General features: G+C 44.6%; 2 long non-coding RNA genes and 1 pseudogene across 3 annotated transcripts; 1 reads left to right on the top strand and 2 right to left on the bottom strand.

Moving 5' to 3' along the window:
• Positions 1–106,037: 106,037 nt before the first annotated feature.
• LOC139052611 (uncharacterized) lies at positions 106,038–109,763 on the bottom strand. Its single transcript, XR_011509986.1, has 3 exons — positions 109,422–109,763; positions 108,335–108,462; positions 106,038–106,278 (listed from the first exon to the last, which is right to left on the bottom strand). It is a non-coding gene; the product is annotated as an uncharacterized lncRNA (long non-coding RNA).
• A 47,737-nt stretch (positions 109,764–157,500) lies between these two features.
• On the top strand, positions 157,501–428,276 carry LOC139052607 (uncharacterized). Of its 2 annotated transcripts, XR_011509984.1 has the most exons (6): positions 157,501–157,620; positions 296,352–296,418; positions 345,199–345,319; positions 390,322–390,426; positions 404,508–404,695; positions 427,946–428,276. It is a non-coding gene; the product is annotated as an uncharacterized lncRNA (long non-coding RNA). The 2 variants fall into 2 exon arrangements; XR_011509983.1 differs by lacking the exon at positions 390,322–390,426.
• Positions 428,277–538,742: 110,466 nt separating this feature from the next.
• On the bottom strand, positions 538,743–542,411 carry LOC139052598 (uncharacterized; annotated as a pseudogene).
• Between the last annotated feature and the right edge of the window lie 34,305 nt (positions 542,412–576,716).

Here is a 576,716-nt window from a genome sequence, read left to right as displayed (position 1 = left end):
CTTCATACTGAAAGGAATAGCCACAGGGGTAGTTTGCTCTCCTGTGAATAACACAATATAGGCGATTCCTTTATTATTCGCTTTTTGATACCTTTAATGGGTTAACATTGCAAAGCGGACACACGCGTTTAGAAAAAAACGAAACAAAGAATTGTAAATGTGGCAGAGTTGCATGAGATTAGTAAATTGCGAACGGGGTATAACTAACTGCGCAAATTACACCTGTCGGTAAAAGCAGGGGCGTCCACACTTCACTTTATACTGAAAGGAAGAGCCACAGGGCTACTGTGCTCTCCTGTGAATAATACAATATGGGCGATTCCTTTATTATTCGCTTTTTGATACATATAATGGTTTAACATTACCAAGCGAACACACGCGTTTAGGAAAAAACTAAACAAAGAATTGTAAATGTGGGAGAGTTGCATGAGATCAGTAAAGTGCAAAAGGGGTATAAGTAACCGCAAAAATTACACCTGTCGGTGAAAGCAGGAGCGTCCACATTTCGCTACATACTGAAAGGAATAGCCACAGGGGTAGTTTGCTCTCCTGTGAATAACACAATATAGGCGATTCCTTTATTATTCGCTTTTTGATACCTTTAATGGGTTAACATTACCAAGCGGACACACGCGTTTAGAAAAAAACGAAACAAAGAATTGTAAATGTGGCAGAGTTTCATGGGATTAATAAATTGCAAAAGGGGTATTAGTAACCGCGCAAGTTACACCTGTCGGTCAAAGCAAAGGGCATCAACATTTCGCTTTATACTGAAAGGAAGAGCCAGAGGGCTAGTTTGCTCTCCTGTGAATAATACAATATGGGCGATTCCTTCATTATTCGCTTTTTGATACATATTGTCACGTGGTATTGACGGCGAAGAAAGAAGCAGTACGGTGGAATACAAAACTAGCTTTTATTGGGCGAACCTGTGCCCACAAAACAGGCTACACTTATAGCACAACGAAAGCGGCGTACACAGTCGGCGATCGTCGAAAATCTGATCAGCGGGTCAAGCGCGTCGGCTTTTATACAGCAATCATCGAATGTTCCAGATTAAACGTTGGGACCCGCATGCCTTCTAAAATGTTCTACACCATTCGTGTCAAGCGATGAAATCAAATAACACAACCTTCGGCGACAACAGAGAGCGGATAGAAGCATCGATAACTTTCCAGAAACTTGGATACATGCAGGCGCATCCCACGCTGTGCGATAACATTTGTTAGGCGACAAAACTTGTCGCCCGATAAAGACAAGTACACGTGTCAATACCCCCCTCTTAAATAGCATCGACCCGATGCTGCAAACAAACGAAAGTAATAAGTAAGCACTCATAGCAAAGAAGAAAAATAAAATAAGGGAAGTTCGTTAGCGTCCGTAAAATGGTTTAAGACGCATCACGTGGACCACATCAGGTCGTGCGCGACGTCGCTGTGAATGCGAAATGCCGTCTGGCACGACCTCATAGTCCAGAGCGCCAATACGTCGGATGACCTTGTAGGGTCCGAAATAGCGTCGGAGTAGTTTCTCACTGAGTCCTCGTCGGCGTATCGGTGTCCAAACCCAAACACGGTCGCCGGACTGGTACGCAACAAAGCGTCGTCGGAGGTTGTAGTGTCGGCTGTCGGTCCTCTGTTGGTTCTTGATCCGTAGGCGGGCGAGCTGTCGGGCTTCTTCGGCGCGCTGGAGATAGCTAGCGACGTCAACATTCTCTTCGTCAGTGACGTGGGGCAGCATGGCGTCGAGCGCCGTCGTCGGGTTCCTGCCGTAAACCAGCTTAAACGGCGTGATCTGTGTTGTTTCTTGCACCGCCGTGTTGTAAGCGAATGTTACGTACGGCAGGACGGCATCCCAGGTCTTGTGTTCGACGTCGACGTACATCGCTATCATGTCGGCGAGGGTCTTATTCAACCGCTCCGTAAGACCATTCGTCTGCGGGTGGTAAGCCTTTGTCCTCCTGTGCCTTGTCTGACTGTATTTAAGAATGGCTTGGGTGAGCTCCGCTGTAAAGGCCGTTCCTCGGTCGGTGATGATGACTTCTGGGGCGCCATGTCGCAGCAGGATGTTTTCGACAAAGAATTCCGCCACTTCGGCTGCGCTACCTTTCGGCAGTGCTTTTGTTTCAGGAAAGCGGGTGAGGTAGTCCGTCGCCACGACGATCCACTTATTTCCGGTTATTGACGTCGGAAAGGGTCCCAGCAAGTCCATCCCGATCTGCTGGAATGGTCGGCAAGGAGGCTCGATTGGCTGTAGTAATCCGGCTGGCCTTGTCGGCGGTGTCTTGCGTCGCTGACAGTCTCGGCATGTTCTGACATAACGGGCGACGTCGGCGTTCAGGCGCGGCCAATAATACTTTTCTTGTATCCTCGATAGTGTCCGGGAAAATCCGAGGTGTCCAGCGGTCGGATCGTCATATGTACGGCATGCAATACTTCTGGACGAAGTCCTGACGGGACAACAAGAAGGTAATTGGCGCGGACTGGCGAGAAGTTCTTCTTCACGAGTAGACTGTCTTGAAGCGTGAAGGAAGATAATCCGCGCTTAAATGCCCTGGGGACAACGTCGGTGTGCCCTTCCAAATAATCGACGAGGCCTTTAAGTTCCTGGTCCGCTCGTTGTTGTTCGGCGAAGTCTTCCGCGCTTATTATTCCAAGGAAGGCGTCGTCATGCTCGTCATCTTGCGGCGGCGGGTCAATGGGGGCGCGGGATAGGCAATTGGCGTCTGAGTGTTTTCGTCCGGACTTGTATGTTACGGTGATGTCGTATTCTTGTAGTCTGAGGCTCCACCGTGCCAGCCGTCCTGAGGGATCCTTTAAATTCGCTAGCCAACACAAGGCGTGATGGTCGCTGACGACTTTGAATGGCCTGCCATATAGGTAAGGGCGAAATTTCGCTGTAGCCCAAACGATGGCGGGGCATTCCTTTTCGGTTGTAGAATAATTGCCTTCCGCTTTTGACAACGACCGGCTAGCGTAAGCTATCACGTGTTCATGTCCATCTTTTCTCTGGACCAGGACGGCGCCGAGGCCTAGGCTACTGGCGTCAGTGTGGATTTCGGTATCGGCGTGATCGTCAAAGTGCGCAAGTACGGGCGGCGACTGCATGCGTCGTTTGAGTTCTTGAAATGCCTCGGCCTGCGGTGTATCCCACTTGAATTCGACGTCGCTTTTAGTTAGCTGCGTCAGCGGCTCAGCGATGCGGGAAAAGTTCTTGACAAATCGCCTGTAGTAGGCACACATGCCAAGAAATCTACGCACTGCCTTCTTGTCGATGGGCTGTGGGAACTTTGCTATGGCAGCTGTCTTCTGCGGGTCGGGGCGGACTCCAGATTTGCTGATGACGTGGCCTAAAAATAGAAGCTCCTCGTAAGCGAAGCGGCACTTTTCCGGCTTCAGAGTAAGTCCTGATGACCTGATGGCCTCTAGTACTGTTGCCAGCCGCCTAAGGTGAACGTCGAAATTTCCGGCGAAGACGACGACGTCATCCAAGTATACGAGACAGGTCTGCCACTTCAATCCTGCTAAAACCGTGGCCATCACGCGCTGGAACGTTGCAGGCGCCGAGCACAGTCCGAATGGCATAACCTTGAACTCGTAGAGGCCGTCTGGGGTGATGAAGGCGGTCTTTTCGCGATCTCTTTCGTCGACTTCTATTTGCCAATAGCCAGACTTTAGGTCCATGGACGAGAAGTATTTAGCGTTGCAGAGCCGATCCAATGCGTCGTCTATCCGTGGGAGGGGGTATACGTCCTTCTTCGTGATCTTGTTCAGACGACGATAATCGACGCAGAAACGTAGGGTTCCGTCCTTTTTCTTTACCAGAACAACAGGGGATGCCCACGGGCTTTTCGACGGCTGGATGATGTCGTCGCGCAGCATTTCGTCGACTTGCTCTCTTATAGCTTCACGTTCTCGCGCCGAAACTCGGTAAGGGCTCTGACGGAGTGGGCGAGCGCATTCCTCGGTGATTATGCGATGCTTGGCGACTGGTGTTTGTCGAATCCTCGATGACGTCGAAAAGCAGCCTTTGTATCGTCGGAGCAGACTTCTGAGCTGCTGTTGCTTAATCATAGGCAGATTTGGACTAATGTCGTAGTCTGGTTCGGGAACCATGGTCGTCGGGGTAGATGCGGCGGAATCCGAGAGGACAAACGCATTACTTGTTTCCAGAATTTCCTCGATGTACGCGATCGTCGTGCCCTTGTTGATGTGCTTGAACTCCTGGCTGAAGTTTGTCAGCAACACTTCAGTTTTCCCTCCATGCAGTCGAGCGATCCCTCTTGCGACGCAAATTTCATGGTCTAGCAGGAGACGTTGGTCGCCTTCAATGACGCCTTCTACGTCAGCGGGTATTTCGGTGCTGACCGAAATAACGATGCTGCAGCGAGGCGGGACGCTCACTTGATCTTCGAGCACACTCAAGGCGTGGTGACTACGAGGGCTCTCCGGCGGCATTGCTTTATCTTCCGACAGCGTTACTGACTTCGACTTGAGGTTGATGATTGCGCCGTGTTGGTCCAGGAAGTCCATACCGAGAATGACGTCTCGTGAACACTGTTGCAGGATAACGAAGGTGGCAGGGTAAGTCCGGTCATGAATGGTTATTCTTGCCGTGCAGATCCCAGTCGGCGTGATGAGGTGTCCTCCAGCGGTGCGAATCTGAGGGCCTTCCCATGCGGTCTTAACTTTCTTCAACTGGGCGGCGATGTGTCCACTCATTACGGAGTAATCGGCCCCTTTGTCGACTAAGGCAGTGACTGCGTGGCCGTCGAGAAGCACGTCGAGGTCGGTTGTTCTTTGTCTGGCATTGCAGTTAGGTCTTGGCGTTGGATCACGGCAGCGTCGTGTTGAACTGAGGTTGGAACGTCGCGTCGTCAAGTCGTCTTTCGTCGGTGTAGTTTTGGCTTCCAGACTTTGTCGGGACGGCGGCGTGTCGTTATGTCGTCGAGATGCTCTCTTCGTCGTCTTCGTCGGCGGCGGAGGATCTTCGTCAGTTCGACGAACAGCAACCGCACCTCCATCGGTTGCTGCTTTTAGTTTTCCGGGTATGGGCTCGCAGAGCGGCCCCGGGCTGGGCCAGTGTATGGACGGCGCTGCGGCGACAGGTAGCGGCCTGGTGACGGCGAACGGGACGGTTGTCGAGAGTTCCACTGAGTGGCGGCTAGGTAATCGGCAATGTCACGTGGGCGCTCCCCAAGCTGTGGACGCGGCGCGTTGACGGCGAACCCTCTCAGTCCCATGTCGCGGTATGGGCATCGGCGGTACACATGGCCGGCTTCTCCGCAGTGATAGTAGAGCGGGCGGTGGTCGGGGGCTCGCCAAATGTCCGTCTTCCTCGTATAGGTGCGCTGGGCGACGGGTGGGCGCGCTGGTGGCGGCGGCGGTGGACGACGGAATTGCGGTGTTGCAGGACCTTGGCGCGGTCGCGCAGGGGGGCCTTGACAGCGGGCGACGGCGGCGGCGTAGGTCATTGCCTCCGGCTGCGGTGGTTCTGGTTGCACCTCAGGAACTCCAAGGGATCGGTGCACCTCTTCCTTCACGATGTCGGCGATAGAGGCCACTTGAGGTTGCGACGAAGGCAGGACCTTGCGCAGTTCTTCGCGCACAATGGCCCTGATGGTCTCTTGAAGGTCGTCCGAACCTAGTCCTTGGATGGCATACTGCGGCGTGTGCCCCTGGCGGTTATATTGCCGGGTGCGCATCTCCAGAGTTTTCTCGATCGTCGATGCCTCTGCAGAAAACTCAGCCACAGTCTTCGGTGGGTTACGAATAAGTCCGGCGAAAAGGTCTTGCTTGACGCCGCGCATCAGGAAGCGAACTTTTTTCTCCTCCGACATTTCCGGGTCGGCGTGCCGGAAAAGACGGGCCATCTCCTCCGTGAAGATTGCGATCGTCTCGTTTGGCAGCTACACTCTGGTTTCTAGTAGAGCTTGGGCTCGCTCTTTTCGCACGACGCTTGTAAACGTGTGCAAGAAGCCGCTTCGGAAAAGGTCCCACGTCGTTAAGGTGGCTTCCCGATTCTCGAACCACGTCCTGGCGGCGTCTTCCAATGCGAAATAGACATGCCGCAGCTTGTCGTCGCTGTCTCAACTGTTAAACTTAGCGACCATCTCATACGTTTCGAGCCAGGTTTCCGGGTCCTCGAATGTTGATCCGCGGAACGTTAGAGGCTCCCTGGGCTGCTGCAGCACGATGGGGGACGCTGGGGCTGCCATTGGGGTTTCCTTGGCCACAATCTTCTTGGTCATCTCAGGTAGAAGTCCATGCTCCGGGGGCAGCTGTTGAAGACGGCGGCTTGCTCGATGTTCCTGGACGGCGCTGGTTTTGTCTTTGCGGTCCGGGCTTAGTATTACGGCTTGTCGGGGGCGTCCGGTACATGGACGTAAAGCACCTCCACAAGATGTCACGTGGTAGTGACGGCGAAGAAAGAAGCAGTACGGTGGAATACAAAACTAGCTTTTATTGGGCGAACCTGTGCCCACAAAACAGGCTACACTTATAGCACAACGAAAGCGGCGAACACAGTGGGCGATCGTCGAAAATCTGATCAGCGGGTGAAGCGCGTCGGCTTTTAAACAGCAATCATCGAATGTTCCAGAATAAACGTTGGGACCCGCATGCCTTCTAAAATGTTCTACACCATTCGTGTCAAGCGATGAAATCAGATAACACAACGTTCGGCGACAACAGAGAGCGGATAGAAGCATCGATAATTTTCCAGAAACTTCGGATACATGCAGGCGCATCCCACGCTGTGCGATAACATTTGTTAGGCGACAAAACTTGTCGCCCGATAAAGACAAGTACACGTGTCAATATAATGGGTTAACGTTACCAAGCGAACACACGCGTATAGAAAAAAAAACGAAACAAAGAATTGTAAATGTGGCAGAGTTGCAAGGCATTATTAGATTGCAAAAGGGGTATTATTAACCGCGCAATTTACACCTGTCGGTCAAAGCAGGGGCGTAGACATCTCGCTTAATACTGAAAGGAATAGCCACAGGACTAGTGTGCTCTCCTGTGAATAATACAATAAGGGCGATTCCTTTATTATTAGCTTTTTGATACATATAATAGTTTACCATTACCAAGCGAACACCCGCGTTTAGAAAAAAACTAAACAAAGAATTGTAAATGTGGCAGAGTGTCATGGGATGATTAAGTTGCAAAAGGGGTACTATTAACCGCGCAAGTTACACCTGTCGGTCAAAGCAGGGGCGTCAACATTTCGCTTAATACTGAAAGGAAGAGCCACAGGAGTAGTGTGCTCTCCTGTGAATAATACATTATGGGCGATTCCTTTTTTATTCGCTTTTTGATAAATATAATGGTTTAACATTACCAAGCGAACACGCGCGTTTAGAAAAAAACGAAACAATTAATTGTAAATGTGGCAGAGTTGCATGAGATAAGTAAATTGCAAAAGGGGTATAAGTAACCGCAAAAATTACACCTGTCGGTGAAAGCAGGGGCGTTCACATTTCGCTTCATACTGAAAGGAATAGCCACAGGGCTACTGTGCTCTCCTGTGAATAATACAATATGGGCGACTCCTTTATTATTCGCTTTTTGATACTTATAATGGGTTAGCATTACTAAGCGAACACGCGCGTTCAGAAAAAAAAAACGAAACAAATTATTTTTAGAAGTGGCAGAGTTGCATGAGATTAGTAAATTACGAAAGAGGTATAAATAACCGCGCAAATTACACCTGTCGGTCAAAGCAGGGGCGTCAACATTTCGCTTTATACTGAAAGGAAGAGCCACAGGACGAGTATGCTCTCCTGTGAATAATACATTATGGGCGATTCCTTTAATATTCGCTTTTTGATACATATAATGGTTTAACATTACCAAGCGAACACACGCGTATAGAAAAAAAAACGAAACAAAGAATTGTAAATGTGGCAGAGTTGCAAGGCATTATTAGATTGCAAAAGGGGTATTATTAATCGCGCAATTTACACCTGTCGGTCAAAGCAGGGGCGTCAACATCTCGCTTAATACTGAAAGGAAGAGCCACAGGAGTAGTGTGCTCTCCTGTGAATAATACATTATGGGCGATTCCTTTTTTATTCGCTTTTTGATACATATAATGGTTTAACATTACCAAGCGAACACACGCGTTCAGACAAAAACGAAACAAATAATTGTAAATGTGGCAGAGTTGCATGGGATTATTAGATTGCAAAAGGGGTATTATTAACCGCGCTAGTTACACCTGTCGGCCAAAGCAGGGGCGTCAACATTTCGCTTTATAGAGAAAGGAAGAGCCACAGGGCTAGTTTGCTCTCCTTTTAATAATAAAACATGGGCGATTCCTTTATTATTCGCTTTTTGATACTTATAATGGGTTAACATTACCAAGCGAACACACGCGTTTAGAAAAAACAAAACAAAGAATTGTAAATGTGGGAGAGTTGCATGAGATTAGTAAATTGCAAAAGGGGTATAAGTAACCGCAAAAATTACACTTGTCGATGAAAGCAGGGGCGTTCACATTTCGCTTCATCCTGAAAGGAATAGCCACAGGGCTACTGTGCTCTCCTGTGAATAACACAATTTGGGCGACTCCTTTATTATTCGCTTTTTGAAACTTATAATGGGTTAGCATTAATAAGCGAACACGCGCGTTCAGAAAAAAAAAACGAAACAAATAATTTTTAGAAGTGGCAGAGTTGCATGAGATTAGTAAATTACGAAAGAGGTATAAATAACCGCGCAAATTACACCTGTCGGTCAAAGCAGGGGCATCAACATTTCTCTACACACTGAAAGAAAGAGCTACAGGGTCTACTGTGCTCTTCTGTGAATAATACAATATGGGCGACTCCTTTATTATTCGCTTTTTGATACATATAATGGCTTAACATTACCAAGCGAAAAAACGCGTATAGAAAAAAAAAACGAAACAAAGAATTGTAAATGTGGCAGAGTTGCAAGGCATTATTAGATTGCAAAAGGGGTATTATTAACCGCGCAAGTTATACCTGTCGGTCAAAGCAGGGGCGTCAACATTTCGCTTCATACTGAAAGGAATAGCCACAGGGCTACTGTGCTCTCCTGTGAATAATACAATTTGGGCGACTCCTTTATTATTCGCTTTTTGATACATATAATGGTTTAACAATACCAAGCGAACACCCGCGTTTAGAAAAAAAACGAAACAAAGATTTGTAAATGTGGGAGAGTTGCATGAGATTAGTAAATTGCAAAAGGGGGATTAGTAACTGCGCATATTGCACCTGTCGGTGATAGCAGGGGCGTCCACATTTCGCTTCATACTGAAAGGAAGAGCCACAGGGCTAGTTTGCTCTCCTGTTAATAATAAAACATGGGCGATTCCTTTATTATTCGCTTTTTGATACTTATAATGGGTTAGCATTACTAAGCGAACACGCGCGTTCAGAAAAAAAACGAAACAAATAATTTTTAGATGTGGCAGAGTTGCATGAGATTAGTAAATTACGAAAGAGGTATAAGTAACCGCGTAAGTTCCACCTGTCGGTCAAAGCAGGGGCATCAACATTTCTCTACACACTGAAAGAAAGAGCTACAGGGTCTACTGTGCTCTTCTGTGAATAATACGATATGGGCGACTATTTTATTATTCGCTTTTTGATACATATAATGGCTTAACATTACCAAGCGAACACACGCGTATAGAAAAAAAAAACGAAACAAAGAATTGTAAATGTGGCAGAGTTGCAAGGCATTATTAGATTGCAAAAGGGGTATTATTAACCGCGCAATTTACACCTGTCGGTCAAAGCAGGGGCGTCAACATCTCGCTTAATACTGAAAGGAAGAGCCACAGGAGTAGTGTGCTCTCCTGTGAATAATACATTATGGGCGATTCCTTTATTATTAGCTTTTTGATACATATAATGGTTTACCATTACCAAGCGAACACCCGCGTTTAGAAAAAAACTAAACAAAGAATTTTAAATGTGGCAGAGTGTCATGGGATGATTAAGTTGCAAAAGGGGTATTATTAACCGCGCAAGTTACACCTGTCGGTCAAAGCAGGGGCGTCAACATTTCGCTTAATACTGAAATGAAGAGCCACAGGAGTAGTGTGCTCTCCTGTGAATAATACATTATGGGCGATTCCTTTATTATTCGCTTTTTGATACATATAATGGTTTAACATTACCAAACGAACACGCGCGTTTAGAAAAAAAGGAAACAAAGAATTGTAAATGTGGGAGAGTTGCATGAGATTAGTAAATTGCAAAAGGGGTATTATTAACCGCGCAAGTTACACCTGTCGGTCAAAGCAGGGGCGTTCACATTTCGCTTCATACTGAAAGGAATAGCCACAGGGCTAGTTTGCTCTCCTGTGAATAATACAATATGGGCGATTCCTTTATTATTCGCTTTTTGATACTTATAATGGGTTAGCATTACTAAGCCAACACGGGCGTTCAGAAAAAAAAAACGAAACAAATAATTTTTAGATGTGGCAGAGTTGCATGAGATTAGTAAATTACGAAAGAGGTATAAGTAACCGCGTAAGTTCCACCTGTCGGTCAAAGCAGGGGCATCAACATTTCTCTACACACTGAAAGAAAGAGCTACAGGGTCTACTGTGCTCTTCTGTGAATAATACAATATGGGCGATTCCTTTATTATTCGCCTTTTGATAGATATAATGGTTTAACATTACCAAGCGAACACACGCGTTCAGACAAAAACGAAACAAAGAATTGTAAATGTGACAGAGTTGCATGGGATTATTAGATTGCAAAAGGGGGATTAGTAACTGCGCAAATTGCACCTGTCGGTGATAGCAGGGGCGTACACATTTCGCTTCATACCGAAAGGAAGAGCCACAGAGCTAGCGTGCTCTCCTGTGAATAATACAATATGGGCGACTCCATTATTATTCGCTTTTTGATACATATAATGGTTTAACATTACCAAGCGAACACGCGCGTTCAGAAAAAATGTAACAAAGAATTGTAAATGTGGCAGATTTGCATGAGATTAGTAAATTGCAAAACAGGTATTATTAACCGCGCAAGTTACACCTGTCGGTCAAAGCAGGGGCGTCAACATCTCGCTTCATACTGAAAGGAAGAGCCGCAGGACTGGTGTGCTCTCCTGTGAATAATACAATAAGGGCGATTCCTTTATTATTAGCTTTTTGATACATATAATAGTTTACCATTACCAAGCGAACACCCGCGTTTAGAAAAAACTAAACAAAGCATTGTAAATGTGGCAGAGTGTCATGGGATGATTAAGTTGCAAAAGGGTTATTATTAATCGCGCAAGTTACACCTGTCGGTCAAAGCAGGGGCGTCAACATTTCACTTAATACTGAAAGGAAGAGCCACATGAGTAGTGTGCTCTCCTGTGAATAATACATTATGGGCGATTCCTTTATTATTCGCTTTTTCATACATGTAATGGTTTAACATTACCAAGCGAACACCCGCGTTTAGAAAAAAACTAAACGAAGAATTGTAAATGTGGGAGAGTTGCATGAGAATAGTAAATTGCAAAAGGGGGATTAGTAACTGCGCAAATTGCACCTGTCGGTGATAGCAGGGGCGTCCACATTTCGCTTTATACTGAAAGGAAGAGCCACAGGGCTAGTTTGTTCTCCTGTTAATAATACAATATGGGCGATTCCTTTATTATTCGCTTTTTGATACTTATAATGGGTTAACATTACCAAGCGAACACACGCGTTTAGAAAAAAAACTAAACAAAGAATTGTAAATGTGGGAGAGTTGCATGAGATTAGTAAATTGCAAAAGGGGGAATAGTAACTGCACAAATTGCACCTGTCGGTCAAAGCAGGGGCGTCAACATCTCGCTTAATACTGAAAGGAAGAGCCACAGGGCTAGTTTGCTCTCCTGTTAATAATACAATATGGGCGATTCCTTTATTATTCGCTTTTTGATACTTATAATGGGTTAACATTACCAAGCAAACACGCGCTTAGAAAAAAACTAAACAAAGAATTGTAAATGTGGGAGAGTTGCATGAGATTACTAAATTGCAAAAGGGGGATTAGTAACTGCGCAAATTGCACCTGTCAGTGATAGCAGGGGCACACACATTTCGCTTCATACTGAAAGGAAGAGCCACAGGGCTAGTTTGCTCTCCTGTGAGTAATACAATATGGGCGATTCCTTTATTATTCGCTTTTTGATACTGATAATGGGTTAACATTACTAAGCGAACACGCGCGTTTAGAAATAAAACGAAACAAAGAATTGTAAATGTGGCAGAGTCGCAAGGGATTATTAGATTGCAAAAGGGCTATTAGTAACCGCGCAAATTCCACCTGTCGGTGATGGCAGGGGCATCCACATATCGCTTTATACTGAAAGGAAGAGCCACAGGGCTAGTTTGCTCTCCTGTGAATAATACAATATGGGCGATTCCTTTATTATTCGCTTTTTGATACATATAATGGTTTAACATTACCAAGGCAACACACGCGTTTAGAAATAAAACGAAACAAAGAATTGAAAATGTGGCAGAGTTGCATGGGATTAATAAATTGCAAAAGGGGTATAAGTAACCGCAAAAATTACACCTGTCGGTGAAAGCAGGGGCGTTCACATTTCGCTTCACACTGAAAGGAAGGGCCACAGGGCTAGTTTGCTCTCCTGTGAATAATACAATATGGGCGATTCCTTTATTATTCGCTTTTTGATACATATAATGGTTTAACATTACCAAGGGAACAAACGCGTTTAGAAATAAAACGAAACAAAGAATTGAAAATGTGGCAGAGTTGCATGGGATTAATAAATTGCAAAACGAGTATAAGTAACCGCAAAAATTACACCTGTCGGTGAAAGCAGGGGCGTTCACATTTCGCTTCACACTGAAAGGAAGAGCCACAGGGCTAGTTTGCTCTCCTGTGAATAATACAATATGGGCGATTCCTTTATTATTCGCTTTTTGATACATATAATGGTTTAACATTACCAAGGGAACAAACGCGTTTAGAAATAAAACGAAACAAAGAATTGTAAATGTGGCAGAGTCGCATGGGATTATTAGATTGCAAAAGGGCTATTAGTAACCGCGCAAATTCCACCTGTCGGTGATGGCAGGGGCATCCACATATCGCTTTATACTGAAAGGAAGAGCCACAGGGCTAGTTTGCACTCCTGTGAATAATATAATATGGGCGATTCCTTTAGTAGTCGCTTTTTGATACATATAATTGGTTAACATTACCAAGCGAACACACGCGTTTAGAAATAAAACGAAACAAAGAATTGTAAATGTGGCAGAGTTGCATGGGATTATTAGATTGCAAAAGGGCTATTAGTAACCGCGCAAATTCCACCTGTTGGTGAAAGCAGGGGCGTTCACATTTCGCTTCACACTGAAAGGAAGAGCCACAGGGCTAGTTTGCTCTCCTGTGAATAATACAATATGGGCGATTCCTTTATTATTCGCTTTTTGATACATATAATGGTTTAACATTACTAAGGGAACACACGCGTTTACAAATAAAACGAAACAAAGAACTGAAAATGTGGCAGATTTGCATGAGATTAATAAATCGCAAAAGGGGTATAAGTAACCGCAAAAATTCCACCTGTTGGTGAAAGCAGGGGCGTTCACATTTCGCTTCACACTGAAAGGAAGAGCCACAGGGCTAGTTTGTTCTCCTGTGAATAATACAATATGGGCGATTCCTTTATTATTCGCTTTTTGATACATATAATTGGTTAACATTACCAAGCGAACACACGCGTTTAGAAATAAAACGAAACAAAGAATTGTAAATGTTTCAGAGTTGCATGGGATTATTAGATTGCAAAAGGGCTATTAGTAACCGCGCAAATTCCACCTGTTGGTGATAGCAGGGGCATCCACATATCGCTTTATACTGAAAGGAAGAGCCACAGGGCTAGTTTGCTCTCCTGTGAATAATACAATATGGGCGATTCCTTTATTAGTCGCTTTTTGATACATATAATTGGTTAACATTACCAAGCGAACACACGCGTTTAGAAATAAAACGAAAGAAAGAATTGTAAATGTGGCAGAGTTGCATGGGATTATTAGATTGCAAAAGGGCTATTAGTAACCGCGCAAATTCCACCTGTCGGTGATGGCAGGGGCGTCCACATATCGCTTTATACTGAAAGGAAGAGCCACAGGGCTAGTTTGATCTCCTGTGAATAATACAATATGGGCGATTCCTTTATTAGTCGCTTTTTGATACATATAATTGGTTAACATTACCAAGCGAACACACGCGTTTAGAAATAAAACGAAACAAAGAATTGTAAATGTGGCAGAGTTGCATGGGATTATTAGATTGCAAAAGGGCTATTAGTAACCGCAAAAATTACACCTGTCGGTGAAAGCAGGGGCGTTCACATTTCGCTTCACACTGAAAGGAAGAGCCACAGGGCTAGTTTGCGCTCCTGTGAATAATACAATATGGGCGATTCCTTTATTATTCGCTTTTTGATACATATAATGGTTTAACATTACCAAGCGAACACACGCGTTTAGAAATAAAACGAAACAAAGAATTGTAAATGTGGCAGAGTTGCATGGGATTATTAGATTGCAAAAGGGCTATTAGTTACCGCGCAAATTCCACCTGTCGGTGATGGCAGGGGCGTCCACATATCGCTTTATACTGAAAGGAAGAGACACAGGGCTAGTTTGCTCTCCTGTGAATAATACAATATGGGCGATTCCTTTATTAGTCGCTTTTTGATACATATAATGGTTTAACATTACCAAGGGAACACACGCGTTTAGAAATAAAACGAAACAAAGAATTGTAAATGCGGCAGAGTTGCATGAGATTAGTAAATTACGAAAGAGGTATAAGTAACCGCGTAAGTTCCACCTGTCGGTCAAAGCAGGGGCGTCCACACTTCGCTTCACACTGAAAGGAAGAGCCACAGCGCTAGTGTGCTCTCCTGTGAATAATACAATATGGGCGATTCCTTTATTATTCGCTTTTTGATACATATAATGGTTTAACATTACCAAGGGAACACACGCGTTTAGAAATAAAACGAAACAAAGAATTGTAAATGTGGCAGAGTTGCATGGGATTATTAGATTGCAAAAGGGCTATTATTAACCGCAAAAATTACACCTGTCGGTGATGGCAGGGGCGTCCACATATCGCTTTATACTGAAAGGAAGAGCCACAGGGCTAGTTTGCTCTCCTGTGAATAATACAATATGGGCGATTCCTTTATTAGTCGCTTTTTGATACATATAATTGGTTAACATAACCAAGCGTACACCCGCGTTTAGAAATAAAACGAAACAAAGAATTGTAAATGTGGCAGAGTTGCATGTGATTATTAGATTGCAAAAGGGCTATTAGTAACCGCAAAAATTACACCTGTCGGTGAAAGCAGGGGCGTTCACATTTCGCTTCACACTGAAAGGAAGAGCCACAGGGCTAGTTTGCGCTCCTGTGAATAATACAATATGGGCGATTCCTTTATTATTCGCTTTTTGATACATATATTGGTTTAACATTACCAAGCGAACACACGCGTTTAGAAATAAAACGAAACAAAGAATTGTAAATGTGGCAGAGTTGCATGGGATTATTAGATTGCAAAAGGGCTATTAGTAACCGCGCAAATTCCACCTGTCGGTGATGGAAGGGGCGTCCACATATCGCTTTATACTGAAAGGAAGAGCCACAGGGCTAGTTTGCTCTCCTGTGAATAATACAATATGGGCGATTCCTTTATTAGTCGCTTTTTGATACATATAATTGGTTAACATAACCAAGCGAACACCCGCGTTTAGAAATAAAACGAAACAAAGAATTGTAAATGTGGCAGAGTTGCATGGGATTATTAGATTGCAAAAGGGCTATTAGTAACCGCAAAAATTACACCTGTCGGTGAAAGCAGGGGCGTTCACATTTCGCTTCACACTGAAAGGAAGAACCACAGGGCTAGTTTGCTCTCCTGTGAATAATACAATATGGGCGATTCCTTTATTAGTCGCTTTCTGATACATATAATTGGTTAACATTACCAAGCGAACACACGCGTTTAGAAATAAAACGAAACAAAGAATTGTAAATGTGGCAGAGTTGCATGGGATTATTAGATTGCAAAAGGGCTATTAGTAACCGCGCAAATTATACCTGTCGGTGAAAGCAGGGGCGTTCACATTTCGCTTCACACTGAAAGGAAGAGCCACAGGGCTAGTTTGCTTTCCTGTGAATAATACAATATGGGCGATTCCTTTATTAGTCGCTTTTTGATACATATAATTGGTTAACATTACCAAGCGAACACACGCGTTTAGAAATAAAACGAAACAAATAATTGTAAATGTTGCAGAGTTGCATGAGATTAGTAAATTGCAAAAGGGGTATAAGTAACCGCGCAAATTTCACCTGTCGGTGAAAGCAGGGGCGTTCACATTTCGCTTTATACTGAAAGGAAGAGCCACATGAGTAGTGTGCTCTCCTGTGAATAATACATTATGGGCGATTCCTTTATTATTCGCTTTTTCATACATGTAATGGTTTAACATTACCAAGCGAACACCCACGTTTAGAAAAAAACTAAACGAAGAATTGTAAATGTGGGAGAGTTGCATGAGATTAGTAAATTGCAAAAGGGGGAATAGTAACTGCACAAATTGCACCTGTCGGTCAAAGCAGGGGCGTCAACATCTCGCTTAATACTGAAAGGAAGAGCCACAGGGCTAGTTTGCTCTCCTGTTAATAATACAATATGGGCGATTCCTTTATTATTCGCTTTTTGATACTTATAATGGGTTAACATTACCAAGCAAACACGCGTTTAGAAAAAAACTAAACAAAGAATTGTAAATGTGGGAGAGTTGCATGAGATTACTAAATTGCAAAAGGGGGATTAGTAACTGCGCAAATTGCACCTGTCAGTGTTAGCAGGGGCACACACATTTCGCTTCATACTGAAAGGAAGAGCCACAGGGCTAGTTTGCTCTCCTGTGAGTAATACAATATGGGCGATTCCTTTATTATTCGCTTTTTGATACTGATAATGGGTTAACATTACTAAGCGAACACGCGCGTTTAAAAATAAAACGAAACAAAGAATTGTAAATGTGGCAGAGTCGCATGGGATTATTATATTGCAAAAGGGCTATTAGTAACCGCGCAAATTCCACCTGTCGGTGATGGCAGGGGCATCCACATATCGCTTTATACTGAAAGGAAGAGCCACAGGGCTAGTTTGCTCTCCTGTGAATAATACAATATGGGCGATTCCTTTATTATTCGCTTTTTGATACATATAATGGTTTAACATTACCAAGGCAACACACGCGTTTAGAAATAAAACGAAACAAAGAATTGAAAATGTGGCAGAGTTGCATGGGATTAATAAATTGCAAAAGGGGTATAAATAACCGCAAAAATTACACCTGTCGGTGAAAGCAGGGGCGTTCACATTTCGCGTCACACTGAAAGGAAGGGCCACAGGGCTAGTTTGCTCTCCTGTGAATAATACAATATGGGCGATTCCTTTATTATTCGCTTTTTGATACATATAATGGTTTAACATTACCAAGGGAACAAACGCGTTTAGAAATAAAACGAAACAAAGAATTGAAAATGTGGCAGAGTTGCATGGGATTAATAAATTGCAAAATGAGTATAAGTAACCGCAAAAATTACACCTGTCGGTGAAAGCAGGGGCGTTCACATTTCGCTTCACACTGAAAGGAAGAGCCACAGGGCTAGTTTGCTCTCCTGTGAATAATACAATATGGGCGATTCCTTTATTATTCGCTTTTTGATACATATAATGGTTTAACATTACCAAGGGAACATACGCGTTTAGAAATAAAACGAAACAAAGAATTGTAAATGTGGCAGAGTCGCATGGGATTATTAGATTGCAAAAGGGCTATTAGTAACCGCGCAAATTCCACCTGTCGGTGATGGCATGGGCATCCACATATCGCTTTATACTGAAAGGAAGAGCCACAGGGCTAGTTTGCACTCCTGTGAATAATATAATATGGGCGATTCCTTTATTAGTCGCTTTTTGATACATATAATTGGTTAACATTACCAAGCGAACACACGCGTTTAGAAATAAAACGAAACAAAGAATTGTAAATGTGGCAGAGTTGCATGGGATTATTAGATTGCAAAAGGGCTATTAGTAACCGCAAAAATTACACCTGTCGGTGAAAGCAGGGGCGTTCACATTTCGCTTCACACTGAAAGGAAGAGCCACAGGGCTAGTTTGCGCTCCTGTGAATAATACAATATGGGCGATTCCTTTATTATTCGCTTTTTGATACATATAATGGTTTAACATTACCAAGGGAACACACGCGTTTAGAAATAAAACGAAACAAAGAATAGTAAATGTGGCAGAGTTGCATGGGATTATTAGATTGCAAAAGGGCTATTAGTAACCGCGCAAATTCCACCTGTTGGTGAAAGCAGGGGCGTTCACATTTCGCTTCACACTGAAAGGAAGATCCACAGGGCTAGTTTGCTCTCCTGTGAATAATACAATATGGGCGATTCCTTTATTAGTCGCTTTTTGATACATATAATTGGTTAACATTACCAAGCCAACACACGCGTTTAGAAATAAAACGAAAGAAAGAATTGTAAATGTGGCAGAGTTGCATGGGATTATTAGATTGCAAAAGGGCTATTAGTAACCGCGCAAATTCCACCTGTCGGTGATGGCAGGGGCGTCCACATATCGCTTTATACTGAAAGGAAGAGCCACAGGGCTAGTTTGCTCTCCTGTGAATAATACAATATGGGCGATTCCTTTATTAGTCGCTTTTTGATACATATAATTGGTTAACATTACCAAGCGAACACACGCGTTTAGAAATAAAACGAAACAAAGAATTGTAAATGTGGCAGAGTTGCATGGGATTATTAGATTGCAAAAGGGCTATTAGTAACCGCAAAAATTACACCTGTCGGTGAAAGCAGGGGCGTTCACATTTCGCTTCACACTGAAAGGAAGAGCCACAGGGCTAGTTTGCGCTCCTGTGAATAATACAATATGGGCGATTCCTTTATTATTCGCTTTTTGATACATATAATGGTTTAACATTACCAAGCGAACACACGCGTTTAGAAATAAAACGAAACAAAGAATTGTAAATGTGGCAGAGTTGCATGGGATTATTAGATTGCAAAAGGGCTATTAGTTACCGCGCAAATTCCACCTGTCGGTGATGGCAGGGGCGTCCACATATCGCTTTATACTGAAAGGAAGAGCCACAGGGCTAGTTTGCTCTCCTGTGAATAATACAATATGGGCGATTCCTTTATTAGTCGCTTTTTGATACATATAATGGTTTAACATTACCAAGGGAACACACGCGTTTAGAAATAAAACGAAACAAAGAATTGTAAATGTGGCAGAGTTGCATGAGATTAGTAAATTACGAAAGAGGTATAAGTAACCGCGTAAGTTCCACCTGTCGGTCAAAGCAGGGGCGTCCACACTTCGCTTCACACTGAAAGGAAGAGCCACAGCGCTAGTGTGCTCTCCTGTGAATAATACAATATGGGCGATTCCTTTATTATTCGCTTTTTGATACATATAATGGTTTAACATTACCAAGGGAACACACGCGTTTAGAAATAAAACGAAACAAAGAATTGTAAATGTGGCAGAGTTGCATGGGATTATTAGATTGCAAAAGGGCTATTATTAACCGCAAAAATTACACCTGTCGGTGATGGCAGGGGCGTCCACATATCGCTTTATACTGAAAGGAAGAGCCACAGGGCTAGTTTGCTCTCCTGTGAATAATACAATATGGGCGATTCCTTTATTAGTCGCTTTTTGATACATATAATTGGTTAACATAACCAAGCGAACACCCGCGTTTAGAAATAAAACGAAACAAAGAATTGTAAATGTGGCAGAGTTGCATGTGATTATTAGATTGCAAAAGGGCTATTAGTAACCGCAAAAATTACACCTGTCGGTGAAAGCAGGGGCGTTCACATTTCGCTTCACACTGAAAGGAAGAGCCACAGGGCTAGTTTGCGCTCCTGTGAATAATACAATATGGGCGATTCCTTTATTATTCGCTTTTTGATACATATATTGGTTTAACATTACCAAGCGAACACACGCGTTTAGAAATAAAACGAAACAAAGAATTGTAAATGTGGCAGAGTTGCATGGGATTATTAGATTGCAAAAGGGCTATTAGTAACCGCGCAAATTCCACCTGTCGGTGATGGAAGGGGCGTCCACATATCGCTTTATACTGAAAGGAAGAGCCACAGGGCTAGTTTGCTCTCCTGTGAATAATACAATATGGGCGATTCCTTTATTAGTCGCTTTTTGATACATATAATTGGTTAACATAACCAAGCGAACACCCGCGTTTAGAAATAAAACGAAACAAAGAATTGTAAATGTGGCAGAGTTGCATGGGATTATTAGATTGCAAAAGGGCTATTAGTAACCGCAAAAATTACACCTGTCGGTGAAAGCAGGGGCGTTCACATTTCGCTTCACACTGAAAGGAAGAACCACAGGGCTAGTTTGCTCTCCTGTGAATAATACAATATGGGCGATTCCTTTATTAGTCGCTTTCTGATACATATAATTGGTTAACATTACCAAGCGAACACACGCGTTTAGAAATAAAACGAAACAAAGAATTGTAAATGTGGCAGAGTTGCATGGGATTATTAGATTGCAAAAGGGCTATTAGTAACCGCGCAAATTATACCTGTCGGTGAAAGCAGGGGCGTTCACATTTCGCTTCACACTGAAAGGAAGAGCCACAGGGCTAGTTTGCTTTCCTGTGAATAATACAATATGGGCGATTCCTTTATTAGTCGCTTTTTGATACATATAATTGGTTAACATTACCAAGCGAACACACGCGTTTAGAAATAAAACGAAACAAATAATTGTAAATGTGGCAGAGTTGCATGAGATTAGTAAATTGCAAAAGGGGTATAAGTAACCGCGCAAATTTCACCTGTCGGTGAAAGCAGGGGCGTTCACATTTCGCTTTATACTGAAAGGAAGAGCCACATGAGTAGTGTGCTCTCCTGTGAATAATACATTATGGGCGATTCCTTTATTATTCGCTTTTTCATACATGTAATGGTTTAACATTACCAAGCGAACACCCGCGTTTAGAAAAAAACTAAACGAAGAATTGTAAATGTGGGAGAGTTGCATGAGAATAGTAAATTGCAAAAGGGGGATTAGTAACTGCGCAAATTGCACCTGTCGGTGATAGCAGGGGCGTCCACATTTCGCTTTATACTGAAAGGAAGAGCCACAGGGCTAGTTTGTTCTCCTGTTAATAATACAATATGGGCGATTCCTTTATTATTCGCTTTTTGATACTTATAATGGGTTAACATTACCAAGCGAACACACGCGTTTAGAAAAAAAACTAAACAAAGAATTGTAAATGTGGGAGAGTTGCATGAGATTAGTAAATTGCAAAAGGGGGAATAGTAACTGCACAAATTGCACCTGTCGGTCAAAGCAGGGGCGTCAACATCTCGCTTAATACTGAAAGGAAGAGCCACAGGGCTAGTTTGCTCTCCTGTTAATAATACAATATGGGCGATTCCTTTATTATTCGCTTTTTGATACTTATAATGGGTTAACATTACCAAGCAAACACGCGTTTAGAAAAAAACTAAACAAAGAATTGTAAATGTGGGAGAGTTGCATGAGATTACTAAATTGCAAAAGGGGAATTAGTAACTGCGCAAATTGCACCTGTCAGTGATAGCAGGGGCACACACATTTCGCTTCATACTGAAAGGAGAGCCACAGGGCTAGTTTGCTCTCCTGTGAGTAATACAATATGGGCGATTCCTTTATTATTCGCTTTTTGATACTGATAATGGGTTAACATTACTAAGCGAACACGCGCGTTTAGAAATAAAACGAAACAAAGAATTGTAAATGTGGCAGAGTCGCATGGGATTATTATATTGCAAAAGGGCTATTAGTAACCGCGCAAATTCCACCTGTCGGTGATGGCAGGGGCATCCACATATCGCTTTATACTGAAAGGAAGAGCCACAGGGCTAGTTTGCTCTCCTGTGAATAATACAATATGGGCGATTCCTTTATTATTCGCTTTTTGATACATATAATGGTTTAACATTACCAAGGCAACACACGCGTTTAGAAATAAAACGAAACAAAGAATTGAAAATGTGGCAGAGTTGCATGGGATTAATAAATTGCAAAAGGGGTATAAGTAACCGCAAAAATTACACCTGTCGGTGAAAGCAGGGGCGTTCACATTTCGCTTCACACTGAAAGGAAGGGCCACAGGGCTAGTTTGCTCTCCTGTGAATAATACAATATGGGCGATTCCTTTATTATTCGCTTTTTGATACATATAATGGTTTAACATTACCAAGGGAACAAACGCGTTTAGAAATAAAACGAAACAAAGAATTGAAAATGTGGCAGAGTTGCATGGGATTAATAAATTGCAAAATGAGTATAAGTAACCGCAAAAATTACACCTGTCGGTGAAAGCAGGGGCGTTCACATTTCGCTTCACACTGAAAGGAAGAGCCACAGGGCCAGTTTGCTCTCCTGTGAATAATACAATATGGGCGATTCCTTTATTATTCGCTTTTTGATACATATAATGGTTTAACATTACCAAGGGAACAAACGCGTTTAGAAATAAAACGAAACAAAGAATTGTAAATGTGGCAGAGTCGCATGGGATTATTAGATTGCAAAAGGGCTATTAGTAACCGCGCAAATTCCACCTGTCGGTGATGGCAGGGGCATCCACATATCGCTTTATACTGAAAGGAAGAGCCACAGGGCTAGTTTGCACTCCTGTGAATAATATAATATGGGCGATTCCTTTAGTAGTCGCTTTTTGATACATATAATTGGTTAACATTACCAAGCGAACACACGCGTTTAGAAATAAAACGAAACAAAGAATTGTAAATGTGGCAGAGTTGCATGGGATTATTAGATTGCAAAAGGGCTATTAGTAACCGCGCAAATTCCACCTGTTGGTGAAAGCAGGGGCGTTCACATTTCGCTTCACACTGAAAGGAAGAGCCACAGGGCTAGTTTGCTCTCCTGTGAATAATACAATATGGGCGATTCCTTTATTATTCGCTTTTTGATACATATAATGGTTTAACATTACTAAGGGAACACACGCGTTTAGAAATAAAACGAAACAAAGAACTGAAAATGTGGCAGATTTGCATGAGATTAATAAATTGCAAAAGGGGTATAAGTAACCGCAAAAATTACACCTGTCGGTGAAAGCAGGGGCGTCCACATTTCGCTTCACACTGAAAGGAAGAGCCACAGGGCTAGTTTGCTCTCCTGTGAATAATACAATATGGGCGATTCCTTTATTATTCGCTTTTTGATACATATAATGGTTTAACATTACCAAGGGAACACACGCGTTTAGAAATAAAACGAAACAAAGAATTGTAAATGTGGCAGAGTTGCATGGGATTATTAGATTGCAAAAGGGCTATTAGTAACCGCGCAAATTCCACCTGTCGGTGATAGCAGGGGCATCCACATATCGCTTTATACTCAAAGGAAGAGCCACAGGGCTAGTTTGCTCTCCTGTGAATAATACAATACGGGCGATTCCTTTATTATTCGCTTTTTGATACATATAATTGGTTAACATTACCAAGCGAACACACGCGTTTAGAAATAAAACGAAACAAAGAATTGTAAATGTGGCAGAGTTGCATGGGATTATTAGATTGCAAAAGGGCTATTAGTAACCGCGCAAATTCCACCTGTTGGTGATAGCAGGGGCATCCACATATCGCTTTATACTGAAAGGAAGAGCCACAGGGCTAGTTTGCTCTCCTGTGAATAATACAATATGGGCGATTCCTTTATTAGTCGCTTTTTGATACATATAATTGGTTAACATTACCAAGCGAACACACGCGTTTAGAAATAAAACGAAACAAAGAATTGTAAATGTGGCAGAGTTGCATGGGATTATTAGATTGCAAAAGGGCTATTAGTAACCGCGCAAATTCCACCTGTCGGTGATAGCAGGGGCATCCACATATCGCTTTATACTGAAAGGAAGAGCCACAGGGCTAGTTTGCTCTCCTGTGAATAATACAATATGGGCGATTCCTTTATTATTCGCTTTTTGATACATATAATGGTTTAACATTACCAAGGGAACACACGCGTTTAGAAATAAAACGAAACAAAGAATAGTAAATGTGGCAGAGTTGCATGGGATTATTAGATTGCAAAAGGGCTATTAGTAACCGCGCAAATTCCACCTGTTGGTGAAAGCAGGGGCGTTCACATTTCGCTTCACACTGAAAGGAAGATCCACAGGGCTAGTTTGCTCTCCTGTGAATAATACAATATGGGCGATTCCTTTATTAGTCGCTTTTTGATACATATAATTGGTTAACATTACCAAGCGAACACACGCGTTTAGAAATAAAACGAAAGAAAGAATTGTAAATGTGGCAGAGTTGCATGGGATTATTAGATTGCAAAAGGGCTATTAGTAACCGCGCAAATTCCACCTGTCGGTGATGGCAGGGGCGTCCACATATCGCTTTATACTGAAAGGAAGAGCCACAGGGCTAGTTTGCTCTCCTGTGAATAATACAATATGGGCGATTCCTTTATTAGTCGCTTTTTGATACATATAATTGGTTAACATAACCAAGCGAACACACGCGTTTAGAAATAAAACGAAACAAAGAATTGTAAATGTGGCAGAGTTGCATGGGATTATTAGATTGCAAAAGGGCTATTAGTAACCGCGCAAATTCCACCTGTTGGTGATAGCAGGGGCATCCACATATCGCTTTATACTGAAAGGAAGAGCCACAGGGCTAGTTTGCTCTCCTGTGAGTAATACAATATGGGCGATTCCTTTATTATTCGCTTTTTGATACATATAATGGTTTAACATTACCAAGGCAACACACGCGTTTAGAAATAAAACGAAACAAAGAATTGAAAATGTGGCAGAGTTGCATGGGATTAAAAAATTGCAAAAGGGGTATAAGTAACCGCAAAAATTACACCTGTCGGTGAAAGCAGGGGCGTTCACATTTCGCTTCACACTGAAAGGAAGAGCCACAGGGCTAGTTTGCGCTCCTGTGAATAATACAATATGGGCGATTCCTTTATTATTCGCTTTTTGATACATATAATGGTTTAACATTACCAAGCGAACACACGCGTTTAGAAATAAAACGAAACAAAGAATTGTAAATGTGGCAGAGTTGCATGGGATTATTAGATTGCAAAAGGGCTATTAGTAACCGCGCAAATTCCACCTGTTGGTGAAAGCAGGGGCGTTCACATTTCGCTTCACACTGAAAGGAAGAGCCACAGGGCTAGTTTGCGCTCCTGTGAATAATACAATATGGGCGATTCCTTTATTAGTCGCTTTTTGATACATATAATTGGTTAACATTACCAAGCGAACACACGCGTTTATTAAATAAAACGAAACAAGGAATTGTAAATGTGGCAGAGTTGCATGGGATTATTAGATTGCAAAAGGGCTATTAGTAACCGCAAAAATTACACCTGTCGGTGATGGCAGGGGCGTCCACATATCGCTTTATACTGAAAGGAAGAGCCACAGGGCTAGTTTGCTCTCCTGTGAATAATACAATAGGGGCGATTCCTTTATTAATCGCTTTTTGATACATATAATTGGTTAACATAACCAAGCGAACACCCGCGTTTAGAAATAAAACGAAACAAAGAATTGTAAATGTGGCAGAGTTGCATGGGATTATTAGATTGCAAAAGGGCTATTAGTAACCGCAAAAATTACACCTGTCGGTGAGAGCAGGGGCGTTCACATTTCGCTTCACACTGAAAGGAAGAGCCACAGGGCTAGTTTGCGCTCCTGTGAATAATACAATATGGGCGATTCCTTTATTATTCGCTTTTTGATACATATAATGGTTTAACATTACCAAGCGAACACACGCGTTTAGAAATAAAACGAAACAAAGAATTGTAAATGTGGCAGAGTTGCATGGGATTATTAGATTGCAAAAGGGCTATTAGTAACCGCGCAAATTCCACCTGTCGGTGATGGCAGGGGCGTCCACATATCGCTTTATACTGAAAGGAAGAGCCACAGGGCTAGTTTGCTCTCCTGTGAATAATACAATATGGGCGATTCCTTTATTAGTCGCTTTTTGATACATATAATGGTTTAACATTACCAAGGGAACACACGCGTTTAGAAATAAAACGAAACAAAGAATTGTAAATGTGGCAGAGTTGCATGAGATTAGTAAATTACGAAAGAGGTATAAGTAACCGCGTAAGTTCCACCTGTCGGTCAAAGCAGGGGCGTCCACACTTCGCTTCACACTGAAAGGAAGAGCCACAGCGCTATTGTGCTCTCCTGTGAATAATACAATATGGGCGATTCCTTTATTATTCGCTTTTTGATACATATAATGGTTTAACATTACCAAGGGAACACACGCGTTTAGAAATAAAACGAAACAAAGAATTGTAAATGTGGCAGAGTTGCATGGGATTATTAGATTGCAAAAGGGCTATTAGTAACCGCAAAAATTACACCTGTCGGTGATGGCAGGGGCGTCCACATATCGCTTTATACTGAAAGGAAGAGCCACAGGGCTAGTTTGCTCTCCTGTGAATAATACAATATGGGCGATTCCTTTATTAGTCGCTTTTTGATACATATAATTGGTTAACATAACCAAGCGAACACCCGCGTTTAGAAATAAAACGAAACAAAGAATTGTAAATGTGGCAGAGTTGCATGTGATTATTAGATTGCAAAAGGGCTATTAGTAACCGCAAAAATTACACCTGTCGGTGAAAGCAGGGGCGTTCACATTTCGCTTCACACTGAAAGGAAGAGCCACAGGGCTAGTTTGCGCTCCTGTGAATAATACAATATGGGCGATTCCTTTATTATTCGCTTTTTGATACATATATTGGTTTAACATTACCAAGCGAACACACGCGTTTAGAAATAAAACGAAACAAAGAATTGTAAATGTGGCAGAGTTGCATGGGATTATTAGATTGCAAAAGGGCTATTAGTAACCGCGCAAATTCCACCTGTCGGTGATGGAAGGGGCGTCCACATATCGCTTTATACTGAAAGGAAGAGCCACAGGGCTAGTTTGCTCTCCTGTGAATAATACAATATGGGCGATTCCTTTATTAGTCGCTTTTTGATACATATAATTGGTTTAACATAACCAAGCGAACACCCGCGTTTAGAAATAAAACGAAACAAAGAATTGTAAATGTGGCAGATTTGCATGGGATTATTAGATTGCAAAAGGGCTATTAGTAACCGCAAAAATTACACCTGTCGGTGAAAGCAGGGGCGTTCACATTTCGCTTCACACTGAAAGGAAGAACCACAGGGCTAGTTTGCTCTCCTGTGAATAATACAATATGGGCGATTCCTTTATTAGTCGCTTTCTGATACATATAATTGGTTAACATTACCAAGCGAAACACGCGTTTAGAAATAAAACGAAACAAAGAATTGTAAATGTGGCAGAGTTGCATGGGATTATTAGATTGCAAAAGGGCTATTAGTAACCGCGCAAATTATACCTGTCGGTGAAAGCAGGGGCGTTCACATTTCGCTTCACACTGAAAGGAAGAGCCACAGGGCTAGTTTGCTCTCCTGTGAATAATACAATATGGGCGATTCCTTTATTAGTCGCTTTTTGATACATATAATTGGTTAACATTACCAAGCGAACACACGCGTTTAGAAATAAAACGAAACAAATAATTGTAAATGTGGCAGAGTTGCATGAGATTAGTAAATTGCAAAAGGGGTATAAGTAACCGCGCAAATTTCACCTGTCGGTCAAAGCAGCGGCGTCCACACTTCGCTTCACACTGAAAGGAAGAGCCACAGCGCTAGTGTGCTCTCCTGTGAATAATACAATATGGGCGATTCCTTTATTATTCGCTTTTTGATACATATAATTGGTTAACATTACCAAGCGAACACACGCGCTTAGAAATAAAACGAAACAAAGAATTGTAAATGTAGCAGAGTTGCATGGGATTATTAGATTGCAAAAGGGCTATTAGTAACCGCGCAAATTCCACCTGTTGGTGATAGCAGGGGCATCCACATATCGCTTTATACTGAAAGGAAGAGCCACAGGGCTAGTTTGCTCTCCTGTGAATAATACAATATGGGCGATTCCTTTATTAGTCGCTTTTTGATACATATAATTGGTTAACATTACCAAGCGAACACATGCGTTTAGAAATAAAACGAAACAAAGAATTGTAAATGTGGCAGAGTTGCATGGGATTATTAGATTGCAAAAGGGCTATTAGTAACCGCGCAAATTCCACCTGTCGGTGATAGCAGGGGCATCCACATATCGCTTTATACTGAAAGGAAGAGCCACAGGGCTAGTTTGCTCTCCTGTGAATAATACAATATGGGCGATTCCTTTATTATTCGCTTTTTGATACATATAATGGTTTAACATTACCAAGGGAACACACGCGTTTAGAAATAAAACGAAACAAAGAATAGTAAATGTGGCAGAGTTGCATGGGGTTATTAGATTGCAAAAGGGCTATTAGTAACCGCGCAAATTCCACCTGTTGGTGAAAGCAGGGGCGTTCACATTTCGCTTCACATTGAAAGGAAGATCCACAGGGCTAGTTTGCTCTCCTGTGAATAATACAATATGGGCGATTCCTTTATTAGTCGCTTTTTGATACATATAATTGGTTAACATTACCAAGCGAACACACGCGTTTAGAAATAAAACGAAACAAAGAATTGTAAATGTGGCAGAGTTGCATGGGATTATTAGATTGCAAAAGGGCTATTAGTAACCGCGCAAATTCCACCTGTCGGTGATGGCAGGGGCGTCCACATATCGCTTTATACTGAAAGGAAGAGCCACAGGGCTAGTTTGCTCTCCTGTGAATAATACAATATGGGCGATTCCTTTATTAGTCGCTTTTTGATACATATAATCGGTTAACATTACCAAGCGAACACACGCGTTTAGAAATAAAACGCAACAAAGAATTGTAAATGTGGCAGAGTTGCATGGGATTATTAGATTGCAAAAGGGATATTAGTAACCGCGCAAATTCCACCTGTTGGTGATAGCAGGGGCATCCACATATCGCTTTATACTGAAAGGAAGAGCCACAGGGCTAGTTTGCTCTCCTGTGAGTAATACAATATGGGCGATTCCTTTATTATTCGCTTTTTGATACATATAATGGTTTAACATTACCAAGGCAACACACGCGTTTAGAAATAAAACGAAACAAAGAATTGAAAATGTGGCAGAGTTGCATGGGATTAAAAAATTGCAAAAGGGGTATAAGTAACCGCAAAAATTACACCTGTCTGTGAAAGCAGGGGCGTTCACATTTCGCTTCACACTGAAAGGAAGAGCCACAGGGCTAGTTTGCGCTCCTGTGAATAATACAATATGGGCGATTCCTTTATTATTCGCTTTTTGATACATATAATGGTTTAACATTACCAAGCGAACACACGCGTTTAGAAATAAAACGAAACAAAGAATTGTAAATGTGGCAGAGTTGCATGGGATTATTAGATTGCAAATGGGCTATTAGTAACCGCGCAAATTCCACCTGTTGGTGAAAGCAGGGGCGTTCACATTTCGCTTCACACTGAAAGGAAGAGCCACAGGGCTAGTTTGCGCTCCTGTGAATAATACAATATGGGCGATTCCTTTATTAGTCGCTTTTTGATACATATAATTGGTTAACATTACCAAGCGAACACACGCGTTTAGAAATAAAACGAAACAAAGAATTGTAAATGTGGCAGAGTTGCATGGGATTATTAGATTGCAAAAGGGCTATTAGTAACCGCAAAAATTACACCTGTCGGTGATGGCAGGGGCGTCCACATATCGCTTTATACTGAAAGGAAGAGCCACAGGGCTAGTTTGCTCTCCTGTGAATAATACAATATGGGCGATTCCTTTATTAGTCGCTTTTTGATACATATAATTGGTTAACATAACCAAGCGAACACACGCGTTTAGAAATAAAACGAAACAAAGAATTGTAAATGTGGCAGAGTTGCATGGGATTATTAGATTGCAAAAGGGCTATTAGTAACCGCGCAAATTCCACCTGTTGGTGATAGCAGGGGCATCCACATATCGCTTTATACTGAAAGGAAGAGCCACAGGGCTAGTTTGCTCTCCTGTGAGTAATACAATATGGGCGATTCCTTTATTATTCGCTTTTTGATACATATAATGGTTTAACATTACCAAGGCAACACACGCGTTTAGAAATAAAACGAAACAAAGAATTGAAAATGTGGCAGAGTTGCATGGGATTAAAAAATTGCAAAAGGGGTATAAGTAACCGCAAAAATTACACCTGTCGGTGAAAGCAGGGGCGTTCACATTTCGCTTCACACTGAAAGGAAGAGCCACAGGGCTAGTTTGCGCTCCTGTGAATAATACAATATGGGCGATTCCTTTATTATTCGCTTTTTGATACATATAATGGTTTAACATTACCAAGCGAACACACGCGTTTAGAAATAAAACGAAACAAAGAATTGTAAATGTGGCAGAGTTGCATGGGATTATTAGATTGCAAAAGGGCTATTAGTAACCGCGCAAATTCCACCTGTTGGTGAAAGCAGGGGCGTTCACATTTCGCTTCACACTGAAAGGAAGAGCCACAGGGCTAGTTTGCGCTCCTGTGAATAATACAATATGGGCGATTCCTTTATTAGTCGCTTTTTGATACATATAATTGGTTAACATTACCAAGCGAACACACGCGTTTATTAAATAAAACGAAACAAGGAATTGTAAATGTGGCAGAGTTGCATGGGATTATTAGATTGCAAAAGGGCTATTAGTAACCGCAAAAATTACACCTGTCGGTGATGGCAGGGGCGTCCACATATCGCTTTATACTGAAAGGAAGAGCCACAGGGCTAGTTTGCTCTCCTGTGAATAATACAATAGGGGCGATTCCTTTATTAGTCGCTTTTTGATACATATAATTGGTTAACATAACCAAGCGAACACCCGCGTTTAGAAATAAAACGAAACAAAGAATTGTAAATGTGGCAGAGTTGCATGGGATTATTAGATTGCAAAAGGGCTATTAGTAACCGCAAAAATTACACCTGTCGGTGAGAGCAGGGGCGTTCACATTTCGCTTCACACTGAAAGGAAGAGCCACAGGGCTAGTTTGCGCTCCTGTGAATAATACAATATGGGCGATTCCTTTATTATTCGCTTTTTGATACATATAATGGTTTAACATTACCAAGCGAACACACGCGTTTAGAAATAAAACGAAACAAAGAATTGTAAATGTGGCAGAGTTGCATGGGATTATTAGATTGCAAAAGGGCTATTAGTAACCGCGCAAATTCCACCTGTCGGTGATGGCAGGGGCGTCCACATATCGCTTTATACTGAAAGGAAGAGCCACAGGGCTAGTTTGCTCTCCTGTGAATAATACAATATGGGCGATTCCTTTATTAGTCGCTTTTTGATACATATAATGGTTTAACATTACCAAGGGAACACACGCGTTTAGAAATAAAACGAAACAAAGAATTGTAAATGTGGCAGAGTTGCATGAGATTAGTAAATTACGAAAGAGGTATAAGTAACCGCGTAAGTTCCACCTGTCGGTCAAAGCAGGGGCGTCCACACTTCGCTTCACACTGAAAGGAAGAGCCACAGCGCTAGTGTGCTCTCCTGTGAATAATACAATATGGGCGATTCCTTTATTATTCGCTTTTTGATACATATAATGGTTTAACATTACCAAGGGAACACACGCGTTTAGAAATAAAACGAAACAAAGAATTGTAAATGTGGCAGAGTTGCATGGGATTATTAGATTGCAAAAGGGCTATTAGTAACCGCAAAAATTACACCTGTCGGTGATGGCAGGGGCGTCCACATATCGCTTTATACTGAAAGGAAGAGCCACAGGGCTAGTTTGCTCTCCTGTGAATAATACAATATGGGCGATTCCTTTATTAGTCGCTTTTTGATACATATAATTGGTTAACATAACCAAGCGAACACCCGCGTTTAGAAATAAAACGAAACAAAGAATTGTAAATGTGGCAGAGTTGCATGTGATTATTAGATTGCAAAAGGGCTATTAGTAACCGCAAAAATTACACCTGTCGGTGAAAGCAGGGGCGTTCACATTTCGCTTCACACTGAAAGGAAGAGCCACAGGGCTAGTTTGCGCTCCTGTGAATAATACAATATGGGCGATTCCTTTATTATTCGCTTTTTGATACATATATTGGTTTAACATTACCAAGCGAACACACGCGTTTAGAAATAAAACGAAACAAAGAATTGTAAATGTGGCAGAGTTGCATGGGATTATTAGATTGCAAAAGGGCTATTAGTAACCGCGCAAATTCCACCTGTCGGTGATGGAAGGGGCGTCCACATATCGCTTTATACTGAAAGGAAGAGCCACAGGGCTAGTTTGCTCTCCTGTGAATAATACAATATGGGCGATTCCTTTATTAGTCGCTTTTTGATACATATAATTGGTTTAACATAACCAAGCGAACACCCGCGTTTAGAAATAAAACGAAACAAAGAATTGTAAATGTGGCAGATTTGCATGGGATTATTAGATTGCAAAAGGGCTATTAGTAACCGCAAAAATTACACCTGTCGGTGAAAGCAGGGGCGTTCACATTTCGCTTCACACTGAAAGGAAGAACCACAGGGCTAGTTTGCTCTCCTGTGAATAATACAATATGGGCGATTCCTTTATTAGTCGCTTTCTGATACATATAATTGGTTAACATTACCAAGCGAAACACGCGTTTAGAAATAAAACGAAACAAAGAATTGTAAATGTGGCAGAGTTGCATGGGATTATTAGATTGCAAAAGGGCTATTAGTAACCGCGCAAATTATACCTGTCGGTGAAAGCAGGGGTGTTCACATTTCGCTTCACACTGAAAGGAAGAGCCACAGGGCTAGTTTGCTCTCCTGTGAATAATACAATATGGGCGATTCCTTTATTAGTCGCTTTTTGATACATATAATTGGTTAACATTACCAAGCGAACACACGCGTTTAGAAATAAAACGAAACAAATAATTGTAAATGTGGCAGAGTTGCATGAGATTAGTAAATTGCAAAAGGGGTATAAGTAACCGCGCAAATTTCACCTGTCGGTCAAAGCAGCGGCGTCCACACTTCGCTTCACACTGAAAGGAAGAGCCACAGCGCTAGTGTGCTCTCCTGTGAATAATACAATATGGGCGATTCCTTTATTATTCGCTTTTTGATACATATAATTGGTTAACATTACCAAGCGAACACACGCGCTTAGAAATAAAACGAAACAAAGAATTGTAAATGTAGCAGAGTTGCATGGGATTATTAGATTGCAAAAGGGCTATTAGTAACCGCGCAAATTCCACCTGTTGGTGATAGCAGGGGCATCCACATATCGCTTTATACTGAAAGGAAGAGCCACAGGGCTAGTTTGCTCTCCTGTGAATAATACAATATGGGCGATTCCTTTATTAGTCGCTTTTTGATACATATAATTGGTTAACATTACCAAGCGAACACATGCGTTTAGAAATAAAACGAAACAAAGAATTGTAAATGTGGCAGAGTTGCATGGGATTATTAGATTGCAAAAGGGCTATTAGTAACCGCGCAAATTCCACCTGTCGGTGATAGCAGGGGCATCCACATATCGCTTTATACTGAAAGGAAGAGCCACAGGGCTAGTTTGCTCTCCTGTGAATAATACAATATGGGCGATTCCTTTATTATTCGCTTTTTGATACATATAATGGTTTAACATTACCAAGGGAACACACGCGTTTAGAAATAAAACGAAACAAAGAATAGTAAATGTGGCAGAGTTGCATGGGGTTATTAGATTGCAAAAGGGCTATTAGTAACCGCGCAAATTCCACCTGTTGGTGAAAGCAGGGGCGTTCACATTTCGCTTCACATTGAAAGGAAGATCCACAGGGCTAGTTTGCTCTCCTGTGAATAATACAATATGGGCGATTCCTTTATTAGTCGCTTTTTGATACATATAATTGGTTAACATTACCAAGCGAACACACGCGTTTAGAAATAAAACGAAACAAAGAATTGTAAATGTGGCAGAGTTGCATGGGATTATTAGATTGCAAAAGGGCTATTAGTAACCGCGCAAATTCCACCTGTCGGTGATGGCAGGGGCGTCCACATATCGCTTTATACTGAAAGGAAGAGCCACAGGGCTAGTTTGCTCTCCTGTGAATAATACAATATGGGCGATTCCTTTATTAGTCGCTTTTTGATACATATAATTGGTTAACATTACCAAGCGAACACACGCGTTTAGAAATAAAACGAAACAAAGAATTGTAAATGTGGCAGAGTTGCATGGGATTATTAGATTGCAAAAGGGATATTAGTAACCGCGCAAATTCCACCTGTTGGTGATAGCAGGGGCATCCACATATCGCTTTATACTGAAAGGAAGAGCCACAGGGCTAGTTTGCTCTCCTGTGAGTAATACAATATGGGCGATTCCTTTATTATTCGCTTTTTGATACATATAATGGTTTAACATTACCAAGGCAACACACGCGTTTAGAAATAAAACGAAACAAAGAATTGAAAATGTGGCAGAGTTGCATGGGATTAAAAAATTGCAAAAGGGGTATAAGTAACCGCAAAAATTACACCTGTCTGTGAAAGCAGGGGCGTTCACATTTCGCTTCACACTGAAAGGAAGAGCCACAGGGCTAGTTTGCGCTCCTGTGAATAATACAATATGGGCGATTCCTTTATTATTCGCTTTTTGATACATATAATGGTTTAACATTACCAAGCGAACACACGCGTTTAGAAATAAAACGAAACAAAGAATTGTAAATGTGGCAGAGTTGCATGGGATTATTAGATTGCAAATGGGCTATTAGTAACCGCGCAAATTCCACCTGTTGGTGAAAGCAGGGGCGTTCACATTTCGCTTCACACTGAAAGGAAGAGCCACAGGGCTAGTTTGCGCTCCTGTGAATAATACAATATGGGCGATTCCTTTATTAGTCGCTTTTTGATACATATAATTGGTTAACATTACCAAGCGAACACACGCGTTTAGAAATAAAACGAAACAAAGAATTGTAAATGTGGCAGAGTTGCATGGGATTATTAGATTGCAAAAGGGCTATTAGTAACCGCAAAAATTACACCTGTCGGTGATGGCAGGGGCGTCCACATATCGCTTTATACTGAAAGGAAGAGCCACAGGGCTAGTTTGCTCTCCTGTGAATAATACAATATGGGCGATTCCTTTATTAGTCGCTTTTTGATACATATAATTGGTTAACATTACCAAGCGAACACACGCGTTTAGAAAAAAAGAATGAAACAAATAATTGTAAATGTGGCAGAGTTGCATGGGATTAATAAATTGAAAGTGGTATTATTAACCGTGCAAGTTACACCTGTCGGTCAAAGCAAAGGGCATCAACATTTCGCTTTATACTGAAAGGAAGAGCCACAGGGCTAGTTTGCTCTCCTGTGAATAATACAATATGGGCGATTCCTTTGTTAGTCGCTTTTTGATACATATAATGGTTTAACATTACCAAGCGAACACGCGCGTTTAGAAATAAAACGAAACAAATAATTGTAAATGTGGCAGAGTTGCATGGGATTAATAAATTGGAAAAGGGGTATAAGTAACCGCAAAAATTACACCTGTCGGTGAAAGCAGGGGCGTTCACATTTCGCTTCACACTGAAAGGAAGAGCCACAGGGCTACTGTGCTCTCCTGTGAATAATACAATATGGGCGACTCCTTTATTATTCGCTTTTTGATACATATAATGGGTTAACATTACCAAGCGGACACACGCGTTTAGAAAAAAACGAAACAAAGAATTGTAAATGTGGCAGAGTTGCATGAGATTAGTAAATTGCAAAAGGGGTATAAGTAACCCCAAAAATTACACCTGTCGGTGAAAGCAGGGGCGTTCACATTTCGCTTCATACTGAAAGGAATAGCCACAGGGCTAGTTTGCTCTCCTGTGAATAACACAATATAGGCGATTGCTTTATTATTCGCTTTTTGATAACTTTAATGGGTTAACATTACCAAGCGGACACACGCGTTTAGAAAAAAACGAAACAAAGAATTGTAAATGTGGCAGAGTTGCATGAGATTAGTAAATTGCGAACGGGATATAAGTACCTGCGCAAATTACACCTGTCCGTAAAAGCAGGGGCGTCCACACTTCACTTTATACTGACAGGAAGAGCCACATGGCTAGTTTGCTCTCCTGTGAATAATACAATATGGGCGATTCCTTTATTATTCGCTTTTTGATACATACAATGGGTTAACATTACCAAGCGAACACACGCGTATAGAAAAAAAACGAAACAAAGAATTGTAAATGTGGCAGGGTTGCATGGGATTATTAGATTGCAAAAGGGGTATTATTAACCGCGCAAGTTACACCTGTCGGTCAAAGCAGGGGCGTCAACATTTCACTTTATACTGACAGGAAGAGCCACATGGCTAGTTTGCTCTCCTGTGAATAATACAATATGGGCGATTCCTTTATTATTCGCTTTTTGATACATATAATGGGTTAACATTACCAAGCGAACACACGCGTATAGAAAAAAAAAACTAAACAAAGAATTGTAAATGTGGTAGAGTTGCATGGGATTAGGAAATTGTAAAAGGGGGATTAGTAACTGCGCAAATTGAACCTGTCGGTGATAGCAGGGGCGTCCACATTTTGATTTATACTGAAAGGAAGAGCCACAGGGCTAGTTTGCTCTCCTGTTAGTAATACAATATGGGCGATTCCTTTATTATTCGCTTTTTGATACTTATAATGGGTTAACATTACCAACCGAACACCCGCGTTTAGAAAAAAAACGAAGCAAAGATTTGTAAATGTGGTAGAGTTGCATGGGATTAGGAAATTGCAAAAGGGGGATTAGTAACTTCGCAAATTGCACCTGTCGGTGATAGCAGGAGCGTCCACATTTTGCTTTATACTGAAAGGAAGAGCCACAGGGCTAGTTTGCTCTCCTGTTAATGATAAAATATGGGCGATTCCTTTATTATTCGCTTTTTGATACTGATAATGGGTTAACATTACCAAGCGAACACACGCGTTTAGAAAAAAACGAAACAAAGATTTGTAAATGTGGTAGAGTTGCATGGGATTAGGAAATTGCAAAAGGGGGATTAGTAACTGCGCAAATTGCACCTGTCGGTGATAGCAGGGGCGTCCACATATCGCTTTATACTGAAAGGAAGAGTCACAGGGCTAGTTTGCTCTCCTGTGAATAATACAATATGGGCGATTCCTTTATTATTCGCTTTTTGATACATATAATGGTTTAACATTACCAAGGCAACACACGCGTTTAGAAATAAAACGAAACAAAGAATTGAAAATGTGGCAGAGTTGCATGGGATTAAAAAATTGCAAAAGGGGTATAAGTAACCGCAAAAATTACACCTGTCGGTGAAAGCAGGGGCGTTCACATTTCGCTTCACACTGAAAGGAAGAGCCACAGGGCTAGTTTGCGCTCCTGTGAATAATACAATATGGGCGATTCCTTTATTATTCGCTTTTTGATACTTATAATGGTTTAACATTACCAAGCGAACACACGCGTTTAGAAATAAAACGAAACAAAGAATTGTAAATGTGGCAGAGTTGCATGGGATTATTAGATTGCAAAAGGGCTATTAGTAACCGCGCAAATTCCACCTGTTGGTGAAAGCAGGGGCGTTCACATTTCGCTTCACACTGAAAGGAAGAGCCACAGGGCTAGTTTGCGCTCCTGTGAATAATACAATATGGGCGATTCCTTTATTATTCGCTTTTTGATACATATAATGGGTTAACATTACCAAGCGAACACACGCGTATAGAAAAAAAAACTAAACAAAGAATTGTAAATGTGGTAGAGTTGCATGGGATTAGGAAATTGTAAAAGGGGGATTAGTAACTGCGCAAATTGCACCTGTCGGTGATAGCAGGGGCGTCCACATTTTGATTTATACTGAAAGGAAGAGCCACAGGGCTAGTTTGCTCTCCTGTTAGTAATACAATATGGGCGATTCCTTTATTATTCGCTTTTTGATACTTATAATGGGTTAACATTACCAACCGAACACCCGCGTTTAGAAAAAAAACGAAACAAAGATTTGTAAATGTGGTAGAGTTGCATGGGATTAGGAAATTGCAAAAGGGGGATTAGTAACTTCGCAAATTGCACCTGTCGGTGATAGCAGGAGCGTCCACATTTTGCTTTATACTGAAAGGAAGAGCCACAGGGCTAGTTTGCTCTCCTGTTAATGATAAAATATGGGCGATTCCTTTATTATTCGCTTTTTGATACTGATAATGGGTTAACATTACCAAGCGAACACACGCGTTTAGAAAAAAACGAAACAAAGATTTGTAAATGTGGTAGAGTTGCATGGGATTAGGAAATTGCAAAAGGGGGATTAGTAACTGCGCAAATTGCACCTGTCGGTGATAGAAGGGGCGTCCACATTTTGCTTTATACTGAAAGGAAGAGCCACAGGGCTAGTTTGCTCTCCTGGTAATAATAAAATATGGGCGATTCCTTTATTATTCGCTTTTTGATACTTATAATGGGTTAACATTACCAAGCGAACACACGCGTTTAGAAAAAAACTAAACAAAGAATTGTAAATGTGGGAGAGTTGCATGAGATTAGTAAATTGCAAAAGGGGGATTAGTAACTGCGCAAATTTCACCTGTCGGTGATAGCAGGGGCGTCCACATTTTGCTTTATACTGAAAGGAAGAGCCACAGGGCTAGTTTGCTGTCCTGTTAATAATACAATATGGGCGATTCCTTTATTATTCGCTTTTTGATACATATAATTGGTTAACATTACCAAGCGAACACACGCGTTTAGAAATAAAACGAAACAAAGAATTGTAAATGTGGCAGAGTTGCATGGGATTATTAGATTGCAACAGGGCTATTAGTAACCGCGCAAATTCCACCTGTTGGTGATAGCAGGGGCATCCACATATCGCTTTATACTGAAAGGAAGAGCCACAGGGCTAGTTTGCTCTCCTGTGAATAATACAATATGGGCGATTCCTTTATTAGTCGCTTTTTGATACATATAATTGGTTAACATTACCAAGCGAACACATGCGTTTAGAAATAAAACGAAACAAAGAATTGTAAATGTGGCAGAGTTGCATGGGATTATTAGATTGCAAAAGGGCTATTAGTAACCGCGCAAATTCCACCTGTCGGTGATAGCAGGGGCATCCACATATCGCTTTATACTGAAAGGAAGAGTCACAGGGCTAGTTTGCTCTCCTGTGAATAATACAATATGGGCGATTCCTTTATTATTCGCTTTTTGATACATATAATGGTTTAACATTACCAAGGCAACACACGCGTTTAGAAATAAAACGAAACAAAGAATTGAAAATGTGGCAGAGTTGCATGGGATTAAAAAATTGCAAAAGGGGTATAAGTAACCGCAAAAATTACACCTGTCGGTGAAAGCAGGGGCGTTCACATTTCGCTTCACACTGAAAGGAAGAGCCACAGGGCTAGTTTGCGCTCCTGTGAATAATACAATATGGGCGATTCCTTTATTATTCGCTTTTTGATACATATAATGGTTTAACATTACCAAGCGAACACACGCGTTTAGAAATAAAACGAAACAAAGAATTGTAAATGTGGCAGAGTTGCATGGGATTATTAGATTGCAAAAGGGCTATTAGTAACCGCGCAAATTCCACCTGTTGGTGAAAGCAGGGGCGTTCACATTTCGCTTCACACTGAAAGGAAGAGCCACAGGGCTAGTTTGCGCTCCTGTGAATAATACAATATGGGCGATTCCTTTATTAGTCGCTTTTTGATACATATAATTGGTTAGCATTACCAAGCGAACACACGCGTTTAGAAATAAAACGAAACAAAGAATTGTAAATGTGGCAGAGTTGCATGGGATTATTAGATTGCAAAAGGGCTATTAGTAACCGCAAAATTACACCTGTCGGTGATGGCAGGGGCGTCCACATATCGCTTTATACTGAAAGGAAGAGCCACAGGGCTAGTTTGCTCTCCTGTGAATAATACAATATGGGCGATTCCTTTATTAGTCGCTTTTTGATACATATAATTGGTTAACATAACCAAGCGAACACCCGCGTTTAGAAATAAAACGAAACAAAGAATTGTAAATGTGGCAGAGTTGCATGGGATTATTAGATTGCAAAAGGGCTATTAGTAACCGCAAAAATTACACCTGTCGGTGAAAGCAGGGGCGTTAACATTTCGCTTCACACTGAAAGGAAGAGCCACAGGGCTAGTTTGCGCTCCTGTGAATAATACAATATGGGCGATTCCTTTATTATTCGCTTTTTGGTACATATAATAGTTTAACATTACCAAGCGAACACACGCGTTTAGAAATAAAACGAAACAAAGAATTGTAAATGTGGCAGAGTTGCATGGGATTATTAGATTGCAAAAGGGCTATTAGTAACCGCGCAAATTCCACCTGTCGGTGATGGCAGGGGCGTCCACATATCGCTTTATACTGAAAGGAAGAGCCACAGGGCTAGTTTGCTCTCCTGTGAATAATACAATATGGGCGATTCCTTTATTAGTCACTTTTTGATACATATAATTGGTTAACATAACCAAGCGAACACCCGCGTTTAGAAATAAAACGAAACAAAGAATTGTAAATGTGGCAGAGTTGCATGGGATTATTAGATTGCAAAAGGGCTCTTAGTAACCGCAAAAATTACACCTGTCGGTGAAAGCAGGGGCGTTCACATTTCGCTTCACACTGAAAGGAAGAGCCACAGGGCTAGTTTGCTCTCCTGTGAATAATACAATATGGGCGATTCCTTTATTAGTCGCTTTTTGATACATATAATTGGTTAACATTACCAAGCGAACACACGCGTTTAGAAATAAAACGAAACAAAGAATTGTAAATGTGGTAGAGTTGCATGGGATTATTAGATTGCAAAAGGGCTATTAGTAACCGCGCAAATTATACCTGTCGGTGAAAGCAGGGGCGTTCACATTTCGCTTCACACTGAAAGGAAGAGCCACAGGGCTAGTTTGCTCTCCTGTGAATAATACAATATGGGCGATTCCTTTATTAGTCGCTTTTTGATACATATAATTGGTTAACATTACCGAGCGAACACACGCGTTTAGAAATAAAACGAAACAAATAATTGTAATTGTGGCAGAGTTGCATGAGATTAGTAAATTGCAAAAGGGGTATAAGTAACCGCGCAAATTTCACCTGTCGGTCAAAGCAGGGGCGTCCACACTTCGCTTCACACTGAATGGAAGAGCCACAGCGCTAGTGTGCTCTCCTGTGAATAATACAATATGGGCGATTCCTTTATTATTCGCTTTTTGATACATATAATGGTTTAACATTACCAAGGGAACACACGCGTTTAGAAATAAAACGAAACAAAGAATTGTAAATGTGGCAGAGTTGAATGGGATTATTAGATTGCAAAAGGGCTATTAGTAACCGCAAAAATTACACCTGTCGGTGATGGCAGGGGCGTCCACATATCGCTTTATACTGAAAGGAAGAGCCACAGCGCTAGTGTGCTCTCCTGTGAATAATACAATATGGGCGATTCCTTTATTATTCGCTTTTTGATACATATAATGGTTTAACATTACCAAGGGAACACACGCGTTTAGAAATAAAACGAAACAAAGAATTGTAAATGTGGCAGAGTTGAATGGGATTATTAGATTGCAAAAGGGCTATTAGTAACCGCAAAAATTACACCTGTCGGTGAAAGCAGGGGCGTTCACATTTCGCTTCACACTGAAAGGAAGAGCCACAGGGCTAGTTTGCGCTCCTGTGAATAATACAATATGGGCGATTCCTTTATTATTCGCTTTTTGATACATATAATGGTTTAACATTACCAAGCGAACACACGCGTTTAGAAATAAAACGAAACAAAGAATTGTAAATGTGGCAGAGTTGCATGGGATTATTAGATTGCAAAAGGGCTATTAGTAACCGCGCAAATTCCACCTGTCGGTGATGGCAGGGGCGTCCACATATCGCTTTATACTGAAAGGAAGAGCCACAGGGCTAGTTTGCGCTCCTGTGAATAATACAATATGGGCGATTCCTTTATTAGTCGCTCTTTGATACATATAATTGGTTAACATAACCAAGCGAACACCCGCGTTTAGAAATAAAACGAAACAAAGAATTGTAAATGTGGCAGAGTTGCATGTGATTATTAGATTGCAAAAGGGCTATTAGTAACCGCAAAAATTACACCTGTCGGTGAAAGCAGGGGCGTTCACATTTCGCTTCACACTGAAAGGAAGAGCCACAGCGCTAGTGTGCTCTCCTGTGAATAATACAATATGGGCGATTCCTTTATTATTCGCTTTTTGATACATATAATGGTTTAACATTACCAAGGGAACACACGCGTTTAGAAATAAAACGAAACAAAGAATTGAAAATGTGGCAGAGTTGCATGGGATTAATAAATTGCAAAAGGGGTATAAGTAACCGCGCAAATTATACCTGTCGGTGAAAGCAGGGGCGTTCACATTTCGCTTCACACTGAAAGGAAGAGCCACAGGGCTAGTTTGCTCTCCTGTGAATAATACAATATGGGCGATTCCTTTATTAGTCGCTTTTTGATACATATAATTGGTTAACATTACCAAGCGAACACACGCGTTTAGAAATAAAACGAAACAAATAATTGTAAATGTGGCAGAGTTGCATGAGATTAGTAAATTGCAAAAGGGGTATAAGTAACCGCGCAAATTTCACCTGTCGGTCAAAGCAGGGGCGTCCACACTTCGCTTCACACTGAATGGAAGAGCCACAGCGCTAATGTGCTCTCCTGTGAATAATACAATATGGGCGATTCCTTTATTATTCGCTTTTTGATACATATAATGGTTTAACATTACCAAGGGAACACACGCGTTTAGAAATAAAACGAAACAAAGAATTGTAAATGTGGCAGAGTTGCATGGGATTATTAGATTGCAAAAGGGCTATTAGTAACCGCAAAAATTACACCTGTCGGTGATGGCAGGGGCGTCCACATATCGCTTTATACTGAAAGGAAGAGCCACAGGGCTAGTTTGCTCTCCTGTGAATAATACAATATGGGCGATTCCTTTATTAGTCGCTTTTTGATACATATAATTGGTTAAAATAACCAAGCGAACACCCGCGTTTAGAAATAAAACGAAACAAAGAATTGTAAATGTGGCAGAGTTGCATGTGATTATTAGATTGCAAAAGGGCTATTAGTAACCGCAAAAATTACACCTGTCGGTGAAAGCAGGGGCGTTCACATTTCGCTTCACACTGAAAGGAAGAGCCACAGGGCTAGTTTGCGCTCCTGTGAATAATACAATATGGGCGATTCCTTTATTATTCGCTTTTTGATACATATAATGGTTTAACATTACCAAGCGAACACACGCGTTTAGAAATAAAACGAAACAAAGAATTGTAAATGTGGCAGAGTTGCATGGGATTATTAGATTGCAAAAGGGCTATTAGTAACCGCGCAAATTCCACCTGTCGGTGATGGCAGGGGCGTCCACATATCGCTTTATACTGAAAGGAAGAGCCACAGGGCTAGTTTGCTCTCCTGTGAATAATACAATATGGGCGATTCCTTTATTAGTCGCTTTTTGATACATATAATTGGTTAACATAACCAAGCGAACACCCGCGTTTATAAATAAAACGAAACAAAGAATTGTAAATGTGGCAGAGTTGCATGGGATTATTAGATTGCAAAAGGGCTATTAGCAACCGCAAAAATTACACCTGTCGGTGAAAGCAGGGGCGTTCACATTTCGCTTCACACTGAAAGGAAGAGCCACAGGGCTAGTTTGCTCTCCTGTGAATAATACAATATGGGCGATTCCTTTATTAGTCGCTTTTTGATACATATAATTGGTTAACATTACCAAGCGAACACACGCGTTTAGAAATAAAACGAAACAAAGAATTGTAAATGTGGCAGAGTTGCATGGGATTATTAGATTGCAAAAGGGCTATTAGTAACCGCGCAAATTATACCTGTCGGTGAAAGCAGGGGCGTTCACATTTCGCTTCACACTGAAAGGAAGAGCCACAGGGCTAGTTTGCTCTCCTGTGAATAATACAATATGGGCGATTCCTTTATTAGTCGCTTTTTGATACATATAATTGGTTAACATTACCAAGCGAACACACGCGTTTAGAAATAAAACGAAACAAATAATTGTAAATGTGGCAGAGTTGCATGAGATTAGTAAATTGCAAAAGGGGTATAAGTAACCGCGCAAATTTCACCTGTCGGTCAAAGCAGGGGCGTCCACACTTCGCTTCACACTGAAAGGAAGAGCCACAGCGCTAGTGTGCTCTCCTGTGAATAATACAATATGGGCGATTCCTTTATTATTCGCTTTTTGATACATATAATGGGTTAACATTACCAAGGGAACACACGCGTTTAGAAATAAAACGAAACAAAGAATTGAAAATGTGGCAGAGTTGCATGGGATTAATAAATTGCAAAACGGGTATAAGTAACCGCAAAAATTACACCTGTCGGTGAAAGCAGGGGCGTTCACATTTCGCTTTATACTGAAAGGAAGAGCCACAGGGCTAGTTTGCTCTCCTGTGAATAATACAATATGGGCGATTCCTTTATTATTCGCTTTTTGATACATATAATGGTTTAACATTACCAAGCGAACACACGCGTTTAGAAATAAAACGAAACAAATAATTGTAAATGTGGCAGACTTGCATGAGATTAGTAAATTGCAAAAGGGGTATAAGTAACCGCGCAAATTTCACCTGTCGGTCAAAGCAGGGGCGTCCACACTTCGCTTCACACTGAAAGGAAGAGCCACAGCGCTAGTGTGCTCTCCTGTGAATAATACAATATGGGCGATTCCTTTATTATTCGCTTTTTGATACATATAATGGGTTAACATTACCAAGGGAACACACGCGTTTAGAAATAAAACGAAACAAAGAATTGTAAATGTGGCAGAGTTGCATGGGATTATTAGATTGCAAAAGGGCTATTAGTAACCGCGCAAATTATACCTGTCGGTGAAAGCAGGGGCGTTCACATTTCGCTTCACACTGAAAGGAAGAGCCACAGGGCTAGTTTGCTCTCCTGTGAATAATACAATATGGGCGATTCCTTTATTAGTCGCTTTTTGATACATATAATTGGTTAACATTACCAAGCGAACACACGCGTTTAGAAATAAAACGAAACAAATAATTGTAAATGTGGCAGAGTTGCATGAGATTAGTAAATTGCAAAAGGGGTATAAGTAACCGCGCAAATTTCACCTGTCGGTCAAAGCAGGGGCGTCCACACTTCGCTTCACACTGAAAGGAAGAGCCACAGCGCTAGTGTGCTCTCCTGTGAATAATACAATATGGGCGATTCCTTTATTATTCGCTTTTTGATACATATAATGGTTTAACATTACCAAGGGAACACACGCGTTTAGAAATAAAACGAAACAAAGAATTGAAAATGTGGCAGAGTTGCATGGGATTAATAAATTGCAAAAGGGGTATAAGTAACCGCAAAAATTACACCTGTCGGTGAAAGCAGGGGCGTTCACATTTCGCTTTATACTGAAAGGAAGAGCCACAGGGCTAGTTTGCTCTCCTGTGAATAATACAATATGGGCGATTCCTTTATTATTCGCTTTTTGATACATATAATGGTTTAACATTACCAAGCGAACACACGCGTTTAGAAATAAAACGAAACAAAGAATTGTAAATGTGGCAGAGTTGCATGGGATTATTAGATTGCAAAAGGGCTATTAGTAACCGCAAAAATTACACCTGTCGGTGATGGCAGGGGCGTCCACATATCGCTTTATACTGAAAGGAAGAGCCACAGGGCTAGTTTGCTCTCCTGTGAATAATACAATATGGGCGATTCCTTTATTAGTCGCTTTTTGATACATATAATTGGTTAACATTACCAAGCGAACACACGCGTTTAGAAAAAAAGAATGAAACAAATAATTGTAAATGTGGCAGAGTTGCATGGGATTAATAAATTGAAAGTGGTATTATTAACCGTGCAAGTTACACCTGTCGGTCAAAGCAAAGGGCATCAACATTTCGCTTTATACTGAAAGGAAGAGCCACAGGGCTAGTTTGCTCTCCTGTGAATAATACAATATGGGCGATTCCTTTGTTAGTCGCTTTTTGATACATATAATGGTTTAACATTACCAAGCGAACACGCGCGTTTAGAAATAAAACGAAACAAATAATTGTAAATGTGGCAGAGTTGCATGGGATTAATAAATTGGAAAAGGGGTATAAGTAACCGCAAAAATTACACCTGTCGGTGAAAGCAGGGGCGTTCACATTTCGCTTCACACTGAAAGGAAGAGCCACAGGGCTACTGTGCTCTCCTGTGAATAATACAATATGGGCGACTCCTTTATTATTCGCTTTTTGATACATATAATGGGTTAACATTACCAAGCGGACACACGCGTTTAGAAAAAAACGAAACAAAGAATTGTAAATGTGGCAGAGTTGCATGAGATTAGTAAATTGCAAAAGGGGTATAAGTAACCCCAAAAATTACACCTGTCGGTGAAAGCAGGGGCGTTCACATTTCGCTTCATACTGAAAGGAATAGCCACAGGGCTAGTTTGCTCTCCTGTGAATAACACAATATAGGCGATTGCTTTATTATTCGCTTTTTGATAACTTTAATGGGTTAACATTACCAAGCGGACACACGCGTTTAGAAAAAAACGAAACAAAGAATTGTAAATGTGGCAGAGTTGCATGAGATTAGTAAATTGCGAACGGGATATAAGTACCTGCGCAAATTACACCTGTCCGTAAAAGCAGGGGCGTCCACACTTCACTTTATACTGACAGGAAGAGCCACATGGCTAGTTTGCTCTCCTGTGAATAATACAATATGGGCGATTCCTTTATTATTCGCTTTTTGATACATACAATGGGTTAACATTACCAAGCGAACACACGCGTATAGAAAAAAAACGAAACAAAGAATTGTAAATGTGGCAGGGTTGCATGGGATTATTAGATTGCAAAAGGGGTATTATTAACCGCGCAAGTTACACCTGTCGGTCAAAGCAGGGGCGTCAACATTTCACTTTATACTGACAGGAAGAGCCACATGGCTAGTTTGCTCTCCTGTGAATAATACAATATGGGCGATTCCTTTATTATTCGCTTTTTGATACATATAATGGGTTAACATTACCAAGCGAACACACGCGTATAGAAAAAAAAACTAAACAAAGAATTGTAAATGTGGTAGAGTTGCATGGGATTAGGAAATTGTAAAAGGGGGATTAGTAACTGCGCAAATTGAACCTGTCGGTGATAGCAGGGGCGTCCACATTTTGATTTATACTGAAAGGAAGAGCCACAGGGCTAGTTTGCTCTCCTGTTAGTAATACAATATGGGCGATTCCTTTATTATTCGCTTTTTGATACTTATAATGGGTTAACATTACCAACCGAACACCCGCGTTTAGAAAAAAAACGAAACAAAGATTTGTAAATGTGGTAGAGTTGCATGGGATTAGGAAATTGCAAAAGGGGGATAAGTAACTTCGCAAATTGCACCTGTCGGTGATAGCAGGAGCGTCCACATTTTGCTTTATACTGAAAGGAAGAGCCACAGGGCTAGTTTGCTCTCCTGTTAATGATAAAATATGGGCGATTCCTTTATTATTCGCTTTTTGATACTGATAATGGGTTAACATTACCAAGCGAACACACGCGTTTAGAAAAAAACGAAACAAAGATTTGTAAATGTGGTAGAGTTGCATGGGATTAGGAAATTGCAAAAGGGGGATTAGTAACTGCGCAAATTGCACCTGTCGGTGATAGCAGGGGCGTCCACATTTTGCTTTATACTGAAAGGAAGAGCCACAGGGCTAGTTTGCTCTCCTGGTAATAATAAAATATGGGCGATTCCTTTATTATTCGCTTTTTGATACTTATAATGGGTTAACATTACCAAGCGAACACACGCGTTTAGAAAAAAACTAAACAAAGAATTGTAAATGTGGGAGAGTTGCATGAGATTAGTAAATTGCAAAAGGGGGATTAGTAACTGCGCAAATTTCACCTGTCGGTGATAGCAGGGGCGTCCACATTTTGCTTTATACTGAAAGGAAGAGCCACAGGGCTAGTTTGCTGTCCTGTTAATAATACAATATGGGCGATTCCTTTATTATTCGCTTTTTGATACATATAATTGGTTAACATTACCAAGCGAACACACGCGTTTAGAAATAAAACGAAACAAAGAATTGTAAATGTGGCAGAGTTGCATGGGATTATTAGATTGCAACAGGGCTATTAGTAACCGCGCAAATTCCACCTGTTGGTGATAGCAGGGGCATCCACATATCGCTTTACACTGAAAGGAAGAGCCACAGGGCTAGTTTGCTCTCCTGTGAATAATACAATATGGGCGATTCCTTTATTAGTCGCTTTTTGATACATATAATTGGTTAACATTACCAAGCGAACACATGCGTTTAGAAATAAAACGAAACAAAGAATTGTAAATGTGGCAGAGTTGCATGGGATTATTAGATTGCAAAAGGGCTATTAGTAACCGCGCAAATTCCACCTGTCGGTGATAGCAGGGGCATCCACATATCGCTTTATACTGAAAGGAAGAGTCACAGGGCTAGTTTGCTCTCCTGTGAATAATACAATATGGGCGATTCCTTTATTATTCGCTTTTTGATACATATAATGGTTTAACATTACCAAGGCAACACACGCGTTTAGAAATAAAACGAAACAAAGAATTGAAAATGTGGCAGAGTTGCATGGGATTAAAAAATTGCAAAAGGGGTATAAGTAACCGCAAAAATTACACCTGTCGGTGAAAGCAGGGGCGTTCACATTTCGCTTCACACTGAAAGGAAGAGCCACAGGGCTAGTTTGCGCTCCTGTGAATAATACAATATGGGCGATTCCTTTATTATTCGCTTTTTGATACATATAATGGTTTAACATTACCAAGCGAACACACGCGTTTAGAAATAAAACGAAACAAAGAATTGTAAATGTGGCAGAGTTGCATGGGATTATTAGATTGCAAAAGGGCTATTAGTAACCGCGCAAATTCCACCTGTTGGTGAAAGCAGGGGCGTTCACATTTCGCTTCACACTGAAAGGAAGAGCCACAGGGCTAGTTTGCGCTCCTGTGAATAATACAATATGGGCGATTCCTTTATTATTCGCTTTTTGATACATATAATGGGTTAACATTACCAAGCGAACACACGCGTATAGAAAAAAAAACTAAACAAAGAATTGTAAATGTGGTAGAGTTGCATGGGATTAGGAAATTGTAAAAGGGGGATTAGTAACTGCGCAAATTGCACCTGTCGGTGATAGCAGGGGCGTCCACATTTTGATTTATACTGAAAGGAAGAGCCACAGGGCAATTTGCTCTCCTGTTAGTAATACAATATGGGCGATTCCTTTATTATTCGCTTTTTGATACTTATAATGGGTTAACATTACCAACCGAACACCCGCGTTTAGAAAAAAAACGAAACAAAGATTTGTAAATGTGGTAGAGTTGCATGGGATTAGGAAATTGCAAAAGGGGGATTAGTAACTTCGCAAATTGCACCTGTCGGTGATAGCAGGAGCGTCCACATTTTGCTTTATACTGAAAGGAAGAGCCACAGGGCTAGTTTGCTCTCCTGTTAATGATAAAATATGGGCGATTCCTTTATTATTCGCTTTTTGATACTGATAATGGGTTAACATTACCAAGCGAACACACGCGTTTAGAAAAAAACGAAACAAAGATTTGTAAATGTGGTAGAGTTGCATGGGATTAGGAAATTGCAAAAGGGGGATTAGTAACTGCGCAAATTGCACCTGTCGGTGATAGCAGGGGCGTCCACATTTTGCTTTATACTGAAAGGAAGAGCCACAGGGCTAGTTTGCTCTCCTGGTAATAATAAAATATGGGCGATTCCTTTATTATTCGCTTTTTGATACTTATAATGGGTTAACATTACCAAGCGAACACACGCGTTTAGAAAAAAACTAAACAAAGAATTGTAAATGTGGGAGAGTTGCATGAGATTAGTAAATTGCAAAAGGGGGATTAGTAACTGCGCAAATTTCACCTGTCGGTGATAGCAGGGGCGTCCACATTTTGCTTTATACTGAAAGGAAGAGCCACAGGGCTAGTTTGCTGTCCTGTTAATAATACAATATGGGCGATTCCTTTATTATTCGCTTTTTGATACATATAATTGGTTAACATTACCAAGCGAACACACGCGTTTAGAAATAAAACGAAACAAAGAATTGTAAATGTGGCAGAGTTGCATGGGATTATTAGATTGCAACAGGGCTATTAGTAACCGCGCAAATTCCACCTGTTGGTGATAGCAGGGGCATCCACATATCGCTTTATACTGAAAGGAAGAGCCACAGGGCTAGTTTGCTCTCCTGTGAATAATACAATATGGGCGATTCCTTTATTAGTCGCTTTTTGATACATATAATTGGTTAACATTACCAAGCAAACACATGCGTTTAGAAATAAAACGAAACAAAGAATTGTAAATGTGGCAGAGTTGCATGGGATTATTAGATTGCAAAAGGGCTATTAGTAACCGCGCAAATTCCACCTGTCGGTGATAGCAGGGGCATCCACATATCGCTTTATACTGAAAGGAAGAGTCACAGGGCTAGTTTGCTCTCCTGTGAATAATACAATATGGGCGATTCCTTTATTATTCGCTTTTTGATACATATAATGGTTTAACATTACCAAGGCAACACACGCGTTTAGAAATAAAACGAAACAAAGAATTGAAAATGTGGCAGAGTTGCATGGGATTAAAAAATTGCAAAAGGGGTATAAGTAACCGCAAAAATTACACCTGTCGGTGAAAGCAGGGGCGTTCACATTTCGCTTCACACTGAAAGGAAGAGCCACAGGGCTAGTTTGCGCTCCTGTGAATAATACAATATGGGCGATTCCTTTATTATTCGCTTTTTGATACATATAATGGTTTAACATTACCAAGCGAACACACGCGTTTAGAAATAAAACGAAACAAAGAATTGTAAATGTGGCAGAGTTGCATGGGATTATTAGATTGCAAAAGGGCTATTAGTAACCGCGCAAATTCCATCTGTTGGTGAAAGCAGGGGCGTTCACATTTCGCTTCACACTGAAAGGAAGAGCCACAGGGCTAGTTTGCGCTCCTGTGAATAATACAATATGGGCGATTCCTTTATTAGTCGCTTTTTGATACATATAATTGGTTAGCATTACCAAGCGAACACACGCGTTTAGAAATAAAACGAAACAAAGAATTGTAAATGTGGCAGAGTTGCATGGGATTATTAGATTGCAAAAGGGCTATTAGTAACCGCAAAATTACACCTGTCGGTGATGGCAGGGGCGTCCACATATCGCTTTATACTGAAAGGAAGAGCCACAGGGCTAGTTTGCTCTCCTGTGAATAATACAATATGGGCGATTCCTTTATTAGTCGCTTTTTGATACATATAATTGGTTAACATAACCAAGCGAACACCCGCGTTTAGAAATAAAACGAAACAAAGAATTGTAAATGTGGCAGAGTTGCATGGGATTATTAGATTGCAAAAGGGCTATTAGTAACCGCAAAAATTACACCTGTCGGTGAAAGCAGGGGCGTTAACATTTCGCTTCACACTGAAAGGAAGAGCCACAGGGCTAGTTTGCGCTCCTGTGAATAATACAATATGGGCGATTCCTTTATTATTCGCTTTTTGGTACATATAATGGTTTAACATTACCAAGCGAACACACGCGTTTAGAAATAAAACGAAACAAAGAATTGTAAATGTGGCAGAGTTGCATGGGATTATTAGATTGCAAAAGGGCTATTAGTAACCGCGCAAATTCCACCTGTCGGTGATGGCAGGGGCGTCCACATATCGCTTTATACTGAAAGGAAGAGCCACAGGGCTAGTTTGCTCTCCTGTGAATAATACAATATGGGCGATTCCTTTATTAGTCACTTTTTGATACATATAATTGGTTAACATAACCAAGCGAACACCCGCGTTTAGAAATAAAACGAAACAAAGAATTGTAAATGTGGCAGAGTTGCATGGGATTATTAGATTGCAAAAGGGCTCTTAGTAACCGCAAAAATTACACCTGTCGGTGAAAGCAGGGGCGTTCACATTTCGCTTCACACTGAAAGGAAGAGCCACAGGGCTAGTTTGCTCTCCTGTGAATAATACAATATGGGCGATTCCTTTATTAGTCGCTTTTTGATACATATAATTGGTTAACATTACCAAGCGAACACACGCGTTTAGAAATAAAACGAAACAAAGAATTGTAAATGTGGTAGAGTTGCATGGGATTATTAGATTGCAAAAGGGCTATTAGTAACCGCGCAAATTATACCTGTCGGTGAAAGCAGGGGCGTTCACATTTCGCTTCACACTGAAAGGAAGAGCCACAGGGCTAGTTTGCTCTCCTGTGAATAATACAATATGGGCGATTCCTTTATTAGTCGCTTTTTGATACATATAATTGGTTAACATTACCGAGCGAACACACGCGTTTAGAAATAAAACGAAACAAATAATTGTAAATGTGGCAGAGTTGCATGAGATTAGTAAATTGCAAAAGGGGTATAAGTAACCGCGCAAATTTCACCTGTCGGTCAAAGCAGGGGCGTCCACACTTCGCTTCACACTGAATGGAAGAGCCACAGCGCTAGTGTGCTCTCCTGTGAATAATACAATATGGGCGATTCCTTTATTATTCGCTTTTTGATACATATAATGGTTTAACATTACCAAGGGAACACACGCGTTTAGAAATAAAACGAAACAAAAAATTGTAAATGTGGCAGAGTTGAATGGGATTATTAGATTGCAAAAGGGCTATTAGTAACCGCGAAAATTACACCTGTCGGTGATGGCAGGGGCGTCCACATATCGCTTTATACTGAAAGGAAGAGCCACAGGGCTAGTTTGCTCTCCTGTGAATAATACAATATGGGCGATTCCTTTATTAGTCGCTTTTTGATACATATAATTGGTTAACATAACCAAGCGAACACCCGCGTTTAGAAATAAAACGAAACAAAGAATTGTAAATGTGGCAGAGTTGCATGTGATTATTAGATTGCAAAAGGGCTATTAGTAACTGCAAAAATTACACCTGTCGGTGAAAGCAGGGGCGTTCACATTTCGCTTCACACTGAAAGGAAGAGCCACAGGGCTAGTTTGCGCTCCTGTGAATAATACAATATGGGCGATTCCTTTATTATTCGCTTTTTGATACATATAATGGTTTAACATTACCAAGCGAACACACGCGTTTAGAAATAAAACGAAACAAAGAATTGTAAATGTGGCAGAGTTGCATGGGATTATTAGATTGCAAAAGGGCTATTAGTAACCGCGCAAATTCCACCTGTCGGTGATGGCAGGGGCGTCCACATATCGCTTTATACTGAAAGGAAGAGCCACAGGGCTAGTTTGCTCTCCTGTGAATAATACAATATGGGCGATTCCTTTATTAGTCGCTCTTTGATACATATAATTGGTTAACATAACCAAGCGAACACCCGCGTTTAGAAATAAAACGAAACAAAGAATTGTAAATGTGGCAGAGTTGCATGTGATTATTAGATTGCAAAAGGGCTATTAGTAACCGCAAAAATTACACCTGTCGGTGAAAGCAGGGGCGTTCACATTTCGCTTCACACTGAAAGGAAGAGCCACAGCGCTAGTGTGCTCTCCTGTGAATAATACAATATGGGCGATTCCTTTATTATTCGCTTTTTGATACATATAATGGTTTAACATTACCAAGCGAACACACGCGTTTAGAAATAAAACGAAACAAAGAATTGTAAATGTGGCAGAGTTGCATGGGATTATTAGATTGCAAAAGGGCTATTAGTAACCGCGCAAATTCCACCTGTTGGTGAAAGCAGGGGCGTTCACATTTCGCTTCACACTGAAAGGAAGAGCCACAGGGCTAGTTTGCGCTCCTGTGAATAATACAATATGGGCGATTCCTTTATTATTCGCTTTTTGATACATATAATGGGTTAACATTACCAAGCGAACACACGCGTATAGAAAAAAAAACTAAACAAAGAATTGTAAATGTGGTAGAGTTGCATGGGATTAGGAAATTGTAAAAGGGGGATTAGTAACTGCGCAAATTGCACCTGTCGGTGATAGCAGGGGCGTCCACATTTTGATTTATACTGAAAGGAAGAGCCACAGGGCTAGTTTGCTCTCCTGTTAGTAATACAATATGGGCGATTCCTTTATTATTCGCTTTTTGATACTTATAATGGGTTAACATTACCAACCGAACACCCGCGTTTAGAAAAAAAACGAAACAAAGATTTGTAAATGTGGTAGAGTTGCATGGGATTAGGAAATTGCAAAAGGGGGATTAGTAACTTCGCAAATTGCACCTGTCGGTGATAGCAGGAGCGTCCACATTTTGCTTTATACTGAAAGGAAGAGCCACAGGGCTAGTTTGCTCTCCTGTTAATGATAAAATATGGGCGATTCCTTTATTATTCGCTTTTTGATACTGATAATGGGTTAACATTACCAAGCGAACACACGCGTTTAGAAAAAAACGAAACAAAGATTTGTAAATGTGGTAGAGTTGCATGGGATTAGGAAATTGCAAAAGGGGGATTAGTAACTGCGCAAATTGCACCTGTCGGTGATAGCAGGGGCGTCCACATTTTGCTTTATACTGAAAGGAAGAGCCACAGGGCTAGTTTGCTCTCCTGGTAATAATAAAATATGGGCGATTCCTTTATTATTCGCTTTTTGATACTTATAATGGGTTAACATTACCAAGCGAACACACGCGTTTAGAAAAAAACTAAACAAAGAATTGTAACTGTGGGAGAGTTGCATGAGATTAGTAAATTGCAAAAGGGGGATTAGTAACTGCGCAAATTTCACCTGTCGGTGATAGCAGGGGCGTCCACATTTTGCTTTATACTGAAAGGAAGAGCCACAGGGCTAGTTTGCTGTCCTGTTAATAATACAATATGGGCGATTCCTTTATTATTCGCTTTTTGATACATATAATTGGTTAACATTACCAAGCGAACACACGCGTTTAGAAATAAAACGAAACAAAGAATTGTAAATGTGGCAGAGTTGCATGGGATTATTAGATTGCAACAGGGCTATTAGTAACCGCGCAAATTCCACCTGTTGGTGATAGCAGGGGCATCCACATATCGCTTTATACTGAAAGGAAGAGCCACAGGGCTAGTTTGCTCTCCTGTGAATAATACAATATGGGCGATTCCTTTATTAGTCGCTTTTTGATACATATAATTGGTTAACATTACCAAGCGAACACATGCGTTTAGAAATAAAACGAAACAAAGAATTGTAAATGTGGCAGAGTTGCATGGGATTATTAGATTGCAAAAGGGCTATTAGTAACCGCGCAAATTCCACCTGTCGGTGATAGCAGGGGCATCCACATATCGCTTTATACTGAAAGGAAGAGTCACAGGGCTAGTTTGCTCTCCTGTAAATAATACAATATGGGCGATTCCTTTATTATTCGCTTTTTGATACATATAATGGTTTAACATTACCAAGGCAACACACGCGTTTAGAAATAAAACGAAACAAAGAATTGAAAATGTGGCAGAGTTGCATGGGATTAAAAAATTGCAAAAGGGGTATAAGTAACCGCAAAAATTACACCTGTCGGTGAAAGCAGGGGCGTTCACATTTCGCTTCACACTGAAAGGAAGAGCCACAGGGCTAGTTTGCGCTCCTGTGAATAATACAATATGGGCGATTCCTTTATTATTCGCTTTTTGATACATATAATGGTTTAACATTACCAAGCGAACACACGCGTTTAGAAATAAAACGAAACAAAGAATTGTAAATGTGGCAGAGTTGCATGGGATTATTAGATTGCAAAAGGGCTATTAGTAACCGCGCAAATTCCACCTGTTGGTGAAAGCAGGGGCGTTCACATTTCGCTTCACACTGAAAGGAAGAGCCACAGGGCTAGTTTGCGCTCCTGTGAATAATACAATATGGGCGATTCCTTTATTAGTCGCTTTTTGATACATATAATTGGTTAGCATTACCAAGCGAACACACGCGTTTAGAAATAAAACGAAACAAAGAATTGTAAATGTGGCAGAGTTGCATGGGATTATTAGATTGCAAAAGGGCTATTAGTAACCGCAAAATTACACCTGTCGGTGATGGCAGGGGCGTCCACATATCACTTTATACTGAAAGGAAGAGCCACAGGGCTAGTTTGCTCTCCTGTGAATAATACAATATGGGCGATTCCTTTATTAGTCGCTTTTTGATACATATAATTGGTTAACATAACCAAGCGAACACCCGCGTTTAGAAATAAAACGAAACAAAGAATTGTAAATGTGGCAGAGTTGCATGGGATTATTAGATTGCAAAAGGGCTATTAGTAACCGCAAAAATTACACCTGTCGGTGAAAGCAGGGGCGTTAACATTTCGCTTCACACTGAAAGGAAGAGCCACAGGGCTAGTTTGCGCTCCTGTGAATAATACAATATGGGCGATTCCTTTATTATTCGCTTTTTGGTACATATAATGGTTTAACATTACCAAGCGAACACACGCGTTTAGAAATAAAACGAAACAAAGAATTGTAAATGTGGCAGAGTTGCATGGGATTATTAGATTGCAAAAGGGCTATTAGTAACCGCGCAAATTCCACCTGTCGGTGATGGCAGGGGCGTCCACATATCGCTTTATACTGAAAGGAAGAGCCACAGGGCTAGTTTGCTCTCCTGTGAATAATACAATATGGGCGATTCCTTTATTAGTCACTTTTTGATACATATAATTGGTTAACATAACCAAGCGAACACCCGCGTTTAGAAATAAAACGAAACAAAGAATTGTAAATGTGGCAGAGTTGCATGGGATTATTAGATTGCAAAAGGGCTATTAGTAACCGCGCAAATTCCACCTGTCGGTGATGGCAGGGGCGTCCACATATCGCTTTATACTGAAAGGAAGAGCCACAGGGCTAGTTTGCTCTCCTGTGAATAATACAATATGGGCGATTCCTTTATTAGTCGCTTTTTGATACATATAATTGGTTAACATAACCAAGCGAACACCCGCGTTTAGAAATAAAACGAAACAAAGAATTGTAAATGTGGCAGAGTTGCATGGGATTATTAGATTGCAAAAGGGCTCTTAGTAACCGCAAAAATTACACCTGTCGGTGAAAGCAGGGGCGTTCACATTTCGCTTCACACTGAAAGGAAGAGCCACAGGGCTAGTTTGCTCTCCTGTGAATAATACAATATGGGCGATTCCTTTATTAGTCGCTTTTTGATACATATAATTGGTTAACATTACCAAGCGAACACACGCGTTTAGAAATAAAACGAAACAAAGAATTGTAAATGTGGTAGAGTTGCATGGGATTATTAGATTGCAAAAGGGCTATTAGTAACCGCGCAAATTATACCTGTCGGTGAAAGCAGGGGCGTTCACATTTCGCTTCACACTGAAAGGAAGAGCCACAGGGCTAGTTTGCTCTCCTGTGAATAATACAATATGGGCGATTCCTTTATTAGTCGCTTTTTGATACATATAATTGGTTAACATTACCGAGCGAACACACGCGTTTAGAAATAAAACGAAACAAATAATTGTAAATGTGGCAGAGTTGCATGAGATTAGTAAATTGCAAAAGGGGTATAAGTAACCGCGCAAATTTCACCTGTCGGTCAAAGCAGGGGCGTCCACACTTCGCTTCACACTGAATGGAAGAGCCACAGCGCTAGTGTGCTCTCCTGTGAATAATACAATATGGGCGATTCCTTTATTATTCGCTTTTTGATACATATAATGGTTTAACATTACCAAGGGAACACACGCGTTTAGAAATAAAACGAAACAAAGAATTGTAAATGTGGCAGAGTTGAATGGGATTATTAGATTGCAAAAGGGCTATTAGTAACCGCAAAAATTACACCTGTCGGTGATGGCAGGGGCGTCCACATATCGCTTTATACTGAAAGGAAGAGCCACAGGGCTAGTTTGCTCTCCTGTGAATAATACAATATGGGCGATTCCTTTATTAGTCGCTTTTTGATACATATAATTGGTTAACATAACCAAGCGAACACCCGCGTTTAGAAATAAAACGAAACAAAGAATTGTAAATGTGGCAGAGTTGCATGTGATTATTAGATTGCAAAAGGGCTATTAGTAACCGCAAAAATTACACCTGTCGGTGAAAGCAGGGCCGTTCACATTTCGCTTCACACTGAAAGGAAGAGCCACAGGGCTAGTTTGCGCTCCTGTGAATAATACAATATGGGCGATTCCTTTATTATTCGCTTTTTGATACATATAATGGTTTAACATTACCAAGCGAACACACGCGTTTAGAAATAAAACGAAACAAAGAATTGTAAATGTGGCAGAGTTGCATGGGATTATTAGATTGCAAAAGGGCTATTAGTAACCGCGCAAATTCCACCTGTCGGTGATGGCAGGGGCGTCCACATATCGCTTTATACTGAAAGGAAGAGCCACAGGGCTAGTTTGCTCTCCTGTGAATAATACAATATGGGCGATTCCTTTATTAGTCGCTCTTTGATACATATAATTGGTTAACATAACCAAGCGAACACCCGCGTTTAGAAATAAAACGAAACAAAGAATTGTAAATGTGGCAGAGTTGCATGTGATTATTAGATTGCAAAAGGGCTATTAGTAACCGCAAAAATTACACCTGTCGGTGAAAGCAGGGGCGTTCACATTTCGCTTCACACTGAAAGGAAGAGCCACAGCGCTAGTGTGCTCTCCTGTGAATAATACAATATGGGCGATTCCTTTATTATTCGCTTTTTGATACATATAATGGTTTAACATTACCAAGGGAACACACGCGTTTAGAAATAAAACGAAACAAAGAATTGAAAATGTGGCAGAGTTGCATGGGATTAATAAATTGCAAAAGGGGTATAAGTAACCGCGCAAATTATACCTGTCGGTGAAAGCAGGGGCGTTCACATTTCGCTTCACACTGAAAGGAAGAGCCACAGGGCTAGTTTGCTCTCCTGTGAATAATACAATATGGGCGATTCCTTTATTAGTCGCTTTTTGATACATATAATTGGTTAACATTACCAAGCGAACACACGCGTTTAGAAATAAAACGAAACAAATAATTGTAAATGTGGCAGAGTTGCATGAGATTAGTAAATTGCAAAAGGGGTATAAGTAACCGCGCAAATTTCACCTGTCGGTCAAAGCAGGGGCGTCCACACTTCGCTTCACACTGAATGGAAGAGCCACAGCGCTAATGTGCTCTCCTGTGAATAATACAATATGGGCGATTCCTTTATTATTCGCTTTTTGATACATATAATGGTTTAACATTACCAAGGGAACACACGCGTTTAGAAATAAAACGAAACAAAGAATTGTAAATGTGGCAGAGTTGCATGGGATTATTAGATTGCAAAAGGGCTATTAGTAACCGCAAAAATTACACCTGTCGGTGATGGCAGGGGCGTCCACATATCGCTTTATACTGAAAGGAAGAGCCACAGGGCTAGTTTGCTCTCCTGTGAATAATACAATATGGGCGATTCCTTTATTAGTCGCTTTTTGATACATATAATTGGTTAACATAACCAAGCGAACACCCGCGTTTAGAAATAAAACGAAACAAAGAATTGTAAATGTGGCAGAGTTGCATGTGATTATTAGATTGCAAAAGGGCTATTAGTAACCGCAAAAATTACACCTGTCGGTGAAAGCAGGGGCGTTCACATTTCGCTTCACACTGAAAGGAAGAGCCACAGGGCTAGTTTGCGCTCCTGTGAATAATACAATATGGGCGATTCCTTTATTATTCGCTTTTTGATACATATAATGGTTTAACATTACCAAGCGAACACACGCGTTTAGAAATAAAACGAAACAAAGAATTGTAAATGTGGCAGAGTTGCATGGGAATATTAGATTGCAAAAGGGCTATTAGTAACCGCGCAAATTCCACCTGTCGGTGATGGCAGGGGCGTCCACATATCGCTTTATACTGAAAGGAAGAGCCACAGGGCTAGTTTGCTCTCCTGTGAATAATACAATATGGGCGATTCCTTTATTAGTCGCTTTTTGATACATATAATTGGTTAACATAACCAAGCGAACACCCGCGTTTAGAAATAAAACGAAACAAAGAATTGTAAATGTGGCAGAGTTGCATGGGATTATTAGATTGCAAAAGGGCTATTAGTAACCGCAAAAATTACACCTGTCGGTAAAAGCAGGGGCGTTCACATTTCGCTTCACACTGAAAGGAAGAGCCACAGGGCTAGTTTGCTCTCCTGTGAATAATACAATATGGGCGATTCCTTTATTAGTCGCTTTTTGATACATATAATTGGTTAACATTACCAAGCGAACACACGCGTTTAGAAATAAAACGAAACAAAGAATTGTAAATGTGGCAGAGTTGCATGGGATTATTAGATTGCAAAAGGGCTATTAGTAACCGCGCAAATTATACCTGTCGGTGAAAGCAGGGGCGTTCACATTTCGCTTCACACTGAAAGGAAGAGCCACAGGGCTAGTTTGCTCTCCTGTGAATAATACAATATGGGCGATTCCTTTATTAGTCGCTTTTTGATACATATAATTGGTTAACATTACCAAGCGAACACACGCGTTTAGAAATAAAACGAAACAAATAATTGTAAATGTGGCAGAGTTGCATGAGATTAGTAAATTGCAAAAGGGGTATAAGTAACCGCGCAAATTTCACCTGTCGGTCAAAGCAGGGGCGTCCACACTTCGCTTCACACTGAAAGGAAGAGCCACAGCGCTAGTGTGCTCTCCTGTGAATAATACAATATGGGCGATTCCTTTATTATTCGCTTTTTGATACATATAATGGGTTAACATTACCAAGGGAACACACGCGTTTAGAAATAAAACGAAACAAAGAATTGAAAATGTGGCAGAGTTGCATGGGATTAATAAATTGCAAAACGGGTATAAGTAACCGCAAAAATTACACCTGTCGGTGAAAGCAGGGGCGTTCACATTTCGCTTTATACTGAAAGGAAGAGCCACAGGGCTAGTTTGCTCTCCTGTGAATAATACAATATGGGCGATTCCTTTATTATTCGCTTTTTGATACATATAATGGTTTAACATTACCAAGCGAACACACGCGTTTAGAAATAAAACGAAACAAATAATTGTAAATGTGGCAGACTTGCATGAGATTAGTAAATTGCAAAAGGGGTATAAGTAACCGCGCAAATTTCACCTGTCGGTCAAAGCAGGGGCGTCCACACTTCGCTTCACACTGAAAGGAAGAGCCACAGCGCTAGTGTGCTCTCCTGTGAATAATACAATATGGGCGATTCCTTTATTATTCGCTGTTTGATACATATAATGGGTTAACATTACCAAGGGAACACACGCGTTTAGAAATAAAACGAAACAAAGAATTGTAAATGTGGCAGAGTTGCATGGGATTATTAGATTGCAAAAGGGCTATTAGTAACCGCGCAAATTATACCTGTCGGTGAAAGCAGGGGCGTTCACATTTCGCTTCACACTGAAAGGAAGAGCCACAGGGCTAGTTTGCTCTCCTGTGAATAATACAATATGGGCGATTCCTTTATTAGTCGCTTTTTGATACATATAATTGGTTAACATTACCAAGCGAACACACGCGTTTAGAAATAAAACGAAACAAATAATTGTAAATGTGGCAGAGTTGCATGAGATTAGTAAATTGCAAAAGGGGTATAAGTAACCGCGCAAATTTCACCTGTCGGTCAAAGCAGGGGCGTCCACACTTCGCTTCACACTGAAAGGAAGAGCCACAGCGCTAGTGTGCTCTCCTGTGAATAATACAATATGGGCGATTCCTTTATTATTCGCTTTTTGATACATATAATGGTTTAACATTACCAAGGGAACACACGCGTTTAGAAATAAAACGAAACAAAGAATTGAAAATGTGGCAGAGTTGCATGGGATTAATAAATTGCAAAAGGGGTATAAGTAACCGCAAAAATTACACCTGTCGGTGAAAGCAGGGGCGTTCACAATTCGCTTTATACTGAAAGGAAGAGCCACAGGGCTAGTTTGCTCTCCTGTGAATAATACAATATGGGCGATTCCTTTATTATTCGCTTTTTGATACATATAATGGTTTAACATTACCAAGCGAACACACGCGTTTAGAAATAAAACGAAACAAAGAATTGTAAATGTGGCAGAGTTGCATGGGATTATTAGATTGCAAAAGGGGTATTAGTAACCGCGCAAATTCCACTTGTCGGTGATAGCAGGGGGATCCACATTTCGCTTTATACTGAAAGGAAGAGCCACAGGGCTAGTTTGCTCTCCTGTGAATAATACAATATGGGCGATTCCTTTATTATTCGCTTTTTGATACCTATAATGGGTTAACATTACTAAGCGAACACACGCCTTTAGAAAAAAAGAATGAAACAAATAATTGTAAATGTGGCAGAGTTGCATGGGATTAATAAATTGAAAGGGGTATTATTAACCGTGCAAGTTACACCTGTCGGTCAAAGCAAAGGGCATCAACATTTCGCTTTATACTGAAAGGAAGAGCCACAGGGCTAGTTTGCTCTCCTGTGAATAATACAATATGGGCGATTCCTTTGTTAGTCGCTTTTTGATACATATAATGGTTTAACATTACCAAGCGAACACGCGCGTTTAGAAATAAAACGAAACAAATAATTGTAAATGTGGCAGAGTTGCATGGGATTAATAAATTGGAAAAGGGGTATAAGTAACCGCAAAAATTACACCTGTCGGTGAAAGCAGGGGCGTTCACATTTCGCTTCACACTGAAAGGAAGAGCCACAGGGCTACTGTGCTCTCCTGTGAATAATACAATATGGGCGACTCCTTTATTATTCGCTTTTTGATACATATAACGGGTTAACATTACCAAGCGGACACACGCGTTTAGAAAAAAAATAAACAAAGAATTGTAAATGTGGCAGAGTTGCATGAGATTAGTAAATTGCAAAAGGGGTATAAGTAACCCCAAAAATTACACCTGTCGGTGAAAGCAGGGGCGTTCACATTTCGCTTCATACTGAAAGGAATAGCCACAGGGCTAGTTTGCTCTCCTGTGAATAACACAATATAGGCGATTGCTTTATTATTCGCTTTTTGATAACTTTAATGGGTTAACATTACCAAGCGGACACACGCGTTTAGAAAAAAACGAAACAAAGAATTGTAAATGTGGCAGAGTTGCATGAGATTAGTAAATTGCGAACGGGATATAAGTACCTGCGCAAATTACACCTGTCCGTAAAAGCAGGGGCGTCCACACTTCACTTTATACTGACAGGAAGAGCCACATGGCTAGTTTGCTCTCCTGTGAATAATACAATATGGGCGATTCCTTTATTATTCGCTTTTTGATACATATAATGGGTTAACATTACCAAGCGAACACACGCGTATAGAAAAAAAAACGAAACAAAGAATTGTAAATGTGGCAGGGTTGCATGGGATTATTAGATTGCAAAAGGGGTATTATTAACCGCGCAAGTTACACCTGTCGGTCAAAGCAGGGGCGTCAACATTTCACTTTATACTGACAGGAAGAGCCACATGGCTAGTTTGCTCTCCTGTGAATAATACAATATGGGCGATTCCTTTATTATTCGCTTTTTGATACATATAATGGGTTAACATTACCAAGCGAACACACGCGTATAGAAAAAAAAAACTATACAAAGAATTGTAAATGTGGTAGAGTTGCATGGGATTAGGAAATTGTAAAAGGGGGATTAGTAACTGCGCAAATTGCACCTGTCGGTGATAGCAGGGGCGTCCACATTTTGCTTTATACTGAAAGGAAGAGCCACAGGGCTAGTTTGCTCTCCTGTTAGTAATACAATATGGGCGATTCCTTTATTATTCGCTTTTTGATACTTATAATGGGTTAACATTACCAACCGAACACCCGCGTTTAGAAAAAAAACGAAACAAAGATTTGTAAATGTGGTAGAGTTGCATGGGATTAGGAAATTGCAAAAGGGGGATTAGTAACTGCGCAAATTGCACCTGTCGGTGATAGCAGGAGCGTCCACATTCTGCTTTATACTGAAAGGAAGAGCCACAGGGCTAGTTTGCTCTCCTGTTAATGATAAAATATGGGCGATTCCTTTATTATTCGCTTTTTGATACTTATAATGGGTTAACATTACCAAGCGAACACACGCGTTTAGAAAAAAACGAAACAAAGATTTGTAAATGTGGTAGAGTTGCATGGGATTAGGAAATTGCAAAAGGGGGATTAGTAACTGCGCAAATTGCACCTGTCGGTGATAGCAGGGGCGTCCACATTTTGCTTTATACTGAAAGGAAGAGCCACAGGGCTAGTTTGCTCTCCTGGTAATAATAAAATATGGGCGATTCCTTTATTATTCGCTTTTTGATACTTATAATGGGTTAACATTACCAAGCGAACACACGCGTTTAGAAAAAAACTAAACAAAGAATTGTAAATGTGGGAGAGTTGCTTGAGATTAGTAAATTGCAAAAGGGGGATTAGTAACTGCGCAAATTTCACCTGTCGGTGATAGCAGGGGCGTCCACATTTTGCTTTATACTGAAAGGAAGAGCCACAGGGCTAGTTTGCTGTCCTGTTAATAATAAAATATGGGCGATTCCTTTATTATTCGCTTTTTGATACTTATAATGGGTTAACATTACCAAGCGAACACCCGCGTTTAGAAAAAAAGGAAACAAAGATTTGTAAATGTGGGAGAGTTGCATGAGATTAGTAAATTGCAAAAGGGGGATTAGTAACTGCGCAAATTGCACCTGTCGGTGATAGCAGGGGCGTCCACATTTTGCTTTATACTGAAAGGAAGAGCCACAGGGCTAGTTTGCTCTCCTGTTAATAATAAAATATGGGCGATTCCTTTATTATTCTCTTTTTGATACTTATAATGGGTTAACATTACCAACCGAACACCCGCATTTAGAAAAAAGCTAAACAAAGAATTGTAAATGTGGGAGAGTTGCATGAGATTAGTAAATTGCAAAAGGGGGATTAGTAACTGCGCAAATTGCACCTGTCGGTGATAGCAGGGGCGTCTACATTTCGCTTCATACTGAAAGGAAGAGCCACAGAGCTAGCGTGCTCTCCTGTGAATAATACAATATGGGCGACTCCATTATTATTCGCTTTTTGATACATATAATGGTTTAACATTACCAAGCGAACACGCGCGTTCAGAAAAAATGTAACAAAGAATTGTAAATGTGGCAGATTTGCATGACATTAGTAAATTGCAAAAGAGGTATTATTAAACGCGTAAGTTCCACATGTCGGTCAAAGCAGGGGCATCAACATTTGTCTACACACTAAAAGAAAGAGCTACAGGGTCTACTGTGCTCTTCTGTGAATAATACAATATGGGCGACTCGTTTATTTTTCGCTTTTTGATACATATAATGGCTTAACATTAACATGCGAACACGCGCGTTTAGAAAAAACGAAACAAATAATTGTAAATGTGGCCGAGTTGCATGGGATTAATAAATTGCACAAGGGGTATTATTAACCGCGCAAGTTACACCTGTCGGTCAAAGCAGGGGCGTCAACATCTCGCTTCATACTGAAAGGAAGAGCCGCAGGACTGGTGTGCTCTGCTGTGAATAATACAATATGGGCGATTCCTTTATTATTAGCTTTTTGATACATATAATAGTTTACCATTACCAAGCAAACACCCGCGTTTAGAAAAAAACTAAACAAAGAATTGTAAATGTGGCAGAGTGTCATGGGATGATTAAGTTGCAAAAGGGTTATTATTAATCGCGCAAGTTACCCCTGTCGGTCAAAGCAGGGGCGTCAACATCTCGCTTCACACTGAAAGGAAGAGCCACATGGCTAGTGTGCTCTCCTGTGAATATTACAATATGGGCGATTCCTTTATTATTCGCTTTTTGATACATATAATGGGTTAACATTACCAAGGTAACACACGCCTTTAGAAAAAAAAGGAAACAAATAATTGTAAATGTGGCAGAGTTGCATGAGATTAGCAAATTGCAAACGGGGTATTACTAAACGCGCAAGTTACACCTGTCGGTCAAAGCAGGGGCGTCAACATTTCGCTTAATACTGAAAGGAAGAGCCACAGGACTAGTGTGCTCTCCTGTTAATAAAACAATATGGGCGATTCCTTTTATATTTGCTTTTTGATACATTTAATGGTTTAACATTACCAAGCGAAAACACACGTTTAGAAAAAAACGAAACATAGAATTGTAAATGTGGCAGAGTTGTATGGGAATAAATAATTTCACAAGGGCTATTATTATGACTTGGCAGCAGCGAGGGCAGCGAAAGTTCGTTCCTCACACGCCTGTTTTCGGTTATTGCAGTTGACGGCGCGCTGGCAAAATCGACGCATCGACACGTGCCGAGGCACGAACACTGCCTGACGAAGCAGGGACACTGCCGACGCAAGGCACCGCCAGGGGCACCTTCCTATAAAACCTGCTGCATTGGAGCCCTGAACTACACTTGGCAGCAGGGAGGACAGCGAATGTTCGTTCCTCACACGCCTGTTTTCGGTTATTGCAGGTTAGCAATCATTTTCCTACTACACAAGTATAATTCAATTGCTGCCTCTCTGCTGCCAAAGTGATAATTTGGTGTTGTGAATATGAGCGAATTAGCAAAGTTTCGAGAAGAGATGAGAAAAGAAATGCTTGAATTCAAATCTGCAATTGAGAGAGAACTACGGAAGGAGATAAGAGACCTAAAAAACAGTGTGAACTTTTTGAATGAGGATGTCGAAAAATTAAAGAGAGGAAACGTTGATCTTGAGAGGGACAACAAGTCTCTAAGGAGCATCAATGAAAAGTTAACAGCTGAGTGCGAAGCTGTGAGAAAACAAATGTCTCAACAGGATCAGAGGATTACTGCCTCAGAACAATATTCTCGCAAATGTAACCTTGAAATTAAGGGAATACCCAAACTTGCTGATGAGGACCTTCCTAGTACCCTTCATGAGATTGGCGCACTGTTAAATGTTCCCATCTCGAAAGATGATGTTGAAAAGTGTCACCGCATACCTGCAAAAAATTCCACTTCAAACCCGAACATAGTAGTCCAATTCAAGAGCCGCTCCAAACGCGATTCGGTGCTTCAAAAAGCAAAGAAAACGCGCATTTCGACAAAGGATCTTGGCCACTCCTCTAACACGCCTGTGTTCATCAATGAACACTTATGCCCAGTTTTAAAGCAACTTCTTGGCATGGCAATAGCTAAAAAGAAAACAGCAAACTGGAAGTTTGTGTGGACGAATGATGGGCGCATTCTTGCACGGAAAGATGAGAACTCGCGTGTTCTGCACATTCGTGAAGCATGTGACATTGAAAAGATTGCTTAGAATCGCTGTGTGCTGTTGTGGTGCATCTTTTCTTTCGCCATGGCGATATCATCTCGTGACGTAAATAATCTTGTAGCGAGTCGCTTTCGCGACAAACTGTGCTGCTTTCATCTAAACATTCGCTCAGCACGACACAAGGAAGATGAACTATCTGCTTTTCTTAACACCTTTTCTTTTACTTTTGACATTATAATGATAACGGAAACTTGGTATACTCTAGAAGACCAGGTTTACAGGCACGATCACTATAACACTTACTTCCTCAACCGTACGAATAAAAAAGGGGGAGGACTTGCTATTTTAGTAAAGAACGACACAGACTTTAGAATAGTATCAGAATTTTCTTTTATTAATTCCGACATTGAATGCTTAACTCTAACGTCACGAAATTACGTTTATTCTGTCATATACAGACCACGTGGTTCATCTGTAAATAATTTCACCAGTGTTCTTGAACAATTATTCAATTACGTAAACGACAACAATTTAAGACTAATTCTTGGTGGCGACATCAACATCAACGTACTAGAGTCTTCTCCCCTCGTAACTGAGTTTGTGGCTATGGTTATGTCAAATGGTTACGAGATAGTAACAGAGACCCCCACACGTATCACACCAAATTCAGCAACTTTAATTGATGTTTTTATTACCAACATAAACAAAGATAACGTGGAGTCAGGTGTATTGTACTGCGATATAAGTGACCACCTAGCACTTTATTTTTTGACAGACAGTACTACCAAAAAGCCGACGGAGTTACCGACTAGAACAGTTCAAGACATCACGCCTCTTACCTTGGCTGCTTTTAGCACAAGTCTTTCCCAAACAGATTGGAGTACAGTCTACCTTTCGTTAACTGCAGATTCAGCCTACGAGACATTCATAGCTATCCTTAAACAAATTTATTTGAAGCATTTCAAAGAAAAGGTTGTAAAAGAATGCCGTAAAAATAGAAAACCATGGATAAATTATGAATGTTTAAAGATGATCAAAAGGAAAACGAAACTTTTTAGTAGGTTTTTAAGAACTAGAGACATATCAGACCTTAAAACATTTAAGGAATTCCGAAATAAAGTAAATGCGTTTATTAGGAAAGAAAAAAGAAATTATTTAAGTCAACAATTCGATCCAGACTTCTGCAATGGGAGTGCAAACATCTGGAGGAAGCTTAATACGTTACTTCACAGGACCCCTATTTGCCCAGGAATTACGGAAATAGAAATAGATGGCCGCATTGTTAAAGATCTAGAGCTTGCTGAAAAATTTAACCACTTTCTCATAAACATTGTACAGCCAACGCAGCAATTACAGCCAACGGTAACTCGTGCACAGACTACAGAAACGAACAGCATCTTTTTCGCACCAACCGACGATCAAGAAATAGTCTTAACGTTCTCTACGCTAAAGAACATCAGCGCACGTGACATAGACGGTTTTCAGATATCTCCGATCAAGCATGTAATCCATATTATAGCTCCTGTGCTCACTCACATTTATAACCTGTGTTTATCGACAGGCTGTTTTCCAAAACAAATGCAAACGTCTGTTGTCACTATGCTACATAAAAAAGGAGACAAAAATGACCTTGGGAACTACCGACCCATCTCCATATTACCGATATTTTCAAAGGGTTTTGAAAAAATTATTTTTAAAAGAGTTATAAACTTTTGCACCAAATTTCACATAATAACAAAATCGCAATACGGTTTCATGAAAGGCAGGTCAACTGAGACTGCTTTACTAGCCCAAAAAGAAATAATTCTAAAATCTTTTGAATATAGGAAACTCTGCATTGGAATCTTTATAGATTTTTCCAAGGCCTTTGACCGTCTCTGTCACTACACTTTAATTGAAAAACTAGAAATGTATGGTATTCGTGGCATCCCACTTTCACTCTTGAAATCATATCTTAAGTACCGATCGCAATGTGTAAAAATTAACAATTACTGCTCTTCTCTTCAGCCGTTAAACACTGGGGTACCACAAGGTAGCATTTTAGGGCCGCTGCTTTTTAACTTATACATCAACGACATTGTAAAAATTAATGATAAACTTAAATATATAATCTATGCCGATAACACTAGCATTTTGTTCACCGGTAACGATATGGGTGCATTAACTACACTTATCAACACTACATTAGAGAACCTATATGCATGGAGTGAGCAAAATTGATTAGTCATTAACGCATCACAAACAAAAGCTGTTATTTTTCACTCGCGGATGCAGCTTCCTTCTCCACGCGATGCCTTACGCTTAGGTAGCGCGACGATTGAAATTGTAGAGACGATTAAAACTTTAGGAGTGTTTTGTATTTGTATAATGTCATGGGAGTCACAAATTAATAAACTCATAACTAATATTTCCAAATGTGTAGGTATACTTGCACGACTGCGTTCCTTGCTTCCAGTTTCCGTTAAGACAACACTTTACAACAGCTTGTTTTTATCGCATGTCAGTTATTGTTTTTTGGTATGGGGAAGTACAACAGCAACGAACATTAATAGACTATACAAACTACAGAAAAAAGCGATTAGGCACATTGCTAATGTTGACTACTATGCCCATACGGGTGAATTATTTAAGCGGTTTAACATTACCCCAATTCATCAGCTTTACGAGTATTACCTAGCAAAAGGATATAAAAAATCCGTGCTCAATAGCAATCGAGCTTTTTTGGATATTTTTCAACTTGAACCATACACTACCCCATACCCTACTCGTCACCAACAACACTGGATCATTCCATTTTGCAGAACACACTTTGGCCGACAAATGCTTCGCTTCACTGTTCCTGTTTTATTAAACAAATTAATTAAAAAAATATTATAATTGAAGAATGTGGCATACGTGTTATTAGGGAAGCCCTTTTATCATGAAATCAACGCAATATTGTTTATCACTAACTAAATTTTCAGTGTATATTGGAATTTGTCTTCATGTATTATACTGTATAATTTAACCGTAAAGGAATCTGTATATCTATATTTTCATTTCATGATGAATCTATGTGTATTACGACTTGTAAATATTAACCCCTTCTTGCTATGAATGAATTTTGTTCGTCTGTCCTCAATGCATTTCATGTATCAGGGAGGCTCGGGTTCCCCTCAAGTGACTGATGTCACTTTTATCCCGAGCCTGCCCTCATCCTTGAGATGAAAAATAAACTGATTTGATTTGATTTGATTAACCGCGCAAGTTACACCTGTCGGTGAAAGCAGGGGCGTTCACATTTCGCTTCACACTGAAAGGAAGAGCCACAGGGCTAGTTTGCTCTCCTGTGAATAATACAATATGGGCGATTCCTTTATTATTCGCCTTTTGATACTTATAATGAGTTTTCATTACTAAGCGAACACACGCGTTTAGAAAAAACGAAACAAAGAATTGTAAATGTGGCAGAGTTGCACGGGATTGTTAGATTGCAAAAGGGGTATTATTGACCGCGCAAGTTACACCTGTCGGTCAAAGAAGGGGCGGTCATATTTCGCTTCACACTGAAAGGAAGAGCCACAGGGCTACTATGCTCTCCTGTAAATGATACAATATGGGCGATTCTTTTATTATTTGCTTTTTGATACTTATAATGGGTTATCATTACCAAGCGAACACACCCGTTTAGAGAAAAACGAAACAAAGAATTGTACATGTGGGAGAGTTGCATGAGATTAGTAAATTGCAAAAGGGGTATTAGTAACCGCGCAAATTACACCTGTTGGTGAAAGAAGGGGCGGCCACATTTCGCTTCATACTTAAAGGAAGAGCCACAAGGCTACTATGCTCTCCTCTATATGATACAATATGGGCGATTCTTTTATTATTCGCTTTTTGATACATGCAATGGGCTAACAGTAACAAGCGAACACTCGCGTTTAGAAAAAAAAAACGACACAAAGAATTGTAAATGTGGGAGAGTTGCTTGAGATTAGTAAATTGCAAAAGTGGTATTAGTAACCGCGCAAATTACACCTGTCGGTGAAAGCAGGGGCGTCCATATTTCGCTTTATACTGAAAGGAAGAGCCACAGGGCTAGTTTAGTCTCCTGTGAATAATACAATATGGGCGATTCCTTTATTATTCGCTTTTTGATACATATAATGGTTTAACATTACCAAGCGAACACGCGCGTTTAGAAAAAACGAAACAAAGAATTGTTAATGTGGCAGAGTTGCATGGGATTATTAGATTTCAAAAGGGGTATTAGGAACCGCGCAAATTCCACCTGTCGGTGATAGCAGGGGCATCCACGTATCGCTTTATACTGAAAGGAAGAGCCACAGGGCTAGTTTGCTCTCTTGTGAACAATACAATATGGTCCATTCCTTTATTATTCGCTTTTTGATACCTATAATGGGTTAACATTACCAAGCGAACACACGCGTTTAGAAAAATAAAACGAAACAAAGAATTGTAAATGTGGCAGAGTTGCATGGTATTAATAAATTGCAAAAGGGGTATTATTAACCGCGCATGTTACACCTGTCGGTCAAAGCAAAGGGCATCAACATTTCGCTTCACACTGAAAGGAAGAGCCACAGGGCTAGTTTGCTCTTCTGTGAATAATACAATATGGGCGATTCCTTTATTATTCGCGTTTTGATACTTTTAATGAGTTAACATTACCAAGCGAACACACGGGTTTATAAAAAAACTAAACAAAGAATTGTAAATGTGGGAGAGTTGCATGAGATTAGTAAACTGCAAAATGGGTATTATTAACCGCGCAAGTTACACCTGTCGGTCAAAGCAGGGGCGTCAACATTTCGCTTAATACTGAAAGGAAGAGCGACAGGAGTAGTGTGCTCTCCTGTGAATAAAAGAATATGGGCGATTCCTTTTATATTCGCTTTTTGATACATATAATGGTTTAACATTACCAAGCGATAACACACGTTTAGAAAAAAAAAAGGAAACAAAGAATTGTAAATGTGGGAGAGTTGCATGAGATTAGTAAATTGCAAAAAGGGGATTAGTAACTGCGCAAGTTACACCTGTCCGTCAAAGCAGGGGCATCAACATTTCGCTTTATACTGAAAGGAAGAGCCACAGGGCTAGTTTGCTCTCCTGTGAATAATACAATATGGGCGACTCCATTATTATTCGCTTTTTGATACATATAATGGTTTAACATTAGCAAGCGAACACGCGCGTTCAGAAAAAAAACTAAAAAGGAATTGTAAATGTGGGACAGTTGTATGGGATTAATTAATTTCAAAACGGGTATTATTAACCGCGCAAGTTACCCGTGTCGGTCAAAGCAGGGGCGTCAACATTTTGCTGCATACTGAAAGGAAGAGCCACAGGAGTAGTGTGCTCTTCTGTGAATAATACAATATGGGCGACTCCATTATTATTCGCTTTTTGATACGTATAATGGGTTACCATTACCAAGCGAACACGCGCGTTCAGAAAAAAACTAAACAAAGAATTGTAAATGTGGGACAGTTGCATTAGATTAGTAAATTGCAAGAGGGGTATTATAACCGCGCAAGTTACACCTGTCGGTCAAAGCAGGAGCATCAACATTTCGCTTCACACTGAAAGAAAGAGTCACAGGGCTAGTTTGCTCTCCTGTGAATAATACAATATGGGCGATTCATTTATTATTCGCTTTTTGATACATATAATTGGTTAACATTACCAAGCGAACACACGCGCTCAGAAAAAAAAACGAAACAAAGAATTGTAAATGTAGCAGAGTTATTTGGGATTATTAGATTGCAAAAAGGGTATAAGTAACCGCGCAAATTCTACCTCTCGGTGATAGCAGGGGAATCCACATATCGCTTTATACTGAAAGGAAGAGCCACAGGGCTAGTTTGCTCTCCTGTGAATACTACAATATGGGCAATTTCTTTATAATTCGCTTTTTGTTACATATAATGGGTTAACATTACCAAGCGAACACACGCGTTTAGAAAAAAACGAAACAAAGAATTGTAAATGTGGCAGAGTTGCATGGGATTAATAAATTGCAAAAGGGGTGTTATTAACCGCGCATGTTACACCTGTCGGTGAAAAGAGGGGCGTCCACATTTCGCTTCACACTGAAAGAAAGAGCCACAGGGCTAGTTTGCTCTCCTGTGAATAATACATTGTGGGCGATTCCTTGATTATTCGCTTTTTGATACATATAATGGTTTAACATTACCAAGCGAACACCCGCGTTTAGAAAAAAACAAAACAAAGAATTGTAAATGTGGGAGAGTTGCATGAGATTAGTAATTTGCAGAAGGGGGATTAGTAACTGCGAAAATTGCACCTGTCAGTGAAAGGAGGGGTGTCCACATTTCTCTTCACACTGAAAGAAAGAGCCACAGGGCTGGTTTGCTCTCCTGTGAATAATGCAATATGGACAATTCCTTAATTATTCGCTTTTTGTTACATATAATGGTTAACATTACCAAGCGAACACACGCGTTTAGAAAAAAACGAAACAAAGAATTGTAAATGTGGCAGAGTTGCATAGGATTAATAAATTGCAAAAGGGGTATTATTAACCGCGCAAGTTACACCTGTCGGTCAAAGCAGGAGCATCAACATTTCGCTTCACACTGAAAGAAAGAGCCACAGGGCTACTGTGCTCTTCTGTGAATAAAACAATATGGGCGATTCCATTATTATTCGCTTTTTGATACGTATAATGGTGTAACATTACCAAGTGAACACATGCGTTTAGAAAAAAAAAACGAAACAAGGAATTGTAAATGTGGCAGAGTTGCATGGGATTATTAGATTGCAAAAGGGGTATTATTAATCGCGCAAGTTACACCTGTGGGTCAAAGCAGGGGCGTCAACATTTCGCTTAATACTGAAAGGAAGAGCCACAGGGCTGGTTTGCTCTTCTGTGAATAATACATTGTGGGCTATTCCTTTATTATTCGCTTTTTGATACGTATAATGGTGTAACATTACCAAGTGAACACATGCGTTTAGAAAAAAAAAACGAAACAAGGAATTGTAAATGTGGGAGAGTTGCATGGGATTATTAGATTGCAAAAGGGCTATTAGTAACCGCAAAAATTACACCTGTCGGTGAAAGCAGGGGCGTTCACATTTCGCTTCACACTGAAAGGAAGAGCCACAGGGCTAGTTTGCGCTCCTGTGAATAATACAATATGGGCGATTCCTTTATTATTCGCTTTTTGATACATATAATGGTTTAACATTACCAAGCGAACACACGCGTTTAGAAATAAAACGAAACAAAGAATTGTAAATGTGGCAGAGTTGCATGGGATTATTAGATTGCAAAAGGGCTATTAGTAACCGCGCAAATTCCACCTGTCGGTGATGGCAGGGGCGTCCACATATCGCTTTATACTGAAAGGAAGAGCCACAGGGCTAGTTTGCTCTCCTGTGAATAATACAATATGGGCGATTCCTTTATTAGTCGCTTTTTGATACATATAATGGTTTAACATTACCAAGGGAACACACGCGTTTAGAAATAAAACGAAACAAAGAATTGTAAATGTGGCAGAGTTGCATGAGATTAGTAAATTACGAAAGAGGTATAAGTAACCGCGTAAGTTCCACCTGTCGGTCAAAGCAGGGGCGTCCACACTTCGCTTCACACTGAAAGGAAGAGCCACAGCGCTAGTGTGCTCTCCTGTGAATAATACAATATGGGCGATTCCTTTATTATTCGCTTTTTGATACATATAATGGTTTAACATTACCAAGGGAACACACGCGTTTAGAAATAAAACGAAACAAAGAATTGTAAATGTGGCAGAGTTGCATGGGATTATTAGATTGCAAAAGGGCTATTAGTAACCGCAAAAATTACACCTGTCGGTGATGGCAGGGGCGTCCACATATCGCTTTATACTGAAAGGAAGAGCCACAGGGCTAGTTTGCTCTCCTGTGAATAATACAATATGGGCGATTCCTTTATTAGTCGCTTTTTGATATATATAATTGGTTAACATAACCAAGCGAACACCCGCGTTTAGAAATAAAACGAAACAAAGAATTGTAAATGTGGCAGAGTTGCATGTGATTATTAGATTGCAAAAGGGCTATTAGTAACCGCAAAAATTACACCTGTCGGTGAAAGCAGGGGCGTTCACATTTCGCTTCACACTGAAAGGAAGAGCCACAGGGCTAGTTTGCGCTCCTGTGAATAATACAATATGGGCGATTCCTTTATTATTCGCTTTTTGATACATATATTGGTTTAACATTACCAAGCGAACACACGCGTTTAGAAATAAAACGAAACAAAGAATTGTAAATGTGGCAGAGTTGCATGGGATTATTAGATTGCAAAAGGGCTATTAGTAACCGCGCAAATTCCACCTGTCGGTGATGGAAGGGGCGTCCACATATCGCTTTATACTGAAAGGAAGAGCCACAGGGCTAGTTTGCTCTCCTGTGAATAATACAATATGGGCGATTCCTTTATTAGTCGCTTTTTGATACATATAATTGGTTTAACATAACCAAGCGAACACCCGCGTTTAGAAATAAAACGAAACAAAGAATTGTAAATGTGGCAGATTTGCATGGGATTATTAGATTGCAAAAGGGCTATTAATAACCGCAAAAATTACACCTGTCGGTGAAAGCAGGGGCGTTCACATTTCGCTTCACACTGAAAGGAAGAACCACAGGGCTAGTTTGCTCTCCTGTGAATAATACAATATGGGCGATTCCTTTATTAGTCGCTTTCTGATACATATAATTGGTTAACATTACCAAGCGAAACACGCGTTTAGAAATAAAACGAAACAAAGAATTGTAAATGTGGCAGAGTTGCATGGGATTATTAGATTGCAAAAGGGCTATTAGTAACCGCGCAAATTATACCTGTCGGTGAAAGCAGGGGCGTTCACATTTCGCTTCACACTGAAAGGAAGAGCCACAGGGCTAGTTTGCTCTCCTGTGAATAATACAATATGGGCGATTCCTTTATTAGTCGCTTTTTGATACATATAATTGGTTAACATTACCAAGCGAACACACGCGTTTAGAAATAAAACGAAACAAATAATTGTAAATGTGGCAGAGTTGCATGAGATTAGTAAATTGCAAAAGGGGTATAAGTAACCGCGCAAATTTCACCTGTCGGTCAAAGCAGGGGCGTCCACACTTCGCTTCACACTGAAAGGAAGAGCCACAGCGCTAGTGTGCTCTCCTGTGAATAATACAATATGGGCGATTTCTTTATTATTCGCTTTTTGATACATATAATGGTTTAACATTACCAAGGGAACACACGCGTTTAGAAATAAAACGAAACAAAGAATTGAAAATGTGGCAGAGTTGCATGGGATTAATAAATTGCAAAAGGGGTATAAGTAACCGCAAAAATTACACCTGTCGGTGAAAGCAGGGGCGTTCACATTTCGCTTTATACTGAAAGAAAGAGCCACAGGGCTAGTTTGCTCTCCTGTGAATAATACAATATGGGCGATTCCTTTATTATTCGCTTTTTGATACATATAATGGTTTAACATTACCAAGCGAACACACGCGTTTAGAAATAAAACGAAACAAAGAATTGTAAATGTGGCAGAGTTGCATGGGATTATTAGATTGCAAAAGGGGTATTAGTAACCGCGCAAATTCCACCTGTCGGTGATAGCAGGGGGATCCACATTTCGCCTCATACTGAAAGGAAGAGCCACAGGGCTAGTTTGCTCTCCTGTGAATAATACAATATGGGCGATTCCTTTATTATTCGCTTTTTGATACCTATAATGGGTTAACATTACTAAGCGAACACACGCCTTTAGAAAAAAAGAATGTAACAAATAATTGTAAATGTGGTAGAGTTGCATGGGATTAATAAATTGAAAGGGGTATTATTAACCGTGCAAGTTACACCTGTCGGTCAAAGCAAAGGGCATCAACATTTCGCTTCACACTGAAGGGAAGAGCCACAGGGCTACTGTGCTCTCCTGTGAATAATACAATATGGGCGACTCCTTTATTATTCGCTTTTTGATACATATAATGGGTTAACATTACCAAGCGGACACACGCGTTTAGAAAAAAACGAAACAAAGAATTGTAAATGTGGCAGAGTTGCATGAGATTAGTAAATTGCAAAAGGGGTATAAGTAACCCCAAAAATTACACCTGTCGGTGAAAGCAGGGGCGTTCACATTTCGCTTCATACTGAAAGGAATAGCCACAGGGCTAGTTTGCTCTCCTGTGAATAATACAATATGGGCGATTCCTTTATTATTCGCTTTTTGATACTTATAATGGGTTAACATTACCAAGCGAACACACGCGTTTAGAAAAAAACGAAACAAAGATTTGTAAATGTGGTAGAGTTGCATGGGATTAGGAAATTGCAAAAGGGGGATTAGTAACTGCGCAAATTGCACCTGTCGGTGATAGCAGGGGCGTCCACATTTTGCTTTATACTGAAAGGAAGAGCCACAGGGCTAGTTTGCTCTCCTGGTAATAATAAAATATGGGCGATTCCTTTATTATTCGCTTTTTGATACTTATAATGGGTTAACATTACCAAGCGAACACACGCGTTTAGAAAAAAACTAAACAAAGAATTGTAAATGTGGGAGAGTTGCATGAGATTAGTAAATTGCAAAAGGGGGATTAGTAACTGCGCAAATTTCACCTGTCGGTGATAGCAGGGGCGTCCACATTTTGCTTTATACTGAAAGGAAGAGCCACAGGGCTAGTTTGCTGTCCTGTTAATAATACAATATGGGCGATTCCTTTATTGTTCGCTTTTTGATACATATAATTGGTTAACATTACCAAGCGAACACACGCGCTTAGAAATAAAACGAAACAAAGAATTGTAAATGTAGCAGAGTTGCATGGGATTATTAGATTGCAAAAGGGCTATTAGTAACCGCGCAAATTCCACCTGTTGGTGATAGCAGGGGCATCCACATATCGCTTTATACTGAAAGGAAGAGCCACAGGGCTAGTTTGCTCTCCTGTGAATAATACAATATGGGCGATTCCTTTATTAGTCGCTTTTTGATACATATAATTGGTTAACATTACCAAGCGAACACATGCGTTTAGAAATAAAACGAAACAAAGAATTGTAAATGTGGCAGAGTTGCATGGGATTATTAGATTGCAAAAGGGCTATTAGTAACCGCGCAAATTCCACCTGTCGGTGATAGCAGGGGCATCCACATATCGCTTTATACTGAAAGGAAGAGCCACAGGGCTAGTTTGCTCTCCTGTGAATAATACAATATGGGCGATTCCTTTATTATTCGCTTTTTGATACATATAATGGTTTAACATTACCAAGGGAACACACGCGTTTAGAAATAAAACGAAACAAAGAATAGTAAATGTGGCAGAGTTGCATGGGGTTATTAGATTGCAAAAGGGCTATTAGTAACCGCGCAAATTCCACCTGTTGGTGAAAGCAGGGGCGTTCACATTTCGCTTCACATTGAAAGGAAGATCCACAGGGCTAGTTTGCTCTCCTGTGAATAATACAATATGGGCGATTCCTTTATTAGTCGCTTTTTGATACATATAATTGGTTAACATTACCAAGCGAACACACGCGTTTAGAAATAAAACGAAACAAAGAATAGTAAATGTGGCAGAGTTGCATGGGGTTATTAGATTGCAAAAGGGCTATTAGTAACCGCGCAAATTCCACCTGTCGGTGATAGCAGGGGCATCCACATATCGCTTTATACTGAAAGGAAGAGCCACAGGGCTAGTTTGCTCTCCTGTGAATAATACAATATGGGCGATTCCTTTATTATTCGCTTTTTGATACATATAATGGTTTAACATTACCAAGGGAACACACGCGTTTAGAAATAAAACGAAACAAAGAATAGTAAATGTGGCAGAGTTGCATGGGGTTATTAGATTGCAAAAGGGCTATTAGTAACCGCGCAAATTCCACCTGTTGGTGAAAGCAGGGGCGTTCACATTTCGCTTCACATTGAAAGGAAGATCCACAGGGCTAGTTTGCTCTCCTGTGAATAATACAATATGGGCGATTCCTTTATTAGTCGCTTTTTGATACATATAATTGGTTAACATTACCAAGCGAACACACGCGTTTAGAAATAAAACGAAACAAAGAATTGTAAATGTGGCAGAGTTGCATGGGATTATTAGATTGCAAAAGGGCTATTAGTAACCGCGCAAATTCCACCTGTCGGTGATGGCAGGGGCGTCCACATATCGCTTTATACTGAAAGGAAGAGCCACAGGGCTAGTTTGCTCTCCTGTGAATAATACAATATGGGCGATTCCTTTATTAGTCGCTTTTTGATACATATAATTGGTTAACATTACCAAGCGAACACACGCGTTTAGAAATAAAACGAAACAAAGAATTGTAAATGTGGCAGAGTTGCATGGGATTATTAGATTGCAAAAGGGATATTAGTAACCGCGCAAATTCCACCTGTTGGTGATAGCAGGGGCATCCACATATCGCTTTATACTGAAAGGAAGAGCCACAGGGCTAGTTTGCTCTCCTGTGAGTAATACAATATGGGCGATTCCTTTATTATTCGCTTTTTGATACATATAATGGTTTAACATTACCAAGGCAACACACGCGTTTAGAAATAAAACGAAACAAAGAATTGAAAATGTGGCAGAGTTGCATGGGATTAAAAAATTGCAAAAGGGGTATAAGTAACCGCAAAAATTACACCTGTCGGTGAAAGCAGGGGCGTTCACATTTCGCTTCACACTGAAAGGAAGAGCCACAGGGCTAGTTTGCGCTCCTGTGAATAATACAATATGGGTGATTCCTTTATTATTCGCTTTTTGATACATATAATGGGTCAACATTACCAAGCGAATACACGCGTTTAGAAAAAAAACTAAACAAAGAATTGTAAATGTGGGAGAGTTGCATGAGATTAGTAAATTGCAGAAGGGGGATTAGTAACTGCGCAAATTGCACCTGTCGGTGATAGCAGGGGCGTCCACATTTCGCTTCATACTGAAAGGAAGAGCCACATGGCTAGTTTGCTCTCCTGTTATAAATACAATATGAGCGATTCCTTTATTATTCGCATTTCATACTTATAATGGGTTAACATTGCCAAGCGAGCACACGCGTTTAGAAAAAAACTAAACAAAGTATTGTAAATGTGGGAGAGTTGCATGAGATTAGTAAATCGCAGAAGGGGGTAGTAACTGCGCCAATTGCACCTGTCGGTGATAGCAGGTGCGTTAACATTTCGCTGCATACTGAAAGGAAGTGCCACAGGACTAGTGTACTCTCCTGTGAATAGTACAAAATGGGCGATTCCTTTATTATTCGCTTTTTGATACATATAATGGTTTAACATTACCAAGCGAACACACGCGTTTCGAAAAAAAACAAAATAAAGAATTGGAAATGTGGCAGAGTGGCATGAGATTAGTAAATTGCAAAAGGGGGATTATCAACCGCGCATGTTACACCTGTCGGTCAAAGCAGGGGCATCAACATTTCGCTTCACACTGAAAGAAAGAGCCACAGGGCTACTGTGCTTTCCTGTGAATAATACAATATGGCCAATTCCTTTATTATTCGCTTTTTGATACATATAATTGGTTAACATTACCAAGCGAACACACGCGTTTAGAAAAAAAAACGAAACAAAGATTTGTAAATGTGGGAGAGTTGCATGAGATTAGCAAATTGCAAAAGGGGGATTAGTAACTGCGCAAATTGCACCTGTCGGTGATAGCAGGGGCGTCCACATTTCGCTTCACACTGAAAGGAAGAGCCACAGGGCTAGTTTGCTCTCCTGTTATTAATGCAATATGGGCGATTCCTTTATTCTTCGCATTTGATACTTATAATGGGTTAACATTGCGAAGCGAACACACGCGTTTAGAAAAAAACGAAACAAAGATTTGTAAATGTGGGATAGTTGCATGAGATTAGTAAATTGCAAAAGGGGGATTAGTAACTGCGCAAATTGCACCTGTCGGTGATAGCAGGGGCGTCCACATTTCGCTTCATACTGAAAGGAAGAGCCACAGGGCTAGTTTGCTCTCCTGTTATTATTACAATATGGGCGATTCCTTTATTATTCCCATTTGATACTTATAATGGGTTAACATTGCCAAGCGAACACACGCGTTTAGAAAAAAACTAACCAAAGTATTGTAAATGTGGGAGAGTTGCATGAGATTAGTAAATTGCAGAAGGGGGTAGTAACTGCGCTAATTGCAGCTGTCGGTGATAGCAGGGGCGTCAACATTTCGCTGCATACCGAAAGGAAGAGCCACAGGACTAGTGTACTCTCCTGTGAATAATACAATATGGGCGACTCCATTATTATTCGCTTTTTGATACATATAATTTGTTAGCATTACCAAGCGAACCCACGCATTTAGAAAAAAACTAAACAAAGAATTGTAAATTTTGGAGAGTTGCATGAGATTAGTAAATTGCAAAAGGGGGATTAGTAACTGTGCAAATTGCACCTGTCAGTGATAGCAGGGGCGTCCATATTTCGCTTCATACTGAAAGGAAGAGCCACAGGGCTAGTTTGCTCTCCTGTTATTAATACAATATGGGCGATTCCTTTATTATTCGTTTTTTGATACCTATAATGGGTTAACATGACCAAGCGAACACACGCGTTCAGAAAAAAACTAAACAAAGAATTGTAAATGTGGGAGAGTTGCATGAGATTAGTAAATTGCAGAAGGGGAATTAGTAACTGCGCAAATTGCACCTGTCGGTGATAGCAGGGGCGATCACATTTCGCTTCATACTGAAAGGAAGAGCCACAGGGCTAGTTTGCTCTCCTGTGAATAATACAACATGGGCGACTCCATTATTATTCGCTTTTTGATACATATAGTGGTTTAACATCGCCAAGCGAACGCACGCCTTTAAAAAAAACGAAACAAATAATTGTAAATGTTGCAGAGTTGCATGGGATTAATAAATTGCAAAAGGCGTATTATTAACCGCGCAAGTTACACCTGTCGGTCAAAGCAAAGGGCATCAACATTTCGCTTCACACTGAAAGGAAGAGCCACAAGGCTAGTTTGCTCTTCTGTGAATAATAAAATATGGGCGATTCCTTTATTATTCGCTTTTTGATACATATAATGGTTTAACATTACTAAGCGAACACACGCGTTTACAAAAAAAATAAAACAAAGAAATGTAAATGTGGCAGAGTTGCATGGGATTAATAAATTGCGAAAGGCGTATGATTAACCGCGCAAGTTACACCTGTCGGTCAAAGCAAAGGGCATCAACATTTCGCTTCATACTGAAAGAAAGAGCCACATGGCTAGTGTGCTCTCCTGTGAATAATAAAATATGGGCGATTCCTTTATTATTAGCTTTTTGATACATATAATGGTTTAACATTACCAAGCGAACACACGCGTTTAGAAAAAAAACGAAACAAAGAATTGTAAATGTGGCAGAGTTGCATGGGATTATTAGATTGCAAAAGGGGTATTAGTAACCGCACAAATTCCACCTGTCGGTGATAGCGGGGGCATCCACATATCGCTTTATACTGAAAGGAAGAGCCACAGGGCTAGTTTGCTCTCCTGTGAATAATACAATATGGGCGACTCCATTATTATTTGCTTTTTGATACATATAATGGTTTAACATTACCAAATGAACACGCGCGTTTAGAAAAAACGAAACAAAGAATTGTAAATGTGGCAGAGTTGCATGGTATTAGTAAATTGCAAAAGGGGTATGAGTAACCGCGCAAATTACACCAGTCGGTGAAAGCATGGGTGCCCACATTTCGCTTTATACTGAAAGGAAGTCACAGGACTAGTTTGCTCTCCTGTGAATAATACAATATGGGCGATTCCTTTATTATTCACTTTTTGATACCTCATCATCATCATCAGCCTAGTTACGCCCACTGCAGGGCAAAGGCCTCTCCCATACTTCTCCAACTACCCCGCTGATGTACTAATTGTGGCCATGTTGTCCCTGCAAACGTCTTAATGTCATCCGCCCCCCTAACATTCTGCCGCCCCCTGCTACGCTTCCCTTCCCTTGGGATCCAGTCCGTAACCCTAAATGACCATCGGTTATCTCCCCTCCTCATTACATGTCCGGCCCATGTCCATTTCCTTTTCTTTATTTCAACTAAGATGTCATTTACCCGCGTTTGTTGCCTCACCCAATCTGCCCTTTTGTTATCCCCTAACGTTACACCGATCATTCTTCTTTCCATAGCTCGTTGCGTCGTCCTCAATTTCAGCAGAACCCTTTTCGTAAGCCTCCAGGTTTCTGCCCTATATGTGAGTACTGGTAACACACAGCTGTTATACGCTTTCATTTTGAGGGATATTGGCAGCCTGCTGTTCATGATTTGAGAATGCCTGCCAAACGCACACCAGCCCATTCTTATTCTTCTGGTTATTTCAGTCTCATGATCCGGATCCGTGGTCACTACCTGCCCTAAGTCGATGTATTCCCTTACCACTTCCAGTGCCTCGCTACCTATCGCAAACTGCTGTTCTCTTCCGAGACTGTTAAACATTACTTTAGTTTTCTGCAGATTAATTTTGAGACCCACCCTTCTGCTTTGCCTCTCCAGGTCAGTGAGCATGCATTGCAATTGGTCTCCTGAGTTACTAAGCAAGGCAATATCTTCAGCGAATCGCAAGTTGCTAAGGTATTCTCCATCAACTTTTATCCCCCATTCTTCCCACTCCAGGTCTCTGAATACCTCCTGTAAACATGCGATGAATAGCATTGGAGAGATCGTATCTCCCTGCCTGACGCCTTTCTTTATTAGGATTTTGTTGGTTTCTTTGTGGAGGACTACGGTTGCTGTCGAGCCGCTATAGATATCTTCCAGTATTTTTACGTATGGCTCATCTACGCCCTGATTCCGTAAGGCCTCCATGACTGCTGAGGTTTCGACTGAATCAAACGCTTTCTCGTAATCAATGAAAGCTATATATAAGGGTTGGTTATATTCTGCACATTTTTCTATCACCTGATTGATAGTGTGAATATGGTCTATTGTTGAGTAGCCTTTACGGAATCCTGCCTGGTCCTTTGGTTGACAGAAGTCTAAGGTGTTCCTGATTCTATTTGCGATTACCTTAGTGAATACTTTGTAGGCGACGGACAGTAAGCTGATCGGTCTATAATTTTTCAAGTCTTTGGCGTCCCCTTTCTTATGGATTTGGATTATGTTAGCGTTTTTCCAAGATTCCTGTACGCTCGAGGTTATGAGGCATTGCGTATACAGGGTGGCCAGTTTCTCTAGAACAATCTGACCACCATTCTTCAACAAATCTGCTGTTACCTGATCCTCCCCAGCTGCCTTCCCCCTTTGCATAGCTCCTAAGGCTTTCTTTACTTCTTCTGGCGTTACCTGCGGGATTTCGAATTCCTCTAGGCTGTTTTCGCTTCCACGATCGTCGTGGGTGCCACTGGTACTATATAAATCTCTGTAGAACTCCTCAGCCACTTGAACAATCTTATCCTTATTAGTAACGATATTGCCGGCTTTGTCTCTCAACGCACACATCTGATTCTTGCCTATTCCTAGTTTCATCTTCACTGTTCTTAGGCTTCCTCCGTTCCTGAGAGCCTGTTCCATTCTATCCATATTATAGTTCCTGAGGTCCGCTGTCTTACGCTTGTTGATTAACTTAGAAAGTTCTGCCAGTTCTATTCTAGCTGTAGGGTTAGAGGCTTTCATAGATTGGCGTTTCTTGATCAGATCTTTTGTCTCATGCGATAGCTTACTGGTTTCCTGTCCAGCGGCGTTACCACCGACTTCTATTGCGCACTCCTTAATGATGCCTATGAGATTGTCGTTCATTGCTTCAACACTGAGGTCCTCTTCCTGAGTTAAAGCCGAATACCTGTTCTGTAGCTTGATGCGGAATTCCTCTAGTTTCCCTCTTACCGCTAACTCATTGATTGGCTTCTTGTGTACCAGTTTCTTCCGTTCCCTCCTCAAGTGTAGGCTAATTCGAGTTCTTACCATCCTATGGTCACGGCAGCGTACCTTGCCGAGCACGTCTACATCTTGTATAATGCCAGGGTTCGCGCAGAGCATCAAGTCGATTTCATTTTTAGTCTCACCATTCGGGCTCCTCCACGTCCACTTTCGACTAATCCGCTTGCGGAAAAAGGTATTCATTATCCTCATATTATTCTGTTCCGCAAACTCTACTAATAACTCTCCTGTGCTATTCCTAGAGCCTATGCCATATTCCCCCACTGACTTGTCTCCAGCCTGCTTCTTGCCTACCCTGGCATTGAAGTCGCCCATCAGTATAGTGTATTTTGTTTGGCTTTACCCATCGCCAATTCCACGTCTTCATAAAAGCTTTCGACTTCCTGGTCATCATGACTGCTTGTAGGGGCATAGACTTGTACCACCTTCAATTTGTACCTCTTATTAAGTTTCACAACAACACCTGCTACCCTCTCGTTAATGCTATAGAATTCCTGTATGTTACCAGCTATTTCCTTATTATTCAGGAATCCGACTCCTAGTTCTCGTCTCTCAGCTAAACCCCGGTAGCACTGTACGTGCCCGCTTTTTAGCACTGTATATGCTTCTTTTGTCCTCCTAACCTTACTGAGCCCTATTATATCCCATTTACTACCCTCTAATTCCTCCAATAACACTGCTAGACTCGCCTGACTAGATAACGTTCTAACGTTAAACGTTGCCAGGTTCAGATTCCAATGGCGGCCTGTCCGGAGCCAGGTATTCTTAGCACCCTCTGCAGCGTCACAGATCTGACCGCCGCCGTGGTCAGTTGCTACGCGGCTGCTGAGGACTGAGGGCCGGGGTTTGATTGTTGTATTCATATGGGAGGTTGTCGCCAAGTACTGCACCAGGGTGGCCAATCCTGCTCTGGTGAGAGAGTGCGTTACCGGTTCTGGTCGCCGGGATCAGGCCGCACTGCAGGCCTGTTTGTACGATTTTCTCCACACGTTTTTTTTTGTATTTTCCGGTGGAGAATAGCGCGGCACCGGGATTTGAACCACGGTCCTCTTGCACGGGAGACAGATACTCTACCGTCCCCGCAGTAGTTAAATTAAAAAATTAAGTTACGGGGTTTTACGTGGCAAAACCACTTTCTGATTATACGGCAGGCCGTAGTGGGGGACTCCGGGAATTTCGACCACCTGGAGTTCTTTAACGTGCACCTAATTCTAAGTACACGGGTGTTTTCGCATTTCGCCCCCATCGAAATGCGGCCGCCGTGGCCGGGATCCGAGCCCGCGCCCTCGTGCTCAGCAGTCTAACACCATAGCCACTGAGCAACCACGGCGGGTCCCGCAGGAGTTGTACGCCTCATTTAACCTACAGTGGTGCCCTATTTGATCAGTCAAGGTTGACCAATCTGAGATCGGTTATACCGCACGGATGGCACTCGACTAGAGAACCTGGTATTTATGACTTGCACATGTGTCGTCATACCTAATTGAGGATGTATATATATATATATATGTATATGTACATATTCTTTTTTAAGAGGTTTCCCGTACAGTCATAAAATAAAGGAAAAGACATTAAAAAGAAAAAGGGAAAAAAAGAAATATGACAGGTGATTTGAACTCATGACCCTTGGATGTTGCCCGGAAAGATAGCTCAGTCGGTTGGTTCGTCAGGCCCCAGGTTACATTCAAGCGCCATAGCTCCTGCTCCGAGCCTCATACTTACGTGGAAAGAAACTGATGTTGTCCGCGACAGTCGAATACCGAGTGGTTGCAAGGCACAATTCTTAGGAAAAAAAAGGGGGGGGTAGATGAGGGGGGGGAAATATGCGCTCACCGAGAAGGCATCGTGAGCACGGGACCACCGCCAGGCATCTTTCTGAGATGTAGGGAAAATTCGCGGCCGGAACGAAGCCTCCTTTCTCCACCGGCCCAGAGGGGGAAACGTGCTTTCTGATCGCTCAAGGTTGCGAGGGCACAATAGTATAGCTCTAGCGTCTAGGAAAAGCTTAAAAAGGTGCGAGGGCGGCACGCATAGCGCGGGGAGCTAGCCGCCAGAATAGCTATCTCAAGGACTGCTGCTGACGAGGGCGAAATACCTTCGTGTAATTATAATAACCCTACTAGGACTACTTTCGAAAGAACAAAAAAAAGGAAACGGCCCAGAGGGCTACACTACGAGAACTATGACTGATAAATTTCTATGTATATATGTATTCGTCTCATCTATGGGATCGCATGCGCGCGTTGTTGCTTTGTCTCTAAGAATCAAAGAAAGGAAGGCAAACATTGCAGCGCCGTGGTTTTTAAAGCGCACCCGTGGTAGAGAAACGGAAGACGATATAAGCGTGCGTGGCTATGATACGCACACGAAAAACTGCCTCAAAATAGTTAGACTCGAGGGAAACCTTCGTTAACAAACGATAGCACAGCAATCAGCATTCGAATATAATTTTAGCCCTAATAATAATTGTAAATATTCATCTCATCTATGGGATCTAATGCGCGCGCCGTTGCTTTGTCTCTGCGTGTAGTAGTTAAAAGAGCCAGTTTAAGGCGATATAAACGTGCGTAAGCGAACACACGCCTTTAGAAAAAAAAAACGAAACAAATAATTGCAAATGTGGCAGAGTTGCATGGGATTAATAAATTGCAAAAGGGGTATTATTAACCGCACAAGTTACACCTGCGGGTCAAAGCAAAGGGCATCAACATTTCGCTTCACACTGAAAGGAAGAGCCACAGGGCTAGTTTGCTCTTCTGTGAATAATACAATATGGGCGATTCCTTTATTATTCGCTTTATGATTCTTATAATGGGTTAACATTACTAAGCGAACACGCGCGTTTAGAAAAAAAAAACGAAACAAATAATTTTTAGATGTGGCAGAGTTGCATGAAATTAGTAAATTGCAAAAGGGGTATAAGTAACCGCGCGAATTACACCTGTCGGTGAAAGCAGGGGCTTCCACAATTCGCTTCATACTTAAACGAACAGCCACAGTGCTAGTGTGCTCTCCTGTGAATAATACAATATGGGCGATTCCTTTATTATTCGCTTTTTGATACATATAATGGGCTAACAGTAACAAGCGAACACTCGCGTTTAGAAAAAAAACGACACAAAGAATTGTAAATCTGGGAGTGTTGCATGAGATTAGTAAATTGCAAAAGGGGTATTAGTAACCGCGCAAATTACACCTGTTGGTGAAAGAAGGGGCGGCCACATTTCGCTTCATACTTAAAGGAAGAGCCACAAGGCTACTATGCTCTCCTGTATATGATACAATATGGGCGATTCTTTTATTATTCGATTTTTGATACATGTAATGGGCTAACAGTAACAAGCGAACACTGGCGTTTAGAAAAAAAACGACACAAAGAATTGTAAATGTGGGAGAGTTGCATGAGATTAGTAAATTGCAAAAGGGGGATTAGTAACCGCGCAAATTACACCTGTCGGTGAAAGCAGGGGCGTCCACATTTCGTTTTATACTGAAAGGAAGAGCCACAGGGCTAGTTTAGTCTCCTGTGAATAATACAATTTGAGCGATTCCTTTATTATTCGCTTTTTGATACTTTTAATGAGTTAACATTACCAAGCGAACACACGGGTTTATAAAAAAACTAAACAAAGAATTGTAAATGTGGGAGAGTTGCTTGAGATTAGTAAACTGCAAAATGGGTCTAAGTAAACGCGCAAATTACACCTGTCGGTGAAAGCAGGGGCGTCCACATTTCGCTTTATACTGAAAGGAAGAGCCACAGGGCTAGTTTGCTCTCCTGTGAATAATACAATATGGGCGATTCCTTTATTATTTGGTTTTTGATACTTACAATGGGTTAACATTACCAAGCGAACACACGCGTTTAGAAAAAACTAAACAAAGAACTGTAAATGAGGGAGAGTTGCATGAGATTAGTAAATTGAGTCTGATTTTCTTTGGTTTATGGGTTAAAGTGGTAATTGAAAATGCAAGTAGGCAGTGATCGCGTATACCACTAGGCATGTAATCTCTGAGATTGTATCAGGATGAGATGTTAAAGCCAGGTCAAGGGTGCCTGCAGCATTAGAAGCTAAATGTGTGGTGTTGCATTTGGGTCGCAAGCCCCAAAGGTAGCGTTGGCCTGGCGGCCTGGGGCACACCTGGAAGCATCCGAAGGTCCTGGCAAAGCATGAGTCGACTGGTAACAGAACGACTTGTTTTTTCTAGCATCGCAAAAGAGCGGCTGGTCAGGTTGACCGAAGTGGAGAGACGGGAGAGCACGTTACTCGACGGAAGAAATCGCAACCTCTCTCGGCGTCCGGGACAGCTGCTTTTATACTCTCGGAGTCGAGGGCAAGAAGGAACGGCTTGCGACAGGCGCCCGTGACAGCGGGGCACGGACGCGCTGAGAGACACGTTGAGACAAGAAGTGACGCATCCGCTGGGCCGGCGCCGGTGAGACCTCCTCGCTTCAGAGCTGGGGAGCTCCTGTCCCCTGCTGCCGCACTTTGACAAGCGTGGGCACCAACATCACACAACACACACACACACAAACACACACACAAACACACACGCACACACACGCACACACACAAAGACACGTGGCATTGAAACATGCCTGTACGCGCTTGGCGGGGAGGCGTTGCGGCAGCGCTGAACGTACCAAAATGTCCGCCGCTTTGAACGAAGCCCTGGCCTCCATTGCATCCACGCCGGCTATACCGCGCGTCGTAGGCGAAACGTAACAGTGGGTTGAGTTACAAACTGTAACAATAAAAAACTGCGCACACGTCTAAAACACCTTAGCTTGTGCCGAAAAGGGAGAGAATGAATATGGTTGATGGTTCCAGGCTATGTTTGGAAGAATAAAATCGCTCAGGAGTGGAAATGGCAAATGAAGAAAATCATGGGCGAACAAGGTTTATACTGACGTGTACGCCAAGGAAAAACGCACGTCGTGCAGAGGGCGAGCGACAGCACCCACCTATGATAATTTTCTGTGACGAATCCAGACATCCTCTATATCGTCGCTCGTACAGACAAGGGAACAGGGAAAGTCATTTGAAATTGCCAACAGGACGCCTCCTCCTTTGCATGCAGTACAATGGCAGTGATAAACACGAAATTGCACAGCATCGTGAAACACTTCTGTGTCACTGACATGCGCAGGTAACCATGTTTCAGGAAACACAATAATTTTTGCAGAACATGTGCCAATTACAGATGTAAACAATCGTAATTGTTGGAGATACTTCTGATGTTAGATTGTAAAACTAAAACTTGAGTAAATGAAGGCAATGAACTACTGCCCTTCATGCTTGCTGAGATCTCAGCACATGACGGAACAGGATATGCATGCGCTACACTATCATTCAGTTCCTTCAGTTCGTCAATTTGATCTGAATCAGCGTAGCACACGTTTAATTTTCCGTCCAGGGTTAGCATATCACATAGCAATTTAAAAGGTTAAGAAGAGGTTTGGCTCTTACCGAACCTTCACATATATTCATATTCTTATGATTGAATTCACTGCGCAGAAACAGTTCTTTTTTTTTTTTGATCTTGAAGTTTGCGAACTTCACAATAACACGACGGGATTTTTAAGGCGTATGCGAACCTACGCAGTGTGCCCTTTGGATTGCGTCTGCAGGAACCGGGTCAGTAATACAACTAATTAACCTGGTTATATTCTACTTTGTTGCCATGTCTCATTGTTATCAGACATACCGTGGAATATTAAATTGTTGCGGCATGACCGATCATCCAATTCCTTTAAACGAGACTCAAAAAGGTTATTCTCAGACCTAACTTGCTCAGTTGTTCTCGCTATGCTGGAAAGTATTGGGCTGACATTATCATTGTTTAGAGACTTTTCGTTGATTGTGTATAGTCTTTTCATAATACCAGAAATTTTTTATTCAGGTGAACTCAAACTTTGGCTGCTGTAAAGAACGCGTATATATGTCCTTTTTGAGCTTGAAGATTATGCTCATCTGCTCAGAGGGGTGATCTGGCAAGTATTCAATGTCAAACTGGGACTCAGAGCGGGTGTTGAGGCCAGGGCTCAATTCAACGTCCAGCGAGCACAACAAAAGAAGCGCCTTAGAAAAACACTCACAAGCGGTTTCACAAAAACCTCTTCGGCACGGGAGCAGACACAAACATGGGCCATCGCTTTAATTTGCGCACAAAGAAAAGGATCCACAAACCTCCGAAGGGAAAATATAGTGGTTGAGAGCCATGCCAACGGTACTGTTTCCGTGCCCAATGAAGGCGGACAACACGGGCGGGCTTTTATATCGTAGACAGTAGGCGATGTCACCGATCAGCGTAAGAGGGAGCCAGGACTGATTTGCGCAGATACAGTCATATAGATATAGGGTGCAGCATCCAAGGTGCAAATGGCAAGGCCGGCTGGAAATGCTAAACATCAGAGGCACTGATGCCGTGTATTAAGATTAATAACTAAGCAAGCCAGGAGACAAGTAGCGCCTGCGAATTGAAAACATAGTAGTTGAAAGCAATGCCAACGGTACTGCTCCCATGCCCACTGCTACACGGTCGTGCAGTTTTTGCGCATGTAAGTATTCAAAGTGTAGTGGCCCAGATATGTTGTAGGTCTAAGCACATGGCGTACTTATCAATGTTTTACATTCATATAAAGAATTATTTTTCTCTTCTTCCCAGAATAACTGTCAGTGGCAAATACACATTGACGAGCCTGCACTTCCTTAAATGCCACGTGATGGCCAATATTCGCTGTGCTGCAGCTACAACAGTACTGAGGTGTTTCCTAGTAAGCTTCATTTTTCTCCCATATGTTTATATTCTTGGCAATTATCCTCGTTTATGCAAGGAGACATCATAGCATTTGGGAATCTGTGTCCAGTTACATTATATTTATTTTTTCAATACAACATGTACCACAAAGCTAGCTGATACATAGTTCAGCGTATTGATGCTCTATTATTAAAGATCAACACTATTTCACACATGGTGCTGAATTGCCTGCTTGGTCTTGCGATGTCGTTTGCTCGTTGTTGCAATGTTGCTCATCAAATAAATTTGACTTCAACATAACCACATAACCCATTCTTATTAGCATTAGTATATTATTATTATTGATATTTAACCAACAAGCCATATTATACAACTGTCAATAATCATTTATAATACTTTGGGCCCATTCCATGTGTTTTGTTTCATCCTATATATTTGTTCAGCACAGTGGGCAGTCTTCTGTTCATTATTCTTGGCGCTGTTCAGGTCCGAATATGTTCAACTAGTATATGTTCAACCAGTAAGTACAAATTATATTGCTATCAGTAAGACCTCGACTACTGAGATGATGATTCGAAAGCGTCTTATCTAATTCTTAAAGTATTACGACAGAATCACCAGTGTCTAAAACAAGTATTATACGCACTGCAGCTCATAGTTTTAAGCTGGGTAACCTGTCATGGTTGCTCAGTGGCTATGGTGTTGGACTGCTGCACGTGATGTTGTGGGATTGAATCCCGGCCATGGCGCCCGAGACACAGAGCAAAGAACAGGAAGGATGCTTGAGATTCCAAGTGCTCGAGGCAGAGTAGGAGGCAGAGCTGAAACATTGCTTGGCATATGTCCAGTAAAATCCTTCCGCGAAGAGTTAGAAAATGCCTAATGAACACCTCAAGAGCAGTCCGCTTTTAAGGCCGCCTCCGCGGCCGCCAGGTTATGATGATAATGTTCATTGACATCCCCTTAAAAACACGGCACAGGGCCAGAAGATGTAGACTCATAGGCTGCTTGATTTGATAAGGCTCTACTCATAAATCGTTATTCAGCCGTTTCCCTAGGCGCCCGCAGTGGTTGCTTAGTGACTACGCTGTTGGGCTACTAAGCACGAAGTCGTAGGATTGAATCCCGGCCACGCCTGCCGCATTTTGATGGGTGAAAATGCGAAAACACCTTTGTACTTAGACTGGGGTGCCCGTTACAGAACCCCAACCTCAGGTGGCCATATAGTCCGGATTCCTCCACTACTGCGTGCGTCATAATCAGAAAATTGTTTTGGCACGCAAAATCCCATAATTATTTCAAGTAAGGTAGGGAACTATCTATAGGTAAGTATAGCTGTGCATATACTTTTTAAATATTAGTGTTTAACTACACAAAACAGCCGAAGTTGTGACTGCTGAAGTCAAATTCATGGTTAACTTACCTGCTTGTTTTTGTTGTACACTTACAATTACATCTATGGGCTCTTAAGCGCTCAAGTCGCATGATAGCTAAAGTACTTCAGCAATGCCCAAGCTAGCTTGCACCTACTATTGCCACAGTAGGTCAACAGATACCTATCACCGTATATGTGCATTTTTTGAGAACCAGCCGTGTTCAGTAGGCGTAAGTTGTGAAATAAAACCCTAAGATCAGAATAAATGGTACTTGCGTAAAAGGAAAAGCACTAAATATGTACAGACCTATTTCTATCCATCTGCATCTGAAAAAGACGCCTTGTTTATCTTTCATTGATAATGGGGCTCGCTCACACGTTTTATTTATGTGGTAGGCCTCACTAATTTCTCTTGTCAATTTTTCACCGCGGGTGATAGCAGATGAAGACCTTAATCTAGCCTTAAGCTCTATAAGGGCGATGCGCAGCCATGTTGGAAAACTTTACTGGTCTTTTCAGTTGAATGTGGTGAGTGCTTTGACACATATTTGGCACATTTAGTTTTATCCAGGCAGCCCGTCTAGATTCGACCCCACGGGAAAGAAATAAAGTGCACTGCCTATCACACACACTAGAAAAATTTGGTGGTATCCTTAACCGGGCAAACTTCGCTTGCATGCTCATGTTTCTCAATTCACTTGTCGACGGTTGTGCACAGGCTGCCTACTTTAATTTTCGCTGTTAATATGTAGTCATGGTAGTCAACAAGTGAACTGCGAAATGCAGCCAAGCAAGGTAGGCTTGCCTAATTAAAGATACCACCAAACTTTCTCTTGTGTCTGTTAGGGCTATTCAAGTTCGTTCCTTTGATTATCTGTAAATTTCGTCAAATGTACATAGGATAGACTGCTGGCGTGTCAACACGCGCCAAAGAGAGCCCCATTATTCACTCCAGGGACAAGTATGCTCGTTCTACTTTACAATGCTTTGACAAGACTGGTGCTGCACTTCACATTTTGATTCTTCGTCTGTTTTGTTCAGATATTGCAATGAATTGAACAACAAAAACAATGTGGTATACCACATAAAAGAATGGGACAAGTGTCAGTCCACACTAATTTTGATTGCTTGACAAAGAGGGATACTCTTTGTGTCACATGGAATAGCAATCACTCTATGCTTCTTCTTCCATTTGGTATAGAAGGCCTTTTAATCATTATTTTGTACATTTGTATTCCAGCTTGTGCCCTCTTTTTGGAAGAACGTTTGTACAGTAGTAGTGCACATGCAGTGTGTTTTCTGACTTCCTTCATTTCAAATAAAAACTGAAATGATTCCTTTTGTGCCCTGTGGTCTCCCTACCGTCCAATGTGTCACACGCAAAATTTAGACATGAACTTGCGCCAGCTTTCCCAGTTTCTGATCAGTCAATGTTGATAAACTCGAAATGTTTTGAGTCAGAACGTTCACGCCGTCTATGTCACTTCCGTTCGGTACAGTACTACTGCTCTGGCTTTAAAAAACCATGCTAATATGTACTTCTGCAATTCATTGTTGGATGTTATGATAGCTTCACAGCACGAGTTTATAGTAGTAGAGATAAATCAGTATTTTGGCTATCACTAAATGCTCAGAGCGTGATCAAAGATGGATACAACGAGAGCCTTTCTCCTGCTCGGTTGGCACGACATGTATTACTTTCTGCTTGTCACAAAGCTGAATAACTGGACTTGGGGCCACTGGAGCAGCGTATGTATTGCTCGTATATTATCTTTAAAAATTACTTTCAAGCATAGGTGAGCCATATACCATCTGACTGATTGCAGGCGCATTCGCTGTAGCTTAAAAAATGCATCGTATAAGCTCTTTGCAAGTGTGGACCAAAGCCGCTTCCGAGCTCGTCTTTTAGGCTCCTCAAAACCGTATTGTTCCGGCCGCCCGTCTCGCCACCCTCATGATTTACCCTTTGAGCAAAAGACTCTGCCAATACAACCTCCTCACATCCAACGCCTAAGCCTCAAATGGCGCATCAGTATCAGTCCCGTCTCAATCGGAAAGACTTCTCCCATGCTTGAGGCAAGCAGACGCGACACTACGCTGTGTGGTATACCTCCTTCCATACGCGATTCGTAAATTCCCAACAAGCGCTGAAAGTTTTTCCTTCTTTCATTTTTTTCCGCACTACTTTTAAGCGATATTCATATTCGGCGAAAGTATATCGTGTATCTAGCCGCGTTCACATCCGCATGCGTACGGGAAACTCCGAAACTACAATGTGATAACCATTGACAAATCGTGTGCTGTGCCAACTGCTGCGATCTGCAAAACCCGTATATGGCGGAAAATTCAAGCATGTTTTTAGGCATTTGAGATGTACAAAATTGGCTTAGACTAACTGTGCTGACATTCCTTGCGCTGTCTTTTCAGCGAGCACGCCCCCCCCCCCCCCCCCGCACAAAAAAATTGTGGCGCTAAAGGAGGAGAGAAAAGTGATAAGAAGGTTCGCAGTATCACGCAAAAATAAGAAAAAATACCGTAACGATGCCAGTCACTACATCATTTAATTATTTATTTATTTTTGTTATTCGTAATAATTATTAGTAGCAAAAAATGGACGCCGCCTGAAATCAGCGAGAAGGAAACTTGGCTTTGGACAAACCAAGATGTATGCAATTAAGGACAACGAGGGTAATATCATCAGCAATCTCGAAGATATAGTAAAAGCTAGGGAAGAATTCTACACTAACCTGTGCAGTACCCAAAGCAGTCGCAATACCTCCATTTCAAGTAGCAATGAGCAGGTTACCGAGGCTTCTTCTATAACTAGCGATTAAGTTGGAAGGACCCTACAAGACATTAAACCGAGAAAGCGGCAGCAGAGATGGACTACCCATCGATTTATGCAAAGATGGAGGAGACATAATGCTTTAAAAATTAGCGGCCCTTTATACAAATTGTCTATCGACTTCAAGGGTCCCAGAGAACTGGAAGAATGGCAAGATTTAACTAATCCACAAAAGGGAAAATGGTAAAGAATTCAAAAATTATACGCTTATTAGCTTGCTTCCAATATTATATAAACTATTCACCAAGATAATATTCAATAGAATAAGCGCAACACTGGAATTTAGTCAATGATTGGAACAGGTAGGTTTGAGGAAGGGATACTGTACAATGGATTACATCCATGTCTTCGATCAGGTAATCGAGAAATCCGCAGACTAGGATTAGTCTCCCTATATGGCTTTCACAGATTACGGAAACGCATTTGATTCAGAAAAGGAACCAGCAGTCATGAAGGCAATACGTAATCAGGGAGTACAGGACGCTTACATAAATATCTTCCAGAGTGTCTACAGAGGCAAAGCACCTAATTTAATTCTCCACAAGGACATTAGGAAGATACCTACAAAGAAAGGGGTCAGACAAAAATATACACTCTCTCGAAGGCAATTCACAGCGTGCTCGGAAGGTTTATTCCAGCTATAAAACTTGTAATGCATAGGAGTAAAGATGAACGGCAAACATCTCTGCAACCTGCGATTTTCAGATCACATTGACCAGTTCAGCAACACTGGGGACGTGGTAAAGAAATGATTGAGCACTTTAACAGAGAAAAAGTATAAGAGTGGGGTTGAAGATTATTATGTAGAACTCAAAGATAATGATCAATAGCCTGGCAAGAGCACAAGAGTTCAGGATCGCCAGTAAGCCTCTAGAGTATGCGAAGGAATACGTTCAACTAGGACAATTACTCACTAGCGACCCTGATCATGAAAAAGGAAATTTACAGAAGAACAAAAATGGGTTAGAGCACGTTCGGGAGACATTTTCAGATCCTGAATGGAAGCTTACCACTATCATTAAAAAGAAAGGTGTACAATCAATGCATTCTACCGGTGCTGACATATAGAGCAGAAACTTGAAAACTGACAAAGAAGCTCGAAAAGAATTCAAGGAAGGCGCAAAAATCGATGGGACGAATAATGCTACGCGTAACGTTTAGAAACATGAAGAGAGCGGAGTAGATCAGAGAGCAAATCGGGATGGCCGATGTTCTAATTGGCATTATTGTTAAGAAAGGGAGCTGGGCAGGACATGTAATGCGCATGCTACACAACCATCGTCGTCATCATCATCCTGGCTAGGCCCACTGCAGGGTTTAAGGATTGGGGGCTCAATCCCATCGCTCATGATCCGTTGTCAAGATTGGAGTCCGGCATGAATTCGAAGGTAGCTGGCCCATGCCGTCGTCCAACTTATCCACGCTGAGGACGTTGATGAAGGGAAGGACTGCTTCTCATAGAGAACGAGGAATAAGTGTTTATTTACAGAATTTACATGCAGTTCATCAGTCTAGCATGACTGCGAAAATACGTCAGTCTAACACGACTGCTTGAGAGATTGTCTCAGTCTAACATGACCGCATAAGAAAGTGCGTCCAGCATCCGCACAACAGCGTCTTGTAAGCACTCGGTCCCCCCTTGATTCCGAGGGGACGGAACACGTTACTCCAGTCATTGTAAACAGGCCGCCTCTCCCCGGGACGGGTTGCACACACAGACGCACACACATGTGCAATGGTCCGGAGCCGACATCAGAAGGGCTTCGTAGAACTCGGAGCCGGCGCGGCTAGCGCGCCGGGTAGCACATTCTCTTGCGTCTTGGTCGGCGCGTGGGAAGGAGCCTTCGTCGGCGTTCCCGCGGCAACTCCCCCACTCATAGCAGAACAGGGCGGCGTTGTCGTGTCGCGCACAAAGCCTGCTTCGTCGAAATCCTTCAGTCACAATGGCGACGAGGCTAGAGCGTAACAGTGGTGGTTTCAACACAAAGCCTCCTTCATCGAACGCATCCTAGCTGAAGCGATGGAGAGTGGATGATGCGCGTATTGTTCCTGACACACAGTCGACTTAGTCACGCCATGGCTAGAGGTTGGCGGCGGAATTCCAAGACGAGGTTGTCACCGCTGGCGTAAATGGCTGGCAAACTTGCACTGCAGCTGGCCATTCATAACAAGGGCAAAGGCCTCTCCCATACTTCTCCAACTACACCCGATCATGTGCTTATTGTGGCCATATTGTCCCTGCAAACTTCTTAATCTCATCCGCCCACCTAACTTTCTACCGCCCCCTGCTACTCTTCCCTTCTCTTCGTATCCAGTCCGTAACCCTTAATGACCATCGGTTATCTTCCCTCCTCATTACATGCCCTGCCCATGGCCATTTTTTTTTCTTGAATTCAACTAAGATGTCAATACCTCGCGTTTGTTTCCTCGCCCAAGCTGCTCTTTTCTTATCCCCCGTAACGTTCCACCCATCATTCTTCTTTCCATAGCTCATTGCGTCGTCTTCAATTTAAGTAGAACCCTTTTCCTAAGCCTCCAGGTTTCTGCCCCGTATGTGAGTACTGGTAAAACACAGCTGCTGTACAATTTTCTCTTCAGGAATAATGGCAACCTGCTGTTCATGATTAGAAAATGTCTGCCAAACGCACCCCAGCCCATTCACATGCTTCTGGTAATGTCAGTCTCATAATCAGGATCCGCGGTCACTACCCGCCCTAAGTAGATGTATTCCCTTACCACTTCCAGTACGTCGATACCTATCGTAAACTGTTGTTCTCTTCCGAGACTGTTAAACATTACTGTAGTCTTCTGCAGATAATTTTTAAACCCACCCTACTGCTTCACCTGTCAGGACAGTGAGCATGCATTGCAATTGATTCTCTGAGTTGCTAACACCAGCGAATCGCAAGTTACTAAGGCATTCGCCATTAACTCATATCCCCAATTCTTCCCAATCCAGGTCTCTGAATACCTCTTGTAAACACACTGTGAATGGCATTAGAGAGATCGTACCAACCTGGCTGACGCCTTCCTTTATTGGGATTTTGTTGCTTTCTTTATGGAGGACTACAGTGGCTGTGGGGCCGCTATAGATATCTTTTAGTATTTTTACATACTGCTCGTCTACACCCCGATTCCGTAATGCCCCCGTGACTGCTGAAGTTTCGACTGAATCGAACGCTTTCTCGTAATCAATAAAAGCAATATATAAGGGTTGGTTATACTCCGCACATTTCTCTATCACCTGATTGATAGTGTAAATATGGTCTATTGTTGAGTAGCCTTTAAGGAATCCAGCCTGGTCCTTTGGTTGACGGAAGTACAAGGTGTTCCTGATTCTATTGGCCGTTACATTAGGAAATACTTTGTAGGCAACGGACAGTAAACTGATCGGTCAATCATTTTTCATGTCTTTGGCGTTCCCCTTCTTAAGGATTAAGATTATGTTGGCGTTCTTCAAAGATTCCGGTATGCTCGATGTCATGAGGGTTTGCGCTTACAGGATGGCCAGTTTGTCTAGAACAATCTGCCCTCCATCCTTAAACAAATCTGCTGTTACCTGATCTTCCCCAGCTGCCTTTCCCTTTGCATAGCTCCCAAGGCTTTCTTTACTTCTTGCGGCATTACACGCGACATGTACACTCCATCTATACTATTCTAACTTCCATTGTCGTCGTGGGTGCACCTGGTACTGTATAAATCCCTATAGAACTCCTCAGCCACTTGAACTATCTTATCCATATTCGTAGTGATATTGGCGGCTTCGTCTCCTAACGCATACATCTGATGCTTGCCTATTCCTAGCGTCTTCTCCCCTGCTTTTAGGCTTCCTCCATTCCTGAGAGCATGTTGAATTCTATCCATAATATATTTCCTTATATCAGCTCTCTCACGCTTGTTGATTACCTTGGAAAATTCTGCCAGTTCGGTTCAAGGGTATAGATGCTTTCATACATTTGCGCTTCTTAATCAGATCTTTCGTCTCCTGCGATAACTTACTGGTATCCTGTGAAACAATGTTACCACCGCCTTCTATTGCACCTTCCTTAATGATGCCCGTAAGATTGTTGTTCATTACTTCGTAGCGAAAGTCCTCATCCAGAGTTAAAACCAAGTATGTGTTCTATAGCTTGATCCGGAATTCCTTCATTTTCTCTCTTAGCCCTAATTTATTGATCGGCTTCTTATGTACCAGTTTCCTCCATTCCCTCCTCAAGTCTCGGTTAATTCGAATTGTCACCATCCTATGGTCACTGCAGCGCACCTTGCCGAGCACGTCCACATCTTGTATGATGTCAGGGCTAGCGCAGAGTATGAAGTCTATTTCATTTCTAGTCTCGCCATTCGGGCTCCTCCAAATCCACTTTGGGCTACCCCGCTGGCGGAAAAAGCTATTCATTGTCCGCATGTTATTCCGTTCTGCAAACTCTACTAATAACTCTCCCCTGCTATTCTTAGAACCTATGCCATATTCCCCCAATGACTTTTCTCCAGCCTGCTTCTTGCCTACCCTGGCTTTGAAGTCGCCCCTCAGCATAGTGTATTTTCTTTCGACTTTACCCATCGCCGATTCCACGTCTTCGTAGAAGCTTCTGGTTTCCTGGTCAACATGACCGGATGTGAGAACTTCGATTTGCACCTCTTATTAAGTTTATCAACAAGACCTGCCATCCTATCAATAATGCTATAGAATTCCTGTATGTTACCAGCTGTATCCTTAATCAGGAATCCGACTCCAATTTCTCGTCTCTCCCTTAAGCGCCAGACGCACAGGACGTGCCCGCTTTTTAGTACTGCATTTGCTTCTTTTGTCCTCGTAACCTCACTGAGCCCTATTATATCCCATTTACTGCCCGCTAATTGCTCCAATAGCACAGATAGACTTGCCTCACTAGATAACATTCTAGCGTTAGATGCTGCCAGGTTAAGATTCCAACGGCGGCCTGTCCGGACCCAGAGATTTTTAGCACCCTCTGCCGCATCACAGGTCTGACCGCCGCTGTGGTCAACTTCTTCGCAGGTGTTGGGGATGGAGGGCCGTAGTTTGTTGCATTCAAATATGAGGTTGTGACCAAGTACTGCACCAGAGTGGCCAATCCTGCTCTGGTGAGGGAATGCATGACTGGTTCTGGTCACCGTCATCAGGCCACACTCCAGGCCTTGTTGATGCAATTTTATCAACAAGCGGATTTTTTTAGACAACTGCTGCACCATAAACGTTACGGAATGGGTGGCCGGACGAAATTAAGAAATTCGCAGGCGCTAGCTGGAATCGCTTGGCGCCGGTCAGGGGTAATTGGAGATCGCAGGGAGACGCCTTCGTCCTGCAGTGGACGTAAAATAGGCTGATGGAGACGCCAGTTTTGTTCTCAACTCTTACAATGATGCCACTGGAGGTATTTGCTCTCTCCGGCAACATTTATCGCACAGTTCTAAATACTTCCTTTTGCTGCCACCACCTAACGACACAAAACCGAGGGAATTTGCAGAAACAATGAGAACACGTCAGAGTGCTTGTATTTGTGTCAGATTTGTCAGGTGTGTTACTGCACATAAAGCAAATGAATTGCTTTAATGAGAAAGGTTGGCGGACTGGGTTGGAATACAACTTGCGATGTGAAATAAGCACGTCTCCCTGGTGTCAGAGCGACTCTTTATTTCTGGCTGTCTAATGGTGTGCCTAGTGTTGTAGCATATTGTGCACGTGACATTGCAGCCATCTGGTGCACTAAAGGTGCTTTCGTGTTCCCACATGTAATCAGTGGCAATGTCTCTGCACCCGCTTTTTTTGCAGGCACACCTAGGTAATCTTCTATACATTCACAAGAGTTTGTGGGACCTGGTTCAATGCCATAGCCGTGGACTCCTTAACGTGCAAAGAACAGATGAAAGTGGTGTGAGCGGTGTCTTAATTCCGTGATAGTAGTGTCCCAGGGTTTCTTCGTTGGCGCTTCCTGACTGATGGCAATGCCGTTAAGCAGCCGGCATTGAGCCACAATAAATTAGAAACTCTGGGCAATGAGTATGATTCACATTCTTAAAAATTTGTTTGTGTAATGTTTTTTCATGTATTACACACAAATAAATAATTTTCCTGATGCATGCGAAGCATTTATTCCTCGATGTGGTGCCCATGAGGAGCAGAAGAAATATCGGTGCTCAAGATGAACTGTTGTGTGACAGACATCCTGAAATACACTAGCGAAGGGTGTCATTGTGATCGTGTATACATGCAGTAAACGTCAGTAATTTAGGTCGTAAGGGCCATGGAAAATCTCATGAGTAACCGAACACAACACGATCCAAGCAAAAACATTCATTGCTACTTTTCTTCACTTTTCTTTGCCACAAAATACTAGATATAACTGAAGAACCTTGAATTAGTGAAAGTAATTAGTGATCTTGGTTTTTCGTGTCGGGCAGTTCGGGGCTCCAAGGGTAATCTCTTCTAACAGGATAACGAGCGTATTTAACTACACACTAAACATTTTAACACCCTTAAGGGTGTAAATCAGTTTGTCGCCAGACGAACACCCCAAGGGTGCTGTTGTCTACACCCTACAGTTGGGGTGCCATTATAGCACCCTAGAGGAAGGGTGTCCAGCAAAATAAATTTAGGGTGTAAGGGTGCTCGTCCAAATTAACACCCATCTGTGTGGGTGTTGGAAGGATGTACACCCTTTTCTTTCTGGCGTGTATGGAAGGCAGGTTCGGCAGTACACACCTTCAATTACTACTATGTACAGCGATCCACGCGCAACTATTGCGTGTGCCAGAAGGTTCAAGTTCGGCTACCAAACGCACCGTCGAACAGCCGGCCTTAAAGCTTCGATGGGCATACACAACACCTATACGTGTGGATCACATTACATATTAGTAATTCATGGTGTATATTGGAAAACCTGTCTTCGCTGCACAAATACAAGCTAGCAAACTTGACACTTTTGAGCATGTATATCAACACCAAGGCTATCACGATTTCCATATCCAAATAACATGCAACACAGACTGGTAAGATATATGCTGCATTTTCAAGATAATGCAAATATATTTATTGCATGGTGCAATACAGAGTACAACATATACATAAATCACATGAAATATAAACATGCACAATCACCAAACACATCGGTAAGTACAAGAACATGTACATTTCCCACAAAGGTACCTAAAATATATGTATTGATCAAATCTGTTATTAGAGAAGAAACCATGTATAGCGGCACTGAAATAGCCTTGGTTGATTTGCAGTGTTTTGGGCCACATAAAGGAATAAATTTTTAGTATTAGGCTCCAGCGAACGAAAATTCAAGTTTTGATGCCTTAAAAAGGCATATTGCAAAGGTGAATTAGGGAAGCAATTGAAATGCAGAGCAAACGCACAAGAAAGACACCTGTTATTTTGTACACTAATGTAATCGCAAAGGATTATGAAAAGTTTGGAAAGTCGATGTAAAGCATAACTGGCCAACATTTTTCAGACTGAAACAATACTTTCCAAGCATAGACATGCTTTAAGTGAGGTTTAAGCCAGGAGCCTTATTGCTAATTTTCCATTTCCAACAAGATTACTTGAGCACAAAAATACGTAGAATTTTTTAGTGCCTACATAGTTTGTCCTCTTTTGTGAAACGAGAGTTATCTGGGCTAAAGACACCGTGTAGCGGTTTTTCTAACTACAGTACCGGTTTCTATAAATTTTTGTTTTGTAACTCGAAGGCACTGGTACATATACAATATGTAGTTTGAAAATAGGTTCTTTTCTTACTATAAATCAAGAGTGCATATTCCACATCTACTAGTGCCTGGGTGCAAAGTGCAGTAGGAGGCCTGATAAAAACAAACCACTGTTGACTAAACGATTTTCTGAGCACAAAATGTGGACAGCGTTTTAAAATACATAGTAAATTTCTAAATTATTTGCACTTGGATGCAGAAATTCAAGATTAAGGCGTGCTGTAGCATGTGAGCATGCAAATTAGCAAATATGGTTTAATAAATTAGCCATACTCTGGTTACTAAAAGAACACAGGCATAGGCAGTCATGCAAAAGTTTAAGTTAAATATCACACTGTAAACATTTGCCAGCAAATAGTCGTATCAAACATTATAATTCTACTGAACAATGGTAGTTTCTTGGGATAGTTTACAATTAATGAGACACAATTATGTACAGCTTCAATGACAAGAACTGCGAGAGATGACAGACTGCGCTGACTTCCAACAATATTTTGTTAGGTTGCCACATCATGTGTATATGTACAAAAGCGGGCATGCGCAGAATATGAGTCACAAGGGGTGTCCAACAGCAAGTGACTGTACTAAGAAATCGTCTTTTGAAAAAAAAATAAACATTAGAATTTCTATCTGTTGAGATACAAGACTTCACTAGGGGTCAGCACGATAGAGGGGTCACTAACGCACACACTAACCAGTTTTCTAGTGGAATCTGCTTCTATAGTTACCCGGATGACCTGTGTCTCCCTAAAGCTTCCGTACCTTCAAAGAGGGGCACGCAGCCGCAGTCCCAGCAATGTATGCCGAAGTGGCCTTGAACAGTGTTATGGACGTTGTTATCGTGCTCTCCTAAATGATTGTTTAGGCGCCTGCCTGTCTGTCCAACAAAGTCAAATGAGATATTGTAAAGCTTTGCCTCCTTAACAGCCTCAATAAATCTTGCCCACACGAGATGCAACATAGTGTTGCTGCACAGGTTGATTGCCTTTCTTGGGTTGGCTACCCTTTGGCCTTAATTTCAGCCACAGCGGAACAGCTTCTGAAGTGCACAAAACATGATGAGCGCACTCGGTCAGGGAACCAGCCGGTTGAAAGACACAGGTTTGCAGTGCTACCGTATGTTCATGATGTCTCCCATAGGCTAAAAAAGATTGGGGAACCTGCAGGAATCACAGTCCTTTTCTCAGCCCCGGAAAAGCTGGCAAGGCTCTGTAGGCGTGTAAACGCGCCTAAATCGCGTCAGAGTTGTTGCTCTGCCGGGCACAGAAAACGCTTTGCGATGTGTGCAACGAATGTGGTTTCCCAAATTCCCATTTTGAGGCAGTAAATATATTGGACAGACAGGCAGGCACCTAAATGATCGTTTAAGAGAGCACTATAACAACGTCAATAACACTGTTCAAGGCCACTTGGGCATTCATTGCCGGGACTGCGGTTGCATGGCCCTCTTTGAAGATACGGAAGTTTTAGCGAGACACAGCTCAACCGGTAAATTATTGAAGCTGATTTCACCAGAAAACTGGATAGTGTGTGTGTTAGTGCCCCCTCTATCCCGCTGACCCCTAGTGAAATTTTGTATCTAAATAGATAGAAATTGTGATGTTTTTTTTTCAAGTGACCATGTTCTTTTTACAATGACTTGCTGTTAGAACACCCCTTGCGACTGGCTTTTATTTTCTGCGCATCACCCCTCTTGTGTATACACACACGATGTGGCAACGCAATAAAATATTGTTGAAAGTGAGTGGAGTGTGTCTGTCGCAGTCCTTGTCCTTCACACTGTACGTCATTTTTTATACTGAAGAGCCAATATTAATTCAAAATTAGAAAAATATAGTGCACATCTGAGCTGTAAAAATGCAAGTGATGCAGCAAATGGCTTTTAGCTTTCCAAAACAAAAAGAAATGTTCACGGTTAACCACGAGGTGCAGGGACTCCATTCTCTGAGCATCTTGACCAACGCAGCGAATGGCATTGCTGGAATCTTGCATCCTGCATTAGCAAAATAAGAAGAGAATCATGAGAATTCAGTGAGTGCAATTACACATGTACTTTGCAGAAAATTTGATAAAGCAACAAGCTCCTCAAAGTAACAAACTTAATGCGACTGGGCAGAATGCACCGCTCAGGCAACTGGGCAAGACAAGTGAAAGCCAGAAGCTTCTATTTTGCAAATTAAGGAATTGCATGTTACTGTGAATGCTAAACCACTATGTCATTGTGAACACAAGGCACATACAGCAGCAAAAACATAAATTTACAGTAGCCTTTTCACCATAGAAAATAAGAGTGAATAAAATTTAAAGACTACCAATGACATCTCTCAACAAGAGAAATTTGTCCAAGAGTGTGTATGTGACCTTAATACAAAATTGACATTATGAAATCTGCAATATATCTGCATTACACTTTATAAGTACTGCAGGTGAGAAGCTTACGGGATATGGCACAATAAGAGTGAAATGCACAAGGCATTAAAAAATGACTGTTTTTATACAACATTATTACGCTAGGAGACAAAGAGCACTGTTTTCCAGAGAGTGCACACAACATGAAAATGAGGGAATCCCCACTGGCATTCTCATTTGCCCTGCAATACATGCATCCAGCCCAACAATATCCAACTCTCCAATGCAGTTTATTAGACACTTTCTGCATCCTAAAATTTATCGTGTATTTCTTATTTACTAATTTAGTAAGAATTGGCATTTTGGCATATTTTCCTCGAAAATTTAGCATCTGTTGTCAACTATTTTTCTTAGAGCACGCCCCCTTCTTTCAATGGGTTAGCTTGGCAATGCACTGACAAGTAGTATTCCCTTATTTGAACTTATGATCCTTCCTCATGCTCCCACTTCATGCTCTAAACTGTGATGCCCCTCCGACGCAGGTTATGTTAATCTGTGACTATTTACATGGTCCTTCTTTCTGTAGCCTCTCAACTAGAGCCTGAAATTTCTTGTCTCCTAGAACAATCGTCTTTCTTGCCCAAAACATATTGCACGGTTGCCCCTCATAGGGGGGGGGGGGGGGCACTGTATATGAGTTTTCACATATTCAATGAATCTCAGAGCCACAACCATTTCTCATCCTGTGTTGCTACTACCCGCATGAGTCACAATGGTTGTAAATTGGCTACCTGCCCTCTCTCGCTTAAAAGTACATTTTGCCATGTGGAAAATGACCCCAAGCATCACACTTCATTGAATGAGTGCTCCTGTGCATGTTTTTTTTTTCTGTCCTGTAATGGCTAGGTTCAACATGGTCAAGTTGTTTGAAAACTGTCTAGCCTCAACCAATACTTTGCGTAGTTTCAAAATTATGAAACATTCAGTTTTCAAAACTTGTCCCAAATTAAGCATGAGACATTTTCATGATGCAAATGAGGTAAGGTTGTGCTTAGAGACTATGATAGGCCTGTTATATCCTGCAAAACTGTGTAAAATGAAATATGCTTGCAATTTTCATGAGCAGCTAGCTCAGTACAATTAGGCACATTACCTGCGGAAACGTTATTTTAACGCTCCCAGGAGGTCCTGGTTTCTTGTAATTTCTTCAAATCCCTTGCAGTCTAGATTGCAATCCGGTGCATTTTTATTTTGATATTGTATTCAAAATAAAAACAGCTGAAATTTTAAGGTATTGATAATTATATGGGAATAAATTAAAGGTAGAAGAGTGTAATGCAGTGAGCAAATAACAAGCTCATTGCAGAGAGTAAACAAACATTCCTTTCCTGCAAATAAATTGGTAGCAGGAAGGTCATACGAAATTAGCAGTGAATGCACAATAAAGAATATGATGCTACAATGCCCCGGCATTCTGTGAATATTCTTGCACAAAGAAAATCCTCATTACGAAAGACCATCAAGAAAATGCAAATATATACTTTGGATCAGCAGTCATACCTGCAGTATGCACTGCACCATCGGCAATATTTACAACCACAGACAACTGCACATCATATCAAGCTTAGGCGGCCAAGGAGCCTGAGTTTTAAATTATAACTTGACTTATTATATTACACTACACAACTATATATACTTACAATGTTGTCTTCTCAACCGCTTTCAAGAAGACATTAACCATCTGTCTGAAGGCGAACGCAAGTGGCTTGCTCTTGATGGGGGGCGCCAAGGCTGGGCATTGTGAAATTGCTGCTGCCATCTGCATGACCTGCGAGAAACGACACTCTAACTACAAGATAAACAAATGCTATTAGAGCAAATGACAAGATCATTGGCAATGAGCCTCGTTTTGGTTTGCACGAGAAAAGCCAAGAATATGGACTTTGTGCTGCTTACTGAAGAAGCAAGCCTCCTTCCAGATGTTGCAGTCATGCATTAAGATTGTCACACAGCTGCATGCGTGTATGCTCAAATGCTGCTGTCGCCAGTATGCTTTGAAGTTTATTATTTCAAGTTAAATTGATTATTGTGTTTTCTTGCCAATTCTTGGCAAACAGACCAGCAATGAAGTAGCTCACTTACACACATACTCCCTTTTGAGGAGCGAATTCACACACACGCACGCATGCATGGGCGCACACACACACGCGCGCACATGCCTCTACCATATGAGCAGCTCCTACGCTTCACACACATACATTTTTTTTATCCTGTGTCACTCCTACTGCTAAGGCATGAAACATCCTTTGTGTTACCAACCCCAAACTCCTCAACCTACACCTCCAGCTTAAACACTTTCTCGAGAGCCAGGACAAGCCTTCTAGCTTCCCCAGTGCTCCAAACTGTAGTTACGAATTTCAATAGGGCTATAGGTGACAGCTCTCAAAGGGCATGCAAACTACCCGGAGACCTAATGCTTGTATATGATACCTCTAAAGCACAACACTTCAAATTTTCAAAATTCATTAAAGCTCCTGAAGACAACTGCTATATACGTAGAACGTCTCGAATAACCTGCCGCTAACAATTTCAGCGGTTGTCTGCATCAAAAGAAATGCGGGCTAATGGGAAATCCACGTCTTTAACATTGGAACTAGTGTAATGGCGAAACACACTACCAGATTTCTTAATCATTTATTTATGCTCTGGATGTAATGTTCCTTTCACAATAACAATCAAGGATGTCGATTCATCAGGGCATGGGAGGAAAAAAGACGAAGCGTATACCTGGCGCCTTCCCACTGGTGCTCCCGAGAAACGGCACCTCATACAGCAGTTGTCCAGGGTGGCTTGAAACCAAACTCGGCTTTCAGGCGGGAACACTCGCTGCACCAAATCGGAAGTTTTATTGCGAGTAAAACTACCGGACTCATGCAATACATACGCACGCACACACAAGTATACGCACTCTCAAAGCGCAGACACAAAAGCGCGCACGCGCACATTGATGCACACAAACAAGCACACATATATGCATGCAGGCAGACACGCTAACACGAGCACGCACACACAGCAACCCACAGACAACACACTCACAAAACACGTACGCACTAGACACGCGCAAACACGCCGGCCCATACAAACCGGCATGTACTGTACGCGCGCGCACACGCACACACACACAGCGAGCCGAGCGCACGCACGCACACACACACAAAGCGAGCTGAGCTGAGCGCACACACGCACACACAAATCGAGCCGAGCGCGAGCATGCGCACACGCACAGACAAAGCGAGCCGAAAAAATGCTGAAGGCGTCCGGCAAGCAGCAACAGCAGCACGCGACCGCATCAGGGAGAACCAATACCGCGCTGGTTCTTTCGAAAGGTGGCTAAGCCAGTCCTTTTTCAACGCGACGCAATAGTGGTCGACCACATTTAACTGAAGTGCGAACGACCGTATTACAAGCAGCCGCGCTGAACGCACAAGAGAATCACATCAATGAACGCTCAAGCGCTGAGAAACAAAGCGTAACTATGCAGGCGCACCACGCCCGATGTAGATTTGACAAACATTAGTCACACGGGACGCGATCGAGGTAGTTCACTTGCCCTAGTAGGAGTGCAGCTGCTCTTGCTCTTACATTAGCGAATTATGAATTATGCTACGAGATCACAGTGAGATATTTCTAAAGCGAACAAAACAAATACCAAATAAACGGGCACTTGCCTGAAAATTTCCGTCATGCCAGTACTACCGACCGGGCACGTTGCAACTTCTCGTTTCAGCCTTCGTGGATCCATCTTCCAGTGCGTACGAACGCTTTGCTTTGAAGTGGGACACGAGTAATACACAAAGCAAGGGCCACATCTTTTTCTACCCCGCGCGCAAAACTAATCACACGTTTAAAATTATTGCGCACAGCGCGCGACGCGAACGCACGCGAAAACGAGCATGATGGCACAGCTTCCGCCTTCCCGTCCTGCCGCGCGCCGAAGTGATGGTACAGCCAATGTTCTTAGACATACTTCAGTTTCGCAGCTCCCTATGCGAGCCCATTGGCCGACATGGCCGAAACGGGTGTCACTGAAACTACCGGCGCTGCAGTCGCGTCTTTCGTCACGCGCCGCGCGTCGTCTGCTCCTGCTGCGATGCGTCGTTTGCACCAACAGGCCTGTAGGCGCTTATCCGTCGGTAAATGTAGTTTAGATACGCAGTCTGAGTTTTGTGACAAACCTGCCGCGCGTAAGTAACGGGGACTTCACGGTGTCTGTGCACTATCGGCGCTGCAGTGACACATCTCTCACGCAGCGCGCATCGTCTACTCCTGCGATGTCATCTCTGCGGTGGGTCGTTTTCCCCAACTGGCCTGTGCCGTTCGCTCTTCGACGACTGTGTTTTGGCTGCCCGAACAGTATTTTATGCCAAGGACCTTTGAATGACATGTCTAGCTAGTCTTTAGAAGCTGCAACTACACCACAAATGAGAGGTCGTGCACTTCGATTCCGCTTTTAAACCAATTTTTTTTTCCCTATAAAAGCGCCACGGTGCTCCCTTCAGCGGGGGCTTTGTTTTTTGCTGCTTATTCTTAATATGTGTATTCATTAAAGACGGCGAGCGCCTGTGCAGACGTAGGGACATTAACGCATCACGCCCAGCAGTCGCTTGAGATAACGCTGCGGTGAATTGATCCACCCCCGTCAACGCTTCTTCGCCTAATAAATTTAATTGACACATGTATTTTTTATAGTTGTCCGCGGATATTATGGGACGTGCAAATGAGTTGGAAGTGATCTGTGAGCAGTGACAAGGACGAAGTTAAATACTATGAACATATTTATGTCAAAGTTTAATTCATTTTCTTTTTGGCGAACAAAACAAACAACAAACACAGTGGCACTTTTTATTTACTTTGTGCACAAAAAAGTAATTTTGAGCTACTTTTGCTCAAAGCAATTTTGCCCTCCTTCTGGCTGCTTGCACCTTCTATGTCAGCGAGTTATCGACGCCAATCAGCACAGGTTATATATGAAATAACCTACTAGCTCACCTGTCCAAATTTGTGTTTCAGCAAATGGTTGAGTACACACTTCAGGGCATGTGGCACATCACACTGGAAATAAAGGTACGCGTGCTCAGGCAGGCATGTATGTGGAATCTTGTGAGAAGGTGAGTTTACGCTGCCGCTCATTCCCATCTGCTGCCACATCGAGCGATTGTTCGCAGCTCCGTCACTCACTACGGCGATCACCACAGCACCACGTTTATGCAATTGCATTATTTCTTGCAACACCAGCTCTGCTAAAATCCTGCCAGGCGCAGCACCTTTCGTGGCAAAGCTAAAGGTGGCACGTACGCGGTTGCACCCAGCTCTCCAGAAGTGGTACGAACATCAGCACGAGCGCATGATCTGCAAATTGGTCAGTTACTTCATTTGAAATACCATCGTAGTCCACAAAACCATCAAGTTTGGAGGTTGACTTGTTGAAATTGTACGCCTGGCGTAACTTAATTTCATCCAAAATCAGTGTTCCGAGTTTCTTCCCATCTGCTCTGTTGCCAGCTGTTTTCCAATAGCTTCGCCCGTGTGCTGATATTTAGGTGCACGTTAAAGAACCCCAGGTGGTGGAAATTTCCGGAGTCCTCCACTACGGCGTGCCTCATAATCAGAAAGTGGTTTTGGCACGTAAAACCCCATAATTTAATTTTTTCTAATAGCTTCCATACAGAGAGGATTGAAACCATACTTGCATGGTATTCCTTTCAGAATTTGTGTGACACGGCTCATGGAGGGCAAGGGCAGCATATTTATGTCAGATAGAAGCTTATATGCTCGAGGGCTCGCTAATATCCTCAGCATTAAACAATTAAGAAGCCAGTCCGCATTGTACCGCGCGCCACACGGAGACTTTGCTTTCAACTGTTTAAACGATGTCATAAATGCAAGGAAGTTCGGCCAACGCTTCCTCGATTCTGTTATCGGACATTTCAGAAAGCCTTCATCAGAGCCAAGATTTCATTCTTTTGCTTTTGATGCGCAGCAGCTGGCCTAGGCAGCCTCTTCTTCGCAATGCGTAGCTTCTGATATTGCTTGATCGTTGCGCTCGGAGCCTTAATGCTCAGTCGAAGTTTCCTCTGTAGACGGAGACAACGCGCGCAGACTAGTTGCTTTGTAAGTACATTGCACTGCTTGTGGTGCATATTATCTGATGTCACCGTGTCACGCTGGCCTGCTTCCACGCCCGCACACATGTTCAAGCTCTCTGCTTCTCTCAGGATTCTTTCCACACTTGCAATGCTAGTCGCAGCTCGAAATAGCTTCCTGTGAATTTTGCTGTAGCCGTTTATTCAGCAAGCGTACCATCCTCTTCAAGCACAACAGTTTTCATTACTCGCAGATGCCTGGCCAGTTGCCTCTATATAAAATATTCCGCATCGCTTAATTCTGTGTTGTGTCGTCCTCAACAATTTCGAACTTCCAGAGCGCAGAAGGCAGTGTCACGTTCGTGAGCTCGTTGAGCACCATGTGTGTAGCGCATATTTCTCAAGTTCCTTCTTCCAAGCCAAACAGCAGGTTAGTTGAAGCGCTGTCACTACAAGCTTCGCCCGATGTATTTGCCGGCACTTGCGCTCGTTCTTTTGGTGGACGTCGCTTTCGCTTCACATTTTTGGCTTTGAGATGTGCTCAGGCAGCCCAGAAAAGAGCTGAATAAGAAGTGGGCCAGGAACAAGCATCCATTTCCCGCGAGGAATCAATATTTCTTTGTTACCCACAACATGCTTGTAGCGTTTCAAAATGTCGTCGTCCTCAAAGTGGAGTTCACACACTTTTGATTTGTTTGTGAGGCGTTTGTCTTTTCGGTGTAGCATGCGTTCCCAACTTTTAAACTCTCCAGCGTCTCGCGGCGGTGCGAAAAAATGGTGACCATGCGGCATCATGTCTTAGGCCGCTGGTACAGCCGGGGGCAAAACAGCACGGCATAGGGAACTTCTTGCTGTCATGAGACGCGGAAACGCTTCTTCAAGAAGCTTTTCAAGAGAGCAAATCACGACACATCACACAACACCTACAAAACGGAGAAGGATAACGGCAGACGACGCAGCGCAACCAACATGAAACCAGAAGTGAAAGCAGAAGTCATGTTTCAAGTTCATTACCAGAAACGCATTTACAGTACCTAGCTCAGGTATGACAAATTTTCACAAAGAGGCTCAAAATTAAGAACTGTGAAATAAGAACTTCTCAAAATTGAAACCAGAAATCTACCAGAAATGGAGCAACTTCTATCAAAAACGAAACAAAAAACTGACGAAAGACGCGATCGCAGCGCCGCTAGTTCGCGTGACCACCACTTCGGCCATCTCCCGAGCGGAGCTGTGAAACTGAAGTATGTCTAAGAACGTTGGGTACAGCGTCGGCCGTCACTTCCGGTCGCTTTTCATTGGGCATGGGGCGGCCGCGCAAATTGAACGTTTATTCTGACAGGTTTGCTTGCTCGCATGGCCGCCTGTTTGCTGCTGCTTCGTTGTGGTCTCTAACTAGAGCGGTGAGGCGCGTAGTTGTTAATACGTTTCGTGCCGAGCATTTTATTTTGGGGTGGGGGGCGCAGTTTGTGCTGCATCACTGAGGGTACAGTACACAAATCGGGACCGTGAGCGAGACGATTGGCGCTCTTCTGCTGGTGCGATTAGATTATTTGCTGCGTCCGAACGAAGCAACTTTGCGAGGTCACAGCGTAGTTTCAGCGATAAAGACGCTCACATCTTGGTCGTGCGACAGCGACGCGTAAACATTCATGAGGAGACTGAAGACTGCGTTTGCAAGTGCGTATGCTCTGGATAAGAAATTACAGCTTTGACGACACCAGCCCTTAATATATAGGCTCAGCCTTACAAACTGTATTTGAGGATGCACTTAGAAAGCAGATCAGTAGCTTAGTAAACCTCTGAATGAATTAGGCAAGGTACGTGGAAATTCGGGTTTGAGAACTTCCAACGTGATCTCGCCTCTATAAGTCTTCTTTATGGATTCACCATGCAAATTGTACGTTGATACCATTGTACAGCAGAGGCTCGTCTAACAGCACGTCCCTGTTTGTTCAGAAATGTATCCAAACAGCTTCTTCCATTTCACCACTTTTTGTTGGGCTATTAAGGGCACCGAAATATTAGTGCAGAATTGCACAAGTTGCTCTCGTGCTTTCGCTCTGCTACTGCAGTTTTTCTTGAAGTGTTTAATTGCATGTTAATATTCCTGTGAGCACGAAAAATAATGATAATGGAAGTGTAAGTGAAAGGGCGTTCTTTTTCTGGATGATACATTTTTGGAGTGGCCGTCATGCCAGTAACATCAGAATCCTTGAAGAAATATCGACAGTCACTTAGGAATGCGAAAACTTAATCCCTTCACGCATCTACACCTGCAATTGTCACGTGACCATGATACGTTAGTTCATACATTGTCACGTGTTCTTCACAGTTCTACCTTAATCTCCCGTAATCCACCGTGCTATAGCTTGTACGAACCTTAATGCAATTTATTCCACCCTTATTCACATTATTTCACATTATTTACCCATAATTGCTCATAATTAACGATGTTGTATTTACTACCTTTTGTATCACTACTGACGTCGTACAAGACGGTGATGACTCCACATTTTATTTATTTATTATACATACATTCAAGGCCTAGTAGGCACAACAGAAAGGAGTGGTGAAAATATGCAATAATTGCAATGCAACGCAAGACTAGAAAATCAAACCATAAGATAATTTGAACGGCGACCTTGAATTAGTGGTGTCACAAATTGAGACTGTGGAGGCGGGAAGGCGATTGCATTCAGTGGCTGATCTTGGCAAAAAGGAAGAATGGCACATCAATTTTGTGTTGATGGTCGATGCGAGATGAGAACTTGGTGTGGTGAAAAGATTTTCTTTACGAGAAGGGTTAAATTAGCATATTCTATGAAGAAGACAGAGACGAAAGTATTTGCGACGTAACCAAAGGTCAGGTTCACCTAGTGTTCTTTTCATGGACGTGACGCTAGAATGAAGTGAATAATTTCAGAGAATGAAACGGGCGGCGCAATTCTGAATGCTTTCAAGGGAAATGACAAGATTGGCGTGAGCAGGGTCCCGTATGGATTGTCGTTGCGGAGAACGCCACCTTTCCTACCTGAAAGGCCATGAAACGCTTTCGTATTAAAAATGCAATACATACACACATTGCTCAATGCGTGGACGTGTACACGTTACTCAGATTTATGCATCAATACGTTCAACACCCTTCAGGCGTCGATTTAACACCCTTATTCGAGCAACGTCGCACCTTATGTGGGGTATACACCCTTGTGATAGGGTGCTTTGACCGAAAAGGGCGCCGAAAGGGTGTGGGAATGGGTGTAAATGCTGACAGCACCCCTATTAACCCCCCTAAGGGTGTAAAAATGTTTAGTGTGTAGCTATTTACTCCCATAATGACCGCACCAGTCAAGTACATGGCATCAAAATTGTTTCCCCACTTAATGATGTGATGGCACCCCATACATTCGGTTGCAGCAAGTGATGACGGCATTAACGACACGTTATCTCTATTTTGCGAGTGAAATATTGCCCATAATGTGTTGAACCCTTTTATGGTCAACGACGGCAATATGCGGCTCCAAAACAAATCAAAAATGGTCGATGCCATTTATTTACGATGCCAACTGCATATCAAGAGTATGCTAGGTTTCTCAACGTTTTTCCCAGCATGTGCTACCACTCTGCGGGAATAAAAGGAATGTTTAGTCGCGCTGATAGATTTGATGTTTGTTCCATTTTTTTTCCGCCGACATGTGTGCTATTGCTAGCACATGTGGGTGTGCGGTGGTTAGTGCCGGTTTAGTCTCGCAGCCAGTTTCTTCTTGCATTTGAAAAACTTATGACTATTTAGTTTCCAATCTCTGAAAGGATGACCGCTTCGTGATAATTTCTTTAGTGATCACAGGGGTTCGATTACACCCGTTTGTGGGAGTGCACGGGCACTCACTTATTACGCTGCCATGCCTGCGTTTCCCTTCGGTTTTCTTGGTAGGTGGGGGGGGGGGGAGGGGGACTTGGAAACATATTTCCTATCGTTTCCAATAAGGTACATAAGCGGAGGCTTCCCATTCTTGTTGTTTTCTGATGAGCGCACGACAATAGAGTTTTCTTGAGTGCGCTCACCTGCGCAGTGTGATTACGCTATGGATAGATTATAGTCTACCAAAGCAAAAGATTTGTTTCTCACCTTACGATTTTTTAAACAAGAAATTACCGCAATCTTTTCAAAATATGTCTCTGATAATTATATAAACATGCACTAAAATGATGTTGTAGTTCGCATTTGGCGCAGAAATATACCTTTAATGGGTTAACCTTGCTTTGTTCTCTTTCGCCATGGACCAGTAGGTGAAAGTTGCGAATGTGCCATTAAAAACCTTTTGAGTGTGTGCTTGAGGTGAGAAACCATTCTTCCGTCATGCCAGCACAAACAGAACACTGCCCTGCAATATTTCTTCTAATGGTTACATAGATGCAGCGTATCTTGAAACAGGGCATAGACAACAACCCATGGCCAGAGCAGATGGTTCGAATTATCAAAGTTTTACCACTTGTAGTTGTGTAAATAAAGTACATACCAACCATTCAACGTGTGCATACTTCGTAAATAAAGTGTTTTCAATGCATAAGAGCTCATTGCTTTAAATTCAGGCACACATTCCCCAATTTACATTGAATCTCTAAAGGAATTAAGTTCTAGAGGGCATGGTAGGTATGTGCCCAGCCCATGTCAAAAGCAGAGAATCATTTCTACAAGGCCTCCTAGAACGCATATGTGATGTTTATTGATCAGATATACATTAACGGTAAATTTACAACTCCACAATAAAGAGCTTCAGATGGACAAAATTATTGCCGAGCCAGTCACAACAGAACTTCATGGTGCGGGCGCTGCATGAGATATCAAGCCTACAAGTATTATATATCTGTTCTGCAGAACACAGAGCCTAACAGTAGCGTAAAACAGTGCATAGGTGAAATATAAGGCCTTCGTATAGCAGTAGCGCATGCGTGGGATACGATGCCCCCATATTCATAGATGTAAGGCAAGAAACGTATACAATAACCTCATATACGACTATAGGAGCCATATGCAACACGTACATACGGGATTTTTCAATGAGGGAAGTGGATGAAAAATAAGGAATTCATTGATTCCTTCAGAAGCATTAATAATGAGTTCAGGAAATCGCGCAAGGAGAGATGAGGGGAAGATATGAATGCGCAAATGGAGTATTTAGAGGGATATACTGTGTGCAATGGTTGTTTAATGCGGGATCTCTGCGATGAACCGAACCTTATAGTGTTGGACTTGAAGAATGAGTGTCATGGAGAGCTAAGTTAGTAATGCGGACATAGGCAGTCATGAATCGATAATATCTTAGTCTCAGCAACGGCCTAAGAACGACTAGATCAAATGATAATAGATAAAGGTGGAACGATTGCTAGGGTAGCCACCATAAAGTTTAACCTTAAATTTTGAAAGTGATACTAATGTAAAACTTGAGCTAACAGTTTTAAAATGCCTAGAGATCAAGAAAATCAAATAACAGAGATAGAAAAAAAAGACAAAGGACTAAATGAAGGCCTTACAACAACAATCTAGGGATGTAGGAAACTGAAAGACATTATGCAGGAGATAAGACAGCCAGAGAAACTAAATTGTGGGATTGGAAGCAAAAAACCCTAGAGGTAACAGTACGCCGAAATAACACAATCTATTGAAGAGTGTAAACGGGCATCTAGGGATAATCGGGAAGCCTAAAAGTTGGGATTAAGCGAAACAGGCCAAGACGGAAGAAATACCAAGAACAGCAATTGGTGGCGAGTGAGTTCGTGCACAAAAAAATAAAATGCAATAGTGAAGCTTGGGTGCAAATATTTACAAAAGAAGACAGAGCTGCTATAAAAGATTCAGAAGCTATGTAGCAGCCTTGCTCCAACTAAAGATTCGGAAACGGCTGTAAGGATTGGAGACGGTAACCTGTTCGAGGAAACCATGTGGTGTGGTACATCACAGGGATGATTAAGGGATAACGTCGGCGCAAATGAAAGCATAGTTCAGATACTAGCAGATTAAGCAACAACAGTGCCTTAGAGATCATAATTTAGGTGGAAAATCTTTTACTGATAAATGCAGGAGAAAATCACCCGAATAACATGGTCGCAGCTGCCGATGAAATTCATTTCAGCTAATTAAAAACCTCGGTCCCAAAAACAAGGCGCTGCTGACTAATGCCATTGAAATAATGATTAAAAGAAATGAAATTTCAACTAGACGGCGTCAAGGCACCATGAACCTCATTTACGAAGGAAAAGGTGATTAGGATAGGTTGAAGTCTTACAAACCAGCTAGAGTAACGTCGGTGTTATACACAATGGCAACGCAAGCTATAAAATGAGAACTGTCGAAGTGGGTGAGAAGAAATTATATACTGGCAGAACTGGAGAGTGTGCGGGGGGGGGGTTCGGGATACGCAGACGCTTAACGGACTATATGTTTGTACTAACTCAGTGCATAGCGATTTCAGTACCTCAGAATATACATTTATAGTTAGCATTTCGAAATGTTAGGCGAGACTACAACAATGTAGGCAGGGCATTGATGTTGAGTATGCTCTAGCACGAAGGTATTGATAACAATTTCACGGAATCACGAAGAGATAGATACATATATAGAGAGACAACCACGATTTATATTAAGGACATATAAATACGATTGGAAAACATGGAATTTGGGTTTCAGTTGTCATACACGCTGAATAGACGAATGGTGCTACAGATTGTCGCTGGCCTGATGTATGCGGACGGCATGTTGCTACCAGTGGACAATAAAATTTATTTACCAACGGCGTATACATAAAGGAAAAAAAATATTTGCTCAAGCACGCGGAAATACATTCTGAAATTAAAGGGGAAGTGGAACAGTGCAATAATAAAGCTTATAGCACATTACACCCCCCAGAAGTATGCCTTGGTTGAAAAATCTAACAACAAAGAAAGTTCCGGGCACTCTCTTTGAAGGAGTATCTGCTTGTACCATACTTCCCTCTCATTTAGAGAGTAGATCGGCCTCGACCCTCTTTGAGAAAGAGTAGGATAACTCTTCCTGACAGAGTTTCGTTACTGCACCGCAAGGGAGTGCTAGTACTCTACCGCAGGGTGCTACTACTGTAACCACAAGGCTAACAGTACTTCCCCAGACAGAGTGCTTCTACTCCACCAACCTGAGTACTCCTACTTCAAGCCGAGTGTTTCTACTCCCCCAAACAGAATGCTTGTACTGATTCAGAACAGAGTGCTAGTACACTTCACAATAGTGTAAAAGCCCGAAGGTAGATCAATGGTCACCTTAGAAGAGATTCGTAATACATACATGTGGGGGAATATTTGGTTCCTTCATACACAGCTCCTGCACTTATGCTTGGTGAATGGGATGTAATCTGTAGTCGCCGAGTTACTCAAATGAAATATTTCTCTCCTAAACAGTCTCAAGAAAAACTGAATAATAATTTGAGAGACATACTGACAAACACATAAAATCAGATTACAGTGATGGCCATGAATTTTAAAACACATCTTGCAATAAAACAAGTATATTCTCGAAAGTTTCATCAGTATTACAGTGTAGAAAGATCCCTTATGTTACATTTGCTACACCTTCTCGGAAATAAATTATACAATGTAAAGTTAAACAGAGAACAAACGTGTGCAAACTCACAAAGTATTTACACTATGATCAAAAAAGTATGCGCCACATTACTGGCCAACAAACATATTTCTGGCACAAAAGACATGCACTTATATGGCAGAGGTTACCAGATGAGCTGCTAAGCATGAGGCTGGTAATGCAGATAAATTGTGCACATTTTTCCTGTTCCATATTCTAAGACAGCAGCGCATTTAATAACGTCCTGTACAGTGTGTGGATGTTCCTGACTGAGAGTACACTGCATTTAGGACTGTGTTGTATATTCTCATATGAGGCCGCAGATGTAGCTAGCTCTGCTTATATTTCACATAAAGTTATTTATGTACGGGCTGCACCCCATTGTGTCTAACTGTATCTTGTCGTGGTTCTTCAGCAATATCCTGCTCGGTCTTAATGCGGTAGGGGCGCATCATATTTCCTATTCGGTTGGCCTACTCACGAAAGTAGTTTTCTGGTGCTGTTGGGACTAATCCGTTACACTTTCTGACAAATAAATAAAATTAAATGTACAATATTATCGAGTGTGTAGCAAATTAGTATAAAGCTGCGAAGAGCATTGACATTAAAATCTTGCGGATCACATTTCTTGTCATATATGGTAGCGTTTCATTCCCATTATGTTAGGAACGCTTTACTTTTCAGAAGCAGCTTGCATACACACATGATCAATTATTGTGTCCCGTTGCAAATGCAATCTAACTAAAGTATAGTATGGTTCAGATGTGAACCAAAGAAGATTATGCATCAGAGGCGATGTAAGCCTAAGTACAGGCAGGGATGTGCACGGAAAAGTCAAAGAAGCAAATCACAAACTGAGAAAGGCACCATTCTGTTTCACATATCCCTTCCATGCACGTGGATTTTGCATGCGTCTATCCATGTACTTGCACAATGAACCAACTACCTGAAACTAAAGCATTTCTCCTACTGAAGTTATTAAGATGCGCTAAAGTAAGAAAAATTGTAGCACTTCACAGAATCTTCGCCTCAAAACAAGTACATATGCGTCTGGGAAGGGCCTAGTTGGTTCACCAGCCTACTTGGTTGCAAGGAGATTGAGTCACCCTAATCAAAATGTCAAATACCTGCCAGAAGCTATCATATTACTATTTTACAGAATGAGAATCCACAATTTTCCATTTTAAATATAACTTTCAATTACAAGTGACTTTCCGGCTTCTAAGGCCTAAAGTGTGCACCATGGTGCACGCAAATAAAAGACCTTAATTGCGCTTTGCTTTCGCTTCGAGAGGCGCGAGTGTTTCTAATGAACTGGTTTTGTGAGCCTGCACGTAAATGATGACTTCTTAAACATGGGATTCTCTTTCCCCAATGCTTAAGCTTTCTGGAACCTAAGAGCAAGCCATACTTCTAAAACTAGTTGTAAAAATAGATAAAAGGGAAGACACGAAAATCTGTCGGCTTCGTGTCAGTATTGAAAATACAGAATGACAGTGGCTTCTATTTGCACCCTTGCATTCACTTGCTGTTAAATGTTAAATGTATGTAAGCACCTAAGAAATCATAAGCTATTGCATTTTATAGTGAACACAGGCACCCTGTTGATTGCAAGTATGTATCATGTCGCTAAGCAAATATGCAATTTCATTGTACAACTATTTTCTTATCACATGAATGTATTTGTTGAGAGGCATGACGAAAAGCAGTCACTTTTCACAAAATAATCAGCTTTTTCTAAAATACATTTTTAACTTTTCAATGAAACTTGCTCCTATGTGTTTGCACCCAGAGAGCACCCTTCATTTTGACTTTTCAATCTGAGACATTGCATAAATATGTCATGTTAAGATGGCTGCCTAGAGCACTTCAGAATTTTCATATTTTATGTGACATACTATATATTGAAAGTTTTGTTGACATTTAGTCAAATAGCACACCGAATATTTCCACATTCTAGTTTTCTCGTACAAATAGCATGGCAATGTGTTTTGATTCTTTGGCATGCACTCCTCTGCACTACATGGAGTCGCGCTTGGCTGGCTCTTTCACATCCTTGTGTTCTTGCAGCTGCCTTCTTGCATTATATAAAGCGAGTGCCTCAAAAATACCATGTGCAAAAGTCAACACGAGTACTTGGTGTAAAACAACATCAATATAATCAAGACACTAAAAGGAAATCTCAGCTCTTAATGTTGATTGATTGATTCATTGATTAGTAGAGTTTATTGGCGCAAGGGCCAGATGTGGCCAAAGAGCGCCAAGTCGATGATCAGTGCTTAATGATATGTGAGTGTTAATAGCGAGGAGTGATAAAACACGGCTGTATAGTGGCCTAAAATATTCAGTAAAATGTGCAAACATGCATGTGGTGCAATGAAGATGTAAAAGGACCTAAAATTTATTCGCTCTAAAGTGCATAAAATAAGAATATCTACATATTAAAAATGACAGTGATTGATCGTTTCTCTGATGGCAATAGATGTTCCACGGGATAGGGATGATCAGTAAAATATGTATAATCTGTAGCACTAGTGCCTCAGCAAGGCCTTGAAAGCAAGGGCTGGGAGACACGTGCTCTAAATAATGGTTTCGTTGCAGCTACGACCTCCAGGTGGAGGCTGTGCTACAAGTAGCCTGGCCAAATCACTTGTAAGGTGTCCGTTTCAGTTAGAAAGTTTAATACTGATTGAAAAGTAAAAAGGGGTTCATTGCTGAGGAAGAATGCTGGGTGTAACGGTGTGTGTTGAAGATAAGCAGAGGGAAAGTGCTTTTTTCTTTCTGCCTCTATTTCTGTGCATTGTATAAGAACATGGATAACTGTAAGCCTCTTGCCACATTTGGTACATGTCGGAGGTTCGCTTCCCGTCAAAAGGTAGGAGTGAGTGGCGTAAGTATGTCCTATTCTTAACCTACAAAGAAGCACTTCCTTATGTCTTGCTGTTCTTTCAGATATCCAGTTGCCTAATTTTGGTTCGATAACGTGTAGCTTATTCTCTACTGCATTATCCCATTGGTCCTGCCAGTGCTTCCTCAGTTTGTGGCGTAAGAATGGCTTAAGTTCTGTAGCTGCTATGGGTTTATTCACATCCGTTTCATTAAAGACGACTGACGTTGCACTTTCGTCAGCAGCTACATTACCTTTTATACCCCTATGGCCAGGCACCCAACATATGACTATGTTTTGGTTGTATGTTAGGCCTAAGCATAGTTCTGTGTATAGATTATTAAAAATAGGGTTTTTATGTTTTCGAAAACTCATTAAGGCCCTTATTACGCTTAATGAGTCTGTGAAAATGATGGCCTTATTGAGATTTGTTTGTCTGATATGTTTTACAGCAGACAGTATCGCGTACGCCTCAGCCGTGAAAATACTTGTGTTGGGATTTAGAGAATCCGAGGTGGAAAAACATGGCCCAAGAGCTGCATACGCAACACCAGCAGATGATCTGGAAGCATCTGTATAATATTCCGCACAGCAGTACTTCGCTTGGAGTTCGAGCAAGTGTGACTGTATGTGTGCCTCTGGTGCATGTTTTGTTATTTCGACAAAAGAGATATCGCATTGCATGGTCTGCCATTCCCAAGGAGGTGGAAGGCGAGTGGGAGGCATAAGGATATTTTCCGGGATATGGATGTTTCTTTCTTCTGCCATTGCTTCCAAGCGTAGGCTCAAAGGAGTTCTAATACGTGGGCGGTTAGTGTAAAGTCTGGAAGCGGACAGGTCGGTAACTATGGAATGACATGGATGCTCGGTGTCTGATTTTACCTTGGTGTAGTATGCAAAACTTAGGAATGTTCTGCGTTGGTGTAAGGACCATTCGTTGGCTTCAACGTACAGACTTTCAACAGGGCTAGTTCTAAAGGCTCCTGTTGCCAGTCGTATACCGAGGTTGTGGATTGGGTCGAGAATCTTTAGCGCACTCTCAGTTGCCGAATGGTACACCACGGCTCCGTAGTTGAGGCGTGATTGTACGAGACTCTTATACAGGGTAAGCAGACACTTCCTGTCACTGCCCCAGGTTGTTCGAGAGAGCAGCTTGAGTAGGTTCATGGTCTTGAGGCACTTTTCTTTAAGATATTTTAGGTGGGGGATGAAGTTAAGTTTTGTGTCCAGGATAACACCTAAGAATTTGTGTTCAGGGCTGAAAGTTAGTCTTTCTCCATTAAGGTTAATATCGGGTTGTGGTAGTACACCTCTCTTGTTTGAAAACAGGACACATGTGCTCTTTGCGGGTTCAATTTGAAACCATTCTCGTCCGCCCACCTTGAGAATCTATTCAAGCCAAGTTGTAGCTGCCGCTCGCAAATGCTAAGATTGCATGACCTGAACCCTATCTGTACATCGTCCACATAGACGGAATAGAAGAGTGTGCGAGGTAATACGGTGTGGAGGGAATTCATTTTAACAATAAATAACGTGCAGCTCAGTACTCCACCCTGCGGTACACCTGTCTCCTGTATGAATGGTCGAGATTGCACGTTGCCAACTCTGACACGAAATGTCCTGTCAGAGAGATAACTTTCAACTATTCTCAGCAAGTTGCCGCGAATGCCCATTGTATAAAGATCCCGAAGGATCCCGAAGCGCCACGTAGTATCATAAGCCTTCTCCATGTCGAGAAATACTGATAGTACAAGCTGTTTTGGATAAAGGCATCCCTGATATACATTTCCATGCGAACAAGCTGATCTGTCGTCGATCTGCCTTCTCTGAAACCACATTGATATGGGTCTAATTTCTTGTTTATTTCTAGGTAGCGAACCAGGCGACTGTTTACCATCTTTTCAAAAACTTTGCATAAGCAGCTCGTCAATGCAATAGGCCTATAACTATTTGGCAAAGAAGGGTCCTTACCCTGTTTCAAAATAGGAATTATGATGGCCTCTTTCCAGGCAGAGGGAATGTGGCCGGAAGACCATATAGAATTGTAGAGACAAAGAAGGGTTTTTTGTGATTCAGACGGCAGGTGTTTAAGCATTTCGTATAGGATGCGGTCAGATCCGGGGGTAGATTGGTTGCAGCTGTTTAGGGCTGCCTGAAGCTCTGCCATGCAAAAGGGTCTATTGTATGCCTCGTATTTTGTGCTTTTCCGTTCTAATGGTTGTCCTTCTATTTGCCTTTTGTACCTTTGGAATGTTTCAGAGTAGTGCGACGAGCTGGATATTTGTTCGAAATGTGCGCCAAGAAAGTTCGCCTGATCTTCCATGCTGTCGCCTTGAGTATTCACTAAAGGCAGAGAGTAAGACTGTCGACCCTTTATTCTATTAACTCTGTTCCAAACCTTTGTTTCTTCCGTGTAAGAGTTAATGCCCGATATATACTTTCTCCAACTCTCTCTTCTAGCTTGTCGCCGAGTTCTTCGACCCTGGGATTTGACCTGCTTGAAATTGACTAAATTTTCTGCAGTCGGAGAGTCCCGAAGTAAACCCCATGCCTTGTTCTGCTTTTTACGCGCTATTCGACACTCGTCCTTCCACCACGGAAGACGGCGTTTCGTGGACAATCCACATGTTACAGGGATACATTTGGAGGAGATGTCAAGGAGAAAAACCGTAAAATATTCAACCGCAGCGTCTATGCTTAAAGCACACATGTCGTCCCAGGATAAAGAAGCAAGATTTTTGAACTTTTCCCAGTCAGCTGAGTCAGTTCTCCATCGAGGTAGTTGTGGAAGGCATTCATTAGACATTGGTGTGCTTAGAACCACAAGGAAATGGTCACTCCCGTAAGGGTTTTTAATAACTTTCCATTTAAAGTGGGGTAGAAGAGTTGGAGATGCAATGCTAAGATCTATTGAGGAGTATGTATTGTTTGCCAGATTGTAATACGTGGGCTCTTTCCCATTCAAAAGACATGCACCTGAAGAAAAAAGGAATTGTTCAATCAGGTGACCTCTCGCGTCGCAGCGCGAGTCGCCCCATAAGTTGCTGTGTGCATTTAAATCTCCAAGCACAAGATATGGTTCGGGTAACTGATCTATTAATGTTTGGAATTCTTGTTTGTGAAGCTGAAAATGCGGTGGTATGTATAAAGAGCAAATGGTTATCAGTTTATTTAAAAGTACAGCACGAACGGGCACTGCCTCAAGGGATGTTTGTAGCCGTAAGTGTTGACAGGCTATAGATTTGTCAGCTATGATGGCTACGCCGCCGGATGATGCGAGAGCATCATCGTGATCCTTCCGAAAAATAACATACTGACGTAGGAAGTTTTTATGATGGGGTTTCAAGTGAGTCTCTTGGACACACAGCACTTTTGGAGTTAGTTCTGTAAGGATTTCTTGGACATCATCGAGGTTGCAAAGCAGGCCTCTGATATTCCAGTGAATAATCAGTGTATCCATATTAAAATAAATGTTGTGCTATGTGTCAAAGAGGACTTGATTTAGCTTACAGCGCCCTTTTGAGGCCCTGTAATTGGAGTTTTGTCTTTCCTGGAGCGGTCGACAATGTCGCGCCGCTCCTTAGGCGTCAACTGCACCTTCTGACTGGGTGTTGTGTCCATGGCCTCTTGAGAGGCACTGGACACGCGCTCTTGCGAGCGGTGTGTTTTACACGAAGGCCTTGTCTCTAAAGACAAGGCCTTGGAGCCCACCGTCCTGGTGGTTGGTGGGATTGTCTTGACCTCTGAGCTGGGCTGACTGGTACCAGCACCAGCAGAGGCCTCCACTGTGGACAAATTCGGGAGAGGTAGGGCAGCCTTCGCTGCTCCCACCGTGGGGGCGGGTGGCGTTGCCGCACGCTCGCTATGCGTGGCGCTGGCGTCCGCCAAGTGCCGTTGTGGTACTGCCCCCCGACGTACCACTTCGGCGAAAGATGTGCTCTGTGCAAATGTTGGTGAGATGCGTTGTCGTGCTTCTCTGAAAGTTATGTTTTCTTTTACCTTTATCGTAATTATTTCTTTTTCTTTTTTCCAGACAGCGCATGATCGAGAATATGCGGGGTGGCCACCGTTGCAATTGCTACAACGGGGCTCAGCCTTACAGTCATCTGCAGAGTGATCATTGATGCCGCATTTTGCACATGTTAGCCGCCCTCGGCAGCTCTGGGAAGCGTGGCCAAACCTCTGGCATTTAAAACAGCGTCGCGGGTTGGGGATGTAGGGTCGTACTCTGATTTTTATATATCCAGTTTCTATGGTCTCTGGTAACGTGCTAGAGCCAAAGGTAACTATCAGGTGTTTAGTTGGCAGCTCCTTATTGTCCCGTCTGATCTTTATTCTTTGTACGTTTATTACATTTTCATCCTTCCATCCTTCCAGGAGTTCCTCTTCGGTCAAATCCATCAAGTCAATGTCAGAAATTACGCCTTTGGCCGTATTCATGGTTCGATGTGCTGTTACACTGACGGGGATGTCTCCAAGTTGTACAAGGTTTGTTAGCTTGTCATGTTGTGCTTTGTCTTTCAGTTCAAGTAATAGGTCCCCACTGGCCAGTTTGGTGATTTTATAGCCGCCTCCAATGGTCTCTGTGAGATACTTCGCCACAATGAATGGTGAAATCGTTCTTGCCTTCTTGTCAGGTTTGTCACTGTGTACTACGTGAGATTTCGGGAATGTCTGAGTGGGTTTTAGAGAAAACTGAAATGTAGCATCGGTGCGCCCCCTTTTAGAGGGACGATCGGTTGAAAAAGGGTTGGAGGTTCCCATGAAATGTGTTGAGTTTTCAGCGACGATGCCAGTCACCCACCACCGAGCCCAACAAGGGGACAAGGCAAGGCATGTGGTGAAACAAGCCCTGCCATGCCAACTGTATGTCGTCGCTATAACCACATATGCTATAACCAATGTAGGTCATACCACACCAGGTTAACCCTCGCCGCCAGGAATGTTGGAAGTTATCAGAAGAAAAAAGAAGACAGGAAAGACTAAAAGGGAGAGGGAAAGACGAAGATGTGCGAAGAGAGAGACAGGAAAAGGCGACTACCGATTTCCCCCGGGTGGGTCAGTCCGGGGGTGCCGTCTACGTGAAGCAGAGGCCAAAGAGGCGTGTTGCCTCCGCCGGGGGGCCTTAAAGGTCCGAGCACCCGGCATTGGCTCAACCCCCAGGATCCCCCTTTCCCCGGGCACGGCTAAGCCGCGCACGGCTACACGCGGGAGGGTCCAACCCTCATGTGCTCGGGTCCGTGGTGTCGCAACACACCAAACGCCTGCTCACGCAGACGCCCCTGCGGGGCAGCTCTTAATGTTGCTACTGGAATGCATGCCAAACATCTAAATGACTGCAGTAGTCAACTGCTAAACCACCTTCAATTTTGTGCGTTTAAACAAAAAAAGAACTGACAGTTCATCCACTTTCAGCACCAATGTTAAAATACTTCTACTAATAAATTGATTATTGGTCATTGTCAAATGTCCTATGTCTGTCATCAGTCTGGTGTGTCGCACACCCCTTGTGACACAACCTAAGCACGTACCCAGTGTGCCCCCGGCAGCATTTCTGATTGTGTCACTGCTCGAGCCATATTTTGAGGATCATATCTGCAAACATGATGCTCAGTAGGGAGGAAAATGTGGTCCTCCAGTTCAATGGATATGACTGGATGTGCCTATTAAAAGGGCAACAAGGCTTGTTACGGCAAGCTGGCCCACATTTTATTACTAACAAGAAAGTGTTCACGGCGGCCTGCATCTAAGCTTACCAAAAGGCATGAATTTATTTTAATTTATGAAGTGCGCAATGGTGTTTATTTTTGACCGACTCCACTACTGCTGCAGTTTGAAATCCAGCTCTTTACATTCATCAAAGAATGTAAAAGTTGCTGTTAGACCTCAGTTATTCGCTTACTAGACCAACTCTTTGTTTTGTCTATGACGGATGACTGGTAAAACGGCTTTACAGCAACGTTTTATTTTGATACTTTATTTCTCCGCTAAAAATATTAGAGCAATAAACACATTTTGATCTGCCATGCAGTAGCAACATGCACACATTACACTTGTAACCTCAGAGGAAAGGCGATTTAGCTGTTCATATGACATCGCTCTGAAACGCCAACTCATATTAGTAAATGCACGGGCATGCCTAAAACAGTAAGCGTACGCAACGCGCCCCTGCAATTGTATTTCCACACAGCACCCATTATATTCCATGCCGCTGCATAACTCGCTGCTTTTCGATTCACCGAGTTCGTAGACACAAGCACGCTTTCAGATTCACATAAAATCACACCATTTCAATGCAAGAGCAAAAACTATTTATTCTTAGGGTAAAACTCTATGAAAGGGATTTAGTGCACGACGGCGACGAGTGACGGCTTCGAGCGACAAAAAGGGCCGTCGCTTAAACCGATCGCTCGATTCCAGTAAGCTAGAATTCGTCACTCGCCGTCCGGTAGCTCTATGAGAGACTAGCCACTAGCGCGAAGCCGGAATCGGATGTACATCGCTTAAATACTCGCTGCTGCGATGTACTCGCTGTACATCGCTCAAATACGAGGAAGCGATTGAATTTTTATCCATGGAAGGATAAGAGCCTACTGCTAGAGCTTCAGTAATATTTTATGTTTTTTTTTGCAGTCAAATACATCAACTTAAATTACTAAAGCACGCGTAATGTTAGTTTCAAGGCGTATTTGCATCCCTCATACTGGCAACACCTGGAAAACGTCGCTCAAATATCACCGCTCGCCCGGAGTACGAGTTGTAGGCGACTAGCGAATGCGACAGCCATCTCCATCGCATCGCTTGTAGCTGTCGCGCGCACGATCGCTTACATGGGTTTATACCTTATTCAGCCCAAAGCATGTATTCCTCATGGGGTTTCAGTAGGTTCAACATAACGCGCCAAACTGGCCCTTTCCAGCATCTAACTGAATGCCATGAGCGAGACACCGTCAAGCGCGCGGTTTATTTACAACGAAACATGCCGCCAGCAAAATGACGCTTTCTGGTATGTAACTCCTTATTTCATCAGCGTTTTGTACACAGTCGACTGCCAAACTGAATAAATTAAAACACCCAAAACACACACTAAGCCCGCTCCGCAAAGGCTAAGAACCTTGGGCTGGTGGACAAACCATTTTATGCGTCCTCTCACCGAACGTCTTACTGAACATATCATGGTTCTGCTAGCGTTTGCAATTATCAAAGCTCTCAGGAAAGCGGCAAGTTATAAAGGCACACGCAGGTATCGCGATGACTGGATTTTCCATTAATCTCGAGACACAATGCGCTTGCCTAGTTCGTTGTCAATCACGTTGCTAGGCGCCGCGACGACTTCCTGGCGATAGCATGTCATATATGCAGAATGTGCACCTAAGTTAGAATTCACTTACCGTGGAGTGTTTGTTGTTATATCCAACGAAAGACAAAAAGCTGCCGTGTTTTCGCGGTGACGCGAAACCGCTAGCACACGATCTCCCTTGGATGGCCTTCGTTGATGCTCGCTGGACGGATCAGCTTTCTCGGGTGCTGTTCTGTTCCGCGATGTTCCCGCGCGTGCGGTAGAGCAACTCCGTGTGAAAAAGTAGAGCGCTCGCTCTGCGTTCCTTTGAACTGTGGCTGGCTGTTCTCTTAGAAGCAAAACGGTGTGTTCTTTGCTCAGCGTGCGTGAGTGATACATCGCCATGTTCGGGGCCAGCCTTCTACAGAAGACGCGGAAGCTTACGCTGCGTTTTGACCTCTATTGCGGCAAGAGTAGTACGAGCATTCTACTCTCTCTCACAAGGGCAGAGTGAAAAGCACATTTCACGTTCTTTTTGCTGAAGCAGTTAACAATTCATTTCCCTACACTCGACATTTTGCGAGACTAAAGCAACGCTTAAAGAGTAAATCGGCCGCTTCACTCCTGCGATACCCTTCGTAGTTTTTAGAGTGTATGGTGACTGCTTTAACGTTCGTAAATGCCATTGTGGGCATAAAATAGAATGTCTTGTCGGGGTTGTAATGTACTAAAGATTGAATAGGAAATATCGGTTGGCTTTAGGAGCCCATTGCACTACCACGAATGAGGAAGTGCAGGGTGACGTGAATCGGGCCTCCTTTGAAGTAATAAAATTGGGGAATATAGTTAGTTTTGAAGAAAGGCTCAGAAATGTGAATCAAAGTAAATGCGCAGATGAAGGGCACAAATATCTCTACCTGAAAAGCGTGGACACAGAATGGAGGAAGAGGTCAAGAAAGCTGGCAGCCAAGTACAAATTGTAATTTAAATTGACAACCAGGAGTAATCAAAAAGAAGTGAAACAGGCAGTGAAGTATGGGTAAAGAAGGGAAACGAAAAAACCGTAGGTATTTACAAGAAGAAGAATAAAATTCGAAGGGAAAGCCTGTACGAAAACACGAAGGGAAGTGCCTTGCTATTTTAGGCTTTAGCTAGGTTCCTAAGAACAGAAGAAAAGCTCAAAATATACGCCCAACAAGAAGAGGCATGTATATGTTGCCGCAAATATCTGGAGGAAACTCAGCTCATTCTAATGTGATGCGAAGGGATCCACCTCGTGAGACCCCTACGTAACGTCTGCCTTTCGGAAGCCCTTGGATTTAAATGGACGGTAGCATCAACCGGTCAGCAGTCCAGATAATACAGAGAAGTTTGAGTATTGGTCGGAAAAGTCTGCGGAAGAGATTCATGGGGGAACCAGGAACTGTCCGGAACTGTTAAAGACATCAGTAGGGCTACAAAGTGCAAGGGAAGTTTTGAGGTAAAGAAAATAAATGAGGAGGTGTGTACAAAAATGCTACAAGGGAAGGTATGTTCAGCGTCTCTGAAAAACTCAAGCCGGGCAGATGACAATTTCTCACACCGCCGTTTCAAAGGGACTGCCAATAAATCATTAACGTTATCGCAACTGCTCGCGCGCAAGGCGCGCGTATATGGGAGATTTACGTAGCGGCTAACAACAGCTGTGGAAAGAAGCTGCTGCTGCTGATGATAATTTAGCGGAACCTTCTTTTGAAACAGGGTGGCGACTAATAATTACCTAGCGTGCTTGTTCAGGTATCCAATACAAGATTTTTTTTCATTCCATCACATTTGCATTATTCTCCTCAACGTCATCTTTCTTACTCAAAACTTCTGTAACTGCTTTGTGCCCCTACCCACGTGACAGCTGAATACCTGGAACAATTACGTGCAACAGCAATGCAAAGTGTGCAAGTATCGATGCTAATCTGCACGCATATCATGCCACGTGACCCCGAGAGTCCTAGGACGCGTGTAGAGGGCTTGTTTACGCAGAAGTTAGCATGCGCAAAGGAAACTTGCTGCTGTGGATGATGATGGTGACTTATTGGCACCCCGTTTTAAACGATGGGGTGACAAAATATCACTTAGCGTGCTTGAAATATTTAGGTGTTGTATACATGCACTTTCATTATACCACGTTTCTACATATCTAGTTATTCTTTTTTTATTCCTGGAAGCTTCTCTTTCTACCTTTTAGTGCAGGCTTTTGAGAAATAGTGACCTAGCCTGCTTGATTATACAGGTATGCTATACATTGTTTTTGTTCTAGAAATCTTTGCATACGTCTCCTTAATCTTCTTTTCTTACAGAAAACGTCTGTGTCTATGTTGCAGCGCTACCTGTGCAACTACTACCTGGCGCGCCACCCTGCATAATTATATGTAACTTCTATACAAATAGCGGGCGTATCGACGCTACGAGGCAGGCATGTTACACCACATTACTCTGCGCGCACTAGGACTCCTGTATAGAGCTAGTTTCAACCACAGCTTGCATGCGCTGTGAAAACATACTGCGGCTACCGCTGCTACTGCAAATGAGGATGATGATTTAAGGACATCCCCTTTGAAATGGAGCGGCATCAAAGAGTCGCCAAGTCTGTCTGCTTTATTCAGGTATGAACTATATATCTTGCATTCCAGTACTTTTTTCACACTTCTCGTTACCCTTTTTCTTCCTCAAAATTTCTCTATTTCCTTTATATCCGTTGATAGGTGACAAATAGTGAAATAGCCTGCTTGAATTGATCAGGTATGCTAAACATGTGTTTCAGTCAAGCAGTTTTCTATGCATTTCGTAATCTTCTTTTACTGCATCGAAATTTCTCTCTGAGCATCGTACATCTGCCTATGCAGCTTCTGCATGGCGGGCCACCTAATACAGTACAGGCAGTTGCAATGCAAAGTGTGCCCGTATTGAGGTCATATAGTGCGCATCACGCACCGGCTTACTACTCACGTGCTAAGACACGTCTATGGGGCAGGTTTCCCCAACGGCAAAGAAGTACAGCAGAAAAATGGTGTTGTCTCTCTTGCTGATGATGATTTATTGGCATCCCCTTTCAATCGGGGCCGTGACAAATAGTCACCTAGCCTGATTAACTTATTCAGACATTGTTTACATTTTATTATATTATTTTTGAGTACATCTCTATAGTATTTTTTTCTTGCTCAAACATTTTCTGTCTACCTTGTACCGCTGCGTAAGCAAATGTTACATTGCTTGCGAAATGGCGCCTTAATAGTGAACTGCAATAGAATGTGTGCATGCAGGGACGCTAAGAGGCGGACATCTTACATTGCGAGAGTTCTCGCGGGCGCTAATAACGGCCCAGCTGAGGTGCAAGTGTTGCCAGACAGTTGCGATGACGGCGGCGTCAACTTTCAAGGAACGCCACCGTTACTCTTTAGCCTCGTCGCGGCTGTGATTGAATAAGTTCGACGAAGCAGGCTTTGTGCCGCTACACGACCCCGCCAACCGGGTCGGCCGCGAGCGGGGGAGTTGCCGCGGGAACGTCGTCGGGGACCCCTTCCCACGCGCAGACCAAGACGCAGGACAACGGCTACCCGGCCGCGCTGCGAGGGTCAGCTCCGAGTTCTACGAAGTCCGTGTGACGTCGGTTCCGGACAGGATCGTGAACCTGTGTGTGTGCGTGTGCGTGCGTGTGTGTGTGTAAGCCGTCCCGGAGAGAGGCGGCGTGTTTATAATGACTGGAGGAACGTTTCCGTCCCCTTAGAAACAAGGGGGGACCGAGTGTTTATAAAACGCGGTTGTGCGGTTGCTGGGGACACTCTCTCAAGCAGTCGTGTTCGACTGACGTACTTTCTCTCACAGTCATGCTAGACTGATGGACTGCATGTATATACTGTAAATAAACCCATATTCCTCGTTCTCGATGCGAAGCAGTCCTTACCTTCATCAACGTCCTCAGCGTGGATAAGTTGGACGACGGCATGGGCCAGCTACCTTCGAATTCATGCCGGACCCCAATCTTGACAAATTCTTACGAGCGATGGGATTGAGCCCCCAATCCTAAAACTGGCTCACAGCGGTGAGATGGACTTTGCGACATGGTGTTGTGTCTGCGGTGAGTGCTTGGTTCTTGCTTTGACTCTCTAGGCTTAATTTTGTGGTTCTGTTTAAAACAGTAGGGAAGCTATATTGTTGAGTGTTAGCTAGGTTGTGTTTTCCTAGCTAGATTTAGCGAGCAGGATCAAGGCAGTAAACAGCAATCATGGAGTTAAGGAGACTGCTGAGAGGCGAATTCTTGATTGTTGGTGTGGAACTGGGCCTAGATGTACGCAAGGAAATGCTAAAATCGTAATCATTGCAGCTAATTTCCGAACAGGCCAGTGAGGAAGAAATTGAAATGGGGTTGGAACTTTTAAAGAAAAGAGAAGAACGGGACAGAGAGAGAGAGAGGAACGTGAGTTAAGAAAAATGCAACTTGAAGTTGAAAGCAAACGTTTGGAGTTGTCTCAAGGAAGTGCAGGAGCTCTGGGATGGTCAAGTGAGGCAGAATCATACCGCATGGGCAGGCTATTAAAGCCATTTGAGGTCGGTACTGACGTAGGCTTGTTCCTGAGCAATTTTGAAAGGACTTGCGAGAACATGAACTTCGGTCCGAGTACACGGCCACAGCGGTTGCTGTCTATGTTGCCATGTGAGGCGGTGGAAGTAATCGCCAGACTGAGTGCACAGGATGCATATGATTATGAAAAAGTTAAGGCTAGTCTCCTGAAGAAATACCGCCTTTCAGCCGTAGCTTTTCGGCAAAGGTTTAGGAGTACATGCAAGAAAGATAGCAAGGGGTATCCGGAGTTTGCATACAGCTTAAAGGCCAACCTAGTCGAGTGGCTGAAAAGCGCGGAAGCGTACGACAGCACAGACATGATCATTGAATGCGTGTGTCTAGAGCAGTTTTACAAAACCATCCCCCAAGCTGTGAAACTGTGGGTGCAAGACCGAGGGAATGTATACACTGTGGGAAGAGCGGCTGAATTAGCCCAAGTGTACGCAACGCGTAGAAAACTGAACGCCGAGGACGGTAATTGGGACGGTCGAAATAGACCGCGGAAACCATTTCCGTTCAATGAGGGTTCGCAGACTAGACAATCTCAGCCTGTAGACGTGGAGGAAAAGCCCACAGAAAAGAGCGAGGAGAAACCTAACGGCCAAACAGTAGTAAAAGAGCAGAAAAGAAAATTCGAATCTTTCAGACCAATCCGCTGTTATAAATGCCACTGACTGGGACATATAGCTATAAACTGCGGCAAGCCTAGCGTAGTTTGCCCTTACGTGGAGGAAAAAGAGAATATGGATCTTTTAAGTCCATATCTTCATCACCTGCAAGTTAATGGTAAACCATACCGCGTGCTGCGAGACTTTGCCGCCAAATTGGACATTGTCCATCCATCTTACGTGACGGTAGAATACTTCACCGGAGAAGTTGCAAAGATCAAACAGGTTGTAGAAGAACACAGCGGGTGTCTGCCCATGGCCAAAGTCAAAATCAATAGACCATTCGGGGAGCTAGAGACTGAGGCTGCAGCTTCCAAAATTTTGTCACTGCAGTACCCGTACATCTTTTCGAATCGTTCGAATCAATTACTGCGTACTAAAGGGCTTAAACTGGGAGAGGGCATAGTAGAGGGATTGACGCGAGGCCAAGCTCTTAAAATTACGTCGATTTCGGCTGAAAATGCACAAGCTGCTTCAGCGGAAGCACAATAGGGGATAACTTCAATACCCGAATCAGAGCTAGGCTCGAGGGTTGAAAAATCAGTCGAGGAGAGCCTGAGAGCCTATCACTAGAGTGTCAAAGTTCAAGCCTGCAGGAAGAGCAAGCTGACGGAAACGCAAGCGAGACAGAGTCGTTATTATCACCGGCCTCAAAGAATTTAGAACAGCTCTTAAGTGTGGATAGAGTCACTGGCAGCCGACCAAGAGAATGATTAGAGCTAAGCTAAATTACATCACACAGCTAAAGAAGGCATTGCTAGGGGCAACGTGACGATACATGAGAGAGGAGGATTGTTGTATCGGCACTACAAAGATCGAAAGGGTAAGATTTTAGATCAGTTAGTCGTAGCTACTAAGTATAGGGAGGACCTCTTGTGTCTCTGTCATGGAAATGGGTGATCCGGCCACTTAGGCATAAACAAATTGCGTATGGAATACTACTGGCCTGGCTGTTTCAAAGATGTAGAAAACTCTGTAAAGTCATGCGATGCCTGCCAGCGCTCTGGTGAACCAGCAGAGACATGGAAAGCTCCACTAAAGGTAGTGCTCTTAATTACAGAGCCTTTCAGACGGCTTGTAATAGACACGGTAGGGCCTCTACCAAAAACAAAGTCAGGTTACAGGTACTTGTTTACCATGCTGTGTCCAGCTACAAAGTTTCCGGAAGCAATCCCTCTGAAAGAGCTCAGCTCCACCAAAGAAGTAAACGCGCTTTTGACAGTGTTTGCACGAGTTGGGTTTCCAGCTGAAATCCAGGCGGATCAAGGGCCAGTATTCACGAGCGCACGACTGCCACATTCTTGCGAAAGTGCGGGGTAAAGTTAATACACAGTTCTGTCTATCACCCTCAGTCAAACAGTGTAGAGAGATGGAATTCAGTGCTTAAGCGAGTTCAGCGTGCGCTCTGTTACGAGCACAAGGAGGACTGGGAGAACTCTCTGCCGGCAACTGTGTTTGCTTTGCGAACAGTTCCACATGATGTGACAGGGTTCTCCCCAGCAGAGGTAGTGTATGGGAGGACACTCCGTTCTCCAGTGAGAATGTTAAGAGATATGTGGGAGGAAAGAGGGGAGAGTCCAACAGTGGTTGAATACGTGCTAGATTTGCAGGAACGGCTAAGCGCAACGCAAGAACTAGTCGGAAAGAACATGGGAGCAGCTCAAAAGAACGCCAAATTCTATTACGACAAGAACGCGAGGCTTTGTACGTGTAACGCCGGAGACTAGGTAATGATGTTCAGACCTTCCAGAAAGAACAAGCTTGAAGTTCACTGGGACGGGCCCGTTGAAGTGTTGCACAAACTTTCAGATAATAACTATGCTCTGAAAATGCCCGGTCACAGGAAGGAAGTGAGGATATATCACTGCAAATTGATGAAGTGTAAGGAGTATAGGGCAATGTCCAACTCTGAAATCGGCATAGAAGAAGTAGTAAAACGCTCTAAGACCCGAGCAGCTAGATGAGCTAAAAGAGGTGTTAGAAAATATCTCGACAGATTCAGCGATCGGCCGGGTAGAACCGAACTAATAACGCATGAAATAGAGCTGACATCAACCGAACCCGTAAGATCAAAGCCTTACATCATCATCATCATCATCATCAGCCTGGTTACGCCCACTGCAGGGCAAAGGCCTCTCCCATATTTCTCCAACAACCCCGGTCATGTACTAATTGTGGCCATGCCGTCCCTGCAAACTTCTTAATCTCATCCGCCCACCTAACTTTCTGCCGCCCCCTGCTACGCTTCCCTTCCCTTGGGATCCAGTCCGTAACCCTTAATGACCATCGGTTGTCTTCCCTCTTCATTACATGTCCTGCCCATGCCCATTTCTTTTTCTTGATTTCAACTAAGATGTCATTCACTCGCGTTTGTTCCCTCACCCAATCTGCTCTTTTCTTATCCCTTAACGTTACACCTATCATTCTTCTTTCCATAGCTCGTTGTGTCGTCCTTAATTTGAGTAGTACCCTTTTCGTAAGCCTCCAGGTTTCTGCCCCGTAAGTGAGTACTGGTAAGACACAGCTATTATATACTTTTCTCTTGAGGGATAATGGCAACCTGCTGTTCATGATTTGCGAATGCCTGCCAAACGCACCCCAGCCCATTCTTATTCTTCTGATTATTTCCGTCTCATGATCCGGATCCGCCGTCAATACCTGCCCTAAGTAGATGTATTCCCTTACGACTTCCAGTGTCTCGCTGCCTATTGTAAACTGCTGTTCTCTCCCGAGACTGTTAAGCATTACTTTAGTTTTCTGCAGATTAATTTTTAGACCCACTCGTCTGCTTTGCCTCTCCAGGTCAGTGAGCATGCATTGCAATTGGTCCCCTGAGTTACTAAACAAGGCAATATCATCAGCGAATCGCAAGTTACTAAGGTATTCTCCATCAACATTTATCCCCAATTCTTCCCAATCCAGGTCTCTGAATACCTCCTGTAAACACGCTGTGAATAGCATTGGAGATATCGTATCTCCCTGCCTGACGCCTTTCTTTATTGGGATTTTGTTGCTTGCTTTATGGAGGACTACGGTGGCTGTGGAGCCGCTATAGATATCTTCCAATATTTTTACATATGGCTCATCTACACCCTGATTCCGTAATGCCTCCATGACTGCTGAGGTTTCGACTGAATCAAACGCCTTCTCGTAATCAATGAAAGCTATATATAAGGGTTGGTTATATTCTGCACATTTCTCTATCACTTGATTGATAGTGTGAATATGGTCTATTGTTGAGTAGCCTTTAGGGAATCCTGCCTGGTCCTTTGGTTGACAGAAGTCTAAGGTGTTCCTGATTCTATTTGCAATTACCTTAGTAAATACTTTGTAGGCAACGGACAGTAAGCTGATCGGTCTATAATTTTTCAAGTCTTTGGCGTCCCCTTTCTTATGGATTAGGATTATGTTGGCGTTCTTCCAAGATTTCGGTACGCTCGAGGTCTTGAGGCATTGCGTATACAGTGTGGCAAGCTTCTCTAGAACAATCTGTCCACCATCCTTCAACAAATCTGCTGTTACCTGATCCTCCCCAGCTGCCTTCCCCCTTTGCATATCTCCTAAGGCTTTCTTTACTTCTTCCGGCGTTACCTTCGGGATTTCGAATTCCTCTAGACTATTTTCTCTTCCATTATCGTCGTGGGTGCCACTGGTACTGTATAAATCTCTATAGAACTCCTCAGCCACTTCAACTATCTCATCCATATTAGTAATGATATTGCCGGCTTTGTCTCTTAACGCATACATCTGATTCTTGCCAATTCCTAGTTTCTTCTTCACTGTTTTTAGGCTTCCTCCATTCCTGAGAGCATGTTCAATTCTATCCATATTATACTTCCTTATGTCAGCTGTCTTACGCTTGTTGATTAAATTCGAAAGTTCTGCCAGTTCTATTCTAGCTGTAGGGTTAGATGCTTTCATACATTGGCGTTTCTTGATCAGATCTTTCGTCTCCTGCGATAGTTTGCTGGTATCCTGCCTAACGGAGTTACCACCGACTTCCATTGCACACCCCTTAATGATGTCCACATGATTGTCGTTCATTGCTTCAACACTAAGGTCCTCTTCCTGAGTTAAAGCTGAATACCTGTTCTGTAGCTTGATCTGGAATTGCTCTATTTTCCCTCTTACTGCTAACTCATTGATCGGCTTCTTATGTAACAGTTTCTTCCGTTCCCTCCTCAGGTCTAGGCTAATTCGAGTTCTTACCATCCTGTGGTCGCTGCAGCGCACCTTGCCGAGCACGTCCACATCTTGTATTATGCCAGGGTTAGCGCAGAGTATGAAGTCTATTTCATTTCTAGTCTCGCCGTTCGGGCTCCTCCACGTCCACTTTCGGCTATCCCGCTTGGGGAAGAAGGTATTCATTATCCTCATATTATTCTGTTCCGCAAACTCTACTAATAACTCTCCCCTGCTATTCCTAGTGCCTATGCCATATTCCCCCACTGCCTTGTCTCCAGCCTGCTTCTTGCCTACCTTGGCATTAAAGTCGCCCATTAGTATAGTGTATTTAGTTTTCACTCTACCCAGTGCCGATTCCACGTCTTCATAGAAGCTTTCGACTTCCTGGTCATCATGACTTGATGTAGGGGCGTAGGCCTGTACAATCTTCATTTTGTACCTCTTATTAAGTTTCACAACAAGACCTGCCACCCTCTCGTTAATGCTATAGAATTCCTGTATGTTACCAGCTATACTCTTATTAACCAGGAATCCGACTCCTAGCTCTCTTCTCTCCGCTAAGCCCCGGTAGCAAAGGACGTGCCCGCTATTTAGCACTGTATATGCTTCTTTTGGCCTCCTAACTTCACTGAGCCCTATTATATCCCATTTACTGCCCTCTAATTCCTCCAATAGCACTGCTAGACTCGCCTCACTAGATAACGTTCTAGCATTAAACGTTGCCAGGTTCATATTCCAATGGCGGCCTGTCCGGAGCCAGTGATTCTTAGCACCCTCTGCAGCGTCGCAGGTCTGACCGCCGCCGTGGTCAGTTGCTTCGCAGCTGCTGGGGACTGAGGGCCGGGGTTTGATTGTTGTGTTCATAGGAGGTTGTGGCCAAGTACTGCACCAGGGTGGCCAATCCTGCTCTGGTGAGGGAGTGCGTTACCGGTTCTGGTCACCGGGATCAGGCCACACTCCAGGCCTGTTTGTGCAATTTTATCAACACGCGGATTTTTTTTTTAATCCGGTGGAAAATTGCCGGCACCGGGATTCGAACCACGGACCTCTTGCACGCGAGGCGGATGTTCTACCTCTACGCCACCGCTGCACTGCCTTACAGGGTGTCTCAAAGACAGAGAGAGATTACGGAGGCAGAGATAAAGCGCATGCTAGAGTTGGTAGGTATTGAGCCCGCTGAGAGTGACTACACGTCACCGCTAATACTGGTAGAAACCCCTAACAAGGACCCTCGTCCGTGTGTTGACTACAGGAAGTTAAATGCCATCACTAGGGATCAGCTGTACCCGATACCCAACATTGAGGAACGAATTGAAAGAGTTGGCGCTGCTATATACATTTCAACTATAGATCTCGTGCGGGGGTACTGGCAAGTTCCCTTATCAGAAAGTGCCAGCCGCTGTGCCGCATTCATCTCACCTGTAGGCACTTTTCGCCCTCTCGCACTCAGCTTCAGGCTGAAGAACGCGCCGTTTAGCTTCTCTAACTTAATGCATATTGTCCTAAAAAACTTGCAGGTGTTTGCCTTGCCATGTCTGGATGATGTAGCAATTTTTTCGGACAGCTGGGAACAACACGTATCGCACCTCAAACAGGTGTTCTCACGGTTGGGGGAAGCTGGCTTAACGATGAAAGCGGAAAAGTGTAGATTTCGCAGGTTACTTATCTGGGCCATGTTGTAGGCCAGGGTACGAGACGGCCGGCTGAGCTGAAAATAGCTAAGATGGGAGATTTTCTCAGCCGCGCACGAAAACAGACTTTCGTTCACTTTTAGGTGTTGTGGGGTACTATCAACGTTACATTCCGAATTACTCGCAAATGGCAAGTCCATTAACGGACGCCCTCCGAAAGGCAGCACTGAGTAGCGTACAATGCGATTAGGACAAAGAGAACGCTTTCGAAAGTTTGAAAACGTTATTGGTTTCTCGTCTTGTGCTTCGCGCGCCAGAGTACACAAAGGAATTCATAGTTCAACGCGACGCAAGCAACAGAGGTATGGGCGTGGTACTTAGGTCTGCGACGATAACGAGGAGCATCCTATCCTCTATGCCAGCTGTAAACTAAATGTAAGAGAGGAAGCCTGCAGCGCTTCAGAGAAGGAATGCGCTTGTTTAGTTTGGGCCGCCCAGAAGTTGTCGTGTTACTTCTACGGAGCGAAGTTCATCTTCGAGACCGACCACTGTCCTCTGACGTGGCTCAGTCAAGTGTCACACAAAAATGGCCGCTTGCTCCGATGGAGCCTCACTCTCCAAGAGTACAATCTCTCCGTTAGATATAAGGAGGGAAAGTTGCATAGAAATGCGGATGGCTTGAGCAGGCTAACTTGAATTCTGCGTTTGAGGGTCCAGCGTAAATTTTAGGGTTAATATTGTTAATTTTGTTAAGCCAGGGTGATCCCTTTTCATTTAGCAGAATTCCCTCCATGATTGCTGAATTTGTCAGCACGAAATTGTTTCAGAAGTTGGCACAGCGACAGGCAGCGTTTTTTGTTTCTGCACTTATATTTTCTTTGAAGCCTAGTGGGTCTAAAGTGAGAGCCAAGATACGTCATCTCGGCGCAGAGCCGTGTTGTGGGGTTCGTTTCGCGGTTGCCTGTCCTTGTTAGACCTTCTGGGGTGGTGACATCATTACACAAGTGGTTACTGCTAGCCAAGACATCACGCCCCGGCCTCCAGCCGTTCTCTTCCTGCCCAGCGGTTATCAGCGCTGGATAGTCGAGACTTTCCGGGCCATGGAGGGGCTGTTAAGAAAGGCCCAGCTGAGGTTTAAGTGTTGCCGGCCAGTTGCGACGACGGCGGCGTCAACTTTCAAGGAACGCCACCGTTACGCACTAGCCTCGTCACCGTTGTGACTGAATGAGTTCGACGAAGCACACTCTAAGAAAAAAGAGAGTAAAAAGTGAGTCACCGCAACTTGACTCTCTTTTTTCTTCCGAAGACCCACTTTTACGCGAGTAGAGTCAGAAAACAAGAGTCAGCATTTGCGCATGGGTCGTTTGACTCTCAATAGCACGCGAGGAGTCGTCGTGGAAAATCGCCATTCCTCTGATATTTGAGATGAGTCTGGCGAGAGAAAGATTTTAATGCAGGAGAAGAAATACCAGATAAACTCTTCTGTTTTAGGGAGGCCCTCGGGTTCCTGTCCTGGTTGTAGTGTGGTGTATCATTCTTTCATCCTTGTCATGTTCTTCAATTACTTCGAACTCTATATACTGATTTTCCTTGACCATGTTTGTTGATACCTCACACGCTTAAGCGATAGCTGGTTTCCTATGCTAAGGAAGACCTGGATTTGCCACACTGGATTATGACCATAAGTAAATCTTAAAAAAAAAGTATTGGCTACTAAAGAGAGCACAGCAACGAGATAACAAGTTCAGTAGGCGCCCTCAACAGTGTCGATTGTAAGTGTAATTCCGCGACTTAAAACTAAATTTTGAAGATTTAAGTTCAAAAATCAAGATCTTGTTATGAGGCGCACGGTAGTGGAAAGCTGCATATTTATTTTCAGCAGCTGGGGTTATTTAACGTGTACGGAATCCACGGTATACGCGCATTTTCGCATTGTGACGCCCGTTGGAATGTGACTGCCGCGGTTGTGGTTGGACCCGTCACCTCGAGCTCAGCAGCGCAACACCAAAGCCACTGGGCTACCGCAGTGCGTTGCGTTTCGCGACCAGAAACAAATATTAGTGTACGCAACACTGCTTTCGAACCCCCTAGAAATATAAAAAAAACAATAACACAGCAGTTTCAGCCCAATGCTGCATGAACCACTGCACGAACTATTGGACGAACCAAGGTTCGTAGTTTCATCGGCTGAATAAACTGCAGTAAACATTCGCTTACTCCTGAAATTAGCAAGCACTAGGTCACGCGCGCACGTGCAAACATCAACAGATCTCACTCAATGACGGCGAACACTCGCTGTCACAGCGTTGGCGTGATGAAGGGCGCGAGCAGAGCGGACCGAACGCTTCCGCTGCCTCTTCCTTCAAAGCGTCTCCGAAAATTTGCGCTATCTGAGCACACCCTTACCTTCCCCCCCCCCCCCCCCCCATAGGAAATTATCTCCAAAACAGAGCGAGGGTGGCGCAAGACCGGGCTAGAGCAACGGCTAAGGGAGGAGAAGCGCGCTAAACTAGCGCCTCCCTCTCCCGGCTTGCGCGCGTTTTATCACGCGACCTCCTTAGATACTTGACTTGGGGCGCCCATCCAGGCCGGCTCAGCCTCGAACACTTCCTTTAACGCGCACAGTCAACTGCGCGGGATGGGATCTTATCGCACTTGACTTTATACGTAAGCTCGCAGTAAAACCGACAGATATATTTCGACGGTTGTGCCCATATAACTGCTGTCGCAAAATTCGCAATAAACAGAAAATTTTACTGAGGACCAACAACGCTGCTTCTCCGCGTCGTGATACAGCGGTGAACGACATTTCGGGAAAATGTGTTGCTAAATCTCAGTCAAACACTACGCTCGCATTTGGTGACAGCGGAACGCAGTCGCAAGAAATTGTGGAGAAAATAATGGAGTTCTGGCAGCTTCAGGTGCACTAGATTATTCAGTAACGTCGGCGGCTTTGTAGTTATACCTTACATCAGAGCAAACTGCACTCGACAGAGATCAAGGGCATACGCACCGTTATAGCTAAGCAAATTAAGAACAATTACGCCGCGTCTTCCCACTTCGAGCACGCTCCGACAGCCCAACGATAGATATTTGAAACGTAGCCGCACTCGGACGAGCAAATTTTGCTTCTGCGAAGTGAACGTAGCGGGTATTTCAAGACGCGTGTTAAATTCACGGCTGTTTCATTCGAGAGCATTACTTACGTGACGTAAAATTACCAGTGAGCAAAACAGTTTTTGTTTCAACGCAACGAAAGAAAACCGAAACTAGTTGTGCGGATTCAAATGATCCAAAGCCGAAGCCGTCAATAGTATGACGCCATTTTTCAATTGTGTTTCATCTCGCGCGAGTACGTTGTTGTCGATTGGTGGTTCTTTATTCTATGGAGTGGTTCTGAAAGCGCTGCGTTAGGGGCGACTGCAACCAGGCGTTGTGGCAAGTTACGGTGGGAACTTCTGTCCGTGCTGTGTGATTGCGACGAGGACGACTGTCGCCAGCAGCGGCGTGTCGCCGATTTCGTCTTTGCCGACATCGAGCAAGTGCAGCTCGCCGGAAGTGTTGCGTTTTGCACTGCATTTTCCTTGTGATATTGGAGATCGCAACGCAGAGACGACCAGATGCATACGAAAGACTACCAGCGGAGAGTGACCTGTGCCATATTTCTCTTAACCTCTCAGGTAAGCATATCAGCTTTTGTTCAGAGTTTAGAAACGGCGCGTAATCGGCCCTTCCGGCACGGCTACATTTTGCGCCACGTTTCTCTTGGCAGTTCACAGACGTTTCTTAGGCATGCGTGGGCGTATGTATGCGAAAATACTACTGACAGACGGAAGCCTCCGGATAGCATATGGAATTATAGCAAAGCTGTACTGCCATAGATAAACACCGTTCTTAACGACTCCAATGACGAGTGGCCTGTCGCATCGAAAAATTCGTAGAATACCAAGTACTGCGTAACTTGGAAGTGTAGTGTGACCAGTGTGACTTTCGCTGGCGAAGACAGGTTGTCGAAAAAACGGTAGTCTATTCTGAAGATTTACTAGCGCTTTAGGTATATTACCGCGAATAATAAAAACGCTACCACGCTGTTTGGCGGTGTCAGGCGATGTGGCAGCACTGATATTTTCGTAGCAGTAAGGCGGCTGCATGCACGAGCGAACAGAGAACCCTTTAAAAGCGCTGAAACAGAAGAAATTAAATGTGCATTTGGCGTCAAGTCGGAAACACATTGGCTTACTGTATAAGCCAATGTATGATGCTATTATTTTTTATGTCATCTTTATTTTCGCGGTTGTAAATATTTAAAAGCATGAATCTGCTGCAACCTTTATATAGTAAATCCTAATAGGCGCACAAAACCTGGTTGTGTTCTGTAGAGAATTTGTGCTATTCCTACTGGATTTTCTATTTTTAGTCCGGTGTTTTATGAAAAAGAGGGTCGTTTATTTGTAGTCTTATGTTAGTGCAGATATTTGGCAAGCAGAAATGAGTTGATTGCAAAGTTGTATCTCCCGGTGAGCTGCACATCAATCCAAGTTTATCCTGTCTTGGCTATTGTAAGGTGCATATAACAATTTTAAGTATATACAGCCGTAGTTGGCTTTGTCACTGTAGCGTATTTTGTAAAAGTAGAATGCTATGATTATTTTACTGTTTTCATGCAGAAATATCTTTTTTTTCTTGTACCAAGAAACGCTCACATCATTGAATGAAATGAGGTGTGGTGTATTTTTCTACTAATTTGATAAAGGAAATTTCGTCTGCGGTGTATCAGAGATTAGTTTACTTTCTTTTATTAAACAATGCATTATTTCCACTGCTACTGCTGTTGTTCTTTGTAATTTTGAAATGTACTTTATTTTAGGTATTCAAGAAATGGCAACATCCAGAAGAAGACGCCATCTTATCCAGCACGTTATGGGTGAGACAGATCGTAGCAGGCACTTTTGCATATCTCATTAGCATATGATGCTATTTGTTTTAATTTTTGTGTCCACTTTGCTGGCCTTTTTCATTTCAGCATTATTGTGCAAAGGGTAATACTTTTACATCTAGATAGAGTAATCGTCCAAAAGAGAGAAACATGGCTGTAGGAGACGACACACATAACCCTCCTTTGTCCGTATCTCTATGTTGCGCAGTTACTCTGTCATTATCTACCAACAAGCACAAATTCTTCATCACCTACATTTACTAATTCTCCATTATTACAATTTAATTGATACAACATTGAAAGTACAGAGGTTCACAGGAAGACAGAGGCATGAAATGATAAGAGCCGTAGAACAAGGAGCATCGCTGGAGCCAATGTTTCGACAAAGAGAAGGAGATAAGTTTTCTTGCGAAACATTGGCTCCAGTAAAATTTCTTGTTCTATAACTATTTACGATTAAAAAACAGCATTAGTGCTCTTGCTGAAGTATTATGCATTATGGAATAAAAATTTGCAGGGTTAAATGTGAGGAATGTGAAATTTCTTGTGTATTTTAATGCTACAGCGAAAGCCAGAAAAACCAGATGTAGAGAACCACATTGTTATTTGTCACTACCCAGTTTGGCCAGCTTCATTCAGAGCTTGCACTTTGTTGCATTAATGACCACTGGAATTCATTAATTGAATTCCTTCGTGATTTACTTATATTCAGAGATATTGAACTTGTTTTAATGCAGCTTAACATAGTGCATGTAAAAAATATACAATGACATTTTAAGAGGCTTGCAGTTGACTAGCGAGTCACTTGATGGAATGTGCTCAGGTTACCATCGAGCTTCCACGCACAAATCGGATGCACATTTTTTTTCATTGCTTGGATTTTCATAAACATAAGTACCATTTCTTCTTTGTCGATGTTCTAGTTGTGTTGTAGGACCTAACTGTTTACATTTATTTGTATTGGTATCCATGTTACACAGACAGCTGAATTTTTCTTGTAAACTGACATGGTAGGACTAAGAGCGTTTGTGCAAATTTGCTGCACGGACACTCTGGTGGCTCCCGCCCCTGCATCCTACGACCACCGTGTCCTCACTATGTTCACTAGGGAGTTCGAAGCCTTTGGCGTCCTGCCACCACCGTGTCCTGACTACGTCCACTAGGGAGTTGGCAGCCTTCGTGATGATGCCAAGCAGGCTGGAAGCTGACAGAAAGATCGAGGTAAATACATGTAATTAAGTGGCAAATTTTTGAGTGAAGTGGCTTGTAGCCACTCAGCAATGAAAGAATTAACTTCGAAGCAGTTTAGACTCCCTGCTATCGGTGCAGCGATGCTCAAGTCCATCCATTTTGCCTTAGCCGCCAAGAGGCTATGTGGATTAGACGAAATGCGATGCAAATTTTGAAACTAGTAGGAGACCACTTGTACAATTTTTTTTCTTGCTTGACACAAAACTGCTTTGATAAAGCTTTAGCAATTTAAAAACAATACAGTGTACTTTCATACATGTCATTGGGCATAAATTTACTAGGACTGCCTCAATAGTAAGTATGCCGATAAACTTACACCAAAACTGACTTTTTTTGCTAGTTCATCCTCATCTCTGTGCACTGCTGCATAATTTATCTTCCTGAAACCAGTTTTTGCATGCAGCACAAGTCCTAAATATGTGGATTACATAAATTTGCAGCTTTTGCTGTAAGCGAGTTCTATGAAAATAAAGTTAATAGGCCATTTTGTCCATTTTTAATGATCCATAATAAACTGAGCAATGGCTAATAAGCAGTTCAATTTTTGGTGTAAGGCCTCTCTTTATTGTCCTGAAAAATTTGGCCCCTGTAATGAAGGAACCAATTTTTTGGCTATGCCTTTAATGATGCATAGTTTGGTGCGTTACACAAGTATTTCTTGAAATTAACATTTGTCCTATATTGAAGGGCCTCCAGTTTTTCTAAAAGAAATTTCAAGTGGTCGTGTGCCAGGTCGGGAGAGCTCACATGAAATAGCCTACTTACAGAAATAGGGAGGGCCATACCCACCGTGGTTGCTCAGTGGCTATGGTGTTGGGCTGCTGAGCACGAGGTCGCAGGATTAAACCTTGGCCACGGCGGCCGCATTTCGAGGGGGGCGAAATGCAAAAACACCCGTGTACTTAGATTAAGGTGCACTTTAAAACCTCAGGGGGTCGAACTTTCCGGCGTCCTCCACTACGGCGTGCCTCATAATCAGAAAGTGGTTTTGGCACGTAAAACCCCATTATTTGAATTTTTGTAGGGGGGGCCCAGTACACTTGACTTTATGTTAGAATACTATTATTGATCTACAAAAGACGGAATGAAACATTCCGTCCTATAAGCAGCTCTTCACATTCATTTACACTTTTGCACATCTGTATACCTCAAGTCTGGTGACCTGTGTCTGTTTTCATTATCTGCTATGTGCCGATGGTAAACTTCAGGTTTGCCCTATGATGGAGAATATTTTGTTGCTTATAGATATGGATCTGTGTTTTTCAGGTTGCCTCGAAATTTTACCCAAGCCGTGCCACACACTTCGGGCCAGGCCTCTTGCAAACAACGTATAACCAGGCTCAACGCATGATGTCGAGTGAGTCCGGAGATCGAGGCAACCTGCTGTGCAACCAGCCTGCAACCTTTGGTGACCCTCAACATGTTCCACCTATTTCACAGCTGCACTCAGCTTCCACCTATCCAAACCGCATCACCAGCTGTGGTCACTCATCGAACCATGGATAAATGTTGGGGTAGAGTGATTTGAAGAGACATTATTTTTGTCTCTTCAAATCCTTAGAAAATACTTGTGTTATTATAAATAATATGTGTCTTTAGTGCCTAGTTTTTAATGGTTCCTTTCTATTAGAACTCTCGCCATCGATTCCTGCTATTATAATGTATGTCTGTCTTTATGCACAGTTTTTCAAATTTCTTTTGTACTTGTCTATGTAATTGATAGGTTCATACTTATTGTTATACAGAAGGCTAAAATGCAAACTTACGGCATTTTTTTCTTCCTTTTGATAATATACAGCACTGCAAAGTGTTCTAGAAATGTAACCCAAAGTGGGCTCTGGTGCAGAAAAAATTTCAGAGCAATATAGGTACTTATTTCAAACACCCATTATTTTTGGAAAAGTAAAGAATATAGGAGCACAAAAAAGAAAATATTAAACTAGAGAAACATGAGTTCCCCTCATAAGTCTGATAATAATGTGACTTCCCTTCACTGCAAAGATACCAGTAATATACTCGCATACAAGCTTTGAATCAAGAAAGCTATGATGCCCTTGGCATTTCTCAGTGCCTGTTTGTCACACTGACGAATGTCAAAGGCATCGTAGGTTTCATGTACACATTGGTTGTGTTACACTTTTGAGTATCGCATTTCTCAAACACAAAGGTTTACAGCAGTGCTTTAAATAGCAAATGCATGTCCTAATTTATTAGTGCAAGAGGAACAGTACAGATCATGTAAAAATTATTTTACAAACTATATGTCCATGGATGAACGCTTCTGATGACATAGCAGTGACGTGGTCGTGGGATGAATGACTTTATTTCAGATTTAAATATTGGCTTCCAGGTCTGGGTTAGACTCCTACACTGAATAGTCTAGGTCAGCGCCCATTTACTAGAGAAAGTGAATTAAACTAGGAATTATAAACATCAAAAGATCTTGTTTAGGAAATTAATGTGACAATCAGCAAGGTTCTTTGGGCATTCATTTCCAAATTTGTAGGATATATTTTATGACTGGTTTCATTATTGTGAGAACAAATATTTATTTATTGTCACACTAGAGTTGGCTGTCCCCATTTGTATACAACCTCTTTGCAGGCTAAAAATTCAGTGTGTTACCCTATTTACTCGCATAATGATCGCACTTTATTGTAAAAAAAATTGACTCAAATTCAGAGGTGCGATCATTACGCTGGGTAAATTTCCCACAAAAAGAAAAAAATATCTCCTCTGGCATTTGCTACGGGATGACAACAGGTCAGCAAAGAGGTGGCTGCCTCTGTATGAGCCCTCTTGAGCACTCATTAAAATGATTGGCTGTCACTACACTCTGCAGCTTATCTATAAAGTAGGGCTGTGTGAATACCGAATGGTAAATTTCAAATCGAATTGAACAAAAAAAACGAGACGAATGGAACGTGGAATACCGTATTTACTCGCATAATTATTGCACTTTTCTGAGAAAAAAAATGATGCAAATTCAGGGGTGCGATCAATACGCTGGTGAAATTTCTGGCGAAAAGAATTTTTTTTCCGTCCCGCGTTTGTTACGGGATGACAACAGGTCAAGCAGGCGGCTGCCGCTGTAGAATGACGTTGTAATAGTGTGGGAGACCAAAACAAGAATGGTGGCCGGCAGAGCAAGCCGAACGCGCCGAACACGATTTTTTTTTCTTTTCGTGAGTACATTACGTGCATTCAAACAGTTTCTTCCGTATCAGTAATGAATAATATCGGCAAGTTTGCAGCAATAACATAGCCATGTCCACTTTGAGGGGACAGAAACAGATGGGCGCACTTAGCTGCCTGTGACATAGGAACACATGGCGGGCATGCTGCGGAAACTGCGGCATTTGTCTTCACCACTATCCTAATATGGCACGTTTCCGCTAAGGGTGGGCGAATATCTTAGCTGCGTTACAAACGTCGGCGAATGAATAGGGTACACTTCTAACGTATCACTGTAAACGTGGCTGCTATCATTGCCACTCGCGATTTGTTGCGTGCCCACAAGTGCAGACGAGAAGAAACGAAAGGTCTTTTTTGTTGTTTTTGTTGACCACAACTATTACAAAGCCTACACATAATAAAGGCAAGTTTGGTTGTAGCTTTTTTTTGTTATATAAGTGCGGAAAGTGATGGAAGGAATGAAATGGGGCATCTGCTTAAGAATGTTTGGTGCGTGCAGACTGCCTGGTTTGTCTTGAAGAGTTGTGCGCATAGCAGTTGACATATGGTAAGCGCGATCATTATTAGCTAGACTTGGCACATGACATATCGCTGCGGCAAGTTTGGGGTGCAATCTTACACGAGAAATACAAAAATCGAATTTTGACATCAGAATTTAGGGGTGCGATCATTATGCGAGTAAATACGGTATTAGGTTGTTATTGGTTTTGCGCACTCAATGTTAAGGGATGCAAATGGTGACATACAACAGAATGCAAAAATGACTAATGAATGCAAGCAGGGCGTGGGGCTTTTTAGGCAGATGCTTGCGTGTGCTATTTATGAAGCTCCCCATGGTATGCCTGAAGGCATTTTCTAACACTTTGGTAGAAAACACTGACACCCACTTATTAAGGGGAAATACTCCTCAAAACAACTTTTTTATATATTTGTACTAGAGATTTGAATATACTGTCATTCATAAAGTGTTTTATTAGATTTGAATTGTCATTAATTTTTGTGTAGCTGCTGTTCTTTAGTTATGGTCCTACACAGTGGCAAAATAGTCTTGTGGGCACTTTCCTGTGTATAAAATTTTCAGAAATAGCTTCATGCTGTATCCTATTTAGCTAGTTATATACTGCAAAGTGATGACACCTATCGAAACGGCTTGTACAATTGCTGGAACTATGCAAAAAATATTAGGCCGCATAAAAAAATTTTACAGATTGCAATTTCAATTATATATCAGCATTCTGCATATCTTGAATAGTATGTATGCCAAATTTCGTTAGTATAGGACAATTATAAGTGCATAAGGTTATTGTCATGCTATTGTGAGAAAAAGTTTTTGAAGTATATTCTAATTTTTTTTCACAATAGCATGAGAAGTATGCAAGATTAGTAGGGAGGCCTGTCTGCCTGCCTACTAATCTTGCATACTTCTAGTAACTTTACATGCTGTTTGAATAGATATTGGCACTTTGCAGTCTACAAAGAGCTGAGTTAGCTGCAGCACACTGCTTTTTGTGAAAATTTAATACACAAGAAAGTGCCTGCAAATATGACTATGTATTTTGCTGTTGTGTAGGACATAACTCGAGAAGCAGCTAAACAAAAACTAATAGAATATATAAAATCTGCACTAAGAACTCTACAATTGGCTCTCTTTTCAAACCTCTAGTACAAATAATAAAAATATTTCGAGTAATATTCAATCAGCAAAATGTTTCCCTTGCTACAGTGACCTGCAACATAGCGACAAAAGTTTAAGGGAAGTCCTCTTGTCAAAGCGACTCTGGGCTGTCTTCCCTAGGGCTTCTGTTAAAGACTGCATTTTCCTGCATTTGTTAGGAGAGCAATACAAAAATGTTTGTGAATGTGGAAATGGTATTGGCACACTAACAGAAAAAAAGACAGTTCTGTGAAATGTAGACTTGATTATAACTTTGTTCGATATTTACATTCCGACTGCATATATTTATTTCGTGTTTTGTACTGAGTGTTTCAGCGGCGACTGCCACTAATTATTGAACATAACTGCTTCATGACAGTGCGACTAACAGAAATTTATAGCAGTGGCAGGCATTAGAATAACAGTACTCAATGACGTCTACTTTGTAAGAACTCAGACTAGCACCAGTTCTGAGATACACTTACCCAAAAGGTAATGATCAAATAAATTTCTCTTTCACACAGAATTGTCCCACAAGGCTTACAGAACTCGTTCTTTGTCATCTTGTACAAGCAGATTATGCGCCAGATGTAATTTATGCTCAGTAAATACATAAATCAGTCATGCGAGGTGTCTTACTTTAGGTTGCAAGTTCGAACTTCTTTTAATCTTGCTTGTTTTTTTTTTGCTTCCTTTGTGAGCATGAGTGAGTTGGTGACCTTGGCACATATTGTCAAAACTGTTTCTTCATCACTGGGAATCGCAAAATTTCATTTACACATGAAATTCCCAGTTACTGATATGGTAGGCTTCGAGCTTAATTTCCTTATCTTTCATATGTTTATCTACCAAGTAGTTTCATCGTTCATTGAAACATATCCATGCAATGCAGAGTGGGCACCCAAATTATAAATATCTGTTCTTGCTTTCTACCCTGCTCTGGTGTTTTCAAAACCTCGCATTGGCGGGACACCAGAGAAAGGTAGAAACCTTAGCGAAAGGAAACCTTAGCGGGACACCAGAGAAAGGTAGAAATAAATAAAATCGAGAACAGGTATTCACACTTGGTTGCACACAGTGTATTATCTGGAAGTGTTTCACTCTACAAAAGACTACTGCGATAGGTAATCATAATGACAAAGACAAAAGAATTAAAAGAGGTATGTGTCAATCATCCGTCCGTTACCTCCAGTGTTTATAGAAACACTTCTTTCTGTATATGTGCCAAGCCGTAGGGAGGCTTTATGTAACTCAGTCATGCTTGCTTAGTTAAAGATTGGAATAAGGGAAATCACAAGAACATTGTATGAGTGATTTGTAAATGTGGCACCTAATGTAACTTATTCATGTTGGGCTGAGGATAGATTACAGCCAGTGCATAATGTGCTCTTACAGGATGACTTGTGATGAGTAAAAGAAGCCTTCCACACATCTTCCTCTTTGTTTCTTCTGGATCTTCGTGCACTATGTGTATTGTTACAGCTGCGTGCATGTAGCTGGGTATAGTTTATGTGTTCTGCTTCCTTCTTTGTCCTCATAATTCATGCGCCATCTTTGCCGTAACAAAATACAGCTACCTGTGCTACTTATTTTGTCAATGTGTTTGGATTATGGAAAGTTTTGTATTAGTGGTTATTTCTACCTGTGAAATTGTCTGTGTCAGCTATTATACTTAGTCTTGCAAAAGTATGTTTCTCAACATAAATAAATGATCAGTATAAGTGTTGCTGTACTTATTTTTGTAATTTTGTCAGTTATGAAGTTTTTATACACTGTTGCATGTTGTATGACAGAATAAAATTGATGCACAGCTGTTTAATGTGGTGTTTGTCAGATCAATTTTCATCTCACGTTAACATGCATAAATTGTGTGGAAAAAAGTGCCAACAAGAGTACCATAAGGTAAGACAGCTGTTTTTACTGTTAGATTGGATTATCAATTGCCAACCAGTTGTTTTCAACAAGCATAGTATAATGCATAGATAATGTAATCTCAGTTGGAATGTTGTTTTTATTGCACTTCATTATATGGGTCTCATTTGCACATAAGTGCAGCCTTTCTTATTTGTTATGTGTAGCTTACTTGCTTAGAATGTTAAGTCGTTAGTTTAGAACAGTGAAATAGGTTGAACTTATAAATCTTTTGACATATTATAAGAGACTTGTGCGGTGGTGAATTAAACTTCTACATGAGTTACATAATATTTTGGGGCTCATCAAGGTTCTGAGTGGCATTGCAGTGTCATGCATATGCAGCTGCAGGCTGCATATTGGATTTTGCTTTTGCTACATTTTGCTTGGTTGGCTATTGATTCCAGTTTAATAGTAATGAGAACTGTCTTGCTTTCATAGTGATTCTGTGCTGACTGATACATTTGAATTTTCCAGAAGACAATAACAAAGATTGATGAAATATTAACTTTTTCTTGCTAGCCTGCCATGTGCTTTTTGGCACGTTTACTGTGGATTCTTTGTTATCCTATGTTGTCTTTTCACAGTAGTCTTCTTGAGAACTAGCCGTAGTCGTGTGTACTTACAGCAAGAGTTGTTGACACATTTTGAAAAGCGGCTCGACACTGCCATCCAAGAGTGAAACGACTTACATGGATCAGTTGCTTTACTTTATTTGCAAGAGACCGGCACCACGCACTAAGGGTAACTTGACACACACTGCTGGAGTCATCAGACTCATCTAAAATAGTTACCGGAATCATTCTTGCAGTGTTCATGCGACACTTTATCTCGAGTCGTCTGACTCATCTAGAATTGTTAACCGACTCCCTCAGCACTAGTCTTGTAACCCTTTTGAGAGAGTATAGGCGACTACTACAACAGAGTATGCATGACTATTGTGTGCGGAGTCACGCAAACACCTTGTATGGAGCACAGATAGTCTCGGGACTCACTGCCAAAAGAGAGTTCGGGTGTCTCCCACAAAGTGTATCATATACGTGACGAGTCCAGACTCTTCGAAAAGAGTAAGGGATACTCTTTTTTTTTCTTAGTGTGCAGGCTTTGTGCCGGAACACGACACCGCCAACCGCCTCGGCCGCGAGCGGGGGAGTTGCCGCGGGAACGTCGTCGCGGACCCCTTCCCACGCGCCGACCAAGACGCAGGACAACGGCTATGCGGCCGCGCTGCGAGGGTCAGCTCCGAGTTCTACGAAGTCCGTGTGACGCCGGTTCCGGACGGGATCGTGAACCTGTGTGTGTGCGTGTGCTTGCGTGTGTGTGTGTAAGCCGTGCCAGAGAGAGGCGGCGTGTTTACAATGACTGGATGAATGTTTCCATTCCCTTGGAATCAAGGGGGAACCGAGTGTTTATCAACCGCTGTTGTGCGGATGCTGGGGACTCTCTCTCAAGCAGTCATGTTAGACTCACACCTGTCTCAAACAGTCATGTTGGATTGATGTACTTTCTCTTGCAGTCATGCTAGACCGATGTAGATACTGTAAATAAACCAATATACCTCGTTCTCGAAGAGAAGCAGTCCTTCCCTTCATCAAGGTCCTCAGCGTGCATAATTTGGAGAACGCCATGGGTCAGCTACCTTCTAATTGATGCCCGACTCCAATCTTGACAACGGATCAGGAGCGATGGGATTGAGCCCCCAATCCTGACACGGGCTAGGAGTCGTCGACACGGTGTTTCTAGCGCTAGAGCTGTGGCGTGGCACAGAGGCAGAGCAGCTTACGTCCGTACAGATTGGGCGCGTTAAATAATGGCGAGAACGGAGTATTTTTTTGCTCCTCCTGGTAATAGCTTTCACGAACACTGGGGGCGGCGCCGGTGGCGGCGCTGGCGGACCGCATGGCTACTGAATCTGTTGTTGCAATGAGCCCATAATTGCTTAGGCTGTGAAAATGGATGTGGGTGGTCGTGTTTCGCGTAGAGTATACAATGAGTGGTCTAATCGATTTATAGAATGGGTGTTAAGAAAAGGAACACGCCATCAAGGAGCTAAGAAAATTTAATGGGCTGATGAAATGAGGAAACGTACACGTGCAACACGTAATGAACTAGGGCAAGATGGAGCCACCGTCGTTGCCTAGTGTCTGTGGCGCTCTGCTGCTAAGCACCACGTGGCTAGTTCAAATACCTGCCCTAGCGGCTGCATTTCGTTAAGGAATGTTTGTAAGCTAAACAGGGATAGGTAGAAAGACTCATTTCTTCAATATTTTATTTAACACTGATGTCATGTTAGCTGCCTCCTTTGAAAAGATTTATTCTGCAGCGAAGTAAAAAAAATGTTTTTTTTGCAATGTGCTAAATTTGACAAATGAGGATAACACGTATAGCCCAATGGGCAGCCTTCAAGCTTGTTGAACATTTTCTGTTGTATAATGAGGGGCGTAAATGGCTGCACTTTCTATTGCATTCAGACTGTGATCTTTCTTATATAACTTTGTCCACTCACCGCTATGAAAAGAAAGCAGTAGGAGTACTTGAAACACGATGGCAAAATAGTTGCCTTTGCAAATACCAGCTTTGGATGATATTTCAGCTTGAAGTTTATTATCTTTCCTTATTCAGCGTCAACTATTTGGTTCTCGTCCACTAAAAGAAAATACCTGTGCAATATAGTTTATGAGTGCATTAAAAACCAAGCTATACAGCAGCCCCTATTAGCGTTAGTGAAACATATTATTACTAAACATATTCGGAGAAAGCATGAAGTTGCCGCACTTTTACTTTCCGCGTTTGCCGATAAAAATTACTCTACAAGCGCTATTCATAATTTCGCATTTGTTCTCTCTTTAGTGTCAGACACAACGTAAGTCTATAAACTATTCGGGTGCTCGCTACATTGATATATATTAGGTTGCGCTTTAAGCTGAAAAAGTGGCGTTTGTTCTCGAGTAATTCTGCAAGAAAGCGCTGTTGCTCACCGACAATGTTACTGTATATGGCTGTCATCGGCACTATGTTCAATAATTTTTTCATTCCGGTAAGCGATATACCTACGACATTTTTGCAGGGCTTTACGCTCGTTGCGAAGCTTACTTTCAATGTGCTGCGTGTCACAGCTAACGTTAGCCAAGTTGTTCAACGAAAATAACTTGTTAAAACATGGTGCAAGATTAACTGTAAAAGCTATGGTGTTCGGTCGCCAGTTATCAAATGACCGCGTATGGTAGGTAAAAAAATTGCGCCTGACAACGTGTTTCTAAATTAACTTTTGCGCTCAATAGCTTCGCTAACGTTAGCTAGCAAAGCCGATTCTACAGCCGTGTATATATAACGACAATATAGGTGCGCAATATATGAAATGTATGTTGCGCACTACCATCACGCTGTTTTACTACAGTGGCCGTTGGTGCAGAAAGCCAAGGTTTAATCACCTGATAAACAATTATACCTTTAAGCCCTTTGTTGCAGGGAAGAACTAAATAGCAATACAAATTGCCTATTACCGTTGTATCGAGAACAGTGGTAGGCCCGAAGTGTGTCCCTTGTTGCTTCCCGTTTGTCCATTTTCTTGTTAGGAACAGGACTTTTCCTTTTTCAAATACAAAGTACCATGGGATTGCAGTCTGTATTAATAAATTGATGCTTGACATTCTTAGGAAAAGGAAGGGTACCAAAAGGGTCTTTCTAGAGCAAGGGCGATGGTGCACATTTCGAAACATGTGTGTAACTTGAGTTACAGAATGGGTGCCAAGAAAGCGAACCTGCAGTTGAACAGCCCAGAAAATTTAATGGGCTGATGAAATTAGGAAACGTACACATGCAACGTGTAATGAACTTGGACAACACGGACCCGCCGTCATGGCCTAGTGTCTATGGCGCTCTGCTGCTAAGCACGACGCCGCCAGTTCAAATATCCGCCCTAGCGGCTGCATTTTGTGAAATAGTGTACGTAAGCTAAACAGCGATGGGGTGCAAAGAGTCCTTATGTTTTCATTATTTCATTTATCACTGTTGCATATTAGCTGCCTCGTTTGGCAAATATTTTTTCTGCAACCAAGTAATAAAAATTGTTATTCTCTCAGTCTACTAAAATTCACATTTTAAATTAGGATAACACGTATAGGCCAAGGGGCAACCTTCAAGCTTGCGGAACACTTTCTCTGTATAATGAGGCGTAAGTGGCTGCACTTTCCTTTACATTCAGACTGTGATCTTTCTTATATCACTTTGTCCACGCACTGTTTCAAGAAGAAAGCACTAGGAGTGCTTTAGACGCATTGGCAATGGTGTTGCCTGTGCAAATATCAGCTTTGGATGATATTTCAGCTTGAAGGTTATTACGTTTGATCATTCAGCGTTAGCAATTTTGTTCTCCTCCACTAGAAAAATACCTGGCAACACAGAGTTTATGAGTGCGTCATACAACAATCTATTCAGCCGCCCTTTATAGCGTTAATAAAACATATTAATAAAACATATTCGGTGAAAACCTAATGTTGCCGAACATATACTTTCAGCGTTTCCAGATAGTTTATTATCTACAAAAGCTATTATAATTTCCTATTTGTTCTCACTTTAGTGTCCGATACGACGCAAATATATAAAATATTGGAGTACACAACAACCCATCCATACGTATAATTGTTGCTCAACGTGAAAAAGTAATGTTCGTTCTCCAGTATTTCTGCAAGAAACCGCTGTTGTTCTCCCATAATGCTACTGCATATGGCTGTCATCGGAACTATGTTCAACATATTTTTTTTTTCATTCCAGTATGCGATATACCTACAACATTTTCCCAAGGTTTTACGTTGGTTGCGAAACTTACATTCAATTTGCTGCGAGTCCCACGTAACGTTAGCGAAATTCAACAAAAATAATGTGTTAAAACACGGTACAAGATCCATTGTAAAAGCTATGGTATTCGGGCACCAGTTGTCAGACGACCGCGTATTGTAGTGTAACACAATTATCTCTAACAACGTGTTGTTAAAATATTTTTTACGTTCAACAGCTTCTTTAACGTTAGCTAACAAAGCCGATACTACAGCCGTGTCTACATAACGACAATATAGCTACGAAATATATGAAATATATGTGGTGCACTGTCCCAGCGCAGTTTTGCTACAGAGGGCATTAATGCAGGAATGCAAGGTTCAACCATCTCGTAAACAATTATACCTTTAAGCATTGGGTTGCAGGGAAAAACCAAATAGCAATCGAAAGTGCTTATTCTGGATCTATCGATAAATAAAAAAAAGTTCCGTTCCTAACAAGAAAATGGAAAAACGGGAAGCAACAAGGCACACACTGCGGCAACAAGGCCCGCAGTGTGTGCCTTGTTGCTTCCCGTTTTTCCATTTTCTTGTTAGGAACGGAACTTTTCTTTTAAATACAAAGCACAGTGGCAGTGGAATCTGGATCGATAAATGTATGCTTGACTTCTTTACAAAAATTAAGGGCACCAATAGGATATCTTTAGTGCTCGGTGACATTGCAAATTTCGAAACTTGTGTGTAAAATGCCGGTTCGTCTGCCTTCCTCACAAAGGCACCGACGCTATTTCTCCACTTGGGCGTCCAGGACACACAGCGAGAGATGGTCTATAGAATTGAAGAGTTATGCTGCTAGAGATAACGGAGATAAGTTCACTGGAGGCTTCGCTAGGTGGGAGCAGACACTGACGATGTTTGGAAGATTTGTATTTACAGCTTTTTAGAACAACACATATAAATGCAAGGTGGAAGTGAAGCACATAGGGCGACCGTATATCTTCAGAATCAGTCGTGCGTAGCACCTCAAGTTGAGTCCAGAGCTCTTGGTCGATGCAACCCTGCCACATTTTCTACCTCTCAGTGCACCACTCCAAACATTTGCAGCCCAATTGCTACCGAGTGATTTTGAGTATGGTGCGCCGGGCCACCAGAAAAGAATCCTGCACGAAGATTGTCATGTGAGTTGTCTACCAACTATTAACTCATTGCGCCTCATCTAGATCCCCTGAAGTCACTTAAGGTGTATGATCCTCTCCCTAAAACAACATACAAAAAACGCAACAGGGAAGGTTACAAATGCAAAACAATCGTACACCCGGCAAAACAATACAGCACCACAGAATGGGCTCAATAAAATAGTAATAGGTAGGAAGCATCTGTGAACTAAGGAAGCAGTGTATATAACCTATGCCGGGTCGCCCCGTGCCCCGCTCGTACCTGTGTGGGACGTTCCGAACAATTGCTAGCCTAGCAATTGCAGGTCATATGTCCACGAAATCTAAATTTGGGGCACTTTACCATCGCGTACACTTGTCGTTAATGGAGAATACCTTAGTAACTTGCGACTCGCTGATGATATTGCCTTGCTTTGTAACTCAGGGGACCAATTGCAATGCATGCTCACTGACCTGGAGAGGCAAAGCAGAAGAGTGGGTCTAAAAATTAATCTGCAGAAAACTAAAGTAATGATTAACAGTCTCGGAAGAGAACAGCCATTTACAATAGGCAGCGAGGCACTCAAAGTCGTAAGGGACTACATCTACTTAGGGCAGGTAGTGACGGTGGATCCGGATCACGAGACGGAAATAATCAGAAGAATAAGAATGGGCTGGGGTGCATTTGGCAGGCATTCTCAGATCATGAACAGCAGGTCGCCATTATCCCTCAAGAGAAAAGTATATAATAGCTGTGTCTTACCTGTACTCACCTATGGGGCAGAAACCTGGAGGCTTACGAAGAGGGTTCTATTCAAATTGAGAACGACGCAACGAGCTATGGAAAGAAGAATGATAGGTGTAACGTTAAGGGATAAGAAAAGAGCAGATTGGGTGAGGGAACAAACGCGAGTTAATGACATCGTAGTTGAAATCAAGAAAAAGAAATGGGCATGGGCAGGACATGTAATGAGGAGGGAAGATAACCGATGGTCATTAAGGGTTACGGACTGGATCCCAAGGGAAGGGAAGCGTAGCAGGGGGCGGCAGAAAGTTAGGTGGGCGGATGAGATTAAGAAGTTTGCAGGCACGGCATGGCCACAATTAGTACATGACCGGGGTTGTTGGAGAAGTATGGGAGAGGCCTTTGCCCTGCAGAGGGCGAAACCAGGCTGATGATGATGATGATGACACTTGTCTAATAAGCATTCCCCCTAAAAAGGGTTCCGCAGTGGTCAGTTGGCCATGGTCTCAGAAACGGTTTTCCCACAACGGTCAAAATGAGGATGCGGCGTAGTGAATAATGGGTACAGCATTCGCTAGTTCTGAGCTGAAGTGCCGCCTAGCCCGACCAATTCGGGAGCCAGAGCCGTTCATGGTCCTCTTAGCTTTCGTTGTCAAAACAACGGCACGCGAAGGACGTGGTGAAGAGCCGATATTTCCCCTTCTTGATGTCAGCTTCGTGCATTACTGGCAGCTAATCGCGTCGTCATGCTCAGGGCGCTTTTCGCTCCTTGCCAGGCGGCTCGCATGAGCATCTGATTATAGTAATCGCGTTCGTACTGCATGACCCTATCTGAAATCGCGCCGTCACCTTGACCAGCACCCGCCGTTGACATCCCGTTATCCCATTATTTATCGCGCGTGAAGCAAGCCCGGTCTACGGCATACTGCTTGCCATGCATTGCCCTTTCCTTGTAGCGGTTCCCTACGGCGGGATCCATTGGGAAGAAAATACCGATATTGAGCTTCCCTAGCTAAAGAGAGAGAGAGAGAAAGATACGTTTATTATACGAAACAGTGTCCCGAGTGAGGCCGGGTATCACACCAAGGTGGGAAGGCTCCTTAGTCCAGGAACCCTCTGGCTTCGACTGCCCTTTTGACCCTAGCGACGAGTTGTCCTTGGTCTTCCAGGTCCCTGAGGGTTAGCTTCGCCTCCCACGATTTGAATAGGTGGTTTGCTTCCATTGCTCGTTTTGCGTGCGTTTCTGGTTGCATTTCGCTGCCTTCCTGCTACGGGCATTCCAGGAACAAGTGTGCCAGAGTGTCGGGTACAATGCAGAGTTGGAAGAGGTAGCCGTGGAGCGGCGGGTGGAGGCGATGCATTATCGCTCCGTGCGTGTGCGTATTACTTTGCAGGCGTCTAAGGATCAGGCTTTCTTCTCTGTCGAGTTTAGGGTGCGGTGGAGAGTACACTCGACGCTCGACCCTGTAATGTTGCAATATGGCCGTATAGTTGGTGGGTACGGCCTCCGCCTCTTCTGTCACGGGTCCGAGAGCGCGTGGGGAGAGGGGAGCCCGGCTGACATGCTCGCGGGCAGCGGCGTGGGCCGCTTCGTTCCCCTCTAATCCCTCGTGTCCTTACCCACGTTACGCAGGTATAGGGGAGCGGAGTGCTTCGTCTTTTTAGTATCTTGAGTGCATCGGCGGTGATGCGGCCCCTCAAGGAGTTTCTGCAGGTGACCTGAGAGTCGGTGAATATAACCGCTGCGTGGTGGTTTGGTCTGTGCATGTGGTGGTGGCGAGAGCGATTGCCGCTTCATCAGTCGTTTCCGGATTGCATGCCTTGATGGTTGCCGATGCTAGCTCGGAGCCTTGGGAGTCTACGACGCTGAGAGCGTGCTCGTTTCGATGCGGATACTTGACCGCATCGGTGTAGCGGGAATTCGGGTCATGCTTGAAACTTCATTTGATGGCGTTGGCTCTAGCCTGTCTTCTACTCTTGTGATATATAAGATGCATGTTGCGCGGGACATGTGCGATGCAAATGCACTCTAGAACGTCCGGTGGTATTCGCTATTTCTTGTCCATGTCTACGACATACGTCTCACTGTAGTTTAGGTGTCGGACTACTGATCTCCCGGTGGGCTTGAGCTTGAGGCATTCCAGCTGGCTTTTCTTGTGCGCTTCGGCGAGCTCTAGCCATGTGTTGTGGACGCCCATCTTAAGGAGCAGTGATGTAGAGGCCATGGCGGGGAGTCCCAGGGCAACTTTGATTGCCTTCCTTGTCATGATGTGGAGCTTTTCCATTTCAGCGTTCTTTAAAGCGAGGTACGGCGTGCCGTATGTGATGCGGCTGGTGAGCAATGCTTTAATATAGAGTTTCTTGCTCCTTGAGCCCACTCCTTTGGCCTGAGATCCTCTTGACGAGGTGCGTGATTTGCGAAAGGGTGCGTTCTGGTCTCGGTAGGCTGGTAGCTCCCAATCCGTCTTTTCGGATGTGGAGGGTATTCGCGTGCTTACGACTTTCGGGATTGTTGTCCCGTTGAGTGTGAGGCTGGAGTTGGGCTCTTCGTTGTTCGGTGGTCGGCCTCTCGTTCTTGCTTTCAGGACAAGGTGCAGAGGAGGCCGCAGTTTCGGAGATAACTTTCGATGATGTCGACGACTTCTTGTAAGCTACTTTCTTGCTTTCCAATATTCGTAGCTCTCATCCAGAGCGTGATGTCATCAGCATACATCGCGTGACGCAGATCTGGTATGGTCTCGAGGAGTGGGGGTAGCGTGATCATAGGTATACGTTAAAGAGTAGCGGTGAAATGACAGACCCTTGTGGGGTGCCTCTGTTTGGAAGTAGGAAGCTTTCACTGCGGATTCCGACTGTCGCCGTGCGGTCCATCAGAAAGTTTGTGACGTATGCGTAGGTCCTAGTGCCGCAGCCGGTGCCTTCCAAATTGTTGAGGAGCACGTCGTGGCTAACGTTATCAAAGGCTCCCTTGACGTCTATTGCCACTATGGAGTATTTGCTAAGATTGTTTAGGTGATCTAGAAGCCCTTGTTTTAATTGTAAGAGTACATCCTGCGTTGAGGGGTGCAGCCTGAAGCCGAACATGGTGTCTAGTAGGTGGCCGTGGTCTTCCAGGTGCTGGGTAATGCGGTCATGCACCATATATTCGAGAAGCTTTCCCGCGCACGAGGTCAGGGAGATCGGGCGTAGGTTCTCCAAGCTGAGAGGTTTGTTGAGCTTGGGGATCATGGTGATGTCCGAGTGTTTCCACATAGCAGGCAGTTCTCCTTTCTCCCAGAACTCATTGTAGTAATGGAGGAGAGCCTCGGTGGCCTGCTGTGGTAGGTTGAGTAGGTGTGTTTGTTTGTTTGTTGCTAAAAAAAATAAGCGCACTTTTCCAGCAGGAGGTTTACACCCTCCAACGAAGTCTAAGCACTGACACGTCTAAAGTGTTGCAGAAGCCAAAACGAGAAAAAGCCGGCTGCGTGTAACTTCAGTTATGCAGCTGGCAGAAAAAAAGCCTACATGACTGCAGTACACATTCTAACATTCTTGCACACGGCGAGCTCGTTGCTACAGGTGAGACATGTGCTACGCCTGCTGTAGCAAGAAACCATAAAAACCGATTGCGCTAGCTACACTGAAAACCAATTACCGCGAAATAGAAGTAAACCGCTCGAAATGTATTGCGTTTCCGCTCATTGCTTTTTTTTTACTACGTACCAGCAGTGCTAAAATTGTGCTCCTATGCTGATTGACTTTTTGCGTGTGAAAACGGAAGTATTTTTTACGTGTGTGAAACTTAGTGGAAGAGACTGATCGCACTATTTTTTTTTTACTAGTTTCATAAAGGTTTTGCGGCTGCTGCTGATATTTATTTCTCGAACACATTCACGAGTTTATTGGAAATGATGTAGGAGAATTTTTTTATGTCTCTCAGCCAGTTACTGTGCTTACTTCTGAGATTATTTTAAAGCGTTTCTGAACATTACTCCAAATGATCGAGTGTTTGTTACATATTTCCACCAGTTTTTACAGCTCATTCTGAGAAAACGATTTTCAAGACTATTTGGAAGTTTTATTTGAGCTGACATATGGGCTGTTTTTTTTACATCCACCAACCACCTCTGGTGACTTTCCTGCGCTAATTCTTACTTAAATTACAAAGCTTATACAGTAAAGTGTGGGAACATTTTTTACTATTCCGAGGAGGTCCTCCGACAGTCTATAATCTCGCATATATACTTGTAATATTTCTCATTTTGAACAAAAGTCGGGACTGCATACCAATCATTCAACTAATAATTAAAAGAGAATTGAAGGATTTCAAGGATGCAACAGCCGAAATACAAAAAAGGGAACTAACGTTGTTCATATACTAAAAATAATAAATATATAAATCTCTTTCACAGCTATAAAATTGCAGTTAAGTTTGACACTTGCTTCATGTTCTGATGACATTTAGAAGCCGACTTGCCCATTGTAGTGATGTCCATCAACTTCAGGGACATAACACGTTTCACTCTATGAAGGCTGTATTATGTGGCTTCACCCATTGATGATGCGAAAGGGCTGGCCAGGCCTGCGAACAGCAATCACGTCAAAAATGGTCGCTCTCCTCGTCGCGGCCGTCTCCTCCGTTGGAGCATGTATCTTCAGCAGCAGACTTTTGTGGTTCGTAGGAAATGTAAGCTGCATGCTCATGACGATGGTTTAAGCCGAGCCTTCTGGGCCGAACTACGCTACACAAGGTATTTTGGTGTGTTTCTGCAGAGTATATTTACCACGTTGTTAGGTTATTCCCTTTTATTTTTTCATTTAAGCATGCCTATGCATTTAGAATCTAAATGTGAATCTATAGAGTCATGCTTCGTTTTCTGCGACATCTGAGTGATCCCCTAGTGTTGTTTTAGGCAAGCAGTAGCTTGCCTAAATCGATTCGCAGCTGGGGGATAGTTTACACAAATCTCTTTGAGACACGATACGGGAAAAAAGCCTTTGAACTTCTGTTAGTTTCTTCGGTCGTTTGCATCACGTGCTTACAAGCTATAGTAGAATTACTCATAATATAATTGAATTTCTTGTATTCTACAGAAACTGTTATCTTTAAACACCTCAAATTTAGGTCTGATATTGCACTTCTCGCTACAAGATACGCACTTTGTTCCGTTTTATTGGAGAGCTTGAACTTTAGGTGCCAGGTTTTATTTGTTTGATGTCAGGTCTAGCACTTCGACATGTCTGTAGAAGGCACCTGCAGCATTGGGTGTGGTTATACAATGGTTGCCTATCCAGTTCGTCTAATCTCCATGGAAACTCGAGTGCTTCCGTGTATGTGGGGAACGCCAGGAAATAAAGCTGTGCTCCTGAGAGCCTCGCCTCCAGACCCATGGATGAGCTCCTGATCAGCCACATCAATTCAGCTGAGCCACGCTGAGCAGCCCGTCCTCCTGAGGCAATGTTTCATGGCGGGGACGCGATTAAGCCTGACGGTCCTTCTGGACAAGCGTGCTTCACCGCCAAACTGGCACCTTTCAAATTCTGTTGTGACCACTCCCATGCAGGCACTTACGCTTCTATCAGCGGCGCCCATCGCCTTATCTCTCACCCCCCCCCCCTTCTCAGCGACCGAAAAGGCTCCGGAGTAAGAAACAATAGTGCACCGCGAACCGGCGGTCTGCGCTCTCCGACACCGATCAGGGGTGCTATGGAGGATGCGCCGAGTTTCTCGTTCACCCGAGTTTTGCCCGAGTTTGCTCGACGGCAGTCAGCGAACGGAGATAGCGCGAAACGCGCAAAGGCTGCAGGCAAAACAAAATATGTAGACAGGTAGACAAAAAGCCGCGTATGCCAACATGAGCGCACCCTGCGCGCCACGCTGCTTCCACGTTACAAGCGCAGACGGCTGCACGACAAAACGCGCCAGTGCCGCATATTGTTATCAACGGATTATCGCAACTTAGCAATACCTTGATTGTCTTACTGTCTGTCTGCACACTTGCCGTGAGCCGCTTGCCACGCCTTTCCCAGGCGCGTCAAGGGCGTGCCTCCTCTTTTGGGCACTATCTTTCTATCCTCCATCGAATGCGAACAGGGGCGCTATACCATAAAACTATTTCAAACTTTTCTATTCCGATTCTGCTATCAGCCCTCCACGATTGGTCACAAACTTTTTTCGACCAGCCCCACTTCACCTGTCTGTCACGCGACGTCACGAAAACCGCGATAGCTCCCCATCTGATATGATGTGTACACACTGATTATGCATGATTTCAAAAAAAAAGAAAAACAGTTATGTCTCATTCAACCCCTTTTCGACATTAGCCCTCGGCTATTGGTAAAAAGTTGTCGGGCTGCACCCACTTCACCTGCCTGTAACGCGACGTCACAAAACCGCACAAATTCACCGCGTCAAAGTGACATGCACGCGATAAATATGCAATAATATGCCAAACAACACTGAATTTTCTTCGGAATAGCCGCAGGCTACCCCGTTCCGAAAGGAATAAAAGATGGCTGCCCCCGATAGCTGAGACGCTGGCTACTCGCACCTGCGGGAGAGCATGGGTGTATATGCGTATAATAAAGCTTCTTTCGTGGCCGTGTAATGTTTTCGAATACTTTCGGCACGTTTACCACCTCATTCTGCCAACTCTTCTTCGCTGAGGGTAAGTTATAGCGTCATTTTCAAGCTTCCGTTGCATGCCGCCGCGATTTTCCACCAGCCACCACAAGCTAAGTAAGGGAAAGCCGACGAATCGCAGACGCCGGCACCACCTTCTTCATCCGGTTATCGATTTTAATTTCACTGGCTCTGCCCCAGCGGATCCCTCTCCCCTTGAGCTTTCTCCTCGCCTCTTATCAGCCAATTAGATACGACAAGGTGCTCAGTGTAGGCAATGTTATTTTATTTTCGAGCAAACAAAAGTGGCCGCCTATGAACGAGGAGAGTGTTTGATTGGTCTGTACAGACAACCCTCTAGATGATCGCCCGATGCTTGCGTCCGTGGTTACGGAAATTTGGCGTCAGGAGATGGGAATAGAAACATATTTGAATAGTCTTACGTTATAGGGCCCACGTTGCATACGGTGCATTCTTGCACCTTCACTGTTGCTCAAACGAATACGTTGAAATACAACAAATAAAGTAACAAACATTTGTATTTCTTCAAGTGTCTCTTTTTCGTTTTGAATGGTAGAAATTTCTCATGAAAAACGGAGATCGAGGAAATTATTAAATTTTGCACTTCTTGCCGCGAGTGGCGACAGTGAGGCGAAAGCTTAGAAGCGGATGCATTGAAGGGGATCGCACGCACGAGGCAGTCCATACGGTGAGAAGTCGCCTAGGGACGCTAGAGTGCTATTCTCAATAAAATCAGTCATCACCATTCTTTCTCTATTAGGGGTAAAGAAACGCAGCGCCGCGGTACGGCTGTTCATCACAGGCGCTTTAAGACCCCCACTTTACAAATTAAAAACTACACAGTAGTCATAAATACGGGAGCAACGGCTTTCGCTCAAAATGGCGGTCCGTAGTGTCCGTAGTGACGCAGTTCAGTGAAAAAACAAAACAAAACTTTCGTGCTTTGTAGCGTGGAACCAGCGAGAACAAAATGGCTATTCTTATTGCGTTCTTCTGAAAGGTCCTTCTTCCTCGACTTTCGGCTGTCCTTAATGGCACACACTCCGATCGACTCACGTGCACCTGTGCCACAATGCTACCCGGTGTCCAGTGCCATTCCTATGCAGAATTCGTGTGGAACAAAAGGTCGGTTAGGCTGAGTCACTGCCCGAACGTTAATTTTTTCTAACGATTCCTCCATAAAGGAATGCACAAACTAGGAGAAAATGTACAGCGTGTGGATTAATAGCTACTGTTAATGTGTTCCCTACAGCCAAGTGGTATGAATCCGTAGGTGTGGCCGTAAAAAATCAATTTGAATAAACGTCCTTCGTTCGGTGCATCTTCTTTTAATGCGCAGCATTCTTTCGCGAGTACCCCAGCAATTTGGTAGCAAAATTGTGCAAAATCGTGCCTGTAACGCCAAAAGCTTGACGTAGTAGGTCTTCATAAAAAGGGTTGGGGTGGCCAACTTGAAATTGGAAGTGGCATCAGCATAAATTTGGGCGTGATACAGAGATGGGCCAAGCTGAATTAGGTAGTGATATGGGAGTGGCCCTACCTAAATTTGGGGTGAAATGGTAGTGAGCCAAGGTGAATTTGAGAGTGATATGGGGGTGTCCCAACCTAAATTTGAGGTGATATAGGGGTGGGTAAGCTTAAATTTGGGGGAATATGGGGGGTGGGCCAGCCGGGATTTGGGGATGACATGGGGGTTTTAGAACCTAAATTTGGGAGTGATATCGGGCTGGGCCAAGCTGAATCGGGGGGGGGGTAGGGGGGATAACCTAAATTTGGGAGTGATTTGCGGTGGGCCATCCTAAATTTGAGGTGATAAACGGCTGGACCAGGCTAAGTTCGGGGCTGATATGGATGTGTGCCAACCTAGATTTGGGGATGATATGGGGGTGGGCCAACCTAATTGGTAGGTAACATGGGGACGGGCTAACCCAACCTTGGGTGTGATGTTTGGCTGGGCCAAGCTGAATTGGGGGGGGGGGTGATGGGTGGACTAACCTATATTGGGGGATGATCTTCGGTGGGCCATCCTAAATTTGAGGTGATCGAGGGGTGGGCCAGTGTTAGCTTGTGGCTGATATGGGGGTGGGTCAACTTCGATTTACAGGTGGTATTGAAGTGGGCCAATATAAATTTGGTGGTGTTGTGGAGGCGGGCCAATCTGTATATGGGGGTGATATGGGGTTTGTCCTACCTAAATGTGGGGGCAATCTCGAGGTTGGCCAATCTGAACTTGGGGACGATATGGGGGTGGGCCAACCTAAATTTGGGGGTGCGTTGACAGGAAATTTGGGGGATGATTTATAAAAATTCGTGGGTGGACCAACTTGAAAATTAGTGGTGGCCCAATTGAAATTGGGGATGGATCAACTCCAAGTTCAAGGCTGGGTGAAAAATAATCGGGGGTGACCGACTTTATATTTGGGCGTGGGCCAATTTTAGTTTGAAGGTGTGCCAACCTGAAATTTGGGGGTGGGCATATTTAATGTTTGGGGGAGGGCCAATTGAATTTTGGGGGCCTGTTTACGAATAGTTAGACAACACCAGTGATGTTTCTGCATCTTTTTCATCATCGCAAAGTACGTATATTATTAATTGTTACTTAATGCTCCTCAAGGTGAGCTACCACTCGAGCCTTCCCAGCCCACTGGGCTAATAATGTCACAGAAGTACTCTCATCGTGACAACTGCGACGTTCAATGTGGAGATCACAAGAACAAATCGCAGACGGTGCTGACCATTTTCGCACGAATGTCATCGCAAACACTACTCGGTCGTGGTAGAGGCAACACAAGCTGACAACTATCATAATTCAAGTTTCACTCACACGCTAATCGACACGCCCTCATTGCACTATTTCGCCAATCATCGGATAGAACCTTCCTAGATGATTCACTGTCATGTTGCGTCGTTATTCACGAAGGCCGTCTCCCGAAAAGAGAATACATTTTTGAGATTTACGAGGCAAGCTAATAGTAAATAACTCATACGAAGCAAATGGATAAACGGTTATAGTGATTTTCCAAAATTAATATAAGGAAATAAGATTTCAGATGGTATTGTTTCGACCGGGCATGGCAACGAGTTTTTCCCGCCTGTCACAGTGCTTTGACCAAAACCCTAATCATTTTGCTCAAACGTGTTGCCCCAATACTACATGTGCTAAATGTACAAAAGTGCGGTGCGTGGTCACAGCTTCAAAGCCAGTTTTTTTGTGTGCGGTTATTGATATTGTAGTAATGTGGAGTTTTCTTCTTTATAAGAGCCCAAAAATAAAAATATAACAGATGGTAGCTAAGCTCAAAGTATATTCGAAGATCTGAAACCAGCAATTATGTTTAATTTGTGGGTTGGTCTTCTCCGCCGGTAGATCGCTGTCCGATAACTTCAAAGCAAAAACGAAAATACTACCAATTCATTGCCAGGACCTTTATGCCCTCCACACACACAAGAAGGATACCAGATAATTGGCAATATAAGTTTATAAACTGACATTGTTTCGCTAATTCCAGTGTAGCGTGGTGCCTGCGGACGGAGTATTTTCTTAGTATCAGTCCAGTGTTAGCAGTGAGCAGCAGTTCGGTCTACCATTCCCATGAGGGCATACTAGCCATTGTAGCGCTTTACTGCAGGACAAGTGCTAAAAACTTGGTGTGCTTTGTCCTTTCCGCAGGTCGTCCATCCATTCTGTTATGGTGACGATCAACCTTGTGTCCGTCGGGCCTCCTCCTCATTTTTAGCTTCACCAACGCGAGAGTGGACAGACAAAGGAAGCTTTCTTCACAATGAGCCCCAGCGGGATTATACCACTCGTAACTGCTGCAATTCGCATTCAGTGGCTGGGAATGCTAACCACATTCTTAGTTTCACAATGACTAGAGTACGCAGAAAAAGTAGAGCTTTGGTCGCTATCACTACCACGAAGCCATGTCAATGCAGATATAAGTACGTGCAGGGGCTCGGTATGCTAACCTCTCCTCTACCACCTGCTTCCACCACCTTAGATTTTCCAGGCATACCTGCTTCTTGTTTTCATCGCAGACGCATGCAGGATAAACGCGGTTAACAAAAAAATCGCAGTGACCTTCCACTCTGTGAAGAAACATGACCTGCAAAGCTGTGTATGTGGGCTCCTTAATGGTGAACTGCACCTCCACCGTATGTCGGCCCCACATTGCATTGTCTTCGGGATCGGCCCACGCGTATGGGGAGTGCTTAACGCCTGCTTCATCTCCGCCGCGGGTCTCCCCGGCATGGCGTTACATTCGGGATGAGCCCACGTATGGGGAGCGCTGAACGCATGCTTCACCACCACTGCGGGTCGGGACGGTATTACGCTATCTTCGGGATTTGGCTCTACGCGCGGACGCGATAGTGGGGAAAATAACCCTTAAGAGGAAGCTTTAGCTCTAGTAGTCCTATCTAAATAAATGTAAAAGGAGAATTCGTTTTTCTCGACAGCCACTGCATCTAATTTGTCATGGTTTCTTGCATTAAAACAAAACCTTAAGATCTAGTGTCTGTTGGTTTCGAATTCTTGATTTAGGTCATCATTTGTTTATTCAAAATTATCAAAAAATTTCAAATTTTAAGAAAACGATACCATCAAGTTTACAACTCTTTTTCGGCAATGAAAACTGGTATCAAAATTATGTACATTTCATCTAACAGCACATCTAAAGCAGACAAAATTGATATAATATGCATGAATCTCAAAAAATTTAGTAATATAAAAACACAGCTTTTCCACAACCCTTGTTCACAACGTAACGACTTCACGTAATATAGAAATCGGCATATTGGATTCGTACGCTTTGAATTGTGTAATGGATGCTGTTTACAGAACCGCGATATCAGTTCTTGATGTGGAGTTAATAATTTGTGAATTCTTGCATGTGTACTTTTCGCACTTTCGAATTTTTGAATATCTTTTACCAAAATTCAGGCCCTAAATAGAAATTCGGCTTCCAATAGCCACTAGAATTTACATTTCTCTCCCGAATCCAACAAATTTCATTAAAATCGGTCCAAGGGTTACCTAAGAAAAGCGTTTCGGCGTTTTACATCTATTTGAATAGGCCGAGTCGGAGTAGGGCCCGTGTTAAAGCTTCCTCTTAATGACTTCGCTGTGAAAAAAAAGAGTGAAAGAATAAAAGAAAAGAAAAAACGCTGCAACCATCAATATCGCCGCCTCAGATTTCGTCATGATGGCACCGTCACTATCGGCAAGGCTCCGTGAGCAGCTACCAAACTGTTCACTTTCGTTATCTTCCTTCCCTTGGCGGCCGCGCAATATCTTGATGCCAGCGACGCGCTAAATCTGCACCATCATTCCGTCATGCATAGCTTCTGCGACCAAGCAAGCTTTCGGTGGCACACGTACAGTGACGCATTGGCACCAAAACTTTAAACTGCTTGCCTTCGAGAAAACAGCATGAATAAAAATTGAACGCGACTATAAGGCCACGGGGAATATGTTCGCGGGGCCATACTATTGATGACAGCATCCCAAAAGGCTAGATGTGGTCAGGTTGACTTTACAGGTTTGGAAGGAATGACTGACGGTCTTGTTGCTTCATTATCACATAAAGAACAGCGCTTGAAGTTGTTAGCGCAGTTTGTGTGTTGTTCCTCCTTTGTGTCCCGTCGTGGACTGCTGTTCCTTTTGTGGCTTTACAGATATTCCTTTTCTGCATCAGTTACGCCTTCCAAGACTGTTTACTTGGAACATTTTTCTTCGAATGGCTCTTACAGAAGCATGTTTAGTCGAAAGTTTTTCGCTTGGCTGCATAATCTCGAGGACGGGCTCCAAACTGCTCATTTTCTTTAGCTACGTCAGAACCATTACTGAAAATTTAATTAACGTAGCTTTGTTAATTATGCAAACAACTTCTCAACTTACTATGCATCTAGAGATTGCCAATCTGAACACTCGAATGATAAAATGATGTTAACATTGTTTGTATCGTTTCAATAGTTTCGTTTCGTGCAGTTAAAAGCAGCCGGCATATTCATGGTGTTGTAGACTTCTTATAAAGTAAGTGTGAAAGCTTGGACAGGTTATCTTGGCACTAATCAACTTCATGAGCTTAAGCACATGTGCCCAACCTTGCACGGCTGCCTTTACAACCGATTCTCATACATTATACAAGAAGCACCTCAGCGCTACGGCACATCCCACAAGGTGTGCGAGAACATTGTGCGCACTCCCGATTAGGTTTCTGAGCATTGGTTGCATCAGGCTCGGTTTCCTGGAATCATAAGGAATAAAAACTACTGCCTGGAGGAAAGCATTGGGCACATTTTCAGTACTTTGTAACATACGGATCAGCACGGATGTGTACGTTAGAACGAAATGTACTAAAATATTAGGATGAGGATTTCACTGGATGTATTCTAGCTGTCTGCTGATAAGATCTAAAGAAAAAATACTGTGATTTTGTGACAATTAATGATGACATGAAATATGAGCTCCGAGACATTACCTGTGGTGGAACTGGCCCCTGGACTACTGGGATACATTGAACCACGATACGCTGGTTTGATAAATAGCAGCAATTGGAAAGTGGTTCGCGCTTGAATTTCCTGTATGTCGGCGCCGCTGTGCAGTATTGGAGGCCCTTTTTAACCGACAAGCACTGTTTTTCAGCTAATATTGAAAGCAACTGTATTCTTTTTTTAGGAGGGGGGTCTTTTTTCAGCGTCTAACCAGAGTTCCAAAGTTATCAGTTAGCTCAATATGGGCCTGCATGTATTTCTAATATCCAGTATCTTGTCACGGATTGAATAGCGAAAGAGCGTTATCTTATCAGATTGCGCGCGTGAAGTGAATACTGGCGTACATTCTCCATCACATTTGAGGACCCAAGATTGCGCTGCAATGTACAAGCCTTTCAGTCTGACGAACTGACGTCTTGAACCGTAGATCGGAATCAGAGGAAGCACTTCGCGCGCAGCCTCCATGGCGCTTTGAGCGTTTTCTTTTCCAGCGCAAGCTCACCTTATAATGAGTTATATCCATGACTCACTCTTCGGAAGTGTTTTGTTTTGACATCCCTACATTGTGAGAGTATAGAGGTGCTCCATCTTCATTGAGTGAATATTCGGAAACAGACTAGGCCTTTTCTTGCGTCTGCGTTTACACATTTACCGCACCAATTTATTTTTATAACCTAATGTATGAGGCTCTAAAGCGCAGCAACCTTTTGTTAAGAGGAGGTTTTATAACACATAAAATTTAAATGCTTATTAGTCAGCTTTCACCTCATGGTAAGGAATTTTAATAAAGATATCTTTATGATAATTAAAAGCCTATCCTCTTGACAACGTTTATTCTGAGTTCCTATTTGCAAGCTGATACAGACTTCCAGGTGGTTCGTATCGGGGGCCCTCAACATATGTCTAACCGTCAAACAAAGAGTTATTCCGAATGTTTAATTTTAGGAAGGCGTGTTACCCTCCTGTCTTTCATTCCCGTTCGCAAACACGCATAAGACGAATGTGCTGCAGGTAGGGTGTCGTTAGTCGAACCAACGAGCTACCGTAACTCACCTCGCTTATATCGCTGTCATTTAGGCTTAAATAAGAAATATAGATATTTTATATCGACGCATCACGAATCCAAAAAGAGCTGTCCGTGACCAGCCCAGCTAGGTTTCTTTCATTTCGTATTTCGTAGTAGCGGCTAATAGTAGCTCACGAAGGAAAGCACTGAGTGTGGATATGGCAGAGAAGGTGTTCTATATACTGTCTCGTCACCCACCGAAAATTGCTCGCCATGCTGCTGGCCATTCCTAGAAAATTGTATATGTGACGCCCAGCCATTTGCAACACCGCAACTTTGTTTTGCGATTGGAGGGTCCAGATGAGAGACTGGGTGGTTATGGAGATAAAGACGCGCTATTTTCTGCAGTAACTTGGGAATGCATGAATGAATGCCTTCATTTATTGAGAAAAAAGAAGAGCAAGCATCAGTGGAAGCACGTCTCAGCAGATTAAGAAAGAAGCGGGGGACAAAGAGGAAAAGCTGGAGCCTGGGTGGCAGGCGAAGTCGCAGTTTAGGGGCGAGAGAATATAAGCAAGAGTTGGTGAAACCAGTTGAATTCCAGTGTAGATCTGTGATGTGGCGAGTAAATGATTGGAGACACCGCCCAGCATCCGCCCTTTGCGGTAGTGTAAGCACCCGCCGTTCTTGGTAACAAACGTTTACTGAAAACCAATCTTCGCAATTAATTATTCATCAGCCATACCTCGCCACGTATTTCTTAGTGGCAGGGTCAGTGCATTTCAACTACGCTGTCGCGACAAGTTGTGACCATAACGTGACGCTTGCGGTTACGGTTGCCATACTTGTGACTCTTACTATTGCGTGAATACTATAAACATGGGTTTACTGCACAAGTTAGTGAACATACATTTTAGAACCACGTTTCTAAGCTTACATGCGCTCAATGCAAGCACCACTGCTGCATGTTACGGTGCGCGTCCCTTCAAGACAGAGACGAAAACAAAAGAACGCGTTAGAAAGGGTACCGACGTGGGCGTCGCGCCAAACATATCTAAGCCAACAATATTTATTTTATTTCAGTACCCTAAAGGCCCCATGCGGATGTTACATAGGGGGAGATTCATCAAAGAAAACTTAACAATATACAACATAGAATATAAACAGCTGAAGGCAGGAATAAACAAGTTAATGAGCCAGGTACAGGTTAATAGGGGAAAAAATGGCTAGGAACAGGTACTGAAAAAATGCGCGTGTATCAAATACCACAAAACAAAACAAAAATCGCACCTTCAGAAGTTACAAAACATGTCATCTACCATTCCACGGAACGTTACGGCCCACACGCACACACTGAAAAACAAAAAACAAAAAAGACGCACTTATTCTGCAGTGGAATTTTCTAAGTATGGAATCAAAAAGCTGTTTGAAATGATGATGTTCCAGCGACAGCCGCAATGCTAGAAGGAAGCGAATTCCACTCTTCAATAGCCAGGACCAAAGGTGAGTATTTGTATCGTTCTGTCCGAGCGAAAATGGGTTTAGTCTTCTTCATGTGATCTACACGAGCCGGTGTGTGCGGCACCGGGAGAAGATGTGAACTTGCAAATGGTGTGTTGCTGTGGCAGAGAGTATGGAAAAAAGATAAACGGCTGAGTTTTCTGCGCATGACCAGAGGCGGGAGATGGAGCGATATTTTCAGTACTGTTACACTCTGATACCGAGAGTAACGGAAAAGGATGAATCGAGCAGCCTTGTTTTGTATAGATTCCAACATGTTAACAAGATAGGTGTAATGACGGTTTCAGATCACGGGTGCGTATTCTATCACATGCCTGATTAGCATGTTGAATGTGTGTAGCTTTCTGTCCTGGTTGGCTTGGTGTAGTCGGCGTTCAAGAAGACCAAGTTTTTTTAAAGTCTTTGGTAGTAATCAGTTAAATATGAGTGCTCCAGGATAAATACGAGCTGAAATTTACACAGAGGTATTTTACCGACGCTCAAGTTTCAATGACAGTACTATTAACTGTGTGGGCATTAGGAATTGTCTTAGCAGCGGAAGTAAACTTGAGATGCATAGTTGTGTCTGCGTTGATTACCATCTGCCCTGCCGCACCAATGAGTTAGCTCATCAAGATCAGTCTGGAGAGCAATGATGTTAACAATCATGCCATCGTTTCTATGCAAAGAGAATATGTATTTAAACTTCTGGAGTGACAGTCCCATCCGCCACCTACGGGAGCGCGTGAAGCTGCCGGCGGCCATATTGTTAGAGGAAAAGGAGCACGGCTACAGTACGTGGCTGCGGTATACGCGCGACGCAACTGTGCTTGCGGTTCTGCGATTGAAAATAAAATGAGACTCCTTAAGGAAGTATATCAGTCCGGCATTGTGTGTCGCTGTTGTCAAAAAAAAAAAGATGTCATGGTGGTGGGTGCCTCGTGTTCTGTGTACAATATGTTGCGAGAACTGAAAAACAGTCGTTTCCCGTTTTCTTCATTCAGTAACCTGTCGCGTGCATCGGCACTGTGATGCCCTTTTATCAATACGTGGTGCCGGGCCATATTGACAAAACATGACCTTGAAATATAGTATCTTTATGCCATTTCTTAAAAAAAATCACTATTTGTGTAAATGAGCGTTTTTGCTTTAAACCTAGATAACAAGAAAAATATTGAACGGTAGGTCTCATTTTCGTCCGGCGTTTCAGTTCTAGCTGAAAAGAGTTGGTGACAGCAAATTTACAATAAAGCTAAGGCGACACACCATCAGCAAGAAGCCGCGAGCCTACATGCGCTCCAATGAGGGTAACCTGCCAAAGTTAAGGTCATGCGTCACTGGCGGCTCAAGCAATCTTTACTTATTTTTTTCGTTTCTTCATCCGTTCTTCCTGCGTCTGCGGCAAAAACGAGAAGTGGGAAGGCAGATAAACGGAAATTGGTGGAGGCAGGTGGTAGCGTAATGGTTAGAGTGCCCATCTCCCAAATGTAAGATGCTGCATTTGGGAGATGGGCTCGAATCCCGGTGGTTTGTTTGGAAAGACACCTTTCTGTGCTCTCTGGTGACTGCGACGCTCAGAATTAGACGGCAGCCTGACGACAACAGTCGCCATCAACGTAACAGAATAAGCGGGCGTGCAAGGTCTCACTTAAAGCAGAAAGTACATTCAGAAGAAATACGCTATGCTCTTGTCGACAAAAAAAAAGTGATGAGTAACGAGCGGTGTTGTTGAGGGAAGCTGTAGACCGATAGTGTCACTATAGACAGGACCACGCTTCAATCCCGGAGCTCAGCGGAAATATACGTCGACAGCATGTCAACTAGCGTGTTATTCATACTTCATTAAGGTCGTTGCGTGTTTGTGTTGTGTCTAGCAGGAGCGAATAGTATAGGAGATGACATTGGAGAGAAGACGGTGAGCGAAGTCCGCGAAAAGTAATTGAGGATAGCCATATTGAACGTCGACGCAGTGTTGAACAAAGCCTGCGACTTCAGTTGCACAGCCTACAGAAAGGCTTAAGTGGTAGCATACCGGTGGGCGTATTTGGTAACCACAGCGACAGACACACACTTTGCGGAAGTAAACAGAGAAAAGGGAAGTACTGAAAAATGAATGTGGCGAAGTATGACGCACCAAATAGTATATGCCAACCCAAATGAATCAGCGTGGTCATACTTGCGCGACATGCCATGGTGGCCTGCCAACAGGACATCATGAAGTTGCAGTGATGACAGTTTTCATTGGGTACTTGAGAATAAAAACGAGCACATCAGAGACGTCTGAGGGATCTTTCTACGGTGTAAGAGCACATCGCTCTCCCTCCCCCCCTCCGCCCAAATAACTAAATCACGAATATAAGCTTACGAATAGGGGCATCAAAAGATCGAGCACTAGGGCGCTTGTTGATCTTGTTCAGGACGACGTCAGCGTTTCATTCAACGTTAATTTCTGAGAAAATGAGTTGGAGTTGCGTTTATTTGCATCACACTGGCGGGCGTAATCAGGCAAACATTTACAGCATTTCATTAGAGGGTGCCTGACTACTCTGTGGAAATTACGTTTAACAATGTCAACAAACACAGAAAGCTTTGCTTACATCGATTCACACATACGTGGTTTCCGCATAATTTTGTGACTATCAATTTAGATGCTTCAGAATGGCGCTCAATAACCCAACATTTCCATCCACAGTGAGAAAAAGCGGCTGTCGAATCCACAGTAGAATTGATTTAAATGGCTTTAATCCCATGGGCATTATATCGTATCCCACTTCCGTGGGGCTGGAGTCGTCAAAATGGGATACAGGTGACAGGGAAATCAGGAGGTTGATGAACGGCAAGAAGGTGGAAACTTGCAGAAGACCTCAGGGATATAAAATGAATTTTTGAGCAGGTTGGTCAGGGGGCCATGCAATAGTTTCCACGTCTATTAAAAATCCTCCAAAATATTAACGGACGCCGACAAAAATGCGGGCATTTTGGGAAAGCTGAAACCACTGGAAATTTCAGGACAGCATTAGCCTAAATATAAAAGACGACTTAAAAGTAAGAAACCATAACGTTGAGAGGGTGGCCAAATTCTGGCACAAATAAATCGGCTGTTGAAGCAGTTCAGCTGAAACGCAATGGTGCTAAATAAGGCGAGAATGTCGGCAAGTGTTGAACAATGGTCAAGTAGGTCCTGTGGCCGACGCCAGCGCTCGGCAGCTGTCACGCGACTGCGCGTGTTAGCGAAATGCCTGGTCTTCAGTAGTTACAGTATGATTCGGGTCTGAAATACTGGACGCGGACTCCATTACATTAAATACAGGGCATTCTACGCTGTTATTCTTGGACAGATGGTACCCATTCTCGCGCAATGAGGATAGGAACAAATTGTCTTACGTGCTTGCTGTCACCTTCATCCTACTGCCAACATTCCTTTCCCTCCGTAGTTGCTTAGCTTTTATTGGGTTCGGCTGCTAATCACGAAGTCTCGGGATCGAATCCCAACCACGGCAGCCGTATTTCAATGGGTGTGAAATGCGAAAACCCGCGTATTTATGGTTAGGCGCACGCTAAAAATCCCAAGTGATCCAAATTATTCCCGAATCCTCGCCTACGGCGTGCCTAATAATGAAATCGCGGTTTTGGTAAGTGAAGCCTCATAATGCGGTATGTGACATTCGTTAAGGATGTCCTAGGCAGTCGCACAACTCTTGAATACAATTAAGTGTCAGGAGTTGCTCGTGAGGTCTTTGAATATGTCATCATCATCATCGTCATCATCATCATCAGTCTTGTTACGCCCACTGCAGGGCAGAGACCTCTGCCATACTTCTCCAAGAACTCCGGTCATCTACTAATTGTGGCCATGTCGCCCTTGCAAACTTGTTAATCTCATCCGCCCACCTAACTTTCTGCCGCCCCCTGCTACGCTACCCTTCCCTTGGAATCCAGTCCGTGTATAATAGCTGTGTCTTACCAGTACTCACCTACGGCGCAGAAACTTGGAGGCTCACGAAAAGGATTCTACATAAATTGTGGACGAGGCAACGAGATATTGAAAGAAGAATGATGGGTGTAACGTAAAGGGATAAGAAAAGAGCAGATTGGGTAAGGGAACAAACGCGAGTCAATGACATCTTAGTTGAAATCAAGAAAAAGAAAGGGGGGGCAGGACATGTAATGAGGACGGAAGATAACCGATGGTCATTAAGGGTTGAATATGTGGATAGCCTTTATGGCATTCGATAGCTGCTAGTCTACATTGCGGCTGTATAATAAAGGCAGAACGGCAACATGGTAGAGAATGTGGAGAACCTAGAAATCCCGCATATATTACTGCGCAATAGTTTTAAATAGCATTCTTGCTTCACGCACGTGGACAACCGCCATAGGAGACTACTTTGGAAACTAACTACAAGTGCTGTATATGTTGTACACAAGGGTGTACCTGGCCTGGTGGCCAGTAAAGGTGACCTACTATTGCGAGGAGCTTCAGCTATAGCATGCTAACGGATAACGACACAGACTGAAGTGACTAGTGCAAGAGTGGACAGGGGAACTAAAGACGCTACGAGGACTAGCGCCTAGTTGGAAGTTTGCGCTTATCCTTGTCGCCTCTTTAGTGTCCCGTGTCCACTCTTGCGCTAGTCACTTTAGCATGGAATACCAACTAGCCCCCTCTCACACGCTGCGACGACACAGGGACAGTTTGATCAACTCTTCTTTCGTGACTTCTGTGTCAAGGTGAAAAACCAACTTATCCATGTATATGTCTTAACACTTAAGCACATCTAGATTTGTAGCTGCAGCGCCCATGAGTGCGCATTGCAAAGTCGCTAGTGAAATAATTGTGTGCACCTTAACGAATTCGATAGGGGAAAATCAAAAACCATCCACGACGGCGTCTCTAGTAGGCGCTGCGAAGAAAGGCTGCCGGAAGAAAGGCTGCCCTGAAGTGCTTCTGAGGGTTAGGCTAGCTTCTTTACTGCGTAGAATGAAAAAAAAGAAAAAGAAAAGGAAAAGAAAAGAGAAGAAAAAAAAAGAACCGCACCAATAGCCCAGAATCAACAATTGCTCGTCGCGAGTAAACGCTGGATGACGTGTAATTTCTGGGGGCAACGAGCGAACACGCTTGACCAAGAACACTGATAACGCCGGCGGGACAAGCATTGTGGCAAAGTTCAATGCGCAGGGATAGGTTTTACTTTTTTATTTTTGTTTGGTTGACGTCATCACGCGTCACCGCGGAAAGTTCAAAAGTATAAGGTGAGTACGCCACGTGGTGGCACTCACGCGAACTAAACCCTTGTGTCCAGAAAAGATGGATACGGTATGCATAATAAAACAATTTGTTGGGACAACGTTGTTTTATTTTTCATAACTGGGGTTGTTTTTTTCACAGCCAATTTTAATGTTTATTAGTGTGCCAGCAGCTGAGGTGTCCTCGCACCTTCACAAGTCTCTACTGTCAGCACCCCAAACTTATTTTTGTTCACTGCAAAAACAATGCCGCTCTCTACAATCCCTTCTTATGCGAGCTGATAGCATCCTATGCCTACAAACATCATATTTTTCTCCCATTTCGCAATTTTCTACCATCCTCGGCTGCAGTACTCTCTCCTTGACATCCATTTGTCTCGTTTATGCAATCAGCTGTTATGAATTGACAACAAATGATTGAAGACGTACATGGCCTGCCCACCGATTCCATTTCTTTCTGAATCTCAACTAACATATCAGTTGCCACGGTTTACTACTCCACTGTCTTCCTACCTTAATGCTATCTCAAACAATTCTTGTTACTTCGCTTTCTGCACAGTCCTCGACTTATCGAATTTCTTTGTTAACCTCCAGGTTTATCTCCCATATTGCATAACCGGTAGAATGCAATGGTTCTGAACATTTTTCAAGGGTGTCGGTAACGTGACGATCACGATTCGGTAATGCCTCCCATGTGCTGTTGTAATAAATTTCTGTAAATGTTTTCTGCTTTATATCAGTACCTGCTATTGATATTTCACCTGGATAAAAATACTCTTCCATAGATTCTGCGGGCTGAATGCCACTGATGAATTTCTGTTATCTCACCAAGTTAGTGAAGGTTACCTTCATCTTTTCCATATTATCGCAGGCCCCCATGCATGTAAAAGCACGAACACTCATTGGTTCTCAATGCCTTTTTAAACTGCTGGACATTCAGTTCGTTACTGCTAAAGTGACTTAATCCATGCACTATTATTATGCTAAATATGAAACAGTAGAAATATACTTATCTGCAGTTTGTCGATGTCTCTTTTACTGTGTTGGTTTCGACCATCGTCGGCACCACTTCCTTGTCGCATCGTAGCTATATAGGCTGTCCTCCTTTTGCACACACTATGCAATGTTCGTCGCGCTCGCAGTCACGTACAGTGGAGGAACTCAGCGCACTCACAGAAGCAGCACCGGATAAGTTGTTTGTTCAGGATTGCGCCTTGAACAGTAGGTACGCGTTGCGATATGTAAAATCGCCGAAGCTATTGGAAGTCTTACGGGGTGCACGGAAAGATTGCTCACGGAGGAACAGAACTACCCAAGAAATAGTGGTCATCGTCGAGCCTGATCACTACGTCGCGCACTGCAAGCTCGTTGTACGAGTTTGTTTACACTGGGCCTATTCGATGTTTAGCCGCCATGCTCGCCCGGTGAATGCGTGTGATGACGCCACCACAGCGTTCCCTCGTGGTATAATGCGAAGCGTACTAAATTACAAATTAGTGTAGTACACATTCACAGTACAACTTGTAAGCTTTAAAATGCTTTTAAACCACGTTATAATATCTAATAATATTGCACTAAATGCATTTGTTTTGTAACTCGCTTGTGCATGTAATGCACTCAGTGGAACGACAAACAAGTGAAAGAAGGCACGACCATGCACCGACGGTATGATGACGTGAGCCCCAGTTTCTCGACCGCACAGAAGGCAACGCCCAAGGTGATCGCTCAAGATGATAACCACCCAGAGTGAATCTAGATAAACCAATGAAACTGGGTGCTTGTCGAAAGATAAATTGTGTCTCGGTACCGTTTGTGCTTTCATCTTGGGGTGTCGCCAGAGCTCGGGTAGATCCCTAGTTTCGCCAAACTCGGCGCATCCTGCATAACACCCCAGGTTCACAATACGGGATTTCAACGAACAGCCGAATTCCTAGAAGGGTTGCCAGACTTTTCACTCGTTGTCAGCGCTCAACTTTGAGGTTTCGGCGCCGTCAACTGGACCTTGACCATTAAGATGGAAGAAGGTACCCTGTCAGTGCAAGTACGTGTTTGTGAATCATAATGACCCTACCAAGGTTTACGGATTGGTGCTATCTTGGCCACCGCTAGGCCAAAAGGAAAAAGAGGATGGGCCAACCAGGCTAGTTAAACGGGCACACAGAGTGCCGCAGTCTGTTCAGTAAGTTACTTCAAAGATTTAAATACGTGCATAAAGTAACTTCTCCTGGTGACTGCCCCGGGGGGACACCAACTCGATAACAGGTCGGTCACGAAAACCGAGTCCCAATAATGGTTCTCTTTCATGATGTGAAGTCAGCAAGCGCTCTTTTGTCTCACAGGGCCCAGGGCACCAACACTCTTTCCGGTTCAAGCACTGTCAAATTCTCCGTGATCTCCAACGCAAAAAGCACCCTTTTAAACTTGTTTCCCACGCATTGATTCGAAGCCACCATAAAAGCCTTTTCACGAGAGAACGAGGACAGGCGAGAACAAAAACAGCTGCGATGGGTGCTATAGTACACTTTAGACAATGGCGTAGCACATGAAACATGCCGCGAAATAATAACATTACTTACAAACAAGCACTTACGGGATCCGCGTTCTTCTCGTCGACCACCGCTAATGTCAACCCAACAATAGTTTGGCCTATGCACCGAAACAGCATGTTTGCCGCTCGCGTAGCCATGCCTGTCACCGTCTATAAGCTTAACTTGAAGGGACGCAGTTTGGGAAAGCTTGAGGAGTATAATCCTAGTATTTAATCACGTGATCTAGGGCAAGGCTCTAGGTGACGCAGTTTTAAACTTCCTAAGAATGGTTTCTGTTCACGTCATCTAAAAGACTGTGCGTCATAAAGTCGGTTAATGGCAACGTTTTGCTACATATACAGACAGACGTATCAAAAACAGACGTACGACTAACACAACTCATGCAACGTCTGTTCTTGTGTTGGAAAAGGAGCTGCAACTCTTAAAAACGTCACTGTAATTGTTCTAGGCAATGCTGATGTACGCATGCGCATTTGTTCATTCTCCCAGCCCTGCTCTAAGAATAATATCTGTTGAAGTTCAGCGCTCAATCTGGCGTTTCGTACTATCCCTCCCAAGTCCTTATTTTCTTTTTTGCGGCGCTACAATGTAGTCACTAGATCCCAGCCAAGTCGCCCAGAAACAAGTTCTACTCGACACCCCAATATCGGCTAACTTTTTCTAAGAGTGTGAAGTAGCTCTGATAAAACAGTGAGTTCTACCACTGGCGCAACACTTCATACAGGCGACATGTCGTGCAGGATATGAAAACCGAAAAAATAAGCGATAGCAAAATGGTCTAGAACGACAGCACAAATACAGCAAACACATGGTGCCAGCACCAATGTTGTTGACATGCCACGTATTCCGTGTTGTACGAGTAAAACAAGACTTCCAGGTAGACCAAGGCAACGGGAAAAAAAATGCCCTTTCACTGTTGCAGCACCACTCCCCCGATTATAAATAACATTTAGCTTATTACATGGCTAAAATGGAACGATAAATCTACACTCTAAACAAAGATCGAGACGCGTAAAAAGCCTCGTACAACATTGAGCCTGTTCGCGTATTCCAAATCTTCACTACACCGCGAAAACCGAATAGCATATAGTACGTTGTTCCTAAAAACCACCTTGGAGAGCATGACGTCTCTTTGTTCTCCATGCCCACCAGCCTCCCACGACCGCGCTTTCGAGCGTAACCCTTTTTAGGGATCCCAAGGGAACGGGTCTTAGTTTTGGTATCTGCGTTACATGCGCTATGTAGCATATAAACTTCGCGCTTCTATACCATGGAAGCCAGCGACTAACCATCCGTCAACATCGGAGCAAGTGACCTTGTCCGTTCCCGGAACATTGAGGCACTCCTCAAAGAAAGCGGCAGAATTTTACGATCCCGCCAACCCTGCTCGTCCCCCATGGTTAAGCGAGCGCGAAAATACCGAGTTACATACTCCGGCCGTGGCCGCGCACCTCCCGGAAGGATCCTGGCGAGAACTTCATTTGCAAAAGCGCCAGGGAATCCCTCAGCCCATTCTCAGCCTCCTGCTGCTGAAGGGCCGGCGCCAATGCAAGCGCCTCAGTGTTCCCCCACTGGTGAACCTCTCAGCGTCCCTGAAGCCGAGGACATAACCCCAGTACTGAGTTTTTATTTTTTCTCATCCGTCACTGCGGAACACCTCGCTTCAGAGACGCAACCGTGCACCCGTGACCCACGCCTACCTCTCACTCCCGAGGACGTTCTTCCGGCCTCCTCCGACAGTGACGAGAGGCGCGAAGAAAGCGGGGAAAGTAACGGTTCAAGTCCCGGCACATCTAAAAGCGGTGCCAGCACATCGCCGGTTTCATCACCTCACGAAATCGCCTCCCCACAAACATCACCCTCTGCTGACAGTTGCGAACTCACCGCCACCACTACCAGTGACGAAAGTTCGACCTCAACGTTCGCAAGTGAAGACACATCATCCCCACTGGCCTCTGAACCTTGCGCCGAGAACGCAACCCCTCCCGCAGTCAGTCCCACTGCGGAATGTCACGATGGCACGCACGCACGCTGCGGCGAACAAGTATCTTCGCCGTCCTGCAATGCAGCAGGTACGGCAGCGGAGGAAAACGTGCTGTACATCAGCTCAGTTTGCGATCGTGGTTCACCACGTCTCGTGGATTACGAGGCAACTGACTCTTTTGCAAACGCGGGCGACTCGCCTCAAACGCGCCCCGCGAAACACATCAAAGCGTCGTCTGCTAGCGAGGCCACTGCGCATGCGTGTGACTCATTACCACCGCGCACTTCGGCTACAGTGTACTAGAATACTTTCTAGTGGCACGACCGCGCCTCTCCGCTGACGCGCGCGGTGGCACCTGCAGCGGCGGCGCTGCAATCGACCGCTCTTGAAAGCTTGTCCTGTTTCCCCTCTGAAGCGTACGTGGCACACAAAAATAGAAAGCGTGTTTGGTTATGTACAGCCGCTGTTTTAACGCAATTCAGCTTGGGTTTGCAATTATTTTTTGGGTACTTTATGTGCGTAGAGGTGTTTGAGGTGGCCGTAAGATTTTGGGCGTGTCTTACTGAGCAAAGCCAGTAGCAGACGAAGGACAGTCGATGCGCTGCAATTTCTTTTTTCACGCTTAGTCGTCAACTCGGACTAGATGGCAATACCGGAATAATTTGCGAGTACTAAATTTTGCGAAGCAATTGTCATTTGCAGGACCAAATACTCGCATGATGTTCGCGATCGCAAAAGACACCTTGTTTAGTGTCTGCTAGGGTGCACATGCACAGATATCAGTCAAATTAAGGCTGATTTAATATTTACACGAGAAAGCACTTCATGTTTAAAGTACGTGCTGCACAAGACGAAATCTGACGCGCAGAAAAAAAGAAGGGAGAACGACTTCGAAACTGCTTTCTCTGTCCCATACGATTTTATTGCAGGCGCTCTGTAATAGCGCAAGAATCATCCCGAGAGCTTTATTGCACTTAACAAGCAGCTTAGAAATTAGGCTAAGTCAGTCTGCATAGCTTCAGGTGCTGTGCTGCCTTTCTTTTTGACAGCATATGTGCTTTAGGAGCCGTGTGGTGACACAAAAGCTGACTATGCGAGGAGTCAGGCTTTCTGCATGATCTCGGCATCCCACCTTCAAGGGAGCGGCGCAATGAATCATATGCAGGATGTCCATTACGCTTTCACGATGAACTTTTTGTGCACTAAAGCAATTAGCTAAAATGTCTTCAAGCCTTGTTATAAAGCGGAACAGTTCCACCGAGGGGTAGAATAAACCTCCTTCATCATTATGGCGCACAAATTCTGCAGCATGCAAGCGGCGCCCTTCTTCTGTTGGAAGTAAGAGGTTGTCATTACACGCACAGCATTTGGTGGGCAGCACACACTTTTTGGCCACGTATCCGGAAATGTAACATATAAGCCTTGAGTCGCTCCTCTGGACATGGTACTCGTGTTCCACTGCTTCACTGCCATGTGAAGTTGTTGGTACCGCTTGTTTTTCCGTGCAAAGCTTCATCTGGTCAATCAGCTGTTGCTTTGAAGTTTCTTCCCGGTCCCCAACATCAAGAAGAGAACTGATGACATCTCCCTCTGCATTCCCGCCTGCAACACTGTGCGCGGTACTCAACATGGTACTCGTGTTCCACTGCTTCACTGCCATGTGAAGTTGTTGGTACCGCTTGTTTTTCCGTGCAAAGCTTCATCTGGTCAATCAGCTGTTGCTTTGAAGTTTCTTCCCGGTCCCCAACATCAAGAAGAGAACTGATGACATCTCCCTCTGCATTCCCGCCTGCAACACTGTGCGCCAAGTTATAAAAAGAGAGACAGTTAACAGTTAGCAGAAACTGCTGTGGCGTTGGGTGCGAGTTGCAGCCAGATGAGAGTCTAACGATTCCAAAAAAGTTTTCCACTTTATCCTGGCTCAGCCGGGATGTCAACAAGTAGCTAAAGCCAACTTGGTGGTGCAAATAGCGAAGAAGCTCAAGAGTACTTGTTAGAGTAACTCTTAAGCCTTCTGCAGTGGACTCGCTCAGAAATGTCTTCTTATCAGCATGACGCTCCCAGACATCCAGGAAACAGAGCATTTCCTTAATGGTTTCTTCACCTGCAGAATGGAGTCGGAGAGCTTCGGCTGTGTACCTTGCAGTCATCACAGCAATCAGTGACTTCATTCTCATGAAGAACTTCTCTGTTGCTTCAATTTTACCACAGCTCCTTTCCAACTGAGTACGGTAAAGAAAGAATGTCCTCAAAGGACCATGCCCAAACAACTGGAATGCGTAACTTGCCCGCATTTTTTCGAAATTGTTGGGGAATACGTGGACGCTGGTTATTCCAGGCATTGCTTTCATAGTGACAGCATTGCTATCCAGTTTGAGAGCTTCTCTTGAAAACTGCATTGAAACTGCACCATCAGGGGTGTCAAAAGTCGTGGTGAGAAGCCTGTTTCGCACGTTTTTTACTAGGCGAGGAAAATCAGAGAGAAAATGTAAGAACCGACTGCTCTCAACAGGATGGGGCTTCTTGCAGACCACTTCCTTCAAAGATGCTCGAATGTTAAAGATGCGCCACATTTTCCTGTTCCACGCCGCTGTATCGCAAGTTACGAAGTCCACAAACAGGCCAGCCTTTTCTGCTAAAATTGTGGACTCAAGCACAATTTTGGCCAACAGGTCCCCTTTCACATTCTCGTTGCTTCCGAAAACACCAATAACCTGGGTCCAGCTGCCAACCAGTGGCACAAACATCACTACGAGGCCATGATTGCATGGCAATGTTTTTTCTTTTTCGGGTGTGTACGGGCCCAGGTCCACAAAACCTTCAATCTTCGCTCCTGCGGTCACTGACAAATGTTCAGCTAGCTTCATTTCATCCACGACTATTCCACCATGTCGGTGGAACACATCCAGGTGGGCAGCCTTCTTTTCCAACACGCTCAGCATTTTCTCATTGAACCCGTAGCCGCTTCTGTACTGAGCAGTGTATTTACGCAGGGTTGTTTCACTTGGGAGTACCAAAATGTTCTGCCTCCGCATATATTGATACAGCTTTGGGCTTCTCATTTTGAGCAAGATGCATTCGAGGATCCATTCTTTGTCGTACTTCATGCCCCACGGACTCTTCCTTCTTGATGCCTCGAAGCACTGCCTGACAGCGAGCTGCTGCTTTGGTGACAAAAAGCTTAACTTTTCGGCAAGTACATCTTCAGCTGTTGCAGCACATTCGCTTTTGATTTTCTTGAGGTCCAAGGCGAGCTTGTCTACCTTCGATAAAAGCCGCTTGTTTTTACGGGTACATGCTTGCACCTTCTTCAAAACACTGCCGTGCCACCGCGAGCTAGCATTATTGCAACTTTGGTTCTGACCTTGACGCCTTTCGAGGCGCCACTGCCGCCTAACAAGGGCTTTTCTTAGATACTTGCAAACGACGCAAGCCGTTCCTTCTTTTGTTGTCTTGCCTAGGCAGTTAGTACTATAAGCTGCTCTTGCCTCGCGCCTAATTTGGCCTTGCAATCTCATTGTTAAGCTTGTAGTTAGGCAGCTTTCATTCCGTGACGCTGCGCCTTTGCAGAGATGCATATCATGCGCTTCCAGCAGAGTGGTTATAGCATCTTGAATAGTTGCCACTGACGCGCCAGCCACCTGCTTACCCAGCACGAACGTCTTCGAGTTCATAGCACCGGCACTGTTTGCAGTGAAGAACACGGCCTTTTCCATATTCACCTCACCTGAGAGTGAGTCGAGGGAACATAAAGTAAAACATACTCCGTCTGCGTCGTGAAGTTCATGTAGCGTCCAGCGCTTCCCAGGCGCTTTTATTTTCATCACCGCAGCGACAGTCGCGGCCACACAGACTTCGTTGTTAACCGTCGCACCCGTAGGTTCGTCAACCTCTGTCGTCTCTGCAAGCTGCCCTCGGGCCTTTTTTCGTGGTGGGACTTCGTCATCGCCCTTCCTTTTTCTTTCGTTCCTCTTGGGAGTAGGCTGCTTGCTCATGTAAGCTGGCAGATTTGGCAAAATTGTGGGGACTGCGTCCGGAGTAAGCGTAGGCGTACCGCGTGGGATGCGAACTTCCTCCCCATTTATACGGTGCACATAGTCCCGAACAATGAAGCGCTGCTCAAAATGCAGCTCACATACCGCGCAGTCTGTGGTTAGCGGCTTGTCGGCTCTATGTAGGTTTCTCTCCCACGTGCACCTCCGTTCCGGGTATGCAGGCGCCTTGAATAACGATAGCTCCTTCGCAATGTTAGTTCGGGCGTATCCTGTGGTACACCCTGGGGCGTAGCAATGGTTGAGACGTTGCTTTGCACTCATTGATGCAAGTGGCCGCATTCACAAGAGAACGCTTGCGACGCACAACCGCACAGAGCAAAAAGCCACCACCAAAACACACCGCTGAAATGCAATGGTACTGCGTGCCCAGACCTGTCGCCTTCAAGAGTGGTCGACGGCAGCGCCACCGCTTCGGGTGCCACTGTGGGTGACACGCGCCGCAAGGCGCAGCTCCCTCCGCTCGTTGCACTGAATTGCTTCTAGTTCACTGTACCTCGGTCACCCCCGCTCCTTGCCCTGCGCCGCCCATCGGCGCATTTACATTCGCTCGCCTGTGCAGCCGGTCGACTGCAGCGCCGCCCCCGCGGCACCAACGGGAACTATATATCTAGGTAACTTTTCGCCCTAGGAGAGCTTAGGTCTCTTGTTGTCGTGTAAAAAATCGTGCCTGGCTCCCGAAACGCCCTAGTCCCCATGCGCGCGCGCAGGGGCCCATAGATATGTACCATAGCGCAGGGTTTGTGCCAACTCGCCGGAGCAACAGGGTGGGTGGTTGGACGCAAGCAGCACGACCACGAACGAAGCGATACAAGGTGAAACAGCGCGTTTTACGGCAATCGAAGCTGTGTGTGCGTGATGCGCTTGGTAGGTGCAAAGAGCTATTGAGTTGCGTGTGTGACGAATGTGCCTGCGCAAATAGCACGACCACGAACGAAGGTGGAACATCGCGTTTTGGCGTTTGGTTTGCGCAAACAGCAATCGAGTTGCGTGTGCGACGCGTTTGTTGGCGCAAAGCGATGCAATGTGGAACAGCGCGTGTTGCACAATCGAGTTGTGTGTGTGCGTGTGTTTGAAGGGTTTGTGGTGCGCAAAGAGCACGACGACGATCGTCTCCTAACTGCGACAAAGCAAACCGATTGTTGGGTTCTACCTACGTTTTGCGCGGGCGTTACAACTAGCGAAACACGGGATTGCGACGCGACCAGCTGCAATGTATAGGACTGTACGTACGTGCGTACGTTTTTGTAATGTTGTCAATCCTAAAAGGACGATGGCATTTCTGCACCAGCGGAGAAGTCGGATATCGAGACTAAATTTGGCCGATCATTGTCAAAAGCAAAGGCTTACCCTTAATTAGGGGTTATCCGCTATCTTCTACTGAAACTGCAGCCTCAAGTAGTCTTCATGCACTTTTGTAGTCATGACACGATACGACGATACCCTCTGACGTGGGTCACAGACTACTGGAGAGCTGGTTGATCAAGCTTGCTCAATAAACTTGACCTTTTGTTCTTTGATTAGGCTACAGTGCTAGCGCGTAGTTTCTTGCCATTAGTAAACAGGCAAGACAATAAAGCATTGCCACTCTGATCCTGTTGTGGCTCTTCAGTCAATGACACTAGAGGGAAAAGGAATCGAGATCGAAGCCAAGTCGCCAATTGTGTTTAGTCCGTCTTAAACACCCTTAACTCAATGTTTTAAATGTCTGTGTGGTTGATACCTTGTCTACTGGAACTTCTTGCCATCCCCAAAATGTGTATAGCACCAGAGGTATAGTTTGACCGTTGTAAGCAGTGCAATTAAGGGAGTGCAGTACCGGTATTGCAGCTAGCTAAGCTGCAATACCGGTACTAGTGTCAATATCTTAGCTATTGACACTAGCTAAGATATTGAAGCTTGGGAGTATGTCCATATTTCTCATCTATAGTGTGGCAAGAACTTGTAATCCGCCCTCAAGTTCTGCTGGAGCACAAGCTTCTGTTGCTCTTTTGTGCAGCTAGTGTCAGCAGACAAGCTTGCAGTATTCCTAGGTAAAAAAACACTTAGGCTTCACGGCCATCCAAATCATAAATCAATAAGTGCATGGCTAGAAGTTGTAAATTGCAAGAAACTGTTCAAATGCCATTGAGCATAGTTGCGCTATTGCTATGTATCCTTCGGAGCATTGTACGAGCCATGATGGTTCCCACATTGTGTTGAAGTGCCACACCAGTGACATATGATAATGATGCCTGCGTGATCCAGTGTGGCTGTACTTTGTTCTATAAAAACTTTTCATGTGTTTTAGATTATATTTAGTGCAGTATCTGAAAGGTTGTGCGCAGAAGATGATAGTTGACCTTACAGCCATTTTTTCTACGCAGTCCTTCATTTTCCATCAACTTCAGCATATCATTGAAGGCCCAAAATAATACATTTAATATTGGTACTCACATTGAACAGTTTCAGTTCTATGTGTATGTTTCAGAGAACTGGACCAAACATCTAGAATGAAAATTTAGCTACCTATTGATGCTGTAGCTTTAGGCTCTGCAGTAAACATTTATCTGCAGCACCCAACTTTTCCCGTATTTGACGGAATCATGATAGATGTGTGAAGAAGCACGAGTGTTCTGCAGAACAGTTTTCTAGAGGTAATGAACCTCTACCATATAATTCATAAATAACTGGAAGCCTTCTCCTAAGGAAATGTTCGTGCTCTGCACTGTAACATAGACAAGTCCCTCTCTAAGATAAGGTGATAAAGAGAGCTGGTTTTATGAATCTGTTCTATTTCCGCAAGTTTAAAATGGTATAAGTGAGGCCCAAGGCATAAATGGGACTGCGTGCTGTTCTATTTGTGTGCTGCGCTTATTGTACAGATCAATGGTAGCCAATCAATAGCCATTTTATTGAAGATGCTAACTGGATCATATCCCAGGGGCAACTCAATGTCAATGAAAACTGTTATACTGGCTTGCTGCCCTGTTTATGGATCATGGACTTCTTTTTGAGGTGCGATTGAAGTCCCTCAATATGTTACTTAAACCGTGAATTGCAACTGGGAGAACTTGTCCATTCATTAGGACCACACTTTTTGTATTTAGCTCTCATCATTGTAAACAGCTTCATACTGAGAGGAACCTCAGACGAAATGCTTATTTTTTCCTGGCATCCTTCTTCTGCCTTCTTTGTAAGCACAAACTATGGACATGTAAACAAGGTGATCTTGGATTTATCCTGCCTACAAGTGCCTCTTTTGACATTCATGCCTCTATTGCCTTTTCATTGGCTCAAAATTACCTTTTTCCTTCTTTTCTCATGACTCAATTTTGTTAAACAAGAACCATTGAACACTAATGAATCTGAACAGTAATGACGAAAGCATTGTGCGGAAATATGCAAGGTGACCAGGAAATGTAAAATGAGTCATACACCCGATTGCAGCAAACTGTTACAGCGAAAAGCAATGCAGGTTTTTGGAAAGTCTTCAGAAACCTACCACATACTTCAGACTGCTCTTGTGATTCAGCTGTCTACGATAATACGTAAAAGTAGGTTCTCACGGGCACATCTATTCTCTAGTTCATGACGTCTTCATTCCAGAGAGCCTCACGATGCCATTACAATAAACCCCGTTTTCAGAAATGCATCTTAACTTGAAGCCCATGCTTGACACGATTGAAATGACGCCTGTCGTGAACACACCAAAGGGAACCCAATGAGCATCTTGGGTGCGTTCACACCATGCGTCATTTATATCAAGTCAAGCATGAGCTTCAAGATGTATTGCTGAATACGGCGGTAAGACTTGATAAAGGTTGCTAATAATTATTTGTCCAGTGTTTCAGTTTTCTCATGAAGAATATCTAGCTTTTTGAATGCCACCAATTTTGGCTTCATTCTCCTTTTCACCACATGTGCTTCGTGGCAATCTCTTTCATCTTTCCATCGCTTCTCCTTTCCCACGCTGTTGGCCAACGTGCAGATGTCGTCTATGCGCTAGATAGTTATGATGTGGTCAGCAGGCTTTGCATTTCTCTGTCAACCAATTTCTCTCTTTGCTTTTGTGATCAAGTCCGCCTGACCCTTAGCTTACTGTATTCAATGACAACAAAGCCTCTTTTTTCATAAAATGGGCAAGCACTTGCATCTCTTGCAAACAATCTTCCAGTAATGTTTCTCGTTCCAGCAATCACACTGAGCATGCACGTCCATCATAATGTTTATGTATCTAAAGCGGACCGGCAGAAAGAGTAACAAAAAATCGCCAGGCTTAGCTTGGGTAAGCCAAGAATGCGTTGAATATTGCGCGAGTTGGGGCCCAGCTTTTCCTCCGGCTGTCGTGACTTCACGTCACATGGTTGTGCTAAAGGTCAATGGTGGCTGCCCGGCCGTGCCCAAGGGCTGAACTGAGTGATCGCAATATGCAACGCATGAAAGCAGCTATATTTTCAGATAACACCTGTGGCTAAGAAAGCAAACCAAGACCAATAATGGGTGGTCTCCATTTTTTTTTCAACATGCAAGGAGCATTGTGCACACACCTCTCAAGCATAAAGTGAGCACGTATGAGCTATGATGCCTCAATGGCTCCCATGTCTGATCACCCAAAAGTAGGCAGGCCAAACATAAAATTTGTGTTTTGGTAATTCCGTTTATTATAGCTAAAATTTCATCTTGAAAACACAAAAAGTAGTCTTCATTTCAAGACCGCGCAACCTCTGGCTGAATTTTGCAGAGCATGAAAACATGAAAATATAATAAATTGAAATGGCAACAGCAAAGAAACACTGGCTTCCATCTTCTGCAATGCAGAAGAGAGTGACACTGTACGTGGTAATCCAAAAAATGGACCCAACTTGGTCGTAGAATACATGTTCAGTGCTGATGTAACTTTAATTAGAACTTACGTGTGCCATCCACTACACGCCTGTGTCGTCAAAGGCCATTTCATGTTGCCACACATTCTTTATCCGCTACCTGAAAAGATTACATTACACCGTGAAGATGACAAAGCTCACATGCATTGGAGGAAAATTGATTGGCTATCTTGTCTCCCACCCAACTCCACCAAATACCTGCAATTAGTGTAAGTATGCTAGTTGCTTGCACTGTTTATCATAACATCTTTGTTGAAGGTACTGGGTAACAATATCTCAATCACTTCCCAAACTGTGGAGATTATTAATTTTTAAAGCGAACAGCTTTATTTGCCTCTCGACAGCACGTGGCATAACTTATTTAATGTAAAAGGTTGAAGCAATTCATCGTCATGTGCTTCACAATGTGCCTTGCAAAGATCCCTCATTAACAAATATACTGTTTCGAGAGTTTTCAGTTTGCTGACACAATGACAAGAGACAGGAGGGAAGCTATGAAGCTGCTTGCCTCTCAACATCAAAAGCCAGCACCTATAGACTCGGCTAAAAATTTACTTCTCAAAATCTGGCTACTCACTGACCAATCTGTGCAAAAATGTTAAATACGTGAGTCAGAAGTTATGTTAATCAGGCTGCTGCCCCTCAAAGGGCAAAGCTTCTTGAAACAGCAAAGCTCAAAAAAGAAGGAAGGAAGAGCACGTGCGAACGTTTCATGCTTTATAATGAAGAATAAAGATTTCACCAACGCCGGGAATGCCACACATCAGTGCCAGCGGGAACGTCGTCTTGAGAATGGCTCCTTGATTTGGATTACACATTTCAACTAACAGTTCTAATGTATTGATTTACAGGTTAATAATAATAATAATATATGGGGTTTTACGTGCCGAAACCACTTTCTGATTATGAGGCACGCCGTAGTGGGGGACTCCGGAAATTTTGACCACCTGGGGTTCTTTAACGTGCACCTAAATCTAAGTACACGGGTGTTTTCGCATTTCGCCCCCATCGAAATGCGGCCGCCGTGGCCGGGATTCGATCCCGCGACCTCGTGCTCAGCAGCCTAACACCATAGCCACTGAGCAACCGCGGCGGGTGATTTACAGGTTGTACTTATGAAATCAGCAGCAATTCTGCTCATACAGTTTGAGAAATACGCCAAAATTGATGCATGGTTCTTTCACATAGGAATTTGAAGGATAAATACTAGCAAGCGTTACAAAGGCAGAAACAGGGTTAGAAGGTGTCAGAATTGGGGCCATGAAATGAGGTCCTTGACTAACCGAACAGTCTCGCTGCTGCAGACATTTTAAGCATGAAATGCTTTTAGCTCCTGTTATGAATCCTGTTGTGAACCTTCAATGAATCAAAAGCCAGAGCCATTATCCTGGCACTCAAACCAGCTCATCCGGGCAAACAGTCAAGACTGCAATACATACGCTAGTTACATCCCCGCATGATACAAAAAATATTGCTTCTGAGTTCTATATATTTGCTCACAATATTGCTCAAGCTGTAACTTCTAGTACGCTGAAGTTTTATTTATCACTTCTAATAGCGACGTTCAGAGGCAGATACAAGGCACTGTACACTTGATTGTAATTTTTTGGCACTGAGACACAGTTGCTTGTGCTCTTTTCAATGCCAGCAGTCCGCGAGGTCCACGGCCCATCTGGTGGACCGAGACGGGACTTGCAATGGGGTTCTGTCTTTGACAGGAAACTTTCTTCCATATGGACCAGTGTACAGTTGCGTGGTGAGTGGGGTGGGGTGTGCCGTTGTGAATGTGCGCTACATCCATTTTAAGATTGTGGCTTGTATCATCTACAATCAATCTGCTTTGCCGGCAGCCATTTTATGCTTACATCTACTCTCGATTACAGGAGTGCCAGTATTTTTTAGTGCCAACAGAACGGCCTGAAAATGTTCATACAAAATTCGCCAAGGAGTGCAAGCGCTTCCGAGCTTTTTTAGTCTGTACATTCCAGCAATCTGAAATGAATCCAAGAAAGTAGTGTATGTTAAGGATATGGTCATAGAGCTATGGCATATTACTTTGAGGTAGATGAAGTGGTACACGAAGGTGTCCTGTGTATTCTATTTCAGTGATAACATCATAGTGAACTGCTGGATAGTGTTCAGAAGAGATGCCGCGCTAGTGAAGCCAGCATCAAGTGCAATCAAAATGTGGCTTTGCTGTTGTTCAAAGCAGATATTGCATTCGCCCTACAGCAGAAAGGAAACGAAGCAACACCTTCAAGAACGCAGTCCCCAAACAGCGAAAATAAAGGTTGGAGGACACTTAAGCTGCGCCTTTAAGTGTGGAACACGATAGCATTAAAAGATACTGGCTACTTCTCACGCTTCTGGGCCGCTGCAGCTTATGCTTCTGTAATGTTTCCCTGCAAATGCTGGTAGCAAACGCTATGCACGAAGGCGAGCTTTCTGGGGCGTGCCATTCCTAAGACAGACCTGAAATGGCAGCTGGAAAAGGGGTTTGTGTTTGAGATTCCGCGCAACAGAATTATGTTTTCTCGCAAATTCAAATTACAATGCAATGCTATCATGTCTCGAGGTTGTGTGCAAGTAATAATTTATAATTTTTGACACATTTTACTTTGAGAATTTCAATTAGTTCAGTAACGCCTATATGCCACTTGGAGGGCCTGCATGAATCGGGATGCATGGTTCGGGAATAATTTTCTGATATGGAAAAAGGTCACCAACACCACTGCTGTTATTTCAGCGACACGGGGCCCTGAACGCTACGGCTGTTAATATTGTGAATCAGTTCCAGGCCAACAGCACATGTGCCATGCACAAAAAAAATCAAAGTAGATGCACTTGCGCACTTGCCAAACATTCTTTTACAAGAAAGGCAGAGGAAAAACCTCCGCTGCAAAGACATCCGATGAGTAATGTGTAAAACATGCAATATAAAGCTTAATTGTGCACCCGACAAGGACCATATGGTAACGTAGATTGGAGACGGAGTCTTGCAGAATATACGCTTCTCTTTAAGAGCGGGCCAGAACAAGAGCGAGCAGCTTACGCACTTCGTCGTCTTTAGTGGCACCGACCATTGCGCGTGCTGTCCTGCGGTGCGGGAGCCCCACATCTTTGTGCCAATTGCATCTTTGTGTCAAAAAGAACTTTCAGCGACTTAACAAATGGAGCTCCTCAGGTGAATCTCTGCATTCATGTACGCGCATAGTATGGTTTCTTGCGCACTACATGAACAACTTCAGCGGGAGGACGATGACGGAGAGAACTGGGGTCAGAACTGCAGGGGACCACTTCGTAGGTCACGTCACTGAGGCGGCCTGTAAGCTTGTAGGGACCAAAATACCGGCGAATCAACTTTTCTCAGTGTCCACAGCGGCGGACGGGCGTCCAGACCCGCACGCAACCGCCAGTATTGTAACGGATGTCACGTCGACCCTACTTGTATCGAATGGTGTCCGCATTGTCACGTGGTAGGGACGTTAAAGAACACAGTAGCAGTACTGTGAAAGACAAAACTAGCTTTTATTGGGCGAACCTGTGGCCACAAAACCGGCTACACTTAAAGCGCAACCATAGCGGTGAACACAGTCGGCGATCGTCGAAAATCTGATCAGCGGGTCAAGCGCGTCGGCTTTTATTGAGCAGTCATCGAATGTTTCAGACTAATCGTTCGGGCCCGCGTGCATTCCACAAAGTTCTACACCATTCGCGTCAGGTGATGAAATCAGATAACATAATGTTCGGCGACAACAGACAGCGAATAGAAGCACCGATAACGTTCCAGAAACTTCGGATACATACAGGCGCGTCCCACGCTGTGTGATTACATTTTTAGGCTGCGAAACGTGGTTGCCCGGTAAAGATAAGTATACGTGTCAATACCCCCCTCTTAAAAAGCATCGTCCCGATGCTACAAATATAAGAGAGCGAAACACAAAAGGACACTTATTAAACATAAGTAACAAAATAACGAAAAGAAACAAAGTCCAAAGGTCAGTTACGCGAAGCCCCAAAGTTCATTAACGCTGGTAGTACGGCTTGAGTCGGACAACGTGGACCACTTCAGATCATGCGCGGCGCCGTTGTGAATGCGAAATGCCGTCTGGCACGACCTCATAGTCCAGTGCGCCAATACGTCGGATGACCTTGTAGGGTCCGAAATAGCGTCGCAGTAGTTTCTCACTGAGTCCTCGTCGGCGTATCGGGGTCCATACCCAAACACGGTCGCCGGGCTGGTACTCGACGAAGCGTCGTCGGAAGTTGTAGTGTCGGCTGTCGGTCCTCTGTTGGTTCTTGATCCGCAGGCGGGCGAGCTGTCGGGCCTCTTCGGCGCGCTGGAGATAGGCAGCGACGTCAAGATTCTCCTCGTCAGAGACGTCCGGCAGCATGGCGTCGAGCATCGTCGTCGCGTTCCTGCCGTACACTAGCTTGAATGGCGTGATCTGTGTTGTTTCTTGCACCGCCGTGTTGTAAGCCAATGTTACGTACGGTAGGACCGCATTCCAGGTCTTGTGCTCGACGTCGACGTGTATAGCTAGCATGCCGGCGAGGGTTTTATTCAGGTGCTCTGTAAGACCACTCGTCTGCGGATGGTAGGCAGTTGTCCTCCTGTGACTTGTCTTGCTGTATTGCAGAATGGCTTGCATGAGCTCTGCTGTAAAAGCCGTTCCTCTGTCGGTGATGAGGACTTCTGGAGCACCATGTGGCAGCAGGATGTTCTCGACGAAAAATTCGCCACTTCGGCTGAGCTAACTTTCGGCAGAGCTTTAGTTTCAGCGAAACAGGTGAGGTAGTCCGTCGCTACGACGATACACTTATTTCCGGTTGTTGACGTCGGAAAGGGTCCCAGCAAGTCCATCCCGATCTGCTGGTATGGTTGGGAAGGAGGCTCGATTGACTGTAGTATTCCGACTAGCCTTGTCGGCGGTGTCTTGCGTAGCTGGCAGTCTCGGCATGTTGTGACATAACGGGCGACGTCGGTGGTCAGGCGCGGCCAATAATACTTTTCTTGTATCCTCGATAGTGTCCGGGAAAATCGGAGGTGTCCAGCGGTCGGATCGTCATGTAGGGCGCGCAGCACTTCTGGACGCAGCACCGACGGAATGACAAGAAGGTAGTTGGCGCGGCCTGGTGAGAAGTTCTTCTTCTCGAGTAGATTGTTTTCAAGCGTGAAGGAAGATAACTCGCGCTAAAATGCCCTGGGGACAACGTCGGTGTGCCCTCCCAAATATTCGACGAGGCCTTTAGCTCCGAGTCTACCCGTTGCTGTTCAGAGAAGTCTTCCGCGCTTATTATTCCAAGGAATGCGTCATCATTCTCGTCATCGTGCGGCGGCGGGTCAATGGAGGCGCATGATAGGCAATCGGCATCGGAGTGTTTTCGTCCGGACTTGTAGATTACAGTGATGTCGTATTCTTGTAGTCTGAGGCTCCACCGCGCCAGTCGTCCTGAAGGATCCTTTATATTCGCTAGCCAACACAATGCGAGATGGTCGCTGACGACATTGAATGGCCTGCCATATAGATAAGGGTGAAATTTAGCTGTAGCCAAACGATGCCGAGGCATTCCTTTTCAGTCGTAGAATAGTTGCCTTCCGCTTTTGACAACGACCGGCTAGCATAAGCTATCACCTGTTCGACTCCGTTTTTCCTCTGGACTAGAACGGCACCGAGGCCTAGGCTACTGGCGTCCGTATGGATTTCTGTATCGGCGTATTCGTCGAAGTGCGCAAGTACCGGCGGTGACAGCATGCGTCGTTTGAGTTCTTCAAATGCGTCGGACTGCGCCGTTTCCCACTTAAACTCAACATCACATTTATTTAGTCGTGTCAACGGCTCAGCGATGCGTGAAAAGTCATTGACAAAGCGCCTGTAGTAGTCACACATGCCAAGGAATCTACGCACTGCCTTCTTGTCGATTGGTTGCGGGAACTGTGTAATGGCAGCTGTCTTTTGCGGGTCTGGGCGGACACCAGATTTACTGATAACGTGGCCTAGGAACAGAAGCTCATCGTAAGCAAAGCGGCACTTTTCTGGCTTCAGGGTTAGCCCTGATGACTTGATGACCTCTAGTTCTGTCGCAAGCCACCTCAGGTTATCTTCGAAATTTCCGGCAAAGACGACGGCGTCATCCAAGTAAACGAGACAGGTCTGCCACTTCAATCCTGCTAAAACCATGTCCATCACGCGCTGGAACGTTGCAGGCGCTGAGCACAGTCCGAATTGCATAACCTTGAACTCGTAGAGGCCGTCTGGGGTGATGAAGGCCGTCTTTTCGCGATCTCTTTCGTCGACTTCTATTTGCCAATAGCCAGACTTGAGGTCCATTGACGAGACGTATTTAGCGTTGCAGAGCCGATCCAATGCGTCGTCTATCCGTGGGAGGGGGTGTACGTCCTTCTTCGTGATCTTGTTCAGACGACGATAATCGACGCAGAAACGTAGGGTTCCGTCCTTTTTGTTGACCAGGACAACAGGGGATGTCGACGGGCTTGTTGACGGCTGGATGATGTCATCGCGCAGCAATTCGTCGACCTGTTTTCTTATAGCTTCGCATTCTCGCGGCGAAACTCGGTAAGGGCTCTGGCGGAGTGGTCGAGCGTACTCCTCGGTGATTATGCGATGCTTGGCGACTGGTGTTTGTCGAATCGTCGATGACGTCCAAAAGCAGCCTTTGTGTGTTCGGAGCAGACTTCTGAGCTGCTGTTGCTTAATCACGGGGAGACTTGGAATAATGTCGTAGTCTGGTTCGGGAACCATGGTCGTCGGGGTAGATGCGGCGGAATTCGTGAGGACAAACGCATTACTGGTTTCCAGAATTTCCTCGATGTACAGTCGCGATCAAATTGAAGGTAATCGCGCGAGCATCGACCAGTGGGCCTTCCAAGCAGCATAGAGGCCGATTTTGGAACTGCGAAGATAAAAATTCGCTGCCTTCTTCCCCTTTTATGCCCTTCCAGGCTGCAATCGTCACCCCCAAGAATAACTCGCCATATTTTTGTGTTTGTTTTCTTTTCATGGCGATGATGTGTGTGCGTCGCTGTCTCATGCTTATCTTGGCTTACAATGACTCCTCTGTGCAAAAACCTATGAGGCAATCGAAATGAATTAGCAGGTTATCTCGTAAAGGGTGGCGATAGGAGTAGCAGCTGCTCAGGGAACAGCAAAAGAGACAGAGTAGAGCTATCTGATGTTTCCCTCTCGACCGACGGCGATGACGTAACGTGGCGCTGCTCCTAGTTTCAGCCGCCGCTCGAGCGATCACCTTCAAATTGATCGCGACTGTACGCGATCGTCGTGCCCTTGTTGATGTGCTTGAACTCCTGGCTGAAGTTTGTCAGCAACACTTCAGTTTTCCCTCCATGCAGTCGAGCGATCCCTCTTGCGACGCAAATTTCACGGTCTAGCAGTAGACGTTCTTCGCCTTCGATGACGCCTTCTACGTCAGCGGGTGTTTCAGTGCCGACCGAAATAACAATGCTGGAGCGAGGCGGGATGCTCACTTGATCTTCGAGCACAGTCAAGGCGTGGTGACTACGAGGGCTCTCCGACGGTATCGCATGGTCTTCCGACAGAGTTATTGACTTCGACTTCAGGTCGATGACTGCGCCGTGTTGGTTGAGGAAGTACATGCCGAGAATGACGTCTCGTGAACACTGTTGGAGGATAACGAAGGTGACAGGGTAAGTCCGGTCATGAATGGTAATTCTTGCCATGCACATTCCAGTCGACGTTATGAGGTGTCCTCCAGCGGTCCGAGTTTGAGGGCCTTCTCACGTAGTCTTAACTTTCTTCAACTGAGCGGCGATGGGTCCACTCATGACGGAGTAATCGGCTCCTGTGTCCACTAAAGCGGTGACTGCGTGGCCGTCGAGAAGCACATCGAGGTCGGCGGTTCTTTGTCTGGCATTGCAATTAGGTCTTGGCGTCGGATCACGGCTGCGTCGTGTTGAACTGAAGCTAGAACGTAGTGTCGTCAAGTTGCCTTTCGTCGTCATACTCTTTGCTTCCACATTTCGTCGGAACGGCGGCGTGTCGTTGTGTCGTCGAAGTAGTCTATTCGGCGTCTTCGTCGGTGGCGGAGGATCTTCGTCAGTTCGACGAACAGCAACCGCACCTCCATCGGTTGCTGCTTTTAGTTTTCCGGATATGGGCTGACGGCCCAGCCCTGGGCTGGGCCAGTGTATGGTCGGCGCTGCGGCGAGAGGTAGCGGCCTGGCGACGGCGAACGGGAAGGTCGTCGAGGGCTCCATTGAGTGGCGGCGAGGTAGTCGGCGATATCGCGAGGTCGTCCCCCAATCTGTGGCCGCGGCGCGTTAACGGCGAAGCCTCGCAGTCCCATCTCCCGGTATGGGCATCGGCGGTACACATGGCCGGCTTCTCCGCAGTGGTAGCAGAGCGGGCGGTGGTCGGTGGCGCGCCAAACGTTAGTCTTCCTTCGAATGCCGCGTGGCTTGACGGGTTGGCGTGCTGGCGGCGGGGGTGGTGGTGGACGACGGAACTGTGTCGTCACTGGGCCCAGCCGTGGACGCCGAGGGGGAACGTGATGGCGGGCTACAGCGGCGTATGTCATCGCTTGCGGCTGAGGTTGCGGAGATTCAGGGGCTACTCCAAGTTGTTGTTGGAGCTCCTCACGCACGGCGTCGGCAATCGAAGTCACTTGAGGCTGTAATGACGGGAACAGCTACTGTAGCTCCACCCGCACGACCGCTCGGATAGTCTCGCGCAGGTCGTCGGTGGCCAGTGACTGAATTCCTGCGTAGTTTGTAGAGCACGTGCGGCGGTTGAATTGCCGGTTCCGCATTCCGAGTGTCTTCTCGATGCTGGCGGCCTCACGAAGGAACTCTTCTACGGTCTTCGGTGGGCTTCGTATCATTGCGCCGAAAAGTTCTTCCTTCATACCACGTATGAGAAGGCGGACTTTCTTCTCGTCGTGCATATCCGGGTCGGCATGGCGGAACGGACGCTTCATTTCTTCCGTGAAGATGGCAACATTCTCGTTAGGTAGCTGCACTCGGGCGTCCAGAATGGCTTCGGCACTTTCCTTGCGCACGACGCTCGTAAAGGTGCGCAGGAAGCCGGTACGGAAGAGGTCCCGTGTCGTCAAGGTCGACTCCCGGTTCTCAAACCACGTTCTGGCGGTATCTTCTAAGGCAAAGTATACATGCCACAGCTTGTCGTCGGGGTCCCACTTGTTAAAAGTCGCGATTCGTTCGTAGGTCTCCAGCCAGGATTCTGGGTCTTCAGTCGCTGCTCCATGGAAGGTCGGTGGGTCCCGAGGTTGTTGTAGGATAATAGGGGACGCTGGGGCGCCCATTGGGGTTGTTTTGACCACGATCTTCTTTGTCGACTCAGGTAGAAGTCCGTGCTCTGGGGGCAGCCCTTGCAGTCTGCGGCTAGCACGCTGGTCTTCGGCGATGTTAGTTTTGTCCTCGGGCTTCGGGCTTGGATCGCGCCTTTGCGGGGGCGTTCGGTACATGAACGCACTAGCACCTCCACCAGATGTTACGTGGTAGTGACGTTAAAAAACACAGTAGCAGTACTGTGAAAGACAGAACTAGCTTTTATTGGGCGATCCTGTGCCCACAAAACAGGCTACACCTAAAGCGCAACGATAGCGGCGAACACAGTAGGCGATCGTCGAAAATCTGCTCAGCGGGTCAAGCGCGTCGGCTTTTATAAGCAGTCATCGAATGTTCCAGACTAATCGTTCGGATCCGCACGCCTTCCACAAAGTTCTACGCCATTCGCGTCAGTTGATGAAATCAGATAACATAACGTTCGGCGACAACAGACAGCGGATAGAAGCATCGATAACGTTCCAGAAACTTCGGATACATACAGGCGCGTCCCACGCTGTGTGATTACATTTGTTAGGCTGCGAAACGTGGTTGCCCGATAAAGATAGGTATACGTGTCAGTATGCTGTTGGCTCCGGATACGATGCCGAGCAAGCTGGCGTGCCTCTTCGGCTTTTTGTACGAACTCTTCTATGTGTTCCCTGGTCGGGCTATTACCAGCCAGATGTAGCATGGCGTCAAGTGTTGACCTGACGTGGCGTCCGTATAAAAGTTCGAACGGCGTAAACTGAGTAGTCTCCTGTACAGCAGTGCTATACGCGAAAGTCACAAACGGTAAGATCGCGTCCCAAGTCTTGTGCTCGACGTCGACGTACACGGAGAACAAATCAGCTAGCGTTCTGTTCAGACGTTCCGTTAACCCATTGGTTTGAGGGTGATACGCAATCCTCTTTTGATGAGAGCTATGCGTGAGAGCTTCCGGAAGCTATGAGAGCTTCCGCTGTAAATGCTGTACCGCGATCGCTGATGACAACAGACGATGCACCATGTCGTAGGACGATGTGGCGTACAAAGAACTTGGCCACTTCATAAGAATTTGCTTGCGGAATAGCTTCGGTTTCGGCGTACCAGCTTAAGTAGTCGGTAGCGACGACTATCCATCTGTTGCGCGAAAAGGTCACTGGGAATGGCCCAAGTAGATCCATTCCTATTTGTTCGAGCGCTGCTTGAGGAAGCTCCACAGGATAGAGAATGTCAGTCGGTTTAACTGGTGTTTTCTTGCGGCGCTGTCAATCGCGGCAGGTCTTCATGTACCATTGCACAGAAGAATAAAGCCGGGGCCAGTAATACTTCTGTCGTATCCTTGCCTAAAGTCTTGGCGAATCCCAGGAGTCGCGCGCATGGCTGATCATGTTAGGCTCGCAAAATGTCCTGGCGTAGCGCCGATGGCACGACAAGGAGGTACGTATTGGGGCCGCTTCCGCAACTTTTCCTGTAAAGGGCGTTGTTGTGCAAGTAGTATGATGATAAGCCATGCATGAGCGAGTGTGGTAAAACTCCTTCAACTCCTTGGAGGTGTTCGATCTGCGGCACCAGCTCAGCGTCAGCGCGCTGGTGCTCAGCCATCTTTATGGCGTCGATAACGCCGACAAATGGAAAGTCATGGTCAGGGTCCAAAGAGGTCGTAGGGAGTGATTCACGTGACAAACAGTCAGCGTCACTGTACTTCCTTCCAGATCGGTAGACAACTGTAATATCACACTCTTGTAAGCGCAGGCTCCAGTGGGCTAGTCTGCCTGAAGGATCCTTGAGGTTGGCAAGCCAGCACAGAGCGTGGTTAATCGCTGACAGCGTTAAACGGTCTACCGTACAAGTAGGGTCGAAATTTATGAATTGCCCAAAGAACCGCTAAGCATTCTTTTTCAGTGGTTGAGTAGTTTTTCTCAGCCTTGGCGAGACCACGGCTTGCATAAGCAACGGGGCGTTGCGCACGAGCTTGCCACTGCACAAGCACCGAGACTCGCATTGCTGGTGTCAGTATGGATTTCAGTGTCAGCGTATTCGTCGAAATGAGCAAGTATCGGGGCCTCTTGCAAACGCTTGCGCAATTCATTGAACGACTGCTGCTGCTCGTCCGCCCAAATAAAAGGCGCATCATCGCATGTAAGCCTTGTCAGAGACTCAGCAATTCTCGAGAAGCCTTTGACGAATATGAATGATATTCATCCAGAACTTATATGTGTTGCTTGTCATATGGTCGAGGTTATCAGTTGGTGCTCAACTAAACAGCAACACAATGAACTCTGCAGTACATCTGAGTGCACCCACTGTGCAAGAGTTGCCATCAACAAAGAGAAATGTAAGTTTGGCTTCACAATAATATCCTACTTGGGGCATATCATGAACGAAAACAAGCTCAAAGCTGTCACAGACATGCCAAGACCGTCCTCCAGAACTACAGCTGCTGATGAGCATAGTCACCTATCTAGGGTTATTCGCTCCTAACATAACAAACACTGCACCCATTGTCCAGCATGCTGTTTTCAAAGCATGGTTTATCCGGAACCCACACAGGTTCAAGAATTCACAAAATGGAAAGAAATACTTTCTTCAGAACCAGTGCTTGGCGGGTGCTCCTCAAAATGAGAAACCAGCTGCTAATCCCAGCTGATTCTTTGTGATGTGGTCTAGTTGCAGTTCTCAGTCAAAAGCAAGACGACGGGCAACATATTACTAGATACGGCTCAAGATATTTTGCAGAGACAGAATGCCTGGCTATGCCTAGATATAGAAAGAAGTGCTTTCTTTCTTGCAAGCTTGAGATAAATTCTATAAATGGGGCAACAATCTGCTTCCCAAATCATAAAATGCACACATGATTGATACATTATGAGGCATAATGTACATCTTAGGCAAAGACTTTCCCGATGTTGATACACTGTCAAGTTCTCATGTGAAGAAGAATAACAGACACCAAAAGGGCCTACCAAGATTGAAGGCTATGCAGGCGGCCTCTACCCCCCCCCCCCTTCCTTAGGAGAACTGAAGAAAGCACAAGTGCTAGAATAATGCTGCTGCCAACTTTGCATCATCACTCGAAAAAGCTGGACAAGGTGTTGCAAAGTCTGAGAGAATTCTGGCTTCACAAGGATGACGTAGTCCAAGACATGTTGATATTTTAGCAACAAAACCATTGCGCCCAAGAAGCTACAGGAGCTTAAGCACCCAGCACTTCTCACTTGAAGGCTACTTTCGTATCAATAAATGCCTAGCAAGACGACAATGTACTGCATCATAAATACACACAAACAGCAAATGTCTTCAAGTCATGTCATAAATGCTACCACCACAGGGCTAAGAGAAGCGTGACACTCCTGCAACTGGGATTCTGAGAAAAGCTGTTACAGAAGTTCACCTTGGACATATTTTCTATTGGAGGAGTGCGGTAGCTCATCATCACAAAATACTAGTAAGGGTATCCTGAGCTAGTACTGGCTAGTTTGACAGGACCTGTGGTTTCGACTCAATGCCTCATTGTTTTCACAAGGCGTGCAATAGTGCAGTGACGGTGAGCCGCAACAAACTGTTGCTTGCAAAAGGGCACAGCTCGCTTTTCGCAGAATTCATAAGAATTCCAACAAATGGCATGCAGTCCACACTACCAACAGCGCAATGATCTCACAGAAGCCACTGTAAACTTATCCAAGAACTCCCTTGCGACGTGAGGTGATGCCTACAAGACACACGATTATAGACTGAGCCTTCTGAAAAATAGCTCCTCGCTAGTGCAAATGCTTACGATCCGAAGGCTTAGGACTACACTTCCAGCTACTGCAGACAGCTTCTTTCCACAACTCCCGGACCGGAGGAAAATGAAAGTGCATGAGCAAAAGTGCTGGCAGAAACAGAAAACTTACTCTGATGTTGGGTATGCCACGCAAGATCAACCCAATTTGTATCCAGAGATTATTGTCCGAGTAGTTGACCTGGAAAATACAGGCACACTTCAGCAGCCAGGTCATAGTGAATAGACAGGGACAAAAGGACCATTCATCTCAACCAGGACACAACCACTGCCACTGCCTCTGGCTACATAATCAAGGGTTCGCCGAAAATTTGTCTGGTCAGACATGGAAACGAAAAAAAAAACGTCATCGAAGAAATAATAGTCACATGACTATTATTTGCCAATCATGCGCAGGAACAGTCACGAGATTTACTGGGACAATGCCACTATTGTTGCAAAAAAAAAAGAACATGTCATCCCGGCGGCTGTTAGAATCGCTAATTATTCAATCGACGCCAGCTACGATGAACCTGACAACCAGGGATTATGCCTGCCATTTACGCATGTTCGTTACGTCACGTGCTGGCTACATAAGTGACGACGATTTCCTGTCCAACTCAGTGAACAAGAAACCCATATGATGTTCTGAAACGTCGGGTTATACATCAGACTTCGTCAATGACCGTGAACCCCCCTTCATGCCTCTGGCTAAAGGAGAACACAAACTGCCACAAGACTGTCCCAAAGAGGTTCCGTTTTGTAGAGATCCTGGGCATTTACACCATATCACCAACTAATCAGTAAGCAACATGACCCTTTTTATACAGGGACGGATGTGCTACAAAGATGCTCGTACTACTGTGGGGCTAATGTGCATGCACGTAGAAAATGATCGCAATAAAAAACTTGCCTCTTGCAAGTTTTTTGTTGAGGCTAAATCACAATTGCTTTATCCCACCTAGCTAACAGTTTGCCAAATCTCAAAGAGGTTTTAATAAGAATCTTGTCTCGATTACCCGAAACGCCAGTTTGTGTAGAAGTGTTGCACAGTGTTGGGTTCAAATCTGCCATAACAATGAATCCAAATGAACATGCCCACTTTTCGGGTATTCTGCAAAAGTATTTGGCATCACTTCGTTGCTTCTATATGCATTGAGGCAATCACAGCTTTGAAACACATTTAGGTCGTACTGAAGATGTGTTCGGATTCTAGATTAATAAGAATATAGCTGGTAACGTAGAGGACTTCTGTAGCATTAACGAGAGGGTGACAGGTGTTGTTGTGACACTTTATAAGAGGTACAAATGGATGGTCGTACAGGTCTACGCCCCTACATCCAGTCATGATGACCAGGAAGTGGAAAGCTTCTATGACGACGTGGAATCGGCGATGGGTAAACTCAAAACAAAATGCACTATACAGATGGGCGACTTCACTGCCAAGGTAGGCAAAAAGCAGGCTGGAATCAAGTCAGTAGGGGAATATGGCATAGGCTCTAGGAATAGCAGGGGAGAGAGAGAGAGAAAGCAAGGGTAGGGAAGGCAGGGAGGTCAACCAGAACAGCATCCGGTTTGCTACCCTACACTGGGGGTGGGGGAAAGGGGAATAGAATGAGGAAGAAAGGGAGAGAGTCAGCACTGAGTACATGTGGGAGGGACACCTTACACAATGACACTATAAGCGGTCTCTTAAGCCCGTGCACTTTAAGTACCGCACTAGTGCACGAATCGCTTTTCGAGCCAGTGACGGTTGTGGCCACGGTCCGAGTATCTTTGACTCGGTGAATCGTCTCGAGTCTAGTCTGTGTAAAGTTGCCCGCAGAGGGAGGCGGTGGACATCGTAGCGAGGGCAGGTACACAATACGTGCTCGATGGACTCCTCGCACCCGCAGGAGTCGCACATCGGGCTCTCGGCCATTCCCATACGGTAGGAGTATGCGTTCGTGAACGCCACTCCCAACCACAAGCGACACAACAAGGTTGCTTCGCCGCGGGAAAGGCTAGGTGGCAGTTGTAGCCGTAGCGTGGGGTCCAGTTGACGTAATCTGCAATTGAAGCCACTTGATGTCCAGAGATCTTGGGACTTCTTGCGCGCAAGTAGGCGAAGTTCTCTGGCAGCGTCCGACCTCGCAAAAGGTGTTGGACGCGTCTTTGTATCTTCGTGGGCACACCGGGCAGCCTTGTCAGCTAGGTTGTTGCCGACGATGCCACAGTAAGCAGGAATCCACTGAAATACAATGTGGTGTCCTCTTTCCAGAGCATGGTGGTGCAGTTCCCTGATTTCAGATGTCATTTGCTCGTAAGTTCTGTGACGTAACGCGGACTTGATGTTATGAAGGGCTGCCTTGGAGTCACAAAATACGACCCACTTCTCTGTTGGCTCTTCGGTGATGTACATCATAGCGGCATGGAGAGCTGCAAGTTCTGCCGATGTAGATGTAGTCGTGTGCGACAGTTTGAATTTAACTGTAACGTTCTTGGCTGGAACGACGAATGCGGCAGTTGAGCTGGTAGGTGAGGTTGAACCATCGGTATATATGTGTATGCGGTCATGATACGTCTGGTGCAGTAATAGGAGTGTAAGTTGCTTCAGAGCCGGCGATGGATGATTGGACTTTTTTGTAATTCCAGGAATATCAAAATTCACTTGAGGCTGTCGCAGGCACCACAGGGGGGAGGAAGGCTTCGCCGCCGGTGTAAAACTTGCTGGTATGTACTCTTGATGAGCGTTAATCATTCGTGAAAAGGTCGCTTGAGGTCTCTCGGCTGGTAGGGAGGAAAAATGGTGGTCGGGGATCCTTGACAGATGGCGAATGTGCGCTCTGAGAGAGTCGACAGCTACATGTGTCTGGATTGTATTGTCTCCTGCGATGGCAATTGTTGCTGCTGTTGACGTGCACCGAGGCAGCCCCAAACACGTGCGTAGGGCTTGACCTTGTATGCTCTCCAAGGTGCGAAAGTTCGTCTTGCATGCATTGGACAACACTGGTAGGCTGTAACGTAGTAGTCCCAGAAACAGAACCCTGTACAGCTGTAACATAGAATGGACTGGTGTACCCCAGTTTTTCCCGCATAGAAATTTGAAGACTTGAGCAATGGCGACTAGCTTCTTCTTCAGATAGACGCAGTGAGGGCTCCACGAGAGGTTGCGGTCAATGATGACGCCCAGAAACCGATGTGTCTTAACATAGAATACAGCTTGACCATTGATGGTAACAGGATACGATGACATTTGTTTCCGCGTAAAACCAAGTAATGCGCACTTCTCAGTAGACACACTGAGGCCTTGTTCTCGGAGATAAGAAGCCGTCATGGTTGCCGCCCGCTGAAGCCTGGCTCTTAGCTGAGGGCGAGTCACCGCAGAGGCCCAGATGCAAATGTCGTCGGCGTATATTGAGACGTGTACTGTCTGCCGTAGGTAATCCGCGAGTCCTACCAGGACTAGCGGGGAGAGTTATTAGTAGACTTTGCAGAACAGAATAATATGCGGATAATGAATACCTTCTTCTGCAAGCGAGACAGCCGAAAGTGCACGTGAAGGAGCCCGAATGATGAGACTCGTAATGATATAGACTATACTCTGCGCAAATCCTGGCATCATACAAGATGTGGACGTGCTCGGCAAGGTGCGCTGCAGTGACCATAGGATGGTAAGAACTCGAATTAGCCTAGACTTTAAGAGGGAACAGAAGAAGCTGGTACATAAGAAGCCGACCGATAAGTTAGCGATAAGAGGGAAAATCGAGGAATTCCGGATCAAGCTACAGAACAGGCATTCGGCTTTAACTCGGGAAGAGAAGCTTAGTGTTGAAACAACGAACGACGACCTTATGGGCATCATTAAGGAGTGCGCAATAGAAGTCGGTGGTAACGCCGTTAGACAGGATACCAGTAAGCTATCGCAGGAGACTAAAGATCTCTTGAAGAAACGCCAATGTATGAAAGTCTCTAACCCTACAGCTAGAATAGAACTGGCAGAACTTCCGAAGTTAATCAACAAGCATAAGGAACTGACATAAGGAAGCATAATATGGATAGAATTAAACATGCTGTCAGGAACGGAGGAAGTATAAAAGCAGTGAAGAAACTAGGAATTGGCAACAATCAGATGCATGCGTTAAGAGACAAAGCCGGCAATACCATTACTAATATGGATGAGATAGTTCAAGTGGGAGAGGAGTTCTATAGAGATTTACACAGTACCAATGGCAACCACGACGATAATGGAAGAGAGAATGGTATAGAGGAATTATAAATCCCACAAGTAACGCCGGGAGAAGTAAGGAAAGCCTTGGGAGCGATGCAAAAGGGGAAGGCAGCTGGGGTGGATCACGTAACAGCAGATTTGTTGAAGGATGGTGGTCAGATTGTTCTAGAGAAACTGGCCACCCTGTATACGCAATGCCTCATAACCTCGAGCGTACCGGAATCTTACAAAAACGCTAACATAATCCAAATGCATAAGAAAGGGGACGCCAAAGACTTGAAAAATTATAGACCGAAAAGCTTACTGTCTGTTGCCTACAAAGTATTTACTAAGGTAATCGCAAATAGAATCAGGAACACGTTAGACGTCTGTCAATCAAAGGAGCAGGAAGGATTCCGTAAAGACTACTCAACAATAGACCATATTCACACTATCAATAAGGTGATAGAGAAATGTGCGGAATATAACCAACCGTTATATATACCTTTCATTGATTACGAGAAAGCGTTTCATTCAGTCGAAGCCTCAGCAGTGATAGAGGCATTACGGAATCAGGGCGTAGACGAGCCGTATGGAAAAATACTGCAAGATAGCTGTAGCGGCTTCACCGCCACCGTGGTCCTCCATAAAGAAAGCAACAAAATCCCAATAAAGATAGCATTCAGGCCGGGAGATCCGATCGCGCCGATGCTATTCAGAGCGTGTTTACAGGAGGTATACAAAGACCTGGATGGGGAAGAATCGGGGATAAGAGTTAATGGAGAATACTTTATTAACTTGCGATTCGCTGATGATATTCGCTTGCTTAGTAACTCAGGGGACCAATTTCAATGCACGCTGACTGATCTGGAGAGGCAAAGCAAAATGGTGGGTCTAAAAATTAATCTGCACAAAACTAATTTCTAACAGTCTCGGTAGAGAACAGCAGTTTACGATAGGTTGCGAGGTACTGGAAGTGGTAAGGGAATACATCTACTTAGGGCAGGTAGTGATCGCGGATCCGGATCATGAGACTGAAGAAATGAGAAGAATAAGAACGGGCTGGGGTGCGTTTGGCAGATATTCTCAGATCATGAACAGCAGTTTACCATTATACCTCGAGAGAAAAGTGTACAACAGCTGTGTCTTACCAGTACTCACGTACGTGGCAGAAACCTGGAAGCTTACGGAAAGGGTTCTACTTAAATTGAGGACGACGCAACAAGCTCTGGAAAGAAGAATGTTGGGTGTGACGTTAAGGGATAAAAAAAGAGCAGATTGAGTGAGGGAACAAATGCGAGTGAATGACATCTTAGTGGAAATGAAGAAAAAGAAATGGGCATGGGCAGGACATGTAATGAGGAGGGAAGATAAACGATCGTCATCAAGGGTTACGGACGGGATTCCAAGGGAAGAGAAGCGTCGTAGCAGGGGGTGGCAGAAAGTTAGGCGGGCGGATGAGATTGAGAAGTTTGCAGGGACGGTATGGTCTCAATTAGTACATGACCGGGGTAGTTGGAGAAGTATGGGAGAGGCCTTTGCCCTGCAGTGGGCTTAACCAAGCTGATGATGATGATGAAGATGTCAATGGCCATGTAACGTATGTGCTGTAAGGAGCAGTGACAACTTACGACATTGACAGATGCCATTCAGATGAGCGTTGCTCATCCTCACTGTAAACAAAAAACACCCAGATGGGCGTTTTCGCTTGTCATCTAGCATATTCCCTTTTGTACATCTTTTTCCTCTCATGGAATGGGCGTACGATAAAACTCCCATTGACGTGGGCTTTAATTCTGCACACAATGGGGGTACCTTAATACGCCCACTTCACCCCCATTAGACTGGGAGGTACAATGGGAGTTCTGTGAAGGAATTAAGGGCATTTTAGTTTAGGTGCGGCAAGCACGTAGCGAAATGCTTGGTGGCGCGGGTCACGCGCTTACGCAGCACCAGATGGAACACCGCAGGCCGAAATGTCGAACGCCGGTGATCAAGGCTCAAGGGAACTCGCCAGTCCGTGAGCTGCCACCCGAGCAGGCGCCGCACCTGCTCGGAGCGAACGCCGGCGTCCGACACTGTGGCCTGTGGTCTTCCGTGTGCTGCTGCATAGGCGCGGCGTACCGCCACGAAGCGTTTCGCCACGCGCTCGCCACACGTGGTCCAATCGACGGCACACGGCCACCGCTGAATAGACCAAGTCACGCGCACACGTGGTCCAATGGTGAATGAACCCGTCACCGCACGTCTTCATTTTTTCCTTTCACTGATCACAGAGCCCCTCGTTGCAAAGCTTTTATACAGTCATCCTAGCGAAAATGCTAGTTACCAGAAGTGCCTCCGAGGCCAGCAAACGCCTTCGACAACAGCTGCTACTTGATGAAAGGAAAAATGCACGAGACACACACTGACAGTGAAGAAAATTTATTAAACACCAAATGTAAGAAATATAATATGCTCCCTTTCGGGCCCAAAAGAAAGCAAATTTCTGCCCCAGTAAAACAATTGTCTGGATTTTAAAACAGAATACGGTACATTGTAAGCATGCATGCCAGTTACTAGTATTCTACATGTCCTAACACAATGAAATTAGTAAATGAAAGAAATGCTAAGAAATCTTACCTTGTTTCATACTGAACTGTAACTACAGAGCCATGTGTTTGATCTGTTACTTTGCACTGACACTCCAAACTTTTGGACAGACTACATATTGAGCTTGCTTGACTAACAGTAAAACTTCATTTGGGCCTAATTGGCACATAATTCTGAACTTAGAACTTACAGCGTAAATACCTAAGACGGACCACAATAGGTAGATACGACACACGCTGGCACTAACTGACAACTTCTTTATTTCTTCGTCGTTGATGCATATATAAGCCCTAGGCCACACAACGGCACAGGCGCACACATTACATTACAGAGATCTACCAAATTACTACATATGCAAACGTAGGAAGTTAAATTCAGATGGGCGCACGGACAAAGATATGTCACTGATGCAATTATCGCCTTGCCTTTTCATGTGGTAGGCCTCTAAGGAAAGCTGCGCATGTTCATTCTTGCTTTTGCCAAGAATCGACATCCTATCAAGTCATGTCTCACAATTGTTGTAAGTGTTTGTATGCCCAACAAGGTGCACTCCTCTACCTACATTCTTGTTTACTTTTAGTGCATCTTCCCTGCGTGGTCCCTTAAAAACATAAGGTCATCTATCAGCTCAAGAGAGTTGCTTGCAGGCATAGTGTTCCTTTGGCGTTTTCTTCGCCGAACAAGCTTTTAAAGCTACGCTCACGCACCTGCGGAGAGAGCAAAGGAGGAGGCCAAATTCGGCATAGTGCTTCATACGTGTCGCGCACTGTCGGCGTGGTTTACACCATTCCACTCTCATGTGGTAAGATATAGCTTGGCTAGATAGGGCATTGCGTCAATGAGCTACTCAGGGAACATGCGCAAAAAGTAAACAAAAATGCAGATAGAGCAGCGCACCTTGGTGTTCATATAAACTCTTGCAACAATTGTGAGGCACGACTTGACGGGACGTCGATTCTAGGCAAAAGCAAGAATGAGCGTGCGCGGATTACCATAGAGGCCTACCACATAAAAAGGCAAGGCGATAATTGCACCTGTGAGATATCCTTGTCCCTCCACCCATCTGAATTTGACTTCCTACGTTTGCGTATGTGATAATTTGGCAGATCTCTGTAATGTAATCTGAGTGCCTGCACGGTTGTGTGGCCTGTGGTTTATATTGCATCGACGACGAAGAAATAAAGAAGTTGTTAGCATCAGTGTATCGTATCTTCCTTTTGTGGTCTGTCTTAGGTTGTTGTGCTGGAAGTTTAAGTTGCTTGACTAAGCCATTCCAAATTAACAGTGACTTGTATAATGAGGCCGCTCAGTGGTATTTTGCATGGACTAGCACACAAATATGATAAATGTGAAAGTACTAAATTAAGGAATTTGGACTCAACACACAAACAAGTTATATAATTTAGTGTAGTTATTGGGCTGTATTTCCGAGCAGGCTATTAAAAATTACCGTATTTTACGAACCAGAACCCACCTGCTCATTATGAGACGTACCGTAGGGAGTAACCCCGGATTAATTTGTACGACCTGGGGTTCTTTAACATGCACCTAAGTCTAAGTACACGGGTGCTTTTGCATTTCACTCCCACTGAAATGCAGTTTTGTTTACGACTAGATTTGCAAAAGTTCCGAACAGGATCCCCCCTATATTTTTACAGTGGGCACTTTTTAAATAGAGCCTCATGGGGCCAGGGAAATTGGTTACATTTACCAGGCGTTTTATTTAGTGCGAGACATTGCAGAGAGCCAACCAACCATCAGGATGCTCTCCTGTTTAAGTGGCAGTTTTGCTTAAGCTTTTTTCGTTTATGAAGGTTCCACTGCAATGCCTAATAGTGGATGAGTTGTGTTCTGCATGGACACTTTAGCATGGCTACCATGTTTAGTTGAATATTGTGCAAGCAGCAATATTTCACTGTACCCAGTGCAATATATAAAGCCAGCAATGTAACATGTTGCAAATGCAGCCACGAACAAGTAATTCCCCTATCATACCCAATAGCAGCATCTTTAGATGAAATTAGTACTGGTGTCTCATGTTTAAGCACCTTGTTTTAGGAAATCAAATCTTCCTGATCACATTGGTTTCCAATCGTGTCATCCCCTGAGCTGAGGTCATTTGAGACTGCATTTAATTGCACTTCAAATGGCATATTGGTCTTATTTAAAAAGCACGTGGAATCACAGCCACCACCTAGACATAAAGTTCGAGCTGCAATGCAGTAGCATACATTCTGAGGTAGATTCCTAACTATTATCTTGAATTGGGTTGCATACTCAAAACACTGCTATGCAATTGCAGACAGGGCTGGTAGTGTAGCAACCAGGACAGATTTAACGGACATACAGGATCTAAATTGTGTGAGCTTCGAATAATTATTCTCACTGAGGAACCATGCTGTCCCAATATAAAATGGGGATCGAAATAAAGTAGTTAGGTAGCAAACCTGCATTTCATTAAGTAAATAAAATACTGTTCATGCTACCTTTTAGCGTGCGCACTATATTCTCTTTCTTTGAATGTGAATTTGTTACCTTGCTATGGGTTGCCTAATGCATGGGTGTATTGTTGGTCGAGGGTGGTGGAACAGATATAGGTCTCAGGCTAGAGGAAATATTTCGACAAGGAGACTTGCCAGGTTGAACAACGAATGTCTCAGGCTGGAGCCATTTGGTTCCCTTGCAATGATATTGGCTTCAGCTTGAGACTTCCTTTGTTGGACAACTGTTGACGAATAATGTCATCTTTTCATTTACCCTCGTCTTATTCAACATATTGCTTCACGCAGGAGCTGCACTTTTTTTAAAAATAAAAATAATTATGAGCTCAAAGGCTTTGTGCATGGCTGCATCCCCAAGTGCAAAAATTCATTTTGAGTGAATGACAGAGTTTGTACCTCTCATGAGATTTCAGTAGGAAGAACCGAAACTTACGCTAACAGACTGGTTATGACGACAAGTAAACATGAAATGATGTGGAGTGCCATTTCTTCATTTCACACCAGGCTTGGGGCCAGCCGGACATCTTCCTAAAATTCAGAAAATTTTTCTAATGAATTACATATTAAGAATATTCTCTTCATAACTTGAAAATTAAAAAAATATGGTTATTTGGTTATTCATATTTAGTTGGGAACAGCGCAAAGAACACTGACGAAGTAAGGGCATATACAGTAATAACACATAGTGCTGGTTCACAACAGATTTAATTTTAGAACAGACAAACAGTTAAGTACTTTGGAATGCTTCCTAAAGGCCATAAAAAACCAAAGCAGGAAGCAGTTGTACAAAATAATGTGTGTGCATGAAAAATGCACCTGATCATTGGTTTGCAGATATGTACGCCATTTACTTGTCAGTTACCAAAACGTGTGGTACACTGAAACATTTCTCCTACAATTTGGCAATTCTGTGGGCATTTATTATTGCTTGGGTCAGTTAGTTGCTGTTGTTACTGCTATTAGTGTATGGTGAAGTGTAATGTAGATGGGCAAGTGCTACTGACAACTACGAACATTGGCAAATTTTGCTGCACCAGGATAATGCACGCATTCTCCTGCTGCAGTGAAACTTTCCAGTAAACTTTCACAGTTCTCTGTAGTACTTTACCATCTGTCTCGCCTCACTGTTCCATATATAGCGCTTCACCATACTGTAATACGCGCCACCAACTGACACAAAATTCTACCCTTCTGAAGGTCCTACTGCTACTTCGCACTCGTCACATTCAGGCCGCCAGCCGTACTGAGCCCAATGTAGTATAACTGCATGAACTGGCAGCTCCTGTCATGGATTTACTCTGGTGTAATTGCACCACAGAAGCAAACGAAGACAAAAACATGCAGGACACAAGTGCTTAACCTCAATTCTGGCTTTAATAAGAAAACACACATCATATACAACACGTAGTGACATGAAGTGACGTCATTATATGAAAAACAAATTCTTTGTGCAATTTAATTGAGAATGACTGATGCATTTGTCCTTTTCGGGGTAATCTGCCAAAGCTTAATTATCTTATGTACATCGGCTCATAATTTCTGGCTACGAGTTTCGAAGAACACTGGAACGAACCAATATATTTTGCAGGGCATCACAATGTGCGGATGAGAGTTGTTGCACAAAAACTTCATTAGCATCAATCTCAAATTATTGCAATGCGTGTCTATGCAATGCAAGCATGACTGGAAGGAATGGCAGACTGTACATAACCTCCGTTGCACAGTGCAATGCCTGTAAATTGTGCTGCACGCAACAAACAAATTAGTTTGTTTTCCTGGCTTGAGTCTTTTTTTCTCATCAGAGCAAATCTCTCTTCACATGTTTCATACAGAAAAAAAATGTTTGCCCGTAGGGAGCAGCTACACAATTACCCATGAAAATCACAAATTCATACGAAACAACTGCAACCCCCTTTTTATAATTCATCATCTCATTCATTATATTCCCTAGTCATGCCTAATTTAGTTGCGCAAATCAGTTATCTGATTTGCGCAACTAGCCAAAAAAAGGAAAAGGTTGGTTGTGGCTTGAAGCACAGTATGCATCTAGTGAGCTAGGCCGCAAGCGTTGCGCAGTCTCCTGTCATCACTAGGCCGTGCCTACATCGGACAGATGGGATGCTCTAATAATGCGAAATCAGGGAGATTGAGGCAGTATGAGTCATCTATGTGAAACAACCCTCCCTCACACAAGGTTAAATGCTGCAAAGAATGTGACCGCGGTCCTGTGTCCCACAAAGCTTGCGTTGTAGCGAGGTATTACGACCTGACAACATGCAAGGTAATTGTGGTTTGCAACATTTAAAAAGAATGACAAATGTATCAGTGATCCATTAGTTGCACTGCATATAGAATTTGTTTTAACAGATATCATCACATCATGTCTCCACCTGTTATTAAATATTGCCTGTTTCCTTATTTTAAAGCTTGAAGTGAGATCCCGTGCTTGTGTCATGCGTACATATCTTTCTTCGTTTACTTTTTGTAGTGCCAATACACTAGAATTTGTATAACCAAATGGCCACACGCTGCTTTTGTCACGTTATAGTGGAGCTTGCAAAGCCTCGCAAACAGCAGCCTATTTGGTCAAAACATGCTTTTGTACATATGCTTTTCCAAAAAGAAAAGCTGCCAAAAGGTAACAGAATCAACAGCATTAAGTTAAATCCACTGAAATGCTTTACTTTTTTGCCTATATTCGTTACACCTAAGTGGATAAGCCAGAGTGTGAAAGTTACAGAAATGCACCAAATAAGTTGTTGAAATTATGCAAAAATTTTAACGCAACTAAGCATAGATTTATGTGCAATAACAGACAACACTCTCAGTTTCTTTCCTTCTGACACAAACGTAGTATATCTTATTTTTTGGGCATGAAGCAAAGCATATGTAGACCAGACAAGTCAGTATTTAAATGAGAGCCTTCACGATTAAGCACCACTATTTCACCATTAGGGTACATACACTGTAAACAGTGCAGATGATTACCCGAATATCACAAGTGCAACATGTTAGTGAAAGCAGCAACGATTAACCCCGAAACTAATAAAATCCCACAACATAACAAAAAAGAGATGTATGTGTCAGTGCAGCACCTGTATGCTGAAGTTACAGGAAAGTGGCATGCTTGTTAAGAAGCCTACAACCAAGGCACATTTGTATGTCGCGAACCCCCTGCCTCTTTATGTGCTTTCGTGCCTTTGACAAGGTGTTAATAGATATTTATTTGCTTGTCTGTTGCAAAAACAAATCAATTATCAGTGCGTGTACATTGCACCATACCGTTTATCTATGTGGACTCACATTGTGTCCTTAGCACTGCTCGCACCTGTTCAGCACTAGCAGTCGCAAAAAGACTTTCTCTACTTAAATCTACATGCCAGAACATGTGGGCTCTGCTGTTGAAATAAGGTAATTACAAATAAAACGAATGCCATGTTCCGATGAACTTTGTTTTCATAATCTAATTGTTTATTTGAACACATAACCAATCAAATCATTCGTACTAACTCAAGAAAACAAATTCAACACACGGGTTTATGCTGGTTGGCGTTCTATTGACTTTAGTACAAACTGAACAAACGACAGGTTGTGAGAAATACCAACAACCACTAACTTCCATATGGCCTAATTGGTCACATATGCACATGATATAGCAACAAAAACCAAAACAAAAGTAAACAGTACATTTTAACAGAAGAACAACAAGACAACACAAAGAAAACTTCTTCTGGCAGCTAAGTCACAATGAAGGTGCAAATGACAGCTATAGCTTGGCAAGCACACGTTTAGTTATTTTGCTCAGTCACTCGATATCAAGATTTCTTGTTTGAGAGCAACACTGACGGAACATCTGCGCGTATCTTTATTGCACATGCCATTTTTGCTCGCTCCAAAATCCTTTTGCGGTTATTTATTTAGTACCTGCTTCGTCTGTATTGGCATTGCAGGTGAGTATACATTCTATGTAATGTAACTTACAGTCAAATCAAGCAAACAAAGCAGGGAGGGAATTATCTTTGAAAACTATGCAAACGTTTGCAGGCAGAAAAACCTTGTACTCCCTTTGGTCTAAGGAAAAAACCATGTGAGGCATCACCACTAAGTAAAAGGAAATTAATAAACCTGTTTAGTGTAAGCTCTTCCTTGTGAGGTATGATGATAGCCTGATATGAATTTCCATATCTCTAGAACTTTAGAACAGTATATGCTGTGAAATAACTTTACCTGAAGAGATTTCCTAGTCTTTTAAATCCTGCCATTGCAGCTTACCCTTACTCTCAGTAATACGAAGCCTTTTAGAACGACTTCAAATTTTGAATTTGAGAGTCAGCGAATAAAGATATGGTTTCACGGTGTGCCGCCGATACCTTCACATAGGTAGCATGAAGCAAACCAAGCCTTGCTTTTTCATCCACTCTGTCCTCTTTGATACTGTCACGCGCAGTGGGACGACACTATCATGAAAAGTGCTGGCAGTGGAGGCGAATACTTTGTCTGTCTCTCACTTCAATGCATCTCTGAAACTACAGATTATGCAAGCCCCAGTACTAAACACATGGGAAGACTGTGTACATAATACCTAGCCATATCAGCACGTCCACTCTTTTCACATGCAGCAGATCACCTCTAGAACAGGGTGTGCAGGCTGCAGATGTGCTCAGCTGCGCTAGAAAAGAAGACACGCACGGACTGGGCCCCTCTGGGGGCCCCCTTAAAAGCTCAGTTTGTCATATTTTGTTCCTGTAATAGGCTAGTGGAAAAAGTGAATTTGCTTCATTCCTATTGAGAAATTTATGCGCATGGTAGAAAAATTGTGAAAGTAGAACATTTTATTACTTTTCACCCCTCTCAGTTGGAATTTCGTACAAATGCATAAGCAGCCATTTCTGCCTTGTTTCATCTACCTAAGATGTTTTTTTCATGCTGAAAGAAAGGCATGTGTTTAAAGAATAAGCTTGGTTGCAACATGTAAAGGAATTGTGTAATGTCACAAAGTTTGCTGAAATGAAAATATATTTGTGATTTCCTTGCGACTGGAACACTCAAAAGGAAAACGACCTTTAAAACAGACTAAAAAAAAGCCACAGCACATGCGCCCATACTAAGCCAGGGACTATATCAAGCTGATATGAGAAGACTTTCAAAAAAGAATCTTTCCTGGTTTGGTAAAACATTAAAACAATGGTTAACACCTGGCCCCACACCTTAAACATAGAAGAAATAAAGTTCTTAATTTACTCTGCGTTCTTTCTTGAACCCAAGAAATGTGCCTAGAAAAATGGGTCAAGTCTACATCTGTGGCAAGGTGTGAACAAAAAACTCGCTTTAGCTGGCTGCAGTTCTCCCTGCGATGAATATTCAGGCAGAACATTGTTACTCCAATATGACTGTGCCCCCAAGAAAACCAAATGTGGTAGACTACATCAATGCACACGGGAAAATCTTTAGTCCATGCTTGCTGGCACCCTGTCTGTATTGGCCTCTAGAATAATTGTGGCCCCCACATGCTGCAATCTTTCCGTGGCATAGAAAACAACATTGTGTGATACCAGCTGTGAAGTGTTAATCAGTTTAATCAGCAGTTTATTCATGGCACCAGTTTATTCACAGTTGCTTCCAAGTGTTTACATGTTTTAGGCATTGCTTGTGGGAATCTTGGCTGCAAAACAGCATAGACCTTACATCCCAGTCTGGTGGTAGTGTAACAAAGGCTTTTATTGGAGCAACTTGATGCTTTTATGTTAGTTATTCAGTTGGCATGATCTTTCAGAAAACAGCTATAGGCAATATCACTGCAATAACACTACTGTTTTTATAGCATTTGTCTTGGGGATTGCGGCTTGCCCGTTTTGTCAGAGCTCTTGCTGAACGACGATTTATTATCGGTATGTTATATGTGGAACTTGAACAGGTTATATTTTTTCTCCTCAACCCACACATCTGCTGCACTTCTTCCAGCATCTCTGCGCAGGGTTTCCTAGGTATACTTTGTGGCGCAAAATACATTTCTTGAAAAGGGACAGAAAAAAGAAAGACAGTGAAGTGCCAAACTACCAACTGTTTAATGACAGCTTGAACAAACGTATAGAAGAAAATACAACTTCCGCTCATGCGCAGCGAGCCAAGGTGTGACAGAACAACATGGACATGATAACATACTTTGGATGAAGCACATTTCTGCGGAATATAGTACGATACATGTATCGCTGACACAATCAGACCCTTTCTTTTTAATATAAAATGCTTCCAACAACTCCATTGTAGTTTGGTCCCTACTTTTGCCAAGCATCAGTACTTGTTCAAAGCATGGCGTACAACTACAGGCTTTACAGTGCGCAGGAAGATGCGCCTTGTCACACTTGCCGATGCTATTAGCGTGCTCCCTCAGTCTGTCATTAATACAACACCCCGTTTGTCCGACGTATGACTTGCCGCAATCTAGGGGTATCTCGTAGACCACCCCTTCAACACAGTCCCTGAAATGTTTGGCGTGCTGCTTCTGGCAGCACGCTATGTTTTGAAGCAAGCCACGCTTTGAACAAGTATTGATTCTTAGCAAAAGTAGGGACCAAACGGCAAGCGAGTTGTTGGAAGCGTTTTATATTAAAAAGAAAGGGTCTGATTGTGTCAGCGATACATCTATCGTATTATATTCCGCAGAAATGTGCTTCATCCAAAGTACCTTATCGCGACCATGCTTCTCTGTCCCACCTTGGCTCCGTGCGCATGAGTAGAAGTGGCATTTTCTTCTATACGGTTGTTCAGGCTGTCATTAAACAGTGGGTAGTTTGGCGCTTCACTGTCTTCCTTTCTTCGGTCCCTTTTCGAGAAATGTATTTTGTGCCACAAAGTATAATAAGGAAATCTAAGCACCAACTTGCCCAAGAAGTCCTTTTGGAACATCTACACAGGGTGTTTTGACTGATGCCATACCAAGTGAGCACACTACAAACCTGGCGTGCATCGTTTTCATGACTCTTTCGATGACCACACTTCATTTTCAGTGACTTTACCAACTAAGTATCTAGCGGCAGCTTGAACATGGGTACTCATGACAACTCGCACCAGGCTTGGTCGAATACGTCCAGCACTGCATCACTGAGTAGTGAAGCATGATGTAAGAGTTGGCAACTAAATTGCCGCATTGAGATCGAAACTTTTCTACCTTACAATCAAGGCTTCAATTGCCCAGCCAGCGAGCTGCAGCAAAGGTGTGAACTATAGTCATTTGATGTCACATTCTATGTCATAACAATAGCCTCAATCCCTCATGTGGTGGCCCTCAAGGCCAACAGGCATCCCTTTCTGTGCACGTGCTTGTGTAGGACTAGGCAGATGGTGCCAGTTTGTTCTTCAGCATTAACACTATGTTCACGCTGTATCGGGAACACATTTTCTTACTCATTGCAATAGCCTTTCAACCTACATAATTGCCACCAAGTGTCCTTTGTCCACCAACCTTTCCTTTGCCATTTCATTTGCTTCTGCCTTGATGTCATGGAGCAAATTCAGCTAGCTGAAGCAATGATGTTGTTTGAGTACCCACACAGTCTTGCAGTTTTCCAACCTGAACATTGCTTCATAAAAGCTGACATGATTTGGTTTCAACAGACAGATCAGAGTTAAAAAGAACACTCATAAACTTCTTTCAAAGTCATTCTAACCTCGTCAATAATCCCGTGCCTTTTGATGTGTTATTCAGCATTGTCCAAAGCAAGTTGGCTTTTAAAAATCAAAATAACAACTTTGTGAGAGCAGCTATTGGGCTACCCCGTCTCTTCAGCGAGCCTGAAGTGACTCCCAGCCATCAAAGCAAGAGTGCAAAAAACGACAAACAAAAGTGTGACAGACAAAATATTCATGTATATCCATATGTTTATGGACTATTACACTGACTGAAAAAGATAGTGGCTTTCCAGTACAGTCTTGATGTACGTAGTTGTTTCGGTCACGAACACACAGCCAGTTGCCCAGTCCTGCACAAGTACAGTATAAAGATGCTTATGGATTAAAATTTGTTGTGTGTGCATTTGGTGCAGTGTACCACATTTCATTTTCCTGAGGCTGCAGTGCACTGGGAAGACTTGTTGCTACTTCAATAGTAAGCCCTTACAGTATCTCAACCCTTTGTTCACATCTTGCTGCAGGTTGTATCAAATGCGAATTCAAGCTGTTTTGCAGGACACACCAGTTCAATTCAAGCAATTAGACCGAGTAATCCAAAAAATACTTTAAACCTCCAATACGTTTTAATACAGTCCCTAGTTTAGTACAGGTTTTCGGCTGATGTTTTGGCTTCTACATTATAATGCTGTATATAAGGCTTGCTAGGTACTATTGGTTTGATGTGCACACTCTCTTGTGTTGCTATAATTACAATTGTAACAAAGATTTTCCTTCGTAACGAACGTTTTGATACAGCGCCTGTGACCTCATCTTTTAACCTGTTTTTCATTCGATCTGTGCATTTACATCGAACGTAAACTACAAAATATCAGTACTGAGAATCCCAAGAGAACACACCTGCGTAACGATTCTGCCGAGATCATTGGAGTGGTCAGCCACAGGATGCAGCACCGGTAGAAAGGCATCCTGAGTTAAAGCAAAATAACAATCGTTGTAAGATGCGGATCAAAAATTTTATTCTGTGAGGCTTTTGGCACGTATACTAATTACTACATTTGTATGTAAAATAGTTTTGCATAATAGCTGAGCAAGGTTAACGTCTCGCCCTGTGACTGTCAGCCAGTGCTACTCATGGCAATGGTGACAAATATGGCACATCCTTTCAAATGGAACTTTTGTGCGTTACATGAATTCAAAAGAACTTAGGTTCACATAATTCATGACACCTGTGGTTAGAAGGATGTGTTGCATGTAGCACCAATGCCACAAGTGGCACTGCCTAACACTTCCAGGGCCAGACTTAGTACATAAACAATACAAATGTGCAACAAAGTGAACAGGTGCATAGCTGCTGCTATAACTCAAAGATTGCATGCACCATGCAGATGTGAATGCAGCTCCCATCAGGAGCGAGTTGCCCTTTGGTGCACTCCACTTCTCTTCCTCTTTTGTCTTCATTGCATGCTTGTGCCATATGGTAGTAATGAACAAAAATTAAGCGCCTCAGTTCCCATTCTTGTTTTGCTACATGCTCTAAAGTCATCCAAATGCGCTTAAGACCCTTAAGGATGCACTTTAGCCATTTCGTCTTTACAATATTTGTCGCTTGGTTTCACTACACTTTAATGTAGTGCAACTTCTAGACAACGCTTACAAAAAAACCTTCTCCACACAATAACACCTTCAATTAAAATTACACAGTCTATGGCTCCGAGGTGTGTACATACATACTTTATACATGGTTACAATAAAAATATAAGTGACTGTTCTTATACGCACACTTAGTATACTGCATAACAGTCACGTGGTTGCAGAATATTTTTGTGTTATCACACATAGGATGGCCACAACTATAAATTTATTTCTGGGAGTGACTTAAGTCGCGGCCAAAACCTTCATAGTGCAATCAATGAAAATTTTCGAATTTAAAGCAGTTAGACATAAACAGGGCAAACAGTTTTAAAGTGTTAAATAATGAACTGTTATGGAATATGGCAGTAGAAGGCCATGCACCTGAAACATAGGTACTGTTTATCTTAAAAGCACATTCATATAAGCACCTTCAGCTGAAGCCCAAATACTATGCTGTCCAACATACATGCATTTTACAACACCGAATGGTAGACTTAGAGAATGAGCAACTCTTTTAAAAGTGCAGTTCTTTGGACACACATTGATATATATCTGGAAAACAAAGATTTTTGATAAACTGATAATTCAGTCTAATTGGTACTGAGCATAATGCATCATGCAAGAAACTTGCATATACCGGGCACCGCTATAGACACTGCGACCTCTGCAGTTTCTGCACAATCTGGCATAATGTGCTCAAGCTGGCTGTCAACACTGGAGGTTGTCTATGATACCTTAAGAAGATCAGCAAATAAGGGAGGGACCTAAAATGAAGGTCACAGAAGGAAAGCAAATTTTTAACCATTCCTCTGTATATTGCTATGAATGTGAAGGTGCCAGCAAATGATGTATTATAACTGTGTTTTTAATCGTGCAATACTAGAGAGCACATTTTTGCAATAATAATGTGACAGAGAAAAATGACAGAAACTAACTTAATGAATATTTTTCTAAACTTGCACGAGGGTTTCGTTATTATGCTGATGCATACACCTGCATATCCCTACTGTGAAATCTTGTTTCGATTTCCCATTTTATTGTCACCTAGTAATTTACATCATACACTTTTCCTGAAATACATCACGTTGGGCTCCTTCAGTATTTTTTTTCCTACTGGAACACACATGCCTATACAGGGCACGCACTCAAATACATGCAAAGCTGCCACGGGACTAGCCACTCGAGGTCGACATGTTTGTACAGCGCAAAAGACGAGGACTGAAGGAAGAACACAACACAGGTGCTGTCACACACAGACACACTCAAGGCACTTTGTCGGATTCTCAGGCTTCTTTCATGCTTCTGCAAACACATTATGTAGCACATATTGAGCCACGGAAAGCTGTACTGGAAAATGTTCACGTTGCTCCACAATTTTATAATTGATACTTTTTATCTAATTAGAATATCTGAGCTGATAATTTGATTAGGAATAATTAGGTAATCAGGCAAAATGCAGAAAATCCAAGTATTTCCAAGAGACAGGAAACAACATTACCTGGGTTCTGTGCAGCTAGGTGGCATATACATATTTTTTATGTTTGCTAAAGTTACGTGGGATAACCTGCATACGTCCCATTGAACAGGTGTAACACCAATCACTCTAAGTGATGCTGCTAAACTAGCCATTGCACGTAAAACATACAGGGTAATAAAAGTTAACTCTAGGTAAGAGCATACCAAGACCTCTATTTCTGAAAAGGGAAGCTGATGGGAGGCGACTGATCTGTTATGAAGCTGCTTCATCTTCACAGCTGGTAATGAAACGGCCGCAGCCACAGTCCTGAAATAAAAGAGAAAAAGTTCGCACAACAATGATCACATAGAACACGAAAAAGCTGGTCGGCAGTTTATCTTGGAGTACATATAGAGCTACATTAGGTTTTGTATATTGGTCAGCTTATTGTTAAACTAAGCTGGCCAAAATTTTATACCTTAATGGATTTGCTCTTTACAAATTAAAACCTTTGCCTAACTCATACACTTATGCACTACTTAAGCAATGAGATGTTTAGTGATCCCTTACAATGAATGGCTTCTAAGACAAATTATTTCACACAAAAGGATGCATAACCTATGAGTGTTACTGACATTGAATACCAAGGTATTACCTCTTTATAAGAGACAATGGCGGACTTCAAGCACATTTTTCTCACCGATACAGGTTGATCGGTCTCCCTTTCTTTTTTCACCAGCAGAAGAAATTTTGTTATTATTACTCGTGCAATATAGGATGATGCTGTGATGTGTTATATGATACTGAGTTGAAAAGCGCCACTTTTTGTGTGAATTTGGCACCTAGAATTCAAAACTGAATATCTCTACCCAATACGTAATGGCAAAGCAGCAAAGTAATTAAACATTAAACAAGTCCAGGTATCCAGTGGACAGCGCGAGCTGTTGAATAACAACATTGCACAAGCATCGACTGTATAGATATAGCGTAGTATGTGCACGGCAGGCGTAGTGGCGGCCTCCAGCAAAGAACACAGCCATGGAGCGACGTGCCCGTGTGACCTATCGCCGGCAACGCTATCGCGTAAATTGATATCGTCACGGCACAAGCATCGTTTTCTGGCCGCCGAGGTGCCGGCGCCACTGGTACTAACCTGATCCTGCCGTTGAGGTTCAAGTGACGGCGTATCCAGTAATCTGAATCAAAGAAGGACACTGTTTCCGCGAAGCAGTACGCTAACTGTAAACTATAAAGCGTTTCTTATACTCTGACCGGCAGCTCATGCGGCGGTGACCCGTAGTGCCGTTGGAAGCTTACCGCACGCTTTTAGTACCACAAACGGGCCGCCGATATTTCACGCCCGTAGATCAAAGTCGACGGGCGCAGGCACTACATGCTACACGCCGCAGTCGCGCACTGCCTGCACAATGAGCGCCGTGGGCGCGAAGAGACAAAGACGATAGCATGGAGCGTACTGGCAAATCTGCACAATGCGAGCTTAGTGAGCGACCTACTGCACACAATCGCACGAGCTAGGGGGCTGGCGCCACGTATGCGCCAGCTAGCAGATACCGCACACAAAGAAGCGCCGCTGGTTCTCGCTCATATGATCGCTGTACAAACACTCACACACGCGCACCGCAGTAAACCCTTAACGAGCCGCCACATTTTCAGGCCGCGGTTAGGCGGCGAAGCTTAGCTCACCTCGCACTGCACGTAACTATTATGGTAGTGGCTTGCGCTTCGGGGAACATGTCGAATGCTCACAGCCACCCAATTAAAGACGCGGCAAAGTCCCTTATGATGTGAAATCCTAATTTTTAAGTACATTTGCTTGGCCCTAAACACTCAAGTCACATCGATTACGACAAAGCTCGAAGAAACACAGTGATCGTGCGAAATGGTTCTAGACGGCCAACTGTCGCGCCATGTTGAACTGAGACATGTTGTTCCCTCCTGCGGCAAGTTGTTTTTTCATCCACTTTATATTTCCAGTAATTTATCGTTTCTTTATTTGATTTATTAAGCACAAGTAATATGCCCTATGTGATCCTTGGTGTCAGTGTCTGTTGGCTTCTCATCTCATGGCTACGAATCTTCGGAAGGCTTGTAGGATTGCTTCAGACGGCACGCTCTTGACTAAATGCAGCTGTACAGATCTTATTACTACTCAAGCAAATATCACAATAAACTTCGCAGATTTGCTGCAGCGCTCTTCTATAGTCTTCAGCAGTCCAGTGACGCCCATACAAATGATTTCGAATGACCTCGTCCTTGTCCTGTCAGCCGAAGCGGTGACATTTGTGGGGCCACTGGAAAACTTTTATAATGTATCTCACTAGTTGTCGCAGGTGCCCAATCCGAAACCTTGTACATAATTACCTCAGTGTTAAAAAAATGCCAACAAACATGATTATTTCATGCGCATGAAGCATTTAGACTCATCGCAACACAGATATTGTCACGTGGTAGTGACGGCGAAGAAAGAAGCAGTACGGTGGAATACAAAACTAGCTTTATTGGGCGAACATGTGCCCACAAAACAGGCTACACTTATAGCACAGCGAAAGCGGCGAACACAGTCGGCGATCGTCGAAAATCTGATCAGCGGGTCAAGCGCGTCGGCTTTTATACACAATCGTCGAATGTTCCAGACTAATCGTTGGGACCCGCGTGCCTTCCATAAAGTTCTACATCATTCGTGTCAGGCGAATAAATCAGATAACACAAGGTTCGGCAACAACAGATTGCGGATAGAAGCATCGATAACTTTCCAGAAACTTCGGATACATGCAAGCGCGTCCCGCGCTGTGCGATGAGATTTGTTAGGCGGTGAAACTTGGTCGCCCGATAAATATAAATACACGTGTCAATACCTCCTACAAAGAGAGCGAAACACAAAGGGACACTTATTAAACATAAGTAACAAAATAAAAGTCCAAAGGTCAGTTACGCGAAGTCCCAAAGTTCGTCAACGCTGGTGGTACGGCTTGAGCCGCACAACGTGGACAATTTCAGGTCGTGAGCGGCGCCGCTCAGACAGCGAAATGCCGTCTGGCACGACCTCGTAGTCCAGTGCACCAATACGTCGGATGATCTTGTACTGTCCAAAATAGCGACGCAAAAGCTTCTCGCTCAGTCCTCGTCGGCGTATAGGGGTCCAAACCCAAACACGGTCGCCGGGCTGGTACTCGACGAAGCGTCGTCGGAGATTGTAGTGTCGGCTGTCGGTCTTCTGCTGGTTCTTGATTCGCAGGCGGGCGAGCTGTCGGGCTTCTTCGGCGCGCTGGAGATAGGTAGCGACGTCAAGATTCTCTTCGTCCGTTACGTGCGGCAGCATGGCGTCGAGCGTCGTCCTCGGGTTCCTGCCGTAAACCAACTTGAACGGCGTGATCTGTGTTGTTTCTTGCACCGCCGTGTTATAAGCGAATGTTACGTACGGCAGGACCACATCCCAGGTCTTGTGTTCGACGTCGACGTACATCGCTAGCATGTCGGCGAGGGTCTTATTCAGCCGCTCCGTAAGACCATTCGTCTGCGGGTGGTAAGCCGTTGTCCTCTTGTGCCTTGTCTGACTGTATTTCAGAATGGCTTGGGTGAGCTCCGCTGTAAAGGCCGTTCCACGGTCGGTGATGAGGACTTCTGGGGCGCCATTTCGCAGCAGGATGTTTTCGACAAAGAATTTCGCCACTTCGGCTGTGCTACCTTTCGGCAGTGCTTTTGTTTCAGCGAAGCGGGTGAGGTAGTCCGTCGCCACGACGATCCACTTATTTCCGGTTGTTGACGTCGGAAAGGGTCCCAGCAAGTCCATCCCGATCTGCTGGAATGGTCGGCAAGGAGGCTCGATTGGCTGTAGTAATCCGGCTGGCCTTGTCGGCGGTGTCTTGCGTCGCTGACAGTCTCGGCATGTTCTGACATAACGGGTGACGTCGGCGGTCAGGCAAGCCAATAATACTTTTCTTGTATCCTCGATAGTGTCCGGGAAAATCCGAGGTGTCCAGCGGTCGGATCGTCATGTAGGGCATGCAATACTTCTGGACGAAGTCCTGACGGGACAACAAGAAGGTAATTGGCGCGGACTGGCGAGAAGTTCTTCTTCACGAGTAGACTGTCTTGAAGCGTGAAGGAAGATAATACGCGCTTAAATGCCCTGGGGACAACGTCGGTGTGCCCTTCCAAATAATCGACGAGGCCTTTAAGTTCCGGGTCCGCTCGTTGTTGTTCGGCGAAGTCTTCCGCGCTTATTATTCCAAGGAAGGCGTCGTCATCCTCGCCATCTTGCGGCGGCGCGTCAATGGGGGCGCGGGATATGCAATCGGCGTCTGAGTGTTTTCGTCCGGACTTGTATGTTACGGTGATGTCGTATTCTTGTAGTCTGGGGCTCCACCGTCCAAGCCGTCCTGAGGGATCCTTTAAATTCGCTGGCCAACACAAGGCGTGATGGTCGCTGACGACTTTGAATGGCCTGCCATATAGGTAAGGGCGAAATTTCGCTGTAGCCCAAACGATGGCGAGGCATTCCTTTTCGGTTGTAGAATAATTGCCTTCCGCTTTTGACAACGATCGGCTAGCGTAAGCTATCGCGTGTTCATGTCCATCTTTTCTCTGGACCAGGACGGCGCCGAGGCCTAGGCTACTGGCGTCAGTGTGGATTTTGGTATCGGCGTGATCGTCGAAGTGCGCAAGTACGGGCGGCGACTGCATGCGTCGTTTGAGTTCTTGAAATGCCTCGGCCTGCGGCGTTTCCCACTTGAACTCGACGTCACATTTCGTTAGCCGCGTCAGCGGCTCAGCGATGCGTGAAAAGTTCTTGACAAAACGCCTGTAGTAGGCACACATGCCAAGAAATCTACGCACTGCCTTCTTGTCGATGGGCTGTGGGAACTTTGCTATGGCAGCTGTCTTCTGCGGGTCGGGGCGGACTCCAGATTTGCTGATGACGTGGCCTAAAAATAGAAGCTCCTCGTAAGCGAAGCGGCGCTTTTCCGGCTTCAGAGTAAGTCCTGATGACCTGATGGCCTCTAGTACTGTTGCCAGCCGCCTAAGGTGAACGGCGAGATTTCCGGCGAAGACGACGACGTCATCCAAGTATACGAGACAGGTCTGCCACTTCAATCCTGCTAAAACCGTGTCCATCACGCGCTGGAACGTCGCAGGCGCCGAGCACAGTCCGAATGGCATAACCTTGAACTCGTAGAGGCCGTCTGGGGTGATGAAGGCGGTCTTTTCGCGATCTCTTCCGTCGACTTCTATTTGCCAATAGCCAGACTTTAGGTCCATGGACGAGAAGTATTTAGCGTTGCAGAGCCGATTCAATGCGTCGTCTATCCTTGGGAGGGGGTATACGTCCTTCTTCGTGATCTTGTTCAGACGACGATTATCGACGCAGAAACGTAGGGTTCCGTCCTTTTTCTTTCCCAGAACAACAAGGGATGCCACGGGCTTTTCGACGGCTGGATGATGTCGTCGCGCAGCATTTCGTCGTCTTGTTCTCTTATAGCTTCACGTTCTCGCGCCGAAACTCGGTAAGGGCTCTGACGGAGTGGGCGAGCGCATTCCTCGGTGATTATGCGATGTTTGGCGACTGGTGTTTGTCGAATCCTCGATGACGTCGAAAAGCAGCCTTTGTATCGTCGGAGCAGACTTCTGAGCTGCTGTTGCTTAATCATAGGGAGATTTGGATTAATGTTGTAGTCTGGTTCGGGAACCATGGTCGTCGGGGTAGATGCGGCGGAATCCGAGAGGACAAACGCATTACTTGTTTCCAGTATTTCCTCGATGTACGCGATCGTCGTGCCCTTGTTGATGGGCTTGAACTCCTGGCTGAAGTTTGTCAGCAACACTTCAGTTTTCCCTCCATGCAGTCGAGCGATCCCTCTTGCGACGCAAATTTCATGGTCTAGCAGTAGACGTTGGTCGCCTTCAATGACGCCTTCTACGTCAGCGGTTGTTTCGGTGCTGACCGAAATAACGATGCTGCAGCGAGGCGGGACGCTCACTTAATCTTCGAGCACACTCAAGGCGTGGTGACTACGAGGGCTCTCCGGCGGCATTGCTTTATCTTCCGACAGCGTTACTGACTTCGACTTCAGGTTGATGATTGCGCCGTGTTGATCCAGGAAGTCCATACCGAGAATGACGTCTCGTGAACACTGTTGGAGGATAACGAAGGTGGCAGGGTAAGTCCGGTCATGAATGGTTATTCTTGCCGTGCAGATCCCAGTCGGCGTGATGAGGTGTCCTCCAGCGGTGCGAATCTGAGGGCCTTCCCATGCGGTCTTAACTTTCTTCAACTGGGCGGCGATGTGTCCACTCATTACGGAGTAATCGGCCCCTGTCTCGACTAAGGCAGTGACTGCGTGGCCGTCGAGAAGCACGTCGAGGTCGGTTGTTCTTTGTCTGGCATTGCAGTTAGGTCTTGGCGTTGGATCACGGCTGCGTCGTGTTGAACTGAGGTTGGAACGTCGCGTCGTCAAGTCGTTTTCGTCGGTGTAGTTTTGGCTTCCAGACTTCGTCGGGACGGCGGCGTGTCGTTATGTCGTCGAGATGGTCTCTTCGTCGTCTTCGTCGGCGGCGGAGGATCTTCGTCAGTTCGACGAACAGCAACCGCACCTCCATCGGTTGCTGCTTTTAGTTTTCCGGGTATGGGCTCGCAGAGCGGCCCCGGGCTGGGCCAGTGTATGGACGGCGCTGCGGCGACAGGTAGCGGCCTGGTGACGGCGAACGGGACGGTCGTCGAGAATTCCACTGAGTGGCGGCTAGGGAATAGGGAATGTCACGTGGGCGCTCCCCAAGCTGTGGACGCGGCGCGTTGACGGCGAACCCTCTCAGTCCCATGTCGCGGTATGGGCATCGGCGGTACACATGGCCGGCTTCTCCGCAGTGATAGCAGAGCGGGCGGTGGTCGGGGGCTCGCCAAATGTCCGTCTTCCTTGTATAGGTGCACTGGGCGACGGGTGGGCGCGCTGGCGGCGGCGGTGGTGGACGACGGAATTGCGGTGTTGCAGGACCTTGGCGCGGTCGCGCAGGGGGGCCTTGACGGCGGGCGACGGCGGCGGCGTAAGTCATTGCTTCCGGCTGCGGTGGTTCTTGTTGCACCTCAGGAACTCCAAGGGATCAGTGCACCTCTTCCTTCACGATGTCGGCGATAGAGGCCACTTGAGGCTGTGACGAAGGCAGGACCTTGCGCAGTTCTTCGCGCACAATGGCCCTGATGGTCTCCTGAAGGTTGTCGGAATCCAGTCCTTGGATGGCGTACTGCGGCGTGAGCCCCTGGCGGTTATATTGCCGGGTGCGCATCTCCAGAGTTTTCTCGATCGTCGACGCCTCTGCAGAAAACTCAGCTACGGTCTTCGGTGGGTTACGGATAAGTCCTGCGAAAAGTTCTTGCTTGACACCCCGCATCAGGAAGCGGACTTTTTTCTCCTCTGGTATTTCTGGGTCGGCATGCCGGAAAAGACGGGCCATCTCCTCCGTGAAGATCGCGATCGTCTCGTTTGGCAGCTGCACTCTGGTTTCTAGTAGTGCTTGGGCTCGCTCTTTTCGTACGACGCTTGTAAACGTTTGCAAGAAGCCGCTTCGGAACAAGTCCCATGTCGTTAAGGTGGCTTCCCGATTCTCGAACCAGGTCCTGGCGGCGTCTTCCAGTGCGAAATAGACATGCCGCAGCTTGTCGTCGCTGTCCCAACTGTTAAACGTAGCGACCCTCTCATACGTCTCAAGCCAGGTTTCCGGGTCCTCGATTGTTGATCCGCGGAACGTCGGAGGTTCCCTGCGGTGCTGCAGCACGATGGGGGACGCTGGGGCTGCCATTGGGGTTGCCTTGGCCACAATCATCTTGGTCTTCTCAGGTAGAAGTCCATGCTCCGGGGGCAGCTGTTGAAGACGGCGGCTTGCTCGATGTTCCGGGACGGTACTGGTGTTGTCTTTGCGGTCCGGGCTTGTATTACGGCTTGTCGGGGGCGTCCGGTACATGGACGTAAAGCACCTCCACCAGATGTCACGTGGTAGTGACGGCGAAGAAAGAAGCAGTACGGTGGAATACAAAACTAGCTTTTATTGGGCGAACCTGTGCCCACAAAACAGGCTACACTTATAGCACAACGAAAGCGGCGAACACAGTCGGCGATCGTCGAAAATCTGATCAACGGGTCAAGCGCGTCGGCATTTATACACAATCGTCGAATGTTGCAGACTAATCCTTGGGACCTGCGTGCCTTCCATAAAGTTCTACATCATTCGCGTCAGGTGAATAAATCAGATAACACAAGGTTCGGCAACAACAGACGGCGGATAGAAGCATCGATAACTTTCCAGAAACTTCGGATAAATGCAAGCGCGTCCCGCGCTGTGCGATAAGATTTGTTAGGCGGTGAAACCTGGTCGCCCGATAAATATACATACACGTGTCAATATTGCTCAACAGTAAAATAGGATGCTTGTCGTAAAAGCTGAAATCACCGTATTAAAGTCTCCTTTGCACTCTTCTGACACCTTCATCGTACTGTAGCGAAGCGACACAGCCGTTAGATATCAGACGCATCAGCTCACCAGGGAGACGAAGATGAATGGGGATGCGCTCTGCCTGGGGCAAGTCCAAATACACAGGTACGACGACGAGAAGTAGCATTTTAACAACTAGAATTATTTACTTGATAATTTACTTTAACTTAACACTGTACAAAAATATTTACAAACAGAACGATGTCATACCCGTCGTCATCGGCCTGCCTCACTGGCCTGGTCTCCCCTGGTGAAGTTGCGCCGCCTGCTGTTGTCTACTTGCTCACTCCTGAAAACTACCCCAAACTATTCCTTAAATAACTTTCCCCAGCATCCAAGGGACCCGCGGACCGGCAGGAGCCGCAGGCTTCTCCACCAATGGGGTATTTGGTTACTCCGACCAATCAGGCAAGCCGACATCATCCAATGAGCGTCAGAGTTCAAGGGGTCAAGAAATGGTCGCGTGAAGACTCCGTATACAAAAAGCACTCTGACCATAACTAATCAGCTTTTGACAGCCGAGCGTCGGACGAGGACGCGTCAGGTGCACGTGTGACGTCAGGTGCGGCGGCGGCGGCAGCACATGCCTGCGGCGCCGTCGCGGTTATTTGGGTACAAATGTTTGCCCCCGCGTCGAGGAGCCCACAAAATTCCCGGCAAGCAAGCAAAGAGGCCCGCGCCATACTCTTTTCGCGACACCTCCCCCCCACGAAAAAGATTGTCCCACTCGTTACAAAGCATTACTACGAAACCAAATTAACAAATTAAGTATGTACATTTAGGGATTCATATAAAACACTGAAGTATCCGAAAGGAAAATTTAACATCACATAAAACAAAACAAGAAACACGTTTTAACAACATGAAACACAAGACGGACAAATAAAGAAACATGAAAGTTCATTCGCACGTGCTACACAAGAAAACTAACAATGAAGATTATTCGCTTGCGCTGTAATACACATCAGTGTCCGTGTCGTAAGCAGTGATACTACTCGGTTCGGCCTCGTTGTAGAATGTCTGCCAGTTGGAGTAAAGTTCACTCCCGGCGTACGAGTCTTCTATGACGCGCACTCTTTCACAAGTCTCTGTCTCGAACACACGATCGCTACGGGAACCACACTCGCTCACACCACCATTCAAAGCGCACTCGCGCAAAGCATCACTTGGATCACACACTTTCTCTCAATGTCCGTCAACAGACTCGTCGTCTGCGTCATCATTATCCGACACCGTCTGACGTGGCATGGTTTTAAGCGCGCAACATTGACAACGTAGCGTTTTTTGCCAGTTCTATCCACTACCTCCTAGTTGTTCTCACCGATTCGCTTAACAAGACGGAAAGGTCCATGGTATCGGTGAAGGAGCTTTGTTGTCGTTCCCCGAGCTCTGAAGGGAGTCCACAAATAAACCAAGTCCCCCACATGGCAGATTGCACTACGTCATTTAGCGCTTTGTTCTTTACTACGTTTGTTCTTTACTTGCTGACGCATCTCCCGTTCGGTCACTAGCTCGCGAGCACGCTGCAGCCAGAGGGCCACTTTCCTGGCGTCCAGTCTGCAGTCGAAACCGCGTTGCGCGCCCAGTGCTACATCTATAGGAACTGTAGGCTCATGTCCGTGAAGAAGAAAGAATGGGGTGAACCCGGTGGTCTCATGGGTAGAAGAATTGTATGCAAAGAGCAAGTATGGAACAAATTCGTCCCAGTCACGATGGTGTGAATAAACGTACGTGCTGAGCATATCGGCCAACGTGCGGTTGAAGCGCTCGCAGAAGCCGTTCGGTTGAGGATGATACGCTGTACTAGTGGCATGCTCGCTACCTATAAGTCAGAAAATTTCTTCAGTCAGGCTGTCGACAAAATGCTGCCCTCGATCTGTAATCACTTTTTATGGTGCCCCATGACGTAAGACAGTTTGCTCGACGAAGGCTTTAGCAGCTCCTGCAGCGGTGGCCGCTGTACACGTGACAGCTTCGATCCATTTCGTGTGGTAGTCAGTAACCACGAGGATGTAGCGGTTTCCTGCTTTGCTTTTAGTGAAAGAGCCAAGAAAATCCATGCCCACTTGTTGGAAAGGGCGACCTGCAGGTGGGATCGGCTGGAGAAAACCGGTCGGCTTTCCGGGTGGTAGCTTTCGCGTCTGACAGAAAGGGCAGGAGAGGACATACTTGCTGACGCGGCAAAACATCTTTGGCCAGAAGTAGCGGCTGCGAATTTATTTCCATGTGCGCTTGACACCGACGTGGCCCATCGTGATGTCGTCATGGCAGTGCCTCAGTACCTCCGATCTCAAACACTTGGGGACAACGAGTGCTGCGTGATCTTCTTGAAAGCCTTTCGCTCTTCTGTACAGTACACCGTCGACCAACCGAAAGCTCCGTGCCGTTCTTTTTGTTTTTCTCACAACGGTTGCACTCGGCTGCTCTAGGTGCTGTATTATTTCTTGCATCCAGGAATCCTCTCGCTGCCTTTCCCCGATGTCCACATTATCCAGCATGGGCAACGGTAATGGGTTTTCGTCGCTTGCTGGTATGGGATCATGAGGAATGCGGGAAAGCATTTCTGCATTTCCATTCTTGAGGCCAGGGCGATGCCGCAACGTTATGTCGAACTCCTGAAGAAACAGAGACCATCTCACAAGGCAACCATTCGGATTTCTCACTTTCATTAGCCAGGCCAGGCTAGCTTGGTCGGTCACGACTGTGAACGAGACCCAAAAATGTACGGACGAAACTGTCCGCACGCGTACTCGACAGCGACACATTCTTTCTCTGTGGTGCTGTAGTTCATCTCAGCCTTATTAAGGTGTCGGCTAGCATAGGCAATTACTCTCTCTTGAGATCCGATTTTCTGAACTAGTACGGTGCCCATTCCGTAATCACAGGCATCATTGTGCACCTCTATCGGCTTCCCGGCTCAAAATGACGCAAAACGGGCGCCGTGACCAGCTTCTCTTTGAGGAATTGCACAGCCACTTCGCAAGCCGCATCCCAGACGAAAGGGACATTCTTTCTAGTGAGGTTAGTGAGCGGCCAAGAAACACGAGAAAAATCCTCGATAAATCGCCGATAGTAGTTGCAGATTCCGAGAAAGCTCTGTACACCTTTCTTGTTTTTTTGGTGGGGAAAACTTTTCAGTCGCGGCCACTTTGTCTGGGTCCGGTCGGATATTCTCGCCAGTGAAAATGTGTCCAAGGTACTTAATCTCCTATCGAGCAAAGCTGCACTTTTCCGGCTTCAGCCGCAAGTTCGCTGCGTCCAAGGCCGAGAATACGCTTTTCAAATCTTGCAAATGAGCGGTCATGTCCCTAAAGAAAATTACAGTGTCGTCCAAGTAAGCCAAGCATACCTTCCAAAGCAGACCACTGAGTACTTTCTTAATCTTTCTCTGAAACGTGGCCGGGGCGTTACACAGACCAAAGTGAACAATATTGAACTCATACAAGCCGGGCCCACAGGCGAACGCGGTCTTCGCCTCATCTTCCTCCTTGATTCTCACTTGCCAATAGCCCGATGTAAGATCAAGTGTTGTGAAGTATTTTGAGCCCTGTAGCACGTCTAGAATGTCATCGATTCGCGGCAGTGGATGTACATCATTCTTTGTAACTTCATTCACCCTTCAAAAGTCGACACAGAAACGTGATGACCCGTTCGGCTTTTTTTTACGAGGGCGACAGGTAATGACCAGGGACTGCGAGATTCCCTTATTACCCCATCGCGCAGTATTTCCTCTACTTGCTTCTCAGTCAGGTTACTTTCAAAAGGAGTTACGGTAGGGATGCTGTTGGTCGAGAATCGCCTGTGTCGATAACGTGTTCTGCCATAGACTTCTTCTGAATGGGATTGTTATCGCCAGTGAATAGATGACGGAAGTTGTCAATGAGCGAAAGCAACTCAGCCCTGTCACCTGGATGTAAGTGGTCCCCAGTCTCCACGTCAAAATCCCGAGAGTTTTGCGTGTCTTCGGGTGCGATGACTGCCAGTTGTGCATTGTGGATAGAAGTAGCCCATCCAAGCTTTGTTCTGAGCAAATTTACTGGCGACATGGTGGGATTAGCGATCCGAATCACAACTGTCCCATGCACGACCTTGGTGACGGTACGAGCAACGTGAAGTCCGTTTTTGAACGTGCTGTTTGGTTCGATGAGATGGAGTCTGTCCCTTGCGATTTTTACTTGCACAGCGGTTTCAGTGCGAGGTTCAATGCGAATATTCTCGTGGCACCGCGCACTAAGTACATCATTATGTGCCAGGGTGCTCGAATTTACATGCACCCGATAAGTTTCACCGTTGAGTTGGAGCTCACTCTTGGAGAAATCTATTAGAAGACGCACTGCTCGACAAAACGGGAGACCACCTAATAGCTCGTAGGGACAGTCCTTCACGATCAAAAACTTCTCACGAACAGTTGTGGAGTCGAGTTATTTCAGTTTCACCTTGGGGGGAGAGCAAGCGTCCGCCAATTCCTCTGATGAAAACATCGTTTCTTGATTTTGATGGAGCACCGATTTTTTCAGCAAAATGCGATGAGATGACATTTACCGAGGAGCCAGTATCAATTACTAGTTTTGTGTTGGTACCATTTGCTCGTATCGGGACTGTTAGAAGCTCACTATCTGACATAGTGCATACGGGACGGTCGGACTGGCTCCCTAGGCCCGGCCGTTCTCGTTTCCCGAGGGGTTGGGTTGCCCACCCTGATTATTACTGGGCCCTCTCTGTTGCTTTCTGTCATCTCGAAACCACGTCCAGCATTGGTGCTCGACGTGACAGATGCGACGGCATAGCTGGCATCGTGGACGCCCGTCGTCGGCACGGGAATTTCTTGCTGGCCAAGGCACCGGAGGACGACGCACATCTTCAATAGCCTTCAGGCGGTCAGATAATGTGGCTATTGAGTCCGCGATGGTCCTCAAGTCCCTATCACGGTCGGTGGCCTCTCGCGGGCAATGACGCTCTGCCGCAGCGCAGGTAGCGAGACATGCCAGAGGTGGCTACATTGTTACTCCAGTGGGTGTTATTCCGGCGGCAGGTGCCAAGGCGTGTGGGTACCACGACTGCTGGCCGGCAGGGAGTTGGTTGCCGATCGCTTCTGGTTGGTATGCACGCGTCATCAAAACAGCCTGATTAATCCGCTACAGAATTTGCAAGAAAGTGGAGCAAATGTCCGGATTAGCCATGATTATTTTGTCCTGCACGTCTGAACGCAGGCCGTGCATGAGGTGCCGTAACCGTTCCTCTTCCATCATAGAGGGATTAATTCTGGCGCACTGCTGCACAACATCGTAGTAGTATTGTTCGGGGGACTCTGATGGCAGCTGCATTCTGTTTTGGAGCCGCAAATATGCGATCTCAACTGAGTGATGACTTGTGAAGGACGTTTTTAAGAGCGCCGCCCACTCTTCCCATGTATTAGGGGCTCCCGTTAAAATTTGCGTGGTGTGCCACTTTTTTGCATGGCCGTCTAATGCCAAATACAAAAATTTTACTTTTGTCCCGTCATCCCAGTTGTTGAGGGAGGCTAGGTGTTCGTAGCAAAGCAGCCACTCGGATAGTGATTCTTCTGGCGTGCCTCTAAAGACTGGTGGTCCGATGAAAGGTCTAGCTTGAGGGGTGGACATGGTAGCGATAACAGTAGGGGGTTCGGTTATAGTCGAGCTGTTAGAGCTAGGTTCCTAGATATCAGACGCATCTGCTCACCAGGGAGACAAAGATGCATGGGGATGAGCTCTGGCAGGGGTAAGTTCAAATCCACAGGTACGACGATGAGAATTAGCATTTCAACAACTAGGTTTATTCACTTGGTATTTTACTTTAGGTTAACACTGTACAAAAATATTTACAAACAGAACGATGTCATACCCGTCGTCGTCGGCCTGCCTGACCGGCCTGGTCTCCCCTGGTGAAGTTGCGCCATCTGCTGCTGTCTACTTGCTCATTCCTTAAAACTACCCCAGACTATTCCTCAAATAAGCTTCCCCAGCATCCAAGGGACCCGCGGACCAACGGGAGGCGCAGGCTTCTACTCCAATAGGGTATTTCATTACTTAGACCAATCAGGCAAGCCGACATCAACCAATGAGAGTCAGACTTCAAGGGGCCAAGAAATGGTCGCGTCAACACTCCGTACACAAAAAGCACTCTGACCATAACTAATCAGCTTTTGACAGCCGAGCGTCGGACGAGGACGCGTCAGGTGCACGTGTGACGTCAGGTGCGGCGGCGGCGGCAGCACATGCCTGCGGCGCCGTCGCGGTTATTTGGGTACAAATGTTTGCCCCCGCGTCGAGGAGCCCACAGAATTCCCGGAAAGCAAGCAAAGAGGCCCGCGCTATACTCTTTTCGCCACAGTACCTTAAGCTGTCCAGGAAATAGAGGTTCACAATCGTATTTAATTTTGTTACTGTATTTCCTAACGTCTTCTGGTATCTTGTTACGAGCAGTAACTGTGCAATTCTAGTGATTTTCTGTACAATCCGAGGCTTGGAAGATCGCGCATCTTCACCTCACTCATGTTAGTAATCATGCTTGCCACAATCTCTTCATTGCCTTCATCGTTCGATTCTGCTTTGACATCACAATCGGGCCTTCCTTTCGCTCTCAGTGCAGTCAGGGAAGTTGCACAATGAGCCTCTGCTCCGCCTAGGCTTCATCTTAGATCACCTTTTCATCAAATCTGCAGTAGTCTTCACTTTTACCGTAGCCCTATTGACTATTGTTGGACTTTCTTTTGATTTCTTCTGTGCGATAAGAATACATAGTTGTTTCATCTTGTTTGACCTGATCCCGCAGAGTAAATCATGAGGACCAGTCCAGAAGTTAGCCGTGTTTGCATTTCTGATGAAATTATCAGGTATGTAACTAAGCAACCTGAACGATACTGTGGCAGCCATTTATTTCAGTCTTGCCAGCGTCATTTCCTTAATTAAAATGACTCAACTTTTGGCGATGAGTAAATTGACTCTGTCGCTGTGCATGCTACTGTTCGGATCGCCATTAGACTCACATCTTAGAAAATGTTTATTAATGAAGGTATCACTTCGGCTTGCGTTCTGTAATCATAGCGGCTATTTACAGTGAAAGTATACAGATGCCGAAGCTCGTCTACACACTCCTTCCCTTCTCTTTTGTGCTGGCTTAGAAGTGGACCCTTCTACTATAGTATCTCCACCCAAATATTATGTAACAATAATTTGGTTAATAATAGTGCCAGAAAGTCTAAACGGCCATGTAGTCTTGTTGTTTCTTGGTGGACATGTCGGTGGACAGCTCTAATATCAATGTACTCTCGCCACGTAGAGTTAAAAAAAAAAACTCGGTACGTTTTTGACGATGTTCCATGTCAGTCCCCAAACCTTATTCTGTCTCTCTTTTCTGATTCGGCGTTTCAAATATTCCCCTTCTTGATCAAATAGATTTCCTAGTTTACCTTCAGTTGAGGTCCATTTTTTTTTCAAATATATATGCGCATCACGAGAAATAAATGCTGCTTCTTGATACTGTTCAGCTGCTTCGAATGTTCGTGTAATCCGAGCAAGACGTCGTGTGGCAGTCTCGCAGCCTTTCCGTAGTCACTAAACTAGAGGGTATTTACATTAAAAGTCATCGAAATGTTGATGATTTGTACCTGCTGGAAGATAGGTGTTGGCGTTGGGCCGAAAGTTACCCTCGTCATGCGCCATGACATTACCTCTGGGTGTGGCGTAGGTTCCCTGGGTATTTCTTCCCACCACGGAAAGTGCTGTGCGTTGCGTTACGCTCGTGTGTCATTATCTTCAGATATGCTCTTTGCCCGTTCGCCGACACTGCAATCCTGTGCTGTCACAAGTTAATCAGCAAACTTGTGATGTCGGGGTGGCGGTTTAGTCCAATTTTCAAGTTGTCATTGACGGTTTCTCTTGGCTTATGGATTAACGAAGACTCGAATAATATGCTCATCTTTGTCGTGGCTCTTTCTCTCTATATCATTGCCTGGTGTGGCAGGCAATATAGAAATTTGTTCTATATGTCCAATCATGCAGCTTCTACAACTTGTTCTGCTACTTTTCTCTCGAGATACACTAGAGTAGCCTTGTCGTAGGCCCGCAGATCATCATGTTTTTTGCCGAATTTCTTAGTCGCCTGCATCAGCCTCTTTTCTGCAATTAGCTTGTCGTCGTGAAATGTTACGTCATTCTTTCATGGCAGCCGCACTTGATATTGTCAGCTAGTAGTGACGGTGAAGAACAGAGACCCGACACAGTAAACGATGAAACTAAATTTTATTGCTAGGAACATGCGGCTCCAAAAGTAGGTGTCACTTGAGCAACAAGGAAAGCAGTTAACGCAATTGGCGATCTTCAATATATGATCTGCGCGTCAAGCGCGTGAATCATACAAAGAACCAGGGTGTGAAGAAGTACACAAAAAGGACCGAGCGCAAGAGCAGACGACATTGCGGCGGTCCTCAACAAGAGAAAAAGAAAGAGGAAGGAGGCTCGTGGAGCGCATGAGAAGGAGGGCTCGCGCAACGGAGATCGTTCGAACGCCGGCGCGACTAGGGCCACCGGGACTTCGGAACCGACATCTCCTGGCGAGGTTCACCTGACCGGGCGTCCGTCTTCGGGACTGGGAACGCCTCAGGTCGCTGCCTTGCACGAGACCCCGGAACGGCCTGCTGCGGCCTCGAACCCGCTTCTACGCGCGAGGTTCGGGTGACCGGGCGTCCGTCATCAAAACGAGCGCCTGGGGCCTGCTCGAGACTTCAGAGTGGCCTGTTCGCGTCCACGGAGCTGTGGGCCGTTCACCTTTTCCTGCCCCGTGCTGCTGCGTCAGCTCTACCACCACGCCGGTCATCACTCGACGAACAAGCGTTTCACGTCAAGGACTCCACGTGACACCACACTCCAGACTTAACCACAACCTCGTGAGACTACATTATTTCCTACTTACGAACAACCTTGTATGTGTGGGTCTAGGTTAAGATATTTTTTTTTCGTGTTCACGTGCCGTTTAATATAATTGTGTGTTTGCTCATCATGCACCGTCTCCTCCATCTTCCTCGCGTCACACGCTTTGCAACGTGACGATCCTAACAACATCACATATCTGGCGTCCGCGAACAGGACTGCTCTTACGCTATCGAGAAGAGCAGCACATTGCATATGCGTGTCTGACGGGTGAGGATAGAGACAGACAAGCTTACGGCAATTGGAAAAGAACTGGGGTTGACTGGCCCGGCACTGAAACAATGGGTAGACGAAGAGCGCGCACGCGAAAGGGAAGCGCGTGAAGCACACCTGGCTGAACGCAATGCAGCAAAAGAAGCTGATGCCGAAGCGCTAGCTAGGTTAAAGGCAGAAAGGGAAGTGCTCGAGCTCAAGTTAAAGTTGAAGGAGTTCGATGCGACAGCGGGTAGCATGACTACTGGGCAGCTTACAGAGAGAGTGCACGCAGGTGCTACCGAGAGCTACCAAAGTCCGCACAAGCTAATCCCACCATCTAACGAAGAACGCGATGAGTTGGACGCATATATTCAACGATTTGAGCGCGTCGCAACGAGCCAGGGCTGGCCACAAGACAAATGGGCCATATCGCTGAGCCTCTGTTTGACAGGCGTAGCTCTAAGTGTTGTCGGCAGAATGGCACCGGATCATGCCATGGACTATGCGACACTAAAACAGACGCTTTTGCAACGCTTCAGGTTCACGGAGGAAGGCTACCGAAGAAAGTTTCGGTCAGCGAAACCCGATAATTCCGAAACTGGTAGACAGGTCGCCGGTCGTCTATTAGGATACTTCGACCACTGGCAAGAAATGGCCAATACAGACCGGACATACGATGCTCTGCGGGACAAGATTGTCTCAGAACAGTTCCTGATGACGTGTCATGAGAAACTGGCAGTCTTTTTAAGAGAAAGGAATTGTCAGGGACTTGACAAGCTATCGGAAGCTACTGATCACTACCTGGAGGCGCAAGGATTAGTCAACTTTGGCAAAGGTAAAAACGAGAGAGAACCTAGCAAGCCACCAGGTCAAGCTCGAACTCCTGAGCGACAAGAAGAGAAGGAAAGACCACGCTGCTTTCTTTGTGGTAAGCGCGGTCACAGAGCTGCTGATTGCTGGACCAATACGAAGGGTCCAAATACAAATACATCTTTCTGTGGAAAGTGCCGCCGCACTGGGCATAAGACAGGTGACTGCCCCCAAAAACCCAACAGTACTGAGAAGGCTTCGTGCTCGATGCAACAAGTCGACATGTCCAAGGCAGTAACTGAAGAGACACAGACCTTGCGTCGAGTTCCCGGAAGTTTAGAACGCGGGAGAACGCAGACGCGTAAACAAGACGAAAAGTCTATGCCTACTGCCGAAGGTGTGCTTGAAGGACATCCCGCTACTGTCTTGCGAGATACAGGATGTGACTCTATTATTGTCAAGAGGTCCCTTGTACCAGATAGTAAGCTGAAAGGAAAAATTTCCTCGGTCTGTCTTCTGGACAGAAGAGTGTTGAAGCTACCTGAAGCAACCGTGGAAATCGCGTCACCTTTCTTCACAGGCAAGACTCGGGTTTTATGCATGGACAACCCTTTATATGATATTGTCCTGGGAAATGTGAAAGGTGTACGGAATGCCTCCAATCCTGACAATGAATGGAAAAGACACCTTTATACACCGAGCGCTGTGGATGAATCATTTAGAGCAGAAGGTGGAAACTGTTTTAGCAGTGAATCCATCTCTGCTGACACTTTATCATCGTCTGCTAGAGAAACCAGGGACAACTCGCAAGTGGCGGCGACAACCAGACAGCCAAGATCAAGTCCGCCTTCATTACCAGTACCAGCTATAAACCCCCTAGACATCAGCCCAATCAACTTGAAAAGCAGGCAAAGGGAGGACAGCAGTCTACGTAAATGCTTTGAAGCAGTGGACAAAGAGGTGAAGACTAGGTTCGCCGACGTCCAATTCTTTATAAAGGAGGGAATTCTTTACCGAAGGTACACACTGCGGTCAAAGAAACAAATGGAACAGCTTATCGTACCCAGAAGCCTTCGTCATTTTATGATGAAAATGGCTCACGAAGGGATCCTTGCCGGACATCAAGGAATAAAGCGAACCACAGACCGTGTGAGCGAAGAGTTCTACAGGCCTGGATTCCAATCAGACGTCACGCGATTTGTTAAATCGTGCGATACGTGCCAGAGGACTTTTCCTAAACATCTAATAGGTCGAGTACCATTGGGAAGTACTCCCGTCATTGATACCCCGTTTAAGAGAGTTGCCATTGACATTGTGGGACCATTAACTCCCATGTCAGAGAAAGGGAATAAGTACGTTCTGACAATGGTCGATATGGCAACGCGGTATCCTGACGCTGTGGCACTTCCAAGCATTGAAACAGAAAAGATAGCTGAGGCACTTCTAGAGATGTTCTCTCGTGTGGGAGTTCCACAGGAGATCATCAGTGACAGAGGCACATCATTCTCGTCACGCCTGATGAAGGAGCTAAGCCGTCTTCTCTCTTTCACGCAGTTGCCAACAACTCCATATCATCCGATGGCAAATGGCCTTGTGGAGAGATTCAACGGCACCCTTAAACAAATGATAAGACGAATTTGTCAAGAGAGCCCGAAAAAATGGGACCGTTACTTGGCACCCTTGCTTTTTGCTTATCGAGAAGTCCCTCAGTCAAGCCTGGGTTTTTCACCCTTCGACTTGTTGTATGGCCGTTATGTCAGAGGACCCATGGCGATATTGAAAGAATTATGGACAGGTCATCATATTGATGATGACGCAAAAACCTCATACGGGTATGTAGTTGAGCTACGGAAGCGTCTTGAAGACACTTGTCGTTTGGCCAAGGAGGAGCTTCAAAAAGCAAAACTTGTACAGAAGAAGCACTACGACCGTAAGACCAGACCACGTCACTTAGCTGTAGGAGACAAGGTTCTGCTACTGCTCCCTTCGGACAACAACAAATTGATTCTTACGTGGAAAGGGCCATTCACGGTACTTGAGAGGAGAACTGACGTCGATTACGTTATTGACCTCGGGACACGGACGACACTGTTCCACATAAATTTACGGAAAAAGTATGAGCAACGACCACCTACATCACCGCCATTACCGAAAGCGTCAGCTGCTTGTCAGACTGATGACACCGAAAATGATTATCGACATGCGTACCGTTTCAAGGAAAACAACCAGCGGACGACGCGAGTTTATTGGCATCGCTCTTTCATGGTGTTTTAAACGTGGCGTTTCAAAAGCATGAACTTCAAATGGGTGTAACTTTAATGTCGAACAACATTTGCTGGCATGTTAGTTTAGTGGATTTTTGTTTTCACCTTATATCGTGGTGTTGTGACTTCTTCATGTTGTCATTATGCCGAGTGTGCGGTGCTCGAAACTCTAGTGTTGTAGTAATCTTTATGTGTACTCTTACTTATCGAGTGTGCGGTGCTCGGAACTGTCGCACTGTGGTAATACTTATGTGTACTCAAACGTACCGAGTGTGCGGTGATCGGAACTGTGGTGCTGTGTTAATGCTATTGTGGTGCGTGTGTGATACGGTGGACCAGCAGATAGCGAGTGCCCTCAAGTTCTTTGAACGAAAGAACTTTCTTAAGTAGGGGGTGATTGTGAAGAAGTACACAAAAAGGACCGAGCGCAAGAGCAGACGACATTGCGGCGGTCCTCAACAAGAGAAAAAGAAAGAGGAAGGAGGCTCGTGGAGCGCATGAGAAGGAGGGCTCGCGCAACGGAGATCGTTCGAACGCCGGCGCGACTAGGGCCACCGGGCCTTCGGAACCGACATCTCCTGGCGAGGTTCACCTGACCGGGCGTCCGTCTTCGGGACTGGGAACGCCTCAGGTCGCTGCCTTGCACGAGACCCCGGAACGGCCTGCTGCGGCCTCGAACCCGCTTCTACGCGCGAGGTTCGGGTGACCGGGCGTCCGTCATCAAAACGAGCGCCTGGGGCCTGCTCGAGACTTCAGAGTGGCCTGTTCGCGTCCACGGAGCTGTGGGCCGTTCACCTTTTCCTGCCCCGTGCTGCTGCGTCAGCTCTACCACCACGCCGGTCATCACTCGACGAACAAGCGTTTCACGTCAAGGACTCCACGTGTCACCACACTCCAGACTTAACCACAACCTCGTGAGACTACATTATTTCCTACTTACGAACAACCTTGTATGTGTGGGTCTAGGTTAAGATATTTTTTTTCGTGTTCACGTGCCGTCTAATATAATTGTGTGTTTGCTAATCATGCACCGTCTCCTCCATCTTCCTCGCGTCACACGCTTTGCAACGTGACGATCCTAACAACATCACACAGGGTAATTGCTGGTGGCCAAGTACAATCCAGAAGTTGCTACGCATTTCGTCTCGTGTCTGCAATCTTATTAAAAGAGGCTTCGCGAGAACGTGCCCATCATGTAGAACTCCAGGCAGAAAAGCGGGAAGGCGGGAGATGGAAATTCAAGACGATGAGCAAAATGAGAACAAGGTGAACGAGGGCACCAACATTTCGACAAGTGGACTTGCCCTTATTAAAAAAAGAAATATTCACTTGTCGAAACGTTGACTGCCGCTTTCACCTTGTTCTCATTTAGCTCACCAAAAGGTAGAATGAGCGATAAAATTTTTTTCCTAATGATATAGGCACATTTTCCACTGAGCGATAATGATTACCATTTGTTAGCTGCTGAGAAACTGTCACCGAAGAAAGACAAACATGCATACCTGTCAATGGGGCCTTCATAGAAAGCGTCGTCCTCATGCTGCAAATAAAAACAAACAAAAAAATCAATCTCTAGTAGTAAAGAAAAGAACAGCGAAGCGACAAAACAACAAAGTGGATGATTTATTAGCCAGCGTACAAGGGCTTAAGACGCACCGTGTAGGCGACTTCAGGTCGTAGGCGGTGCCGCTGTGACAGCACAATTCTGTCTTGCACGACCTCATACTCCAGTGGACCAATTAGTCGGATAATCTTGTCGGGTCTGAAATAGGGTCGCAGAAGTTTATCACTGAAACCTTGCGGGCATGTGGGGGTCTAAAACAAAATAAAGCCGGTGGGCTGGTATTCCACCTAGTGTCGTCGAAAATTAAATGGTCGGCTTTCCGTCTTTAGCTGGATCTTGATGCGCAGGCCGGCACGTTGTGCATCCTCAAAGCGCTCTAAAGAAGGGCAACTTCTAGATTTTCTTTGTCAATAACGCATGGCAGCATGGCATCGAGAGTCGTCGTCTGATTCCTTTCGTAAACAAGCTTGAGCGCCACGATCTGCGTTGTTTCTTGCACCGCCCTGCTGTACGCGAAATTCACATAGGGAAGGACTCCATCATAAGCATTGGGTTCGACGTCGGAGTACATTGCCAGCATATCGGCCAGGGTAATGATGAGCTGCTCCGCAAGGCCATTCGCCTACATATGTTAGGCAGCCGTGCTCCTATGACGTGTGGTTGCACTGCAGAATCTTTCAGGTGAGTTCTGCTGTAACGGCCGTCCCTCTGTGCGCGATGACAACTTCTGGGCCACCATGTCGCAATAGGATGTGCTCGAGAATAATTTCCGCACTTTGGCTGCACTATCTTTCCGCAGAGCGTTTTTTTTTTCATAGAAGCGGACAAGGAACTTCGTTGCTACAATAATGTACTTATTTCCAGATGCTCACGCAAGAATAGGTCCTATCAGAGCCATGATGATTTCCTCAAACTGTCAGCAAGGAGGCTCGACTGGCTGTAGCAATCCTGCTGGCCTGGTTGATGCTGTTTTACGCCGCTGGCAGTCACGGCATATATTGACGTAATGGGCGACGTTGGCCCTTAGGCGAGACCAATAGTGCTGTGATGTTATTGGGTTCACGACCACTCCAGAAAAAATGAAGACGGTACGCAGAAGTACAAGCCCACGTTCGACTTGTACTAGACACACGAAACAAAAAAACTTACGAAATAGAAAATTTATGCATTCACTACGATGCCGATTCACAGAGGCCACGCAGATATATGAAAACTAGTTGAAGGGAAGCACGCAGCGCACAATTCATATAGAACCCCGTGTCGCCATGTCGGAGACGTCATCGGCAGGCGGCAGGCGTTGTCGTCTGGCTGCGCAAGAGCTCAGGTAGCCCTGCACAAAGGTCGATGCATCAAAGTCGATGCGTGCCCGGTATTCTGAGGGCTGGGTTGTGCTCCGGAGCACACATCATCATGCTACCGTGTCACATACCCAGCCTGCGCGGTAGCCCTGGTTCCGCTCTCCCGAACTTTCACACAGCAAGGCTCAGGAACGCCAGTCTTGCTGTACCTGTTCTCAAGTGGGAGAGCTGGCCGAGGACGGTCTCGTAGCTGGCGAGAGCGTCGGTTCAAGTGCAGGCGTAGCGATACGTTCGCCGATTGCTCCTATGGGCTGAACGCACAGCGGGAACGCTCTGTCCTCGAACGCCGAATTACTTGCGCTGCACATGCATGGGTCACGCTCTCTCGAGCCACGTTTCTAGAGGTGCCACTGCCGCCATTCATAAATGTGCTTCCTCTTCGCCAGCATATGGGGCAAAATTTCCATTTGTTTTTGAGCAGCAGCTCGTAATGACCCGTTCCTGGGGCGAGTGGCGGTGACGGCGCCATTCAAATGAGCAATGAGCATGACAGCGAAAGATTAAGCAACAACGCGAAGGGGCAGTTGAAAGACGCGAGCCATGAACGGCGGAGAATATTGAGTGCAGCCCCTTGGATGACGCGCGCGCGGCATACTGGTTTCATGTGGACCCGGCCCACCACTCGATGTGTACTCGTATATGGGGCCCTATAACGTAAAACTATTCCAATATGTTTTATTCCGATCTCCTGATGTCATTAGTGCGTAAACAACGACGCAAGCATTGAGTGGTTACCCGCAGGGTAGTCTGAAGAGACAAATAAAGGCTCTCCTCGTTAATAACAGGCCACTTTTGTTTGCTTGAAAAACGAATAACGCTGCCGCCACTGAGCGGCTTGTCTTATTTGATTGGCTGACAACAGGCGAGGAGAACGTTCAAGTGGAGAGAGATTTGATTGGGTGGAGCCAGTGCACTGAAAATCGATAACTTGATGAACAGGGTGGTTCCTGCGTCTGTGATTCGTCCGCTTTCCCTTGCTTAGCGTGTAGTGGCTGGTACAAAATCGCGGCGGCATGCAACTGAAGCTTTAAAATGGCGCTAAAACGGATCCTCAGCAATAAAGAGTTGGCAGGACGAGGTCGTAAACGTGCTGAACGTGCTCGCAACAGTTGCACGGCCAAGCAAAAAGCTTTACTGTACGCAAATAAATCCATGCTCTCCGGCAGGTGCGAGTAGCCAGCGCCTGAGCAGTCGGCGGCGGTCATCTTGTATTTCTTTCGGAACGGGGCTGCCTGCGGGTATTCAGAAGAAAATTCAGTTTTGTTCGGCATAGTAGTGCATGTTCATGCGTACACGACTGTTTGACGCGGCAAGTTTTTGCGATTTTGTGACGTCGCGTGACAGGCAGGTGAAGTGGGTGCAGCCCAAAAACGTTTTACCAATAGCCGGTGGCTAATAACGAAATGGCGTTGAACCAGAAACAACAATTTTTCATTTTTCGGTCAAATCATGCATAATCAGTGTGTACACGTCATATCAGCAGGGGAGCTGTCGCTGTCTTCGTGACATCGCGTGAGAGAGAGGTGGAGGGAGGGGGGTGGTTCAAAAACGTTTTTCACCAATCACAGAGTGCTGTTACAGAACGTGAATAGAGAAGTTTGGAACAGTTTCACGTTAGAGCGTCCCTGGTCTCCGCCGGACCGCTCGTTTCGTGCTATCGTCTGTCAGCGTTAGCTCTCGCTCGTGCTCGTTTGGTTTGCTTGGCTTGGTCTCGTTCACAGTTATTTCAGTTGTCATGGTCCGCGATTGTTTTGAATCTGATTGCATGCACGACGCGAATTGTATATTCCTTTCTGGAAGGCATGCGGCACCAGAGTTTACACTGGAAGCTTCCACGAGAAAAATGTAAAAGCCAAGGCGCTTCACACGCATATAAGGCTTTCCACCATTGCTGACTCTGCTACACATTGAAATTTTCTCCATATGTCGCGAAATGGAAACACGTATAGCTGCGCTGAAATTTGGCGTTACGTAGTAGCGTAATCGTCGGTTAATTTAAGATTTTCCCTCCCGGTTGCCACATAAGATTACATTAGCGCCCTTTCCGAGATATATACGTCACTCGGGTGAAGCGGTGGCGTAGAGGTAGAACACCCGCCTCGCATGCAAGAGGTCCGTGGTTCGAATCCCGGTGCCGGCAATTTTCCACCGGATTCAAAAAAAAAAATCCGCGTGTTGATGAAATTGCACAAACAGGCTTAGAGTGTGGCCTCATCCCGGTGACCCGAACCGATAACGCACTCCCTCACCAGAGCAGGATTGGCCACCCTGGTGCAGTACTTGGCCACAACCTCCTATATGAACACAACAATCAAACCCCGGCCCTCAGTCCCCAGCAGCTGCGAAGCAACTGACCACAGCGGCGGTCAGACCTGCGGCGCAGCAGAGGGTGCTAAGAATCACTGGCTCCGGAAAGGCCACCATTGGAATATGAACCTGGCAACGTTTAACGCTAGAACGGTATCTAGTGAGGCGAGTCTAGCAGTGCTATTGGAGGAATTAGAGGGCAGTAAATGGGATATAATAGGGCTCAGTGAAGTTAGGAGGCCAAAAGAAGCATATACAGTGCTAAAAAGCGGGCACGTCCTGTGCTACCGGGGCTTAGCGGAGAGAAGAGAACTAGGAGTCGGATTCCTCATTAATAAGAATATAGCTGGTAACATACAGGAATTGTATAACATTAACGAGAGGGTGGCAGGTCTTGTTGTGAAACTTAATAAGAGGTACAAAATGAAGATTGTACAGGTCTACGCCCCTACATCCAGTCATGATGACCAGGAAGTCGAAAGCTTCTATGAAGACGTGCAATCGGTGATGGGCAGAGTGAAAACTAAATACACTGTACTAATGGGCGACTTTAATGCCAAGGTAGGCAAGAAGCAGGCTGGAGACAAGGCAGTGGGGGGATACGGGCATAGGCACTAGGAATAGCAGGGGAGAGTTATTAGTAGAGTTTGCGGAACAGAATAATATGAGAATAATGAATACCTTCTTCCGCAAGCGGGATAGCCGAAAGTGGACGTGGAGGAGCCCGAACGGCGAGTCTAGAAATGAAATAGACTTCATACTCTGCGCTAACCCTGGCATCATAGAAGATGTGGACGTGCTCGGCAAGGTGCGCTGCAGTGACCACAGGATGGTAAGAACTCGAATTAGTCTAGACCTGAGGAGGGAACGCAAGAAACTGGTACATAAGAAGCCGATTAATGAGTTAGCGGTAAGAGGGAAAATAGAGGAATTCCAGATAAAGCTACAGAACAGGTATTCGGCTTTAACTCAGGAAGAGGACCTTAGTGTTGAAACAATGAACGACAATCTTGTGGGCATCATTAAGGAGTGTACAATGGAATTTGGTGGTAACTCCGTTAGGCAGGATACCAGCAAACTATCGCAGGAGACGAAAGATCTGATCAAGAAACGCCAATGTATGAAAGCACCTAACCCTACAGCTAGAATAGAACTGGCAGAACTTTCGAAGTTAATCAACAAGCGTAAGACAGCGGACATAAGGAAGTATAATATGGATAGAACTGAACTTGCCCTCAGGAACGGAGGAAGCCTAAAAACAGTGAAGAAGAAACTAGGAATTGGCAAGAATCAGATGTATGCGTTAAGAGACAATGCCGGCAAAATCATTACTAATATGGATGAGATAGTTCAAGTGGCTGAGGAGTTCTATAGAGATTTATACAGTACCAGTGGCACCCACGACGATAATGGAAGAGAAAATAGTCTAGACGAATTCGAAATCCCAAAGGTAGCCCCGGAAGAAGTAAAGAAAGCCTTGGGAGATATGCAAAGGGGGAAGGCAGCTGGGGAGGATCAGGTAACAGCAGATTTGTTGAAGGACGGGGGACAGATTGTTCTAGAGAAACTGGCCACCCTGTATACGCAATGCCTCATGACCTCGAGCGTACCGGAATCTTGGAAGAACGCTAACATAATCCTAATCCATAGGAAAGGGGACGCCAAAGACTTGAAAAATTATAGACCGATCAGCTTACTGTCCGTGGCCTACAAACTATTTACTAAGGTAATCGCAAATAGAATCAGGAGCACCTTAGACTTCTGTCAAGCAAAGGACCAGGCAGGATTCCGTAAAGGCTACTCAACAATAGATCATATTCACACTATCAATCAGGTGATAGAGAAAAGTGCGGAATATAACCAACCCTTACATATAGCTTTCATTGATTACGAGAAAGCGTTCGATTCTGTCGAAACCTCAGCAGTCATGGAGGCATTACGGAATCAGGGTGTAGACGAGCCGTATTTAAAAATACTGAAAGATATCTATAGCGGCTCCACAGCCACCGTAGTCCTCCATAAAGCAAGCAACAAAATCCCAATAAAGAAAGGCGTCAGGCAGGGAGATACGATATCTCCAATGCTATTCACAGCGTGCTTGCAGGAGGTATTCAGAGACCTGGATTGGGAAGAATTGGGGATAAAAGTTAATGGAGAATACCTTAGTAACTTGCGATTCGCGGATGATATTGCCTTACTTAGTAACTCCGGGGACCAATTGCAATGCATGCTCACTGACCTGGAGAGGCAAAGCAGAAGAGCGGGTTTAAAAATTAATCTGCAGAAAACTAAAGTAATGCCTAACAGTCTCGGTAGAGAACAGCAATTTACAATAGGCAGCGAGGCACTGGAAGTCGTTAGGGAATACGTCTACTTAGGGCAGGTAGTGACGGCGGATCCGGATCATGAGAAGGAAATAATCAGAAGAATAAGAATGGGCTGGGGAGCATTTGCCAGGTATTCTCAGATCATGAACAGCAGGTTGCCATTATCCCTCAAGAGAAAAGTATATAGTAGCTGTGTCTTACCAGTACTCGCCTATGGGGCAGAAACCTGGAGGCTTACGAAAAGGGTTCTACTCAAATTGAGGACGACGCAACGAGCTATGGAAAGAAGAATGATAGGTGTAACGTTAAGGGATAAGAAAAGAGCAGATTGGGTGAGGGAACAAATGCGAGTTAATGACATCTTAGTTGAAATCAAGAAAAAGAAATGGGCATGGGCAGGACATGTAATGAGGAGGGAAGATAACCGATGGTCATTAAGGGTTACAGATTGGATCCCAAGGGAAGGGAAGCGTAGCAGGGGGTGACAGAAAGTTAGGTGGGCGGATGAGATTAAGAAGTTTGCAGGCACGGCATGGCCACAATTAGTACATGACCGGGGTTGTTGGAGAAGTATGGGAGAGGCCTTTGCCCTGCAGTGGGTCTAACCAGGCTGATGATGATGATGATGATGATTCGAACACACAGGTGTGGGCTGAAATAAAGGAGAATGTAATGTACGTCTGTCCTTTTGCTCGCATGGTCACAAGGAACAAACCGTTTAAGGGGGTTACAGTTAAAATACGAACTAGACAACAGAAGTTTGTTCGTTTTGAAGTCAATACTGAACAATTTAATGCTCGCATTGTCAAATTACTTTTTGGCATATGTCCATGTACTTACGCGCGACTCAAACAATCAGCTCCGACATTGTCACGACTTTTTATATAGTGAACGGCAAAAGAATACTCCTGCAAGAGGAGACTCCCCCGCAACACCCTGTTGCTAAAGTATTTTGGCGGAAATGAAGCACTGAACGCTATGTGATCTGAGAGAACAAGAGGGTTGCTATATAGGTATGTGTGAAATTTTTCTACAGCCCAGAGAGTGCTAAATATTGGCGTTCAGTTGTCGAACAACCCGTTTTTCTGGACAATTATTACCAACTACCAGAATCAACAGGGTGCAGCGCCGGGGTGCACCCATAGTGCGCTCAGGCTTGTGTTTGAAGTGCCCGCGCGTAGTACGAACACTTAATAAAGGTCAGGAGCAAGTAGGATGCAAGCATCCCTGATCTTTAGTGCCATAAACGCTTCTTCTTGGGTTGAAAAATGCTACTTTGTCTCTTCCATATAAGGTCTGTCAATGGCTTTGTCAGTTCGGCAACGTTGGGGCAATATTTCTGTGGTAGCCAGTCAAGGCAAGTAATCACTGGACTGCTTTCTTGGTTATAGGACGTTCAGCAGCCACAATCTTATCTGGCGCGTTGTGAAGCGGTTCAACGTTCGCCATCCCTATGCGATGACACAGCAAGGATACACTGCTCTCTCATAATTCACATTTAGTTGGGTGTGATTGTGAAGTTCCGTTGTTTTATTTCATCACAAACTTGTCTGAGGGTGTCTTGTGCTCTTTCCATGTGCCTGTGGCATAGACAAGATTGCCGAAATAATGACGGGCGTTCTCTACGCCACACAGTACGGATCTCATGAGGCGCGGAAATACTGCCTGGTCCGTTTTAATGCTAAAGAGTATGTAGATGAAACGGTACAGAGCAGAAGTGACGGAGAATCAGTTGTCTCGCGGATTTCGGCTGACATTGGTACAAGTTTGCGAATATGCATTTGTGAAGTGAAATTTTTAGAAAAACTTCTTTTAACTAAAAATCGCTAATGCTACATCAATACGCGGTATTAGATGGCCATCCGGGATCAGGATCATATTCAGTTCCGAGAAGTCGATTCATAGCTTAATTGTGCGCTTCGATTTCTTTACCACTGCAATTCGCGCGTGGTGCTGCATCCTAAATCCCTCAATGACACCCATCTTCAGCGGCTCTTATATTTTTTTATCGACACTTTCCTGCAAAGCATGTGGAAGGGTAACTGGGGATGTGCACAGGTTTATCAGAGGCGACTCGAAGCGAACGCTCTACGCGGGCAGTATTTACAGTTAGGTCCGAAAAAATGCATGAATACTCATGAAAGAACCCCGGCACTCTCTGAACCTGTTCAGCTGTAAGAGTTGTTGCTAACTTAACCTCAGTAGAAAACTGCATTCGATCACCGCTGAAGAGAGGCATTTGCTTCACTTCGTCCTTTTCCATTGCGACACCTACAGATGAATTATCGTTGATCTCTGCAACAAATGAGACCTGGGTTGTTGTGCTGGTTCCCACTCTTAGCATTTCGTTAGCACATTTCCATGAAAGGTTTTATTCTATAGGGAGATTTTAATGACATAATCAACGCCACTTCTTCATTCCATGAGCTGAAGTGGCCCTTTCCGTTCCATTAAGAGCTTGTTTGAGTCAGTTGGCAACAAAATGTGCTCCTTCTTGCCTGCACCTAATTTACTACGGTGACTTTTCCTGGCATTGCAGTATTTATTTTTGAGCGATCTTTCTCCAGCTATGCATTAGCAGATTTGCGTGTACCCTCCATGCGATTGCACGAATGACAGACATAAGTCTATTTCGTGCGCGTTGCTCTGTCGAGTTTCTTGTTCACACACAGTTCTATCAACACCGTCATCAAATCTTACTATGAAAACCGTCAACGGGGATCGCACATGCGGCCGTATATTAGGTGAAAGGGTGAGAACATGAGACTTGCCTGTGTGACTACACTATACACAAAAAGCAGTGGGGCAAGACTCACGGCCTTTCGTGGCACATTCCTTTCAACATTGTTGGGAAGGTGTCGTTAAAGTTCTCGACGACACTGTTCACCATTGCATGGTAGAATGTCGTCTTGAGCAACTTCAGTGCGAAAAACCTACTAATCTCTTTCGTCAATTCTGGGGTAAAGCTCGCACCTTGACCACTAGTCACTTCTTTTGGTAAACCGGTGAGGGAAATGACCTCGATCAGCGATTCTGGAACATTAACTACGTTGACTTGGGAGAGTGCCATAACAACTGGATAACGAGTCGCAAAATCGATCTGTGTAAGAACATATCGGTTGCCACGGTTCGACTTTCGTGAAAAGTGCTGATTTAAATCAATTGCCAACATTTGAAAAGGTGACCGGATCAGAAGTCCGTTGCCAGCTGGAGTGACGCCTACCTTCCTTTCAATAGTTCTCTTTTGGCACTTGGCGCCTGATTTGACGAAGCGTTTTACGTGTCCATGTCCATCTTGGCATTAAAATTTTTGTGGTACATGATCAATTTTTCTCCTATTACCTTGATGTCTTGTCATGATGCCTTCATGCGCAACTTCTAATATGCCAAATGCTTTCAGAATGAACGTCTGCCTAACCTTTCTGCTAGTAGCCAGGCTGCAACTGCTGCCCAACAAACCCTTTTCTTCGATAAATTCGTAGCTGTGAACCGTCTCAGATTCAAACTTCTTGCTCACTTTGGAAAAGTTTCAGCACCGGGTGTTTCCATTGTTGCTAAACAAGTCGTAAAGTCGCGAAACATAATTCTGGTGACGCATAACGCAAGAATCTTGGCTTATTAGTGCTCTCGAGTTTTGGCTTTTGCTATGCTGAAAACATGCTGTGGCTTCATAGGCGCCTTGGTCAGCTTGCTTTCCATCGGCAACTTTTCCTCCCTATGAGAGAAACGGCTTGCTTCCAGTCCGAATCTGTGTCATATGGTCCTCTGACGCGTGGAGAGTTCTCCAGAACAAGGCCGAAGAGAGGCTCCTCCATGCGTTCCACTTTCATTTGGCCCTAATTACGGCGTGTTCACTGCATGCAGCGCCTACCAAGGATTATCTACCGGCACAACAGGAATCTTAAAGTCAAGTTAGTGCACGCAAAAGTCACCCAATATCACTCCCCCATATAAAATCATATTTTTGCCCACGTGCAAACCCTGCACTCACCTTAATGTGACAATAAACTTCGAAGCAGCGCAAATAGTTATCCAAAAAAATGAAAACAACCTTTTATTTGTACATTTTCACATGTCATTTATATTCTTGAATGTTCCTTCTGTAAGAAACAATATCGGTGAAATGTGACAATCTATCAATGCCACTTAAAACGGACATCGAGTGGACTCAGCTAAAACGCATTCCATAGTCATCGCCGAGAATTTTGACCAACCAGGTCATAAGCTTCATGAACATAAACCTCACATATTAATGTAAAATTTCCGTAAAGAAAATACAAATAATAATTCCTTGTCAAGAGGCTCAAGACATTACAACAAATAGGTATAAATGTTTCGAAGGTAGCTTTAGAACTTATTCACTATTGAATTAGTAAGGGGAAAGCGCAAAAGACCAGGACTGAAGAAGGCCACAAACGACAGGATCGCCTCCATCGTTCATGTCCTTCTTGAGTCCTGGAATTTAGCACCTTGCCTTTACTCATTCAAGCATGAACCAACTAGCCCAAGCAAGAGTTTTACTATTCATTATGCTAAATTTCAAGCTATGGGGACATGAACAACGCGGCAAGCACTTGGTTTTGAGAATGCGGGAAATAACTGTAACAACGTGGCAAAACTTTGTAGACACTTTAAAATACCTTTACCAGCATAGCCTAGAGATAAAAGGAAAGTTCGTCTACAAACACAAGCTGCAGCCTCCTATTTGCGAATATCGCCGTATTTACGGAGAAAACACGCGTGTTTCTTTTGTCTTTACGTCGACAATGAAATACAGATGTCATAGAAGCAGAAAGTACGTTTTCGTAAGTTCGATGTAAAAAAAAAAGCACTCTTCGACGGGCTTGGGTTCAACTAGGCCATCGCGATAGCAAACGTTTTGTCGTAAGCGTCGTCAGTTTAGAACATGCTGGAAATGCATAATACACAATACGGCCACCCCTTACAAAAAAAATTGTTGAAAGGTTATTGAAATATTATTGGTCAACGTCAACAAATGACCTTGAAAGATCATTGGGGAATTGTTGAAACATCATTGAGGAAATTGTTGACAAGTGTTGATAATTGGCCCGCGACATTTTGTCGAAACATCATTGTGGCCTCTCAATTTGAAAGATCATTGGCATATCGTTGAAACTATGGTGTATTTCACTCTTGAAAGCCTATTGAAACAGTGTTGATGATGTGTTGTTTGTCAATGTTGAAAGCCCATTGGGGTATTGTTGAAATGTGTTGTTTGCCAATGTTGAAAGCTCATTGAAGCATTGTTGAAGCTCAAAATTGAAAGCCCATTGAGGTATTGTTGAAATTTGTTGTTTATAAATGTTGAAAGCCCATTGAAGCATTGTTGAAGCTCAAAATTGAAAGCCCATTGGGGTATTGTTGAAATGTGTTGTTTGTCAATGTTGAAAGCCCATTGAAGCATTGTTGAAGCTCAAAATTGAAAGCCCATTGAGGTGTTGTTGAAATGTGTTGTTTGTCAATGTTGACAGCCCATTGAAGCATTGTGGCAGATGTGTTGCGTCTCAATTGAAAGCCCATGGAGGTATTGTTGAAATGTGTAGTTCGTCAATATTGAAACCCCATGGAAGAATTGTTGCAGATCTGTTGAACATCAACACAAATTACATTGAAAGCCCTTTATGCCCCACTGGGTATTTAGCAGTTTAAACCTGCACTTACCTTAAAATACTGCTGAGCTATGTTGCATATAATTACCTTTGATGTCACGGTGGTATGTCTGCTGTGAGAGGATAGGGATAAAATTTAAATACAGGCATTTTGTACCGCAGGCCTCTGTCATCCTGGGCTCAAAAGCATGCTCCTATATTGCCTGTAATAAACCATATTGTAAAACTGCTAGCAGTACTGTTATGCCACTTTTTTCAATTGTCAGAGTGAATGGTCCTCCAAAAAATCGAGAGTGCTGAACTGATGCAGACAAAGACCATTTTTCTAGGTGAACTGTTTATTTGTAACCACACATCTGTGTAAATGTACAACCATTTGTAGTTTGAGATCAGAAACTTCTTAAAAACTATCGCACAGTACAAACTTCCTGCAGCTTGACACCATAACAAAATTGAATACTGAAGATGTAGTCAGTGTGGCTCTCAAGTAAAACACATTTACCAAAAGAAATAAATTTTAAAAAATAAATGCCTAGATAAATAAATGTACAAGTAGACTGACATGACTGTAAATAAGAACACTCAAAAAAGGTACTTGCTTTCTCTATTAGGTAGCCAGTGGTACTATAACCATGGCACAATTTGCTTGTGCCCACAGCACTCAACTGAGACCTGATATGCAGGGTGGTTATCTTTAAGTTTCATGGAACTTATTGAAGACTGACTGTTGCAGCTAACATAATTTTAGATACAGAGTGCCAAACATTACTTGCATGAAAAACAAGACACCATAGTCAGCTGGTTAACAAAAACTCAGTTCCTAATAAAGTTTTTACGAATTGTAGCCAGTAATTTTACAAGGTGTATGCACTCAGAATGAATTTCCAGAATGACACTAGTAACGAGACACATGCCATCAAACTGGCTGTAGAAATGCACTGCTGTAGCACTTACTTTTTTTAACAAAACGCACTGTTATGCATCGAAGCACAAAAGTAACCGGAATGCCCATGTCTTTCTCTCACATTTATGGAAAAATTTCGAAACTGGTGTCATCTTGGAAATTAATTTCAAGGGAATGTCTTGCAAACTCACTGGCTACAATTTGCAAACTGAAATATGTGCTGTGATGTTATAAGTGAATTAATAAATTTATGACAATCAGTTTAATGTTTCCATTTCTTGTGCTAGTAATGTCCACCTCTGAATAATCCAGCTCAAGAACAAGAATTATGCTACCTGGCAGACAACTTAAATATCTGTAAAACTGAAAAAGGATCACTGTACAATCCTTATATGTTGGTTGAATGGTGTGCGCCAATTTCAGTAAACCTTACATACTTTTGAAATATGGAAATCACAATAAGTGATGCTTATGGGAGCAGTTTATTATGCTGCATTGCTGTTGCATGATCCAGTTGTGTTTTCTGCCATGATAACGTTCCTGCACAGGTAATTCCATATCAAGCGACTTATTCATATTAACTGCTTCAGATTTTCATATGAAACAAAGACAGCTATTAGAGATGTGCTGGAATACAGCAAAGTTGCTCCTTGTGCGAGTTCCATTTCAATTTTATTCGCTGCCACAAAAAATAACGAAAGAATTCAGAAGATATGGTTTTATGTAAACATGAAAGGCACATCATCGCCATTACTGGAGATGTTTCGTTGCATATTAAATTTAAGCCGACTTATACCTATTAATTTTACTCATGTATTTTAGATAGCAATAAACCATTTTTACAAAGTTATGTAAAATGCCGTTTTTACTGAACTCTAAAAATGGCACAGATGCACTTGCAGGTACGCGATAACATGCCGAATCGACAAGCATTTTTTTGACACCGCACATATATCTGAAACATTGCCATATGTTTACTAGAGTTCGAAGCTCGTTACCCCCTTTTATTTATTTTTGCCAGATATTTTGTAGCATTTTAGGTGACAGTTTAGTTTTCCTGTTCAGCTGAGCTAGAGGACATCAAATGTCCTCTAGCTTTTCATTTTTTTTTCAAATGCACATAGTATTGATCGAGGCCTTCAAATGGTGTGCGTGGAAATACGGTGAAGTGATGAAACTGCCAAAATAGCCAATTTTTCAAATATTTGAATACTTCAATTGCTTTTGGTACCGGCAAAAATGAGTCAAATTGCAATCCGTTAGCTTTTTTTTCGTCAGAAAAAATTCACAGGACAGAAATTAAATACAGAATGGTAGCCCAGGTGACATAGTATAGCAAAAAAATATATGAAGCTCTGTAGGTTCAGCTGATCGCCTGTAAAAAAAAATTCTAATCTTTTGCAAGAAGCTTCATGTTCAAGGAAAAAACAGCCTTCGTAGTTGGCGAAAAAATGTGATACATTATTGGATAACTCTACATGTCTGCTATGCATGTGTGAGGTTAAAAAAGGCATTTTTAAATGCGAGAAATTCTTTTCTAAAATTTTGTCAGCACCGACTTTTCTGTGAGGTGCACACAACTTGCTGGCCGGGAATGCAGACGACAAAGCCGGCTTCGTATGCAACACAGATGATAAAGAAGCGGTGTTAGGGTCTGCATTTTATTGCCAAGGGACACATGCTCTAATGCAACGAGGCTTGTGTTTGGTGTGGGCCAGGTAAACCATACAGCCATTGCACATAAAATATCAATACGAGGTCTGTTAGAAGAGTATCCGACCTTTGGCTGAAGAAAAAAAACTGGCATAACTGAAGCGTTGGAAACTTAATCACCCTCAAAGTAGTCTCCTTGGGAATCCAGCCACTTCTCCCAGCGGTGCTGGCATTGTTAGAAGCATTCCGAGAAGGCCTCTTTCCAAATGGACTTTAGCTCAGCTGTCGTTGCAGCCATAATGTCTTCTCTTGTCTGAAATCACGCTTGTTTCAATGGCCCCTTGATTTTGGGAAACAGCCAGAAGTTGCAGGCCGCCATATCAGGAGAGCAAGGAGCCTGTCGAACTACAGGAGTTTGGTTTTTCGCCAAAAAAGTCTGAATCAAGTGCGAGAAAAGCATTGTCGTGATGGATGTGCTAATTTCCTGTTGACAACTTCGGTATCTTGCTCCATACAGCATCACATAGGCCCTAGAGGACATCCCTGTAGTAGTCTTTAGTGATTGTTTGACCCTGTGGTGTGTATCCGTGGTGTACCACACTGCGGGAGTCAAAGAAAGCAGTCAGCAACACTTTGACGTTGCTGCACACTTAGCGGTCTTTGGTTGGCGACGTGGAATGCTACCACTGTAACGACTGGGATTTGGTTTCCGGGTCGTAAACATACACCCAAGACTTGTCACAAGTGATTATGGTGTTCATGAAGTTGGGGTCACTGTTTGTGGAATCCAGCATGTCTGTGAGACTTCAACACGAAGTTGCTTTTGCTCCCCCATGAGCAGCTTGGGAACGAATTTCGGCGCAACTCTCTTCATGGCCAAATCTTCGGTGATAATGGAATGTGGATAAAATGTGCTGATGCCCACCTCTTCCGCAATTTCTTGGATAGTTACACTACGGTCCTGCATCACCACGGGGTTCACTTCGGCAATGACCTGGTCATTTCGGCATGTTGATGGCCGACTGGAGCGTGGCTCGCTCTCCACCGATGTGTGGCCGTCTTTATACTGGTTGTACCACTCCTTAATCTGTGTGCTGCTCATAGCATAGTCACCGAAAGCAGTCTGAATCTTCCGGATGGTTTCCACTTGGCTGTCGCCCAGTTTCTGGCAAAATTTGATGCAGTAGCACTGCTGCAGTCGCTCTGCCATTTTTCGTGCAATAAAAAACCGACGAGAGCACTGTACTACCTCATTCAAATGCTGCGTCTCAGCAATTCACGATATTGGCAGGTGGGAAAAAATTCGTGCATGCGCACAAAGGTTCAAGGGCGGCTGATGAAAACGTGCTTGTTTCATATTCATCAGTTGTTCGCAAAAAGGTCGAATACTTTTCTAACAGACCTCGTACGTAATAAATATGTGAGGGAATCCTGCAGTGCTAAAAGATATGTTCCATGCAGTTTAGAAAAAGAAATATCAGCTATTATGTAGACAGTAAATCCAGAAAGAGCACTGATATTGTTCATACAAAGCATCTTAAAGGGCATGTCGCATTGCAATGCAACATAGAGGGAGCAGGACACTTTGTGCCCTGCTCCCTGAAGCCTAATGATGATGCAAGTAGAAAACACCTTCATAATTCAGACTGAAAACCTACATGAGTATGAACAAATTCTTGTGGTGTTGTTTGCTACCACTGTTTCAGAGCTGGAACATGCTCATCTATAAAAGTCATATGTGCCATGTTCAGTCTGATGTGGTCAGACACCATTGGCGACCACTTTTTGCATTCATGTTAAAAAAATACGAGTTGAGACTGCAGCAGCAGTGCTTGACGTCACCTGCTTTCATAATGATAAAAAAGGCAGTCAGTTTATTGAGTAGTTCTTGTGGCTAATATATTAACAACCTTTCCTTGCTAGATGGCATGGCTTCATATATTTATGCTGTATGTGTGATCCACAAATGAACATTATAAAAAAGAATTTATCGCACTTAAAGAATAATAACTTTTTGTTACTTGTCACATGCATGGCAGACATGTACGGCTGTGTAGTGATGGGTGACATTTTTGTGCCAACCACCAAAGCTAATTTTTTACCTTCAACACGAAGCTTGCAAAAAATTTCAACTTTAGTTTTTTTAGCTGATCAACTGAACCTCCAAGGCTTGAAATATTTTGCAGCTACACCAAGTCAACCAGTCTGATTTTATATTCATTTTGTGCCTTCTGTATTTCCCTACGTTAGAAGAAAATTCAAACTTTGCAGATTTTGGCAGTCACCACTTCAGTCTCTTGACATGAACACCATCTGAATATCTGGATCATACAATTTCCCTTTCAGAAGAAACGTGTATCAGTGGCTTCTAGCTTAGCTGGGCAAGAACAATAAATTTTTGCCAAAATTCAAAAAAATTTTTGTGAAGGAAAATAAATGGGGAGCAAGAGTTCGGAGCTTCAACTATATCTGTGATGGCCAAAAAAACGCTGGTTGGTTGCCCTGGAATGACTTAAGAGTATGCATGAAAGCAAATTTTCTCGAACATTTTCTCGCTGTACCTACTCAAAATCAAGCAAACTTGAAATGGTTTGCCATAATGGAACAGTTCTTGAGAAAATTGTGGGGTGGTTTGGCATGAAATGACTTAAGATACTTAAAAAATATATTAATAAGGAAACACTATCCTTACTGGAACCATATAAAAAACTAACATAAAAATGTAGTGAACTATAACAAGGCACAGCACTTGTATTCTGGATTGAGCAATCCAATGTGGGCTTCTCAGGAGACTAGCATAATTAACAGAAATAATATTAACATAAAAATGTCAAGCCATAGAAAGGCACAACATTTGTATGCTCATTTGAGAAATCAAAATTGGGTCCTTCAGGAGACTAACATAAAACATAAGAATGTCAAGAGTTACAAGAGCACAACACTTGTGTTTTGGTTTGAGCTGTCCAACTTGGCTCTTCAGAGGTGAAGGGGCAGGCGCAGTTGCTTCAGGGGCAGGGTCCCATGCGAGAAGCGAGGCCAGAGTTCTTTACATAGGGCATGTTGGTACCAGGAAATTTGCGACACGTGAAGCCTGCAAAAACAAGCCAGAACAAGTTTTAAAAAGCAACTTCCACATGCAAAAGAATGGCATGCAATATGCCCTCGTTATAATGAAATTGATTTATGTATTTGTGTTGCTTTATTCCAATTTTCCACGGGTACAGCTTTACAGCATGACCATTTAAATTTATTTAGTGTGGCACAGGACTCCACTAAGTGTCAAATGCAGGAAAGGGCAAAGAGGAACAAAACACTGTAGCAATATAACTTTATGAATATCTTCAATGTCAAAGATGTGAACTTTGCTTGCTGAGAAACAAAATGGTGAAAAAAATTCATGTCATTCATAAATAAACCTGAACTGACAACTAAAATTATTTCTTGTAACTTCATAATTAAAATGTGCAGCACTTCACTGCTTTTCCATGCTCCAAATACAATAGTGTCATGTCACTAGAATTGAGTGTAGCTTCATTTAATGTTAGGTTTCCTGAGTTCACATGCAATCGGAACGTACTTCTCGCCTTACAATGACTTAGGACTTTCTACATTAAAGAAGACACTGCTTACAGCGAAGTATGTTTTCTGCCTCAACGACTGAATTACTGTTATAATGAGGATTCCCTGTAGTTGTGCACCAAGCTGCTTAGCATGACACATGCAGAATGTGACAGATACGAAGAAATGCTGTCTTTTAAGAGCCATGTGCCATAGGACTGACTTCTTTAACCCTTTTAGAGTTCACTGCCATACATCTGTGGCTGTGACGGAACGTTCTGAAAAAATTTGCCTTTTCAGAAGAAAGTGTTGCCTAGCATCCCACTGGAGGTGCTGCAACCTTCTGAGACTTCTAGAAAATATTCTTATAGTGCTGTCGCTCCTTGGGTTTCTCCCAAACTGATTTTTCTCTTAGCTCCTTGGTGTCTGTCATCGCACTAATTTGGGAGTGTTGCCACAAGTTTTTGTAAGTTTCATTACACAAAAAACTATGCTGCTTTATCCTGCATAAAAAATAAAACATGTAAAACTGCAAATACTGAAATGGTATTGCCACTTTATTGTTATTTAAAAACATTATTCACCAGTTTATTTTCTCGGAAAGTCGCCCTGAAGAACTTAAATCTGCAATAAAAATATTAAGGATGCGCGAAAAGCGATTTTTGAGACTGAACCGAATAATGCCAGAAGCAAATCAAATATTGGATAGCTTCTGAATAATGAACAGCTGATATCACAATTAATGTAAGATGAGGTTCACATACTAGTATTCTTAAAGTTAGCAAGTTTCTGTCATTGTTATCTTATGAAGAGCTGTTTATTAAAAGCACAAATGGAGCAGCAAAAAGTTTCTTCACATGCACAGGACTCTTCAGTAAGCATAAATGATTGCTGTACAGCCTCTAAAGTACAGCTACTTTAGTAACGTGGCCTGGTCTGCTATTCTTACAAGATCTTACGTTTTATGTCTATACTATGTTATTGGAGGTGAAAATTAACCGTACTTTGGCTCAAGTTTCATGTTTTATTGGTGTTTCAGAATATTAGAATAATACTCACATTTACAAATAGTGACCATTCAAAGACTAAATTGAATAGGACACTATTCAATTCGAAAGTTTTGAGTATGTGCACATCACAAAAGATATACAACTCCTAAATTAGAGGCATATTTCTCCCCAAAATGTGATCCTCAACGGGCTAAACAAGAGCGACAGAAAAGCCCATTCATCTTTTTGATAAATTTAAGCCCATAATCTACTTGGAAATGGTTCATAACCCTGTTATAACCCTGTTAACAGGTAGGTGAAGTAAGGAAGCAGGAAACAATTCTAATAATTTCAGAATGGGAGTAGTGGACATGTCCGATGGGCTGTAAGAAGCTTTATACATTAGGCCCCAAGAGCCTATTCTCCATTTATTGAAGTATATGGGGAAAAGCCACATAATATTTTTTTTTATATCTTAGAATACAAAGTGATAAAGTGCATGTTAATAAATACGAGTCATAGGTTAGGTGCTTAGAATATGTAAGCATCCACTAAACATAGTACTGTTGACAGTGAAGCTGGCAACTCTGTCCCTGTTGTTTCTTTGATTGAAACTACCAAAAGAAAATTGCCACACCACTCAGGTTCCCTCTGCTGAAAGGTTTCTGTGTCGGATCACATGGACCTCCTTCAAGATAGGAGCAACTTTGATTTGATGTGGTCTATTAAAATTGGTGAAACTACTGTTTCACATCTCAGAACGTGGAGAGCTGTTTTGATTTCTGCAATTTGGTGAACGTGCTCCTGCTCGAGCTGAGCAGTAACCACACTTGAGCATAGCTTCTCCACAATTCGTGTATTAGAATAACACTTTCAGGCTACTTAACCATGTCCTCCACGCCGAAAGATTTGGAGCGTGCTTCACAGACAACTATTCCTTGCAATGACAGCCAAGTAGCACTGCTAATGCACAAATGCAGCTCATTTTATTTGGTGGAGATGCTAAAAACTTTGAGCAGTGAAGGCAGCTTTTAAATTTTAGAAGCATTTGAGTATGGCGGCATTAGGCACTTAAGATCATATGAACAGTCATTCCAAATGGTAGGCTATTGTAGCACACAACTGCACACACGGGCTACATGAAAGTCGTTTGTTATGCCAATGGCAAGTTCATAATTTTAGAAAAAAATGTGAATGTAAAAATGCAACCGGAAAGGATATATGGTACTTGCCTATAACAGCACTGACCCTGATGGGGTCAAGAGCTTCTGTTGCCCCTTGGTGTTATTTCCAAAGCCCAAATGGCCCATGAGCTCCTCCTCTGTGAACACATGGTGAAGCAAGGCCCTTGCAAACTTTCCTGGTCCACCATGGCAGGCCCTGGTAAGCTGGGCCAGGATAGCCTTCTCAATGTGCACTCTTACAGCGTATGTGAACCTGCATGTTTAAGTAAATGTTAGCAAAACAGTTTTAAGCCTTTCAAGTACATTCACACAACAGCCCTGCTGCAAATAAATTACAAAAGTACCTGTTGCAAATCTAGAACGCTAAACTTGACTTCTTACAAGCTTCTGATGCTGTCTGGATGCCACATGTTTCAAAAAAACAATCCAGCACAACCAAGAATAATAAACCAAAGTATCCAAACATCTAGTACTTGAAAAAGGGGAGTACCAGCGAAACACAAATGACACGCACACAAGGAAACGGCATTAGACATGGACGGACATTGGGACGGACCAGCGTTCGCCCCTGTCTAACGCCTTTTCCATGTGTGCGCGTCCTTTGTTTTGCTGGTACCCCCCCTTTTTAAGCTCATCATGCACCAACTGGCCCAAGAGCTTGCGTTAATGCACATCTAGTACTATTTATTGGGATTACCATTCTTGGGATACTTCTTATTTTCAGGTGTTTGTCTCGATTGTCCCATCCATTTGTGTGAATATGTAGCCCATGGTCTAATGGGGACATTGGGCTGCTATGTTTAGGGAAGAGTTCAATATCAACCGTTGGAACAGCTTAGGTGACTGGGTATGCGACCCTGGGCATATGCCACTTTTAAATGAATCTCTTTCACGCTATCTTGAGCAGATGCTGCTGCTTGTGTTGGCAAGCAGCATTAGGAGCTCATAGTGGGACATGATTGTCGATCATTACTAAGATTACCACTACACATCACGTTCGCTTGCTGTGCTCCAGAAGTAATGCGAGATTCCACTCCACTGTATGAAATGTACATAAGCCGCAAGGACAGTAAATTAAATTAAATCTCAATTAAATTAATCTACTCGCAACGCACAGGCTGCACAAGATCACGGAGTGAACTCAGAAGTTTGTGGACAGTCAGTTGATGTCCATGTCAGGGACCTCTAGGGAGACTCGGTCATTTCCTCGATGTGCATCATCGTGCCGTCACACATTGTATTACAATTCTGTCTCGTTGTACCACTAATAGTCATCACGTATCACAGAATTCAAAATACAAATAGACACTTATATCTACTGTTTATTTAATCTTTACGGAAAATACTTTGAGCATGAGTTTTTGCAGAGATCATGAATTCTACCGCTTAAAGGAGCACTAAAGTAAAATTAAATTAATTAAATTTCGGCGTTTTAAGTGCCAAAACGACAATCTGATGTTTAAACTTGTTTCACATGCAAGCGATTCAGCGAATGGAGCGAACAGCGGCGCGGCGCTGCGAAGCTTTTCGCGAAGTTTCGTTTCACAAGCATTGCCGCCGCGCATTTTCCGCTGCTGCGAATAGCAATGTTGCTGGCATAAAACACAGGACTTTCAGCCAGTTTCGGTAGTTTGCGACTACCAACATAAGCATTGCTTTGTCCCTGCCTCTGAAATTTTTATTTTATAAATACATATCCTGCGCTTAGAAATTTAACAATTCGTTGAAAAGCTCTCTTGGCATGTTGCCCGTACCACGCGTAGCAAGTAAATAAACATCGTCCTATGCGCAGGCTTTCCAGCACTAATCCTCCGCTGGTCACGTGTCGAAGTGGGCCATTCGGAAGCAGTGCTGCCGCTCTGCCGCTGCGATGAAATTCCAACTTGCCCGAACCTTGCCGCTCCCGCCACCGCTTGAAACTGATTTCTGCGACGCGGCGGCAGGATTTGCAAGCATTTTCACTTGCATGTGAAACAGGCTTTAGGCACGCCATAGTGGGGAACTCTGGATTAATTTTTACCAAATCAGGCTGCAAGGTACATGGGCAGTTTTGGATTTCACCTCCATCAAAATGCGGTTGTTTGATCATGTGACCTCGTGCTTAGCGGCGCTGTGCCAACACCCCTAAGCAACTATGGCAAGAAAGCACTAAAGAGAAAAATTATTTTAGATGTATCTGTAAATGACCCTTCTACAATTCAAGAGATTCACTCGTACCGTGACAAGAGGCTGAGTAAATTGTAAAAGCAGCTAGAGGAAAGATTGGTGGCAGAGCTGCCTTGAAGTTACCATACCCGCTTGCTATGACGTCATGGATTTTGATGATGTCTGTTCAGGTGCAGCAATTTTTTTTTACACATAAATATGTTCTTCATCGTATTCCAAAAACTTAAAATAAAAACCGTCAGGAACTTTTACTGAAACAATACAACCCAAGTTTGTAAAAATACTTGAAATCCACGATGTGACAATGAGATGTCAGCACAAAGATTTTGGGGCGATACTCAGAAAATTGAACGTTGAGCTTTATTTTCTCTAATAATCAAACAATTACCAAGAAATTTACAGAAATAGATATTTAAAATGATGCTTTATTTTAAATTCATTTAGGGTGTCATTAGTGTCCCCTTAATACAAAATAAGGAATGCACTTAGCTGCGTAATAGGTTAACATGCATCACTGGTTCTCATTAAGGTAGGATTATCAGTATAGCAATGGGCATGCACTGGCTGCTCCAGAGGGGAGCCCTGCCACTTCCCCTCAACCTCCCAATTTCCAATTTTTTTATGAGCAGTGATGCAATTTCTGTATCCTAACGAGGCATAATGCCAAGGAGATTCATGCTATGCTGGCTAAAGTATGTGGTGACCGACACTTCACACCGTCCAGCTCGGCATCAATCGTTTTGGAATTTGGCCCTTGAAATGCAGAAAGCCCTGATCACTGCTCGTTCTTCACCCAACTTTCTCAAAGGGTGCTGCTGTTCTGGTTTTATACCTCTAGCAGTGCACTGCTGATGACATAGGTCATACCTTTGTTCTGGTAAAACTAGAAAGATGTGCACTCGCGTAGACCACTAATGTCCACACTAAGTTTCTGAACGCCCCTCTCATATCAGGCATATACCCTGAAGAAGGCACATTCTATCTTTAATATGTTCACAAGTGACATTGAAATTCGCTCCCAGTCCCGGTGCAGTTGCAGTCTTTCAGCTGAGTGCTTAAAGGCACTGTCTCCTAATGAAGGCACTCTGCACCAATTGATCACTGGAGCAAATGCCTTGCAGTTGCATCAGCAATGTTGTTTTTTCTGCTTCCTGCAATACATTTTCGCTGCATCACTGTATTTGATCATGGTGACGCTACAGAATGCATGGCCAAAGAATTCACCTTTAGCATTCCAGCTTGGGTGTCTCTGAGCTCATTTTGAATCTGAAAAAAGATGTCAGTATTAAAATGTGAAGCCACGATGCAGCAAAAGCAACAATCAAAAGAGCTACATGGACCATTAGGCTGACATAAATGGACGGATACAAATGACTAGTCATTGAATACACTAAAGTGTGGCCGCTCTTGCCAATGGCAGTGTGAGCTTGTCAAATAATTTATTTCACATCCCTCTATTATTTTAAAAATTATTTCCATGCATCTACTGAACTGTTATGGCCACATATTAAAGGCAGCTCCTTCATATAAAACCACAGTGTTGCATTCTTTTACTCCCCGTCTATCTGTTTTCCTTACTCCCCGTCTAAGTTTTGCTTACTCTCAAAGAAAAAATTTCACAGAACTGCTCTTTCGACAATGCATTATTCCAAGCTTGTGGCAAAGCGTTGTCATTTAGCTCACAACTATGCGCTCCCCTTTCAATCTGTTCACTCTTTTCTGCTCGGATTCAAAGCAAAAATAGCTTTTCGACATAACTAGCTACTTCTATGGTCACAAGAAACAATGCTAATTATTGATGTTTATGTTGCCGATAACGTATACATGCCGCCTCGAAACCCAGTGGGACGACAAGGCAGATATGCCAGGCATCTCGTTCCTTTACTGATTTTAAAATTTTGTTAAATCAATCACTTACTGAAGTGCGAAAAGCTGCAATTTCACGAAATTAGATCATTTTGAATGTTGTAGGACCTGGAGTGCCATGAAATCTGCCTTTCCGTGAATGCTAAGAGCGCCTACGCGAAGCCGTTTGGGCGAAGCACTCGATGGCGTCGAACGAAGATGAAAAAAGAAAGCTGAATGCGCGCGAACTGGTGGAAAACAAAACACACGCGGTTGGCAAGGCGTATAACTCGATGATTTCGCAGCAATCTGTGGCATCCCCCTCTATTGTATCTCACGTATCGCATAGAATCACATGTACACCCTTCAAATTCTTTATTATTATTGCGCGACAGCCTCCTCTGTGTTTTCCGATAGCGCGAACATCGGCCGCACGGCGTGTCAAATAGTGGCGTTGAAGCACCGCGGAGTCCCTCGATCCTGAAGGGAACAGCGCAACAGAATACATTTTCGCTGATCGAACCGCCCCCCCCCCCCTCTGTTGCTACAGCACACTCACTCACTCATACGCCTTGTACTAGCGTGGCGCAAACGAAATATCTTCCGATTACAGTACAGATCGGATGGTTTCACGTCGCATTGTTTCGCGCTCATTAATAAGGCTAACTCAATCGGTGCTCGAACACCGTATCAGAAATCATGGCGTACAACATGCCCTGTTTTAGCTGGCACCACATAGCTGCCTTACGTCACCACAAGCGGAGTGCAAAGTTAAACCAGGACAAAGCTCCATGTTATATACCACGAATCTAGTGCTGTACAACCAATTCTGGCAACGGAAGGATAGTACTAGGAATGAAAACTAGAAAAGAGGCGCGCGGAAGACACGCACAAGCGCTGAAATAATTCCCGCGCTTCCGTTCACCGCGTCCCAATGCACGAACAAGGGAAATTCGAAACACTCACTCACCTTTAATGTCGCCGAGTCGGAGGCGATCATGGCGATCTTCGAGGCAACAAGCCCATAAAAAGCGAGCAAAACGCAGGAATATTCCAAAGATGTCACAGCGAAGCACACAAAGAACGCAGAAAACGCAGGAAGTTTTCACACAACCGGCGTGCGCGATCACGCCGGAATGCTACAAGCGTCAACAGCGCAAACGCGCAATTATACGTGTACACTCATACAAATACACGCCTATATTATCATGAATTGTACCATTTGATAACACATTTTGTAATTTCATGTTAATACTGAACAATTGTTGCGATTTGCAAGTGTATGAAAGTTTTTTGCTTCGCTTCTTTGATGAACTACTTTCTTTGGCGCAGTAACGCAGTGCACCGGCCGGAGCTAATGGGATGCGCGGGAAAAGGCGTCAAATTCAAACGTCGCAAACGCCGTGCTAATTTTTGCGCGCACAGTTTTCGTCGTTTGGATTTTTTTAAAAAAGTAATGCGTGCCGCAACCATGCGAATTGAACTATTGACCACAAAATTACAGAAACGTCGCTATTTTTGCTTCTTATTTCGACGTCATGGCAAACTGCAGGCGGTCTGTCGTCCCATTCTTTAAAGATTTGTGCGTGTGCTTCTGCGCTGTGCGAGTTGTGACCGAGAACGTATAGCAGCGCAGATTGTGCTTGTTGGCCGAGCACATTCCCAACACATTCGCCAGCACTCTGTCTAGGTCATAGAAAAGAATTTGGCCTCCATGTGAAATATGAGCACCATGTTGTACATATCCGCCAAGCTTTTCGTTTCGTTCTGTAGCGCGCTAACAGGTAACATCTAAGCGAAACGCACTCTGTAAAAACGATGTTCACTGCTTTCTCCGCCGCACCCGCCGTGGTGGCATAGTGGCTAAGGTGTTGCGCTACTAACCCGAGTGCTTGGGATCTAATGCCCACCGCGGCGGCTGCATTTCGCCGGGGCTGAAGTGCAAAAGCGCCCGTGTGCTGTGCGTTTGGTGCAGGTTAAAGGACCCCAGATGGTCAAAATAAATATGGAGTTTCTTACTACAGTGCGGCTCATAATCAAAGCGTGGTTTTGGCCCGTCAAACCCCAGACTTGAATTTTGTTAACGTTCCCCGCCACCTTGACCATAATTAACATGGAGGCATGCAATGCCGTTTCCTAACACTCAGCCAGTGCACTGGCCCCTTATAATGACGCCGATAGAATTAAATGCAGGATGCGTCCAATCATCGGTTGTTTATCACTGCTTGTAGCGACGTTTGTCTTCTCAAACTGTGTATATATATATATATATATATATATATATATATATATATATATATATATATATATATATATATATATATATATGCAGGGTGTTTCTGCTAACTTTAGGCCGAGTGATAAACTCTATGCCCTGTATGACGACGCGACTAAATGCATGTTGCTCCCTTTGGTATGTAGCGTGTCGCGCTATTTCTATATATTGCTTAATTAGCTAATTAGTCAAGGATAATTAACCAACTTCTGAAGCAAGGAAGTTAGGAAAGAAATTCCAATTAGAAAGTTGCAGAGCAGTCGGCAACACGTCCGAATAAGCAGTTTCTGTCTTTCTACCTGTTAAGTATTAGTGTTTTTCAGCTTACTGCGGATGCTCGCGAAATACAAAAAGCACCACGTGACATGCCCGCCTGCGAGTCATGATTGCACTGCTCCTAAGCCTTCTGCGCACAAACGAAAACATACCATTTAACCGATGTGAACACCCGTCTGCCGCCATCATGAACCGCAGCGAGGGAAGCACGTCGCTGGCGTCAATACCTCAGCCAACGCCTTCGTCACTGCCCTATCGCCTTTTAAGCGGCAACACACCCTGCTCGATGGTATGCTCGTTTGGGAGCGCTGCACGCACGGCGCGCAAGCGGGTATGTCAGGTGATATTTTTTGTATTTCGCGGGCATCCGCAGTAAGCTGAAAAACACTAACACTTAATAGACAGAAAGTTAGAAATTTCCTAATCAGACGTTTTGCAAAGTGTTCTAGAACTTTCTAATTGGAATTTTTCGCCTAACTTTGTTCATTCAGAATGGCTAATTTTCTTGACTAATTAGCTACTTAGGAAAAATACAAGAATAGCGTGACACTTGCAAGCGTGAGCAACATGCATTTGGTCGCATCGTCTTATGGTGCATCGGCATATTTTTAAACTCTAAGTAAAGTTAGCTGAAACACGTGTATATACGTCTATGGTTCAAGTAACGTGAAACAACACCCTGTATATATGCAATGGTGATCAAGTGATCAGTAAAGCAACATATATGTGCAAAAAAAGCACACATACATATGTGCGTGTGTTTTTCACATGTACTTCGAAACTCAATATTGCTCGTTACTCAGTGTTACTCAACAATAAGTTAACAGCATTTAGTCAACGACTTTATTGTTGGAAACTACTCAACAATGGTTCAATACTCAATACTTTTCAACAATATGTCAAGAGAATTTAGTCAACGACTTTATTGTTGAAAATTACTCAACATTAGCTCAATAATACTCAATACTATTCAACAATATATCAACAGAATATAGTCAACGACTTTATTGTTGGAAACTACTCAACAATGGCTCAATAATACTCAATACTATTCAACAATATGTTAAGGGAATTTAGTCAATGACTTTATTGTTGAAAACTACTCAACAATGGCTCAATAATACTCAATACTATTCAACACTATACCAACAGAATTTAGTCAACGACTTTTTTGTTGTGAACTGCCCAACAACTTTACTGTTGAATTAGTGCTCTGTGGTTTCAATAACTGTTGAGGTATTGTTGAAAGGCTATTGAGTCAACAGTTCGTCAACAATATGCCAACAACATTTCAACAGTCATTTTCATAAGGGACGCTTGAGTGCTAGACTACACAACAAGTAAACAATGTGCTCGACGCCCTGCGGGAGACAATATTAGCAGTTGGGAGCGCAAAGCTACGATGAATGTTTCCAGCGTCACCACCCAAGTTGCATCAATAGAGATTCAATCCGGGAGCAGATAAGAAGCCTCTAGGAGCTCCAGAACTATTTCAACATAAGCCAGAAACGATTAATTACGCCCACGTCATCACCCCCTCCCCTGACGTTCTCCCTTCATATCTGAGCCAGGATACGGTAACGCAATAATTTCGACACCAGCCGCTATAATTGACACCAACCTGCTGGCCCTCTGAACAAATAAAAAAGGCACATGTATGACGCACCCTAGACCACGGTCCGCTAAGGTATCACTGCGGAGAATAGAGTCATGTCTACCACCATCGTCCATACCGATAGGTGGGGATAAATTGTTTTCCGTCGATGCCCCGTGCCTACCGTATGGTGAATGACCTCGTGCTATTTCAGGCTGCCTTACCGCCATTCAGTGGGGCCCTTGACGATCGTCAGGCTTGTGATCGTCACGATCGTACCTTCTTCACTGAACAGTTTAATCTCCCATGGATACACGTCAAGCTTCTTGCCAACGCGCCACACAATGCACAGCGCGCGCTATTCTCCGAATGCATTCAATTTCTTGATTGTGAGACGTGCAAGACTGCATGTTTTGTTTACGCATCGCCTGTGCCTACTTTACCGTGGCATAATTGCCGCCACTATCGCCAGGCCACCTTACCGAGATTTTGTGTGTAACGGTGGTGCTGTCTAAATATTTTATTTACACTACAGAGGTTCCAACAAAGGGTACTACGTTTTCCGTAGGGGCATCCATCTGACGCTATGTGGGACTGCCTGTCGGCGCAGTGCTGCAACTTATAAAAATTACTGTTGAAACATCGTTTATACAATGCTAAGGAACTGCTCATTTAATAAATGATAATCCACTGTTAGGCAACCAGTTTTTGGTTGAGCTCAATTACTAGTTGAGCGCACTCAACAATTATTCTACTGTTTTGTTTAACCAATTCACAATTATTCCCAAAAATGATGCCATTGACAACGTGCGATTGAAATATTCTTGAATAATTCTTATATGCCAATAAGTGCAAAACAGTGCCAAACAGCACTTTCTCTGGCATGAAGAACCATGAGGTTGCAAAAAATTGGCATTAGTCCGTTCCAGTAAAGGTGGTGACATAATATATATATATATATATATATATATATATATATATATATATATATATATATATATATATATATACATATATATATAGGATTGATGATATTACTCTGCATCTTTTGTAACAGAAATGAGCTTGCTGGCATTGTGCTGCGATATTGTGCTAATTTTTGCGCGTCAAAGCGCAGAGACCATATGCAGTTTACCTATGTTATTTTAACATGATGTTTCAAGCAATCAAATTCAAGCAGATCTTAATAATACTTATTTTGTGTAGAAAAGGCGTAGTGTTTTAAATAACTGGACGCTCATATGGAGAGGAGAATTGGGATGAGGTTCGAGCGGGTCCTCGGTGTTTGAGTGAGTCTATCGCGTTTGTAATATAATTTTGATGGGGAAAACCCTGTCCGCACTGCCATGCATCAAGACTAATGTACGTGTGTACGGTGCGGAGCACGGCCACAGTCTCTAAGAGATGAGAAAGAATAGCGGGATTCAGCTTGAGCTCTCAGAACGCGGCACCCCTTCAGCACCCAATCAAGAACACAGTGGTCCTGAGCTAGAGAGGGGAAGAAAAGAAGGAAGAAAAAAAGCTTCTTTGCTGTGGGAGAAAAAAGCCGATGTGCGCTGTTGAGGAAGCGAGATTTTCGGGCAGCGTCTCCGAACCTCAAGTTGTCAGGTGTGCCTGGAGGAGGAACGAAGCTGGGGGACTGGGGGCCCGAGCTTCGAGGCTTCCGCGATGGACCGGCCTCTGTCACACTTCCAGCCGCTGGTTTTCACGGCTCCCGGTGAAATGATGCTGAAGGCAAGAACTTTCTACGACTCCCCTCTTACGACTCCTTGGCCGAGCTGCGGCTGGTACTAAAGAGGCAAGCGGCGACTGATGCTCGCGTGGCCGATGAACTGTAGCTACGTCTCAAGTAATTGTGACAAGTCACGGGCCTTCCTGTTTTGTATAGTTGTTTATTTGTGTGATAACATCTAGAGTTGCATGAACGTTTTCGTTATTGTCGGTATTTTGTTTAGTTGGTTTGTGTGTGTGATGATTTGTTTTATTTACCTATGTGTTTCGGTAACAATCGACTTTATTGTTTATTTTTCCTTCTTGGAATTCGCCTCAGTATCGGTCTGAACAATGCCAGTCATGCAATTGGGAATACAATATAGCATAAGCAGCCCTGCATTCATCTAAGTAATCCAATTCGTAACAAATGGGCGCCCGCTACGACAGGAAGAAGCTGGCTGCTTATAGCTGCTTGAACGCTGGGTGAAGAACATGAGCTTAGTAGAGCTTATTACCTTGGGTGAGCGCTTAGGGCTCCAGGGCGCGGAATTACGAAATTTGGTGCCCCAGCAAGTCATAAAGCCGCGTGAGGTTGACGGAAAGAGGTGTGAGGAGCAGGCTGGCGAAAGAGGGGTGTCCCAACAGCACCTTGAGTTAGAAGAAAAGAATGTGCCGCTGCGTGTGAGGACCGTTGAGGCAGGAGAAAGTGGTGGGAATGGGAATCCCAGTTGAAAATGACAACAGAGGTTGTGTTCAGTACTACAGAAATTTCTGTTGTACAACAGGATTTTTCTGTAGTAACTACAGATTCCTGATGGAGCGACAGACTTTTCTGATGTACAACAGACATTTGTTGTTGCTACTACAGAAGTACAGTCTGTCGTATGTCTGTTGTTACTACAGAAAGCTGAAGCTCTACAACAGATTTTTGTAGTACTACAGAAATTTCTGTTGTACAACAGGATTTTTCTGTAGTAACTACAGCTTCCTGATGGAGCGACAGACTTTTCTGATGTACAACAGACATTTGTTGTTGCTACTACAGAAGTACAGTCTGTCGTATGTCTGTTGTTACAACAGAAAGCTGAAGCTCTGCAACAGATTTTTGTAGTACTACAGAAAAAATTGTCATCACTACAGGCACCCTGTTGTCCCAACAGAAATGTTCCTGAAGTAACCCGAAAAACTTCTGTAGTGCAACAGAGAGCTGTTGAAATACTACAGAAACCTATTGTGGCAACAGGCCCCCAATTGTCACACCAGAAGTGTTCCTGAAGTAATGCGACCAACTTCTGTTGTACTACAGAAAAATGTTGTTGTACGACAGAAGCCTATCATTGCAACAGGCCCTCAGTTGTCATAACAGAAGTGTTCCTGAAGTAATGGACAAACTGCTGTTGTACTACAGAGAATTGTTCCACAACGGAAACCTATCGCCGCAACATGTACCCAATGATGACAACAGAAGTGCACTGAAATTGTGTGATGCGACCGGCCTCCTCAAAATCGGCCGCTGATCAAAATCATACCATCTGCGGGAATGGCTGCGTATCCGTTTTTTTTTGGTAAGATGTGGCACACAGGCCTGTGGACTTACATGTGCTGTTACACTGACACATTAGTTAATTTCCCAGGAATATTTCACAAGCTTATGCGAAGCGGAAAAGAAGAGTTGGGTTGTTCCACAAAGTTGCGTGAAAAGCTGTCTCGCTCGGGTCTCATTAATCTGGTACAGTGCTGCCGTGAGAAGCCAGTATGCTGTCAGAAAGAACTCTCATCCACGAATGTTCATGTAGCTATTTTGCATTGAACACACGAATTATATGCGCGCTCAAAAGTGCAAAGAACGAGAGACAACTGTCGAAACTAGCAGTAATAACCCTAAAAGTCAACGTTGTCTATTTCTGAATTGCTTATTTAATAAGGATATCGTACACCAAAATTGATGTTCTAGCACTGCAAGATGTACCTGGCGATGGTACGAACACTCTTGCTCTTCTAGAGATGCGGCACGTGAGGCGGTGGAGTGATAGCGGATCTTGGCTCTCAAAAATGCAAATGTAAACATCAGCGCATCGGCTCGTCGTACTGTTCACATGGCCAAAACGTACACTCGAACAGCATGTCAGGGGTGGTGCAGTGGTAAGATGCCGGGCTCGGAATCGTGAGGTCGCATGTTCGAATCCTAGGCGAAGACGTTTTTTTTTTAAAAATTTTTTTTACTTTTATGTTTTTCTTTTTTGTACTAACAAATTTACATAACCTTACGGACGTCTCTGTCAATTTTTAATTAAATATTGATCAAGAACTACACAACTTTCTACTACAGACAACAGAACTACAGGCAACAGAACTACAGGCAACAGAACTACAGAAACAACGTCCCAAAATACGACAGACTCTTGAAATTTCCTGTTGTGTTTTTCAACTGGGATGGTTCAGGTCACACGAGCGAAACGGAGGTCTCGGCCCCATCAACCCATATAATTGATTCTCTAGATGACCTCGTCGAATATTTAGAGGGCTTTGGAGATGTGGCCACGGGAAGGGCTGGCCGGAAGAAAAGTGTGCCACCGCTCTCACCTTGCATCTTGGGGGAGAAGCACAGAAAGTGTGTGGTGGTTTGTCGCCCGCAGACTCCCACGATTACAACAGAGCAAAACTAGCCCTGCGACAACCATTTAGGTTTGCAGCTGAGGGTTACCAAGAAAGATTTCGTCAAAGTAACTAGCAGTATGGAGAAACCGGCAAGCAACATGCTACTCGGCGTTTAAGCTACTTCGACCTTTGGGTGGAAGTAGCAAACCAAAGGAAGACGTTGAATGTGGTTCGAGACTGGATAGTAGCGGAACAATTGTTGTACCACCATTATCATTGGCGCTTGTCCTTCAGAGAAACTTCAATACTGTTGAGAAGGCCTTGGAAGCAGCAGACAAATATTTGGAGGCTCACAGGCGACGTAATTTGCCTGTGTTCACGGAGATGCTTGAAGAAATCCGTAGAAGAGGAACGGATGATATTCAAATAAAGTCGCGATCCTGTTGCTTCGTATGTGGTAAGATAGGAGACAAGACGTCCGATCGCGGTACGAATGTAAAATAGACACATTGCCAATATTGCCGCAAATAGGGACACGCAATAGAATCATGCAAACGGCATGCACCCGCTTCCAAGAGCTGATCAGCATGCTGTGTAATACTTTCCGGCCAGCACAAAGATGCACTGCGAGGCTTTGAAAGTGGCACCAAACAGCGAAATGAAGAGCCCACACCCATGGCTTTGGTAGTCCGGCTGAGTAGGTATTTTGGCATGATGGTGTTAAAAGGGCAGCTTTTTGGACAGAGCATGTGGGTCATGAGGGCTGCAGGAATCAGCAGTATAGTCTTCCGACGTGCTCTTGACCGGACGCAGCAATGCTAGGCACTGAATGTATGATACTATTGGCTGATGGTAGCTCCGTTATTGTTCCGGAAGCAGAGGTCAACATTTCATCCCCGTCCTTCTCAGTGGTTTCGATCACAAAATTCATGGAAGTTTGTTGTATGATATGATCATCCGTAATGCTTCCTGGATCATGCCAACCCACGGAACCAGACCCCATCTCGAAAGCGTCCTTGTATCCTTCTATAGCAAGTGTGAGCTGCAAACTAAACGCATCCAAAGAGGACAGTGGTTCTCGGTCGGTTATAGTATTTAGCAAGATCTCGAAGCCTGTTTTCGAGTAGACGTTGGTGCTTTTCAATTGTCCGGAGGTACGTTTCGGAAAAAATGCCAGGAAAACACAATACTTCGAGTTTTAGAAACAAAGTCGTAAAAATATTCCCGGAAAATATTTAACCAGTCATTCGTTCTACCTGAATGAGGGCACTATATGCAGATCCTATCAAATGTGCCTGGGAAATTTATTCAAACAAGCAGTAGTACCGGAGTGTCTATGCCCCGAACTCCTTCATATGCGCATGACGAATCGTCGTCTGGGCATCGGAAAACCATGGAAAAGGTTCTTTGATTATTTTATTGGCCTGGCATTCCTGAGAACGTCAAAACGTTTGTCATATCGTGCGATCCCTGTGAAAGAAACATTCCAAAGGGTTGAGTGGACAAGGCTCCACTAGGACGAATGCAGCTTACTGATACCCCATTCGAACTGGTCGCGGCAAATATCCTCATTCCTTTGAGTCCAGCATCAACTAAGGGCAGCCGGTATACTTCCAGTCTTGTGTATTTCGCAGCACGATTCCCGGACGCCACGCCTGCACCTTCGGTAGACTCGGCAACCATAGTCCAAAGTCTCGTCGAAATGTTCCCAAGGTTCAGTTTCTAACGCGAGATTCTTTGTGACCAGGCCTTGTATTACTGTCACTATTTTACCTTATGTGTAATGGAGTGGTGAAGCCCTTGAAAGGCACCCTCAATGTATTGCTGCGAAAGCTAGGCAAAAAAAAGGAAAGCCTAGGATCGATATCTTACCGGTGTTCTTTTTCCACAGCGTGAGGTTCCACAAACGAGCTTTGGCTTTTCACCACTTGAACTGCTATACGGATGCTAAGTACGAGGACCCCTGGCCATACTCAAGGATATGTGGACAAAAGTAAAGACTGCCTCAAGGAAGATGTTATAACGCCATACACATAATCCTCGACCTCAGAAACCAACGTGAAGAGACCTTGGATTCAGACCACCAGAACTTCTACAAAGCTCAAAGCCCTCAGAAGGTGTACTATGACCTGAACAGTTCCCGCCAACAGCTCGATAGGAGATCGCGCGCTCATACTCCTCCCAACTAGTGATAACACACTCACTATCCAATGGAAGTAACCGACTGTAGCCACTGGAAAAAGAATAACTTTGACTACTGCTTTAACGTTGGCAATACCAATGAACTGTTCCACATCAACATGCTGAAGTAGTGAGAAGAGAGCGAACGACTAACCGCGTTTGAAACTTCCTTGTTCATTGTGGTCGAAGGAGCAGGAAAATATTCTTTCAAGGTAGTGCACACAAGAGCCTTAGAAAGCCATGAAGTTGATTATTTGAGTTTGTTAGGTTCATCGAATGAATGTATTGTTTAGTAAGCTCATGATTCTGTATGCTTTCATGTGTTTTTCTTCCTTGGATGATTTATGTATATCGCTCAATATGCCTAAAATGTGTACTCTTTGAAGTCTCGCGAGTCCATGCTCACCGCCACAGTTCCTTTCTTTCTTTCTTTCTTTCTTTCTTTCTTTCTTTCTTTCTTTCTTTCTTTCTTTCTTTCTTTCTTTCTTTCTTTCTTGCTTTCTTTCTTTCTTTTATCAAAAACAACGTTTTCGAAAAGGGGGAGTTTTTCATATAGAAAGACTACTGTATGCGTGTCTGCTGCCGCGGATGGCAGGTGACTCTAAAATAGCAGAATAAATTGTGACCCGAAGCGGCCCGAAGAGCGCAAAGCACAAAGATCATTCAGGAAGCTAGGACACTTCTGAATGCGCCCTATGCTGAAATTCCCATTCTTTAAAATATCCGTGACCGTTTTTCTTCAATCCAACTCAAGCTCTCCAAAATTTATGACGAGATCGAGGGTCGCACTCCATATAATGAGGTTTATGTGTAATACGCGATTATTGCAAAGCACAACTACCAGACTATCTGCCTCACTGCCGAAATAACTTGTAAAATTGCTGCATTGTAATGAGCCGCGAGATGCCATGGTATTCCTCCGCAATTACCACCTTCGCCGCTAAACGTCACGGATAACGCTGCCTTACCACACAGTTTTTGTCGACCGAGCCTTCCGAAGTTCTTTAAACCAACATATAAGAGAGACATAAATCAGCGGACAGGATTCTGGGAGTATTTGGAGGAGACAGTTCATTTAAATAAGGCCATCTCATCAAAAACGAAGATTTTGTTACCTACGATGGTATCTCGCTGGAGAAGCCATGGCTGCAATTCCGGGTTTGCCGCTATCTGAATCTTGTTATCATGATTCTGTTGTTATAATCAAGGAGCATTTTCGTGACAGAAACAGAATTGAGCAGCATTGTGTAGTCTTTCTAAGGAACATTGGCCACGGTAAAATAGGTAACGATGTGAGAGGTCTCACGAGATTGCATGATGCTAAACAGCTGAATATTTGTTGTCTCAATGCTCTTGAGGTGCCCTCGTTAAATTTCTTAGTAATCGTTATTGATTTATTCCCCAAAATACTCTAGCACACGATGTTGTTCTTGCGTTTACTAGGTAGCAGCGAACTACATTATTAAGGAGGGACTCGCCAGACTACACTCAAGTTGTATCTGAATCAACTACAGCAGCTGCTTCCTCAGATATCAACTTGAAGGAACTACTAGCATTCAGTCGTGTCGAGTTGGAAAGTCTTGAGCAGTACATGAAGCCATGGCAAAAACAGTGCGAACGAGCTGAAGCGACAATAAGCTGTGCAACAGCTTCCTTTTTTCATGATGCATTTGTAAAGAAAGTGAACTCTTCCTTCTGCCGGTCGAAGAAGAATGGTACGCGTGTGTGTTGTGTGTGACAGCAGCCTTTCACTGGCTGTAACGAAAGATAAACTTTTCAAGGGGAACAATGGTTTTCATTGCACGTTCATTTTGCCAAGCTGCATCATCTGGTGACACCGTTGTGAGGTCCGCGCCTAGGCCATGTATGAATACATATTGCGACAAGCACTCTTAATTACAATGGACGTAGGTACGACTGCGCCCTGTACTAAAATATGGAAAATATTTTTTTTTCTCATGCACATACCCTGCTGTCACATTCCAGTCATCATACTTGGTGTCGAAAAAGCGCATTGAAGAACTGCACGTACTCAGTGGCACACCGTCTGCGGCAAGTTAGAGCCATTGTTGTTCTGTACGGCAATTAGGCTGAGGAAATATGCCCTTACATAAGCTGGCGCCGAAACGGTTCGTTGAAGAGTGACGCATGCCTAGTGGTACATCTCCAGTGACACAAGTTGGCGTCAAAAGCGAATGGCTGCTGGTTGTCTGGGGTGCTCGATTAGGGACTATGTCGTGACACGTCCGCCCTAATGCGAAGGTGAGGACGTCCGACAACACTGCGGATTGGCACACATCTTGGCTGATATCAAGAAATCATGCCGATAGACGAAAACGCATGTCGAGTGCATGTAAAACTTACTTCACATGCAATAAAGTTTGAAAACAGGGATAATGTGCTTCAGAAAGGCTGGCCAACGTTTCGATAAGAAGACCTATCTTCGTCAAAGCTGGCCTCGTCAACCTCGGAATGTTAGCTTTAAAGGGTTAGTGCAGTGACGTCACGTGCGGGTGTTGTCGCTGGCGGCTGGTTTTAAAGAGAGAGACTTCAGAGGAAACGAGCACTGTCGTTGGACGTCTGTGAGCTTTGTTCCCAACACGGGGTGACAAGAAGGGGAGATTGGGAGCGCGGGGAGAAAAGAAAAGAAATAAAGGCAGTGAACAAAAAAAGGGGGGGGGAGCCAGGCGGACCCCAAGACAGAAAAAAGGGGGAGACAGAAAGAAGAAGAAAGAGAAAAACAAAATTTTAAGAAAGGCCGCGGCCTGGGAGCGTGTTGGGGATGCGAGAGGTTAGGAAGCATTCAGCGGTATCGCTGGCGGCATGCTCCCCTGGCACCAGAAAAGCCGGCGAGGCGTGCAGTGCGCCAGTAACACAAAAGACAAAACACTAAATAAACAAAAAAAACATGAGTTGAAAGGGTGACTTGAGGAGCATAGTAGCAATACGTGGAGTAATTTTGAAATAGGATGGCGACGAGGAGTCTGCGGTGCATTCTATGGAGGGACTGAAAGGCAGCGGCATGGTCTTTCGAGGGGCATTGCACCAGTCGCTCAACGTAGGTGTCGTTAAAGGCGGCATCAAGAAATGGCGATACTCTGAGTTGAGGCGCTGGAAATAGCATATTGACTTCGGAATGTGTTTGGGAGGCGGTTTCAAAAAATATGTAAAAAAAAGGGAAAAGAGAAGGAGGGGGGGGACCGGAACCGGTATACCAAACAGGAGGGCGATGTGCGCAGAAATGGGCGGGGGCAAGTGTACATGGGGGAAGGGGTTCATACAGTTGATATAGTCGTAAAAAGCTGAAAGAGTATATTAAATTGAGTAGTAGGCAGAAACATTTTTTTTCCCGGAATGGAAGAGTAGGCGAGGTTAAGAATTAAGGTTAGCTAGTGGCATAATGTGTTTTCTGCCTTGGTTGATGATATGAGAATTTCAGATTTAAGTTACCTCTTTTAAAGATTCTAAGTTGCCGCGTGCCAAATTAATTCCCGTCGAGTGTAGGCAATTAAACTTCTGTATGAGGTACGATTCCGTATATTTCCTTTCGCGAGGGGAACGGAAGTTTGTTTGTAGTATATAGAGCCTTGCTTTGTCAAATATATGACCATGTTCATTAAACTGGCTGGCTACTGCTATGGGTAAATTATGTTTTGTGTCCGCGCGGTGACCGTTGAGCCTTGTATGAATTTGTTGTCCAGTCTCACCTAAGTATTGTTTGCTACAAGCGGCGCATTCTGGACAGTAGAGTACGTTGCTCAATGTGCAGGTGAAAGCCGAAGTTACCTTGTGTCCGTTATTGGACACTGTACTTTTTACTGTAGTAGTAGATTGAATATGCTTGCATGTAGAGCACCTGGGGCGGCCACAGGGATTGGTTCCCAACTTCTTCTTTGTATTTAGCTTGGCCTGTACAAGAACATCTTTAAAATTAATGTTGTGTCTGAGGCTACTCTTGGAGGGTCGGGAAAAATCTTATTAAGTTTCTGGTTGCGGGTGAGAATTGGGTAGCATTTACTGAGGATGTTATTCATGTTTGGGAGTGCGTTTGAGAATTTAGTAGTAAGAAGAGGCGTTGCTGTTCTTGTGATCCTCGGGCGTTGTTTGAGGACTTCGGCTCGATCAAGTTTGGTTGCAGCGGTGTAGGCTTGTTGAAGGTCACTGTTTGGGTGGTTCCTATTTGATAGAGTTTCTTTAATGTGATCGACTCTATCTATGTGGTCTTGGTTTTCAACGCAAATGTGACGTAGTCGTGTGGCTTGGCCTTTAAAGATGCCTTGTTTGCAATGTCTGGGATGGTGGCTGTTATATTCTAAGTACTGTTGTTTGTCGAAAGGTTTCCTATACAGCGCTGTCTTTAGCTCCCCGTTGTCAATGTATATTGTTGTGTCCAGAAAGTTTATGCGCTCAGTTTTTTTTTTCAATTCAATTATTTATTTGGAGACATAGAACACACAGAAATACCAGAACTGGTTGGACCCATAGCCACAGGCTAGTGTCGGGTCCACTGAAAAATGAATAACAATTGCAAGTACAAACAATTAAAATACATCAAGTGCATACACATATTTGTCGCATACCATTAAGTTGCACGAGCGTACACAATGAAATGCGAAACAGTGAAAAGCATCTTATACTATTAAACAATTCTATGTAAATACAATACACTAGGTAGGAAGATTGCAGGCAAGGTTCTGCATTATTATGAACACACAATATTAATCTAGGCAAAATCGAAACACTGCAGGTGTCAGCGAGTTACTAAAGAAAAGAAAGGACATCATGATTGTTACCATTGAAAAGCATTATCGAGGCTAAGCAAGTATTTCTTAAGTACCGATGAAAAAGTATTTGCTTGTTTTATTTTTGCAGGTAGTTTATTCCAAATTTTTGATCCTGAAAACTGTAGCAAAGTTGTCCGTTAATATTTTTAGTTGGAGGAAGATTAAAATTACCACACGTTTGATTTCTGGTCGCACGATAGATGAGTAAAATATAGAAACATGAAAAGGGAGGTTGTGTTTAACAATGTTGAAGACACACGTGGCAATTTTTAATTCGTGTATCTTGTCATACGGCAGCACATTCATTCTATTAAATAAAATCAGACTTGGCTTATCGTAACTTCAATGGGTATTTATTCTCAGGGCGCGCTTTTGAAGTTTGCGTACAGGTTCAAGATCAGTTTTGTATGTTGTACCCCACGATTCATTACAATATGTGATATGCCAATGGATGAGTGCAAAATATAAAATACGCAGTGTGTTAGTATCGAGACTATGCCGTGCTTGTGAGAGCGCATAGCATCCCGATGCGAGCTTTTTACAAACTGCGCTCATTTGCTCCTGCCAGTGCAGATTGCTGTCGAAAATCACGCGAAGATATTGAAATGAGTTGACTTCGTTTAATGGAAAATCGTTTATTTCTAAATTTAATGATTTAGCAGGAAAGGTATTGTTACGCGTTCGAAATATCACATACTTGGTTTTACTGACGTCAATCGTGGGTTTGTTCATTGAGAACCATTCACTTGCTTTTTTTCAACTCTTCGTTTGCTTTAGTTTCAAGATCACAAGTGTTATCGGCTGTTACTACAATACAAGTGTCGTCGGCGTACATAAGGGTTTCACTTGTACCGAAAATAAGTGGGAAGTCGTTAATGTATAATGAAAATAAAAGGGGTCCAAGGACGGATCCTTGAGGGACTCCAGTGCGCATATGCTTAGGCGAAGATCCAATATTGTTCGTTCTTACTACTTCAGTAACGTGGAAAGTTGGGCTAGTTGGTGAGTGATCATAGTACCTTGCTGGTGAAGCAGCGCACAAACACGGACACAGTGAAGACAAGCAAGCATAGACGACACTCGCTGCACTCGCAAATATTTTATTTCAGAAAACATACTTCAAGTTTATATACCTGCGCACCCTGAGGCGTCAATATAAACTTGAAGTATGTTTTCTGAAATAAAATAGTTGCGAGTGCAGCGAGTGTCGTCTGTTCTTGCTTGTCTTCACTGTGTCCGTGTTTGTGCGCTGCTTCACCAGCAAGGTACTATGATTCTTACTACTTGTACTCTTTCATGAAGGTAATCAGTAAGAAGTTCTAATGAGCGACCGCGGAAGCCATAATGTTGTATTTTATGTAAGAGTATGTTGTGATCAACTGTATCGAATGCTTTTTTTAGGTCCAGGAATATGACACATACAAGTATATTGTTTTGCAAAGCTTCATTAATCATTTGAGTTAACGTTAACACTGCTGACGAAGTTGAATGATTCGGACGAAAGCCATGTTGCTGTGGGCACATAACCTTGTACTTATCAATAAATTTGTGGAACCGATGCGTTAGAATTTTTTCAAATATCGGTTGCAGGGATATCGCAGGATATGCAGGGATATCGGTTCGGGAGTCCAAGTGGATTGGGCTCTAAGTGATGTCGTCCCGGTGTCTGGTGTTTCTGCGAAAAAGTGTCGGATACGCATTCGTCGAGAGAATTCTGAGATGTCCTTGTGAAGCTCGAAGTCATTTATTTTGTTGTTCGCGGGAGAAAAGTTTAGGCCCTTGCTGAGTACGTGTATTTCTTTTTTACTTAATGTTTTTGAAATGTCTATAAACTTGGAGCGGTTTAATTTTGTGGAAGTTTCCTTCACGTCTGGTACTTCTAATGTCGAGCTCCCTCTTGTCGGCGTGTGGTGACTGTTTGGCTGCAAGGTTGTTTTTTGGTTTAAAGTTTGCTTTTTTCCCTTTGTTTTTGAACCAATTTTCTAGACTGTTTTTCGTCGTAATGTTCTAAATCCCTCTTCTCATCTGGTGTCAGAATTATGTTCGGAAGTCTGTGGCTGAAAGTTTTGATCTATTCCTCACAGTGTTCCATGAGGATATTCAAAGGTGCAAGCGAGGCACTGTGCAATGTTGTTTGCCAGATTGCGCGATGGTTTGGTGGGAGTGTTCCTAGGGTTGCTACAACCATCAGTGTTAGACCTTTAGGGATTATATTTTTCTCTGTGCAGATTGTGTAGGTTTTGAGATGGGAGGTGTAGCTCACATGTTTTTTGGCAAGTTTTCTAGCCTGTAGGAATGCGGTGCTTCGTGGCTGTGAAGAGTTATTGATTTGCGATGGTGTCTTTTTACGGGCAGATTTGCGTGTGGTGTTTTTCTGTTCGGCCGGTTTATTATCGCATGCCTGGCTTAATTCGATCTCGGTTTCTGTTTGACTTTGTGTGTGTGCAGGCAGGCGTGTGGGGGTCTGTGTGAAGATTTCAGTGGTGGGTTTCCTGTTGTCCGTTGCACTTGTGTCTGTGTGCACTGTGGTTGATGTCATTTTTGGTGTAGCGTGTGCCTTGTAGTTTTTTTCACATTCCGCTGTCTGTGTTCCAACTGTGCTTGAGGGGACTGTTTCACTTGTGCTGTGGCTTGCTTCACATTCCACTGTCTGTGTTCCCTGTGTTCTCGAGGTGACGGTCGCAGTTGTGTTTTCGCGGTGGCACACTCCGCAGAGTCGGTGGGGGTGGTACTTGAGGTGGACTTTAATAAAGTTCTTCTGTACTTGTCCTTAATAAAGAATTTGATGTGCTGGGAAACTAGCTTTATTCCACGGCGGTTTAAGTGGAAGCCGTCCCAAGCTAGGTGTTCGTGCAGTGCTTCGTGTATTTCTGCGTGGTGCGTCGTGTCAACATTCTTATGGAAGTGTTCTAAGTTGAAAATTAATGAGTTGAGCGTGTTAATCTCCTCATTGTTCTTCATGAGTGCTTTAGTTTGGTGAATAAGTGGGTGGTGTTTGTTTCGTAGGCGTGGAGTGACAGTCGTTACGGTTATATCTGCGTTTGGGCGAGTGGCTTGAATGGTTCTTATTACGTCGCTCATGGACTTTGTCATTTCCGCGGCGCTTTGTGTCCTGAGGTTGTTTGTGCCTACATTGATAACAACGTATGTGGTGTCAACTGGTGTATCACAAGCTAGCAGGAGAATATCTGATGTTTGTGCCCTACTAAGGTGTCTTATGTATGGCGCCTGTGGGCCTGGTGGAAAATGCTCCTTCAGGTATCTGTACTGACTGTCTCCAAGGACTGCTACATGGGCAAAGGATAACAAGGGGCACTTACCCTGTTCCGTCATCGTCAGCTGGCCTAGCAGTCCAATAACAAGAAAGGGGCTGACAGATGGTATAGCACACTGTGGTATAAAGTTTGAAAACAAGGATAACGTTAACCAGGATAACCTCTCGCAACCCCAACACGCTCCCAGGCCCCGGCCTTCCTTAAAATTTTGTTTTTCTCTTTCTTGTTCTTTCTGTCTCCCCTTTCTTTTCGGTCTTGGGGTCGCCCTGGCTCCCCCCCCCCCTCGTTTTTTTGTTCGCTTCTCTTTTCTCTCCGCGCTCCCACTCTCCCGTTCTTGTCACCCCGTCTTGGGAACAAAGCTCACAGACGTCGGACGACAGTGCTCGTTTCCTCTGAAGTCTCTCTCTTTAAAACCAGCTGCCAGCGACAACACCCGCAGGTGACGTCACTGCACTAACCCTTTATTACTAACATGCCGAGGAAGACGAGGCCGCCTTTGACGAAGATAGATCCTCCTATCGAAACTTGGCCAGTCTTCCTGAGGCACCTTATCCCTGTTTTCAAACTTTATGCCACAGTGTGCTATTCCATCTGTCAGCCCCTTTCTTGTTATTGGACTTCACATGAAGTTAGTAACTCAACTGCGAAGTGCCGCATGAACCAGCACACATTCGGTCATTTGCGTCGTAATACAATTATCACTCATGACCGCACTCGATCCTTATCCCGATCGATTTTCCCGATGACCGCAAAATTCCGGATCGTAGTTCTAGAGTGGACGGAGCCGGGTCACCTTGCTGTGCAGGTCTATGTTCAGTGACATAGCACAGGGTGAGATTGGCCGTTCAACCTCTTGAAGAAAACAGAGTTCATTTATTTTTTGGCGGTGGTAGAATGCGGTGATCTCTCATGCTTCTGGCCAGGATGGGCCGATGGAACGCGATGCAGTACTTCTGCATGTCACAAGTCCTTGCTCCTTCCTTCTTCATCAGACTTCCTAATCTTCTTGGCTGCTGTACATGAGATGCTCTACACGACATGTTCAATAAAAACCTTACCAAGATTTCCCCTCAGCATTACCATCATCAACATGTCCATGCAACATTACAAACACAACGGTCCAGCCACCCTTGCCCTTTCAATACCAAGCGGCACAGAGCGCGTGGTATAGACCGATTGACCTAAGTTGGTAGCCTAAAAAAATTTATTGAAGTGTGGCAGGTGCCCAGTATCCAGCAAACCCACCCACGTTCGTAAGGTGGATGGTCCAACACGGTTTCCTAAGTGCAGCAGCCAGACGTCCTCGCCACTAGATCCCCCCCCCCCCTGATCGCGTTAATATCATAAACACATAGTGCAAGACATTCTCTATTAAGCTGCCTCTAATATCAATGCGTTCGCAAGCAGCAGGTCAGCCAATGCGCCTTTGGCATGATGTAAACTTTTAGAGCACTAAGTGTGCTAAAAAAGCTAAAATATTGCACAAAAAAGACACTTTTCTTTCCAAAAGAACTCACAAATAGTTCGTGCAACGTGCAGGTTATCCACAGGAGAAAGAATAGGTTCACAACGCATGTCTCAGGCAATTTCCGAGCAATATCCGAATCATCAATGCGAGCCAGTGTTTAATAAAAGTAAAATTTAAGCAGGCATAACAACATAATCATTTCTGAAATAGACAAAGTACACGAAAATAATTGTTACTATAGAAACAATCAACTCAACCTTATTAACATATCCTATTGGCAACAAAAAGATAAAGTACATACTCTACGCAAGTGACTTGACCGAGCCAGAATTAGCATCAACGAAAAAGCGTTTCCACGAACGCAGGAATTTACCTAAATATGCGTACCAACAGCAGACAAAAGTATTCTTCAAATACAGCGTACTACGTAATATATGGAGTCACGTATAACCCATGTGCTTGATTTAGGTTGTCGTTTCCACTTATCTGCAACCTGCCGTGGTTGCTCAGCGGCTATGGTGTTGGGCTGCTGAGCATGACGTCGCGGGATCGAATCCCGGCCATGGCGGCCCAATTTCTATGGTGGTGAAATGCGAAAACACCCGTGTACTCAGATTAAGGTAGAGGTTAAAGAAATCCAGGGGGTCGAGCTTTCCGGAGTCCTCCACTACGGCATGCCTCATAATCACGAAGTGGTTTTGGCTCGTAAAACCGCTTAATTTAATTTATTAGTTATCCGCATTACTGTATTTTTTTCTGCTTTGGTTACCTCAATAAAATTATGATGTACTATTTTTAAGTGGTTCGGAACTCATGACCATATTATTTTCAAGACGAATTTATTTTCTCGACAATAGGTTGTGAAAACAATCATTTTTGTATAGTATCTTGACGAACAGTACATGATATACAAGCTCAATATCTAAGCTTTCATGTTGCTTTATTATTATTGTTTTAGTTGTGTGCTGCAAACTTCAAGCGCCCAGCCTGACTGCATTTGTGGGAGTACATGCCAGACATGACACAGACAGCATCGCTGTTGTCTGTGCCCATTCATTCCTCCTGTCGTTTAGCACTTTTTGATTGCTCGTAATATTTATGGAACTGCTGATATTTGATTAGAGCTACTTGCTTGGCTGCCTGCAGAACCTAATACAGCTGGCAGCCTTACTTGTAACGCAATTTCTCTCACCATTGTCTTAAGAGAATGGCATTGACATTTTATCATTTCATCCGATCTGCTACAAAGCCAAAAATATCTCAATTGCCATATAATTCGACAACGTTCCTGCTTAGCGCACACTCTACTTCTGTTTCAGGCTCAAGGAGTTGTGAATTTATGGCCAAACTGCACTGTACTATACGAATATGCGAATACCTTTCACTGTAAGTAAGAATTTCGTAGTGCTAGTTATATTTGTTGTATTTTACATGTCTGAGGCACTTATCGCACATATTACGCTACCATATCCTATGCTTCATTTTGCTTATTTTCCAAAATTGTTCTCGCCGTTTTGATGTAAGACTAGAAAAAAATTGAATCGTCATCTCAGCCTTCGTCCCCACAGGTCCGGCGAAGCTACGGAGAACCACCACTACAACAAGTTCGTGTTGGGGGGGAGGGAGGTACACAATTCTTTAATGCATTAGAGAATAGCTGGTGAAAACAGCTTTGTGGTCGTTGTGGTCTGTTCGCTACATTCGTGGGCAAGGCCTAATCCAAAACGCCTGTCCACAGAAATAGTCGATTTGGGTCGTTGTAGCATCCAGGTCTAAAGCTGTTCTTGACAAACAAAAAGATCCAGTCGTTCTTGTCGGGTTTCGCAACGCCATCAATAAAGTCGCCTTAAAGCAGCAGTAGAGTCACCACTATCAAAGTCTCTTCACAAAGAAGAGGCTTTAGCGCTCGCTCTGGGCATCTTCGGAACGAAGTTCGTCAGTTTTGGTAGCACCTTGTCGCTTAACTCGCCATTCATTTCTCTTTTTTCACTTCTCGCAATAATGCTGCTCCTCGGGAGTCTTAACTACATGTTTCCTACACATAGCTGTGCTGCAGGAATAATTAAATGAGTTGTTAGTCTGGTTACTTTACATGTGAAAGGCTAGTGACGTCCTTCTCTACGTCTCAAGGTGCAGTCGCGGTGGCATCTTGCGCAACAGCAATGCATGCGAGAAGTGCTCCGTGCGTTACATTGTTAGCGGGAGTGCCCTAGCAATAATTACGTAGTTCGAACACGTGTCTTGTGCTTGTTCTCTATTCAAACGAATGGTGTGCTTTATGTTTTATTCGTGGCATGGCAGAATGTATGCACTTTTAGTTTCAATCGCTGAAGGATTCTTCTTCCGTTATGACGACTCCGCGGAAAATAAAGATCAATTAGAAAGTAACACGTTGTTCTTGAGACGCAAAAGAAAAATACATCAGTCAATAAGATTCTGGGATAACGCTTCATCCAATGGCTTTGCCAAAATCTTTATCTTTCTACGTCTTGGCTCATCAGTGCCTGTCATGTCAGGCGGGTTGCCCTGCTGCTAGTTGCCGAAACTAAGTATTCACAGCCATATGAAGTGATAAAAAGTGAAATATGGGTTGGGGGGTTGGCTAGACGCGACCAGCAGCTAAATATGTATGCGATAGGAATTCAGTAGTAAACACTACAAATTGGCCGTTAGGGCTTTGATAAAAGCTTGATCTGGGGAAAACACACAATATTGGTATCAGGACGTATAAAGCACCAGGCGGTCTATATTTCTAAACGAATATGTTGAACCTGTGCTGCATAAGCTTGGAGGCTAAAAAAGAAGCTTGCGAGGACGTGTAGTACCGCGAAATAAGCGAGGAGCCGAAATCTAGACGTAAATTACCAGAAAGAAAAAAAAACGTTTGGAGTAGACAGCCAAAGGGAGTAGGCAGCCTATATCTTAGCTACGGTACAAAGATTGAGTATGTAATGAGCAACACGAGTAACTGATGGTTTTTTAGATATACACAATCGTTGCCAAAAGAAGGAGACGATCTCGAGAATGACAATCAACTGGTCGCTATTAATGGGAGAAGAACGCCTATGACGCTAGGTTACCTCCAATTTGTTATTAAAGTCGACCCGCAGCAGTGACCTCCCATGCATCCTAATACTGTAATTGCTTCGCTTTGCAGCAAAACTGAAATCACAAAAAAGTGTTTCTGTAGAAATTAAATTCTATACTAAGAGCAGTGCCAGCTTTGCTGCTCATATACAAGTAAACCTTTCATTTTCCTGTTCTGACCAGTTTCTCGAAAAAGGGAAATAACTAATTCCTTTGCGTTGAACTCATAAACGCTGAAAAACTTCATCTACCCGAATACATCGAATTGTTAAAAAAGAAACCCATACGCCTTTCTCAATAGGAAGGCATCACAGTTGAAGAAATACTCGGCCTGGGAAAGGGATCCTAACCGCCATGCAAAGGAATTCCGGAAAGGGCACCCTACCGTGTGGTCCAAGTTGGAGGCTACCGAATCGCAGTGGTAGGCTGAAATAATTACAACTCAAAGTACAGCAATTCACAATATGGCACATCAGTTCCACGGCAGCCCGAATCAGTACGAAGTACCATAAAAGCTAAAAAATTTTGTCTACCTAAATGAACCACAATGTTTCAAGGGAAACCCGCACGCGTTTCTCATAAAAAAGGCGTAGCAGTTGAGAAGATATTTTTCCTGGCGTGGGATTCTAACCGTCACGCAAAGGATTTCCGGAGTGGGCAACCTGCAATCTGGTCCAAGTTGGACGCTACCGAATCAAAGCGGTAGGCTAAAATTATCAACAACTTGAAGTACAGTGACCGATAATATGGCACATCATTTCCGCGGCAGCTAGCAAGGTATAAGAAGTATCATAAAAGCTGAAAAGTTTATCTACCCGGATGAACCACAATGTTACAAACCAAACCCACGCGGGTTTTTCAAAAAGAAAGCATTAAAATTGAGGATTTTTTGGCCGTGGCCCAAAATTCTAATCGCCATGCAAAGGAATTGCGGAGTGCGCACCCTACTTTCTGGGCTAAGCTGGATGCTACCAAATCTCAGCGGGTGGGAGAATTATTAAAGAAAATCTAACTACAGTTACCGATAATATGGCATATCAGTTCTGCGTCAGCCCGCAAGGTATAGGAAGTATCATAAAAGCTAAAAAATTTTATCAACCCGAATGAACCCCATATGTTAAAAGGGAAACCCGGACGGGATTTTCATTAAGAAGGCATATCAGTTGACAAAATATTCTTCCTGGCCCGGGATTCTAACCACCATGCAGAGGAATTCCGGAGTGGGCACTCTACCTTCTGGGCAAACTTGGGCGCTACCGAATCACAGCGGTAGGCCGCAATAATAAACAACTCAAAGTACAGCTACCGATAATATGGCACATCAGTTCTGCGGCAGCCCGCAAGGTATGCGAAGTATCATAAAAGCTAACAAATCTTATCTACCCGAATAAACCAGAATGTTACAAGGGAAACCCGCACGGGATTTTCATTAAGAAGGCGTAGCAGTTGACAGAATATTGTTCCTGGCCCCAGAGACTCACCCTCATGCAAAGGAATTCCGCTGTGGGCACTCTGCCGTCTGGGCAAATTTGAACGCTACCGAATGACAAAGGTAGAATGAAATAATGAACAATTTGAAGTACATCGACCGATAATATGGCATATTAGTTCTGCGGCACCCCGCAAAGTATAGGAAGTATCATAAAAGCTAAAAATTTCATCTACCCGAATGAACAAGAATGTTACAAGGGAAACCCGTACGGATTTTTCATTAAGAAGGCGTAGCAGTTGACAAAATATTCTTCCTGGCCCGGGATTCTAACCACATTGCAAAGGAATTCCACAGTCAGCACTCTACAATCTGGGCAAAGTTGGACGCTACCGAATCACCGCGGTGGGTTGAAATAATCAACAAGTCGAAGTACAGCGACCGCTAATATGGCACATCAGTTCCGCGGCAGCCCGCAAGATATAAAAAGTATGATAAAAGCTAAAAAATTTACCTACCCGAATGAACCACAATGTTACGAGGGAAACCCGTAGAGGTTTCTTATAAAGAAGGCGTAGCAGTTGACAAAATATTCTCCCTGGACCGGTATTCTAACCATCATTCAAGTATCACAAAAGCTAAAAAATTTACCTACCTTAGCGAACCACAATATTACAAGGAAAACCCGCATAGGTTTTTCATGAAGAAGGCGTAGCAGTTGACAAAATATTCTTCCTGGCCCGGTGTTCTAACCACATTGCAAAGGAATTCCACAGTAGGCACTCTACCATCTGGGCAAAGTTGGAGGCTACCGAATCACAAAGGTAGACTGAAATAATCAACAAGTTGAAGTACAGCTTCCGATAATATGGCACATCAGTTCTGCGGCAGCCTGCAATGTATAGGAAGTATCATAAAAGCTAAAAAAATTTTATCTACCTGAATGAACCAGAATGTTACAAGGGAAACCCGCACGAGATTTTCATTAAGAAGGCGTAGCAGTTGACAAATTATTCTTCCTGGCCCGGGAGTGTAACCCTCATGCAAAGGAATTCCGTAATAGGCAGTCCATCATCTGGGCAAAGTTGGACGCTACCGAATCGTAGCGGCAGGCTGAAATAAATAACAACTGGAAGTACAGCGACCGATAATACGGCACATCAGTTCTGGGGCAGGCCGCAAAGTATAGGAAGTATCATAAACGCTAAAGGATTTTATCTACCTGAATGAACCAGAAGGTTACATGGTAAAGCCGCACGGGATTTTCTTTAAGAAGGTGTAGCAGTTGACAAAATATTCTTCCTGGCCCGGGAGTATAACGCTCATGCAAAGCAATTCCGGAGTAGGCACTCTACCATCTGGGCAAAGTTGGACGCTACCGAATCACAGCGGCAGGCTGAAATAATCAACAAGTCGATGTACAGCGACCGATAATATGGCACATCAGCTCTGCGGCAGCCCGCATGGTATAGGAAGTATCATAAAAGCTAAAAAATTTGCCTGCCTGAGCGAACCACAATATTACAAGGAAAACCCGCACGAGTTTTTCATCAAGAAGGCGTAGCAGTTGACAAAATATTCTTCCTGGCCCGGTGTGCTAACCACATTGCAAAGGAATTCCATACTAGGCACTCTACCATGTGGGCAAAGTTGGAGGCTACCGAATCACAAAGGTAGATTGAAAAATCAACAAGTAGAAGTACAGCGTCCGATAATATGGCACATCAGTTCTGCGGCAGCCCACAAGGTATAGGAAGTATCATAAAAGCTCAAAAAATTATATACCTGAATGAACCAGAATGTTACAAGGGAAACCCGTGCGGGTTTTTCATTATGAAGGCGCAGCAGTTGACAAAATATTCTTCCTGGTCCGGGAGTCTCACCCTCATGCAAAGGAATTCCGGAATGGGCACTCTACTATCTGTGTAAATATGAACGCTACCGAATCACAGCAGCAGGCTGAAATAATGAACAAATTGAAGTACAGCGACCGATATTACGGCACATCAGTCTGCGGCAGCCCGCCAGGTATAGGAAGTATCATAAAAGTTAAAAAATGTTGTCTACCTGAATGAACCAGAATGCTACAAGGAAACCCGCACGGGATTTCCATAAAGAAGACGTAGCAGCTGACAAAATATTCTTCCTGGTCCGGGAGTCTCACCCTCATGCAAATGAATTCCAGAGTGGACACTCTATCATCTGGGCAAATTTGGAGGCTACCGAATCACAACGGTAGGCAGAAATAATAAACAACTCGAAATGCAGCGACCGATAACATGGCATATGAGTTCTGCGGTAGCCCGCAAGGTATAGGAAGCATCATAAATGCTAAAACATTTTATCTATCCGGAGGAACCACAATGTTACAAGGGAAACCGGCACGGGTTTTTCCTTAAGAAGGCGTAGCAGTTGACAAAATATTCTTCCTGGCCCGGGAGTCTAACCCTCATGGAAAGGAATTCCCGATTGGGCACTCTACCGTCTGGGCAAATTTGGACGCTACCGAATCACAACGGTAAGCTGAAATAATCAACATGCCGAAGTACAGCGACAGATAATATGGCACATCAGTTCTGTGGCAGACTGCAAGATGTAGGAAGTATCACAAAAGCTAAAAGCAATTATCTACCCGAATGACCTATAAGGTTACAAGGGAAACCCGCACGGGGTTTTGATAAAGAAAGCGTTGCTGTTGACAAATATTCTTCGTGGCCCGGCATTCTAACTAATATGCAAAGGAATTCCGGAGTGGCCACTCTACCATGTGGGCAATGTTGGACGTTACCGAATCACAGCGGAAGGCTGAAATAATAATTCGAAGTACAGTGACCGATAATATGGCACATTAGATGCGCGACAACCCGCAAGGTATAGGAAATATCATAAACACAACAAAACGTTACCTACCTGAATTAACCGCAATGATACAAGGGCAACCCGCATGGTTTTTCATAAAGGCGTAGCAGTTGAGAAGATATTCTTCCTGGCCCGGGATTCTAATCGCCATGCAAAGGAATTCCGGAGTGCGCACCCTACCATCTGGTCTGAGTTGGACGCTACCGAATCACAGCTGTAGGCTGAAATAATCAAAATCTCGAAGTAAAGCGACCGATAATATGGCACATTAGTTCTGCGGCAGCCCGCAAGGCAAAGGAAGTATCATAAAAGCTAGAAAATTTTATCTAACCGAATGAGCCAGAATGTTACAAGGGAAACCCCCACAGGATTTTCAGAAAGAAGGCGTAGCAGTTAACAAAATATTCTTCCTGGCCGCAGAGCTTCACCCTCATGCAAAGGAATTCCGGAGTCGGCACTCTACCAGCTGGGCAAAGTTGGACGCTACCGAATCACCGCGGCAGGCTGAAATAATGAACAACTCGAAGTACGATAATATGGCATATCAGTTCTGCGGTATCCGCAAGGTATAGGAAGTCTCATAAAAGCAAAACATATTATTTACAAGAATAAACCATAATGTTACAAGGGAACCCCACACAAGATATTCATTAAGAAGGCGTAGCAGTTGACAAAATCTTCTTCCTGGCCCCAGCGTCTAACCCTCATGCAAATGAATTCCGGAGTGGGCACTCTACCATCTCGGCGAATTTGAACGCTACTATTGCATCACAACGGCAGGCTGAAATAATGAACAATTCGAAGTACAGCGACTGATAATATGGCACATCAGTTGCGCGACAGCCCGCAAGGTATAGGAGGTATCATAAACACAGAAAAACGTTACCTACCTGAATTAACCGCAGTGATACAAGGGCAACCCGCACGGTTTTCTCATAAAGGCGTATCAGTTGAGAAGATATTCTTCCTGGCCCGTGATTCTAACCGCCAGGCAAAGGATTTCTGGAGTGGGCACTCTGCCATCAGGAGAAAGTTGGACGCTACCGAATCAAAGCGGTAGGCTGAAATATTCAACAAATCAAAGTAAAGCTACCGATAATATGGAATATCAGTTCTGCGGCAGCCTGCACGGTATAGGGAGTATCATAAAAGCTAAAAAATTTATCTACCTGAAGAATCACACTGTTACAAGGGAAACCCGCACGGCTTTTTCATACAGAAGGCGTTGCAGTTGATAAAATCTTCCTGGCACGGGACGTTAAGCACCACACAAAAGAATTCTAGAGTGGGCACTCTACCCTCTGGAGGAAGTTGGACGCTACCGAATCACAGCGGTAGGCTGAAATAATCAAGAACTCGAAGTACAGCGACCGATAATATGGAATATCAGTTCTGCGGCAGCCCGCAAGGTATAGGAAGTATCATAAAAGCTGAAAAATTTTATCTACCCGAATTACCCAGAATGTTACAAGGGAAACCCGCACGGGATTTTAATTAGGAAGGCGTAACAGTTGACAAAATATTCTTCCTGGCCCGGGAGTGTAACCCTCATGCAAAGGAATTCCGTAAAAGGCACTCTAACATCTGGGCAAGGTGGACGCTACCGAATCACAGCTGCAAGCTGAAATAATGAACAACTCTAAGTACAGCGACCGATAATATGGCATATCAGTTCTGCGGCAGCCCGCAAGTTATTGGAAGTATCACAAAAGCAAAAAAGTACTGTCTACCCGAATGAAGCAGAATGTTACAAGGGAAACCCGCACGGGATTTTCGTTAAGAAGGCGTAGCATTTGACAAAATCTTCTTGCTGGCCCCAGCGTCTAACCCTCATGCAAATGAATTCCGGAGTGGGCACTCTACCATCTGGGCGAATTTGGACGCTACTATTGCATCACAGCGGCAGGCTGAAATAATGAACAACTCGAAGTACAGCGACTGATAATATGGCACATCAGTTGCGCGACAGCCCGCAAGGTATAGGAAGTATCATAAACACAAAAAACGTTACCTACCTGAATTAGCCGCAATGATACAAGGGCAATCCGCACGGTTTGCTCATAAAGGCGTAGCAGTTGAGAAGATATTCTTCCTGGCACGGGATTCTAATCGCCATGCAATGGAATTCCGGAGTGGGCACCCTACCATCTGGTCTGAGTTGGACGCTATCGAATCACAGCGGTAGGTTGAAATAATCAAAAACTCGAAGTACAGCGCCCGATAATATGGCACATTAGTTCCGCGGCAGTCCGCAAGGTATAGGAAGCACCATAAAAGCTAAAACATTTTATCCATCTGGATGAACCACCATGTTACATGGGAAACCCGCACGCATTTCTTATAAAGAGGGCGTAGCAGTTGACAAAATATTCTTCCTGGCCCGGGATTCTAACCGCCAGGCAAAGGATTTCTGGAGTGGGCATTCTACCATCTGGAGAAACTTGGACGCTACCGAATCAAAGCGTTAGGCTGAAATATTCAACAAACCATAGTAAAGCTATCGATAATATGGAATATCAGTTCTGCGGCAGTCTGCAAGGTATAGGGAGTGTCATAAAAGCTAAAAAAATTATCTACCTGAAGAATCACACTGTTACAAGGGAAACCCGCACGGCTTTTTCATAAAGAAGGCGTTGCAGTTTATAAAAGCTTCCTGGCCCGGGATGTTAAGCACCACACAAAATAATTCTAGAGTGGGCACTCTACCATCTGGAGAAAGTTGGACGCTACCGAATCACAGCGGTAGGCTGAAATAAGAACTCAATCTAAACCTACCGATAATATGGCACATTAGTTCTGTGGCAGCCTGCAAGGTATAGGGAGTATCATAAAACCTGAAAAATTTTATCTACGCGAATGAACCAAATATGTTACAAGTGAAACACGCACGGGTTTTTCATAAAGGAGGCGTTGCAGTTTACAAAATATTCTTCCTGGCCCGGGATTCTACCGACCATGCAAAGGAATACTGGAGTGGGCACTCTGCAATCTGGGATAAGTTGGACGCTACCGAATAACTACGGTAGGCTGAAATAATCAACAAATCGAAGTACAGCGCCTGATAATATGGCACATAAGTTCCGCGGCCGTCCGCAAGGTATAGGAAGTATCATAAAAGTTAAAAAAATTTATCTCCCTGAATAAACGACAATCCTAACGGGAAACCCGCATGGGTTGTTCATTAAGAAGGCGTAGCAGTTTACAAAATATTCTTCCTGGCACAGAAGTCTGACCGCCATGCAAAGGAATTTCGGAGTGGGCACACAAAAATCTGGGCTAAGCTAGACCTTACTGAATCATAGCGGTAGGCTGAAATAATCAACAACTCTAAGTACAGCGTCCGACAATACGGCACATCAATGCTGCGGACGCCCGCAAGATATTGGAAGTATCATAAAAGCTAAAGAATTTTATCTACCCGAAGGAAGCTCAATGTTACAAGGGAAACTGGCACGGGTTTTTTATTAAGAAGGCGTAGCAGTTGACAAATTATTCTTCCTGGCCCGGGAGTCTAACCCTCATGCAAAGGAATTCCGGATTGGGCACTCTACCGTCTGGGAGAATTTGGACACTACTGAATCTCAACGGTAGGCTGAAATAATCAACATGTCGAAGTACAACGACCGATAAAATGCACATCAGTTCTGCAGTAGCCCGCAAGGTATAGGAAGTATCATAAAAGCAAAAAATATTATCTACCCGAATGAACCAGAATGTTACAAGGGAAACCCACACAAGATTTTCGTTAAGAAGGCGTAGCAGTTGACAAAATATTTTTCCTGGCTCTAGAGTGTAACCCTCATGCAAATGAATTCCGGAGTGGGCACTCTACCATCTGGGCGAATTTGGACGCTACTATTGCATCACAGCGGCAGGCTGAAATAATGAACAATTCGAAGTACGGCTACCGATAATATGGCACACCAATTGCGCGACAGCCCGCAAGGTATAGGAAGTATCATAAACACAAAGAAACGTTAGCTACCTGAATTAACCGCAAAGATACAAGGGCAACCCGCACGGTTGTCTCATAAAGGCGTAGCAGTTGAGAAGATATTCTTCCTGGCCCGTGATTCTAACCGCCAGGCAAAGGATTTCCGGAGTGGGCACTCTACCATCTGGTCTAAGTAGGACGCTATCGAATCGCAGCGGTAGGATGAAATAATCAAAAACTCGAAGTACAACGCCCGATAATATGGTACATTAGTTCCGCGGCAGTCCGCAAGGTATAGGAAGCACCATAAAAGCTAATAAATTTTATCTACCTTAATGAACCACAATCGTACACGGGAAACCCGCATGCGTTTTTCATTAAGAAGGCGTAGTAGTTGACAAAAGATTCTTCCTGGCACAGAATTCTAACCGCCATGCGAAGGAATTCCGTAGTGGGCACCCCAAAATCTGGGCTAATTTGGACGCTACCGAATCACAACTGTAGGCTTAAATAATCAATAAGTCGAAGTACAGTGACCGATAATATGGCACATTAGTTCTGCGGCAGCCTGCAAGGTATAGGAATTATCACAAAAGCTAAAAACAATTATCTACCCGAATGAAGCACAATGTTACATGGGAAACCCGCACTGTCTCTGGATAAAGTAGGCGTAGCCATTGACAAAATATTCTTCCAGGCCCCAGAGTCTAACCCTCATGCAAAGGAATTCCGGAGTGGGCACTCTACCATCTGGGCAAATTTGGAGGCTACCGCATCACAGCGGCAGGCTGAAATAATGAACAACTCGAAGTACAGCGACCGATAATATGGCATATCAGTTCTGCGGCAGCCCGCAAAGTATAGGAAGTATTACAAAATCTAAAAACAATTATCTAACCCAATGCGCCAGAATGTTACAAGGGAAACCCACACGGGGTTTTCGTTAATAAGGCGTAGCAGTTGACAGAATATTCCTCCTGGTCCCAGAGTCTAACCCTCATGTAAAGGAACTCCGGAGTGGGCACTCTACCATCTGGGCAAATATGGACGCTACCGCATCACAGAGGCAGGTTGAAATAATGAACAACTCGATTTACAGCGACCGATAATACGGCATATCAGTTCTGCGGCCACCCGCAAGGTATATGAAGTATCACAAAAGCTAAAAACAATTATATAACCGAATGAGCCAGAATGTTACAAGGGAAACCCGCCCGCGATTTTAGTTAAGAAGGCGTAGCAGCTGACAAAATATTCTTCCTGGCCCCAGAGTTTAACCCTCATGCAATGGAATTCCGGAGTGGGCTCTCTACCATCTGGGCAAATTTGGACGCTACGGAATCACAGCATTGGGCTGAAATGATCAACAACTCGAAGTACAGCGACCGATAATATGGCATATCAGTTCTGCCGCAGCCCGCAAGGTATAGGAAGTATCATGAATGCTAAAAAATATTATCTGCCCGAATGAACCAGAATGTTACAAGAGAAACCCGCACGGGTTTTTCATAAAGAAGGCGTAGCAGTTGACGAAATATGCTTCCTGACTCGGGATTCTAACCTCCATGCAAAGGAATTCCGGAGTGGGCAGCCTTCAATCTGGCCTAAGTTGGACGCTGCCGAATCACAGTGGTAGGCTGAAATAATCAACTCGAAGTACAGCGCCCGATAATTTGGCACATCAGTTCTGCGGCAACCCGCAAGGTATAGAAGGTATCATAAACGCTGAAAAATTTTATCCACCCGAATGAACCACAAGGATAGAAGGAAAACCCGCAAGGTTTTCTCGTAAAGCAGGCGTAGCAGTTGAGAAGATATACTTTGTGCCCGTGATTCTAACCGCCATAATCAGGAATTCCGGAGTGGGCACCTTACAATCTTGGATAAGTTGGGCGCTACCGAATCACAGCTGTAGGTTGAAATTATCAACAACTCAAAGTACAGCGACTGATAATATGACACTTCAGTTCCGAGGCAGCTGGCAAGGTTTATGAAGTATCATAAAAGCTAGAAAATTTTATCCACCCGATTGAACCACAAGGATACAACGGAATCCCGCATGGTTTTCTCTTAAAGAAGGCGTAGCAGTTGAGAAGATATACTTTGTGCCCGGGATTTTAACCGCCATGCAAAGGAATTCCGATGTTGGCACCCTACCACGCATTAACATTCGCTCGCCTGTGCAGTCGGTCGACTGCAGCGCCGCCCCCGCGGCACTAACAGGAACTCTATATCCACGTAACTTTTCGCCCTAGGAGAGCTTAGGTTCCTAGTTGTCGTGTAGAAAAACGCTTTTATAGAAATATACCATAGCGCAGGGTCTGTGCCAACTCACCGGAGCAACAGGGTGGGCGGTTCATTGCGTATGCACGCAAGCAGCACGACCACGAACGAAGCGATACAAGGTGAAACAGCGCGCTATACAGGAGTCGAAGCTGTGTGTGTGTGACACGCTTGGCGTGTGCAAAGAGCTATTGAGTTGCGTGTGTGACGAATGTGTATGCGCGAATAGCAGACCACGAAGGAAGTTGGAACATCGCATTTTGGCGTTTGGTGTGCGCAAACAGCAGTTGCGTGTGTTACGCGTTTGTTCGCGCAAAGCGATGCAAGGTGGAACACCGCGTGTTGCACAATCGAGTTGTGTGTGTGTGTGTGTGTGTGTGTGTGTGTGTGTGTGTGTGTGTGTGTGTGTGTGTGTGTGCGACGGGTTTGTGGTGCGCAAAAAGCATGACGACGATCTTCTTCTAAGTGCGCTAGAGCAAACCGATTGTTGGGTTCTACATACGTATTGCGCGGGCGTTAAAACTAGCGAAACACGGGATTGCGACGCGACCAGCCGCAGTGTATAGGACTGTACGTACATGCGTTCGTTTTTGTAATGTGGTCAATCTTAAAAGGACGATGGCATTACTGAACTGGCGGAGAAGTGGGATACCGAGACTAAGTTTGGCCGATCATTGTCAAAAGCAAAGGCTTACCCTTAATTAGGGTTATCCCCTATCTTCTACTGAAACTGCGGCCTCAAGTAGTTTTCATGGACTTTTGTAGTCATGACATGATTCGACGATACCCTCTGACGTGGGGCACAGACTACTGGAGAGCTGGTTGATAAAGCTTGCTCAATAATCTTGTCCTTTTGTTCTTTGATTATGCTACAGTGCTAGCGCGTAGTTTCTTGCTATTAGTAAACAGGCAAGACAATAAAGCATTGCCACTCTACTCCTGTTGTGGCTCTTCAGTCAATGACAGTAGAGCGGAAAGGAATCGAGGTCGAAGCCAAGTGTCAAATTGTGTTTAGTCAGTCTTAAACACCCTTAACTCAATGTTTTAAACGTCGGTGTGGTTGATACCTTGTCTAGTGGAACTTCTTGCCATCCCCAAAATGTGTATAGCACCAGAGGTATAGTCTGACCATTGTGAGCAGTGCAATTAAGGTAGTGCAGTACCGGTATTGCAGCTTTACACTAGCTAAGATATTGAAGCTTGGGATTATGGTCATATTTCTCATCTATAGTGTGGCAAGAACATGTAATCCGCCCTCAAGTTCTGCTGGAGCACAAGCTACGGTTGCTCTTTTGTGCAGCTAGTGTCAGCAGACAAGCTTGCAGTATTGCTAGGTAGAAATGCACTTAGGCTTCACGGCTATCCAAGTCAAAAATGAATAAGTGCATGGCTAGAAGTTGTAAATTGCAAGAAACTGTTCAAATGCCATTGAGCATAGTTGCGATATTGCTACGTATCCTTCGGAGCATTGTACGACCCATGGTGGTTCCCACATTGTGTTGAAGTGCCGCACCAGTGACATATGATAATGATGCGTGATCCAGTGTGGCTGTACTTTGTTTTATAAAAACTTTTCATGTGTTTTAGATTATATTTAGTGCAGTATCTGAAAGGTTGTGTGCAGAAGATGATAGTTGACCTTACAGCCATTTTTTTTCTACACAGTCCTTCACTTTCCATCAACTTCAGCAAATCATTGAAGCCCCAAAATAACACATTTATTATTGGTACTTAGATTGAACAGTTTCAGTTCTATGTGTATGTTTCAGAGAACTGGACCAAACATCTAGAATGAAAATTTAGCTACCCATTGATGCTGTAGCTTTAGGCTCTGCAGGAACCATTTATCTGCAGCACCCAACTTATTCCGTATTTGACGGAATCATGATATATGTGTGAAGAAGCACGAGTGTTATGGAGAACAGTTTTCAAGAGGTAATGAACCTCTGCAATATAATTCATAAATAACTGCAAGCCTTCTCCGAACGAAATGTTCGTGCTCTGCACTGTAACATCGACAAGTCCCTTCCTAAAATAAGGTGATAAAGAGAGCTGGTTTTATGAATCTGTTGCATTTCCACAAGTGTAATATCGTATAAGTGAGGCCCAAGGCATAAATGGGACTGCGTGCTGTTCTGTATGTGTGCTGCGCTTATTGTACAGATCAATAGTAGCCAATCAATAGCCATTTTATTGAAGATGCCAACTGGATCATATCCAAGGGTCGACTCACTGTCAATGAAAACTGTTATACTGGGTTGCTGCACTGTTTATGGATCATGGACTTCTTTTTGAGGTGCGATTGAAGAACCTCAAAATCTTACTTAAGCTATGAATTTCAACTGGGAGAACGTGTCCATTCATTTGGACTGTCTGTTTCCTGTCTTTGACAGGAAACTTGCTTCCTTATGGACCAGTGTACAGTTGCGTCGTGCGGTGGGGTGTGCCGTTGTGAATGTGCGCTACTTCTATTTTAAGATTGTGGCTCGCATAATCTACAATCAATCTGCTTTGCCGGCAGCCATTTCATGCTTACATCTACTCTCAATTACAGGAGTGCCAGTATTTTTTAGTGTCAACAGATAAGCCTGAAAATGGTCATACAAAATTCGCCAAAGAGTGCAAGCGCTTCCGAGCTTTTTTTAGTCTGTACATTCCAGCTATCTGAAACGAATTCAAGAAAGTAGTGGATGTTAAGGATATGGTCATCGAGCTGTGGCATATCACTTCGAGGTAGATGAAGTGGCACACGAAGGTGTCCTGTGTATTCTATTTCAGTTAGTTAAATGGGGTTTAATGGCGCAAAAGCGGCTGAGGCTATATTCTATATTCTAGTTCAGTGATAACATCATAGTGAACTGCTGGATAGCGTTCAGGAGAGATGCCGCGCTAGTGCAGCCAGCATCAAGTGCAATCAAAATGTGGCTTTGATGTTGTTCAAAGCAGATATTGCATTCGCCCTACAGCAGAAAGGAAACGAAGGAACACCTTCAAGGACGCAGTCCCCAAACAGCGAGAAAAAAAGGTTGAAGGACACTTAAACGGCGCCTTTAAATGTGGAACACGATAGCATTAATAGATCCTAGGCTGCTTCTCACGCTTCCGGGCCGCTGCAGCTTATGCTTCTGTAATGTTTCCCTGGAAATGCTGGTGGCAAACGCTATGCACGAAAGCGAGCTTTCTGGGGCGTGCCACTCCTACGATAGACCTGAAATGGCAGCTGCAAAAGGGGTTTGTGTTTGAGTTTCCGTGCAACAGAATTATGTTTTCTCGCATATTCAAATTACAATCCAACGCTATCATGTCTCGAGGTTGTGGGCAAGTAATACTTTTTGAATTTTTGAATTTTGAGAATTTCAATTAATTCAGTAACGCCTATATGCCACTTGGAGGGCCTGCATGAATAGGGATGCATGGTTCGGGATTAATTTTGTCATATTGAAAAGGTCGCCAAGACCACTGCTGGATTTTTAGCGACATGGGGCCCTGAACGCTACGGCTGTTCATATTGTGAATCAGTTCCAGGCCAACAGCACATGTGCCATGCACAATAAAAATCAACGTAGATGCACTTGCGCACTTCCCAAACATTTTTATTTACAAGAAAGGCAGGGGAAAAACCTTCGCTGCTAAGACGTCAGATGAGTAATGCGTAAAACATGCAATATAATGCTTAATTGTACACCCGAAAAGGGCCATATGGTAACGTAGATTGGAGATGGAGCCTTGCAGAATGTATGCTTCTCTTTAATGGCGGGCCAGAAGAAGAGCGAGCAGCTTACGCACTTCGTCGTCTTTAGTGGCTCCGACCTCTGTGCGCGCCGGCCTGCGGTGCGGGAGCCCCACATCTCTGTGTCAGTTGCCTCCCATGAGAAAAGCGACCGTCTCGGTCGCGTCAAAAAGTGCTTTCAGTGGCATAAGAAATGGAGCTCCTCAGGTGCATCTCTGCATTCATGTACGCGCATAGTATGGTTTCATGCGCACTACATGAACAACTTCAACGGGAGGACGACTATGGAGTGAACTGGGGTCAGAACTGCAGGGGACCACTTCGTAGGTCACGTCACTGAGGCGGCCTGTTACCTTGTAGGGACCAAAATACCGGCGGATCAACTTTTCTGAGTGTCCACAGCGGCGGACTGGCGTCCAGACCCGCACGCAGCCGCCGGTATTGTACTGCATGTCACGTCGACCCTAGTTGTATTGAAGGGTGTCGGTATGCTGTTGGCTCCGGATACGATGCCGAACAAGCTGGCGTGCCTCTTCGGCTTTTTGTACGAACTCTTCTATGTGTTCGCTGGTCGGGCTATTATCAGCCAGAGGGACCTGACATGGCGCCCGTACAAAAGTTCGAACGGCGTAAACTGTGTACTCTCCTGTACAGCAGTGTTATACGCGAAAGTCACATAGGGTAAGATCTCGTGCCAAGTCTTGTGCTCTACGTCAACGTACACGGAGAACAAATCAGCCAGCGTTCTGTTCAGACGTTCCGTTAATCCATTGGTTTGAGGGTGATACGCAGTCCCCTTTTCGTGAGAGCTATGCGTCAACTGGAGACCATCCTGCATAAGTTCCGCTGTAAATGCTGTACCGCGGTCGGTGATGAGAACAGACGATGCACCATGTCGTAGGACGATGTGGCGTATAAAGAACTTGGCCACTTCATAAGAATTTGCTTGCGGAATAGCTTCGGTTTCGGCGTACCGGCTTAAGTAGTCGGTAGCGACGACTATCCATCTGTTGCGCGACGAGGTCACTGGGAATGGCCCAAGGAGGTCTATTCCTATTTGTTGGAACGGTGATTGATGACGGTCCACAGGATGGAGAAAGCCAGTCAGTTTAACTGGTGCTTTCTTGCGGCTCTGACAATAGCAGCAGGTCTTCATGTACCGTTGCACAGAAGAATAAAGCCGGGGCCAGTAATACTTCTGTCGTATCCTTGCCTAAAATCTTGGCGAATCCCAGGGGTCCCGCGCATGGCTCATCATGACAGGCTCGCAAAATGTGGTGGCGTAGTGCCAATGGCACGACAAGGAGGTACGTATTGGGGCTGCTTTCGCAGTTTTTCCTGTAAAATACGTTGTTGTGCAAGTAGTATGATGATAAGCCGTGCATGAGCGAGCGGGGTAAAACTGCTTCAACTCCTTGGAGGTGTTCGATCCGCGGCACCAGCTCAGCGTCAGCGCGCTTGTGCTCAGCCATCTTTATGGCGTCGATAACGCCGACAAATGGAAAGTCATGGTCAGGGTCCAATGAGGTCGTAGGGAGTGGTACACGTGACAAATGGTCAGCGCCACTGTGTTCCTCCCAGATCGGTAGATAACCGTAATATCATACTCTTGTAAGCACAGGTTCCACTTGGCTAGTCTGCCTCAAGGATCCTTGAGGTTGGCAAGCCAGCACAGGGCGTGGTTGATCGCTGACAGCGTTAAGAGGTCTACCGTACAAGCAGGGTCGGAATTTACCAATTGCCAACACAACCGCTAAGCATTCTTTTTCATTGGTTGAGTAGTTTTTTTCAGCCTTGGTGAGACCGCGGCTTGCATAAGCAACAGGGCGTTCCGCACCAGCTTGCCACTGCACAAGCGCCGAGACTCGCATTGCTGGTGTCAGTGTGGATTTCCGTGTCAGCGTCTTCGTCGAAATGAGCAAGTATCGGGGCCTCTTGCAAACGCTTGCGCAATTGATGGAACGACTGCTGCTGCTCGTCCGCCCAAATGAAAGGCGTATCATCGCATATAAGCCCTTTCAGAGGTTCAGCAATTCTCAAGAAGCCCTTGACGAAGCGCCCATGATAGGGGCACAAACTAAAGAAGCGTTCGACAGCCTTCTTGTCTGTGGGTGGTGAAAATTCAGCAACGGCAGCTAACTTGTTGGAGTCTGGTCGGACGCCTTGAAGACCAACGACATGGCCAAAAATTTGAGCTCTAGGAACATGAAGCAGCATTTTTCAGGCTTGATGGTGAGGCCGGCAGTATGGATCGCATTGTGAGGACACTCTCGAGTAATGCGAGATGTTCGTCAAACGTGCTCGAGAACATGACGACATCGTCCAAGTATACGACGCAGGTTTGCCGTTTGAGTTCAGCAAGCACGGTACAGGGACCGAAGGGGAGAACTTTGAACTCATAAAGCCCATCACGTGTCACAAATACTGTTTTTTCACGATCCTGTTCATCAACTTTTATTTGCCAATATTCTGATTTAAGATCCAACGAAGAAACAAACTCAGCACGTTGTAGAATATCCAATGCGTCATCGATGCGTAGCAAGGAATAAGCATCAAACTTGGTGACACGGTTATACGTTCTGCAATCAACACAGAAGCGTAGTGTGTTGTCCTTCTTTCTGACTGACACTACAGGGGAGGCCCACGGGCTGGTGGATGGCTGGATCACGTCGTCTTGGAGCATCTCTTTCACCTGATGCTTGATCGCTTCCCATTGCACTGGTGACACTCTGTAGGGATGCTGATGGACAGGACGTGCAGACTCGTCCACAACTTCCGCAAATTCATTCACAAGACTCTAGACGGTCTTTCTGATGGTCTGGCAGAGCGGCGATAATGTGAATCCGTTCTTTTAGGCTGGGTAACCCAGATTGCTGAGACGATGCGGTTTCCAATGTGGCAATGTCAGTAATGTGAGTGATTACATGAAGAAATGAGCTCAGTTCAGGCACATCGTTCCTCGCGTTCCTCGCGTGAATATGGGGCTGGAAGGCCTGTTGAGGGCAGGTGACGGTGACCGGGGTTCACGGAATCGTGGGGAAAGCGACGTCCTGGCGTCCGCGAGGTATGCTTCAATCTCCAGGGCCCGTTCACCATTGCGCGGGCACGGTGCATTCAATGAAAATTCACGGAGCCCAGCTCGACAGTAGGGACACGCGCGGTAGAGGTGACTGGCTTCACCGCAATGAAAACACAAAGGCCTCCGGTCTGCGGTGCGCCATACGTCGCTCTTGCGGGGTGGTTGTGTATAAGCCATGAATGGCATGCGGCGAGGCCTGAAGTCGCCAGTGGCTTGTTCAATGGCGCGCACACCATGAAAGTCCAGAACGTCGCTCACATGGCGAAAAATCGGGGACAACGAACTGCGAACAGCTTCCGCATACAACATGTGAGGTTGTGGCTGCCGTACCTCATGCTGTGGTGTCTAACTTCACTCTCTGACTTTGGCTGCCTGCCTGATTTCCTCCCGGACGACCTCAGCCAGAGCGAGCCACTGTACCGATGCTGGAGCCACCTGGAGATTTTGAAGCTACTCTTGAGCGATGAGCCTAATGAGCTCCCGCAAGGCGTCGGTATTGTCCAGGGGTTTAGCGAGAGAGTCACGCGATAGCGTCGACACGTCGCGGTTCTGCCTTGTTCGCTGCTGCAGTGCCTTTTCCATTCATACGGCTTCAGCGAAAAACTCTGCAACAAGCTTTGGTGGGTTGCATATTAGGGCAAAGAATAACTCTTGCTTGACACTGCGCATCAAGCTCCTCAGCTTCTTTTCTTCCGGCATGGACAGATCCGCGCGTCGCAAAGGTCGACACATATCTTTGACAAACATTGCGACGCTTTCGGTCGGCCTCTGTACTCTCGCCTGAATTGCAGATTCAGCTCGCTCCTTGTGATCGAGGCTGGCGTATGTGCCGATTAGCTGCCGTCGGAATTCGTCCCACGTCGATAGGGCTCCGCCTCACGATTCTCAAACCATGTCCACGCATAGTCCTCGAGGGCAAAGTAGGCATTGCGTAGCTTGCGCTCTGGAGTCCAGCCGTTGAATTCCGCAACACGCTCAAAGTGATCGAGTCAGTCTTCTACATCCTCAAAGTGTCCCCATGGAAGGACGTGGGGATTCGTGGCTGGCTGAGGACGGCCTTTATGGAGGACTACGGTGGCTGTGCAGCCGCTATGGATATCTTTCAGTATTTTTACATACGGCTCGTCTACACCCTGATTCCGTAATGCCTCCATGACTGCTGAGGCTTCGACAGAATCGAACGCTTTCTCGTAATCAATGAAAGCTATATATAAGGGTTGGTTATATTCCGCACATTTCTATATCACCTGATTGATAGTGAGAATATGATCTATTGTTGAGTAGCCTTTACGGAATCCTGCCTGGTCCTTTGCTTGACAGAAGTCTAAGGTGCTACTGATTCTATTTGCGATTACCTTAGTAAATAGTTTGTAGGCAACGGACAGTAAGCTGATCGGTCTATAATTTTTCAAGTCTTTGTCGTCCCCTTTCTTATGGATTAGGATTATGTTAGCGTTCTTCCAAGATTCCGGTACGCGCGAGGTCATGAGGCATTGCGTATACAGGGTGGCCAGTTTCTCTAGAACAATCTGTCCCCCACCCTTCAACAAATCTGCTGTTACCTGATCCTCCCCAGCTGCCTTCCCCCTTTGCATATCTCCCAAGGCTTTCTTTACTTCTTCCGGGGTTACCTTTGGGATTTCGAATTCGTCTAGACTATTTTCTCTTCCATTATCGTCGTGGGTGCCACTGGTACTGTATAAATCTCTATAGAACTCCTCAGCCACTTGAAGCCACCGTAGTCCTCCATAAAGCAAGCAGCAAAATCCCAATAAAGAAAGGCGTCAGGCAGGGAGATACGATATCTCCAATGCTATTCACAGCGTGCTCACAGGAGGTATTCAGAGACCTTGATTGGGAAGAATTGGGGGTAAAAGTTAATGGAGAATACCTTAGTAATGTAGCGTTCCTATTTAAAGGACACAGTAGACGTAAAGCATTGCTGTGGAACTGGCGTCCATCTTGTCTACCTTTTTATTCCCACTTCATTCTTCTCTTCTCCTGTCTCCCGGTTCTCGCGCTTCTTCATCTTCTATTCGAAGGCTCATACCGCTTCACCCTTCCAGGTTTCTTTTGCTAACCCCTCCTGGGGTAATACTTGAAAACGTTTCCAATCGAAGCACATTCAACTGCGCCCCGTTCACCAATGTACCACACAGTCTTCAATATTCCTTTCTGAGTGGCTGTCTTTGTCACAGAGTAAGGACCATAAAATTTGGCACTGGATTCTCTTACTCCTTTCCTAACTAGAATGAGGTCGGTGACTTGAATGTCTGGGATATCTAAGCAATGTCTCTTGTCAAAATTTTGTTGCATTCGTTTACGGTACCTCTCCTCCTGCGATTTTTGTTTCCTCTCCTCGACGATCTTGAGATTTTCTAACAGCCCCAATTCACGGTCCGCCTGAAGAATAGGGGTCTCTCCTGAAGAAGCGAACTGCGGGCTACATCCCAAGCCACTGGTGTAGGAGCGATTGTGATGTCGTACAGCTGCTTCTAAAGAGCATTTACAACCACCAGGGAAACTATCGTACATCCTGATGTATTGTTTTACATCTCGTATAGCACGCTCTGCAAGCCCATTCGCTGCGGGATGGTATGGCGCACAGAATTTGATTGATATATTATGGTCTCGAGCCCATCTTGCTAGCTTTTCACTCTTGAACGCTGGACCGTTGTCACATACAATCGTCCTGGTTGTCCTAAACATTTCCCGTTCGAGAAGGGCGATGACACTATTCGCATCTTCTTTTCCTGCCCGTGCCGCGACCATCCTGGTGCATTCATCTATGGCCAGAAGAAAAGCTTGCGTTTTTCGGACTTCTCGTTTCTTATTCAGCTCGGCAAAATCAAGGTGTATAACTTCAAAAGGCACGTTCGAGTGGCAAGGTATTATCATGGCGTCCGTAGGCTGCTTATATTTCACTTTGTTGACTTGACAAAGGTGGCATGAACGAACGTATTGCTTGACGTCTTCTTTCATGTGAGGCCACGTAAATCTCTTGACTAGCTTGTTGTAGGTGCGCCAAAATCCGTCGTGTCCTCCAGATTCTGGGCTATCGTGGTACAAATAAAGAACCTTTGAAATCAGCGTTGGCGGGACTTGATAGCGACCTTCCATAAACATCAATTGTTCAGTGCCTTCCCACAATTATACTTCATTGATTTCTTCAGATTGTTCGGCCTGTATCATCAGTCTAGACAATGCATCTGCATCAGTCAAAAGGGGTCCAGGTCTGTGGGAGATGGTGAAATCAAATTGCTGCAAATAGTTCACCCATCTGGCGATACGTCCCTTAGGTTGGGTCATATTCAAGAGATGAGTGAGGGCCTGGTGATCGGTGAACAAAGTAAACTTCGCACCTTCTAGGTACGTACGGAAGTACTGAATTGCTTTAAGGACTGCAAGCGCTTCCTTTTCAGTAGTGGTGTAGTTGACTTCAGGTGCCTTGAGGGTGTAGCTGTAGTAGCCTACTACGTGTCGCTTTTCTCGGCCGGATGCTTCTGGACATTTCTGGTACAAGACTGCACCTGTTCCATAATGTGAGACGTCGGTATTCAGTTCAAAGGGTAAAGTGAAATCTGGTATGCGTAGAATAGGGTCAGCAGAGATTCTGTGCACCAGATCACGGTAGACTCTCTCACATTCCTCATCCCACACAAATGGAACTGCTTTCTGCGTTAGGCGCGTGAGGCATCTTGTTTTTATGGCAAAGTCTTTTATGAAAGGTCTGAAATGTCCTGCTAATCCCAAAAACACACGCAATGAGTGGACGTCATATGGTTTTACCAGTTGGGATATCCTCTCAACGGACTCTTGTTTCGTGCTTTTGGTAGTCCCATCAAAGACTCTTCCAAGAAACACAACTTTTCTTTGAAAGAACGCACTTTTCTTAAAATTAACCTTGAGGTGTGCCAAGCTCAAGGCATTTAATACCTGGGAGAGGTGATCCTGATGCTCTGCCTCTGTTTTGGAGAAGACGATAATATCGTCGATGTACACGTTACAAAAGACACCTAGGAAAGGCTTCAGGACTTCGTTCATTATCTTCTGGAACCATGCTGGTGAGTTTTTCCAGCCGAAAGGAAGCCGGTTATACTCGTACAGGTCGAAGGGCGTGATAAAAGCAGTGTACATTTTTGTTTCTTCGGTTAGCGGGATCTGCCAGAAACCTTTGCACAAGTCAATACGTGAAAAACATCGGCAACCACCTGTCTCATCTATAATCGTGTCTATCTTCGGCATGGGAAACGGTATAAGCTCTGTCTGGCGGTTGAGAACCCTGTAATCTGTGCACAGTCTGAAAGTTCCATCTTCTTTCGGCGCAATAGTTATGGGAGAGGCGAAGGGTGACACCGAAGGCCGGATTATATTCGCGTCTAGCATCTCCTGCAATTCCTTCTTCAACCATATCTTGCGCTCTCTTGACATGTTATAAGGCGATTTTCGGATGACAGTCTTGTCGGTTAGTTCGAAAGGCACCTTGTGTGACGTCATCGCTGGTGGGTAGCTTCCTATGCATACCAGTTCAGGATAGGTCGTTGCAATATCCCTCGCGCACTTGACAACTCGCAGGTTATCTTTTCTATCAGGCTGTGTCTCTTGCCTTGATAGTCCTTCCACTAAAACAGCATCGTCCCAGTAAACGTTGATTTTTAGTTTCTTTATATCTGGTCTGGATAGCAGAAAGTCATACGTCACCCCCTCAATCACCAGTACTTCACTCTCTATTTGATGACCTTGGAACTCGATGTTTACTGAGGCCCATTGATTATGCATTGTCACTTTTCCGTCGTAGCCTTGCACCCGTAGTACTCTTCCACTATGCAGGTGACTTGCATCTACCAGCTTGGCATTAATTATAGACACAGAGGCACCGCTGTCAACCAAAGCCATCATATGTCTGTTTCCCACTTTGACAGGGATGTGAAGTAGGCTAGAGCAAGTTAAATAAACAGTCTCAGTTGTGGTCATCGGGTCGGACTGACCACCCTTGTTTATCAGTTTTGTTGTCGTCGGAGCCTCTTCAGCGTCCGAAAGGAGGGGAACGGGGTCGCTATGCACCCGACCTCTGGGAGCGCGCCAACCCAAGTTCTCTGTGCCGCCTGCAAGGCGGCGCGGTTCTCGCTGATTACGGCTTGACCAATCCGCGCCGGACCGTGTGAAGCGACCGCTTGAGCTAGCGTTTATATTTTCTTCTGAAGTAAATGATATGTCGTGAAGGCGCTCCAGGAGCCCGTCCATAGTTTTAGGTGACCGTATTTGCACTTGCTTCAGGACTTGCGCGTGCAGTCCGTGCATTATTAGTGCTACTGCGGCAGACGGAGGAAGCAGAGGCTCGGCCAGCTTTAAAAGGCGGCATTTGTCAAAGAAATACTCGACGAGGGAGCCTTGCTTGAATTTGAAATTAAGCGCGGCGTCCCACCTTTGCACTGGGTTGCTTCGGAATGTCGTCAAGAATTTTTCTTTCCACTGATTCCAAGAGTTGCCAGCCTCTTCAATAATGTGCAAATCATACCACTTCCGTGCAACACCGCTTAAGTAACTACGCATGTTAGTAATCTTGTCCTCATTAGAGTGCCAGTTGTTCTTCCCAGCAGCATAGTCATAGAATTCAAGCCAACCTTCTGGACTTGATGACATGCCGTCGAATGCATCGGGTTCTACAAATTTAGTCACTGACTTCTCAGCGTTTAAAGAGCTTATAAGCGATGTCACCAGCTGGTTTTGTTGCGAAATCTGTTCTTGTTGTAGCCGAAGTGCTTTCAAAACGAGGCTCACCTCTTCCGTCGACGACTGTGATCCAGAGTCCTGTCGACGCATCGGTTGAAGAACTAATTCGTCGAAGATCACCAGAGGCAAGTTCACGTTCACAGCACCCTTCCGACGTAGTTCATCAGGGTCCATGGAAGCCTTCTCTAAAACCAGGTTCATGAGTTCTGCCGAGTTGAGTTCGCGAGGTAGTTCCACCGCTGGTTCATCTTCAGCTTGGTATCTCGAAAAGATGATCTTGTCCGCGGAGGTCTCCTCAAGGAAAAATCTCACCCACATGTTGGAGTTCGCTGTCGGCTGCGCCAAAATAATGTAGCGTTCCTATTTAAAGGACACAGTAGACGTAAAGCATTGCTGTGGAACTGGCGTCCATCTTGTCTACCTTTTTATTCCCACTTCATTCTTCTCTTCTCCTGTCTCCCGGTTCTCGCGCTTCTTCATCTTCTATTCGAAGGCTCATACCGCTTCAAGTAACTTGCGAGTCGCGGATGATATTGCCTTGCTTAGTAACTCAGGGGACCAATTGCAATGCATGCTCACTGACCTGGAGAGGCAAAGCAGAAGAGTGGGTCTAAAAATTAATCTGCAGAAAACTAAAGTAATGCTTAACAGCCTCGGTAGAGAACAGCAATTTACAATAGGCAGTGAGGCACTGGAGGTCGTAAGGGAATACATCTACTTAGGGCAGGTAGTGACGGTGGATCCGGATCATGAGAAGGAAATAATGAGAAGAATAAGAATGGGCTGGGGAGCATTTGGCAGGCATTCTCAGATCATGAACAGCAGGTTGCCAGTATCCCTCAAGAGAAAAGTATATAATAGTTGTGTCTTACCAGTACTCACCTACAGGGCAGAAACCTGGAGGCTTACGAAAAGGGTTCTACTCAAATTGAGGACGACGCAACGGGCTAGGGAAAGAAGAATGATAGGTGTAACGTTAAGGGATAAGAAAAGAGCAGATTGGGTGAGGGAACAAACGCGAGTTAATGACATCTTAGTTGAAATCAACAAAAAGAAATGGGCCATGGGCAGGACATGTAATGAGGAGGGAAGATAACCGATGGTCATTAAGGGTTACGGACTGGATCCCAAGGGAAGGGAAGCGTAGCAGGGGGCGACAGAAAGTTAGGTGGGCGGATGAGATTAAGAAGTTTGCAGGCACGGCATGGCCACAATTAGTACATGACCGGGGTTGTTGGAGAAGTATGGGAGAGGCCTTTGCCCTGCAGTGGGCGTAACCAGGCTGCTGCTGATGGTGATGATGAGGACGGCCTCGGTCGGCGCGGTCGAGGAAGATGGAACCTATTCATTCATCCTTCATTCATCCTTCATTCATCCGATTCATTCAGGCTCGTCCACAGGCGGCAGTTCTTCAAGTCGGCAGCTTGTCCGTACCTGCACAGTAGTCAGCTTGACCGGACTTCGTACTGGGCTTGTAGACGGTGTTCGATCTGGGAGTGGTAGCACGTACCGCGCACCTCCACCAGAAAAATGTAACGTAGATTGGAGACGGAGTCTTGAAAAATATACGCTTCTCTTTAATAGGGGGCCAGAACAAGAGCGTGCAGCTTACGCACTTCATCGTCTTTCGTGGCACCGAACGTTGCGCGTGCCGTTCTGCAGTGCGGGAGCCCCACATCTTTGTGTCAATATGCACAAATTACACGCAGGATTCACGTCGACTCAGGGTGAAGGTCGCTTTCCAAGTTCTGCCTGGTGTTGTCTACAGGCAACAAACGCACTGCTGAAGAAGCCTGCACAAACATTTTTCATTTTCCTTCACTGTCTTTAGTCTCTGTGTATTTTCCACATTTCTACCAAACCTAAATGTATTCCTTAGAGTTTTTCATGTTTCATCCCTAACAGTTAATGCTCAATACAGTGTTGAAGATGTTTGCATGCTTTTTTCTTCTATGCACCGCACTTAAAGAAGAGCCATCCTGCCCGCCACCTAGGTCTACTAATTTTGCTCAACAACATTTTGGAGCCCAATGACTAGAAAGACTTCTTTAGCATACCTGAAGGTCATGAAGAAGTAGAACAGGATAAGGGGCTGCGTGAGATATTTGAAGACACAATTTTTTTCCAGACAAGATTCCAAACATGAGTTCCAAATTTATTAGCTTTCTTTTACCATTTTTGATAAGGCTATTCACTAAACCATCTTCATTTTCAATTACTGACTGAATTCATCTTTGATAGTAGCAACATTGTTGTATCATATAACGTGTGCTGGTGTTGGGCAGTGCTTTCGCAATAACAGTCTTTATAGAGTTTTGATCTATGCGTAGCTGTTCGTTAGTCTCCTTCCCAGTACACCTGCCATACATAGTTGCAGGCAGCTTGAAGTATTCGTAACCAGGAATGCTGCATTGAGGTTGATGTGACTTCAGAAATTTACCACCCGACACTCGTGAGCCATGCAGGTGTTGTGCAAGCAAATAAATTACATAGGGTGGTGCCTAATGACATCGTGCCCAAAAAGCTTTACTGTGTCACCTGGGGCTGCATGGCTAAGGGCATAATCGGCTTTTGAGAGTTCTCACTCGTATCACCCGCTACCTCTCGGAGGAACTCAACCACTTCAATGGCACCTTGCCACGGGCATCAGTTATTTCTTTTTGTCACAGATGATTATTAGACATGATTTCTTGTCTCACCCTGAAAACAATGTGGTTTGTGATATTTCAAGAAGGTGGTGATCTCCAAGTTACTGTGGTCAGTGTGTAAGGCGACTAGCACAACATAAAGTTCCATCTCGTGCATCAGGCAGAATGCGGCTAATAAATTTGCTAAATAGGTCACAGAGGTGATTGTGAAGGTGAAGTCAAGCGCTTACAGATTGATGATTTTAATGGTTGAGGAGATTCAAAGCGGCATCCTCAAATACTTTGCGCAGCTTGCATGACAATGTCGAAACTTAAGACTGTGTCCTTTGGACTAATATTTCACTGTTTTGTATGGCAACTTTTCTAGAAGACGAAAGCCAAACTTCTCCAGGTTTAAGATATCTTTTACGACAGCTATGACAGAGCCAACTCCTTGGTGCACGCTTATGGTAGCGGTGACGAAGCCATCAGGAGCACTCCTCACTTTCGTGGATTACACAAAAACTGAACAAGCAAGTTCTACGAGCATCATATCCAATTCCTGCAGTAGAGCATACCCTTCAGCTACTACAATTCACAGCTTGGTGTATGAAAAATTGATGCCCGAATTCAGGGTTTTCGCAAATCCCTGAGAAATTACGCAAAGTTCTTGACCACCTTTACAGCGCCATTCCGTTGGTTTCACTTTAACTGCTCATGCGAGTTGGTATCTGGCGTGCCCCAGATCAAATACAATGGTATATGAATGATATTCATCCAGAACTTATATGTGTTGCTTGTCATATGGTCGAGGTTATCAGTTGGTGCTCAACTAAACAGCAACACAACGAACTCTGCAGTACATCTGAGGGCACCCACTGTGCAAGAGCTGCCATCAACAAAGAGAAATGTAAGTTTGGCATCACAATAATGTCCTACTTGCGGCATATCATGAACGAAAACAAGCTCAAAGCTGTCACAGACATGCCAAGACCATCCTCCAGAACTACAGCTGCTGATGGGCATGGTCACCTATCTAGGTTTATTCGCTCCTAACACGACAAACACTACACCCATTGTCCAGCATGCTGTTTTCAAAGCATGGTTTATCTGGAACCCACACAGGTTCAAGCATTCTCAAAATGGAAAGAAATACTTTCTTCAAAACCAGTGCTTGGCTGGTGCTCCTCGAAATGAGAAACCAGCTGCTAATTCCAGCTGATGCTTTGTGCTGTGGTCTAGTTGCAGTTCTCAGTCAAAAGCAAGACGATGGGCAACATGTTACTAGATACGGCTCAAGATGTTTTGCAGAGACAGAATGCCTGGCTATGCCTAGATATAGAAAGAATTGCTTTCTTTCTTGCAAGCTTGAGATAAATTCTATAAATGGGGCAAGAATCTGCTTCCCAAATCATAAAATGCACACATGATTCATACATTATGAGGCATAATGTACATCTCAGGCAAAGACTTTCCCGCAGCTGATACACTGTCAAGTTCTCATGTGAAGGAGAATGACAGACACCGAAAGGGCCTACCAAGATTGAAGGCTATGCAGGCTGCCTCTCCCCACCTTCTTTAGAAGAACTGAAGAAAGAACAAGTGCTAGAATAGTGCTGCTGCCAACTTCACATCTTCACTCGGAAGAGCTGTACAAGGTGTTGCAAAGTCTGAAAGAATTCTGGCTTTACAAGGGTGATGTAGTCCAAGACATGTTGATATTTTGGCAACAAAACCATTGCGCCCAAGAAGCTACAGGAGCTTAAGCATCCAGCACATCTCACTTGAAGGTCACTTTGGAATCAATAAATGCCTAGCAAGACAACAAAGTACTGCATCATAAATACACACAAACAGCAAATGTCTTCAAGTCATGCCATACATGCTACCACCACAGGGCTAACAGAAGGGTGACACTCCTGTAACTGGGATTCTGAGAAAAGCTGTTACAGAAGTTCACCATGGACATATGTTCTATTGGAGGGGTGCGGTGGCTGATCATCACAAAATACTCGTAAGGGTATCCTGAGCTAGTACTGGCTAGTTTGACAGGACCTGTGGTTGCGACTCAATGCCTCATTGTTTTCACAATGCGTGGAATAGGGCAGTGATCGTGAACCGTAAGAAACTGTAGCTTGCAAAAGGGCGCAGCTCGCTGTTCGCAGACTTCATAAGAATTCCAACAAATGGCATGCATTCCACACTACCAAAAGCGCAATGATCTCACAGAAGCCACTGTAAACTTATCCAAGAACACCCTTGAGACGTCAGGTGATGCCTACACGACACACGATTATAGACTGAGCCTTCTGAAAAATAGCTCCTCGCTAGTGCAAATGCTTAGGACTTCACTTCCAGCTACTGCAGACAGCTTCTTTCCACAACTCCCGGACCGGAGGAAAATGAAAGTGCATGAACAAAAGTGCTAGCAGAAAAAGAAAACTTTCTCTGATGTTGGGCATGGCATGCAAGATCTACCCAATTTGTATCCAGACAGTAATATCCGAGTAGTTGACCTTGAGAATGGAAGCACACTTCAGCAGCCAGGAGATAAGCCCAGGTCATAGTGGATAGACACGGAGAAAAGGACCATTCATCTCAAACAGGACACAACCAGTCCCACTGCCTCTGGCTACATAATCAAGGGTTCGACGAAAGTTCGTCTGGCCAGGAGAGGAAACGAAAAAAATGTGATCTAAGAAATAATAGTCACATCACTATTATTTGCCGAGCATGCGCAGGAGCACAGTCACAAGATTGACTGGGACAATGCCACTGTTGTTGCCAAAGAAAAAAGCATGACATCCCGGCGTCTGCTAGAATCGCTAATCATTCAATCGACGCCTGCTACGATGAACCTTACACCAGGGACTATGCCTGCCATTTACGCATGTTCGTTACGTAACTTGCTGGCTACATAAGTGACGACGATTGCCTGTCCATCTCAGTGAACAAGGAACCCGTATGATGTTCCGAAACGTCGGTTTTTTTTTGGGGGGGGGGTTTACGTGCCAAAACCACTTTCTGATTATGAGGCACGCCGTAGTGGAGGACTCCAGAAATTTTGACAACCTGGGGTTTTTAACGTGCACCTAAATCTAAGCACACGGGTGTTTTCGCATTTCGCCCCCATCGAAATGCGGCCGCCGTGGCCGGGATTCGATCCCGCGACCTCGTGCTCAGCAGCCCAACACCATAGCCACTGAGCAACCACAAACGTCGGGTGATACATCAGACTTGGTCAGTGACGGTGAAACCTCCTTCATGCCTCTGGCTAAGGGAGAACACAAACAGCCACAAGACTGTACCAAAGAGGTTCCATTTTGTAGAGATCCTGGGCATCAACACCATGGAAGTGGACAATGCATAACACCATCTAAGCAGTAAGCAACATGACTCTTTATACAGGGAAGGATGTGCTACAAAGATGCTCGTACTACTGTGAGGCTAATGTGCATGCTTGTAGAAAATGATCACAATAAAAAACTTGCCTTTGCTTTGTGCTCAATGTTGAGGCTACCATTCTGAATCACAATTACTGTATCCCACCTAGCTAACAGTTTGCCAAATCTCAAAGAGGTTTTAATAAGAATCTTGTCTCGACTACCCGAAACGCCAGTCTGTGTAGTAGTGTTACACAGTGTTGGGTTCAAATCTGCCATAACAATGAATCCAAATGAACTTGCCCACACTTCAGCTATTCTGCAAAAGTATTTGGCATCACTTCGTTGCTTCTATATGCACTGAGGCAATCACAGCTGTGAAACACATTAAGGTCATACTGAAGATTTGTTAGGATTCCAGATTAATAAGAATGTAGCTGGTAACGTAGAGGACTTCTATAGCATTAACGATAGGGTGACAGGTGCTGTTGTGACACTTAATAAGAGGTACAAATTGAAGGTCGTACAGGTCTACGCCCCTACATCCAGTCATGATGGCCAGGAAGTCGAAAGCTTCTATGAAGACGTGGAATTGGCGATGGGCAAAGTCAAAACAAAATACATTATACTGATGGGCGACTTCAATGCCAAGGTAGGCACGAAGCAGGCTGGAAACAAGTCAGTAGGGGAATATGGCACAGGCACTAGGAATAGCAGGGCAGAGTTATTAGTAGAGTTTGTGGAACAGAATAACATGCGGATAACTAATACTTTCTTCAGCAAGCGGGATAGCCGAAAGTGGACGTGGAGAAGCCTGAACGGTGAGACTAGAAATAAAATAGACTTCATACTCTGCGCTAACCCTGGCATCATACAGGATGCAGCCGTGCTCGGCAAGGTGCGCTGCAGCGACCATAGGATGGTAAGATCTCGAATTAGCCTAGACTTGAGGAGGGAATGGAAGAAACTGGTACGTAAGAAGCCGATCAATGACTTAGCGGTAAGAGGGAAACTAGAGGAATTCCGGATCAAGCTACAGAACAGGTATTAATGACATTTTTAACTCAGGCAGATGACCTTAGTGTTGAAGCAATGAACGGTAATCTTGTGGGCATCATTAAGGAGTGTGCCATAGAAGTCGGCGGTAACTCCGTTAGACAGGATGCCAGTAAGCTATCGCAGGAGACGAAAGATCTGATCAAGAAACGCTAATGTATGAAAGCCTCTAACCCTAAATCTAGAATAGAACTGGCAGAACTTTCAATGTTAATCAACAAGCGTAAGACAGCTGACATAAGGATGTATGATATGGATAGAATTGAACATGCTCTCAGGAACGGAGGAAGCCTAAAAACAGTGAAGAAACTAGGAATAGGCAAGAATCAGATGTATGCGTTAAGAGAGAAAGCCGGCAATATCGTTAGTAATATGGATGATATAGTTCAAGTGGCTGAGGAGTTCTATAGAGATTTATACAGTACTAGTGGCACCCAGGATGATAATGGAAGAGAGAATAGCCTAGATGAATTTGAAATCCCACAAGTAACGCCGGAAGAAGTAAAGAAAGCCTTGAGTGCTATGCAAAGAGGAAGGGCAGCTGGGGTGGAGAACATAACAGCAGATTTGTTGAAGGATGGTGGGCAGATTGTTCTAGAAAAACTGGCCACCCTGTATACGCAATGCCTCATGACCTCGAGCGTACCGGAATCTTGGAAGAACGCTAACATAACCCTAATCCATAAGAAAGGGGACGCCAAAGACTTGAAAAATTATAGACCGATCAGCTTACTGTCCGTTGCCTACAAAGTATTTACTAAGGCAATTGCAGATAGAATCAGGAGCACCTTAGATTTCTGTCAAGCAAAAGACAAGGCAGGATTCCGTAAAGGCTACTCAACAATAGACCATATTCACACTATCAATCAAGTGATAGAGAAATGTGCAGAATATAACCAACCCTTATATATAGCTTTCATTGATTACGAGAAAGCGTTTGATTCTGTCGAAACCTCGGCAGTCATGGAGGCATTACGGCATCAGGGTGTAGACGAGCCATATCTAAAAATACTGAAAGATATCTATAGCGGCTCCACAGCCGCCGTAGTCCTCCATAAAGAAAGCAACAAAATCCCAATAAAGAAAGGCGTCAGACAGGGAGATACGATCTCTCCAATGCTATTCACAGCGTGTTTACAGGAAGTATACAAAGACCTGGATTGGGAAGAATCGGGGATAATAGTTAATGGAGAATACTTTAGTAACTTGCGATTCGCTGATGATATTGCCTTGCTTAGTAACTCAGGGGACCAATTTCAATGCACGCTCACTGATCTGGAGAGGCAAAGCAGAAGGATGGGTCTAAAAATTAATCTGCAGAAAACTAAGGTCTAACAGTCTCGGTAGAGAACAGCAGTTTACAATAGGTTGCGAGGCACTGGAAGTGGTAAGGGAATACATCTACTTAGGGCAGGTAGGGATCGCGGATCCGGATCATGAGACTGAAGTAATGAGATGAACAAGAGTGGGCTGGGGTGCGTTTGGCAGATATTCTCAGATCATGAACAGCAGGTTGCCATTATACCTCAAGAGAAAAGAGTATAACAGCTGTGTCTTACCAATACTTACGTACGGGGCAGAAACCTGGAAGCTTATGAAAAGGTACTACTTAAATTGAGGACGACGCAACAAGCTGTGGAAAGAAGAATGATGGGTGTAACGTTAAGGGATAAAAAAAGAGGAGATTGGGTGAGGGAACAAATGCGAGGTAATGACATCTTATTTGAAATCAAGAAAACTAATGGGCATGGGCAGGACATTTAATGAGGAGGGAAGATAACCGATGGTCATCAAGGGTTACGGACTGGATTCCAAGGGAAGGGAAGCGTAGCAGGGGGTGGCAGAAAGTTAGGGGGGCGGATGAGATTAAGAAGTTTGCAGGGACGGCATGGTTACAATTAGTACATGACCGGGGTAGATGGAGAAGTATGGGAGAAGCCTTTCCCCTGCAGTGGGCTTAACCAAGCTGATGATGATGATGATGATGATGAAGATGTCAATGGCCATGTAGCGCATGTGCTGAAAGGAGCAGTGACAACTTACGACATCGACAGATGTCATTCAGATGAGCGTTGGGGTTGCAGTCGAAATTGCTGCTTTGACAATGCCTAAACTTGAGACCGAATAACGTGAGGCAAAGTGAAAAGAGAACAAAGATGCATTTTCAGCTACATCGCCTCATTGTATGCCCATGCATTTGATAGTTCATTCATAGAATGCGGCGGTGTACGCAAAGCCACGTTTGGATAAACTAATGTCTTCTTTCAAACAACAAAAAAATACACTTTTTCACGCACTAAACAAGAACTGGCGGGTTTGAGTCTTTACGAGTGCCAAGAAATATTGAATCTGTCATTCATATGTGTGCACTTTGTCTCATTATCTTCGTATTATCAAGTGTATGCTTGAAAGCGCAGACACTAGTGCTGGCTTGCTAGCTAAACCCACTTTCAAGTGGCAGCTGGTGACAGAAATCTTCGAGCATTTCTATAAAAACGTTCGCATAGATTTCCCTGTATGCTCATGCGCTTTGAGTGCAACGCACTGCGTGACACCTGCCTGTCAGGCCGAGCAGGAGAGCGCCATGGGACGAAACACCAAATTGTTCATTTGGCACTGTAAATACGTATGTGTCTACTATAGAGTGCCTGTATATACACTTCGGTGACGGCAATGATGTCAGCGCTTGCAACAGTCGGCCAATTTAAAGAGCGTGTCACAGCGTTCGCTCTCCATGTGTACAATCTAACACGGCGAGTCTCTTTTTTTTTTTGCGGATGCAGCCTTCTGGATCTAAAAACATTGATATCGGGAGCGCAACAGAACAAAGGGGCGGTAGTGCGCATGAGGTTAAAATCGTAGTCCGCAAAATATGGGCTATAAATAATGGCTCAAACACGATACAGATGAGTTTCAACTTAAGGCGTGTAGTGCATTCAAAGCGTACTTTCAGCGAGGACTTCAGGCGGTGTGAAAAATGATGCCTAATCATGCATAAATAACAAAAAATTATGTACGCCCCAGATGAGTTGAAAGTGGTCGCGAACAGCTACCTTAACTGTCTATGTGAATGAGAGGCGCAGCCTCTGAGCTTCTATACAATCTCTATTCGGTATCCAATTGGGTACAAGATAGAGTTATTACGCGGAAGGGTAAGGAACAGCTTGGGATAATCAGGATAGCTGAGATGTACCATTGAAGCTCCCATACTGCGCTCACATCCAATTGATAGGAAACCGCCATGACACATTTTGACTACCGGAAACAGATGGCGCTTAGAGCCCTAGAATGTTAGAGTTACGTTAAAGAATGTGGAAACACTTTTTCGTTTAAAACATTTTACGTATTGCTTATTTATTTGCCAGTTTTCGTTTTCGTCCCTTGTTCAAAGAATTGCCAACAAAAAGTACAACTTACAAACGGTTTATAATCATAAACGGCAGCGAAAACCGAAATCGAAAACATGGCGACGCACTCGGTGCGGGTAGTTTTATCATCCTCGATCAATGCCTCGATGATAGTGAATTGAAGTCAGGACATATGTGTAAAAGGGCGATGGGTGCTACACTCATAAGAACAATATCTCGACAATGGACAATGCTTCATAACATAAGCTTGCAGCTGTAGTTTTCACACATATTACACGCTTCGGTGTTTTTCGGATTTACTCTCTGACACATATTGAACTGCACCACTACGCACATGCCAACATTTCGTCCCAATTTCTTTAATCCAGCATTTATTTTATCGAGTACACCGACAAAACATCCGTGGAAACGCTTTCGAGCACCTGTCTCAGGAATCCCCGCCGCCCTCCGCTCCCCCCCCACCCCTTTCTTTTTCTATACTACCGCTAATTAATGCACGTGTGTAAACCTCCGCTTAAAAATCACTCGTGGTGTGTCCCTTATTCACTCCGAATTAAAAGTGGGTGCTGTAAACTTACGCATGTACAGTGCTATACGTCGCGACTGCTCGCGTCGCAATCTCGTGTTTCTCTAGTTTTAACGTCCGTTCAATACGTATGTGGAATCCAACAATCGGTTTGCTTTGGCGCAGTTAGAAGATGATCGTCGTCGTGCTCTTTGCACTTCACAAACGCACCACACACATACAAACACACACGACTAGATTGCACAAAACGCGCTGTTCCACCTTGCATCACTTCGTTCGTGGTCGTGCTGTTTCCGCGAACAAACGCGTCACACACGCAACTAGATTGGTGTTTGCGCACGCCAAACGCCAAAACGCGATGTTCCACCTTTGTGGTCGTGCTGTTTGCGCATACACATTCGCCACACAAGCAACTCAATAGCTCTTTGCACACACCAAGCGCATCACGCACACACAGTTTCAATTGCCGTAAAACGCGCTGTTTCACCTTGTATCGCTTCGTTCGGGGTCATGCTGCTTGCGTGCTGCACGCGCCATGAACCGCCCACCCTGTTGCTCCGGCGAGTTGGCACAAACCATGGGCTATGGTATATTTCTATGGGCCCCCCGCGCGCGAGCATGGGGACTAGGGCGTTTCAGGAGCCAGGCGCGTTTTTTTTTTACACGACAACAAGGGACCTAAGCTCTCCTAGGGTGAAAAGTTACCTATATATATAGTTACCGTTGGTGCCGCGGGGGCGGCGCTGCAGTCGACCGGCTGCACGGGCGAGCGAAGTAAATGCGCTACCCTACCATCTGGGCTATGTTGGGGGCTACCGAATCACAGCGGCAGGCTGAAATTATCAACAATTCGAAGTACAGCGACCGATAATATGGCACATCATTTCCGCGGCAGCCCACAAGGTATACGAAGTACCATAAAAGCTAAAAAATGTTATCTACCTGAATGAACTACAAGGTTACAAGGGAAACCCCCACGGGTTTTTCATAAAGAAGGCGTAACAGTTGACAAAATACGCTTCCTGACCCGGGATTCTAACCTACATGCAAAGGAATTCCGGAGTGCGCACCCTACAATCCGGGATAAGTATGACGCTACCAAATCACAGCATTAGGCCTAAATAATCAACATCTCGTTGTACAGTGACCGATAATATGGCACATCAGTTCCGCGGCACCCCACAGCATATAGGAAGTACCATAAAAGCTAAAAAAAATTCATCTACCTCAAGGAAGCACAATGTTACAAGTGAAGCCCGCACGGGTGTCTCTTAAATAGGGCATAGTAGTCGACAACATATTCTTCCTGTCCCGAGATTCTAACCGCCTTGGAAAGGAATTCCGGAGTGGGCACCCAAGCATCTTGGTCAAGATTGGCCCTAATGAATCACAGCGGTAGGCTGAAATAATCAACAGCTCGAAGTACAGCGACCGATAATATGGCACATCACTTCCGCGGCAGCCCGCAAGGTGTAGGATGTAACATAAAAGCTAAAAAAAAATTATCTACCCGAATGAACCACCATGTTACAAGGGAAACCCGCACGGGTTTCTTATAAAGAGGGCATAGCAGTTGACAAAACATTCTTCCTGGCCCGGGATTCTAAGCTCCATGCAAAGGAATTCCGGAGTGGGCACCCTACAATCTGGGCTAAGTTTGACGATACCGTATAACAGCGGTAGGCTGATATCATCAACAATTTGAAGTACAGCGACCGATAATATGGCACATCAGTTCCGCGGCAGCCCACAAGGTATACGAAGTATCATAAAATTTAAAAATCTTTATCTACCCGAATGAACGAAAATGATACACGGGAAACCAGCACGGGTTTTTCATAATGAAGGCGTACCAGTTGAGAAGATATATTTCCTGGCGCGGTATTCTAACCGCTATGCAAAGGAATTCCAGAGTGGGCGCTCTACCATCTGGTTCAAGTTGGACGCTACCGAATCACAGCGGTAGGATCAAATAATCAACAACTCGAAGTACAGCGACCGATAATATGGCGCATGAGTTCCTCGGCCGCCCGCAAGTAATAGGAAGTATCATAAAAGTTATAAAAATTTGCGTACCTGAATGAACCGCAATGAGACAAGGGCCACGCGCACGGTTGTATGATAAAGAAGGAGCAGCAGTTGAGAACATAATCTTTCTGACCCGGGATTCTAAACGCCATGCAAAGGATTTCCGGAGTGGGCACCCTACCAGTGGGCTAAGCTGGACGCTTCCGAATCCCAACTGTAGGTTGAAATAATGAACAAATCGAAGTACAGCGACCGATAATATGGCACATCAGTTCCGCGGCAGCCCGCATGGTATAGGAAGTATCATAAAAGCTTAAAAAATTTATCTAACTGAATAAACCACATTGTTACAAGGGAAACCCGCACGGGTTTTTCATAAAGAAGACGTAGCAGTTAACAAATTATGCTTCCTAACCCGGGTTTCTAACCTCCATGCAAAGGAATTCTGGAGTGGGCACCCTACCTTCCGGGCTAAGTTTGACGCTACCAAATCACAGCTTTATTGTGAAATAATCAAGAACTCGAAGTACAGTGACCGATAATATTATTACGATATGCTCAAGCGATGCTCAAGAAACAAGCCGCCGCGAGAACGACGACGAAGTTGGTCGGTGCGCTTCGCGCGAGCGAGTGTCAGCCTCGCTGCCTGGCTCCAGCGTAAATAGCCTGTAAATAGCCTCTTCTGTCTGTGTCTTTCCACACGCCTCACAGTGCCTCACAGTGTACTTAGTATAACTGGGAACCGCACTCGAATGCCTGTCTGTAACTGTGGATTCTTCAATTCTACCGCAAGGTATTTGCCTTGCCACCGTTGATTGTCTCGGCGACCAATACGTGGCAGCGTTATCGACCGATGATTCTCGCGAGCATAGCAGGCCCCTCGCGTGGGCCTCGAGTGCCGATCCCCATGTAAAGAAAATGGTTGCGACGGACCTGTCCTCGCCGCAGGCTGAAGAGCTTTGCCAAGTATTATCGTCCTACCGTGATATTTTTGACATCGACGATCGCCCTTTAGGCCAGACGCTCGCGGTCAAGCATCGTATTCTTACTGGCGATGCTACGCTTATTCACCGACGACCATATCGAGTTTCAGCGTCAGAACGCCGAGTAATTCAAAAAGAAGTCAACAAAATGCTCGATAAAAACATCATTGAGCCTTCATCGAGTCCCTGGGCATCACCTGTGGTGTTGGTTAAGAAGAAGGACCGCACGTGGCGCTTCTGTGTAGACTACCGTAATCTGAACAACATTACTAAGAAGGACGTCTACCCGCTCCCACGTATAGACGACGCCCTTGACTGCCTGCACGGTTCCAGCTATTTCTCGTCTATGGATCTTCGTTCGGGATACTGGCAGATTGCTGTTGACGATATAGACCGAGAAAAACCGCGTTCATCACACCTGACGGCCTATACCAATTTAAAGTAATGCCGTTTGGATTATGCAACGCCCCTGCCACCTTCGAGCGTATGATGGACTCCTTGCTCCGAGGTTTCAAATGGTCCACATGCCTCTGCTACCTCGACGACGTCATCGTCTTCTCGCCAAAGTTCGACACTCACCTTGAACGTGTCACAACTATACTTGATGTATTTCGAAAGGCGAAGCTGCAACTTAACTCGTCCAAATGTCGTTTTGGCTACCGGCAAATTACTCTTCTGGGCCATCTCGTTGATGCTTCCGGAGTACAGCCTGATCCCGACAAAACTCGCGCCGTCAGAGAGTTTCCGGTTCCGAAGACAGCCGCAGACGTTCGAAGTTTCGTAGGGCTATGCTCGTACTTTCGTCGTTTTATTCAAGATTTTGCGGCAATTGCTAGACTCCTTACTAGTCTTTTGAAGAAAGGCGTACAATTCTCGTGGGGTACTGCAGAAGCCGCCACCTTCTCTCGTCTCGTTACTCTTCTCTCCTCTCCACTCATTCTCGCCCACTTCGACCTTGACGCCCCTACAGAATTGCGTACAGATGCCAGCGGTCATGGCGTAGGTGCCGCCTTAGCCCAGCGTCAGCGTGGCCAGGATCGCGTAATTGCTTATGCGAGCTGCCTCCTCACACCATCGGAGCGCAACTATTTCATCACGGAACGAGAATGCCTTGCTGTCGTCTGGGCGGTTGCGAAGTTCCATCCTTACCTTTATGGTCACCCTTTTTTCGTAGTCACTGACCATCATGCTCTCTGCGGGCTCTCTTCGCTAAAAGATCCTACAGGTCGGCTTGGTCGATGGGCTTTGAGGCTAGAAGAATTTTCATATTCCGTGGTGTACAAGAGTGGCCGACTGCAACAAGGCGCTGACAGCTTGTCGCGTTACCTTGTTGACGACTCTGACTCCTCTAATATTGCCAGCACTTCTTGCGTATTCTCTGTATCACAGCTGCTTCATTTCGCCGGCGAGTAACGCCATGACGCCTACATCAGAGCACTCATCGACCGTTTTGAGCACTCTCCAGCCGATGCTACTCTACGCCTCTTCGTCCTCCGCGATGGTACTCTGTACCGTCGTAACCTTCATCCGGACTACTTGTAATACCTAAACACCTCCGCTCTACAGTTATAGAAGAGGTCCATGATGCACCAACGGCAGGACATCAGAGCACTCATCGACCGTTTTGAGCACTCTCCGGCCGATGCTACTCTACGCCTCTTCGTCCTCCGCGATGGTACTCTGTACCATCGTAACCTTCATCCGGACTACTTATAATACCAGTGAGCGGAGGTGTTTACCTCCGCTCTACCGTTATAGAAGAGGTCCGCGACGCACCAACGGCAGGACATCTCGGCGTATCTCGAACCTATGACCGTGTACGTCGCCGTTTTTTCTGGCCTGGTCTTGCCCGTTCCGTACGACGTTACGTCGCCACTTGTGAAGTTTGCCAACGACGCAAGAAACCTTCCCAGCACTCCGCTGGTTACCTGCAGTCGCTCGACACTCCTGCCGAGCCCTTTCATCGTGCCGGCTTAGACCTTCTCGGCCCATTTCCGGAGTCCACATCAGGAAACAAGTGGGTTGCAGTCGCGGTGGACTACGCGACCCGCTACGCCGTAAGCCGTGCTCTTCCGACCAGCTGCGCAACTGATGTTGCGGACGTCATCCTACATGATATTATTTTGATGCATGGTGCTCCGCGTCAATTGCTAACAGACTATGGCCGTATGTTTTTCGCCAAAGTCATCGACGACATCATGCGTGCCTGCTCAATACGGCCCAAATTTACCACCTCCTACCATCGCCAAATGAACGGCCTCACGGAGCGCTTGAACCGCACCCTTACAGACATGCTATCCAAATACGTTTCCGACGACCACCGTGACTGGGACCTGGCTCTACCTTACATCACCTTTGCATATAACTCGTCCCGTCTCGAAACTGCTGGCTTTTCTCCGTTTTGCCTCTTGTATGGCCGCGAACCAACGCTACCACTGGACACTGTGCTTCCGTCCGCCACAGCTTCAACTAGCGCTTATGCCCGTGATGCAATCGCCCATGCTGACCACGCTCGCGAACTTGCGCGCAGCCGTCTGCAAGTGTCTCAAGACAAGCAGAAGTAACGCTACGCCCTCCGTCACCGTGATGTCCATTTCGTGTCCGGTAGCCTCGTGTTGCTTTGGTCACCTTCGCGTAAAGTTGGCCTATGTGAAAAACTCCTTCCTTGTTACACAGGCCCACATCGCGTGCTCCGCCAAGTGACCGATGTCACCTATGACAACGTTTTAGCCACGCCCACTACGTCCTCCGCTGTGACAACCAGTGACATCGTCCACGTCTCCCGACTCAAGCCCTACAACTCTCCACGCGCCTTGGATATTTCACAGCACCGTGACGGTGCTTTTGCCGCCGGGGGGTAGTATTACGATATGCTCAAGCGATGCGCAAGAAAAGAGCCGCCGCGAGAATGACGACGAAGTTGGTCGATGCGCTTGGCGTGAGCAAGTGTCAACCTCGCTGCCTGGCTCCAGTGTAAATAGCCTGTAAATAGCCTCTTCTGTCTGTGTCTTTCCACACGAAACAATATGGCATATCAGTTCCGCGTGAGCCCGCGAGGTATAGGAAGCATCAGAAAAGCTAAAAAAATTTATTAACCCGTATGAACCACAAGGATACAAGGGAAACCCGCACGGTTTTCTCATAAAGATGACGTAGCAGTTGAGAAGATTTACTTCGTGCCCGGGATTCTAACAGCCCTGCAAAGGAATTCCGAAGTGGGCAAATTGCCATGTGGGCTATGTTGTGCGCTACCAAATAACCGTGGTAGGCTGAAATTATCAACAATTCGAAGTACAGCGACTGATAATTTGGCACATCAGTTCCGCGTTAGCCCGCAAGGTATAGGAAGTATCAGAAGAGCTAAAAAATTTTATCCACCCTAATGAACCACAAAGATACAAGGTAGACCCGCACGGTTTTCTCCTAAAGATGGCGTAGCAGTTGAGAAGATATATTTTGTGCCTGGGATTCTAAACGCCATGCTAAGGAATTCCGAAGTGGGCACACTACCATCTGGTCCAAGTTGGATGCTACCGAATCAAAGTGCAAGGCTTAAATAATCAACAACTCAAATTAAAGCGACCAATTATATGGCACTTCAGAACCGCGGCAGACCGCAAGGTATACGAAGTATCATAAAAGCTTAAAAAATTTATCTACCCGAATGAACCCCAATGTTACGAGGGAAACCCGCTCGGTTTTCTCATAAAGAAGGCGTAGCAGTTGTGATGATATTCTTCCTGGCCCGGAATTCTAACCGCCATACAAAGGAATTCCGAAGTGGGAACCCTACCATCTGGGCTGAGTTGGACGCTGCCGAATCACAGCGGTATGCTGAAATAATAAATCGAAGTACAGCGCCCGATAATATGGCACATCAGTTCCGCGGCAGCCCGCAAGGTATAGGAAGCACCATAAAAGATTAAAAATTTTGTCTACCAGAATGAAACACAATGTTACAAGTGAAACCTGCACGGCTGTCACATAAAAAAAAGCATAGTAGTCGACAAAATATTCTTCCTGGCCCGGGAGTCTAACCGCCATGCAAAGGAATTCTGCAGTGGGCACCCTACCACCTGGGCTAAGTTGGGCGCCACCGAATCACAGCGAGAGGCTGAAAAAATGAACAACACAAAGTACAGTGACCGATAATATGGCACATAAGTTCCGCGGCAGCGCGCAAGGTATAGGAAGTATCATAAATGCTAAAAAATTTTATCTACCTGAATGAAACACAATGTTGCAAGTGAAACCCGCACGGTTGTTACATAAAAAAGCGTAGTAGTCGACAAAATATTATTCCTGGCTCCTGATTCTAACCGCCATGCAAAGGACTTCCGGAGTGGGCACTCAACTATGTGGGTTAAGCTGGACCCTAATCAATCAGAACGGTAGGCTGAAATAATCAACAGCTCGAAGTACACCGACCGATAATATGGCACATCAGTTCCGCGGCCGCCCGCAAGGTATAGGAAGTATAACAAAAGCAAAAAAAGATTATCGACCAGAATGAAACACAATTTTACAAGGGAAACCCACACGGGTTTTGCATAAAGAAGGAGTAGCAGTTCGTAAGACATTCTTTCTGGCCTGGGATTCTAACCGCCATGCAAAGGAATTCCGGAGTGGGCACCCTACCTTCTGGTCCAAGTTGGACCCTACCGAATCACAGCGGTAGGCTGTAATAATCAACAACTCGAAGTACAGCGACCAATTATATGGTACATCAGTTCCACGGCAGCCCGCCATGTATACAAAGTATCATAAAAGCTAAAAAATTTTATCTACCAGAATGAAACCTAATATTGCAAGGGGAACCCGCACGGGTTTCTCATAAAGAAGGCGTAGCAGCAGCAAAGATATTCTTCCTGGCCCGGGATTCTAACCGCCCTGCAAAAGAATTCCGGAGTGGGCACCCTACAATCTTGGCTAAGTTGGACGCTATCAAATCACAGCGGCAGGCTGAAATAATCAACTCGAAGTACAGCAACCGATAATATGGCACATCAGTTCCGCGGCGTACCTTAAGGTATGGGCAGTATCATAAAAGGTAAAAGATTTGATCTACCCGAATGAAGCACAATAATACTAGGCAAATCCACACGGGTTTCTCATAAAGAACGTGTAGCAGTTGAGAAGATATTCTTCCTGGCCCGGGATTCTAACCGCCATGCAAAGGAATTCCGCAGTGGGCACACTACAATCTGGGCTATGTAGGATGCAACTGATTCACAGCGGTAGGCTGAAATAATCAACAACTTGAAGTACAGCGACCGATATTATGGCACATCAGTTCCGCGGCAGCCCGCAAGGTATGGGGAGTATCATAAAAGCTAAAGAAATTTATCTGCCTGAATGAACCACAATATTACAAGGGAAACCCGTACGGCTATCTTATAAAGAAGGCGTAGCAGTTGACAAGATATTCTTTCTGGCCCGGGATTCTAACCACCATGCAAAGCAATTCGGGAGTGGGCTCCCTACCATCTGCGCTGAATTCGACGCTACCGAATCAAAGCAGAAGCGTGAATTTATGAACAACTCGAAGTACAGCGACCGATAATATGGTACATCAGTTCTACAGCAACAGGCAAGGTTTATGAATTATCATAAAAGCTAAAAATATTTATCTACCCGTATTGACCACATTCGTGCACAGGAAACATGAATGCGGTTCTCAGAAAGAAAGCATCACTGTTGAGGAAATATTCCTCCTGGACCGGGATTCTAACCGCCATGCAAAGGAATTCCGGAGATATACTCTGAGTACTCTGAGGCTCAGTGAAGTTAGGAGGCCAAAAGAAGCATATACAGTGTTAAAAATCTGGCACGTCCTGTGCTACCGAGGCTTAGTGGAGAGAAGAGAACTAGGAGTCGGATTCCTGGGTAATAAGAATATAGTTGGTAACATACAGGAATTCTATAGCATTAACGAGATGGTGGCAGGTCTTGTTGTGAAAATTAATAAGAGGTGCAAAATGACGATTGTACAGGTCTACGCCCCTACATCCAGTCATGATGACCAGGAAGTCGAAAGCTTCTATGAAGACGTGGAATCGGCGATGGGTAGAGCGAAAACTAAATGCACTATTCTAATGGGCGACTTCAATGCTAAGGTAGGCAAGAAGCAGGCTGGAGAAAGGCAGTGGGGGAATATGGCATAGGCACTAGGAATAGCAGGGGAGAGTGATTAGTAGAGTTTGTGGAACAGAATAATATGAGGAGAATGAATGCCTTCTTCCACAAGCGGGATAGCCGAAAGTGGACGTGGAGGAGCCCGAACGGCGAGACTAGAAATGATATAGTCTTCATACTCTGCGCTAACCCTGGCATCATACAAGATGTGGACGTGCTCGGCAAGGTGCGCTGCAGCGACCACAGGATGGTAAGAACTCAAATTAGCCTTGACCTTAGGAGGGAACGGAAGAACCTGGTACATAAGAAGCCGATTAATGAGTTAGCGGCAAGAGGGAAAATAGAGGAATTCCAGATCAAGCTTCAGAACAGGTATTCGGCGTTAACTCAGGAAGAGGACCTTAGTGTTGAAGCAATGAACGACAATCTTGTGGGCATCATTAAGGATTGTGCAATGGAAGTCGGTGGAAACTCCGTTAGGCAGGATACCAGCAAACTATCGCAGGAGACGAAAGATCTGATCAAGAAACGCCAATGTATGAAAGCTTCTAACCCTACAGCTAGAATAGAACTGGCAGAACTTTGGAAGTTAATCAACAAGCGTAAGACAGCTGACATAACGAAGTATAATATGGATAGAATTGAACATGCTCTCAGGAACGGAGGAAGCCTAAAGACAGTGAAGAAGAAATTAGGAATAGGCAAAAATCAGACGTATGCGTTAAGAGACAAAGCCGGCAATATCATTAGTAATATGGATGAGATAGTTCATGTGGCTGAGGAGTTCTATAGAGATTTATACATTACTAGTAGCACCCACGATGATAATGGAAGAGAAAATAGTCTAGAGGAATTCAAAATCCCAAAGGTAACGCCGGAAGAAGTAAAGAAAGCCTTGGGAGATATGCAAAGGGGGAAGGCAGCTGGGGAGGATCAGGTAACAGCAGATTTGTTGAAAGATGATGGACAGATTGTTCTAGAGAAACTGGCCACTCTGTATACGCAATGCCTCATGACCTCGAGCGTACCGGAATCTTGGAAGAACGCTAACATAATCCTAACCCATAAGAACGGGGACGCCAAAAACTTGGAAAAATATAGACCGATCAGCTTACTCTCCGTTGCCTACAAACTATTTACTAAGGTAATCGCAAATAGAATCAGGAAGACCTTAGAGTTCTGTCAAGCAAAGGACCAGGAAGGATTCCGTAAAGGCTACTCAACAATATATCATATTCACACTATCAATCAGGTGATAGAGAAATGTGCGGAATATAACCAACCCCTATATATAGCTTTCATTGATTACGAGAAAGCGTTGGATTCTCTCGAAACCTCAGCAGTCATGGAGGCATTACGGAATCAGGGCGTAGAGGAGCCGTAAGTAAAAATACTGAAAGATATCTATCGCGGCTCCACAGCCACCATAGTCCTCCATAAAGCAAGCAACAAAATCCCAATAAAGAAAGGCGTCAGGCAGGGAGACACGATCTCTCCAATGCCATTCACAGCGTGTTTACAGAAGGTATTCGGTGACCTGGATTGGGAAGAATTGGGGATAAAAGGTAATGGAGAATACCTTAGTAACTTGCGATTCGCTGATGATATTGCCTTGCTTAGTAACTCAGGGGACCAATTGCAATGCATGCTCACTGACCTGGAGAGGCAAAGCAGAAGAGTGGATCTAAATATTAATCTACAGAAAACTAAAGTAATGTTTAACAGTCTCGGAAGAGAACATCAATTTACAATAGGCAGTGAGGCACTGGAAGTCGTAAGGTAATACATTTACTTAGGGCAGGTAGTGACGGCGGATCCGGATCATGAGACGGAAATAATCAGAAGAATAAGAATGGGCTGGGGTGCGTTTGGCAGGCATTCTCAGATCATGAACAGCAGGTTTCCATTATCCCTCAAGACAAAAGTATATAATAGCTGTGTCTTACGAGTACTCACCTACGGGGCAGAAACCTGGAGGCTTACGAAAAGGGTTCTACTCAAATTGAGGACGACGCAACGAGCTATGGAAAGAAGAATGATAGGTATAACATTAAGGGATTAGAAAAGCGCAGATTGAGTGAGGGAACAAATTCGAGGTAATGCCATCTTAGTTGAAATCAAGAAAAAGAAATGGGCGTGGGCAGGACCATTAATGAGGAGGGAAGATAACCGATGGTCAGTAAGGGTTACGGACTGGATCCCAAGGAAGGGGAAGCGTAGCAGGGGGCGGCAGAAAGTTAGGTGGGCGGATGAGATTAAAAATACGAGCAATAAGAGTACGCATTTGGGCTGGTTGGTTCATGATTACGAGCAATAAAAACAGCGCTAAATGACGGGACGAGTGAAGGGACACAGACAACAGCGCGAGATTAAGAAGTTTGCAGGGACGGCATGGCCACAATTAGTACATGACCGGGGTTGTTGGAGAAGTATGGAAGAGGCCTTTGCCCTGCAGTGGGCGTAACCAGGCTGACGATGATGATGATGATGACTCTGAGTACATCGACAAATAACATGCCAAATCGGTTCCACGGCAGCCGATTTTTTTGGTGGAATTTTCATGAAAGCTGAAAATTGTCATCCACCTGGATGTAGCAGAAATTGACAAAAAAACTACGTTTTTCACAGAAAGAAGTCTTCAATATGAAGGAGAAACTCGTCCTCGTTTGGTATTGAACCGGGAAGAGACGGAGACTTTAAGACTCCTGACAGGTGGGAATACGAAAGCGTTGTATTGCCTCTGGTGAAATGTTTTCGAGTGACATTTTGATAGGTATGCACTCCGCTCATTTCAACTTTCAAGACGTGGTGCCTGCTCCTCTCCTTTAATGGCGCCGTCACGTACCCAATGACGCACACACTAGTCCAAACCTTTCATCACCGAGATGGGAGGTAAGTCATTTGTGCAATGACGCACGCATTTATAAGCCGTTGGTCAACCAGAACGGCTGAGCCACCGTGGCCTCGCAGAAGGGCGCTGGTCTCGCACACCAGTGAGTCCGGTTCGATTACCACCTAGGCCGAAATGGACAATGTTTATCTTTTGGAAGTCGGTCATTTACATCGTCCACAATATTCCCACTAGGAAATTTGTCTTCAAACTGAGTGATTTAGGCGTGATTTTACTATGTGTGCCATCGCTATATTTAGTACAATTGCTCGGTCACGCCACCTACGACGATGCCATATTTTCACGCATTAGAGCATATATTAATTTCAAAAAAAAGTTTATCATGCTTCACGGATCCTTGCGCGTTCCTTGCTGTTCCTTTTTGCATCGAAGTCTTCGTAAATACTTACAATTTTTGGAGCGTGACTTTCTGCTTTTCGAGGCTCCGTGTGCCGATCTGTTTCATTAGAAGAATGACAGTAGCTTTCACATACGTCAAAGAGGATGAAAACGAAAGAGTGCGCGCTCTCTTGACGTTCATTTATTTGCTTGACATTCTCTTTTATATGCGTTGTGACTTCCTATTACTTGCTTACACCGACCAAAATTTGTGTAGTAGAGTGCCATAAATAAAGTCTCCTAAAGTACCACAAAGATTCGCGGGTATGACTCCCAGCAAAGCTGGTGGGTTCAACTGCCTCCGAAAGTTGTGGGTTCTAGTGTCTTAGCTATATCTCTCCTAATTTGTCGTTGAGGTAATTAAGGAACTGGAATTCACGTCCTTTGTTGGCGACACCATGTGGTATGCTGCCGTCTTTATACGCTCTCACTACCACCAAAGGTTGTGTGTTAGTGGGTCTAAACTTACCACTTCCTGAATTACTGTGCCTTAAGTAACTTTGCCTTAATTAACGGCAGACGTCGTGCGTTCTACCCCCAATTTTTGTGCCAATGAATTTTTCAGATGGCCAAATCTTTGACACATGAGCCATGTAAAGCTGTTGCCCTAATAAATATTCCTTTTGACCATTTCTAGATACTCCTCAGTTTAATTGTATTTTCTCGAGGATTCGGAATTTTATCGAACGCTATACATGCATTCGATTTGTGCTCTGGCGCAAGGGTGATCCTATCCCAAGGGCAGTTTTTCATAGTAGGTAAGACAATGACTTAAATATATCGTTGTGTTGCATCTTACAATTTTTCATGACACGCGTTCTGTTTTATTACAAGAAAATGAGTACCAAGAAATAGAAAAAAAGCTAGCGAGTCTATTATGACAAGACGCTGGAAATTTAACCTATATGGGCCGCTAGCTGCCAGAACAAAGACTTTTCAAGTATATAAACAATGTCACAAGTAATAATATTTGGGTATAGCCGTCTCCAATTTCTAATGTTTCGTGGATTTTTAAACGAGTTGTGCTATTTTGTGGCTATATAAATAATAGCAAGCAATGGGTATACGCGATTAATGCAATCATGTTTATCCAAGGATGGTTCTATATTGACAGATTTACTTGTTTACCTTGATCGCGTGGCCCTGTTTCACCGCCTAACAAAACTTATCACACAGCTTAAGACGCGATAGCGTGTATCATAACTCATCGATAGTTCTATCCGCTGTCTGTAGCCGCCGAACCTTGTGTACCATTCGCGTAGCCGAACATCGTGCTACGCGAATGGTGTAGATATTTCTGGAAGACACCTTGGTCCCAGTGATTACCCTGGAACCTGCGATAACTGATGTATAAGAGCGCGATTACTCTAGAACCTACGATGACTCATGTATGGGAGCCGACGTGCTTGACCCGCCGATGGGATTTCGACGATCGCCGACTGTGCTCACCGCTATCGTTGTGCTTTAGGTGAAGCCTGTTTTGTGGGCACAGGTTCGCCCAATAAATGTTAGTTTCATCTCTCACAATATTGATACTGTGTTCTTTACGGTCACTACCACGTGACGATATTCTTAGCAACGTAGGTAATGAGTATAATGGTGTTTCTTTGTGCTCGTAAAGAAAGGTTTCGCACAGTGAGACCACTGGTCTTTCTTGTAAATAGTTTCAAGGTTCTTCACAAGAAGATCAATACTATCACGTGTATTCGCAGAGGACTGCTGATGTTTAATGAGGACAGCTGGGTCCCAAAAACAACGGCGGTGGGACAAGGCTATCGACGGCGGGGGGGGAGGGGGTAGCACGCGTACTTCTTCCTTCTTGTCCTTGCTGCCTCTTTTTTAGCACTGTCACCCAATTCTTGGCGTATCCCCCTTAGTGCATTCAAGCCATGACAGAGGTTCATCATCATCATCATCGTCGTCGTCGTCGGCGACGTCATCGTCATCATCGTCATCATCATCATCACCACTATCATCATCATCATCCCTACCGCAGGTGGCACATGCACCTACCTCGAAAACAGTATTGGCTCGATGGTTAAGAAATCGTGTAGTTCAACTGATATGTTTGTCTCAAGACTAACCAATTCTATTTCTCTAGTGCCTTAGCTTGGAAAATAAATGTATGTATCGGCATTTTTCATGTAAGAAATTGTTCGTGGTAAGTTTTCTTTTTTTATATGTTTATAATGCTAATAATACCATCTTGTATATGCATTGCACACATTGACATGACTTGTAAGAAAATGTCTGTACTGCTTTTATTCTTTGTCCACAATATTTGGCGTTCTTATTAACACAAACTGTAAACCATGTTTAATACCACTTTCATAGTTGTATTTGTGTCCCGACCCTGCTACAGCCTTACATATAAGGCTAGCAGTACGGTAGAAATAAATAAACACATAAACAAATAAATAAATAAATAAATAAATAAATAAATAAAATGTGGTGAAACGTGGCTGTCCGCATGTTTAGAGGAGGTATTCAGAGACCTGGATTGGGAAGAATCGGGGATAAAAGTGAATGGAGAGTACCTTAGTAACTTGCGACTCGCTGATGATACTGCCTTGCTTAGTAACTCAGGGGAACAATTGCAATGCGTGCTTACTGACCTGGAGAGGCAAAGCAGAAGAGTGGGTCTAAATATTAATCTGCGGAAAACTAAAGTAATGTTTAACAGTCTCGGAAGGGAACAGCAATTTACAATAGGCAGCGAGGCACTCGAAGTCGTAAGGGAATACACCTACTTGGGGCAGGTAGTGACGGCGGATCCGGATCATGAGACGGAAATAATCAGGAGAATAAGAATGGGCTGGGGTGCGTTTGGCAGGCATTCTCAGATCATGAACAGCAGGTTGCCATTATCCCTCAAGAGAAAAGCATATAATAGCTGTGTCTTACCAGTACTCACCTACGGGGCAGAAACCTGGAGGCTTACGAAAAGGGTTATACTTAAATTGAGGACGATGCAACGAGCTATGGAAAGAAGAATGATGAGTTAAGGGATAAGAAAAGAGCAGATTGGGTGAGGGAACAAACGCGAGTTAATGACATCTCATTTGAAATCAAGAAACAGAAATGGGCATGGGCAGGTCATGTAATGAGGAGGGAAGATAACCGATGGTCATTAAGGGTTACGGACTGGATTCAAAGGGAACGGAAGCGTAGCAGGGGGCGGCAGAAAGTTAGGTGGGCGGATGATATTAAGGAGTTGGCTGGGACGACAAGGCCACAATTAGTACATGACCGGTGTTGTTGGAGAAGTATTGGAGAGGCCTTTGCCCTGCAGTGGGCGTAACCAGACTGATGATGATGATGATGATGATGTAAGGAGAGGCTGGCGCAGAGAACACAGTGACAGCCGCAGCAAAACACGAGTGCAATAGAGGTGAAGGCTGACGTGCAGAGTCTAAGTAAAAAGAGAAGTAATCGCATTAGCTGCGCTCATGAAAGCAAATATAAAAAAATGAATAATTCGAGAAGAAAGGTAATCACGAACGCGCAGCATATGGTTTCATGCGTATGGCGTGAATGATGTCAGGGTTAGATTGTTGTTTACGCCGTGCTATAGACGCACTGTCCGGGACAACTTCGTAGTTTGAGTCACCAATGTGGCGCTGCACTTTGCGCGGCCCAAAATTTCAGCTGAGGAACTTTTCACGAAGGCCACGGCGTCGAGCAGGAGTCCACACCCGTACTTTTTCACCGGGATTGTGGCATACTTGTCCGTGGCGGATGTTATAACGCCGTGAATAAGCGTGCTGCTGCTGACTGATGTGCTGCCTCTCAAGCTAGTGAGCTTCCTCGGCGCGCTGAACGATTTCCTCGGCAGCAATAGTTATACGGTCGTCATCTTGACACGGCAGCATAGTGTCAAGCATCGTCTGAATATCGCTGCCGTAAAGAGCAGGAAATGGTTTAAGGCACGTCGTTTCTAGCACGACAGTATCATATGCCTAGATCACGTAAGGCAAGATAAGATCCCATGTTTTGAGCTGGACGTCAATGTACATATAGGTCATGTCAGGTATGATGTTGTATAAGTGCTCCGTAAGTCCGTTGGACTGCGGGTTGTAAGCAGAAGTATTTTGATGCCTAGTGCTTCTCAATAGAAAAAAAATTCCATCCATGAGCTTCGCCGTGAACGACATCACTCTGTGATTACAGGGGGCGGGGTGCCATGATATAATACAATGTGGCAGATGGAGGACTGCACTGCCTCAGAAGCCGTGGTTCATTGATGCGCCTGTGTCTCTGCATAGCGGGTTAAATAGTTGAGGCAATCAACCACTTGTTGCCATCGTTTGACACATGAAAAAGTCCATGAATGTCGAAGCCGACTTGGTCGCGTGGCGTATGAGGTGGCTCAATGGATTGCAATAATCCGGCGGTATTCATGAGGGGTGACTTTCACCGCTTATATTCGCTGCAGCCTTTAACGTACTTTTTGACACTTGCCGAAAGCCTAGGCCAGTAATACATCACGCGTACTCTGGCAAGCTTTCTTGAGGAGCCTAAGTGGCCACATGATGGCTCGTCATGGCGAGCAAAAATATGTCACCCCACAAGTCTATTGGAACCACGAGGAGGTAGGCTCAATCATTCGAGCGGGCGTTTTTCTTGTAAATGACGTTGTCTGGTAGAAAGAAGGACGTCAATCGGCGACAGAAATGGCGTGGAATATTTGTTGGCCGGCCTTCTAGGAGCCCGAATTTCAGCGTCGTCACGCTACCGCCTTATTAGGTCTGAGAAAGTAATGGCGCCCAGACTTGTAAACGATAGTGATGTCAAATTCCTGTAGTCCCAAGGTTCACCTTGCCAGTCATCCTGGAGGATCGCGTATGTTTCCCAACCAACATAGGGCCTTATGGTCTGTCACTACTTTGAAAGGATGGCCGTAGAGATAAAGGGGAAGCTTCATGATCGCCCGCACAACCGTGAGAGACTGTTATTCTGTGGTAGAACAGTTCGCCTCGACACGGGACAATGAACAGATAGCATAAGCTATTACTCTTTCATTGCCGTGTTGACGTTGAACGAGTACTGCGCCAAAACCAATGTTACTGGTGTCAGTATCTACTTCGGTGTCAGCGTTGCTGTCGAAATGTGCGAGGATGGTCGCTGACTACATCCGATCTCGTAGTTCAGCGAGCGCCGCCTGTCGCTCATTCGTCAAAGAAAATCGCGTCTCATCCCATGTAGGGCGAGTCACGGATTCCGCTATCTTCGAGAAATTTTCTATGAAACGGCGATAATAGACACACAAACCTACCAAACGGATCACGGTCTTCTTGTAGGCAGGAGCAGGAAACGCTGTTACCGCGGCAATCTTGTCGGGATCGCGTGGCACTGCTCCGGGCTTATGCCGTGCCTCATATTCCGCAGGCGACGAAGATGTTGCTCAAATGATTGAGAAAAAACTGATGCGTTATCAAGATACACGAGAGAAATCTGCCACTTAAGTCCAGCGAGAAAATATTCGTAACTTGCTGGAAATTAGCTGTAGAACAGATACCGAAATGGAGCATTCGAAATTCGTGGAGGCCGTAGGGCGTCACAAAGGCAGTTTTCTCGTGGTCTCGTTCGCCTACTGTGATCTGCCAGTACCTGCATTTCAAGAGAAGTGATCACAAATACTGGGCGCACCGCATTCTATCGAACAAATCGTTGATACGTGGTAATGCCTACACGTCTGTATCCTATCTGGCGCAGCGCTGGCTTCGCATCTACGGCACGTGTGACGTGACCGATATCGGTATCGCACATGACAGATGGTAGCGAGGGAATACACTCTCTCCCACTTAGTGTATATATACACGGCTGTTGTATAAACGGGGACGCTTTCCGCTCCCTTTGCTTGGAGCCTCTGGTCACGTCTTGCCTGCGGCACCGCAAAATACAACGTCCTTTTTAATTATGTTGTTGAACTTGCGGTAGCAAACGCATAAAGATAGCGTTCTTCTTTCTTTTTGACAAGAATGACCGAAGACGACCATAGGCTCATGAAAGGTTCAATAACGCGTCGTGAAGCATCTCTTTTGCTGGTGTACACATCGCTCCACGTTCTTTCGCCAACACGCAGTAGGACTGCTGGCATATCGGGCATGCGTCATCGCATGCGATGATGCTGTGCCTTGCGATGGAAGTCTGGGGTACCTTACACGACCTTGCGGAACATGCCCTAAATTCAAGCAATAGCTCGCGCAATGTTGCCTGGTTGTCGTTCGATACCTCTGAATAATTTCCATGCTATCCAGTGACATGTCAACCATCCCCACTCCTTCAGAGCGAAAACATTGAGCCAGGTTCCCTATTTCGTTTGCAAATGCAATCGAGGTACCACAAAAAAGCTCTCGATGCTCGTAACTGAAGTTTGTGAGAAGCAAGTGAGAACGGCAAAAACTACGCTGTAGCACACTCTTAGCCGCACTAACACGTTCAGTCAATAGATGTGAAAACTTACTTGCTGTGACCACTTCGCCTTCGCACATTCCATCGCATATCGCGATGCGATGGAATGCATTCCATCGCATTCCATCGCACCAGGACACTGGCTCCTGGTGTAAGCAGGATGCTTTCTGCGGAAACACGAATGGCATCGTAACATCGGTTGTATTCGTACCAGTCAATTGCTCGGTCTGCTGACAAGGTGACTACACCTCCGCCGTGTCATTACACGCTGAGGTCTATACGAGCACCACATTCCTGCAGAAAGTCAACCCCGAGAATGACGTCGTGGGAGCAATTGTGTAGGACAGGGCCACGAATGTCAATGCTCGAAACCGAACTCGAGTTGTGCAGGTTCCCATCGGAGTAACGACGTGACCATCAGCCGTCGGAATCTGCGAGCCATAGCAAGGAGTAATTATTTCTTCAGAAACAATGCCATTTTCCCGCTTAAGATAGCGAAGTGCGCACCCGTATCCATTAAAGCGCCTACCGCGTAACCATCGATCATGACCGGTATGTCGAGCGAAAGCTGGTCATTCAGTTGAGTTGCAATTCACGCCAGAGTGGTGCCCATCATTTTTGCGTTGATCAGAGGTCTTCAGCATGTCGAATGCCAGCGGCCTCACTCCCGAAGGTCACTGCAGTTAATTTTTGGACCGGAGACTTGGCGATACTGCACTCGAATGCGGCGGTGGTGAAAATCGCCTTGGCGCCGGCAAGCATGACTGTCCTCCGCTAGACGGTGGCGTGCGCTGTTGGGCCATATAATGTTAAATAACCAGGGATTGTTGGCCAGGTCATGGTGGCGGCGAGTAGCCAGAAAATTCCCGCAACCCGCGATGTCGTTATAGGCACTGGCGGCACAAATAATCTGCCTCACCGCACTGGAAGCACACAGGACGGCGGTTTGGTGTGTGTCAAAGATGTGACTTTCGAAAGGTCATGCGTCTATCGTCTGCGTAATGCACTGATTGCTCGAGATGAAGCACAAAAGGAGGAGCCGCAAGTGAAAACGCTGGAGGTGTGAGTCGTTTTGGGATGTATTTTACCGGTGCGGCTTGTGAAAGTGCAACCGGAGGAGCGCCGTGAACCAACAGCGGGGGTGACGAAACAGGGAGCCTCATGGCTTCTGCGTAGGTCGCACGGCGATGCTCAGTCGGCCCAGGCCCAGTGGAGCGGAGGAAGGGTGGAGCAGAGCGCTTGGTGTGCTCTACCTTTTACCACATTTGCGATGGCGCTCACTGCAGCTTATGAAGCGCCGTATATCTTCTACATTTCTTCCCACACAGCGATGCGGATAAGTTCTCTGAGGTTGTCATTGTTGCTCCCGGTCGCCGTGAAAATATCGCAAGAGTAGGGTGCGTTCACTTGTCGCTCGTTGAAGTTGGGTCGGTGCTGAAGCTACTTCTCCACACCTACAGCCTCAGAGAAAAAGTCGACGACAGTTTTCGGCACAAGACCAGCAAAGCACTGCTTTTTCAGTCCTCCCATCAGGTGACGCAGCTTCTTGTCTGCGGTCATTTCAGGGTCTCCTCGTCCCTAAGAGGCACGTCATATCTTCGACTAACGCGGTGACACTTTCGCCGAGAAGCTAGACGCGAGCCCGGATCGCTCGTTCAGCTCGTTCACGGCGATCAGCATTGGGGTAGGTGTCTAGTAGCTGACGGCAAAACTAGGGCCACAACATTAGTTGCTCCTCGCGGTTTTGAAACCACCTACTCGCGCCGTCCTCCAGGCAAAAATAGAGAATCTTAGTTTAGTGGCATCTGCCCATTCGTTGTGGTCGGCCAGGGGCTCAAAGTCGGCCATTTAGTCTTCGACGTCTTCAAGCAAGTCACAATGTTACTTTAGAACCCGTGGATTCTGAAGTGTGTGCCTGGTCGGGCATCACGTTATTCATACCAGTTGAGGTGGTTGCAATAGCTGTGTTGTCTTCCGCAGGCTGTCCCACGATCCTGCGTCTGGCCCGATGTTCGTCTGTCTTCAAACGGCCGCGGGACATTATAAATTCGTCACTTTCAACAAAGTAGTGTGTATCAAATAATAAAAGCGACATTACCATATTCTCTGAAGGCAGGATTCGAAGACAAAACCTCTAGCATAAAACAATGACGTTGAAACCATTACGCCCAGGACGTTTTTTTTTTCTTTATTACCAGTTGCAACAATCACAGAACAGAAATGCATAAAATTAGTCAAATGCTAAAGAAGTCACCTGCCTTGGAGAACATAATTCTAAATACATGTTATATTCAAAAATAATACTAGATGAGACGTATTTGTGACAGGTATTTGTGACTTTTGCTCTTCAACATATGTGTGGATGCTTTGTTTGCTCTGGCGCCAATGTCTGCATTTAAGACAGCCATACGACATCTCCACACACTGCGCAGCACATTCAGCATCATTGCATCGTAAGGTACTCCATATTCTTATCGATAGCCGAAAACCGCCTTCCACGAGGGTACCACGGGAAATTTTTCCATAGAGTCATCTCTAGAAAATGCCATAGGAATATAGTAACCCAACATTCTAAAAACACATAGTCAATTGTTTTGTCCCACTAACATATTTGGCACCCCATTCATCAAGACGCAAAAAGTCCCCTTTCCACCAAGCATGTCTTGGTCGTCAGTGTTCCGGTGTGTAAGTGCAAAAAAAAACGGGTTTTAACACCTCGTTTTACCATCATCGTTTTGACATTCTTAAGCACATCATTTTCTCATGTAGCACTGTAGAAATATTTGTATAGTAGGACAGGTAGTAGTATACTACTACTACTACAGGTATAGCAGTAGAACACATCAAACGTCTCTATATAACCTTTTCCCACTCACATCACCTAAGTGGTTTAGAGAAAAAAACGCACACAGACAAAAACGGGTGGGAATAACCTCTTTTTATTAATTCCGAATGCAACCGTGCGCATGATCCGTTGAGACCACAAGATTCCGTAGGTTAGCATTACCTAACCGCACCTGGCACAATATTTGAAGGGATGAATCATTAACGTTAATCAAAAATATAAACCGATTACCTACTTCGCGTAGATGCAAATGGCCTCACGACAACCCCACCATCAGAGACTCGCTTGAACAAACACTGCATGTATTCGGTGAACGTTTTGGACATTAGTTCCCGAAGAGTGTACCACTTGCATGACGTACCACAAATTATAAATAATAGGTTGCATACTGTCGCTCTGGCGGAAACTGGCATATTCCAGTGATTCCAGTTACTAGTTTTCTCGCTTAAGTTGGCAATGTGGTTGTGGCAGTAAGGTTTACAATCGTGTTGATTTCCTAAAGCGCTCCCAAATACCTAACCGCACTGGTCACAAAACTTAAATTCGTAAATGTGTTTGGCGCCGCCGGCCAGTAGCCGTGCCTTAACCCCAGAAACTTTTCCCAGTTCACAGAGTTCCCGCTTAACAGACAAAAACTTTTCACAGTTTTAACAACATGCAGAACCCTGTTACAACTCGTAGAGAAAATGGCAATGTGATCGGCATAGGCCAGCCAGTGAACTTATATCTACCGCAATTTAAAACTATGAATATGCCTGCTTGCAATAACACGTTGACAAAAAGATTCAACAAAGAAACAATACAGTAATGTTGATATTCGGCACCACTGATGCAGTCATCCTTCAATTGAAATGTGGTGATGAACCATTTTATTCACTATTACCTGCATCGTGCACGATCTGTAGGCCATCGCGACGCCCTCTCTAATAACGTGTCATACATTGACATGGTCTAATACACACACATGAGCGTCATGGGAAACCCTGTAAAATGCCTTCGCGAAACCTATCCGTAGCATAGCCACTCCAGCACCCGTAATATCACAACATTCTATGACACCTGAGAGAGAGAGAGAGACATAAAACACCTGTATTGAAAGTCTCTGCTGGGCTCGAAAGGGGAACAGAAATGCTGGTAGGCTAGCCCCGTAAAGCTCCCCTTTCCGTCAGACGCAGCGCAGGCCTTGAACCGTAGCGGCGTCTTCTGCCAGCCGCACAGACCAGACCTGCTCTTCTGGGCAATCGCTGAGCAGTACAGCCTCCCACTGTTAAGGGAATTTCATTTTTAGCATTGTCGTATATGCTGTGTCTGATATTGTTTGGAGCTGATGACCATATAATGTAATGGAGGTCTGCAAGTGGTATATTTCATGTCTTACAGTGTGATGAGAATGCGTCTGAGGGCATTCGGTGCACGAGCAGAGGTGCAGGGAAAGTGCTTGTTTCTAGCAGTCTCCACGTGGTTGCTAGGTGTTTGGTGAATGATTTATCATGAGGAGAATATTTATAGTGAGCACTTCGGTAGTATTCGATGATTTCTACGTAAGTAGTCAATTGGAGAGCTGTTATTTCTTGATCTGATTATGGTTCTGGGGGCCGTAGTTCTGTTTGGGTCTCTTCGGGGATTTGTTGTCCAGAGAGAGATGGGCCACGCAAGTGACTCTCCTGGTGAATACCTGCTCAGGCAGCGTCGTTCGCAGCGTTGTTCGAATGTGTCAAACAGTTCTTCTGGGGGTATGATGTGTTCCAATGAGAATTCGGTATGCTTTAGGTGATATAAGACCCTTGGTGTAATTAATTACGGCGGCTTTCGAATCGATGTCGATGCATGATGCATTGTCTGATGCGTATGCTAAAGCTATTGCAGCCTCTTTCTTTTTTTCCGCGTGTTTGGTACAAGTAGACCTAGTTGTTCCGATCTCTATTTTTGTATCCGTAACAACTGCAATAGTCATGGCTGGTTGTGACGGATACTTTACAGAATCAACATAAGCCACTTTTTCTGCGTCTTTGAGCACTTTGTTGAGTCTTTGTGCTCTTGCTTTCCGTCGCTCAGCGTTATGGTTTGGGCTCATGTTCTTTAGGGTGGGAGGTATTATGAAGGTGTTCATCATGTCCGGTGTAATATATATCTTATCTTAAGTTCACGTGTGATATTGTATCGCCAGCTTGTTTAGTATTGTCCATCCAGTATTCGTGTGTCTTGGGCGTTTATAGTGTGATGATCTCTGTGCTTCTATGATTTCGTACAGTATATTCTATAATCATAGGCATAATAAATTTTCGTATGGTGTGCTTGGAGGAAGGTGCAATGCTTGTTTTAACGCCTTCCTTATCATTATCTGAATTGTGTGCTTCTTGGAATGCGTGAAATTTCGGAATGGCGCACTACACTCTATACGGGAAAGGATGAAGGCTTGTACTAGTCGAATGATATTGTTGTCTTTCATGCCCGTGTGTCTCGTAGCAATTCTCGAAATAAGCCGGACCACCGTTGCCGTGTAAGCCTTTAATCGTTGGGTTGTTGTGGCACTCTTTTTGTCCACTTTGTAGTTGCAATCCCAGTACACTTAGGCATAATATCTTGAGCGCTGGTGTACCTTTGATTTCCAAGGCGATTCTTTGTTAGTTAGAGGCTTGCGATTTTCTTAGAAATTTTGGTTTGGCCAGCAGGAGCTCAGATTTCTCAGGGGAACATGAGAGTCCTCTCGGTTCTGCGTATGTTGCAACTGTATTTATTGCTTCCTGGAAGGTCACCTGGATTTCGCCATCGCTACCACCCGTCACCCATAACGTTATATCATTCGCATATAAACTGCAGTGTAGGCGCGGGATCTTCTCGACTCTTCTCTGGAGCCCGATGGGTGCGATGTTGAATAACATGGGTGATAGCACCAACACTTGAGGCGCGCCTTTGTCATCCATGTTCACAATGTTCGACTCGAGTCTTCCGATATTCAGGATAGCTATTCAGCCGGTAAATAAATCCGCAATATATTCGTATGTGGTATCCAATACCATTAGGTTACAAAGTTCTTCTAGCATTGCGTTACGGCTTACGTTGTCAAATGCTTTCTTGAGATCCACTCAGAGCATGGCTCTTGTATTCAGCTTAGGAGCCTGATGCAGATCCATCACTTGATGGTATAGTGGCAGCATGTTGTCTAGCATTGACAGTTTTGCCTTAAATCCTATCATAGTACGTGGCACTTGCTCATTGTTTGCAATGTGTGTAGCAAGTAGGTCTCCTTACTATGATTTGTTACATTGTTTTTTGGAGACATGAGGTCAAAGAAATCGGGCGAAGATTATCCATGTTTAGTGGTTTCCATCACTTTGGAATAAATATAACCTTTGCATGCTTTCAGGCCTTCGGTATCTGTCCAGACTCCCCGATTTTGTTCATATATTTCAATAGGGTTTCAAGAGTTTCCTTGTCTTCATTTCAAAGATTTCTATTTGTGATGAGGTCTTCACCATGCACAGAATTGGCGTTAAGCACTGGTACCGCTTCTTGTAGTTCTGCCATCTTTATTGGAGTATCCACGTCACCCTTATCCATTCTTTTGTATTGTGGTTTTGTCGAAAATGTGTGATCTACGTATTTTTCTGTACGGTAATCCAGTATCTGCTTATTTATTCCTTGCACTTGTGTAGCAGTTTCTGTAAGTTTTGATGTTGTGTTCCCTTCGTGGTGCTTTCATCTAAGAGGTGGCTTAGAATGTTCCAGATTTTAGGTACATTTGGCTGTCTCTGCATTTTGTTACACATAATATGTCCTTATTGATTAGTTAGTTGCAATGCATATTGTTTTATCTCTTGGTTTAGTAGCACTATTTTTTACGAAGTGTGCGGTTGACCTTCTGCCTGTTATATATTTTCTGAAGCCGATCCAATGCTTCGAGCATATGTAGAAGTTTGTTATCTACTTGTTGTAGACCATCTTCTTTTGGCACATCTGTGATTGCTTTCTGTGCATCGTCGAATAAATCTTTTGTCTATTCTTCTAGGCTGGGCTCCAATTATTCTGCGGACGTCCGTTTTGTTCGGATAGCTCTAAATGCGTCCCAATTTGTGATTGACAAAGTACGTCCTTCTTGCCATTGCCATGGACCAGCTTCAACCTTAGTTTGGATGATGAAATTACCACTTCCGAGATTCTTTTCTCTTTTTAACCTGATAGCTTTGTCAGTACGTTTCGTTAGCATGAAATCTTTTGTAATGTCTCTTGAAACGCTATTTCCCATGCATGTAGGATGATTAGGTCCTGTGAGCAATGAGCGACGAAGTTGATGGATGTCCTGCCATAGTTGGCGTCCTTTCTGTCTACCTTATGGGTAGTGCCTGACAAGCTCCGGTGCATTGAAATCATCCACTGATAGCAAGGGTTCTCCGTAGGAGAGTCGATCCGCTGCCGCCAAAACTTTTTCAAACCGGTGTTGTTGCCTGGAGCTGCTATATATATTTAGGATAAACAAACTGGATATGTGTTTAGTGGAGGTTGGAACAATTTCAAGAAGGTGTGGTGAGCTATCTGCAAAAGCGTCATGCTGTATGACCGTGATGCTTATTCTAATCAGTGTGGTGAGCATGGGTTCTTGATTGGCCTTGCGTTCCTGAGAATTAAAAGCGGCATATCCCGATAGTTTTTCTTCCATCATAGGCTCTTCAAGAGCAATGACATCTGGGGATTCTTTAGTTGTAATTGTTTATAAGCTTTGTTGCAGAATTTCATGTCCTCTATTGTAACCCCGACAATTCGTTTGCCAAACAAGGAACTTATTTGCGTTTTTACTGTGGGACGCCGCATTAATATTAATATTATTATTATTATTATTATTATTATTATTATTATTATTATTATTATTATTATTATTATTATTATTATTATTATTATTGTTGTTGTTGTTGTTGGCCATCGGATTTGGGCAGGCCTTAAGGGAGGCATTCTTGCTTTTTGGTCCGCTAGCAGGAGACGTTTGAAACACGAGAAGATAAGAAATGACCTTGGCATCCTATTACAGAAATTTGAGGATTTCTGCAAGTCTGAAACGAATCTAACCTTTCGGAAATTCGGTTTTGGATCATGAAACCAAAAGGAAGGTGAGGGCTTCAGTGAATGCTTGACCGAACTGCGTACACTAGCTAAAAACTGTGAATTTGGAGAGCTAGAAGATCGCATGCTGCGAAACCGCTGTATTCTGGGCATTTGAAATAAGAATTTGCAGCAAAAGTTCATCGCTGAACACCCTTCGTATCATAAGACTGTCGATATCTATCACGCCCACGAGCAAGGAAAATAGCAGTTTCGAGAGATAAGCGAAGCAGCCGCAACCGCTCAGGAAAAGGGAGTTCAAGCAGCAGAAAGTAAGAGAAACATCTGCAGTAAATGCGGTTACCAGGCACAACGCAACGGAATATGCTCTGCGAACGGGAAGACTTGCAGAAAGAGCGGCAGGCGGAACCATTTTGCCCAAGTATGCAAGACGCCGCCGCCATCACGAGACGCAGTTCATGGACGCAGAGATTTGCGTGAGCTGCGTCTACACCCAGACGAGGACTGTTTCTTGGAAAATTTAATGGTGCATACCATTACAACTAGAAGTCAGCGGTTACTCCGTTATACAGAATACCACTAAGCTATCGCAGGTGACGAAAGATTTGAACAAGAAACGCCAATGTATGAAAGCCTCTAACCCTACAGCTAGAATAGAACTGGCAGAATGTTCGAAGTTAATCAACAAGCGTAAGACAGCTGGCATAAGGAAGTATAATATGGACACAATTGAACAACCTCTCAGGAACGGAGGAAGCCTTAAAGCAGTGAAGAAGAAACTAGGGATTGGCAAGAATCAGATGTATGCGTTAATAGACAGAGCCGGCAATATCATCACTAATATGGATGAGATAGTTCAAGGGGCTGAGGAGTTCTACAGAGATTTGTACAGTACGAATGGCACCCACGACGATAATGGAAGAGAGAACAGTCCAGAGGAATTCAATATCCCACAGGTAACGCTCGAAGATGTAAAGAAAGCCTTGGGAGCTATGCAAAGGGGGAAAGCAGCTGGGGTGGATCACGTAACAGCAGATTTGTTGAAGGATGGTGGGCAGATTGTTCAAGAGAAACTGGCCACTCTGTATACGCAATGCCTCATGACCTCGAGCGTACCGGAATCTTGGAAGAACGTTAATATAATTCTAATCCGTAAGAAAGGGGACGCCAAAGACTTGAAAAATTATAGACCGATCAGCTTACTGTCCGTTGCCTGCAAAGTATTTACTAAGGTAATTGCAAGTAGAATCAGGAATACCTTAGACTTCCGTCAACCAAAGGACCAGGCAGGATTCCGCAAAGTCTATTCAACAATAGATCATATTCACACTATCAAGCAGGTGATAGAGAAATGTGTGGAATATAACCAACCATTATATATAGCTTTTATTGATTACAAGAAAGCGTTTAATTCAGTCGAAACCTCCGCAGTCATGGAGGCATTGTGGAGTCAGGGTGTAGACGAGTCGTATGTAAAAATACTGAAAGTTGTCTATAGCGTCTCCACAGCCACCGTAGTCCTCCATAAAGAAATCAACAAAATGCCAATAAAGAAAGGCGTCATGCAGGGAGATACGATCTCTCCAATGCTATTCACAGCGTGTTTACAGGAGGTACTCAGAGACCTGGATTGGGAAGAATTGGGGATAAGAGTAAATGATGATATGATATTGCCTTGTTAGTAACTCAGGGGACCAACTGCTATGCCTGCTCACTGACCTGGAGAGGCAAAGCAGAAGAGTAGGTCTAAAAATTAATGTGCAGAAAACTAAAGTAATGTTTAACAGTTTTGGAAAAGAACAGCAGTTTGGGAAGTGAGGCACTGGAAGTAGTAAGGGAATACATCTACTTAGGACAGGTAGTGACCGCGGATCCGGATCATGATACTGAAACAATCAGAAGAATAAGAATAGGCTGGGGTGCGTTTGGCAGTCATTCTCAGATCATGACAAGCAGGTTGCCATTATCCCTCAAGAGAAAAGTTTATAACAGCTGTGTCTTACAAGTACTCACGTATGGGGCAGAAACCTGGAGGCTTACGAAAACGGTTCTACTTAAATTGTGGGCGACGGAACGAGCTATGGAAAGAAGAGTGATAGGTGAAACGTTAAGATATAAGAAAAGAGCAGATTGGGTGAGGGAACAAACGCGCGTTAATGACATCTTAGTTGAAATGAAGAAAGAAAATGGGGCATGGGCTGGACATGTAATGAGGAGGGAATATAACCGATGGTCATTAAGGGTTACGGATTGGATTCCAAGGGAAGGTGAGGGCTTCCAGGGGGTGACAGAAATTTCGGTGGGCAGATGATATTAGGCAGTTTGGAGGGACAACATGGCCACAATTAATACATGACCGGGGTAGTTGGAGAAGTATGGGAGAGGCCTTTGCCCTGCAGTGGGCGTAACCAGTCTGATGACGAATGACGAATGACGATGACCATTACAACGGACAACTGGAAAGCGAGGATTCATATTTAAGGCACCCCAATGACATACAAATTAAACACGGGCGCAACTGTCGCGTCATTTCGAAACGAGACATTGAGACGCTACCAGATAAGCCAATAGAATACCGCCGGGTCACGTTTATGGCATTTTTGGGCGCAAAACTGCATTGCATCAGAAAGCACGGCTGCTACTTCCAGTGAACAACAAATCTCACGAAGAAATACACCCCAACCCCGTAGCCTATCACTTCTACTACCCGGACCAATACCCTAATACATGTAAGCATTGTAAGCAAAAAGCGGATCTATCCCATATTATGTGGTCGTGCCCAGCGGAAAATCACACAAATCCCGAAATAAGTAATACTGAGCAGTGGGAGGCCGTGTTGTTCAGCTCCGACCCTGACCTGCAGGCCAAGGTCATCGAGAGAGCTGAACATGCCGCCCGGGCCCAGGGGCTCGTGGCTGCCTAACAACAAGGTCATCCGTCAATACCTTGTTTTTCAATAAAGTCTTTACTAACTCAATCACTCATTGTAGAGCAGAACGTGCCGGTAACACTGAGTGCTTCAGTGGCAGAACATTTGGTGTTTATCAGCCGCTTGCATAGCATTGAATACGAACTTATTTACCCCCCAGCACAGCCTTTTGCACAAGTCTTCAAAGGGCTCGGCCAGCTAAGGGGTTTCGACGTCAAATTGAAGCTCAAGCTCAATGCCATGGGTATCGTCGCGACAGATAGTAGAGTCGTTGTGGCTCTTCAAGAGAAGGTGGAAGCAGAACTACAGCGCATGGAAGGCCAAGGAGTAATAACAAAGGTAAGCGAACCTACGGAACTGTGCAGTCCCATGATCACAGTAGTGAAAAAGGACAAAGTACGCATTTTCTTGGATCCAACTAAGCTAAACAAGTCACTGTTACGCAAGAATTATCCTATGCCATCAATAAAGCACATAGTTCCGCGACTTTCCGAGGCTGTCTTTTCAACTTTAGATGCCGCATCTCAATTTGGCACAATAAGCTGCACGAGTCAAGCCCAAAACTCTGCACTATGAGCACGCCATATGGCCGATATCGGCTTCTTCGAATGGTTGGCAGCGCCTCGGCCTCAGAGATTTTTCAAGTAGCAATGCACCGCCTGTTAGAAGGGTTACGGTGTGTAGTGGTAGTCATAGGCCACAAACTGCTGTAGGGAAGAGAAGATGAAAGAACAGCATGATTACCCCTTTATAGTCAAGAGTTCGACGAAAGTTCGTCTGGTCAGGTAACATGATGATGAAGAAATTACGGCCACTGACCAAGTCAAGGTGAAAAAACACACAGAGACGTTTCGGGACCCGTACGGGTTCCTTGATCACACTAAAAGCGGGCAAAAGCCGCAAGTCGTTTTTATGGCAAAATGTGACGTAGGGAACGGGTGTAGTTAGCAGGAAGATTCCCATCAGTCCTGTTGATATTGTTGTCAGTAGTTTGAATAAATAAAGATTCTAACAAGAGTCGCGTCATCGAATTCTTTTCCTTAGCTATTATGACAGCGTTTTCCCAATCGATGCGGTGACTGCGATTATCGGCGTGTTCAGCAAGGGCGTTCGATACTTTTTTCTTGTTGGAGACGTCCCTTTGGTGCTCTTTTAATCTTCTCGTGAACTTGCCCGTTTCACCGATGTAGCTGCAACTGCAGTCTGCGCATGGTATCTTGTATATGACACCGGGATAATTCTTGCTTTCAAGCTGATCCTTTACGTTAACAAGCTGATTTCTCAGCTTGTTGGATGGCATGTGGGCTATTCTGAGATCGTATCTTGAGAATACGCGGCTAAGAGCTTCGCTGACGCCAGGAACATATGGGACGCCAGCGCGTTTCATGAGCGACTTGCCTTGAGACGGCTTTGGATGGAGGACCTGGGCTTCCATTTTGTCAATAAACTTCTTGGGGTACCCGTTCCTGGATAATTCGTGACGAATTTTCTTCAGTTCGTTCTGCATTTCATGGTCACTTGAGCAGATGCGTGTGGCCCGCGTCACGAGAGATGAGACAACGGATTGCTTATGGCAAGCCGGGTGGCACGAATTGAAGTTTAAGTACTGGCCGGTATGAGTCGCCTTCCTGTGCACCGCAAATGAGAGCCTCGTTCCACTTCGCCGCACGAGGACGTCAAGGAAGGGAAGGCTGTTGTCGCACTCGTATTCTGTGGTAAATTGTATGGCTGCGTCTGCCGAGTTGAGAAGACGTAGGAGGCGTGAAGCGTCCGGCTTTCGCACAATGCAAAAACAGTCGTCTACGTAGCGGACGAAAACCTTGGGCGCGGGAGCGAAGTCAGTGAGGGCCTTCTGTTCAATGACTTCCATGACCAAGTTAGCGGTAGTAACGGAAATGGAAGCACCCATAGCAGTTCCGCTGATCTGCCTGTAAAACTGTTTGTTGTAAGTGAAGTAGGTGTTGCTCAAACAGAAGTCTAAAAGCTCGCAAATGTCTTCTACTTCCAAAGGGGTGCGCTCAGCGAGCGTGTCGTCCGCCAGCAGGACATCTCTGCACGTAGCTACGGCCAGGTCAACAGGCACTGAAGTGAAGAGCGACTTCACGTCAAATGACACCATAATGTCGTCTTCATCCAGGGAGACGTCGCGCACTTTCTCCACGAAGGCTGAAGAATTTGAAATGTGCGTCGCTGTCTTGCCGGTGAGCGGGCCCAGCACTTGGTGTAGGTAACCTGATAACCGGTGCAGCGGTGACCTTGTAAAGTCTACAATAGGCCGTAGTGGAACGCCTGGCTTGTGAACTTTCGGTAGTCCGTATATTGCAGGTGCGGACCCGTTAGTACACAAGAGGCGATGGTAGAGATGCTTTTGCTGCGGTGGAACAAATTTAAAAACCTTGGAGAGGAGCTTCTGCAGTTTTGTTTGCAGGTTGACCGTGGGGTCTTTCTGGATCGCGACGTACGTATCCTCGTCTGATAGCAAATCCTTCATTTTCTCATTGTAGTCACTTCTGTCGAGCAACACGATGGCATTTCCCTTATCTGCCGGAAGGATGGCAATGGAGTCATTGTTCCGGAGGCCCTTGACGGCTTGTTTTTCGGCAGGTGAAAATCGGGCTTGAGGGTTGCGCGTCCGCCACTTTGAAAGAACACCAATGGCGCGGGTGCGAGCTTCTTCTCTTACTTCGGAAGGAAGTTGAGAGACGGCGCGTTCCACGGCGCAGATTACTCTAGCTGGGTTGGGTGACGCGCCAGTGTTGAAGTTCAAGCCCTTGTGCAGCAGAGCGGCTTCAGATTCAGCAGGCTTGTAGGAGGATAAGTTGAGGATGACTTCCCTGGTTTGCGTGGGTTCCTTCGGCCTAAGAGCGTCAAGCTTACTTTCTTCCGATTTCCTGCACTGGCGGTCTCGTAATGTCGCCATGAAATTTGCATGAAGCTGTACGTCCGGGAAGTCCTGAAGAATGGTGTGTTCTAGCTGGCGCCTTGCGAAGAACGTTTCCGTTTCCAAATCCTTGATAATAGCTAAGGAAAAGAATTCGATGACGCGACTCTTGTTAGAATCTTTATTTATTCAAACTACTGACAACAATATCAACAGGACTGATGGGAATCTTCCTGCTAACTACACCCGTTCCCTACCTCACATTTTGCCATAAAAACGACTTGCGGCTTTTGCCCGCTTTTAGTGTGATCAAGGAACCCGTACGGGTCCCGAAACGTCTCTGTGTGTTTTTTCACCTTGACTTGGTCAGTGGCCGTAATTTCTTCATCATGATTACCCCTTGAAACTCTTGTTGACATGCTGTCAAGAAGACAATTTTAGACTGAACCTTAAGAAATGCGCATTCTTGCAGCCCCATGTGCGTTACCTGTTCAACATATTCAGTTTAGAGGGCCCGCGAGTAGACCCAGAACGAGTGCAAAGCTCTACTAACTCCGGCGCCCAAGAATAGTAAGGAACTGCCACTATGAGTAATTCGGTATGAGTAATTTCGTACAGCGATTCATTCTAAGCATGTCTAACCTTACTGCTCCGCTTCGAACCTTCCTGTGCAAAGGCATTACATAAGTATTGACCGAGCAGCAGAAAAAAAGTATATCAAAAGTTATGGCAGTCCTTGGCGCAAGCACCTGTCCTTTCCTACTTCAACCCGAAAAAAATGTCACTCTTCAGTCGACGCGAGCAGATTGGGTGTTGGTGCGGTGCTTCTTCAAGAAGGCCGCTTAGTCGCTCTTTCGTCTCGGTAACCCACGGACGCCCAACAGCGCCATGCGCAAGTTGAAAAAAGAAACCCTCGCGATTATACACGGTAGCACGAAATTCGATGGATACATTTGCAGTGAGCCAGAAGTAACGGTTGGAACCGATCATCGCCCCTTGGTGTCGATTCTCAAGAAGGAGCTGCACTAGTGCCCCCTTCATTTGCAACGCATGAGGCTCACCTCACTGCGCCATCCCGTCAATTTTATCTAAAAACCGGGCAAGGAGCTCTTTTTTGCGGATGCTTTGTCATGGTTTCCTCGCTAAGTGTGCATATCTGAAGAGACCGAACGGTATCAAATAAATGTGCTCGGTTTTGTTTCGGCTGCCGAAGCACGCATCGAAGAACTCCTTGCAGCACCCGATAGCAATCCAACCGTAATCAAGCTACGAGGACATGCGGAAACTGGCTGTCCGCACAGTAAACGTGATATTCTTTAAGCTGTGCGCCCCTACTGGTCATACCGGAAGGACATAAAAAAACAGTATGGCCTACTGTTCCGCAGCAATAAGCTAATCGTACACACTCAAAGAGAGCAGAAATATTGAGCCTTCTTCACGCCACACATTCGGGAGCAGACAAAATCAAAGAATGCACGAGAAGCGTTATGTTCTGGCCCAGCATGTCCGCGCATATTTAACATCACTATAGTGCTTGTAAGATCTTCCAAACGCATCAATCACGGAAACCAAAGATGACGCTGTTGTGTCACGAAGTGCCTAGTTTGCCCTGGGAAACTGTAAGAATGGATTTATTCTCTAACGGCGGCTGATAGTTTGCCATAATCTTAGACTTCTCTACCTTCTTTTTTGAGATACGTGAATTCCAAAACGTCACAGCAAAACTGTTGAAATTATGGCATGCGGAGACTTTTGCTGGTCATGGGCTTCCCTTAAAGCTGTGTAGTGATAATGACCCACCGTTCCATAGCATGGAATTCAAAAAGTTTCTGAGCATATTAGGTCTCGCACACGTAACTTCGAGCCCTTATTACCCGCACCTTAAGGAATGGCTGAGAGGGCTGTCCAAGAGGCTAAGAAACTACAAAAGAAGTGCACCTCACTCCCAAATGGCTTTACTTGAGTGGCGCAATACCCCCGTGATGCGGTGCTGAAGTCCGCTGCGCAAATTTTCATGAGATGACAGACGAGAACCCTGCTCCCAGTACCCAGAATGCACGTGGTGCCACAGATGGTGCCCTGCAGAACCATTCGCCGCCAGAAAATCTAATACAGCCATGGCTCCAGACATCTGCGCCTCCCCTACCCCCTCTACCGCAGGGGCAGCAGGTAACAGCATACGACACTCTTCACCGGACCTGGGCACCTGCTCTCTCCCTCCTGCGAAAGCACCACGGTTTGCGATTCTGAAATCTAAAGACGGCCGGGAGATAAGGCGGATCCAAGAGCATGTACGCGACGCGGCCCCACGACCACACGATCCTCTGATATCCCAGACATCGAACCGGCTTTCCGAGAGCTACGACGAAGCACACGGCAACGTTGCAAGTCCTGTCTGGACCCATTGCCTGAGAGACGTTGAAATATTTCTTTATAAATAAAGGAAAGATGTAGCAGAGCTGAGTGACTGTGACATCATGCTGCCAGCAGCTCGGCATTGGGACCGGTGACCGTCACGCTCCTGTTTCCATACATGCCAGCGTCCGATCGGCAAAAAACTTTGTTCATCACCGACAGCCGGTCTGCTTACATTAAGCTTCGTTATACATACGCGCCAAAATAAGAGTGAGGGTGTGCCCTTCAATGTTTTATAGAACGCCACACCATGGCCATCTGGGCCAGCTATTTTCCTTAGTCTATGCTTTCCATTGCGCGATTCAGCTCTGCAGTTGTGATCGGCTGCTGCAAAGCTTCTCTCGCCACATCGTCCAACCATGTCACCAAGCAAACAAACTCGCGTTTGAGACTGCCGATGTAAACTACGCTGCGAGCGAACAACGCACAATAATTCTCTAAAAATGTTCTGTGAATTTCTTCGCTTTCCTTACTCATCCCCCCTGCGCGTTCACTTTCTACTATTTGCTTGTTTCGCGCGTTCCACATTTCTGCATCCAACGCCCTTTTCGACAGTGATTCTCCGCTTACCATCGTTTCAGCTCTTGCGCGTACTAATGCACTAAGCTATCGGTCAGTAGTGATAAGCTCCTACTTGCGCGTCTTTGTTCGTATATCATCCATAAATTATCACTATCTCATAGATATTTCATTAATTAGCAGCTGAAGGCTTATTTGAAGCGTTTTATCTTGAGTTCATGCTTCTGTAGCAACTGCACTCAAACGTTAAAGTGCTTTTACTTTGACCTGATTCTTTAACAGTTGGCACCTTTCTCCCGAAGAAATTTGGTTGTTTTGGTTCAGTTTTTAAATAAAGTACTTAATTTCTTCACAAAAGCATCGTCATTGAGTAGCTTACGATTCAGGTTTGATAAGTGCCTGTTAAAAGTATTTCTTGACGCTTTTCGACTTTCTATATTAATAAAAACCATGATGTCATCACTAAAACAGACTGGCGTAACGTGATACGGTCGGCCCAAAGGCATAATATCCAAAGAGACATACGTTCTGCCTGATCGGGCGTGACTCGATCTTTGGAAATGAGTAAATTGCACGGTTCACTTAGCTTCCAAGCGTTGCCCTGTGTCTTCCGTACTGATATCATTCGCCATTTCTGTAGGAATACCAGTACATGCGTCATTAAAATTCCGTCTACCTGTTTTATGCGCTGTAGAAAGCACACAGTTGAGGTCACCGCCAAACCTCACTCATTTCTGACAGCCACAGCTACGGCGAACGCACTCAAAAAGGTGCGGCTCTCTTCGGCAATGTTAGGAGCATACACACAAATGATGCGCCATGCCTTATGGTCAAAAAGAAAATCGCAGACGATCAGCCTCCCAGAATTGTAACCTATTGCCCCTTGTGTCGATAAGCGACTTTGGTGTAGAAGAATGCAACAACCTGCTGACGTCTCTACATCACGATTAGCCACAGCGTCATAAGACGACGTAAAACGTCGCACCGTGTTTGCGTCTCTGCTTCACCATGAACTTTAGTCTCCTCTATAGCCACAATACCGAGGTCAAACTCGGTCATTAGTCGGGACGGCTGACTCTGTTTTCTTTTATACGCAAGCCCTCCGACGTTAATCATCGCGATGCGTAGCGATTCAGGAATAGAAGCCGTATTCATTACAAAGAAAGGCGAGGAAGAAGGGCGGCTACCCCCGCAAGAAGATACATGCCAGGGCGTTGCGCCATGGCATATTGCGACGTCGTGCGATGTATGAAGAACACAGTAGCAATACTGTGAAAGACGAAACTAACATTTATTGGGCGAGCCTATGCCCACAAAAACAGACTACGCTTAAAGAACGGCGACTACGGCGAACACAGTCGGTGATTGTTAAAATTTGATCAGTGGGTCAAGCACGTCGGCTTTTATAGATCAGTCGTCGAATGTTCCAGAGTAACCGCTGGGAGCCACGGGCCTTCCACAAAGTTGTACACCATTCGCGTCACGCATACATGCAATCACATTACACAAGTTTCGGTGACCAGGTACAGCGGATCGAAGCAACGATAACATTCTAGAAACTTCCGATACATGTAGACGCGTCCTGCGCCTAGACAACATTTCTTAGACGTTAAACGCGGCCACCCGTAAAAGATAAACGAGTTCACGTGTCAGTTCCCCCCTGTCAAAAGGCATCGTCCCGATGCTACAAACATAACAGGAGGGTGAAACACAAAAGGTCACTTGTTAAAGAAAGTAACAAAACAACAACAAAAAAAAACAAAGCCCAAGGTGACACAATCTAAAAAAGTCCGAAGTTCAGCTATGCGATGTCCCCAAAGATCATTAGCGCTGGTGGAACGGCTTAAGTCGCACAACATGAACTACTTGAGGTCGGGAGCGGCGCCGCTGTGATAGCGAAATGCCGTCTGGAACGACCTCATAGTCGAGTGCATGCACCAATGAGTCGGATGATCTTGTATGGTCGGAAATAGCGGCGTAAAAGCTTCTCGCTGAGTCCTCATAGGCGTAAAAGGGTCCAAACACAAACACGGTCTCCGGGCTGGTATTCGACGTTGAGTCGCCGAAGGTTGTACTGTCGGCTGTCGGTCCTCTGTTGGTTCTGGATCCGCAGGCGGGCGAGCAGCGGGCTTCTTCGGTGCGCTGGAGGTAGGTGGCGACGTCGAGGTTCTCTTCGTCGCAGATGTGCGGCAGCATGGCGTCTAGAGTAGTGGTCGGATTCCTGCCGTATACCTGCTTGAACGGCGTAATCAGTGCTACTTGCACCATCGTGTTGTAAGCAAAGGTTAGGTACGGCGGGACCGCGTCGCACGTCCTGTGCTCGACGTCGACGTACATAGCTAGCATGTCGGCGAGTGTTTCGTTCAGGCGCTCTGTGAGACCATTCGTCTGCGGGTGGTAGGCAATTGACCTCCTGTGGTTTGTCTGACTGCTTTGCAGAATGGCTTGGGTGAACTTTGCTGTAAAAGCCGTTCCTCTGTTGGTGAGGAGGACTTCTGGAGCACCATGTCGCAGCAGGATGTTCTCGACGAAAAATTTCGCCGCTTCGGCTGTGCTTCCTTTCGGTAGAGCTTTGGTTTCAGCGAAGCGGATGACACAGTCCGTCGTCTCGATGATCCACTTATTTCCAGGTGTTGACATCGGAAACGGTCCCTACAAATCCATCCCGATCTGCTTAAATGGTCCGCAAGGAGGTTCGATTGGCTGTAGTAATCCTGCTGGCCTAGTCGGTGGTGTCTTGCGTCGCTGACAGTCCCAGCATATTTGGACGTACCGGGCGACGTCGGCGGTCAGGCGCGGCCAGTAATACCTTTCTTGTATCCTCGACAGCGTCTGGGAGAATCCAAGGTGCCCAGTGGTTGGATCGTCATGTAGGGCGTGCAGTACTTTTGGACGCAGCGCTAACGGAACAACAAAAAGGTAGTTGGCGCAAACTGGTGAGAAGTTCTCCTTCATCAGCAGGTTGTTTTGTAGCGTGAACGAAGACAATCCGCGCTTAAATCCCCTAGGGACAACGTCGGTGTTCCCTTCCAAATACCGGACGAGGCCTTCTAGCTCCGGGTCTGCTCATTGCTGTTTAGTGAAATCTTCCGCGCTTATTATACCAAGGAAGGCGTAGTCGTCCTCGTCGTCTTGCAGAGGGAGATCGATGGGGGCGCGTGAGAGGCAGTCGGCGTCAGGGTGTTTTCGTCCCGACTTGTAGATTATCGTGACATCAAACTCTTGCAATCTGGGGCGCCACTGCGCCAGCCATCCGGAAGGGTCCTTATTTAGCTAGCCAACACAACGGGTGATGTTCGCTGACTACTTAGAATGGCCTGCCATATAGGTAAGGGTGGAATTTTGCTGTAGCCCTAATGATGGCGAGGCATTTCTTTTCAGTGGTAGAATAATTGACTTCCGCTTGGGGCAGCGACCGGCTGGCATATCACCTGTTCAAGTCTGTCTTTCCTCTGGACTAGGACGACACCAAAGCCTAGGCTACTGGCCTCAGTGTGGATTTAGGTGTCGGCGTCCTCGTCGAAGTGTGCAAGTACCGGCGGCAACTGCATGCGCCGTTTGAGTTCTTGAAATGTGTCGGCCTGCGGCGCTTCCCACTTGAACTCGACATCACATTTGGTTCGATATGTTAGCGGCTCCGCCATCCGTGAAAAGTCATCGACAAAGCACCTATAGTAAGCACACATGCCAAGGAATCTACGCACTGCCTTCTTGTCGATGGGCTGCGGGAACTTTGCGATGGCAGCTGCCTTCTGCGGGTCGGTGCGGACTCGAGATTTGCTGATGATGTGGCCTAGAAAGAGAAGCTCATCGTAAGCAAGGCGGCACTTTTCCGACTTCAGAGTAAGCCCTGATGGCTTGATGGCCTCTAGTACTGTCGCAAGCCTCTTAAGGTGATCGTCAAAATTTCCGGCGAAGATGACGACGTCATCCGAGCAAACAAGACAGGTCTGCCACTTCAATCCCACTAAATCCGTGTCCATCCCGCGCTGGAACATTCCAGGCGCCGAGCACAGTACAAATGGCGTAACCTTAAACTCATAGAGGCTGTCTGGCGTGACGAAGGCGGTCTTTTCGCGATCCCTGCCATCGACTTCTATTTGCCAGTTACCAGACTTGAGGTCCATTGACTAGACGTATTTAGCGTTGCAGAGACGATCCAATGCGTCGTCTATCCGTGGGAAGGGGTATGCGTCCTTCTTCGTGGTCTTGTTCTGTCGACGATAACCGACGCAGAAACGTAGGGTTCCGTCCTTTGTCTTCACAAAGACAACAGAAGACGCCCACGGGCTTTTCAACGACTGGATGATGATCGACAGTGTGGCTTATAGCTTCGTGTTCTCGCATCGAAACTTGGTGAGAGCTCTGGCGGAGTGGTCGAGCGCACTCTTAGGTTATTATGCGGTGCTTTGAGACTGGTGTTTGTGGAGTTCTTGATGACGTCGAAAAGCAGCCTATGTATCGTCGAAGCAGTGTTCTGAGCTGTTGCTGCTTAATCACGGGGAGACTTGGATATATGTGGAAGTCTGGCTCGAGAACTACGGTCATCGGGGTACATGCGGCAAAATCGACGAGGACAAGCGCATTACTGGTCTCCAGAATTTCCTCGATGTGTGTGACCGTCGTGCCCTTGTTGATGCGCTTGAACACCTGGCTGAAGTTTGTCAGCATCACTCTCGTGTTTCCTCCGCGTAGTCCAGCGATCCCTCTTGCGACGTAACTTTCACGGTCGAGCAGTAGACGTTGGTCGCCTTCGATAACGGCTCCTACGTTAGCGGGTGTTTCGGTGCCGACCGAAATAAGACTGGTGGAGTGAGCCGGGATGCTCACTTGATCTTCGAGCACACTCAAGGCGTGGTGACTACGAGGGCTCTCCGGTGGTATAGCTTGATCTTCAGACAGCGTTAAATGACTTCGACTTCAGGTCGACGATTGGGCCATGTTGGTTCAGGAAGTCCATGCGGAGAATGACGTCTCGTGAACACTGTTGGAGGATAACGAAGGTGGCAGGGTAAGTCCGGTCATGAACGGTAATTTTTGCTGTGCAGATTCCAGTGGGCGGTATGTGGTGTCCTCCAGCGGTCCGAATTTACGGGCCTTTCCATGCAGTCTTAGCTTTCTTCAAGTGGGCGGCGATGGGTCCAGTCATGTAAGAGTAATCGGCTCCTGTGTCTACTAAGGCAGTGACTGCGTGGCCTTCGAGAAGCACGTCCAGGTCGGTGGTGCTTTGTCTTGCGTTACAATTAGGCTTTGGCGTCGGATCACGGCTGCGTCTTGTTGACCTGTGGCTGGTACGTGACGTCGTCAGGTGGTCTTTCGTCTGCGTATTCTTTCCCTCCAGACTTCGTCGTCGGAACAGCGGCGTGTCCTAATGTAGTCGAGGAAGTCTCTTCGTAGTCTTCGTAGGCGGGGGAGGATCTTCATCAATTTGACAGACAGCAACCGCACCTCCATCGGTTGCTGCTTTTAGTTTTCCGGATATGGGCTCATGGACCAGCCCGGGCTGGGCCAGTGTATGGACGGTGCTGACGGCAAATAGGATTGCCGTGGAGGGCTCCAGTGAGTAGCGGTGAGGTCGTCGGCGATGTCACGAGGGCGTTCACCTTTCCTCGGGCGCGCTGTACTGACGGCGAAGCCTCGCAATCCAAGGTCGCGCCATGGGCATCGGCGGTACACATGGCTGGCTTCGCTGCAGTTGTAACAGAGCGGACGGTGGTGGGTGCGCCAAATGTCCGTCTTCCTCGCGTAGGTGCGCTGGGCGGTGGGTGGGCGTGCTGGCAGCGGCGGTGGTGGACGACGGAATTGGGGCGTCACAGGGCCTTGGCGCGGTCGCGGAGTGGACCTTGACGGTGTGCGATGGCGGCGTAGGTCATCGCTTCTGGCTGGGGCTGTGGTAACTGAAGTGGCACCTCACGAGCTCTTAGCGATCACTGAACCTCATCTTTCACGCTGTGAGCGGTCGAGGCCACTTGAGGCTGCGACGAAGGCCGGACCTTGCGCAGTTCTTTGCGCATAATGGCCCTGATGGTCTCTTGGAGATCACCGGAATCCAGCGCCTGTATGGCACAATGAGGCGTGAGCCCTTGGTGGTTATATTGCCTAGTGCGCATTTCTAAAGTTTTCTCAATCGTCGTTGCCTCTGTCAAGAACTCGGCTGTGGTCTTCCGTGGGTTTTCGATCACTCCTGCGAAAAGTTCTTGCTTTACGCCTCGCATCAAGAAACGCACTTTTTTCTCTTCGGACATTTCCGGGTCCATGCCGGAAAAGACGGGTCATCTCATCCGTGAAGATGGCGATGGCCTCATAGGTTAGTTGGCCTCGGGTTTCCAACAGAACTTTAACCCTTTCTTTACGGACAACGCTCGTGAACGTCCTCAGGAAGTTACTGCCGAACAGGTCCCATGTTGTAAGGGTGGACTCCCGGTTCTCAAGCCAAGTCCTCGCGGCATCTTCCAAGGAGAAGTACACATGTCGTAGCTTATCCTGAGAGGTCCAGTTGCTGAAGGTCGAGATCCTTTCGAAGATTTCGCGCCAGGTCTCCGGATTCCCCATCGTAGCTACACGGAAGGTAGGGGGCTCTCTGAGCTGTTGAAATACGATGGGTGACGCTGAGGCTGCCATTGTGCTTGCCTTGGTCACAATCTTCTTGGCCTTCTCAGGTAGAAGTCCGCGCTCCGGGGCCAGCTGTTCAAGACGGCGGCGTGCTCGACGGTCCTGGACTACGTTGGTGTTCTCTTTGCGGTCCGGGCTTGGATCCCTGCTTGTTGGGGGCGTCGGTTACATGAACGAGAAGCACCTCCTCCAGATGTAACGTGGAATGAGGTGTCCAGAACAGACTAGCAATACTGTGAAAGAAGAAACAAACTTTTATTGGGCGAACTTATGCCCACAAAAACAGATTACACTTAAAAACGGCAACAGCGGCGAACGCAGTCTGTGATCGTCAAAATCAGATCTGCGCGTCAAACGGGTCGGCTTTTATAGATCACTCCTCGATTGCTCCAGAGTAACCGCTGGGACCCGGGTGGCTTCCAAAGTTCTACACCATTCGCGTCGCGCATACATGCAATCAGATTATACAAGGTTCGGCGACAACAGACAGTGGATGGAAGCATCGATAACATGCTAGAAACGTCCGATACATGTAGACAAGTCCTGCGCTGAGCGATAACGTTTCTGGGACGTTAAAAGCGCTAACCCGTAGACGATAAACGAGTTCGCATGTCAATATATTAAGCTACGTCGGCTCTGCAGGTGGCGTTGCCGCCACACTTCTACTGGGGCCCAGGTTGGTTAACTTCGCAGTGTGGACCACCGAACAATAGCAGCCTTGGTTGGTTGCTGGCCTTCACCATCGGTGTTCGCCAGTGTCTCGTTGCTATCTTTGGGAACCATCTTTACTGTCACGCCAGACCTAGATGCCTCCGAGACGTCTATGTGCGCGGTCTTGTCCGCTTCGGCGTCCATAAAATTGACCCCGGAGTTCTTGTTATCCTTAGCTTTCAAATCTGCAGCATGGGGCGCCATGTCTCCAAATTCCCCAACGTAGCTCCACGGAAGGTAGGGAGCTCTCTGAGCTGTTGAAATACAATGGGTGACGCTGGGGCAGCCATTGTGCTTGCCTTGGCCACAATCCACTTTTCTTTAGAAGGCTTACTATTGTCTGCCCTTTCTACTGTGGTCGACGCACGAGGCGCCTCGACGCGTGAAGTTTCACCTCTTACTCCTCGCGCTGTTTATTCCGCATCAGCTTCATCCATGAGGTGCTCTGACCTATCATCACCCCTCAAAGATTCTGCTGCGCTTGCGTAACGTTCCGCACATTCGGAATAATCATGGCCGTACCGTCGGCAAAGCGAACAGCGTGGTACATGGCACTCCCTGTGGATATGCCGACCGGATTTGTAGCAGAGGCAAACTGAGGCCCTTCCCGGTACTAAAATCAGCACGAGTTCACCGGCCACCTTGATCTGGTGTAGTATGTAGTCAAGTTTGACACTCGCATCTAATTTAAAGATCACTGCAGAAGTCGTGAAGAATTTATCAACAACGCCTCGAGCACGCTACTTTTCCTTCACACTTCGACAACCTTTACGTACGGGGATAGCGTGCCATGCGCGTCCTTGTCAGTAACTCCGTTGAGTAGCCAGTGAATCTTGCAGTGAATCGCCTCGGTCATTGGAGTCAACTGTCAGGCACATGCGTTCTGTCACCTTCGTGTCTTTTTTCTCAATAGACGGACGTGAAAGTGGAGCTTTTCTATAGCTGCAGTGTCACTAAGGGTCATAGCCCAGACGTAATTTATCTGGAACGCGCCGAACGTGACAACGTCAGGGAACACACCGAGATGAATGAATGTATCTCTGAAGTCTTCCAATCTGAAGGGTCTAGCAGAAACGCCAGCATGCATAGACACCAAGTTCAACACCATTCTTCCTGTTGACAGGTTCTGCAGAATACCTTGATAGTCTTGAAGCAGCAAAGGCCTGTTCCTGTGACCCGCTGGAGCCACTGATGCCGGTCCGACGGGGCTCGACATCTTGCGTCCGAGCAGTTCCAAGTCGAGAGCCAGAGTTATGCCACAGACGCATGCATCGACAAGTGACATAGAACGCCTTTATGAAATTCTCGTGGGCAAGCCAGCTTGTTGAGACGCTTGGCGCGTTTCAATTTCTGCATCTCGACAGGTTCTGCTGCTGCAATTAGTAGCGAGTGTGCGCGTTCGCAGCTCATTCTGTCAATGCAAAACTAAACACCACTTTTAAATTTAGGAAAATGAAGGCAGATAAAGCGTAACGAAGCCTCATGAACATGTGAATCCACAAATACGAAGATTAGACCAATCCATGTACTTCCCCACATTCCCGCGGTGGCCGAACGATGGCGGCGCCAGAGTTCCCTCTAGTAATTATTGTGTGAACCTCTATGTATGAAATGGTGTACAATAAATAAAGTATTATAACATAGCATATAACGCCCCCTTCACTGTGTTTGATAATACTTTCACAGCCCTTAGTCTTCCATGCTGTCGAACACTCTTTCTACAGACTTTAGTGGTACAACATTTCGGGGACAGCCTCCCGAAGCCTGCGTAGTTCCATTCGCTTTAAGGTGCCGCGCTCCTCAACAAGGTATGGGGAAGCCAAGCGCTGTGTTTAAGTCCCCCAAATTTTTAATGACTTACCAGAGGAAATGTTTTCCGCAACATCAGAAAAAGTGCTTAAAATCATGGTTCATTCATTGTAACACGGTTCCTATATGCCTGAAAAATGTTCATGATCAGGCACGAATTGTTCAAATACTGTTTCTTGCTCTTTATTTTTCATTTCTTGTTGATGTTACTTTTCCTAACTTTTTGCACCTGGGTCACTATTGATTTCATGTTAGTATTGTGTTAATATATTGTGTTTATATTATGTTCATATTTTATGTTTAACTGCACGTCCGTCTGCCGACTTTGCCGCGCCAAGTCCCTCAAGCCACTAGAGGCTTTGACAGGCCCGTTTCATTGCCCTGTATACATTCTGTCCAATAAAAGATGTATTATTATTATTATTATTATTATTATTATTATTATTATTATTATTATTATTATTATTATTATTATTATTATTATTATTATTATTATTGCCTAATTATTAATAATACATAAGTATAGTTATTGTAGTAATAATTTTGGCGTGCAGTTAGTCCTTCGACTAACAACAGCCTTGTTCAACCGGTTCTGCCGGTGTTCCTATCCCCTCCGACCTCAAAATTAAAAAAAAACACTTCAGATTATTTTTCCATCATACTATCCAAACATTTACAGCAATTCCTTGACTATTATACGCTGCCTAATGAGTGAAAAAGAGGTAAGGTGATTCCAATTCATAAATCTGGCAGCAAAGCGTCCCCTTATACTTATCATCCAATTTCTCCCAACAGCACATGCTGTAAAATGCTCGAAAATATTGTTTTTACCAAGCTGGTTAATTCCTTGAATCAAACTCATTATTTTTTACGTCCGCACAACACGGTTTTCGGGAATCTTACTTCTGTGAAACCGAATTGATATGGTTTACACATGCAACACAGCATATCCATGACCAATCTTCACTAGGTGATTCTACATTCTTAGAATTTTCAAAAGCATTCGACAAGGTGTGTCACAAACCAATGCTTCACAAACTAAAACAAGTGATCCTTGACTGTAGCCTCCTGAAATGGATTGAGTGTTTTCTTAACCGCTCGCAATTTTTTTGTGCTTACGGCAGTTCCTCCGGTTTTACAGAAATCTGTCCAGATGACCATATTTGTGGAAGCTCCAGGATAAATTCGAGGGGCAGGTCACTAATATCCTTTGCATCAGGCCACAACCTGTGCCTTCTAAATGACGGAAGCCCGACATTTCTGCGAGAAACTACGTACAGCAGCTGCTTTGACTTGACTTTGGTGTCACGTTGCCTGGCTTTGAGCGCGCAGTGGTTCACCGATATTGAAACCCATGGAAGTGATCATATTCCAACCTAAGTGAGAATCGATGGACTAGACAACGCATTACCGGTTGTCTCTCGCCAGAAGACACATGCAAGACACATATTGCAGGCAGATTAGAAGACATAATCGCGCACGCTATGCGAGATTGTACACGCTGCTTCACACATCCATCAAAGCGTACAGAGAATGACATTGAATTGGAAATGCTTCGTGCACTACGTCGCCGAGCTGAAAGGAGGTACAGGCGCACGAAGTCAATTCTTGACCTCAGAGAAGCTCGGCGCATGCAAAAGAAGATCAAACGCCGAATAGATAAGCTAGCGGATCAAAGATGGAAATGTTTTTGCGACTCACTAGACCTCCGCAAGCCACTGTCCCATGTGTTGCGTACCCTAAGGGATCTTTGCTCAAGTCCCCAGCAACGACACCCATTCACCGCCCTTGCTCTCTATCAAAACCGCGGTGAGATAGACGTCGCAGAGGAATTTTGTGCGAACGTCGCCGGCGGCATAGTTTTAGTCCCTGACATGGCTCTAGGCAACATCCCCGGCCCACGAGATGCAAGTATGGACGCTCCATTCTCTATGGAAGAGTTAGAAGCTGGTATGGTGTTTTGCGGGTGTTCGTCTTCACCAGGGCCCGATGGCATAACATACACTGCTTTGCGCCACCTAGGCAGAGAAGCACGAAGAGAACTCCTCAGCCTTTTTAATAGTTAATGGCAAGATGGTGTCGTCCCACAGGAATGGAAACGCAGCCGCCTGGTACCGCTTCTAAAGGCAGGAAAGTCACCGCTCGAACTGGCATCCTATTGGCCTATAGCTCTTCCCAGCTGCATCGGGAAGCTCATGGAACGTATGATCCTCATGCGTCATGCGTCAACACCACAAAATTTACCCTGACTCTATAGCGGGATTTCGACGCGGTCGTTCATCGCTTGACAGTGTCATCGTTCTAGTATCATCTGTGGAACAACAAAAATCTTGGAAGCGATTATCAGTAGCACTCTTTCTTGACGTGAAAGGCGCTTACGACAACGTTTCCCATCAAACTATTCTAGACGCACTTTTGACAATTGAACTGAGGGCGAGTATATCGATGGGTCAGTAACTACTTGACACAAAGGTCTTTGTTCGTACGTACGGAAGATGGTCCGACTACCGACCACTACACATGCCGAGGCGTTCCCCAAGGCAGTGTTACGAGCCCTATTCTTTTCAACCTCGCGCTTCATGGGCTGGCTGAATCCCTACCGGAAACAGTGAGTGTTTCAATCCACGCCGACGACATCTGCATCTGGACATCAGAGGTCCCTCGCCTGCAGGTTCGCGCACGGCTACAGAAAGCAGCAACACAGGCATCTGACTACCTTTACGCACAAGGCCTTACCATCTAAACATAAAAATGTGCGTTAGTCTCGTTTACGCGAAAAGCGATGACTCCTTATCCAGTATGCATCAATGGTCAGCCTGTCTCCTACAAGAAAAATCACCGGTTTTTGGGCGTCTTTATAGACCGGGTCTTCACTTGGAGCCCTCATGTTGCCCACTTGAAGAAGAAGCTCACATCTGTTGTTCACGTCTTCAAGTTCATCGCCGGCTAAACATGGGAATCATCAATGGGCTCCATGCTACAGTTATATCGAGCACTGTTCATCGGATTTCTACGCTATAGCTCCCCCATGCCTGCTAAAACATGCAAGTCAAATCTTCGAGAACTTCAGAGCGTGCAGGCGCAGGCACTACGTGTTTGCCTAGGCCTTCCGCGCAGTGCCTCATCAGCTGGAACCATTATAATCGCTCAAGACCATCCGATCACAACTTACATTAGCACCGAAACGCATAGAGCCCATGTTCGTAATGTTTTACGCATGCAGGCAAGCTCTCTTGCAAGCCTGCTAGAACGACGACCACAGGCGTCCTTCTCCAACAAGATCAGCATCCATCGTGCCTCGTTACCATCGGGTTTCACACCCTTAGCACGTTCAACCTCAGCTTTGTGGTGTTTAAAACAACCTCAAGTGCGTCTTACGGTTCCAGGGATAAGAAAGAAGACTGACCTGCCTACCTTGGCCTAGAAGCAAGCAGCTCTGGATTTTTTTCACACTCGTTACTTTGATCGAGTCCGCATATATATGGATGGCTCTCCCACTCACATCAGCTCTGCCGGCGCAGTCGTTATACCGTCACGATAACTTAGCATCCGATACAAGATTTCTCACGTGACAGCATCGACCGGATCGGAGCGTGTTGCCCTCCGAGGTGCCGTTGATTAGATTAGCAACCAACCCGCTAATCGGTGGGGAATATTTTGCAATTCGAAGGTGGCCTTACAATGTATTCTGTCATCTCTTCGTCGCGGGTCGTGTGAGCAACTAGTGTCGGAGGTACGAGAAATGCACCATCGTATTATAGCGAAAGGACACGACGTCGTGTTTCAGTGGCTGTCTGGTCATCGCGGTATCTCCGGCAACGACCTCGCTGACGAAGCTGCTAGAAAAGCACATGAAGGAGCAACCCTTGTTTCAATACCTTTATCGCGGACCGACGCAGCCCAACACTTGGGCAAGCTAGCGCACTCTTTGACATTGGAGAAGTGACACACACCTGAATTCACTCAACATCACTTGCATTCCCTCGCTCCCTCTATGCAACTGCGACTGTTACCAGGGCTTCTGCGAAATGAGGAAACAGTGCTGTGCCCTTTACGTTTGGGCGTCGCATTCACAAATGCTTATGCATTTCTGATTGGAATGGCTGATAGCGCCGAGTGCAATGCCTGCGGTGTCCAGGAAATCACAGAACACATACTGTGCTACTGCCCATCTTTTGAAAATGAAAGGCAAGACCTCTGCACAGCTCTCAATCAACTACATGGAAGGCCGTCCATCTTGAACAAGATCTTCGGACCATGGCCTCGCATATCGCAGCTACAAAAGGCCACAAAAACGCTGCTGCAATATTTGAAAGCGACCGAATTGAGTGAGCGTCTGTGATCCGGACTTAGTGACCGACGGATATCTTCAGCAGACTTTCTCTTCTTTTAAACTTTCCGTCCCCCTTTCCCTTTCCCCAGTGTAGGGTAGCCAACCGGGCTCAGTCCTGGTTAACCTCTCTACCTTTCATTTATCATTTCCTTTCTCTCTCTCTCTGTGCACGTGTTCCACAATCTTTCGTCCTTGGATCCCTATTGTTTCTTCTTTATCTTTACATTAATGATCTTTCCTCGCTCATCAACGCCCATATCCATCCCTTCGCTGATTGCGTCATTTTTAGAGAAATATCCAATGCTAAATACATTGAGTTACTTCAGTCGGATCTTATCTTTATAGGGAACTGGTGCAATGAATGGTTAATGGAGATAAATATTAACAACTGCAAAGTCATGCGTGTGTCTAAGAAAACATCCACCATACCGTCGTACTACAATGACAACATATCATTGGAACCAGCTTCCTCATTTCAATATCTTGCTGTTTAAATCACTTCTAACCTCATCTGGTCTCTTCATACTGAGAACGTCATTAAAATGCTGATCGCATGCTTCGCTACCTACGTCGCAGCTTTTTCAACGTACTTGCTTATTTAAAAACTTTGTTATAAAGCTTTAATATAATCCAACCTTTAATACGCGATTCCGGTATGGGACGCTACCCATGAAAACCTAATCACTGATCATGAGAAGGTTCAAAGTAACAATATGTTTTTTTTGTTCTTACTAACTACAACCACACAGTGACTATAACTAACATGAAATCTAATCTTTGCCATTCATCATTGGCGTCTCGCATAAACTTTTTTCTTATTGGCCGCTTCTACAAGTTGTACCATCATCATACTCTACGAGGTCACCTCATCCCCCATCCAATTTATGTATCCCGTCGCATTGATCATCAGTATGAAGTCTGCATTTTGTCATGCAACACTAAATGTTTCGCACAGTCATCCCTTCCGCGAACCTCACGTGTGTGGAACCATCTCCCTACTGAAGGTATAGGCCTTACGAATTATGAACAGTTGCGTGAAGCTTTAGCTAATAATATTGTGTATACACGTGCCACTCGAGCATTCATGTAACCAACTGTATTTCTCGTCTTCATTATTTTGTATTTACCCCTCTCCTTCTGTATTTCACTTGGCCCTGAGGGGTATAGTAAGTGAAATGAAAAAAAAAATGGTCGTCTTCCGGCATAATAGTTCAATCGTCGTCATTCTAGCTTTGTTATCTGAATCTTGTCATGTTGTGGCCGTCTCACGCCTTTTACGCCAAACCAGTGGTCGATGTTGTCTAATAGCTTCGCCCGCTGGGTATATGCTCGTGTGGGTGATACCGTCGTGGTCATTCCAACATATTCATTCCTGCTTCGTCAAGCGTTCCTCACAATGCCATAGTTGTCACCCTATCGTCGTCAGGCCATCCTCGTCATACAGGCATCGTGATATAGTTGCTGTTGCACCGTTGCCGCCATACACTCGTACTCATACGATTGTCCTGAAACCTTTTCACGTCATCATCCTCATTATGTCGTCATCACACGGCCGTGGTGCATACATCTTCATACCGCGGTCGTGATATTGTCGCGGCAGTTCTAACATCGTAATCCAACTCTGGTGATTCCGTATTGTCACGCAGTCGTGGTCACACCATTGTCTTCATGCCGTCGTCTTCACGCTGCCATCTTGCCATTGTCGTTACTTCAATAACGCCATGCCATTTTCGTCCTGCGCCGTCGTCAAACTACCGTCATCGTTCCATCGAAGTCAATTCGTCTTCCTGATTCTACCCTAATTATGCTGTCATCAATCAATCGCGATTATGCCGCTGCTGTTATGCCATCGTTGCCACGGTGTCATCTCCAGACAGCCGATATCATGCATCCGCTGTCATATCATCATTACCACGCCATCCTCGCCATTCCATAGTGGTGATATAACCATCGAATTGTCCTCTTCTTGGAGTCTTCATGCTCTCGCCGTCATGCGAATGTAATTATTTAAGAATGGTCTTATGATTGTCACCATAGAAAATAAAAAAATGACACTTTTAGGCACCAGAATCATTATGTGACTACGAGGCCCGCCGTAGCGGGAAACTCCGGAAATTTCCACCAGCTGTGGTTCCTTAACGCGGACCTGAATCAATGCACACGGGTGTTTTCGCATTTCACTCTCATCGAAATGCGGCCGCCATGGCCGGGATTCGATCCCGCGGCCTCGTGCTTAGCCGACCAACACCATAGCCACTAAGCAACCACGGCGGACCATTGTCATTAGAGCTTTGTCTTTATACAACCTTTGTCATTCGATTAACGTCATTTTTTCTCTCATTCCGTTGTTGTTAGTGCATCGGCCTCATGCAGTCGTCATCAAGCCGCCATGCTCAAGCGTCGTCATGGCAAGTGAATGCCAGACACCATAGGATGATACCGGGTAACGTCACATATAGCGAAACCAATGGAAGTCCCAGAATCAAAACTAGAGATGATAAACAAACATGTATTCAGAAATATGTTATGTTACTAAACGCGTGAATCTTAATCGCATTACTATCGACAATAATCGTGAGTTATGCTGTTACGTTTTTAAATAATATGTTTTTTACAAAAACCATGGTCTTGATGTCTTGATGCAGCAATATTTATGTGTGTCATCGCCCGGTATTAGCGCCCTAATCGCTCTGCAGATCATCTATGAAATAATGATAAAGTCAAAGTAATCCGTGACACACAATACACACACACACAATGGCTGAGCCAAATAAACGCGTGACACGCGTTTATTTGGCTCAGCCATTGGTTACGCGAATTAGTTACGGCATCAAGGTCAGAAGAAGCTCTGTTGAGATCTTCAACTTTATTTTACGGGCAAGCGTTACTGGCCAGCTCTTCAAATTAGTGGGAGTTGTTTCAGGCGGGAGATGGGTGAGATCGAGTGCTTTACGGGTCCGTTTAGGAATTTTACGACTTTCTTGAAGTACGCAGGCATCTTTAAGGATACAGTTATCTCGCCATTTAGGGCCCAATGCATATTCAATTGTACCCAAGCAGACGATAGCTAGGTTATCAGAAAGCTGCTGCTTAGGTCTGTATCACTGTCAGTGGAAGTGGAGCAGTGCGCCCCAAGCAGCTATCGCTGGAAGTGGCGCTGTAGTCAGTCGTGACTTCTTTCAATTCTAATATCGTAATATGAGCGGGTGTCGCTGTTCTCTTGATGGCCGCACGAGTAGGGTCCCTAGTAGAGGGCATGTATTCCAGCGGCCTTGTCACTGAGGTGGCTCTAGTAACATAGTGTATCTTTTTGACAGAAGAAGGCGTTCAGCAATGCCACCTATGTGTCCTTTTGGAAACCCTTGTTTGCTCCCCTTCGCAAATGACGACAAAGAATTATCGCAGCTGGTTACCACAGATGATAATTTCTTTTGTACTTGATATCACGCTCACTGCTCTCTGTGCATGCGCCGCACCGTTTTCTAAGGTGCTGTTGCCCTATTGGCAGAGATTGACTTCCACATGGTCTAGCGTTTGCGATACGAGGCTCTCCCCTACGGGGCCCGGTTCAATTCCTGGTGTCGGAAATAATTTTTTGCCCTAATTTCTTTTCATTTGTATTAATTAATATTTATTATTATTATTATTATTATTATTATTATTATTATTATTATTATTATTGTTATTATTATTATTATTATTATTATTATTATTATTATTATTATTATTATTATTATTATTATTATTATTATTATTATTATTATTATTATTATTATTATTATTATTATTATTATGATTTTCTTACGCATGCTTGGCAGTTCAGAATATTTCTACTTTCACAGCGCATCATAGGTTCATGGTTACAAAAGCTCTGCGTATAGCAGACGCATTGCATAAGTAAATGGCAACTTGTGGAATGGGCGGCGACAAGCAAGGCGAGCCAAGTAAAAACAAACCAATTAACTTTATTATTCAACACAACATATAAAGCGTATTAGTTTCTTCGCCTGCGTTTTGTTGAACTCCTTCGGCAAGCCAAATGACCATAGCAGACATTTATTAACTTCAAAATTGTAACAGCGCAAACACATGCAACCAGAGAGTACCAAGGGCGAGACACAAGCGCTGTGTCTTTGCACATTTATTAGAAGGCTTGGTCTTCTCTTCGTATTAAGCCACACTTAGCCGAGTCCGAAAGATCAATATCTTTCTTGCCAACAGCGTGTAATTTCGCTGCGGACGTAAGCAAGTCTTCTAAAGCCCTGACTCTTTCAATGTTTCCTAGGCCATACACAGCATCCTGCATGCATTTAACTCGTACGATACCTTTGAAGAATTGCATGTCCGTATACACGGTAGCCTCGGGTAAGGAATGAATAGTGAGGTCCGACAAAAACACTGAGCTTGCGGTTCCAGTCATTTTTCACGACTAAACCCAAACTTGCCGCACAACGGCGGTTTTGCAAGCTTTTTTTCACAGTATAGTTAATGCGCGGCTTTCAAGAAAATTTGTTGCGACATAGATCTTCCTGTCCTTGTAGGTCGTCGTCGTTCATGCGCATGTCGTGTTGACGAATGCAATCGTCTCACTATCTCGAAGTACAATGTATCGGCTCTCTTATCTTTGGTTTTCCACAGTTTTGCCTTTTGTAAGAATGGAGGATGCTTCATCTGTGCCTGTCCTCTTAAGTATGCCGGCACCTTGTGCACCCTTGCTGCGCATCCTCTAAATCGACCAGCATTTTCTCTATTGCGAGACGAGCGATCTAACGTTCGATAGCCTGCTTTATCAAAAATAAAACAGCAGTCGCGGGACATCGTTACCTTCTTTAAATATTTCTCTGTCAGCCAGGATCCGACGAATTTTCTTGCCACGTTTTTCTTTTCTCACGATATGTTTTGTGCTTCGAGAAAGCAATCAGCGTGCTTTGATAGAGTGTCTAAGGACTTACCAGCTCTCATTTTAAGAAACATCCGCAGCACTGGTGTACATATGTTTGTGAATTGTTCTGGAGTGTTCGCATTTCATAGGGCGTCAAGTGGAATCTTCACTCTTGCGATTTCTGCTCATTGGTCAAGGTAGCCAGTGTCTAGCTCCATATTGCAATCAAGTTTCTTTTTCTTGTGGTCTGGTCTTGCTGAGTTTTTCACGATAAGCTTCACCGGTGAAGGAGAACAGCTGCAACATTGTCCCTTTAGCCGCGTTAGAATACAGAATACCACTTGAATCCCATCGTCCAATTAAAGTAAGGGCCTCTTTCTCAAGGCACAGTCTGGGGAAAGCACCTATTCGGAACGTGGCGAACGCAAACACATTGTGACGCAGTCCAAACACTGAAGATATGCGTCTAAATTGCCACGTGCCTCGTGGGACAGAGGTGTTAACTTGTGCTATCAGAATGCCTTAGTAGTTTCACACGGTCGGATAATCGTGACGTTAGTCCCCGAAGCGTTTACTTTCATGCTAGAACTTCTTTGCTGCAGGATGATCTTTAGTGGTAGAACGTGTTCTTTAGCTTAAAGCCCCTCTTTCGTGTCACTGTGAGCCAGAAAGCATTCGTTCCATTCTTCAGCAATCTCACTGTAGACCCGCACCATTAAGTAGGCGCCTCACACTCCGGTATGTTTACCTATCTCCTTTGACCACTCGATATCTATTGCCTCCTCTTATACACTTGAGTTTGGCTCGATGGTTAGTGTGGCCGCATCCTCGCAGTCTTGCCGATATATATTGCTACGGCATGAGCCGGGCGAGCAGAAGAGAAAAAAGACGTTAGCTGGTGCAGGCTCGGCACGCCATCTTGACTTTACCATGAATCTCGTCCCTTAAATAAAACCGCTTTAACATTAACCGTAACAATTTTGTGGTTGAGGTGCGGGGTACTTCGACCAACACGACGGAGCTGCTGCAGCAAGTGCCACGGTGGAGCCGACGCCTCGCTCGTCTGCCTCCAACACCACTTGAGATGCCCATGTCTCAGAGCGGTGACCAACAGCCTTCTGTGGCTGCTCCAGTGAGAACAATCGGCGCCTGGATGCATCAAATGGAGCCTCGCCCTTTCTCAGGAAAATTCGTCGAGGACATGGACGAATGGCTAACCCACTACAAGCGTGTGAGCAAGTACAACGGCTGGAATTCTACGGCTCAGCTCGACAATGTGGTTCTATTCCTCACAGACACTGCACTAGTGTGTTTCGAGAACCATGAAGATACCTGCACAATGTGGAACAGCTTCGTTACTCACCTCGCAGAGTGCTTCGGCGATTCCACCAGGAAAAGCAAGCAGACGGAGCAGACATTGCTTCAGCACGCTCAAGTCCCAGGTGAGACCAGTCCTACGTACATAGCGGCAATCCTGAAACTTTGCAGAACGGTCAATCCTCGAATGTCCGAAAGGACAAGGTTGGGCACATTCTCAAAGGCATAGCCGAGGATGTGTACAATTGTTTATACGGAAAGGAGAGTCTCGCCTCATTCGTCGACCTCATCAAGCATTGCCGCACATTTGAGGCCTTGAAGCTGCGCCGTATCACGCCAATGTTCGGCAGGTTAGCAAATGTCACAACGGTGGCAAGCGTTGACGAAAATGACAACTTCAGTTTTCAATTTCACCTTGCGGCGACTCTAAGGGAAATTGTCCGCGAAGAACTTGAACGACACACCAAAGGGGTGGATGTCGAACAGCTTGGCCGCGCTTCCAACCAACCTCAAGAACGTTCATCTGTTGTGTCCGCATTGTCTGCCATGCCAGGCGTTGCAGAGTGCCGAGTCGATCAGCTGCGACAGCACTGACGTACTTTTCCCGGCGACATGACGCACGATCAACGAACTCGTCGAGCTACCACGAGGAATCGGAATTCGGAAGATCGCGTTTATTATTCGCAGCGTGCCAGGATTGACCCCGAGGCTTACAACGTCGGTCGCGCACGCCTGTGTGTTACAGCTGTGGCGCCTCATGACACATTGCTCGTTTTTGTCACCGGCGCCGACCGACAACAACATATGACCCACCACAAACTTGGCCTAATTTTGAACGTGACAGTTATGACGACCGTTGGCCGACAGACCATGATACTGCAAACACCACAGGCACGCCACCCCGGATACCTTCCGTCAATATAGTAGGAGTGGCTCGCCAGCTTCAGACCGCAGTCTGACGGCCCCAACCAGTCGCCAACGCCATTCAGCGTCACCACGGCGGCGTGCTACGTCACCACCACCGTCGGAAAACAAGCCGGCGCGGCCGATGGAGGTAAGGTCGCCGGACAGTCTGCGTCTCTGAGAAATAGTCCTCTGCCTGTTATGATGGTGAAGAACAAAGTGCGTGTGTTAATTGATAGCATACCTGCAACAACATTAGTGGATACTAGTGCTACCATTTCCGTCATGAGTGTGACTTTCAAAGAGAGGCGGGGTCGGAAAGTTATGTTCCCGTAAAATGGCGATGTGACGTTTCGTGGTGTCAGTGAAGAGTGCCTAGTTCCCCTTGATATTTGTGTTGCTAGTGTTTTGTTCGGAGGAGATCTTAAAACAGAATTTCTCGTACTACCGTGGTGCACTGATGATGAAATTCTCGGGATTGACTTGCTTGAGGATTTTGGTGCATCGGGTAATTGTTTGCACAGGCGAAATTACATTGAATAGCGCGCTTCTCGCTCCCTTGCCGACACATCCTTACCAGTGAAAAACTATTGTGTTGTTTTGAAATATTTACTGCTACCGCCTTGGTCGCTGTCACGTATCCCTGTCAACTTCACTGCTGCCGACCTTTCATCGCTTGACGCGCAAGTCCAGCCACTTATGTCGAGCTGCGCAAAGAAAGATGTACTTGTACCACGCTCTGTCGTGAGGGTAGTGAATGGCGCCTCAAATTTAGGGGCTTTCAATTGTTCTTGCGTCCCTGCTGTTCTTCCGCGTGATATGAAGCTCGCTGAATTTGACGAGATTATTTGCAGCTTCATTACAGTTCTAAACGAGGAGGAGCAGTCTCACACTAGCGACCCTCACCAAAGCACTTCTGAAGAGCAGATCCTATGGATGATCAACAAGGCACTGCCCTCACATGAGCACCACGCTCTCGCATAAGTTTTGCGAGCACATCTTTCTGTATTCCATTTCACACAGGGCGACAAGCAGGCATTACTTCCGCGTTCTCGTGCCTGCCACAGAATTGACACCGGATCTGCGCGCCCCATTCGGCAAAAGCCTTACCGCGTCTCTTCAACAGAGATGACAGTTATTACTCAACAAGTGAAAGACATGCTGCGGAAAAGTGTTGCTCAAGAGTCCTCTAGTGTGTAGGCAGCACCAGTGATCTTAGTAAAGAAGAAGGATGGATCGTGACGGTTTTGCGTTGATCGCAGTAAACAGAATGCGGTCATCAAAAAAGATGTGTATCCACTTCCTATAATTGTTGATGTCATCGATTTTTTACATTCCGCTGCCTACTTTTCATCACTCGATTTGCAATCAGGGTATTGGCAGATACCCGGCACCTCCACCAAAAACTGTTACGGTTAATGTTAAACCGGTTTTATTTAAGGGACGAGATTCATGGTGAAGTCAAGATGGCGTCCCGAGGCTGCACCAGCTAACGTCTTCTTTCTCTTCTGCTCGCCCGGCTCATGCTAGTACATGTTGCCTGTCTTAAGCGGTTTCACCCTACGCTTTCCAAATGATTTGGACTTGCCCAGTGGGCTTCGTCTGGCAACAGGGGATTGCTACGGCATGAGCCGGGCGAGCAGAAGAGAAAGAAGACGTTAGTTGGTGCAGCCTCAGGACGCCTTCTTGACTTCCCCATGAATCTCGTCCCTTAAATAAAACCGGTTTAACATTAACCATAACAATATGATAGGGATGGCTGCTGGCCCAAGCATCAAACAGTATAAGGTACAATGGACACGGACAAGGGCTGTATTGTAACGAAAACACAAATATCACATATATAACACAGTTTAGGCAGGAGAGTCAGAGTGTGTGATATAATGATTGCCCACACTGCTAAATTTTCCGCATCGTTGTGGCTAACGGTTCACCATTCATGCTCGAGTCTCCCGGGCCAGCGAGTACGTTAGTGCTGGCTGGCCCGCACGTTAGCATGTTAGCAACAGGCCAGCACGGTTGCCAGGTTTAGGGATGAGTACTGCGCAAGCAGTCTTCCGAGGTAATGGGACCGTTCCATTCCCCCAAATTTCATTTATTTCCTCTAATACGTATGCGATTGCTTTGGCGTCCAGATTTCGCAAAGCCTTGTTGGAGATGCCATCCGGTCCTGGTGCGGATCTACCATTGAGTCCACATAGAAACCTACGAACCTTGTCAACACCAAATCCTGCATCCAGGTAGGAATTCGCCTGGCCCTAGTAATTGAGATGTACAGGAGACCGTTCTGAGCCGACTGGGAAATGTTTGTCAGCAAGCGTGCGGATTAATTAATCCACAGAGGTCATTCGTGCGGCTTCAGATATGGTTCAACCAACGATATGCATCTGATTAGACTTAGTATTGCTCTCGTTAAGGCGATGCTTAAGCAAGCTCAAAGTTCAAACATTGCGCATTTGGCCGTCTATTGAATTGAAAACCTGGTCCCACTCCTGTTTAGAGAGGTTTACACAATGCTCCTCCATGTGTTCGTTAATCTCAGATATATTTTTGAGTAGCCTAAGATTAAGTCGCTGAGACTTCCATCTGTTGAGAATGGACTGTTTGGCTTCTAACAGATGGGCTAGCCTGTTGTCCATTTTCTCAACAGAAAGGTTGATGCATACCTTAGAGGTTGCACACCGAACATTCTCTTGAACGTGAACCAACCATCGCTCTATGGTAGGTCAGGAATCTGAGGGAGGCCTTTCCTCCCGAAGCTTGCGGAATTTATCCAAGTCCGTGCACGAGAATACACGTTGTTTTGTACTCACGACAGCAAACTGGGCCTCACAAATATAGTCATCACTAGCAAGGTTCTCAGCCAAGTTATTCCATTTCTCCTCACTCACGTTCTTGACAAAGATGAGATCTGGGGTAGAGTCTCTACACGCGGACGCCCCGATTCGGGTTGGAAGTTTAGGGTCAGTGATAAGCGTCAGGTCCAGATCCATGGCATTCTGCCAGAGATGCTTACCCTTATTGGTATCATATTTAAAACCTCAGACACAAAGCGGGGCATTAAAGTCCCCTGTGACAATAAGATGTCTTGAGTGTGCCAGGTCTACAGCTTTGCAGAGCATAGTCCTAAATCTTTGGCTTTTTTCGTGGCGACTACTGTATTGTTAAGAACCTATATGATGCATCGGTTCACCCGACCAGGTATGATCTCTACCATGACATACTCAATATTGCAACCAGCCAATTTCAGATCATGTGTCACATGAGTGAGTTTCTTACTATCAAGAGTAAATACCCCCCTCGCCCCGACTGCACGGTTACCGAGCAAAACCCAGTCACCGATATGCCAGGCGAGAGGGTTTCCTGTAATAAGATAACCTGGGGCATCTTTTTAAACTGTGTGAATATTGCTGTAGGGGAGCCTTCTTCCTAGAGAAGCCCCTACAGTTCCACTGCCACATCAGAAATGTATCATTGGGTGGATCCATCTCTTACGAGCTGGACACAGACCCTAGGTGGGGCTAGAATTGGGGCTACATTGCTAGCTGCTGGGTCCGAAAGGCGTATCGGTGGGTTCGGTGGTCTACTGCAAGGCCCACAACAAACTCGGGAAAGGATTCCATTTTGGCCAACCACTGGTTGGTCTTTGCTTCTAACGTCATCATCTCGCTTTGCATCTCAGTGATCCTATCACCTAACTGTTTCATACTTTCTCTGAGAGTGGCTAACAGCTCGCGCACCTCTGATTTAGATTTACGTGACACGTTCTCCTGATCACAAGCTATTGCCCATTTCTTCGGTGGTTGTGACCTGTCCCTAGCATCGGCCATTGGGACTAGCGTCCTTACTCTCTGCTATCTCAGCCATTAGCCTATTAATGTTCTCTCCCACGGCCGCCTTTTCGTGCTCCAATCTTGTGATTTTTTTTTCAAAACTATCATCATGATCTGGCAGCGACCTGGACATCACCTCTGATGGTCTTCCACGCACCCGATCTGCCCAAGTGTGGCGGCCCTCCTTGTGGACGACCTGTTGCTGCTGCTGATGTCCCCTGACTCTTGATCTTGACCTGGATCGGCTTCTGGGCTCGAAGCGAACAAAGGAAGCAAATCGTCTCCTGGATTGACCACGGGAACGGCTCTGCGATAAACTCCTGGAACGGCGGCGACCACTAGACCGCGATCTGGAGCAATGGCGACCTCCCTCGAGGGCTGTTTGCTCGGGCCAATGCTGGTCAAGCTCCGGCAACTGGAGCTCGGCACCGCGTTAATCCAGGTTAAGGCTTCTCATCCGACTCCTTTCGGCTCTGGCTCATTCTCTTCGACGAATTAGAACAACGTACGGGATTTTCAAGCGTTGTCTGCACTTCTTCCCTGCCGTGAGATGACTCTCGCCACACAACTTGCATTTAGGCATGCACTTATGCTGCTCGTCAGGGTTCGAGGCTCCCCATCCTCTGCATACGGCTTCGCTGGGCGTCAGAAATACGTCGGCACGTTGGCCGAGCTTCCCGCAAACATAGCACATGTCGGTCTGCTTACGACATAAAGTGCATCTGACCAATGCATTGTCATTCCTGACGTAGTTGGGTACCCGGTATCCGTCAAAAGCAATTATGACGGTGCCGGTCACCTTGATTCTCTTCGCTGCCAGCGCCAGGAAGTTTCTTGCATTAACAATCTTGCGCTGCAACACCTCTGGCCCATCACAACTGGCAACGTATCATATTACAGCTTTGCACGTAGCATGTGGTGTCATGCGGTATGCCACTGCCTCAGGCAGACGACCCGCCACCAAAATATTCTTGATCCTAACATATTTGGTTGTGTTCTCCTCCTTGGGGGTACTGACCACGACGATATTCTGTTGATAGTTAGGACAGATCATGTCCAGGAGGAAGAAGAAGGCGCATAACCGCTGGGACGCGCTTCGCATCGGCTTCGCAGTTTTTCGATGACTGTGCCGGATCATCACCTTGTGCTACAAGAATTCTTGCACCACGTGTTCCGTGTCGTCATCAGGACCACGAGGATACCTGCCTTTAAGGTAGGGGACCATTTTTTGGGACTTTAAGGACGATTGTGTGCCCACCCAAGGCGAGTCGTCGCTAAGCCTAGGCTTGCTCCGCCGACCGCTTGGCCTAGCCGCCGCGGCCGACGGGCGGTCGCTGCTGGAACGCACATTATTCCGAACTCTACCTGCATCATGGCCACTCCCATGAGTGTTGAAATAGAGGGGGAGGATATTCACCCCGAAGAAGTAACCAGGACCCTGGGCTGGCGCATCGCCGGTGAACGCAAGTCCCGACCACGTCAGCGAGACCTAGGTCTACCCAATGCACTTCAATCAAAACCCTCCGGTGCCGGTCGTAGACATGAGAACGCCAAAGATACGTTAATCAAGAGAGCGCGCATGCCTGCACTGCCCCGAGACGATGCCAAGATCGTGGTGAGACCACGCGGTGGTCTGAATATCAGCAAGGTCGGCCATATGGAAGTTGACCGGGCCATTTACGCTGCGGCGGGAGTCACCAAAGAAGAATGGATCCGGGACGTGATATGCCCAAATTACCAGCAAAACATCGTTGTCATCAGTACTTCAAAAAGAGAAAATGCTAACCGGTATGTTGCAGTCACCAAGATTGTCGTCCAAGGAAATGAGCACGAGGTCAGCAACTACGAATCGGCCCCCCATGGCATGACCAAGGGAGTCATACGAGGCGTCCCCGTCGGAGACACGGTTCAAGAAATCAATGAGAACATCGTCAACGAATATAATCCCACTGCTGTAGAGGCCAACCGCATCGCTAACACGACGTCTGTGGTGATCGCCTTCAATGGACGCAAAGTGCCGAACTACGTTCGTTACGGGGGCCTGCTCGCCAAATGCTCGTTATACAGAAAACAGATAGATATCTGCTATCAGTGCGGTCGCCTGGGCCACCGCATGGATGTTTGCCCTCATCCAACAGACCGGATCTGCCGGGGATGTGGTGCTCGAAATCCCGATGAACAGCACAAGTGTACCCCCAAGTGTGACCTCTGTGGAGGAGAACATTTGACCGCAGACAAGGTGTGCAGAGCTCGCTTCAAGATCCCGTACGTGGTACGGAAACGCCGGTGGGAGCGGAAAGATACCAACTACACGCCTGCAGAATCCTCCAAACCGCCACGTCGGGAGGGAGCAGCTAGGTCAGGGTACCGGAATCACTCTCTTTCCTCTGAAGGCGGACGAGGGCGGAGCAGCAGCTGCGCCTCAAAGCCGGGCTTGAGAGCGTCGTCGCCGGGTGACGTGGCCGGCAGCAGCTGCAGCGGGCGCCGCCGGGAGTCACGCTCAAGGTCGAAGACCCGGAGCCAGACACCGTCGAGGAACGCCGCTAAACAGGTGGGCTGGGCAGTTAGATCTCCTATCGCTCTTAGCAACAAAGATTTCCCTCCCATTCCCCAGACTCCCAAGAAAGATTGTGAGGAATGCATGCAACTCAAAGCGCTTGTAGTTAAGCAAAATGAGCAAATCAGCGCGCTTCTTGCACGCATGGAGGCATTAGAAAAATGGAAAAACAGCGAGGATGTCACAAAACGCAAAATTGCCAAGAGGGACGCTCAACCGGAGCCCCCGGTAACAGCAATGGAGGCAGAGAAAATTGAATCGAGTCCGTCTGAGGAACCGGCGTGGGCCAAGCCCATTGAAGCCCTCACCGAGATGGTCACACAGCTTGCCAGCCAAATCGGCCTGATAACTTCCAAGATGGCCAAGTTCGACGCGCTAGAAGCTAATGTCAACCAGCTTATACTAACCACTCAAAAAGCTAAAAAGGTAGCCCCGTATGGGAAACCGTGCATGGTGAGTAGTCTCACGACTACCAACCTGAGCCAAGATGGCGGCCAGGCGTAAAAATGGGAAGGAAGATACAACGATCTTAGCCCAATGGAACTGCCGAGGAATTAAAGACAAAATAGGCGAATTACAGCAATATATAGATAATGCGGAACAAAAACCGGATATCCTTGCACTTCAGGAAACGAACTCGCGACCAAAACTCGCGGGGTACGTCACATACACCGATCCCAGTGAGAAAAGCACAGCCATACTAGTCTGAAGCAACATAGCTGCAACGCAGCACATTACCATTCAGAGAGGGTGTGAACACGTTCTCTTGCAAATTCACAGCAGAGGCATAGGAAGCAAAAACAACATCTTTATACTCAACGCATACTGTCGGCCCTCCAAGAAGAACCTCGACATAGAGGGCACATTACTAGACAGCAAGAGAGAGGCGGGCAGCCGACCCCTATTGATATTCGGAGATTTCAATGCACCTCACACAATATGGGGTTACAAATTTTGCTCCAAGAGAGGCAGGGTGCTGGCGAACCTCATGGATCAGCACACATTAGCCCTACTCAACGAACCAGACACTCCCACCCGCATGGGCACAAGTACAACCCGGGACACCACTCCAGACCTTACCCTGCTGAGTGGAACCTTGGACGTGTCGTGGCAGAACACAGGCGCGAACCTGGGGTCGGACCACGATATCCTCAGTATTACGATCAGGGGGCCCGCCTTCAAGGCCCGAATGGGAACAACAAAGATAACTGACTGGGACAAACTTCGAAAAACGCAAGCAGCCGATCAAGACGAGGACACGAACAGCACCAAATCGTATGGGGAATGGGCTAAGGAACAAGTCGAGCTGCTAGACAAATACACCCAGAAAATTGCGACCACACTGCAGACACCCTGTGTGGACGCAAAGCTTGCCCACCTTTGGGACGCACGACACAGCCTCACCAGACGCTGGAAGAAACAACGACACAACAAGAAACTTCGCAAACGCATCCATGATCTCAACAAGCAAGCAGCTGAATACGCGTCCAAGCTGTGCAGAGAGAACTGGCTGAGCGTGTGTGATGGACGGCAGGGCACCCTTTCTACCAGGAAGACGTGGTGCCTCCTTCGTCACCTGATCGATCCTCTCGGCAGCAAGAGCGCCACTAATCGAAGCCTCACACGCACCCTCAACAACTATACTGGGGGTGCCGACAAACTCATCAACGACCTGAAGGCCAAGTACCTGAAATCGGAGAAGGGTGATATCGCACCTCCCGACTACGCAGGACCTACCAATGAAGCGTTATATAAGCCATTCACTCACACCGAGTTGATCTCGGCAATCTCCGAGAGCAACAGGGGCAGCGCGCCGGGACCCGATTCCATTACCTACAAGTTACTTAACAACCTCGAGCACAAAGCCCGCAGACAGCAGCTCGAGTATATGAACCGGGTCTGGGAGTCTGGCAATCTTCCACACGAATGCAAAGAGGCAGAAGTCCGCTTCATACCCAAGCCTGGGAAGACACCTCACATCGACAACACGCGACCGATATCCCTCACGTCCTGCGTGGGGAAGGTCATGGAACGTAGGGTACTTAAGAGGTTGCAGCGACATCTTGATGCCACCGATCAGATGCCAGAGACAATGTATGGCTTTAGGCAACACCTGGGCACCCAGGATGTTCTCGTACAACTCAATGAACTGGTAATTAAGCGAGCAACGAAGCAGGCGCCGCGAGCGATACTAGCGCTAGACCTCACAGGGGACTTTGATAACGTCACACATGAAAGTGTCCTCTGCAACCTGCGCAACACGGGTTGTGGAGTGAAAACTTACAACTACATCCGAGATTTTCTTTGTAACCGAACGGCAAGGATCAGTATAGGAGAGGAGACATCCCAACCGATCTACCTGGGGGATCGAGGAACGCCTCAAGGTTCGGTCCTTTCCCCCCTCTTATTTAACATGGCTCTCCTGCCGTTGCCCAAGCTTCTCGGATCAATAGATGGTCTGGGCCACGCATTATATGCCGACGACATCACCCTCTGGACTGCGAGGGCGGGGTCGGATGGCTGGATAGAAAACACGCTCCAAAACCGGCTGACACGATCAACACCTATGTGAAGACATGTGGCCTTTGCTGTTCGCCTCAAAAATCGGAGCTGACCATTGTCAGACCACGTGCATCACGTACACAAGCAGAAAATATAGAAATCACTTTGGAAGGGAACCGGATCCTCCCGGTACCACAACTCAGGATCCTGGGCCTCCTGATCCAGGCAGACGGCAAGGCAACAGCCATGATTAGAAAAATGAAGCTCACGTCAGACCAAATCTTGAACATGATCAGACGAGTGGCCAACAGGCGAAGGGGTCTGAAGGAATCGGACACCTTGCGCCTCGTTGAGGCCTTTGTTATATCACGAATCGTCTACGCGGCGCCGTATCTGCAGCTCCTCAAGAAGGACGTCTTACTACTTGACGCAATAATCAGGAAAGCCACGAAGCAGTCCCTGGGTATTCCCATAAATTCATCCACGACAAAATTACTTCAAATGGGAGTCCACAACACAGTAGCCGAGCTCGTAGAAGCCCACCTATCCAATCAAAGGGTACGCCTTAGCCAGACCAAGGCGGGCAGAAGCGTCCTCCGCAAGCTAGGATGGCAAGAATCGCACTACACCCGCCACGACCAATTACCCGAAAAGTTGAGTGAGAAGTTGGAATGCAAACCACTACCACGCAACATGAACCCCACAAGGCATGCCGGACGACGCGACGCCCGCGCAAGAGCCATCTCCAGGACCATGGAGGAAGACGACACTGTTTTATATACAGACGCCTCTCTATCGAAACGCTAAACGAGGGCAACAGTCGTGGTCACCGGCCTAGAAAAGCTGGTCACCTGCGCATCAATCTACACTCCGTCTTCGGAGGAAGCAGAAGAAGCAGCGATAGCTCTCGCACTCCTGCAACCAAACGTCACCAAGATCGTCACGGACTGACAAGCTGCATACAAGAACTACAGATCTGGCTGGGTGTCCCTTGGGGCACTAAAAATTCTTGGTAAAGCTACGCCTCCTAAACAAGCAATCGAATTAGTTTGGGTCCCGGCTCACTCCTTAGTTGACGGCAATGAATATGCTCATCAACAGGCCCGAGCGCTAAACTCCCGGGCCAACGAGGAGGAGGCAAGGGGATGGCAACCCATCACAAATTACAGAGATATAGTCAGATATTACACGGACGGCAGGAAGACATTCCCGCACCCCCACCACTCCTTGACCAGAGCCGAACAAACAATATACAGACAAATACAGGCAGGATCCTTTCCCCACCCCTGCCTCCAGAACAAAATGTACCCAGAGAGATGTAAGAACACATGTCCTCACTGCAATGCATTAGGCACCCTTCGGCACGTCATAGGAGAGTGCAATTTTTCCATAGACCACCCCCCACCTATACCCATGACTAACCCCCCTGCTATCCCCACTCTTTCCGAGCGATGGGAGATCATGCTGTCCAGCCCCGCCCTGGAAGACCAGCTCCGACTGATCCACAGGGGCCAGGCGGCTCTGGAAGCATATGGAGCCCGCGAAGAGGGAGCCACCCCATCAGACGCTTAACGCGTTTCAGTTCATAATGCACCAGTAAAGTTGTTTCTCTCTCTCTCTCTCTCCACTTCACGCTGCGAATCCTCGATGCAAGCAACGGCGTTGTTTGCATCAGCCACCAGAGTCGGGCCTATCTTGGATATATTCAGGCCACCCGACACTCTAATCACAATTTTAATGTGTTCTCAGGGAAGCGGCGGCATTCTTACACGACGAATAATGTGGCTCTTGACACCAGCTCTGGTCCTGCCATGATCATGGTGCCTGGGCACCGCGCTAGACCTGGCTCCATTGCCGGGCCTATCTTTCGCCGATGTCGCCAAATGGTGTCTTTGGCCGGCTAATTGCCAGGCGGAATCCCCTAGAAAATCGTCGTGGGATAGTTCCTCCCCTTGCACAGTGTATTCCACAAGAAGAGGTCTCACCGAGCGGCCAAAAAGCCGGGAGCAGTTTCCCGCCCCGAACTCTTGCTGTCCACCGGCTGCGCAGTCCGGTGAAAAGAGCCGTAAAATTTGGAAAATGCACTCACTGGCGACAGTCTGGTGTCCAGTTGGAGCTCACAGCTTCACGGATCCATCGGCGATGAAACTGGGCACCCATAAGGAAAACATCCGGTCATAAACTTTCCAAAAGCGGCAGCCGATGCGGACAAAGCATTGTATGTCCTCTTCTTCCTCTCGCCTTGTCGGTGAGTACCCCAGAAAAATCTGTCCGTAACGCAGAAAGTGTTACAATGTTTATCTAGAAAAAAAAGCATATTTCGCGAAGTTAAGACAGTTTCTCTTTTTTATAGTATAAATATACGCAAATGCTAGCTTTAACATCAACATGGAAAGAAGCGAAAGTGAAAAAAATAAGAGAAAACCATTCTCATTTGGCCCACTTGAAAGCTTACTTACTAGCATTACTAGTGTTTGTCAAAAGAAGCCTGTTTCACGCTTGCGAAGTGTGAGAAAACTTAGATTAACTGAGTGGTGCGTGTGATAAAGGAACGCCTTAGTGATGTAACTACGCTAAGGTCGTCACAAAAAAGGGCAAAAAAATAAATAAATAATTCGTTGGTGGGGCAGAAAAAAAGGCACCTGCGATGATGTTACAGCTCAGTCAATACGATTTCTTTAAAATGGCCTAAGGAGTTTTTCAATGATACCAAGGAAACGGAAGGTTAGTGAGACGGAGAAACAGTGTCACGAAGGTGAACATTAAGTTATGCTACAGAAAAGTTCTGCTGAAAATTTCTAGAATTGCCTACAAAGGCACCGAATTTTTCGGCACCGAATAACGATGGGTAGACATGCATCAGCTAGAAAGAACGCATGTAAGCAAAACCAAATTAACGGCCGAGAGAAATAAATGATGGTGTTTTACGAGCCACAAACACGAGTAGTAAGGGAACTCCGAATACATTTTGAATTTTTTATTTATTTATTTAATTATTTTACCCTCAGGGCAAAGCATTACAGAGGGAGAGTGGGTAATACATAACACTGAAAATACAAGGAACAGCAGAGAACAATTAACAAGACATAGATAAGTTAGAATAAGTGATCAACACAATATATCATTCAATACAAGCGGTAACAGCAGTCCGAAACAATATAGGGTCAGGAATTGTGGCAATTGAGGAAGGAAGGCGGTTCCAGTCATATGACGTGCGAGGAATAAAAGAATCAAAGAATGTTTTAGTTTTGCATGTAGAAATGCCTACCTTATGTATGTGATCTGTGTGGCGTGAAACATATGAAGGGCGAAGAAGTAACTCGTAGCCAATGGACTCATGATGACATATTTTGTGAAAAAGGCACAGGCGTGCAATTTTGCGTCGTGATGCAAGGGAAGTTAGGCCCAGGGTAGTCTTCATAGTGGTTACGTTTGATGTACGCCGAAAGTCAGAAAGAATAAACCGCGTTGATTTGTGTTGTAACATCTCCAGTAGGTCGATCAAACTCTTAACACCAGGGTCCCAGATTGATGAAGCATAAGTTTGATGTTAGTTGGGGCTGTGTGAAAAGTTGCGTTTCAGATATCCGAGCATGCGATTAGCCTTGTTAGTGTTGTGCTCAATGTGCGCATGCCAGCTAAGGTTAGACGTAATATGAATTCCGAGGTACTTGTATCTTGTAACAGGGTCAAGTACCACACCATTAACAGTATATATGGCAATTCACTATTAACACGAGAGATGCGCATAAGTTTGCACTTTTCAGCATTTAAAGTCATATTCCAAGTTTTGCACCATGTTGAGATAGCGTTAAGGTCAGTCTGGATCATGTGCTTATCACTATCATTTGTTATTTGCCGAAAAAGGACGCAGTCATCGGCGAAAAGATGTACAGAAGAAGAAAGGTTACTGGGTAAGTCATTGATAAATATAAGAAAAAAGCAGAGGCCCCAAGACGGTGCCTTGGGGCACACCGGAAAGAACAGGGTGAACGGTGGAGTTAACGTTGTTGACGGAAACAAATTGCTGACGATGGGTAAGGAACACTTCAAGCAATTTTAAAATGGCAGTGTCTAATCCTACCAAGTGCAGCTTTAGTAACAAAAGATGAGGGGAAACCTTATCAAATGCCTTCGCGAAATCTAGAAAGATGCAGTCGGCGATACAGCGGAAGTCTAAAATTGCGTGAAGTTTGTGCGTGAATAATAGTAGCTGCGTTTTGCATGAATAGGACTTCCTAAAAACCGTGCTGAGAAGGATGATAAAAACGAGTTTGATTCAAGGAAAGTGACAATATGTGAAAAGAGTATGTGCCCTAAGATTTTGCATGGGATGCTGGTAATAGACATGGGCCGGCAGGTAAAAAGCGAGTCTTTATTACCAGATTTATGTACAGGAACCACCTTACCTATCTCCCAATCGACCGGTAGTTCACAGTGTTCCAATAATTGTTGAAATATTTTAGTTAAGGCAAGTGATGAATACATTTTAGTACTTTTCAGGAACTTTGTAGTAATATCTTAAGATTGTCCATTATTTTAGCTATACCATCAGGATGGATGACTACAGGGTAAATTGGGAGGAAGTTGCTATGATCCAGTTGAGGGAGATCCGTAGTTTCACCATTTGAAAGAAAGCTCGAAAAAACATCGTTCAGTACATTTGCACAGGCGGTATCGGATATAGGTTCGTCACTTGAATTCGTTATTCTAGACGTTTCAGAGGGGTTAATGACGCTCCAAAATTTTCTCCAAAATGACGCTTCAAAATTTTGCAAAACATACCCGGTAGAGTGTTATTCTGGTAGTTTTCTTTAGAGTTCATGACCGCAAAATTGTAAGTGTAAGCTGCAGACCGATAACGGGACCAATGACGTTCAGTGCGCGATTCTTTAGCTGAACGGAAGAAGCGTTTTTTACGGTTAGACAACGCTTAAGATGCGCGTTATACCATGGCGCATGCAGGTGATAAGATATTACACGAGTGGGTATGAAACGGCTGGTGAGATCTAAGATTTTGTTCTTGAATAAGAGCCAGTTTGCGTTCACCGATCACGAGTCGAATTGGTCGAAAAAGGTGGCCAGGAAAGAGCCTAGTTCATTATTAACTTCGTTGAAGTCGGCGCGATGATACATGCTTATTATTTTAGTGTGACTAGCAGATTTTTGTATGGGAATGTTTACAGAAAAATTTAGCAAAGAATGGTCACTTAACTGGGGCATTTAGGTTACTTCCGAACACAGTTCTGGGCATGTTGTTAGTGCGAGGTCTAATGTACTTGTAACTTCAGTAATTCTTGTAGGCTGAGTAACAATTTGGGTAAGATTGAACAGTGAACATAAATTAGTGAATTCCTTGCATAGCGCCGAAGAGGAGGATGGCTGCACCGAGGACCAATTGATGCCCGGAAAGTTAAATTCACCCAATAGAAAGATAGATGACGAGGGGTAACGCGTTACTATGGCGTTAATGGTATCGTGAAGCTCTGCAACAAATGTAGGAGAGCCATAAGGCGGTCGGTAGCATGCGCCTAGGATTATTCTGCGGTAGCCTAGTTGAAGAGATACCCATATAATTTCAATGCTTGACGTTATGTGAAGAGAATATGACGCTATTTTTTTGCTGACTGCTATTTGTACGCCGCCACCTTGCCGATCGTTCCTGTCACAACGATAGAAGGGGAACTGATTTGATGAATCGAATATCTCAGAATCTCGTATGTATTCGTGCAGCCAAGTTTCAGTTAGGAGGACGATGTCAGCAGAACACGCACTTATGGCAGAGGATAGTTCAGTGCGTCTTTTGATGACACTTCGGATATTAGTAAATAAAACTGATGTTTTAGCTACGCTTAAACAACGGCCACTGCCCCTCGGTAACTGTTAGGCAGATTTACAAGAGCTAGATGCAGCTGGGAAAGGCGAAGGCATACGCGGGGTCACCGGCTTGGTGCGTTCTGAGGTAATCTCAAATGTTTTATCGTTTACAGGGTCATACATGTAGGATCTGTTGTTTACGACCAACTTATTGTATTTTAGCTTAAAAGATGGGGAGCCGCGCAGTAATTCGGCGAAGCCAATAAGTTTTTTGCGTGCTTGGCGTGTGGCAAACGAGTAATCTTCTGCCACTTGAATGTCTTCTTCTTTTATGTCTTTTTTACACTTCAGAATTCTTTCTCTGGTCTTGAAGTTGTTGAACTTCACAATCACCGGACGGCATCCAGAATCAGAATACCGCCCTAATCGATGAGCCCTATGTATGTCATTCGGCGAGAGTTCGGGGACAACGTATTTTGACAGGACATTTAGATGTTTTTGTTCCGTTTCATCCCATGTTTCATGGGCATTCTTATCGGCGATACCATGAAAAATTAAATTATTTCTGCGACACTGGTCTTCTAATTCATGAATTCGTGCCTGGAGCAGTTGATTTTGTTTGCGAATATCAAGAGCAGTGCATTCGAGGTCCTGCTTTACTCTGTCAATTGCTTCAAGTGAGTGTTCAACTGTCGTAAGCCTGGAATTCATATTTGCGAGAGCTGAATTAATACTCTGCTGTCCGCTCCGTAGTTCTTCCATCGTTTTCTTTATATCTCCATTACATGCTGAAAGCGCGACTGACTGTGCCTGTAATTCCTTCAAGATACGAAGTATTTCCATGTTTTGCTCTGATTGTGTTAATATGACGTTAGCGGCACTGCTGCTTTCCTCGCTCGAGGTGTTTCTGCTCGAAGCACCGCCGATAATTTTGGTACGCGTGTGAGAAGGACCTGGATTTACTTCCACATCTCCCGACAATAGCAAAAGAAGACAGCTGTGGAAACATTGAGTCAACACGCTCAAAAACACCCGTGGGCACGGGAACAGCAGTAAGCATCGATTGCCACTTTTCTTAGCATTCAAAGGAATATGGTTACGCACCTCGATGGTAAACAAAGTCGGTCTCTTAGTCATTGTCGCTGCGACAATGACGGGTGTAATCTGAGATTCTCTAGCGTGCACCTAAATCTAAGCACAAGTGTGTTTTTGCATTTTGCCCCCATGGAAATGCGGCCGCCGTGTCCGCGATTTTTTTTTCATCGCACGACCTCGCGCTTGGAAGCACAACACCAAAGCCATTAGGCTACCATGGCCGGTTCATGTAACAGACGAACCAAAGAGTACAGGCGCATTAGTGGAAAATTCTCAGAATTTATGTAGTGATTTTTGTTTTGTAATATGTGTGGTATTTTTGTTTCAACACTAACCATTTGAACTGCCCTAGAGTGCAGCGTTACAAAGCAGCAATGTTTTAACATGTAAAGAAATTTCGCAATGTTGCTTGCAGCACCCCCAGTGAAATGCAGACGTCTGAAGTGTGACTAAATTTGACCAATACGTATGTTTTCTCTTTTACTTTCTAACTCAACATTTCCTTTGTTTCACTCAGTGACGACAAGAACCTGGCCGCTCTATATGGTTATTCATATGTTGCATATGAGGTTCAATTATTCCGCGAAGGTTTTACTGAAAAGGGCATATTAAAAGTATTGCTTAATGTTATTGGACTACGAGATGAGCACATACGAAGGGACAGAGCGGAATACCTAGAAGTATTACCCAGGAATTACTTCCCAGGTAATTTTTTCCACATTCAAAACGTTAAACATGCTATGCCGATCACGCAAGCGCGAGACGAGCGTCGTAACCCTCTGCTACCCATGTAAAAGTTCTGAATCGGATAAGTTGCTCAAAAAAGTGTATGCGCTGCATAGAAACATAGAACGACATACAAGTAACGCAATGTTGTATAGTACAAATGCCATGCGTGCGCGTAAATTTTGCCGATTATTTTGCCCTTATAGGGCCACGTTGTGGCCGCAGCAAATAAGGACACACCTTCGCACCTGTAAGCGAGGAATCGAAATTTTTTTCCCGGGAGTGTGGAACCCGCTGCACGGTTCAATTAAATAACGGAAAATTCACTCTGAAAGCACAACAATAGCGGCGAGGATAGTCGCTAATCACTGAAATTTGATGCAGCGGCCAAATGCGTAAGCTTTCTCTGCATAGCTTTTTGCACGGCTTTTTGCACATTTCATCCTAAATAGTCCCGTTCGTGCAGGTGTGTGAACGTACACCAGTATTCACAACGCGTACACTATCCTCAGAGAAGATCTTTTTGCCTATCGGATGAAAGATAGCATTTGGGAAAATCATGGGAGATATGCAGACGCGTCGTAAGGCCAACGCCTTGAACAGCAGTAAAACAAACCGAAAGGCCGTTGGACAAGTTGACAGAGGGCTTTGTATGGACGAGCTTTCTACGCATGCACCAACGCGCTTGACTAGTGGTCATTGACGCTAACGCAGAGCGTTATTTTGCATGCAGGTGAAAGAAACACGCAGCTAGCACTCCTAATTTCCGCAGAGCTCGGAGGGCTGAGAAACCACCGGCACCACGTTATCGATAGCGCTTGACAGTGACGAGGGGCCTCTAACCACCTGCGACAGTGCGCCTTCTTGGAATCCCCGCAGGCGCTCTCCTCGAGCGCTGCAAGTGGATAGGTGCGAATGCATTCATAACTGGAGGTTAAAGCTACTAGTTAAACAGGTGGCCTCCTCTAAAGGGTGACAAACGACCCCATTTCGCGTCTGACTTCTCTGTCGGTGTTCTAGCGTGTAACTTTAGAATATGCCGTTCGAATTGTGCGATGCAAGCCGGATGCGGTGCCAGGATTACTTTTTATGGGAGTGCCACCACGTGCGGACCGGCGCGGGATTTTTTAGAGCCGTGTGAGAGGCTACCGATTTTTTTCTAGGGCGTCAGGTTCCGAGAGCGTGTCTTCTTCGTCTTACGGTTCGGACACGGCGTTGAAATTTAGCTGGAAAGCAGTTATCCCATGCACTTCACTGAGATATTTTTCTTGCAAACCCGTGTTTAATTATGCTGCCACCTGAGCTTTGGCTCCTCAGAATTTAGTCGTTTGGTACACAAGTTTGAGGATTCGCGACATAATTCCAACGTTTTCTGCCATCTACGTTTCATGCATGTGTTTTGTTTGCACACACTTATTTAGACCAGGTGCGCTTGTATGCGTTTCTTGGAACTTCTGACAAATGCGGGTAGCATCACCGTCTCTTCTTTTTTTACTGCATATTGTGTATTTTGGGTGAGGATTCTTGGGCCCTATGAGAGAGAGAAATGCCAGTGCCAAAAAACACCTGTGACGCTATCTTGCGGGTACCTTCAAACGCTCGGCATTCCTTCGGAGCCGTTCTTTAATATTGGCTTGGACTCACTTGGCCCTTTCCTTCTATCCATGTCTTGCAACAAGTGGGTCGCTGTGCCGAGAGATTACGCCATACGCTGCGCCATCACCAGAGCTCTTCCTACAAGCTGCGCCAGAGATATCGCCGATTTTCTTTTATGAGACGTCATTCTTCAGCCTGGCGCTCCACACCAACTGCTCACTGACCATGGTCGGACATTTCTTTCGAAAGTCATCCCCGACATCCTGCAGTCCTGCTCAACCAAGCACAAGCTGACTACGTCTTACCATCCGAAGCCTGATGGTCTCACAGAGCGCCTTAATTGTACCCCAACAGACGTGCTTGCAATGTATGTCTCGTCCGACCATACTGATTGGGACCTTGCCCTACCATATATTACTTTTGCATATAATCCTTCACCTCACGACACTGCTGTTATTCCCCGTTCTTCCTGTTCGGCCGAGAACCCACATTGCCACTGCACGCATCCTTTCCATCCACCGCAGCAGAGAGCAGCTTGTATGCACTTGACGCCGTAACCTCGGCACCCCAAGCTCGCGAAATAGCCCGAGCTCGCCTCCTGACCTCGCAAGAGAAGCAGCGCCGTTTGTACGATCACCAGCACAGATACGTCCACTTTTCGCCTGGGTCGCTGGTACTCCTGTGGTCGCGGACTCGTCACTTTGGCCTATCAGAAAAAACTGTTTCGGTACACAGGCCCATATCGAGTGCTGCGTGCTGTGACTCCAGTTGCGTACGAAATCGCTTCAGTCAGTACCAGTGCCTCATCTCCCCCGAATTCCAGTGATGGTGTCCATGTCGCGCTCCTCAAACCATACTAGTGTCCTGTTATCACGGATATTTAGACGCACGACGACGGTGCTTCTGCCGTCGGGGATAATGATGCATGCATATTGCGTGTTTCTTGTGGACGATGCACGCGGGTGCCTCGATGAAGACGACGAACGGTCTCTGGCACTCGAGCTGTCTGCTGAACTGGCCAGTGCTGCAGTTAACCTTTGTAAATATACTTCGTAAATAGTCTACACTTCTTAATCCTTCGTGTGCGTAAAAATATTGTTGAATTCTTTCTGTAGATATCGCCTAATAAATTTCTTTTTTTGGTTAGCGTTTTAAGAAATACCGTACATCACTACTAAGTGTACTACGACCGTGCTGAGGGACCGGGGGTTTACTTCGACATCACCTCCTAATATTAAATGTTTAGGTACATGTAGGCATTCACAGGAAATTCAGGGAATCACACTTGGGCATGAAATAAGCAGCAAGCGACATCGCTTCCGCGTTTACAGTTCAAAGAAGGATGGCGACCAACCAGCGTCTGAAGAACAAACGTTTGGCACGTCCGCATGCAGACCGCATTTTCATGCCCTTTCAATTGATGGGTAGCTTTATAAGCGATAAGAAACAATATGAGCCCCCGCCCCTAAAAAAATTAGAAAGAGAGTACCCATTGCCACACACTTTAGAATATGCATGGAGAAGCTTACAGTAGGGCTAGGCAGGCTGAGTTTTTTTTAGAGTTAGTTGTGGTTGGGTTAATTCGAAATCTTGTGGTGGGTCAATTTAAATTGGTGGTGAGCCATCTTAAACTTGGGGAAGCTCATAGTAGGGGCGGCCCGACAGAACATTTCTTTTGGGAGGAGGGAGGCAACTAGAAATTTGGAGTTGGTATAATTTGAAATTTAGGGGTGAGCCAGCCTAAATTTAGGTGTGGGGCAGGTTCAGTTTAGAAGAGGAGAGGGGGCAACCTAAATTGTAGGGTGGGTCGGCTGAAGTTTCGCAGTGGGCCAACTTGAAATTTGGGGGTGGGCCAACTGAAATCTGGGGCCTAAGTATGCTCACGCATACTTAGACAAATGAAGTGATGTTTTTCCAATATTTTTGAGCTCTTAAATTTGCTTTGTATTGGACCGCCACCATACGTGTGTGGGTGAAAATTATTATTTGGGTTTGCAATGGATACGGGCAATGTGAGGCGGCGTTCACATGAACGCGCACGCTAGCTCGCACTGAAATTGCGCAACGGTCGTATCCACCTTAGAGACCGCATCGCAAAGGCTACTTTCACTATGAGAGAACAAAATACATGGACCGACCATCCACTCGCGACTTATTCATTAAATGAATGCACACTGAATATAATACATGCGGTGCATATACGCGCACAGGCAAGAAAAAAAGCCATGCACAGAGGGATGTGCCACAAACAACACTACAAGTGACCCACAAAGTAAATAATCTTTGTATGGTGCAAAAAATATATCAAGTGCAGAACTCGCCACATTGCTTCTTTTATAGAAGTATGTCCCATCCATACGGCCTTAAAAAGAAACCAACTTTCTTATAAACGTTACCTTTGGCATTCTCGGTGCTGTTATCACTACTTTTCCAAATTTTCAGCATCTTTGATCCACGCGACTGGCCCCAAATGAAGCTCCTTCATCGAATACTGCAGCCCGTTCTCGGAAGCAAAGGAGAATTAGCATGCCGTGCGGAGTCTGCTCGGCTGGTACGCGAGGAGAATCGAGGAAGAAAGCGCCGCCGGGAGGAGAGTGTTGCTACTTTCTAATTATCAAGGGGGCTTTAGAGCAGAGTACTTTGCGGCGCCACCTGTCAAACAGGGTGCGAGTTACTATGAAAGCATGAGTATGCGTGCTCCAGGTTCTTGATCGCGGTGATCCACTTAAGATTTTCCCCAACCGGCTTCGTTGATGAAACCTTTTGCAGGATGCAGATGTCCTCTTCACTGACTAAACCCCTCGGAGGCTTTTTCGCTGCTCGTGAGCCAGTGCCACCTTGAAGATGACGCTGACGACATACGACTGTTCAGGCGGGTGGTCGCCATGTTTGTTTCGCAAGGACGCTGTTCTGCTGCGCGTGCTTCGCTCCGGAGAGGATACCAGCGAGCGAGCGACCCGGTCTGTAAACAAGCTGGCCGCCTCATGCGCAGTGGCGTCTCCGCTCGCTCGCTGGTCTTTCAACCCACAGAGCTATAACTATTAGGAACGAGCGAGAGTAGCAAAAACTGCACTCAGAGCTGGTGCCCTTGCATGGACGTTAAGAATACTGCGTAACTTCGCAAAGTATGAGAAAGACGTGTTTGCAGAAATGCATTTGCACGATTTTCGGGTCACAGTTAGGGGGCTAAACAAGCCAGCGTCTCGACCAAGGAGAAAAAGAAAAACTAAGAGCAATTGCTCTACGTGAAGTGACTAGCGCAAGAGTGGACATGGGACACTAAAGAAGCGGCAACGACAAGCACTTGTGCTTAGCGCATTTTTAGTGTCCCGTGTACACTCTTGCACTAGTCACTTTAGCATGGAATAGCAACCAGCCCGGCCTCACAGTGAACGTGAAGGTGGAAGATCAGTGAACCTGTTTAGCCCAGGACACAGTGGTGACATAGAACTTTGAAGAAAGGCACGGGCATATTTATTTACAATTCCTGATCTGGAGTCATCGTGACGATTATAGGTACGTATGTACATCCGTGTAGCAGCTCCATAATTAAATCTCCCCGTCACGTAAGACAAGGAATGGCTCATGCACCCTTAATCAATGGGTCAAACCACTTAAGCATGGCCTCCCTATTACGACGAGAGAAGTGAGAAGAGTTCGCGTTTGGGCTGGTTGGCTCATGATTACGAGCAGCAAAACAGCGCTAAACAGCAGGACGAGGATAGGGACACAGATACCATCGCTGACTAACAACCAAGTGTCTTTATTCTTTCTGTCAGCATATAATCCACCGCTATCTCAAAGCACAGAATCAACAGAATTCAGCATGCGCAGGGGGAAGTGAGATTTGAAGATTTGAAGTGAAGTTTTGCACCCTGACTGAAAGGGTCACGACACATTATTTTAACAAACTGTGTCTGTGTTGTCCGTTAGCGTGCTCTGGCCGGCGCTGCTCACAATATTACGTCACATTTACTGGTGACCGGGCAAGGTACACCCTTGTGTACGACATATACAGTACTTGCATTTAGATCCCAAAGTATTCTGCGGTCAGGGTTATCCATGTGCGGTAAGGAAGACCAAAATTTAAAATAGTTGTGGCGCAATATATGCGGGATATGTCTGTTCTCCATATTGTCTATCATGTTGTCATTTGGCCTTTATTATTTAGCTGCAATGTAGACCAGCAGATGTCGAATGCCGTAAAGGCTACCCGCATGCTCAAATACCTCGCGCACAACTCCTGGCACTTATATTCAGGGTTCTGCGTCTGCCAAGGACATCCCTACCGAATGGTACATAGTAAATTATGGGGTTATACCTGCCAAAACCAAGATCTCATCATGAAGCACACCGCAGTGAGCGGTTCCGGAAAAACTTTGACCACTTGGGGTTCCTTAACGTGCGCCTAACCCTAAGTACACTGGTGGTTTCGCATTTCACACCCATGTAAATACGGCTGCTGGGGCGGTAATTTATTCCCACGCTCTCGGTATAAGCAGCCAAACCCAATAAAAAGTAAGCAACTACGGCGGGTAAGGAATGCTGGCAGTTGGAGGATGGTGACAGTCGGCACGTGAGGCAATTTTTTCTCATACTCATTGCCCGAGAATCGGCACCAACAGTTGAAGAATGAAACCGTAGAGTCAATGTATTTATTGGAATGGAGCCCGCGTCCTATATTTCAGACCCGAATCACCCTGTAACGACTGACGACCAGGCATCTGGTTTATACAGGCAGTCACCTGACAGCTGCTGGGCGCTGGCTTCGGACATAGGACTCACGTACATGGCCTCCCTGCAACACTTGCCGACATTCTCGCCTTATTTCGCACCACTATGTTTCAGCTTAACTGCTGCAACATCCAATTAATTGGTGCCAAAATTTGGCCATCTTGTCGATGCTATGGTTTCTTATTTTTGGGTCATCTTTTCCATTTAAGCTAGCATATTCCTGAGATTTTGAGACGTTCAACCTTTTTGTCGGCCTCTGTTCATATTTTAGAGGAAAGTTAATAGACGCTGAAAGCACATCGTGGCCACTTGGCCAAGCTATTCAAGCCGATTAATTCAACTCTACCGTGGACACAAGAGCCGCTTTTGCTCACGACGAATGAAACTATTGCATTAATGAGTGCCACTCTTAGGCATATAAATTCAGAGTCTAGAAAATTATGCGGATCCCTCGGACTGTGCGAATCGACCTAAGCCAAGCTTTCTGTGCTGTTTGTTTTGAGTCGTTTTAATTAACGGTAATGCTAACTGTGAATGTATCATTTCTTCAGCGTATAGTGCAATACCAAAGGGGTGAGTTGATGGCAAATGTTACCTTGAGTGCACTACTACTCTTTGTCTGCGTAGTACGCAACATACAGCAGGCGTGTTTGTTTGAGGCATTGTTATGCGCCATTGTTTGTGACCTGTGAGAGGTTTCAGCATTGCTATTCCTTCACATGGCGCATTGCATCGAGGTGGACGTGCTGGCGGAATTATGGCCCTCTACGTGCCAAAACCCTGTCGCATTATGAGGCACGCCGTAGTGGTGTACTCGGATAAACTTTTATACTTCTTTAACGTGCCCCTAAATCAAAGTGCACGACCGTTTTCGTACGTCGCTCCCGTATATATACGCCTCCTCGCGGCGGAGATCGAATTTGCTACCTCGTGCAATGCCATAGCCGTAAGCTACCACGGCAGGTTCAAAAATTGTTAATTTAACATGCTACCACGCCAGTAGCGTCACCTATACCCTACGGTAATTAATTGCGGCTTTGCGTCTGCACGCCCGGCGTCAGTTGTCGACTTGACCAATTTGCAAAGTGTTTATGTTTTAGAAATAGCAGAAATGTGCAGTATCCTGCCTTCAGTTTGCCCTCAACGGCTGTCGTGTCTATAGTAGTAGCGTTTCTTTATCTTCTCACGGGTCGTCAGTTCCTTGTCCCGTACTTCCCTCTTGTATAAGAACTGCAAGCGAAAAATGGCATGGGAGTTATTCACTCGTTTCGCGAGTACCCGAGTACCCTGGTTCTACCCATTCTCCGCCTCTTGTCAACTGCCCCCTCTCTACCATTTGTCTACCTCTTTTGAGGTCTTGCATATTAGGAAAAGGGTAAGCGCTGCAGCTTCTGCAGCTGTCAAGACGCTACTGTGACAATGCCCAGGGCGTTCCAGAGGGCACTATTCACATGTAACGCGGTAGAAAGGTCCAAACGAGTTCTTGCGCCGGCTTTCTGCTTTTCCACAGTCCTTCCATGTATATTCGACACGGCGCGGAAGAAATCAACAGCATCGATGGAAAAGTCGAAGGAAGAAGCAAAGAAATCTTCACTTTAATAAAGTTGTCTTTATTTGTCGGCCTATAGTGGCGTGTTGTCTTAGCGTCTAGCCGTCCTTTGGGGGATTTGTAAGCTGCGAGAGCCAAACGGCCGACTTGCCCACCAGTCTTTCTGCCTTCAGTAGAGACCTTATCCTGTTGCCAAGGCGGGAATGGTCTATTCAGTTTGCTGAAGACCTTCAAGACTCTTTGTTAGCTTGGTAAATATTTGCCCCTCCACAGCTTCACTGTGGAGGTACTTCCTTTTTAATACATTGCATTTTGTAAAAATGATAATGCTCTCTAATAATGTTGTGTTCTTGCTATCATTGTCATGCGTAATCTACACAGAGTTCTCAGAGTACTCTAATGAAATGCTTTCACTTTTTGCTTCATTACGCCCGCCATTGGAATGCAAATAAACGTAACATGAACGCATTTTCTGAGAAATAAACGCTGAATGAAACGCTGACGTAATACTGAACAAGATCAACAAGCACCGTAGTACTCGCTCTGATGATGCCCTTACTCGCAAGCTTATATTTGTGTGGCTATTGGCGGGGGGGGGGGATTTGCTCTTGTGCCGTAGAAACGTCCCTCGGACGTCACTGATATGCTTGTTTACAATGTCAAGCGCTCGATGTAAACAGTCATCGCCGACACCCATTGATGTCATGGTGGCAGGCCACCATGGCGTGCAGCACAAGTATGAGCACGTTGATTCATTTGGCTTGGCATATGTTATTTTGTGCGTCATACTTCGCCACAATTATGCTTCAAGCTATACCAGAGCTAGAAAAGGCCGTCCAACTCGCCGGCTTCCTTTCTTCTGTTTATTTCTGCAAAGTGTTTCTCTATGGCTGTGGTTACCAAATACGCCCAATGGTATGCTACCACTCAAGCATTTCTGGTGACCTGAGCAACTGAGGTCACAAGCTTTCTTCAATACGGCTTTGACGGGAATGTGACTATCCTCAAGTACTTCTCGCGGACTTCGCTCACCGCTCCTTCTCCAGTGTCATCTCTTACAGTACTTGCTTGTGCTAGACACAACAGAAACACGCAATGACATCAAGTAATTATCAATTACACGTTAGTTGACATCCTGTCGATGTACATTTCCGCTAATCATCGGTATAGGAGCATGGTCTGGTTTTTGGTGACTTTATCGGTATGCAGCCTCGCTCAACAAGACCGCTCGTTAGTCATTACTTTTTTTTTCTTGAGAGGAGCATACTGTATTTCCCCTGGATATATTTTCGCCTTTAGATGTGACCTTGTACGCCCTCTTATACTGTTGCGCTGACAGCGAAGAATGTCTCAGGCTGCCGCCTCATGGAAACAGAACAGGAAAGCTTGGGATGGGAGAAGAGGAAGAACTGACAATAAACAAGGATGACTACCTTGTCATATTGACATATCTCAGTTTTATTGCAAAGTTGGCGCAGTCAATAGAAGGATTCGAACCGGTGTTGTGCATATGATCCACTTCGTTTCACCGAGGACCATGCGGTTGGATCAATCAATCAATAAATCAAACTTCATTTCCTTGGAATAGGAGCAGTACGGGACTAAAAGCTTGAGCAGCTTGAAGAGGTGCCGACCCTTTTACAGTTGGCAAAACAGCAAGATGATGGTCAGTGATGCACAAAGAGCTCAAATAAATGAACGAATGTTACCTAACGACGAGTAACACAAAATTTCGTAACAAAGCGCAACGCAATACAACCCATTTGTATAGGCTTGAAATGGCACGAACATGAAATCTAGCGATCGACAAGTGAAGGTAAAAAAATTCGAAAGGATGTACTATTCCTGAAAATAATCGGACTGAGGGAAACGTTTATTGAGACAGTTTTGATTACATGAGGGATCAGTCTTCATGGTTTAATAAGCTTAGGAGGGAAGGTAGCTTGTAGGACAAAGATTGTTCATCATAAGTTCTAGGGGTTGGTACAGTCCACATTTCTTTGTTCCTGGTTGAACGAACCCTTGTGTTTGCTTTTAACTTAGCAAGAGTAATTGCTATAGAAATCTGCGCGAACGTCCACACTCACGCGAGCGCGGCAAGCCTTTTTCACGTAGGATGGTTAGCTGTTGTGGGTGAGCACTGATCCCTTGCGCAAAACGCTCACGAATGAAATTTTGCAATTGGTGGTACAACCTAACCGTGTACGAAGAGCATGAGTGAACAAGGCTGAATATATGGCAGTGCGCAAGACATTTCATCATATAATGGAACTCGAGCAGAGAAACAGTGAACACCAGCAACTAATAATAGAGGTAGTGATGAAAAACGCCCTCCAGCAACCTCGAACCCCATCGTGGGAAACGGCAAAACCGGATGTTAATGACGGTTCGTCACCTGCAAACGCTCAAGCATGGCTGAGTTTTCATCAGTGCGCGTGCGACCAAAATATTTCACGAAAAGACCTTGACAAGGTTATCAACATGCGCTATTACCTACGAGGCATAGCAAAAACTTGTCACGACTTGATGATCACCCAAAGAGCGCACCGGTCGTGTGCCGAGTGGAGATTTCTTCGACGTCTTTCTACGAGAATCAGCTCCGAAGCTGATACAGGGCTATAGTCTTCAAATAGATTTCCGGCACTCTGGCAGAATACTTTTTGAGAAGAGAAGGCTGCTACATATTGCTGACTCCCCGTTATCGTACTCGTCACTCGTACGTCTTAATATATTAGGATTGCTCGAGAGCAGGAAGCATGAGGTCCAACTTTGAACGCCACATACTGTTGATGTCTCACTTACAAATATGAAATATTTATGCCCGAAGCTGCATCAAGAGAGTACTTCTAACGACTACAATACTTCATCCAATGAAGATCACACACTGCGGTATAAAAACGTGACCAAGTTGACATCGGGAGGTCTCCCTTTCTCATTTCAAGAGACCATCTTTGTTATCGACTCTGCCAAGCTTGTGTACATTTCCGTGCAAGCAAATGGGAGGGACGTCAAGGCTTTCGTAGAAAGTGGAGCTTCGATAGCAGTTCAAAAGCGAAATTCCGGACCTGAGCATCGTGGAAGATTGTCCTTTGACGGTGTATGCCTACGACGGCAAGAAACAGGCGTATAAGGAGTTGTCGGAAGCGTTGATCACGTGCAAAGGAAAAAGCACTTTAGCTAAGCTTCTCGTTCTCGATGGAGGAAAATGTCAGTTGGACTTGTCTCGCCTCATCATGCAACAGCTTGTCAGGATTGGGGGCTCAGTCCCATTGCTTGTAACCCGTTGTCAAGATTGGAGTCCGGCATTAATTCTAAGGTAGCTGGCCCATGCCGTCATCCAACTTATCCACGCTGAGGAGGATGATAAAGGGAAGGACTACTTTTTAACTAATTATTAACCTTTATTCATAAAAACAAGTGGTACAAAGTGCCAAGGCATTAGGAAAAAAGTTGCTACAGAAGCAACTTGACTGGTCCTAATAACCAGAAGGTCCAAAAGGCAGCAGACAGCAAGGAGCGAGAAAAAAAAAGAAGAAAATGAAAGGAAAAGAGGAACAACGAAAATGGAGAAAACTTCCCATCGAGAACGAGGAATAAGGGTTTATTTACAGTATTTGCATGCAGTTCATCAGTCTAGCATGACTGCCAGAGAAAGTGCGTCAGTCTAACACTATTGCTTGAGAGATTGTCTGAGTCTAACATGACCGCTTAAGAAAGTGAGTAGAGCATCCGCACAACAGCTGCTTATCCGCATTCGGTCCCCCCTTGATTCCAATGGGACGGAAAACGTTCGTCCAGGTATTGTAAACAGGCCGCCTCTCCCTGGGACGGGTTACACACACACACACACACACTCACACACACACACTCACGCACACACACACACACTCACGCACACACACACACACACACACACACACACACACAGGTGCAACGGTCCGCGGCCGACGTCAGAGGGGCTTCGCAGAACACGGAGCCTGCGCGGGTAGCGCGCCCGGTAGCACAATCTCTTGTGTCTTGGTCGGCGCGTGGGAAGGAGCCTTCTTCGGCGTTCCCGCGGCAACTCTTCCCCACTCATAGCAGAACGGAGCGGTGTTGTCATGTTGCGCACAAAGCCTGCTTCGTCGAACTCCTTCAGTCACAACGGCGACGAGGCTAGAGCGTAACGGTGGCGGTTTCAACACAAAGCCTGCTTCGTCGAACGTATCCTAGATGAAGCGACGGAGAGCGGAGGATGAGCGTATTGTTCCCGACACACCTTCGACTTAGTCACGCCATGGCTATAGGTTGGGGGCGGAATTCCATGATGAAGTTGCCACCGCTGGCGTAAGTGGCTGGCAAACTTGCACTGGAGCTGGCCGTTCTTAACGGCACCTCAATGGCCCGGGCCATCTCGACTGTCTAGCGCAGATAACCACTGGGCAGGAAGAGAACGGCTGGTGGCCAGGGGTTGATGCCTTCGCTCGCAGCGACCACTTGTGTGATGTCACCGCCAGAAAACATCCAACAAAGACAGGCAACTGCAAAATGAACCCCACAACAAGGCTCTGCGCAGAGATGACGTACATTGGCTCTCACTGTAGACCCGCTAGGCTTCAAAAATTATAGGTGCACAAACAAAAAATGCTTCATTTCGCTATGCTGAATTCTGAAGCAATTTCGTGCTGACAAATTCAGCAATCATGGAGGGAATCCTGCTAAATGAGAGGGGATCTTGTTGGCTTAATACAATGAACACTAGTAACCTTAAAATTTAGGCGGGACCCTCAAACGCTGAATTCAAATTAGCCTGCTCAAACCATCCGCATTGCTATGCAACTTTCCCTTCTTATATCTAACGGAGAAGTTGTACACTTGGAGAGTGAGGCTCCATCGGAGCAAGCCGCCATTTTTGTGTGACACTTGACTGAGCCACGTCAGAGGACAGTGGTCGGTCTCGAAGATGACCTTCGCTCCTTACAAGTAACACGACAACTTCTGGGTGGCCCAAACTAAACGAGGGCATTCCTTCTCTGAAGTGTTGCAGGCTTCCTCTCTTACATTTAGTTTACGGCTGGCATAGAGGATAGGATGCTCCTCGTTATCGTCACCGACCTGAGTAAGTATCACGTCCATACCTCTGTCGCTTGTGTCGCATTGAACTATGAATTCCTTTGTGTAGTCTGACGCCCGAAGCACAGGACGAGAAAGCAATGGCGTTTTCAAACTTTGGAAAGCGTTCTCTTTGTCCTTATCCCAATGCACGCTACTCGGTGCTCCCTTTCGGAGGGCGTCCGTTAAGGGACTTGCCATTTGCGAGTAATTTAGAATGTACCGTTGATGGTACCCCACAAGTCCCTAAAATGAACAGAGGTCTGTTTTCGTGCACGGCTAAGAAAATGTTCCAATCGTAGCTATATTCAGCTCGGCCGGCCGTCTCGTGCTATGGCCGACATCATGGCCTAGACAAGTAACCTGTGAAACACCAAATCTACACTTTTCCGCTTTCATCATTAAGCCGGCTTAATGATGACACCTGTCTGAGGCGCGGTACGTGTTGTTCCCAGCTGTCCGAAAAATTGCTACATCATCCTGATATGGCAAGGCAAGCTCCTGCAAGTCTTTTAGGACAATATCCATTAACTTAGAGAAGCTAAACGGCATGTTCTTCAGCCCGAAGCTGAGTGCGAGAGGGCAAAAAGTGCCTACAGATGAGGTGAATGCGGCATAGCGGCTGCCACTTTCTGAAAGGGGAACTTGCCAGTACCCCCACACGAGATCTATAGTTGAAATGTATTTAGCAGCGCTAACTCTTTCAATTCGTTCCTCAATGTAGGGTATCGGGTACAGCTGATCCCTAGTGATGGCATTTAACTTCCTGTAGTCAACACACGGACGAGGGTCCTTGTTAGGGGTTTCCACCGGTATTAGTGGTGATGTGTAGTCACTCTCAGTGGGCTCAATGACTCCCAACTCTAGCATTCGCTGTATCTCTGCCTCCGTAATTCCTCTCTGTCTTGGAGACACCATGTAAGGCTTTGATCTTACGAGTTCGGTCGATGTCAGCTCTATGTCATGCGTTATTAGTTCGGTTCTACCCGGCCGATTGCTGAATCTGTGGCATAATTCTGGACTCCCGGGCATGCGGGCCTTGCCGGAAACGCGGCGGCTCATGCCAGTGCCCGAGGATTTACTGTCCGGGCTCAGGCATCAGATGTGTCGGACCTCGCCACGGAGGAGGCGTCGTTTACAGCGCGGGATCGGCTTATTACTTACCACGACGTCTGCACACACTACCGATTAGACCGCTTAACCTTTCCGCCACTCATGGGCAAATCCCCGCGCAGGTGTGAAGTGCTGCGGCCACAGCTGCAGACTCGCACCTTTCCGTCCCCTTACCTCCTTCACCGCATTCATCCCGCCATTTACCTTTCTCCTTCTTGTAAATTATGTGTCTCTCCCAAAGCAGACTTAAACCACATCATGTGGGGCTGCCCTAAGCACCCCCTTCCCCCCTTCCTCAAGCAATTAATATCTAGTGAGGAGCAGTAGGAGGCTGCCTTGTGCAGCTCCAGGCCCGATCTTCAGGAGGCCATCCTGGAGTGGGCTGAGAGGATAAAGGAGGCCTACTTCAAGCAGTTCCTCCCCCACCCTCTATTCCATTGCCCCCTTCCCTTTAAAGAGGGATAAATAAAGTTTTTCATCATCATCATCCCCTAACACCTCTTTTAACTGATCGAGCTGCTCGGGTCTTAGACCATACGAGCTTAGCGAATGCTTTACTTCTTCTAGGCCGATTTTAGACTTGGAGGTCGCCCTATACTCCTTAAACTTGGTACTAGTGCCATCCTGCTTTTTGATCGTATAGTTAACGACTCCGCTCCGCTCTACATACGGCTTCATCAAATTGCAGTGTTATATCCTCACTTCCTTCCTGCGACCAGGCATTTTCAGAGCATAGTTAGTATCTGAAAGTTTGTTCAACACTTTAACGGGCCCGTCCCTGTGAACTTCAAGCTTGTTCTTTCTTGAAGGTTTGCGGATCATTACCTGGTCTCCGGTGTTAAACGTACGAACCCTCGCATTCTTGTCGTAATAGAATTTGGCGTTCTTTTGAGCTACTCCGATGTTCTTTCTGACTAGTTCTTGCGTTGCGCTTAGCCGTTCCTGCAAATTTAGCACGTATTCAACCACTGTTGGACTCTCCCCTCTTTCCTCCCACATATCTCTTAACATTCTCACTGGAGAACGGAGTGTCCTCCCATACACTAGTTCTGCTGGCGAGAACCCTGTCACTTCATGTGGAACCGTTCGCAAAGCAAACAAAGCTGTCGGCAGACAGTTCTCCCAGTCCTCCTTGTGCTCGTAACAGAGCGCACGCAAAACTCGCCTAAGCACTGAATGCCACCTCTCTACATTGTTTGACTGAGGGTGATAGACAGAACTGTGTATTAACTTTAGCCCGCACTTTTGCATGAATGTGGAACTCAGTGCGCTCGTGAATACTGAGCGTTGATTTGCCTGGATTTCGCCTGGAAACCCAACTCATGGAAACACTGCCAAAAGCGCGTCTACTACTTCAGTGGAGCTGAGCTCTTTCAGAGAGATTGCTTCTGGAAACGTTGTGGCCGGAGACAGCATGGTAAACAAGTACCTGTAGCCGATTTTGTTTTTCGATGATGCCCTACCGTGCATATTACAAGTCATCCGAAAGTCTCTGTTATTAATAGTGATACCTTCAGTGGAGCTTTCCATGTCTCTCCTGCTTTACCAGAACACTGGCAGGCGTCGCATGATCTTACAAGGCTTCCTACGTCATTGAAACAGCCAGGCCAGTAGTATTCCATAAGCAATCTTTCCTTTGATTTGTTTTTGCCTAGGTGTCCGGACCATCTATTTCCATGACAGAGACTCAAAAGGACCTCCCTATAATTAGTAGGTACGACTAACTGATCTAAAATCCTACCCTTTCGATCTCTGTAGTGCCGATACAACAATCCTCCTCTCTTATTTATCGTCACGTTGCGCCTAGCAATGCCTTTTTTTGACTGTGTGATGTAATTTAGCTAAGCTCTCATCATTCTTTTGCTCGGCTGCCAATGACTCTATCCACGCGTAAGAGCTGATCAAAGTTCTTTGAGGCCGGTGATAATAACGACCCTGTCTCACTTGTAAGTGCATTTGCTTGCTCTTCCTGCAGGCTTGAACTTTGACGCTCTAGTGCTACGCTCTCATTGAACTGGTCAGCTGGCAGGCTTTATTCAACTGTTTTTTCATCACTCCAGCCTCGCTCGAATTCGGTTATTGCAGTTATCTTCTTTGCTACTTCCGCTGGAGCAGCTTGTGCATTTTCGGCGAAAACGACGCGAATTTACGAGCTTGGCCTCGCGTCAATGCCTGTACTACGCCCTCTCCTAGTTTAAGCCCTTTTTCACGCAGTAACTGATTTGAACGATTCGAAAAGATGCAAGGTTACTGCAGTAAAAAAAAATTTGGAAACTGCACCCTCAGTCTCTAGCTCCGCGAATGGTCAACTGATTTTGACTTTGGCCAAGGGCAGACACACGCTGTGTTGTTCTACAACCTGTTTGATCCACGCTACTTCTCCTGTGAAGTCATCTACCGTCACGTAAGACGGATGGACAATGTCTATTGTGACGGCACTGTCTCTTAGCACTCGGCATAGTTTCCAACTAACTTGCAGGTCGTGAAGATATTGACTTAAAGGTTCCAAATTTTCGTCTTTTTCCTCTGCGTAGGAGAAAACTACGCCAGGCTTCCTGCAGTCTACAGCTATATGTCCCAGTTTGTGGCATTTGTAACAGCGAATTGGTCTAAAAGATTCGAATTTTCTTTTCTGTTCTTTTTGTGTGGTTTCTCCGTTAAGTTTTTCCTCGCTCTTTTCTGCGGGCTTTTCCTCCATGTCAACAGGCTCCGATCGTCTAATCTGCGGTCCCTTTTTGAACGGAAAGGGTTTCCGCGATCCATTTCAACCGTCCCAGTTTCCGCCCTCGTCGTTCAGCGTTCTACGCGCTGCGTAGTCTTCGGCTAATTCAGCCGCCCTTCCCACAGTGTTTACATTCCCTCGGTCTTGCACCCACAGGTTCACAGCTTGGGGGATGGTTTTGTAAAACTGCTCTAGACACGCGCATTCAATGATCATGTCTCTGCTGTCGTGCGCTTCCGCGCTTTTCAGCCACTCGACTAGGTTTGCCTTTGGGCTATATGCAAACTCCGGATATCTCTCGCTATCTTTCTTGCCTGTGCTCCTAAACCTTTGCCGAAAAGCTTCGGCTGAAAGGCGGTATTTCATGACGAGACTAGCCTTAACTTTTGCATATTCATATGCATCCTGTGCACTCAGTCTGGCGATTGCTTCCGCCGCCTCACACGGCAACATAGACAGCAACCGCTGTGGCCATGTACTCGGGCCAAAGTTCCTCTTTTCACAAGTCCTTTGAAAATTGCTTAGGAACAAGCCTATGTCGGTCCCGACATCAATGGCTTTAATAGCCTGTCCATGCGGTACGATTCTGCCTCAAGTGATCGTCCCATAGCGCCTTCACCTCCTTGGGACAACTCCAAACGTTTGCTTTCAAGTCCAACATGCATTTTTCTTAACTAGCGACCTTTATCGCGTTCCTCTCTCTTTTTCCCGCTCTTCCCTGTCCCGTTCTTCTCTTTCCCGTTCTTCTCTCTCTCGGTCCCGTTTCTCTCTTTTCTTTAGAACTTCCAATCCAATTTCAATGTCTTCCTCACTAGCCTGATCGGAAATTAGCTCCAATAATTCCGATTTTAGCATTTCCTTGATTACATCTAGGCCCAGTTTCTCACCAACAATCAAGAACTCATTCCTCAGCGGTGTCCTTAACTCCATGATTGTTCCTTTACTGCCTTGATCCTGCTCTCTAAATCTAGCTAGGAAAACACAATCTGGCTAACACTCAACAATCAAGCTTCCCTACTGTTCTAAACAGAACAACCACCAAATGAAGCCTAGAGAGCCAAAGCAAGAACCAAGTACTCACCGCAGATACAGCACCACGTCGCAAAGTCCATCTCACCGCTGTCAGCCAGTTGTCAGTATTGGGGGCTCAATCCCATCGCTCATAACCCATTGTCCAGATTGGAGTCCGGCATGATTTCGAAGGTAGCTGGCCCATGCCGTCGTCCAACGCATCCACGCTGAGGACGATGATGAAGGGAAGGACTGCTTTTCATTGGCAACGATCAATAAGGGTTTATTTACAGTACACACATGCAGTTAATCAGTCTAGCATGACTGCGAGAGAAAGTACGCTAGTCTAACACGATCGCTTGAGAGATTGTCTCAGTCTAACATGACCGCTTAAGAAAGTGAGTCGAGCATCCGCACAGCAGCGGCTTATAAGCACTCGGTCCCCCCTTGATTCCAATGGGACGGAAAACGTTCGTCCAGGCATTGTCAACAGGCCGCCTCCCCCCGGGATGCGTCACACACACACACAAACACACATACACACACACACGCACACACGCACGCACGCACGCACGCACGCACGCACACACACATGCACACACACACACACACACACACACACACACACACACAGGTGCAATGGTCCGGAGCCGACGTCAGAGGGGCTTCATAGAAGTCGGAGCCGGCCGCAGTAGCGCGCTCGGGTAGCACATTGTCTTGCGTCTTGGTCGGCGGGTGGGAAGGAGCCTTCGTCGGCGTTCCCGCGGCAACTCCCCCACTCATAGCAGAACAGGGCGGCGTTGTCGTGTTGCGCACAAAGCCTGCTTAGTCGAACTCCTTCAGTCACAACGGCGACGAGGCCAGAACGTACCTGTGGCAGCTTCAGCACAAATACGGCTTCGTCGAACGCATCCTAGCTGAAGCGATGGTGAGTGGAGGATGCGCGTATTGTTCCCGACACTCAGTCGACTTAGTCACGCCGTGGCTAGAGGTTGGTGGCGGAATTCCAAGATGAGTTTGCCATGGCTGGCGTAAATGGCTGGCAAACTTGCACTGCAGCTGGCCATTCATAACAAGCTACGATTTACCCTCTGCTGTGAAGAGGAAATCACTACTCGAGATGACCGCCTAATGTCTTCGGTTTCACTTGCTGAACATCAATGGAAGTCCGCTACAGCGGTCGTTGTTATCCGGATATAATACGCATCGGGGGCTATGCGAAGGCCACATCGAAGTTTGAAGTACCATTCGAAATTCGCGACAAGACTGTAGTGAACTGCAAGGCCTACAATATGCCGCGAGAGAAGAAACATTGGTTGAAGGCAGGAATTCAGGAGATGCTCGAAGCCGGTGTAATCCGCCCATCTCCCTCTGTCTTCACTTCTCCAATCCCCATTGCTCCTAACGGTGATCGCACTCTTCGCCTCTGTACTAATTACAGGTCCGCCAACAAACCGACTAACGTATTTCACTTTCGAATACCACTTATCGACGAAAACATCAATGAAACGGGGATATAAGATCTTTTCTAGCTTGGACCTGTACAAAGGCTTCTGGCAAGTGCCACTGTCAGAGGAGGCTAAAAAGTGGGCCACCTTCGTGACACCATTTGACACATACAAATATACGAAGCTGCCTTTAGGCTGAAATAACTCACCGGCATGGTTTCAGAAAATGAAGAAGAGCGTTCTATCTTAACTTTTTTTGCAATGACTACGCTGATGAAATTACTGTGTAATATAGGTCTGAGCAGGGACAGACCGAACACCTGGGCGAAGTTCTTACAAAGACTCTGCAATGCCGATCTGAAGATAAATGAAAAAAAGAGTAATTTATTTTAGCGCAAGGTCCTTTTCTCGGTAGAGTGTTCAACGGTGCTACCAAAAGTACCAAACAAGAGTCTCTACATCGCAGTTGCACGCTTAAGAAGCCAAGACAAGCAGGCCACTTCATGGCTTTCATCAAGGATATTGTAAACATGACAAAGTACCTGACTGAGGGGATAAAGAAGGATGTTCCTTTTATTGGTCCAATGATTGTGAAGTAGCTTATCAAGAACTACTGCACCGTATCTCGTCTGACCGAGTATTAACTCTACCTGACTTCAGCCTCCCGTTCTAAATCATCACCGATTCATCGCATTATGGTACAGAGCCAGTGCCGTATCAGAAGGCCTCCAGTTCTTCACCAAATCGACAACTTCGAGCCACAGGGTACTGTTCCTACACCTTTAACACTTCTCAGCTACACTACTCTACGACGGAGTAAGAGGCCCTGGCCGTCCTCATGGTAGTGCAATATTTTATATCGTACATTGACGGCATCAAATTCAAAGTGTATACAGACTATCAGGCTCTCTGGTCAGTAAGTCGAAGCCAAGAGGAAAGCTGTTGCGTCGGATAAACGAACTGCAGAAATAAGATTCTGAGGTTACCCAACAGGCAGGCAGCGGTTTCGTGGATGCAGATGAGTTATCTAGACTGGCGGTCGAAGTTGCAGATGAAGTGTTTAACATGACGAAACTATGTGAACGATGTGAAAGTCAACAGTTTGGCAATAGAATGTTCGCAGTGCCAAAGACTCTCGCTCCAAAATTGCTCCTCATGTACCATGATACTCCAAACTTCGGCGATCATGATGGTTTCTGGCGAACCTATAATAAGCTTCTACAGATGTCCAGGTGGAAGAATTGTAACAGAGGTGTTGAAAACTATGCTCGGTCATGTCTTTTGTGCCGGGTCAGTAAGGCAAAGTACTACCCATGGCGGAACCAGCTCGTATTCCCGCTTCACTTAGACTCGCATTTCGAAGCAGTGCATGTGGTCTTTACCGAGTTGAAGAAGCATACCGAGTTTGTGCGTTTAACACAGTAATTTCTAGTAGGAATCGACCAATGAGCAAACATGGTAGCTGGAAGCCCTGGAAAAGAAGATACAAATAGTGTTATTGCGCTTCTTGACCGAGCAATGTTTCATAATTTGAAGGCCATAGTCTCTGAAAATGGACGCGCGTTAATGAACAAGAAGTTTAGCTGTGGGCAGATAGTCGCAGGTTTGTGCTGCAGCGCTGCTCTCCGCATCATCCCTAAGCCAATGGATTAGAGGAGAGAGTTATGCGTGACATAAAGCAATTCCTCTGCATGTATCGAAATTTCCGAGCAGAATGGAAGTGCTGCCTAGAAGTAGCCATTGGATGCCATAAGAGAACAAATACCACATGCCTAGGATGTAGTCCCCACTTCACTGCGTAGGGTGAAATTCCGACACTGCACGACGACCCGGAGCTTGGAATTTCCAACAAACTTCAGCTAACTGAACGAACAGTAACCACCGCTGAGCGTAGCAGGTATCCCGAAGCGATGAAACGCTCGTTCGACAAGAGGAATTGTGGAAATATGCCTGATATCAAGTAAAATGACTCCTATTGTCCGAAAGGGCTGGTGCCACGTATCGATGAAATGGCATCACACTGCCGATGCACGCGGCAGGTTACTGAATGATGAAAACAGAAAATGCGACTGTTTTTCAGTTGCGCAACTTATTGTACATAGAACACAAGGCACCCATCAATGTAACACATTTTTCTTTGGACAACAGCGACACACAACAGCGGACTCATATACTTCCTGAAGGGGAATAATAAAATTTTTCATCGCAGAAGAGCAACTTCTGGGAGCGCCGCGCGTATATCGCAGCCACGTATTGTAGCCAAGTTGTTTTTCCTCTAGCAACATGGCCGCCAGCGGCTTCACGCGCTCCCGTAGACATTGACTGGGACTCGCCCTCGAGAAGTACAGAACCTCCTTGATTAAAGATGACAGCATCCCTGCTATTATATTGTTGGCTTGGATATGTTTGGCACGAGGCCCAAGACGGCACCATGTCTTCTAACGCAAGGGTATGTTTCCGTTCGCGCCCACGTCTTGAAGGGACGCACACCGTAAGATGCTGCAATGGTGCTTGCGTTGAGGGTATATAAAGCGAGAAACTTCGTGTACTTCGTGTACTCGACAGCTGGCTAGCGGACCAATTACCTACGATTTGCAAATTTCGTAGGCAAGTTCGTAACGGTATTCTCGACTACGCATACACCTGCAAACAATAACAACAACATTTGCTGCACTGTATGAACAGAGTGAACGTCGAGAAATACAACGCCTGACGCATGCGTACGGTGTGATTGTGCCGATGTGTGTACGCGGGATGATATCAGCGTGCGTGTTCTGGAAATCAGCCAGAATAACATTTTTGGGTTTTAACATATCGTCATAAACAAACTCTTTCATAAGCCTTCTTTGAGCTTTTCATAGTTTTTATTGTAGGAAAAGCTAGGTTTCCACGGAGAAGTCAACCAGGCATTGCATCCACAAGACCACAGGAAGCTTTCTGTTAAAGGTGCTGGTAAATTGACAGCCTTTATGTGTAGCACCGGTTGCACGTATTGGTGGTTAAAACCAGTATTTCTTTCAAGAAATATTTGTGCATTACATTGAGCCCTACAGCTTTGGAAAACCGCTTCACAAAAGTTTCCGTAATGCTTATAACAGCATGCGCGTTGTACCTGCCTAATATTTTATTTCTTGTGCCTATCCATTTTCACGCGCTTGGAGTGCTTCTAATATATTACAATGAACCACGTTCTTTTTTTTTACCGTTAGCCTCGAATGTACTCCACATGCTGCTGAAAATGTGAGGTTCAACGCAACCAGTCAATACACTGAGCCCCTGGACCAGCATTGAGACAGCGCACTCCAAATGGCAGCCAAATTCAATAAAGCAAGCGCCACTTTATAAGTGGTCGCCGTTATCTGCAAGCATACAGTGTCAGTTGGCACCCTTTAAATAACTGCGGTGAAGTCGTAACAAAATATTATTGTCGCAAGTCATCTGAAAATAATATTGATATTTTGGCCCATCTTGTGTTTATTCATAGTTGTGGTCACCTTGTATTCTTCAGTAGTCCGAATAATGACTACCGGAGTTCTATTTTCCAGGTTAAGTTGGTATTACCGCAAATTCCAAGTGTTCTGGCTCCAAACTAATTTGCCCCGCGCTAAATGTCTGCTTAAGCTACACTATACGGTACAAGCATGTGCTGAATTCAGTGTCTTGAACTGTAGTAGAATACCTAGCGCCATAGGAAGTGCGAAGGGCAGCACAACAGCCGCAAACGAATGACGAAACACCAGCACATACACGCAGCAATAAAAAACGCGGAGATTATACAGCCATCTCAGGATTTATCAGGTAGAGACAATCGGGCATTTATTGCATAACAATGAGAACCATTACATGAATGCCTGAAAAGCGAGTCTTTGTTTTCGTTGAATCAATTGAAGAGAAGTGCTTTAACAATGTGTGCATATTTTATTGATACAAATGTGTTTGCTCAGCGATGCTCTTTTTCTGCATAGGTTGCGAAGGCTACTATGCAATCGACCCGGATTATCCCCCAAAGAAAATTCCATTTTCTTTTGACCCAGTTACGATGGGAAATCCCTACCACTGCTCAAGATCAGGAGCACTGACTATGATACCAAGAAGAAATTATACATATAATTTTGACTATAATCAATTAAAAAGGGTGGATGTTCCAGACGAACATTACGAACTTCTACTTCCTAAGTTGCATGGACTTTATCCATCCTATGAGTGCTGCAAGTACTCAATGTAAAGGCATCTGTGAAGGGAATGTAATCGTAAATTACTGGAAATTTCGTAATAATAAAGAATACTGTACATGGACTTACTGCTTCATTTATTATAGCACAGCCCAACGAGCCCGAAAAAGCCTTTGCAATATATATGCGTGTGTTTATCTGTGAGCATGCTTGGTGTACTTTACGTAACTTTCGTGCACATATATATATTTGTATTTACCCATCATCGTGCCTGCCTTGATGACTGGGTACTCAGTGGTGGAATGCGCAACAAACCAGGGCTTCCTTGCTGCAGAAACATGGTTCAAAACGAAGCATTGGACCAACGAGCGTTAGTAAGTATGTAACCCCTTTACTACTAACATGGGTCTCTTGGGCGTACGGAAATGGGCGGGTACCGCTGCTCTAAGAACGTATTTGACGCCAACTTGGAACGTTCGATAAGCTCCACACGATCTGTCATAACCAATGATTCTATTTGACGCGACACACTATCACAAAAAAGAATACTGAGGTTTATCTGGTGCTGAATGGAATGGAAGCCACATCAAAACGATTCCTCATGGACTGCAACTGGAAGCCTTTGAAGGCTGAGGCACGAATGCAGTGAGTATAGTCCGTTTTTCAAGAACATCATGTAACCAAAACTTGAGCTAGACGCGCAATGAATGCACCTAAAGCTGCACTTTAATGATCTTTTCTCCAACTTGAGTAATTGAATATGTTCCACTGAGTGTGCGAAAAGGGAGGTGACATTGTTGAGCATTTGGTAGAGCTGGCGCGCCGTCCATTTCAGAGGTCACGCACACGCTTCACCGCGCTGGTGCTAGATGGAGCCTAGAGTTGCCGGGGAAGAGCGAAATAGGAGCCCCGCTGCTGTCATCATCATCAGAGTTTTTTAAGGCGATAGCGTTAAGGAGCTCATGTCGCAGAAAAGCTGGTGTTGGCCGTGAGCGAAAAATATCGGAAGGCAATTCATAAATGCAAGATGGGTCGGGTGGGAATCGAACCAGGGTCTCCGGAGTGTGAGGCGGAGACGCGACCACTCAGCCATGAGTTCGATGGTTCAAAGCGAAACAAAAGCGCCTCTAGTTACTGCGGTATTTCCTTAGAAACGTGCCGTAGAAAGTTTTACTGTGGTGTATATCGGCAATTATGAGCATGTCAATTCCAGACTCGTAGTTAAACGCGTAGCGAAGTTTGTTTCCGCCACAATTCTTCTGCGCTTGGCGCACACGCAGAGCCATCTTGCGGCAAACACAGAAGACCCCCTCCTCGCGATGTACGGCGCTGTCTCGACAGATGGCGTGCCACTCGCCCGCTTCTCCCCTTCGTCTCGTTTGAGTGCATTGTGGCCATGCGGGGACCGGCGCGAGCATGCCACAATACCGTTGCGTTTAATGAGTTTTCTCGCTCTCTCTCCCCTACCAACGTCCAGCGTCCGTCACTCGATCCCTCGTATTTAAGTAACGCGACTCCTCTTTCCGCTCACAGCACGATGCCTAGGAGCAGCGTCCGATGCGGGACGCCTCTGACGCGATCGCTGCGCCATAGCGCGTATGGTAGTAAAGCGTCTTTTGCGATGTGTGCTGTGCTGCTGGCAAGGATTCATGCGTCTGCGTGGTGTTCCTGGAACAAATTATTAGAAAAAGTTCTGCTGTGGACTTAGAAGTGCTGTATGTGAAAACTGTCTTGGTGTGACTCAAGAGCATGCCGGGCGAATGAGTGGGCGGTGCGAACGGGGTGCGATAACGCTATCGCGTTCCACTCTTGAAGATGAAGCTGAAGCGTCCTCCCATTTTTATTTTCGTGGTAGGACGAAGGTTTTTCCCTGTAAACTCCAATCAGCCAACTCCTGCGCCAACTGACTCCAACTTGTGCCTCGAAATTTCCTCATTTCTTAATTCCCCCTAGTTTTCTGCCGAGCTCGACGGTGCTTGGCTCCTTTTGGCACCTATTGTCTAACTCTACTGGTCCACCTGTTATCCATCCAACACACCACATATCCTGCCCAGCTCCATTTTAATCTCTTATTATCGATTAGAATATCCGCTATCCCCATTTGCTCTCTGAGCCACACCACTCTCTTCCTATCTGTTACCATCACACCAAACATTATTCGTTCCATCCCTCTTTTAGGGGTCAACAACTTGTTCTCGCACTCCTTTGTCAACCTCCAAGTGTCTGCCCATATTTTAGCACCGGTAGAATGCTTTGATTGCACACTTTCCTCTTCAGTGATAGGGGTAAGCTTCCAGTCAGGGTCTAGAAATGCCTGCCGTATTCATTGCAACCAATTTTTATTCCTGTGAAAATTTACTTCAGGGTCACCTTCGAGTACATGACATAGATAAACATACCTCTTCATGGCTGACCGACAATCTGGAATTCTTCTTTCACTGCGAGGTTATTGTACATTATTTTTGACTTCTGCACATTAATCTTCATCCCTGCACTTCGAGTTTCTCTGTTTAGGTCCTCAAAAATTTGTTATAGTTTTTCCCTAGTGTTGCTTAAAGTGGAAAATGTCAACTCCATAGCGAAGGCTGCTCAGATATTCGCCGTTCATCCTCACTCTTTTTTTTTATTCAGATACCCTAAAGGCCCTTATGGGCATTACATAGGGGGGAGGGGGGTTAACAACAGGATATTTCAAACACAATCAGGGGGCGGGGGGGAGGGAATATAGAACAACGTGGTAAAGATCACCGAATACAACAAGAAAATATAAAAAGAAAAAACGGAGAGAATTGCATACATGATGAAAAGAAAAAAAAAACAACCACAACACTCCGTACAAAGCCTGTAGATACACTTACGATGCGTCAAAGGCATAAAATTCTGCTTTTACCCAACATGCGTAAAACTGCGCTTCAAATTACTTACAAATGAGTCATGATCACGTATAGAAGCAATTTCTTTTGGTAGCTTATTCCAGTGATGAATAGCTAGAAAGAGCGGTGATTGTCGCAGGAGATTCATACGAGCAAACATGGGACGCACTTTGAAGGGATGGTCGAGGCGGGGGAAAATTTTTTGTGGGGGTTTGATATGGGATGCTGTAAAGGATGACGGGGTATGATACAATCTGTGGAAGTGGGAAAGTAGTGCCAACAGTCGTCGTGTTTCTAGAGACGGTAATTGGAGGGACTCTTTGATAGCCGTGACGCTGGATGTTCTAGAGTATGTTTTAGTGATGAAGCGTGCTGCTTTATTTTGTAAAGATTCCAGCTTGTTTATTAGGTAAGTCTGATTTGGTTGCCATACTATGGAAGCGTATTCAATCTTTGAGCGAACTAGAGCTGTGTAAGCTAATAATTTAGTTGACTGATTTGCTCACTCAAAATTTCGCCTAATGAATCCAAGTGTTTTATTTGCTTTCGAAATTATTTCATGAATGCGATCATTCCATGTAAAGTTATAAGTTAAATGGACTGCCAAATATTTTGATGTATACACATTCTCTATGCATATGCTGTTCATAAAATATGAACTTGAGTGAACGTTACTGGCTCTGGTAAATGTCATTGTTTTTGTTTTAGAAACATTAATTTCCATCTGCCATTGCTCGCACCAAAGTGAAATTTTGTTTAGGTCGGCCTGTAAAATATTAGTGTCTTCAGAGGCGATTATTTGTCTGTAAAGAACGCAGTCATCTGCAAACAATCGAACTGTTGAGGTCAGGTTGTTACTGATGTCAATAATGTAAATTAGGAATAAGATTGGGCCAAGTACGGATCCCTGAGGAAAGCCAGATTTAACTTGTGCTAAAGCGGAAAAGTGATCATTTGCGTAAACAAATTGGTAGCGATTGGTTAAAAAACTTGAGATCCAATTACCAATTTTACCATGTATGTTGAGCCGGCCAAGTTTCATTATTAAGCGAGAATGGGGAACTTCATCGAATGCTTTCTTGAAGTCAATAAATATGGCATCAATTTTTATGGAATCGTGAACAGCTTGATGAAGATCAGTTATAAGTTCAAAAAGCTGTGTTTCACAAGAGCGTCCTTTCTGAAATACATGTTGATTGTTAGAAAAAAAGTTATGTTCAGATAAATATTTCATAACTGCGGAAGATATGATATGCTCAAGTAATATACATGGAATTCTAGTCAAGGATATAGGTCTATAGTTTGAGTGCACTGATCGGTCACCTGATTTGTAAATGGGAGTGATACGACAGACCTTTCAGTCATCTGGTACAATTCCTGTATCTATTGATTGCTGGAAAAGGGCGGCTAATACGGGAGATATTATAGGTTTAGTCATTTTAAGCATCTTTGTGCAGATGCTATCTGGCCCTGGTGCTGAGTTATTCGAAAGTCATCGATGGCCGATTCTATTCCCTATGGTGTAATTGTGAGATCATTCATAGATGAGTTAATTTAAGGAAACGTAAGGTCAGGTGGAATTGGATTTGGTTTGTGAATACAGAGTTGAAAAACGAGTTTAATTCAGTCGCAGCTTCAGATGGTGAGAGTAGTACACCGTTATTAACGATTGGTATAGTAGATTGAGAAGAGTGTTTAGGGTTAATTACTTTCCAAAACTTTTTCGGATTGTTCATTATCATGCTGACGATGTCACCGTTAAAAAACTTGTCTTTAGATGCTTCAATTTCAGCTTTACATTTATTTGATTGTTCTCGGTATCGCTGCCAATCACCATCCGAGTGGGACAACTTAGTTTTAGAGTAAAGGCGTTTCTTTTTATTTATTGCTCTCTTCACTTGGGACGTGAACCATGTGCTCTGTGTTGATGACGTTATCCTAATTTTGGAAACGTGCTTTTGTTTCAGTTCAATAAGCTTTCTTCGGATAGCGAGCCAGTTATCATTTGTATTGCGATAAGCCATGGTTTCCAAGAACCACACAGAAAAATATGACAGCTATGTAAGAATCGCGTCGATATTTGCACGGGAGTAATCATAAATAGATTTCGTTGCCTTTTCTGGTTTACTACTTTGTAATTGGTATTCACAGTGTACTACGTTGTGGTCGCTAGTACATTCAAGGATGTGAACAAGCATATTTTCCGGTTCGGTTGTGATTACTAGATCTAGAATAGCCTTTCCACGTGTTGGTTTGCAAACTATTCGATGCAGATCAAATGAACAAAGAACATCGAGAAATTCCTTGCATTCGCTCTTCCTTGCGCAACCTAGGGGCGTACACGTCTGCCAATTTATTGTGGGGTAGTTGAAATCGCCAGCAAGGATTATAGGTGAAGTTGGATACTTATCTTGGATTAAAGTTAGGGAATGATTAAGACTCTCGATGAATTCAGAAGTAGCATCAGGAGGACGGTAACAGACCCCGACTGCGCAAGTCACAGAGGGACAGACCTGAAGTGAAATCCACAAAATTTCAATACTTGACTGTGTGTCAACAACGCGAGCACATAGATTAGATTTTATGGCAGCTATAACACCGCCGCCCCATGCGCCCACCCTATCATTTCTAAATATAGTAAAGTTTCTAGAGAGCGACAGCTCGTTGTCCCCAATATCGGGTTTAAGCCAAGTTTCTGTCCCAAGAACAATATCTACAGAACAAGCCTCAATAAATGCACATAGCTGGTCTTCTTTGTGAAACATGCTTCTAAAATTGCACAGCAGGAGTGACAATGAATCACATTGATTAGCATGACTGTGTCAATCATTCTGGTTAGTTTCGTCCCCTCGTGCGCCAACAGTAGGTTGCTCACTCAGCCGACATACTTCGTCTTCATTGCGCGTTGAAAGACTTGTTACTTTGTTTTGTGATGAATCAAAGGTGTAACATTTGCTTCCAAGAAGAAGTTTATCGTAGACCACAGCATATTTTTCGTTAGGCTTCCGTATTTCGCGAGCGAAATCTCTGAGTTTTTTTTCTGATGAGCTGCATTCGTGCCGAGAAATCTTCTTCAATCCACAGGCGTGGCTTCTGCAGGTCCTTCAATTTGGAAGCATTTCTTGAAATGATGCTCTTGTCTTTAAATCTCAGAAATTTCACGACAATTCGTCGGATGTGACCTGCTTTAGGGCGACCTATTCTGTGGGCTCGCTCTATTTCGCCTGCATTGAAGCCTAGCTTAGTTAACATGAACTGGTTGATGATGCGTTCAGTGTCAACCCATGTTTCTTTTGGTTCTTCCGGGATTCCCTTAATTATTAGGTTATTTCTGTGCATACGGTTATTTAGGTCATCAACAACCAGATTGGCCTGCTCCAACTGTTTAGTTTCTATGGTCTTCAGCTGCTCCTGCAATTCCTGAACGACTGAGTTAACGTTGGTTACGTCATGACACAGGTTATCAACTGCTTTTACTCGCTCTTCGACACCGCTGAGTCGCCTTTTGATGTCAGTGACGCTCGTTTGAATATCCGTTAGTTTGTTTGAAGCATCTTTCTGAAATTTTTCATTTGACAACGTTAACTCTTTAACAAGCGCGAGAACTTGGTCCACCTTATCCGGGCCTGGGTTGGTCTCTACGTCGCCAGTGCAGAGTATCAAATGAGCAATACAAAACAAAACCAGGGAACAGCGTCCACCCATGCGCCAGCAACTAGTAGCCAAGGCAGGCCTAAGCCATATTGGCGAACAACCACTGGCAAAATGGCCATGCGATACAAAGCGGCCTATCCGCGCACGGTAAGTACACAGATCAATGCCCATGGTGAATCAAACGACACTCGGGATTTGCAGCCTAAACAGTACCGAAGCTGAAGAAGCTCTCGTCACAACCCACTCACCTATGATACATGAAACAGCAATGCGTGAGCTGCGAACAGTCGGCTGCAAATCCCGTTCGGTGCTTGTGGACGATCCCTTTTGTAGGCGACTGAGTGGAAGGCGCTGTGTGCGATGTCAGCCGCTTCTGCGTGGGTTGGGGCGCAGATCGCCTGCACGACGGAAGGCGATCAGGCTGTAGCCACGAGGCAGCTCGGCAGGTGGTCCGATGACCAGCTATCAGCTTGGAGCGCCACAATCTTCGTGTCGTCGCTCGGTCGCTTGCTTCTCGAAATTGTCAGAGCCTAGGATACATGAAACAACAATGCGTGAGCTGCGAACAGTCGGCTGCAAATCAGTTGGCTGCAAACTGAGCCTTCCCAGTTTAATAGATTGAATTCTTCTTCGAGGCGTGCAGTAAATTTTATTGGAGAGATTCCGCCTCCTTGCCATAACCCTTTCTTTATAGCTATCCTTATAGCTAAGTTCTCTGTGGCGAACCTAGGTAGCTGTGCAATCGCTGTGGCGATTATGTAAAATATCTACGTATTTCTGCTGCACTCCTTGATTATGCATGCCTCTACAAGTGCTGGTATCTCTGCCGAATGAAATGCTTTTTCATAATCTTTAAAAGCCATATAAAAAGTTGATTCGATTCGGCAGAATTCTCGATCACCTCATTGATGACATGGATGTTACTCATTGTCGAGTATCTCTCCCTGAAACTAGCCTGTACTCTTAGTTGACGGCAGTGCTGTCCTTATTCAATTGAAAATCACTTTGGTGAATATTTTATACACTTATGAAAGTGAGCTAATGGGGCTTGAATTTTTCAATTGTTGAACGTCTCGCTTTTCGTGGATTAGTATATCGTTGGCATTCTTCCAGTAGTGTGAACCCTTGAAGTCGTGAGACACTTCGTAGAGTCATAGGAAGTTTTGAAGTTGAGTTTTCAATTAAGTCGACCCTTATTTAATCTTCTCCTGTCGCTTTTTCTTGGGTCATGTATTGCAAGGTCTTTCTAACTTGGTCGCCAGATATAGAAGTAGCCTTTGTATCTCCTTCATTACTACTTTGAATGGCGGTACCGTGGCTCCTCTGGGTACTGAGCAGGTCAGTATATAATTAATTCGATACTTTTGCTATACCTTAAAAATTCTTCATGATATTACCCTGCTTATGTTTGAGTGCATGCATTTTGTCTTGTCCCATGCCAAGTTATCTTGTCACTCATTTCATACTGCGTCTACTTTTTACTGCTTCTTAGACATCCCGTGTGTATATTGCATCGAATGTGGCAATACATTGTGTCAACAAACTGATAAAATGCTAAAGCATCGCCATCGCCATTTATCGTCAAATGACGTCTGCCACTATTGTTTTTCATTCTCAAGTCCAGTCAATTTCGCTTTACCCTGCGGTGGTGTTTGAGATGCAATATCAATAGAAAACGCATAATTCAATTCCTTAATGTTGCAACTCAACCCACTGAAATTTCTTGCATATATACTGCAGAATAAGCTGCCTAAAAATAAGGTGACAAACTGTTCATTATAGCCTGCAAAGCATACTATTGTGGTGTGCACAGAAAAATATTATGGGTAAATTTGTAACAAACCTACTTTTGACTATCTGCAGCTTAATTCTTTTTGAAATGCTCAGAGAGGGCAAGGAAAGGCTTTTTCAATTGTGATACGCAATTTGTATCTTCCAGCACAGCTGCCCCGTTGCTCTAGATATAATATCGCAAGTTTCTTTAAGGGAGGCGAGAATTGCATGTGGCCAAGGCCTCCGATTTCCCCACGTAACGTGATTCATGCAGATTGTGGAAGGAGTACCAACACTTGAACTTACTTGTAGACACATGAGCCGATATTTCGTTAATGCATACCCGCTTTTGCCAGAGACTTGGGAAGGTGACTTCGCTTTCAGATCTTTCGCTATGCAAAACTAGCACGTAACACATTGTGCCATTAGGAGCCTGCAGAGCCCAATTGGTTATTGATGAGGAAATTTATCTTACTCGTTTCTTTGTTCTAGTGCCTTATTTTCATGATGTTAGCTTTGGCTGGGATGTTTATTCCAGCCATCATATACCTCTCTTCACGGTATAGCGTGTTTTGTGATGTTCTAAATAACCAAACCTCTACCATATTTACGCTTATTATGTCCCGTCCATTGTAGAAACATTTGTTCCAGCACGTAGCCTACAATCGATATTCGGTTTTGAACGATCGAATATGTTGCGGAATCTGCGAAAGCGCGTTTGTTCTAAAAGAACCAAATAGCACTACAGCTGTGACGAACCGCTTGAATTGTGAACACCTAGTAAAACTCCTCTCGTTGTATTGCGTGTTTTGCCGTCTTATAAATAAACAAAACTCTGCCATGATTACGACAGTTATTTCCCTTCCATTCTTCAAACGTTTGTTCCTTCCCCCACGTAAATCATACCCTATATTAGGTTCTTCAAGGGGGAACAGATCACGGAATCTGTAAAAGTGCTCTAAATATAAGAGAACTAAAAATCAGTACTGATCTCACCAGCAGGTTGAATTGATAAGTGCAGCCATTTCTTTTAACACCGGGTATAACTATCCTCGTTCTATAGCGTGTTCCGTGATTTTCAAAATAAGTAAGATTCTGCCAGGATTACGCCTAATATGTTCCCTCTACTGTAGAAAATTTGTCCCCCACCCCCCTATAAACAATACTCGATACTCTATATTCAAAGAGCGAAAGAATCGCGGAATTTGAAAAAGCGCGTCCGTTTTAGAAGAACCAAATAGCGCTACTGCTGTGAGGAGCAGCTTGGGTTGTGAGCTGCAGCCTCTGCTTTCAACACCTGGTAAAATTCCTCTCGTTGTATAGTGTGTTTTGTGATCTTCTAAATAAACAAAACTTGCACGATGATGCCTATTATTTCCATTCCATTCTACAAATAGTTGTAGCCATCCGTAACTCATACAAGATTTACCAAGGGGAAAAATTCTCGAAATCTATAAAAGCGCTTTCAATTCAAGATAATTTATAGCAGTACTGCTCTTATGAGAAGCCTGAATTGAGAGCAGCAGCCACTGCTTTGAACACCTGGCGTACAACTCAGCGTAGTATAGCGTGTTTTCCGATTTTGAAAATAACCAGAAATCTAACAAGATTACCCTTATTTTGTTCCCTCTATAGTAGACATGTTTGTTCCCCCACGTAACCAATAACGGATACTCAATTTTCAAAGACCGAATGAATCACGGTATCTGGAAAAGCACGTTCATTATAATAGAACCAAACAGCACCACTGCTCTGACAAGCAGCTTGAATTATGAGGTGCAGCCAGTGCTTTGAACATCTGGTATAGCTCCTTTCTTTGTATGTGGTGTTTTGCCATCTTCTAAATAAACACAGCTCTGTCACGATTACGCTAAATATTTCCCGCCTATTCAAAAAACAATTGTTGCCCCGCCTCTGCAACTTATACTCGACACACGATTTTCAAAGAGTGAGAAAATCTCGTAATATAGAAAAGCGCGTTCATTATAGGAGAACTAAACAGCACTACCGCATTGACCAGCAGCTTGAATTGAGAGCCATAGCCACTGCTTTGAACACGTGGTGTAGTACTCCGAGTTGTGCTGCTGGTTCTGCGATTTTCCAAATAACCAAAACTCTACACCAAAATTACGCCTATTATATGCCCTCTATATTAGAAACATGTGTTCTCCCACGTAACTCATACTCGGTGCTCGATTTTCAAACCGCGAGAAAATTGCGTAATCCGGAAAGTTCGCTCATTATAAGAGAACAAAATAGCACTGCTGCTCTGACTAGCAGCTTGAACTGAGAACTGCAGCCACTGCTTCGAACATCTGGTATACCTCTAGTTGTCGTAAAGCGCGTTTTGCGATCTTCAAAATAATAAACCTCTGCAACGATTACGCCTATTGTTTCGCTTGTAATGTAGATTCATTTGTTCCTCCACGTAACCCATATTCTATAGAGTATCTCCGATGGCCTGGACGTGAGACACGGTCGCCGAGTGAGCACAGATGCAAGTGTGGAGCTCGATGTTTTCACCCTATCAACAGAACTTTCTTCGATAAGACTCCAAACTTGTGCTAGGAAGACGTCTCAAGGCACCAACCTTCCGGTAAGACGAACTTTTCATCGTTTCGGTGCAATTACCAGAGGAACTTGGCCGGCTTCACTGGCCACCAGGCATTAAGCCTAGTCCTTGGCTGGACGCCACATCGACACCAACGACGCCACGCGCGTTCGCGGGCTTCTGAAGCATGGAAATTTAGCGAGCAGCGGCGTCCGCCAGGACACTCGGTCACTGGCGCACCGTAGGGACAACACCACGCCAGCAACAAGCCACCACTGTGATTGGTAAATTCACGGCATGCCTGAATCTTGCCGTAATCGACGTCGGTACGCTCAGCAACGGTATAAACTCGGCGGCAGGACTCAATACAGTGTAACGCAGCCACACATACTTCAAAATCCGCACCACACAAGACCTGGCGGCCGTTATCACCTATCGTCGACCTGCTGCCGACAAGCTCGCCGAAATAAAGAGCATCACTATCAACGGTTCAGCTTACGAGTCAAACACTTATGTCGCCGCTGATCCTATGAACGCACGCGGCGTCATACGTGGCATACCCGCCTCGGTCTGTGACGCAGAGCTGCAGTGCATTGTGCAAGTAGAACAAGCGGAACTCCTGACAATATGCCGAATAGACTCGTCCAACACCGTGACGGTGACCGTGGACCCACATTTACCTAGATTTGCCCTTCTTGATCGCGTTGTCCAGCGCCTCTACCCATTTCGACACAGAATTTCGCTGTCCGCGCACTGCTTCACGTTCGGTCACGCCACCAACGTATGCCCAAATTGTTCGACGTATTGCATGTGGCATCAAAGCAGTGGAACTTTTGCCAGTGCGTAAAGCGCACCCCCCCCCCTCCTGCACCATGAGTACTTCCCCTACTGCCATAATTCCGGCGTTGAACATTCGCCGACATCGACAGATTGTCCAGCAAGAACAGGAGCGGACCGCGCGGCGCGTTCGCGTGCATTCAAGCACCGCTGCTGACGGATACGCTACACGAAGCCCTTCCAGCATGCGCCAGATTTACGAATTGCCACAGGGGACACACCATCTCCGTCAACAGGGCACAAGGGTCACTACAAACTACAAGACCCCAGACACCTCCATCGCTTCCAACCGGTTTTCCGTGCTGCGCCAGAGGAGTCGCAGCCGAAGCCGGAGTCGCAGTCACAGACGCAGTGCCAGCGAAACAATCAGAAAAAAATCTCCAAATGGAAGCCCACCGTCTAATGCCCCCAAGCGATCTACCACTCCGGAGCCGAAACTTCCCAGAAATGACAAGAGCCAGCTATCCTAGGATAACGGTGAACCAGTCCGCCCAAACCTACCTACTAATTCCTCACATTTCACAGTCAAGCTGTTCTATTTTACGGACCCCAGTTCTTCATTACTCGTACGCTCAAGCTCTTCGGCGCCCTATGACACCATCTGCAACACCATCGCACATGCCGGACCAAACAAGCATGCAGCGCCTTGAATGAGCGGTTCAGGTTCTTATGGCTAAAGTACGGCTAGCCTTGCGAATGAGGTTGCAGTGATTCACACGATACAGGCTGAAATGCAATATCTAAAACAAGAAATTGCACGCACTGGTGTCTCGTACAACAGCTAGTAGCCAACGCGCAAATATTCGCACGTGCACAGACATCCACGCAGTCGAAGGTCGATGAGCCCTCCGGCTCGGCAAATCTATAATATGGCAAGCCCTAATCGACCTTTAGTAATATAGCAATGCAATTGCAGAATCCTTCGAAGGAACAAAGCTCTCTTACAGATATTTATATACCGAGAAGCGCAAGAACCAGGTATCCGTTTAATTCAAGACATTTTCGGTGTTATATCATTACCGGGATAGAACACTTGAGCCATGGAAGTATTACTAAACGAGACAAAAGTGCTCCACAGGGTGTGACCATTCACATTACCACTGTAACATACGTGGCCAAACATATTCCAGCTATATAAATCCACACTAGTTCCATGAACAGTTCGACTCAGGAGCACGTTACTGTCCAATGCCACTCCGGCAGCCGTGACGTTCTGATTATCAATGCATACTGGGTCCTAAGGCTCGACTGTCTTTCTCCGAAATGTTTGGCCGCGTACACAATGCTACATAAGGACAAAGACATCATTATAGCTGGGGATTTCAATACCCAGCATATCAAGGGCTTATCAGCGCACAACGAGATCAGGACAGCGCCTCGAAAGAAAAATGCGAGATAACAAGCATATTTTCGTTAATGATACAAACGTGCCCACGCGCCAAGGAAACAGTGTCGAACGTCACTCTAACCACGACTTAAGCTGGTACCACGGAATTGGGAATGTAACTTAGGCGAATATTAACGAAAATCTCGGAAGTGAGCATAACATCATTACTCTAAGCAGTCCTCGCTTAAAGGCTCGCCTGGCTAACGCAGCTTCCAATGCACAACTTACTGACTGGCACCGATCCCGGTGAGACCTAGACAGGGCCGACGAACAGCAGGGCCTACATTCAAGAGTGAAGAATATTAACGAGACGAGAAAACGTGCACCAAAACAATTGCACGTGCAATTGAAAACCCATACATGCACTCTCATCTGCTTAACGTATGGCATAAAAGACACAGACTGTAAACGGAAATGAGCCGAAAAAGGCATTTTAAGGGATGTGACCTCCCTTGAGACTATGTGCCTGAAAACCGTGCTCCCTTACAGTGGTGTAGAAATTTTCAGCGTCCTCATTTCTCTTCCTCCCAAAATGGGGATGAAAGAAGGAGAGAGTACCTCATTTCTACATCCTTTTTAAGAGGCAGTTTAGAAGATACAGGCCTCCCTTTAGCGTAAATGGAGTTCTGCTTCTCATTTTATGCATTACTTTCTTTTCTTTTACACATCTGTGAGAAGGAAACGAGAAAGGAGTGATATATTGTCCAAGTGGTTCTATGTATTATTTTTTTTCTTGCTGCAAATTTATACATTTCCGGTGTGCAAGCCAACCTATTTAGGGCGATATAATAGACGATTTGTTCGTTTTGTCGACCACAATGTCCTGTCGCGCTGCCAAAACCCCCGGTCGGCATCTGACGAGCTGTTTTCGGAAGCGACACCATGCAAAGCCTTGACAGCTTCAGCCGCAGAATGTCGTCGCTTCTGTTCGTCTCCCCATCAACTGAAAGTGAAACTAAAGGCAAAGCCCGCAAAGCGCCACTGTCGCCGGCGCCGGTGAGGGCACCTGTTTTGCTCATCGTAGTTGTGCGTGTGTGTCTGCATGCGTGCTTACGAGGTAATTTTGGCGGCCGTCGGAGAGTGTTTCGTGTAGTGTGGAACCTCACAAGAAAGCTACCTGCCCCACTGCGCAGCACGATGGTGATCAGCCATCGCTTTGACGTGTGTACTACAATACACTGTGTACTAGAATACACTTTTGTGGTTCACGCGGCCGTGCTCGCGCATTCCCTACTGCGCCACGATATGACAGTGGCTAGTGAAACCTCACCCACAGTCCTCACAAAACCGGACCGCGTACGGTGTCGACTGATTTCGAAACGGCGCGTTTCGGATTACCGCTTGCCCATTTGCCTCATGTTTCACGCGGCCTTTTCAAGCTGCGGTGGTGAGTACGGCGCGGACGCACTGCGCTATGCGCATAATGCTCACACCTTTTATGTCGTGGTGTTGAGACTTATCGGTCCTCTCAAGAAAACTCAAGAAGCCAGTGCCGCACAAAAAGGTGACGTTTCAACTTTTTTTTTGTTTTTCAATTTGTCGTGTTTTACGTGTCAGAACCATGATCTGATCCTGCGACCTCGTGCTTAATACTAAGCACAACTCCAAGGACGCTTATAGCAACCACGGCGGGTCAAAGAGTCTTGGAGTTTCGTCATCATGTGTGTTTGATAAATATTTCGCCTAAGTGTCGATATAGGTTGTGACAGCCCACTTGAAAAACACAACAGGAAATTTAAGTCTGTCGTTCTGCTGTCTGTAGTGTGACGTCCTGCATTTCTTGATCAATATTCAATTAAACATTGACAGAGACCTCTTTAAGGCTATGTAAACTAAAAAAACCTACCAATAGCGGATTCGAACTTCGGACCGAAGGATCCCAAGCCCAGTATCTTACCCCTGCGCTACGTCAAACATGCTTCCATGCGTTTATTTTAGCTATGTAAACACTTTGCGTTTATATTTACATTTGCATTTTAAGAGCAAAGATGCGCTTTCATTCCACCGCGTCAACTGCCGCATCTCTAGAAAAGTAAAAGTGTTCTTAGCATCGACAGGTACATTGTATAGTGCTAGAACATCGATTTTGCTGTAGGATATCCATATTAAATAAAACATACAGAAATAGACAACAGTGACCGAGGACACTGTTAGGTTGTTACTGCTAATTTTGACAGTTGTCTCTCACTCTACACTTTTGAGCGCGCATATAATTCTGTGTTCAATGCAAAATTGCTACATAAACATTCGTGGATGATTGTTCATTCTGACAGCACACTGGCTTCTCTCGGTAGCGCTGTACCAGAATAATGAGACCCGAGCGAGACAGCTTTTCACGCAACTTTGTGGAAGAACCCAAAACTTCTTTTTCGCTTTGTAAATGCTGATGCAATAATTCTGGGAAGTTAACTGTGTCAGTGTAACGGCACATGTAAGTCCACAGGCCTGTGTGCCACATCTTACCAAATAACAGAAACCGATACGCAGTCATTCCCGCAGATAGTATGATTTTCATCAGCGGCTGATTTTGAGGAGTCCAGTAGGGCGTTCATGGTGCTTCGTCGTCACGGCACAATTCTAACAATTGGCCACGTCGACTTTAATGCCGGTGTCGGTGCTATCAGCATTGCCGGCTTCAGAGAAGCACGATTCAATACCGCGCAAGAGAAAAGTACAGGGTACACCACCGATGCGAAATTGACATACAGTTTAAAGCGTCGCGACTGAAAGCGCTTCTGTCGCGGCGTCAGAAATTATGTCGCTGTGACAGAAAATGGCACATTTATAACGCCACGACCTAAAATGTGTAGGCCCGACAGAGAGTTCCTGCTGCGACGTCAGAATCGCTGTTGCGATAGAAAGTTGTTGTTGCGACTTCAGAACTCTTGTTGCCGGACAGAACGCTTCTGTTGCGACTTCAGAGCTCTTGGTTTTCACGACAGGATGATTCTGTTTGGACATCAGAATTTCTGTCGTAATGTCAGAAATGTCTGTCACAACTACAGAAACATCAGAAACTTCTGTCGTACAAGAAAAATTTCCGCAGTTGCGACAGGAATGCCTCTTGTCTTCTTCAACTGGGAGCGATTTGTGTCACAGCAACATTACTTTTAAGGCGGCAAATTACTGTTATGCAGCATGAACAATGGAACAGCCAGCCTGTTTCTGTGGTAAATGGAGGCCACTGTGTGCACACAATTATGTTGATGTTTGTCAGTTTTGTGAAATAAGCTTCAAACTGCATGCATTTTCACTGGGAAATCTGCACCAGCCCTTCCTTGTACCAAATTGTCTATGCACAAAAGTTTGTGCATTAGAAATCACTGTTTCGGGCAGTTACAGCCTACAATGTTTTTGCTGTATACAGGCACTAACTGCGTTTTTATAGTCATGTATTGCACGTTTGACCAGTGCTGAAAAGGATAAATGGAAAAAAATCAAAGGGGCCTGCGAATTTGTTTGCTTGGTCAGGCTTTGATGTATTTTAGTAACGTGTTCATGTGCAGATGTCATGTGAATGCATACATGGGCTTTAGTTACGTTTCACTGCATCGAAAGAAACCACCTAGCCAATCTCAATTTTTTTCCTTGTTTCTTGCCCTTGGTGTCCACCTACCTGAATGTATTCTGAGTTTTTGTACCAAGACAACCGCAGGGCATAACACATGCTAGAAACATTTAAACAAAGAACAAGGAATGTGGCACAAATGAACCAAGGAGGCTTCAAATAAGCGGAGGCAGTCAGTTCGTGCATGACGGGTACCTTCCCACACAAAATTCACAGAATTGCACCAGGTGGTAATTTGGTGCCCGGCGCACACTGGACTCGAGGAAAATGAGAGGGTGGACCGAACTGCTCGAGCAATAAGCATCCGAGCTCTAGTCAGTCCTTTCAAGGAACCCCCACTCACCCACATGATGTTGTGTCGGCTGGCACTCATGTTGATAAGAGCACTCTGCGAAGTGCGCATGCGCCACTAAGTGTTAAAAGCAGTGTGCCCCTTGCTAGCGGCCCTCTTTCTTGCCGAGCCTCAACCCACAAGCATGGGCTAATAAACGTCGTTCACCCGGAACTTTTCTGACCCTTCGACACGCCTGGCGCAAAACGTAACACGTGGCGACGAGGATGGGATTTCGAAGAGTTGCGCACCGTCAAGGTAGGCAAGTGTTCTCGGAATTCAGCCTCTGTTCAGTATCGATGATTGAAGAGTGCTGCTTTTTCTTTTCTTCGCTGACTGATACCATGAACGAAGAAGCCAGTGCAGGTTGGACGAAGTTAGCTGCTCAACTGGGCCAGATGAAACCATTCGACGTTTCCACGAATGACTGGGCGTCGTACGAAAAACGACTGACATCATTTCTTATCGTCAACCGTGTTCCCGAAAGTGACAGAGTACATGCATTCCTGAGCATCATAGGCCCCAGTACCTACAGTCTTCTGAAATCGCTGTTTGCCCCGGAGCTGCCTTCAGCCAAAAGCTTCGAGGTACTAAAGACGACGCTGGGGGAACATTTGTCACCGAAACCGTCGGTCATTGGCGAGCGAGCACAGTTCCACAGGAGGCAGCAAATCGAAGGCGGGTCTATCTCTGATTAAGTTGCAGAGCTACGGAAGCTAGCACGAACCTGTGATTTTGGAAGTGTGTTGGATGAATCCCTCCGGGATCGCTTCGTCTGCGGCTTGTTAAGAGAAGATATACAGCGAGTGCTGTTCACTGAGGATAGCAAGCTTACGTTTCAGAAAGCGGTAAAGCGCGCTGTGGTTATGGAGGCGGCAACGAAAAGCACTGTGGAAGCCCGTACAGGTGTGTCTACAACCAACCTCATGCCTAAGGTACAGGCGACTTCGAGTGTCCAGTCGCATGCATGTTTTCGCTGCGGGTCGCCAAAACATTCCGGCAAAGCGTGTGCACACGTAAATGACAAATGCTATAAGTGCAACAAAAGGGGGCACCTACAACGAGTTTGCCGTAGCACCTCCGGCTCGTCGCGTGGGAAACGCCCCATCAAGGACACTATAAAAACGTTATCGGCGGTATCCCGCTCGGAAGTGGTAGCCGTAAAGGGCGTATCTGCTCGCAGTATTGAGCCCATCATGGTACCGATGAAAGTAAATGATGTGACAGTCCCTATGGAGCTAGATACAGGTGCCGCCGTAACAGTCATGCCTTTCAAACAATACCGCCATTTTCTTTCATCAGCGAGGCCCAACCCGACAGAAGTGAAGCTCCGCACCTATACAGGAATCCTGGTGATACCAAAAGGCGTCCTACAATTCAAGGTGCAGCCCGGTGGAAACAAGGCGAGCCTTCCTCTGTACGTCGTCCACCAGGAAGGGCCGCCGTTGCTGGGTCGGGAATGGCTTCAGGCAATTAGGCTGGAGTGGAGCAAAATCTGGAACGTCCACCATCTGCCAAGGTCAGAGCTTCCTTTTTCTTGTCATTTAGAGGAAAGGCTGCACGCTTTGATCGCAAAGTACGACTCTCTATTTAAAGATGAGTTAGGCCTGATTACAGAAGAAAGGGCCGAGCTGTATTTCAAGCCTAATCAGGCCCCGAAGTTTCTCAAAGCAAGAAACGTGCCGTTCGCACTGCAAAAGGCGGTTGAGCTTGAGCTTTCGAAGATGGAAAAAATGGGCATCATAACGGCCGTTGCAACATGCGATTACGCAACGCCAGTGGTAACCGTTATCAAGAAAGACGGTGGCATACGCCTCTGTGGCGATTATAAGGTGGCAGCGAATTCGTGCCTTGACGTCACACGTTACACGTTGCCGAAGGTCCATGACTTATTCGTGGCTCTGTCTGGAGGCACACATTTTTCAAAGATCGACCTGAACCGCACTTATCAGCAAGTGGTCATATCTGATGCCTCAAAGCAATACCTAACCTTGAACACGCACAAGGGATTGCTTGTCGTCAACCAATTACCTTTTGGAATCGCTTCCGCGCCGGGGATTTTCCAAAAGATAGCGGACACGACGTTGAAGGACCTCAAAGGTGTTTTCTGCTACCTTGATGACATTTCGGTAACTGGGAAAACACTAGAAGACCACTTAGCTAATCTCGAAGCGCTGCTGGAGCGTCTTCAAAGCCGAGGTGTCAGGGTAAAGAAAGAGAAGTGCTCGTTTTTTTCAAAGCGAACTTCAGTACCTTGGGCACAAATTCAGCGCTGAAGGCATTTCGCCATTGTCAGATAAAGTTGACGCACTTCTCCAGGCACCAGAACCGAAATCAAAGAAGCAGCTTCAGTCTTTGTTGGGCGTTGTCAACTATTACAGCAAGTTCGTGCCCCAGTTAGCAATGATAGCTCAACCATTTTCCAGACTTCTGCAAAAAAGGTAGCGTGGCACTGGGATGAGCATGCTAGAAAAGCGTTCAACCAAGTGAAAGTGCTACTAGCACAACCACCTACGCTCGCACACTATGACCCTAAAAGACAACTTAGGCTGTCATGCGACGGGTCTCAGTATGGTGTAGCAGCAGTCCTATTTCATGCCTACGATGACGGAAGGGCACGGCGCGTTGCTTACGCTTCACGAACGCTATCTGAAGCCGAAAAGAAACAGTCAACGGGAGAAGGAAGGGTTACCCATCATTTCCGGTGTAAAGAAGTTCAACTTCTATCTTTATGGGCGCTCATTCACATTGGTCCCAGACCATAAGCCTCTTCAAACAATATTGGGCCTGAACACTGGGATTCCCACCATCGCGGCTGCTCGTTTGCAACGCTGGGCCGTTACGTTGGCAGCCTACTCGTACAATCTTATCTTCAAGAAATCGAGCGAGAACGCGGCAGCCGATTTCTGCTCACGTCTGCCGCTGCCAGATCTTGAAGCGGAAGCCAAAGAGACAGAAGAAACATTTTATTCTTTGCGGTTGGACTCGTTGCCTGTTTCTAGTAGGGATATCGCGGCTGCCACACGTAAAGACCGCATTCTTTGTCAAGTGAAGGAATTCACAAATGTAGGATGGCCCGCGTCGATCAAGGATGAACAGTTTAAACCTTTTTTTCGCAGGTGCAATGAACTGACGGTGCATCAGGGATGCGTCATGCTGGGCGCAAGAGTAGTCGTGCCTGCAAAGCTGCAAGGGTTCGTCTGGACGAACTCCATGACGGCCATCCCGGCATCGTGCGCAGCAAAGAGCTAGCACGCAGCTACGTGAGGTGGCCAACTCTTGAGGTGGACCTCGAACGTGGTATCAGAAGCTGCGCTAGTTCAAGAGCAACGTAACGCTCCAATCAACGCACCTCTTCACCCGTGGTGATGGCCAACTTCACCGTGGCAGCGTGTTCACGCAGATTTTGCGGGACCTTTCCCGAATACTATGCTTTTAGTGGTGGTCGTTGCACATTCTAAATGGCCAGAGGTTTTCGAAATGAGATCGACAACTACAGAAAGCACGATTCGTTGTTTGACCGAGCTCTTCGCACGTTTTGGTTTCCCCGAAACAATTCTTTCCAATAATGGACCTCAGTTTGTTTCGCAGGAGTTCAAGCACTTCGTGCAGTCAATGGCAGCGCGGCACGTCCTCACGGCTCCCTACCACCCCAGCTCCAATGGGTTGGCAGAGCGCTTCATCCAGACCTTACAGAATGCGCTGCGCAAAGACAGCACAGGAGGAGCACTGCAGGTAAAGCTGCATAAATTTTAGCTGTCGTATCGCAACACGCCACATATGACGACCCGTGAATCACCAGCGGCATTGCTCCTAGGACGACGCTTACGCAGTCGGCTAGATGCCATAAAGCCTTCTGTGAGGCAAAGAGTAGCACACAGACAGTGCACTCGGGCACTAAGTCGTCCGTGTCGCCAACATCACTTCTTCGTAGGCGCCAGCGTGTTAGCACGCAATTATTCTGGAAAACCAAAGTGGGCTCCCGCTGTGATTGTTGCTCAAACAAGACCTGTCTCTTTCCAAGTACGTGCAACCACCCAGAGGGGCACCTTCACCTGGTTTCGTCACCAGGATCAGCTGCTACAGAGGCCTGCAGAGGACGTAACCCCTAGGCATGAAACAGCTGGCGAGTTTACGACCAGCGAGTTCCTGGTTTATCCTGAGACTGCTGGCGCACCAGTTCCTTCCAGTCCACAGCCGCCCATGGCAACTCCGGTTGCGCAACAGGCATCACCAGCACCCACCGAGGCAAGACGATACCCCATGCGAAATCGTCGCCCACCGGATAGATTCTAAGCTGGACTCTGAGCGACTGTGTGCCCCATTAAAAGGGGAGGTGGTGTTGTGTCGGCTGGCGCTCATGTTAAGAGCACTATGCGAAGTGCGCATGCGCCACTAAGTGTTAAAAGCAGAGTGCCCCTTCTTAGCGGCCCTCTCTCTCTTGCCGAGCCTCAACCCACAAGCATGGGCTAATAAACGTCGTTCACCCGGAACTTGTCTGATCCTTCGACACGCCTGGCGCAAAACGCAACACATGACACCTTCGAAAACCAGAAAAAAGAGAGACAAAAATACAGCCGCCCGCACTCCAACCTTATGGAAGAACAGGCCAGGGATCGGCGCTGTGTACAGACTAACACATATTCACACCTACAAATACTCGTATCATAAGAAGCCAACACACAACGACACCAATGACAACATAGGGGAAATTACTTGTGGCTAATAAATGAAATAAACTGCAAATTAATGGAAATTAAAGTGGATGAAAAAACAACTTGCCGCAGGTGGGAACCGAACCTACAACGTTCGAATTTCGCGTGCGATGCTGTACCAATTGAGCTACCACGGCGCCGTTTTCCCATCCACATTCTTGGGTATTTATGCGTCCTATTAGAACCCTGGGTTTGTTAGCCAGCGCCACCACTCGCAGACCTTGGCGGCGGACGTGGAACGTCCTTCTTGCCACAGGCGTCATGAAAATGTGATCTTTTTGGGTGAAGGCAACTGGTCATTAAACACACATATGCTACCCGCAGGCGTCAGTGTTGCCAGATTCGAGACCCTCGTTATGTAATCAACGAGAAGAAAGGGGGATAACCGAGGGGCCCGTTTTTTATTAGTCATATCATAAGAAGCCAAAGAAACTTGGCTTGACTTCTTGTGATATGACTAATAAAATCCGGGCCCCTTTTCTGGATTTTCTGGACTTTGTCAGGTGCCATCTGTCTTGCCCGAATCATGGTATGAAAGGTAGGTCCTGCTAGTTCAATGCAGCTATCTTAATAAAGAAATGTTATAATTTGCATGTTTCTTCTCTTGGCCACCGGAGTGCATCATCCAAACCAAACACACACTTTTCTTCTTAGGTGCACTCTTGAAAACAAAGGCTTGCAGCCACATGCATGAAGAAAGCACAAAACAGATTATGCAAATGCTCTGCAGTGTGCAGATTAAGCAATGTGTGCAGTAACTAAGGCTGCACCTCTAATGCATTAACTGCATTCAAGATTATGCAAGCTTTCTGCTAATTAAGCCATGTTACAAAATTGGCCAGATTTCATACCCTAGCTGTATATCTGACTGAAAATGTGGTAGCTAAGTTGAAAAAGCTACAAGTGGCATTCCTGTGGGGTGAGTTTGTTCATTTGAAAAGCAGATTTTACTATATGACAAGAAATTTCGTTGTGTTCCTAATACTTCATTCCTACACTGCACACTACACTACACCCTAATGGTCCACACAGTCCACATATATAATCAATAAATTAATAAAATGTGAATACCATGGGCACATTTGGAATGTTCCTCTTTAGGCGAATATGTATGGTACTGTACCTATATGCCGCCCTCATCATTCGTCTACACGCTAATAGGAAGTTCGTTTACATAGTTATGTTCAAGACAAATACTAAACAGCACTTCATCGGCATGTCGTCGGCGAGCATATCTCATGAAAGCCTCTCAACTGTACGTGCCAAGTCGAGCGAGTCATACGAAATTATATATATATATATATATATATATATATATATATATATATATATATATATATATATATATATATATATATATATATATATATATACGGTGCGATTAGGAAACATGAACCTATCTTCAGGGCCAGTAGGTCACATGCATGGATTCCTTTCTCGGGGTTATCGTTATTATTATTACCTACCATTCATATAAACGACCTATCGGTGATAGTGTACGCACAGCACGGCAAGGAAAGGCCCTAGCGAGTGCGCTACCTCGATCCGGCCTGCCTGCTCTATCATAACATATGCGTAACCGTCGGAATAAAGTGATCGCAATCGCACCTATTGTGTAACACAATAAGAAAAAAAAACGAATGCCAACAGAGCTGCGATACGGAAGCGACCGACGTTTCACGTACCATCAACACGCTAACTTAGTTGCTGCCAAAACATGATTTCACTACTAGCGCTGGCCAGACAGAAAGCGTTGTCGGCTGCATATGCCAAACTCGATCCAAGGATGCTCGGGGCGGGCAAGCAATTGCTGACTCGATCGCGCCCGGGCCGGGCTTGAGGAGCGTCTTGCCGGGGAACATTCATTGGCGACAGACGGGAAGTCAGCGAGTCGTGCAAAGTTCTTGCGCGAGCGAAATGCAAGCGAAATTAAAATATGTTACAATATCTACCGTCAACAATCGGGCAGCGCGAAGGCTGCGCAAGTGCTACGCAGTTAATCTAAGAACCCTCGGGCTAATCACAGGGCTTATATCGAACTTCGCGTCGTAAGAATGGGCTATTTTCCCATGCCCTTAACCTGCGGGGTTCCCTCACGCAGCAAGCGTACCATCCAAAAGTCAATCTATTATTGCCCGGGCGGCATCGCGTATGGCGGACGTGAGGTGGCACACAACGACAGGAGCTTTGCCCAAGTCGGATTAGCAAACGTTAAGAAACAGCCGTATTGTAATAAGTCATGGTTATCAGCGCGTGAAATGACAAGGAAGAGCTCGATCACAACCAACGCTTACCCATGCTGGCCTGGTCACTGTGGACGCGGATATAACACATAGCGTTACAGAAAAGTGTTCGCAAACCATTAACAGCCCTGCACGTGTATTTAATAACGTTTTCTACTCATCGTACCTTTGCGCTAGCTGTTACCAAAACTAAGATAAATCCTAACGAATTCGCCCACCGTGTTGTCTTGCTGACATAATATGACTGGGGAAAGTTATTCTAATGCATGCACATACCGTATTCACTTGTGCATATATTGATTGTTTACTTCAGTATGAAAAAAAGGATGCTCCATCTGCATAATTTCACATAATTACATTTTCCTTCCTTTCTTTTCTTTTTTTCACTGTTGCAGTGGGTTGAGTACAATATGTACAAATAAAATATGTATGTCACTCTCGCACTACTCCATCACTTAGGAACAGCAAATCAGCAATCAGGATGTCAGATATATTTATTTTCTTAATAATTTTTTAAAATTTGTACTAAGCATGAGACAGCTCACACTTAGCTTGCTGGGTATTTAACAAGCTCGTGGTCAACAACGAGACACGTATGTTTGGGACTCTGAAGTAAACTGTGCAGTGCGTATGTCTCAGCAAGCTTTGGAATGACAAGCCAAACCTTCATCTTATGCGAGTGTGGAAGCTGACAGCTTATGCAACCACGCACCCATAACACTTCTACAAACCTGTCATCCTTATACACAAGCGGTTGAAGTGTGATGTCAAAATATATGTCACTTTCATCACTCATTGATTCATGCGTGACATCTCTTCTTGTACTAATCAAGACGTGGCTAAACGATACCATCTCCTATAAAATTTTTCTTTCCACATCTGCATACAAAACTTTTTGTTGTGAATGATGCAACTGCATAGAAGATGGCATGCTCATACCTTTGAAAAAATAATTTCTTGCAGTTCCAAGTGGCATTCGTTCATTCCTAGAGCACATTTTCATTTCACTTCAATGCTCAAGCAGAATGTTATCATAAGTGCATACTACTGCCCTTCGGATGTAAATTGTGCTTTTTCAAGCGAGTTTCAAAGCATTCTAAATGAAGTGCATATGCTATTTTGGCATTGTGCTCTGATCATTTATGGCAATTTCAATTTCTCCGTTATTAACTGGACAACAGAATCTTTCGCAGCTGCTCACGCTCAATGGCATATTTTCCTTCATTCCTGTCTACACTTCATGTTACCTCAACTCTTTACTCTCCCAACCTGTTCACCATGTACACTGGCCAATATTCTAGATCTCATCAGAGGTAGAAAAAAACTAACATTAAAATATGCAAAGCAATCAAAACAGCCCTGGGCCTACCATCTACGGCTTTGACAACGAGACTTCTCAAGATGGGCATACACAACAACTGACAAGAATTAGCTGAAGTTCATAAAGCCAGTCAGTTAGTATGACTTGAGCTCATGCCCACCGGGAGATCATTGCTGCAGCGGTTGAGCTACAGTGAAACCTGTATAGACCAGCATGGACAGAAAAGAAAGAATTCCTCCAAACATCCGCAAATCCCTGTGAGTAGCACCAATTACACGCAACATGCGCCTCACGTACCACAAGAAGAGAAGACAAGCCCGAGTGGATGCCCTACGGCAAAGACACACGCAAGATCCGTATGCCAGATACACCGACGCAGCCAAATACCCGCCACTACATGCTTACGCCCTGAGCGTCATATATTCTAAGGGCAGAGAGCTAGCGTCTGCCACAGTTCGTGCACAAAACTCTGACGCGGCAGAAGAGATGGCGATCGCCCTAGCAACTACCACGTGCATGGACGCAGCTGTAGTTTTTTTATGATTCTGAAGCAGCTGTCAGGAACTATGCTAAGGTTCTACTGTCGACAGAAGCACTAAATATATTGAAGCACGACAGCACTCCGATCCCCTACACCTGCTTGACCTGGGTTCCTGGGCATGACGGGCTGTAGGGGAGCGAAGCAGCACATGCCGCGGCCCGAGGCCACACCTGCCAGGCCAACCCTTCCTACTCTCAAGATGCCGGTCTGCGTCAGCAGGGGCAGAGACCGCACCCATTACCTACTCAGCGATCTTTCAATATCACAGGCTGGAACGCAGGGTGCGCCAACCGCCTCACCTAAAGATCACTGAAGAAGAACGTACCACACTCAGAAGACTACAGAGTAACACTTACATCCACGGAATAGTCATGCAGAGGATATACCAAATGCTATAAGGAAATACTCATGCACGGACCACTGCCCACTGCCCAATGTACCACTGCCACGGCCACATACCACTGCCCAATGTCCGGCTTACCAGACACCTTGGTGCACCTGATCCTCGAGTGTCCATGTCATCTAGATACAAACGCATCGCATTCACCGAAAGAATATAACGCCAGACAGGAAAGCGAAGACCTCATTGAAACGTGAGAAGCCAAGCTCGTCTCCGAGTGCCTGTAACAACAATGACACCTCATCGCCAGGGCCAAGGAGGCAGCGAAGGCCAAAGGCTTCCTGGAATGAGGGGACCTCCCTCCTAGAGTAGAACTGGTGCTTAACCTGGGATACTGTTTCAAAAATAAATGTATGTTCCTCCTCCTTCTCATCTCGACGAGCGATCCTCTAATCTGTTCCGGCATTACTCACCTGGATGGGCTGACTGATCATGCAGGTATAGTAGGTCTGCTTAACTTCTCTTTAACAAAAAAGAAAACACTACTAAACACATTAGGTGCTACAATAGGGCCAACATTACTCGGCATAATCTTTAATTAGTCACCTTTGCAGACACACTCGAGATATCGAAGAGAACTAGGTTATGTTTAGAGCCACCTTTGCAAATCTTATCAAAATGTTCGTCCATTTTTAGAGCATTACATGCAACAAAATGTTCAACAAACGCCTGCAGCACCTCATAAATAAAATAAAGTGCTCTATAGATTGGCAAATAAAAAATATCCAAGACATGGCAAGGATACATATTATGTGACAAAGAATGGCAGATGCTACTAAAATCCACACGTCAGCAGGTTTTCAGCTATGATTTATTATGAATAACAGTGATTATGAGACGTAATGAACGCCTAATCACAGCCTGATGTAATCCTAATTCTGGTGGTGACGTAGTTCCTGAGTTATAGTGTGTGCAGTTTCTAAATGACGTGTTTGGTTGAGTGTCCAAATGCGAAGACATCACTGCATGCCCTGACTTCCCCATGCAATCTGACATGTCTGAAATTGTTATTAGTGGGTCGGGCATTCGTACTTTACTAAACAGTTTATAAACTTCATCTACAAGAGGTCACAGCGAATTTAATAACAAGCTGCTAAAGAATGTGTCACAGTGTCGTGACATACCCCCTGGGTCTATACTTAACACTGGTTAGTGCCTAATGTCATCCCATTCTACAAATCCAGCGAATGTTTCTGACCCCTTAACTACCAATGAAGATCATTAACCAGAAGAATTCGCAAACTTATAGAACACATTATTAATTTACAAGTCATCGACTATTTCGAAGATCCCAGTTTAGCATTCAACTAACAGCCCAGGTTTTCATTTACATTATGACTTAACATGAAACCACTACGTTGACTCCATCTTTGCAGCAGCTCATAACTCTCTTGACATCATCAAATGAAACCTAAAGCATGCGTTTGTCAAAAGACATATATTTGCTTACACTACACTAATCGACACAAAGCTCGAACACGCATCGCTAATATAGCACTCTGGCAGGTATACATTGTTGACGAGATTGCATTTGTTCAAAACTGGGCTGTTCGCCTTCATATATTCCCACTATTAATCTTACACTTGCATGTCATCATTAAAAGCATGTACTGATTTACAAGCACTATCCTGTCGCCACAAATCATTGCGTCTTTGCCTGCTTGACAAACTTTATAATCATACTTCTCTTCACAATGATTTCTTTTAGTCACCACCTGTCGTCTTTTCATGCCGGAATCGCCACCTCAGATTCAAGCGCGTACCATGTCACACGTTACAATATGCATGCTCTTTTATACCCTGCACCATCATTGAATGGAAATGCTTTCCCTCCGATATTGCCACAGAACCTGAAACTAAAATTTCACGATGTGCTACGCACTGTTAATTAGTTGCCTTTTCATAACATTCTTGTTTAGTTGTTTTTGTGAGCTACTAATAAATACCTGTAATAATAGCGTAGTTTATGTGGGCATGCGTATTTTCAAGATTTGATTGTTCTGTGTGCATAACTTTCGTTTTGCAACTTTCATGATTTCTTACATCCTGTTTCTTAATACCTAAACAATGTTAGCATACATACGTTTTGTATTTTGTCCTATTATTTATTGTAACTATTACTTTGTGATCTCATTTATGTTTGTACTCCCCCTGCCCTGTTATGTGATGCGCTCAACTAAATGCCTTTAAGGGCACCGTCGAGCGCTGCAACACTGCTACTTTGATGTAGAAGTGTTGTGCGGCATTTTGCCACCCCAGATAAAGTCAAACTACTACACTCCTCTCCACTCTAGCACCAAATGTAGGTGCATCATATGAAGAATTTTAAGACACATTTTAAGGCATTATAGTAACTAATATGGGAAGAAAGTTGGCAAACAGGTTTCCAGGCATCAATTCATTGTCCTTTCAAAAGTCAGTCATCCATAGTGAATTTGAAATTGGATATTTTAGGGAATTCAACATTGTTCTTTGCCATTGGTGAAATGTAAATGTTAAGGTGGGGTGGGGAACCACTAGATGCGATGTGCCCATCTAGAGCTGCCAAATCTAAGTGGCCACTTGTTTTGCCTACAGCACAATATACCTCTGCTTGGTTGTGTTGCTGGTCAGAAATATACATACAAAATAACAGAAGGTGCTGCAGTGCCAATATATTCACAAATGTCTTACATGATTACACAGGTGCCATCCATTAGCATTAAAACATGGCCTGCACAACAAGCACAGTATGTTCAGCAGAAATGGTAGTGTTATATCTTGCATACATAAAGGCAGAATAGTGTAAACAAGGTGCACTGTGCTAAAATTTGTCTTGTGAATTCCTACTCTGCCAACAATGCAGATTGATGACATAATTTGAAGTGGGAGCTAGCCCAATGCACATGTACACAAAGGAAAATGATTCACCTCTTAAATATGTAAAATGACGCCCAGGTAGGCACAATAAATTTTCAGCTCTATATGCTTCAGTGTTATGCTAGAAGAAAACGTTTTTTTTTTTAGTGTGTTGCTGATTCACAATTATATACCAACTATGCATATAGAAGAACAATCTGCAATCTTTTAGGCTGCGTGTTAAAATACCATGTATAGAAAGCCAGCGAAAACACGGGGAAGGCGGGAAATGGAAATTCAAGACGGTGAGCAAACCGAGAACAAGGTGAAACCAGGAGCTAACGTTTCAACAAGTTGACTTGTCTTCTTCAAGGCGACATATGCTTTGCTCGTTACAGTTGCAGATATAGTTACAGTCAACGTGCGATGCAAACAGTGTTGTACTTTGCGGAAGGTATATATATATATATATATATATATATATATATATATATATACCCAGTTGAAAATGACAACAGAGGTTGTGTTCAGTACTACAGAAATTTCTGTTGTACAACAGGATTTTCCTGTAGTAACTGCAGATTCCTGATGGAGCGACAGACTTTTCTGATGTACAACAGACATTTGTTGTTGCTACTACAGAAGTACAGTCTGTCGTATGTCTGTTGTTACAACAGAAAGCTGAAGCTCTACAACAGATTTTTGTAGTACTACAGAAAAATTTGTCATCACTACAGGCACCCTGTTGTCCCAACAGAAATGTTCCTGAAGTAACCCGAAAAACTTCTGTAGTGCTACAGAGAGCTGTTGAAATACTACAGAAACCTATTGTGGCAACAGGCCCCCAATTGTCACAACAGAAGTGTTCCTGAAGTAATGCGACCAACTTCTGTTGTACTACAGAAAAATTTTGTTGTACGACAGAAACCTATCATTGCAACAGGCCCCCAGTTGTCATAACAGAATTGTTCCTGAAGTAATGTACAAACTTCTGTTGTACTACAGAGAACTGTTCCACAACGGAAACCTATCGCCGCAACATGTACCCAATGATGACAACAGAAGTGCACTGAAATTGTGTGATGCGACAAGCTTCTGTAGTGCCCGGTTGAAAAAGACAAAAGGAATTCCTGTCGCAACTACAGAAATTCTGTTGTACGACAGAAGTTGCTGACATTTCTTAATTAGGAGACATTTCTGACGTTACGACAGAAATTCTGATTTCGCAACAGAAGCATTACGTCGCGACAACAAGAGTTCTGAAGTCGGAACAACAGCTTTATATCCTGACAGCGACTCCGACGTTACGACACCAATTCTGACGTCGCAGCAGAAACATTCGGTCGCGATGGCCAAGAGTTCCGAAGTCGCAACAGAAGCGCTTTCCGTCGCGGTCCTTTAAAATTGTATGTTTTCGCATCGGTGGTGTACACTGTACTTTTCTCTTGCGCGGTATTCAATCGCGCTTCTCTGAAGCCGGCAATGCTGATGGCACCGACACCAGTATTAAAGTCGACGTGGCGAATAGTTATAATTGTGCCGTGACGACGCGGCACCAGCAACGCCCTACCGGCCTACTCAATATCGGCCGCTGATCAAAATCATACAATTTGCGGGAATGGCTGCGTATCCGGTTTTTTTTGGTAAGATGTGGCACACAGGCCTGTGGACTTACATGTGCTGTTACACTGACACATTAGTTAATTTCCCAGGATTATTTCACAAGCTTACGCGAAGCGGAAAAGAAGATTTGGGTTGTTCCACAAAGTTGCGTGAAAAGCTGTCTCGCTCGGGTCTCATTAATCTGGTACAGTGCTGCCGTGAGAAGCCAGTATGCTGTCAGAAAGAACTCTCATCCACGAATGTTTATGTAGCTATTTTGCATTGAACACACGAATTATATGCGCGCTCAAAAGTGTAAAGAACGAGAGACAACTGTCGAAACTAGCAGTAATAACCCTAAAAGTCAACGTTGTCTATACCTGATTTTCTTATTTAATATGGATATCGCACATCAAAATCGATGTTCTAGCACTACACGATGTACCTGTCGATGGCACGAACACTCTTGCACTTTTAGAGATGCGGCACTTGACGCGGTGGAGTGATAGCGGATCTTGGCTCCCAAAATGCAAATGTATACATCAGCGTACCAGCACGTCGTACTATTCACATGGCCAAAACGTACACTGAAAATGCATGTCAGGGGTGGTGCAGTTCGGTCGATGGATTGTCTGTGACATCACACTTGCTGGTGTGGAATTGCGTATTATCTGTATTTACGCACACACTAACACGGTAGAGAGGCGAAACCTTTTTGAGACAGTCGGCAACCATTGTGACACAGACCGCCTGCTTGTCTTACTTGGCGATTTCAACTGCGTAAGCATGGCACGCGACAAAACCAGTGCGACGCCCTACCGAGATGCGAGTACAGCCTGTTTAAGTGACATAATTGATCGCTGTCATCTAGAGGATGTTGGTGATTGTCTCGGATGTGGTTCTGGCGTTCGGTTTACCCATTACCAAGGAACGAGTCACGCGCGTCTGGATCGGGCGTACGTATCTGTCGAACTGATACCGTACTGCGGCGAATACAGCCTACAACCAGTGCCGTTCAGTGATCATTGTCTTGTTGTCTTCCATGTAGGTAAAAGAAAAGGAACGAAAAGCAAATTTGTGTGGGAAAACTGGAAACTTAATGAGAAGCTTCTAAACGATGATATCTTCGTGGATCGCGTTACGTCGGCGATACACGAACTGCCAATGGCGGACAACGAACTTCTGGGAGCGAAGTGGGAAAGATTTAAGCAGGCAATGAAAATGATGGCAATTGAACGATCGTGCGCTATAAAGCAAAAGCAAAGGCTGCAGGAAAACACGCTGAGAGATGACCTAAAGTTTTTGATAATGCAAGAAGGAAAGCAGCCAGGCACTTGCACCGAAGAAATGCGCACCGTCAAGCAGAAACTAGAGGCAATAGATACGGAGCGATATCGAGGAGCGATCGTGAGGGCGAGGGCACAGCGGCTGATAGCGGGCGAAATGCCCACAAAACGTGCTCTCGGCTTGGAAAAAAGGCACGCCCGCAAGAATGACATACCAAAAATAGAGTGGAACGGTGTAATCTACGTAGACAAAGGAAATATAGAAAGGGCCTTTTATGAATACTACAGCGGGCTCTTTGGTTACACCAAAGTAAGAACCGAAGACTTCAAGACCCGTTTCCTCTCTTTAATGCCGCAGCTTAGTGATGATACGAAAGAGCGGCTAGAACTGCCCATTTCTACAGAAGAAGTGCTGAAAGCCATAGAAGACCTCAACCCGGGAAAGTCCCCAGGACCAGAAGGGCTAGTAGCACCGCTTTATAAGGCATACAAAGATGATTTAGCACCGGTTTTGGCTACACTGTTTAATGAGGCTTATGACAAGGATATGCTTCCTCCTTCATTTTTAACATCCCATACAATTTTAATACCAAAAAGCGAAGATGAAGCTAGACTGCGACAGGTTACCGCTTACCGACCCATATCCCTGACTAATGTAGACTACAAGATCTTCATGAAAATTCTGGCTAAAAGACTCCAAGCCGTGATGCAAGAATTAGTGGGACCACATCAGACCTGTGGTATCAAAGGTCGCACCATATATACCAACATACACACAGCCCGGTCCGTGCTCGAGTGTTGCGATGCTTTGCATGAAAGCATCGCAATGCCCCAGCTCGATTTAGAGAAAGCCTTCGACAGGGTGCCGCATGACCTCTTGTTCTCTGTTTTAGAGCACGTTAATGTTGGATCAGTCATCTGCCAAGGCGTAACCATGGCGTACAGAGGATGCACGACGCGGTTGTTAGTAAATAAGAGGGTGGGAGCGCGCATCCAAGTGCAACGCTCTGTGCGTCAGCGTTGCCCCCTGTCACCATTGCTTTTTTGTTTGTATATTGAACCTTTTTGTTTGAGCGGTATTGAAAGCAACAGCGTTCACGGTTTTCGTTTGCATGCGGCGGAGGTCCGCATTCTCGCGTATGCTGATGACATTGCCGTATTCTGTGCTGACTACGAAAGCGTTCGTGTTGTGGTTCAAATTGTGAAAGACTTTTGTTCTGTGAGCGGGAGTGCTGTGAACTGGGCTAAGTGTTTGGGGTTCTGGCACGGCGACTGGCCCTTAACCCCAACGAATTTCGCAAACATGACTTGGACAGCAACCCCAGTAAAATATTTAGGAGTGCCGCTGGAGAATTATCGCGACAGTGAGCCATATTGGAAATGCCAAGTTGCTGAAATGCGTGAGAAGGCCGACAGGCTCAAAGGCTTCAGCTGGTCTATTTTCGCGCGTGCCACAATTTGTAACCTTTTTTTTGTAACCAAGCTGTGGTATGTCTTGCAAGCAATTCATTGTTCTCGCGTCAATGTGCAGAAGCTGCACCGTGTATTTGCGGTTTTTGTGTGGGGAAGCACTTGGGAGCGGACACGACGCACCAATCTGTTTCACCGCGTCCGCTCTGGAGGACTAGGTTTGGCCCATCTATATCTGCGCCAGTTGGTTAACCGATTTATGTTTTTTCGTGACACGAATGACCCCTTTTTGCGAACTGTGTGTCAGGTTAGGTTGGGCAGGGTTTTGCCAAATTTGGTTGTTAGTTCGGAGAGTATGCAAGGGAGCATTTTTGGCTTCCTTAAAGAGGTGTACATGGCATGTCGCGTCTTGCAAGTGCGATTTTCGTTTGAATATTTGTCAGTGGTGTCGCGAAAGAAACTTTATAAGGACCTGTGTGAGGTCTTTCTTCCGGTACCGTTGTACAGGTCGTTGTACTGTGCAGGTCCATGGCAGTCAGTTCTAAAACGTGTGAAAAGAATGACTGTACCAGGCGGAGTTAAAAGTTTCTTCTTTAAGCTCCATACGAACACTCTTGAAGTCAAGACGTATTTGGAAGCGAAGGGTTTCTTTGTGCCTTGGGGAAATCATTGTTTCATATGCCGGAAGCCGGAAACTATCGAACATGTTTTCTTAGATTGTTGGGAAGCCCTTTTCTTTTGGGACATTCTCCAACGCACGATTAAAAAAGACTTACCGGTTGATGCTTTCGGAATTAGATTTCTGCCCGTCGAGAGTGAAGACGGGATTCCTTTTGACATGATTATGATATTGGGCCTGCACAGTATTTGGCGATCCAGGATGGCGGTCAGCCACGCAGACATTGATGCCAGGCCCATAAGACAGTATTTTTGTGAATCTGTTAGCAGAGCTATTGAAGGATACAAGATACAAGACCCAGTGCCTGAGTGGCTTCCAAGAATGGAAGCTTTGCTACACATGCGTGAATTTTAATCTCATCACGTAACCCCAAGTGAGGGTGACGTATTTTTAACATACGTGTTGTGTTCTTCGCGCGGACTGATTTTGTAAACTGACGTGTTGAAGTCGGCAATAAAGAAAAAAAAAAGTGCAGTGGTAAGATGCCGGGCTCGGAAGCACGAGGTCGCATGTTCGAATCCTAGGGCGAAGACGCCAATTTTTTAAATTTTTTTTACTTTTATGTTTTTCTTTTTTGTACTAACAAATTTTCATAACCTTACGGACGTCACTGTCAATTTTTAATTAAATATTGATCAAGAACTACAGAACTTTCTACTACAGGACGTCACACTACAGACAACAGAACTACAGAAACAACGTCCCAAAATACGACAGACTGTTAAAATTTCCTGTTGTGTTTTTCAACGTGGTATATATATATATTGTTACAAGCACGGGGAAAAGGGGTTTATTTAGGCGTGCGAGAACAGGAACGGCAGGCTACGAAGAACAGGAATGGCCGCTGCACAGTCTTCGTTCTCCTCTTCCTCTCTCTTCTTGATCCCCGCGTCCCTTTGACGCGCTTGGACGTAACATACCTCCCCTCGCAGACAAAGCCCCCTGGGCGAGTCAACTAGCTTGTCGTGGCGTGCATGATTTCAACCGTGCGACATGCGCGACGTGTGTCCTAGCAGAACGTCTACCAGTGTTCGTGAGGCGCGCGAGAGTATAGTTCACTTCGCTGACTTTGTCGATGACAACATACGGTCCATCGTAGTTTGCCAGCAGCTTTTGACACAAACCGCGCTTCCTTGTGGGCGTCCAAAGCCAAACGAGATCACCAGGGTTATATGTAACTGGCCGATGTCGTGCGTCGTAGCGGGCTTTGGAGTTTTCTTGTGATGCCAAAGTCCGAAGACGCGCAAGTCTCCGAGCCTCTTCAGCGAGGCACAGCGTATCGGCGACCGTAGGATTGTCGTGGTGGTAAAAAGGGAAGACACTGTCGAGCGTATACCGGGGCGGCCGAGCATATAGAAGGAAGAAGGGGCTGTAGCCGGTTGTCTCGTGCTTGGCGGTGTTATATGCGTAAGTAATAAACGGTAGAACTTCATCCCAATTCTTGTGATCGGACGCAACATACATGGAAAGCATATTTGTGATCGTTCGATTAGTGCGCTCAGTGAGGCCGTTTGTTTGCGGATGATATGGCGTCGAGTGTCTGAGGTGCGAGTGACACAAACGCGCAAGCTCTTCCACTATATCCGCCGTGAATTGACGTCCCCGGTCGCTTATGATAACACCAGGTGGTCCATGTCGGAGAACAATAGCGTGAAGTAAGAAAAGCGACACTTCGGTGGCAGTTGCTGATGGTATAGCCGCCGTCTCGCAATAGCGTGTGAAATAGTCGGCGCAGACAATTATCCAGCGGTTTCCCTTAGATGACTTCGGAAAAGGGCCTAACAGATCAATTCCAACTTGCCGAAAGGGTGAGCTCGAAGGCGGCACAGGTTGAAGGAGACCAGATGGGGAAGTGGTTGGGCGTTTCCGACGCTGGCACTGTATGCAGCTGGCGACATAAAACTCAACCGAATGTCGCATCCGGGGCCAGTAAAAGCGTTCTTGAATGCGATAAAGTGTGCGCACAGTGCCTAAGTGCCCGGAGGTAGGGTCATCGTGCATAGCCTGAAGGATTGCTGGCCGGAGACGCTCTGGCACCACTAGAAGGAAGCGGGCACCCGTGCTTGAGTAGTTCCTTTTGTACAGGAGCCCGTCACGTACACAGTAGCTGCTTGTTGCACTTGAATGGGCAGAAGTAAAGAGTGGCTCCAATTTAGTGTCGGTCCGTTGTTCTGTTTTGAACGCATCGATATCTGGAAAAGCGGGTGTCACAGAAGCGACGAGATGATCAAAATCGTCTGCGTCGCAGTCTGTCGTGGCAAGCGGCATACGGGAAAGGCAGTCTGCGTCAGCGTGTTTTCGGCCACTCTTGTAGGAAACAGTGAAGTTATATTCCTGCAACCTCAAAGCCCAGCGCGCAAGGCGACCACAAGGGTCGCGAAGGTTCACGAGCCAGCACAGGGAATGGTGGTCTGTGACGACTTGGAATGGGCGTCCGTACAAGTACGAGCGAAATCGCTGAACCGCAAAGATTACAGCGAGGCATTCTTGCTCTGTCACCGTGTAATTCCGTTCAGGTTTGCTTAATGAGCGGCTTGCGTAAGCAATCACGTGCTGACGGTCTTCATAGCGTTGGACCAATACGGCACCCAGACCAACGCCACTAGCATCTGTGTGGATTTCTGTCGGCGCAGTAGGATTGAAGTGGCGAAGGATAGGTCGGGAGGTTAACAGGAACTTCAGCTGACGAAATGCGGAATCGCACTCGGGTGTCCACTCATACCGTGCGTCTTTATGTAGCAGGTTTGTCAGAGGATAAGCGACGTCAGCAAAACCAGGAATAAATCGGCGAAAGTAAGAGCAAAGACCCAGAAAACTACAAAGTTGCTTCACTGACTGCGGTGCACTGAATGCCTCGACAGCTGCCGTCTTGAGGGGATCAGTCCGGATACCGTCTTTGTCAACAAGATGACCCAGCACAAGGGTTTGACGGTCACCAAATTTACATTTCTTGGAGTTCAGAACCAGGCCGGCGTTTTTGATGCAGTTGAGGACAATATCCAGGCGCGTATTGTGCTCATTGAATGTGCGCCCGAATATAACAACGTCGTCAAGATAGCACATACAGATGTTCCATTTTAACCCACGCAGAATGGTGTCCATGAACCTTTCAAAGGTTGCTGGAGCGTTGCACAACCCAAATGGCATCACATTGAATTCGAATAATCCATCCGGTGTTATGAAGGCTGTTTTCTCTCTGTCTGTCGGGTGTATCGGGATTTGCCAATATCCTGAGCGCAGGTCCACTGAAGAAAAATAAGAGGCCGAATGAAGGCAATCGATTGCATCATCTATCCGGGGCAGCGGGTAGACATCCTTCTTAGTCACGGCGTTTAATCTTCGATAATCGACGCAAAATCTCCAGTTACCGTCTTTCTTTCTGACGAGTATGACCGGAGCAGCCCAAGGACTCGAGGACTCTTGTATTATCCCATTTCTCATCATGTCGCTCACTTGTTCCCCGATTATCTTGCGCTCGTTAGGCGACACGCGATAAGGCTTTTGCCTGATCGGGCGCGCAGATCCCGTATCGATAGTATGGCGCGTTCGTGACTCGGGAATCGAGAACGCTTTGTCCGGCTGCGCAAAGTCAAACACTGACAGATGCTTAGAAAGCGTATCCACCAAGGTATGGCGCTCCCTTGTGCTGAGCGACTTGTTGATCATAGACAGAAGCTTTTTGTCTGAGACTTGGCGAAGGTCAGCAGGTTCACACGGCGAGTCTGTTAGTACGGCTACGGACGAAGACGTGTATTCTGTTAAGTAGGCGAGTTTCAAGCCGTCTGGAAGCAGGACGGGTTCTGCCGAGCAGTTGGTCATCCACAAGCCAGCTCGCCCGTTGCCGATGGATACCACACAATGAGGGACAAAAACGTTCTTCTTCACACAATTTAGATGCATTGGCTCTACGGAGGCATCGAAACTGTCTGGAACTGCACCGCGACATACAACCGGCACGCACACCGAGGTGGACGCAGGCACAACAGTATCTGCAGACATACAAAGTTCACCTTGACTGCAAGGCTCCTCTAAGAGCCCGGACGAAACATGGCCATCGACGCAAACTTCCCCCGTGCGACAATCGACGGTCGCGCCACACTGTCGCAAAAAGTCGATGCCCAAAATCACTTCGTGCGTCGATCGGGGAATAACTACAAATTCTGTCACGAAAACTCCACCAGCCAAGGATACGTCAGCAGTGCACACACAAACAGGGCGCAACGACTCGCCGCTCACTCCACAAAACGTTGCAGCCTGGTCCCACCGAAATACAACTTTACGCCCCAACCGACCTTTAAAACCGAGACTCATTACGGATACAGTTGCTCCGGTATCCACTAAAGCCATTGTAGCAACACCATCAACAAGTACATGCACTTTGTTCTTAATCATAGCAACTGCAGGGGGCATTTCTGTCGATAGCACGTGTCGAGCGACCTCACCCCCATCGGCCGCGCTAGCTAGTTTTCCGGTTGTGAAGGCGAGGAGGAGCGGCGCACTGGCGATGGAGATTGGCGTAAACGCGGTGCACGAGATGCCGGCGGTGGCGTCAAACTCCTGTCAGATGCCGGCGAGCGGCTCCGGAAGCTTCTCTGCCAGTAATCGTTGCCAGAAGGGACGCCAGCTGACCAAGAGGTGGTGTACGGCTGTTGAGTTGTCCTCGTAGGAGGTGTGGGCCTTGTTGAAGATCCGGATCGACCATTCCACGTTGTTGGGCGACAATTGCAGAACCTCGCTATGTGGCCCGCGACACCGCATTGGAAACATACCGGCAGATGCCTCAAATTGCGATGTTCTTCCATGTAGTCGCGCATGTTGCTGTCGACTGCATAGACAGTAGGTGGGTGACATTCATCATGGCTAGGCATCGGCCGCTGGGAGGCGTGTGTGCGGCGTGGGCGTTGGGCGTAGTCATGACCTTGATAGCTCATGGTCCCTCTCCTTTGTGGGGTAGACCTATACTCTATGGTCGCTGAGTTCACCGTGGGTTGCCATGTCGTCGAAACGGCCGTGTTTCTCATCTCGTGTGGTGAGTACGCGCCAGTGATGCCGGGTGCGCAACGGTACATCTCTTCCTGATGGAGCAACTCTTCACGAACAATCTGCCGTATAGTGGATGGAAGGTCAACACACGAGCTCGGGTCTACACTTGCCACCGTCGTGACATTAGCCAGGCGACCAAACTTCGGTATTATCCGTCGCATGTTCAGCGTCTCAAAGGTCCGGCAGTGGCGAATGACGTCAGACACGGAATCCAAGCTTTCCTTGCCGATCAAAAAATTGTAGACGTCTTCGGCTATTCCTTTCAACAAATGTCCAACTTTGTCATCTTCAGACATTTGAGAATTGACTATTTTACACAGTTTCAGCACTTCTTCGATATAAGTCGTACAGGTCTCGCCGGGAATCTGAGCTCGTTGCGACAGCGTCTGTTCAGCGCGTTTCTTTTTTTGCGCTAGAATCTCCAAAGCACGCTCTGAGCTCCTCGACGGAAAGCTCCCATGAAGTGAGCGTGTCTTCGTGATTCTCATACCAGACGAGCGCTGTGTCGGTGAGGGAAAACACAACATTGGACAATTGTGCGGTTGAGTTCCAACCGTTAGATCGGCTCAGCCTTCGGTAGTTCGTGAGCCACTCGTCGACATCTTCTCCGGCTTTTCCTCCGAAAGTGAGTGGCACCCGGTAGTATTGCCACGGAACACCAGGTGTTGGCCTTGAAGCCGCGTCAGATCCTTCGGGAATCTGGCAGGCGTGTTCAGCCATGGCAGGTGAGGGTGGCGGAAGTCCGGCAAGTCGACGGCTTCGGCGAAGTTGTAGCAGCGTAGGCTCCGTGGTTACGAGGTGTACCCCGCACCGTCCACCAATTTGTTACAAGCACGGGGAAAAGGGGTTTATTTAGGCGTGCGAGAACAGGAACGGCAGGCTACGAAGAACAGGAATGGCCGCTGCACAGTCTTCGTTCTCCTCTTCCTCTCTCTTCTTGATCCCCGCGTCCCTTTGACGCGCTTGGACGTAACAATATATATATATATATATATATATATATATAGATATATATATATATATAGCACCAGCGATTATGTTACGACCTTTGACGAGTCATGTGACGCGCTTGACACATCGTGCTCGCCGCTGGGGTGTGCTTTGAGTGCCCCATGTTTTTCTGAGCCCAGGTTTGACCGTTAAAGAGGTAATGCTGTGAAGTGATGTTTCCCGTGTCTTATTCTACACTGTCACGACAATGCAGCAATGCTCTGAAGTATATTTATTGATTTAACTGCAAGAATTTCATAGACATCTTCTGTGGCATAAAGGAAGGAGATGCAGATATGGTAGCAGATCTGAATCATTATTATTGTTATATATACATATTATTACTGTAATAATCATTAATATACATCGTTGTACTGTGTGGTAGTACAATATAAAGTATACCGCTCAACACAGTCAGTGCTCAAAGTAAGCCTGGGCTCGAGAGAGTTCGGACTCTCTTCCATTTTCTAAGCAGGGGTTCGGCCCCGTATTTGCAGGTCAACTGTAGCACTGCGGCACCCATTCGACAAGCACTGTAGGTGATTTTATTGCCAATAGTGCCTTCTAAGGGGAAAATGCAGCTCCCCAATTTTTGGAATAATGACCTAAAATTACAACTCGGTAATCGGGCCCCTTGGTTAGCCCCCTTGTCGTTCACTACATAACGAGGGTCTCGAATCTGGCAACATTGGCGCCTTCAGGTACTACGAGTGGGTTTATTGACCAGTTGCCTTCACCCAAAAAGATCACATACTCATGATGCCTGCGACAGAAAGCATGCTCTACATCCATTGCCAAGCTTTGTGAGTGGTGGCACTGGCTAACAATCCCAGGGTTAGTTCCAGTAGTAACATAAATACCCCAGAAAATAGATGGGAGGACGGTGCTGTGGTAGCTCAATCGGCAGAGCATCACACGCGTAATGCGTAGATGTGGAATCGTTCCCTACCTGCGGGAAGTTGTTTCTTCATCCACTTTCAGTTCCTATAATTTATATAATTTCTTTATTTCAGTTGGTAAGTACAAGTATTTTCCCTGTGTTGTCCTTGGTACCTTTGCTTGTTGACGTTCTTTAATATCATTAATAAAACTCGGGCCCCTCGGTTAACCTGCTTTCTTCTCGTTCATTACATAACGAGGGTCTCGATTGATGCCTTCAGTTGGCATGGGGGGCTTAATTCACCAGTTGCCTTCACCTATTAGCTATTAGAGAATGGAATATGTTACCACAAGAAGTTGTCGATTGTGCCACCCTCGATTCTTTTTTGTCTAAGCTGTCTAACCATATCTTTGTTGCTACATGATGAAATGTGGTTTTTACATTATGTTCTATTGTCACCATGAATGTGCATTGTCTATATCCCTGTACGTGTGTATGTATAAGCTTATTTCTAAACCAAAGCCAAGGCCTGTTGCAAACGATTATCGTTGAACCTTGTGTGCATGATGTATATTCCCTTTTATGAATGTACCCTTTCCTGCCAAAGCCTTCGTTAAGGCTAGCAGTATGTACCAAATAATTAAATAGATAATAAAAAACACGTACTTGTGACGCCTGCCGCAGAAAGGATGTCCCACATCCACTGCGTGTGTGCCATGTTTTCTAAGCAGGAACTATTCACATAATCTCTCTGGAAGTTCATAAAAGAGGGGGAGGGAGGAAAGATTACAAATAAGGGAACAGAGTCAAACAAATTGAGGTGTAGCAACCTGTGTAAACCAAGAGCAAAAAACATTCATACACATACTCGTGAGAAATTGAAAAAAAAAGAATAATTACACAGTCACTTCCACTATTTGATATTAAAAGAGCTTCTGATATCAGTTGTGAATTCATGTTTCTGCTTCTGCCAAGAATATATTTCAAGTTGTGCATGACAAGTGCATGTGTTACAATGCTCACCTACCTACATTGGTCATACTTTGTTTTTATATTCTGCAAATGTTCTCTTGCCCTTTCATCAGTGCAGCATCCAATGTGGCTTGTGTAGAGCTTACCAGAAGTAAGAGGTTATTTGGTAGACCATTCCAATGGCACAATTCATGAACGGTGTTGCATGGCTTTTGTTAAAAGCCGCTGTTTTTTACACTCAAGCGCGGGAAGAAAGCTTGAATGGCTTCTTCGGTACCAGCAGCACAAATGGGGCCCCATATTTGTCATCAATCTTCTTCAGTGAGTGCAACTGCTGTGCTCATGAGGCGGTGCCTCTGGCTGCTTCAAAATGCGCGCTTTTAACTTGCTGCTTTGAACTCCCGAAGTTTTCGCAGTAGGGATTATGAGATTCCGATGATGAGAGTGAGGGAGGCCAGCTGCTATGAACCTGCCAACGTGAGCACAAAAGCTATTGCGCATTGTGTTATTACACATGTTTGGAGCCTATTCAAGGCACATTGGGGCGATTGTGGCACTAAAATGCATGTAGGCTGGTTAATACAGTAGCCAACCTTTATTTGCTCTTAGTTAGTAACTTCGAGAAACATGCGTTAAGCTGAACATCAAATATTTACCTAAGATATGCAGCCTATGTCAATTGGTTAATGAAGTTGAGTCTCACGAAGTCTTATCCGGTTAGAAAGAGTCAAGGGAAAAGACAGAACTGACACCGATCAAGGTGAAAAATTATTTAAAACACGTGGCAGCCTTGCTTACGATGCTTTCGCCATGCGTGTCTCATGTGTAAAGATTAGCCCTTTTCCGTGCCCAATAAAAACATTTCAAATGTTATCTACTGCATTCTCATGTGTCATATTAGAGTTAGGTTGTAAAGGAATTAAGATATCGATGTATCTAAAAACACTTAGAACCATGGCGTTGTCAAATATCTAGTGATGTAATGTCGCAAAGCGCACGAGCGTTGTGATTATCACATCTCAATGCTCCGTGGCTATGGTGTTAGGCTGCTGAGCACGAGGTCGCGGGATCGAATCCCGGCCATGGCGGCCGCATTTCGACGGGGGCGAAATGCCAAAACACCCGTGTACTTAGATTTAGGTGCACGTTAAAGTACCCCAGGTGTTTGAAATTTCCGGAGTCCCCCACTACGGCGTGCCTCATAATCAGAAAGTGGTTTTGGCACGTAAAACCTCATAATTTTTTTTAATCTCAATGCTCCTACTGCAAAAGCTTAAATTCCAAATGCAATGAAATTTCACTTTGGCTATATTGGTAATAAATTAGCAATAAATAATACTGTAGTGATCATGGCGAAGCTGCGGTGCTGGTAAGTAATTTTCTTTTTGATATTCTTTTAATACTGTATTAGCAGACGGCGCATGAACCCGGTGGTTAGTGGCTATGACGAGAGTCCACATCGCCAACAGGTTTTTATCACACTGCAGGCAGCTGCAGGTGGTCCCTTATCTCGTAGGCCACACTAAGGAACCCTGCAATCTGAATCATGCCTCACCACCAGTTACTGGTAATTTTGGCATTCATTTCAGTCTCGGTATCAAGATTGCTAGAATGCTGTTCTGTATTTATAGTTTGAATCATTTTTTTATGCAGCCCTAACTTTGGTTGTAGTTGGGCTTTAAAGGCTGTTAAACAGCAAAAGCCAGCAGTGAACACACTTTAAAGCAGCTGAAGCTGCTGGAAGTACTGCCTCATGAGCACCAAGTGACGCACTCACTGCAGAAGGTTGCCGACAAGCATGGGCTCTGAGTTGGGCTGTTTGATATTTCGCTGCCAAGCCTGAGGGTGGATGATCAAATTGTAGGTGTGGTAGCTGCATTTTGATGGGTGTGAAATGCAAAAACGTATGTGTGCTGTGCATAGTATGCATAGTAGAGTAATCATGAGGGTCGAAATTAATCCTGATTCCCTCGTACTTCATGCCTCATAATCATATTGTGGTTTTGGCACATAAAACTACAGAATGTCGTTCAATTTATTAGTTGGTGCCCTTTGAATTTCTAGTTCTCTAATTTTCTTGCTTAGAAAAGCTCTGTTCTTGCTATAAATGATGAATTTGTTATTACAAAATGCTAGCATTCACTCTAACTTTACGCATTAATTTCTTTTAGTGTCCCTTTTCCATGCATTTAAAGCATGGAACACTAAGACTTTTGCATTAATTTTCATTTGACTCATGCTCAACAGCTAGATGCCATAAAAGCTGAACTACCACTGTGGGCTTGAAGTTGATAGGCTGGCGGATAGAAGCTTGTCTTTTGTTTTAGCGATAAAAACACCTGAGCCTAGTTATGTGTTCAGTTTTTGCCCCCACCCCCAAAAAAGCAAGCGAACTTGTGGGATCGTTCCCCACCTCTGGCAAGTTGTTTCTTCATCCACTTTCATTTCGAGTAATATATCGTTTTGTTATTTCATTTATTAAGCTCAAGTAATTTTCCCTATGGTGTCCTTGGTGTCAGTGTTTGTTGGCTTCTTATGACATTACTAATGAAAACTTGGCCCCTCGGTTAAACCTCTTTCTTCTCATTTATTACATAACGAGAGTCTCGAATCAGGCAACATTGCTGCCTTCAGGTAGCATGTGTGGGTTTATTGACCGGTTGCCGTCATCCAAAAAAGATCACGTTCTTGTGACGCCTGTGACAGAAAGGATGTTCTACGCCCGTCGCCAAGGTCTGTGAGTGGTGGCGCTGGCTAACACTCCCAGGGTTCTACAAAGAAACATAAATACCCAAGAAAGTGGGCAGGAAAACGGCGCCGCTGTAGCTCAATCGGTAAAGCGTCGCACGCGAAATGCGAAGGTTGTGGGATCGTTCCCCAACTGTGGCAGGTTGTTTTTTTTCATCAACTTTCATTGCGATTAATTTATCATTTAATTATTTCATTGATTAAGCTCAAGTAATTTCCCCTATGTTGTCCTTGGTGTCAGTGTTTGTTGGCTTCTTATGACATGACTAATAAAAATCGTGGCCCTCTGTTAACCAACTTTCTTCCCGCAATAACATGTTTCATGATGGACAACAAAAGCACGCTGGACTTAATTAAAAAAAATATGCTTCATGTAGACTGTGTCTGCGTCCTTTTCTGTTTGAAACCTAAAAACATGAAAAACAGCTAGTAAAAGGCAGCAGAAAATTGTAAATGAACTGCTGATATTGCAGTAATGAAATATCTTTGCAAAGAATAGCTAATAAGAATAGTTTGGAAATTTCGCTGGTTTTCTGAAAATAAAATTGGCATGGAAAAGGTTAATCTTGTATGGGGCACTAAGAACAGTAGCGAAACAAATTAGTCACTCAACGCAATGTGTGTAATGAATCGAGGATAAGTACTCTATAAAAAATTACATGTTTTTGATGAGAGATGGTGATGATTTTCCGATACATGTAGATCTTTATTTGCTAATGTGGAAAACCACAATCACTTCCCTCTCAGCTCTGTCAGGGATCTTTGCAACTAACCACGTGTGCTGGAAGAGAGGAAAACACCCACGGCTCATATGTTGAGCCATGTTGTACTGTAGTTATTCTTCGTGCAAGTTCTGGGTTCACCCACTCCCTCATTGAAACATTGATAATGATTACGGTTAGTAATACTCGTTTCCATCCAGGAGCAAAATCAGCTTGTAGTTGGTGCTGGTCCTGTTGATAGGTCTTTATCCTTGTTCTTTTCATGCTATCATATTCCTAAGATTAAACAATCTTGCAGACTATTTCTGAAAGCTGGGAGAGTTTGTTAGTGGCATTAGGAAACATAGTTACTACACTATAAGATAAAACACTTTAAATGCACAGGATGAGCACTGCACATGAACTTGTTTTAGTACATCAGTGCGATTATATGCATGCATGAAAGGCTCACATTTGCAGCATAAGTTGACTATACGTGACATATAAGGTACATCACTCATTCTATTTTGCCTGTACCGTGTATCTTTTTCAAGTAATCAATTTTTCTATTCGAGATCTCAGTAGAAGGTGTGCTATTGCATTTATCGGCTTGTCTGGAAAGGCTGTTATATATCAGTGTGCACTTTTAGCCTTCCATTATCTGAGTATTTTGTGCTGTTGTATTTTGCCATGTATTGATATCTTTTACAATGTCCTGCAAGTTTCTCAGGCCTTGCTAACACGCTAACCTGCACAGAATGCTCAGCCTGTCTTTGAGGCACCTTGGAGTGTCTTTACTGCCTTCAGCAGCAAGTGTTATACCCCAGTCACACGAGCATGCCAAAGGTCCTTTGAAGTTAAGGAGCATTGAGCTGTCAAGGACATTAGTTCAACGGATATATGTCGGTGCTACATGGTCTCCAGGTAGCCTCCGTTGAAGCTTTAAACAGAAACTGCAATGTATACTTAGCGCTACTATGACATCGAAAGTAATAAAAAATATGGCGCAATACGTCTTATAATAAACTTGTCACATAATTTTCAGTAACATTTATTTTCCTACTACATAGAAACATCAAAACAAAATGCACACGTAGTAAAGGCATTACTTTATCACAAACAGATGTATTTATTGCAATGATGGCCACCATGTGTACCGCTTCGTACACGGCACGCTGGCATCGATTATTCGTTGTTGCCTTTGCATCAGCTGCTTTGTTTCGTTCTTTGTGGCTAGGCTGGGGTATGTACACGTAAATGCGGTAAAGAACTACAAAACAAAAGTGACAACGGAAGAAGATGCGCAGAAAAACGCCTAGGAGACTGGGATGCCTAGCAGCCACTAACCAAAGAACCAAATCACACATGGCGCCCGTGTTGTGTCGATGTTGCTGCTGATGACAGGCCTTGCCGGCATTGCTGTACCGGCGCTTTCGTGATGGAGATTGCGGGTGTCCCGAAAGTGTTTAGTACTTTAGTAACAGTATTCAATACTCATTGGCTCGTTCTGAAGAGGTAAAATTTGAACTTCCACATTTTTTGAGATTATTTTTTCTGCTGTGAGACGCCCTCTAGACTTCTGACGCCCTCTAGTATTCCCTTGAGGTTTCAAAGGACGAGCGCGCACTCCTTTGACTCAAAGCCCCCTACCAGTAGGGCTCCTTTGCTGTGCCTGTGTGACAGTGCACATTCTCCCTTGAAGTAAAGGATCTTTGGTTCAAAGGACTTTGAAAGTGCTCGTGTGACTGCGGTATTACGTAGGATAGACCAGGATTTATGGTAATGGCAGGCTACAGGAGCATTGTGCACAGATGTAGGATGTAACAGCACCTGGATATCTGATAAAATATTTGCAAAAGATGCCAAACTGTGCGGTAATTTGACTGTACACATGCACTTTGCAAATATAAGGTAGGGAAGTGAAGTTTTGCATACTAGGCCTTTTCCATCCAAGAAACCAATAACTGCATCAACAAACCTTCTACAGGGGTCTTGAATAAAGAAGTTGGTTATTTGAACAATATGATGTATGCCATGGGTGCATCATGATCACATAGTTTTATGTCGTGTGTAGTGATATCTGCTGCGAATGTGTCGTTTTTATGTATGTAATCATTGTTTACTGAGGTCGCTTGATGTCCAATACCCATTCTCTGCATATCATGTTGCTATTTTGTTTTGTCTTAGAACTGTAATTATGTTTCATAAAACCTTACATTGCTAAAATTAGACTTTGAGGCAGTTTGGTCTTTTCATCCACATTCTTGTTTTTTTCATTTCCCTTACCATGTAAGCATTTTTCTGGAGCACTTGCAGTATTTTGTCGTGCTCGTGCGTTTAAACGCCAGATGTCTGTCTCGGAACAGCCCAAACCACTTGTAGCATGCAAATCTGATTCATCCTCCATAGAGCTTCATAGTGAACGTATTGCTAAAAATATTTTTCAGGAGATGAAGCACTCCTGTAACTGCCAAGTTTTGCAGCAATAATGAAGCAGAATGCTTGCATCTGCGTAATTTATATATAATCTTTTCTTTGTATCATCTTTTATCTGGCTGTCTGTCTGCATGGTAACATTGCATATTATCTTCTTTCTTAACATTCATGAGTTCCAAATAGCTCCTATAATCTTTTTGTCCTCACATTTTCTGCAATATCCTTCACCGGAAGGACAACTAGCAATTCACCTGATTTACCATATTTACAGGCAACAAATTAATCATAATAGTAGTGTCATGCCTATTGCCTAAAAGCTCCTAAACAATTTTGCACATCTGAAAGTTCCTTGAATTCATGCAAGCAGGTGCTGTTTATATGATGACTGAATGCTCATGTGATTGGTTTTTTAGGCCAATGTGAAAGAAGAACCCCAGTACCTATGTGTTGCTTTATGATATTGACATATATTTATTATTACATTGGTGAACTGTGTGTGCACTCTGAAGATATGCGCATTACTGCTGGTGTTTCATTTAATCTGTGTATATTAAAACAACACAATATATTATCAAGAACAGATTCATTTTATTAGTTTTTGTAATGTGTTGTCGTGATATCCTTTCATTGTCAGTGCTGCAAGGCGCTCTAATACCTAATTAAAGAGCTTCTGCAGATATGAAGAGTTCATTCAAAGTTTCAGAGAATTTTATTCACTGCAGCTACAGGTTTTTTTAATATGAACTCTTTCTTCACTACAAAATGGGGGTTCCTAAATTGGTTATTTGCACTTATAAACCACCCTAGCTGGATGAAAATAATTTTCAGAAATTGCTCGAAGGTCTATTATACTCAATCAAGTCAGAATAAGAAGATAATATTTGCAGATAAAAAACATTATTGGACCATCTCACATAATGAAACATTCCGGAATAGCCTTGTTGTCATTCATAGAAGCACTTGTTTGTAGCTTTGTCCGTGCCGTGATGTTTCAACCTTTGCCTATAAGATAATGATGCCCACACGATGTGAAATTTTCGCGAAGTATTCTGTGTGTACATTCTGCAACTTAAAAGGAAGAGGTCCGGACACTGACCAAAATGGTTTAAAGTGGTGATCTGAATTTTGGCTCCCCCATGGGAGCCCTGTGAACAAGGCCCCCGTGGGAGAGCCAAAATGTAAACAACAATCTTAAACATTTTGGTCGGTGTCCGGACCTCTTCCTTTTACTATGCATCCTCCCAACCAGATGGGCTTTCTTCATACTCTCCACTTCATCTAGTCTGGAACTGTAATATGGGCCGTAATTTTTCCTAAAATCTGAGGTGGCCAAGATAAACTTGGAGTGGTAGCATTGAATGTCCCAGCACTTGAATAATTCGTGATGCCATGTTTAAATATTCATGCAGTGTCAGTTTGCAATACAACAGTACATAATCTATTTCCGTTTGGTTTTCTAGAATGCTCCCTATCATGAACTGCCATCTCAACAGTACCGCGGCTTTTTGTGTGGATTCCTTCCTTTTTGAAGGCCACCACTGTTTGCACAGCGTCACAGCCTGCCTGCCTTGATTTTGCGGAAGATGAAAATACAAAATGCCTATTTTCGGAAATGCATGCATGGTTCCATGCAACACCACCTGTCGTCGTGGTGTTAGGGCTTTTTGCAGAGAAAATGTTTGTGGCGACGCCTTATGTGTGCCCTGGTGGCTAAGTGTTTGCCTCTTTGCCTGTGGAGAAAATTCACACTTATGGATACTGTTAAGGGTTCCTGTATTATATTTTCTTTCACATCCTACAGAAATTTGTGTTTCATTATAAAACCAAAAATTATAGTTGAATTTCTGCTTTGTGCGATATGCAATATTCAGCTGATGGTGATCAGGAGAGGTTGAACAAGTGTTATATCAAGTGGAGAAATTTGTTAAAGAAGTGGACTTCTTCGTTAGGGTAACAACCGTTTTCCTCGGTATTTATATAGTTCACTTTTCTCCACTCCATGGATATCTAGCAAAATGAGTGAGTGCATAGAGAGGGTGAGGTAAGTTTAAATGCTCAACATGGGGGTTTATTTGGGATATCAAGATGTGTAGAAGTAGGGGAGTTTGTCAGGTTGCTGACACCAACTTCTATGAGTGACCTTGTTTCTGTCTATGTCGGGTATATAATGCGACGCGTCTTCTTAGGCCAGAAAGATTGAAAAAACTCCTTATATTTGTGGAAATTCAGTACGTGCCCTGGGGCTACTACGAGCACTTAGGGCCACTGGGTAGATGCAGCTCTTCAATGAATGTTTTTGACACAAACTTGTGTATACACTAGGTGTGTGTCACTGCATATGTGCCATTCTTTAATGAACCTCTTTGACGCTGACTTAGGTCATGGGGCACCACAACACGAACCTACGTAGTCACATCTGCGTATGCATGTAAGTGTGAGCTGGAATTGTCTGCTTGGATTTTTTTCCCTGATGACAACTACCCCCTTGTTGAACAAACTTCAGCCTGAGATATCACCTGTTCGTCTACTGTTATCACATTATGGAAAAACGCTAACATAATCCTGATCTATAAGAAAGGGGAGGCCAAAGACTTGAAAAATGTAGACCGATCAGCTTACTGTCCGTTGCCTACAAAGTATTTACTAAGGTAATTGCAAATATAATCAGGAACCCCTTAGACTTCCGTCAACCAAAGGGCCAGGCAGGAATCCGTAAAGTCTACTCAACAATCGACCATATTCACACTATCAATCGGGTGATAAAAAAATGTGCGGAATATAACCAAACTTTATATATAGCTTGCATTGATTATAACCAACCTTTATATATAGCTTTCATTGATTATGAGAAAGCGTTTGATTCAGTTGAAACCTCAGCAATCATGGAGGCATTGCAGAATCAGGACGCATTGCGGAATCAGGGGTATGTAAAATACTGAAAGATATCTATAGCGGCTTCACAGCCACCGTAGTTCTCCATAAAGAAAGCAACAAAATCCAATAAAGAATGTCATCAGGCAGGGAGATCCGAGCTCTCCAATGCTATTCGCAGCTTGTTTACAGGAGGTATTCAGAGTCCTGGATTGAGAAGCATTGGGGATAAGAGTTAATGAAGAATACCATAGTAACTTGCGATTCGCTGATGACATTGCCTTGTTTAGTAACTCAGGGTACCAACTGCAATGCATGCTCACTGACCTGGAGAGCCAAAGCGGAAGGGTGGGTCTAAACATTAATCTGCAGAAAACTAAAGTAATGTTTAACAGTCTCGGAAGAAAACAGCAGTTTACGATAGGTAGTGAGGCACTGGAAGTGGTAAGGGAATGCATCTACTTAGGACAGGTAGTGACTGCGGATCCGGATCATGAGACTGAAATAATCAGAATAATAAGAATGGGTTGGGGTGCGTTTAGCAGGCATTCTCAGATCATGAACAGCAGGTTGCCATTAACCCTCAAGAGAAAAGTTTATAGCAGCTGTATCTTACCAGTACTCACCCATGGGGCCGGAACCTGGAGGCTTAGAAAAATGGTTGTACTTAAATTGAGGACGACGCAACGAGCTATGGAAAGAAGAATGATAGGTATAACGTTATGGGATAAGGAAAGAGCAGATTCGGTGAGGGAACAAACGCGAGTTAATGACATCTTAGTATAGCAATGGGCTTGAGCAGGATATGTAATGAGGAGGGAAGATAAACGATGGGCATTAAGTGTTACGGAATGGATTCCTAGGGAAGGGAAGGGTAGCAGAGGGCGGCAGGAAGTTAGGTGGGTGGATGAGATTAAGAAGTTTGCAGGGACAACAGGGCCACAATTAGCACATGACCGGCGTAGTTGGAGAAGTATGGGAGAGGCCTTTGCCCTGCAGTGGGCGTAACCAGGATGATGATGATGATCACATTATGCCCATTTTGCTGTGAACTTGTCATGTTCTCTAGCCGGCAAGCTTGAATTTCAGGTACTGGACAGTGCTAAGGAAATTGATTCAGAGTGGGTTGTACCCCCTCTGCTTCTTTTTCTTTGCAACTGCGTGTTACATGAGACAATGAGTTCTGCGTAGATGTCTATTGGAATTATCATAGGTATTGAAAGGTACTTTCATTATTTTCTAGGTCATTGATGCGGTCTGGCCTCCTTTGCATCATTTTTTTCTAGCATGCTCATTTTCATGCAAAAACAAATGTGGCCTTTTCTGATGCATGCAAGGACTGCCCAATAGCTCATAATGTTTTCAGCCACTCAATTTAAGTCTTGGCTGCACTTGTCGATTTTCAACTGTACTGAAGCTTGCAATATGCTTGAGTTTCCTGTCAAACTGGTTTGCTTGTTTGTATCCAATTTATTGAATTATTTCACTTTCATTTCGCTAATATTCAATGATTGTACTATCGTGCTGGCATATTCGATTCTGGAACTGCAATAAATTTCCAGACATTTTATTGCTTTGTCATGGTCTTTGCACTCGTCAGACACAATATACTAAACACACACACAAAAAGAACTCCCTTCAACCTCGTAAAATTCCCAAAAGGCGCATCATAAGCTCCTAGATCTACCTGTAAAAGATCTAATTAAAGAGCTAAAATGCATTCCAAAAACATTTTTTTAAAACTCTCTTAGTAAAACAGCTCCCTAAAGCTGTAAACATTCACTCCCAATGATTCCCATAAGAAGCGAAAATTGAACTCTCAAACTATTCATAAGTGCTCCCTTAAGCAGATATCCCAAAATATGGGAACGGTTGCTCCCAGGTGTACACCTAAGCAGTCCTGCAAAGAGGTAAAATAATTTCCAAAAGGTATGCTTCAAAACTCCCTTAAGAAGCCTAACGTTTCCGAAAATATGTACCTAAGATCTCCCATCGCTTCTCCTATAAATTCCCACAAGAAGCAAAATAATATACCCATGTCAACTTGCAAAAGCTCGCAAAGCTCCTCATAAGAACTTCCGTAGTGCTGGTGTTCAAAAGAGGAATGAAAAACGCCACGTTCCCCATATAGACTCCTGCAACCACTCGGAGGTTGATGTTCAAAGGAGAATGGAAAAACTCCCATAATTCTCCACACAGACGCCTGCAACCACTCAGGGGTTGGTGTTCAAAGGAGAATTTAAAAAAAAAGCTCCCATAATTCCCCATGTAGACTACTGCAACCACTCAGGGGCTGGTGTTCAAAGGAGAATGAAAAAACTCCCATAATTCCCCATAACACCACCAAACAAAAGGGTGTGAAAAAAAACTCCGTTCGAATGGAGGATATTGTCCTCCCTTAAGGGCTAAGTTATGCAATAAGACCAAAACTCCCTAAGAAAGTCAAACCTGTTTACACTGCAGGATAGGGCAGAATTGGAAGAAACCTAAACAGAATCATGGCCTTCGCAATCTTATTGAGCAAATAACACTAGAAGCACAATAATACGCACAAAAACGTTGCACCGAAAACTGGTTAGAAACATGTGACAAGCTCAACGGCCGCCTACATACTACGAGAGTGAGGAATATTTTAAGATCACTTTTAGGTCAAGCAAAACAGCGACACACCATGGACAAAATAATGATGTGCTCTGGCCAGACACGCGAAGAAATTGCTGATGAAATTCGTCAGACGTTCTATCCCTTGGGCCAAAATGCAGGAAAACTTTCGGATTGCCCAACTGAGTCACTCGAAGAGAGTACAGGCATAAACAGCATGTTTACTTTAGCTGAGCTACATACCGCTCCCTCCGGAGAAACGAACAGAAAGCCTCGCAAAGATGGGATTACTTATTGTACATTTTGTAACTTGCCCTCTTCTATGTTGGAGCAACATTTAGAACACACCAACAATATTTGGTAATGCGGTATCCTTCCAAAGAAGTGAAAAACGGCAATAATAATAGTGATACCGAAACCCGGCAATCCGGCCAACTGTATCGCGAACTCACGTCCTATAACTTTAAAGTCGTCTGTAAGCAAACTTTAGAAGAACTTGTTGGGCGAGTTGGTATATATTAGCGAACATTGTTTACCTGCGCTAACAAACTGACCACAGAGACAGCATGGGGCAAAGATGGGCGCAGACTTGCAACTAATGTTTTCAACGAAGACCACATGTAAGTGGACCTCCGACATACACCACTGCGCGTGCGCGAAAAAAGGAAAGATAAAGAAAAGAAAAACCTTGTATATGCAAAACGCGACCCACCTACCCTCGTCAATAAACCTCATCTCATGGTTGAGTAAATAAACTTAGGTGTCACTGACACAGTCTTGTCCCTTCTTTCTAATATGGTGCGCCTCCAGTAGCTCTGTGGCTCGGCTATCTCGGCAGCGACACAAAATATTTACTTCGTTCATGATCGGCTTGCACGGGCACGCCAAGCAGTGGACAGGCAGGTGCCCATTCGTTTTATTTCTAACTGACAATTCATGCTCACGCAAGCGAACATTCACCCACCTTCCTGTTTGGCCTATGTAAGCATTGCCGCACGATAGATGTATCTGATAAACTACTCCAGCACTGCAATCGACGTGGAAAACGGCGTGCTTTGTACCGCACCCTTGGACCCTATCTTTTCTTCTTCCTATGCGCGAGCATAGCCCAGTGAGCTTGCCTGGAGCCGATAACGCTATCTAAACTCCATACCCTTTCACAACCTTTTTTAGGTTGTGGGAAGGCTTGTGAACATAAGGCACAACTTTACATTTCTTATCCTTGCGCTCCCTTGCGTCTTCAGCCCTAAGAAAGTCCTGCACACACAAAATAAAGGAAAGCTCTGACAGGCAGATTGTAAAGTTGGAAAAAGCAGGTTTCCCGCAATCAGTCATTTCAGCAGTAGTGGACGCAAGGCTTAAGAATATAAAGACGGAAAGCAATATTACTGAAGACGCAAGGGAGCGCAAGGATAAGAAACGTAAAGTTGTGCCTTAGGTTCACAAGACTTCCCACAACTTAAAAAAGGTTGTGAATCGGTGTGGAGGTGACATAGCGTTCTCAGCTCCCGGCAAGCTCGCTGGGCTATGCTCGCGCATAGGAAGAAGCAAAGATAGGATCCAAGGGTGCGGAACAAAACACGCCATTTTCCACGTCAATTGCAGTGTTGGAGTAGTTTATCAGATGCCTCTATCATGCGTCAATATTTACGTAGGCCAAACAGGAAGGTGCGTGAATGTGCGCTTGCGTGAGCATGAATTGTCAGTTAGAAATAAAACAAATGGGCACCTGCATATCCACTGGTTGGCGTGCCCGTGCAAGCCGATCATGAAGGAAGTGCAGATTTTGTGCCGCTGCGAAATAGCCGAGCAACAGAGCTACCCGAGGCGTACCATATTAGAAAGAAGGGACAAGACTGTGCCAGTGACACTTAAGCTTGTTTACACAACAGTGAGATGAGGTTTATTGATGAGCGTAGTTAGGTCGCGTTTTGCATACACAAGGTTTTTCTTTTCTTAACATTTCTTTTTTCACGCACGCACAGTGGTGTATGTCGGGGGTGTACTTATATGTGGTCTTTGTCGAATAAACATCAATTGGGAGTCTACGCCCATTCTTGTCTCATGGTGTCTCCATCCTTGTCCATCCTTGTCTCATGGATGGATGGATGGATGGATGGATGGATGGACGGATGGACGGACGGGCGGATGGACGGACGGACGGACGGGGGGATGGACGGACGGACGGACGGACGGATGGACGGATGGACGGATAGATGGATGGATGGATGGATGGATGGATGGATGGATGGATGGATGGATACACCTTTCTTGTACGTCCGGCAAGGTTTAACGTGACTCGGGCTCAGGTCTCCCACGGGCCAACGTCAAGGCCCTGCCTCAACGCCGCCTCACGGGATTCCTGGGCTGCGCGCGTCTGGATTCCGAGGTCTGAGCTCCGCAGAGCGGCGGTCCACCTCGACGACAGGGTCGCCGGAGTAACTGCCATCCCTCCTATAACCACATTACACTCCCATAGCATGTTTTAGTGTTGCTGGTCTTTCCTAGCACAATTTGCACGTGTCGTCCTTATGCTTATCTTGGACGATATATTTCAGGTGGAATGGATTAGGGAAGGTATTCGTCTAGAGTTGTCCCCAGGCGACGGCGTGCCTACCTTTCAATTTGGGACTCGGCGGTGGGTATATCCTTCTGGCGTTCAAATATGCACTGGTTAGGTCGTTGTATCTTGTGAGCCTGTCCCATTCTGCTGGAGAAGCGTTCGCTATCGTGCGAGAGGCATTGACCTGTTCGGCGCGGCGGGTCATGTCTCGCGCCGACGGGTGCGCTGTCTCGTTTAGGTTCGGGAGCGCGTCACCTTCCGTGGTGACGTACGCAGGGAACGATATGATCCTTGTGCTCGCACTTTTGGATCTGCCTGCTTTGGCCTGATCGAACAGGACTTCCTTGGACATTTGACCTTTGGCGTAATTCTTCACTGCCATTTGCGAGTCACTTAGTACGACTTCGCAATCCTGTTCTGTAAGGGCCAGCACCATCGCTACTTCCTCCGCTTTTCCGAGTGTTTGGTGTATACACTACATGTGGTTCAGATTTTGGACTCTGCGTCTATGACTATGGCGATGTATTTTTGGTCATTTAGATATTCGGCTGCGTCAACAAAGAACGCGTTTCTCTCCCTGCATAATGGACGGAGCAGAGCCTCGGCTCTTGCCTTTCTTCTACCTCGGTTGTAATCGGGGTGCACGTTTCTTGGGATGTTTGCCACCGTGATGGTGTCTCTGATTTTGTTGGGGATTTGTATTTCCTGGCTGTGCTGATTGTGGTACGTTATGCTGATCGTGTTCATAATGTATTTTCCCGACGTGGTGGTCGACAGGCGTTGGAGCTGCGAGATGCGTGGTGCTTCGGCTTTTTCTTCCAGGGTGCTGTACGTGCCAAGCTGAGCCAGGAGCTCGGTGCTCGTCGATTCCGGGAGGCCCAGGGCTATCTTGTGTGTTTTGCTTATGAGCATGTTGATCTTGTTCTTTTCCGCGACGCACCTGTTGTGGTAGGTGGCTACGTAGGCGATGTGGCTTACAACGAATGAGTGGATCAGTCGAACGACGTCTTGTTCCTTCATACCCACGTGTCTATTGATTATTCTCTTTATGAGTCTCAAGGCGCTGGTGACTTTGCCTTCCATCTTCCTCACGGTTTCACCGTTAGCTCCGTTGGCCTCAATGACGATTCCGAGAATTTTGATCGTGTCTACTTTGGGGATTGCGTTCCCGTCTTGGGTGTAAAGGCCGATTTCCTCGTTCTCCCGGGGCCCTGTGTAGCTCTGTGCTGCCTCTGCGCGTGGGCCGGTAAAGGAGTGGTTCGGACTTGCTCGAGGAGTATTTGAGGCCTATTCCTTGGAGGTGCTCTTCGACTTTGTAGATGGCCGTTTGGAGTGCATGCTCAATTAGACCGTCATTGCCGTGGTCCGCCCAAAGTTTATATCGTCTGCGTATATAGCGTGGTGTATTCCTTCGATTTCCCGTAGTTTGCTGGGGAGACCCAGCATGACTAAGTTCAAAAGGAGCGGAGGTATAACAGAGTCCTGCGGGATACCTGCATTTCCCTGGGTTGGTTCTTCGCACTCGAGGTCGCCAACCATCAGGGTGGCTTTGCGATCGTTCAGAAAGTCCCTCACGTAGTTGTAGGCCCTTTCCCCCAAGTTCACATTAGACACTTGGTTAAGGATCGACTCGTGAGCAACGTTGTCGAATGCTTTCTCCAGGCGTAGTCCTGGGATGGCTCTGGTGTTTCTTGCCCTATCGTCAAGGATCTGGTCCTTTAGTTGTAACATGGCGTCCTGCGTGTACAGGCGGGATCGGAAGTCTATCATGGTGTGGTTGAGTAGGCTTCTGTCTCTTCTAGATGGCTGTTGATACGGTTCAGGAAGGCGTTTTCCAAGACCTTAGCCACGCACGACGTCAGAGAGGTTGGGCGTAGGTTCTCCAAACTCAACGGCTTTCCGCGCTTGACTATGAGGATAGCCTTAGAACGCTTCCACTGCTCCGGAATGCGGCCTTCTCGCCAGCACTTGTTCATATAGCCCGTGAGTTTGGTGACAGATTTGTCGTCCAGGTTTTTGAGCATTTTGTTGTTAACCGTGTCTGGTCCTGCGGCTGACTTGCCATTTAGTCCTTGGGGTACCGTTCTGATTTCCGTCTCACTGAAGTCTTCATCTAACTTGGGACTAGGACTGCCAGTGTACCAGCCGTGCTCGTCCGTCGGTCGTTGCGGGAGGAACTTGTCGCAGAGTTTGATGACGATTTGCTTCTCGCCCGCCGCCCCTTTTTCTTTGTGCAGAAGTCTCTGCATGTCGGCTCTTTGCTTCGATTTGCTTTGGATTTCGCCCAGCAGGTGCCTCAGCAGTCGCTACATACTTCCGTTGTGGAGTTGGCCATCCGCGGTGCTGCAGACTTCATCCCACTGTTGCTTGCTCAAGGTATTGCAGTGCTCTTCGATTCGTTTGTTTAGTTCTACTATCTTTTTCCTAAGTTTTCCATTGAGTCGCTTGCCTTGCCATCGGGTTTTTATGGATTTCTTGGCTTTCCAGAGGTGAGCGAGGCGACTGTCCATCTTCTCCGTCAGAAATTTGGGAGTGATGGTTTGGTTGGCCTCCCCGACATCCCTGGTCACGTCCGCGATCCATCTGTCAATGTCACCGATCGGCTCGTCATCTAGCCTAATATCCTGGTGCTGCGGAACTTGTCCCAGTCTGTCCATTTGAAGCTTTTGTCCGGGGGAGTGGTTCCCGCTCGGGGGATCGTGATCTCGATCATCGTGTGGTCGCTACCTAGGACTTTTGGGCTGTTTCTCCAGGTAGCCCTCGCTAAGTTTTTGATCATTGTTAAGTCTGGTGTGGTAACTCTCGCAGCCGAATTGTCCATTCGCATTGGGGTGCTGGAATCCGCGATGAGTATGTATTCCAAGTCTTGCGAGTCCTGCCATAACTGTTTGCCCTTGGTTGGGGTGTGGCCGTGTTCCCAGGTATGGCACGGCACGTTGAAGTCCCCATCCACTATTAACGGGCTCAGGCCGGCGAGCTCGGCCACCTTTTTGAGCTGGGAGAGAAAACGCTGCCGTCTTTTGGATGGGTTACTGTATATGTTCAGTAAAAAGATGCTGTTCTTTTGTGTTCTGTTAGCAATAATTTCTATCATTATATTCTCGACCTGTGGGCGCTTCATTTCGTTTTCTATGGGTATTAGATCATTTATGATTAGTGTAGCGATGCCCCTATCATATTGGAATTTAGTCACGAGAGCGCCGTAGCCCGGGATGTTGGCCGACGCGCCCACAGTTTCTTGTGGCATTATCACATCGGGTTTGGGTTGGATGTGTCTAACGTATTGTTGTAGGACAGGTTTTTTCCCAGCTAGACCTCTGCAGTTCCACTGCCAGACCAATAGTTCTTTATCGTGTCTGGCCATCCTGGAGTCTTGAATAAGGAGCTGTTCAGAAACTGGAGCGGTGCGCGGGAGGCGGATCCACTATGGGAACGTCTGAGATTACTGGACTTATATTATGAGTTCCCGTGTTCGGCTGTGGTGATTGCGACAGGGATGGTGCCCAGATCGCACATTCCTCAAGCTTGACCACCCTGGTTGTGAAGCCGGATATGGCGGAAGACTGATGGCCGATTGCACTTTGTAGTTCGGTAAGCATGGCTTTTATTTTCAATCTCGCCTGTTCGGCGCGGCTGGTTTCTTGGCTTTGCACGGCTCGCTTTTTCCCGGGTGGGGTTGCTTTGTCCTGTTCCTCGCCATTGTTGCTCGGAGCAGGAGTGCTGACGGGAGTGGGTCTAGGGGATTGCGTGGGAGGCGTGACCTTTCTCATTTCGCTTACCTCTTGCGTTAGCTGTTGTACTAGGCTCCTGAGCACGGCGTTCTCACGTTTTACTTCTGCAATATTCTCATTGTCTCTGTTCTTTGTGACTTGCGGATCTGAGGCAGTTACATGTTAGCACTGAGGATACCATGCTTCGTATCTCAGAAGATGTGTATCAAAATCACAGTATTGTACAAACCATAGTATTCGCAGGTGTAGGTATACACAAGGTGTTAGACCACGAGAAACACTCCGCTATCCTAAAGAACCTGCTGACCATATGAACCGGCTCCCGCTTCTGCAATTATATTAAATATTTTATCTTATTCCTCTATACAAATTCAAATCAATGGAGAGCTTTCAGCGCCATGCCTTCTTAGCACAAGAGTCCCTGGAGGCTCAATTCTATCACCCACTCTCTTCAATATAACTTTGCTTGATCTGCCTTCCAACGCACAACTCGAACACAATATTTAGGTAGACGATATTACTCTATGGTGTTTCAAGGGTTCCCTAGGAGAACAGGAGCACACCATCCAGTCAGGCTTAGATAACATTCACGAATACGTTAAGGGTATTGGGCTTAAGTGTTCCCCAACAAAATCTGACTACATAGTAGTAACTAATCAAATAAGCCGCCGCGCGGAAGAGCAGTACCACAGGATGATTCTCCATATTGAACACACTGATATACCGCGCCGATCAGACATCAAAATACTAGGCTTCGTCCTTCAGGATGACGGTAGAGCCGCTGATATGGTTGTAAAAAAAACAATCCCACAGCTAAACCACATATACCACATGCTATCTAGAGTAACACGTAAACGCAGAGGTGTAAAGGAGCAAGAACTTCAAAGGATAATTGACGCACTTGTCAACTCCCGTATGCTATGCTAACTTCCATATCGATCTCTCACCGAGACCCAGAACTCCAAATTAGAAACGGTGCTCCGGAAATATACCAGATTAGCTTTAGGAGTACAACTATTTGCCGCAAACGACATTGTGGCCGCCACTGGGCCTTTCAACACACTTGGTGAACGCATTACGATTTGCAGACAAGCGCAAATTCAGAGGCTTCAAACATTCTCACAAGGACGCAAACTGCTGGAACATCAATGATACAAGACAGGTTCTCCAACCCCTCTTCCACCGATGTATTCAACATCATGGGACTCATTACCCAGATTCATGGGCCTACCCCTACTACAACATACGCAGCCACCCAAACACGAAGCTCACCACACCCAGTTAGTCAAACGAGTAAATAGGGAAAACCCACTACCCGACACTACGTATTATTATACGGATGCTAGTCACTCGGAGGGTAGATGTCTAACTGCAGCAGTCGGTCCTGACTACGAGAATGTAAACGCACACATAGGAGTCCCCGACCCATCCGATGCGGAGGCTCTTGATATTCTCGAAGCAGTCACACGACCTCGTTTTCTTACCCAAAGGATTTTTATTCACACCGTTAGCCGAGATGCATACCGCATGTTTCCCAACAACTTGCTTCCTCAGCCTATACACAGCCTACTTCAATGTAACTGGGTTGCACACCCTTCGTTCTGTGTTGCCTTGCAGTGGATACCTGGGCACCAAGGCATGGGGGGGGGGGGGGGCGAACTCCCGAGCTCATGAGCTGACCCGCGTAGTTAGTTTTCCTGGTCCCCCGTGCCTACGACCATCCGAATGTAACCCAAGGGAACACAGAAAGACTTTGCACAAGGAGCGCATATCACTTCTAAAGGACATTCGAGCCAATGCCATCGCCTTTAATACTCCTCCTGCAAACCTCTCGCGAGAAGAACGCTTTGTTCTGCGAAGACTTCAAACAAACTCCATAGTGACTCCCGTCTTCGTTCTCTATATTCAAGGTCTGCCTGAGCCACCAAAATGGCCGAAGTGCATGGGATATCCGTCCCTAGAGCATTGCCTTTCGCAGTGCCCTCACACTCAAGCCAAACTGCAGTCAGCCCTCTCCCCCATTCCCACTAGTATCACGTCACGGTCATGGACGGACTGGCTCACTCCACCACTGCATGCAACTAACATTCTCCTGCCGGCGATTATCCAGCCCGTCAAAGACGTGTTGGGTATGGACTGGTAGCTGACCGACCAGGGGTGAGCGCCGGATGCTGGCATGAAAATAAAAGTTTTTTTTATCTCTCTCTCTCTCTCTCTCTATGTGCAAAAGCATGTTCATTATAAGAGCACTGAGTAGAACTACCGCTCTGACATGCAGCTTGAATTGAGAACTACAGCCACTGCTTTGAACATCTGGTCTACCTCTCCTTATAGTATAGCGCGTTCCACAATTTTCTGAAACAAAACTGCGGCACGTTTACGCCTAGTTTGTCCCGACTATTGAAGAAAAATTTTATCCCCCCGTAACTTGTACAAGATACTAGATTTTGATATGGCGAAAAAATCACGGAATCTAGAAAGCGTATTCATAATCAGAGAACAAAATAACACCACTGCTCTGCCGAGAAGCTTTAGTTAAGAGCTGCAGCACTGCTATGAAAATCTGGTATACAGCTCCTCGTTCTGTGGCGTCTTTTGCGATATTCCAAGTGAACAACAATCTGCCACGATTAAGCTTACTATTTCCCTTCTATTGTAGAAAAAATTGTTCCCCACGTAAGACATACACAACACTCCATTTTCAAAACTGAAACAATCACAAAATCTTAAAAATGCATTCATTATACGAGAACCAAAAAGCGCTACTGCTTTGACAAGAACCTTCAACTGAGAGCTGCAGCCACTGCTTGGAACACCAGGCTCTCCTCGCTGTATAGCTTGTATGGCGATCTTCTAAATAAACTAAATTCCAGCGTGATTATGCTCATTGTTTTCCTTCAATTGCAGAAACATTTGATCTACCACGTAACTCATTTTCGATACTCGATTTTCAAAGCACGACAACATCGCCGAATCTGGAAAAGCGCGTTCAGTATAAGACAAATAAATAGCAATTTCGCTCCATATAGCAGCTTGAATTGAAAGCTGCAGCCTCTGGTTTGAAAAAGTAGTGTGCCTTTCCATGTTTTATGGTATGTTTTGCGGTATTCAAAATAAACAAATCTCTGCCACGATTACACCTGTTATGTCCCCTCTAATAAAAACATTCATTCCCACACATAACCTGTACTCCATACTGAATTTTCAAAGACCAGATAAATCGGGGAATCTGGAAAAGCACGTTCTTTATAAGAGAACCAAATAGCACTACTGGTCTGAAGAGCAGGTTGAATTGAAAGGTGCAGCCACTGCTTTGAAGACCTGGTGTAAGTCCGATCGTTGTATAGAGTGTTTGCAATCTTCTAAATAAACAAAACTCCGTCACGATCACGCGTATTGTTTACTATCTATTGTAGAAACGTTTGTTCCGCCAAGGAGATCGTATTCGACGCTCGACTATTAAAGCGCGGAAAAATTGCGGCAACCGCATCAGGCGGTATCTCTATAAGAGAACTACATTGCGTTAGTGCTCAGACTAGCAGCTTGAATTCCAAGGTGCATCAGCAGCTTTGAACAATTGGCACCAAACCCTGTGTTGAATAGCGTACTTGCGATTTTCTACATAAGCTAAACTCCAGCACGATGAAGAATAATATGTCCCATCTATACTAGAAACATTTGTTCCCCTAAGTAACTCATACTTGATACTTGATTTTTAAACATCAAGAAAACCACGTAATCTGGAAAAATGCGATCATTAGAGGAGAAATAAATAGCACTACTGCTCTGACTACCAGATTGAATTGAGAACTGCAGCCACTGCTTTGGAGACCTGCTATAAATCTCCTTGTTGTATAGCGCGTTTTCCGATCTTCTAAATTAACGAGCTTCTGCCACGATTACACTTATCGATTCCCTTTTATTGTAGAAACATTTGCTCTCCCACGTAACTGATATTCAATACTCGATTTTCAAAGCGCGAACTTATCGCGGAATCTGCAAAGGCGGTTTCTTTATAAGAGAACTATAAAGCACGACTGCTTTGACGAGAACTTTCAACTGAGAGCTGCAGCCACTGCTTGGAACACCAGGTATAGTTCTCCTCGTTGTACAGCGTGTATTGCGATCTTCCAAATAAACAAAACTCCGGCACTGTTAAGCTTACTATGTCTCTTCTATTGTATAAACATCTCCCCCATAACCCACATTCTATACTCGTTTCAAAGCGCAAAAACATCGCGGAATCTGGAAAACCGCGTTCGTTTCAAAAGAACCAAATACCACTACTGCTGTTACGAGCAGCTTGAATTGTGAGCTGCAGCAACTGCTTTGCAGACCTGGTATAACTCCTCTCGTGATATAGCGTGTTTTGCGATCCTCTAAACACGCAAAACTCTGCCACGATAACGCTTATTATTTCCCTTCTATTCTACAAACATATGTAGCCCCCTTCTAACTCAAACACGATTCTAAATTTTCCAAGCGTGGAAACATCACAAAATCTGGAAAAGTTCTTTTATTATACGAGAACTAAATAGCACTACTGCTCTGATGAGAAGCCTGATTTGAGAGCTGCAGCCACTGCTTTGAACACCTGGAATAAAACTCTTCGTTTTATAGCGTGTTTTGCGATCTTCTTAATAAACGAAACTCTGCCACGATTACGCTTATTATATCCCCTCAATTGTAGAAACATTTGTTCTGCAAGGTAACCTATACTCGACACTCGATTTTCAAAGACCGTATAAATCGCGGAATCTGGAAAAGCCCGTTTATTATAAGAGAACCGAACAGTACTACTGTTCTTACCAGCTGAATGAATTGAGAGTCGCAGCCGCTGCTTTGAACGTGTGGTGTACAACTCCAGATTGTACAGTGTGTTTTGCTATTTTCCACATAACCAAACCTCTACCGAGATTGCGCTTGTTATGTCCCCTCTACTCTCGAAACATTTGTTCCCTCACGTCACCTACACTGGATACCCGATTTTCAAAGAACGAAAAAAATCGCCAAATCACGTATCCTATACTCGATAACATTATTTTCAAAGACCGAATAAGTGGTGGGATCTCGAAAAGCACGTTCATTACAAGAGAACCAAATCGCACCACTGCTCTGACGAGCAGCTTGAATTCTGAGCCGCAATCTATGGAGGGTATCGCAGGAGGGAAGTGACCTATTTTCTCTTCAAAGCGTTGTTTTGCTTTTGCAAAATATCTAGTCGAGTGAAATGCCTTGCAAGGTCCTTCACCAAAGAGAGAGTGAAATGTGCTTTTCGCTCTGCCCTTCTGAGAGAGAGTAGAATGCCCGTTCTACTCTTAGCCCCGTTCAATAGGGATTAAAACGCAGCGTAATCTTCTGCTTGAACTGTAGGAGGATGGCACCGAACATGGCGATGTATCACTCACGCACGCTGAGCAAAGGACACACCGTTTTGCTTTTGAGAGAACAGGTAGCCACATTTCAAAGGAACGTGGAGCCAGCGCACTACGTTTTTCACTCATAGTTGCTCCACCGTGCGTGCGCTCAACATCGTGGAATAGCATAGCCCCGGAGAAAGCTGATCCGTGCAGCGTGCAGCAGCGAAGGCCATCCAAGGGACATCAGGTGTCAGCCATCTCGCGTTGCCATGAAAACACGACGGTCGTTCGTGATTTGTTGGATACAAGTTGCAAATCCTCCACGCTAAGTGAATTCTAACTTAGGTGCACATTCTGCATATATGACATGCTATCGCAGAAAGTCGTCGTGGCGCTTAGCCGACGCGATTGACAACGGACAAGGAAAGCGCCCCATGCCTGTCGATGTCAATCGAAAACGCCAGTCGCCGCGATAACTGCCTCTGATTTTATCACTTGCCGCTATCCGCAAGAGCTTGAAAATCGAAAACGCTGCCAGAACCATGGTACGTTCAATAAGACGTGAGGCGAGAGGACGACTAAAATTATTTGTTCACTAGCCCATGATTCCGAGCCTATGCGGAGCGTGCTTAGCATGCGTTTTGTGTGTTTGAATTTATTCAGTTTGACAGTCTAGTGTGTACGGCACACTGTTGAAAGAAGGAGTGACATAACAGATGGCGTCTTTTTGCTGGTGGCATGGTTGCATTGTAAATAAGCCACTCGCTTGACGGTATCTCGCCCATGGGACATCTGCGACCACTGAAGTTACGTGCACCGCCAGTGCTAGTTAGATACTTTGCCGCAAGTATTCAGCTGCATGCTGTAAGAGGCCAATTGGGCGTGTTATCTTGAACTTAATGAGAACGCATGAGGAATCCATGTTTTATGCTGAATAAAGCATAAATCCCATAAAGCGATCTTGCGCGTGACAGCTATACTCTTAAAAAAAGGTAGTTTCAAGTGACTCTTTTCGAGGTGTATCTGCTCATCGCAAATATGATGACCTTTTTAGTGGTAACACGGACTCTCTTGGAAATACAGTACCGGTGACTCCCTCCTGCGAGACCTGCTGAGGTGTGTGTATTACTCCAAAAGCAGGAGTTGATGCGACTACCTCAGTCGTCCATGCAAGTACCCCTTGATAGTCAGCGGAACCCCTTTGGAATGGCAACAATGACCCTTCCTAGCCTAGTCATCTGAAGAGTGACAATGGTGGTGCACATGACTTATTTATTTATTTACAAAGTACTGCAGGCCCAAGCTAGGGCCTATGCAGGAGGGGTAAAAAAACGATTTACGCAAGCACTGGCAAAACATCAACCAGAAATCATCATAAATCATGAAGAGAGAGAAAGAGTTGGTGAAACTACCTCCTGGTACTTAACCTGACCCTTTGCAGCAACTGCTTTCACCTCTGCCTGGGTAGTCAACAGACTATCTCTAAGCTAAGATGGAAGCTCACAACATAATCGATTTTAGTTTGCATGTGCAACAAATGCCTGGTTATTCAGCCGCCATTATATGTTATGATGAACTGCAATACTACAAACAACTAAAAAAACACTGAGCACATAGCACTACAGTGAGTGAAACAACAAGAGCAACAATTTCACTACTATCAATGCTTTAACGTCAAGTGCATAAATGCACTATACCTGGCAAAAACAGAAGACAGCAGTCTGATTTGATAAATTGGAATCAATGGCCAACCTTGAGCAACACTATGCTTCAGTTTACAAGGCATGCTAAACAGCTACAATATGTCCAAGCTTATCAGGGTATGTAGCATTTCAGGCATTTCAACAAGAGTTTATTCCTTTGCCACGACAAAGGGCTCATTTATTTCAATATGCCATGGAGGCATACGTGGACAGAGGAATGAAATTTCACTATTGATATTGAACCACAAATTCAGAATCTCACCAAATAAAGCAATCATACAGCATCGATGGTAATGGAAGAAGAGAAATATACCTAGAGACCAGATAAATGCAATACCGGGCAATATAAATGGCGCCAGTTCAATATCCCCGTGGTGCCTGCATAGTAAGTACATCCGATGCTGTTTCAAAAATGTAACTTCTTGGTCATCCTTTCTTCGAATATGTCAAAAAAGACTGCTGCCTCACCTATTAAATGTTTCCATTAGCACTGCATCCATGCTTGAGTCAGATGCTGCCTGCTCCGGTTAAGATTTGAAAGAACAGCACAACTGTTAAAATTTTGTAGAAAAATTTATTCAATAGGAATATGCACGCATCACAGTTCACCTTTAGCAAGAGCACATATAGTGATCCCAAGGAACACTTAATTCTTATAGGCAGAGCATCCAGCTTACAGAAGGAAGAGCCTGAGAATAGCTATAATGCATCCATTGATGTTCTCCTGGAACATACCATAAATGGCCTTGCCATCAGGTTATATCGCAAGCCCACACATATGAATACGCAATAGTAAGAACATATTTAAATAAGTATATCTATATAAATTTATTTTCCAGGTTCAACTGGAGTTTAAGTTTTTAGCAAAAAGCTACCTCCGCAGCTTGACTGTGTCCAGAAAACCCCTACAAACAGTAGCACACGAGCGGTACAGGAAATCTTCAACAGGCACACATAAATGTCACATTCAATAATGAGAGACATTCACAATTTATCCGTACAGAGTCTATTAATCTTTACACAAAATTTGAACAATAAAATCGAAATTCGGAACGCTGAAATGGTAATACATATGTTCAGAAATAAGAAAAGTAATAACCAAGCAAACATGCGGCATCTACTGGCGAAGACATAAACTCAAATTTCAACAAAATATTTCTGCAGCTCAGCTTTCATGCACCCTTTTGTATGTTTATACGTGTTTAGAACATGGGGCGGGATTTAAGACAACATTTGTAATTTATGGTATATTCCATGTAATAATAGGTCTTGTGTGTATGTTAGCACGACACATGTCCAAAGTACCAGAGTAGAATGAAAATCGGCAGGGGATGCTGTTGAAAAATAATTTTTTGTGAAAATCTAAAGTTATACAAATGATTCACGTGAACAATTTTATGTGCTTCAAAAGCATACATGGAGGTAGTTGTATTATCAACATTGGCACTTATTTGAACAATTTTCTTTTGCAATAAAAAAACGTTACTTATGTTTGTTTTGGTCATTGTGGCCCATACCAAACCAAGTAGTTAAGGTGAGAATGTACATGGCTTCACTTTGCTGTAAGTAATTTGAGACAACAGCTGTCTTCCAATAATGGGACTCACTGCTCTGAACTTATAGCATGTTGTCCTCCGATGTCACATTTTCACATGAAATGCGCAGAATGTTTCTATTACACATGAATAAAACGCAAGCTATGATTCTATGGGAGAATTGCACTGAGCTAATGCCTGCTAACCAATCTGCGTAAGTGTGAATGACAGCATCATTACCAGGACTACCCTGCTGCTTTGCAAGGAGTCGCTGCTCAGTAACATCAGAAGCGAGTTGCGCACATCATAGGGATGAGACAAAGTTCTATGTAAGGGCCAGAATTATGTAGTATTGTTTATTGATCATATAATGCCCACTATGTTCTGTCAAATTAACATTGCCACACAAAACAGCAAAATATAATAGGCGCTGGCAACTCAGTGTTGTGACATACCACGTCTAGCGACTGCTTCATAACACATGATGGCACTTTCCTTTTGCAGCAAACAGTAAAATATTAAAGTACTGCAATGCACTTGCAAAGCAGATCTATTTCCACGTAGTTAGATCAAGACCACATAATAAAGAAGGCACCACCTGTACAGCGAAAATGAAGTGTATTCTGCAGTACTGTATAAGTGCTGAAGCTTCCTGCTTGGTACTGCTGAGTGATTTTCATGATGCCTAGTTCCTGTTTCGTGGTCTCACAAAGATTGTGGATTAATCAACACATTGCGACAAGAGTCGCTAAAGTTATACATTCACATTCACTGAAACCACTTTTTTGTTTAGCCCTTTAGTGACTGCGCATATAAATACAAAACAAATTATTTTATACCAAAATGTGCAAAACACATCGACAATAAGCACAATCAACGAAAAGAAAGAACATTTTGGAGAAAGGTTTTTAGTAATATGGGGGAAGAATAGGGCTTCATCCCAAGCCACTTATGCCTGCATGTGGAATTTGTACAGACAGATCTTTGCATATGTGTACTATATGTATACTTTTCTTCGCATTGTGTGTCTGAAGTCACTATAGCAGGAGAGCTCGCACCTGTCTGTCTCCTCTGACCGTGCTTTCGAAATAAAGCGAGTCCCTCGTCTAACTTTCACCCCATCCTGTGTTCATGCTCTAAACCGACGACACTTGCTGCCTTTCATTCAGTGTTTTCTCAAGACATTTAACAGGAAAGTTCTTACTCAATGACAAAAATCAGCAAGAAAATTCATATTTTTGGTATGCCGTAGGCAGAACTCATCAATAAAGGGTTAAAAAACTCAAGTGTCAGAATAGCCCCGCCACCAACCTTTCACTGCATCTTATCATGTATATCAATACACATTACAGTACGAATGCTGTAATATTAGTCTATAAATGTATCTACCGCTACATCTTGAACTAATGTTTCACTATAGGTTCAAGGTGGTGATGCGATATGATACTTTGCTGCTTTGATCTCCTACAAAATTGCAAATGTAGTTGCTATAGCCTGATTGCATATTTGCATTTGCTAAAGAAAAAATTTTAATGAAATGGACATGTACATCAAAAGGAGCCGCTAAATGTTTCAACTAACCCACATAACAAAAAAGGAGTCAGTTTACCTAATGAAATATGCATGCAAACTTGCAGCTAATCATTTGTCTTCTAAATGCAGATTTTGAGCAGGCGCCAGAACATTCGCTTGCTTTTCTTGCTTTAACTTCTGGTTTTTCAGCATCGACTTTAGGTCATCCTGGTGGCATTCGCATTCTCATGTTTTTGTAGTTGTTTCTAAGGCACATATATATATACCATCAGAACTGGAATGAAATGAAAGCAATTGACTTTACATACCTAATGAACAGTTCAATTACTTGCAGTTTTCTGGTTGTGAAAGAAACGGCAAACACAGTACACAGTGAAGCATTGAGTTGCCCTAACCTTAGCTTCCTTCTTGCACTGTTTCATACATGTTAAAAATGTACCAACTGAGCTATTTTAGCACACCTTTCGACATAATAGCTGAGAATTTCTCTTAGTATTGGTGTGGGTGAAAATTTTAATGCATGAAAACGGCTACATGTACAACAATATATTATTTACCTAAATATATATTTAGCTGAGCATGCAATTATTTTACAAGAAGTGGCCGTATTGAATACCAGATGTCGAGGTTCTGTTGGCATCTTCATATTTAGTTAAGCTGCAAAGCTTCGAAACCACCGCATCTCTACTCAATCACAAGCACACAGAACTGAACAGCTGCAAGCAAGGATCGTCATAAACTTTACAAAGTACTAAAAAAAGCTTTAAAAGCATGGTTAACGTAAAGCAATATTACTGAATGTTACGCGCCAAAACTACGATCTGATTAAGAGGCATGACGTAGTGGGGCACTTCGGAAATTCAGATCAGCTGGTGTTCGTTAAGGTGCACCTAAATCTAAGTACATGGCTGTTTTTGCAATATTCCCCCGTCGAAATGCGGTCTTCTTGGCTAGGATATGCTTGGCATCTAAAAGTGCAAAAGAAACCAAAATAAAAGAAAGCTATGAGAAAGTGCTCTGACATGGCCAGGGTCCGATGTGTCCCTCAGTGCTGGGTACTGGTTTACGAGGCTCCTTGCAGCAACATTGCCCAATTTATTTGGGTACCTGATGTTTCGATAAGCATGCATCAACCTTCCACATAAAACAATACACAAAAAACAATATGCAACAGCACTGTAGCACAACCATTCCATGAAATTGTATGAAACAGTTGTACTTTGATTCATCAGTTGGGAGAACTTAAGTATACTGCACCATGGAAGCATTGGGTGCGTGACGAGACCGAGGTTGGAGAATTGATAAGACGAATTTGACACAGGACAGGGCTAACATTTTTTCATTTTGTCCTGCAATAGCAAAGATAAAGTGATAATCGTCACCAGAGTTCACAAACGCTTAAAACCCTTTCAGGAAACAAGATAATATAAAAGGCTTTAATTTATATTTCAAATTAGCTTACTACTACAACATGCACACAAGGAAAAATTAGCAATGAATACAAACATGAAGGAGCATCTCCTATAATAATTTAGCAGGGCAGCATATTAAGCTAGTTTCCGATCCATTAACGTGAGTGTATAGCGCAAAGGGTAAATGATGATTTAGACCCAAGCACTGAATTCCAATGGAGGTTCTATTACCGAATTCAAACAAGAGTGATATAGCTATATGAAAAATATTAACTACAAAAAGGTGAACACAGCAGACACTTAAGAGGCACTCGAAGAAATGTAGAGTTGCGTGAAAAATGCTAGCCATAGGTTTCACTTCCCAGAAACTTGAGTTTTCTTTCTGATAAGGCAACGGATGGCTTGCTGATGCATGCACTCTGTTCCCACGTCAATTGTGCTACTTCAAGCATGATATGGGTAAGGCCATCCCTGTGCTTGTGAATAACTGACATTCTTTCAAACCAAGGAGTGCAGCCACGCATGCTAGTATGATGCGCCAAGAAAACTTTCTCTGCCATTGCGCACGTAATATACCTGTTCACACAACCGCTCACGAAGGCATCTGGCACTCTGCCCCATATAACAAGCGCCGTATGAAAGGGAAATTTCATACACAAACTTATTTCCATTTCCCTTATTAAAGAAATGCGCTTTTGCAGATTACGCAAATATTTCGGTCATTGTAAATCGAGTATCGAGTGTAGGCTACGTGAGGAAACAAACGTTTCCACAATAGAGGTCACATAATGAGCGTAATCTTGGTAGAGTTTAGGGTATTTAGAAGATCATAAAACACGCTATACCACGAAGAGAGGTATGCCTTGTGTTCAAATCACTGGCTGCCGCTCTCAATTCTGACGTCTTGTCAAAGCAGTAGTGCTGTTTCGCTCTCCTATGATGAAAGCACTTTTCCAGATAACGCGATTTTTCCCGGTTGGAAAAGCTAGTATCGGCGGTAATTTACGGGGCGGGAACAAATATATCTAGAACGGAAGAGAAATAATAGGTGTAATCGTGGCAGAGTTTTGTTTATTTACAAGACCACAGAGCATGCAATACAACGAGATGAGTTTTACATTGTGTTCAAAGCAGTGGCTGCAGCTCACAATTCAAGCTGCTAGTCACAGCAGTAGTGCCATATGGTTCTTTTAAAACTAACGCGCTTTTGCAGATTCCACAATATATTCAGTCTTTGAAAATCATGTATCGAGTTCAGGTTACGTGAGGGAATAAATGTTTCTGCAATGGAGGGTGCATAATGAGCGTAATCTTGGTAGAGTTTTGGTTATTTACAAGATCACAAAACACGCTATACCACGAAGATAGGTATACCAGGTGTTCAAAGCAGTGGCTGAAGCTCTGTATTTTGACTTCTCGTCAGAACAGTAGTGCTATTAAGTTCTTTTATACCTAAAGCACTTCTACAGATTCCGAGATCTTTGCCTCATTGGAAAATCTTGTATCGGGTATGATTTATAGGGGCGAAGCAACAATTGTTTGTAGAATGGAAGGGAAAAAATTGGCGTAATCGTGGCGGTGTTTTATTTTTTTATGATACCGCAAAACACGCAATACAACGAGGTGAGTTTGATTAGGTGGTCAAAGCAATGGCTGATGATTACAATTGAAGCTGCTCGTCACAGCAGTAGTACTAGTTGGTTCCTAAGCTAATATCGGTATGATCTACGGGGGGGGGGGGGGGGGGGCAAATGTTTGTAGAATGAAAGGCAACTAAGGGAAATAGGGAAGTAAGGCAATATTAACAAGAATTCATATTAGAGATCTTCAGAAGTCAGATTAGAGGGGTAAACCTGCTTTGAATAGCAGGTTTACCTCTCTAATCTGACTTCTGAAGATCTTGTGATCTGACTTCTGAAGCATGCTTTGTGATCTTCTAAATCACCAAAACTCTATCAAGATTACGCTTATTATGTCCTCTCCATCGTAGAAAGATTTGTTCCCTAACGTAGGCTACACTTGATGCATGGTTTTCAAAGGGCGAATATTTTGCGAAATATGCAAAAGTGCGTTCGTTTTAAAAGAACCAATTTGCACTACTGCTGTGACGAGCAGCTTGAATTGTGAGCTGCAGCCTCTGCTCTGAACACCTAATAAAACTCATCTCGTTGTATTGCGTGTTTCGCGGTCTTATAAATAAACAAAGCTATGCCACGATTACGCCTATTATCTCCGTTCCATTATACAAATATTTGTCCCCGCCCCGTAAATCATACCCGATGTTACCTTTTCGTAGAGGAAAAAATCGCGGCATCTGGAAACCTTCTTTCCGTATAAGAGAACTAAATAGAACTACTGCTGTGACGAGAAGCCTGAATAGAGAGCGGCAGCCACTGCTTTGAACACCAGGTACAGCTCTCGTCGTCGGTTCGCATATTTTGTGATCTTTTAAATAGCCAAGACTCTACCAAGATTACGCTTATTATGTACCCTCCATTGTACAAACATTTGTTCCCTCACGTAACCTACTGTCGATAGATGGTTTTCAGAAAGCGAATGTATTGCGAAATCTGGAAAAGCCCGTTCGTTTTAAAAGAACTCAATAACCCTACTGCTAAGACGAGCAGCTTGAATTGTGAGCGGCAGCCACTGCTTTGAACACCTAATAAAACTCATCTCGTTGTATTGCGTGTTTTGCGGTCTTATAGATAAACAAGACTATACCACGATTACGCGTATTATCTCTGTTCCATTATACAATAATCAGTTCCCGCCCCGTAAATCATACCCGATGTTACCTTTTCCAAGAGGGAAAAATAGCGGTATCTGGAAACCTGCTTTCCGTATTATAGAACTAAATAGCACTACTGCTCTGACGAGAAGCCTGAATTGGGAGCTGCAGGCACTGCTTTGAACACCAGGTATACCTCTCTTCGTGGGATAGCATATTTTGTGATCTTTTAGATAACCAAGACTCTACCAAGATAACGCTTATTATTTTCGCTCCAGTGTAGAAAGATTTGTTCGCTCACGTAACCTACACTCGATACATGGTTTCAAAGACCGAACATATTTCGAAATCTGGAAAAGCCCGTTCGTTTTAAAAGAGCCAAATAACCCTACTTCTGTGGCGAGTACCTTGAATTGTGAGCGGCAGCCACTGATTTGAACACCTAATAAAGCTCATCTGGTTGTATTGCGTGTTTTGCGGTCTTATAAATAAACAAACCTGTGCCACGATTACGCCTATTAGCTCCGTTCCATTATACAATTATTTTTTCCCGCTCCACCCATATGACCAGCTCCACCAGCGCAGTGGTTATACCATCACGATCACTATGCATCCGATTACAAGATTTCTCACTTGACAACATCGACTGGTTCGGAGCTTGTTGCCCTCCGAGGTGCTGTTGATTATATTAATAACCAACCGGCTAATCGGTGGGCTATATTCTGCGATTCCAAGGCGGCCTTACAATGTCTTCTGGCAAAACTTCGTCACGCGTCATGTGAACAACTCGTGTCGGAGATCCGAGAAATGCACCATCACATGATCGCGAAAGGACACGACGCCGTTTTTCAGTGGCTGCCTGGCAATTGCGGTATCTCCGGCAACGACCTCGCTGACGAAGCTGCTAGAAAAGCACACGAAGGAGCAACCCTTGTTTCAATACCTTTATCGCGGACCGACGCAGCCCAACACTTAGGCAAGCTAGCGCACTCTTTGACATTGGAGAAGTGGCACTCATCTGAATTCACTCACCGTCGCTTGCATTCCCTCGATCCCTCTATGCAACTGCGGCTGTTACCAGGTCTTCCGCGAAATGAGGAAACAGTGCTGTGCCGCTTACGTTTGGGACTCGCATTCACAAATGCTCATGCATTCCTGATTGGAATGACTGATAGCGCCGAGTGCAATGCCTGCGGTGTCGAGAAAACCATATAACACCTACTGTGCTACTGCTCATCTTATGAAAATGAAAGGCAAGACCTGTGCACAGCTCTCCATCAGCTAGATGGAAAGCCGTTCACCTTGAAGAAGATCTTGGGACCATCGCCTCGCATAACGCCGCTACAAAAGGCCACAGAAGCGCTGCTGCGATATTTGAAAGCGACCGGATTTAGCCAGCGCCTGTGATTCGGACTGAGTGAGCGACTGATATCTCCAGTGGACTTTCTCCTCTTTTCATCTTTCCGTCCCCCTTTTCCTTTCCCCAGTGTAGGGTAGCCAACCGGGCTCAGTCCTGGTTAACCTTCCTGCCTTTCATTTATCATTTTCTCTCTCTCTCTCTTTGTTCCCGCCCCTTAAGTCATACCCGATATTAGCTTTTCCGAGAGGAAAAAATCGCGGTATCTGGAAACCTGCTGTCCATATTATAGAACTAAATAGCACTACTTCTCTGGCAAGAAGCCTCTGGCAAGAAGGCAAAAAGCACTACTTCTCTGGCAAGAAGCTGCAGCCACTACTTTGAGCACCTAATAAAACTCATCTCGTTGTATTGCGTGTTTTGCGGTCCTATAAATAAACAAGACTATACCACGATTACGCGTATTATCTCCGTTCCATTATACAATAATAAGCTCTCGCCCCGTGAATCATACCCAATATTACGTTTTCCAAGAGAAGAAAAATCGCGGTATCTGGAAACCTGCGATCCGTATTATAGAAATTAATAGCACTACTGCTCTGACGAGAAGCCTGAATAGAGAGCTACAGCCACTGCTTTGAACACCAGGTATACCTCTCTTCGTGGGATAGCATATTTTGTGATCTTTTAAATAACCAAGGCTCTACCAAGAATACGCCTTTTATGTCTCCTCCATTCTAGAAAGAGTTGTTCCTTCACGTAAGCTACACTCGACACTCGATTTTCAATGACCGAATAAACTGCGGAATCTGCAAATGTGCGCTTGTTTAAAATGACCAAATAAACTGCGGAATCTGCTAATGTGCGCTCGTTTAAAAAAAAATAATAACCCTACTGCTATAACGAGCAGCTTGAATTGTGAGCTGCACCCACTGCTTTGAACACCTAATAAAATCCATCTGTTGTATTGCGTGTTTTGGGGTCCTATAAATAAACAAAACTCTGCCATGATTACGCCTATTATCTCCGTTCCATTATACAAATATTTGTCCCCGCCCCGTAAATAATACCCGATATTACCTTTTCCAAGAGGGAAAAATCGCGGTATCTGGAAAAGTGCCTTCCGTATAAGAGAACTAAATAGCACTACTGCTCTGACGAGGAGCCTGAATAGAGAGCTGCAGCCACTGCTTTGAACACCAGGTATAGTTCTCTTCGTGGGATAGCATATTTGGTGATCTTCTATATAACCAAGACTCTACCAAGATTACGCTTATTATGTCCCCTCCATTGTAGAATGATTTTTTCCCTCACGTAACCTACACTCGATACATGGTTTTCAAAAATCGAATGTATTGTGAAATCTGGAAAAGTGCGTTCGTTTTAAAGAACCAAATAACCCTACTGCTGTGGCGAGTAGCCTGAATTGTGATCTGCAGCTACTGCATTGAACACCTAATCAAACTCATCTGGTTGTATTGCGTGTTTTGCGGTCTTATAAATTAACAAAACAATGCCACGATTACGCCTATTGTCTCCGTTCCATTATACAAATATTTGTTGCCACGCCGTAAATCATACCCGATATTACTTTTTCCAAGAGAAAAAATCGCGGTATCTGGAAACCTGCTTTCCGTATTATAGAACTAAATAGAACTACTGCACTGACGAAAAGTCTGAATAGAGAGCTGCAGCCACTGCTTTGAAAACCAGGTATACCTCTATTCGTGGGGAAGCATATTTTGTGATCTTTTATATAACCAAGACTCTACCAAGAATACACTTATTATGTCCCCTCCATTCTAGAGAGATTTGTTCCCTAGAGTAAGCTACACTCGATACTCGATTTTCAATGACCGAATAAACTGCGGGATCTGCAAAAGTGCGTTTGTTTTAAAAGAACCAAATAACCCTACTGCTATGACGAGCAGGTTGAATTGTGAGCTGCAGCCACTGCTTTGTGCACCTAATGTAACTCATCTCGTTGTATTGCGTGTTTTGCGGTCTAATAAATAAACAAAACTATGCCACGATTACGCCTATTATCTCTATTCCATTATACAAATATTTGTTGCCACCCCGTAAATCATACCTGATATTACCGTTTCCAAGAGGGAAAAATCATGGTATGTGGAAGCCTGCTTTCCGTGTAAGAGAACTACATAGCCCTACTGCTCTGACGAGAAGCCTGAATTGTGAGCTGCAGCCACTGCTTTGAACACCAGGTATACCTCTCTTGTTGGGATAGCATATTTTGTGATCTTCTAAATAACCAGGACTCTACCAAGATTACGCTTATTATGTCCCCTCCATTGTAGAAAGATTTGTTCCCTCATGTAACCTGCACTCGATACATGGTTTTCAAAAAGCGTATGTATTGCGAAATATGGAAAAGCGCGTTCGCTTTAAAAGCACCAAATAACCCTATTGCTGTGGCGAGTAGCTTGAATTGTGAGCTGCAGCCACTGCTTTGAACACCTAATAAATCTCATCTCGTTGTTTTGCGTGTTTTTCGGTCTTATAAATAAACAGAACTAAGCCACGATTACGCCTATTATCTCCGTTTCATTAGACAAATATTTGTTCCCGCCCCGTAAACTATACCCGATATTTCTCAGAAGGGTTTGGGTGCGAGCTCGTTGGTACGGATCATAGATTCGAAAGTATGTACGACTGATACCAATTGAGTAACAGTGGAAAAACCTTTCCTGAAACCATTTGAAAAGGGGTTAATATATTCCTATTGTTTAGAAAATCAGTGATATAGTTGGCTATGATATGCTCAATAATTTTGCAACAGGAAGAAGTGAGAGATATGGAACGGTAATTTGAGACCAATGATTTATCCCCTGTTTTGAATACTGGCACGATTCGCGCGGTTTTCCAATCGCAGGGAATGCTAGATGAACGCAGGGAAGCACTGAAGATGGTTACTAGATAGTTAGCAACCATATCGGCATATCGACGCAGAAACGCATTTTGGATATTATTAGGGCCTGATGAAGTTTTAGTCTTTAACTTGAGGAGCATAGACACCAGACCTGATAATGATACGATGCCAGAATCAAGATGACTTGACGGGGTATCGACGCATACACTATCGCAAGCCTTTGGGAAAACGCTCTGAAAGTAAACGTTAAAATGCTAAGCGATTCCTTGTTTATCTGTAACAAAGGTGTCATTATGCATTATTTGTTTAACACCCTCTTTTTTCGGCAGAAGTGGGACCAGAATTTTTCAGGGGCGGTCTGGATAAAGTTTGGCAGCGTATGCTGAAAATAGTTCTGCCTGCATGGCTGACCGCTTAGTTGAATAGTGACTGATTGGTTTAGATGACGCTGTGGGAGGCACCGCGTCGTCTTAACCGTTGTAGTTTTCTTTTCTTGTGCAACACGTCGCGCGTTATCCATGGGTTCTTTTTCTTCATCTTTTTCGTTCTATTTGGAACAAACTTACCTATGCAGTACAAACATAAGTGTTTAAATTTATCCCATAGCTCTGAAATATCAGACCCACCAAAACTGCGGAGGTTCAAATCAAGGTAGTCTAAGATACTTTCATCTTCACCTCGAAAAAAGTTTTTAACCGTCACTGTTTTTATAGGAGAACTATTTCGCGCTTTTAGAGGGCATGAGAACTTCACCATGTAGTGATCTGAAAGACCTTGTTCGACTGACACAGAAAAAGTTTCCATACATTGGCTTACAAAAACAAGATCCAATATTGAGGACGAACTGCCTTGAATACGAGTTGGCCGCCTAACCACTTGCGTCAGGTTCCTACACAACATTAAGTCTATTACACTCTGAACATGCACGCTATGCTCATGAAAAGCAAAATGATTGTTCCAATTAACACCAGGAAGGTTGAAATCGCCACCAATAATTATTTTCTCCTGTGGGAAATTCAACATGTGTTCGTACAGATCATGTAAAAACTGCGGGGGTGCATAGGGAGGACGGTACACTGCGAATAGTAATAAAGAAAAGTCCAAGCATGACAACATTATTGAAATACTTTCATGATTGTCAATTTCTCTTAGCACAGTTGCTGGAGTGTTGTGTTTAACCAAGATGGTGACGCCACCCCCTCTTGTATTCCTATCCCGCCTAAAAATTTGGTTGGAAGGTGGAAAGATGCTGTAGTCATGAATGTCATCACGGAGCCAAGTTTCCGTAATCACTACAACATGAGGGCTGTATCTCAGAATGATGGCTTCAAGCTGATCACTTTTATTCACTACAGTGCGCGCCTTTATATTTAGCAGACGCAGCTCTTCAGTACATGAAGTTTCCTGTCAATTTTTGCTGGAGGTTCTTTGACGGCTAACCAATTCTACCCTAAAATTGGCATCATCGTCCTATGCGTATAGTTCATTGTCTATGCGCAGTTTATCATGCAGAAGAGTCACTTTCTTGCCCTGTTGCTTTTCTATTTTGGCGCTTTGCCATAACAGCTTGCGTTTCCTTAGCGTGTCCGCCGAATAACCATTCTGAATGGAAATTTTTGTTGCCTTGAGCTTTCTGTTTTTCGCTGTAATTTTGAAAAAATAGAATCACTGGTCTATTCTTTCCCGCCTTTCCAATGCGATGTATTCTTGCGATAGAGCAACATGTCACATTGAGTCTCTTACAAAAAATAATCTTCAATCACTTTTGCGCGAAGAGCTGTCTCATTTTCACCCCTGTCTTCTTGTATGCCAAAGATAACCAGATTCGAGCGTCTGCTCCTGTCTTCAAGGTCCACTACTTTAGCTTGAAGCAACTTTACTGTCTGTTCTAGGCTGTCAACTCGCGAAACGCGCCTTTCCAAATCGCTGAATCGCTCATTAGGTTCAGAAATCAGTTTTCCTATGTGACTCTGCTGACTCCTCAGGGTGGCAATCTCTGTGACTAGCTTGTTCTGCACGTCTAATAGTTGGGTCAATAAAGCTTCCGTGTTAGGACCAGGCTGCACCAAAATGTCCCCACACAATAAAAGTTCACATGCACAAAGAACTTCGCATGCAATCTAGACACACTGGCGTGGGCACGGCAGTACCAGGAGGCCATGGTAGTCACTTTCGATTGTGCTATAGTGAACACTAACCTGCACAAAGCAGAAGAACGGCTTGTAAGGCCACATTGCGAGGCTCGGTCCGCAGCACCCACTAAAGTCATAGCGTGCAGCATATCCCTTATGAAGGCATCCAAAGAAGTCACATGGGAGGGAGGCGTAGCTGTGATGTCGACATCATGCGGCCAAGAGCACTGTTGATACGGTGCATGATGCGTCGCTGAATCCATCGGCCATGCGCTGCGTTGAATCCGCTCGGGCTGGAAGGTTAGAAGTTGGGTCAATAAAACATGCATAAAGCAGAAGAACGGCTTGTAAGGCCACATTGCGAGGCTCGGTACGCAGCACCCACTATGATTTATGGGGTGGGAAAAAATATTTGTATAATGGAAGGGACATAATATGCGTAATCATGGCAGAGTATTGTTTATTTATAAGACCGCAATACACGCAATACAACGAGATGAGTTTTATTAGGTGTTCAAAGCAGTGGCTTCAACTCACAATTCAAGCTGCTCGTCATAGCAGTAGGTATATTTGGTTCTTTTAAAACGAACGCACTTTTGCAGATTCCGCAGTGCATGCGGTCACTGAAAATCGAGTGTCGAGTGTAGCTTGCGTGAGCGAACAAATCTTTCTAGAATGGAGGGGACATATTAAGCGTAATCTTGATATAGGCTTGGTTATTTAGAAGAATCACAAAACATAATATACCACAAAGAGGCGTACACCTGGTGTTCAAAGCAGGGCTGGAGCTCTCTATTCAGACTTCTCGTCAGAGCAGTTATGCTATTTAGGTCTCCTATACTAAAACCACTTTTCCAAATACCACGATTTTTTCCTCTTGGAAAAGCTAGTATCGGGTATGATTTACGGGGCCGGAAGAAATATTTGTATAATGTAGAGGAGATAATATACGTAATCATGGCAGAGCACAGACCGCCTGACCGACCCTTCTGGTGCCACAAAAACGTGCCGCCAACGACTCTCCCTGAATGCTTCCTAACCTCTCGCATACCAACAGGCTCCTAAGACCCCGTCTTTCTTAAAATTTTGTTTTTCTCTTTCTTTTTCTTTCACTCTCCCCCCATTTTTTCAGTCTTCGTGCCACCCTGGCTTCCCTCACCCCTCTTTCTTATCTTTCTTTTTCTTGTTTCCTTTCTTTCTGTTTTTGTTTCTTTTCTTTTCTCCATGCGTGCCCACTCTCACGCTCTTGTCCTCTCGTCTTGGGAATGAAGCTTACAGACGTCGGACGACAGCGCTTGTTTCCTCTGGTAGTCTCTCCCTTCAAAACCAGCCGCCAGCGACAAAACCCGCACGTGACGTCACTGCACTTACCCTTTAAAACTAACACGCCGAGTATGGCGAGGCCGCCTTTGACGAAGGTAGGTCCTCCTAGCGAAACGTTGGCCAGCCACCGTATCCCTGTTTCCAAACTTTATACCACAGTGTGCTATTCCATCTGTCAGCCCCTTGCTTGTTTTTGGACTTCCTTAGGAATAGTAAGAGCCAGCTATTTGTACGCGACAGTTAAGCTTGGCACTTAATTATCTTGGACCATGCAATGCATAACGTTCATGTGCGCATGAAGGCTAAGACCTCGGTCCTTTAAATAGAGGGAGTGAATCCTATTTAGGCTATTTTTCTTTACGGGCAAAAACAATCATTTTCGATAGGACTAAACGGAAAAAGAATTTACTTTATTTTTCCAGTGGCTTTGCTTAGGTATAGTAAGAGCCAACTCTTTGTACGCAACATTTAAGCATGGTACTGAATTGTCTTGCACCATGCAAATTATCACGTTGATGTGCACACGACAACTAAGACTTCGGCCCTTTAAACTGAGGTAGTGAATCCTGTGTAGGCTATTTTTTTAATGGCCAAGAACAATCATTTTCGATAGCAATAAACAAAAAAAGAATTTCCCCTATTTTTCCAGTTGCTTTCCTTAGGAATAGTAAGAGCCACCTCTTTGTACGCGACACTTAAACTTGGCACTGGCAAAAATATTTGTATAATGTAGAGGAGATAATATACGTAATCATGGCAGAGCACTGACCACCTGACCGGCCCTTCTGGTGCCACAAAAACGTGCCGCCAACGACTCCCCCTGAATGCGTCCTAACCTCTCGCATACCAACAGGCTCCTAAGCCCCCCGTCTTGGACCATGCAATGCACAACTTTGATGTGCGCAATATGGCCAAGACCTCGGTCCTTTAAACAGAGGCAGTGAATCCTCTATACGCAATATTTCTTTAAGGTGAAAACGATCATTATCGATAGGAATAAACAATAATATTTTTTCCCTATTTTCCCCGTTTTTTTTCCTTAGGAATCTCAAGAGCCAGGTATTTGAACACGGCAGTTCAGCTTGACATTGCAATGTGTTGGACCACACAATGCATAACGTTGATGTGCGCACGACGGCTAAGACCTCGGTCCTTTAAGCAGCGGGAGTGAATCCTCTATACCCTATTTTTTTAAGGTGAAAACGAATACATTCGATAGGAATAAACAAAAATAGACTTTTCCCTATTTTTCCAGTTTCTTTCATCAGGATTCCCAAGTGCCAGCTTTTTGTACGCGACACTTAAGCTCAGCGCTGAATTGTCTTGGACCACGCAATGTATACCGTTGATGTGCGCACGAAGGCTAAGACCTCTGTCCTTTATACAGGGGGAGTGAATCCTCTATACACTATTTTCCTTTAAGGTGAGAACGATCGTTATAGATAGGAATAAACAAAAAATAGACTTTTCCCTATTGTTCCAGTTTCTTTCCTTAGGAATCCCAAGATCCATCTTTTGTACACGACACCTAAGCTTGGCGCTGAATTGTCTTGGAACCCGCAATGTGTAACGTTGATGGGCGCACGACGGCTAAGACCTCGGTCCTTTAAACGGAGGCAGTGAATCCTCTATGAGCGTTTTTTCTTGATGGTGAAAACGGTCATTATCGATAGAAAGAAACAAAATAGACTTTTCCATATTTTTTCAGTCCACGGATCTTTAAACGGTCCAGACCACGGTCCTTTAAACAGAGGAAGTGAATCCTCTACATTCTATTTTTCTTTAAGGTGAAAACGAATATGATCGATAGGAATAAACAAAAATATACTTTTCCCTATTGTTCCAGTTTCTTTCCTTAGGAATCCCCAGAGGCAGCGATTTGTACGCGGCACTTAAGCTTGGCGCTGAATTGTCTTGGACCATGCAATGCTTAACGTTGATGTTGGCACGAAGGCAAAGACCTCGGTCCTTTAAACAGAGACAGTGAATCCTCTATAGGCTATTTTCCTTTAAGATGAAAACGATTATCATCGATAGGAATAAACAAAATGCACATTTCCTTATTGTTACAGTTTCTTTCCTTAGGAATCCCAAGAGGCAGCTTTTTGTACGCGATACTTAGGCTTGGCATTGAATTATCTTGGACCGCGCTATGTATAACGTTGAGGTGCGCCTGAAATTTGAGACCTCGGCCCTTTAAACTGAAAGAGTGAATCTTCTATACGATATTTTTCTTTAAGGATAAAACGATTATTAGCGATAGGAATAAACAAAAATAGACATTTCTCTTTTTTTTCCAGTTTCTTTCCTTAGGAATCCCAAGAGCCAGCTATTTGTACGTGACGCTTAGGCTTGGCTCTGAATTGTCTTGGACCATACAACGCATAACCTTTATGTGCGCAGGACGGCTAAGACCTCGGTCCTTTAAACAGAGGGAGTGAATCCTGTATACGCTATCTTTCTTTAAGGTTAAAACTAATATTATCGATAGGAATAAACAAAAATAGTCTTTTCCCTATTTTCCAGTTTCTTTCCTTAGGAATCCCAAGAGCCAGCTATTTGTACGCGACACTTAAGCTTGGCGCTGAATTGTCTTGGACCACGCATTGTGTAACGTTTATGTGCGCACGAAGGCTAAGGCCTCGGTCTTTTCAACAGAGGGAGGGAATCCTCTATACGCTATATTTCTTTAAGGAGAGAACTTTCATTATAGATGGAAATAAACAAATATAGACTTTTCCCTATTTTTTAGTTTCTTGCCTTAGGCATCCCAAGAGCCAGCTATTTGTACGCGACACATTGGCTTGGCACTGAATTTTATTGGACCATGCAATGCATACCGCTGATGTGGGCACGACGGTTAAGACTTCAGTCCTTTAAACAGAGGGAGTGAATCCTGTATACGCCATTTTAGAGCGCAGTTCTTTGGCGTCCGTTCCTGGTTTTCGCGTCGTCGTCGGCGTTGTCGTCGGCCTCGTAACCAGCTCCGCCCCCCTTTCATCCCCCCAGCGCTAGCAGCGACCGACTGATACCGCTGGATGCCGCTGACGCCGCTAGAGAGTCAAGATAACGTGACTGCATAGAACACCGTCGCCGCCATGCAGAAAGAGGAGGAAAGGGTCCCCCCCCCCCCCCCGCTGTTCTTGTGTGGCGGATAGGGTGCTCTTCAGTTGCCGACGCGCCGGTTATTTCACGTAGGACCCGGCACGTCGACGAATACGTGACCACCTTCCCACGGCTAGACCTGGTTCTTAGCGCTGCGCAAGCGAGGGTATCATATTGTTTGTGTCGGCATCGGCGGCGTTGTCCCTGAAACCAACTCCGCAGCTGGGGTTGACTCACTATCGGCGTCAGCGGCATCAGTCAGTCGCTGCTATCTCTTCCCTCATCCCTTTATCGTGTTGTCCGCTTGCTGCGCGCGCTTCTGCCCCCATCGTTTGCCGCTGGGTGTACACGCCGCCCCCCTCCCCCCTCTTCCTGCGAGTCTCCGGTTGTCAAAGCGCCGGCTCGAACTTAATTCCTTTCTTCGCTCCTCCTCCAATGCAACCCCTGTGCGGTGGCAATCAGAGAGCCAGATCGGTGGCGGCGGATCTGTATATGTGCACCGCCCGAGCCGAAATCGCCGCTGCCGTTCGCCCTGTGCGGTGGCAATCAGAGAGCCAGATCGGTGGCGGCGGATCTGTATATGTGCACCGCCCGAGCCGAAATTGCCGCTGCCGTTCGCCACTGCGAAATTATCTGCCAGTTCTTTCTGAGCCATGAGCGAGACGACCGATGGAAGTCCTCCGTCTGCTGCTGCTGCTGCTGCTGCTAAACGAGCTGCCAGAGCAAAGGCCCAGCGCCGTCGCCGTCAGAATCCAGAGGTGCGTGCCGCCGAAGCAGAAGCTTACCGTCGCCGCCGTCGAGATGATACATGTGTTGCTCGATTTCTTTGCCTCAATCTATCGAAAAGCTGAAACAGCTTATTTGCTGCGCTCAAATTTCGTTTTAGGAAGTAGCGTAATCGTCGGTAGTTTTTTTTGGCTAAGCTAAAAACGATTATTAGCCATAGGAATAAACAAACATAGGCCTTTCCCAAGTTTTCGAGTTTTTTTTTCCTTAGGAATCCCCAGAGCCAGCTATTTGTACGCGACACTTAAGTTTGGCACTGAATTGTCTCCGACCACGCAATGCATAACGGTGATGTCGGCACGAAGGCTAAGACCTCGGTCCTTTAAACAGAGGAAGTGAATTCTCTATAGGCTATTTTCCTGTAAGGTGAAAACAATATATTATCGATAGAAATAAACAAACATAGGCTTTTCCCTATTTTCCCAGTTTCTTTTCTTAGGAATCCCAAGAGCCAGCTATTCGTACGTGGCACCTAAGCGTGGCACTGAATTGTCTTGGACCATGCAATGCATAACGTTTATGTGGGCACGAAGGCTAAGACCTCGGTCCTATAAACAGAGGCAGTGAATCCTCTATAAGCTATTTTTGTTTAGGGTGCAAAACATCATTATCCATACGCATAAACAAAATAGACTTTTCCCTATTTTTCCAGTTTCTTTTGTTAGGAATCGCTGGTGCCAGGTATTTGTGCACGGCACTTGAGCTTGGCACTGAATGGTCTTGGGCCATGAAATTCATAACGTTTATGTGGGCGTGAAGGCTAAGACCTCGCTCCTTTGAAGAGAAGAATCTAATCTTCTATAGGCTATTTTTATTTACATTGACAAACTACAATTCTCGATAGGAAGAAACAAAAAATTAATTATCCTCTATTTTTCCAGTTTCTTTTCTTAGGAATCCTAAAAGCCAGCTATTTGTACGCGACACTTAAGCTTGGCTCTGAATTGTCTTGGACCATGCAATGCATAACCTTTATGTGCGCAGGACGGCTAAGACCTCGGTACTTTACACAGAGGCTGTGAATCCTCTAATGGCTATTTTACTTTAAGATGAAAACGATTATTATCGATAGGAATAAACAAAAAATAGACATCTCCCTATTTTCCAGTTTCATTTCTTAGGAATCCATGAGCCAGATATTTGTACGCGACACTTAGGCTTGGCACTGAATTGTCTTGGAGGATGCAATGCATAGCGTTGATGTGCGCACGACTTCTGAGACCTCGGTCCTTTGAACCCAGGGAGAGAATCCTCTATACACTTTTATTCTTTAAGATGAAAACGATCATTATCCATAAGAATAAACAAAAATAGACTTTCCCCTAATTTTCCAGTTTTGTTTTCCTTGGAATCGTAAGGGCCAGCTATTTGTACGCGACACTTAAGCCTGGCGCTGAATTGTCTTGGACCACGCAATGCATATCGTTGATGTGTGCACGACGCCTAAGATACGGTCCTTTAAACAGAGGGTGGGAATCCTCTGTACGCAATTTTTCTTTAAGGTGAAAACGATTATCATCGATAAGAATAAACAAAAATAGACATTTCCCTATATTTTGTTCCTTTCCTTAGGAATCCCAAGAGCCAGCTATTTGTACGCGACACATAGGCTTGGCACTGAATTTCCTTGGACCATGCAATGCATAACGGTGATGTGCGCACGACGGCTAAGGCCACGGTCCTTTAAACAGAGGAAGTAAATTCTCTATACGCTATTTTTCTTTAAGGTGAAAACGATATATTATCGATAGGAATAAACAAACATAGTCTTTTCGCTATTTTCCAGTTTCTTTCCATTGGAATCCCAAGAGATCCATAGGAATCCACATTTCCCTCTTTGTACGCGACACGTAAGCTTGACGCTGAATTGTCTTGGACCATGCAATGCTTAACGTTGATGTTGGCACGAAGGCTAAGACCTCGGTCCTTTAAACAGAGACACTGAATCCTCTATAGGCTATTTTTCTTTAAGGTGAAAACGATCATTATCGATCGGAATAAACAAAAATACACTTTCCCCTGTTTTTCCAGTTTCTTTCCTTAGGAATCCCAAGAGCCAGCTTTTTGTACGCGACACTTAAATTTGGCACTGAATTCTCTTGGACCACGCAATGCATAACGTTGATGTGCGCACGAAGGCTAAGACATCGGTCCTTTAAACAGAGGAAGTGTATTGTCTATACGCTATATTTCTTTAGGGTGAAAACGATATATTATCGATAGGAAAAAACAAACATGGGCTTTTCCCTATTTTTCCAGTTTCTTTCCTTAGGATTCCCAAGAGCCAGCTATTCGTACGTGGCACCTAAGCTTGGCACTGAATTGTCTTGGACCATGCATTGCATAACGTTGAAGTGAGCACGTCGGCTAAGACCTCGGTTCTTTAAACAGAGGGAGTGAATCTTCTATACAATATTTTTCTTTACGGTGAAAACGATTATTAGCGATAGGAATAAACAAAAATAGACTTTTCCCTATGTTTCCAGTTTCTTTCCATAGGAATCCCAAGAGCCAGCTTTTCGTACTCGAAACTTAAGCTTGGCGCTGAATTGTCTTTGACCACGCAATGTGTGACGGTGATGTGCGCACGATCGCTAAGGCCACGGTCCTGTAAACAGAGGGAGTGAATCCTCTACACGCTATTTTTCTTTAAGGTGAAAATGAATATGATCGATAGGAATAAACAAAAATATACTTTTCCCTATTATTCCAGTTTCTTTCCTTAGGAATCCCAAGTGCCAGCTTTTTGTACGTGATACTTAGGCTTGGCACTGAATTATCTTGGACCGAGCAATGTATAACGTTGAGGTGCGCATGAAGGCTGAGACCTCGGTCATTTAAACAGAGGGAGTGAATCCTCTATACGATATTTTTCTTTAGGTGAAAACGATGATTAGCGATAGGAATAAACAAAAATAGGCTTTTCCCTATTTTTATAGTTTCTTTCCAAAGGAATCCCAAGAGCCAGCTATTTGTACGCGACACTTAAGCTTGACACTCAATTGTCTTGGCCCATGCAAAGCAGAACGTTGATGTGCGCACGGCGGCTAAGACCTCGGTCCTCTGAACAGAGGGAGTTATTCTTCTATAGGCTATTTTTCTTTAAGGTGAAAACGATCATTATCGATCGGAATAATTAAAAATATACTTTTCCCTATTTTCCAGTTTCTTTCCTTAGGAATCCCAAGAGCCAGGTTTTTGTACGCGACACTTAGGCTTGGCACTGAATTCTCTTGGACCGCGCTATGTATAAAGTAGAGGTGCGCCTGAAGACTGAGACCTCGTTCCCTAAAACACAGGGAGTGAATCTTCTATACGACATTTATCTTTAAGGTGAAAACGATTATTAGCGATAAGACTAAACAAAAATAGACATTTCCCTATTTTTCCAGTTTCTTTCCTTAGGAATTCCAAGAGCCAGCTGTTTGTACGCGACACTTGAGCTTGGCACTCAATCGTCTTGCACCACGCAATGCACAACGTTGATGTGCGCACGACGGCTATGACGTCGGTCCTTTAAACAGAGGGAGTGAATCCTCAATACGCTATCTTTTTTAAGGTTAAAACTAATATTATCGATACGAATAAACAAACATAGACTTTTCCCTATTTTTCCAGTTTCTTTCCTTAGGAATCCCAAGAGCCAGCTATTTGTACGCGACACTTAAGCTTGGCACTGAATTGTCTTGGACCACGCAATGCATAACCTTGATGTGGGCACGAAGGCTATGACGTCGGTCCTTTAAACAGAGGCAGTGAATTCTCCATACGATATTTTTCTTTAAGGTGAAAACGATCATTATTGATGGAAATGAACAAAAATAGAAATTTCCATATTTTTCCAGTTTCTTTCCTTAGGAATCCCAAGAGCCAGCTTTTTGTACGCGACACTTAAGCCTGGCGTTGAATTGTCTTGGACCACGCAGTGCATATCGTTGATGTGTGCACGACGCCTAAGACTTCGGTCCTTTAAACAGAGGGAGTGAATCCTCTATATGCTAATTTTCTTTAAGGTGAAAACAATATATTATCGATAGGAATAAACAAACATAGGTTTTTCCCTAATTTTCCAGTTTCTTTCCTTAGGAATCCCACGGGCCAGCTATCCGTACGCGGCACCTAAGCTTGGCGCTGAATTGTCTTGGACACGCAATGTGTAACGTTGATGTGCGCACGAAGGGTAACACCTCGGTCTTTTAAACAGGGGCAGTGAATTTTCTATAAGATATTTTTCTTTAAGGTGAAAACGATTATTAGCAATAGGAATAAACAAAATAGACTTTTCCCTATTTTCCAGTTTCTTTCCATTGGAATCCCAAGAGATCCATAGGAATCCACATTTCCGTATTTCTACGCGACACGTAAGCTTGGCGCTGAATTGTCTTGGACCACGCAATGCATAACGTTGATGTGCGTACAACGGCTAAGACCTCGGTCCTTTAAACAGAGGCACTGAATCCTCTATAGGCTATTATTCTTTGAGGTGAAAACGATCATTATCCATAGGAATAAACAAAAATAGACGTTCCCATAATTTTCCAGTTTTGTTTTCTTTGGAATCCTAAGGGCCACCTATTTGTACACGACACTTAGGCTTGGCACTGAATTGCCTTGGGCCATGCAATGCATAACGTTGATGTACGCATGAAGGCTAAGACCTCGGTCCTTTAAAAGAGGGAGTGAATCCTCTATACGCTATATTTCTTTAAGGTGAAAACGATATATTATCGATAGGAATAAACTAACATACGCTTTTCCCAATTTTCCAGTTTCTTTCCATTTGAATCCCAAGAGATCCATAGGAATCCACATTTCCCTATTTGTACGCGACACGTAAGCTTGGCGCTGAATAGTCTTGGACCATGCAATGCTTAACGTTGATGTTGGCACGAAGGCTAAGACCTCGGTCCTTTAAACAGAGACAGTGAATCCTCTATAGGCTATTTTTCTTTAAGGTGAAAACGATCATTATCGATCGGAATAAACAAAAATAGACTTTTCCCTGTTTTTCCAGTTTCTTTCCTTAGGAATCCCAAGAGCCAGCTTTTTGTACGCGACACTTAAATTTGGCACTGAATTCTCTTGGACCACGCAATGCATAACGTTGATGTGCGCACGAAAGCTAAGACATCGGTCCTTTAAACAGAGGAAGTGTATTCTCTATACGCTATATTTCTTTAGGGTGAAAACGATATATTATCGATAGGAATAAACAAACATAGGCTTTTCCCTATTTTTCCAGTTTCTTTCCTTAGGATTCCCAAGAGCCAGCTATTCTTACGTGGCACCTAAGCTTGGCACTGAATTGTCTTGGACCATGCATTGCATAACGTTGAAGTGAGCACGTCGGCTAAGACCTCGCTTCTTTAAACAGAGGGAGTGAATCTTCTATACAATATTTTTCTTTACGGTGAAAACAATTATTAGCGATAGGAATAAACAAAAATAGACTTTTCCCTATTTTTCCAGTTTCTTTCCATAGGAATCCCAAGAGCCAGCTTTTCGTATTCGAAACTTAAGCTTGGCGCTGAATTGTCTTTGACCACGCAATGTGTGACGGTGATGTGCGCACGATCGCTAAGGCCACGGCCCTGTAAACAGAGGGAGTGAATCCTCTACACGCTATTTTTCTTTAAGGTGAAAACGAATATGATCGATAGGAATAAACAAAAATATACTTTTCCCTATTATTCCAGTTTCTTTCCTTAGGAATCCCAAGTGCCAGCTTTTTGTACGTGATACTTAGGCTTGGCACTGAATTATCTTGGACCGAGCAATGTATAACGTTGAGGTGCGCATGAAGGCTGAGACCTCGGTCCTTTAAACAGAGGGAGTGAATCCTCTATACGATATTTTTCTTTAGGTGAAAACGATGATTAGCGATAGGAATAAACAAAAATAGGCTTTTCCCTATTTTTATAGTTTCTTTCCAAAGGAATCCCAAGAGCCAGCTATTTGTACGCGACACTTAAGCTTGACAGTCAATTGTCTTGGCCCATGCAAAGCAGAACGTTGATGTGCGCACGGCGGCTAAGACCTCGGTCCTCTGAACAGAGGGAGTTATTCTTCTATAGGCTATTTTTCTTTAAGGTGAAAACGATCATTATCGATCGGAATAATTAAAAATATACTTTTCCCTATTTTCCAGTTTCTTTCCTTAGGAATCCCAAGAGCCAGGTTTTTGTACACGACACTTAGGCTTGGCACTGAATTCTCTTGGACCGCGCTATGTATAAAGTAGAGGTGCGCCTGAAGACTGAGACCTCGGTCCCTAAAACACAGGGAGTGAATCTTCTATACGACATTTATCTTTAAGGTGAAAACGATTATTAGCGATATGACTAAACAAAAATAGACATTTCCCTATTTTTCCAGTTTCTTTCCTTAGGAATTCCAAGAGCCAGCTGTTTGTACGCGACACTTGAGCTTGGCACTCAATCGTCTTGCACCACGCAATGCACAACGTTGATGTGCGCACGACGGCTAAGTCCTCAGTCCTTTAAACAGAGGGAGTGAATCCTCAATACGCTATCTTTTTTAAGGATAAAACTAATATTATCGATAGGAATAAACAAACATAGACTTTTCCCTATTTTTCCAGTTTCTTTCCTTAGGAATCCCAAGAGCCAGCTATTTGTACGCGACACTTAAGCTTGGCGCTGAATTGTCTTGGACCACGCAATGTGTAACGTTTAAGTGCGCACGAAGGCTAAGGCCTCGGTCTTTTAAACAGAGGGAGTGAATCCTCTATACGCTATATTTCTTTAAGGAGAGAACTTTCATTACAGATGGAAATAAACAAACAGAGACTTTTCACTATTTTTTTTTATTTCTTGCCTTAGGCATCCCAAGAGCCAGCTATTTGTACGCGACACATTGGCTTGGCACTGAATTTTATTGGACCATGCAATGCATACCGCTGATGTGGGAGCGACGGTTAAGACTTCAGTCCTTTAAACAGAGCGAGTGAATCCTCTATACGCTATTTTTGTCTAAGCTGAAAACGATTATTAGCGATAGGAATAAACAAAAAAAGACTTTTCCCAATTTTTCGAGTTTTTTTTCCTTAGGAATCCCAAGAGCAAGTTATTTGTACGCGACAGTTAAGCTTGGCACTGAATTGTCTTGGACCACGCAATGCATAACGCTGATGTGGGCACGAAGGCTATGACGTCGGTCCTTTAAACAGAGGCAGTAAATTCTCTATACGATATTTTTCTTTAAGGTGAAAACGATCATTATTGATGGAAATGAACAAAAATAGAAATTTCCATATTTTTCCAGTTTCTTTCCTTAGGAATCCCAAGAGCCAGCTTTTTGTACGCGACACTTAAGCCTGGCGTTGAATTGTCTTGGACCACGCAGTGCATATCGTTGATGTGTGCACGACGCCTAAGACTTCGGTCCTTTAAACAGAGGGAGTGAATCCTCTATACGCTATTTTTCTTTAAGGTGAAAACAATATATTATCGATAGGAATAAACAAACATAGGTTTTTCCCTAATTTTCCAGTTTCTTTCCTTAGGAATCCCACGGGCCAGCTATCCGTACGCGGCACCTAAGCTTGGCGCTGAATTGTCTTGGACACGCAATGTGTAACGTTGATGTGCGCACGAAGGCTAACACCTCGGTCTTTTAAACAGGGGCAGTGAATTTTCTATAAGATATTTTTCTTTAAGGTGAAAACGATTATTAGCAATAGGAATAAACAAAATAGACTTTTCCCTATTTTCCAGTTTCTTTCCATTGGAATCCCAAGAGATCCATAGGAATCCACATTTCCGTATTTCTACGCGACACGTAAGCTTGGCGCTGAATTGTCTTGGACCACGCAATGCATAACGTTGATGTGCGTACAACGGCTAAGACCTCGGTCCTTTAAACAGAGGCACTGAATTCTCTATAGGCTATTTTTCTTTAAGGTGAAAAGGATTATTATCGATAGGAATAAACAAAGATAGAGTTTTCCTTCTTGTTCCAGTTTCTTTCCTTAGGAATCCCAAGAGCCAGCTATTTGTACGCGGCACTTAAGCTTGGCACTGAATTGTGTTTGACCATGCAATGCATAACGTTGATGTGCGCATGAAGGCTCCGACCTCGGTCCTTTACACAGAGGGAGTGAATCCTCTATACGCTATTTTTCGTGCAGGTGAAAACGATATATTATCGATAGGAATAAACAAACACAGGCTTTTCCCTATTTTTCCAGTTTCTTTCCTAAGGAATCCCAAGGGCCAGCTACTCGTCCGCGGCACCTCAGCTTGGCACTGAATGGTCTTGGAGCATGAAATGCATAATGTTGAAGAGCGCACGACTGCTAATACCTCGGTCCTTTAAACAGAGGGAGTGAATCTTCTATCCGATATTTTTCTTTAAGGTGAAAAGGATTATTAGCGATAGGAATAAACAAAAATAGAATTTTCCCTATTTTTCCAGTTTCTTTCCATAGGAATCCCAAGAGCCAGCTTTTTGTACGCGACACTTAAGCTTGGCGCTGAATTGTCTTGGACCACGCAATGCATAACGTTGATGTGGACACGAAGGCTAAGACCTCGGTCCTTTAAACAGAGGCAGTGAATCCTCTATACGCTATTTTTCTTTAAGGTGAAAACGATATATTATCGATCGGAATAAACAAACATAGGGTTTTCCCTTTTTTCCAGTTTGTTTTCTTAGGAATCTTAAGAGTCAGCTATTTGTACACGACACATAAGTTTGGCACTGAATTGTCTCGGACCATGCAATGCATAACGTTTATGTGGGCACGAAGGCTAAGACCTCGGTCCTTTAAACAGAGGCAGTGAATCCTCTATAGGCTATTTTTCTTTAGGGTGCAATAAATCATTAGTGATAGGCATAAACAAAATAGATCTTTCCCTATTTTTCCAGTTTCTGTCCTTAGGAATCCCAAGAGCCAGCTATTTGGACGCGGCACTTAAGCTTGGCACTGAATTGTCTTGGACCATGCAATGCATAACGTTGATGTGCGCATGAAGGCTAAGACCTCGGCCCTCAAAACAGAGGGGGTGAATCCTCTATACGCTATTTATCTTTAACTTGAAAACGATAATTATCCACAGGAATAAACAGAAAAAGACTTTTTCCCAATTTTTCCAGTTTCTTTCCTTTGGAATCCTAAGAGCCAGCAATTTAAACGCGATGCTTAAGCTTTTCAATTCAATTCAATTTTTTTTTCCAGAATACCAAGTGTTCTGGTTGATACCATAGGCTAAAAGCTGTTGGAAAACAGCTTGACTAGGCCGATGGTCCCTTACAAGGCATACATGGTGGTTCCATCAAAATTGTAACATTTTTAGACACTCAGAATAAATTAATTACATAAATGAACAATAACAAGACCGAAAATAATATAAAGACTAAGAGAAAAAACATAATTGATACATCAGAAAAAACGGAAGTATGTGTGTAAGGGTTAATAATAAGACTAATACAAGTCGCTCTGTTATAGAGAGTAGATAATATAGACTAAAAAAAAACATTCGATACACCAGAAGATAGAAATACATGTGTATGGGTTACAAAATCAGTAACGCGTACAGTTGCCTCTGAAAGAACGATAAACAATCACTGATCGCATGTTTACAAAATGCATTCGCAGTTCCTTCGATGAAGAGGTATATGTACCTTTATAGTTATTTAATATATGTGGTAGATTATGTTTTAATGACTGTAGGCTATATTTATTATAAAACCACGGGACATACCATGTATCACTATTTCTTGTATTCCAAGTATTGAATTTTGGTGTCAAAGATTCAGTGGACACTAGGAAATTTTTGAAGGCAGTATTTGAGAAATAAAATGAATTTAGAAGGCGAAACGTGTAGAAATATTCTATTTTTACAATTTTATGCTTTAAGAACGCTGGCCGCGTTGTCTCCAGATAACCCATGTTGTCAATGTACCGAATCATTTTCTTTTGCAAAGAAAGGATTTTCATGATGTTTGTCTTTCCTGTAGTCGCCCACACTAAGCTACAGTAATTTAAATGGGAAAAAAAATAAGGCATAATAAATGTTCAGTTTTGCTTTGGTTCGAAGAAGACGCCGATATCGAGACAGAACGCCTGTGATAGCAGACATTTTTGTGCCGATATTTTCAATATGTTTATCCCAAGTAAGGTGCGAGGAAAAAGTGACGCCTAATATTTTATGTTCATCCACAATTTGCAGTTCTTTACCCGCACACACTAAGGTTTTGATTACTAGTAATAACTTTATTTTTTGCACGAAATAACATTACTTTAGTTTTCGTAGGGTTTATTTTTAGGCAATTAGCGACTGACCATTCAGATAGCTTATTGAGTAGATGGTTACATTTTTCCATTAATTCTTGTGAATTCGGACCAGAAATGAGAAGATTAGTGTCATCGGCATACACGATAAATTTTACAGTTGTATCAATATTAGTAATGTCGTTAATATAAAAGTTAAAAAGTATGGGACCTAGTACGCTCCCTTGTGGCACGCCATTTAGTAAAGGAACAAAACTTGACTTGTCGTGTTGTATACATACTGATTGTTTTCGATTAGTAAGGTAAGACTCAAATAATGCTAAAGGAATGCCTCTAATGCCATTATATGATAATTTCCATGGCTAAATTTTATGATTTATACAATCGAATGCCTTACTGAAATCAATGAATAGTGCCAATGTGAAGAGATTTCTTTCTATGTTTTTTAGTACATGCTCCTTGAGTGTGAGCAAAGCAGTTTCTGTTGACCTACCTTTACGAAAGCCGAACAGAGCACTAGATAATGTTTTGTCTGTCGAAAAAGTTTGATAAGCGAGAAAAAATAATCTTTTCTAATCCTTTGGAAAATACTGGAATGATTGAGATGGGTCTGTAATTTGATACGTCGTTTCTGTTGCCTCCTTTAAAAAGTACAGTTACCCTACTCATTTTCAGCATTTCTGGAAACACCCCACACTGTAAAGCTAGATTAAAGATATGCGTTCAAGCGGGTGTGATGTATTCTAAAACATACTTGATAGGTTTTATTTGGATATCATCAATGTCAAGAGCTTTAATATTTTTAAGGTTCATGATAGTGCTAAATACTTCAAATTCACTAGTGGGATTGAAAAATAAGCTGTTAGAAACGGAAAGAAACGATGACGTATCAGACCGAGTTTGCTGTGGCACAGTTATACTTGCAAAGTATTTATTGAAATGGTTTGCGAGTGCTAAACCTGAAATTTCATTGTTATTATAGGTGATCTTGTCTGGTTAGGAAGCATGCTTTTCGCGGCCAAGAACCTTATTGATAATGCTCCACAAGGTTTCAGGATGTTTACCAGTGGCGTTTGCAAACAGATGCTCATGTTAAGCATTCTTAGCGCGTCTAAGTTCCGTATTTAGTTTGTTTCTCTGCTTTTTAAACAGTGTCAGCGTTTCAGGCGAGCGTGTTGTAAGAAATCTATGGTACAGTTTATCTTTGTGTTTTATCATTTTAAAACATTCCTGTGTAATCCAGGGTTTTCTTATTTTTTTGGATTGCCTAATCTTTTTGAAGGGAAAATGTGCGCTGTAGATTTGTATAAACGCTGACATAAACTTGGAATACGCGACATTCACATCACCTATTTCGTATAGGAAAGACCAGTCATAATTGCAAACTGTGCGTTTGAAAAGATCCATATTTCTATCAGTTATATCTTGTATAGTAAACACATTTGACTATGAACAACTTTTTCTCACATTGAAACGATATGTCATAAACACAGGACAATGATCACTGACGTCCGACGTTACTGTTCCAGTGTGCTCTACGACAGTGTCAATATTCGTGATAAGAATGTCGAGAGATGTAGACGAGGACAACGTAACACGAGTTGGTGTGCTAATTAGGTTTACAAATCCCGCACAGCTAAGTCTATTAGTAAAATCCAGTGTAGCAGCAGTATTTTCAAGAAAATTTATGTTAGTGTCTCCCCCGCAGACAAGTCGAATTTCGTTAGCAGATACATATTCCAGTAAATTATCAAAGAAATTAAGAAAGCCAAAAATATTTCCATTTGGCGGGCGACATACGACCGAAAGTATATCGGAGTAATGTTTAAGCGTTAAAATTTCATAGTCGTTTGTTGTTTTACAAAACTCTGATACTTCTTCACAGTTCCATCTCGACGAGACATAGATTGCTACACCCCCTCCTCGCCTATCAGTTCGATTTAAAACGCAATCAGCATAGCCATCAAGGTACAGTCGAGCACTGCTGTCAAGATACCATGTTTCGGTTAGCATAATAATATCGAACTTGAAAGAAAACAGATTTAAAAAATTACTAATAATTTCTTGTTTTTTGACTGCAGATCGAGCATTCAAGTGTAGAACGGAAATGCTAGAATTAGATTGTAATTGTGAACGATGCGGTAAGATGAAATCGTGATATTCCATGGCAATTTTTAGTGAGCGTTCCCAGTCACGCCAGAAACAGCAGACGTAATCCTAGCAAGATCACGTTCTTCCGATATTTGCACAGCATCAGATGTATCACTTTCCCTTGCATAGATTTTCCCGTTGCTGGTCCACACAGATTTCCATTTATGCTCATATTTCCTTTTCACTGCCATGCCAAGCAGCCTCTTTAGCGCTGGGCACAAATGTTCATTCACATAAACGGGGCATGTAGATTCCAATCGTAGGTCTCTGTTTGTGATTCTTTTCTTTGCTTTTTTCAAAGTGGCGTCACGTTTAGCTCTAGATTTAAACTGAACGACAATGTTTGTTTTATCCGGGTTGCGTGTTGAAACACGGTGACAACACTCAATGTCAGATGAACTAATTGGCTCATGGATTGTAGTGCCTATATCAGTCAAAATAGTAGCAAGGTCCTCATTTTCTTTCTTTACAACGCCCTGTATATCTAGATTAGTGTTTCGTGAGTACTGCTCCGAATGCGTGAGTCGCCTTACAAGTTCACGTGCTTTTTTTTCCAGAGCAGCACATTTAGCGCGCAGTTCGTCATTTTCCTTTGCCTGACTTGAATTCTTTGAGATCTCAGAATGAAGCTTTTGTCTCATTTCCTTGATTGACTCATGCGAAAATTAAATACTCTTACTCATTTGGCGTTGCTCATTGCGCACCTCCCGGATCTCGTTCGTAAGGTCATGGTCTGATGCATCTTTGAGGGCTTTGAATGCTTGTTTAACTTTGAGCAATTCAGCTCTTATATCTTCCTTCAGCTTTGCAAGTTCCTTAGCCATATCGACGATCCTAGCATACAGCAATTGATGCGCGAAACAAGCAAACACACACTCAAACTTGGCAGTGGTGACGAAACTGTATGAATATAAATGCAAATGTATATGTACAGTGGGCAATAACCTGTAGTAGGAACAAGCAGTAATCTTTAGTTGAGCGCCAAGCAGCGTGGTCACCACTGCCAAGTGAAAGGACGGGTGGCTGGTAGTCTGCTTTTATAGCAAAAGCGGTATCGCAAGATGCCGAGATATGCCCTGGAGCTGATGATAGGCACCACGCCTCCTGGTGGTAGCCAGTCCAAAGGCTACGCCTCCCGTGCTTTCGCTGACCACGGCGATGCACGTGACGAAAGACCGCTTCTTTCCAAAACGTTGGAATGCAGCTCCAGCAGAAACGGCGATCTGTAGTAGGAACAAGCAGTAACCTTTAGTTGAGCGCCAAGCAGCGTGGTGACCACTGCCAAGTAAAAGGACGGGTGGCTGGTAGTCTGCTTTTATAGCAAAAGCGGTATCGCAAGATGTCGAGATATGCCCTGGAGCTGATGATAGGCACCACGCCTCCTGGTGGTAGCCAGTCCATAGGCTACGCCTCCCGTGCTTTCACTGACCACGACGATGCACGTGACGAAAGACCGCTTCTTTCCAAAACGCCGGAATGCAGCTCCAGCAGAAACGGCGATCTGTAGTAGGAACAAGCAGTAACCTCTAGTTGAGCGCCAAGCAGCGTGGTGACCACTGCCAAGTAAAAGGACGGGTGGCTGGTAGTCTGCTTTTATAGCAAAAGCGGTATCGCAAGATGCCAAAACATGCCCTGGAACTGATGATAGGCACCACGCCTCCTGGTGGTAGCCAGTCCAAAGGCTACGCCTCCCGTGCTTTCGCTGACCACGGCGATGCACGTGACGAAAGACCGCTTCTTTCCAAAACGTTGGAATGCAGCTCCAGCAGAAACGGCGATCTGTAGTAGGAACAAGCAGTAACCTTTAGTTGAGCGCCAAGCAGCGTGGTCACCACTGCCAAGTAAAAGGACAGGTGGCTGGTAGTCTGCTTTTATAGCAAAAGCGGTATCGCAAGATGTCGAGATATGCCCTGGAGCTGATGATAGGCACCACGCCTCCTGGTGGTAGCCAGTCCATAGGCTACGCCTCCCGTGCTTTCGCTGACCACGACGATGCACGTGACGAAAGACCACTTCTTTCCAAAACGCCGGAATGCAGCTCCAGCAGAAACGGCGATCTGTAGTAGGAACAAGCAGTAACCTTTAGTTGAGCGCCAAGCAGCGTGGTCACCACTGCCAAGTAAAAGGACGGGTGGCTGGTAGTCTGCTTTTATAGCAAAAGCTTGGCACTGAATTGTCTTCGACCAAGCAATGCATAACGTTGATGTGCGCACGAAGGTTAAGACCTCGGTCCTTTAAACAGAGGGACTGAATCCTCTATACGCTATTATTCATTAACTTGAAAACGATTATTATCGATAGGAATAAACAAAAATAGACTTTTTCCCAACTTTACCAGTTTCTTTCCTTAGGAATCCCAAGAGCGAGCTTTTTGTACGCCACACTTAGGCTTGGCACTGAATTGTCTTGGACCACGCAATGCATAACGTTCATGGGCGCACCAAGGCTAAGACCTCGGTCCTTTAAACAGAGGCAGTGAATCCTCTATACGCTATTTTCTTTAAGGTGAGAACGATTGTTGTAGCGAGGAATAAACAAAAATAGAATTTTCCCTATTGTTCCAGTTTCTTTCCTTAGGAATACCAAGAGTCAGCTATTTGTACGCGACACTTAAGCTTGGCACTGGATTGTCTTGGACCATGCAACACATAACCTTGATGTGGGAACGAAGGCTAAGACCTCGGTCCTTTAAATAGAGGCAGTGAATCCTCTATGGGCTATTTTTCTTTAAGGTGAAAACGACAATTATGCATAAGAAAGAAAGGAAAATAGACATTTCCCTATTTTTCAAGTTTCTTTCCTTAGAAAGCCTAAAAGACAGCTATTTGTACGCGACATTTAGGCTCGGCACTGAATTGTCTCGGACCATGCAATACATAACCTTGATGTGAGAACGAAGGCTAAGAGCTCGGTCCATTAAACAGAGGCAGTGAATCCTCTATGGGCTATTTTTCTTTAAGGTGATAACGATAATATTCCATAGGAAAAACGAAAATAGGCATTTCGCTATTTTACTAGTTTCTTTCCTTAGGAATCCCAAGAGTCAGCTATTTGTATGCGACACTGAAGCTTGGCACTGGATTATCTTGGACAACAAAATACATAACCTTGATGTGGGAACGAAGGCTAAGACCTCGGTCCTTTAAACGGAGGCAGTGAATCCTCTATAGGCTATATTTCTTTAAGGTGAAAACGATCATTATCGATAGGAATGAACAAAAATAGACAGTTCCCTATTTTTCTAGTTTCTTTCCTTAGGAATCCCAAGAGTCAGCTATTTTTACGCGACACTTAACCTTGGCACTGAATTATCTTGGACCATGCAATGTATAACGTTGATGTGGGCACGAAGGATAAGACCTCTGTCCTTTAAACAAAGGCAGTGAATGCTATATAGGCTATTTTTCTTTAACTTGGAAACGATTATTATCGATAGGAATAAACAAAACTAGACGTTTTCCAATTTCTCCAGTTTCTTTCCTTAGGAATACCAAGAGTCAGCTATTTGTACGCGACACTTAAGCTTGACAGTGAATTGCCTTGGGCCATCCAATGCATAACATTAATGTGCGCACGACGGCTAAGCCCTCGGTCCTTTAAACAGAGGCAGTGAATCCTCTATGGACTATTTTTCTTTAAGGTGAAAACGATAATTATCCATAGGAAGAAACAAACATAGACTTTTCCCTATTTTCCAGTTTCTTTTCTGAGAAATCCTAAAGGACAGCTATTTGTACGCGAAACTTAAGCTTGGCACTGAATTGTCTTGGACCATGCAGTGGATAACATCGGTACGCGCATGACGGCCAAGGCCTCGGCCCTTTAAACAGAGGGATTGAATCCTCTATAAGCTTTTTTATTTACGTTGAGAAACTACAATTCTCGATAGCAAGTAAGAAAAATCGATTTTCCCTATTTTTAAGTATATTTTCTTAGGAATCATAAGGGCCAGCTAATTGTACGCGACAAAGAAGCTTGGCACTGAATTGCCTTGGACCATGCAATGCATAATATTGATGTGCACACGAAGGCTAAGCCCTCGGTCCTTTAAACAGAGGCAGTGAATCCTCTATGGGCTTTTTTTCTTTAAGGTGAAAACGATAATTATCCATAGGAAGAAACAAAAATAGAGTTTTCCCTATTTTCCAGTTTCCTTTCTGAGAAATCCTAAAGGACAGCTATTTGTACCCGACACTTAAGCTTGGCATTGAATTGTCTTGGACCCCGCAATGTATAACATTGATGTGCACACGACGGGTTATACCTGGGTCCTTTAGATAGAGGCAGTGAATACTCTATAGGCTATATTTATTTGCGTTGAGAAATTACCATTCTCGATAGCAAGAAACAAAAATCAATTTTACCCTATTTTTCTAGTTTCTTTTCTTAGGAATTCTAAGAGCCCGCTATTTGCACGGGGCACTTAAGCTTAGCACTGAATTGTCTTGGACCATGCAATGCATACCGTTGATATGCGCACGACTGCCAAAGCCTCGGCCCTGTAAACAGACGGAGTGAATCCTCTATAGGCTATTTTTATTTACGTTGGGAAACTACCATTCTCGATAGCAACAAACAAAAATATAATTTTCCCTATTTTTCCAGTTTCTTTTCTTTGGAATCGCAAGACCCAGCTATTTGTACGCGGCACTTGAGCTTGGCACTGAATTGTCTCGAACCATGCATTGGATAACGTTGATGTGGGCACGAAGGCTAGGACCTCAGTCCTTTAAACAGAGGCAGTGAATGCTCTATAGGCTATTTTTCTTTAAGGTGAAAACAATTATTATCGATTGCAATAAACAAAAAAAGACTTTTCCCTATTTTCCAGTTTCTAATCCCAAGAGTCTGCTATTTGTACGCGGAACATGAGCTTGGCACTGAATTGTCTTGGACAATGCCATGCATAACGTCGATATGCGCACGACAGCCAAGGCCTCGGCCCTTTAAACAGACGCAGTGAATCCTCCATAGACTATTTTTCTTTAAGGTGAAAACGATCATTATCGATAGGTATAAAGAAAAATAGATCTTTCCCTATTTTCTAGTTTCTTTCCTTAGGAATCCCAAGAGTCAGCTATTTGTACGCGACACGTAGGCTTGGCAATGAATTGTCTTGGACCATGCAATGCATACCGTTGATTTGGGCACGAAGGCTAAGACCTCGGTCCTTTAAACAGAGGGAGTGAATCCTCTATACGCTATCTTTCTTTACCTTGAAAACGATTATTACCGATAGGAATAAACAAAAATAGAATTTATCCCAATTTCTCCAGTTCCTTTCCTTAGGAATCCCAAGAGCCAGTTTTTTTACCGCGGCACTTAAGCCTGACACTAAATTGTCTTGGACCATGCAATGCATAACCTTGATGTGGGCACGAAGGCTAAGACCTCGGTCCTTTAATCGGAGGCAGTGAATCGTCTATAGGCTATTTTCTTTAACGTGAAAACAAGTATTATCGATAGGAATAAACAAAAAAAAAAGACTTTTCCCTATTTTCCAGTTTCTTTCCTTAGGAATCCCAAGAGTCAGCTATTCGTACGCGACACTTAGGCTTGGCAATGAATTGTTTTGGACCATGCAATGCATAACGTTGATGTGGGTACGAAGGCTAGGACCTCGGTCCTTTAATCGGAGGCAGTGAATCGTCTATGGGCTATTTCCTTTAAGGTGAAAAGGATTATTATCCATAGGAATAAACAAAAAGACTTTTCCCTATTTTCCAGTTTGTTTCCTTAGGAATCCCAAGAGCCAGCTATTTGTACGCGGCACATGAGCTTGCACTGAATTGTCTTGGACCATGCCATGCATATCGTCGATATGCGCACGACAGCCAAGGCCTCGGCCCTTTAAACAGATGGAGTGAATCCTCTATAAGCTATTTTATTTACGTTGAAAACGATTATTATCGATAGGCATAAACAAAAAAAGAGTTTTCCCTATTTTTCCAGTTTCTTTCCTTAGGAATCACAAGAGCCAGCTATTTGTACGCGACACAAAAGCTTGGCACTGAATTGCCTTGGACCATGCAATGCATAACATTGATGTGCGCACGAAGGCTAAGGCCTCGGTCCTATTAACAGAGGCAATGAAACCTCTATGGGCTATTTTTCTTTAAGATGAAAACGATAATTATCCATAGGAAGAAACAAAATTGACTTTTCCGTATTTTTCCTGTTTCTTTTCTCAGAAATCCTAAAAGACAGCTATTTGTACTCGACACTTAAGCTTGGCACTGAATTGTCTTGGACCATGCAATGCATAACGTTGATGTGGGCACGAAGGCTAAGACCTCAGTCCTTTAAACAGAGGCAGTGAATGCTCTATAGGCTATTTTTCTTTAAGGTGAAAACGATCATTATCGATAGGAATGAACAAAAATAGACATTTCCCTATTTTTCCAGTTTCTTTCCTTAGGAAACCCAAGAGTCAGCTATTTGTATGCTTCACTTAAGCTTGGCACTGGATTGTCTTGGACCATGCAATACATAACCTTGATGTTGGAACGAAGGCTAAGACCTCGGTGCTTTAAACAAAGGCAGTGAATAATCTATAGGCTGTCTTTATTTACATTGAGAAACTACCATTCTCGATAGCAAGAAAAAAAAATCAATTTTCCCCAATTTTTCCAGCTTCTTTTCTTAGGAATCCCAAAAGCGAGCTTTTTGTACGCGACACCTTAAGCTTGGCACTGAATATTCTTCGACCACGCAATGTATAACGTTGATGCGCGCACGAAACCTAAGATTTCGGTCCTTTAAAGAGAATGAGTGAATCTCTATACGCAATTTTTCTTTAAGGTGAAAGCGATTATTATCGATAGGAATAAACAAAAATAGAATTTTCCGTATTTTTCCGGTTTCTTTCCTTAGGAATCCCAAGAGCCAGCTATTTGTACGCGACACATTGGCTTGGCACTGAATTGTCTTGGACCATGCAATGCATAACGTTGATGTGCGCACGAAGGCTACGACCTCGGTCCTTTAAACAGAGGCAGTGAATCCTCTACAGGCTTTTTAGAGCGCAGCTCTTTGGCGTCCGTTCCTGGGTTTCGCGTCGTCGTCGGCGTTGTCGTCGGCCTCGTAACCAGCTCCGCCCCCCTTTCATCCCCCCAGCGCTAGCAGCGACCGACTGATACCGCTGGATGCCGCTGACGCCGCTAGAGAGTCAAGATAACGTGACTGCATAGAACATCGTCGCCGCCATGCAGAAAGAGGAGGAAAGGGTCCCCCCCCCTGTTCTTGTGTGGCGGATAGGGTGCTCTTCAGTTGCCGACGCGCCGGTTATTTCACGTAGGCCCCGGTACGTCGACGAATACGTGACCACCTTCCCACGGCTAGACCTGGTTCTTAGCGCTGCGGAAGCGAGGGTATCATATTGTTTGTGTCGGCATCGGCGGCGTTGTCCCTGAAACCAACTCCGCAGCTGGGGTTGACTCACTATCGGCGTCAGCGGCATCAGTCAGTCGCTGCTATCTCTTCCCTCCTCCCTTTATCGTGTTGTCCGCTTGCTGCGCGCGCTTCTGCCCCCATCGTTTGCCGCTGGGTGTACACGCCGCCCCCCTCCCCCCTCTTCCTGCGAGCTTCCGGTTGTCAAAGCGCCGGCTCGAACTTAATTCCTTTCTTCGCTCCTCCTCCAATGCAACCCCTGTGCGGTGGCAATCAGAGAGGCAGATCGGTGGCGGCGGATCTGTATATGTGCACCACCCGAGCCGAAATTGTCGCTGCCGTTCGCCCTGTGCGGTGGCAATCAGAGAGCCAGATCGGTGGCGGCGGATCTGTATATGTGCACCGCCCGAGCCGAAATTGCCGGTGCCGTTCGCCACTGCGAAATTATCTGCCAGTTCTTTCTGAGCCATGAGCGAGACGACCGATGGAAGTCCTCCGTCTGCTGCTGCTGCTGCTGCTGTTGCTGCTGCTAAACGAGCTGCCAGAGCAGAGGCCCCGCGCCGTCGCCATCAGAATCCAGAGGTGCGTGCTGCCGACGCAGAAGCTTACCGTTGCCGCCGTTGAGATGATCCAGGAGTACGCGTCGCCGAAGCAGAGGCTAAGCGCCGCCGCCGAGAAGACCCTGCCGTTCGCGCCGCCGAAGCGGAGGCTCATCGCCGCCGTCGAGAGCAACCAGCAGTAAGCGAGGCTGAAGCAGAAGCTCATCGCCGCCGCCGAGAAGACCCTGCCGTTCGCACCGCCGAAGCGGAGGCTCATCGCCGCCGTCGAAAGCAACCAGAAGTAAGCGAGGCTGAAGCAGAAGCTCATCGCCGTCGCAGAGAAGACTCGGTAAACTGCTCTCGCTCGTAACGCGTCCCACGGCTGTGACAACCTCGCGAGGCACTTGTATAGATCTCGTCTTTGAGAATCAAGCATTGGTGTACCAAGTCGAACATATATCAGTCTATTTCTCCGACCACAAAGCTTCCTTCACGACTGTCAAGAACTGTTAGTGGAGTCTTTGTTAAAGGAATACGTGTGAAAAATAAAGAAAAAATTATGTGATAGCGCATACATGTGTTGCTCGATTTCTTTGCCTCAATCTATCGAAAAGGTGAAACAGCTTATTTGCTGCGCTCAAATTTCGCATTAGGAAGTAAGGTAATCATCGGTAATTTTTTTCTTTAGGGTGAAAATGATCATTATTCATAGGAATAAACAAAAATAGACATTTCCCAATTTTTCTAGTATCTTTCCTCAGGAATCCCAAGGGCCAGCTATTTGTTTGCGAAACTTAGGCTTGGCACTGAATAGTGTTGCAATAGCACTGAACGTTGATGTGGGCACGAAGGCTAAGACCTCGGTCCTTTAAACGGAGGCAGTGAATCCTCTATAGGCTATTTTCTTTAAGGTGAAAACAATTATTATGGAGAGGAATAAACAAAAATAGACTTCTCGCTATATTTCCAGTTTCTTTCCTTAGGAATACCTAGAGCCAGCTATTTGTACACGGCACTTAAGCTTGGCACTGAATGTTCTCGGACCATGAAATGCATAACGTTGATGAGGGCGTGAAGGCTAAGACCTCGGTCCTTTAAACAGAGGCAGTGAATCCTCTATAGGCTATTTTTATTTACGTTGAGAAACTACAATTCTCGATAGCAAGAAAGAAAAATAAATTATCCTCTATTTTTCCAGTTTCTTTCCTTAGGAATCACAAGAGCCAGCAATTTTACGCGACACTTAAGCTTGGCACTGAATTGTCTTGGACCATGGACTGCATAACGTTGACGTGCACACGACGGCCAAGACCTGGAACCTTGAAACAGAGAGTGTGATTCCTCTATAGGCTATTTTTCTTTACGGCGAAAATGACCATTTGTGGGAAGAATAAATAAACAGTATTTCCCTAGTTATCCAGTATCTTTCCCTAGGAAAAGTAACAGCCAGCTCTTCGCCTGTGACCCTTAGGCTTGCCACAGCATTCTCATGGACCATGCAATGCATAACGTTGATGTTGGCATGATGTCCAAGACGTCGGTCCTTTAAACACACTTTAAAAACAGCTTGGCACTGAGTTCTTTTGGACTCTGCAATTCATAACGTTTGTGTGCGCGCGATGGCCAAGACCTCGGCCCTTTAAACAGAGGGAGTTATTCCTATATAGGCATTTTTTTTTACTTGGCAAGACGATCATTTTCGAGAAGTATAATAAAAAATAAAATTTCTCCTATTTTTCCAGTTTCTCTCCATAGATATAGTAAGAGCCAGCTCTTTGCTTGCGACACTTATGCTTGGCACTCAATTGTCTTAGACCATGCAATGCATAACGTTCGTGTGCGTACGACGGCCAAGACGTGGGCCCTTTAAACAGAGGGAGTGAATCCTCTATACGATGTATTTTACGGAAAAAATGATCACTTGTCTGAAGAAAAGAGAAAAATATAATTTCCAATGTTTTCCTGTTTCTTTCCTTAGTAATAGTAAGAGCCATCTCTTTGCACGCGACACTTCAGCTTGGCACTGAATTGACTAGGACCATCCGATGCATAACGAGGCGTGGTTCCTGTATAGCCTATTTTTCTTTACAGGGAAGAAAGAATCACTTTGGTGAGGAATAAACAAAAAACAAATTTCCCCTATCTTTGCTGTTTCTTCGCTAAGGAATACAAAGTGCCTTGCACACGACACTCCAGCTTGATACGGAATTGACTTGGGCCATGCAATGCACAGTGTTGGCGTGCGCACGAAGGCCAAGACGTGGGCCCTTTAAACAGAGGGCGCGCTTCCTGTGTAGCCAATTTTTTCTTTGGGGGGAAAAATGATAATTTTTGAGAAGGATAAACAAAAATAGAATTTCCATATTTTTCCTGTTTTTTCGCTAATCAGTGCTGATGCGCTTTGCTTGGGCTCCTGCATTTTTCGGCAATTTTCCGGACACCTGCCTTTATTCATCATAAACTGTGGCATAGACCGAATCGGAACGGAAGTTGTACCGGAGGATGTCAAGTTTATAAGCGCTACGTGGAATTACCGTCTTTTTTGGCCGCTTGGAGGTTTTACGCCACGCTAACGGAGCTATCCCTTCAAGGCTAAGCGGCCTGCCGAGCGCGCGTGAACTTTCACCCGCGTAGCGTGTCTCCTGGCTCGTGAGCTCTTGTGAGCCGGCGCTCGCTCTCTTTGAGAGCAATTCGGTGCTGCAATTCGGTAAAAATGGCCGACGCATTCGACGCAGCAACTGCAAAAGAACTGTACCAAGAAAACAACAGCACTGAAATGCAGGTGGAGACAATACAAGAGCAGCAACTGGAAGCGGAGTGGACGTGTGATGAAAGCAGTGGAAAGGCGATAAACATGGATGAAAAATGGCACACATGGGAGAGGAGGGGCAAGAAGATTCAGGTGCATATAAAACCCACAGCCGATGAAGCAGGCCAACTAAGAACGGAGCAAGCCAGAGCAACAATACCAATTGCGGGAAACATGCCACATGGTAGAAAACCGAGATTTCCGCCCTTGCCAATGGACGACACGAATATCATCTACAGATCTAAGGCGGGATTACAGCTCTCCAAAAAGACATTGATGGCAATGACACATGCCATCGGCCGATTTTCTTTGCCAAAAAGACTTCTATGACAACATCCAGACTCGTGTGCAACATGTCGAGAATATAATGATCGCAAGTAGGCCAAGCAAAGACATTGCTTGCGACATGCTCCTCGAGATCACTAGCATTAGGCTTGGAGGGTCCACTAAGGAAGTTAATAATAATAATATTTGGGGTTTTACGTGCCAAAACCACTTTCTGATTATGAGGCACGCCGTAGTGGAGGACTCCGGAAATTTTGACCACCTGGGGTTCTTTAACGTGCACCTAAATCTAAGCACACGGGTGTTTTCGCATTTCGCCCCCATCGAAATGCGGCCGCCGTGGCCGGGATTCGATCCCGCGACCTCGTGCTCAGCAGCCCAACACCATAGCCACTGAGCAACCACGGCGGGTCACTAAGGAAGTTAAAGCACATGTTGGGGCACGAGAGTGTATCAGCAAAGGCGCAGTCTACAACATCCTGTCAGGCGCGAGCGAATAAGAACTACCACAAAGGCTACATGTATACGCAAGATACACGGCGCTCGCAGCATGCATGCTGGGAAGATCGTCAACAGCTCTCATCTACTTCGACGGACCACACATCCCATATAACATCACACATATATATATTGTGACTACCGCTGCTAAACATACAGGAAATCTGTGCAATACTGCAGAACCTGCGGAGAACTAGGACACCGGCAAGATGTCTGCCCGGAAACCCCTTATCAACTTGTGCTATATATGCTGAATGGAAAATCAACCGGAGGACCATGACTGCCAAACCCGCTGTAAAATCTGTCGGCAACCAACCGAGACAGTAGGAAAGGGGTGCCGCCATAAATTAAACCAAATCCACCACCGGACAAGATTACACTGCAATAGGGAAAAAGAGACAAGAGCAGCAACGCAGACGGAAGACAAATTCAGACTGAGACTTCCCGGCACTATCCGTTTCAAGCAGTACCTCTCTACACAGTCCGCGCAGATCCAGAAGTGACTCGAAATGAACAGGCGGTCAACCAAACGATGGACGCCGGTCGAGATCAATGTCTGGATCCCGTACACGCAACCCAGAAAAGCAAGTCGCGTATGCAGACGCTGCAGGAGGAAACACACGAGCACAAGAACCCACCCAAACCGAGCGAGATCTGCGAGCACAACTTGAAAATTAGCAAGCCCTCATTGACAAGTTCATACTAAGGTGCAAAGAATAAAACAGCGCGAATCAAGCCTCGAACCTTCAAGAAATGGCAAACATCCTACCGCCCCTTATGGCAGAAAGAATCAAGGAAGTTTGAAAAATAGAGGTGCAGAAGCAGATACAGGAGGCCATGACCACTTTTGAAAAGGAGACAACACAACAGCTTCTGCAACACATCTCCGCTCAGCTCACCGCTATCCATGCTACCCAACATTACTAGATACTTTTCAGTTGTAAAACTCCGCCTGGGAGCGGCGCGAGAACATGACCCTCTGCCGTCTCCACTCGCGAGGTGGTGCTGCCGCCACGGTTGGCCCAGTTGGCTGCGGAAGTTTCCCAAGGCAGCAGCGCGCTGCCGACTCAATGCCAGGTTTTTTTTTCTTTTGCTGGTCTCCGCAGCGCTAAGTATTCGAAGAATATCCTTTTTACATTGTGCACTCTGTAAAATGCAGCTAACAGGTGAATGAAGAGGTCAGTGAGGCATTTCGTTTGTGGCATGTTTTATGTACACATGAAAAAAAAAAACGTGAGCGGTACAACGGGGGATTGATGAATTTAAGCGTGTTGCATCGATATTCACAAAAGACGCGCTTTCTTGGTTGCTACAGATACCTTGTGGCTGCTTTCTAGTTGGCAGTTTATATCCCTGGAGTAAAAATGCATCCGCATAACAATAAAGAAATTCAGTGCTTCGCACGTGAACGCGAACATATGCTCTGTACAACCAAGAAGAGGGTGGCAGCACCCCTCTAGGTCATCTAAATCTTTCCTAAATATGTTCCCGCAAAGGCCTGCCTCAGCCAGGGAAGCTGACACACTTTTGTTCGCAGTCTTCATAAAGCCCAGCATCTTTGGCGTCGGGTGCTTTAAGGAACCTTGCTTGAAACTTCTGTACTCAGTTAAGTAACTGTCGCTACCAACTGCTGGGATTTCAGAGCTTATGTCCGCTATACATAGATCACATGGTGCGGCCTTTCTGACTTTATGTATGATATATCCACACAGATAATAAACAACATTGTCCTCTACGTTTCCTCGAGCATAGGTGTGCTCATTGGAAGCAAAATCTGGTGAACTGCTTGGCTCCAGGCAACTTATCAACGACGCCTCAATGACACTGCGAAGAATACATTGCTTTGACTTGCAGGCTTCTCTGGTCTGTGTGAATGTGTCGTTGATGCCGACGAGCACAGGGCTTGGCACACCTTCCACACTCCCACGTAGCGCTGCTTTAACAAGTGTATACAGGCTTAGAAGGCGGAATATCTGCGTGAAGTTGGTTATAGTTGGATGGGACTCATCTCCACCAAAGGAACGCACCAGTCCAAAGTGTCGCTGAAAAAACAGAGTGGGTGAATTTTCTAGCAAGTAGTACAATGTGAATGCAGTCACAACAAATGTGAACAGTGTGCCTTACCTCCAGTGGATCTTGATTTAACTTGGCTGTGAAAACATAGAGCGCACCCTGACGCAGCAGATCATCAACAATATCTAAAGTGAACATCAGAGTTACTCGCAGCGACTCTGTCGTTTGTTGTGATACAAAAAGCTTCAGGTTTTTTTGGATTGCATTCTGCTCTGTCACGTTTAGCAGTTCCAAAAAATATTTGATGACCTGAAATGAATAGCATAACAAGTTTATAGCCCTTAGGAAATGCACACAAAGTTAAAAGGCTGTGGTCTGGTACACTATTTCGTCGTAGAATGCTCGCAAGTTTTTAATAATACAAACAAAAAAGAGGAGTAAAAACAAAGTGATAGTTAGGAAGGGCACTGTACTCTCCCTAACTATAACTTTGCCTATTTCTCGTTGTTTTTCTTGTTTCATTGCTGTTCACTGGCATTGCATGACGCAATAATGTAATAACTCGCCCAATAAACCACCCATATGACGCATTACCTGTATTTCCTTCGAGTGGCGCCTGACTCCTCTGGCTGGCAGCTTTGTGTTCAGTGCATCAAACAAGTCATTCAGCATCATGGTAAAAGTCTTTGTGCCTTCCGAGTCTTCCATGCCTGCTGCCTTGGCTTCTCGGTACACTCTAATACCAATGGCTGTTCCGCGGCTAAACAGCTGTTAAGAAAGAACATCTCAGTTAGTCTTATGAGAGGAAGCAATGGTATTTACCGACCCATTTATATGAAAAATGCACGTTCTAAGTGATAAACACCTTTGTAGCTAGTCGGACACTCTGCTTATGAAGATTGTAAAGGGGCGACATGGGCTTTTGACAGATTTGGGACTACTCGCACGTATTTATCCTTTTCTGCTTCATAGAGTGCACTGTAATGTTAAAAGTTGATTTGATGATGACCGGCCTGAAAGAAAAACAAAATGTTGAAACTCAAAACAATGACTACGGTGTTGTTTCTTACCATTTCATAGTTGTGCTTTTGTAGAAGATTCCTGATGCACTTCATGATATGGGGAACATCACAGACGAAGTATATCTTTTGGGAAAGATCCCAAGGGTTCTCAATGTAGTGACGTGCGGAATGTACCTTTCCAGTCAGCCCAAAATTGACTTATTGTTGCCGGCCCCATAACTGATTACAGCAAGCACCGAGGCATTGTTCTTGCGCAACTCAAGGATGGCGCTCAACACAAGCTCCGAAAGGATCCTTCCAGGTGCTGCTCCTCTTGTTGCAAAGCTTGCTATCGGCTGCACCCAGCCCTCGAAGAGCGGCACGAACGTGAGAACTAGTGCATGATCTGCGAGTTGATTTGGGTTTTCGGCTTTCAGGTCACCGTAGTCAACAAAACCATCCATTCTGCAGGAACCTTTGTTAAATGCAACAGCCTGCTTCAATTTGATTTCATCAAGCTGTAAAACACCATACTGTTTAAGCTGATCCTTGTCGTGGAAGTGTAGCTTAATATTCCTCAAGGCAACTTCATTGAAGCCGAACCTGCAAGGGATGCCACTGATTATTTGCTGCAAGCGTTCCTTGGAAGGAAGCGGCAACAGTTCCATGTCCGAAATTAGGGTGTATGCTTTCGGACTTGATATCCGTAACAAAAGGCAGGTCATTAGCCACTCGTTGTCGTACCGCCTCCTTTTTTTGGCCTGAGCCCTCGATGCCATCAAAGCTGTCTTAAACAAGAGCTGCTGCTTTGCTGGGAGAACGTGGAGAGCACTGTCGATCTTCGCTTCAGTGATATTACGAAGGGAGTTCTTCACCACCGCAAACTCATGTTTCAGTTTTTCTCTTCTAAGTGTTGCCCGCATTGCTTTGCGACGCAATGCTTTCCAACGGATGCTTCTTTGCCTTGGTTTTCGGTGCTGGCGCTTTTTCATACGGTCCATGAAGAGTTTACTTAGCATCTTACATTCTGGACAGGTGGTGTTTAAGCTTATGACAGTACATGCCTTCCGTCTCCACGTCTCGCCGCCTTTCGTGGCAACCGTTGATGACTCGATTTCTGGATAGAGCTTGGCGGGGATACCTTCGCACGGTTTCATTTAGTCTGTGTAGCTGACCAGATATTTCAAGTCACGAAGTGAAGTCCTTTAGACGGACGCGTTTGTGGCATAGATGGTTGACGGTACAAGTAGGCCGTTCGCACTAACAGTTAGCTCAAGCTCGCTTGATATTGTTACGGCTTTTTCAATGCAAGGAATAGCATTTTCCAGTACAAGTTTGAACAGCACAACCGTATCATCAACTGCTTCCATCGACCAGCCTTCCAGGCGTTCGCCCGCTTTAGCGATGGTCGAAAGCTCGGCGAACAGCGATGCAGGGCTTTCGATGGCAACGGCGTCGTCCGTAGAGCGCACTCGTTCTCTATGGTCACATTCATTGGGCACTGCGTTTTCATTTTCGCCTCCATTTTGTTTCTTGCGACGCTTAACTTCACGAGCTGGTCTCACAGTGGGTAGCTTGCGCTTCTTTGAGGGCTTTGATAAATATTTAGGGCAATTCGGAAAGAGACATGGTACAGCGTCTTCCTTTAACGCCCACTTAACACTTGGTATGGCGACCACTTCACCATTTATGTTGTGCACGAAATCTTTAACGAAGTCTTCTGGCTGGAAGTGTACGTCACACACCACACAAGACCTGGAAAGTTCTTTGTCGAGCCTCGGAATCGCACGCTGCCATTCGCGAAGGCGGGGATGAGTCTTCGGCGGCCTGAAAAAATGTCTCTTCTCGTTTGAAGATTGCACTGAGTCGTACCCACTCCTGCAGCCTGTCACAAAACACCGAGGCATGCTTGCTCACAAGGGGAGCAGCATATTATTGGAACACAAATAAGAAACGCGCAAAACGTGGCACGCTGCTGCACTCGTCGGCGTCTCTGTCCGCTCGCACAAACGTTGCTCGCACCAACGTGGTGGCTCCCACCGCCCGCCTCCGGGCCGACAGTGTCGCGGCTGCCGCCCCGCGGGCGCGACAGAAAGGGGTCAGGTGCCGCGGCGGAGTTTGACAACTGAAAATAATCTAGTAACGTTGATGCTACCCTCCATGACCTCAGAAATTTTATGTCTTATGCCAAGCATAACGACGTAGCGAATGCCACAGTAGAAAAGCTACTCAACAACAACGACACGGCTCGCAAAAAGCACGCAAAGACCACCACAATGCAGCCAGACCAGAATCCATGGCCCGGGACGAAAACAACGATATCGAACAAGACGGCAAGTAATACCAAGATTAGATTACCACAACTACCAATGAAGCTGTGGCAATGGAACTGTCGCTCAACCTGAACCCAAAAAAATGCAAACCTCCAAAAACTTACCAAATTGGAACAACCAGTAACCTTCGCTATCCAAGAAACTTATCAAGCCTGTCTGCGTATACAGGGGTATGATACACACATCGGATCTCAGAGAACTGCCATCCTGACGAAGAAAAATCTCACCAAGAAAGATCACACAATCCAGGGAACAACCATGGAACAAACCCTAGTGGAAGTGTAACCTGAGAAGTAGACACACCAAAGACTATACGTACTCTGCTTATATAGTCCACCCAGGGATCCGTTATCCGACTTTGTAAACTTCATCCCGCAAGACAGGAGACTATCTAAAGGCCAGAAACTCGTAATATTAGGGGATTTTAATGCTCCCCCACAAGGCATGGGGTTACCAGCACACGACCTAGAAAGGAGTACGAGTGCACGATTCGGGGCAACAGAATCAACTCACTCTCTGGAATGATTATAAACTAACGACTATAAATATCTATACATATATATCAGTACTTTTACAAATGGGTCGTCTACAGCCTGAGTCTGTAATGCCTCTATGACTGCTGAGGTTTCGACTGAATCAAAAGCTTTCTCGTAATCAACGAAAGCCCTATATAAGGGTTCAACATCTTGAAGGGGCAACGCAATAAGACGATGACAGAAGGCAGGAAACACACAGAACAGCGCTGTCCGGTGTGTTTCCTGCCTTCTGTCATCGTTTTATTGCGCTGCCCCGCCAAGATGTTCAACCATTACCAACTCGCCCAAATGTCGACCTTTCTACATATAAGAGCTCACCGTGCAAAGGCAAACGAAACCTCACCCTCGACAGCCCTTTCACGCTTCCTGAACTCCATACCGCCCTTGCCAAGTGACCCGTAACACATCGCCATGGAATGACAAGGTGACGAACAACATCCTACGAAACCTCCCAGACAAGGCCCTAAATGGACTCCTCGAATACATGAATAACTGCTGGGAAAAGGTGAGCTGTCGGCAGAATGGAAGCACACAGAAGTCATTATGATCCCAAAACACAACAAGCCCCAACAAATCAGCAACTTACGGCCCATCTCCCTTAGTTCCTGCGCTGGAATGCTTCTCGAACACATGGTTCACGATAGCATCACAGCATACCTCGAAGACTCAGGACTCATGCCTGACACAATTTGGCTTCCTAAAAATCCTCTTAGCACAAAATATACTACTACAGCTCAAGGGAGACCCCTTGGACTACCTAAAACGCCACAAAAAGTGCTATATTTTAACAATAGATGTAAAAGGAGACATCGAAATTGTGAAGCATGAAGCAATCCTCCTGAATCTCCAAGACACAAACTGAGGAATCCTGACCCACCAATACGTGCACGACTTTCTCAGAGATCGGCAGCATCCGGAGCGACCGGTTTGAAATGCTCAACAAAGGAACTCCATGGGGGTCAGTAATTTTACCTTTGCTATTCAATCTCGCCGTCAATAAGCTCCCGCAACAACTCGATGGCATCGAAGGTTTAAGCCGTACAATATGCACCGACGATATAATGTTATGGACAAAAGCGCCCAGAACCGGCCAACAGCAAACTACACTACAAGAGACAACGGATTAGATAGAACAGTACCTCTCATGATGTCGGCCAGTGCGCCCCAGAAAAATCAGAGCTACTCATACTCAAGGCATGGACCCGGGGAAGACCACCAGCCTACGTCGCCTCAGATGCCAAAGTCAGACTCAATGGAATCGATATCCCCAAAGTTTGTTTCCTCCGCGTCTTTGGCCTCACAATACATTAAGACGGTTCTAGAGTAGCTAGACTTCCGAATCTTCAGGAGACACTAACGCAAGTGACCCGTCTCATTCAGCATGTGCCCACCCAAAGAAGAGTGCTTAAAGAGCAAGTGTCCCAGAAAGTGTCCCCGGTCCAGTTCCTGCTCGAACCAAGCGAAGACATACTGCATCCGTGCCTTCGGGACATGGAAGTTAACGGAATTCAAAATATTGCGCGACACAGGCGCACCGTATACCATGGTGCACTCCTCTCTCGTAAAGGCAGCAGATTTCAAAGGGGATTACGTGTGCTTACGGCAGGCCTTGGGAAAAAATTACGCTGAGTCTAGCAGTAGCCCAAGTAACTTTGAAAAGTTCGTTAGGTGAAATTGGGACTGAAGCAGCCGTCTCGGACGAAGTATTGTCAAGGTGTCCATATTTGTTATCAAAGAGAACTTCAAAAGAGCTGCTGAAGTCTGGAGTCACGCTCGACATGAAACCTCTAATGATGGTTACTAGATCGATGGCGAAAAAGGGTGCAACTCAACCATAACTTCACCCACGAGCTATCACTCGCAGCGCTGCGGACCATCACGGCCAGCAGGCAACAACGGCAGCCAAAGTTTAGGCTCGCGGGAATCCGTCGACGAAGACAGCTAACTTGAAATCAGTTGCGTCCCCAGTCACGGTCACTATCCAAGTCTGATGTTTCGGAACCGCGTACGGGTTCCTTGTTCACTTAGTTGGAAAGGAAATCCTCGTCACGGTTTCGTCGTCACGCCGAACTGCCAAGCGAGAAGCAATGAGTCACCGCCGACGCATTATTAAAGGGTCAAGTCGTGACGTCACAGGTAAATAAAAGCACGGGCGGGTGCGGCGGCACATTTCTCACCTCCTGGACTCCGTGCGTACGTGCTGCTGCCATGGCAAGACGGACGAAAGCCCGGACGCCTGAAGAAGAATCGGCTTACCAGGAATAGCGCCATACTGCCAAGGGAGAAGCTGTGCGTCGCCGTCGAGCAGATTCGGAACACTGCGCCGAAGCTGCGGCTTTGAAGGGACGACGCCGAGTTGAGGATGCCGAAGTTCACTCTAGAGAAGGGGAGTCGCCGCCTGAATAGTCGGCGTCACTGAGAAAGCGATCCCGGCTTGCGACTGCTCGAAAATTTGCAGCGTCAAGCCCACCGAGACACGGGTTACTGCAAACGTTCGATTTCACCGCAAATTTCTGAGCATAGTCTATGGGAACAGTCGTCGCATGTGCGACCTACAAGGAAGCTTGGCGCTATGAGCGAGACCCGATCCTGCTCATTGCACCGAGGCTGCGGCCGAGAAGCGCCGTCGCCGAGCCAATGATCGCGGGGCCAGAGACAACGAATGCTGCCGACTGAATGCTCGGCGCCGCCGTGAATTAGTTCCGGGCCTGCGCGTCACCGACAACTTCCAACGCAAAACCATGGGATGTGTGAACGGCCTTTTCCAGCGCGCATTGCACGGCATAGAGTTCTGGCACAGCTGCCGAATCTTTGAGCTGCTCTGGCTCGACGTGAGTCCCTCCACTGTGAGCTCGATGCGGAACTTTGAACAGAAGAGATCTGCCTTGCATGTGCTTCGCGAAGCCTTCACCAACCCCACCGACCATGACGACAACCACGATGATGGTCGAACTTCGAGGACGAGGAACAGACCGACGATAATGATGACTGATACTGAAGCCCCGTACATAATAAATTGTTATACACCTACTGTGTCTTGTGTGCGTGTGACTCGCTGGGGCTTGTGTGGCTTACCGGCCTGGGCACGTATGACCTCACAAAAGTTTTGCAAAACACAGCAAATCCAGGCGACACTTAGTGTGAGCATAGTGAAACCTTGGATAACGTTGTAAGACTTAGTAAAACATAGCAACGTTTGGTATAAGGTACCCAAGCGATGCATATGTCAAAAAACTTAGCAAAACCTAGCAACACTCAGTGTGAACCTAGCCAAGTCATACATACCCTCGCAAAACTTAAAAAAAGAACATAGCAACCCTTAGTGTGAATGTTGCCATGCCATGTATAAGCTCGGAAAACTTAGCACATTCTAGCTATACTTAGCATAAGCCGGAACTAGCTCCGCTGTTACCCAGCCCTGCACCACTAGTGCAAACTGCCCACATTTCTTTATACCTACACATATATATTCGATAAGTAGATTTACTGATTACTTGGTAGCCAAGCTGGTAGTAAACACGGCCTTCCGGCCACAGATTTTCCAATATGAGACCTGGGAGAGTAATGCTGTAAAGACGTTGTCAAGGCTTTCAGAGTGATCCTGGTTAGGATGCCAATGCAGCTGTACCCATTGAGTGCTGCTTTTTCTGTGAGTTCGACTGCAGACTGTTACGGGTTCCGCTATCGAAGACAGGGACAAAGCAAGGTAAATAAATTCCTAAGGCAGAAATGTTTTAAGGATCAGCTAACAGGGAACGAAGCGCTAGACGGCGGGGAGGCGCACTTCGACACACAATGCAATGACTGTGGTCCCTCCTTCAACTCTCTTGCAGCTGTATATATATATATATATATATATATATATATATATATATATATATATATATCTATATCTATATATATATATATATATATATATCATCAGCCTGGTTACGCCCACTGCAGGGCAAAGGCCTCTCCCATATTTCTCCAACAACCCCGGTCATGTACTAATTGTGGCCATGCCGTCCCTGCAAACTTCTTAATCTCATCCGCCCATCTAACTTTCTGCCGTCCCCTGCTACGCTTCCCTTCCCTTGGAATCCAGTCCGTAACCCTTAATGACCAGCGGTTATCTTCCCTCCTCATTACATGTCCTGCCCATGCCCATTTCTTTTTCTTGATTTCCACTAAGATGTCATTAACTCGTGTTTGTTCCCTCACCCAATCTGCTCTTTTCTTATCCCTTAACGTCACACCTATCATTCTTCTTTCCATAGCTCGTTGCGTCGTCCTCAATTTAAGTAGAACCCTTTTCGTAAGCCTCCATGTTTCTGCCCCGTACGTGAGTACTGGTAAGACACAGCTGTTATAAACTTTCCTCTTGAGGGATAATCGCAATCTGCTGTTCATGATGTGAGAATGCCTGCCAAATGCACCCCAGCCCATTCTTATTCTTCTGATTATTTCAGTCTCATGATCCGGATCCGCAGTCACTACCTGCCCTAAGTATATGTATTCCCTTACCACTTCCAGTGCCTCACTACCTATCGTAAACTGCTGTTCTCTTCCGAGACTGTTAAACATTACTTTAGTTTTCTGCAGATTAATTTTTAGACCCACTCTTCTGTTTTGCCTCTCCAGGTCAGTGAGCATGCATTGCAGTTGGTCCCCTGAGTTACTAAGCAAGAAGAAGGGTGCCCACCGCGATATATATATATATATATATATATATATATACATACATATATATATATATATATATATATATATATATATATATATATATATATATATATATATATAGCCGGGAATTCATAGAGGTAAACGCCATATTCAGCGAAGGAGCGCAGTGTGTCAATACACCGTGTATTGGGCAGTACGAGACATAAATTTTCTTCAAATCGTCGGTACGGTAGAAGGCGTAACGTGGCTGTTGGTTAATGTACAGAAGACGGAACGTTCTTCAATAAATGTCGGTTGCTATACTCGCGGACTACTTTCCGTAGCTATGACGAGAAAGTTACGGAGGCAAAGTGCGCGCGAGTCAGAGCGCTTCTGAAAAGAGTCCCGTATTTTCATCGACGTTAGTTCAAGCTGGGAAAGAGAAAACATAAAAACCTTATTAGCAACAGTTAAATAAGATAAATACACCACCGATTGTAAAAGTTTACTTGTATTCAAACTTAAGCCTTCCGCGTCTGGCCCAACGCGAAACTGTCGTACGTGGCAGCAGTGTCGATTCAGCGTGTCTTCCGAGCCACGAAAACACTGTCAAACGCTGGCAGACTACTTGGCGCGGTGACCCATGTGCAGAATATACGTCCTCGTAGCTTTCCCTTCAGAGCCACAGAAAGTTGTCGGCCGGTATAGACCTCTCCCGTTATTAAAACGAAGCTTTCTTTGCCTTTTCCTTCGACTTTATCACTGCGGCTGCTGTGGTCGTTGCTGCTGCGGTTTAGATCATGTATATACATGGAAGGAGCATGGCAGAGAAGCAAAGATACATGAGGACTTCGCTTGGACCTCACCGCGTTGAATTTGCACTGTGCCCTCTGGAGCTTCGGGGTCCTCGCCACATTAGCCTCTTCACAGCTGTATCTATAAATGACCCCCCGCAAGCGCTTACCCTTTTACGAACGTGCAATTCCAGAGGGAGTCTAAGTATAATGGTAGAGAGGAGGCTGGAGGGGGCAGAGAATGGGTAGAACCAACGCAGCAGTCGCGAAACGAGTGAACACAGCATTGTCACTCTTGTCTCGCAGTTCCCGTACCAATACAAGTGGGGGGGGGGGAGCGAGATAAGGAAAGGTGACGTAAGAAGGCAAGGATAGGCTGGATAAACTTAAGTTCAAGGTGCGGTATGGTGCGTTTCTGCTATTTCTGAAAAACAAAACCATACAAATATGTCTAGCGAACAAACGCACGTCGTGCAGAAGAGCCGCAATAATTAAAGCGCACCACAGGGTCTAGGTGCCCCAACAGAAGCGGTCGCACGTAAAATGAGCGCTTCTGTGCCTGCCATGGTAGCTTTGCAGCTACGGCATTGCTCGAAGTCACGGATTTGACCGAGACAACCGCATTTCGACGGGGGCGAAATAAAACGCTTACGCACTATGATATAGGGACACGTTAAAGAACACCATGGGGCCAAAATTATTTCGAAATGCGCCACTACGGCCTGCGTCATAATCCGATCGCGGTTTTTGCACGTGCAACGCCAAAATCCAATTCAAGTATAATGTTCCTGCCAGTGGCGTAGCCAGAAATTTTGTTCGGGGGGGGCTACGCCACTGGCCGAATATATATATATATATATATATATATATATATATATATATATATATATATGTGTGTGTGTGTGTGTGTGTGTGTGTGTGTGTGTGTGTGTGTGTGTGTGTGTATTTTTAATATATTTTTATATATATGTATTTATTATTTTTCATTTAGGTGGTCAATGATTTATTAAAAATTCGCCAAAATTGAAAATTTTCGAGAAACGAAATTATCAAGTTTAAAACTCCGTGACTCAACAATGAAAAATGATATCACAATTCTGTGAATTGCATATAATAGTACATCTATAGCGCACAAAATAGATATGTTACACATGAATCTCAAAAAAATTTAGTATTGTGGAAATACGGCTTTTGCAGAACCCTTGTACATAACGTAACCAATTCACGTAAGATAGAAATTGACACAGCAAACTTGTCCGCTTTGACTGTTATAATATATGCCGTTTACAGAACCACAATATCTGTTCTTCATGCATAGCTATTAGTTTGTAAACGTCGTGCTTCTATTTTTTCAAACTTTCGAATTTTCCAAAATATTTTAAACAAAATTCAGGCCCTAAATCGAAGTTCTGTTTCCAACAGACACTAGGATATAACTTTCTCTCTCAAATGCAACCAATTTCAATAAAAGCGATTAGCAGGATTATCTCAGAAAAGCGTTTCTGCGTTTTACAAGTATTTGAACAGGCCGCGTCGGATTGGGCCCGAGCTAAAGCTTCCTCTTAAACAATTTATCGAGGGATCAAATACACGAATAATAACTGCATTGTCATTGCCAAAGATGCTTCAAACGAATTCTTGAAAGCTACGCTCTGTAAATGCAAGTAAAATATGTATTTTTTCATAAGATATTATACTCGTATGTGCCAAAAATTGTGCCCAACATAACTGATGTCAATGCTTCCATGTTTTTTTTCTATTTATTAGGTAAAAAAAAATATCACACGAACTTTAGAACTATATCAGTTCGGAACCAGGAAAGCAGTGTATGCCGCTGATATGAACGTTAAAAGGCAATGAAGTGAACAAGTTGAAGACAAATATGCCAATGAAACTTTGTCATTCAAGAACCGTGCGTATATTCTTGTATATATGCAATGGCCAGTGAAAAATCTCAATGACGCTGTCGTTTGTTCCAATGTATTACGCAGGAGTAGCTGTCCCTTGTCGTGTATCGTGAGTAATTGCACCGAAGTTATAGTCGCGACAGAGAGCACGTATAAAAAGCAGAAGTTCTGCACGATGGTTTTGGCTCAGTCTTGGAATGTCTTTGCAACGTCCTTTGAACCGTTTGCTCCAACGCTTCACAGTGGTCAATGAAATGCAGTGTTCAACGTACACGGCAGTCATGTGGCGATTAATTTCTGTTTTGGAAACACCTTCAGCTGTCAAAAACTTCGCGACACCGAGCTGTTCAACTTTTGAAGTGTCCATTATGTGACGCAATCATATTCAACCCAGTGTATGAGAGCATTAAAGAACATTTATCTTCACACCTGGGTGTCACTTTTGTAAATGAGACATGCCGTTCTCCTACGCTCATGCCTCGCAGATAATGAACCGAACCATTATTGCGCGGTTAGGGTAGGCTCACTTTCATTTGACTCGCCTTCGTACATTAGAAATGCAAAGATACAATGGGATATGCAAATGCGAAAATTCGGCTTGATAAAGGACAAAAAAGTGTCACTGAAAACAAAGTTCACTGCATGTATACACAAAACCTCGCAACAAGATATTCAAGTATGCGCATAAGTCTCCAATGAGTCTATGTATGTAAGAAGAAGTAACTGTATATAATGCCTCAAACAAGGCAAATAAACATGTTGCACAATCAAAGATTCCCAGAATCCTAGATTCCGCCCCCATTCCATCCACTCCCCCCGATGTATTGCGCGCGACGGAAGGCGGCGCGCTTGCTCCCCGCTTTTCTCCTTTGCGCCCACAAGACTGAGCCACCATCGTCGGCTCACCCATTCCACCTCCCCTCCTACGCTTTCACTCGCGCATACAGCATTCAGCGCGTGGTCACGATGTTATAACTTTTGGACTTTATACGAAACATGAGGGCGATGGCAGGAATGCGCCTGGAGTGTCCTTATAATTGCTTTCGCAATAATAAAATAAACGTATCCGGCAACTGAAGCGTCCCGTCGCCCATTACTTTCCGCAAAAGAAGTATCAAAATCGAACTTTCACCATGCGCCAATTCGCTGCGCCGCAACAATGTTATTTTTTTTCTGTGAGCGCATAGGAAAGTATGTTGACCAGAATCTAATGCCTACTTCGGGCACCTAATAGGGCTATGGAAGGAATACCGAAGAAAACATGAGACGCTTGGTCCACTGAGAACCATACGCATACTGCTCAGTATCCTACAGCGGCGAAACAAGACTTTCCGTAAAGGTTCCGCTCAAGGAATTCGGTGCAATCGTTCGAGTCCCCATAGTGATGGCGGCGAGCGACCATTGTTTTGTTTTTTTCTCGTCTGCTATAGCCAGAAAGCGTCCAAAACTCTGTCCGGTGAAAATCCACTCGGCCAGAGCAAACCGAACGCGCACCGAAGTGCACCGCACGGTGGTCGGGGCCATACGAGAAAAACGTATGCGCTCTTGCTGGGTCTGGCAGCCCGCGGGTAGGGTAGCGAGAACAAAAAAAAATTGAAGAGGCTCAATGTGTCCTCGCGAATAAAAGTCAAAGTAGAAAAAATAAATAAGAACGTAGTTACTTTGGCTGGCTTTAGTGTCTTGACATGGATGTTCTGGCGTAGGTTAAAAAAAATGTTCATATTTTTTTATCTGACATGACGGCACAAATGAACCACCCCAACGCTTCGTCTCATTGGACCTCGCTGCCTGCTTTGTCAAATCGTCTGCTAGTGTGTTCATTTGGCTTGTCTCGTTGTATGTTCTGACGTAAGACTTTAGAAAAGTCAATAGACCTTTGGCGTCAAATGTTTATAACAACATTAAACCCACAAAGTTCCGCAATTGAAAATCTAAAGCACAACTTTGTGGAAATGTCAATGCACCTCTCACATCAAGAGCTTATGAGATATATACCCATAAAGTTTCGCAATTGATATCCATGCGCTCCTTAGATTCCGTGGCCTCAGTGAGATGCCGCGGCGAGCCCGCTCACCATCAAAGCGCCCTTGAAACTTTGTGCTCGGATGGGACTGCTTGACATTATGTGACTCCCGGTTTATGGGCGTTGCCACGAAATCCAGCCCGAGTTTGCAATCTTCGCGGTTAAATGTCTTTTCGAGCGTCAAAGACATTCTAGACAAAATCCAAAGTGATTTCCGGCGCCGGTGGTCGCTTTGGTCGGCAGTGCATGGACAGCACGAAAAAATTTCGGGGGGGGGCTGAAGCCCCATAAGCCCCCCCCCCCTGGCTACGCCCCTGGTTCCTGCCACAATGCGATGTGCCATGCAAAACAATCATAATGCTCAACCCTCCCAGAGGGGATTAAATATTGCGTGAGCAAAGCCTCAAACAAACACCTCTCCCTTTGTGTTTTGTATATTACGCAAACAAATAATGGTGGTGCACGCAAGATAACGTTTAACATGAACTCCCCACTCTTGTGTTGCACAAGATGTTGAATAAATTAAACATTCACCGTCAACATCACCGCTCATTATGTCGATTCCCATAGTGTGTGGGATCGGCATAATTTTTTTATCTTTGTGCCTTACTCTGCCCTTCTCGTCTAAAGCGCAGCAGTTAGCAGTATATATTGACTTCAAGATCGTTGTTTCATGACACATTAATCTCAAGAGGTTTGAGTGACATTTCGTTTGACCTGATTATGTTAAAATTGTACCTATAAATTTTCGAACTTTTAGCCAGTGGATTGACTTTGGTCGAATTACATACTAAAAGTATACATACAACGGTTTAACGGTTGCATCTAAAATGCGAGTAAAGTACCCTCTCAAATCATATAAAAAGCAAACATACTAGTAGCATGCACCCGCATTATCGTCATCTTCACAAACATTTATTAAAAGAACATACGCAACATACGCGTGTAATTTTATAGATAAACCGGGAATCCACTAACATTATTTAAAACAGCAGTGCTTTAGCAAAAACATTGGTATTATGAAAGTACTTTAATTCATACGCCGCTTGTTTAACACCTTCAGTCGCACCAACGATCCGAAACGGTAGCCATGAACATATTAATCGAGTGCACATCAAAAAATTGAGTGGCCAAATTTCGAGCCATACGGGCTCACGTACGTAGTAATCTTGCAATATTCTGTGGTTGTATATAAATGTATTGCCAATAGTTGAGCAAAGCTTTAGATTTCACAAGTTTGAGTTTTTAAAACAACGAGTGGTTTCTTTTTCGTTATACCTTCCACAAAATACTACTCTTATATCCCAGAATTTTTCACAGTTCCACAAACGACTAGGAACAAACGCGACGTATCAAATATGTCGCGTGGCAAAGTCGAAAGAATTGCGACTGTGAAGCAATGTTTAACACGAAGAACCGAGCTTTGTGCAAAGGATTTGCATGTGTTCCTACCAATCCAGATATTCACTGTAGGTAATTACAATACACCTAAATGAGAAACCATTATTTGTTATATTTAAATCGGCGTACCTAAGGGCTCTTTTATGCGTAGGAAAGATGAAGTATTGTGCCTTTCGATATTACCAGTCATTCGAATAATGTTGCCCTACTAGGTCACTACAATTCCATTCAGGAACAAAAAATCCCCATTGAATTGCTGTAACAGTGCTACAGATATTTAGCTTGGTAAAGCAGAAAATTTGACAGATACAGTTGAGAGTGCTTACATGTATGAATGCGAAATTATTATTGTAGTTATATTGGCTTTGCAATAATCTATAATCAGTGTTTGCTGATGTTAGAAAAATCCTCATTGAAGAAACCAGAAAAACAAGGGACGCGTGGGAGGGAATACTCTCATTGTATACACTCATGACATGGTGCCATCTCTTGTCCATTGGATATGCAGTCAGGAGCCTAATGACGCGCTCACTTGACCCTATCTTTAGCGAGCCAGAAGGCTGCGACGTGAAGCGTGCAATGACGCGCACAGTAGGAACACTTATGATGAGCCTCTGTGGCGTGGGGGAAGGAAGCATGCTAGTATTGAGCCCCGGAGACACGGGTTCGATTCCCAGAAAGAGCTAAACGTTCCGAATGTTCTTTTTAAAGCCTAACTTATTTTTGCTTACTGGAATCTATCTGGAAAAAAATTGACATCAATCTGACCATTCTTTATGTCTTTTTACTATTCGGGGCCTTCGATCATCTTCGCTACCATCGCTGGGTCACACCGTCGATTACGACGCCGGATTTTCGCCTAAAGGCCAGAATACATGGAGCGAACTTTCACGACGAAGTTTGGGCGGCAGAAAATGAGCCGCGGCGCGTCGGGCTGCGCTACATGGAGCGAAGACACGGCGGCCGCCGCCGGCGAGCCGATGCGTTATCACTGGGGCTAGACGAGGCAAATGCGCTGTAGTGAAACACATGACAAAAAAAAAAAACTTTAGGGACAACTATTATCGCTTTCGAATTGCGGAACACTCTAAAAACACGCAAAATTTTGTTTAGAAATGATTTCAAGTGTTCTTTATGTGTTTGGGACATTCATGTGCCGATGTAGTTTAAAGAAAGCGGCGATGCTATGCGTTGTGGCAACACTTGGCGGGTAAACAACTTTCGGCTCCTCCAACTCCGCGGCTCTGTTCTGTGGCTCAACGCGCGCGCGGCCGCGCCGCTTTGGATGCCATGAATACGAAAAGCGGGAGACCTGCCTGAACGAGAGTGCGGCATGGGGATACACGGACAAGCGGGGAAGCCTAGTCGGGGCCGAGACCTGATGAGCCCGCTCTGGGGGGCCACTCGTTTGCCGCTTCCGGTGTCGCCCGACGAACTTTTCTGCGCCAGCTAGATCTGCTGCGAACGATGTTTTCTCTGCCGTCCCGCGTCGCGCGTACGCGGCCGGGCGTCGAACGCCGACTATTCGTCGCATATTCGCTCCATGTATTCTGGCCTTAATGGAACCTATAATGCCGTCGCATTGACAAATTAGAGAACACTTCACGCTGAGCAAAGACCAACTCCAAATACTGTAGGAAAGGCATGTTGATGATGCTCTCAAGTATAATAAATAGGTCGACGCTGTTACAGCTTCTGAACGGGGATAATTCATTGTCAGTATTGAGCAATATTGCAATCAGACCGCTGACACCAGTTGTTGCATCTGGGTCGCAAGCCCCAATGGCAGCGTTGGCCTGGCGGCCGGGGCACAACTGGAAGCATCCGAAGGTCCTGGCCAAGCATGAGTCGACTGCTAACAGAACAACTTGTTTATTCTAGCATCGCAATAGAGCGGCCGGTCAGATCGACCGAAGTGGAGAGACGGGAGAGCACGCTTCTCGACGGAAGAATTCGGAGCCTCTCTCTTGGCGTCCGGGGGCAGCTGCTTTTATACTCTCGGAGTCGAGGGCAAGAAGGAAGGCCTCGTGATGAGGCCACCTGATGGCGGGGCACGGACACGCTGAGAGACATGTTGAGACGAGTGTAGTGACGCATCCGCCGGGCCGGCGCCTGTCTGACCTCCTCGCTTCACACTTGGGGAGCTCCTCTCCCCGGCTGCCGCGCTTTGACAAGCGTGGGCACCACCATGCACACACACACACACGCACACTTGAAGACACGTGGCACTGAAACATGCCTGGACGCGCTTGGCGGGGAGGCGTTGCGGCGGCGCGGAACGGGCCAAAATGTCCTCCGCTTTGAATGAAGCCGCGGCGTCCGTTGCATCCGCGCCGGCTATACCGCGCGTCGTAGGCGAAACGTAACAGCAGCGACCTGGGGTTTACAGGCTGAATGTTATACGTGAGTGACGGGATGGGGGCAGTAGCTTAGGGCAATCGGAAAAAATAATTTCACAAACTCAAAGTTCCATGAAGGTGAAATGAAACCTCCAGTTACGTATTTTACTTCATCGTATGCAACAGGTGGGATCACATTCCAGGAGTTGCGTTGATGCATACGCGAAACATTGTTTTTTTTCTGCCATTCGCAGTAACGCCGACAAATCTTATGCCTTCACCAATACCACATTGAGCTTGATATGGGAAGCCAGCCAACTACACGCCACAGGAAACTGTCACTTCGAATATTAGTCTATACACATCTTCTGTTAGACTTGAACGCATATACTTTTTATTTAGAAATGCAAATACATAGATCATAAAAAGGACTTCGACAACAAAGCTGCCCTAGACAAAGGCATAATGGGGTATTTACGTGAAGAGCAGCGCGCAATATGCATAATTCATATTCCTAATAAACTGGCTTACAAGTTGAATTTCTTGTGCTTATATATGTTCCTGTGAAACAAATGTTTGCAGCATTCGTCATTAGTTGCGAGAGAGTCTTCTAAGTCACGAACGAACGTATTTTCACGACGGTGCCTTATGAAATTTTTTCGACTGATCGGCTCATCATTTCATTTCATGCTTTATTCGCGATTACTCTGGTGTCATGAGGTACTGCGCCACAGTTTTACACGGCACACTATCTATAGTTTACAGTTATCAACTAGTTGATTCTCTTCGTGTTCCTGGTCAAACTCTTTGGATGTCCTTCATGTTCACTGCCAACATCCAGATGTGAAAAAAGTAAAGCGGCCCGTCTCCCTGCTTCCCTATAATTGACGCCCATGTACGAGACATATTTCCAAGTAGTATGATGCCAACTATTAAAGCACATTATGAATTTATGAACAAAGTGGTAAGAAAATTATAAGATATGTGCCACTTGGTTAAAAAAGACAGGGATAACCAGAGCGTTGTCTTTCATACCTTGCATCTAAATCTGCCAAGCAACAATGTTTTCGAATCTTATCTAACTAAAATGTATCATTTTTTTTCTTAATTTGCCAATGCGCACTAGACGTCAACTTCATGAGGAATGTAGGTGTAATTTTGAGGCCCAAGTATACTGATAGCCTCCTTAGGCCCAGCATTGGAGATTTAGTCCAATACAATGGATATTAGGAATGTGGGTGCAGCGCCCAGGGAAATACCGACGTCCAGAAAAATTTTCAGTCATTTGTTTTTTTGAGGATCTGTGTTGCCATCTGGAGGGTGTGGGCCATGCACGCGTATTTCCTGCGGAAGCAGGTTTAAAATTACCGAGTAGGACCTCCGCAGTGTTTTAGATGATCGAAGGGGTATGAAGAAACCAGTATCCGAACGCTCATTTCAAGTATGTTTATTGCAACATTGGCACATTTTGAAATATTTGATATTGCCGTGATCACTTGCCACAACAAGAAATACTATATATTATGGTTTTATGGTTTTCTCGAGTCAGACATAGGATACATTCATATGTTGCACAATCCGTGATGCAAAATGCACTCGCTTCAGGGAATAACGGAATTAGAAACGAGGTGAGCATGTTTTGTACAATGCACACTGGGAACGCTTGTAACATAATTTGCGAGAATGGCAACAACACTAAAGAGTTCTATAAAGACACGCTGAGAATTAACGGAACCGCGCGATTTGTATATAAATTTTCATTGGAATCACGAAAAAAAAGCTCATTGCTTTTGCAAATACCAACATATATGCATACCTTGGGCCCTATAACGCAAAAATATTCTAATGTGTTTTTATTCCAATCTCCTGACGTCAAATTTGCGTGACCACCAACGCAAGCATCGGGCAGTGACCAGCAGGGTTCTGAACAGGCCAATAAAACGCTCTCATTGTTTATAGGAGGTCACCTTTGTTTGCTTTAAAAAACGAATAACATTGCCTGCACTGAGCAGTCTGTCTTATCAAATTGACTGACAAGAGGCGAGGAGCACGCGCAAGTGGAGAGGGATTCGATAGGGCCGAGCGAGTGCACTGAAATTGGATAACTGGATGAAGAGGGTAGTGCGGGCGTCTGTGATTGGTCTGTTTTAATTTACTCATCTTGCGGTGGCTGGTCACAAACCGCGACGGCATGCAGCGGAAGGTTAAGAATGCCGCTAAAACGGTTGCTCAGCAAACAATTGTTGACAGAAGAAGGTAGCGAACATGCCGAAAGTGCTCGAAAACGGTACACGGCCACGCAAAAAAGCTTTATTGTGCGCAAAATAAATCTTCCTCTCCGGCAGGTGCGAGTAGCAAGTGCCTGAGCCAGCTTTTATTCCTTTCAGAAATGGACAACTTGCCGCTATTCAGAAGGAAAGTCAGTTTTGTTTGGCATAATAATGCATCTTTAACGCGTACACGTCACTTTGACGTGGTGAGTTCTCGCTGTTTTGTGACGTCGCGTGACAGGCAGGTCAAGTGGGTGTCGCCCAGAAACTTTTGATCAATAGCCGAACGTTGGTGGCAAAAAATTCGTGGAATCATAAATACCTATTCTTTCTTTTGTTCTTTACATTCATGCATAATCAGTGTGTTCACGTCTCATGGCGCTCTCCTCTTGCAATGGTTTGTGTCTGTAAGGGATTCTCCTTGGCAAGACTATTATTTCCTACGTCTTGCTTGTGATGTGTTGTATTGTTCTTCCGTTTCCCTTGTTTGCCTCCAGGAATAAGTCTAAGACTCTAATGGATTATACTTGCTTAATAGATTCGCCTGCTTTCATGGTTAGTGCTAACCTGGGTTCTTTCTCGGGAACATATACTCACGGTTTCCTACCCCTTCTCCTGTTGTTGATTACAAGGAGCTCAGACTGATCAACAGAGCATTTCAGTCGCATGTCTTATAACATGAACTCTACCTCATAAATGCTCTTCTGAATTCGTCCTTCCTCATGTCCCATACTTCCTACACCAGCCCATATAGTCACATCGTTTGCATAAATGTTAAAGTGAATGCCCTCTTTCCCTTTTAATCCCTTTGCCACTTTTGACATCGCCAGGTTGAAAAGCACAGGTCACTAGACCGACCCTTGTGGGGTGCCTTTGTCACTGAGATCCATTTTCTTTAATTTAATATCTCCAAATCTAAGGTGAGCTGAACGATTACAAAGAAAGGTTTTGACCATTCCATAGCGTCTTTTGCCCAATCCCAGATCCGAAACGACTTCAATTATTGCTGTATGATTAATTCTATCAAAACCTTTTTTGACCTCGAACCCAAAGAGAACTCTAGTGTACTTTGGTTTGTCTAATAGCAGTTGATGTTTCATTAACAACATAGCAGTTTGTATGGACAAGCCTGGTCAGAAACCAGTCAGATTATACGGTAGGGTGTCATTCTCATCCAAATCCTTTGTAAGCCTGTTCAATATGACATGCTCCATTGGGTTGCATAGACATTCAGTTAACGAAATTGGCCTGAGGTTATCCAAGTTGAGTTGTTTGCGCGGCTTTCAGTTTCAGTTTCAGTTTATTCAGTTTCAGTTTCAGTTTATTCGTCATTCAATAAACAATAAGTAAACAACAAATAGTATGCAGACGAAGGTCGCAAAGTCAATGACTGCAATGGGACTCTCGGTTCTAAAAAGAAAAAAAAATATGTGTACAGATGCGTATGTTAAAGCAGCAAATATAAAAAAGTACAAGGAAAACAAATTAATGCGCCTAATGCAATACATTAGTAAGATAAAACAAACAAAAAGTGCATATATCAAAAAGCATAATTATAGAGAGAACATGTTATAGGACATGAAACTATTTGCAATAAGAAATAAAGCATCTTAACTCATGATTGAATACATTCAAAGATGGCGTTAGTTTAAGTGCATGGGGTAGGTCATTCAATATTTTTAAAGCTGAAAACGAGGATGCCATTTTCCCATAGTTTGTGTTACATGTAGGTAATAAAAATTTGTAATTATGCGCAAACCTAGTGTGGTTGGTATTAGGCAGTAATTTGTAGTGCAAAAATTCGTAAGGAAGCTGTTTGTTAAGTAATTAAAAAAAACTCCTAAATGATACTTAAACAAGCCAGGTACAGGTAGTATAATGCTTGCCTGGAGTAGCGGGAGAGCATTTGAGTAAAATGAACTTGGTGATTATGCGAATAGCTTGGTTCTGTATGTGTTGAATAGATGAGAGGTGGTAGTTATACGTATTTCCCCAGGAAGCAATACCATAGGTGATATGACTGTGAATGAAGGAAAATTATAAAGATAATAATGCGTGTTCTGAAAAGAACGCACGTGATTTTATGATAGCTCTTATGCCGAAACCTGTTTTCTGTTTAACAAACACAATAGGATTAGTAAATTTCATGTGAGAATCTAATTTTGTGCCAAGGAACAAAATACAGTCCGCTGCAGGAATAAGGTGACTGTCGAGAGTTACTCGGGAGAAAAACGGCACGATCTTCTTCTTTGTTATAAATAACATGAACTGAGTTTTGAGAGGGTTTAGAATAAAATGATTTAAATGACACCATTCAACAACTTTTGCTAGTTCATTGTTCAGTTTAAGGAGTAAGGTTGCTGAAGAGTTATCAGACATGGAAATAGTGGTATCATCAGCATATAAAATGGCATTAGAATCGTCAAGGACATCGGGTATGTCGTTATTGTAAATGCGAAACAACAAGGGTCTCAGTATTGAACCCTGTGGTACCCCTTGATTAACGACTTTCGACTAGGAATAAGCGCCCCCTACACAGACTATTTGCTCACGGTCATGTAAGTAATAATTAAGAAAAGTTAAAGCTGGACCTGTTATACCTAAAGATTCTAGTTTGGCAAATAATATAGTATGATTCACACTGTCAAAAGCTTTAGTAAAATCTAGAAATACTGAGCCAACAAACTTACCACGGTCGATAGAACACCTTATGTAATCGGTTAAGGCAATAAGATGTAAGCTCGTCGAACTGCCAGGACGGAAACCAAATTGGAAAGATTTAAACAACTTAAACTTTGTTAGGTAACTATTTACACGTTTCAGAAATAATTTCTCGATAAGTTTACTTATGGAGGACAAAATAGAGATTCGGCGATAATTAGACAAGAGAGATTTATCACCTTCTTTAAAGACAGGAATTACTTTTGCCTTCTTAAGCGAACTTGGAAAGGTACCACATTTAAAATTAGATTAAATGTGCTGCTTCGTGTTTCCGTAATGCAAGGGGCAACAAGTTTTAAGTGATAGGCAGCGACATTATCTAGACCTGGGCAAGTGTTTTTAGAATTATTATAGCAGAACAGAACTCATGGGCTGTGACAGGAAAAAGAAAGAATGTATGATTGCAATGGTTACATGAATAGGAAGAGGCTATCGGGCTATTACTGAACACTTCATGAAAGTAATCACTGAATGAGTTAGCTATGCAAGACGATGCAGTGCAAGTATCATGTTTATAAGTTACTTTATCAATGGTTCTACTAGTTTGGGGTGCATTCAAAAAGGCGTTGAAAGGTTGCCATTGTTTCTTAGGATTATTTTTAGCGTTGCAGACTTCTTTCTCATAATAAAGCCGTTTTGAATTTTTGTGTAGGTTGTTCAACATGGTACTGTATATTTTATAGCAATGTGCTAGATTCACATTGAACGGCTGTCTATTAGTCTTCTTGTAAAGATTATATTTTTTACGCATGCTCGGTAATAAACCTTTCGTTACCCAGGGAGTACGTTGGAATTTAAACTTTTTTTTGCATTTGAAAGTTGTAGTGCTAGCGCACGCAGCTTTCAAAAATAATGAGCAGAATTTTTCGAGTGCCTCTTCAGGATCACAAAGATTACCACTTGATGACCAGTTGGTGCCATTTATTGTTTTAACAAAGTTACCCCGGTCGAACCTGGATGTGAAGTAACCAGTGTCATAGTAAGGTTTTTCTATAACAAAGGTCGCGAAAATTGAAAGATGATCTGTGATAGGCATGTCAATGATACCCGCAATTGGAGATGGTGTGATATTGCTTAAGGCGTGATCAAGAAGAGTATTAGTTCCAGAAGCGGAAAATTTTTGTAGGAGAAGTAATTAAGGACTCAAGGCCGAATCCAACAAAACAATCGCTATAGATATTACTGAACTATTATCAGTATCCAGTAAATTGATGTTAATGTCACCAAGTATTAAAATCAGTTTATTTTCAGCTGAAACTTTATGAAGAATTGTGGAAAGGTTGTGCAAGAAATCCGGAATAAATGAAGATGGGGAGCGATAAATACAACCAATGATTAGTACTTTGATTAGTACAATCATTAGTGACATTGGTAATATGACAGTACTGGCCATCCTCCATTCTCCTGGTTATACCCCACCTTTCCATAATTAATTAAGGCATGTTGTCAGATATTTTGTTGATTCGTTGTCCCAATTCTTAAGTAATCTGTTAGAGATAGCACCCAAGCCCGCTACTGACCCACTATTTGAATCATACAGTGCCGGGTGTACCTCAGTTTTAAGTGAATTCCCGATCCATAGTGTTACGTGTGGAAAGATACAGAATCAAGAGGCTACATGCAGTCTATTTACACTGGAGCCAAATCACCAGGCTGACAATCGCTCGCGCCAGGGGCACAGACCCACTTCGTCGTCGTTCTCGCGGCGGCTCGTCCCTTGAACATCGCTCGATGACTTCGTAATACTACCCCCGGCGGCAAAAGCGTCGTCATGGTGCTGTTAAATATCCAAGGCGCATGGAGAGTTGCAGGGTTTGAGTCGGGCGACGTTGACAATGTCACTGGTTGTCACAGCGGAGAACGTAGTGGGCGTGGCTAGAGCTATTTCGTAGGTGACATCGGTTACTTGGCGAAGCACGCGATATGGGCCTGTATAGCAGGAAAGCAGTTTCTCACAAAGTTCAACTTCACGCGATGGTGACCATAGCAATACGAGGGTGCCGGGCGCAAAATGGAGATCACGGTGATGGAGGTCGTAGCGTTGCTTTTTTTTGCCTTGAGACTTGTAGACGAATGCGTGCAAGTTGGCGAGCATGGTCAGCTTGGGCGACAGCATCACGGGCATAAGCGCTAGTTGAAGCTGTGGTGGATGGAAGCACAGTGTCCAGTGGTAGCGTTGATTCACGGCCATACAGAAGGTAAAAAGGCCGAAAGCCAGCAGTTTCGAGATGGGAAGAGTTGTACGCAAATGTAATGTAAGGTAGAGCATAGTCCCAGTCACGGTGGTCGTCTAAAACGTATTTGGATAGCATGCCTGTAAGGTGTGGTTCAAACGTTCAGTGAGGCCGTTCTCTTGAGGGTGGTAGGAGGTGGTAAATTTATGCTGTAGTGAGCAGGCACGCATGATATCGTCAATGACTTTGGCTAAGAACGTACGGCCACGGTCTGTTAGCAGTTGACGCGGAACACCATGAATCAAAATGATATCATGCAGGAGGAAGTCCGCAACATCAGTTGCGCAACTGGTCGGAAGAGCGCGGGTTATGGTACAGCGGGTCGAGTAGTCCACCGCGATTGCAACCGACTTGTTTCCTGATGTAGATTGCGGAAATGGGCCGAGAAGGTCTAAGCCGACACGATAGAAGGGCTCGGCAGGGATGTCGAGCGGCTCCATTTAACCAGCGGGGAGCTGGGAAGGCTTGTTGCGTCGTTGGCAAAGTTCAAAAGCGGTGACGTAACGTCGTACACAACGGGCAAGGCCCGGCCAGAAAAAACGGCGACGTACGCGGTCATAGGTTCGAGATACGCAGAGGTGTCCTGCCGTTGGTGCGTCGTGAAGCTCTTGTAGAACGGTTTAGGTATGACAAGTAGGAACTCAGAGCCGTCCGGATGAAGGTTACGGCGGTACAGAGTACCGTCGCGGAGGACGAAGAGGCATAGAGGGGTGTCGGCCGGAGAGTGTTCAAAACGGTCGATGAGTGCTCTGATGTAGGCGTAACGACGTTGCTCGTCGGCGAAATGAGGCAGCTGCTACACAAAGAATACAGAAGCAGCACTGATAATATTGGAGAAGTGAGGGTCGTCAACAGGCTAACGTGACCGTAAAGGTAAGGACGGAACTTCGCAACCACCCAGGCTACAGCAGGGCATTCTCGTTCCGTATTGGAATAGTTGCGCTCCGATGGTGTGAGGAGGCGGCTCGCATAAGCAATAACGTGATCCTGGCCACGCTGACGCTGGGCTAAGACGGCACCGACACGTGACCGCTGGCATCCGTGCGCAATTATGTAGGGGCATCAGGGTCGAAGTGGGCGAGGATGGATGTTGAGGAGAGAAGAGTGACGAGACGAGAGAAGGCAGTGGCTTCTGCAGAGCCGCACGAGAACTGTACGACTTTCTTGAAAAGATTAGTGAGGGGTCTAGCAATTGCCGCAAAATCTTGAACAAAACGACGAAAGTCCGACAAAACTTCGAACGTTTGCGACTGTCTTCGGAACCGGAAAGTCTCGGACAGCGCGAGTTTTGTCGGGATCAGACTGTACTCCAGAAGCGTCAACGAGGTGGCCCAGAACAGTATTTTCGCGGCGGCCGCAACGACATTTGCACGAGTTAAGTTGCAGCTTCGCCTTTCGAAATACATCAAGTAGAGCTGTTAGACGCTCAAGGTGAGTGTCGAACATGGGCGAGAAGATGATGACGTCATCGAGGTAGCAGAGACATGTGGACCATTTCAAACCACGGAGCAAGGAGTCCATCATACGCTCAAAGGTGGCAGGGGCGTTGCATAATCCAGACGGCTCAATGATGTTTTTGTCTAGCATTTTGTTGAACTAACTTTGAATTACTCGGCGTTCCGACGCAGAAGCTTGATACGGTCGTCGGGGAATAGGAGTTGCATCGCCATAAAAATTCGATGCTTGACCGCGAGCGTCTGGCTTAAAGCGCGATCGTCGAAGTCGAAAATATATCTGTAGGACGATAATACTTAGTAAAGCTCTTCAGCCTGAGCAGAGGACCGGTCCGTCGCAAACATTTTCTGTATCATGGGGTTGGTGGCCGAGGCTGGCACGATGGGCCCGCTAAGCTCGCAAGAAACATCGGTCGATAAAGTTGCCACGTGGTGGTCGCCGAGACAATCAATCTTGGCAAGGGAAACACCTTGCGGTAGAATTTGCTTTGCCAATTCAAAGTTAAATATAGGCATTGAAGTGCGGTTCACAGAAACAGCAAGTATACTGTGAGGTACGGTAACGTCATACTGCAGTGGAATGTCGGGCAGAGGAGTGATGATGTACTCGCCATCAGGGACTGGTGGGGAAGACAAGAGTTCAATATAGGCTATTGATCTTGGCGGCAAGCGAATAAAGCCGATGGGGCGTAGACGACACTGGGGTGCGTCACAAGGTTCTGCGAGAATCGGCACCTCAAGGCGAAGGGTACTGGCAGAGCAGTCAATAAGAGCAGAATGCGCGGAGAGAAAATCAAGGCCGAGAGTGAGGCCGTGGGGGCAATGAGCAATCACGGTGAAGAGGACAGGAGTTTGTGGCCGGCGATGCTGACGCATGCCGTACACATGCCGATGATAGGCACAGTACCGCCATCCGCAACGCGGACGACGCGTGCCTACGCTGGGGTGAGGAGCTTGTTAAGTCGTTGTCGGAAGGCAGCACTCATAATAGAAAGATGTGCACCTGTATCGATGAGTGCCGTGACAGGATAGCCATCAACGTCAATGTCAAGAAGGTTTTGGTTCGTGTGTAACGTGAGCAGAGGATTTGAGGCAAGGTGGACAACGCAGCTTCACCTCCAGAAGCTGCTGTAACGCGGACGACGCGTGCCTACGCTGGGGTGAGGAGCTTGTTAAGTCGTTGTCGGAAGGCAGCACTCATAATAGAAAGATGTGCACCTGTATCGATGAGTGCCGTGACAGGATAGCCATCAACGTCAATGTCAAGAAGGTTTTGGTTCGTGTGTAACGTGAGCAGAGGATTTGAGGCAAGGTGGACAACGCAGCTTCACCTCCAGAAGCTGCTGTGCCTAGTTTTCCGGGTGGATCAGGGAGGCGATAGGCGACGGAGAGAAGCGAAAGGGTTGGGGCGAACGAGCGTCATGGCGTCGAGGTGAGGGCGAGTGGCTGTAGCGAAAGTTCGGGGCAGGAGCATCAGCGGCAATGAGTTCATGGTGGGTGGCATAGGGAACAGAAGGTCCAAAGGCGCGGCAATGAGTGGTGGCGTATGTACGAGGAGGTGGTGGCTATCGGTTGCGGCAGTGACGAGCGACGTGGCCGATGTGACAGCAGTGAAAGCAGATCGGCCTGTCATCAGCGGTACGCCATTCGGATGGGTTGCGGTGAGATGTGGCAGAAAAGGACTACTGGGGGCGAGGAGGGCTGCTAGAGAACTGTGGAACCGTGGGTGCAGACGATGAACACACGTAGTTGACACGCATGTTCTCAAATTCCAATCTGACGACGGCCTGAATCAGTGCAATCGTGGTTGCTGGTGGATTGGGAGGCATCGCGGAGAAAGTTGGCAAACAGGAGGCCTCGAGCTCGCGGCGAACAATAGCAGTTACGTCGTCAAAGGGGGCGGTCTGACGCGGTCGGCCGTCACATGTTGACGTAGCAGTAGTGTTGGGTAGACGAGTGATGTTATGTGTGATACGGAGGCTCTTAGCTTGTTCAAGGCGACGGCATTCTTTGATGATGGCGTCGATAGTGGACTCGTGGCCTAAAACAAGCAAATAGAAAGCATCCTCGAAGAATAGAAGGCTCTTACCACACTCGAATAGAAGGCTCTTAGCTTGTTCAAGGCGACGGCATTCTTTGATGATGGCGTCGATAGTGGACTCGTGGCCTAAAACAAGCAAATAGAAAGCATCCTCGGCGATACCTTTTAGCACACGTGACACTTTATCTGCTTCAGACATAATATCGTCAGCTTTGCGGAAAAGAGTTAAGACGTCGAAGATGTATGAAACGTACGGCTCTGTAGATGCCTGAACACGAGACGCAAGAGCCTTTCTCGTGGAAGCCTTGCGCCCAATGGGGTCGCCGAACAGTTCCCTGAGGTTTTCTTTGAAACTGTCCCAACTGTTTATCTCGTCATCATGCGTTTGGTGCCGCACGCGTGGGGTGCCACCGAGATAAAAGATGACATTGGTGACCGTGATCGTTGGGTCCCACCTGTTATTCGCGCTGGCGTGTTCATAGAGCTTGATCCATTCGTCAACGTCCACTCCCTCCTGGCCAGAGAACAGAGCAGGGTCGAGATGTTGGGCAGCCGTGATAAATGGAGCAGTCGGACAAGCCGAAGCCGTTGCAGAGACGGTCTCGTCACCGGGAGGCATGGTGACAAGCTCGATGTACCGACCGCTCCGGAGTTCCGTGGTGAGTACGGGGATCGCCGCCCTCCATCCTGTCCATTCCTGTCCCGGTTTCCAAAAGTGCAAGGATGGCCAAGTTCGGTTCCTTCTTCTACTGGTGGCTGGCAACATGGTCCCTTCACTGACGCCCTCGCAAGCTATGAAGCGGGATATAAAGGCCAGCAAGGCACCACTTCTGTTGGGCACGACGCCGCTGAAAGGATGGGACGCTTACCGTTGCTGTTTTTCCAGATTACGTTCCTCGGTGCCTTATCTCTGCGGGTTCTCGATCCTTGGCCGCGCTGGGCTGATCAAGCATTCCTGTCCCGGTTTCCAAAAGTGCAAGGATGGCCAAGTTCGGTTCCTTCTTCTACTGGTGGCTGGCAACATGGTCCCTTCACTGACGCCCTCGCAAGCTATGAAGCGGGATATAAAGGCCAGCAAGGCACCACTTCTGTTGGGCACGACGCCGCTGAAAGGATGGGACGCTTACCGTTGCTGTTTTTCCAGATTACGTTCCTCGGTGCCTTATCTCTGCGGGTTCTCGATCCTTGGCCGCGCTGGGCTGATCAAGCATTCCTGTCCCGGTTTCCAAAAGTGCAAGGATGGCCAAGTTCGGTTCCTTCTTCTACTGGTGGCTGGCAACATGGTCCCTTCACTGACGCCCTCGCAAGCTATGAAGCGGGATATAAAGGCCAGCAAGGCACCACTTCTGTTGGGCACGACGCCGCTGAAAGGATGGGACGCTTACCGTTGCTGTTTTTCCAGATTACGTTCCTCGGTGCCTTATCTCTGCGGGTTCTCGATCCTTGGCCGCGCTGGGCTGATCAAGCATTCCTGTCCCGGTTTCCAAAAGTGCAAGGATGGCCAAGTTCGGTTCCTTCTTCTACTGGTGGCTGGCAACATGGTCCCTTCACTGACGCCCTCGCAAGCTATGAAGCGGGATATGAAGGCCAGCAAGGCACCACTTCGGTTGGGCACGACGCCGCTGAAAGGATGGGACGCTTACCGTTGCTGTTTTTCCAGGTTGGTTACTTCAAAGATGCATCCTGTATAAAATGCAGCCATTACTGCCTTGTTGCGGTGTCGTGCCCGACCGAACTGTATGATAAGATGCGGCGTTTGCTGCTGTTCTTTTCATTCTTGCGCAAAAATTCTGCATGTCTGTTGTTGTTGCTGTCGGGTGATATTGAATCAAATCCCGGCCCTACCGTCGAACAAACACTTAACATTGTTCTTGAAACTGTTCGTAGGCTAGAAGCTGGTCAGAATACCTTAATTCGGTGAAATTAAGAGGCTGAGCGAAAAGCAAGATGCTACCGATAAAGAAATTAAAAGCTTGAACGAGAGAGTGGTCACTTTGGAGGCAAAGCTTGTTTCACATGCCACCTCACTGTCTAACAGCTCTGATCATGGTAGTGGCTCATTTGCCGATCAACTTCGGGCAGTAACGTCAAGGTGTGACGATGCTGAGAACAGAATGCGACGGTGCAATCTGTTGTTCTTTGGAATCCCCGACGAGGATAAAGAGAGTTGGTCGACTACAGAAAGAAAAATTATTGCCCTATGCTCAGATAAGTTGGATATCACAACTGCCAGTTCTCAGTTTGAACGTGTGCACCGGCTGGGAAAATTTGCTTCAAATAAATCAAGACCAATAATTGCCAAGTTTACGTTATTTAAGGATAAGCAGGAAATTCTCACTAGCGCACATAAGCTGAAAAATACTGGGATCTCTATTAGAGAAGATTTTTCACTAGCTACTCGACAGGCACGTAAGAAATTGCTTCAATTCGCCAGAGAACGTAATTGTCCCTACAAATTGAATGTTGACAAACTTCGTAACAATAATACCACGTATATTTACGATAGTTGCTCTGATTCCGTAGTACCTGCTCGATAACTAGTTGCCGATGTGCGCGGTGCTAAAGTCCAGCGGCTATCAACTACACGCGCACCTTCACTTTCAGTATCATTCACCAACATCCGCAGTCTGTTGCCAAAACGTGTCATGCTTGAATCATATCTTGAAGATAGCATGTCTGATGTTGTATTGTTAACCGAGACCTGGCTTAATGCAGATGTAGGTGACTCCGAGTTATTTCATACTTCTAATCAGTACGCCATTTATCGCCATGATCGTTCACATAAAAAGGGGGGCGGCGTGTTGGTGGCCATCAATAAAACTATTCCTTCTTTTCTCGTTGACACTGACACTGCTCTTGAGGTAGTTTGGGTGGCTTGTCCTACATTATACGGGAAGTTACTGATGGGCGTGTGTTATCGCCCACCTGCCACTGACCGCTTGTTCGTGTCTGATCTTCATAAAAGTATTACCAGGGCCCTTGAACAGTTTCCCACTAATAAAATATACCTATTTGGGGATTTTAATTTCCCTGATATTAATTGGTCTCGCTTGTCTTCATCGAGCACTGATTCAGGTGATTTTATTGAGCTGTGTTTAGAGTTCAATCTTACGCAAATTGTTTCTGAGCCTACCCGCGGTACTAACATATTAGATCTTATTCTCACAACAGAGCCACATAGCATAAGCCCTGTCATACAACTTGATGGATTTAGTGACCATAACCTACTGCAGTTCTCAATTTATATTCCACTGAAATTCGCTAGGGCTGAACGTAAGATTATAAGGGATTATAACAAAGCTAATTACGAACAAATTAACAATGAACTTGAGGTTTTCCTTCAGGAAACGTTTCTTCCATCATTTACAAATAATTCTGTTGAAGTGAATTGGAATTCATTTAGAAATATTATTTCACTCCTAGTTGACAAATATGTGCCACTACTCACTATATCTAATGACAAACGTAACCCATGGTTTAATAAATCACTTAGATCACTCCGAAATAAAAAGCAAAGGTTATACGCTTCTGCTAAACGGCTATCGTGTCCCTCGGCATGGTCTAAATATAAGGATTGTTTAAAATCTTACTGCCTAGCAATATGTGAAGCCAAAAAGAAGTATTTTTCCAAAGATCTGTCCTCACTTCTACACACTAACCCTAGAAAGTTTTGGCAAGCTATCTCTACTGATCGTGGCAGTAATACAGTAACATTACATGACGCTGACAATGTTCCTGTCCCTACATCTGAGTGTGCTTCAACTTTCAATTCGTTCTTCAGCTCTGTGTTCACCAATGAAGACTGCTCTTCCATTCCCTGTGTCTCCGACCTTCATTATCGCTTCATGTCCCCTATAAATATTAGTGTTGAAGGCATTTCAAAACTAATACGCGATCTAAAGGTGTCTACATCATGTGGCATTGACAATATTAATTCTAAAATTCTAAAGAACACGTCAGCTATATCCAGTCAGATTTTGTGCTACATCTTTCAGCAGTCTTTATCACCAGGTCTTCTACCTGCTGACTGGAAGATAGCCAAAGTTATTCCTATATTCAAAGATGGAAACAGGCACTCACCTGGTAACTACCGCCCCATTTCACTAACATGCATATGTTGTAAGCTTCTCGAGCACATCATTGCCTCCCATTTATCCCACCATCTTGAATCTAATAACTTTTTCTTTCAAAATCAACATGGTTTCCGTAAAGCGTTGTCTTGTGACACCCAACTTTTGGAATTTACATCAGATTTACATTATGGCATGAATAACAGCAAAATGATTGATTGCATCTTTCTCGACTATGCAAAAGCATTTGACAGAGTGGCTCACTGTCGTCTAATAGCTAAATTAAGTGCTCTTAAGATTGACTCATTAACATTATCTTGGCTTCGCAATTTCTTATCTAATCGGCACCAGTTTGTATTTGTGAATAACTTTAACTCCTCCACGTCTGTTGTAACATCAGGTGTACCCCAGGGTAGTGTGCTAGGCACTCTTCTTTTCCTAATCTTTATAAATGATTTACCGAGCAACATTTCCTCCTGCATACGACTCTTTGCGGATGATTGCGTCATTTACAGAACAATTAACTGTCATAATGATCACCTAACTTTGCAAAATGACCTTCACCTAGTTAATCAGTGGTGCGACCGTTGGCAAATGACACTTAACACATCTAAGTGCTGCGTTCTTTCCTTCACTCGTACGAAATCATATCCTAATTTCCCTTACAAAATCTGCTCATCGGAAGTTCCCCGTGACTCTACTTACAAATATCTTGGCGTTCATTTTTCTACTAACCTAGCCTGGAGCTTTCACATCGAGAAAATATGCGCTAAAGCTAACAGAACGTTAGGGTTTTTACGTCGTCATCTGCACCTCTCGCCATCTACCATCCGTCAGCAGGCCTACCAAACTTTTGTACGCCCTCAACTTGAATACGCTTCTTCGATCTGGTCTCCTCATCAACAATATCTAATAGATAAATTGGAATCCATCCAAAATCGTGCTGCCCGCTTTATAACTTCTAACTACAGTCGTCAATCTAGCATTACCCAAATTAAACGCGATGTTCTCCTCCCGGACTTGAATTCCCGCCGCTCCGTTGCTCTCCTATGCCTCTTTCATAAATACTACTATAACTCATGGTCCAGCCGCCTGTCGCTTGAAACTCCTTCTCGCACATCTACTCGACTTCATAATCATCTCAGTTTCAGGCGCATTTTTGGCCGCACACAGTCATTCAATAACTCTGCATTACCGCGCGCCATCGCACTATGGAATAGCCTTCCAAATAATATTGTTTCAATAAAAGATCCTGCGAAATTTCGTGAACATTTGGAACTTCACATGTTCCTTTGACTTTTTTGTACGACTTTGTATTGTATTCACCCTTGTATTGTTTTTGGACTTTGTTTTCCATTGTATTTCCTTGAATTTGTATGTATTTTTCCAATGTTTAACAGTGTTCTTTTCTTTTCCCAATGTACAAACGTATTTGTTTCTCTTACTATGCAGTTCCCTTCTTTGCGTTAATTCTTTGTCATTTTTCTGTAACCCCCCCTACTCAATGCTCCTCCGAGCCTGTAGGGTAAACTGAATAAATAAATAAATAAATAAATAAATAAATAATAACATTACGTGTGGAAAGACACAGATTAAAGAGGCTATATACAGGCTATTTACATTGGAGCCAGATCGCCAGGCCGACACTCGCTCGCGTCAAGGGCACAGACTCATTTCGTCGTCGTTCTCGCGGTGGCTCGCCCCTTGAGCATCGCTCGATGATATCGTAATAATGTAGTTTTATTTTACCCCTAAGTAATCGTGATAACTTACATCGTTATCCTCTGTCCTGAGGGGCAAGTATTTAGATTCCTATCGATCCATTATGCTGTCTGCGTTTGCTGTATGGCTTTGATGAGGTGCCAGCTTCGCCACGGCCGTACTGCTATTCGATTCAGTGCCTTTTTCATTGAGCAAATGCTTGAGCAGGCTCCAATTGCCTCCACGTTTAATACTTCCATCTACACATATAAACACCGCATCGCATTTTTGTTCCTGCAAATAGCGTTCGTGCTGTAAGATATCCCTACTGAGCTGAGCAATTCGTTTCCTTAGTCTTCTGTTTAAGTATTGTGATTTCCACCTTTGTGAAATCAATTGCTTGGCTTCAAACAAATTAGCCACTTTACTGTAAATTTGTTCGACCTGTTCCTCTGTCTCTATATCCTTCCTTACTTGCCGCATTCAAGTCGTTCCTAAGCTGAGCCACCCACTCTGGTAGTATGACGCGCCCCTTTCTACCTGTGTCTACTCTGTCTTTTGTCTGATATTTCTAAATTGATCTCGCTTTATGTAAGTGATATGCTTTGCCTCCTCCTCCGTCGTTTTCATAATTATGTACAGTATATAATTGTCGCTCCCGAAATGCGCACCTGAGTTGATTTAGTCTGCACTGGGTAAGTTATAAGTGAAGGATAAGTCCGGGGCAGTGTGCCTACACGTGGAAGTGCTACACCTAGTAGGATAGGCTGGGTCTGTGATAATAGAGAGGCCTGAATCCATGGCGAGATGTCAGATCCTTTTCCCTTTCTTACTACTCGAGCGGTAACCCCGAAATTGGTGTGGGACGTTAATATCGCCTCTTATTATGAGGGGCGCACTTTTGGCTATCCCCATGTCCTTAATAAAGATAGCTCTGAAACTCTGTATCGTCTCTCTGGGACTGCTATATAAATTGTGGCAGAACAAGCTTTGTGCTTTACCTCTGTGCCTTTTTAAGAGCATTCCTATAAACGTGTTTTCCATTTTACTCGGTCGCAATTTTAAATCATACTCTATGTAGCGAATTTTCTTGTCAATTAGGGTGGCGATTTCTCTGCCCGTTTCCTTGCTTTTGCAGACCAAGTTAGAGCCGAACAGGCCGATCTCCGGCACTAGAGTTTCCTGCAGCATTATTAATTTATATTTTATTATTATTATTATTATTATTATTATTATTATTATTATTATTATTATTATTATTATTATTATTATTATTATTATTATTATTATAAATTAGGATTGAATAAAAATATTACACAAATTTTGCTCAAATATTATACTATCAAGAAATTCTATTAAAGGTATGCTACACCGAACGCGGTGGGCACTCAATAATGCTAGTCTGGAGAATATTTATTTATTGAAAAAAAACATCAGGATTAACGTGCGAAAACCAGTTTCTGATTAACAGGCACGCCGTAGTGGATAACTCCGGGGACTTCGACCACCTGGGCTTCTTTAACGGACAGCTGAATCTAAGCACACGAGTATTTTTGCACTTCACCCCCACCGAAATGCGACCGCCATGGCCGGAATTCTATACCGCGACCTCGTGCATATTTATTAATTTGGTTATACCTAAGGTGCCATATAAAATCATGTTACATATCATCCACGTCACTGGAATCTATAACTATGCTAGGAAGAGTTGGAAGTATGAAAGCACTGGATTTCTTTCCTCTGTTCGTTCTTTCATACGGGCAACTCTTCCCGACTTCGCCATGCACCAACTTGCTCAGCAAGAAGTTCCAAAGTTGAATGTATAAGCCTTTAAAAAATTGTAAGTAAGTTTCCCCTCGCACTAAGGCTTTCCCGCTCAGTTTAATCCAAACGCCATTGAAAATAATCTAGGTGCCAGCCAATTTAATCTAAGCACCAGTATTTTTATTAAAAGTGTCTATCATTTAATCCAGGCGCAACCACACCTAATCCCAGCGCCATCCGAATTAATCCACGTGCCAGGCTATTTATTCCTTGCGCCAGACATTTTAATCGAAGTGCCACACATTTTAATCGCAGTGCCTGTCAATTTTGTCCTGTTGAAAATTGGTTGAGAAACAAATAATTCTTGCAGAACTGGTCATAACAGGCGTCATGAATGCCGTCTATTCATTGATCACTGTTGCTGTCGGCACTATAGGAGCAGTTTCCGTGCTAGTTGGAGAAGTAAGGGAGAGGCCTTTGCGTTGCCGTGGGCATATTCAGGCTGATGACAACGATGATGTGGTCAGATATTCTATCAAGAACATCAAATTCGTAAATTCCATTATTAAGAGATATAGTAAGAAAAACAAGATCAAAGATAAATTTGCCGTGTGAAATACTGGATGATTTGCAGCAGGCCACAAGACAAATAAATGTGAACCATCTCCCGCCTGATAGCTACTTCGTGTCCACTCACTTTCACAGATAACCAATATAAACCAGGATCATTAAAATTGTCCGTGCAGATAACTTTCGACAAAGGAGAACAGCTATGCAAAAATTCACCTAAATTGTATAAATATGCAATAATAAAACAAAACGGACGGTAAAAGGCCACAACAATCAAAAATAGGTTGTCTAGTTGGACTTTACACCACAGAGGTTCAGTATCAAGTGTGGCAAGGAGTACAGAAAAGTGGAGGTGAGACTGAAGAACTAGAGCAACACCACCTCCTCTCCCGGATTCTTTGTCTCCCCGAACCACTTTGAAGCCAGGGAGGGTAACTTCAGAATCCCGCACATTGTCATGTAGTGAAGTCCAAGTGACTCCAATAATGTGTGGGGAGTAAGACGAGACTAGGGACATAAATTTAGAGAAGTTGCTGACCATTTTTGCATTGCCGTTTAAAATTTAAATCGTATTGACTGTACGCTGTAGTTAAAAAATGTGGCGCAAGAAAATCTTTTGGCTGGTGTAGATGAGCCAGCAGATAATCAGACGAAGCTATTCGACATGCTCTCTTAAGAGCAAGCTTTAACTCAGGCCGTATTCCAACGTGGCCTATTCCAATGCATGAAAAAACGCAACACCACTTTTGCGAGAATCACTGGACCAATTTTAGTAAAATGTGTTGCATTTGAGAGAGAACGTTAACTTCTAGTGAACATCGCCAGGGGAAGTTCGATGTATGGCGTGAATTTTGTGAAAGAAATTTTCAAAAATTCAAATATAGCCGCATGGAATTTAAGTGAGATGCAACTGAGAGAATCGTAAAGAGGTTAACCAGTGTTAAAACCTACTCTTTGCTACCCTGCACTAGAAAGCGAAAGTGGAAGTAATGACGTAAAGAAGACCATGAAAAAAAAGCCTGAAAAAATTTGAAAAGTGACGGAATGGGATGATTATAGTCTTTACAACAGGCCACTGTCACGCAAAAGGTCAACAAAGCCTTGACGGACTTTCACTGTGACGACAGTTCATGTCAGCATTCCAAGACTGGTGGTTCTGAAAGTGGCTTGTCGTCAAGGCGTGCCAACGCGGTAGCTAGTGACAGTCCGTGCACGATGTATCAAGGACATTGGCAAAGTACATGTTCGATTGTCTCCTCGCTGCTGCAGTGACTGCAAGCCGTGCTCTCGTCCATAGTGACTCGGGAGGCCAAAGATCTTGTGTAAGGGACACCAAGGCTCAGACGGCAAAGTACTTCTTTCTCGAGCCCAGAGAGTCCAGTTGGGGGTCGAAGTCGATGGGATCGAAGT

The sequence above is a fragment of the Dermacentor albipictus genome, unplaced genomic scaffold, assembly GCF_038994185.2.
Source record: "Dermacentor albipictus isolate Rhodes 1998 colony unplaced genomic scaffold, USDA_Dalb.pri_finalv2 scaffold_27, whole genome shotgun sequence".
Lineage (NCBI taxonomy): Eukaryota > Metazoa > Arthropoda > Arachnida > Ixodida > Ixodidae > Dermacentor > Dermacentor albipictus.
The sequence above is the reverse complement of the archived record's forward strand: the minus strand, read 5'-3'. Positions and strand labels throughout refer to the sequence as shown.